This window comes from Opisthocomus hoazin, chromosome 22, assembly GCF_030867145.1.
Source record: "Opisthocomus hoazin isolate bOpiHoa1 chromosome 22, bOpiHoa1.hap1, whole genome shotgun sequence".
Classification (NCBI taxonomy): domain Eukaryota; kingdom Metazoa; phylum Chordata; class Aves; order Opisthocomiformes; family Opisthocomidae; genus Opisthocomus; species Opisthocomus hoazin.
In genome coordinates, this window is record NC_134435.1 from 467,538 (window position 1) to 961,020 (window position 493,483).

The window sequence follows — 493,483 nt, forward strand, 5'->3', positions numbered from 1 at the left end:
ATCCTAATTTCTCTCAGACTGGCTTAACACAGAGCATTGCTACAGCAGGAAGCACAGTTGAGAGAGCTACATCTTAATAATAAGCCTTATAATAGAAATGCCTGTAGTACTGTTTTAAAGCAACCTCATGCACTTCTGATTCCTGGCAAATTTTGGTTATAATATTATGATGGGCTCTCAAGCAGCTTCATTCTGCTGGGGTTCATTGCCAACACACAACTACACTGACCACAAATTGGACAAGAATTTGTTGTGGTAGTGAGCATAGTTGTCTTTTTCTCTGCTTCACTCTAACAGAGCTGGAAATGAGAGGGGGCATTAGTATTCTGATGAAGAGAGGCTGTGACAAAGACCGTGACTACAGGGCCTCCTGACTCCTCTGTGATGCTGCCAGTGATGTCGAGGGGACTGACTCCAATTGCACCGCTTTCGAAATAGCCCTGCCATGGTACGGAGAGAACAAACAGACGGGCAATTCATAACACGGGCATAATGCTTTCAGTTCTGCAGTGCTGGCTTTGCACTTTGTAAGGAAGAATGATACCAGGTGAGCAAATATTTATCTTCATGCAAGGACTGCAGACATTTCTGTGCCAATTTGTATGTGCATGTGTGTGTACGTTTACAAAAGGACAAGCTAAATACAAATGTGATCATATCTTATCTTCTTTCTGCATGCGTTTCCCTGGCAGGATTTGGAAACCTCATGCAGGATGTGCTGTGGTGCTTTAGTCAAGTGAAAGGAACTATAGATATCGGGGTGACAGAAGGTAAGTTTATTTTTCCTTTTGTTGCTGTGATCAGAAAGAACTTGTTTGCCACGTATATCTTGCCTAATCAGTTTGCGGGAGTGTGGTTCGTGTGTTGTTGGAATCTGCCGGCAAAGAGCTAAGTTGCACTCTTCATTTCTGCCTTCATTATGTACTTATGCGTTTGAAAGAGATGCGTCTTTAAAATTAGCTATTGATCCAGAAAATTCATTGGAAGGCATTATGGCTTAATCATATCAATCGTCGTTGAAATAGATTTCCTTTTGGTTTTCAGCTGTTATTTACAGAATTTTTCAGGGAATTATGCGACAGCCTTTCCCACTGTAACATGCTTTACTGGGATCAGTTGGATTCTGTTTCTGGGTGACATAACTATAACTTGGTGCTCACGCTTGTATCTGGAGTTAAAACAAATTGCAGTGCGTACCCTCCTACAGAATGTACCTATGTGGGAGGGATTCACGCAGGCAGCTGGGGGATTTAGGAGCACAAGGCATCCCCTTTCGCACCCAGTAGCTTTCAGGGTGATTTGTGCTCCTCAATCACTCGGGCACTTCTCTCTCTGCAAGCGCATCTGTTCGGCATTTAGCCAACATGTGGACTGCAAAACCACGGACAACTGAAAAGAAATAAACACATTTAATTTTCCTGACTTTAAAGTTGATTATGAATTCAGTTCTGTTCCTCCTATGATTGTTCTGGTTTAAACTTCTTACCAGGTATTTTCCTACATGTTCTTACTCTCATTTCACACTTTCATCTTCCTTTCTCTCATTGCATTGCCCATTAATCCACTAATTCCTTTCCCTTTCCATTTCCCATTTTATTCCCTATATGTCGTTTATCCCACAAGGATAACTGAAACCTTTACCACATCCCTCCTCTCCCAACCCTCCTGTACAGGCAGTGGTTTTGTGCTGCAGGGAGGCCCATAAACAGTGATGAAATCCTGTCTCCCGGTGTGCAGAGCAGGTGGGTTTCTGCTCCTGCAGTGGCCTTTCCCACGTGCGTGCACATTTCTGCCGTGTTTTGTCTGGAGCCCCAGAGGACGTGAGCTGCGTTCCCTGGGACCACCCTGCCGATCGGCCGCACGACGGTGAGGGTGCTGCCCGTCGAGACTTGGTGGCACCAGCAGAACTCTGACGGTGTTTTCTGCCTGAAACCAGAGTGGAGACACTGCTAGTGGTGTTTCATCCCTCCACCTGAACGGCTTTGGATGTGAGAGCACTGCTGGGGAAAGAGCTTGCTGACAAGTGCAGCAGTGCCTGGGAAAGGGTTGCTAAAAGTGCAGCTGCTCACAGCTCCTTACGTGGATATTGGGATAATAAATGCAGGAACTGAGTTGGTTTATTAGATGTATTTCTTGTATTTTGTTGTATTTCCTGAAGTGTGATGCTTTCTTTAAAAGCACGGTCTCGTAGGACTGAGTCAGCCCGAGCCTCTGACAGCAGAGCTCTGACTTCTCCTCCCGGTGGGAACGCGATTCTGCCCGGAATCAGATTCTGCTGTCATCTGCTCCGCCTCAGCGGCACTTCTCTGTTAAGCTGCTTTTGCAGAAAAGAGTTTCAGTCTGTAACTCCAGAGACTACAGTGGGGCACAAAACTCAGGAGAATATTGAACAATTTGTTAAATCTCTAGGGAAAAAACCCACCGTTGTGATTAAAGCCAAAATATTTTTTTACTGAGGTGTTTTTTTGCAAAAATGTTTACAAGTGTTTTGAGCTTTTACTGTGGAATATGCAAATCATTTTAAACGGTCAAGAGCACTTGTTTGCTAGTTCAGAGTTAACAAAATGGCAGGTTCCCTCTTCTTACTCACTATCCTTTTCTTCATGTAACCAGGCATCAACTGAAGGCTATAAGCTATTTTTGTTTTACATTTGGACTCAGTGCTGGAGGAATCCAGAGGCATGATGACAGGAGGGGACCCCTGCAGGTTTTTCTTGGAGTAACCCGGACTCACAGAACAGTGAAGGCTGACAGACAATGCTTAAAGGCTATATTCAGTGAAACCAGTAACAAAAAGGTGGTCACGCTGGTCTGTTCAGTCTGGTCAAGAGGTACAAACGGCCTCACCATGTCTGAGGAGAAAGCTTGGGAGAATGTTTTAGGTACAGGACTGGGCTTCTGGTTGTTGTGCTGGTTTTGGTTTTGCATGTGAGTGTGTATGTGTGGGCATACAGATGTAGCTACACATGAATTGTTAATCGATAAATTAAAATGATCCTCGTGAAGTCAGACATTCTACCGGTGCCTGGCATATTTTGCAACTGGAATGTCACCAGATCCCAGCAAGCTGCACAACCAACAGTCATTTCCAGTGGGGCTGAGATTTTTATTCTGGCTGCTTGCATGCGCCTGCCTTTGCCACATCTTTCGTGTGTGTAACCAATAACTCCAAATCAAAGGTGTCGGTGTTGAACGATGGTCTGCAGGCTCACCAAGCTGGCTCAGAGCCTGGTTTGTGTTCTGACGTGTTAGTTTCCTTTCTGTGTTGCTTGCTAATTAAGCTCAAATACATATCCTGATTTTTGCATGTAAAGTGAAACTGTTTGTTAATGGAACATAAAAACTGAGCATAAATGTTTATACAGACCCAAGCCACAATACAGATAATGGGGGGGGCTGGGGGGGGTGTACATTATTTTAATGAGGTGGAAGTAATCTGTTTCTTAGGGAATATTTGTGTCTATTTTTAAGTATGTTTTTTTTTCTGTCATGTACAGTGGAATCCGTTACATCCGTACAGATGGTGGAAGAGAGGTGCAGTATTTGCAGATTTCAGTCCTACAAGTAGGTCTCAGATATGTCTTCTGTTCCAAGCTGACCCTGAGTTCCTGGGTAAGCCTGAAGCAAGTCGCTACACAGCTCTGTGTGGATATTATTTATTCCAGAGGCTCACATAACCTCTGACTCTCTGTGATCTACATCTGTATCCGTAAGCAGGTGATACAGATGCAGAAACGCCATATAAATAGTTACAAAGGCATAAACAGAGGAGAGACACGGGTTTAGGAGGAAATACAGTCCTCCTCCTGAAGCCGTAGTGATCATCTTGTAAGCAGAAGGCAAATCTCCTTCCAGGCTCTTAAGCACAGGAGCAGAGAGCCGAGTCTGGCCAGCTGAGGGGCGAGGACGGGTCCTGGAGCAGTCAGTTTTCCTCTCCCCTCCTGGAACAGCCGGCAGGTCACCACCTCGCCGTTCAGTTCACCCGCTGGCTTCCAGCGGCGGAATGAACGACCAGCTCTCCACTTCCAGAGCGAGTCACGCAAGCCCTGGGCGGTGATCGTGAGGCTCTGGGTTGCAGGGAGATGTTGCCTGGCGTGGAAATCCACGCTAGAGCGTGAGCAGGCCGGTCTGCGTGCAGCGGTGACGGTGTCTGCGGCACGGCGGCGTGGCTGGGAAGGTGCCGTCCTCGCGCAGCACTGCGCGTGCTGCTCTCTGCGCACGATGCGCACCTGCACGTGCAGAGCCCAGGCCGCGCGCTGAGGAAGGGACAGGCTGTACCTAGAACAGTAATGCACTCTCTGTCCTTTGTAGAAGGCGAGTGGTTTCTCCAGAGCTGCTCTCCGCCGGCCAGACTGAGGGGTGGCCCTAGCCTGCCCTAAAGGCATCCCCGCGCCAGAATATTAGTTCAACTAGCGGCCGGGAAATTCACATACTTTTCCAGGTTTTGTTGAACACTACTACGAAAGTGGTAACTGAGCCGCTGTGATCATTAGAGATATGTAATTGCAGCTTTCACATCTGTGATGTGGTTTAATTATGCACACTGCACCCAACTTTCCTCCGTAATTTCAACTGGAGATGACATTCCTCGTTAGCAAGCAAACCTGCGTGTAGTTTGTGGGTGCAGTTAAACAGCAGCGCTTGCTTCACAGACAGTCATTTACGTTTCTGGGCTAGTATATTAAATAATCTCATTGTGCCTTTCCATGAAGAGTGCTTTATAAAACACCACCTCTTTATTTTGTGTCTTGTTTCCTGGGATGGACTTGAGATACACAGTAGTACTTGATCTTCAGTCTTCGTTTCTGTGTGATGCAGAGCCAGCCGTTGTCTCCAAGCAGGAAGGCTTTGCCTTGCTTGCAGCTCAGACCTGGACTTCTTTTGCCACATCCAGAGAGGGTATTCCGAATAAAGAGAAAGGTATTAAAGGGAAATTAAGAGCGTCTCTCCTTACTGGCAAAGGGGCTTTGCATCTCTCTGGTGCAAATGCAGTCACGCTGTCATCTGCCAATGACAGCAAAATTAGGAAGGCTGCAGCCAGGTGATGAGAGCAGACAGGGGAGTGGCCCAGGGCTCCACACGAGGCGACAACAGCAGGCGAGGATGGCGAGTGGCTTGGTCCGAAACCAAAAACTTGTCCGTAGAGTAATTAAACAGCAGGAAGGCAGGGGCAGTGAGCATCAGCAGCTTATCGCATTATTTCCTTCCAACCTGCCCTCTTGGTACTCCGATATTTTCCATAACGCGCGCCTGGGCAGGCTGCGGCAGGGCGAGTTAGGAGCGCCCGTAGCTGTCCGAGACTTCCGCCTGAAAGAGCGGGATGTGGCGGAAAACAACATCAGAAATACCGGTGCAGAGGAGTCCCACCTGCTGCGGGTCCCGCCGGGCGCTGGGTCTGCCTCGGGCAACCCACAGGACAGCAGAACCTGCTCTCACGCAGCGCGCGCCGCGGTTTGTAACCGCCTGTCGGGTGTCTTCGGACACTCCGCGGCCTGAAGCGCGCTCGGGCTACATGCAGGGCTGTGCGAGGCTGCGCGGGGCTGTGTGCGGGGCTGCGTGCGGGCTGCATGCTGGGCTGTGTGGGGCTGCATGCCGGCCTGCATGGGGCTGCGTGCGGGGCTGCGTGTGGGGGTGTGTGTGGGGGTGTGTGGGCCTGTGCGGGGGCTGCGTGCGGGGCTGTGTGTGGGGGTGTGTGGGCCTGTGCAGGGGCTGCGTGCGGGGCTGCGTGCGGGGCTGCGTGCGGGGCTGCCCGGGGGCTCGGGCTGCCAGCCCACCCAGACCGACGGACCGGGCACCTCGGCGGGCCCCGCCCGCCGCCCCCCCGCGCCGCACCGCACCGCACCGCACCGCACCGCACCGCGCCGCGCCGGGAGCGGGGCCGGGAGCGGGGCCGGGGCCGGTCCCTCGGCGCGGTGCCGGCTGCGGGGTGCGCTGGCAGGCCGGGCGGGCTGAGTCAGCAGCCCCGGCTGAGGCAGCGGCGGTGCCGGGCGGGCCCCCGCGCTCCTCCCCGCGCTGCCGCCGGGGCCGGGGCCGGCAGCATGGGGCCGGGCAGCGCGGGGCGCGGCAGCGCGGGGCCTGGCCGGCCCTGCCAGGCAGCCCCCGCAGCCAGGCCCCGCGCCGGCCGCCTGGGCACCGCGGAGACCCCGCGTTCCTCTCGCCTTTATCGTTTTTAGCGCTTCGTTCGCTCCGTGCGGCCTCACCCCCCCCCCCCCGTTAATGCCCGGCCCGGGAGATGAAGGGCTTCTCGCGCTACCTGCCCTACCTCCTCCGGCCGCCGCGCGCCGCGCTCTCGTGCAGCTGCCACGCGCAAGGTACGCGCCGCGGGCGGGAGCGGGGCGGGGGGGCCGGCGGGGGGGCCGGGGGCGTGCGGGGGGGAGCGCGGCCCGTGGAGCCCAGAGCCCGGCGGGGACGGGCCCGGGGGGGGGGGACACGGCTCTGCCTGCCCCGGCCGCGCTGCGCGGGCTCTGCGCCGGGGTGCGGGGGTGCCGGGGTGCGGGGGGTGCGGTGGTGCCGGGGTGCGGGGGTGCCGGGGTGCGGGGGTCCCTTGCCTCGGCTCCTGGCGCCTTCACCCGCAGTGTCCCCAGGCTGGAGGCGCGGGCTGGCGGGGCCGGGCAGGGGGGCTGGGCGGTAGGCGATGCTCTCCGGCCTCAGTTGCTGCGTCTGCTCGGGCTGCTGTATTACCGACCAAGCGGGCAGCGTGGAATTTTTAAAAAATTTATTTTCTCTGAAGTTCTAAGCAGATGACATTATTCCAGTAGATAGCTCAGGCTAACTCTGGAGTCCGTCCTTTGGAAATTTCTGCGGAGGTCTCGTTTGTTTTCGCTGTGACGCTGCCCGAAGCACAGCTCCGTGAGGTGTTCTCAGTGAGTGGCTGTTCAGGTGTTCTCCTGGACAAAGCAGTGCAGTGGAGCAGCAGAGCTCACTGAGAAAAAAAGAGGATTCAAGAGAGAATGCCACGCCGTTGTGCGATCTGCTCTTCTCCATTGCAAACAGTATGTAAAGACTGAAACTTGTACAAACTGTTTCTCAGACCAATTATCGGATGCATATCATTAACTCAGGGTGAGACAGCTCTGGAGAGTTTAAGTGACTCTGCTAGAGGCTGAATCGCTAGCACAGCCGAGAAGAGAACGCAGGTAAGAGCCTGACTCCTGCCTCAGCCCTCTCGGAGTGGCAAAAATGGCCAGCGTAGCCTGCGGGAGCCCTCAATACACGGTGAGCAGCAGGAGCGGGACACAGTGCCCGTACCTCCGTGTTCTGGGTGGTGAAGTGGCGGTTTGGTATCTCTGGTTCACTCTCGGTGGAGCGCGGACTCACACAGGAACAGGGCTGTTCACGGGGTGAAGCTGCGGTGCCTCGGTGACCGGATTCAGTCAGATGCTGCCCCGGTCAGGCTTTACTCCGCAGACAGGCAGAAGGCACAGGACGGCGGAGCCTGGCAAAGAGAAAAGGCTCCTCTCGTGTGGCAGCCTGGCAGAGGAGTCCCTCTAAACCGGAGCAGAAATCCCTTCGCGCCCCTGCGGCACCCTCTGCGCGTGCCCCTTCCCATGAGGGCCTTCCTCCAGAGACCCCGCGGACCCCGGCTCCATCCGGGCCGAGGCGCCAGTGCCCAGTGTGTTCTCCCTTCCCTCACTGTGAGAAAGCTCTCCTCGTTCATCGCAAATTCCCAGAGCTGTAAATGGGAGAGCCAGGACAGCGAAGAGCCTGGAACAGGCAACAAAGACACTGCACGAGGCAGTAACAAACCTGAAATTCCAGTATGCTCGTTTGTCCTCGTCCGGCACTGCCTATGACGTGGTTTTAGAAAGTTGCGGCTGAGCTCTCGTTGATTTCCTCACAGACCGGTTTGTTGCTCTGCTCTGCTTTGCCGTCCTTGACTGGCAGCGCCCATGGGAATGATCCCGCGTCGTCATCGTTACTGTGAAGGCGCAGGGTGATGGTAATGAAGGGGAGGGCGAGGGTGCGTCTGGAGAGCGCCGGTGAGAGTGAGGAGCCGTGGGTGGTGGACATGGCGTGGCTGAGCAGGCGACGGCCGCCTTCCCTCATGGGACCGGCTGCTGTGCTGGCCGTCGTCCGGAATCGCTGGGCCCCCTCCGGCCAAGGCGTGTGGCTCGGGACGGGGCGCAGCACCTGTGTTGTGAGGTCTTTTGAGAACATTGACTACGGGGGTCTCGGCAGCACAGCGCAGCGACGCGTTCGGACATGGGGTTAGTCTCACGTGTCTGAATTCAGCCCCGCTCGGCAGCGCGTAGGAACGCATGCGTGTGTCCCATTGACCTGAAAGCTATGCCTTGTATACGGCTGAGTAGTAGCAGTTTGAGCTCACAATACTGTCCCTTGGACCCCGATTGCTACTCCTGAACTGTGTCTGAATGAGGAATATTGCTGTAGAAAAGCATTTCTTGATCTGCTACTTAAGCTGCAAAACAGGTATTTGGGTCTGCCGTGTTCCCGCGGTGGTGACTGCACTGAAAATTGATCCAAATGCATCTTTCACCGAGAAATGTGCACTGTGGGCTTTCTATCATTTATTATTTGCTGAAAAAGGGCTGCATGACAGAGGGACTGGTGCCTTAACAGAAGTATGTGTGTGTTAGTGTCAGATTTGCTGAGAGCTGTGGATAGCTGCAGCAGCGGGCAGCCTTGGGATCTGCGTTTACAAAATAAACTACTGCAGAATGAATACATGTGTACTGATCAAAAAACCTACTTGTTTTTTTAGATGCATTAATTTCTACAACACATTCGACTGAAAAATATGAGAGATCATTTAAATCCTTAGCTAAGTAACCTTCAGAAAAAAAGGCTTAGAATTAAGAAAACAATATCCCTTGCTGCAGATGAGGGAGCAAGCACGAAGACGGGAAGTGAGTTTTCTGGGGTCATGCAGTCGACAGCCTCTGAGTCATACATATGTTTTTCTTCCAGAATTTAAACAGAAATGTATTTTTATGCACTTTTCTGAGCAAGGTGTGAAATGCTGGCTGTTCTGCAGATGTATTAGTTCATTTAGATACTTTAGTTGATATTTAGCCATGCAATAGTTGTTTCCTGTCCTTAAAGTCTGTGACTGGGCTTAAGAGATCTTTAACTGCATTATTAATTTGACAGGCCAATGACTTGAAGACATTTTCAGTAGATTCCAAATTTTGCCAAATTTGATTGACGTTGAGTTAGGCTGAAGGTCTTAAATCGCTTTGTATTTCACGCTGGCAAGTGTAGCCTTTCGTCGCTGCAGCTGTGGGATCTCTGTGCAATGGTTTGTTAGTTTGGTGCGGGTACGAAGCAGCAACCGATACAAATGCGTCTGCTTTCAGTTTGCTCACTAACATTGCAATTGGCAGGGATTATTTAAGTATTAATCTTTATTTATTATTAAAGACTTTGTCCAATATCTGAATTTACTACTCAGGTTTAGAAGCAATTTTTTAATTGCAACAGGAAAGTAATGATGCACGTGTGTTACTGCAGTGCTAAAGATCTGGACGATACAATGAGAAGTCATTTAGGAGGTGTATGCCAAAGAAGCACTGCTATTTTCAGGCTAGGTTCAAAACAAATATGCTGTAGGTTTTGTACTATTTTATTAGCTCTAATCACCTTAACAATGTAATAAGAAACTTTAGCACTTCTTTTATACATCCCATGTACTTTTGTGAAGGACCAAGAGCAAGTGTCCACTGGTCTCTTAGATCACCTTTCTGTTTGCAGCAGGCTCTAATAAAGCAGATACTTAACAGGTTCTTGTCAAACAATCCTCAAAGGATTCCAGACTGCTGTGTTTGGTGGTAATCAATTATAGTGCTGAGCTGTCTTCATGGTTTGTGTTCATTTAACAAAACTGTCTGCAAGTTAAAATAAGTCTCAGTCCCTGCTATGTAGCCTGCAGAAGAATTGCTCAGCGTGGGCTTTATCGTGAGGTTGTATCTAGTCTTGTTCAGTTAAATTCGCTGTCTGAGCCTGTCCTTACAAATGGAGCTCTTTGAACCTCTTCCTGCTCTTGCTGGGCCCTTTTATTTTCCCGTGGTGTGGGATAGCCGGGAAGGGAGCTGGTACTGTAACTAAGAAAATCATCCACCTGTAGTGGAGAACGTGGGTTGTGTGTTGACCTTGCGGCAGCCTGCGGATCTGTTGGTGTCCGTACGACTTTGGGCCAGCCGTGCTGTTAGCTTAAACTCCGTCTGTGCTGCTTGGTGCGTCCGTGTCCTCCGCTGCGATGAGTTTCCTACGCACAGTAGAGGAATTCTGGCTGAAGTCGCGAGTTCCTGTGCTGCTGAAGGCAGTCGGTCGTGGCTGTGTCAGGGAACACCCTGGACCGTGGCAAATGAGGGTTTGCTCAGGGTTGTCAGCCTGCCACACCTCCGCCCTCTTGAAAACTTGTTTAAAGCCAAGCTGTTGTCGTTGTCTCTGCTGTCTTTGCCTCTGGGGAGAATCTTCAACCCTCAGCACGCCTTCCAGTGTGAACATGTAGGGTAAGATGAATTAAAAAGTGAGCCCAGGACCAGGAATGCTCCGTGACGAGGCCGGGTCGGCGCCCTGGGTACGCAGATCTGCCGCAGCGGTCGGTGGAGCCGGGCCGGGGGTGCCGGTGGGAGCAGCGCCGAGCCCGGTGCCGAGCCCGGTGCCGAGCCCGGTGCTGAGCCTGGCGCCGAGCCCGGTGCTGAGCCTGGCGGTGCCCGTGCGCGGGGCTCCCGAGGGGCTGGGCAGGCGGGAGCTGCGCAGCGTCGTGCCGAGCGTCGCGCGGGGACCCTCCGGCGTCGCTGGCGTTGGCGGGTGGCGGGGCGTGGGCTCTCCAAGGGCCGCCGCGTACTCCGTGCGTCGTGCTGTCGGCGCTGCCGGCCGGCGGCCGCTGCCCCGGTCACGCTGGTCACGCCTCGCCGCTGCCGGCCCTGCTGCCGGGGGACCTGCGCTGGGCACGGAGCCCCCGCACTGCCAGGCAGAGGAGAAGAAATGAAAGGCCATTTGATAAACAGATTTTAAAAAACCAGTGGGGTCACTGTGACGTATTTGACAATGAGTGTTTCTTTCACGGCCTCTGAAGAATGGCAGCAGCCGTGCCTGCGGGCTCTGCCGGAGCTGCAGCTGCAGCGGAGGCACAGGGCAGCGACTGTCCGCAGCGAGGGTGGGCACCAGCCCGCCGTGCAGCCCGCTCCAGCCTGCCCCGCGCACAGAAGGCCCTTGTCCCCGGTCCCCATCACCCCCCGAGAGAGGGCAGAGCCTGCCGGTGTCATCGCGCCGGGACGCCGGGACCACCCCTGGCTGCCAGTCCAGCCCAGGCCAGCCCAGCCCGGTGCTGCTGTGCCAGACGTGAGTCCGCAGAGAGCTCGGTCAGCAGCGGCGAGCTCTGCTCCGGCCAGCACTTCAGGCCTGTCCTGCCGGGATTCTAAACAGAAAGCATTTCCACAACTGATCTGCAGAAGTCGTGCATACTGCCAACTTACAGACTGTGCATGCGGAGAGGAAGGGAGGGTACGGGCGAATTCTGGTCTCTGCTGCTTGATAAGTCACAGCGACTCCTCTGTGAAGTAGCTCCTGTGTGCCCTGACCTCCGGGCATCCCAGCGTGGCTTCATCACCTCCATGGGCAGTGGGAGTCGTGCGAAAAGCAGCGCTGCCCGTTGGGAGCCGGCTGCTGGGCACATCGGCACTGCGATGCCGCCAGAGTCTGCCGGCCTTGGCTGGGGGACGCAGCGAGTCCTCGCGTGTCCCCTACACCTCCTCGCCCTTGGGCATGCCCGGGCTCTGCTCCCCCCGCAGCTCTGTGCAAGCACACGCCGATGCGTTTCACAAACATGGATCCTGGGCTGGCTGTTCGGTATCAGTATTTTGACAAAGGCTAAGTGAGAAAAGGTCATACAGCATCTGTTTTGGTATGAAACCTAGAGCCACCTTGGTTCATTTAATGTGGCTACTTCAGGGAAGTTAGTCGGTTGCTTTAGGAATACCTTCACCTTTATTTTATTAAAGTTATTTTATTGTATTATTTTATTAAAGTGGTCAGACTGTCCAGTGCCCAGGGTCTGAATTTCCCCGTGCCAAGGTAAGCAGCGAGCATCGCTCAGCTAATTGGTGCTGTTAGCGAAACCGACTTTTAGCTCAGAATTAAATACTGTTTTAGTGAGAAAATATACCAAGTAATGAAAGCTATCTGTAAGTAGACTGCTTATTCCCTGAATATCTTGATACTCACGAGATTCAGGGTCCTTGAAAGACCAAAATGTGACTTTGCTTTAAAATTGAGGGTTTTGAAGTTACAATTCCCAGAGTGTTCGTACGCACAGTTCCCTGTTGCAGAAAGGCGACCAAAGAGTGGAGCAGTTCCTGTGCTGAAGTGTCCCTGCGGTAACGATCATTTTGTTTTCTCTGAAGCCTTTAACAGTTCTCTGGTTTTCTGTGTTTCCCAGTTTGTGCCCAGGCTTTGCAGTAGCATGTTTGGAGGTTCCAGCAGAGCTGACACAAAGGCCGGGATCTTTAGTCACTTAGGTTTGAGATGATTTTAAAGCTTAGCTCGAAGGTGCCCTTAAGCTAAAGGGTTAGCTTTTGAGGGGTCTTTAACATGAAAGCTCAGCCAGAGGCACCTTAAAACTAAGCTGCTTACCTTAGGGCCACCTCTAGGCTAAGCTTTTGGCCTTTGGAATATTTTTGAGTGCTGCATGTAAAAAATAAAAATAATTATTTCCTCATACACTCCAGACAGCAGATTCCTCTATGGGTGACCACAGAAGGCAAGCTCAGGTTTTACCTCGTGTCGTATTTAGATCAGCGGAACAGGCCAGGTAACAAAGTCTGCATGGGAGCTGTTTAAAATGTGTCTTAAAGCTCCCGGTCCCGGGCGTGAGAGCGTGGGTGGGAGGAGCAGGGCCGGCCGGTGGCTAACTGGCCTTGCTGGCTGGACTGGTCCCTGCATGGCGCCGGGCAGAGCGAACCCTGGGCAGGGGGCTGGAGGGCTCTCAGCACGGCGGGACCCCGCAGCCAAAATCCTCAGCCTGGAGTGGACCTGAAGTACCCGATTTTCTGTTCCTTCTTTTTGGAAACTTTAACTTTGCTGTGATTATGGCCCTTATACGTACCATCAGCCTGTCAGTTTTGTCCCTGCTGCGTTGACCCCAAGTGAGTTTATTTCTCTGGTGAGTCATTCCTATGGCTTCGACCCGGGTTAATCAGGCACCAGCGGCTGGGAGCTTCGCTGAAGTCCTGAATTACCCTGGAGTAAAACCCACATAAATTAAATTTGAAGAAGCATTAATGCTACAGAACGGTATGTGCATTAGAGGTACAGTAAGATTGTGTAAGTATGCAAATATGGTTTGGTGTAACTAATAGTCTATAATTACATGAAGAGAGACCGTTAGTTTAAGGCTGATGGAGGAGAACACTGAGTTAAGATTGAGCTTTCTACAATAATTGCATTTCCTGATTTAGCAGTTCTTTAATTTCTCAGTCTGAATGCCGTATCAACCCGTGCTTTTTAGTGAAGAACATCAGACTTGCTTGAATCTCAGTTCTTACATTTGTCAGAACGTGCACCGTGTGCAGGAATCCAGCAGCCTGGTCTGTTCTTCCCATAGCAGTAAATGGAGTTAATTTTGTGTAGCCATGAACAAATGGATTGTTGCTAGGGGGAAAAAGGCAAACTCCCTATCCAAAATACTAGGCGTAAGGTCAAAATGAAGCATGGCGTGTGAAAACTATTTCTCCTCGCAGTGAGCTGAAGACTTTGTTTCTGCTACATCCGTTTCCGTTTGTCGATTGCTGTTTGCTCTGGGGAGGTGAATCACCGCAGTGCCCAGCCTGCGCCGTGGTGCCAGGCCTGAGGCGGGCGATGTGCTGCAGCAGGAGAGACGGGAGAGGAGAGCCGCCGGCGCCTCTCTGCGCTCCGTTAATACCAGAAATTACAGACTGTGTCCTGGCTGGGCGCGACGGGCGAGCTCCGGCAGCAGCGTGCTGCTCGCGGTGGCAGCTGCCCAGCTTTGCGGCTGCCAGGCCTGGTTACCGGTGTTGAGGCGTATCGGTGGTGCCGGTGGGCTGGTGTTCTCCAGTGGGGATGACTGCTGCACCTGCATGTTTGTGGTGGTAACTCAGGAGCTGCAAGTATCGTTCCTTGGCTGCATTGATTGTATTTGCTTTGCAGTTTCTCTTACTCTGTCCATTTCAAGGCCTTTTAGGAAAAAATAATGCTTTCGTTATTCATATATATATACTTACAGGGTTTTATTTTGCTCTCTGCTAGCTTCAGGAATTTGTAAAGGAGGAAGAAGGCTGCTCCAGCTGTCACAGACAGGGCTTTCTGCTCCCAGGTGGGGTGCCCACGCCCCGCCCCTCCTCCGCCTCGCCCCTCCTCCGCCTCGCCCCGCCCCTCTCTGCCCCGCCCCTTTCTGCTCTGCCTTACCCCGCCCCGCCCCTCTCTGCTCCGCCCCTTTCTGCTCCGCCTCACCCCGCCCCTCTGCCCCGCCCCTCTGCCCCGCCCCGCCCCTCTCTGCCCCGCCCATCCCCTGCCTCGCGTCATCCCGTCCCCTCTGTCCCGCCCCTCTCTGCCTCGCACCGCCCCTCTCTTCCCCGCCCCGCCCCCCGCCTCACCCCGCCCCTTTCTGCCCCGTCCCTCCGCCCCGCCCCACCCCACCCCTCCCACCGCTCCCCCGCCGTCTCCCGCGCGGTGCCGGTGCAGGGGCTGTGCGGCCGGCAGCGCCTGCGAGCGGGGGGGCGGCTGGAGGGCGGAGGCTGCAGGGTGACCTGCCCGACCCTGTGGGAGAGCCCGGGGAATGGCGTCCGCTCGCCGTCCCCGCCGGGGCAGCTGTGCCGGCGTGTCGGTGTGATGGCCGCGTCCCTCCCGGCCCTGGCGAGGGTGCCCGTGTCCCCGGCGCCCCGGCCTGTGTCCGGCACCGACCGCGGGCGCAGCTCAGCGACCCCGGCCAGGCCGAGAGACCCCGGCGTGGCAGAGCCGGCGGTGGGGATCCCCGAGCACTCCTCGGAGCACCCTGCCGCTCGCTGCCGCGTGCTCCCTCGGCAGGGCCCCCCCAGGGGTCACCAGGGGCCGTGCAGACACGGAGGGCGAGGCTGCGTGTGCCGGCGCAGTGAGGATGGCCGCGAAGGCGGCCGTCTGAGGTTTAACCTCGCTCTTCTCTGCAGGCAGCTTTGCCAGGGCGCGGTCACCAAAAACGTCTCAGGAACTCCTGAAGTGTGTGGATACCGTGGTGGGGCTGCGCAGGTGTGACTGCTGCTCCTGCGGCGAGAGCCTTGCGTCGCACCAGTGACTGTTTGACAGCAGCCCAGCCACCTGTGCTTGATACTACGCTGTAAATAATCTTCTCTTGTGGATTATGAAGGAAAAACAGGCCGTCGTAGGCTGATCTTGCTATATTTGGAAAATAAATGCACTGTCAGCTTTGTAAAGCCATATGGTGGATTTATTCACGATCAGCAGTTCCTTTCAAATGCAAGTTCACGGCATTTGGTAATACATTTTCCAGTATACAGCTCAGCACTCTTTTTTTTCTTTTTCCTTTTCCAGCATATGATTTGAGAGCGGTCAGCTGGCTGCTGTTGTGGGCCACCTCTTGTCTGGTCGACGCATATTCAGCAATATAATTAATCACTTACATGAGTGAGTTCTTACAAGCTCCTGTGTACTTCATCATCAGTTTCTGTCCTGGCACAGATTCATTCCCAGTGCTGCTGGCTGCTTTTTTTTTTTCCTTTCTGTGCAGCGTTGCACAGCAGTGCGACTTTTTGGCTCAGCTTACTCTTTCTAGAGGCTTGTGAGACCATGCTTGGAGCGTGTCTGCGTGGCCATCAGCCCCACGCTCCTCCATTACTTCTGGCACTTGCTCCTGCTCGACACGATCTGGCTGAGGGCTGGGGGTCCTGGAGCTCTGCGGGAAGGTGGGTGGAGGGAGATCCCCTTCGGAAGGGGGTGTGCTCGTCCCGAGGAAGGGGGCTCTGTGTCCGGAGCAGCTGCCAGGGGTGCTGGGCGCCGGAGCTTGTGCGCAGACGGAGGTGTGCTCAGCACCCGGCGAGGTGCAGTTGGTCCCCGTCACGGACCTGGTGGGTTTAGGGGAGAGGGTGAGAGCGTGGGTGGCCGCAAGCCATGACACATGGTGCTGGTCAGAGACGGACGGGCATGAGACTGACTGCCGGCTCTCCTGATCCGACATTCTCCCGGTGGAGGTAACCCTGGACGCCCGCCAGTGACTTTGCTGGGGGCGGCCCTGCTCTCCGCAGCCTGGCTCCGTGCGAGTGCTGCGAGTCCCGGTTGTTCCCGGTGAACGTCTGCGACCTCCTCGGCCGTGCCGGGATGCTCTGCTCCTCTTCCCTGCAGGACTCAGTCCTGACCTGTGTGCTCCCTCGGATCGGTGCTGCGTGTCGGAGCTCAGCAGATCCCAGCCGCCTCCTCTCGCTGCACTGTGGCTGATCGCAGCCACAAATCTTCCCCTTGTGCTTATTCCAGGTGCTGTGCCCACCTGTATAATGACGGCACTTAGCACTAAACAGCTTCGGAGAGGCCTTTTGGACATTGAGTAATGAACCTGCCCAACATCTTTGTGAAGGAGCTGTGCATCGTTTGTGTGACATCTCTCCTTGGTGTCCCTCGGCGCAGTGGGAGAAGCTTTCTGGTAGCGGCAGTCCCGGGACGTGCTGCGTGTGGGGAGGCAGGAGCCAGCATAAACCATGCTGCCGCTATCCCAGATTTTCACAGAGGAATATATTTGGCTGTTGGGTTCATTTATTTAGAAACATCCAGTAACTGATACATCCAATTGCTTCTGCTTTTCCCTAGAGACCGGTGGAAACAGTGAGAAAGTTGCAGGAGCAGGGAAGAGGATGGTGGGGCAGTAGGTGACCGTCACGGTGCTGCGTCAGGCGGCATGGCGATGCCGGGAGTGGCTTCCCGCTGCCTGAGCCGCGGCTCCACGCTCGCGGAGCACGGCCCTGTCCTGGCCTGGGCATGGCCACCGTGCCGGCACCCGAGCTGCTGCCACGGCACGTAGCCATGGCCACCCTCGCTCCGCAGCCCCGGGTGGGCATCCATGGCATGCAGCCACGGCGTGCAGCCTGCGGAGGAAGGGTGTGCGCGGGACGGCGTTGCAGTCGGTCATCTGCTGGGCCGTGGGTGTCTCCCTCTTAGAAAGGCGATGAAAACCCACAGAACCCACCTGCCAGGAGCTGCTGTCAGAGAGCCGCAAGATGAAAATACCGTCTTACCTCCTGCTGTGCTGGGCCTGAGCTGTTCGTCTTGGGAAGGAAACCGTTGTCACCTGGCCCTCTGCAAGGATGCCAGCACAGGTCTCCTGCGCGCTCGATGACGAAGCTTATTGCTCTCTGTAACTAGCTTATTATTATTATATAGCTCTCTGCGACTGCCTGACAGGAGGTTGTGGTGAGGCGGGTGTTGGTCTCTTCTCCCAGGCAGCTACTGACAGGACGAGAGGAAACAGCCTCAGGTTGCATCAGGGGAGGTTCAGATTGGATGTCAGGAAAAAATACTTTACTGAAAGAGTGGTCAGGCACTGGACCAGGCTGCCCTGAGCAGTGGTGGAGTCTCCATCCCTGGAGGGGCTCAAAAACCGTGTAGATATGGCACTTGGGGACATGGTTTAGCAGGCGTGGTGGTGTTGGGGTGACGGTTGGACTTGATGCTCTTAGAGGTCCTTTCCACCCTAACGATTCTGTGATTCTGTGAAGGATCGGCTGGCTGAGAGGGGCACGGCGAGGAGCTGGCGTGGGAGCGAAGCAGTACTGGGCTTTGCGTGCTCCAGGAGGAGCTGTGATGGCTGAGGGAATGACTGTCAGGCCGTCCGTCCTTTAAGGGTTAAGAGGCAGTCCTGGGTTTCTGAGGAGTTTCTTGATTTTAAATACTTTTCTTCTGGCTAGCTGAAAATTCTCTCCTGAATTCTAGCTGAAAATTCTCTCCTGAATTCTCCTAACAATTAATGAAATTGGTCTATTTTCTTCCTTCTGCTGCTTGGGGACCCCACTGCCTCGGTTACCTGGATACCTGTCTGTGAGTCTGGGCTGCCGTGATGTCGCTGCTGAAGCCTCCTGCTTTCTGTATGTGACTGGAAACCCATCAATACCGTGACCCTGTTAAACTAGCGACTGTCCGAGCAGGGTTTGTACCGTCAGGTTTCGACTGCAGTTTGTTTTTATCGGGAGCTGTGAGAGCTGAGGTGACTTTGGCCGGTCACTGAGCGCTGATAACGGCAGGACACGGCGGCCATGGAGGGTTGGCCCTGGAGGAGGTTGGGGCATTCCGAGCCCCGAGGCCCGGCAGAGGCCGGGGGTCAGCGCCCACCGCCGTGGCCCACGGCCGTGTGTTGTGGCTCCCTGCCCGAGGGCAGCCGGCCGCTTGCAGCTCCGGCACCGCGTCGCTGGGATCCGGCGCGCTGAGCCAGAGCGAGCAGCAGAGCGCGGCGCTCGATTTTGTTGAATGAGCGATACATTTTTTGTAAAACACTTTGTCTTCTGTTTCTGTAACGTACATGAAGTCATTTATAATTCCTGCTGGGCTGCCGGAGCCAGTGCAGAGGCCGCGGCGGGTTCCCACGGCTTCCCCGTCCGCCTCTCACCCGCGCGGCAAAGAGCTCCCCGTCGTCTGCTGCGGCTGCTGTCGCCTGGACGCGGGCGCACGCACTGCTACACGCAAACAGACTGCCTGCTGGTGGGTCCGTTTACAATCCCCTGCTGCTCGGGCTGCCCTCGAAGCTTCATCTTCTCCTGTTTGTGCTGACTGTGTGAGTTCTCAAGGGTAGTCGTCCTTGAGAGGAAAGGCATTGCAGGTTTGCTGTGCTTGACGTCACTCTCCGTGTTGTCTGAACTTAAAAGCCACAAAATTCACACTGATGGAATTTCACCCACGTAAGACTGGGTAGACGACGGAGAATGTTTTTTGATGGAACGTCATGGCCGTATTTTTCTGACAGGGATTATTTGAGGGCAGGAGTGAGGGGAGCATTGCTCTTACAGCCTTGACATCTTGTTCCTATGAAGATGGGTCTCAGGCAGGCAGAGCACCGCACCCTCTTTGCCATAGTCTGCTGGCAGAAGTTAGGTGTGATGGTGCATGGACGGGTCTCCAACAGACCCTGCAGTCAGCAGGGTAGTCCCTGGCTCTCCTCCCAGTGGGCTGTGGCAGGTTGGAGTGGAAGGCCTGGGAGAGGTGACGTGTGGGAAGTGCCTGGGACGAGCTGGTGGGGCCCACGAGCTGCCAGCGCTGGCGGCTGCGGGTCGGCCGGGGAGGAGCGGGGCGCGCGTCCTCCCGCAGCGGTGCGGGTGTCTGTTGCTGCGGAGTGGGTGCAGTGCGTTGCTGATACCCGTGAACTCGGGACAATCACGTGAAACAGACTGTTCAAATGCCTTGTTTCAGCTGGCACGATGACTCGGTTCGGGTGAGTAACCACGGTGAGACCGCACACAGGCTGGCATCCAGCGCCGCGTAGCTGTGCGTGAAATCGGGTGGTCGGTGCTGCAGGCCTCAGTGCTACGCTCGCTGGCCAGAGGACGTACTGGTGGATTGATGGTGCTCGTGCTAAGGAATCAATTACTCTCCATGCCCAAATATTTCTTCCTTTAGAGGTTCGGAAATCATCGGAAAACATGACAAGAATGAAATCAGTTTTGTTTACTGAATTGGATTAAAGTAACTGGATTCCCATATGGACAGGGGCAATTGGATTTAATGTTACCTTGCGTATTCTTCCAGTCTCATCGCGGTGGAGATAGCTGTCTGTTTTAGGAAGTAATTTTTTTTACGCAGACAATAAAATCTTAACGATCACATCATCATGTTACAGTGTAGACTTTTACACATAATGTCATACTGACCTCATTGCTTATGTTATTGTTGTTATGATATGTAATTGAGGAAAAGGCTTTGGGCAAGGCAGGTACGTGTGTGAGCACCTGCACGTGTTGGTGCTCGCGTGTAACCCGTGTGCTAGGCTGGGCTGCTGCCTGATTCATGGCTTGGTCCGGGCTATTAGATTTCCCTCCCTCAGGCATTTTATAATCTGTTTAACATAACACAGTCATTTGTCTTGTTTGCTGACTACTTAACAGATGGATTTGTGGTTCTTGTAATTACTATACAAACGTTAATAAGACATGATATCTGTTATTAATTAACAGTTTTCCAGGTTTGTTTTTCCAAATGATGAGGTAGATGATATGTAAATATTAGTGACATACAAATATTAGTTTTACAATGTTAGCGTTTTGAGAAGCCGTGTAAACTTTTGAGGCTCCCCATGGTGTCTTTTTTTTTTCCCTCCCCTAAGCTGTACTTCATAATTATTCTCTAGTAGCACAAGTAGTTTTATGTTTTGTTAAAGGCTGGTCTCTCCTCAGTGTAAGGAAAGCATAGACCCGGCCGATGTCCTAAGCCATTCTCTGTATCTATCCCACCTGTGTGGTGTTCTTCCATCCCATTTATGTCCTTGTTTTGATACTCACATCCCATCTTTCCTCCTGGAGATTTCCCAAGGCAGAAATCGGTGTACATGAGCATGAAGACTGCGTACCACACGGGAGGGAAGACTCCTCCCGCCCTGGGATGCAGCCATTTCTGGGAGCGATCGCTGTGCAACGGCTGAAGAGAAGACTGGTTGAAGGAGAATGGTACAGCGAGAGGCTCCCTTCTGCAGGGCTTTGTTCTGTGGGATGATGCAGTGTGGGGTATCTCACCGTCACACAACGACAGTGTGCAAATGCAGACGTGATGTGCGTGCGTGCAGCATCCCCTGGCCAGCGTGCAGCCCCCGGCACCGGTCTCCGAGCGCTCCGGTCCCGGCAGCAGGCTCACCGGCACCCTCCGTGCCGCGGCAGTGACAGCTCCGCCGTGCCCGTGGGACCTGTGGCCACACGACGCCAGAGAGGCCGGTGAATCAGAGCGTGCCGTGATGACTGCTTGTGATTCTTCCCATACCAAAATAGTCTCGTGCTTAAAATACGTTCTGCGTTAGCCGAAGCGTGCATGAGGCTGGGCTGGCTTTCCAGCGCTCGGCTGCGTTTCAGACTTGCTTATTGGATGCGTTGCCAACAGACCGCGTCCTTCTGCCGAGGCAGCTGGGATGAAACACGGTCATCAGCGGTCAGGGCCCTCGCCTGCGCTGGTTGTTGCTTTGTGAAGTGTCACTGAAAATTTGCAAACTCCTGTGAATGTTGAAACAGTCGGCAAGTAGCTCACTGCTCACAGGCTCTCCGTTGCCCGGCTGTCAGCGTTGCAGCCCACAACTGCCTTATTTTGCCTTACCCAGTTTTGCGTTACCCACCAGCCTGGTTTTGAGACTCCATCTATCCTTCTGAAGGCTGTGAAACTTCAAGTGATCCCGACGCAGGTGAAGATCGCTGCTCTGCCAGACATGCAGTTTCCTTTTCTCTGGGGAATTAATCCTGTCTGACTGATTGGCCTTTGTGCTTTCCATTTTACAAGGATGGCCAGGCTGCATCTGTGTGTTCTCCTTTCTTCTGCTGCTAGATGACATTTGAGGACATGCAGCGTGATTTCTATAAAGAAATAATCCCGGCACCAAGGTTGCAAGCACTTGCTGTGCTTGCGTTATGAGATGTGGGCAGCCCTGCGTTAGTTATACCCTGGTTTTGTTACTGTTTGATGAAGGCAGTGGAGTGGTTGCAGTTCAGAATATACAGCTCGCAGTGACCTAGATGTGTTGGTGTCTGTGGGTGTATGTTGGCATATATCCTTTGAAATGAAATCCACCCTTGGGGCCATACAAAATTTTGCATGTTTGATGTTAATTTAACAGAAATAAATGCTAAATAGTCATTCTCACACATAGTATCTCATCCCAGGATGCGTGGGGAAGCATCTGAGTGCTCACTATAAATTATAAATACATTACATGGCAAATGTAGCTCTTTGCTGCACTCAAACTGATCCCAGTTTCTGCTCTTGTTGCTTCTTCTGATCATGCAGCTGATGGATAAACAGTGTACAGACTACTGGTTCTTTGATAGCTTTCCAGGTTTTATGTGTTTTGTTTTGTGTTGTTTTTTGTTACTGCGGTGTGTGATTGTCATCTTTGCCCACGGAATTGTTTGTTGCCTGTGGCTTGATGACTGAAAGTTTTTAAGCGGCAGGGTGATGAGTGGAAATGGTTTTCAGAAGGCAGTGCACAGACGTGTCCACGCCAGCGGCAGCCGGTCCTGAAGCCGAGGCGCAGAGCCCGGCTTGTGTGCGTGACGTGTGGTGAGCAGCAGGTGAAGAGGGGTGCACACGGCTGAGGGGTGCAGCCGGCTGAAGACGAGCAGAGGACTTTCAGTACACTGTGGCAATATCTGCTCCGCTCAAATGCGCACATGAGTTCACATGTTCCCCTCCTGAATGGTGATCTAACATAATACAAAACATTTTGGGAGTTGTATCTGTGTATGGAACAGTGGAATTAGCATGGTGATTTTCTCCACCAGCTGAAAAGAGATCAACAGGGAAATCCAGGAGACAAAATATTGTCTTTATTTTTCCATCCTGTGCCCGCTAGATTTAGTTATTCAGCCTTAGACTTTCTGTAATGGTTATCATCTCATGAACAATGTTTCGGTGTCATCTTGCACCCCCTTTAACCAGCAGACTGGAAGCACTTTGGGGCAAGGAGCTGGTGTTTGTGTATTACGTGCCGTGTACGTCGGCCGTGTGCTCTGTCTATAGTGCTCCAAGTCCCCAGGAGACCTTTGGCGCTGGTGTCCCGGACCTGGATGCTAACCATCGCCAGCCAGGCTTTGCCTGTGCAGTCACGTGCGGTGGAGTTTGGTAGCCCGGTTAAAGACCAAACCCGAGGGAATAGAAAACCCCGACACCGCAGACCTCGTTTGCAGCACTGCTCAGAGTAGCTGTTTTCAAGCAAAAACTTCTTCCTTAGCACAGGCTGTGCTCAGCTAGTTCTGATGCGCTGATGCTGTAACATGTGGCCTTAATCTTCAGAAATGGCAAATCCTACTTACTGTGTAAGTATTTAAGCTAATTATATCTCTGATGTGAGGAACACGTGACAAACAGTTCACACCCTATCGTTTAAAGGACACTGAAGTCTCGGATGCTCATGGAATATTCTGTGCCTTCTTCCATTTTCGGAGTATCATATGTGTTCTGTGGTGTATTCAGCAAGAATATAATTTGGTAATGATACAGAGAAGATGACAATGCTATGGCTATATTGTCTGTGAAGGAGGAAATAATTCGTTAACAAGTTTTTCCCGGAAGCGCGGTGTTCACCTTGCGGTTGCACAGTTCTGGGGTCTGTTGACAGAAAGATGGTCTGGCTTCAGAAGAGCTGCGTCTGCAGCCAGGCTTGTGTGCCGATGCCTTAAGTGAGAACAGTATTGTTTCTGGGGTGAGGCTGCTGCCGGAAGGTCTGAACAGGCTTTGCAGTAGCTGCGGTGGCTGCTCTGCCCGGGGGTGGTCGTGCCGAAAAGCTCGGTCTCATGGTGGTGGGGTTCCCCCTGCCCTCGCAGACCCTGGCTGGGGAGCGACCGTGGGTGCCGGTGCCACCGAGGCTGCCGGCCGCGTGCTGGGCTCGTAGCGGTCGCTGCGCCCGAGGCACCCGCGAGTCCCGCGGGAGCCCTGAGAAGCCGCGGTGCCCACGGCGGGGTTACTGCGGCGCTTGGCGGCATCGCCCCGCGTGCGGGAGGGCGGCGGGCAACGGGCTGCAGAAAAACAAGTCAACTTGCTGTGGAATAGCCCCTAGATAATCCAGGTCTGCTGCTTAAGAGACATGGAAATAAGACTCTGCTCTTTCTACTTTCACTGTGGTCTGTTGTTGTTTCTCCCTCATTTGTCACGTCACCTTTGCAATCCATAAGATAAATATGTATTTTCTTATACGTATAAAGTTCTTACAGATGTGAAAGTACCAGTGAACAGCATATCCAAAGTACATGATGAGATAATACGAAGGAAATGCCTGAAAGCATGGCTGATAGAAGTTGTTGTTTCTGATCTGATGTGTATGTACACACATCTGTCCCAGTCTGAACCCTGCTGGTTATTAGCTCTGATAATTGCAATGATTGTCAGTTATCGCTGCTTTCAGAACAAATTGTGAAACCTGGATCATTTAACAGAAAAATGTTTCTTCTTCCCAACGGTTGTGCTGCGATCAGCGATGCCAGGACGGGGAGGCTGCCCTGGGTGGCGTGGAGGGGCTGGGCCCGTGCGTGCGCCGCGCGCTCCGTGCTGACGCGACCGTTCTGGACTCCACCGGCCTGCACGCACAGGCACACGCGTGCAAAAATCTAGCACTATCTGAGCAAAATCTGTGTAGCTTTGCACTGAAAAAACTTCTCCCACTAGCTCGGTTGTAGCTGTTTGGGTGTGCACGCAGGGAGAGCACAGTGTTGGCTGAGAAGAAGATGAGCGAGAAGCACTGGCAGTGGGCACTGGATGGGGCTGCTCGAAAAAAGGGCAAAAGCAGTAAATAGGCAGAGGGAGGCTGTTTTCAGACCCTGGCATAAAATGCTGAGCAGGGAAGCATTAAAAATAAAGAAAGCCCTGCTAAAATGGCACAGAAGCTGGTCAGTCCGGTTGAAGATGCAAGAGAAAGCACTGGGAGAGCCGGGCTGGGTGCGTGGCGGAGCTCGTTACTGGTGTGCAGTTAATCATGTGCAGCTTGTACCAGTACCAGTAACAGCATGTAGCAGGGGTGAAGGCCAAGTAGATCGATCTATCACACGACCTTTGGGAGGCAGAAGTCTTCGCCTGCTTTGCATTCGATGAACTGATTCTTCCCTGTTCTGCCCCGGGGTCCTGACCCTTGTTCTCCCTCATTTGTGAAGGAGAGGGCTGCAGCTCGCCCTCTGCGTGTGACCTGGCTTCCCAGTTTTCGTGATCTTGGTTTAATCCAGTAAATTACTGGTCTTCCTGAAGTCGTGCTAATTAAGGTTCCTGTGACTGGGAATTCATCCCGGATAGGGTTACAGCTTCCCCAGCTTTCTGACGTGACTTACAGCTGAAAACGTGAGACGCACACAGGTTTGGTGTAGTGAAATCGCAGTCAGCTCTTTTGGTCTGCTGCAGGGAAGCACCAGGGCATGGTTCCAGGGCACGGGCTGGGGGACACGGCGGGTTAATGAGCCTCTGAATGTGTGGTGGGATCCGCGCGTTCTCTGGTGACCGTGCAGCAGCCCGGCCCTCCGTCTGCGGGTCAGGAGGACGGCCCTGCGCCAGGTGTCCGCGGGGAGGATGGTCATCCAGAGCACGTTCACCCGTGCTGCGCGGCCCTTGGTGGCTGGACGGGCAGGGTCTTTGCTGGCCCGTGCGAGCTGGTGCTCTTCCCGAGCCGTCCGCCGGCTCCCCGGGCTGCGAACCAGCAGCCCTGGTCTCTCTGGGTGCTCTGCCCTGGGACAGCCGCTTTCCCTGTGCGGTCACCCCTTAAATACAGGCCAGCCAGCCACCAGCCGGACTGCCTGACACCAATTACACATGGGAGAACAGGAGTGTAATTACCCCATTTTGACTGTTTAATTAGCTTCTCAGATTTGAAGTGCTCTGTCTATGGGAATCTGTGAGCCGAAGGGCTCGGAGCACGTTTATAAATGCGTTGGGAGCTGGACCTGACGAGAGACATTGTACAAGAGTGTGAAGTGCTCTCCCTCTCAGAGGATTAGCTTTGTGACGTGACCTTCACCCAGATCAAAACTCAGGTGCTGGCTGCGGTGCGAGCTGCAGAGCGGTGTGGTGCTCGCAGGGGTCTCTGGGCTGTCGGCTGAGGCATGCTGCTGCAGCTGCAGTCACGCACACCCGGGTGGCGCAGACAGCGGTAGCCACTGCCTGTGTTGGGTCCTTGTTTCGGTAAGTGCACAGGCACTCCTTGGGAGAAGACTTCTTTCCCACGTAAGACAACAACAACGTGGAGTCCTCTGTGTGTCCAGAGTGACAGTGGCCTTTCAAAAGCCGGTACGGGTCTAAGAGACCGCATCACTTTATGAAGCAATGAGTGGCACAACGAGTGTCGTGAATTCTAGTTAATTTACATATGCATTAAAGTGCACCGTCGAGAAATATGTTATTTCTTTCAAACATGCCCAATTAAATATTTATCCCCATTGCGATCTCCTCTGGGCCCAGTTAGCGGTTCTTCCCAGCACACCCGCTCCCACCGCATGCCGCGTTCCTCTGGGAGCATCTGCAGCGCTCCGGAGCGGCGTCAGCTCCGGTGCTTGCTGTGAAACAGCCCGTCTCGCTGTGCCCTCTGACGGGCCCGTTTCCATCAGACACAGACCGCGGCGTGCGGGGAAGCTGCTCGGCAGGTCAGTCTGCCAAGAGCCGTCGTCCTCCCCGCGGCAGCAGCGATCACGGGGTGGGAGCTCGTCCTGCGCGTGGGAGCGTCGCGTGTCATGACGGAGTGGGAAGAGGTCCCACGCGTGCGAGGGGCAGAGCCGAGGAGCTCCGGGGACGCCGGTGCCAGCCCTGGCCCCTGCATCGGGGCCGCGGAGCTGTGTGCCCGTGCCGGCACCAGAGCTGCCCCGCGCAGGCTGGCCTCCTGGCATCGTCCCGCAGCCAGCGCCCCAGCGCCGGCGCTGCGCTGGTGGTCGGTTAGCCAACAGAAATAATCCTTACAAGTTCAGAAGAAATGTTGTTATCTAACAGTATATTTAATAGTTAAAAAAAAAGAGGTTAGTGTGCTAACCCAGACTAGTAATCAGGAAAACAAGATGTAGTGCTCGTGGATGTGAAGGTAAAATAAATGAGGTGAAGGAAGTTCTGTGCTGAGTATAAAATCGGAGGTTTGATTCAGTTATTATTAACACACTGCTTAGGTCCCGCAGAAACCTGTGCACAGGGGCTCTGAAACCTGCTCTAATTGAAGCAAAAATCAATGGAGTGGAAAGTGTCCTGGCTCCTCAAGAGATGTCAAAGTGCATAACATGGTGGGCACCGGGGGGCTTGGAAAACAGTGACAGCTACAAGCTGACCTTTGGCGAATTTAATCTGCAAATGGATTCCTGCTTAGGACAGCTAATGCTTTTAGTTATTGTAAAGGCACATTCCTGGGTTTTAAAAAGCTGAGAATAAATGGATTTCATGATGCAGCTCCTATGCGCGTTGCATAACAAACAGTGGCTTGTGGATGTGTTTAAATGATACGGTGTATTGAAAAACTTTGCAGGACTTATGAATATATAATTATAATTCATGCACAATGGGGAGAATAATTTTTCTGGTTAATAAAGGAGAAAGGACTTGGCACTTGTTAAAATGGAAATGCACTGAAGACGGAGCCTGCGGAAAAGAAAGGGAAGGAGGTTGCTGGTTTGTGTTTATGTTTCTTAAATAATATTCCTAAGGATTGCAAGGGCTTGTTAGTCAGCTGGGCATTGCACTTTGAGAGAGGCTTGCCATCTGGGGTCTGAAGGGAGGATGTGATACGGTAACGTCTGCTTACTAAAAATCTGCCTTTATTTTTCTTCTCTGGAGTCGGAATTGTTTAAGCTAGCTTGTTGCCGTGTCTGCCATGGTGTGCAGCAGAGCACACCTGCAGGCAAGCACACGTCGTGGGCAGAGGGAATCCCGTTCCTGTGTGCAGTGTGTGGGCTTGGTTTTGACCTCTGTTTTCCTTCTCCCTTTTCCTGCGGGAGGGCCGCGTCCTTCCCTTCCCTTCCCTTCCCGTGGGAGACCGGAGGCTGCGGGCACGGAGCTGTCGGTTGGCTCGCCCAGAGCCGGCGGCCGTTCCCAGTCCTGCTGTGCGGGTTCAGGCCCGGTCCCCTGTGCTGCAGCGCCTGCAGGCAGCCACCAGCGACACAAAAGTTACCTTCAAGCATGGTCTTACTGCTGTGGCCTGCCAAAGAGTGTCGGTGAATACATCTCTGTGTGAGACCGTGGCCGGGTCTTGTGCCTTGCCACGGTGAGGAAATTCAGATCTGAATCTCGCCCACTGCAGCTGAGAGCGGCACCAGCCACAGCTACGAAGTGTTTGCTGAACTTCAGCATGTGCCTGGTGATGACGGCGAGGAACTCGCATTCCAGAATCATTCAGTGAAGGCGTTGGGCACGGAGACTGCAGGTTCATGCCTGTCTGACGAATGCTTCTGGCTTGGCACATCAGTAATCCCTGTGTCGATGAATGGCCTGTGATGTGATGTGATGTGGCTGACTGACAAATGCCTGAAGTTATGTATTCGTGTGAGTAAGTGCCAGAGTTCTCCAAGGCGCAGCTTGACAACGCCTGACATCCACCTCCCCGTGACAGCAGGTCAGAAGCGCCCTGGGCAGGCAGGCAGCCGAGCGCCTGGGAATTCACCTTTCCTCACAGGATCACGGCGCGGGGCAGAAGGAGCTTTCCCTCTCTCTTGCCTCTCACCAGAGAGGATCCGCGTGCTGCTCCGAGAGGCGTGCGGCAGCGCTGCCGTGCTGCGGTGCTGCAGAGTGCCCTGCCCACAGGGTGTGCGTGCTGGAGGTACTGGAGTCACAGAATCACAGAATGGTTTGGGTTGGCAGGGACCTTATCGACCATCTGGTTCCAGCCCCCTGCCATGGGCAGGGACCCCTTCCACCAGCCCAGGGTGCTCCCAGCCCCGTCCAGCCTGGCCTTGAGCCCTGCCAGGGAGGGGGCAGCCACAGCTCCTCTGGGCAGCCTGGGCCAGGGCCTCGCCACCCTCACGGGGAAGAATTTCTTCCTTCTAGCTAACCTAAATCTCCCCTTTTTCAGTGTAAAGCCATCACCCCTTGTCCTGTCACTCCAGGCCCTTGTCCCAGCCCCTCTCCAGCTCTCTCGCAGCCCCTCCAGGCACTGGCAGCTGCTCTGAGGTCTCCTCGCAGCCTTCTCCTCCCCAGGCTGAGCAGCCCCAGCTCTCCCAGCCTCTCCTCCCAGCAGAGGGGTTCCAGCCCTTGGATCATTGCTGGGGCCTCCTCTGGCCCCGCTCCCACAGCTCCAGCTCTGTCCTGTGCTGAGGGCTCCAGAGCTGGGCGCAGGGCTCCTGGGGGGTCTCAGCAGAGCGGGGCAGAGGGGCAGACCCCCGGCATCCTTGAGGTTTCTGCTCAGAGATGCTGTCTCCCGCACTTCCCCTGAAACAGGCGGCTCCCAAGGAGGCAGTGCAATCTCAGCAGAACAATAACACAGGCTGTAAAGTCTTGCACCTTCCCAATGAGATTTTAATTACGATACTACAGTTCGGGGAGGAGGTGCGGCTGCAGCGCACCGCTGTATTTACGATGTTACCCACCATCTTTTCCCATTCCCTCTGCGTCCGTTATTTCCCCTCCGGTCCCGGTGACAGTCAGGCTCCCCGCTCCACGGCTGTCCCCAGCCAGCGCCCAGCGCTGACGGCGTTCCTGGCTCTGCCCCTACCGAGGTGGGTCTGGACGGCGGGGCAGGGGTGTGCCGCGGGGCGCAGGCCCCGTCGGACCCCGGGCTGTGGCCGTGTGCCCGCTCCCCTGCAGCAGCCACCCGGGCGGAGGAGAGCCGGGGCAGAGGGGCCGCGGCGGCTCGGTCAGACCCCGGCTGTGTTCTTGTGTTTGGCGTGGGTGGGGCAGGGAGCAGCACTGCTTCAGGCAGCAGCTTCCCCGGGGAGGGGTGTTCCCCAGAGGCAGGAGCACCCCTGGACAGGATCACCCCCGGGGACAGGAGCATCCCCCCGGGGACAGGAGCACCCCCGGACAGGATCACCCCCGGGCAGGAGCACCCCCGGGGACAGGAGCACCCCCGGGCCGGGTCAGCACCGGGCCCCGCCCGCCCGGGCCGCGCCGAGCCCGACGGGGCGGGCGGGGCCGACCGAGCCGTAGGGGCGGAGCCACCGGGCTCCACCGCCCCCGCCCCCCCGCATTTGGCGGCCGGCCGCCGCGGAGCAGGGCGCGGGGGGGGATGATGATGGATCCGCGGCTGCGGCTGCTGACGCCCCGCGCCCGCCAGCCCGCCGTCAATGGAGGAGGACGCTGAGACCCGCAGGATCAGCGGCAGTTTCCTGCGAGACCACAGCTATGCCACGGAGGGTGAGCGGCCGCGGGGGGGGGGGCCCGCAGCAGGTGGGGCCGCCCGCGCCTTCCCCGGCACCCCCGGCCCGCACCGCCCGCGCCTTACCCCGCACCCCCGGCCGCGCTGCCGGCGCCGGGCCCCGCTCCCCCCGACCGGGCCGGGCCGGGGGGCGGCGCGGGGGTCCCGGCGGGTCGGTGCGGGCTGGCGCTGCGGTGACTCAGCAGCGGCCATCCCGCCGGGGGGGGCTCCCCGCGCCGCGCCTGCGGGGGTCCGGCCCCGCGCCCGCCGCGCTCAACCGGGCGGGTCCCGGGGGCCGGAGGGCCGGGAACCGCGGGGACCCCGCCCGCAGCCCCGCCTGGCCCCGCCGGCAGCCCCCGCGCCTCCGCCCGCCCCGGGCTGCTGCGGGGGGAGCGGGGCCGGTCCGCCGGCCGTGCCCCCGGAGCGGGGCTCTGCCCCGCCCTGCCCGGCGCTGCGGGGGGTGCGGGGGGTGTGGGGGTGCCGGGGGTGCGGGGATGCCGAGATGCTGGGGGATGCCGAGGCCGGGGGTTGTGGGGGTGCCGGGGGGTGCGGGGCCGGGGGGTGCGGGGATGCGGTTCCCGGGTGCGCTGGTGGCTCCGCGGCCGCGCTGGTGAGGCTCGAAGGCCCGGCGGGCAGCAGGGCAGTGCCGGGCACAGGAGCGGAGCGGTGGTCTCGGGGGTGGTTTTTCCCGCAAGCTGCTGCAGGAGCTGCGTACGCTGTCCTGTGTGCTGCGGGGGCCCGGGGACGCCGGAGCCGTTGGACCGGTGTAATGTCATCGCCCCGGCCAGCGGGTTCCCACCACGGCGCGGGGCGCGGGGGCACGGCGTGGCCATGTTCCGCTTGGGCGTGGGCGAGCGAGGCGTGGGCCGCGCACGACGCCGCGGCCTGCCACGAAGGACGGCCGCACCGGCCGAGGTGGGCATGGAGGCCGGGGACGGAGCAGCGCTGCCTCGGCTGCCCCTCCTGACAGCCGCAGGGCGCTCGGCTTCGCGTCGGCCCCCGCACAGCCTCCCGCTGCTCCCTCAGCTCGGGAGGAAAATGCAGCTGCTGTGAGGCAAAACCAGCTCCCCCCGTCCCTCCCCGTAGCACTGATCCCTCGCGTGAAACTTCAGAAGACAGACTCCACACCGGAGAGTCTGAACGTAATTATTAATGGCTTAGTTAGTGGCTGGAGAGGCTTTCCCGTACTGTTCCCTTCTCCTAAGGCTCTAGAGGAAGCCAGCATAGGACCAGACTTTGGGAATTGTGTGACTCTGGCACATGGCTAAAGGAGGGTTCATCTAGCGGGAGAATCTTTGGCTTAATGTGGTAATGGAGAGCTTTGGCTAGCTGGTGAGCCACGGAAAATGATTGTACGCAAGTTCATGTCACTCATGTGCAGCTGAAACGCAAGAGCTCGGTGTTGGCAGCCCTGGACGCAGGGGCAGTGATGCCCCGAGCATCCCTGGCTCTGCTGCTCGTGTCGGGGTCTTGCGCCGTGGGGCTGGTGGCAGGCGGGCACGCGGGGCTGCGCTGGCTGCTGCACGGCCGGCTTGCCGGCACAGGGCTGGAGGGACGCTTCTGCTGGGAGGACGGCGCAAGCCTGGGCTCCCTGGAGTGTGGTGTGGCCGGGACAGGGCCAGGCTCCTGTGCTTCCCAGTTGCCTGGCTCTCACCGCCTTGTGCTGTGGCCCATGGAGGGATGAATCTGCCGTTGCTGCATTATCAAGGCAGCTGCATGAGAAGGTAGCTGCCCTGTCGTGACCTGCTGAGAACTCGGTTTTCCCGGTCAGGAGGGATGGAGGGTGGAGGTGAGCCTGCAGTGATTTCAGCTGGTGACACTGGGAGGTCTGGGGATTTTCCAGCCCGAGGTTTCAGTGACAAGATCCAGTCCATCCAGTAACCCATGGTGAATTTGTCCATGCTGTATGCTGGTGTTTTCAGAAGAGCCTTGTGCGTCGTGCTAGAGAGCAATAGCAAACCTCTCCGTAGCAATGAAGTAGCCAGGAGTGTCTGTGCAGTAGGTAACCGACTAAGCCAGGGAGATCCCCATTGCTGCAGTGGGGCTGGAGGAGGCACATGGGAGTGTTCGGAGGCTGCGTGTCGGCTCGGAGCTCCTCTTCCCCTCGTGCTGTTTAGCTTCTGGTTCTCCGTGCAGTCGTTCTGCTAGAGGAGGGCTGAATGCACTTCGAAATGGCAGATCTTGCTGGTGTGGGAAGTAGTTAAGGAAGGTAATTGAGTTTTATTTTTTCTGCGTGTGAAAGCAGCATGTGCCTAAAACAATGTGGTTGGTAGTGTCCTCTTTAAAAAAAAAAGTCCTTCCGAGCCCTGTTCAGAAGGTGAAGACTTGCTGTGGAAGTGAGGGTGTCTCTGGTGTGCCAGCTGGGGCAGCAAATGGGGCTGTGTAATTTGGCTTAGCGAGGTTGGTGGTGTCGCTTAAATAGGTCCGGTATTTTTATGCAAATACAGGGTGAGGACGGAGTTTCAGAAGCACACACTTGAGTGCCTTGTTCTGGTGTGGTGCTCAAAGTACTGCTGGTGCAGGAGGTGCAGCCGTTGTGCTCATTCGAGGGTAGCTGCCGGGGAGTCTGAGTCACGGAGGTGCGGTGCCCGTCCCCGGGCTGGCGTCGCAGAGTTCGCCCGCGCGAGGAGTGGGGTGAGCTGGTGCCGGGGCTCAGGCCGCGCAGCACGGCCGCGGAACAGCGGGTCTCGCGTGAAGCGTGCTCGGAAAGCATGCTTGGTTGGTCCTGCTGCGTAAAGCCATCTTCGCTGGCAGTTCTACTGAGCGCCCTGTCAGAAGCAGGACAAATTGGGACCATCTGAATACAAACAAAACGTTTGGGTAGCTTCCACGTTTAGGGGTGCTTGCTGGAGATGTCAAAGGGCCCCTCACCCCCCCAGGCTGGCCCATTTCCAGTGGCTGGACCCAAAGCACCCATCTGGGTGTCTGGGTGTGACCTCCGCGGTGAAGCCTTGCTGTCCACCTGGCAGGTCCCCGAGTCCTCGTGGTGGCTTCAGGGTGGGTGAGCGTCTCCGAAGGAGGAATGGCGTGAACGCCCCTCTCTGCGCTCCCTGCCCTGGTGACAGCAGCAGTTGTGGCCGTTGCTCGGTGGGTTCGGGGGGACGGGAGCGGTGGCCGTCACGACACAGCCCAGCGGGACAAGGCCTGGCGAACGAGGGTGTTCCACATCCGTAGGCACCTGCCCCGTTGCAGGGCAGGGTCTTCAAGGGACGGGGGAACGTGACGTGCTGTGTTAGCCCAGCGGAGGTGGGTCCCTCCTGGGGACATGGTGGCCATGCTGGCTCGGGGCCAGGCTGCCCGTCCACCACCCACAAGCGCAGCCGGGAGCACGGCTGCCATGCCCGGCTCCCCTCGGGTGGACTCCCCTCAGCGTGGGCTGTGGGGGGCTGTGCGCGCCTCGGCTGCGGGCGTTGTGCGAGTACCCCCGGGCCCGGCGACGGCTGCGGGTGGTGCAGCCGTGGGTCCCTCCCTGGTGCCCGTGGCTCCCAGAGAAGCACCCGTGGAGGAGCTGTGGCCTCGCCGGGGCTGCTTGGAGGAGCTGCCTGTGGCTGGTTGCTGTGCTGTGGCTGGAGGAGGACCCTCGGAGGACCCTCGTCCCCGGCCATGGTGTGAATCTATCATTAAGCCTTCATTTCCTCTGCCTGGTTCAGTCTTCTCACTCCCAGCTGCAAGCCCCTCGCCTCCCTCCGTTGTTCCGTCCCACCCTCGCCCTGCCCGCCATCGCGCTGCGGGAGGGGGCTCTGGTGCCGTCCCCTGTGCCCCGAGCTGGGGACGTGGCCTGGCGGGTCCCCACATGGCCCCTTGGCAGGGTGGCCACGTTGGGCCGGGTGCGTGAGCAGCCCCGCGCGGGCAGGGGACACGTTGGGGCTCCTTGGCTCGGTTTTGGGGAGAGAGAAGCGATCTGCAATGAGACCGGACCAGCTGGTGACCGGTGTCCGCAGGCAGCCGGGCGGGTGTCCCATCGCTGCCTCGCTCTGCGCCCCGCCGCCCTCGCAGCCCTCCCGCGAGCGCGCTCCTGCCTGGTCCCCGCGGGGACAGGGCTTCGGGAGGAGCCTGGGGCTGTGCTTGGCCCCTGGCCTGGGCTGGGCTGGGTCCCCGAAAGCTTTTCTGCTTCGCAGGTCAGTTTGCTGGGAGCTCTCTGTGGCAGCGGCTTTTTAAAAAATCTGTGCGCAGTCCCCAGAAAAGCGTGAAGTGAGGTGTTTTCCCCCCGCGCTGGGTTGGGGTGAGAGCTGCTGGGTGCTTTTGGTGTTGCGAATGATGTGAGTTGCTGTTTGGGGATCATCTGGATTGGGTTTTAATTAATCTGGGAACCTCCTTGAAGTTGTTGTATCACATAAGTACTTTGATTACAAAACGCAGTCCCATCCTTTATGCTTTGTATTTATACACATGTGCTATGTTTAGACCTGCCTTCCTGCCCCTGAGGCTGTGCTCCAGCCGGGTCGGAAGGACCTGCAGACACGTCTCCGCCTGCCTAACCCGGGATCGCGGCTGGAGAGCGGTGTCACTCAGCCGCCCATTGTGCGCTGCGTCAGAGCCGACCTGGGGAGACTTTAATCCAGGGATTAACGAGAGAAGAGATGTGCCTGGGGACTCTGTAATCTGGGGATTACGGGGAGGGCTGGGAGCAGTTAATGATGTGGCTCTGACCGCAGATGGGCGGTGAGAGCACCCAGTCACTGGTGACAGCACCTGCGGGGTTGGCACCCATCTTCAGGGGACGGGGCTCGGTGTCTCCCCCTCCCCGTGTCCGCACGAGGACCAGGTCGGGAGAGCCGGGCTGCTCCCGCAGGCACTGACAGCAGCTGGGAGTGGTCTGGCCTGAAAACCCAGCGGTGCCCCAGTCCCTGTTGCTGCAGGGGTCCGTCTGCTCGGGGACCGGCCGCGTTGGGTCAAAGCCCATCACCAGCCTTTCCCCAAGCCTTGGACACGCCGTAGGTGCTTGCGCGGCGAGCCTTGGGGTGCCAGCGTGGGACAGCCCAGTCCTCAGGTTTCCAGACGGGGTTGTGGGACTCGGTGAGGTGATGGTGGAGCCCCAGGGGTAATGCAGTGCCTTGCACCTGCTGCTCCCATCCTGTCTTCTCTGCGCATGCCTCTGTGTTGTGCCCCCTTGGACGTGCTTGCTCCTCAGCCAGCTCCTGCCGTGACGCCTAGTCCCTCTCTAGACCGTGACACCTAGTCTCTGTAGACCGCTGGTGTCTTGTCAGAGGGCTTGCTGGGCACTGAAAGGGTCGTAGAATGATTTGGGTGGGAAGGGACCTTTAAAGGCCACCTAGCCCAGCCCATCTGCAGTGAGCAGGGACATCTTCAACTGGATCCAGTTGCTCAGAGCCCCGTCCAGCCTGGCCTTGGGTGTTCCCAGGGATGGGGCATCAACTACCTCTCTGGGAAACCTGTGCCAGGGTTTCATCACCCTCGCTGTACCCACCACCTTGTGCCCCGGCTCCGTCCTGCAGCCATCAGCGTGTGCGTGGGGCTGGGGGTCATGGCAGGGCACAGGCACAGGGGTCTCTGGTGGGGAAACTTGTGAGGGTTTGGCGGAGCAACAGTCATACGAAGGGGAGCAGGCTCGGGAAGCTTTCCCATGGGACGGTGGACCCTTGTGATCTTTTAGCAAGAAGAGACTGGACAAGGTCATGAAGGTTGTGAAGGTTTACTAAGCATGGAGGGACCGCCTCTGGCTCAGGAGGCCGCGGAGCTGGACGTTGGCAGAGGGGGAGAGAAGGTTAGTGAAACGTTGCGTGGTTGGAGACGGGGTCTTGGGCTGGGTGTGCTGTCGATTTGACGCAGTACGGCCTTGCTCCTGGGCAAGGTTCTTGTGGTCGCTTGTGTGAGCAGGAACCTGCCCAACGCCTGAGGCCTCCTTGCCAAAGAGCTGGCGAGCTGCTGCGCCTGGAGGTCAGTGGGCAGCAGGGCTTAATGGCAGGCCCCGTGGCAGGCCAGGTGACCATCGGCTGCCCCAGCTCTGGGAGTTGGAGCAGAGGCGTGCCCCTGCCGCGGAGCTTGGGGGGGGTCGGCCGTGGGAAGGAGGAGGAAGGAGGTCCTCTGAGGGTGTCAGTCCCAGCTGCTGGTGCTGCTGGGCGTGCCGCTGGCGAGAGGTGTGTGCCAGCTGGAGCGGAGGTGCGACCGGCAGAGCCGCCCAGGCGTCGCGGAGCCGAGGCGTGTTGGTGTGGCAGGGTGCTGATCAGGCAGGTTAAAAATAGCAGCTGCTTCCTCCCTGCTCCTCCCGGTCTCGGCTGTGCGGCTGCGGCCGGGAGCTGGAAGCGCTCGTGCCGATGTGCTGAGCAGGCAGAAAGCCGCAGGTGCAGTCGGGCCGGTGCGGAGCCCAGGTGCCGCAGGGAGCGTGCGGGGCAGTGCCGCTGCGCCGGAGCGGGGCTCCGGGGAGCCCGGCGGTAGCCGAGCTGCTGCACGGCGGGTCTGCCCGGAGCTGGTGGGCAAGCACCGAGCACCCACTGGCTTCTTGTCTTGGCATCTCTGCGCAGTGCTGCTGTGACCCCCGGGCGCTGGCAGCCCCGTGCAGCGGCACCTGAGCTCCTCGCAGCCCTCCCGAGGTCCTCGTGGGTTGGGGACCAGCAGCGGCCGTGCCCTGGTGCTGGGGAGCCGGGGCAGAGCACACCGGCACCGGCCGGAGGACGCCATGCTGGCCCCGGCGCTGCTGGGAGGGACTGGTGCGACCGTGGCCGCCCTGCCCCAGCGCCGGGCACCGAGCCCCGACGTGGAGACACTCGGCGCGTTGTTCGTACGTTGTCAGAAACGCTGTGCACAGCTTGCGTCCCTGCTGCCCGCCCCAATAAAGGCGTAATTGAGCCATTAGAGTCAATGTCTCCATTCAGAGCGGTTGTTCCAGCACCGGTTGTTATTTTTCTCCTGATGCATTGTGAGCCTGATTTCTTGAGGGGAAACATTTGAAGGGTCTTTGATTGAGCGGTTTTGTTCTCCCATAGCAGCTGCCGTGACGGATGGAGCGGGGAATGGTACTGCTCCTCCCGCACCATGCCACCGGCCTTGGGCTCGCTCCAGAGGCACAGGCACAGATCTGCAGGACCTCGCTCAGCGTGGCAGCGAGCGAAGGCAGTGCTGGTGCTGCTGTTGTCCTTGACATCCCCGTGTCATCCCCTGCCAGGTTTGCAGCTGCGTCCAGCAGTTGACTCCGTTGGGGTGATTTCTCGCTTTGCCCTCAGCGGTCCGATGTGGCTGACGGCTCCTGACCTAGGCGCGGCGGGGTGACAGGCGGGTGAAGCAGTCTGAGGTAGCACCCTTCATCGTAGCTTTGCACTTGTGTTGAGGCATTTCCATAACCTGGGTGTTTTTCACGAGCAATGGGGACTTTACACTCTCCCTGTGTCGAGGTCAAGCCTGCCCTGAGCGCTTTGGTCCCCTGAATCCGTCCGGTGTTGCGTTGCTGCCCGGACAGGGTCCCGTCTGAGACCTGTGTCTCTCCCGCTTGCTCGTGCGGCTGGCGGCGAGCGTGCTGCCTGGCCCGGCGCGTGCTGGGGACGCTGGGGAAGCCACCTGCCTCGTCTCGGGGACGGAGTCTGCCGCATTCGTCAGTGGAGCTGCTTGGCCCTGCCGGAGCCCAGCTGGACGGGTGTGGGGGGAACCCCAAAGCGGCTGCCCCTGCTTGGTGAGCTGCCGGCCCCGGGTCAGCGTGAGACCCCGGGAAGCGCTCGGCCGGGGAGCGTGGTGGTGGAGCAGCCCTCGAGCGGGGTCCAGCTGCATGCTGCTGCTGCCTTTCGGAGGGGGGAAGGGGCTGGGCCCCCCGGGCTGCGTCTGCGTGGGACGCGACGCTGGGAGCTCAGCAGGTCCCCGGAGCAGGCGGGTGGCTGTGCGTTTGTGTGGGTTTTCTGTTCTCTGTTGTTTTTCAGTCCTTAACTGCTTAAGCCTCCTGCAGTCAAGCCCTCGCCGCAGCTTCAGCTTGCTGTGTTTCGGGGTCAGCTTACAAAGGATGCTGTAGTGCTTTGAGGTGCGATGTGTACCTTGGGAGGAAAGAAAAATGCCACACAGGTTAGGAGCTTTTTATTGCGACCTCGTGGGGGGCTGCAGGAATCGCAGGAGCCCGGGCAGCAGGGCTGGGGGAGGGAGCGGAGTCGTTGCCAGGCGGCTGGCAAATCCAGAAAGATCCTGCCTCTGTTGCAACGCTGGTTCTCTGCATTGCACAGAATTGTTCTGCAGCCTTTTTGTTTCCTTTAAAAACTGTTTCCTCGTGTGCAGCGAGTCAGCTGTTCCGCAGCGCGCGATGGACCGTCTCTCCTAATGCTGTGCTAAAGCAGAGCCTGTGGATGGAAAGGTAACCGAAATAGAAACCTGAAACCAAAATAGACAACTAATCTCCCCGTTCGATCTGCTCTGGCCTGCATTTCAGTTGATTCCCTAGCGCAGTCATAAAGCCCGACCATTGTCTCAGCTTCCCGGGTATGCAAACAAATTGCTGTGATTTTCCTACCCTTGGATCAGTCCGTATCCATATTCTCCGAATAACAATAAAACGTTAATGGAGATAAAGACTGTTATCTCCCTCATGTCTATTTTGTCATTGGAATAACAACTTTAAATGTTAAGAGTGCTGAGATTTATGGATGCCAAGCCCGCTCAGCAAAGCTAAATCATGTTCCATAGTGCACATTACCATTTATTGCTGCTGTATTATCTGAAGCCAGAGTGGATGTTAACCCTGTGCTAACATCCTCAGAGGGGGTTTTAAATAATTTTGTAGTTTAATTTAAAAATTCTGCTGGCTACCTGGTTTGATCTGTAACCCATTTCAGTGTGGTCCATTGAAGTGGAAATGATCCAAAATGCTGATAGCAAGCTCCCCAAGAAGTGTGGTGACGGGAGAAGCCCCGGACCCTGAGGCAGCCACTGCTTCAGCTGCGGCTTCGCGAGCGCAGCCCTACACACATGGCTTCCCAAATTTGCCCTTTTCCAAGGTTTTGTAGACTTTGGAAGACCACTGTTTTATCTTAAGCTTCCTCTTGGTGTTTTCAAACTTGATATAAAAGCCCTCAGTGACACCCACGTTGTAGCAAGACAAGTGTGTTTCAGTGGTTGTGTGAGGCGTGAGCTGAGCCGCTGCAGCCCCGTGGTCATCGGCTCTGTGGGTGAAGCCCTGCCCGCGCCCGGCGCCGGTGCTCCAGCCCCTCTGCAGGTTGGGGCGATGCCGTGCCGCGGCAGCGCGCCGGCAGCCGGCTCCTCGTGCCCGGTGCTCCGGGCGTCTCCCGGTCAGCCCCGGCTGCCTTGTGGCATCGGCAGAGCCGAGGGCAGCGTTTGGACCCTGCCCGTGTGCTGCTGCGTCACCGGGCATCCCGAGATGAGCAGTGCAGCCTGGGTGGAGAGTCGTTAGGCACTTCCTTGCGTTCGCTTTGTTGGTGCTGTGAGTGAGCAGAAGCAGGCTGACTGACGAAGAGCGACCTGTCTGAGGAGCACGGGCGTTGGACCGAACGCTGAGCGCTGGGTATTGACGGTTCATCCTGCCGCCAGCCCCGCAGCGGTTAGCAGCTGATGAGCGACGTTAGCTGGGGTGACAGATTGCTTCCCTTGCAGGCTGAGTAAATTTTACCGAGTGAGAAGGGGAGGGAGGCCAGGGGAGTGCGGAGGAGCCAGTCCTTCCACCTTGCGCTGTTTGCAGCGCGCGCTGATGGGCCTCTCTCGCCGCAGAGCTCGGACCGATGGGCGCCGGATGCCGACCGCGTCGGGGGGGGCTGTGGCTTGTCTAACACCTGGCTCCTGCCCGCTGAACTTGCTCAGATGCACTGCAGAACACTACGTGCTTGTACTCCGGTGCTTGTGGTGCAGCTCCCACCCAGACCCGCTGCTGGGAAGAGTGCCCGTCTCTGGGCACGGCATTCCAGGGGCACGACAGCCCCACGAAACGCCTCGAGAGCTGCAGCGTGCAGGCGTGGGGCTGGTCAGCCAGCGCGAGACCGCCGGCAAGAAACTGGGCTCCGCTTTGTGGGGGTCCCTGCTCCCGTGCTGCCCGACGGGGTGCCCTGGAGCTGGAGGCAGGAGGGGAGCACCGGGGCGGCTCTCCCACCGTATGCCTGCCCTGGGCCGGGCACGTGCCCACTGCGCCCAGGCACACGGGAAGCCTCTGTAAGGGCTGGGGGGGCCGGCCCGGCTCCCTCTTCCCCTGGTTTTGTCACCATCCCGCCTTCTGGGTGCTGCGGAGTCTGTCGAGAGGTCACGCTGCTCGTGCCCAGCTTCGGCTGTTCCTCTGGTTTAAACGCGTGATGGAACTGTGATGGAGCAGTGAGCAGCCCAGGTGCCCCTTCAGCCCTGCACGCTGTCCCCAGCTCCCCTGTGCAGGTCTCAGAGAATTGCTTTCTCTTCAGTCACTTCATTTTAAAGGAAGTTCTTCATGACGTTCTGTTGTAAAATACTGTTGTGGGTCCTGGCTGCAGGTTACTGGGCTGTATGGCTCCGGTGAGCTCTCTGGATATCAGGGTGAGAGCTCTGCATGGAGAAGACAAGGCACGCTTGATGTTTCGAAACAGCTCTCACGACCGTTGTGGGTCGTCGTTCCGCTGAGCTGACAGGGCCGTCTGGGGGGGATGGTTGTCGCCCAGCCGCCCGCAGCGAGAGGTGGTCTTAGGCAGAGTGGTGTAGTGGGGTGTGTAACTCACGCGAGATGTAACAAAAGGGAGCTAAGCATTTCACACTATTAATCTGAATTTTCTGAACGCTTGTAGGTAGATACGTGTAAGATTGGTTCCTTTCCAAACCTGTGTGTATCAGCCGACATCCACCCGTCTGGCGGGCAGCGGGAGCCTCCGTTGTGAGCAGATCACAGATGACTCCTGACGCAGGACCCTGGCTCTTGCTGTCTCGGAGCAGGAGATGCGCTCTGCTGCTGGGGGTCAGGCGTCGGCAGAGGCGGAAGGGGCTCCGACCTCTGCTGGCAAGCTGTCCGTGGAACCATCTGTGTGGGGTCGGGGGAACGGAAGAGGGGGAATCGGAGAGGTGGTTTCTGAGAGCCGTCCCTCACAATCCCTGAATAAATTTGGCCTCGGTTGCTGTAGGCTGACAGACCCTTAATTATAATAACAGCATGAGCAGTGTCGCTTTGTAACTGCTTCCCTGCTGAAAATTTCTGGCTAGCGGGAGTGGTATGCCAGATGTCTGCGTGTGATTGCCTCTGGTTGTGGAGACCGGTTTGGGGTAACGCTCTCAGCTGGAGCATACAAACAGTGCAGGTCTCCAGCGGCGGCTGCGTTGGTTTGCCTGCTTGCTTGGCAGAAGCCAGGGTCCCATGGCATTGGCCTGTCAAAATCTTTGCAAGTGTCTCTGCAGCAATCGCCTTCTGCAAAAAGTCGTTATGTCGGAAGACACTGGAGCCGATGGGGGTCCGCACATCTCCAAACAGTGACATAATGTGGAATTTTGGCTGAGTTCTGGAGAAGGTGTCCCTCCACCCCGGCCTGAGTTGTGATCTCCAGGCTTTGGGTTCGTGCAGCCACCAGACCAGCGTGATTTCAGTCACCGGGACACGGCCACGTGTGGAGTGCGGCGATGGGGTCCTGACACCCCGGCAATGCCTGTGAGCCCCAGGAGTTTTGCTAGGCTGGAAAACACACCAAATGACGCTCTGAGCCGGTGGCTTTTGTGTCCGCTGTGCTCCTGGTGTCAGAGCAGAAAGCGGCTGGGGGCCGGGCGGTGGAAGGGTGCTGGGGGCATGGTTGCTGTGAGCGGTCTCCGGACTGTTGCTAGCGAGCGTGTTAGGCTGGGTGTGAGCGAGAAAGCTGGAGAGAAGGCACCTCTCAGCCCGGCAGACCCAGCGCCGGGCGGGCTGTTGCGCTGCTGGGACCTCGAAGGTCTCTGCTGGTTTGTCACCTCCGGCAGAGTGTGGCTGGAAGCCCCTCTGCCCTGGTACCAGCTAGGGCTGGGTTTCCCTGCAGTCACAGTTACGGATCCTGTTTCATACAGTTGTTTTGACACCTTGATAGAAGATTTTCATTAGGAGTCCTGCAAAATACAGCAGCTTGGTGGTACTGATGAAGTGCCTCCAGCTAATAACAGGCCATTAAGCTTTCTTCAGCAATGGAAGTAACAAAGAAGCATCCTTCATCAGTCATTGGGCATAAAAGTTAAGTCAGAGGCCGGTATTTGCGGCACTGACTGGTTTAGTTTGCCCAGGACTGTGTTCACGACACCATGCAGAGATCGCCTCGTAGCCAGGGCTGTCCCCAGTGTCAGAGGAACCAGATCCATTTCTTCCTGCAGCTCTCGAGGTGGTCAGAGCTCGGTGTTCACCATCAGTGTGGTGCCCGTCGGGTGGCAGTCCTCCCTGCCGGGAGACTGCTGCAGGGACCAGCCCGAGCCAGGCGCTGGGGAACCCGCATCCGTCTGTAACGTCGGCAGGAGAACAGCAGCTCCGGGTTCTCACCCAGCACGCCGTCACTGGTGGGTCTCAGAGCGCTTCATAAATGAGGTGAGGCTTCTTGGTCGTATGTTGTGGATGTATTTACTGGTTCTTACCCAATAGTGCACTTCCAGCTGGGCACTGGTCCTGGTGATGCTGCTTTGAAGCTGGAGCTGGAGTCTGCAGCGTTGCCTTGTCTGTACAGGGCTTTTAGGAGGAGACAGTGAAGTTTTGTCATGTTTGGACATTTGATCTAACGTAAGAACTTTCTAATTAGGATGTTTATGAGTTAATCACATGTGACACTTTGTTTGCTCCCTGCTGCAAGCCTGAGATGTGTGTGAGGATGTGGGGAAGTGGATCATCCTTTTTCTGGCTTTGTGTCACCCTAATGCATTATCTCCATCTGGTTGTCTCCTCCCCCCTCGTGTCCCTCAGCTGGAAGTAAGCGTGTACCAGTGGCTATTAATAGCTGAATCCTGCAACAGTCTGCTCTTGCAGATGGGATTCTCGGCTTCTGAAGCCTAAAACTCATTACAAATAAAGCATTACGCTGTGTGGTCCTTAATACAATTAGGTTTGCTTAAGTTAGGTTCTGGGGGCCAAACCTCCCCCGGTTTCTGGGTGCAGGTTGCCCGTTAGTGCCCTGGCCGCAGGTCCCACCAGCGCATCCTCTCGTCCCCGGCGCGGCTGGCGGTGCGGCCGCGGCGCTGCCTCACCAGCCCCATCCGGGCAGTGCCGACACGCACGCCGGGTCCCGACGCCTGCGGCTGCGCCGTCCCGGCGTCCCTTGTGGCTGACGGCACCGGGACGGCAGAGCTCGTGCTCTGCCCCTTGTCTGGGTTGCTCGAGGACACCGGCTGTCGAGGGCTTTGGCGTGTTGCCCTTCCTGCCGTCTCCCTGCGCAGCTAGAACCAGTCAGGTGCAAGTCGCCCGCGTTGCCCGGGGGTCTGCTGTGTGGCGGGTAGGAGCCGTCTCTCCCTGTCTGACGGGGTGTGTTGCCTGCGGGAGGAGGCAGAAGGGCGGAGGAACATTCACAAGCATTTCTGGGACCCCCTTCTCGAGGGACGAGCGGCTGCAGTCCCACAGCCCGCGCAGCTGGAGGCGGTTGCTCCTGTCTTCACTCGCCGTCCTGCGTGCCCACGTGCCGGGCTGCACACGCGTGCGCTTGTCGTTACCGCTGGCAGAGCTCCTGCTCGCCAGGCCGGCACCCGCCGGGAGCCAACAGGGAGAGGAAAGATGAACCACCTTGGCCTGGGAGCGGTCGGGAGGGCACGTGGAGCGGGCGGGCTGGGTTGAGCATGCTTAGACCACCTTGGGCAAAGCGGGTAGGGCTCTGTGGCCGGTTCCTGGGCAGGAGACCATCCCGTGGTTGGGTGTGCGGCCACAGGCTGCGCTGGGCGGCCTCACCAGCATCCATTTCAAACGCTGGTGGCTGGTGACATGACAAATTCAGAGCTGTGGACTTCTGCATGTGTCCTGGCTGTGCTTGGACTCTTGGGACCTTAGTTAATTTTATTCCCCAAATTGCATTTTGCCTCATCTTTCCATAACTGTGTCAATCTGACAAACCTGTGACATGATTCTAGAGATCCTTCATAGATCCGTCGCTTGGGTGTCACACCTGAGCTGCTCAGGGGCCTGGAGGGCATCCGTGCCCCGCTCGCACAACAGCATCTCCATCACTGCTTCTGCTCGGGGGCTCCGGCCCACCCAAGGCAGCGGCGAGCGCTGTCCTCCACGCCTGCGGCCATGCTCTGTCCTCACGTTGGCTGCCAGGCAGCACTCCTAACCCTCCTCCTCCTCTGCGTTTGCGAAACAGAAAAACGGCGTTTCCCTGCCTGGCGTATGACGAGTTCAAGGTCCCAGTACAACAGTCCCGAGTGGTAAAAGCAGCAGAGGTGGGGCGCTCATGAACGTGTTCCTTAAAGTTATTCTATGAAAACACAGAAAAATTTATGAAATCTATGGAAATTCTTCCTGAAGGGGAGTTGGAAACTTTGCGAAGCAACTTATAATGCATATTTCAACAGCATTTCACCTACTGTGCCTGTGAGCTGCGCAGCGTTTCTGTGGTGTAATATTTGCTGCACATGGGAATAGCTAAAAACACAGATGTGATCTGGGCAGCAGTAATAAAGTCAGTTTGTGGTTTGGGCAGCGGTCGCGCAGGGGTTGGTGTCTCTAATCCCAGACTGAGAAGGGAGAATTTCGCTGAAATTTCTGCTCTGTCTTCTCAAATGGCAGCCTGTGTATTTTACTACTTTCCCAACCAAAACAGCAAGCTTCTCTTCTGCCATGTGTGAGAATAAAATCTTGTGTAGATGTGGGAACAATATAAACCAAAATGAGTTTCGTTTTGAGGTGAATCACAGTGGGCTGGCTGAGCCATCGCCCACGTGTGGTTCGGCAAAGCCTCCCAGCACGGAGCCCGTGTGAATCCCTGGGGTCTCGGGGGCACCGGCCGAGGCCGGGGTTTGGGCGCTCGGAGCTCGAGCGCGGCGGCTCTGTCCCACCGCTGGCCCTCACCACGTGCACCAGCGCAAGCCCCTGCCTCTGCCGTCGTGGCCGCAGGTGCTGGCGTGGGAGCTGGTGCCTGCAGTGACGCGGGGGTGCCGGGGGTGCGGACAGCGCGGCGGGGACCAGGGGAGCCCGGCAGCGCAGCCTGGGCCGCAGGGCACCGCGGGGCAGGCTCCGTGCCCCTCCTGGGGAGAGGCGGCGGGCGGCAGCCGGGATGGCGGGGGTGGTGGAGGCAGGGCGTGCGATCGTGCCGCGCCGGTGCAGCTTGCCACGCCGGATCGTGGCTCGCGGTGCGGTGCGGTGGTGGCAGCCGCGTGGCTCCAGCCCCGGGGAGCGTGGCCGTGCGGTGGGAGACACGCCGGCTGCTGCGGCTGGAGCGTCGTGCCAAGCAAGGCTCTCCCGGCTTGCAGAGGTCGGGCTGCGTCCTCCCGGTTAGCGCGTCTGGCTGTCTCTGCGGGGCCCAGTCCTGTCCCCGGCAGAAAGGTGGGGGCAGTTCCTGTTGCTGGGGATCCTGCACCAGAGCCCCTCTGCCCGGCTCCTTCGCTCGGACCTGCCCTTTCCCGGCTCTCCGGCTCCGATGGCAGAGCAGCAGGCGAGCAGTGCAGGGCGAGACGGAGACCCGCGTCGGAGGCAGGAGGAGGGACGCTGCACAGGGCTGGGTTTGGAGGGAGCCTGCCAGAAACGGCTCCAAACTGCACTCGCGTCTGGTGTGCTTCCCCTTGCCAGGGACCCACGCAGCCCTGGGAACCTGCGAGGCTTCGGAGTTTTACTCTTAAAGGCTTTGTTTCTTTAATTAAGAGAGCTCTGCTTTGTGTTGAGAGAGAGAGACCTGCTGTTAAAACTGCAATGTTGTTTTTAGATTCATTTTGCTGCTTCTTGCACTTGCTCGTGTCCCCGTGCACAGCAGGCGTCCGTCCGCGCTGGGCTGGGGGTCCTGCCCCATCTCTGCCGTTGCGGGAGTGTGCGAAGGATCCTGCCCACAGTCTCTGGTGTGTTCATGGACCGTGGCTCGGCCGCAGGGAGTGATCACTGCAGTGAATGTGGACCATGGCTCGGCCGCAGGGAGCGATGGCTGCGGTGAGTGTGACCCGTGCCAGTGCTCTCCGGGCAGGGGCACCGCAGCCGCCTGCTCTGCTTCGTGGCTTTGCCGCCGGCGAGGCAATAACGCAGCTCGGCTGGAGAATATGTGGCTGTTCACTTCGCGGGCTAGAAATGATCGTCATGACTCCAGACAGGAGACGTGCCCTGGTTTGAAGTACCACCGTACAGCTGAATTCCTGACTTCTGTGGCACTTTGTTCTCTATCTTCTGAGAGCTGCTGCCTCACCAAACCTCTTTCTTTCCTTGCAATCTGTTTCTGACAATGTGCGAAGTTATTGACAAGGTGACGAAATCTGGTGGACTCGGATTTGCCAGAAAAAAAAGGCTTTTTTTCTCTGCATATGCAATATCAGGCCTTCAAAGGAAACCTCCCCCCTGTAAAACCCGTGTGCTGATGCACAGTGTGCCGGGTTCGGAGCGGGGGCTGTGGGCAGGGGCCGCCAGGCTGGTGGTCTCGCAGCCCACGAGTCCAGCGATATCTTCTCAGTGAACGTGCAGAAATGTGAGTGATATTCAGCACAACTAAAGTACACTGCGATATCGTCCTTGTGAGTTCTGCTCTGCTGGGTGTTGAGTACTGCTTACGAACCCCTGTCCCGTGTGCCTGGTTGGGATGAACCTGCAGCAATGTTATTGCCTGGAAGGAGGAGAAATTGAATTTTCAGTGCTGATTTACAAAGTTGGTCTCAGGACAGATCTGTTTTATGTCAGCCTGGTGTGCGGGAGCTTTGTGTCGTGGTAGGTGGTACGGGTAGGTAGTACGGGCAGGAGTCGCTGCAGTGTTCAGGGCTGGCAGCGCAGACGGCGTGGGAGTTAGTACTGATGCGGGCTCCGCAAATGCTTTGCCATCCGCTGACGGGCTTGACTGCTCCAGGGAGGCTGGCGTGAGAGAATACGAATACGGTCACGAGCACTGAGTGGGAAGATGGCCCCAGCGGGTGATGATACCAGCTCGCCCAGATGAAGCTTTTGGCGATAGTTTGCTGGGAAAAGGCCAGTCTTGGCAGAGTGCTTGGAAAGACTTCAGTTCTGCAGAGTTCATGCTTGGTGTCAGGTGGCTTTTGTTCTTGGCTGTTCTGGTGCCCTCGGTTGTCCTTGCAGAGATGCCCTGCTGCCAGCCGGGGCCGGGACGCTGGTCGCTGCCGGGCACCTGGGGCTGTGGGTCGCCCAACCCTGGCCAGCCCAGCCCTGTGGGTTGCTCCAGGGCTCCTTCTCCAGGCCCCTTCGGGAGAAACGGGGCTGCAGCTTAAATAGTCTCTGCACGACAGCACGTGGAAATAGAAGCTGGTTTTAGCCATTGCAGTGGGTTACCTCCGGTGTGGGAACGCTGACAGACAGCTTGGTTGGGCTGTCAGATGTAGCTTTTGTTATGCTCTTGGCAGTGCTATTTGCAGGCTGGAAGGCTATTTTAGGTATATTTAATTACAGTTTTTTCTTGCTTAGCGAATAGCTGCTGGTACAATTATTAACCTGTAGTGAAAAATGTTAGAGCAGACGGGAAATATTCAAAGCATTCTTTTGTCCCATCCCCCTCCAAAAGATGGGGAAAACAATACTTATATTTATCAGCAAGCGTTGTTTTCTGGCTGGCAGGGTTTGCAAGCAGTTTACTGTGTGTGTTTCTTTTACTTTCCAAAAGCCATTGATTTTTGCAGCGTTGCAATTAGAAAACAAGAAGCCTGTAAAATGATGTTATTCCTGTATTTTAAAATGGAGTTTCAGCCTCCTGCTGTCTCTTTATTGGTTTCCCCCCTTTCCAGCCCTGCTGAATGTTGCTTGAGTCAGCATGTTGTAATTGGCCTGTGGAGATCCAGGTCTTGCTGGTGTCACTTAAAACCCAAATGGCTTTGCTGAAATTTTGCCTTTCTTGGGCTTCGCCTGTAACAGAAAATGCACACGCTCCCGAGCGGCTGGTGCTGCGGCTGCACTGACTGGAAGCACTTGGCTAATCACTTCCTGTGATTAAATTCTTCACTAGGAATAAAGTTAATCTTCTCCGAGCATGTAAAACCTGACCCACAGCCTGCGCAGGCAGAACGCTGTTGTTCATAGGCACCTTTATCCAGTGTAAAGGGTCCGTTCGCACACCAGAAGCAATTAGTGTAATTAGATATTCCTTGTCCTGAGCTGAGGATATATAATAATAAACTGTAACTGATACGGCAGCGTGCTGCTGAAGATTTCATTGATTTTCAAGGTCGGAAGGGACGATTTTGCCTGTTCCCTTTGCCCTCTGGTGAGACACAGCTCTGCTCAAGCCCCATCCATCTACGGGGTCATCGGTGCTGCCTGTCAGCGTGCTTGGGACTGATGCGGGGAGTTTGGTGTTCTCTGCAGTTCATTTAGATGAACATTTTCTCATCCCAGTGGTGCTCAATAAGCTTGGCAGAGAGAAATCGAGGAGACTTTCCCCAACCCTTTGTGTTTGCATAAACACATTAATAAACTAATTGACCAAATCCGTGCTGGCTGGTGGAAGCATTAAGCTTGCTATGGGTAGCTGACTTGAGCCATGTGGTTTGGTCCCAAGGCTTCTTCGGGTTTTTAGAAGAGGCTCAAAAAGTGCCTATTTGCATCATCTTGAAACATTGACATTCCAAGCACAAATACTTTTGCATAATTTATTACTTTCACTGTAGCTTTGCTCATACTCGTAAGTTCAACTTCAAAGTACTGCATCCTCACTCATAATTATTTATGTGCAGCAAAACAAAACAACATTAAGTGCCATCCAAGCATTGCTGTGTTTCATGTGATGGAGAAACTCAAAGTTCTTTTGTAGTCGTAGAATTTCTTATTCATTTATAAAGAGCCAAAGTCAGAATAAAAATAACCTTTCAAACAGCCGTTAGCATTCGCCTTTCGTGGACCTTCGACCGATCAAAATCAAGTGCTTATGGAAAGCAAATCCGTGTTACCTGGATGACGCCAGGTACTCGCCATCAGCTATTGAATTTGGGCAATTAAGGTGTGTTTGTCCGTTCTGCTTTCATTTAGAGTGAGATCTGCTTGTCGGTGCTCACCCATGGTCTCAGTGCAGCAATATTTCAGCTGCAGACAAAGTCAGGGAGTGTTTGGATATGACAGGAATGTTACTTGCTTCCCCCAGTTTATTTGCACTACGGCACTGGGAAGATACTGGTCCCCTCTGGAGACTCACAGCTAAAAGGATCAGCTTTTGCCTTGCTTGCTGTTTGGGAGACTGCCTGTCACCTGGGGATCCTCGTCGCTGCTGCAGCTCGTTAGCACAGACGAAGCTGCTGCTGGGCGCATCAGGCTGGGGCAGCGGCGATGGCTCCCGTGGCGTGGGATGAGCCGTGCTGGCAGCGGAGTTGGGAGCGGTCCCACGGAGCAAGCGGTGAGGTCGTGCTGAGATTGCTCTGTTGCCATGCAGCAAATGTTGTTATATCTAAAATCAGAAATGTAGGTGAAATGTGCCAAAATGCCCTAGTAAGCAGAGTACTGAAGGTGCCCTGAAAGTGGGACTGCACCAAACCTGTTTGACTTGTGGAATCTGGTTTGCCAGTGGTTGGCTTCCCCTCATCGTGGTCTTGGGTTTCCTGCCGATCGATTCTGCCCCAGCTGATGGACTATCATGGAGAGCAACGGGGGCTTGCTCTCGTGATCCGCGTCCCTCCCACCGCTGTGTGGATGCTAATGAAGGGTACCAGGGAATTGTCAACCATTGCGATAGACAGGGTCTGAATAAATCGGCGTGCGTGGATCATTGAGCATCGCTGTTGTCCCTGCGCGCCCTGGAGACTGAGCCGCGTGTGGGCAGCTCTGCACCGCCCGCCCGGCCGGGAGGGCGATGCCCGGTGGCTTTGCACCGCCCGGCCAGCTGGGAGGGCGATGCCCAGCGGCTTTGCACCAGCCGGGAGGGCGATGCCCGGCGGTGGGACGCCCCAGCGTTCCCGAAGCGCTCCCAGGCCTCGCCGCGTTCTGTGGACCGGCGTGCAGGTCTGCGACCCGAGGCGCCGGGCAGACCTGCTCCCTGCCTGCAGACATGGCGGGGCCACTCCCGGGGGCTGGCAGGCTGCTAATTGCCAGCAGCAATTAATCCGTGGGGAGCCGGGGCAGTCGGTGTTGCCATCCAGTTTGCTGTTGCGAAAACGAGGGGCTGTGCCTGAGAGCAACCAGACCCTCCGCCTTCCACGCTAAATCCCGCGCTGACGGCAGAATGCGTACGCCTTTTTTTGGTAGAAAGTCACTGGTTCACTGTGGTGTTTTCACCTTGATTTACGTAATTCTATGTTAAACCTGGTCTAGTGGAAGATGTCCCTGCTCATGGCAGGGGGGCTGGAACCAGGTGATCTTTAAGGTCCCTTCCAACCCAAACCATTCTGTGATTCGATGAAACTGCCGGGAAGCAGCTCCCAGCCCTGCAAAACGGGGCCGTGTTACAGCCTGGCTCCGGAGGGGAGGCTGCCTTTCCAGAGCATCTCTCTGCTTGGTCCTCGGTCCCTCAGAGCAGCGGCTGCTGTTGGAGGCCTTGGATTGATGTCTGTTGCTTTTCCATCATGATTAAAAAAAAAAAAAACAAATCTGACTGTGGCTGTCCCAATTTACAGTTCGTGTTTCAAGAAAGTGGCTCTTATGTCTTGCCAGCCCTCAGCACGTTCACTTGTTAAATTATGCATATGCTAATGAAGTGTGAAAATCAGCCAAATAACAACTCTCTGTAATCGCTTAATGTCCCCAGAGCATTGTGGCTTTTTTATTATTATTATTTTATGATTTGTGACCCATTCTGAGTCACGTTTCTGCAGGGCGTTCTTCCAACAGCTGAGGTTAATTAGTATTTTCACTTTTTCCCCTTCTGAAAGAAGCCCAAACATGTGCTCACAGCCCACAGTGCAGTTTGCATTTTCTGTTTTGAATTAAGCAATCCCCAGATTTTCGTCAGAGCGGAGAGCAGCGTCCCAGCACAATTGCTAAAATCCACGTCGCTACCCTCGACTTGCCCCGGGGCGTGCTGGAAGGGACCACGTCTGGCTGGGTGTCCCGCAGCCGCTTCTGCTGGGGTGGCCGTTCTGGGGGGGACGCTGCTCCTTGTCCCCCCTCGGCAGCGTCCCCGTCCCGGGGGGGAAGCGCTGTCCCTCCGTGCCCGCAGCCCGCCGCGGCAGCAGCCCGCTGACCTGCCCAGGGCAGGGCTCCGCAGCACGGCCGCGTTTGCGTGAGCCGACGGTGAGTGCCGCCTTCAGACACTGCGTCGTCCCACCGAGGTGTGAGCGAGCGTTCCTGGCTCCAGTCCCGCTTCGTACCAGAGATCGGCCTCGATTCGTTAGCGTGACAGGGTGCTGCCGGGCTTGAAAAGGCTTGGCCGGGCGGGCAGCGATGCTGGGCGTCACCGGGGGTGGTGACGCCGCGGTGTCGGGTGGGAGCTCTGAGCTGGAGCTGGCTGTGGCTCGGGCTTAAGGCAGGGTTTAAATCTGTTCTATGTGCTGTACAGCCTCGCTCCAAAAGTGTAACTCACTCGTTGGCGAGCCTCGGCGGGCAGCAGTGTGAGGAGAGGAAGCCCGGTGCCTTATCTCCGGGTAAGCGTCGGGCAGGCTGTGGATGGGCTATGAAAGCAGCATTGCTTCACATCTGGTAACATCTGGTGACCCGCTTTCTCACTGACAACACGGGGAGGACAGAGATGGGGTACCTAGCTCTTATTTCACAGAGGTGTGGTGATGATTAGTATTTGCAAAGCCTGGAAGTAATTTCTAGAAGATGGTCTGTAAGAGAACGTGTCGTTTATCACTGTGGGTTTCAGTGGCAATCATTGGATGTTGTTTAATTACATCTGTACGCTGTTGACCATGGGTGCTGGAGACACGCTCAGTAACCCTTCTCCTGCTGGATCAGAGCCGTTTTTCACGCTCACCCCGCTCCTCTCGTGCCGGTGACTGGCTTGTGTTCAGGATCTCGGTGCCCGTGGTGCCACGCCGTTCGCCTGCGAGAGGTGCGGAGTCTCACGCTTCACCACGACCAGAGCTTTGTTCAGACAAAGTGTGGACAAGACAAGGAAAATAGTTCCTCACCTTCTTCGTGATGCGGCCTTACCTCTGGGCAAATTACATTTTCTATTGCCTGGGCGGTGCGTAGTAGTTATAGAGCATCTTCGGTATTTGTCGCTGCATTTGTTGCTAGCTTTAGAATAAACAAAGCAGTTTTCCATGCACTCCAATTAATTTTGTAACGTTACCGTGTTGACAGTAGGAACTCACTGGGAACAACTGGGTTCAGCTGTGACTTTGCTTTCCGCACCATGGCAGACAGACAATGTCACGATTGTCTCAGTCTAACAATTTTATCCAAGATATTTTATACTAATTCTGCCTTGGGAAGCACTATGTTTAGCTCCAATGGTACAGCCCTGACACCAGAAAGAGAGCTCCCAGCAAAGACCTTTAATTCCCTGTCAGAATCAACTTAATTAAATCCCATCTGACTGGGAGAGGGTTTCCATTTGATCTAATGAATCTCCGTGCTTCCATCGGGAAGCCGATTACGTCCCAGAGTTTATTGCCTGTTAACAGGCAAGGTTTGTCTACTAGTTTCCACTAATGATAAATTAGAATAATTCCAAGTAAATTTTCCTTCCAAGAGGACAAACTCCATGGTAGAATGATGAATTCAAAATGAGAAGCAAGGGGACAGTGGTTGAATTTGGCTCCGTGGCCACCCCGGGCTGGCGGCGGCCGACCGGCGCGCTGGGCTGCTGGCGTGCGAGGTGCCGTGCAGCCCCATTGCTCTGCCGGAGGAGCTGGGCAGAGCTGGTCGCCGGGAGGACGGATGGGAGCCTGCGCACGGGGATGTCCCCGAGAGCAGCCAGCCGGTGGGCTGGTCGGCTGCTGGGGACAGCGTCCTGGAGCGGGGCGGTGGGAGCTCGGGCGCCCATGCAGGGGTGACACCGTCCGCACAGCTCCTGCCCCGACCGCAGCCCGGAGGTCCGTTCTCGTGGTGCACGTCGGCAGGAAAGCGAGGGGACCTTCTGAGCCCTCCAGACCGCTCCAGAGGATCGTCACTCTTTCAGCTCTCTGAAATCCTGGTCGTTTGCACACTGAACGGAAAATGGAAGTTAGCAGAGTGGTCTGTGCTATGGAGAAGGCTTTGCCGGAGGGCGCTCAGCAGGTGCCTTTTGTGTGGTGTTACTGAAGGGTCCTTCAGCGTTCTGCTGTATGTATTTCTTGCAGATGACGGTGATGGTTAGCAGCCTAGCTAGGATCCAACTGTGGACATCTTTAAGCTTAAACATATTAGTTCTCCTGTGTTAAAGATAAATTCTTCTTATCACAACATAGCAGAACCTAAAAATAGCATGACCATGACCTCTCCATTTCAGATACAGATTGAGTAGTGATTTATCACTCAGGGACGCGAGCAAGGTTATTTCTTTCTCAGGCAGACAGCAGGAGGTATTCCAGCCATTTATTAGGTCCTTATCTAAGTCGGGAGAGGAGCAGTACAGCCAGGTGTGTACGGGAAATTCTTGATCAGTTTCAAAAAGAAATATTTGTTATTTACACTTGCCATTTCCAAACCAAGTATTTTTCGCTCTCTGTTCCTCAGCAGCAAGAGACCGAGTTCTTTCTTACTCGGGCAGATCGCAGGCCGTCTCCAGGGTGCGGGCAGCCCATACGGCTCGCGGGAGCTTTCTGCTCCCCGGCAGCGCGGCTTCGGGGTCTGCCTGTGGTGCTGGAGCCGGTGAGCACCAGCAGGCAGGTTCCGCGTTCGGTCGGCGGCTGCCTGCGTCGCGTTGAGCTGGGCAGGACCCTGCAGAGGCTGGTTACGTTTTCTGAGCCGTTACATCAAACGATGCTGGCTGCTGCCGGGTACAGAAAGGTACGTGCACACGCTGCGAACCGACACCAGCAAAAACCACAAAGTTCAAGAGAGGGACTCATCTATAGCTATAATCTGCTCCTTCAGCTGCTGCACAAATTACTGTTAAGCAGTTCATTTCAGTGGCTCAGAACATCACTTGATGAACCGAACACTAAATTGGAAGGAAGAAAGTTTAATTAAAATACTGCATGGAAAATGTCCCAAGATGAGCTCTTCCAGGAGCAGATTGAAAGCGACGGCACAGACATTCAGCTTCTGCTGGAAGAAATGTTAAAGTAGGCAGGAAATACAGTTTATTATGAGCAGACAGAACGTGCGTTGTGGAGTGGCCCCATGCAGGGGCTCTGTCAGGCTTTTCCCAGGTTAATGTGAGTTTTTGTTCTGCTTTGGGAGGGGTTTGTGCCCCCGGTGAGGAGCGACAGGGCCACGGCAGGTGCCATCGCTGAGCCCCATCACCCTGAGCAACCCAGCTGCGGCCGTTGGCCACGGGTGCAGCGCGTGTGCGCATGTCCTGGAGCAGGGACCCGGAGCAGCACCGGTCCCCAAAGGCACCAGGAGGGCGGTGGGGGCTGATGGCCCACACCAGGAGGGGACCACGGGCTGGAGGGTGAGCAAGGACCCACGGGCAGTGGGACGTGGCCAGGGCAGGCGTAGGAGGAAGGCTCTGTGGCGGCCGATGTCGAATCGAGTTGCCCTGTTTGCTGGGGCGTGGGGTGGCTCCGGTGGGTGGGTGCAGCCCTGTACCGCGGGGATGGCATCACCCGGCAGCGCCGAGCTGCAGCTGCGTCACCCCGACATGAAAGAAGTCCTTTTGTGATGCCTCCCTACTTGATACAGCCCCCGATGTTGGATTAAGCCATCTTTAGCTGATTAAATTCAAATCTATGCCACAGAAGCCGGGGACTGTCTGTACACAGCTTTGGTGGTTTGCTTTCCCCGCAGTGCAGAACTGGGACATGAAGCACATTCTTTCAGACATCAGCACTCTGGCGGCTGTGGCTTCCGTGCGTGCTTTCTCTAAAGGCAGGTTACGGCTGAGAAGGCTCAGCGGCTCTGCGCTGAAGGCGTTACCTCCTGTCGGCTGCTGTCCCTGTTTGCTGCCTCCCGTTCCCTGGTCTGCCGGGCCCGCCGGCGTCTCGCCGCCAATCCACCCGTGTCTGTCCCTCTGCGGCGCGTCCCCGGCTGCCGCCACGCGCAGGCACCCCAAGGGGTGCTCCTGTTCTCAGGTGTCTTGGTGAGAACTCTGCGGTGGGTCCACCCTGCTTACACAAGGTACCCCCTTGCGACAGACTGTCCTTTTCCCATTTTGTTGTTTGCTGTCTTAGCTCTCTAAGGCGTATTCTAAGCTGTGGCACCCGACGTCTCCCATTCGTAGCTGAAGCCTGCGTGTCTGGCCAGCAGTGCTGTCCTGGGGAGGAGATGTCCAATCCCAGGAGCTGCAGAGGAGGTGGCAGTGGAGCATCTCACCTCAGAGCTGGAGAGAGGGTGAACAGTTGTGATGTCCACCCTGCGAGTGCCTAGCCTGGGGGTCCTACAGTCTGAAACGTGCCTGTGCAGGCACTCGAGGGCTGCACCGTGTCCAGCACCTCGCAGCCTGGTTCCCATGGCAGGTCTGTAGAGCTTGAAGCTCGAGAAGAGCCTGCTGGCCAGAAGGTCCAAAGACCCCCGTTCTGGCAGGCTTCGAGGAGAGCTGTGGCCAGGCAGAGTCCTCGGCTGGCCATGGAGGACCCCATAAGAACCCTCACACGAGCTCCCCTGCTCCTGGCTGCAGGCTCTCGGCTTTGCTCCAGTGTAAGAAAACCGAGGAGGAGGAGAAAACAGAAAGATTCTGAGCCGAGCAGCCCAGATGGTAGGCATGGCATCGGGGATTCAGGCAGCTCATTGAGTCATCCCATGCCCGGGTTTGCCCAGCGATAAAATTGCTACCGTGCGTCTCCATGTTTGTAAAGTATTTTGTGATCCTTCGTGGGATAAGTCTCTGTCAGCAGTGCTCGTTGCTGGGTGCTCAGTATCGGTGTCCTGCTAGAAACTCCGCTGGCAGGAGGAGATCTCTGTCGCGGTTGCTGCGTGCTGAACCGCCTGCCTTCAGCCTCGGTGCTCGTTCCAGGGCACCAAACTGGAATAATTAGGCAGAGAATGACATCAGTGCAAGATGATAACAAATTTTGGTCATAAGCTGAAAACAGCTGCTCTGTATGAGAGGAAAGCTTGCTGCTTCCAAATTTTACTCACTTAGCTGACATTTGGGTACTTCTAATTAAAATTTTTTAAAAATCAATAGGTTTTGCTGATAAGCTAACAGATGGCTTCAGCAAGATGACCAGAAAGACAGAATGCACGGCACACTGAGCGCTTTGGCAGAACACCCATCCTGGTGTCTGCACATTGACCCTTTTGCTGTGAGAGTAGATGAACAGTGGTGTACGTGTACGAGGGTTTCCCGGGCTTGGGAGGCAGCGTCTGGAGAACACACGTGTGCGCCGACGGTCAGAGCCAGTCGCTGTAGTGGTCAACACGGTGTTGCTCTTGCTAGCAAAGCAGTCTTTGTATTGCTGCTGAAGGTAAAGATCTTTTAAATACAAAGAGCTAGGTATTGTTCATATTTAGGAATTCGTGTTTGCTGTGTCAGCTGTTTGGCTTTCAGCAACCAGTGATGTCACTGGAAGCTACAGATTTTCCAAAGGTACTTGGAAACCAGACCACTTTCTGGGTTGCTTATTCCTTTATGCCCATGAAAGAGCAGTGCCCAGATGGCCTCGTGGCAGACCTGGTGGAGAGCTCGAGGTTTGTAGAAATCCTTAGAGCTTTAAAGGTGTCAGTGTGCGAAGGGTGAAGTGGAGGGCTTGATCGATGCTCAGGTGCTTTTTACAAGGTCTAGTTTATTTTAAGTGTGTATTTTTGCAGGTGGACTTGGATTTTCTATTACAGTTCCTAACCCCAAACCAGCCGTATCGAGGAGGTTTTCTGTCCAGCGTACCTCTAAGTCTCTTGGCAAAAGAATGGCAGCGTGAGTTCTGCAGCGAGCCAAGGCACGGAGTGCTGTCGGATGAGCCCTCTGGGGATGCTCCTGGCTGCAGGAGCCAGCTCAGTGCACGCACGGGCAGCCGGCGCGGGGTCCGGCCGGGGAGGGAGAGGCTGGGTCTGCGGGGAGGTGCTGGCACCGGCGAGCGGCCGTGGGTGCTGGCAAGCTGCTGCCAGGCCGTCCTGCTTCCCAGGCACGGGTCCTCCGGTCCCCTTCAGCAGCCGAAACGTCGGCGTGTGATGGAGGGCTCTGCTCGCATGTGTGCGTGTGCATGCGAGAGAATAGTCTAGAAAGGAACAGCAAAAAGAGCAGGAAGCTAATACGGGAGATGATGGATTTTAGTAATTGCACAACTCGTGATAGGTTTCGTTTGCTTTGAAATTACGGCACTCTGTGGAGCGTGTTGTGTCGTTACCCGAAGCACGCTTGCAGTGTGTCTGTCCTGCCACAGTCCGCATTGCTCAGGCGGCATCTTTACGTCTTGTCCATCACCTACAGAGCTGCCCGCGCCTTTGCTTTCCACGAGTGGGCAATGCGGCCCCCTCCGCTCCTTAGGCGTGTGTTCACTTCACGTCTCGGTGGGTGACGGTGTGAGCCCGGTGCCGGCCGGGCCCCGGCAGCGGCTCTGGCTGTGCCCGGTGCCAGGAGGGGCCGTGGGCGCTCGTGTGGGGCACGGCCGGGCAGGGGTCTGCCACGGGGCGAGAGCTGGTCCTGGCAGCAGGGGCTGTGCCGCGCTGGCCGGGAGCACCCGCTCGGCCGGCCGGGGCTGGGCCGCGTCTCCGCACAGCGAGGTGCCCCGGACGCCGTCGGCAGCTGCTGGTTTGCCCCTCCGGGTGAGAAGGACTGTTTGCCGTGGCAGAGAGATTCTCTGGGTCGCACGCGAATTGTCTTGGTGAACATGCTGTTCTGCCGTCACAGGTGTAATGTGTAACAGCTCTGTAAGGTTTTCATAGCCTGACCAATTAAAAATTGTCGTTAATCTAGGAGCTAACGAGTTGCTCGTCGTAATGCTGACAGCAGAGTTCTGCGTTGCACATGCCAGCCCACGACCAGCGAGGGGTCATGGCACACGGGCGGGCGTTTCGGGGCTGCCAGGCCACCCCTCCACCGCGCTGCCGGGGCTGGGACTGACCCACAGAAACCAGCCCTGCGGCTCGGCCCCGCTCCATGAGCCCCTGGTCTGCTGGCAGTGAGTCCGTTTGGTTGACGAAGGGACGCTGGCCGGGAGAGGGGGGATGCAGGAGCCCAGCGCAGCGGCTTTCGCTGTGCAGCCAGCCGTCGCCGTGCCGCTTTCAGCCCTTGGCCTCGCCGTGTCCACCCCTTGCCCACCCTGCTCCGTTTCACCTCCTCGCTTCCCTCTCTGCCGCGCTCCTCGCGGGTCCCACACGGCCGGGGACGGCTGAGCCCCGGGATGTGCCTTCACCCCCCATCCCCAGCCCCCCCCTCCCGTGCTCCCTGGGGACCGTCGTCCGTCGCCGCGGGGCGGAAGGTGTGGTCGGTCCTTCGGGGACGCGGGGTGATGGCCACGCGCATGGCTGCAGCCTCGCCTCTCCCGGGTCCCGCGCGCGTCCCTGCTCCGCGCTGGGAGAGGTCCCGAAGCTGCCTGGGGACGGAGGCTGCAGCCCTGCGCTTCGCCGCGTGCCTGCCGCGGCCGGCTGCGACGGGACCTCGGCAGTCCGGAGATGTTGGGTGAGAAGGAAGTCTGTCGAGTGCTGTTCGAAGCCGTGGTTCTGTCTGAAAACGGTTATTGGCTTGCTTTTCTATTTTATTGTTCTGCTGCTGTTAATGAGTCGACCCCCTGCGTTCCAAAGCGGCGTGGGTGCTGCTGATTGCGTGCAGCTCCCGAGGTGCCTTCGGTCGCAGCGTGACGGGGACAGAGCAGTGCCCGGGCACCCGGGACCGCGAGCGCTGCCGCTCTCCGTGCGCCTTCGTGCTGAGCCCTCCCATCACATTACCTCCTCCTGAACTCATCGCCAGCATTGACAGGGAATTAAACCTTGGGAGGCCGGTGGGAGAGGAGTAAACCCACGTTCTTTCGTTGAGGCACTCCGAGAGAGGTGCCGCAGCGGGGGCTGCTGCAGAGATGCGCGGGGGGGGAGCTGCCAGATGGAAGTTTCTTTCGTCTGGGTCGGTAGCACGGAGTTATTCTTTGCTGTAACAAGGGCAGAGAAATTTTGAATGTGCCAGTATTTTTAGCACTTAAATCTAGGAGAGCTATTCCATTTTGGGGAAGAGTTATCAGCTGCTGCTAGCTGTGCAGCATCACGTCGTCGCGACGAGCAGCCGTACGCAGGCGGCAGAGCTCAGCGGGGCGTCCAGCCCTCCCCAGGGCTGCCGGGGGGTCCGACCGCGAGCCGTGACTCCAGACCGACCCCTGCAGAAAGCGGGACTCGCGATGGGGCGGAGGAGCGATCCCAGGCTTTCCCCGGGGTTTGGAGGGGCTCAGGCGTGCGGTTTTTCCGCAAAGCTGACTCCCGCCTTGGCCGCGGCGCTGGCCTGGCTCGGACGCAGGGGCCGGGCCGGTGCGGGCGCTGTGCTGTGGTTTGTGGTGTTGGCGAGCAGCGGTGTCTCAGGGCATTTTGCTGATGATACCAGAGCCTTACTGGGCTTAATGCAGTGGAATTGATTTCTGTTTGCTAGGCTATCATTCACCTCAGCAGGGAAAAATCAATGCAGATCAATCACATGTGATTTCGCGTGCCGTTAGATCCTGGTTTAACCTCTGCTGTCCTATTCCTTTCCCGCCCGCTCCCCCCGCCGGGGACCACACAGTCTGGGGAGGATTGATGGCCCGGGCTCAGCGCGGCGTGACCCTGCGGACCGCACTTTGCCCGTTCTGGCGGAACGCAGGTGGCTCTTCCCTGTCCCCTGCCAGCTCTGGGCTTTCCTCTTTCACCCGTCTTTTGTGTCGCTGAGGGGCCCTGAAGTCCTCCTGGTTTTGGTTCCTCGCGAACGCTTGCTCACGGGCCAGCCAGCACCACGACCCAAAGGCACGACTGGCCTGTGTGCCTTCGGGACTGGTGTCGGGTTGGTGGTTGGGTTGGGTTGGGCTGGGTTTTTTCTGTTTTAAATCTGAACTTACAGAAGTGGGAACAGGTCATGGTTCCTTTCCAAATGCCTTGCAGTGTTCAAGCCTGCACGTTGGTATTTTCACAACTCTCCATCAAAACTCTGCAAGTCTGCATTTAAAGCTCCGACATGGAGCGTGAATTCCTCATTGCTGACAGCGTGTGCATTTCAGTTATTAAAAAAATCCCTGCTCTTATTTTGTTGAGAGGCAGACAGAAAGGGAAGCCGAAGGAATCTCTCTCGAACAATGAAATGCAAAGACTCTCACAATTTCCTGAGCAGCACAAGACAACCTCAGGCTGTCACTGAGGTTCAGAGCCGGGCATCCTCCTCGGGAGGCCGAGGATTGTGCTGCATTATTCAGTGGGAGCTCGAAGGTTTGTGTCCTCCTCAGAACCCCTTTCTGAGCTCGGGGTCCACCTCTGGGCACGGAGTGGTGGGATACGGCGATGGTGCTTCGCTCGCACCGAGACCCCCGCAGAGGGCCTGTGGGCAGGCTCGTGGTCTGGCTCTCCCATTACCAGACGTGGCTGTGTCTTTCATTTTCCTCCCTAAGCCCTTTAATTTTTCATTACCTCCTTGTGCTTTCTTCATCCGCCTGAACGGTTTCAGATGTGGATTTTGTTCTCTAGTTAACAGGGCCCCCCAGCATCCCGTTTGCTTTCTCCACCGCAGCTGAGCAGCAGGCGGGGTGGGGGGACCCCCGTGCAGCAGCTCGTTACGTTCCTTGTCAGGGGCAGCATCCCCGTCCGCCCGGCAGACCCCCCTCTGCCCTCGCTCTGCTCGAGGGGCTGATGGGGCCAGGAGAGACGTGTTTGTGGTGAGTTATTATCCCACACTTACCAGCATTAAACTGGGCTTGGCAACTCATAGCCTGGGATTGGAATGATCTAAATCCTTCTTCATTTGGCAGCCTGGTTTGCTGTTATTTATGGTGCTTCCCAATTTATTATCGTCTGCAGAGTCGGAGGCTTTGTGTGCGGCGCCATCAGACGAGTGATTTATACAAACAGTAAAAAGAACGGGGCACGCGGAACTGAGCGGCGGTCACGAGCCGTGAGGAATCGGGAGGAACTGGCGTGATGGTGTCATCTGCGCGGCTCCCGGGGCTGCGTGTGGGTGCTGGCTGTGGGCAGAGCACCCGGAGGGCAGGAGGTGCAGGAACAAGTGGCAAGAATCACGTCCTTCTTGCTCTTGCTCCCTGGATTCCCAGCTTTCGCGGATTGCCCTCAGTTACAGAAAAAGGAAGCTGGATTGCCAGGGCTGGTTTAGAGGCAAATCCCTTCTGGGTGGCCCCTCAGTGTCCCTGCAGGATGGACTGTGGCTGCGACCCCTGCCAAGGAGCGGGGAGGCAGGGGTCAGTTCCTTGGAGCTGAAGCTTGTCAAAATCTGAGGATTTTGTTGTATTTTTGTCAACATTTTGGCAGGAACAAGAACAATCCTAAAAATAATTGAAAAATTTACAGATTTATTTTCTGCCTTTTTCTCTCCCAATTGTTGCTCTGTGATGCTGCTCTTCTAGATCTTCCGTGAGTGAACACAGATGCGTCCTCTTGACTTCAGCGGGGCTCCCCGACCTTGGCGTCTGTCCTGCGAAGTGCAAGAGCACCTGCTAGGCACTTGTTTTGGGGGAGTGAAAATCTGGGGTCGTTCTGTGCATGAGGGGCTGAGTAGCAGTGACGGAGCACCGGGACTTGGAAAGCGTGCGGGCTCTCCAGTGCCGGTGCCTGGGGCGAATGTGCCGGCTGTGCGAGACGTTGATAGGAACAGATGAGCTTTTGGGTGAAACCACGCGTAGCAGCGTGGAGATGTCAGCGCTGGGTCTGTTGGGCTGGGAATTGCTAATTCTGCAGCTGTGTGGCTGACTCATGCGTGGATGTCGGGCACGAAGCTTGCTGTTTGTGGTCTTCCCACTCTAGTCAGTTTGTCCTAATGATGCTTACAGCAATGCTCTTCCCGCCTCTGGAGGGTTTTCTCGGGCTGGCAGAGAGCAGAGCCTTGTGGAGATGTTTGTGGGTATGTCGTGGTCCCGCGCTGCAGATGGAGACATAGTCGGTGACAGGGGGGCTGCGTGGCCCTCGAGGGCGCGGGAGCAGAGGCGAAGGGGACCACGCTGTCACGCAGTGACTCTCGCGTCCCCTGCGTTACGCCAACAGCGCTCAGCACGCCGTCGGGCAGTTACCGCGAGGCCGGTGCCGGTGACTGCGAGCCCTTGGAACGGGCCTCTGCCGGCGTCCCTCCCGCCAGCGGCAGCGGCAGCGGCGCTGGTCGGGGCAGCCGCTCGGTCCGGCTGGCGCGGCCACGCTGGGCACCCCTGCCAGCCCGCCCGGCCACACCGCCCAGCGCGCTGTCGTCGTCGTAAGCGCGGTGCAAGCAGATCTCTGAAAGGCCGGTGGAAATCCGTGGGTCGTCCAGTAACGCTCCGGTGTTACAGATTGTTTCGGCAACACCCGCACCTCAGCTGGAAGGGGCTGTTCTTGCCTGCGGAGGGATTTTTCCCTGGCTTTCCCTGCCGTGACCCTCCTCCTGGGCTGCCGCGCTGTGAACGCAGTGCAGAGCCCTCCTTCGCAGCTCTTGGCGCGCGGGATCGGCCCTGCAGCGCGACGTGACCCTGGCGGGGCGGGGGCACGCGTGGCGGGGGCACGCGGGGCAGGGACACGCGTGGCGGGGCAGGGACACGCATGGTGGGGCAGGGACACACGTGGCGTGGCGGGGACACGCGTGGCGTGGCGGGGACACGCGTGGGATCCCCGAGGCCTCCCCGGGACGGGCGCTGTCGGGGCCCCTCGTGAGGAGCTGCCGCGGGTGCTGTGCCAGGAGCGGGACGAGGTGCCGGGACGCCCCGGGAGCGGGCTCCGGGGGTGCAGCTCTCCGCAGCGACTGCAGCTCCCCTGTTCCGTCTGCTTTCTTGCTAATAACGGGTTTGCGTTCCCGTTCCTCACGGAGCGTGCCTTCCCTCCACACCGGGGTAGGGGGGGGGCGGGGTGTGTGTGTTATAAATTTCCTATTTTTCTGATAAAACTGCATCGCTACAGCGGAAATCAAATCCCATCTTCGATATTTTTAGCATGAAAGCGTGAAGGAGCCCTGATGCCGAGGGAACGGAGGACGGGCGGGTGCTGGCGGCGGGGAGGGTCTCCATGGAAACTGTTTTCTTTAAATTCCCGTATTCGGGGCACTGAGCGTGTGGGAGGTGATGGAGGAAATGAAAAAGCAAAAAAGGAGAGAAGCTTTTTTCCTTTCTGTTGTCACAAAACTACTGTTGGAACCTTAGGTGAAACAGACATAAATTATGGATTGTTTCAATGTGAATACATGTGAATTTTAATTAATAATCACCCTGTTGTGTCTCTCAAGCGTGGTGGGTGGGGACGAGCAGGCAGCAGCCCGTGACTGAGCAGCCGGCACTGGCGGGGCCCGAGTTTGTCGATGGAGAAGGGTCTGGTGCGGCGCTGTGCTCCGGGGTTGTCACCTCTGCCGTTACCCCTCGGGGCTGCTTTCCTGCGCCATGCCAGGGTGTCGGGGGGAAGAGGCAGAGCCCGGCCCGCGGGTGCCTGGGGTGATGCGATGCTCCCCTCGACGGTGGCGGGGTTTGGTTGAATGCTTCTGCTCACGAGGGGCTTTTTCAGTTAAGGTAGGAAAGTGTGTTATTAGCCGGGCTCCGCTGCTGTCCTTGCCTGAAATCCTGAGGGTGGGCATGAGCCAGCGGTCGGTCCGGGAGGTTCTGCGGACCTGCATCCCGCTTCCCCACAGACGCAGAACGAACGGGTGATGGGGCCGGGGCGGCTGCGGGGTCCTCGTGGTGCCCGGCCCCGGCGTTTCGGATAGCTCTGCTGACAAGGTGCGTTGGGTAGCAGGCGCCATCGGAAAAATGTCTCGCTGCAGCCCAGAAAGTTATTTTTAGTTCATTAAAAAGTGAGTGACCTAAAATGAGCAGCTGGCAATGGAGAAGATTAAACAGTGCAAACCAGATACGTTTTCAACTGAGTAATTTTGGAAGGAAAAGGTACCGCTCGGTGCGAGGTGCCTGGCCACGGCCTCTGCCGCTGCTCGGCAGCAGCTGCTGTTCCCAGCCCGTCGCCGGCGCGGTCCCCGCGTGCCACCACGGCGGACGGCAGGCGCGGCCGAGGACGTCACCGCGACACGCACCGGGCAGAGGTCACCGCTGCCGCAGCGAAAAGCTCGGCTTGAGCTGCGGCCTCGCTCAAGCTGCTGGGCCAGGTTTGGGCCCAAACACAAAGCTGCTCGGTGTTAGAGCACGTTTGGCTTTGGCCGTGGCGTCTGTCAGCAGCTGTGGACGCAGTTACCTGTGAGAATGGGAGGTGGCTTTTGGCTTCACTTTCCAAGGATTTGTTTTTTCTTGTGTCTGTTGGACCCAAGGTCCTTTGCTTGAAATTGCAAATTGGTTTCTGATTCTGCAGGATCCTCAAGTACCGTAGCACGTCTGGCAGCTTCGCAGCAGCATGGGTGGGATTTGCCCTGTCCACGTGTTCCTTGCCAGCCTTTAGCAGATGCTTGAAAATAACTGTCCTGCCCCTTGGGAGGCATTCACTGAATGCGGTGATCGTGGGAAAGAGAAATACATCAGTGGATGTTCTGTTCACTGGTGTTTTGCTAATCTAATTTCTGAGGTTCTAGTGTCAAAGCAGGCTCTTTGCAGAGGTTTCCCTCGTGCAAGGGGCTTCGTGGGTCCTTGCTCTGCTGGCCCGTCGGTTGAGCAAATCCAAGGTTAGAGAACTGGGTGGGTGCAGGAGAGAGTTGTGTTTCACAGCAGCATCAAAAATGTGTCTGTACTGTGGAAGCAGGGTATTGGTGCTGTTTTTTGTTCTGTCAAAACTAAGTAAGCTGGCTGCGTATTATGGCTTAGCTCAGGCACCGTGGGGGGGAGCACCCGGCGCGGGGCAGCCCTGGGCACGCTGGAGACGGTGCCTGGCCGCCCCGGCCCGCGTTGGGTGCCAGATGGGGGTCCAGAGGCTGTGCGTCGCGTTGCCCGGTGCGTTCACGGGTTGTGAACCTGTTGGCAGAGAGGTGAGCTCTTAAAAGAGATTTTAAAGAGTGCGTAAGAACAGCAGAAGCAACCAAGAAGTACGTGTAGATTATGTTTCCTAAGGGAAACCGAAAAAAACCCCAAACTTGAAAACCTTCCACGACCTGTTCTCCCCATTGCTGAGTGGGGATGGTATTTAACCAGTAGCACAAACCCAGCCGAGAGAGGACGAACAGGTGATCTGAGGAAGTTCAAGATCCATTCAGTGACTTTAACCCCAAAAGACTGAAATCCCAAACGGATGCTGTCCGTGCCCAGCGCCGCAGCCCTCTCCACCGCAGGCAGCCTGGCCCTTCCCTGGTGCGGGCAAGAGCAGAGCTCGGCTCTGCTGCATCGCCCCGCAGCCTTGTTACCAGTGTTGGTGGCGGATGGTTGGAACCTTCCTGGCAGAGCCTGCTGCCCACAGAGGCAGTCTGGGGCAGGAGGGCTCCATGCGAGGGAACAACCTGCTTTGCTGTAGTGCTTTCCAGCTCTGTGCCAGCCAGTGCAGCCCCCGGCACACAGACCCCTTTCTGCTCTCTCAGCCAGACGGGGATGTTACCGTTGGCCTCTCAGGTTTTGCTTCTGCAGCACCATCTCCGCCTACGGTGAAATTGTCTCCCTAAATCTATTCACAGTGACCAAGTGTTGTAAGTTAATGAAGATAAACTTCGGAATGCATTTGTGTGTAATGACGAATGTGCTTCGTGCTGGAGAGGTGGGACAATATGAGTAAGATGCACAAATATTAATAGGAGGAGCCCGGAGTTCATCACTCCCTGACTGCAGCGATTTGGATTTTCACAGGTCTGCAGGCATGGTGGGCTCCTTGGGTGCTGTCGAGGATGGAGAAGATCCAGAGAGCGAGTGGGGATATCCCCCTCAAGGCACAGTGTGGTGACAGAGTGAATACACTGGCGATGGTCTTGTGTCGCGGGCTTGTCTGTGCCAGGGGGCTGGCTCCCCGCTGGCGTGGCTCAGCAGACACAGCCCACCTCCCTCGGAGCTGGGGTCGGCAGCCATCGGCCTGACTGCGTGAGCCTGGGCGTGGGTGCTGCTGCGGGGTGCCGGTGAGCATCCGTGTGCAGCGGTGAGCATCCGTGTGCGGCGGTGAGCACGCCATGCTGCCGGGACGGGGTGGCTGCCCGGGCGCTGCCGCCGCAGTGGCTCTTCTGGCTCCCAAACCCACCTGGCATCACCGGCTCGGCCGAGGGACTGTCCCGGGGCAGAGGTGGGTGGTCTCAGAGGAGCCTGTGGCCATGGAAGGGCCACGGCGCAGCCTGGTCTGGCAGACACTGAGGCACCTTGCTGACATCATGGAAGACAGAGGCTGTCAGAAGCGTTCCCAGCATCTGCAGAAGTCTGTGCCGGTCTCTGAATTTGGGTTGACGCCTTCTCTTCCTTGTCTCTTCTAAGCGGCTGTGGTGACCTTCTGGTGTGCATCTGAGAGGGATACAAATCGCAGGAGGGAGAAGGGGCAGCTCAGGTTTGTGTTCTAGCTGCGTTCTCTGCTGGCACGTGGCAGAACTAACGAGCAAGAGAAGTCATCGAGGTGCTCGGGGGGCTCCGGGGGTGCCAGCAGCCGGTGTGCGCAGCCGCTGCTCGCAGCCCGGCCCGGGGGCTCGTGGGCTGCGCAGCCCTGTTAGTGGTGGTGGGCTGCAGAGACGAGAGGCGAAGAAAGGCAAATGCTGTCAGCTTTTGTGGCAGGAGTGACTGGCTGTTATCACAGCGAAGTGCTGCTCATTGCAAAATCAGTCCTGCACCCAGCGCTGGGTCTCCGAGGCTGCGTTCCTCCTTCCCCAGCTTCGTGCTGGCCGAGCGCTGCGCTCCCGGCAGTGGGCGAGCACCAGTTGGGCGGTAATCGCCGTGGAATTAACCTCTGACATTCTTCTAAAAATAGGCCAAATAAATCCAGTCATTAGCAGCTCTCTGCTTGCTTTGCCTCAAGGGTAAACACTGCAGAGTAAAGCGTTTACAGGTTACAGGTCCGCGAGCGCTTCCTTGCTTCTCCCCGTAACTGCCGCCCAGCACCGGTCCCCGCTCGGGGGTGTTCCCTCCTGGCGATGGCTCTTTGTTTTGTGGGGAGGGAGCGCGGTGCCAGCGCGGTGGCTTTTGGGGTGACGGAGGGCTGAGAGGCGTCACTTCAGTTCACGCTGACAGACGGTGGGGGGTCCAGCAACGGGCAGAGAAAAGCGGCGCAGTTGTTGTGGTCAGCCCGGCCGCTCTGCCTGGTGGGCTCGGGTGGGGAGTGCAAAGGTGTCTTCGTCCGTCTGCTCCGTCTCCGCCGAGGCGAGGGCAAACCACCTCCCCTGCCCTCGGCCGGAGCAGAGCCTGCCCCTCTCCGGGCGCTGTGACTGGTGCCGGGGTGAGGTGCTGGGGTGCCGGGTGGCCCTGAGCCCTCCCGGGGTCCCAGGGATTGGTGACATCCCCCAGCGTGGTGGGGCAGCTCCCCAGGGCGTGCGGGGAGCAGGCTGTGCCGTGCCGTGCCACGCTGTGCCATGCTGTGCCACCCAGCTCCGTCCCCCGCTGCCGGCAGCGGTCCCCAGCTGCTCTGGGCACAGCACGGCGTGCGGATGGAGACACCCCGAGCTCGGCCATCGGGCCGCAGGCCAGGGGCGAGCAGGCAGGAGCCGAGCAGGCCTTGGTTCGTGACAGCACAGTTCCAAAATTCTGCGGCCGCTATTGGTATGGACAATAGGAAAAAGGAGATTTACGGGGATGCCGCAGGGGACGAAGCGCTGGCGAGGCGTGTGGCTGTACGGGGCATGGTGCTAGATGCCTGAGAGCTGGTCTGCGGTTACTTAAACTGTCTTTGTCTTCTTCTTTCCAGCTGACATCATCTCTACAGTAGAATTCAACCACACTGGAGAATTACTAGCAACAGGGGACAAGGGGGGCCGTGTTGTAATATTTCAGCGTGAGCAGGAGGTAAGCGCCACGGAATGCAAAATGCCCGTTTTATCCTTTTAAGAGGAGCTTCCTGCTGTTCCCTAATGCGTATGTGTCACTCCGAACCTCAGGTCTCTCCTGGCAGACTCCAAACTGAGAAGCGACTATTAACATGAGCAGGACCAGATTTCATCTTGTAAGACAGCCTCCAAGCCCACTTTGCATTTCCTGCATCCTTTTGCTCCGGTCGCAGCTCTCTGCCGCCGGGTAACTCGGATCAGGCGGGCGCATGCGAGTGTGCTGCGGGTCTTGTAGCCAACACCACCCCCAAGAACCCGCCTGCACCACCAAAATGGCTAGACAGTGTGGAGGGCCGAAGCAGTCATGTTTCCCTTCCGAAACGCTGCCCAGGAGACTTCAACAAACTCTTTCTGGGGTCACGGTCTGCCCAGCCTTCTGCGGGAGCGGTGCCTGTGCCGGGAGATTCCCCGCCGTCTCGGAAGCCGTCCCCGTTAGCTGGTCTGGCGCGGCACACGCAGCATCGCACGGTCCGGGCTGGTGGGAGCCATCCTCCCCCGTGGGTGTGCGTGCCAGTGGTGGAAGGGATGAGAGTCTCATGGTCCAATGACAGTTTCAAATTTTTCTCAGTTACAGCCTCAGAATTATTTCTGTGTGAGCTGGAGAGAACCGGTCAGTTAAAGGTTATGCTCATAGATGTTCCATCAGCCTTTCCAGCAGTATTTCATTTCTCATTTCTCTCTCATTTTATTATTCTACTGCTTTTCTTGAACTTTAAGCTTCCTAACATCACACCGGCTGTGTTCCGTCCAGCTCCTGCTCTGGAGCAGGACTGTGCTCAAGGGGACGAGTGGGCTCCACCAGCCCAAACGCGTCGTTTGCCTGGGGGAAGTTCATCTCCGCGACGGTTCTCGTTCAGCTGCCTCGGCGGCGTTCGGAGCCTGGTGCTGGGCAATCCGCCGCGTGGGGTTTGCAGATACGCGATACCTCACCCCTCTGAGCCACGGCACGAGCGGCCGGCGCTGCAGGGACCGTGGCCTGTGCTTGGTGCCGTTGTTTGTGCTCGGTGTTTGTGCGCCTGCGGGGCGAACGCTGCCTGTCCCGTGCAGACGGCGCGGAGCGGCCCGGGGCTGGCTTCGGGGATCGGTCCCAGCCGTTGGCCGCGGACGGACGGCGCGGCGGGCTCCCTTCCCGCTCCCTTCCCGCTGGGCGCTGCTCGGTTCCTGCCGCGCACACCAGCATGTGGGAGCCGCAGTGCCGGGAGAGGCCGTGCCGTGGCTTTCACCGAAGCGTTCGTCACCGTGACCGGGCGCTCGCTGTCACTGAACAAACCGTGGAGAGCTGGAGAGCCGGCGGAAGGTGTTCTCCCGCTCTCTGTGCCTCAAACTGCCCTTGTTGCCCTTCCCGCAGAGCAAACACCAGCCCCACCGCAGGGGAGAGTACAATGTCTACAGCACCTTCCAGAGCCACGAGCCGGAGTTCGATTACCTGAAGAGTCTGGAGATCGAGGAGAAGATCAACAAGATACGATGGCTCCCGCAGCAGAACGCAGCCTATTTCCTGCTCTCCACCAACGGTACGTGGCCGTGGCCGCGGGGACCGGCCGGGCACGCACCAGCGCTGCCACCTCGCGCCTGGCAGCCGGGCACGGCCCGCTCTGCGGGGCTGCTTGGGGACAAACACGGGTTAACGAAATGGCCGCTGCCTTCGGGGCATCACGGGGAGCAGGAGCCTGGCCAGAGCTGTCTGGCAGAGCTCGGTTCCGTGCACGAGGTTCTGTCCTGATCTCGCAGCCGCCGTTCCCTGCGAGGGAGGGAGTCTTTTCCCCAGGCTGACTACCATGGGTTGTTGGTTTTTTTTGATGTTGGGAACTTTTTTTTTCTCCTCTTTTTGTGTTAAAGAAAAACTGCAGCTGATTTGTTTCAATTTGCAGCTGTGTTCAGCTCAGCGGTTCCATGTTACGTTCAGATAAATATCAGGAGGATCCAGGAATATTGCTTGGGATGAATGGGACCTTAAGATGGATGTGACTTAATTACTTCAGGGGAAAAGGAGGGGTCTAATTATCTTCCATAACCAACTTACTTTGTATTATAGAATTGACTCTATTGATCATTGTAATAAAATTCAAAGACTTATTAAACTCATTTGGGGGGAGAATCATTGAAATGCAATGAAGATTAATTATAGAGCATGATGTTCTGTTAATTGAGTTTTTAAATAGTATTTTGATTAACAGGGATATTATCTTTCCATTTGGGATGGTTTCATATGCTAGCAGGTTATCAAAGTGATTCTTTTAGAAATACTCCCATGTTATGCTGTTTCTTTTTGTTCTTAGTGTTAAACTAACGTTATATATTGACCCCCGTGAAGTAAAGTGGGTTAATAAAAGCAAAATTAATGGCACTCTATTGGAATTGCCATGTAAAGGAGAAAATTAAGATGGATGATACAGTTGTGTGTGAAACCTGGTGGAAGTGATGATAAACTACTGATAGAGTCTCTGCCAGGAGGGAGGAAGGAAAACACCATTATTCAGGATCAAACCATGTGTTCCTGGGCTCTGCTCCCCGGGGGCTGCGTGGCACAGGGTGGCTGGGACGCCGGGAGGGGACGGGCAGCTGCGGGGGGCCGGTCTGGGGCTGCTGTCAGTCCGTGGTGAACGCCGGGCTCTGCGCAGTTTCTGGGTGGGGAAGGTCAGGGTGACTTCTGAGTGAGTTCCAGGCCGCTCTTCACCTCCGTCGGGAGCTCCGGGGGAGAGCTTGCCTCCACACGTGCCCTGCTCCTTCGCCATGCCGGTGCAGCAGCCAGCCCGCCAGAGCCTCGGTCGCCCAGTGCTCGGCTCCGCTCGTTGCCCGCTGGGTTTCTGCGTGAGCTCCGCTGCAGGCACAGGGATTCACCGCGTGGCACTCTGCGCCGGGTGAGCTCTAAAGCCGAGCAGAGCTCCCGGCACCGCGCCCCACAGGGTGACACCGGGGTCCCCATCCCTCCTCCCTCCGTGTCCCCGAAGGCAGCGGGAGCCAGCACTGGGGGTGTTCGCAGCACCGGTGTCGAAGAGCAGGAGAGACAGAGCAGCTGGCGGGGACAGAACTAGGAGAGCTGCTGCATCCTCAGTATTCAACACGTTTCCAGTTCCTAGGAGCTAAACTGATTTGGAAATTCGTCTTGAAAACTGATCGGTGGCCCCTGGTTAACTGCCGTGTGAGCTGGGGAACGCAGGAGGAGATCTGACGTGGGAGACGTTTCTCGGGCGGCTTTCCAGCGGGTGCGGGGAAGGGGGGGTCTGTGTCCGTGCGTGTGCACGAGCGTGCGGCGTGCACAGCGGCGGCGGGGGGAGCGGAGCAGCCCTGTGTGGTCCTGGCCCGGTGCTGGGACGTCGGGCTCAGTGTCCCTGCGCTGCCCGAGCTGCCCCGTCCTGGTGCCAGCACCTTGTCACCTGGTATATCGAGCGCTGACGTTCAGGGCATGGCCTGAGGCTCTGAGCCCTGGGGAGTCACTTCTCCTGTTATTTCCCCAATAATCCGATAGTTCTGTTCTGTTGTTCAGCCGTCTCCTTACACCTGGAATAAACGCTCCAGCCGTTGTCCAGCAGGAACAGGACAGCCAGGGCTCTGGGGGTGAGGTGCTGTGGTGACCGGTACCTCTCCGGTTGAGGTGGGGACACAGCGGACCTGTCACTGTTACAGACCGACCGGCGTGGCCTCGGCGTGCCCGGCAGCGGGCAGCTCGGGGAGCAGCCAGCCATAATGCTGTCCCCTCTCCTGCCCCTCAGATAAGACCGTGAAGCTATGGAAGGTCAGCGAGCGGGACAAGAGACCAGAGGGATACAATCTCAAGGATGAGGACGGCCGTCTCCGAGACCCCTCCATGATCACCATGCTGCGGGTGAGTGCGGGGAGACCGAGGCTGGCAAGCAGCCTCGCTCTTCAGGGTCTTGGATGAAAATCGCCGCTGGCATCAGCGGTGTGCGGCAGTACCGGTCGTGCCATCCTGACGTGGTAGGGCGAAGTCGGAGGGCAGGGGGGTGCTGCGTTTTTGGAGGCCGGTGCGTTGGGTGGTGTGTGGGTGCGGGAGCAGAGGAGGGAGCTGCTGCCGGCACGGTGCCGTTCGGCTCACGTCGGGCACCCCAGTGCCCGGTTACTGCTGCTGCCCCGCTGCATGCCCGGGCTGGCGAGGAGGTGGTTAACGAGCTCTCCTTTCGCCGTGCATTCGCAGGCACGACTTCTGCTTCGGGAGCAGAAGTACCTTCTCTAAATGAGTTTTTCTCCCAGCCTAAGGAGATTAAAAAGCGGCCTCCCAAATCAAATGTAAATACCTAAGGCTACGTTTTCCATTTACTGCAAGGGGAGGGGATGCCCAGACCCCATTACAGCAGCCGCCCCTGCACCCCAGGAGTGCGTGGCGAGGGGAGGTGCACGGGCGCAGCGCCCGTCTGCTGGGCATCGCCATGCGCCTGCCCGGCGTGCCGGCGGGTCTGCCTGTCCCCTGGTGCTGCCTTGGGAGAGCTGTTTATGATCTTTAATTTGCATGTAAAGAGCCAGCTCCCCCCGAGGTGGTGCGTGCCCCGTTAATTCAATCGGAGCTCACCCCGCACCCGCGGAGCTCCGGCAGCTCGGGCACGGTGCAGGCAGCGCTGGAGAGCCTGAGCGTGGGTGCTCCAGCCCAGCACCCTCTGCGGGAGCGGGTCCCTTGGCCTCGCCCAGCAGCGAGCAGCGTGCCCTCTGCAAACGGGGGGAAGCCGTGCTCCCCCGGCTTGATACTAGAGCTGAAACAGGCAATCACTCCTTTAACCCGTGGGCCTGGAAACGCCAAGCGTGCAGTAATTTTGTCATGGCATTAATCAGACCAGACTAGCTTGTAATTTATTAACATCCTGTCAGAATTTGCATTTTGAGTACTTGCGGTTTTTACATTTATATGTATAAAATTGTTGCTATGATTGCCCTTAGCTCACTTTTATGGCTTCCAGTTCCACTGCAGACGAAGCCATTGAGAGCCCCAGACCGGCAGTTAATTCTCTGCTCCGTACGGAGTTGCTCCTGGTGGCTGGCAGGCATTTTCTTTACTGAGCAAGGAAACATTTAATGTCATGTATCTGTGTATCTGCTGTCCTGTTTCAGGCGGCATTGCCAGCCTGATACGCCGTGACCTGGGCAGCCCGTTGGAGGAGTTTGCTCGGGATGGGGATGTCGGAGCTGGGGTTGTCGACCCTCCGCAGGGCTGGGAGGGAGGTTTGAGAAAGACGGCAGAGCTACGGGGTGTTACTGCCGCTACCGCTTCTGCCTCTGGCTAAACGCGCTGGAAGGGCCCTGGCCTTACTGAGGAAGCGCAGGTCACGGTTTCGCCTGGATCTGCCATCTCGGTGCCGGTCCCGCACCCGGGGCTCTCCTGCACACGCTGACACACTGCTGGGAACCACGGAAAACAGAAAATGGGGGCCAGCCTTCTCAAAGGAGCAATTTTTTAATACTGATTTTTTTTTTTTTTTTATTTCTAGTGTATTTTTTTAGAACATTGAATTTCTGGGGGGAGTGAAGCAAGTCAAGAGTCCAGGATAAACGTAATGCCTATTTCTTTTCTTTTCCAACACAAACTGTATTAGATCTACCAGAACATCATCAGCAAAATATTTCATTCTGGGAACACTGAGATTGGATGTTCTGAAATGAAACTTTTTACCTTTTGAAAACGCATGGTTGTCTTTTGGGCAGACCTGGCTGTCAGCTCTGCCGGGGCCATGGAGTCCGTCCGCCTTGCCCGCAGTGGCTGTCTGTCGGTCCCACCGTGCTGTGACCCTGGGCGGGGGGAGGCCCTGGGGGTGCGGGGGTCTCCGGAGCGTCTGGGCAGGGGGTGTCGTGGCTCGGCCCTGGCTGGCGGCAGAGAACCGGGCGGCCGCACGGGATGGGGAGGAGAGTCGGAAGGAAAAGGCAAAACGCGTGGGTTGGGATAAAGACAGTTTAACAGAACAGCGAGGGGAGAAGAGAACACCACCAGTAATACGGTAAAAGGGATATACAAAAGCGAACGATACACGGTGCCATTTTCTCAGCGCCCAATGCCCAGCGCGTGCCCGAACCGCGGTTACCCTTCCCCGGCCAGCTCCCCCATGGAGAAACCCAGCGTGGTGTGGGATATCCTGTTCGCCTGGCCAGTTCGGGTCAGCCGGCCTGGCTGTGTCCCCTCCCGGCTTCTTGTGGACATTAACCCTGTCCCAGTCGAACCCGGGTCAGAGGGAATTGTGATTTTTGTTTTGCCTGTAGAAAGTCATACTGAAATATCTGAGAACTGGACACTATTCCCTGCAGTCCGCTGTCTGCCTCAAAAGTGTCAACCTTCATTTTCACTTTCCGTCCGTTTCTGCCTGGCAGCAGCTTGGTGCCGCGTGGCTGGAGGGGTTTGCTGCTCGGGGCTTTCTGCTGAGCTCTGCGCTACGGCACCGCGGCTCCCCGCTCTCCGGCGAGCAGCCCCGCGGGAGCGTGCAGCTCCTGCTGCTCAGCAACGGGAAGAGGTAAAACACGGTGTAAGTGCTCAGTATTACGGCTGTTAGTATCTGCCTGCGCAACGCCTGCTGTCCCCGAGGACGGAAGAGTGAGGAGTTTTCCGCCAGCGACGATTTGATCTGATGTTTTGATGATTTTACTTAGACAGATATTTACATAATAGTAACCGTTTCGCTGCGGCTCGGTGTATCTTTGATGTTTAATTGTTCCGTGGTGCTCACACTTTGGAGTAAAGCCACATCCATCCACAGTTTAATTTTTGACCACAGACAAGTGGAAAAGGGCTTTAAAGCCACCTTGCTGCAATCATCTCTTAGCCATTCATCATAGTGGTTTAAATGTACTCGTTGAGCATTGTTCTCTGAGGAATTTCTAACCCACGTAGTGCAAAAGGAATACGTCGTTCTTCTCAGACTGTAAAGTAAGCCTTTCGCTGTCGTTAAAGAGCTGTGCTTTCTTGGATAGCCCCCAGTCTAATAGCTACGGCCCTTCGGCCTCATTTAACGGCCTTCGCACGCTCTGGGGTGCTGCTCGGTGCACAGCCGTGCCTATGCCATGGGACGTGTGCAGGAAATAATTAACACAAATAATATCCTGGGCTTAAAGCATTTTAAATAAGAGAATGTGTTTGCTTTGGTCCTGCACAGCGCAAGTCAGACTGCGGTGAAACACGGGTGTGCGTCCTCCCAGCGGTACCGTCCCGGGTGCTGTGCGTGGCAAGATGTCTCTGCTTTTGATGAGCAAAACCGGGGGAGCCAGCTGGAGAGAGACAGCTCCTGGGCCCTGCCTCGCGACGGGGAGGGCCTCAGGTTGCATCAGGGGAGGTTCAGATTGGATATTGGGAAAAATGTCTTTACTGCGAGAGCGGTCAGGCATCGGACCAGGCTGCCCAGGGCAGTGGTGGAGTCACCGTCCCTGGAGGGGTTCAAAAACCGTGTAGATGTGGCACTAGGGGACACGGTTTAGCAGGCGTGGTGGTGTGGGTTGACGGTTGGACTTGATGATCTTAGAGGTCTTTTCCAACCCTCATGATTCTATGATCTTTACCCTGTGGTTTAAAGAGGAGCAGCAGCAGGCTGTGCTGCCCTGGCACCCAACGCCGATCCCCAGCCGCCCCGACGTCCTGGGTGGAGGCTGCTGCTGAAGGATCTGCTCGTGTCAGGCCATTGGGAGCAACTTTCCCTGCCGCGGAGAGCTCATCTCTGCCCCAAGCACTGTGGAATGTTGGTAGGTGAGGAAGCACCCTGCAGACGGGCTGGCGTGCACCTGGCGAGCCCGGGGACCCGCTGCCCTGGCAGCAGGGTTGTGTCTCACCCAGGCTGCTGATGGCTCAGGAGATTGCCGTGGCACAGAGGGTGGTTTGCTGTGGTCTCCTCTGGCCACCTCCCGGGGTGAGGAACGTCCCTGGCAGGCCAAGTGCGACCAGGGTGTGACGAGCCGGTGCATCGATGTGGCTGGTTCATGGTGACTGCAGCTGTCAGAAAGCTCGCTCTGATTGAGAGCTAACACTTCACGCTTTCAGTTCCAGCAAAATACATCATAAACTGTTTTATATCTCCCATTTTGCCAAATCGCTCGGATTTCTTGGCCCCTGGGTGCAGTTTCCTGGGGAGGCTGTGCTGTGTTCCCGCTGCATCCGATGCAGCCGAGGGGCAGCCCCGGAGCGATGCCGTGTGGCAGGAGAGGGAAGGGGATGGGGGATGCTTTGGAGGACTGCTGTGCTGCTGCATTTCTGCCACAGCAGAGAGGCTGGGCTGTCTTTCCCTTGTATACATTCTCTGAAGCATTATCATTTAAATGACAAGGTAATGTGAAACATTTGGCTTTTTTGGCTATAAAATGCATATGGCAGAACTAATCAATTTCAAATGTTCGTCGTCAAACCATTGCCACAGAAATTAAAAAGGAAAAAAAAAAGGGATTTTCCCATTTTCTTTAGTCACGTACATTGCCTTAAAGCAGCTCAGTGTGTAATGTTTGCATGCTTGGCCGTGCTCGAAACACCCGCTGTGGTCGCCCGTCCCTCTGCCCGTGCTGGGCTCGCCGCCATGCGGAGCCGTCCCTGGGGAGCGACCGTGCCGCGCCGGGAGGTGCCGGGGCTCTGCGGGCTGTGCCGGCGTGGAGCCCATGGGCAGTTGTCGCTCCCGGTGTGAAGGCGGAAGGGCTTGGCTCGGTCCCCGCCGAGGCACGCCCGGTCTGCGGGGCGCGGGCACCGGTGTCACCTCACTCCCCTCGCCGCGCCTGGCCCGCCCTGCCCGCTTCTCTGCCCGCTTCCTTCTGCCGGTACCGAAAAGAAATGGAGGAGCCTGTTTTGCTGCTGCTCTTCTCATTTTTTGTCTTTCCCATGAGTTGAATTCTTTGTTTTCTGCTAAGAACTCATTATTCATCCTTTTAATATTTGTAAACTCACCTTGAAATGCTGGTGACCAGAATTGTCCTTTCCAATATTTTCTTTCATCTCTTTTTCCACAGCAATTACGCTGCCGGTGTCTGTGTCTAGACGTGCTGTACAAACAACGTGCCGGGCAGAGTTATCACATGGGCTTGGATTGCTCTCAGTGTGTGTTTGGTAGCACGGCTCTGCTTCTGCACACTTCTCCTGGGAAAAGCAGGAGAACTGTAAGCTGCCTGGTGGGCTTCTACAACACTGGCTCTTTGTCAGCAGAGGAAAAAAGTTTAAAAATATCTTTTAAAACATCACATCTTTAAGGGGAATGTAATTCCAACGAGACTGGCATGAAGAGTTCAGGATTTTTAACTTCAAAGAAGGAATACGTTCTGTTTGCTCTTTGAGGTGTCTGCAAACTTATTTCAGAATTTAGGTGCAGATGGTGCGAGGAATCTTGGAGTGTAATAACTGAACTGGGACAGATTCTCAGCTGCAAACAAAACAAAATCCTATCATGCTATAAAAATAAACAAAGAATGGGAAACTTGGGAAGACGGGTGCGTGTGGAACGACACTTGCCGTCGGTGCTCAGCCTTGCAGGAAGGAGCGGGGGGCAAAGTGGTGGAGCGGTTGCTGCCGTCGTGTTACCTGCGCCGGGGTGCTGCGCGCGGGGCTGGAGGTGGCAGCAGGGCGTGCGGCACCGGCGATGGGAAGGGGCCGGGGCACGCCGGCTCCCTCCACCCCCCAGCCACCGAGAAAATGAATTTTGCAGCTCGAGGGAGGGTTAGTGCCTCATTAACTCAGGAAAGGGGAAGCCTTGGCCAGGCAGGGAGAGAGGAGTTGGTGTGGTGGGCTTTGAATGAGCGGGACCGGCCCTTTTGCAGGGGGTGCCTGCTAAAGGCAGAAAGAAAAATTAAGACATATTTTGTTTTAAATGAAGAATGACTGGCATTCCCCCCCCCTTCCTGAAAACAAAGTAATTTAATTTATTAGTGGTTCATTTTCTTTGACAGCCTTGCTATGTACTTGATGCGGTTTGTTACACTGAATTACCCTTTAATAATGGGTATATAGAATACCAGAGCCTGTGCTGCAGGTTGGCTCTGTAACTGGGGAACGGCTGCACCGGGGAGCTCTCTGTGCTGTGGGGGATTGCCGTGGCGAGGCGGGGGGAGCGGGTGCTGCAGGCGGACACCGGCTTGGGCTCTGCGTGCTTCGGGGAAAAAGAAACCACCAGGTTTCAGTTGCTGTCACATTGCCCCATTTGCTGGGCTCTTTCTCTTCGCCCCACGGAGGCGAGCGGGGTGGGGGCGGCGGGCGGCCCTTCCCTGCCCATGGTGCGCGTGTCGGCGAGGGCACGCGTCAGTGCCGGCACTGGGGCTGAGCACGGGCGCCCGTCGGCCTCCGCGCAGTGGCAGCGGCTCCCCTGGGCCGTCCTGGGACGGGGCTTGCCGTCCGCTGCAAGACCTCTGCTGCCATGGAACGAGATGCCCAAACTAGCGTGTGCTCCCAGCACAGTCCTGGCGGCTGCCGCCTCCAAATGTCGGTGCTTTCAGGGTTATGGGCTTGCTGCTGATACCCTTAAGCAAAAGCTCGCAGCGTGTGGTGAGAAGGGGCATGGGTGCGTGCTGGTCTCCATATTCCAGTGCAGATTCGTGCCACCGTAGCAGATAAAAAATCCTGCTGTAACAAAATACTCATGGATGACCAGGTTTGTTCCTCTCGTGGGGTTTTACCTGGTGACAGACCAAGTTCCAGGCATAAGGACTCTCCAGAATTTGGCTCTGAGGTAATGTGTAGAGAATTTTCTTGCCTGAAGAGTTGATCTTAGCTCTGTGGCTGTGGGTAGCTGCCATGCAAGAATCAGGTAGGGAGCTGTGCTGGGGTGGGGGAAGTTGCCCACAGCCATGCTGCTCTGGCTCAGACCCGGACTGCCCTGGCTGCTTCGCACTCCAGCACGCTGCTGGGCTCCGGGCGGGGACGGGTACTGGGGTTGGACCGCGAGGTGCGGTCGGGCTGCGCAGCTGAGTGAAATCCTCTGCCGAAGCCTCCTCTGGACTTACTTTTGTGCCTGGTGAGCCCTGGTGTAACGGTTGGACCCTCTCCCTTTGCACAACTGCGGCGTTTCCAGCCGCCTGAGTGACAGCCCAGTGGCTGCGGTCCCTGAGCAGAACGCGAGCCTGCGTCCCCAGATGGCTGGGCAGCGTCCTTCAGCAGCAAACGATGCATCATTGGCTGTGTCAGGTGGAATTAGCAGGCAGGCTCGTCACATTAAGCTCAGGCTCTGAGCTGGCAGTCCCTGTGCTCCGGTCTCACTCGAGCTGGCTGTCACACTGCCGTCCCCACCTCTGCAGCCATGGGAAATCGCTTCGGGCAGCGCGCAGATAATGCGCACAGTAATGAAGTAGCTGGAGGGAACAGCTTACTGGCAGGCGGGAGCACAGACTGACACCTTTCTCGTGTATTAAGTTGCCTTAGGAGCGTTAAGGCTGACGTGATTACTTACACCGCTCCCTGCATACACCGCTCTTACTGCATCTCTCCGTCCCCCGACGTTTGCGTGAGTTAGGAGTATTGATGTGAAGGCAAACGCACGTAGCTCTGTTTCTGCTCCCTCCGTCTGTCCCTGCCCTGTGCGTTCCCCTTCCCTGTCTCTTCTCCTCTCTTACTGCCGTTGCTTCACTGTAAAGGAAATGCAGAAAAGTTAAAAGAAAAATCCGTGCTGACCTGAGTCTCTCAAGAAATACATTTCTGTTAGAAATGCTCTGGGAATCTCAGATTCCAGTTAACAGTGACAAAAAAAGGCAGAAGTGGTTGTTTTGTTCAAAGAAGGAATGGTTGCTGCGGCAGAGATCTGAGCCTGGCTTATCAGGCTCTCGCTGCCTGACTGCAATCTTACCCCAACTTCTGCCTCTTTGGAAAACAAAAGGCTTTTGTGTCCGTTTGTCTTTCTGTTCGCACACTCGGAAAGGCGTTAGGTTTCCTTGCGGAGAGCATGGAGGGTGGGCCGGAGCGCGTTCCCCGTGCTGGGTGCTGGCGGGGGCCGGGGGGCAGCTGGGCCCTCTGCCAGGGCGCTGACCCTCTGCTTCCCTCCCGCAGGTACCCGTGCTCCGGCCCATGGACCTGATGGTGGAGGCCACCCCCCGCCGGGTGTTCGCCAACGCTCATACCTACCACATCAACTCCATCTCCGTCAACAGCGACTACGAGACCTACATGTCGGCAGACGACCTGAGGATAAACCTGTGGAACTTTGAAATCACAAATCAGAGTTTCAGTATCCTTGGGTGCGTGCGGCCCTGGGAGGGTCCCAGGCAGCGGGAACACGGAGGTGCCTCGGCTGGCGAGAGGGGAGCCCGGACATGTGCAGATGTCGGGGGGAGGATGAGGAAGCCGGACGGGGGGACGGGTCCCCAGTGGAGGTGGGCAGCAGAGGGGGGAACCTATGGGGTCCGGCTCTGTGGGAGGCGGCGGAGCTGTGGCCGTGTCTGCCGCGGGTGTGTGTGACCGGGCGGGCAGCGCAGCATCTCGCCTGCCCCCTCCCTCGCCCCGGTCATGGTTCCTCGGTGCGGGAGCTGCACCCTCTGGCCAGGGCTCACCGGAGCTCAGGAGCACAAAGTGGTGCTGTCCGCGTGCCCCCGACCGCAGAGCCCCCGAACGCCCCGGCCCGGTGTCGCTGCCGGGGCACTGCCCTCCCGCCTCTGCCTGTGACGCCAGCGCGCGTTCGGCCATCACAGCGAGCCGCTCCCTCTGCAGCGCGGGCGCGGCTGGCAGCCTCGTGGCTGCTGCCTCCCGGTGCGGGTGACACCTTTTTATAATTTCGCCTGCAGGGTCTGCGTGGGGCGGGCGGGAGGGAGGGGGGTCCGCGGGTGATGGAGAAGACAGATGCCTTGGGGAAGACGGAGAGAGGAAATAGTAATGGTGCCGTCTCCATTACACCCTGCAGCGGGGTGACAGGCTGCCAGTCACAGTCGTACAAATGAGGTCGTGCCAGTCACCCTTGTAACGGCCACATCAGAAATGATAACAACGGGGCACTAATCACCGGCGATATTTGTACAGCGTTTCCTACCGAGAAATCCCCAGGGCACGTGGCAGATTCAGGCAGCTGGAGAGGATTTCAGCAGGCGCAGGCGTGGGAGCTCCGAGGGGGAGCGGCTGAGCAGGGCTGCAGGCTGCGTTCTGTTTCGAGGAAGAAGGTGAGGAGTCCTAAACTGGGGTAAAACCTCAGGGAGTTCAGATGGCCCGAGGGAGTTTGGTCAAGGTGCAAGCGTGGCACCCAAACGCTTGCTAGGCATTGAGGGTCCTGTGCCGCCTCTCGCTGCCGGCTGTCGGCATGCCCGATGGACACCAGTGCAGCCCAGCCTGCGGCCCCTCGGGACAGAGCCATCGCTGCCCCGTGGGGCCATGTGCGGGGCTCAGTGCCCGATGGACACCAGTGCAGCCCAGCCTGCGGGCGCTCGGGACGGAGCCATCGCTGCCCCGTGGGGCCCTGTGCGGGGCTCAGTGCCCGATGGACACCAGTGCAGCCCATGCTGCGGCCGCTGGGGACGGAGCCATCGCTGCCCCGCAGGGCCCTGTGTGGGGCTCAGCTCTGGCTGCAGCTGGGGTCCGGCTTCTGCTGTGGCCGCACGGCACGGCCGGGCTGTGAAACCGGGCAGGGGCTGTGGACCACAGCTGCTGCTGGAACACTTGCTGCTGTAAAACACCCCAGATGGGTGAGAAATTCGCATCTTCTTCTTCTTCTTTATTTTTTTTTTTAAACTCCTGTCTTGCCGGGAACAGCAGGATCTTAGTTTGCTTTCCAGGGGTGAGGAAAGGTGCGGTTTCTTTCCCCCCTCTGCATGGTGCGTAAGTCTTCCCATGCCGGGTGTCTGGATTGCGCTAAAGCCCCTTCCACCGGTGACCGCTGGTGTGGTGTCGGGCCGGGACGGACACTTGTCAGCCGTCCCCTGCAGCAGCAGGATGCTCTGTGGGCTGTGCAGGTCCTTGGTGGCACCATCGGCAGGGCCTGGGACAGGGTCTGCAGCTTGGTTTGGAGCCCGGCATTTCACGAAGCATGTGAGATGTTCTGGAAATTACACGTCCTTGGGCAGGCACCCGAGGGCTGGGGTGGTTTTCTGTTGGTTGCCGTGGTCTGGGTTTTGTTTCCCCCTGTTGTTATTCTCAGCGCGGTTACTCACCGTGCCCAGACGCCGCAATAAAACGCGTTTACGCTGGGCTGGGACGGGTGGGCAGAGCCAGGTCTCGTGCGGTGCGGAGGGGCTCCGTGGTGCCGGAGCTGCGGTCTCTGGCCGGGCGATGGACGCGATGGACGTTGGCTTCCCCCGCGCTGGCGCTGGCTGGTCCAGGCTCAGCGCGGCGATCCTGCCCGGCACGGTGCGGCTCTCCCGGGAGCGCCCGGTTTGCGCGGGGCGGGGGGAGCCCGGGGACGTGGCAGGAGAGCAGCGGGAGGAGACCCCACGGGGGAGCGGGGCGGGCGCCAGGCTGCGCCAGGCTCCTTGACTCGCCGCGCCAGACATCGTGGACATCAAGCCTGCCAACATGGAGGAGCTGACGGAGGTGATCACGGCTGCCGAGTTCCACCCGCACCACTGCAACACCTTCGTCTACAGCAGCAGCAAAGGCACGATCCGGCTGTGCGACATGCGCACCGCTGCGCTCTGCGACCGCCACGCCAAGTGTGAGTACAGCCCCGCCGGCAGCGCGGCCGGGACGCGGTCCCTTTTGGGGTGAAACAGCACAAGGAGGGGCACGCAGAGACTGCCTAGGCTCGGGTCTGCCCTGCCGCCTCACCCCGCGCTCCCGCCAGCTGTGCCGGGCTGCGGTCCTCCTGCGCCCGCGCATCCCCGTGGCCACCGGCCCTCGGGCCTGCCCATCCCCGGAGGAGCAGCTTCTCCGGAGTCCCGGCCCCACGCCCTCGGGGTGCACGTTAGAACCCCACGGCGATGCTTCGGCAGCCGCGGGGCCGAGGGGTTGCTGGGGTGCTGGTGCACAGCGGCTGCAGAGCTGCAGATGCGGGGGGACCGGGAGCGCTGCGTCTGTGCCAAATAGCCCCATGCCCTGCTGTCAGCTGCGGGCGATGCCGCAGGGGCCAGGGGATGCAGAACCCCCCCTCAAAGTCTGGGGTACGCTGGGAGCTTGTCCTTGGTCCTTCCGGGCTGGTGCGATGAGCGAGCTGCTGCTCGGTACGTGTCGGGAGGGCGGTACCGGGAATACGCTCCGTGTCGGCAGTGCTCGCCGGAACACCGACACGAACGCCTGCGGCGTTTGTGGGTGGGCTGGCGAATGGCTGCTGCTGTTCGTTGTGCCCGAGCTGCGCGGTGAGCGAGACACAAAGATGGGACAGACCTGGAGGAGTCTGGTACCTATGGCACCTGCCTGAAGGACAGCGAAGTACGGCAGAAGCAAGGGCCGCTGTGCTGTGTGACTGGCTAGCTAGACCCCTGCATCTCCTTTTCTTGTTGGAGTTCGCTTCAGAAAATGGCCCCTGTCTTGTGGGAGCTTAGGGGGATTTTCAGTATTTGAAGTGCGATCGTGTTACGAGAACGAGATGCGCCAACGGGGTGCAACGAACTGGAGCCCAGTGCTAATGGTCGGCACCGCGAGAGCACCCGGCTGGGCTTCAGGTGTGGGTTTCCTGGAGTTGACAGGGAATCGCGCACCAGCCACCGCTTTTCAGCTCTGGAGCTGCGGTCACAGTCTGGTACCTGGTTCTAAACTGGAGTAAAACGGATGGAGAGGAAAGCTGACATCGCTGTCTGGACATTCGGAAATACCGAATGGCAGTTTTCCCAAATCCCGAGCAAAACACACCTTTCTATTCTTGCATTTCATGACCGTGTCTCACAGCCCTACAGTGCCGGCTCCCAGCTGAGAATCAGAATACAATTAAGGAGCAAACAAAATTCGTTTTCCTCTCCCCTCGGCGGCAGAGCCCCCCCCGGCTTTCCCTTTTGTATGAGTACTGCTGCGTCCCTGCAGCCCTTGGTGAGTCCTGCCTTGGGCTGACCTCTCCCGTGACATTTCCTTATTGACTTCCCTCCATCCCTCAGAAGCGTCAGCCCCAGTCAGCTGCCGTTCAGCAGATGTGTGCCTCGAAATTGAGACAGTTCATCAAAGTTCAGAATGAAAAGCAACATTGGCTTTGGAGGCAAATCCTCCAGCAGAGACATTTAATAACTGTCAATATTTAATAAAAATGCAGAAGATAGCACTGTGCATCACAGGCATGTCTATTTGGATAGATGCAGTGTGCTGCTCGGGGCAAGCTTTTACTTCTCTTATTAAATTCTGTTTGCCCGTTTCTGGAGGCTCCTGCGCTCTGTGCCGTTGTGCGTTTCCCTGCGGAGCTGGCCTGAGAGGGAGCGGCAGCTTCCTCGCCGAGATGCCGGCCCCGCAGGGCTGTGAGAGGGGCAGGGTCCTGCCAGGGGATCCCTCCCCAGCACACCGCGTGAAGCTGAAGGGGAGGTCGGGGTTCCTGGTGCAGCTGGTAGCGCCGGCAAGAGTAATCCTGCTCCAAAAAGCGCGTGGGAGAGTGAGGAGAAACCCTGCTGGGGTTGCTGCCGTTGTTTTCCCACAGCAAAGGGCATTTGGGCTTGGCGCTGTTTTGTGAGGAGCCACCTCCCCGAGGTCGCTGAGCCAAGCAGGAGCCCTCTGTGCCTTTGCAAGGCTCTCCTGCCTGCGTCCCAGATGAGGATGTCCAGCTGGTATCGTCCGCCGCGTGCAGGGCGGTGCTGGGCTGGGAGCTGGCGCTGAGCCCGAGAGGGACGCGGTGACGGCCCCGGCCCCCGCCGCGGCTCGCTGACGGTGCGGTGCCGCGCTGCTGCGCTCGCGGTTCTCCGGTCTGCGTTGCTGGTTGTCATGAGGAGAGTTTACCTGAGGAGTGAGAAGAAAAGACGGTACTTTAACCGGTGGTAAACATTTATTGATGAGGGATTAAATTTATTGAGGAGTGAAAAACCCCACTGGCCTTGGCGCTGCCCCAGCGGGGTCCCCCTGGCCGAGCGCTCTCGGGCGCAGGGCGGGAGCGGAGGCGGCAGCTCGGGACGTCGTCTCCCGAGGCGTCGTCGGGACGGTTGCGCTCCGCGTCGGGAGATCTGGCTTTTGCTTCCCGGTACCAGCGCAAGGAGACCGGCGCTGGGAAAATGTAGTTAACCTGTACCAGCCTGCGCCTCGTAGCTGCTCTGAATTTCGAATCGACGGCTCCTCCGCACTGGACTGCGCACGGGGCTGGGCCCTGCGCTGGGCTCGGTGCGTGGCGGGGTCCTGCCCTCTGTCCCTCGGCACGGGGGGCTGCGTGGGACCCCCTCGCCCTCGGCTGGGCTGGGGCTGATGCTTCACCCTGCCCCGGCCCCTCCTGGGCACGGCTGCAGCCTGCGCTCCTCCTCCTCCTCCTCCTCCTCGCTCCGCTGCGGTGCGGGCAGCCCGCAGGCGGGGAATCGGCGGAGGGGTGAGCAGCCGAGCGCTGGCATGGGCTGGGGGAGCCTGGCGTCGGGGAGCGGCTCCCGCCCGTCGTACCGCAGGCACCTCGCCCTCGCTGCCTTCTTCGGTGCTGCCTCAGCCCTTGGGTTCTCCCTCCGAGGCCGTTCCCGTCTGACAGCTGAGCTGTGATTTAGCATTTTCTGCTGCTGCAGTATCAGCAACAATTTCTTCTTTCTCCTGTGCTGCAAACTGAACATCTCCAGCCTTGACGTGGGCTCACAAGCACGCACCCGCGATGGGAGCGACGAAGCCGTTAGAAGAAGCCTCATGATGCCGCCGACCTGGCGTGAGCAAGCCTGCGATGGTTACAGCAGAGTCGTGTTGTTCAGATGCTCTCTCTCCATGGACTGCCTCAGATCTTTGTTTTTCTCTCGTTGCTGTCGCTTTTCTGATTTAAAACACCTGACGTGTGGTCAGATTTCCTGCTGGCGATTAGAGGACCCGGAGCGGGGTCCTGCTGTGGGCAGTGCCACTGCCGAGTTGGAGGGAGCTCCTTCACCCTGGCACTGCAGGCGTTCTTTCCGCCGCGCGCCGGGGTTCGGGCGCTGGCACTGGGCTGGGTGAGGAGGTGGGGAACCCGAGCAGATGCCGTGCGGGGCAAGCGGCCTGCGGGGCGGCTGCTGGCACGTCCCTGGCGCGGGCACCAGTGGGTCAGAGCCGGCAGCCGCCATGGCGGGGGGTTACAGCAGAGCCCCGGCGCTGAGGATGAGGGCTGGGCGCTGGCGCTGGGCCTGGGCGCTTCTCCGGTGGAGGAGCGAAGCGGCGTGAGCTGCTCCGTGTTCCCGGGCAGTGCCCCGCAGCGCTGCGCTGGAGAGGCGGGCAGGGGAGGCTGGGCAGATGTCTCCACAGTGGCAGCACCTCTCCTGCTGCATCGCTGTGATGGCCGCTGAAAGCTGCGCTTGCCCAGCTGATGTTACTGCGAAATCAAATTCATAAATACATTTAGTTTGGCACTTCATCCGTCTCCTTCACACTGTGATTTATTCAAAGACTGATCAGATGAAATCTGTAGGTTGCAGCAGCTATAAAATGTTTGCATTGACTTTCAGTTACGCTGCACATTGATTTCCAGGGAGCAGAAGTGACGTGCAAGGCTCTCAGTCTTCTGGGCTTCCATGGTGCTGCTGATGGATTGGCCTCCAATGACTGCACTTATTGCACACATTAGAAACAACGGAGCTTCAGTGGTGCCAGGCAAAGTCCTTAAGACAGGGGCATTTCTCGGGTCTAGGCCAAGCCCAGGAGCGGGGGCCCTTCGCCCCGCCGCCACGGTGACGTCCCCCGGGGACGCGGGTGCCGCTGCTCAGCAGAGCGGGACTGGAGGGCGTTTGGGCGGTGGCGGTGGCTGCCCCGGGACGCCGGCGTGGTGCTGTCTGGGGGTCTCCACGGCCGAGCCGGAGCCTCCGTCGCCGTGCGGCAGCGTGGCCCTGGGGCTGCCCGCTCCCCTCCCTGGAGCATCCGCGGAGCCGGGGCAGGGTGGCAGGTCCCCGGCCGGGGTAGGGAGCTCCTGCCTCGCCTGATGCCGGGGCTTGTCCTTTCCTCTTCTGCAGTTTTTGAAGAGCCCGAAGACCCCAGTAACCGGTCGTTTTTTTCCGAGATCATCTCCTCAATCTCCGACGTCAAATTCAGCCACAGTGGGAGGTACATCATGACCCGGGACTATCTCACTGTCAAGGTGTGGGACCTGAACATGGAGAACCGGCCCATCGAGACCTACCAGGTGAGGGTGGCACTGCCGGGCACCCGCAGCCTGCAGCCCCAGCCACGCTCCCAGGCGGGCGGCAGTGGGGACGGGTGCAAACCTGGGGGATGGGAGCCTCGTGCCGTTACGTCGTGGAGAGCAAAGAACTGTTAGAGGCGGGCTGGCGTGGCCCGGTGGATGGTAACCCCATCCGGGCTGGGTGTGAGTGGGGAGCGGGTGCTCAGGTGCCGGCACTGCCAAGCCCTGCGTGAGGTGGTGCCGGTGCCGGTGCCGCTGCTCACGGTGGAAGGGTGGCCATGGCCGAGGGCGTCTGTGGGGCGTCGGGCTGTGCCGCGCGGTGCCGCGGCCTCACGCCCCGTCCCTCCTGCCCGCAGGTCCACGACTACCTGCGGAGCAAGCTCTGCTCACTCTACGAGAATGACTGCATCTTCGACAAGTTCGAGTGTGTCTGGAACGGCTCCGACAGGTGAGCGGTGGGGCGGTGGGGCTGGGCGGTGGGGCTGGGCGGCGGGGCGGTGGCTGCCGCGTCCCCGGCGAGCCGGGCGCCGGCGGGGCTCTGCAGCTCGGGGTGGGCATGGCGGGGATGGCCGAACCCCGGTGCTGCTGCGGTGTCTGCGGGGCCCGGCTGCCTCTGGGCTGCGGTCCGCTCCTGTCCCCGTCTCACCCGCGGCCGGAGGCGGCCGGTGGTGCGTCCGGCTCCAGATGCCAGAACCGCGGGGTGAGAGCTGTCCATGCATGAATCGCACCGAGCCAGGGGCAGAGAGCCCATGAGACCCGTGGGCCTGGCAGGGACGCGACAGGTTTTTCTTTGAACCCTCAGAGCACGTTAACGAGGCACAGCGGGCCTGGAGCCCAAATCCCAAACCTTAATCCGCATCTCGTTGTGCCTCTGGATGCCCAGGCTGCCGCGCAGCTCGAGGCAGCTCACCTCTCCAGAGGCGTGAGAACGGCTCGGCTCCGGCCACCAAGAGCTGTGCCAGAAAGACCGGTCACCGTGCGCAGTGTTATCCTGGAAGGAATTGCCCCCATGTGTCTTCCCTGGGTTGGGACGGATGTGGGGATGTGGTCTCTCTGGCCAGACCTGAGCCCTGGGGCTGCCTGGGGTCTGCGTGGCCCCCGAGCGCTGCGGGGCCAGGGCCGGGCAGGTCTGGGGTCTCGCAGCTGGGCGGGGGCCACACGCCGTGACCCGTCATCCCTCCCTCCTCGCAGCGTCATCATGACCGGCTCCTACAACAACTTCTTCCGCATGTTCGACCGCAACACCAAGCGCGATGTGACGCTGGAGGCCTCGCGGGAGAACAGCAAGCCCCGCGCCATCCTCAAGCCCCGCAAGGTCTGCGTGGGCGGCAAGCGGAGGAAAGACGAAATCAGCGTGGACAGTCTGGACTTTAGCAAAAAGATCCTGCATACAGCTTGGCACCCCTCCGAGAATATCATTGCCGTGGCAGCGACAAATAACCTGTATATATTCCAGGACAAGGTTAACTAGGAGGACACGCTGTTCTTTAGGGTTCCCATGTACTGAACACTAGTAAACACAAGATTTCAAATCTTTCTTTCTTTCTTTCTTTCTTTTTCCTCCCTTTCTTTCCCTTTCCTTCCACTGCTCCGGCACTGCTCTGCGGCTGTGCGGAGGTCAGCAGCCCTGCGCGCCGGGCGCAGACCCCACATTGCTCTTTCTTTACGTGCCGAGGGCAAAGACGTCGCGCGGGCGGTCGGGGAGATGCCAGGCTGCGGCCGTGCTGGTGTCCCCGGGTGCCTGCCGAGGGACGAGCGCAGCGATGCCAGCGCGGGCGCTCGGCGGGCGAGGAGATGGGGAGAGGCGCAGCCGGCTGCCCGGGGGGGGTCGGCTACAGTGGTGTTAAACTTCGTCCTAGAAATAGTCCACCTCTCACGTGGCAAGATCAGAACGTCCCCTTTGCCATTTTTCACATTTGTCTTTTTATTATTACTATTTTGTGTTTTTACCAACAGAGACAGCAAAACCAAACATGAAATGGAAAAGTTCAGCTTTGCAAGGGACAGGCTGGAAGGGGGGGGGTCCGCTGCGCCCCGAGACGTGTCCGCTCCGGCCGGGCTGCTGCTCCCCCCGCCCCACAGAAACTCTCCTGAGGATTGGGCTTTGTAGATACTGTGGTGCCTTCTTTGGTATATGAAATACCTTTCTAAATGATGCTTCCAAATTGCATCGATTGCAAACCAAACTGAACCCGGGCTCTTCTCTGCACTTCTTGTCTCTTGGTTTGGGCGTTTCTGCTTCTTCTGTTGTAAGCTCTGCATGGTGTGACTGTCTCTCTCTTTTTCTTAATTTATTTATTTATTTATTAGATCTTTTTTTAAAGATAAAGTATAAGTTGCTAATTTATGACCTTCTAAAAAGAATCCAACCGTATATTGCTGTTAGCACCTGACTGCTTCGGGGAGAGGCTGTGTGTGCTCCTACATCATCATCATCATAATAATAAAACAAATAACTCTTCCTCTTTGCATGGCACGGCTGCCCCTCACTAATCTAAAGATTGCTCAGGTCGCTCTTTCACTTGAGCAACTGCTCAATTAAAAAAAAAAACTACTACTGAATTTTCAGTCAGTCTGAAAACTGCTCCTGCAACAAGCAGCAAGTGAATAAAGAAAGTCAATTAAAAAATTCGACGCTGTCACCGTAGCAGTGGCTCCGCAGGGGTGACCCTGCTGTGCGGCCGTCACGGGGGGCAGCGGGCAGCCCACCACCACGCTGGCCAGGACGGTCACAGGACTCGAGGGAGCCCTCCGGGACAGCCGCGGCGGGGCCCCGCGAGGATTCCCAGCGTGTCCCACCATGGCCTCCGGCTCTTACACCTGACTTGGGAGACAACCTGCCGCAGGGACCGCTGGAACATCGGGAGCTGCGCAGTGATGGGGGCCCCGGCCCCGGGACGGAGCCTCGGGGTGCTGAGCCGGCGAGGGCAGCGGCGGGGAGAGCTTGCTGCCTTCAGAGGCCTGACCACACCAGGAAAAACAAGTGCACTGGCTTATAAATTTATTACAAGCGATGGCTTTTAGAAGCAACTTTTTTTTTAAAATGAAATGGTAAAAAAAATAGCAAGAGTAAATGAACCATTTTTTAAAAAAACAAATGTTCTTTTCTGGTTCCTGTAAAGAAAGCCTGCACTCTGGCATTGGAAGTAAAGTTGTCCCAACCGTGTCCGTGTGTGGAGTCGCTCTTGTTGTGCCTCTCGTGTGCTGGGGGATGGCAGCTCCGTGGCACCGGGCACGGTCCCTGGTCCGAGGCTGCCTGCCAGGCCTGCGCTGCTGAGGGGCGGCTGGGGGGGCCTGAGACCCCAGGGATTCTGCATCCCTGCTGAGGGGAGGGGACATGGGGGCAGGGGGTGATTCGGGACCCATGGGTGGGCATGCAGCCTCCCCCCAGCTGGGTCAGCCCTTGGGTGGGGGGCTGTGGTGGGGCTGAGCAGAGTCCCAGTGGCCCCAGACCCACCGCTGGCAGCGCGTGGGAGGGCACGCGGAAACCCAGGGACGCGTGAAGTGGGACGTCCCCTCGCTGTGCGGTGGTTAAGGACCTGTCACCCACCGCCTACCGCAGCTGGACGTCAATGTCCAGGCGCAGAAAGCGGCCCAGCTGCAATCCCCAGCGCCTTCTGCAGCCGCGGAGGGGCTCCGGGAGCTCCCCGGTGCCGCAGCGATGCCGCGTGCGGGACGCTGCCCGGCGCGTGGCGGCCTGGGGCAGGCTGCCGACTGGCAGCCCGCGGCCGATGTCCTGCTCGCTCACGCAGGGAGCAACGCTGTCGCATCCCAGATCTGAGCCCCGCAGCCCCGCCTCAGCGCGGTGTCTCCAAGAACAGGGCCCTGTGGCGTAGCAAGGGCTGTCGTTCTCACGCTGCCGCCTGGCCGCTGGACCCTGCTGCGCGGTGACAGTGCCTGGGGAGCGAGACGGAGCCCTGGAACTCACCCGGCAGGGGCTGGCTCAGCGGGGCGAGCAGGAGATGAGCGCGTCCATCTGTCCAGGGTCTCTCTGCCGTGGCCTGGAGCCACGGGCCAGCGGGAGCAGGGCTCCCCTTCGCAGGACGTTTGTAGGAGCAGGTCATGGGCGACGGCGCGGGGACGCTGGTGCCCATCGACAAGCTGTTCTGGGTGGGTTGAGCCCTCCTGCTCAGCAGCCCGATCCAACACCACGTCTCATGGAGCCAAACGCAGCTTCAGCTCCCCACATAGGCGCGGCAGTTATATTTGTACAGACGCCAACAGCCACTTCATCGCGATGGGGATGCGCAGCTTCACCGAAACCTTTCCTGTCCCACCCGGGCAGCGCTGCGGAGTGGCCGGGCAGACCCAGCACGGCTGGGGCTCCTCTCGCTCCCTCCTGCCCCGCTGAGGGTGGGCGACTCCCCGCCCCAGCAAAGAGCGGTGCCCGGACCCCCTCCGACGGCTGCGACCCCTCAGAGACCGAGGCCGGGGGTCCCCTGCCGCCGCCTGGCACGGGGGCCAGCGGGTCCTGCAGTGCCCGGCGTTGTCCATTTGGAATGGCTGCCGGTAGCCGAGCTGGCTTCTGCTGCACCCGCAGAGCGGGGCTGGGCGAGCCGCGGGGCCACGGTGGTCGCCGTGCGCTGCCCGCTGCGCTATGCCGACGTGCTGTGCCGTGCCGGGCGGGCAGGGGCAGCCGGGGCGAGCAGCTCCTGGTGACTCACAGAGCACCCAACAGCTCGCCCTCCTCAGCAGGACAAATCTCGTTGCCTGGTAAAGCATTAAACCTCCCTGTCAGCTCCGCGGGCGAGTTCTCTGCTGTGCTCGGTGACGAATTTCAGCGGCGGCGCCTCATTAGGGGCTGCAGGGCACGGATGACACTGTCAAGGAAGTGTTATTCAGACACTCATTTACCTTCACATTAACCGCGCGACCTTCCTCTCCTGAAACGTGCACGGGTCCAAGCGCTGGGTTTATTCCTCCGCGTGCAGCACCCATCCAGGCAGGGCAGCTGGGGTGGCACCGACAGCCTCTTCTTCCACAGAGCCCCGAAGCCCCAGATACTCAGAGAGCTCTTCAAAATGTCCAGCAAGGCTTCTGACGTAACCCAGCCGCATTTGTCCTTACCCTTGTGAAAACCGAGTTGCGCAGAGCCTGGGCTGTGCTGCTGCCGTGGGGTGAGCAGGGCTGGGAGGGGACGCCCGGACCGTGGGGCTCTCCAAGCCTTTCAAAGCTGGTGGCATCACGCCCTCGGGTGCCGAGATCACTCTTCTGGCAGGACCTCTTTCACCATCGCTTTCTCTGCTTCCATTCCCTCGCTTGCTCCCCCCACCTCGGGTCATGCTGGGCCGGGCACCTGCAGCTCCTTACGCCAGAAATGAGCCCAGCTTTTCAAACTCTGAGCTTCCTTCCCCTTCCTAAGCTTGCTCAGATTCAGGTCCTGTCCCGCCGAGCGCGCAGCCCCAGCAGCAGCATGACAGCCGGGCCGAGCCGCGACAGCGAAGGTGCCAGAAGAGCTGTCGGTGTCCCTCACGCCCAGCCTGCCCTCCAGATGAGGGCCCCACGGACCGTCCCTGCGCTGGGCGACCCCAGGGACCGTGCCCGAGGCGCAGCAGGGTGGGGACCAGCTCGCGGTGCCGTGCATCACCCGCCTGCCCTCCGGCACCACCGCCCCGCACCAGGGGCCCGTATGCTCAGTGTCATTGCTTTATTCACAGAATAAGCAGATAAATACATGTTAATGAACATCTGGTCTCCATAAACAAGATAAATTAAAATTAATAGCGATCTTATTCATTTAATGAACAAGTTAACCATATTTTAAAGCAGCCATAAAAAATGCATGGCTTCCTGCAGGGATGCGCTGAGCGAAAAGAAAGTCATTGCCTCGCGTGGCCCTCGTGTCCCTCGCTCGGTTTTGGACGTGACCAGATGAACATGAAAGCTGTCTGCCTGCAGCAGGCAACCCACAGCTCTCGAGCCCCTGACGTTCAGACACAACCCCCCGAACTGGTTAAAAACGAAGAGCCCTGTGCCCAGGGCCCGACTCGCTGACGGTGTCCGCAGGTCCGAGGGCGGCGGTGGAAGCGGGGAGCTCTGCTGTGCCCCCCAGCCTTGCAGCCCCCCTGCAGCCCTACGGCCAGCGTGTGAGCGTTGTGCTCTCCAGGTGGGAACGAGACGTCCCGAAGGGGCTAATGAGTTCAGCCTTAGGCAAGCTACAGCCCCCTGCCCCCTTCCCACCCCAGCCAGCAGCCGTGCCGGGGAGCGCGCAGGCATGGGGGGATGCTCGCCGCGCGCCCAGCCAGCCCGCTCTCACCGCAAGCCCCCGTTTCAGATGGCAGCAGCACAAACCCCTCCCGAGCTGCCCAACTCTGTGAGCAACCTCCTGCCTTGGTGCTCAGACGGCAAGTCCCGGTGGCTGGCCACCAAAACAGGAATTGCTGGGGGGGGGGGGGGGGGGGGGGACGGGGGGGGGGGGACCCAACCAATTTCTCATGGAAGAATCAATCCCTCCCCACCCCTCACCTCAGAGGAAGAGATCCATGCCCAATACAGAAGACACAAATACCTCGATGCCACCATCTCCTATTTAAGCAAAAGCCTGAAGAACTAAACTAGACAATAATTTTGCTTGGCACGCCGCTGCACGTATGCTGACCTGAACGAAGCTCAATCCGATGCTGCACTGTGCCACAGGAACTGTTCTTGCCAAACACAGCCAAGAATTTAGGCGACATGACTTCAGTTGTTTGCTTTACTCGGAAATTCACAAGTCCAACAAAATCCAACAAAAACTGGCATTAGGCCTGTACAGTCCATATATAAAAAGGGTTGGTTTATTGTAGTTCAAATACATCAACTGAACAATCCCAACATTTCAAAATTAAACTTTAGAAACACAAGTTTAACATTCAAAACAGGAGTATAGTTTACAAGAATTGCCCGGAGGGGAAATCCACAGTCTAATCCAGAAGTATGTAAAGATCACTTTATCGTAAATAAAAATGTGTTTATACAACCGTCCTGTTCTGCTCCAGTAACCACTGTTGTTTACCAAGTGTTTCCAACTGAGTAAAAATTATTAGACAAATCTCCACCTGGGCAGAGCAACCTGATTTTGCTTCCAATTCATGGCCAGGGTAAGGAACAAAGCAGACCTGTGAACAAATTTAACGTGGTCTCTCAGTCCTAATCCTCCTCTCTCATTCCTAACTCGGGCTGTAATGGGTTTAGTTCCATTGACAAGGGTGAAAGCAAGCAGAGGATGGGGACTTGTGTTTCCAGAACGTGGTCTTCAGTAACCCATAATTTAAGCGTTTCGCCTCCTCAGCCAGGGCCTGGGGGTGACCCTTCGGAAGCTGGCGGCACACACCTAGCACGAGTTCAAACCGCACGCGTGGTCATCCTTAAGACTCACAGGTACGACGCTGCCGAGACAAACGCCTCCAAAGATCAGACATCCACACCTCATATACAGATACTGCGCTGCTCTGAGCTCTGAAGTTACCAAACACAGCCCACACGTTCGGGTTTTTGTCAGTCATGCCCCGAAGAAACTCATCAATACCTTTAACGTGGGTTTTCTGTCGTTGGCTCCCCCCCTCCCCAAGACCATTTTACGTTCACAGATGCTGCTTCTTCCTCTGCTCCTCAGATGGTTCTGCAATATATTCACGGTAATGTATATGTATAAACCTGACAGATGGCTCATGCAAGCTTTTTGATTTAACAGATACTCTTGGCTGAAGAGTATTTCATAACTATTTTGTTGTTCGTCTTGTAGGCTCTGAAGCTGTGGGTGGTGGAGGTGGGCCCCGACGGTCCAGGTCATCTACGTAGGACACAATGAGTTTGCGTCTCTCCTCCGGTACGCAGTCGAGTACCAGGTACCGTTTGTCGTTCTGTAGTATCTTCTCTACATCTTTCAGATGCTGATCTGACTCCTGGATCAACTTTTTGGATCTGAAAGCAAGCGTTAGAGTTACCACCCTAGAGTGGTCCCGGGTGCAGAGGACGCCCCGGAGCCCGCCCGGCCCCAGCGGCGGCCGCTGCGAGCTCAGAGGAGCTGCCCGCAGTGTAACAACCACAGGCAGGGGCGGAGGAAAAGCAAAGCAGGGACCCGGGTATCGTCCGAGCCAGCAAGACCCGGCTTTGGGTCAGGACTGGGCACACCACCAGCACTCCACGCACAGGACACAAAGGCTTCTTGCCACACCGGTGCTACATTAATGAAGCACCATGGAAGACTCACGCCTGGCTGCAATGGGCTTGTACAGCACGACATGAGCTATACAAATGCTAAAACCTAGAGGGGACTGAAAATAAATTAAAAAAAAAAAAAAAAAAAATCAGAGTTTTACATCCAGCATCTAAATGAGGCAAACAGAATTTGGATGTGGAGGTCTCAGCTACGGTCCAGCCTGACCAACTGTGTACCCCACCAGCTCAGAGCACCGTGGTTCAGCTCCCTGACGGCAGCCGCACATCAAACCACAACTCCAACACACCACAGTGCTGACCGCAAAGCAACCACGCAGCTCGTTAGCATCCACATAACTTAATTTCATTTTGTCCCTTTTAAGTAAACTCGTATTTCCAATGGGAAACTTATTTTGGTCCATACCCAAGATTCTGTATCAGCCTTACCATCCCCTGAAACGGAGTGGAAGAGCCAACCGCTCTGTAAATCCACCCGCCTGCACCGCACACCCTTTCAATGAAATCCTCCCTCAGAAACCAGGCAAATTATTTATGGGGTTTTTACAAACTTTCAATGGAGCCAATATTTCTTTGCTGTCTACTCCAAAGTCCCGAAACAGTCCTCCCTTCAGTATCGACCCCTCCCGAGTCCAAACCAAGGACGAGCACCAACACGAAGAGGGCCCTCACCACAAAACGAAGTTAACGCCCGGCAGCTCGCGGGCTGTTCACACAGCACTGCCCCACAGCCGGAGAGAACCTCGCACCTCTGCTGGTTCGATTCTCATTACTTGTTAGCCAGCCAGCAGAAGTGTCAAAATAGAGCAAAAAGAAGTCTCTAACTGCTGCAGACTTTTTTTTCACAGGTTATGAAAGGTTGTAAAAGGGTAACTTAAGACATCAACTTATGCTAGGAGAAAAAACACGACATCAGTTTGTTGCCATTTACAGGAAGAAGCGCAATAAAAAGATTAGTCTTTTGTTGACATCATGCCACGCACCTGTACGTTATAAATTTGGTCTCTTTCAATAGTGTTCGGAAGTCAGCTTTGGCAGTAATGTATTTGTCTCTAATGTATTCCTCAAACTCCCTTTGTTTTTTCTGAAGGAAAAAAGGTAAGTTTAAACACTGAATGCAGATTAAGTACTTCACACAAATTCACATACTAAACATAAGCAATAATTACATGTTAATTATACTTTTCCTTATCTGTTACATTTTTAATTTAAAAAAATCTTATTTAAACAATAATAATTCTGTTCACATAAAGCAGAAACCACTCCAGCAGCCATTAGCTTACTTCCTCCGTACCCTGCACTACACTGGAAGTCAGCAACAGTCACACAGACCACTTACCCTGTCACTTGAAGAAAATTTAATGCACCTTGGATCTTCTTTAATGATTTTTTTCACTTCTTTCCATGTTGATGTTAAGGTTATCTTTCAAAAGAAGCAAAAATAGTTAAATTAAAAGAAAATTAAATGCTAAGAATATAGAATGTAAATACTACCGCATCTGAAGCTTTTAAATACCTCCCAAGTCCACTGACAAAGTTGTTGCTGTATTTTTAAGAGTTGGGTTTTGATTATTCATACTACTACATTTGTATTTTTAATTAGTTGACTTTATACTTTTCTTTCGTATTTTGAGATGGCGTTTTCAGATCAAAGTCCTCACAAACACCATTTACATACCAAAGTCTTTTTCTAGTGCATATTTATGTATGTGACTGTTGTTAAAAATTACCTATGGAAAACTTGCTTCAGAGTTACATGTCTGCCATTTCATTCTATCACACTAAAAACCTGCCTAATGTCTTAAGCACTTTTGACTAATGCATTAAAAAATGAGGTAAAAACTTTTGGGACTAAAGTTGTCACGTAACTAAAAAAGAGTAAGACTCGCTAAAGCCCCACAATACACAGAACAGGCGATAGATTTCCATAGCATTACACAAGTTCAGATTCAGTAGGACAAGATAGAGCAGGAGAATATCAAAACAGATGAACTTGGTAAGATTATAAACTGATCGTCATTAAGACAAACACACTGGATATCTGAAAGAGCAAGATGCCATACAGTAAAGAGTATCAAATAACTCAGTGCTGAAGAAATGTTAACCTCCTGCAGGAGACAAAAAGATCACTGATTAGAAGTTTAAATGTAAGTGAACTGTACGTTAAACCGAAACAACACTCAAGATAAACAAGGAAACCTAATGCACAAGCTTTATTATGAAGAAGAAAAGACAGTGGTGAAGCAAAGGGGCCCTGGAAATAAAACTAAACAAATCAGACTGTGTGACAGAAAAGCAGAAAAAAAGAAATCACAATGGGCTGGCAAAGATTTGACGTTCAAATATATACAGCTCTTACTGCTGAAGTTTCATCCAGAAGTTGCCTAAAGTGTTCCCTCTTCTTTTTGGTAAGTGCTTCAATGTGTTCATTAAAGAGCTTTTCTTTCTCTTCTCTTTCTAGCAAGGACCCAGATTCCCATCGATGATCTTTGCGTAGAGTCCTCCTGGTATCAGACCACGACACATCTGAAGAACGCACCTGAGCCAAAAGATGATTATTTCTTTAAGCTATTTTTTCCCACAGTTTACTGATATTTCTTATGTACTACTTAAGGTTATTTCTCTTGTTTTAAGCTCATATTAAAGATTAAAAAAAACCAAAAAACAAAACCAAACCAGCTTTTAAGTAAGAGATGGTAGTAGCTTCCCCACAAATACTAAACATGGAGTGGCAGAAGGAATTACTTTGCATCAGTTCAAACGCAGACGGAGATACCCCACTGACCTGGCTGAGTATCCTCTCGAAAAGAAAAATCCAGCACCCTCCTCCTCCGTGCGTAACAGACTATATTAACCACAAGTGGTCTGGAAGGGCAGCTTCAGAGATAATTATTTCCAAGGAGACACCAGGAGCTCTGCAGTGCCGTGCTCCTAGCCCAGAGAGCATCCTTGAGGAGCTGCTGCTTTATGGTACTAGTGTACCACCAGATCAGCAACGAGCTGTTTACATCCTGCCCCCTTATACAGATTTCAGTGCTGAAATGTGGAACTGAGCACTAGTAACGTGTTTGGATTTCGTATCCTACACCAGGGAGCAACAGCGTAGTACACATACTGGTGAAAACTCGTTTTGCTAATCCTGCCCCCTTAGCAGGACGTTCACCATAGAAGAACTGTGCTCTCCCAGATTAGCTTGACCAGGAGAACAAAGGGAACACAGAACACAGCTGAGAGATGGTATGACAAAGACACTGTGTTTGGAGCACGAAGAGGAGAGACAACACAAAAATAAGGGGACTATTCCTAATGCTCAACAATCTCTAATTTTCCAACAGACATACAGAAGTTTACAGCAGCATGACTGAAAACCTGCCATCGCCTGTGAGACTCCAGCAAAACGCAGCAGGAGTAATGCCATCACCCAACAACCCGGGCAAGACACCAGAACACAAACCCTAAACGCAAAGCCTTCGCTTCCAGCCAAGGCAGAACTCCCAACAGTGAGTGGAGGGCAGTGGGGAGAAGACAACGGGATTCTGTTTCTGCATAAACTTAACTACACAGGCCAAACAGATTTTATGCAGTGCAACACTTAGAAAAAAGAATGCACTGACAAGCTGAGAAAGCCTGTCCATATCTCACCATGTCAGACAGAAGCGCTTTGAAGTTTTGTATCGCTTCTTCCCGTTTGTGCTGCTCACGTTCTCTATCAATTTCCTTGGTTTGCTCTGAACGAGCTTTCTGGACTTCCCTTTCTCGTTCACGCAAACTTGCCTCAATGCGAGCTTGTCTCTCGAGCTCCTTTTCTTTTTCAGAATCTAAATTCTGAAACACAAGAACAAACCTTTCTCAATAAAAACAACACAACACCTTTCATATTCTCATTAGACAGATAAGTAAATTACAGGGTTATCAACCTAAAGGCATCTCGGAGCAAAATATTTCAAAATGATTTGAGATCTATGGACTACAAAATTTTGCTTCAACAGCTATGTGGAAGCATTCTAGGGTTTACACGGGGCAAGAAGTTTGGTCACAACGCTGAGCTCAGAATGACCATTCTCAGGACCATGATACTTGAGTCCAGTGACAAACCCAACTGAATAATGACAGGGCGGGGGTAGGGTGGTGTCACTATTTGTTAGCCCAGTTTTACATCCCTAACCATTCACTGCCTGGAAGGGAAAGGCAGGAACACTGGGCTAAGAGCGACGAGCCAGCGAAGGAACTGTGTATGAACCATCTATATTCCTGAAGGAAGCTCAGCTGATAGAAAAATCACAGCGAAGGAAACTCTGCCCATCCTGGCAGGAGGTCATCAGTGGTGTCTGTATTTTCTGAAGTTCTACAGCCATTTTTACAACCAATGGCTTTACAGGAGTCTCTGCTTTTCTTGCTCTGCTGGATAAATTCTCCCAGGTATCACGTGTGTGTATGCACGCGTGCGTACAAATACCATGAACATCTGCAGCAGCACCACCACCAGCAGGGATAGTACTTCTAAGTTTCAAGCTGTAATTCTGGGGTACTTCTACAAATAACTGTGGCATAGAATCCTCTTTAGTATGGAACTAAAGCACATATTAGTCTGTCTTCTAGTTAGTTGCTTCACACACTAACAGAAATGTGACCGGCAGAACATCCAAAGTTGTAATTCCAAATGTCACATGCATACCTTAGCTATTTTCTCTATGTACTGTTTGAAAAGATCTTCCCTCTGCGAAGAGCTATCCACTGCTTTGTAACGGGGGTCAGTCTCTACTTTGTCCTTCACTTTGCTCCAGCGAGACTGACTGTCCAGGTGGTGATTAGCCAGTAGCTCAAAGAAGTCCATTTTGATCTGTTTTACAGACAGAAACAGAAAGACAGTACTTGAGAAAGACACTTTCACACCCAACAGTTTGCTCTTATGAAAAAAGGAGTCAACTTACCTCCAATAGAGGGAAGAATATTAATACTACATACCATTACAATTTAGAGAAATCACTAAAACTCTGAACTGAGACATAACCACGGCTAAAATTCACTTCCCCTTGGGACAGTTTTGCTAAAGCAGATACATTAACAAAATCTGCTACATCTAAGATGGGCTATATTCTTTAAGGAATGATTCACCAATAGTTTTTATTATTTTACTCCAATTTAAGCTTCATTTTTTCAGCTTTTTTATATAGATATCGAAGTAACAAGTTACTGGCTCTGCATTATAGCATTTTGCATATTAATACTACAGAAGCTATGTAGCTTTACAGAGGGCTCTAGACAAACCAAGTATTTATGGATTCATCCTCCAAGTGTACAACGAACAGTGGTAAATACTTGGATCTGCTGATAAAGAGCAATGTCTTACGATGGATCTAACCAATAAAGAATTACCCATATATGGTAATTAAGTAAATTACATTTAAGATGGATATGCACATATATAACGAAAGCTTAAGGAAATGTTTTAGTCTGCTTTTTCAATTGGAAATAGGATGTCAGCACTCTGACCATAACAACAGCTGTTGCCAAAGGGCTGGCACAGAATCAATCGTATTATTTTTTTTAATCTCAAGACAACTAGCAAGACATTTTCATCCAAACTCCCTAAACCAGCAGTTGCAAGAGCAACTGCTGTGACTTTATTACATCTTTTTTCTGGGGTAGATGATCTCCCTGTTCCTGCCGCACTTTAAGCACTAGGTATTTTCTCCTTTTTGTTTCCACTACTTTACGCCTTAGAAGCCTGGTTCAGCATTTAGGCGTCCATCTCTCCGAAGCAGAGAGGCGAGGGGCTGGTTCACCTCTCTTGCTGAGTGCCAGGGATTGACTTCAGGGACTCCACATGCAAGGTGAAGCATGCTGCCTTCACAGCATCCCAAACCCTGATGGTCCACAAAAAAAAAAGTCCTTATGGCACACTAATTGGAAAACAAAACCCCAAAAATCCAAAACAAAACAAAACCCCAAACAAAAACCCAAACTAGAAGGGCTGGCCAAACTAGGGGATGGGCTGGGCATTAATTTTTCACTATGCATGTCCTCCCCTCATTCCTTTAAATAAAGGAAACCACCAGAAGCAGTTTAGCTCCAAAACACTGAGGTTCACAAGGGAAGCGAGCAGATGGACAGGAGAACAAACTCTGCCTTTCCAGAGAACTGTCACACCCCAACTCTCGAGATGTGTTTAGTTACAGAATGCAAGAATGAAATGAAAATCGAAACCAGCATTCTGCAGGCTTGCCCACCCATAGTTTTAGCTCTTCACAATATTCATATAAAAGCATAAAAGGCTTTATAGGCTTTTTTGCTTGTTATCTTAATCTCTCTGTTAAGAGAGTAAAGGAGAGATTAGAAAACAACTGGTTAGTGCCAGTGGGAAGTTGCTCTACATCTACAGCACTATCACTTTTTCTCAAAGTAGCTGAACAAAATGCTAAGCAAACCATTCATTCATCGTAAAATTCAGAACGTTGTTTCAGAACATCTTAAAACATGCATGCAGTATCAAAAATATGAAGCTTTCTAAGCCATGGCATCAGAAATACTTGTTAAAAATCAAGCGATTCTCATTTCCGTTACTACAGAAGTCTATAAAGTAAGGGTATCTCCAAGTTCCTGCACCAGTCGCGCATGCGTATGGATCCACTCCACGGGTGAGACCTGCACGCCCGCAGCACCGCTGGCAGCACGCGGCACTGGCTGCCGCACACAGCCAGGCCCACCACCACGGCCCGCGGCAAGGCCAGCAGCCCCCGCCCCGCCGCACAGAGCTGCTGCTGCACTGGCCACCGACCCCGGCGAAAACCAGGAGGGTACGGCCAGTGCCCTCCCGAGAAAGACGAATGACTCTTCCAGACCTTTCATGCTCTTAAAGCACGGGTTTAACTTCAGTCATCCGCCACGTATATAGCACAAGTATTGCAATTTGGTTTTAAATAAAAAAAAGGTGAAAACTTCTCCAAAAACTGAGTCAAAAGCATCTCACCAGGGAACAATCTTTAAAGTCACAGCTGGACAATGCTGTAAGCTTCGTACATCTGCACACAGGAACCAGCTCCACTAAGCGGAGCATTGCCTCAGGCAGCTGTGAGCGCTCTTGGCACAGGACAGCCGCCAGCGCGGCGGGCGTGGGACGCTCGCAGCTGAACGTCTCCCCAAGTCTGCGTAAAGCGGGAGGTCAGGCTCATCTGCTGGCACGGCTCGTCTGGAGGAGACGGAACCACGCTGTGCCCCGGCACAGCACGCGAGCAGCCTGGCCAACACCGCCAGCTGCTGGTCCCTCCCCGACACCCTCAAAGCCCCGCGCCCTGCCTCACCTCTGCCATCTGAGAAGTGTTACCACTGAATTTACTCACTGAAATTAGCCACATGAATAAAAACAACCATCTGAAAAGCTGGCTGCTCCTTCACCATCCTATACGGCATAACTCAGTGAATCCAAACATTATGTAATTTAAAACCCTTACATTAAAGATTTCTGTAAAGTTGATCCTCCTTAAATAAAGATTTTGGATTTTTAAAACAGACTGAGAAAGCTTCAGGTTAAACGCCTTAAATTTTCTTTTGTGTTTTAAGCATTTTCAAAATAAAAGGAAAATAAGACTGAAAATATTTCAGGTGTATTTAGAACTCTTTTTTTTTTTTTGGCAGTTAACACATTGCAGGTACAACTCTCATCACTTCACAAGGAAAAAAACTAAAAAAATGTAAAGTACCGGAACTGCGGAGGCTAAAGTCACCACACAGAGATACCAATTCTTTCCTCACTAGGGAATCCCATAATATTTGCGTGTCAGTGATTGACAGCTGTCAGACTGAACTGATTGACAGGCCGCACAGCACATAACTGTAAAGTCTATCCACTTGTTATAAAACAGAATACATAAAATGGTTACAAAAGGCTTTTGGAGAAAACAAAAAACATTATTTCAAAAGCAAGCAAACACAGTCTGTCTTAACTTTTCAACTTTAGAACAATCATGCAACAACAAAACAAACATTTACTTTCTTTAAAGTCAACTGCACTACTGAACTGCAAGAATGATTTAAAATTCCATATTCATAATCAAAATGCAGTATGTAAATGTCTAGTTTTGAACTACATCAGATCTCTTCCAAAAGCACAATCATTGATTGAAAATATCAGCAGTAAGTCAACATTTGAAGAAATCCGAGTACAGAATCAAAACTAGACCAGAGTACTTAGATTAAGAAATATATGCAAAACTTACTGAACAACGAAACTGTCCCCAAATCTAACCTGTTACTGAGCATTTTTCTCTTCTGTAAGCATTCTTAGTAGTTGAAATTTGCAATAACTTTATACTACAAAATAAACATTGCAGACTTTAAATGTCAAAAATGATTACGCTTTAGAGGTTATTTTCTCCACTCGCACAACACACAGGGACATTCAAGGAAGTGGCGGCGTATTTTGATGACAATATTTGATGCCACGGCCACAGCAGCCTGCTTCCCCAGCGGTGAAAGCCTGCTCCCTGCTACTGACAATATGGTCAAATGACATTTACAATTCATTAATCTTTAATAGCTGACCTTTAATTCTAATAAGCTGCAGTTTATACATAAGATATATTTACTGAAAGATTAAGAAGTCACTAAAGTGCTAGCTTTTAGACGGACAGAGAAGATACGGAAGCTGCTTGAAATTTAAATGGAGCATCCTACAGAGAATTTCAAGTGTTTACTGCCTCCATTGAAGGAACAAGGAGGCAATGGCCAGTTCTGGGTTTTCCAGCCAAACAGGACAAGAATTCTTTTCATGCTTCAGGATCATATAACTTAAAAAAAAAAGGCATTATTCCAGTTAAGAATATAATGTTACTTGCTTAGGTAAATGAAAAAAAGAGTGTGATTATTTGAGTAAACTCAGCTTCACAAATAAATCTAAGTTCAATTCTACACACTCTAAAAGTCAGTATACCTGCAAACAGTGGGTTCAGAAGCCGTGAACTGTTCACATTGCCAAACCTCTACAGAAGGAGACGGACCGTGCCTCCGAGGAGGCTCGCTAGAAACCAAGCACTGGCTCTGTCCCATCTCACTCAGGCTCGCACCATGCACACTGCTGGAACTACAAAAAGTCACCTTACCTTCTCACCCCTGGTCTTCGAATCTTCTTTTTCCTTCTTTCTTGCCGCTGTGATAAACTCATTAAACAAGGCCTCCCGATCTTTCATCTTTTCAATTGCCTTGAACCTCGAGTCTTTAGCATGCTTGGCTGCAAATTCACTAAAAGTAGTTCTGCAACAAAATGGCAAGTGAACTCATTTGGCAGAGCTGTCTTTGCCGGCAAGCAGGTTCAGCAGAGAAAATTTCTGCTGCTAGAATACATGCCAGAGCACAATTAAAAAAAAGAAAGAAAAAAAGGCAACATCCTATGGTCTCACTATAGAGACGTTTGACCAATGAACTATATAGAAAGGCGCAGGTTGAGGCACACGCATGAAAGGTATTGTTAGAGACTAACAGGGGGGTTTGGTTTGCTCATCTGAATACAGCAACCTGCAGAAAGTGCAGGCGTAGGAAGAGAGATTACAATGCAACCAGGAAGAAGAAAGGAGAAAACTCAGTTGTCTACAAAAATCTTTTTATGTGGGTTAGCAGTTCAGCCACCAGTCTGTCCAGGTATTTCACAGCTGTGAAACTGAATATTTTATGTGCATTCACTTGCAGCCAAACCATGCTAAGAGTTCACCAAGAAAATCACCTTTTGGTATTAATCACAATAGAACACTGGCTGAATCAATTTTTCCTCCTACAGTGAACACTGCATAGCCTAATCTTAAGACACGTGGAGATTTTTAAACACTATGGGCAGATGCAGCAATACTGGGCTTTCAACCCATTATTCCCATAGCATTCCCTGACCGTTCTCTCACCTCCAGGGCCAGATTCCAATCTGTGCAGTAGATATAGTACTGCCACTTACCTCGAAAAAAACCACTACTGTGCTTTTTCCAAGCTCTGATGCAAATCTGGCCCCAAGAATACGTGAGACACTTATAATCATACGAATGTTTTCATCACAGCATGGAAATAATTAGACTTGGAAAATCCAGCCTACTGTTGCTGTAGGGTAAATTGAAACAAGAAGAGAATTTGGTAGCTTATTCAAAAAAATTAGAAAGTGAATGTACAGCTATACTGAAGAACAAGAGCTGTTTAAATGAAGTGGAACACAAACTCTTAAGCATGTTGGACTGAGATAGATGACAAAAACCCAGTCTGGCACTCCCAGAAGTACAGCAATATCTTTAGACAAACACTGAAACCAGAAGACAAAGGATAAGATTAAACAAGACAGTATTTCAGCTGGAACACTCCCACCCCAACCCATAATCAGACAAGAGTCAGTCCCAACACGACACATCGGAGATATCCTGGAAGCTGAGGATACTACACTCAACATAATAGTCCATGTTAGTCTCTGAATTACATGTAAACTTATTACTGATGAACTTTTTCTTAAAACATTTCCATGCCTCCATTCTTCCCAGCCTACTACTGTTAAAACTGCTACCCTTAGTATTTAAAACACCTGTCCACTAATTTAAGAGTTCTTAATCAGATTTGAAGTAATTTAAAAGTTAACATAACACTGACTTCCACCAGAATTCCAAAAGAGGTCACTGAAAAAAATTAAGCCGAAGTGAAACAAATGAGTTGTTCTTTCACTGTAAAAGAATTAATGCCAGATAAGCCAAGAGATGCTGAAAGAGAATGATTCAGAGCTCATCTGGTGACATAAGCACATATTTCATGAATGCTACGCAAGAAAGCTGTAAAACAAACAGTTCTAGCAATAAAATCTTGAATGTTAGTACATTCACTGTCATCACCCCGCAATTACCACTGCAAGTAAGTCTGAATTGGAGGGATATGTACTGATTTCTGTATTAAAGCAACCAGAACATGCCATCATATTATTTTTAACACACTTTGTAACCAGAAAAACATCCCTTCAGCCCTCCCCAAACTGAAGAAAACCCCTAGGACTTCTCAAAAACTACTAATAAGATTACTAATATCCTTCAGAAGAAACAGGGTTATTAAAGAAAACTTGTGGTGGATCATGAGGCCTTTCTCACAAACTGGACAGCACGCTGGGGATTTCTTCAAAATGACTTAAAATATGTAAATCATTATAAATCACAAGTTCTATTATTTCATGGGTTAGGCGAATACAAGCAAGCAAAAGAAGTTTTCAACAGTATCTGACAGTTTTTCTCCTCTCCGCCCATTTTGGAAGAGGTTAATCTACCTAACACCACCCAACATACTTTGTTCTAATAAAGCTTATGCATATGAACAAGAAAGAAGCTCCTACCTTGGATTAATCTTTGCTTCTTCCATCATTTTCTTGAAATCCTCCTTGGCCTGCATTATTTTGTTTTTCTTCTCCTTGCGCTCTTCTTCTGCTCGGGTTTTCACATACTGATCAAACACCTACAGAAACACCAGTCGCCGCCATAAAACATACAAACCTGAAGCCACATAAGTAAGCTCTGGGCAAGAGGGAGGAAAAATCCCATTTCTTTCTTTTTCTCCTGTTTTCCTTTCCTCTCACCACAGAACCAACATAGATGAGGTAGAAAGAAGGGTTACAGACTCTTTGTATTTGAATATGCAAATTACTGCAATCAGCTGAACATGTAGCGTATGGTATCAAACACGTAATCTGAGACCTGTGAAGAAGTTTCTTACGCATTCATGCTATGTTAGCATTTTTCTGGGTCATACGTTTAAGACAGCAGACCCTGCACTCTTGAAGTCTTCCATTTCCCTACATCCATTTGACGAAAAGCTTGTGGAGTGACAACTTGCTTTACAATAACAATGCGCTTTAGTTTTTCCCCCCAACTGCTTTTGTTTTTTTAATAAATAGATAGATTATTCATTATGCAAATATTTTGAAGAGATACTGATGATTCTCACCATTCCATTCAGGTTTTGGGAGCTCCCTGTACGCATACAACTTTCACTGTGTTAAAATATTACATCTTCCAACCACAGGAAAAAGAAAAAACTACCAACCCACTTCTTTTCTTGCTGGCTTCTTCCATTTCCAGACAAATCCTAACGATAACAAAAATCCCTTGCAACACTAATTAGTCTGAAGGTTAGCAGGAACAAAAATAGCAGACTGAGAACTTAGATAAAGCCTGTAATAGCTGTGTCTGGATGGGGAGCGAATTTGACTTCTCTTTTACCTGTTTTCTTTCTTTCGGGTTGAGAAGTAAGTAACGAGGATCAAAAACTATCTTGTGTAGCTCTTTCTCCCATGTTGAAAAAGCAGAGACCTTTAATTAAAAAAAAGTCAGATTTTAACTAACGGTTAAGTTTCCTCACATATACAGAAGTTGTACAGTTTTGCTTGAAAACTATAGGACATCTGATAAAAAGAGGGAAACGAACTCATCCTGAAGTTTTCATCACTAATAGATGATGGAGGCTGCCACAGCAAGTTTCGACACTAATTGGCTCTGAAAACTTCTAAATAATAACACACGCTTAATCACTACTACTCTGCGACATTTAAAAAAAGGACATCAGGAAAAAACCTTGAGGTTCTATGTTCTCATATCCCACGCCTGCTCTACACCTTTTCTAAATGTTACGAGTGTAAACACTTCTACTACAAAAGAGATTGATTTAAACACATTCAAGCTCATCTTAAACAAGCTTCTTAAAACTATCCCATAAAATCCAGTTACTGAAACTAAATGAAAGCTGCATAGGCAGCTGGAACTGCTTCCATTTTTTAAGGTTACTATATAGATTTATATTCAATAGCCTAATTTATCTACCAAAAGTGATTCATAACAAGCAGATTTCAAATTTAATTAACTAAAAGCAAAAAGTCTCCCATTTAAGGATAAAAGCGTACAGACTACAGTGGAACTTACTGCTTTTCTCACGTAGGAACATTTCCAAAAACACTAAGGATGTGTCCTGTTTGTGTGTCCCATCTATTTTCAATGGCAGCTTTCAATTATGTAATTACTTAACTTGGAAAAAAAGTTTAAAAAAAAAAAATCTGTCTTGATACTGTTCAATTTCAGTTACTTAGCAATCAAAACTTTGCTACAACTGTAACATTATTTGAAATACAGTCTTGTACCAAGTGCATCCATTAGTCAGGGGAAGGATGAGATTGTTCTTGCACAAAGCACCACAGGTTCTGACTTCACTAAGAATCGAGCCCTCTGCCTGAACCTCCCCTCCCTCTCTCCCCTTCTCACACACACACACACACACACACACACACACACAGTTTGCTCTGACCCCTCGTTCTAGAAGCATGTCCTTGAATTGTTTCATCCGAGCCTCCAGAGGGACGATGGCTCTCTCTCGAGCAGCTTTGATTTCAGCTTCCATAGCAGCCTCCTTCTCTGAATCAATATCTTTGTTATCATCTTTCCTGAAAAAAATTAAACATAGTGTGTAACGTGAGAAGTAATATGCCAGCCCCGTAGGTTAGAAATTGAACTACGCGAGGACAGAATGGACGTAACCGGTTACTTCAGAAGCACAGGCTGACAAATCATGCAAGCCATTCTTTGAGACTTGGATGTGAATGCTTTATACTGAAAGAGCTCGAGAACCAAGGTATTCTCAAGAACTTCAGTGCCAACAAATGACTCCAGGAAGTCAGCACATTCTGGTTGTATTTAATGGTCTTGCCAGATGTGCAACAGATTTTACATTAATTGCACTTGATTTTCTTATCTCCTGTTGAAGACCATGAGGCCCTGTGAAAAGACTATGGCTAAGGGAGTTGTCCAAATTGAGAATACCTTACAACCTCATTACAACAGAAAATGCTGTAATGCAAGTGATACATTCATCCATCAAAGCATTTCTGGAAAAAAAGTGCGCTGTTTGTTGGTCTATGTTTACTAAGAGCAAATGCAGTTCGTCCCAAACAAACTCAAAGCCCTAACAGCTAACAACTTTATGATCATCCCTAAGAGGACACAATAACAAATAAAATGGTAACACTACTTCTAAAACATGTAAGTAACTTGGAGTAAGCGGCATACATGACTTTCAATAGGCAAAACAGACCAAAAGACCTAAACAAACTCTTAAAACATTACAATACAGTAAAAACCGAGTAATTGCTATGAAAATCTTGATGGCTAGATTTTCTGGCAACCAACCCTTGGGCACAGAAATCAACAAGCTAGATAAACAAACAACAGAAGCAAACTAATCAAGATAAACTGCACTCAAAATATTCCTTGGATATACACCGGATAGCTGAAATCCATGTCATCTCCTCTGGAAATCATTCAAAATGGAAATAAATGGTATGTTATCTCGGAGAAATATCCAATGCTTGCTAAAGCTGTTGAAGTAACATAGCAGAAAGCTGATAATTATGTTTACCAGTCCCATTAGTTATTGTTACTGCTGTGCTGCATACAACAGTATACACACTGCTCAGATGAAAAACGTTATTTTTTCTACACAGACCACTTCATATCGAAAAACCAAACTTACTTGCGCTTCTTAATTTTAATAGGCTCATCTTCGTTGGCTTCCTCTGTAGATTCATGCTCTTCTCTAACTGTAACAAATTTCAATAATACCTTAGAATTTATCTTTATGAAAAATTTGTAAATCACAAATGAAGCCTTGTGCAAAAACCAGAGGACAACGTGTGCTACAATAATGTATTCTGACAAAGGAAGACATATGGTTTTTAGCTGCTTTCAGAATAACACTATCGAATTTGGTGGTGGGACTAACGGACTTGTGGCCAACTTTGTATTTAAAAATGACAAACACTGACCTCTTATTTCCAGGGGAAAAAAAACCCAGGCTAAACAGTCTAATAAAGCACATTTGGATCTTCTGATTACCTACTTGCACTTTGCTCTCCTCCAACTACCAAGCCCTCATGTCATCCCAGGGTCATTTACTAGAACTCATGCCAGAAAGAAGTCTCATCTCAGCAGCCTCTTGAATGTTCTCTGCTCTTGGCAGCTGTTTCCAAAACTGTATTCCAGCTGATGTTCTCTAAGTTAAATCCTCTTCTGTGAGAGCCCATTTGTATATTACGATAAATCTTTTCTGGCCCCCAGATTCCTCTTGCTTACAAAGCAAATACAGTCCCTTTTTTAGTCAGTAAAAACTGTGGGGTTTTTTCAGCCTGTTGGCATTTGAAAAAAAAAAAAAATTCACCTTGTTAGTATCTACTTTCTTCAATAGGCTGTTTTTTTTCCAAAGGATTCTATAGATCTGCATTCCCACCAGCCTTCTTAAATTCCAAAGCTATATACATTTTTCAGTACGTCCTTACACTCCTCACGTATTCAAACGTTACTAGCTTTGGAAACCAATACAAAATAAGTGATAAATTATATTCAGACTTCTTAAGGGGGCAATAAGATCGCTCTTACTGAGTTTTTTTCCTTCTTCCATTCCTTTTTTGTGAGGAGGTTCTTGAATAATTTTGTCCACATCAGCTCTTCCAATTAGGTCATCTGGTCGGTCCCACATAGAAAGACGAGTGGTGGGGTTATAGAAGAAGACACGCTCATCACCAGTCCACACGACACACCTAGATATTTAACAATCAGACAGGAAGTCTGGTGTTACCGCTGTCCTCATTCGTTCTGTGTACCTGCTACCGCACTCGGAGACTGCGGCAAACGTAACGGTGGCAGACAGACCCGGGCTATGCCCACTGCACAACTGCCAGACAGCGCTGCTGTCCAGTGGACACTGAATTACGGCTTTTCTCTGCTAGCAGATTTGAAATGCATTTTTAAAAACACTTTTTATCAAGAGCTGCAGTATATTCGGTTCTTCTCTAGAAAAACATTTTAGACAGCTGACTTCGATTTTGGAATAAAATGTACCTCATCTCTCCGATGCCCCCCAGAATATGAGAAAAAGCAACCGAATGATCTTGCCGGAATTTGATAAATGACAGGATGAAAGAACTGCAGAGATAATTTGAAGGGAGACAGTTTTAAGCATCAAACATTAATAAAAAGCATTGATGGCTAAACTGCAAAAATTAAAACAATAATATCCCTTTACCATCAGTGAGATTTTTACCTTGGTCATCCAAACGTACAAAGATGATTTACATATATTACAGCAAGAGTGACCCCATCCCGATATTACACACATAGGCACCTCATAAGTACTAGGCCAAGGAAAAGGATTTAAAAAAAAAAATAAAAAAGAAAAGACAAAGAAAAGGATTGTTTTGGCCAGCAGTCACACCTGTTCCTTCCCCATGGCATAAGAGCAAAAGCAGTCCAACTTTTTTTTGGCCACTGTTTCATACCAGATCAGGAGGAATCAGTGGCAGATGAAGGGGCTGGGATACGGAATCTGTACTGGCAACGTACCTCACAGGACTGCACTCCGCGTGTGGCAGAAAGACTATACACAGACCACTGGACATCTGAGCACTGGCACAGTGTGAACAGTGGTGGCTGGTGGAACCTGACGTTACTTGAGACAGAAGCGTAGCAAGATCAGGATCTGCATGCACTATTACTTGTTCTAACTGCCCAGAGACCCTCCTGGTAGCTACAGGAAACGACCTTCCAGTCCCCCCGTAGCACGCTGCAGGGAGAAGTGGCACCTACCATGGGGTTCCTGGAATAGGAGTGGTTGCAACCGGCTTGGCCTTCTGAGCAGCTTTTTCTTCTTCAGTCATTTCTTCCTCTTTTGGCTCCTCAAGGAACAAACAAGTTACAGGATTGAGGCAATGACAGCTAGCTAATTATTTATTATAAAGTAACTATTTGTTTTAAACAAGTAAATGTATATTCTAAACAATGCTAACAAACAGCTCACCATTACATTTCATCCATGCTTAAAACAGAAGCATTGGAATTTCAACAGTAACTGCTATCTCAGTTCTGAAAACCTAAGTGTTTACCTAACTTCTGACTTCAGTGAAACCCTATTTAAATGCTCTCCTAGATCTGCATGAATCCTTGAATCAAGGCCTGAATGCAGGGGCAAGGGTGTAGTTTCTCATAAAGAAATTTTGATTTATTCTTGAAAAGAATCTACTTAAAAATGAGATAAGGAGTCTGAAACAGTCAAAAATCTGCAATAACCTTTGTAGCAGAAATAAGCAAATTAGCAACTACCTCAAAAGTGAACAGGGTAGAGTGGTAATAAAAAGCAGCAACTGAATTCTGTGCTTTTGCCTAGTAAGCTACATCAAAGTTCACAGAAATCAGTCTAAAAGCTTTAATTTTTAATCAAACACCTTAGCATCTTTGAGAATTATGCTTTCTCAGAATGACAAAATGCCTTACACGAAAAAAGTTAATTCATTGCAGTGTAAACACTACAGACGTTTTCTAGGACATTTGTTCCTAACAGACTACACACTTCTAGCACATGGAGAACATGTAAGCTTTGTTTCAAAACTGTTCAAAAGAAAACAGTAAAGACACAGAATAAAAAACTATTAGTTTAAAGATTTCAAACATGCCAGACAAGTTTCACTTTTCTGAACATCTCAAAATCAGCAAAAGAACATCATGTCTATGTTGTGATCAGTGGCACAGAGTCTAACTGCAGGCCTGTAGCTACTGGGGTTCCCCAGGGCTTAGTACTGTCTTGTTCAGCTTACTGATCCACGATCGGGATGCAGGGACGGAGCGTACCCTCAGCAAGTCTGCTGGTGACACAAAGCTGGGAGGCGCAGCTGATACACCAGCAGGCTGTGCTGCCCTTCAGCGAGGCCTGGACAGGCTGGAGAGTTGGGCGCAGAGGAACCTGAAGTTCAACAAGGCCAAGTGCAGGGTCCTGCACCTGAGGAAGAACAACCCCATGCACCAGGACAGGCTCGGGGCAGACCTGCTGGAGGGCAGCTCTGTGGAGAGGGACCTAGAAATGTTGGGGGACGACAAGTTGACCACGAGCCAGCAGCGTGCCCTGGTTGCCAAGGCCAGTGGTCTCCTGGGGTGCATTAAAAGGAGCGTGGCCAGGAGGCTGACGGAGGTTCTCCTCCCCCTCTGCTCTGCCTTGGTTAGGCCCCATCTGTGATACTGCATCCAGTTCTGGGCTCCCCAGTTCAAGAAAGATGAGGAACTACTGGAGAGAGTCCAGCGGAGGGCTACAAGGATGAGGAGGGGACTGGAGCATCTCTCCTACGAGGAGAGGCTGAGGAAGCTGGGCTAGTTTAGCTTGGAGAAGAGAAGGCTGAGAGTGGACCTTATAAATGCCTCTAAATATCTGCAGGGTGGGGGTCAGGAGGATGGGGCCAAGCTCTTTTCAGTGGTGCCCAGCGACAGGACAAGGGGCAACGGGCACAAACTGCAGCAGAGGAAGTTCCAGCTGAACATGAGGAAGAACTTCTTCCCTCTGAGGGTGACGGAGCACTGGAACAGGTTGCCTAGAGGGATTGTGAATTCTCCTTCTCTGGAGATATTCAAACCTTGCCTGGATGCGGTCCTGTGCAGCCTGCTCTGGGTGACCCTGCTTTGGCAGGGAGCTGGACTGGATGATCCCCAGAGGTCCCTTCCAATCCCTACCATTCAGTGATTAGCTAACTTTTTTTCCATGTTCATACTAATTTCTTAACTCACATACTCAGTACTTCTCTTTTAAATGTCCTTTTTTTCTTTGTGTTAAAAAAAAAAAAAAAAAAAAAGAAAAAAGCTATGAGTCCGAAAAGGAAGGCTTTCAAAATCACCCCAGGAATTTAAGAACTCAAATTACTAACCATGTCTCCTGTCAATATGCCTGGTCTACAGATGCATCCACACCTGTAGGATGTAGGATTCAAACTGGCGATACTGACTATTTGGTTGCAAGGTCTTTTACCTCCTTTATAAGTTCTTTTATAGGTTCTTCTTTTGGCTCTTCTTCTTCTGTCTCCATTGGTAAAGGCTCCTCCGTAGGCTCTTTAATTGGCTCTTTAATCTTCTCTTCCATTTTTTCTACATAAAGATAGAATTTTCTTTAGTGTTATTAAGAAACTATTATAGAACCACAATAGATTTATTTTTATTGGTATGATTTTCCAAACACAAAAGCCAAACAAAACTTATTTTTAATGCATTTGCATAACTTTCTGTCTTTCTTGGGCTTTACAATGTCTGCTATAAAGACGTGATTTTCTCCTGTACCAAGACCTACTTGGGACTGGAAAACAAAATACTGTAAGGCATCTTATTATATTAAAAATCTAACTAAAGCGTACCAAGAGAGATAGCTGAAACACCAATAAAAACACCAACCAACAGCTGCAACCAACAGTGCAACACTGAAGACCACTTTCAGATTTGAAATGCTGTTGATAAAAAAATAAAAATCAGAGAAAATTCACGGAGAATCATCTGAGGATTGCTCTGCATCCATTTAGAAAGAATTATAAAATGGATAATCCTCACTGAGCAAAATTGGTGTTTGCTGTTTTAGAAGTTTTCACTGCAGTAAAAACACCTTTTATTTGAACCTGAACTATTAAAAAGATGGGTATTAATTAAACCAGCCAACTGTGTAATTGTTCTAAATTTCTCTAAACAAAGATTTCGTGTAACTGAAAAATTCAGCAGACAATAAAAGGAAGAACGATTTGGGTCTGACCAGATTTATTTTCCTAGAAGGCATTATAAACTGAATAAAAGCCACAGAATTTTTGCCCCTTCTTCCTTACTTATGATACAAGAACTATGTCCCTCCCCTATAACACCACCCGTGACATGGATCCAAATAAACACAACTCACAGAATAGGACTGGAATATGACTTAGAGATGCGGACAGCAGGAGGTAATTTATTTTTTCCTCATATTCCAAATCTGTTTATATACTTCATTTTTGAAGATCTGAAATTTAGCTTCTCAACAACCTTCATTCTTTCCTGGTTTACAGTCTTTAGAATAACTGAATTTTCCCCTCACTTTCTACCCTTCTGCAGTTGGGATCTTCTCAAACACATGAGTACGTAAAGCACTTACTTTCTACTGGAGTGGAAAAATGCATTTACACAAGCGTCACAGGATTTGGAAACAACTCTAGAATCAAATACTCTTACAATACAGTGGGAAACAAAGAAGCCATAATGTTCAGACTCAAACACCAACTCCAATGGATACTTATAATCAGGATTTCTGAATGTTCTTAAGGGATATAAGGGATTAGAAATATTCTCATTCAACTTTTCTAACACAACCATTAATGGTCTGAGCAATTTTGCCTACTATACAGCGATATTAAAAAAAAAAGTACCTTTTTCTTTCAGTTCTTGGGGTTTTTCCCATGTTGACTCCAAGGTCCTGTTGTTATAATAGTAAGTCTTTCCATCTGCTGTTTTGTACTCTGTCCACTCGGAGACTGCTGTGGCCCCAGCCAGCGTGGCCGGGGAGGCAGCAATAGCAACCTGAGGATGGATCATAGGTACGATGGGAGGGGCCATGCCTGGCAACACACCTGTACGAAGAAGAAAAGAAAACAGAAAAAAGGAAAAAGGGAAAAGGAAAAAAGGAAACAGTAAGTGGCAATGAAGTACCCAAGAACCAAAACCTAGCACTTTACTGACATAATTTACAAATAATCAACCTAAATAAATAAATAGAGAGCTTGTTTTCAGAATTAAATTGGAAACCAATGCATTGTCACTAAATTTCCTTCCAGTGTTTTACAGTCAGTAATGTCCATACTAACAGGCAAATTAGACAGCTTTAAATTTTAGAGTAATGTGTAATTCTGCACAGCAAAAAGCTTGTTAATTTTTAGACATTTGCTTTAATACTTCAAAATGAAGGGCTCTAGTTATTAAAAAAGTTTATTACATGTCTTCAGCAAATATTTTTTTTTTAAAATATACTCCGTTGTTTAATTATGCTGTCATTTTAAGTGATATTCCTATTGCTCTTGAAAAAAAAGACAACAGTGGCTTGAATTTGAGCCATGTAATACGAAGCAGAACTTTGATAGACCTTAAATCCTGACTTAAAAACAGTTAACATTAATTCAGAACCTCGGATAAAAACTGATGAGCACAAAATAATTGCAGATTGCGTGGCGGTTTTGTTCAGTACTGCAGATTGATTGGAAAAAAACTATATTATTCACATCCTAAAGCAAAATGGCAAATAAGTATCCAAAGATAAGAAAGCCAAAATGCTACATTATCCTATTATTTCTCTAATTATCCCAGCAAAATGGATTTACTGAACATATTTTGAATGACAAGTTCTAGAAAAACAAATCGGATAGAACTACGAGATCATAATTTTGAGCTTTTAGCATTTATATGAAAAAGTCTATCTTTTTAAATAATGGAAAAGCACACATTACACATTGCCATAAAGTATTCTCAGCAAGTGACCTTTCTTAAATCCACAATTTCAAAAACGAAAATTTATACTAAGACACACATACACACACACCAACATGCGAGCACAATCATGTCACTGTACATGTGGAAGTAGGAAAAACAAAAATCCACACACAAGAAACTAGCAACTAAGAAGTATGGGCATGAAGAGATTCACAGTTATTACAGAACTCAATGATTACAGGAAACTGTACTGGATTTTTTGTATGAAATAAGCTAACACTAACAGTTATTTGGGAAAGTTATTTCCTGGCCAAATACGATATTTGCATTTATACTGCTTTTGAAAGTAAAGTATAAATACTCATTCAGTTGGGGAAGCAAATAAATAAATAAAAGATAAACAACAACATTCACTACCATGCCAACTTACAGACAAAACGAACTAAGATGGTTTTGAAAATTACCGGTCTTGGTGGTAGCGACTGTCTTTACATACGGGCAGCTGACTATTTGCATCATTGCTACACCTGTAAAACGGATAAGCAAGCATGTTGGAAAGCTGCCATTGTATGTCAGCTACCACTGGGAGTCTGGATGCTACGGATTTCCCGCTACAATTTGGAATGCCATTTTCAGCTGGCAAAGAGAAAGCCTCCCGGCATGAAAATGTCAATTCTTGTCGCTCCAACATTTTTGCCAGATCAGACAGAAAACCAATTTTAAGCTGCAGCAACAGTTTCTGCCTACTTTAAACCAGCTGTTTAGCAAATTATTGGGGTGTCATTAAAAAGAAAGTATTTCAATGAGGACTCAGGGGTTTAAGTTCATTCAAGGGGGAACCCAGCTCTCCTTGTAAGGCGGTACCACGGGAAAGCATTCTGCTAACGGTGCTGTTTCCCACCGACAGCCTTCGCTCAGATCCATCGGGGAGCAGCAACAAAGCAAAACTAAGGGCCTTTGCTGTGTTCAGCCTGCTGCTGCCTTTGGAAAGCAGTGGTAAGAGCGGGGCAGATTTCAGCTAGCCAGACCAGCAAGGCACGGCAGGGTGAAAGCCAAGTTCAGCCCGAAGGGAACGCTGAGGTTACGAGAGTCATTACAGAAAGGCTAGAGGTGGAAGAACTGGGGCAGGGGAAAGAAATAAAAGCAACGAAGCTGCAAGCAGAGGTACACAAAGCTGCACTAGGTCAGTGGCAGCAAACATTTTCTTTATTTTTCATTATCAAGAACATCAAGAGCTGAAAAATGCTCTAAAAGCAGCGCAACTAGCCCTCAAAAAGGTAGCATCATGCACTGTTCTGCTCTCCAGCTCATTAAGAAATGACATAGAAAGGCCACAAAGAGGAAAGCATCTCATCCTCTTCAATTAGACACAAAATTCAGTAGGAAATTAGACAAACGTAAGGGGAACGCATTTCCAAAACCCTTTATTTTAGGGTGCAGAAGGAAACTGTAGAAGTTCTCTCTACGATGGTTGAGTCTGGACACTCAGAAACCGAAATACTTCAGAAACTTCCCCTTAAATATTTTCAAGTCCATCAGCTGAGGTTGGAAATCCTCCAGTGCAAAGTGAAATTAAACCCCTGTGTTTATAACCAAAGTGATTTCTGCTATTCTTCATTAGAGATCTAGTGCGGAAAGCATATAAAGATACTGCCAATTTATTTAAAATATTGTTTGTGAGAAGACAGAATTGTAATGTTCTTTAATAATAATTTCAATGAAAGAATCCAAAACTAGTTTTATAAAAAAAAAAGTATGAATCGAGACACAAAAACACCGACTCAAACAGCACCGAATGAAGTGTTTGTATAAATTTTGGGGGAGGTTTCATGTTATGTACTTGAAAATGAATCTGAAAATTCGTTTTGTTAAGGAAGTTACAGCATGTCTTAAAACTGGGTCAGTATAAATAATTCCATCTGCGGGATCACTGAAATTAGAGATACTGCAGCGCAGATAAGACTTAGCAAATACCCAATCTGTTTCCTCTGCCAAGTTAATTCTCAAACACACAACTAATTTTTAACATAGGAATTAAGAGAAAGCAGACTTACTTTTTAAGATCTGAGATTACGAGATATCACTAATCGACTCTTCCATTGTTCCGTCTTACTACAGTATAATACAGAGATTAACTTTGAAACCACTTGACAACGGTATTGTTCAGCTGTCCCTGTAACTCGAAAGCAATCTGGCTGATACTACTAGTGCCGAAAGTCCCAAACATCTACACACTAACACTTTGCAAGCCTTTTTCACTTCACCGCACGCTGCCATGAAGTAATTTTGACTTCTCTCTTGTTTCTTGTTACTGTAATATATTTTAAAGGTTTCAGTTTCTTTTACAGTGTTTATAAACCATTACAACCGACTCAAATTGGAATTAGCTAAAAGAAGTAGATTGATTTTATTCTGGATTCAGGCAAAATGACAAATTAGACTCACTAGTGGCAGCACGCACTTTCCTGATAGGTATCCTTCCTATCAATTATGGGTTCCACCCAAAAGGCTCATCTCGTGGTGAGAACAGGAGAAGAGGCCAGATCTAAGGCCTGCTATTAGGAAAGTTCTGAAAAAAATAATTTTCAAAAATGAGTTTAAGAAGGAGAAGGATCAATGTTCTTGCTCTATCTTTCCTTCTGTATTGCACTACTCGTAAAACTTTCTGACTGAGAGCTTACGAAAAAAACCCCACCCAAGCACACAGCCTAGTGTATCCGTTTTCTCTGGCACTCTTCTCTGCTGCTTTGACCATCCACATTCAACCTGGCAGTTCACACTTAAGTAGATTATTATATCCTTCAAAGGCACGTAAGGACCCTTCACTCTATGCTGATCTCTTGCTGGCAGTGTCAGAAATTGCAGTTAAGAACATTCAGTTGACCACCTTTAAGGCCTACCCCTTCTCGTTATTCTTCCAAACCTCACAAATATACAGACGCCAGAACTCTCCCTCTATCCTTTACCCATTTTTTGTTCAGCCTTGAATGTTCAGAATAGTACTTTTTTCCTGTCTTAAAACAAGTACTACACTGATTTCCTTTCCAGCAAATTACAGATTAAAGTAGCTTCACCCATTTATTTTAGTCTATCCTAAAAGCAGAGGCAACGAAAAGTTGGTCCTCTCTTCTGGTTAACAGAATTAATACCCATTTTAACTACTTTGATGCTTATATCCTTTATTAAAGAAGTGTTATAAAGGATTACTTTTCATCCAACCAATTCGATGGCAGGTAAGGGCCTCCCTTCATATGCACTGGGTCAATGCATTAAAAGGACAGCAGAAAAGAAGTCACCTCACCCAGCCTGCACAGAGGGTCAAAAATATGAGGATGTGGCTCAGAGCTGCTTCTTTGTAATTCCTAATCAGAAACTAACTTGAATCCAATACAACTGCAGTCTCAGACCTTCCTTTGCAACAGAAAATCATCTCTCGGTATATATTTAGTGCTACTGCACACTGAAAAAAATTAATTACTTCTGTACTAGCACAGGAACTCGACTGTATCCATGCAAACTGAAACGTGGTATTTAAGCAAGAAGTGGCTTTAGTGACCGCTTAGGAGGACCTCTGCAGCAACTGCAAACGGCAGTGGAGTCCAAAACTTTGCCAGCCTAAAATTAGTTCCTGAAGTATCTACATATTTTATAAAAACTTAAGACAGTATGATTTATCTAGGAACCAGAGGGCTGCCATCTAAGATTTCTTCTCAACGGCTTTTACATCTAAAGCCTATGAATAATATCCTAGCAACTTGACTGCCTTCGTGGTGGTCCTCAGTCTAAACCCCAGCGTTCTGTGTAAGCTTTCAGCACCACACTCAATAGTTGAAAACCAAGAGAACTGGAAACACCTAACATCACTCCAGGGTAATGCATTTGAATGGTAATTTTTCCTGCTCATAAATGTATGATTTTCTTTTAATTAATTTCAGCTATGATCCATGTCCTAATAAATATTTATGCACAAGTCTAAATCAAGCAAGTAGGAAAAAACTACAGCAATAGTGCAAGCAGTCAAATAGAGTGCTACGACATTCTCAGTTTCACGTGGATTCTGTTGAGAAGCTCACTTTTTTAAGTAGGATAACAAGACAGGTGCCATGAGATTAAGAAGTGTTTGGTGCAGTTCTTGTATTTTCCTATCATCTAAAAGACAAAGGTTTACATGTTTAGGTGCAGCTGTTTTCTGATATTGTCAAAAAAATCTCATGTTCTTTGTTAATTAAAAAGTCTGTCTGCTAACCCTGAATTCTTTCAAAAATACTCAGAGTGGAGAGGATTCAGGCAAGTTCTGTACACAGTGGACACATGAGTGCAAACAAATTGACAACATGGACATGTAGCGGACAAGACAATTACAGTTCGCCAATTTACCTGGAAGTGGAATAGGCATGCCAGGAAGGGGGACACGAAATGGAGGTACCATTACTGGTGGAAAAGCAGGAATTGCTGCAGTTGGTTGAGGTACTGCATGAGGAACTGCAGGAGGCAATGTCTGTGGGACTGGCTGGGGTACAGTCTGCACAGGTGTAGCAGAAGGAGCAGAGGTTGAAACACTGACTGATGGTGTGGCAACTGAAACACCCGAACTCGGGGTCTGGTCTTGTGTGGTAGGTGCTGATAAAAAAACACAAAGAACACCTTGTATCTTAGACACTACAATATATTTGCTGCAAACATACTGGCTCTCTGTTTCCCAATAGATGTTACATAAGCAGATACGCTTAGATATAATCAGCAGGAAGACACTCTTGGATAAAAAGAAACGTTTGCCTTCTCTGTAACATTAAATCTGCACACAGAAAGTCAATTTCAAATTTTACTTTGTCCCATTCTTTACACCTAGCAAGTCTCAACAGCAGTAGCAAGGGTGTACCAAAGGACAAACATAGCCTGAAATGAAATTCTACTCTGTACCCCTATTTAGAAAAATAGAAAGGGAGCGTTACAGAGATTTTCAAGTGGAAAAAGGTTGTTCTTGTGTTAAATGAACACACGTTTTGCTTTTTAACAATCGTGGCAGCAGCATGTCATGACAACAGTCTGTCTAAAACTATGCTTATTAAGTTGTGATCCAAGAGTGGAAAAATGTCAATAAAACCCCATGTGTAAATAAGCAAGGAAAAGGAAGGTACTTTTGTTCAGAAGCTGCAAGAACTTTCTTGGTCTTCAGTGCCTCCCACTGTGAAAATACACTACTAGCCTTCAGTTCCGTAATCCTTGATTCACGTCTGAAACCAGTGCTTAACAAATAGTGCTACGTACCAAAGCACTGGCAAACAGAAACTAGGGACATGACTGATTCAACTCATTGAGCAGCCTTCCAAATTTGCCCTGTAAGATTTGGTGGAAGAGAGGAGGAACTGCTGTAAAAATAAGCTAATTAATTTTAAAAAAGAAACCACATCAACTTATGACCATACTATTCACAGGCATACTGTGCCTTTTCTTCAGTATTTAGTGACTACCAGAAGCATTCCCAGTAACATACCAGTATTAGCATATTTAAATAAAGATTTTTGGTCTGTTGTTAATTGTTTCAGAAAGGGTAGAAGTTCTTAGCACTGCCTAAAATTTAGGGAAACAGAGCAGACAGTCAGTATGTGATTTGTTTTAAGGCCTAAGTCACATCAGTACCAGACAAGAATGAAGCTCAGCCACAAGTCCCAGTTGTTTTGGTTGTTTTTACAGGCCAAGTCTGAGAGTTACAAAATTATTTTAAATGACAAAATTTTATCACCTAGGCACAGACACCAACAGTAACAGTTCTTGAAGGCAAAGACAAAGTTTAGCAGGTAGAACAGGTAGAAGTGGAACAGACTCTCAGCGTTCGATATTAGGAAATTTTGCTTTGGCGAAGGTGCATAAAGTGCTACTCCAAAAGCAGGATCAGTCCCCAAAAGCCTGGCATTAGGTCAGAAGCTAACATTCACCTCCTACCCGACTCTTGCTACTCAGAGAAATGGTTAGAGTATACCATATTTCAACAGAGCAGCTGAACGCAGCACTAAGTTACCTTTCAAAATAAATAAAAGCCCTAAAATGCTCTGAGCAATACAAATTATTTGCTACTCTAATGATCTGTCCTCCTTCCAGTGTTAACTGAAACCATAATTTGAGGGTTACCTAAATTTGACTCCCTTTCATGCACAGTCCTCTCAAGGTTGGGTTAAATGGTGAGTTAAGCTTGACTTGTCTCACCCGCTACAGGAAAAAGACAAAATAATTCCAGGGGATGCAACTATACACTACAGCTGGAGTTAGAAAAGTTCATCAGTCACTCGTCTTCTGCATACTCTTTGGCCTGACTCCGCGCACACATTTTTGCCAGCGCAGCTGCAACGACGAAGACTGTCAAACACCAGGATTCCTGATCAGCACAAGCAGCGTGCCTTCAGCCGCCCTGCATGCAGACAGTAACACTAACCAAACTGTTCCTCAGCAAGCGTATCCTGCTCCGGTCGCGCCAGCTGGTCTTACTGCTGGCGACACGCTCATGTGCCAATAGTACCTAAGATACATCTCCATACAGACACCCTGCACTAGAGGCACTTTGTTAGCATACATATGCCAAAGTACAGTACAAATCGTACTATTTACATTATATGTAGATACTATGCATAAACATGCACTATGTGCATGCTGCATAAATTCAGTCCCCTCTCCTTTTGAGGTTCCCTCAGTTGGAAAACCCTTAAATGCAAAGGCTCAGCCCATGTCAGCAGCAGTAATCTTCAGACTATTATTCAAAGGTCATGAGTGAACAATAACGGCTCTAAGGAAGTCAGAACGGCTCTAAGAAGTTCCAGCTGAACATGAGGAAGAACTTCTTCCCTCTGAGGGTGACGGAGCCCTGGCCCAGGCTGCCCAGGGAGGTTGTGGAGTCTCCTTCTCTGGAGATATTCAAGACCCGCCTGGACAAGGTTCTCTACAGCCTACTGTAGGTGACCCTGCTTCGGCAGGAGGGTTGGACTGGGTGACCCACAGAGGTCCCTTCCAACCCCTACCATTCTGTGATTCTGTGACTGTCTTTCTCCTCTTCTGTGCAACTCTAGCAAATGGGAACTTATGAGGCTTACTCAGAAGATTAACACTAATAAAAGTAATACACCAGAAGAAGCTGCCTTCTGCAATCCACCCGTTCTCCGCGGCCCAGAAGCCACGCTCAAAGATCCAGCCTCTTCAAGCAAGAGATGTCATTTTGGAAACAAAGAGGAAATTGCTACAACTATAACCCCTACCTCAGACTGACTTTTCTGAGATACTTTTAGAAACAACTTAGCTATAACTATAGTCAAAAGGAAATGAACCCATAATAGTTTTGGAACGATGTGGTAACAGCAGAAGAAAAATATAGCAAGACCTGAAGAAAAGGAGTTGCACACTGATCTTGTATTACTCTCCTGAAGTAACTCTTTCACATCAGGCAGGGAGGCGGGGGAAGGTTCGCATGCAAGGTTCTTCTGGATTAAATACTGTACTTTAAACTCACACCCCACTTTATGCTGAAACAAATTCCTCCTGGATAACAAGTTTTTGCTGCAGTAATTCCCCAGAGCAGCATCCCCACCACGACAAAGCTTGAGAAACCCTCAGCTACTCACTGGAAATTGTCTGCGAAACAGAACTGGCGGTGGTTGTGGTAGAGGTTGTGGAGGACTGAGTGCTCGAGGACGTGGATGGAGACGCTGCAGACGCAGGGCTACTGGTGGTCGGTGTGGAGGCACCGACTGCCTGGGCCTGGGCTTGGGCCTGCGCAGCGAGCATCGGCGTCAGCTCCGACTGCTGAATAACTTTGACCCCATCTGGCTTAGTCCACGCTGACTCACGTGTACGTGCGTTATAGAAATAGACCTACAATTTAAAAATGTTATCATCAAACAACTGCTTATCTGGAGGAGGAGCACTGAAAAACAGTCCAGTTCCTCCTCTTTTAAAGATAATTAATAGGAGGATAGACAAGAGCGTAGTATTCTACCACAGTGCAAGACTGTGTGACAACACGCTCACAACAGCAGCAAACACCCAGCCATTACTTCGTTGTTTCTGGTAACCATCTTACCTTGCCATCTGGAGTTTTGTTTTCTACCCATATCTCTTCAGCTGGGGGCATTGCTGGTGTTCCAGGGGCAGTGACAGGTGGCATTCCTGGAGGGAACATCATACCAGGAGGTGGTGGCATGCTACCCATGGGAGGAGGCATAAATGGTGGTCTCTAAAGGCATATAATAACAATAATGATGATAACAGTACAATTTTCCAGCAGAGTTTTCCTTTACTAGAGCACCAACAGATAGTACAACTACAGTAAGGTTAACTCTACCCGTCATGAGAGCTTCTTTAACAACCTAATGCTGGCAGCTCAGAGAACGCGCTTCCTGACAAGCCACCACCTACGGCAGCACAGCCGCAGAAAGCTTTTCACGTCTGAGACTCTAACATAAATGCAAAGCACCAGAAAAAAACGGCATAAAAAGAAGTGGGGTGAGAGAAAACTCCCCTCCTGGAAAGGCGAAAATATCCCAGTGCAAGAAAGAGAAAAAATAGAAGAGCTGTTCCTGAATAACTGCCATGCAGACACCGCCAGCTGTGAAGCAAATATACCACTAAACAACTACGGTGACCCTCCCAGGGAAGAAATAGAAAAAAAGGTTAGATTACAAGTAAGCACCCAATTTATTAGCATAGCAGAGCAGTGGATTTCATGACAATCCACTATAATTCTCGATCTCCTATTAACGAAAACTCTAACTAGTGCTAATTTTAACAGGAAAAAAATAGAAAAATATCATATTACATTTTCATTGTTGCATCATCATAAGAAATCCAGAACTGCCCTGCAGACCATTGTTACCCAAAAGCCTGCTTTCTAATTCAAGGTACACTAAGTTCTTCTATTCTGTTTATTTGGACTGTTCTGAAATCTCCTGTGCATAACAAGTAGAGTAAACACTTCTCCACACAAAAGACAGTGACAAAAGCCACCAAGATCTTTAACTTATTCTGCATACACCTACAACTGACCTAATTATCTCCATCACTCCAGTTCTAATTGAACTTGTGATGCAGAAGATTTCCCTCTTCACACAAGCAGCATCCAGACAGCTCACTGGTAAAAGCCTTTGAGCTCTGCACTCGGAACCGATGGGCCCGAGAGCGAAACGCACACATGCGGCAAGACCAGGGCTCTGCTGAAGCTAGGACGTGCGCAGGAAATCCAGTGTGTCACGGAAACAAAGTCATTAAGGTAACTACAGCCTTTCTTCCTTTCCTTATTTCTTCTCCACAGCTCCTCCATCTGGCCACGAGATCATCTTTCTCTTTACTGCTCTACAGTCTGTAAAAAGAATCCAGCAGATCTCCCTTTTTGCCTGCTGTTACTACTTTCTGGGAAAAAAGAAAAAAAAAAAAAAAAAAGTTGTCCAATGGCCGCAGGGCAGTTCTGGGGGCGAGGAGGGGACACCGGGGTACAGGCAGGGGATCCGGAACGCCCTTCAGCTCCCCTCTGAGCACACCTCCTCCTCTGTTCGTACCACAGGACCTTCAGCATCCCGTCTCCCCTCACACCAGGAGCGCAATGAGAGATCCAAATGTTTGGTGCATGGCAGAGCACGGTGCTGACATGGCACGAAAACTTCAGACACGCTTGGTGCACGGATTCCATGTACAGCAGCGAGTTGTAGAAGGCACGCTTACTGCACGGCATGGTGAAACAGTTATGATGTAACCGCCGAGAGCTGAAGCCCATTCAGAATATAAATCAAACACATAAATCAAGGAGACATCAGCAGCTAGGCTTGGGGCTTCAGATTAACTCTGGCCGATTCTCGAAACTGCAAGAAGGAAGCAAGGTCCTGTTCCCCCCTCTCAGCCCGAGTTCCACTGCCCGCTCCGACACTCTTCACTGCTTCAGAGCTTAGGGGCACACGAATATTAACACCGAGAGGGAAAACGGGATCATAAAGCACCAGAACAAAAGCACAGGAGGTGGAAATAGTCTTAGAGCTGAGCACGAAAACACACCATCGAACAAGGCCCCGAGTACTGAGTGAAAGGAAAAGACGATGTTCAGTGAGGTGAGGGGGCTGTCGACATCCCTCAAACATACGGTTTCAGCCTTCAATTCCACAGGACTTTTGCTCAGCTGAGAATGCTTCAATGAAATGAATAGCTACTCCACACCTCCCTGAGCGCTCCAAGTTCGAACGCCACACTTCACGTTTGAGAAGACAGAGAGAAAACTGCTACGGACAACAGGCACCAGTTTCTTCTTGCAATCTTGTGCTCAAGATGATGACAGCACACAAAGTTAAACTATAATTTAATGTTAGGTTATTTCTGATGAAGTCCCACTGAAGTCCTTGCTCCTGCTCTCACTGCTTCTTCACTTCCCCTCATCCCCCTCCCTCCGCTTCACACGAAGCTGTCTGCAGCGCTACACAGCAGACCAATCTGCAGCAAGAAAAAAAGAGCTCCCACAGCCCCACCGCCAGAAACATGTGCAAAGCGGAGCCCAAAATACTATGAAATAACCCATGTCAGCACGTTCTCTTTCCATCTTGTACTACAAACAGTGAATTTAACCCATTAGTTATAAACCGCACAGTACTATTCACCTCCTTACAGGCTGCCTGCAGTCCCACGTAGTAATGACGCTGGCCTAATTGCACCGTACTCCCACAACGCTACGAAAACAATACATCCCTCATTCACAAATGTGTTGTACCTTTCAAACTGTCTGAGCCTCCGAAAAGCAGGCAAAGAACTCAGACATCACCCTGAAATACAGACAGAAATCGGTCTTGCCTGAGCCCTGGCCAAGCCCTGCGTTCTGCACGGCCACAGGGCACCAACACGACGCCAGGTTTCAGTAAAGCAGACTCTGCTGGCGAGTGCATCCTAACTGCGTAACCCATTAACTCAGAACTGCCTCAAGGAGCTAAACAGAAGTCACTTTTACACACCACACATATGCATTGGTCTTACAACACTGTGCACAAGCCTTACGTTTTCGCCATGTCCTGCTATTTTTTTCATCCACTCTAATGTCTCTCCTTTTATTATTTCCACATGTGAGAACAAGAACTATCCCTAAATCCCAACTCCACACACCAAGAGACTCTCCCATGCTTCACCTGCAGATGTGGAGGTCCCATTGGCGGGGGAATCCCTCCCGGAGGTGGCATCGGAGGCATGTTTGGGTCAAACGGAGGACGTCCGAAAGGGGGGCGAGGTGGTGGAGGGGGACCTCGCATCATCCCGAAAGGCGGAGGCGGCCGCATGAGAGGTGGTGGGCCTCTCATGACTGCGTTGGGCGGGGGAGCCGGGCCCCGGAATCTCAGTGCTTGCTGCTGAGCCATTCTGTGGATAAGGCCAAAGGAAACAAAGTTTATTTTCATTTGTTGTTCAGCTGTAGGAAGATCAGTCCTCACAACAAACAGCAAAAAACCCTAATAGAAATTGAAGCGGTGTGGAAAAAATGCCAAGTTTGAATAAGCAAAGTTAAGCATGCAACTACTTCAACAGTTTCTTCCCCTCAGCCATTCAAGTTCATTAGTCATCAACTGTTAATTTTCACTCATGGAAACGGATCTCCTGCCCCTGGGACCAGGGCAGGCAGGCGCTGCGGAACCACAGCCCGACCTCCCACAGCTCCTCCAGCACGGCCCGCAGCCGCGACTCCTGCCCGCACGCACTCCCCGGGCCCCCGCAGCGACGGCGGTCAGCGGGGCCAGGGCTGCTCTGCAGCACGGCTGTCCGCAGGGCCGCCCCCGCCGCACCGAACCCGCTGTCCCGGGGAGCTCCGGACGCGTCTCTGTGGAAAGGAACCAGCAAACGCTCCTCTGCGGCTCCCGGGGGAACAGCCTTGCCCGCCGCTCGCTGCCCGTGCAACGGCAACGCTACCGGGGGGACTCGGACACGAACCGAGGTTACCGGGGGGCGAGCGGCCGCACCGGCACCCCGGCCGCAGGGGCAGTCCCGCTCCCGCGGGCACGGCCGGCGCGGGGGTCCCGCTGGGGGAGCCCGGCAGCCCGGCTCAGCCCCCGGCAGCGGAGCGGAGTCGGCGGCGGGAGGCACCGGCCCGGCGAGCAGGGCTCGGCCGCCCCGCGGGGCCCGACCCAGCACGGGGACAGAAAATGGAGGCGGCGAGAGCCGCTCTCGCCGCTTCGCCCACCCCGCCCAGGCCCAGGCCCAGGCCCAAGCCCAGGCCCAAGCCCCGGCCCAGGCCCGCTCCCCGCCCGCCGGGCGCAGGCCGGGCCCGCGGCGGCGCTGAGGGAAGGCCGCGGCGGGAGGGCCGGACCGGGCCAGGCCGCGGCCCCCGAGAAAGCCCGCGCCCGCCGCCGCGCGGTACCTGAGCTCGCTGCCGTACCGCTCCGCCGCCGCCTCCCCCTCACCGCCGCCGGCCCCCGCGCCGCCGCCGCCCCGCTCCGCCATCACCGCCTCGCAGTGCTGCCGAGCCCTGCCGCTGCCGCCCCGGCCAGGCCCCGCCGCGCCCCATTGGCCATCCTCCGCGTCCGTCAGCGCGCTCGGGGGCGGGCGCGCCCCGCGATTGGCCGCCGCGCCCGCCGACTTTGAATGGGGGAATCCAGGCGCGCCGGGATTGGCTGCGTGCGGGCGGCCCGCGCCGCTGGCGGCCCTGGTCACGTGAGACGTGACCCGGAGAGACGATCGGAACTGACCTCACGTAAGACGGAAGAGGCCGCCAGGGGAAAAAAAGGGACGGGAGCCGCGTCCAATCAGCGGGCGGAACCCCTTGCGCCAATCACACCCGCGGGCGGCTGCGCGGTCCCAATAAAGTTACCGGGCAGCAGCCAATGAACGAGCGCAGAGGGGGGAGTCGCCGGCCAATGGGGAGCCTGCGCGGGCCCTGCCCCAGCGCCCCGCGGCCGCCGGGGGGCGCTGTCTGCCAGGCGGGCCTGGCGCGGGGTGCGGCGCGGTCTGAGTGGGGGTCGGGGGGTTCCGGCGGGGTCTGGGGTGTTGGGGGGGCCTGGCAGGGTCTGGGGGGGGGTCGGGAGGGTGTGTGAGGGGGGTTCCGGGGGCTGGGGCCATGGCCATGGGCCCCCCTCCCGCAACGGATCCTCGCTGGGCCGCCTTGGCCCTCTGTGACCCCGCCGGCTCTGCCACCCCGCCGTTCCCGTTGCTCGCTCGCTGTCAGGACCAGAGCCGTCTTTTCTCAAATAATACAAATAACCGGGGTTCCTGAAGGACGTCTCGGTGGTGCTGGCCTAAGAAGACCCTCATGTGCTTTGGGGTGCCGCTCGGTTTCTTTCTGCCTGCGTTTTGCTCGAGGTCGCTGCCGCTGCGAGGGTTTCTGGCAGCTCGGCGGGCGGCCGGAGCTCCACCGCACGGCCCCCGACCCAGGCGGCAGCGGCGCGAGGAGCTGGGGGCCATCCCCACAGCCTTGGCCCCTCCGGAGCAGGGGAGGACGGCCGCTGGCCCTGCCCGGCGGTGGGTGCGCAGCGCCTGTCTGAGGAGATGGAGCCGGGAGCCCCCGCACTGGCGCCGCGAGCAGTCAGCGCTTTCTGATGGCGGGAGTTTAAAACGGGTCTAGATGTGCTAGCTTGGATCACAGAATCCCGGCACGGCCGGGTTGGCAGGGCCCTCTGTGATCCCCCAGCCCAGTCCCTGCCCAAGCAGGGTCACCCAGAGCAGGCTGCACAGCACCGCGCCCAGGCGGGGCTGGAATATCTCCAGAGAAGGAGACTCCACAGCCTCCCTGGGCAGCCTGGGCCAGGGCTCCGTCACCCTCAGAGGAAAGAAGTTCTTCCTCGGGTTCAGCTGGAACTTCCTCTGCTCCAGTTTGTGCCCGTTGCCCCTTGTCCTGTCGCTGGGCACCACTGGAAAGAGTCTGGCCCCGTCCTCCTGACCCCCACCCTGCAGATATTTAGAGGCATTTCGAAGGTCCCCTCGCAGCCTTCTCTTCTCCAGGCTGAACAAGCCCAGCTCCCTCAGCCTTTCCTCACAGGAGAGATGCTCCAGTCCCCTCATCATCCTCGCAGCCCTTTGCTGGACTCTCTCCAGTAGCTCCTCATCTTTCTTGAACTGGGGAGCCCAGAACTGGACACAGCACTCCAGATGCGAGCCCCCTTTCAAGTTCTTTTTATTCCCCTTCGCCATTAATTTTGACCACGTAGGAAGAAACAAGTATTTTGAACAGAATGCCAGGCACTTCCTACTCACTGTCAAGACTCCATCTCCTTGAGGGACTTCATTGCACCTTGCAGAATGAGGATTATTTGGTGGTTATGGACAGGAAAGCCTACTGTGGAACGATTCTACAGCTCGGTTACTGGTAATGAGAAAATGCCCCGAAGCCCCGGGGTGATCACGAAGAGGCTCTCCACTGACACAGAGAAGCCGGTTTGCATCGTACACCAGCTACGGCGCAGGCCCACAGAGCGAAGCGAGGGAGCTGGCCACACACACACAGCCATTCTGTACACCAGCACGTTCCTTCCTCTCCTCCCTCTCTGCTCAAAACAAGCGGGCAGTGAAGAAAGGGAGGAGGAAAAATTCCCACTCCTGTAAACTTTCTAGTCTGTTTTCAAAAAACTCGTCTCGCAGCACGCTGACAACACAGGCGAGAAAAAGGAATGCAAGAGAAAAGGCTTTTAAAAACCTTGGATCACAAACAAACATTTCCATCCGCGAAAGCAACACAGGAAAGAGCAGGGAATAATGGAAACTGGTGCAAGGAGCAAAGGCCGAGAATAGAATTAATAACAGAATAAACTACACTTCAGACCAGATTGCAAAGGGGTTAGAATTCGCACGTATGGAATTTCATGTCCGATAACCCAGCAACACTGCAAATCTTGAAAAGGGACCACGGAACCCACCCTGGGTAGAAAACATTTTCCATCACAACTTTGAACCTTCCCCAGAGTGTGAAATAGCCTTGACTGGAATACTCCTCCCCCCGTTTTAGCTGTCCTAATTAGTACCGCTTCAGAGCACTGATGGACTCAGAGATGTCCCCGAGCTACTCAGTGTGAAGTACAAGCAGCTTGCACACCCATCCCATACAAATAAACACCCCCGTCACACATATGCTTCCCCCAAAAAAGTGATAACGCTCTTTTTGTGAGAGTTGTGATTTTTTTTTTGAATGGTTCTGCTGTCCAATTTATTAAGTTAGAATTTTCTTTGTCTTTTCTAAATCTTGAACCATTCTGTGGTATATCTTTATTGCAAAAAAGTCAACATGCATCTTAGAAATTCAGGTTGTAATCAATAAAACAAACATTACATACATGAATTTAAATGTATAAACAGTTAGAAATTCAACAATATCTCCTATTATACTATTACACAAGTTCACAATCTGTAAAAACTATAGTACAAGTTTACTATACACTAAGAGGAACTTTATTCCTTTTCACATGATTTTGCTAAAAAAAGTGTTGTTTTCACAATAAGCAGGCAACTTTTTTCAGATTTATCTTTTTAACTCCGGAGTTGGTTTTGTTAATTTTGCTTGGGTTAATTCAACAGCGCAAGGGAGATAATTCTTCATAACGGCTCCCGTCTCTTCTCGTCACATAGTACTTCACAGCCCAGGCTCGGGCTGGTGGCATCTCACGCCCCATCGCCTGTGAACACCCTGGCTGGCGGCCACCAGCCACGCCGCCGAGCACAGCTTTTGTCTCAGGTACTCTCGGACAGCACAGGCGAATTTCACAGCAAAGTGTTGCCGTAACACCAAAGCAAGCTGTCACGTTACCTATTGAAAAGACCAAACCAACCCCAAACAATCCCCCCCAACAGTTTAATACAGCCTAGCACACCCTAAAATACAGGGAGATCCCTAAGCTTCGGCGAGCTGAAGCCACTTCCCAACAGCTTTCCTCCTCCTCCTCGAAGCCAGACATCGCTACGCTGCCCACCCCTGGAAGTCCCAACAGCGTCAGGGCACGCTCTCGCCACGTGCGCGAGGGCAGAGCCACAGCTCGCCCGGTGCCTCGGCGCTCAGAGACCCTGGTCAGGATGGCGCCTGAGGAGCCACGCAAGCCTGCCAGTGCGTACTGTAAAGGGGGGGAACCAAATCTTACGAAGCTCTCCACACATCATGAACTAAAGGTACCGCAGTCGCTCCCCTCCCGGGGTGTCTGGGCAAGGGAAGTGTCCCCGAACACCGCGTGCCAGTCGGGCGTCGCTTCGGAGCTAAAACCATATGAAAAGGAATCCCATTCTACGTGGGTCAAAGGCTACTGCAATTTTTCTTACAGCTTCATTCATTCACTGTAATTTTAATTCTCCAAATACAAAAATACAACAATTCTTATTGAAATCTATACGCTGGTAGTTTTAGTACACAAAAAAGCAAAATATTTACAAAATTATACAGTTTAAGAAAAAGCTCTGTACAAAAAAATATATAAATCCTTTTGTTCCCTCTATCATTTTTTAAACTGTCAGGACTCAAATATGTTTGTCGCAACGGATTTTTCAACATATACACTGACCGAGCCACAGACATTAAAAAACAACAGTAGAGATGATGGGAGAAAAGCAAGACATTCTTCTAAGTACATAGGATTCGTTTCCCCTCGTTTCTTCATGTCTCTAATTTAGCCTCAGTATTGGTGGGAAAGCCCCATGGAGAGGTGAGGTTTCAATGTGAAGAGACAGAATACTGACAGACAGATTCCCTCCAACCGAGAAGGAAACAGAAGGTTGTACTGGTTTGGCTTTTGAGACACCACCACGGCAAAGGGGTGACGAGGCTAGGGGATGCTCAGCTGCACGTCACTAGCTACGCTCAGAGCCATCGTAACCTACAGGCTTTGATGTAAGCTCTTCTTCAGTGAGCAGCTTGCTGGCAAATGTACTGTTAAACTAATTATTCAAAAGAGGAGAGCATTTTTGCACCGACATCCTGTTTATTTTGTACAGAAATGTACATAAAATGTACTGAAAAGTGCAGGGTACAAACGGACACAGTCGAGGAAAACGCCTACTAGCTAACACGTTCGTGCACCGCAAGAGCCGTGCAGCAGTTAGGGTGCGTGGCTCAAGGATCTGAACTTGCTGTCCGTGTTTCTGCCACAACACACACCATTCCGGGGCGGGTGTTGGCGTGCGTGCATGTGTTTAGAATGGTATAACAGTATGCAACTGAGAAGGGAATGGTGTTCATCTGAAACGTGGCTGAACAAAACCACACCTGAAGATCAACTACTAACCTTCCAAACCCAGCTCTGAACGCTCCTCTGAAGACTTCTTACTTAAAGCACCGGTTTAACACAAGCCTTTGAGCTGGCTAAATAGCATTTTGCTCTGAACGCTTCACGGGTCTGGTTTGAAGGTAAAGAAACAGCCGATACCAGGGAGGGGACGCAGAGTTTCTGCCGGCTGGCAGGCAGCTGCCCGTTCAGCTGCTTTTCTCGCTGATGAAGTATGAAACTCCTTGCGTTCAGGCTCACAAATACTGAAACGCAGTAAACAAACGGTCTAACTTAAACTTGAACCTTATACTGAAACTAGAGAAGAAAATCAACAGTGAGTGAAAATTCACTCACATACGTGTCACTGCTGATGTGTTCTGTGAAGCAGAACTTGAAGCATCAGAGTGCACTGGACAATACTGCAATACCCTGTTAAATTGCTTCTTCCATCTCCTCTCCACAAGCAGTAGAACACAGAAACCGCGCGGCTTTCGAACTGACTGCAAGAAATGATTTCTGAATCTAGCCACAAATAATTCCTGCCAGAAGTGATTCCATATGAAATAAAATGCTACCCTTTTTCAATTAGCAAAATCAGGCAATTTTTTCTTTCATAACATTTAATGAAAGTTTGTCTTCCCCCCAGCCCCATAATATTGCTAAATAAAACCTGTAATATCTTTTCAATTACAAACTAACAAATCAATCACATTATAAAAAACCCAAAACAAGGTAATACAGGTGACACGAAAAGAGGACAAGAAAACACTATTTTTTCTCCCCTCTCTTTTTTTATCCTTCTTGAATTGAAAAAAATCGCCACCCTGGTGGGCGTGATAATCGTGTAAAATGTTACTGGGCCTTTGGCTAGCTTAGTAGCACAGCTCTATGTCCGAAATGTTTTTATAACAAACTTTGCTCACTTTAAATCTTGTGGTTTGAAAAGAACGTAAAGTGTTTTTTGGCTCATCAACTTCCTTAAATAAATGTTTAAAAGATGTAGCTTGAACTATATTCCTAAAAGTATACATTTCCAACATCAAATTTCATCTTCTCCAAGAACGGGATTCATCCTCATCTTCATCATCATCATCATCATCTTCGTGCAAAAATAAATCTGAGGTTTCAGTCTCCTAGATGAAGAGAAAACGTACTTTTAAACAAAGCAGTTCCATGCTGTATCCTAGGAAACGTGTCACGCAACACAGCATCAGCTGCACTTTAATATCAGGTTCTGGTGTACCTGAAGTTTCACTGAAACGCACAGTTACATTCAACAAGGTTTACGGAAAGAACAGTAGCCTCCCACACCGAGGAGAAGAACGCTGAACTCCAAAGGAAGCAGGAATAAACAACCACCCACCCTCTCGGAAACAACCGCTTTAAACTCTGTTAAATACCTGGACAGAAAAACCTTTAAAAGCTAACCGTGCTCATAATGACAGGAAAGAACATACACAACTTACCCTACAGCGCAGCATTAATACTGTGAAGTAAAAAGATTAGCAGCCTGCATACAGAGAACGTAAGGTTTATTTTCACAGTTGACAAATCAACATCCCATCCAGAAAGGCTATTTTATTTTTCCTTTTCCCTTTTTTAAAATGTGGAAAATGTATCTGACTATTCAAAAACAGTTACGTTTCTGGTTTGCAAAACAATCTTTTAGGAAATTTCTTCAGTAAACAGAGAACTGTATCCTAAAAGAGCTCTTAGCAATTAGATTCCTAGAAGACTGATTAGGTTTTTAATGTATTTTCATACCTCTTCCTTAGACTCCTCTTCCTCAATTTCTGTGGACACAGAGGGTACCTTAGGTTTGTACCATGATATCTGTAGCCTTCGGTCTTTGAACCGGGATCCTTGGTTAGCAGCCTAGATTGTATTTTAAATGAACACATTTTCAAATGGAGGATCAAGCGAAGAATTTTTCAGATCACCAGCAACGAGCCAGACCCAGTGCACACCGTGCAGATGCGCATCTGAAGATCTCAAACACATAGGCCACAATCATCCACTTCAGTCTTCCGAGAGCAACTTCACCCACACCTGCATCTGCTAAATAACGCTCATCTACCAGCAATCCGAAAAGATTACTGGAGCTCTGAACTGACTGTGGCATTGACCCTTTCTCAGCAAAAGACCTAGGTTACTGTGAGGGTAAAGAGGAGGCACTTCCCCCTTTAGTGGCACCACATGCAGCAGCAACAAATAACCACACTACCTAGCTCAAAATAGCGGGATCAAAGCCTGATAAGCTTTAAAATACAAAGGTAGACACAAGGAGTTAAAAAATCCTATTTCAAAACCGTGGGGAAAAAAAAATCCATTATTCTACTTACATTCTCAGCTTCTGAGCGAGATTTAAAAGTGAGAACAACACTTAACGGGGAATCCTCTTCTTGAAGGTCTTCAATATCTCCAAATTTCTATGAGAAAAAAAGCGATTAGGAATGGGAGTAATATTCTCCACCAAAACCACGATCATCATGTGCTACAACTGCAGCGTACTGAAGTGCCACGGAAACATTACTTTTTGGACGGAAAAGTGAGAGCCAGACAAATCTCCGCTGCATCATCCAACGACATTGCAGCATTTGTTCCTCTATTTTTGGGCAAATCTGAGGTTTATTGTTTTTCTAATCAGTGGAGCTTAATTTTGCAGGAGGAAAGGAAATCAGTGTATTAACTTATAGCTCTGAAGTGAATTCAGTGTCTCCCTTATTCCTGTCTGCCCTTCATTGTTGTACTTCTTGAGACCTGTTAAGCAACTCCTTTAGAGCTCATTAATCTGCAAAAGAGATTTCAGTAACAGGAAACAAACTTTGCTGCAGAGCTCCTGAATACATTCTATAAGCATACTACTAGGAGGAGTAAAAAAAATAATCTAGTATGGCTAGACTAACAAGAAGTTTGCATTTTTAGAACTGTTATACTGCACAATGGTGAAAACTGGAATGACCACAGCAATGATATTAAATAACAAAAAAAAACCCCACACAAACAAAAAAGAGATTTATGCATGGAGTATAAGCAGCACAAAAGAAAATTATCGTCAACTTCAGATTTAGTATGAATAGAAGAAAAGCAGTTTAAAAGCCAGTAAGATAATGGCCTGAGTAACAGCACTAATTGTCTGTAAAACTTCTACCGGTTTTAGCAGCTAAGGATGGCCAAAACGTCCAAAAATATGAAGTCTCTCAGAAATAGAATTAAAGCAAAGATCATTTTTCAAAAAGGCACTCTGGTGCCCTCTTAGGGCTTCTCCCAGGGTTCATGGCACTGTTGTTGTACCATAAAGCAGGTTTGTCTTTTTCATCAAACCACACGACGTTTTCCACTGAATTTACCTACTCGAAGCAGTAGTAGTGGCCTCCAACCTTCTGACAAGCTGCTAGGCCGAAGCAGGGAGTAACAGCTCCCCAAAGAGCAACGCTTACCCTGCTGTTCCCACTCAAACCAGAAACAACCAAGGTTTCAGATGACCAGTTCTCTTGAAAACTCTACTGCTTTTCTGTATCCAGCTTTAAAGGGCAGGATTCTACAAAAAAAACTTCTCTGGGAAGTTCAGTAGCTTTGTACCTGAAAACATTTCATTCTGCGAAAAGTAACTGAGGGAAATGTAAAATCAGTTTTTCCTTTATTACGTTAATTTAGTTATGATGCTAACACATTTGTTAACTTAGCTTGCAAACTAGCAAGCTACTTGCCCCACCATGAGTTCATAAACGAATTCAGCTTCTTTGAAATTGATGTCCTGTTTTGCAAAACAGTGCTTTGCTTCTTAAGCTAGAGAGAAACAAGATAAATGGCATGAATTGCTAATCTGAAAAATAATTTGTAAACAGAGAGAGGCTGACAGGTATTTTCCAGCCTTCTAACATCTGTTTTAAACTATTTTAATGCAGAATTAATAAGAATAAGCTATTTAGATTTTCCCATTAAAAGAATGCATTGGGCAGCTACTTAAAGCAGCTAGAAAAGACATTACATTTACACCCTTGATCACGCTTGAAGCTGCTTGCTTATCCATAGCCTGTTCCATGAATTCAGAATGAAGTCTTTGATTTGCATGCACTAACAGAAACAAAAAGCTTGCCTCTTCAAGAATTCGGAGAAGAAACAGTTATTTACAAAGTTCTTAGCACGCCCCTCTTCACAAGGAAGCACACATCCAGGGTATCGGTTACCCACTTGAGCTCAGATTTATAGTTCTGTCACAATTCTCCTCTTCAGGTTTTTCTTTTTTTTTTTTAACGTGACCTCATACTTACAGAGAAGTGCTGTAACAATTCATCTTTTTCCTCTTCAACGAAGCCTCCAACTGTTAGTGCTTTGGGACGATGATCCACCACCATATGATTCAACATGCCCCTTCCTCTCCCACCGCGACCCCGTCCTCGTCCTCTTCCTTGGGCTGGCACTGTCTTCCCTCGACCAACAGGCAAAATGCCCAAACGGGCAGCCTGTTTAAGGAAGGCAAAGAATGTTCAAAGCCATCATCAGATCAAAATGATTTAAAACATTTATGTATCATAAATACATTAGAGGCATTAATCCAGACAAACTCACTTCTACTTGTAACTGACTCAGCTTTTTCCGCAATTCAGTTGTGTCTTCCCCAGAAGAAAGCCTCTTATGGAAGTCCAGTTCTGCATCTAAAAGTTCCTTTTGTGCCTTCGAGAAAAAGGTGCAGAAAGAGAAAACAGAAGGGAAAAGCAGAACTGCAATGTGTGCTTTTAATGTTTTATTTCACTTCTTCAGCAATACATTTATGTAAATGACATAGATCAAGATACAACATCCACACTCTCCTCTACATTCAGTTTGTTTTAATTGCCTCCCTGCCCCTCCTCCAAACCATTTATTGAAGGGCCCAGAATTCTTTCCTTCAAAATTGGAACAAGCTTGTATGAGCTACATGCAAAACTAGGCCATCTAAGCCCCTTAAAACCATAGCTTGCTTGTCCATGGTTATGTCTCTCAAATTCAAAATACTGCTTGGAAGTGTTTTGATCTAATGTTGCTGCATTTTAGGACACAATATTATAAATGGTTACAAAGGACAGGTGGGCAAGAGTCTGGCGCAATAAATACCTCTGTCTTGGACTTTAACTTCGATGGTGTAGAGGTTGTAGATGAAGTTTTTAATTCATCCTTTAACTGAGATATTTTTCCTGTTAGTTCTTTCAAGGTCTTCATTATCTCCGCTCTCTCTTCTGGTTTCATGGCCTTATTTTTCTCCAGCTTGGATATCAACATCTACGTATTGATAAAAGAGTAGGAATATAGAATTCCAGGAAAAACAACACTGAACGGACAAGTATCTCCAAAATCAGAATGTATTTACTAGAAGACATTCCAGACTTACCTTCTGGCATTCTATTTGTTTTTCTAACATCTCCTGCTTCTTTTTTCTCATGTCTTGTTGGAGTTTCATTGCCTCCTATATGAAAAGAAAATTCTTCTAATCAGTAAAAAGCAGTCTAGCATTATATGTACCCATATACATCATATTTTCTTCTTCAAGCTATAGAAGTGAAGGCCTTAATGAAAACTACTAGTCTGCAAAACACAAAAGTATGAAGTGTATCTGATCCTGAAAAAAAAACAATAATAAGTTGCTAACTTCCTGCTGTGAAGTACTCTAATGAATTTCTGCTCCCTTCAGACACCTCTTAAGAAACATATCCTACATTGCCATTTAAGTGTCTCACAGCTGCAGAGATTAAAAATTAGAGAAATGCCTCAAGAAAACCCCCACATGACCACGTGGGTCAAGTAAGACACCCCAAAAAGAATACTCCCTTACCCACGATTAACCTCAGTGTGCATTTGCAAGATAGTCCGACAATGATGACAGAAACTACTGTAACGTAGAAAGCTACCCGGCAATATTTGAGGTTTAAGTTGCCTGTCAAACCTTCCTTGATGAAGTACTTTGATCGCTATACTGTCAGTCAGCCAATAAATCGTAAAGTACCTGCTTTTTTTTAAGGGCTTCTTGCACATCGTGAGGTTTAGACCCTGCACCAGGCTTCATGGATGCTTTTAAGTTTGAAGAACTGTAAACCATTTTTGAGTGGCTTGCAGAAGTAGGAAATGTCTGAAATAGTAAAAACACACACACAAAAATACATAGTAGCTTAAAATGAATGTGATGTACCATCAATGAATTTGAGAGGAATGTATTCTGTGAAACATGTACACAAACTTCCAGCTTTGTGCAATGAGACAAAAAGACCGAGGCAATTAAAACACATGCATAAAGGCATCAGCCTAATGGTCAGCTTGCTTGGAAGTGGTCAGCTTAAACGCTTGTTAAAAGCATTTCTGCAAAAGATGCTTTCTTTCCTTCTTCATCCAAAACTCCCTCTGTATCCTGATAGCCACTAGGAAGACCACTGTACCTGATCTTCTGCATCTGCACTATATTCAGCTTCACAGACACAGTCTAACATCACACCTTCTGACCAAATAAGGCAGCAAAAGTCACCTCCATACTTCCTTTCTTAAAAGAAGGACTTCTCTGTGGCCAAGAACACATGCTGCACTATGGTGTCAGTGTGAATTAAACTGTATCAGCTTGAACTCTATGCAGAAGTACTCTATAAGCTTCTAGGCACTACTGTTAAAGCACACCATAAGCTCAAAAATCACTGGGAAAGCAATTACATTTGCCAACAAAAAGCTGACATCACATACAGGCTATCAAATTCCTTTACTATGAAGCACTGGCAAAAAAATTTTGATACTTAAAATACTGATACTTTGTTTCTAAAGTTATTGTCCCTATTTTATACAAACAGCTAATGAAACAATGACGAAGTGACTGAGCATGGTTGCATGGAACATTAGTGAAAAGAAACAGAACCAACTGGGAACAATCCGCAAGGTCTGCTTGCTAGTTCCTTCTCAACTAACAGGCCAAAGCTTTAACTGCAAGTATGAAGATGGTCAGCCTTCATCAACATACCTGAGCATCCTCTACCACAGCCCCAGACTGGCTTACGTCAGGCTGGTTTCCACCTGCTGCTCCAAGGCGACGTTTCACTGGGACTTTATTAAGGACATAGGCACCAGATGCCAGTGGTTTATTCATCACCTGTGCATCCACAGATATTAAAAAAAGGAAAGATTATATACTCTGCTTTTTTCAAAGTAGCAGACATTTAGGAATGCGGATAACCCTCACCACTCAATCACTAGTTTACGACAGCACAATACCTTTGACAGGTTGCTATGCATTGTTACAGCTGGAGTTGTGGTCAGGGCTTGCTGCTGAAGGTGAAGTTGGTGATGAAGAGACTGCGTGGGTGTCTGCTGCTGCTGTTGCTGCAGCAGTGGGGGCTGCTGTTCACTTTCTCTGTGCCACAGTACCCTTATAAACCGATTGTTCAGAACCGCCTCTGTGCTGGAAATTGCCTTCCTAGCCTCGTCGTTAGTTAGGTACTGAATTAGAGCAGCTTCAGGATCATTCTGGAAAGCAACCTAAATCAAAAAGTTCATTAGCATGCATTATTTCTCAAGGAAGAAAACATCTCAACCAGTAGCAAACCGATCTACAAATAATCTGCAATAATTAGTGGGATATCTAATTATATTAACAGCTCAAAATACAGGTAAAACATTCTACGTAATTAAAGCCAAGCACCTTTTTGCAAATATCACATGTACTTGCAGCAAAGCCTATACACCATAACATAACATAAAAATAAAAAAGACTCCTCCACCAAATAGCACCACATATTCAGAGCACTGAACTGCCACTGCGGTACGACTGAGGAGGGCCTAGTGCTGACTCCAAAGCTCTTTGTTCTAACCTCCTGAAAGATGACTGCTGTCCAGGGACGTACAATGCAAAGGTTCGCCACATTCTCAAAGCAGCATTATCTACAGCCTCGAATAAGACTATTTTTCTCAAAAAATTAATCACAGGAATAAAAACCTATCTTGGACTTTGTAGTACAGTGACTGAGAGCATGCTTTATATGCATTATTTCACGATTGAGGCACAGAAATCACCACAGTATCTTCTGAGCTAAGAAATAAAGTTATCAAGAAACACAGAGGCTTCCCAGCTACCTGTCTTTTACTTAGACCTCTAACCGAGGACTTAAGAGGCAATTGTTTTGTCTAGAAAAATAAATGGAAATTAAATGCTACTTTAACCGTGTAACTACCTGTGTTTTCCTTCTATAGTGCTTCTTCCCTTCTTACAGTGCAAGGAACACCACTGAACTGAAGCCAGTTCTAGGATGCAAACTGGTAATAAATGGATGCAGATAAAGACTATCCTGCAGCATCTTTGTCAAAATCCTGACTATGAAATGCTGTAGGACTATTATACAGGACAGAAATTGTTAGAAGGTCTCTTTCATATATTACACACAAGTTGCTCAAAAACCTGAGTTGGCTTAGATACTGTTAAACCTGCAAGCCTTTCAAATTGTGTAAGACCTCACGAAGGCAGAGCCCAACATACTTTTACAGAATTTACATAACAACACAGAGCGAACCAAGCAAAGGTTTCTTTGATTACCTACTCTCCCCGTTAGCCTCCATTAAGATTTGTCAAGAAACGTAGCTCAGCTTCAGGAAAAATAAAATACCTGCATAACAGGCATAAAATCGAACTTTATTTTTTACCTGAATGTTTACAATAGTTCCAAACTTGCTGAAATGTTCGTTGAGCTGTGTTATATTGTTCAATTCTGGTGGGATTTTTCGAACTTCTAATTTTGTATTAGTATACTGATTCTTTTTCAAAAATCCTGGCTTACTCTGGCTGTTATTTGCTTGCCTGGAGAAAACGAGAACAAGATAGTAATTTAAGTAGGCATACATACACTTACGTAAGGCAGCAAATGTTAAAAGCATACACTCTAGACATTAACAAAAAAGAGCTCCTCCCACCACCAAATATTCAGTTTCCGTATCACGTGGACACAGACTTTCTGACCCAACCAGCTCAAACTACAGGGACTAGTGAATGCCGCTATTCACAGCATTGATAGCAATGAAGTACATTCCGATTAGTCAACTGCAGTTGTTAAGTCTTACTTTCCCAGCCATGGTTTCTTTAATGGTGGACATTCCATGCTACTTGGAGATCTCTTCCTGCTGTCTGGTTCAAGGACAACTCTCGTTACATTGCTGCTGTTATTTGTAATGGGAATGGGAGGTTCAGTCTGGATGATAATATTGGCAGCTGGAGGAAAGGAAAAAGGCCTGTGTTATTTATCATACATCAGTGGAGACATCGGGACAGTTTTCACTTAAACAGCAAAATAGGATTGAGTTTAAAAACATAAGAATTAAGAAGACTTTATCAAGTCAGTCAGTTTTGTTTACAAAGTTACTTCAGAGATCACTTGTTGGCCTAACTAACAATTTGGGGAAAATCAAACATTTAGTCCAGCCAGCAGGGGTGAGATTTTGACCTTTAAGATTAGTATTAGCTTGAAGAAACAAAGCTAAAACAAAGCTAACCTACCCCATCTTTCAGGTACTGAAAATTCAGATTCTGCAAGAAAACAAAAAAAAAAAAAAGAAAAAAAAAAGGCAGAAGAGAAACAAGGCTACGTTCCCAGACTTCAGGTTAGAGTTCTGCAGTGTGTCAGAGGCCGAATAAACAACCAGCTTTCCCTGTATTAACCCTTGACAGTGAAAAAGCAACCAAGAACCAGTTCCTCCCACTGCCATCCCCTCATCATCCCTCCATCCAGTTTTCAGCAAACTGTTAATTAAACACAACTATGGCATGAAATTTTACTCTCTGAAACACTGAAGTTCGAAACGACTTGTACAAACACAAAGCTTAAGCACTAGATCAGCCAAGTATTTATTTAAAGCATTTTTAAGATTATGCTATTGCTGTTAGTCTCCTGCGTATGCCAAATATTCAGCTCCTAAAAAGAAGTCTGAGTTATAAGTCAATTTTCTATGTCTTTTCTATAAGCCAGAGCTCTGCTGATTACACTGGGGAGAACAAAGACTGGGCATTTTCGGGCATGATTTTAGAGTAAACCTTTCACACACCTGACAAAGACAATAAAACAAGTGGTCTGAAGCACCACTGTCGAACACACATCCATGCCTTACAACTGGAACGGGTTCTTAAGAGAGAATCTGAGGGCTAGCAATAAAGCCCCAACCCTGCCTTCATGATGTTCACTAAGACGAAAACAGCAACAGCAATTTCTGCAATATTTAACTCTACTCTTTATAGGATGAGTCACCAGAAGGAAATACTGAAAAATAAACTTCTTTCGTATCTACTGAGTAAGAAACACTGAAGTGTAATAGGAAACACTGAAATTTAACAACTTTTATTTTCAGGATTAGGGCGGGGAAAGCAGGAGGGAAAAAGAAAGCTAGGCTAACAGAACAAAAACTTCTTCGAAGAGCCTCGACTTGTTCTCTCCCCGAAAAGAGATTTTGTACATGTCACTACTAAGAGACCTCATCCACATTCATCCATTTAAGGATTCAGAATTACTTAAATGGAGACTGGGATTTCCACGGGCTAGGAAAACTAGAACGCTACCTGCAATGTTCATTTTCGAGAGAACATCTGGCTGACAGAGTCAGACCACCAAGTACAGAAACACGCCGCGATAACTCCTCTCATCACTACCACCACAACAGCCGAGGCAAGCATTGTAGACCACTGCCGCTGCGCCCCAGGTCCTAAACATACCCTCGGTAAATCACAAGCAGTCTTCAGACTGTACTGCATAAAGCCACCTTTCTGCACCACCCACCACCCGAAAAGTGCCTTCACAGGCTAAAGAGGAATAAAACCCCAACCAACCAACCAATCCTTGTAACATTTCCAAGCAAGTGGTTATTTTTAACCATAAAGGCTGCTTTGGCTTTAATATGGTCATATTAGTATTTTTAAAAAGGTAAAGATGTCTGAAAATTGCTGTGAAATACTAGATCAGTGAGAAAAACTATTGCTTTCAGTCTAAAAAAGGGGAAAATAAGTGTTGACGATCCTGGACAAAAATAGCAACCACAATGACTAGAAACCCTTCCTACCTCTTGGATTTGTATCCATCTCCCCAGATGTTAGGCCAATTAGATTTGGACGCTGCGTTTGTGCTCTTGTAAAGAACTGTCGATATTGAGATCTACCAGCACTGGTAATACTAGGAGCTTCAGGGTTATAGCCATCTGGCTCATATGTATCTATAAAAAAAGGAGAGAAATGAAAGAATTTTTCAAATGAGTTTAAGACTCAGCATATATTTTCCTTTAAGGAAATGCATGGATGTCCAAGAATCAGAAGTTGTTTTGGATGAAAAGAAGAGAGGAAAGAGGTTGTACAGCCAACGTGCATAACCATTTAAAACCCTCAACTGAACTTGTTTATTTGGGCACATTCTCTTTTTTTTTTTTAACCTGTTTGTTACTGTCCGTCAAAAGCACATAGGTCACGGTAAATGAGTATTGCTGATCAGCTGCCTGAAAAAGGAGTGAGGTGTCTGTATGACAACCTTCACAACGTCTGACAGTGTTTCAAGCGGAGCAACAAGAGATTTAGTTTGAGCATTTATTCTGTAGGGCTTAAGATGCAAAGAGATTTTCAGTCTTTTCTGCCCAACGATCTAGTTTACTTCAGAAAAGGATTTTGGGGGAGGAATATTCTTCAATTATTCCAATCAAAGAAAGCTGGGAAATCGGGTTATTTGACCAATACTTACCTATTAAATTCTCTTAATTTATGGTAAGAGTGAGATCAGCTGCCTAGCTCCAGTAAGGTACTTATTTTAATTAAAGGGGGTAACCAGCAGAACACAAGATGACAGAATTGACTCGTATTGCTCCTCCAGCCCAAGGTCCAAATCAAGGATGATGCATTTTTACAACCATAAAAAGGAAAAGCTATACAAGAACTAGAACGAATGAAGTCTATGAAAAGCCTCCACAGAAACACAGTACATCTAGGAACAGAAATGAATGCCAATTCAAGGGGACTCGACAGACCTGAAGTACTCTAAATGTCAGCTCTTTATTACACAGCAAGAATGAAGACTCCACAGTTTAAAACAGAAGCCCCAGAATTTCAATACTGATGTTTTACAGTCCAGTTTCAGACTCTGCCAAGAACGTTCATTAACCCTGCATGAGATGAACCACAAGTTCCTCTTCCAGGATTTGGCATACAATTGCTTGCAAGAGGGCAACCAGCAGTTGTTACCGTAACAGTCCAAGAGCAGGACATGAGAATCTCTACAGATGTTCTGGAGAAGAGAATTATGTAGTGCAGCTGAAGCCAGCAACGCCCTGCGAGCTAAGACAGACAGAATAACCCATTAGAAGTAGTTCTGAAGCTGACAGAATCAGATGGTAACATCTAAATGCCTGACAGCGTTCGGAGAGAATTGAACAGATCATCCAACAAGATATTTGAGTGATTGCACTTCTGAGAAGTACGGAAGTCACAAAGCAAATGACATGGATGACGAGCTAGAGCCCTCCTTTGAATGAAGTTCAGAATATTTATGTAAAAAACCCCTCGATTGGAATATTATAAAACACTGAGATTTAATTATCTTATTTTGCTCACTTAAAACATGGAAGTGCCGTTACTCCTTTCATTATCAAAGAAATATAAGCTTTGCTAGATAATAATGGAGCAACCTAGGGCTCTCCACGTATTTTGCTACTTTCCCTTCTAAAACCCCACTTTTTAAAAGTTTGAGCTCTGTTGAGGAAGACAGACATGTCCACTGAAAGCCATATTTTTTTTTTCAAGTTAGAAAGCTAACTGTTGATTGTGGAAAAAAAAAGATAGAAAGCACGTACTAATGTATATGAAGACTGTAGAGACTATTGTGATACACAGCTGGCGGAAGAAGAAAAAAATATCTCTCTCACCTGTAGTAGCCAAAACTGGATACGAATAAAGGCCGAGTTAAACAGCAATTACAGGTTTGTAGACCATCTTCTGCCTACTGATGTTTTACTACACAGCTTGAAGATGCAGGGATCCCTTTCTTACGCAACCACCTTATTGCTTTGAGCATACAAAACTCAAGCGAAGCTCCCCACAAATAACCTTTCCTCAGGCAGTGACAGAACACTACTGCTACTTCACACAGTAACAGCAAATGATGCACTGAGCGCAAGGAAAGCCCTCAGACTTCTTTTTAGATTTATATGTACTGGAGCAAGACAGAGGTAGTAATTTCTAATCACACATCAACAGAGGAATTTTAAAATTTGTATCTTGAGCAGATTTCAAAACAAAACAAAACAAAAGGTATTTGCTTACGTTCTGATACTGTATACAGTAGGTTCTGGGGTAAAGGAGGAGGTAGTCTTGCTCCTACGGGTGCAAGACTGGGCACTGCACTTGTCCCAGGCTGGTCACGATTATTTATCAGACTCGACTGTGTTAAAGGCGGTCCTACAACGACACCATAGAATAGACCACTAAGACTTAAAACTCCACAGGTAAAACGTGCAAACAATTCAACACAACTGGTTTATGCCTTGCTTTGAGCAAGGCCAAGATTGTAAATATTTACAGTCCCACTACAGTAAAAGCAAGTTGAGAAGCCCCGCTCAGTTCAGTTACTTCGATTCCAACACCTTTCTCTTTCCCAGAAAGGACAAAGCTTTAAGCAAAAACAAAGTACTTGTCTTTTCTTCCCCAGAGGTTTATTACTGTTAGAGCTTGTATTAACTAATGCAGCTCCTCCCTGAGCTCTGCCATGGAAAATCAAGGCTTGCTCAGAGCAAGAGATCGTATCGGCAACATTTAGATTACAGTTCTAAAACAAGAACTACAGGGCAAAAGGCATTCACAGACAAGGATTTTGTCTGGCTATTTTTGCTTTGCTTGTACCATATACAATACATACATTCCTACTTACTATATGCCCAAAAAAGGACCGTCAGTTACATTACGCAACCTACCAAGACACAACTACAAGCCCTGATGGATGCTAACTTATTTCTCATCCCATAGCTGCTGCTATTCAAGACAACTGTCATAGCACATACTGTGTTACTGGAATAGAGAGTACTGAAACAGAGTAACAGCATATCTAGTATTTTATTTCTTCATAGAATTTACATTATAAGACTAAGATGACAAAAAAAGGTTAAACAGTTTCAGAGATCACTGATGAGCTAAAATAGATCTTAGTTGTATCAGTTATCTGCTACTAAAAAGCAACACACTATATAGAATAAACACGGAAATTTATCACAACTTTTAGGGGATTAAACCTCAACATTCTTGCATAAGGAAGAAAAAATCTAGTAATCCAATTGCCAGCAATCAATTGAAACACCACCAGGGTTATGAGATAATCTGAAAGATACCCACCTCTGCTTCCCCGCCCAATTTACCTAATTCAATTTGGAGTGCTAGGAACATCCTATTTTACAAGCTGATTTGTCAGAATTATTTTGGTGGTATTTTGAATAGCACATAGCTAGCAAAGAAACTGGAACTCATTACTCTGAATACACACAGATCTTCCAGAACGAGCCACCATTTTAACTTGGTGACATAAAGTAACACCTAACGACGTTCTGACATTTTGACTTACTTGGTACAGGCAGCACAACAGGAGGTGGGGCCTGCGTATGAGCTTGTGGAACTGGCAACCTCATACTGCGAGCTGGAGCTGGCATAGGGGGCAGAAGCATGCCAGGAGGAGGAGGAATTCCCGGAGGTGGTGGGGGAAAAGGAATCATACTTGGCAAGGAAACTTCATCTACTACTAAAGGATCGTTTCCATGGTCAAACTGGCAAAGATCACCAAGCACGCAAAATCCTCGCTCTAGAAAACAGGACATTTGATAACATTTTTAGGAAAAAATAAAAAATAGTTGTTAGCAATTTGTAGCATCTCAATTTTTGCTGGAATTTCTTACTAAAGAAAACATGCAATCACTGATCCAGCATTACATTATCAGATGAGGTTTCAAAATAATTCAAATCAGAATAATATTCCATAAAAGCATACAAACATATATGCATTCATTATAAAAGCCATGGAAAAACGTCATGCAGCAGTACCACCTGTTTAATATTAAACACATATACTGCAATCTTTGGTAGAACTGCAAGTGGTTGAAATATTTGCTGAGCATACAGAATTGTGAACAAACACCATATGTTTTTATTCACCAACTGTCAGACTATAAGTAAACTGCCCCCAGCAAGACTAGTTGCTTCCCTATTAAAATATAGGTCATATATACATCTTATACATGCAAGGTATACTCCACATACTACTGAATTTTGAATTGCTGCCTACATTTAGTAAGCACCCTGAACACCCCCAAAAAAAGTCACAGAAAAATGAAACAAGGTATGAAACTGGAAACTAAGAAACAGACAGTTTACCATCATAATCTCGACATCTTCTCTTAGGAGGAGGGTTTCTGCCAAATGAACTGGGATTGCTATGATTGTTATAGTAATTTGACCAGCTCTCTGTTGTGTTTTCAAGATGGTGCGCAGGTGCAATTACAGTGACAGCACTGGGAATAGATTGTGCAGAGGAATACTGTTCAGTAGATTTACTGGGAGACACGGACACTGGATTATATGAGCCTTCAACATCATTTCTTTCAGTCTTGAATTTTGATCTCTCTCGGTGCTCTGTTTAAAAAAAAAAAGTTAGGTAGTCTTCACGCTTTGCTCTGTATATCAGAGACTTGAAAAAGAGCTACTGCATAACAGTATAAACATTTCCTTACATATTCGGTATTCTGCACATTAAACAGTTCTTGAAGGAGCTTCGTCTTACCAACGGAATAAGAACTAAATATAATGCAAAAAGGGTTTTAACTTCAGAAATCTAAATGTTTTCTTTGCAAAATACACATTCATTTGTTTACTCCTTATTCTGTTCTGGATTACAGCCTTCTCTTTTAAGGTAGAAAGGGGGGGGGGAGGGGGGGAAAGCCTGAAACAACAAGCCTCCCACCCACCCTTAACTAATGTGGTCTCAACATGTATTGAAATCTGTTATAATCTGTGCCTCTTTTTTTTCCCAACAGACCTGAATTAGCCCTAAAAGAACAATGGATCACCTGGTAACCACCTTCAATTACAAAGAAACCTTCTCTAAAAAATACACAGTAACAAAGTGAAAAAGAGGGTAACACTATTTTACAAAGAGATGATCTTTGGAAAAAAAAACCAAACCCAAAACCAAACAAAAAACCCAGCAGCTTTGTCAACACACACAGCACAAAAATACCAGCTACCGACATCCGCTGGTATACACCTGTGGATAAATTAAGAGGTTAGCAAAGAAGAAAACAATCTCCTTAATTATTCTACTCTGAAGAACAGCATTTTAGTTAATAATTTCAGGAACACAAAGTTCTCAACACTTGCTCAAACTGCTCAAGGACATCCACAGCCTGCTAGACCATGCAGTATGTAGGAGTCACCACACATCACTGACATCAGCTCTTCTCCTAGAGCAGCACCTTGGGTACTCACCAACACTTCGGCTTGTATCACGGTCTTTGCTCCTACCCCTACTGCGGCTACGACTTCGACTTAACCCTCTGCTTTTACTACGACTTTTACTTCTGCCACGTCGCCAGCCAGACTTCTCTCTGTACAAGTCACTCCTGTCGTAGTATCGGTCATAGTCCCTCCATTTTCCATCGTCTCTCTTTTTCTCTCTGGTTCTAGAAAAGACATACGCAGACCATGTTTATGAAAAGAGAAACCACATCATAAAATAAGCTTGCAACAAGTTAAGATACTGCTCATCCTTCCCATCCAATTTGGACAGCGAAACATTCCAGTCAGAATTTGCCAAATTACACAGAAAAACACAGAATCTCAAAGCCGAATCACTAACTCACGGAAACCAGCAAGGGCAGGACTGAGAAGAACTGGAAAGGTGAAAAAGTTAGAGGACCAAAACAGAACAGGTTTTAAAAGCGATGTTGACACTTGTGTGAACAACTCCCCCCCAGTGCTGAACAACTGCCCTCCCAATACTTTTCATTTCTATAACAAGGGAAAGCATGGAATTGATGACATTCCTAGGTATTAATATTCGACAAATACTGTCTTTTTTTGGAAAAGACCAACTTCTAGTGAAGGGTTCTCATGTATGTGATGAGCATAAGATAATACATTGCAGATGGAGAAAAGTAGGGAGGAAATCACCATTTTAATGAAAGATCACTACTGATGAGGTAAAAATCCACAGTTAAAGATTGCCAGTAAATATAGAAGAATATATTAATATTTTGGTTCAAAACTAACCTTTGTTCACTGGAATCTGCACGGCTTCTCTGCGGACTGGAATACTTCTTTTTCCTGCCATCCCGCTCTTCTTCAACTGATTCTTGAAAATTCTGTTTAAGCGGCAACTACCAATCAAGGATTAGTATTAAAATGAAGAAAATAAGACCAAGATTTCGTTCAAGTTACAGTTAGCATCCCATACAAAACCACCACCTAAGTATTAACTGCACAGAATACTTAAGCACAAGTAATCAAGCACTAGGTGTTGTTGGGCTTTTTGTCTCAAATCTTTTGAGTTTTTCTGCAGAGGAAATTCCCCAAAATAAAACTACTTTGATACTCTGTTTTTGAACAGGATTTACGAAAGCAAAGTTCTCTATCCACTCTCTATCTCGTTAGTGAGAGCAGGAAATTCTGCAAATGAGGTATTTTCTGGATTTTGTAACTGGAACACAACTAAGGAGAGTTACTACTCCAAGTAGATAGATTACTAGTTTACACTTTGAAATAAATGCTTTAAAGCAAAAAACCCGGTTCACGTGGTTGAGCTACTCACACTTCTTGCTGGCCTCAACAAAAGCGGTTTTAGAAGTCTGTCAGCAGTACCACTACTGTAAATCACTCTTAACCCATTTTGTACTTCTGCTGCCGTTTTACACTGCTTAGAAGCTACTGTAAATTTTGGTGGCAAAAGTTTACATGCAACAATCTTTAGAAGATATTTTCCAGTTAAAGCAAAACAGAAAGAAAGGCTTCTTGCATCCTTTTTTAGGATTATCTGGAGAGAACTGGTAGAAATATTCAAGACTTAGCTTGACAGGGCTCTGGACAGCCTAACCTGAGGCCTTACTTTCAACACAAGTTTTATCATGTGGTATCTGGGTCCCTTCCAACCAAGACTCAGCTATGATTCCACACTTGTTTAATTTTGTGTCCTCCATTTGCAGGAATCCTGTAACGCACTGAGCTGTATGACAAATCATCGAGGCCCTACTGACACCGAAATAGCTACTTAACCACCTGATCCTGTAAAGTTGTCCCATAAAGCTGTCCCAGGTATCTCCTTTGGCTTATTCCCACCCCCAAATCCCAACCCCCCCAAAACTCCCCCTTTCTCCCCACGATACTGCTGGTTAAGTCAAGTGAAGGTAGTTCTAAACAAATTCTTTACAAATTATGACAGTAGTTTGAGAACAGATCAGAAAACTGTTGAAAGTCTTGTGTAGTTGCAAATTATGAACTTCCATCATCAAAGCTACTTCCACAAATAGTCATGATAATCCTGAGTCTCATCCTTAGATAACAAAAGGACATGAGAAAGGAAAGAAAAAAACTAACCAGCAACTCTAATTTAAATCAACCGATGAATCACATCCTGTCTAATACGGACCTGCATTCCGCAATACAACATAATACAGCTTTGTTTTGGTTGAGTGACAGATTTTGACCTGCAATTATTTGTCACCTTCGTGACCATCAGCCAGTTTTACCTTTGAAGACAGAACAAGTAACTCCAGCAAGGCCTTTCCTTCATGTTATTTTAGGCTCACAGACAAAATCACAAATCTGAACACCCATTTAAAGTACTTGTCAGAAAAAAAACGGTCCCTATGGTCCACTTACAAAGGCAGCAACAGTTTTTGCTCTTAGCACTGCATGACATAAGCATCCCTGGAGTGAGGGGAAAGGACTAGAATTTCGTATTTACTCTCTCACTTTATTTGCGTCTTTCCTATAGTAATTAAAACACATATTCAGTCTAAAGTATCTTTGCAAACTGATGAGAGTGTATGCAAATAAAGAATGTTTACTTCTCTGGCAATTTTTTCCCCCAACTCACTCTCCAAGCTGGTACGTTAGGATGCTACAAACACAGAGAAGAGGTCTCTTGCCTTGGAAAATCACCAACTTAAAAGAAAAAAAACTAGTATCTTACACAAGTGATAGCAGAGGATTACACAACATACAACTATGGAAATATTACTTTGCTTTTCTCAAAAACTTGATCATTTTCAATTTTGTCAATAAAACTTAAAAACCAGATAAAAGAAAGAACTGGTGGCAAATGAGTGCTACCTCACTTTTAAAAGTAATAAACCCTCAATATAGAGGCCACCATATTTCACTGATTTTAAGTACTACAGAAAACACTTAAAATAATTTCTCTTCCTCATAGAATATACAAAATTGGAAACAGGAAATGTTTTGGGATGTTTTTCCTTCTTCCTCCTCTCTTAAACCCTTCCAAATCATTATCAGCTTGTATTGCCAGGGACGTTCAAATAGGATTTCTAAATCTATTTCTGAATCTAGCTATTCACCTAGATCGAAGGCAGATTCTACAAAGGGATTTTAAAATGTTCTTGTGTGAATGGTCATCTTCTGTTTTTCTTCAGATGCACAGAGATCATAAAGATCACCAGTCACAACAAAGTAGATTTTTCTTCCACATTTCGCCTCACAAATGTATGGGATGGCTAATGTGAAAATTAGAGGCAGGGAAACAGAAGAAATAATGTTACCTCTTCCTTGGTTTCTTCTTTTTCCTGACCTGCAGGCTTCGCTTCCACTTTTGTGGGTTCAAGAGAGGGAAGATAACTCTTTGTGTACAGACTTTCAAAAAGTTTATCTACAAAACCCGAAGTTTCTGAGGATACAGAACACAAGAAAATACTGTCACATACTGCTTTAAGGGCACTGTTACATTTACCTGAAGAGAGGTCCCTGAAAGAAGTAGTCCAGGTGGACTACTTACCGCAGTAACATCATCTTAGATTAGTGAACATCAGTTCTACTCAAGGAGCTGGAATTACATTTGTGGAACTTGAAGTTGCTTATTTAGACAAAGAAATTCATCGGTGTATCAAAGACAGAAACAGAGACTTTTCCCTCAATCACGTTTACAACTTTGAAATGTTCTAAGGGGCAAGTGTGATTGAAACCTACGAACGCGGAACAAGACCACAGTCACTCTACCAGCTACAGTTAGCAGACTCTTTACCACACTTTTATGAGTAAATCATTCACAGAAAACTAATCAATGCAACATCAGGTCACAAAAAAATGCACAATAACTTCCCTAGTGAGTGGCAGAACTTCAAGTGTTTAAAACCTTGAATTTGAACCAAACTGTTATGAGCAGCACACCAGAAGCCTGAAAGATTAATATGGACCCAGTTTTCAAAAGTTATCACACTACTGGCAGCGTGACTGATACTTTAAAATGAAATGGCTAGCTTTTATTTCAGAGGATTTCCTCCCACCCACCATGAACAAGACCAAGCTACACAACTTCATCTTAAGATTCCTTTTTTTTAATCACAAGATCTTTATGGCTTCACACTGTAAGAACAATTCAATACACAGACAACAAGAAGTATTTTGAAGGCAACAATGGTGCATCATCCTTCAGCCTCCCTCCTACCCCCAATGGAACGAAAACCACCGAACAGATCAAGCAATGGAGAGCACAGTACCTTTTTGCAGAAAGACATCCAGCTGATCAGCACAGAAAGCTTTCAGCTCTTTCTCTGGTTTGTCTTTCTTGACCAACGCCACAACATAGTTGGCTAAGGCTGAGGGGTCTGCGTCACATCTATTGAGAGAGAGAGAACCATTCTTGATTCTGCTGAAGTATGCCAAAACCCCTGGACAATGCTGGACAATTGCTGTCAAAGAAGAGCCCCCAAAGAAAACCTGGCAACGGATGTCGGATGCTCTTCTGACCTCTAGCACCAAGACAGCTGCACTGGGATGGCTGAGCCAGCACAGGTTTTTGCCCCCAGTTACAGCACAATATTTTAGTTGCTTTGTGACCACCTCCCAACCCTACCACACCTAACAATGTTCCCACTCTTTTGCTCCTTCCTGAGCTTTGCTTAGGAAAAACTACCTTTCTTCTTTTTCACAGAGGGATCTAATCCTAGGGCAACTGAGCAGACGCCATTGCTTCTTAACGTTCTCTAAGCACACCAACCACCACCAAGTACGACACTACACGAAGAGCAGAGCCAGCACCAGGACAGCCACTGTACAGTTACTGCAAAGTACTGAAGGGGCTTTAAAGTATTAAAACATTACTAGCATGTAAAGTAGTTCAGAAAGATATACTGCAAAAGCACATTTTAAATATGCACACAGATACATTCTGTACAGCTTAAGTTACTGTGCTGAACACACTGGGGTTTTCCTTCCCCAAGGACTATTTCCACGCCCACAAATCTTATAGTAATCCTTTAACACTAGTAAAATGTCTAAAGGGGGACAATTATTAATACAGATTCACTATTTGCACTACCTAAGCCCTTACCTAGCTTCAGAAAGGCCAAAGATAGCTATCTTTGTGCAGCAATACTCTCCCACTAATCTTTACATTGGATATTGCTTTAGATTCCGTTATTCAGCTACTAGGAAAACACCCCAAGTATGAACTAGATTAACAGTGCTAAGTATCAAGCAATAGCTCCTCACTTCGCCTCTCAAAAGATGCAGATGCAAGCCATCAGATGGTAGGTAGGACCTAAAACAGATCGATGATTTAAAGATTATTTTTTTTTTAAAGATTAACTTTTAGAGAGGGGATTGTGTATTTTCCAAGAACATTAACTACGGAAATAGAAAGAAACAGTATAAAGTATGTAGACCTTAAAATAATCTCGAATAAAAAAAAATTCCAGAAAACAAACAAAATGCCAAAAGCCACACAATGACAACTGGTTAGAGAAAATAAAAATTCTCAACGAGAAGCCAGTCAAGCAGCTCTGATCCAAATTAGTTTGCTTGCTGTTTCCAACACCCAGTGAAAGCCCTGTTACATGTAGCAATTAACAACAAAGTAACCACAAATTTACAGATTTTAGAATTCTTATACACACACTGTCACAAAAAGAAATAAACTGCATGTGATGTATTTGGTGCCAGTGCCCACGTGCACCTGACTATAAACCTTCAATTTAAAATACAGGAGATGATCCACCACTTTATAACCACTCCCCTTCCTTTCTCCGTACATCGATTCCTCGTAAGCATGACGCTAGGCTCTACAGGAGCACGCGTACGCTGCGCACGCTTCTCGGGTTAACCATGCTGTGTTCCGACCCCCGGACCCTCCACTGTCAGGACCTGCTCGCGAATTGCAGGGATCCGTGCCTGACCCTCGCCTCCGGCTCGCGTCCCTGCAGCGCAGCCGACACGAACGCTGCGCAGGCCGCCTGCAACTGGCAGGAGCCACGCGCCAGCCGAGACAGACTGTCAGAAGGATGCGACCGAGTGTCAGAGAGCCTCCCTGCCTTAAAAAAGAAACAAGGAAAGTCACCAAGAATTTTCAGAGACCCACTTCTTAATGACTACAGCCAAGCAGCTCCGAGAGGCGTTTAGAATGCGAAAACAGAAAAACATCTGCAGAAATTTCAACGAACCACACACCGCAAACGTGTGTTCCGCGACTTCCAGCGGGCCCGGGTCCCCTCGGTGGGCGCCGCAGGGCCCCGGCCGGCTCCCCGCAGCGGGCCCCGCCGCAGCCGCCGCCCCGCGCGGTCCGGGCCCAGGCGCTGCCCCCCGCACCGCTCCGCCCGCCCGCTCGGCAGCCCAGACACCCCCGGCCCCCCCCGACGCTCCGGGCCCCAGAGCACCCGCCCGGAGCTCGGCCCCCGCACCGCGGCCCCGCCAGGCCTTCACGCACGTCTCGGGACAAAAGGCCGCGCTCGGCGCGCCGGCCGCGGGGACTCCCGGCCAGCGGCCTCCCGTGTACCGAGCCCGGCCCTGGCACCGCCCGCTGCCGGGGCTGCACAGGGCCCGCTGCCCGCCCCGGGGCCCGCGCCCAGCCCCCGCGGGGAGCCGCCTCCCCTCACGGCGGGGCCGGGCCCTGCCGCCGCCCGCACTCACATCGGCTCCAGTAACTTGGCCAGCCACGACTTGAGAGCGTCCACGTTCTCTATGATCATGGTGACCCGCTGCTCCGCCCGGTCCGGCCCGGCTCTACACCGCCGCCGCCATCGCCGCGCCCGGCCCGGCCGCTCCCGCAGCTGCTGCCCGCCCCGGCCGCTTCCCCCCGCCGAGGCCTAGTACAGGAACTAGCCGCCAGGCCTCAACGGAACCTGCTGGGCACAGCCGGGGCGGGACCAGACCTCCGCTCACCAATCACACGGCGGAACCCACGCGCCGCGAGCCAATAGTAGCCGCGAAGAGCCCGTCCCAAAGGTCAGCGGAGAACCAGCAGGCTAGGTCGAGCGAGCACATGAACCGCGGTGCGACATCTTTGGGGGTGCTCTTAAAGGGACAGCGCGCCTCGGCGCCCGGACAGCCCGCCGTGGTGGCGCCCCCAGCGGCCCGGCGGGACCCACGCGGCGCGGGGCCGGGGCGCGCGGGTTCATTTTATTATCCCGTTTCTCGAGGTTTCCGCAGGGCGCGCGCGTCCGTGCGCCGCGCCGGGCACTCGGCAAACCCGGCCGCCGGGGCGCGGCGCGGGCAGTGGGGCTGTGCACCGGGACGGCTCCGCTCACGCTGTGCCTTGGTACGGCCCGGCGCGGCTCCGCCGCCTCCCCCCGCCCGCCGCCTTGGTACGGCCCAGCCGCGGCGGGAGCTGTGGGCCGGCCCCGGGGCGGGGCGGTGCGGGGGCGGAGCCTGCGTTCCCGTCAGGCGCGGCGGCCCGGCAACATGGCGGTGAGTGCGGGCGGGGCGCGGCGCGGCTCGGTCGGGCGGGAGCACCGGGCCCGGCGCTCCGGGTCCCACTCTGGGGCCGGCGGTCAGGCACCCCGCGCTCCCCCGGCGCCGCTCCCCGGTCTGCGCGGAGCCGTGGGCGAGCGGTCCCCAGGCGCGGGCGTCCCCCGGCGGGGCCCGGCCGTGCCTCGCTGCCCTCGGCTGTGCCGCAGCCCGCGGGGCCGGGCCCCGGTGTTCGCCTGCGGGGCAGCCCCGGGTGCGGTAGCTGGCGGGGCGGGTGGCTGCGGGGAGCCCGGTGGCCCGGCCGCGGCTCTGCTCTCCCGGTGGCGGTGCTGCGGGGGTTGCTGCGGTACTCTCGCTGTCCGTCCCGTTTCCGTGCGCTCAGGTGAGTGGAGCCGGGCACAGCTCCTGCCCCGGGTGCCCGAGCGGGGCCCTGGTCTTGGGGAGGAAAACCCCCAGCCCGGGGTGGGTCAGGCTGTGTGGCTCCGTGCCGGCTGCGCGGTAAGAGTAAGGAGTTCAACGCTTAGCGGCCGTGTGGGAACACCGGTGGAATTTACAATAATTTAAAATGCTTTGGCTGAAGAACTCTCTTTCTGAACTGTACTTAGAGTAGATTTATATGCCAGACTCCTCACCTGGCGTAGGAGGTACGGTTCCCTCCGAACGTGCAGTGAGATGCAGAACCATTACCTGGGGTTTATGGAGCGTCTGGAACAGAAACAGAATTCCATGGCTGTTTCACTGATGTTTGTACCCGCTCCTGTCTCCTCAGTTCAGACGCCTGTGAATTTGTTAGTCATTGCTAGGATGATCTGTTTGTTAGTGTGTCTGCGTTGTGTTGTTAACCCTTTCCGTACAGATTTTTGACGTTGTTGCAGAAGGCTGAACCTTGAGGCTACAGATTTACACGGGCCAGTCGTTGATCACGTTAGCGATGCTCTGTTGTGAGATTACGCTGCAATGTTACAGAGTCTAGAGAAATGCTTGCCTGTAATGAGAGAAGTTTGGGAGTGGTCTGTAACATAGTTCTGTATTTGTTAACCTGTTCAGCCAGACTTTTCTTCCTCTTTCTGTTTAACAGGAACGTAAAGGGACAGCAAAAGTCGATTTCCTGAAGAAAATTGAAAAAGAGATCCAACAGAAGTGGGATGATGAGCGAGTCTTTGAGATTGATGCTTTGGATAGGCAGAACCAAAAGAGGTATTGTTACATTTTTTTACAGGTTTTATCTTTAGCTGCTTGAAATGCCTTTTCAAGGGAACTCTTTTCTTTCAAAACCCGGGGGGGGGGGGGGAAATGGCTTCTTTTGAGTGAATAGTGTTCTTGGATCATCTGGAGGTACTTACTTATGCATGAAGTTGGCATTTCTATAGCTGACAACATAAAGCAGTGGTGTACGTGTATTGGCCAAGTTCCAGTAGGGTGAAAAAAGCTGCCGCCTCATTTCTTGGTAGTATCAGTACTCTCTGAGACTTTAAAAACAGGTCCTCTTTGGTGACTTCTACTTTTTGACATGGAGAGGGCTTCTCAGTGTGGTGCCTGAGCCCTGACTAGTGGGAGGGCTTCTGCTCTCCCAGTTAGGACTGCTGCTTTATCTGAAGGAAGGTGTGTACTTGCTCTGCTTCGCTGAGAAAAGAAAATTGTTAAGCAAATATCTTGGGTCGTGGTGTAGGCCAGCCTGTTTTACTTTGCATGGAAGTGGATGAAGACCAGGCGTGTGGTCACTGCTGTTCCTCAGGTGAGGTGCTGTGACTTCTTTGAGTACATGAACTATATTGCAAGGGTTTTTCCCGCTACTCTGTTAGTCGCAGAACTTCAGTGGGCACTTCTGCTGTTGTGATCTGCAGCTCCAGCAAAATTAGTCCCAAGACTGAGTGAAGGAGCTGAATGAGTTAGAAGATTTGAATGCGAAATTAGGAGGTGTAATAAAAACTGTGGTGTGGAGGTGTGTTACACTGTAGAACTCTTTTTAATTAAAAGAAATGCAGTCTGTGCTTTAAGTATTCGCTATCTTACAGGTTGAAATTTAAGGCTGTAATTAATACTTAGTTTCTGACTGAGAATGATAGTAGTAGGTCAGTTTTACAATATCGAGCAATTTCATATGAAATCTCAGTGTTTGTTACGGTAACGTGTGATCACCTTATAAATAGAGAAAAATCTGCTTTGCTAAACTAACGTTCTTGCACTTCTAGTGAAGATGCCATGTATTTATTTCAGGAATTTGATTTAAACATCTACATATTTGTATAAAATAGCTGATAGTACTAGAAGCTTCCCTAGAGGAGAGAGAAGTGATACTTGCATGAACATTGCTGCAGTCGGTCCTTACATAGTCACAGTGGGGTTTTAGCCCATGCCAGGAAAAGGCTGTGGGTACAGTGGTCTTTCTTGTGTTGAGCCAGTAAAGCTCTGCTGGGATGTAGATGGAACTGCTGTAAGAAATCTGTTGCTGTTCATGCACAACTCAATCCTAGGAAGTGATAGCAGGAATAGCTGTATCGATATTAAAGGTCACAGTTACTCAAAGAAAATGGGCCAGGAGAGATGACTTGTAATGTGGCTGGCCTTTTCCAAAGCTCAGACTTAAAAATTCTTTGCTATAATTCCTGTTTGAACTAAAGAGATTCACTAGGAAAAAATCTAACCTTTATTTAAAAATGATGAAATTCCACCACAGATCTTCTTGGGTTGTTTTAATGGCTAACAATGTTCCTTTTTTTTATTATCATTACATAAAGTGTTTTTTATTAACTATGAAGTTCTTTGACTTCAGTTCCAGTCACTGCATTTGTTGTATTTCTGCTTCTTTGCTTGAAGCTTCCCCTGCTAACGTAGTTGTGTTGTGTTTCTAGAGGGACTGTGTCTGAACCATCTCTTGTTTTCTGCCGTTTCCATGTTATAATGTTGTTGGTAGGATTGCTGTGTTCTTTCATATTGTTAAAATAAAAGAAGAAACCCTCTTGTTGACATCATGTCTGCATGAATGTGTACTGAGATTTAGCTGGGTCTTTTTTCTTTCCTTTTTGGTATTTGCCTCTTGTAATTCATCTGAACTGCTGTGGATTTTACCTTGTTTTTCTTATTTGTTAGGGAAGGATTTTTGATTTTTTTTTTTACTCTATAGAGCAGTCTGCTTTCAATCTATGCTGGTTTTGGTCAATGTAACATTTTGCTTTGATAATGGCATTCTGGTCTTGTGGTAAAATATTCCTGAGCTGCTGTCCACTGATCATAGAAGCTGCTCATTTCTTTGCTCATATTTTCTCCCACCTGGTTGGTTCCATAATTGTTCTCAGCTTTCTGAAGTTGGTGCTTCTAAGACAGAAGGCACGTGCAGCGCTGGTTTGGGCGCTGCTCGCTGCCCGCGTGGCAGATCCAGTCTGCTCTGGCGTTGGGGCCGTGCTCCATCCCCGTTCCCCGCTGGCGGCTGTGCTAATGGGGACGCCGGCTGCGGTGCCCGGGACTGCAGCCAAGCACGGTTCCTCTCAAATCGATGGGGTCCATGCTCCTCGCGGTGTAGCGGGAGGCTTCCTGGTGGAGCAGCGTTGGTCAGTCGCTAGGTCTGGGTCTGAAAAAGTAGTGACCTTGGTGATATGAGGTTAGTTATTTGTTGTGTGGGAAAGTCCCACTCAACCAGGATAAGAACTGAAGTGGTGTAACGGGTGGCAGCTGCTTCAATCACAGTGTTTTGCAAGCAAACGACCTGGCCTTGGTTTATGCATGTCGATACGTCAGCGTTAGCCTCTGAAGGGCAGAGACAAGGCACGGAGCGCCAAGGTGGGGTGGAAATGTGCGACGTCCTGAAGATCTAGATGTTAGCTTGGTTGCTTTGAGAGTTACAAGGATAACATTAGGAGGTTAACCTCCTAAGGATACGAGGTTACAAGGATAGCTTAATACACGTTCAACAGATTGCAGCGATGTATCTCTGGGGAAGGAGTCGTTATTCCCGGTGTGCGCTGGAAGGGCCAACGGGGCAGCGGCAGGTCGGACAGGGGGCTGCAGGCTTGGCGGGGTTAATTCGCAGAAGCAGGATTAGAACTCGGTACCTTTGGGAAGATGTTATAGCTGTTTCGGAGTTTCTCTCTGAAATAGATATAAACCTATGCAGGTTTTTTCTTTTCCATTTTTTTTTTAAAGATGATAAAACCTGTTATCATATCAGTTCTTTGCGGTCAACGACTCGTGTTACTGGCAGGGGAAATACGATTGTAATGTCACTGTGGGCTGGTAATAGCTGGACGTATCGGTTAACTGTTTGACTTTTGCATCTTCTGATGGTCATTTTAAAAGCTAATTGCATGTCTTAATTCTTCGAATTTCTTCTCAGCAAAGGCAAGTACTTTGTTACCTTTCCTTACCCCTACATGAACGGTCGCCTTCACCTGGGACACACGTTTTCTTTGTCTAAATGTGAGGTAAATATTTTCCTTTGCTGATACCTTTAAATACTAGTCTAGAATAGATACTGATTTTGTAGTTAAATTTTGAGCTACCAGAATGCCTTGTTGATTACTTCATATATTCAGTAATGACTTCATTCAAACTTCCATTTTTTCCCCATGTTTTCAGTGGAATTATTGCTGATTGAAGAGAAATGCCACTGATTGCTTTTTTTAATTCTAGGAGACTCGACTACAGATGTTTTCCCCTATTCATTCTTTCAGATTTGCTGAGATTTTTGGGAGATGCTGCTTCTTACCGCTTGTCTAGCTGCTAAATGGCACAGACTTCCCAAGAAATCTTGTTGCCTCTTGTTTGTGAATACTGTGCTCTACTACCTGTGTGTTAACAGATTTTTAGATACTAGTGGGTAGGATTCCACAAAATCCATCTCTTCTTTGCACCCATGCTTCTCTGGTAAAAAACAGTCCACTGAGGATTAGGAAAGCTTGTACTTGTGCAGCCAGGCAGTGGCAGGCCTGATAATAAAATCTAGTTTCACCTGCTTTTCCTTTGATTAGCTTCCTAGATGCTGTTGGCTGTGTTTGTCTATCTTTCAGTAGTTTCATGTTAAAGAAGGAATTGCACTTGTGTTTTTTGAGAAGGGTGCTAATTTAGCCTTACGCCATTCTTGTTTCATGTTTCATTTTTCCACTTTCTGTAGTTCGCAATTGGGTATCAGAGGCTGAAGGGAAAGAACTGCTTGTTTCCGTTTGGTCTGCACTGCACCGGGATGCCTATAAAGGTAAGATGGTTTGAGTTACTGAGGGCGTGTTCTGATGTTTTTTATACTTAAGACTACTTAGAGCATTGCTTACTGTCCATCCAGAACATCACGTTAATTTATCAAGGTAGTGTGATTTGGAACCTGGATTTGTAGTAAAGCTTTGCTGTGCTTGAGCTATACGTTACGACTTGCTAGAAAAGAAAATGCTTTAAAATTAAATTTACCTATTGTATTTTTTGATTTGCAAGAAAATCCTCACTGTAAACCTCTTCCTGCCTTGGCAGGCGTTCTTGAAGTTGCAGGATCTCCTAGAAGTTAATGCAATGTCCAGAAAAAGTTTAAAGCATGGTAGTGGAATGCAGAGTGTTATCAGTAAAAAAGCACTCCTTGGCAACTGCTTCGGTCATAGCTGCAGAGAAGTGCTGACAGACTACCAATAACTCCGTTTAGGCTTGTGCAGATAAGCTAAAAAGAGAAATGGAATTATATGGCTGCCCACCTGAATTTCCTGATGAGGAGGAAGAGGAGGAAGAAAATTCTGCTAAAAAAGAAGAAGAAATTATCATCAAAGACAAAGCAAAAGGCAAGAAGGTAAACTTTAAACAAAGTCTTTCTGGATTGGTAGCTTTTCTCCAAGACAGCTGGGCACTTTTAAGGTAGACTTAAAAAAAAAGTTGCATCAGCTGTGTGGTTTTGGAGGTACCATTTCAATGTGTGACATCTCAGTGATGAGCTGGTGCACTGTTTAATAGTTTCCTGAGAAAAATGAGATCATCTGGAGTAATACTGCTGGTTTTGTTTCTTCCCCCCCCTGCACAAAGCATTCACAAACAAGTTGTAAGCAACAACCCTGCTTTCTCAGCAGTAGGGGATATATATACACCTGCTGTTCCGATTATTCTCTTGTAAATTGTTATCTAGCCTATTCTGGCTAAATATGTGAAGTAAAATCATCCGAACTATTTTGGCTTATTGGGTATTTAAATGAGATTTATGATTTTGGGAGTGTCACAAAGCAAGGAGAAGAATCAAGTCTAGGAAAAATTTAGAGATGTTCTTACGTATATCGTTTATGTATGCTAAAGAGGTTGTCACACTGGAAGCCTTAGATTTGGGATTCTGTCTCCTCTACATCAACAGAAGATGCCATCTTGCCTACTCTTGCAGGTAGTAAGTTGCTGTTGGGTGGAGACATAAGATATTTGAAGGACAGTAGCTGGAAAAAGTAATATAAGCAAAGTAACAGCAGAAGAGGTCTTTGATACAAGGATACAGTGCAGGACCTATCCACCTTTGCATGGTAAACGCACCCTTTTGTTTGACCCGGACCTCAGTGAACTGGTGGTTTCTTTCCAGTTTGTCATGGACGTGGCAGGTACATGTAAGCGCGTAGCAGTTGAAAAGAGGAGGGGTTAATGTATGTACAACTGAATACAAGCTAGGAAATAGCGCAGATCAGAAACTCTGATTATTAATCTTTGCTGCTAGAGAAGGGATGCTAGAATATTTGTATAACTTGTCTATCTGGAAATAGAAACCATAACATTAATAGAGAAAAATGCTCTCGAGCATATAAAGCTGTTGTGAGTACAAGAACGTGCGCTTGTTCCTAATGGCAGCTGTCCTTGCAGAGTAAGGCTGCTGCCAAGACTGGCTCTTCCAAGTACCAGTGGGGAATCATGAAGTCGTTGGGTCTTTCTGATGAGGAAGTAGTCGGTTTTTCTGAAGCTGAGCACTGGCTGGATTATTTCCCTCCTCTTGCTGTCCAGGATCTGAAAAGCATGGGGTTGAAGGTAATTGTATGAAATCCAAAATTCAGTTAATCAAGCAGCCATTTGTGTATTCTCGTGTTTATGAACGCACTGCTGCTCCTTTGAGAAGATTCATGGCATAATACCAACATTCTAGAAATGTTTCTGGTAGTTTTGTAGTTATTCATTTAATGTTTCAATAGTCTTGGGTGATAATTAAGTGCTTTCTTATATAAAGCTTGTAGCCTATTCAGTTATCACAGCTGGAAACAAAAACCAAATAAAGGAATTATGACTTTCGCTTCTTGTTTCCAAATTGGGTAACTGTTCTGTAGTCAGCATTGATGGTAGTTTTAGGAAGAGTAATGACGTTAAATAAAGGTACTTGTCCTGCTGACAACAGTTTTTTAAAAATAAAGACAGGTAGAGATTACAAAACAAGGTAGTGCTGAAATTTAGCTGGAGCAATTGGTTAAAACTACTACAAAATATCTAAAATTGACAGTCAGCAGACAGGGCCTTGGGTCTTTGACGTCCCAGCTCTGAAAGACCATGCTCATGCATGCTGCATAGTTATATTTTTAAGCAGGCACCCTTTGTGTGAAACGTACTTGCATTATCTTTTTGGAGAGAAACCATTTTTTATTTTTAAAATAATAGTTTTGCAGTTATGAGGTTCCTTGAATTTTCGTATTGTATTTGCTTACTGGAGACTCTTATGCATTTCCAGGTGGATTGGAGGCGTTCTTTTGTTACTACAGATGTTAATCCTTACTATGATTCCTTTGTACGATGGCAATTTCTTACATTAAAGGAAAGAAATAAAATTAAGTTTGGGAAACGGTAAGCCTGCCACTCAACTCTGAGTTTATTGTGAATATGGATAAGCTCATCTTTACCAAAGGCGGAACCCTATGACGTGTCTCTGGAACGTGCTCGTAACTCACATTAAACTAAAATCCTTTTATTTCAAATGCTTTACTAGGCACAGTAGTGTATTTATTGTGCTAGCAAAGTGTGTGAGATTGTGTTCCTGTTTTAGTTTTTCCATGGGTACCAACTTAAAGCAAAATAGGGCCAATACTCAAAGCTCTTGCAAAACCTGAACGTTGACATTGGTGGAAAAGGATCGATGCAAAATTTGAAATGCTGTTAAGAGGTCTCTCTTTCATAAAGATCAGTTTGGGTTTTTTTCCTTTTGGTCTACACGTTTTTTTTATTTGCTACTAAATGAAAGTATACCTTTTTCTAGATATACAATTTATTCTCCAAAAGATGGACAGCCTTGTATGGATCATGACAGGCAAACAGGAGAGGTAATAATTTTACTTTACATTTTAATGTATTGCTCATGATCTTAAATACTGAATGGAAAAATAAATTGTGTCTTGAAGCAAAACATGTTTTGTACGTACATAGTTATCGGTTCGCAGTAGTGAGTACATGTGAAAATTGAATGAACTCCTCTGTTGAGAATATTTGTCTTGAACTATGAATAGTATTTTCCATTGTAGCTGCTTTCTGTGATTATTTGCCAATTGGTGCCAGCAGCATCACTACATCATAAACTTATGTGTTGCTGAGATAGTGGCTGTGAAGAGTAATTTTTTGGACATAGGAATAAAGTATAATGTCTCTCTCCGGTCTGCATTTTAGTAAACAGCCATTGTATCAGTGGAAATATGATTTACTTTGAAGAAAGAATCAGTACCTTAAATGGCATTTAGGTTAGGCTACTACAGAATAGGAGTTATTTTTTTTAGTGCTTGAGTCAATGTCTTATATTGATTGATGTATTGTTTATGTGAATTGTAGGGTGTTGGGCCTCAAGAATACACGCTAATAAAAATGAAGGTTTTAGATCCTTATCCTGCAAAATTAAGGTAGGTCTTGAACTTGTGATGGCATATAGGCTGTATCTTATGGCCAGAGGTGACCATTACATTAGACAGTCTGTTTTGCCTCATGCAGAATTTAATTTCACCCTGTTATTTCTGTTACTTCAAAGACTTGGTCTCTGTTTTGAGCTGCTATATTCACTATTCTGTGTGGAACTCAAATTGGAGTTTAGAGAAAAAAAAAAAAGAAAGAAAATGAAAAAGCCACAAAGAACTTAATGACCCACTTTTATCCCCTAGGAAGTGTTACTTAGAAGTTCATGTGAACTTAAAAGCATGTTCTGTATTGCCCTGAATGTTTTTATTTTCGTGACTTATAAAATACTTTTTTCTCCCCAGTGGCCTAAGAGGAAAAAATATCTTCTTGGTGGCTGCTACACTCAGGCCAGAGACCATGTTTGGACAGACTAACTGCTGGGTTCGCCCAGATATGAAGTACATCGGCTTTGAGACTGTGAAGGGGGATATTTTTATCTGTACCCAAAGAGCTGCCAGGAACATGTCCTACCAGGGCTTTACAAAAGATAATGGAGTCGTACCTGTTGTCAAGGAGCTGATGGGAGAAGTAAGCATCTTGCAGCTTGCTACTCAGGCTTAGCTGTTCCTGTGAAGCTTATACTTACAAAGGTGATAGTAGAATTCTATTTATAGAGAAAATAGAGGAACTATTACAAAAACTTTGGAGTGTTCAATGACTAAAACAGCAGCAGAAGACAGCTTCCTTGGCAGCTGAGCTACAGCTACTTATGGGAGATTAACCTGATGCACCTGCCTGTGGACAAATACGTTACTATTGCCTTAACATTACTTGATGAAATGATGGTTTTAAGTAACGTTTTCCTGCATACTGGGAAGCGTGATGACTTCTCTACAAGGAATGGAAAGAGACAGAAAAAAGTAACAGCTAGAAAGGGTTATGTGGAAAAGATTTTTTTGTTGATGCTGAATTTCCAGTACATCTTTGTGAATGAAGCTTGCTTAGCTTAGTAGTTGAATGTTAGTGTTTTTGATATTTACTATCATAAACTTCTGTGCTTTGAAGAAGTGTAGGTAGTGGCATTTCTTCTTCCTAATACCAAGTACCTTTGTGTTGTTTACATCACTTGATCTCCGTTCACTAAAATTTGTCACCATCTTTCTTGATCCTGCTTTGAAGGATGAAGTAGAAAATAGTTTTTGTTTCTTTGTTAGTAGACATGATGTGAATTCAAGCAAATAGGAGAGGTAGAAGACAACTGCAACACCTGGACTGCCTCCTGTCAGTGCATATATGATCTTGACAATATGCTTTTCCTGCCTTTGTTTAATCTGGGTTTTGACACTGGCTTCCTAATTCGTTCCTGTCTTGATGCTGATGTGCTTCAGATATTTGGAGGCAAACTGTTCTCCTGCTTACTGTGTTTTTCCAACTCTACACTTCAGTAGTTTTGCTTTCTCGGAATTGCTTTGTCTATATTGTTTGGTATTTGACTTTTCTACCAGTAAATAGTCTATATACTGTTTCAGATGGTACACACGTGCTTTTCATATGTCCCTCCTTGTCTAACTAGATTTTCTTCTTTTTCTTTGAATTTATTTGCTTATAATATGTAAGAAATGCCAGCAAATTTGGAGAGTATCAGACAGGAGATCTTACTCTGGTAGGCTGAAAAAATGCTATTTATTGCAATGATTTTCCTTTGTCCTGTGTAGGAGATTCTTGGCGCTGCACTTTCGGCACCTCTCACTGCCTACAAAGTTGTATACGCTCTTCCCATGCTCACCGTCAAGGAAGATAAAGGTAACTTTGCAGCATCGTCTTGCCAAAGCCTGTTTGATGTGCACTGTGCATTCAATACGTGTAGACTAATCTTTTTATCTGTTGTATCTCTGTCAAGGAACTGGAATAGTGACAAGTGTTCCCTCTGATTCTCCAGATGACATTGCAGCCTTGAGAGATTTGAAAAAAAAACAGGTCAGTCTGTTAACTGAATTGCCCCTGTTTCTGGTTCCTTTCCATAGTATGGAGGGTCGAAATTGGATATCCAGTGGGTAAAATGAAACGCCCTATAATTGGAGTTTTGCCATCTCTAACTTGAAATCAAACTAGTTAAAAATAAATGAAGTTAAAATCAACTGGGCTGCGAAAGAAGTTTTTTTTTATTGTCAAACTTCAAGATGAGTTTTGGATGAGAATCGTGTAACTTCTGCGCGTTAAGATATGGAAGAGTACCATTGAAATTGAAATGAATTCCTCTTGTGGAAATTACTTCCAGAGATGAGGTTAATAGCTCTGTATGAATTTCAAATGAGACTTGAAGGAGCTGTTGCTCTTACAGCTGCAAGAGTACATCAGTGTCTAAACAGCTATCTCTGCCTGTTGAATTTTTGTCCTGCTCGTTTTCAAGGTAGAGCAATAGTGGTTTTTTTTCCCCTTCTTAAAATTGTGGACAGTTATGACAAAGAATCACCTGGAAATGAAACAAGGATTAAACTCAGATGTGAGAAATGGTGAGAAGGCAGGACATGGCTTTGTCTGCTTTGTTGCAAAATGTTATGTACGAGAGAGACCTTATGAATAGATAAAAACCTTTAAATGTAGAAGATTTGTGTTCTAACCATATTGCATTATTCTTCTTACAACTTTCAAAGGCTTTGAGGGTGAAGTATGGCATCAAAGATGAAATGGTCCTGCCATTTGAACCAGTAAGTACACCCAAATGTGTCCATTTGCAATACACATGTATTCACTGCTGAGAAATGTGCCAACAACTGCGCCTGCCTTCTCTAGAATTTCTGTTTAAAGTCATCCTCAGCTGAAAGAGCTGAAAAGTTCAGTAAAGTTTTCGTGTTTTGCTATAGGTGTAATATTTTGTCTGTTAGGGGTTGCAAGGAAGACTTGTTATTCCGTGCTGTACTTCAGAGATAAAGTATTAATTTTTGTGGGAATTACTATTTTGGAGAATGGATTGCATCATTATACTGATAACCTGTTGGCTGGTTAAAACTTACAGCCTTAGTGGTCAGATTGTTATTGTATCTGTTCTACGCAGAGAGCTAAAGTCCCTTACTGTTAATGCAGACTCACGGCTGAATTGTTTTTGTTAGAAAACACAGGTTACAGGTAAAGCCGTCCCAGTATTCTGCATTACCCTTGCTGCCACTCGTTAGCTTCAGCACTGGTACAGCTTGGTACTGGTGCCATGTCAGGAGGTAAAACTAGGTTATTGCTTGTGGGAGGGCAGATCAGGGGCCATGCTGAGGGCTGCCAGGAATTTTTCGTTGGAGTGGAATTGCGCCAATACTTTGTAAGTCCTGTGTAACTTGATCAGTAATAGAGGTTGCAAATTTACACACAGAGTGCCACAATGCAGTAGAAGTCTGACGTTAGCCATAGCACCTGCTTCTGCTGCCATTAGGGTTCTTTGTTTAATATTGCTTTTGGCCCAGATATTATTGAACACACACACTGTCAGGTAACTAGTAGTAACTTGCCTTTTGTCCCCTGCGTAGCCTCTGGTTCAAACTCCCATGTCAGCCTCAGGACTGCAAACCAAGCAAAATATACTTGTCTCTGTTTCGTTCAGTGCGTCACTCCCTACTGAAGCTTGAGAAATCCAGGAAATAAGTCTTTGTGTAGATTTTATTGCACTGAGATAATTTGAGCTGAGTATCTGACACTGTTTTGTCAATTCTCAGGTGCCCATCATTGAAATCCCAGGCTATGGCAACCTCTGTGCTCCTTCAGTCTGTGATGAGCTGAAGATCCAGAGCCAGAATGACAGAGAGAAACTTGCTGAGGCCAAGGAGAGAGTGTACCTGAAAGGATTTTATGAGGGAGTAAGTAATAAAAGATTTTGATGAGTGTTTTCTTGCTGAGTTTGGTTAGGAGAAAAAAAAAAAGTGGGTAAAGATAAGGAGTCAAAAAAAAGACTGCAAGAAAGAGGGAGACTTTTTTCCTAGTTTCCCCTGACCACTTCTTGTTTAGTTTTCTCCTGCAGCCAGGTTCTGCAGTTGGAGGAGTTAGTAGAATTGAAGAAAGAGAATGTATGACTGCAAACTGAGACTTACAATCTAGTTTCCTAGCAAGTGATCACGTTCTGAGGAGTTGATCAATTTTGGTACAAATATTGATTTGGAAACTGATAGGAAGAAAGCAATATGTTGGTTTGTGGTGTTGGTTTGTTTTTTTTAAATCTCCTGTCTTTACTTGTGTAATGGCGTACTATAAAGTATTCCTCAGCTATTTTCTTGTAAGCTGCTGGCAACAATTTTAATTTCTGTCTAGCTGTGTTCAAATGTCTGTGTGCATGCTGACATGTATACAAATGCATTTTGGGTAAAGATGATCCTCTGTTTAATGAAAAAAGCCCTGTATTCCTGTTTTTGCATGTCAAAGATTGCAGTAACTACTACTTCTTTATGTTGCTCTAAAGAGCTATTGCACCTATTTCTTGTTAATTTGAAAAAAGAAATCCATTCCTGTGACCCATCTTTTATAGGTAATGTTGGTGGATGGATTCAAAGGACAAAAAGTTCAAGATGTCAAGAAACCTATTCAGAAGATGATGGTGGATAATGTATGTGGTAGTGTATGCTCACAGCTTCTTTAAAGTTACCCATTTTGTCTATTTCACGGTAGCTGAGTTGCTGAAGAAACCTCTCAGTTTTGGTTCTGCAGTCCTCTTAATGGTGCTTTGAATAGCTACGGAGTATAAATACTGAAAAGGGAAGGACCTGGTATTCTTGGACTAAGTGGGATGAGTAGCTTAACTGAAGGCCTCTCATCCTCTGCTTCATCCCATCACCTTGTCTAGGAAATATTTTGGTCTCATCTTTGATACAGTTGGAAAGATGCTGTAAGATCTGAATTGTCAGTCTGTTTCAAGTGTGCCAATAAAGGATGTCTGTGACCTGCAGACACCCCGTTTCTGGGATTCATCGTGCAGAGAAGGAAGAGTAGTAAACAAGCAATGTCATGTCATCTCTCTAATACGATTTTCCTGATGAGGACTGGAAGTGGGAGAAGCTGCAGTTGTTTAGTCAATATTCCCTTGTTGTTGCAGCGTTGTTATGTTCAGATAATAATATAACACTTCATCCTGTTTCAGCCCACATCAGAATAGCGTGGTTTGTGAAGGTAGAATTAAAGCTCACCGTTATATTTTTCTTTACCTGTTTTTCTTTTATATAGTAGCTGTTTTAATCAGTAGGGGCGTAGTCAATGAGTAATATTTTGTGCTTCTGTGCTCCTTTTTGCTGTGCATGGAACTGTTCTTTACAAAGTCATGTGAACGGATACCTCGGAGAAGTGCATAGTCAAGTATTGCCCTCATCTAAAATGAATGCTGAGGCAGAGAACCTGTGCAGTGGTGAAAGCCATGCAATAAATGCCATAAAATGGATTGGAATGGAGAGGATGCTTTTTAGTAGGATGTGAGGATTTTTAAGACTTTGCTAAGTACTTAAATCTTAGCTTTTATTACCCTTTCCACTCTTAGGATGAAGCCATGATTTATATGGAACCTGAGAAACAAGTTATATCGAGGTCTGCTGATGAATGTGTTGTGGCCCTTTGTGACCAGTGGTAAGTGAAGTAAAGCTGTAGTTACAAAGTTACTGCTAAATTATATCCTACTTGTGGATTGCTTTATTACAGTAAACTTTTCCTGACTGCAGGTATTTAGATTATGGTGAAGTGAACTGGAAGAAACAGGCATCAGAGTGCTTGAAACATCTAGAGACGTAAGTTATAAAAGCAGATGTAAAGGGGGGTGATCGTTTGCTGCTCCCGCTGGTGGTGGTGTAAGAGGGCTGAGAGGAGCAATTAGTAATAGCTTATTTCTTACAGGTTTTGTGAAGAGACTAGGAGAAACTTTGAAGCTACTTTAGGTTGGCTACAAGAGCATGCATGCTCCAGGACATATGGCTTAGGTAGGCAAAACACTCGTTTTCTCACTCAGTGCTTCATGAAGATGGTACTCATCACTTCATTTGGAAGGCTTAAGTGCTATCTAGAATCCAAAATGTTCTAGGTAAGTGTAGAACAGATTTATTCAACTTACATCTTGACCCAGCATCCTGGAGAAGGCACACTTTCTTGAAAATGCTGTGGCCAGGGGTAATTTTATTTTTGCATTACTGCAGTGATTCTATGCAGCATCTCTGTAGCTTTTTGCCTGGGCCATTGATTTGAAAGGGGCTTCCAAAGAAGGAGCTAATACCATTTCTTGGGTGTTCTCCTTAAATTCTGACTAGCCTTCATCTTGCGTAGCCTGTGACATAGGACAACTGTTATAACTGCATTATAGTACACAGCAAACCATCATGAGCTGAAATTTGTTTGATGGTTGTGTTAAGAAACTGACTACAAAAATAGGAAGTACTTTCTCTTTAATAAAATTTTCAAATGCAGAAGTGGAGTTTTTAAAAAATGGATTTTTAAAAGCATAAGCAGGAGTGCTTGCATATATATGTGTGTGTGTATGTACATGTTCCACTGAAAGTCATAAACTGCTAATGTACACGTGAGTGTCATGCTCTTTAGTAGGGGTGATACTGACTGCTTCTCATACCCAGCTTCTGTCTCTGCTAGGTACCCGGTTACCTTGGGACGAGCAGTGGCTGATAGAGTCGCTCTCCGACTCGACTATCTACATGGCCTATTACACGGTGGCTCATCTGTTGCAGGGAGGGAACCTGAGGGGCCAGGGAGAATCTCCTCTAGGCATCAGGTAAGGAGAGCGAGTCATTAAGTTTTCGTGTTTACTTGTTTACTTCAGTTAAGTTACAGCATATCTGCAGAAGGGAAATAAGGAAAGAGAAAGGAATATGATGGCCAGAGAGAGAGGAGCAATGTCCCTGAAAGCAGAACTATATGCAGAGTAAATAACCTTTTTAATACTTGTTTGACTTGCCTTCAAATGGTGCTTGCCAGGTGTTTTTGAGTGATTGGTTTCAGTGGCTGCTGAAGCGTCTCTGCTTGTTGAGATTGCTTTGCAACTGTAAAAAATTGTACGCCTCAGTGTAGAAAGTGGGCAAGATTAGCTCTTAGTTTCTGTCACTGCATTAAAAGTTGGTAGCTCTCTTTGAAGCTTAGAACCATCTTTTATCCACACCTCTTATGTGGAAACATTCAAAGTAAGAGGGGGAAGGCATTTGTACCAAAATACCTCCTAAGAGTGCTCTGCAGCCTCTTGGTTGGAGTGGCTGTGTACTTTCAGTGACAAGAGATCAGAGAGTTCAGATAGTACAACTCGCCTGGAATTAAAAAAAACACTGCCAATCTTGCCTTGAATCTAATGCTCTAATTCTCGTATTTTATGAAGTATTTTCTGGAATAGTTTACACATTGGAACTGAAACTTGCCTTATTCAATGCTATAACTAATCTGAAAACCACTTCCAAAGTGAAGATTCTTACGAATCTTCAGTTAAGGTCACAAGTGGTGCTGGGAGTGGGGTGGGGCAGCATTCGTTAAAGAAATAATCAGATTTCCAGGACATTCGAGGTCATGCTTTAATTACGAATTCGTCTCTTTTTTATGGGAGTCTTCATGCTTTACTGGGAAGTATCAAAGAGCATTTTAAGCAGAGCATGGCTTGAGCAGCTCCAGTTCCTGATTTTGCTTCATGTTGGACTCGCTTGATCTTAGACAAAGTACCTGTACACTCTTTGTCCGTGTTTGCTCTGCTTATCAGATGGAGTATGTTGTGAGAATTTTTAAGCTGTCTTATTCAAGATGCTGTGGAGTGTAAGAGGAACTCTGACTGCTATCTGAATATGGGACTAACTCTGTGCAGGGCACATCAAATGAGCAAAGAAGTTTGGGATTACATCTTCTTCAAGGCAGCTCCATTTCCTAAAACAGAGATTCCAAAAGAAAAGTTGGACAAGCTAAAGGAGGAGTTTGAATTTTGGTATCCAGTGGATCTCAGAGTTTCTGGCAAAGATCTTGTTCCAAATCATCTCTCGTACTACCTCTATAATCATGTGGCGATGTGGTCAGATCAAAGGTGAGTCTGGAGATAATGCGAAACACATGTGCAGGAGATAAAGCTGGACAGTTTGTAGTTCTGGTACACTTGCTAATGGCTTTTCTTGGACTGCACAACATACAGAATTAGGTTGAAGATGTATTTTTTCATATTACAGCTTTGTTATAGTTGTCTGTAGTAGAAGTTATTGAAATTGAAGGCTTTTTACCATTATTCCCCCTGTTTTTTCTAGAATCCTTTAAAGATTTTAAGATGCAAGATTCTTACGTACAAATTCTAAAACATTCTTTAAAGCAAAACTGAAATCTACCTGCATGATGTGACGTCTAGTTGACTTGCCGAAATCTTTTTTGTTCTAAAAGCTGGAATTCTAGCATGTAGCCTAATTGACTTGGCAGTTTCAGTCGGCTCTGGAGCAAACTGAAGGATTTGTATGTCCTAACTAAACAGTACCTCGGCCTGGTGCTTCTTTAGAGGATACGTGTAAAAACCATATTGAAACAGCAGTGGTGTATCTTTCAGGATTTTTTCCTCTGTTGGGAGTGAGTACAAAGTAGCACCATCCAGAACTAAATCCGAATGCAGCCGATGCTGGAATTGTGGTGTTTGATGCTATTTTTCATTTGTTTCAGCTAGCTATGGAGGCATGAAATGCTTAGTTAGGTAGCCACATGAAAAAGCAAATGTGTAAAAAGTGGAGAAAAAATTTTACCTGTAGCTTTCATTGGCCTGTTTTGTAAAAATCAAATGTCTTTAAATATCTCCTCTTGTGTATTTCCCGGTATTGAATCATACTTCTGCACTGGGATTTAAGTAACTTTATAATCATCAAGTTATCTTAATTACTTCTGAAGGATAGTTAAAATGGTGTGTATATATTCCCATGGACTGTGCAGTACAGGTTGAGAATCTTTGCTGATCACGTGGTGCTTTTAGGAAGACGTAGTTCTGCGCGTTAAGATGTTGCCTTCCCTGGAATCTTTACTGAAGAGTTGTATGAAACTGTGTACAGGAAAAGCTCTTTTGTCATTTGTAGTAAAGATGGTTGTGGGGAACTTGATACCTGCTTCCTCCTTGGCAGTGATGTGTGGGACCTTGCTCTATCAAGTGCTGTTGGGCAATGCCAGTCACTGGCCTTTAAATTAAACCTAGGTGAATAGAAGGGGGTGGGGTCGATGAAGTGTAGTTGTAGGTGCAGTGCTCCCTGCTTTGCGTTTCAGCAGTGATAATACCTAGTTCTTTCAAAGACACTCCTTAACAAAAGAATTAAGAGACCCCTTAGGTATTTTTTTGAAGATTCCACTTAAGGTGGTCATCCCAAACTGGAAAATAAAATGTTTGTTCTTTTTTAAAAAAGAGAAGATGTATTTACTTTACCAAATGCTTTATCTCTTGTCTTCAAACAGAGAAAAATGGCCAGTAGCTGTGAGAGCAAATGGACATCTCCTTCTCAATTCGGAAAAGGTACAGTGAGGTTTCATGTATGAGATGGCTTTTGAGGTTGTCAAAATAGGCACTCGCCAGCCAGACTGGCTGAATTCAAGAGGAGGAAATAGGGAAAATTCTGGTTTCTTCACTGGTGCCCTCCAGTTTTTCATTCATCAGAGGTAAAGAGACCTGCCTTTCCTCCAATTCTGTCTAACACTTTTCTCAAGTTAGCTCTTGTATAGCTTCACCAATTTAGTAAAGATTTCAGCACCTTTCTGTTAAGTTCTAGGGTTACATAGAATGTAGAATGATTTTTTTTTTGAACAAAATTTTACCTTTATTAAGCATTGGAGTAGGTGCAGTGAGAGGAAAAAGTTTGTGCCAGTAACTGGCTAATGTATGCAAGTTCTGAAATTGAATTGAATTTAATTTAAAAGTGCCTGAACCTAGGAATTAGGCCTTGGAGACTTTCTAGTATGGAGCAAAAACCTGACCAGAGTCCTTCTTGAAAAATTAATGCAGATAAGCTGAAAATGCCGATTTTTGAAGTAGTATATAAGTTTAATTTGGGTAATTTCTGGAATTACATTGTGGTACTGGTTATCGCGTTTTTCGAAGCCTGACAGTCTGGGGTGGAACCCAAATGATGCAGGAGGCAGCTGCCATGCCCCTGCAGCGGTGGTGTGTATGGACCTTCATAGTAAGGACTTGTGCAAGTCACAAACTATGCTCAGCGTGCGGGAGCTAGAGACGTGCTTGCAGAGTTTGGTCTACTTTTGCTGTGAGACCTAGTTCAGATTTACTGAATTGCTCTTGCTGTGATTCGTGAGAAAATACTTCCTCAGTGGTTTGCCCAAACCCTTGTAGTGTCTATCTTGCTTGTCCAAAAACAAAATCAAGGTGTGAGAAAACAGGCTCTTCTGTTTCTTTCAGATGTCTAAATCTACAGGCAACTTTCTTACCCTAACTCAAGCTGTTGACAAGTTTTCTGCAGATGGTAAGCGTGTTCTGACCTGCATCTGATTTCCAGTTATGCCACAATGACCAAAATCCGTGTTTTGCTCTCGGGGGAGCCGTGGTTTTATGGGAGTACTGAATGGCAGTGAGTCTGCTGCTTACCACCTCTTCTGTTTGAAAAGCTGAACTCTGTTTAGAAAATTGGGATGCGTGTTAGCCCAGCCCCTGTGTCAGCCAGGCACTGCTCCTGGCGTTGTGAGCTCCTGGAGGGTGCCTGTGTCGTCCTTCCACTCTCACTGAAGAGATCAAAGCATGAGACACACACTGTTGATGCCCGCGCTGCGTGTACGTGCATGGCCCTGTTCCTTCTTGCGTGCTGCTGTGTTTTGGGCAGTGGTTGTACTAGTCTCCTGGTTCTTGGTGTCTGCCTGGTTTCCTCCCTAAGGAGGGCAGTGTACCTCTCCTGGATAAAGTGCATCCTTTGAGACATCTCTCTGTAGCTGGCCAAGCAGTGTGTAAATTCGCTTTGCATTTTATTAACTCAAAATAAATTACAACTAACTTTTCATTACGAGTCCCGTGCCTCCTGCATGTGTATCTACTAGCTAACTGCGTGCCAGCCGTGTTAGCTGATCCAGTTTCTTTCAGGCATGCGTTTAGCCTTGGCTGATGCTGGAGACACTGTTGAAGATGCCAACTTTGTGGAAGCCATGGCAGATGCTGGTATTCTTCGTCTCTACACATGGGTGGAATGGGTAAAGGAGATGATTGCAAACAGAGACAGTTTAAGAAGCGGTCCTGCCAACACCTTCAATGACAGAGTCTTTGCCAGGTACAAAAGGCTAATCATACAGTTTGGTCCATGTTTCTTCTTGCAAGGAGCATGTCTGTAGCTATTTTTTTCCTATGAATTAATGAATTTCATAAAACCAAACATATTACAGAATAGGTTATGTGATTGTGCTGCACTGCTGACATTGATAGTGTTTTACACAGTGTTGCCATTATGTGGGGTAGGCTGGGCAATATTGATGAGTTTGCTTCACTTCCATTGCCTCCATAGTGAAATGAGTGCAGGCATCCTGAAGACAGACCAAAACTATGAGAAGATGATGTTTAAAGAAGCTCTGAAAACTGGCTTCTTTGAATTTCAGGTAGGAGGTCTCTTTTTAGGTGTAAGAAACGAACACTTGGTATTTGTTACTTTGTGGATTTCTTTTGATCCTGATGTCTCTGATCCTTAATTATACAGCTGAATTGGAATCAGAATTGTGCCAAGAAACAAGTACTTTAATGGAATAAATGTGAAATTATAAAGGTCTGCTTGTGTCATTTTATGAAGGTCCAGAGGAAGATGACTGTGATGCTGTAAATAGTCCTGATATCTGAGTAAAAAGCTGCTTAAAAAAAAGACGCTATTAAAAAGAGCATTTCCTTCCTTTAGCTCCTTTGTAATAAGGAACTCTTCATAAGAAATCCGGATAATACATCAATAAAATTGTTAGGAAGCAGAGTGCTTTTTGATATATTCCATAAGCTGTGTCGCCAGAGTGTCTGCTGAACCATGCCACTTAATGAATTACAGAGACTCCTTGATGTGGCTCCATGATATTCAGGAATATGATTAAGTAGGCTGAATTATATATATAATGATGGATCATATTCATTGCCTTTTTCTTTGTACTTATTAGTATCTTGATGCACACTGTTTGGGGTGGTAGTATCTGGTGGTTGTGGGTATTTTTGTCTTTTATGTCTGTGCCAATAAACACTTTTTAAAAAGTACTATATCAATGCAAAAATCAAATGGCAGCTGACAGACTTACAGTGAGGTGCTTCAGGAAAATACATTTTTTTGTAGTAATCCATTACTGTGTTCTAAGCTGCTTACATTCTAAAGGCGTATTAGATTATCAGAGCAAAGAATTGTGGTGTGTTTTCTTCGAAGTGTTTCTCTGTGGCGGCTGGAGTGAGGTGATGATGGTTGCATGGGCTGTGTTTCAGGCAGCAAAGGATAAATACCGTGAGCTGGCGATAGAAGGAATGCACAGAGAGCTGGTGTTTCAGTTTATTGAAGTTCAAACTCTGCTGTTGGCGCCTATCTGTCCCCACTTATGTGAGCACATCTGGTCGTTGCTGGGAAAGGTACTAATGTTTCAGTGTTGTCATTTGATTCGCGTCTAGGATTTTGCTGATATTTTCTTCGTAAGACTCCCATCAGGCTTGTGGATGTCTTTCATATGGAAGTAGGAGAAACATATGCCTTGTAATATGAGGAGCCGTAATAGCTTATTGTCCGTAGGACAGTGAACATACAGAGTTAGCCTGTTGCTTTGGTTGTGTACTCAGAGGTGATCTAAAATTAACCCAAATAATGCAGTATTCCTACACCAATCTGTGAAACGCTGGGTTGTTTTTAGTTGCCTTGTGCTTGTGGATGAAGTTACGTAGCTATATGGCAGGTCTAACTGTATGTATAGTCCTTAACGCACTTGCAAATGAATGCTTGTTGGCTGTGTACATACTCATTTACAACCTAGTTATATGTAGGTGCTCACTGATGTTTAAACTCCAGTTTCCAGTCAAGCTGTAACGGGCTGAAGAAGCACCAGATACTGATGTGTTTTCATCTCAGTGCATGTCACTGTTTCCTTTCTTCAAAGCCTGATTCCATCATGAGAGCCTCATGGCCAGTAGCAGGTCCCGTGGATGAGGTATTAATCCGCTCCTCTCAGTACCTCATGGAAGCAGCTCATGATCTCCGACTCCGTCTCAAGAACTACTTGGTGCCTGTGAAAGGAAAGGTGACGTGTGCTAAGTCATCTTTTTAAATGTGCGTACTTGATAATTCTGTATAGCCTCAGGATTCCTTCCTAACTTTTAAATTTGTTTCCTTAGAAAAGTGCTAAAGAACCTGCCCAGAAGCCTTCTCACTGTACCATCTATGTGGCAAAGAACTACCCGCCTTGGCAGCACACCACCTTATCGGTTCTGCGCAAGCACTACCAGGTGGTCCTTCTGTTTCTTGGGGCTGCTTACCTGCTTTTTCTGGGCTCTTTTTTTCTGTCTGTAAAAAGCTTATAAGCTGTAATTTGTTACCAAATTATTTAAATATAAAGCAAGATGTTTTAGGTTTTCTTTTTGTATTTGCAACTGTCCGATAAATTTTGGTGCTTAATGAAAATGTCCCAAGGAATGTAATTGGTTTGACAGTATGATTTCATTGTTTTTTGACAATCTGAGTAAAAAGCGGCCCATGTTCTGTTGTTTTTATCATTTGCAGAGTGGATAGCTTTTAAAGTATTCTTCCCAAGTATATTTCGGAGGAAACATTGTTGACTGACAGATTCATGCTGCCTTACTGTGCAAGTGGGCTTAGAAGCGTTGTTTTGGTCCTTGAACAGGTGTATAGTATTCAGTGATGCTACAAGAAATACGTTGAGATGGAATACGTCAGTCCTAAGTAGAGGAAATAAGCTTTCCTGAAAGCAGAAGAATCTGTGCTTCTGACGTGGGGAAACAGAGGAGAGTGGCTTTTGGCATCTTGACAAACCACCCTGCTCAGCTTGAGCAAATCAGTATTGTAGCCGATACCTTAGAGAGTAGCGACTATTCCAGATTGTGGTGCTGATAAACCAATTTTCCTCATGTGAAATATGTTTTTGGAGTATTAAACTTTGGGCATTCTATAGGCTTTTTTCTGCATCAGCGTTAAAATACACTTGTTTATCTGATGCACTAAATGGGATTGTTGCAAATACCTACATTTTGGATGTGAAACCCAAACAATTCAGGAGACTAGCTCTTAAAATTGTGCTTGTGATAAGGCTTAAATACGGATTTAAAGTGCATTCTGGTAGAAAATTTAAGTATATTGATATATAGTTACCAGAAAGAATAAAGCAAATGCAGAATAATACTGAGTTGCCTGAATGGCAGTAATTATCTAGGTTTTTTGGTCAAAGTTCTAAAATTTTACTTTTAAAAAAGTTTCAAAGGGGTGAGAAAATTATATGTAACATCAATGATGATGACAAACCTTGCTGGTATTTATGTGAAAGAACAAAGGATAGATGATATTAAAGGGCAAGTTTTTTTAATGATACCTGTACTTTTTAATGGATGTACTTCAATGTTTAGGTCAGTGGAGGTCAGCTGCCAGATAATAAAGTAATTGCCAGTGAGCTGAACGCCTTGCCGGAGCTGAAGAAGTATATGAAGAAGGTTATGCCTTTTGTTGCCATGATTAAGGTAAATGTCAGAGGGACAGTTCTTGTCTAGAAAAAGCTTTTTTGAGTGAAGCATGTTGGACAAAGGCAATGATAAACTGTAACTTTGTGCACTGGTATTGCAGTTTCCTGTATTTTGTTCCTGGATCTCCTACTAACTTTGGAGTTTGGTCTCTATCCTGCCCCTTGGTTGTTTGGCATATTTGTGGTTTTGTTTATAAGCTTCTTTGACATCTGTGGAAGAGAGATATAATAAAAAGTCTCTATGTGAATTGGCGCAGTGAACTAGTGCTCTAGTTGAGGCTTGGTAGTTTGTGTATTTTGCAGGTTATACAATCTGTGCTTCAAATACAAGTGGATTCCTCTACGTTTGAAATGCATCATGTTTGACTTCTCCGGTTTTTCATGCTGAAATGAGAATAAGGCGTGGCTCTGGAGACAGAAAAATGCTTAACATTTGAAAGTTAAGAACAAGGATAGAGTTAATTGGTTGCACTACATTTAAGGGAGGAAAAAAGGGACTGTTTTGAGCCCTGAAGGGAATTAACAAATTTTCTGTTTGATTCTTAAGTTTTTATCACTGATATTCTGATATTTCATGATTATTTTCCCAGAGTCGTGCAAGCCTATGAAAATCTTGGCTTGCAGTTTTTTTAAAGAAACTTTTTTGTACTTGCTGTTTTAGATAAAAATTCAATATGGCAATTAGGAAGGTTCAAAAAGCAAAGCATAAGCAAAATTCTAAATAAATAAATAAAAAAGAGGGGCCAGAGTAGGATTTAAAACCTTTCTGACTTTTACTTGTGGTTTGTAGAAGTTGAGAGGGATTAGTAATGGAAAAAATATTAATGAGTGTAAAAGTATTGCTCTTTCTTCTTAAGCTTTAGCTTGATTTTTAAAATGTATGCAATAATGTCTTGTATTTGTAAGCTTTGCTATACTTTACAAATGGAGGTGCTCTTTCGCCCTTTCCCTAGGGTTGTTCTAGTTATTCCTTTTCATGGTAGCTCCGAAGCCTTCAGAGGAACAGAGAGCACAAAGCAGCTATGAAGCTCCCTGTGGAAGCGAAGTTTGTGAAGAGATGTAGTGCTGTGTTAGATCAGCCGACACGGCTGGGAAAGGTCAGGCCAGCTGCCAGTCCTACGAGTGTGTTGGGTCTGAAACATCTCTGGTTTCTGATGTCCTTAGTCTGGCGATGGGTAGTGATCCCGGTGTGCACAGGGACTGGGTTGGTGTGCTGAGGCTTACCCAATAATTGATCCTCTTGCTTCTAAAGAGCAAAGTGATTTGCTGTAAAGATGTAAGAACATCTGAGCTCAGACTCCCTAGATTGGTGTGTTTTCCTCTGAAACCAATTATTCAGCAATTCCACTGTACAAGGAGCATTTCTGCTTGTGGTTGCTGTTCGTCAAAGGAGGGCTTAAATGCAGAAAAAACTTTGTGATTTACAAAGGGAAGCAATTCAGAGTTAATGTAGGGAATCTCTCACACTAAACTGACAAGGAAACCAGGAAACCACAACCACACTGAGTCTGACAAAGCAGAGCTTCAAAGGAGACAGCTGGCTCGGCGTATGAAAGAAGAAAGGGACGGAGTAAATTCCAGAGAGGAAGTTCTGTTTCAGTTAACAAAAAAAAAAAAAAAAAAAAATCATGTGGTTTTTATATTGCCTTAATATGTTGTCACTTGTGACTGTTGCTATTTGCTTTCTGGACTAATTAAGTTACTTTTGTGTTAACATAGAAAGCAGTTGTTATTTCCCTGCAGAGAGCTTGTTTTATGACTGCTGTGAACATGCCCAGTTGTTGTATGCTTGTCCTTTGTTTTAAACTAGGTCATAAGACTGAATTTCCTGCTGTGAAATACCACCGAAGTGCTGACTTATTTTGTGAATTCTCAACCTGCGCATTAAGAAGGGATTATAAATAACTGTGAATGTCAAACACCTTTTCAATTCTGTATTAAAAATGTGTTCTAATTGCTGTTACTCCTCCCATCAGTGTCACTAACTCTCCCTAGAAGAAACCCTGTTACAAGAAAATTATTGTTCCTATGTTAGCATGTTGTGCCAGCAGAGAGCTCTCGTATTTAAAAGCCTGTTCTTTTCATGACAAATGTAGATAGCTTGCCACTTTGAAGCATCATTTTACTTGCAGCATTTAGAGGGTTTTAATTTTTTATTTTTCTTTTTTTTTCTCTGGCAGGAAAATCTGGAGAAGAATGGTTCACGTGTTCTTGATCTGGAACTGGAATTTGATGAACGTGCAGTGCTCATGGAGAATATTGTCTATTTGACAAACTCACTGGAGGTTGGTACATACTTGGCATATTCATTACTTGGTTTTTATTGGGAGAGCTGGAGGACCAGCCTTAAGGCTCGAAAGTTTGCATTACTGCGGGGTATATGGTGCTCAAGTAATAGTTTTCTATCAACTTTCTGTATTTTGATCTTGCTGTTTAAATTTGTCAAATATAGGTGTATAAATCTGTTAAATATAGGCACGAGGCACAGTGGTAGTTGGGTAGTATACAAGCGTGTTCCCACAGAACAGAGGCGGGTTTTACTGCAGAATTGGTTGTATCCGTGATAGTAAAGTCAGTGACACTTTTAAAGAGACGTTTTTCGCTGAGCCAAACAATATCTTGCATTTTTTTTCAGCTGAAAAAATGAGGAGGGGATGTTTCAAGGCATTACTAGCAAGAATGATCTGAGTCCTTAGCCTGGTATCCTCGGACTCATACAATGGCATGTTGACTGTAGTGGATTACCTTGCCCTCTTCGAGGAGCAAGTTTTGGGCAGGGCTTTTAAAACTATGGTGTGTAGTAAAATGGATGCCAATCTAGTAGCAGCTATGCTGCTTCATAGGTTAACTAAAATTTAGTTCAACAGGCAGTATGTTAATGAGAGGACAGCTCAGGCAGGTTATATTAAAAAAAAAAAAAAAACAACCAAAAAAACCACACCCCAAACAAAGAAAAAACCCAAACAAACAAAAAAAGACCCCAAAAAACCAATATGGAAAGCAACTCTTTCAAGACTTAGAAAAAATACATATTGTGAAACTTCATTTTGTAACCTGTACAGTACAAAACAAATGTGGCTTTACTAGACTTGTCCCATATCAGAGCAAAGTCAAGAGCAAGCAACAACTTTTATTTTAAAATATCTGTAAGTCTGCAAAACCCCCTGAACTGGGGGAGGGAGCACTTAAACAGTGGATCTGGTAACTGGTGGCTCTTTCATGGGGGAGAACCTAGAGACGCCTGAGAACTGGGCGATCGCACCTCCTGAGGTGGAACAGGAGTTGGTCACGTTCTGTACCGGGGCAGAGCTGCCCCCTGTTCCTGTGGAAGCTGGTGCCGGCCGTCGGCCCTGCTGCGAGGGGCTGTGGGGTTGCTGCGGGGTTGTCAAGCCTAACGTAAGCTTAAGGCGAGCGTGCTGTCACCGCAAACGAGCCCCCTGGTATGTCAGCCTGCCTTAGAAGGGGTTGCCTGTGCAGGAGGTGGTGTGGCCAGTCGCGGGAGGACGTCCCTCTCCACTCTGCTGAGCCCCAGTTCGGCTGTGCCAGTGCTGTGCCCCGCTCTGCAGCCCCGGCTTCAGAAGGCTCCGAGGGCTCGTGGCCATTGGGCAGAGGAGCACCGAGATGGCTGCAGCGAGAGGCTGAAGGGGGTGGTGGGCTCCTTGAGATTGTCCGAGGGGCAGATATCAGAGAAATCTTCCACTCCTCAAAGACGATAAAGCCACCACTTTCTTGGCAGTGAGCGGGCAGCCAAGGAGGGGCAGTAGCCGGGGCAGTTGGTGCTGGGGCTGCGGCTGGTGATGCTGAGCTGGGCCATGCGGACAGGGCAGCAGCGTACCTGCGGGGCGGCCGGGGGGTCTCCATCCTTGGAGTCTCATGGGTGGGCTCTCGTTCACTTGGGGCAGGGAGTAGGAGAGCCCCAGAGGTCCTTTCCTCCAGTATTTTCTGATTTTTGGGGTGTGCTGTTGCTGCCTTATGTCAATGCACATTTACTTTCTGCTTTGCTGTGTGGGCAGTTGTTTCGTAGGCCTGGTAACTCCTGTTGTTCCCTCCAAAATGATTATAAACTCCTGTCTTTTCCCTCCTCCCCCTTTTTTTTTTTTTTTTTTACAGCTGGATCACATAGAAGTGAAGTTTGCTTCTGAAGCAGAAGATAAAATAAAAGAAGACTGCTGTCCTGGAAAACCATTTTCTGTATTCAGAACTGAGGTAAAATCAGAAATTCAGATACTGGAAGTCTGACAACTTGCTTTAAAAAAAACCCAGACGAAAGCAAATATGCCATTTAAAAACTGCCTAATGAAGCACAAATGTTGGATTTATTTTGTCTTTGACCCAGCAACCGTTCAAACCGAGAAACATTTCCTGAAGCAATTATGACATTTTTTTTTCCTTCTGCTGTATGGAGTCCTGAATGTGACAGTGATGGCTCTTCCGGTCAGCACAATTTAATGATTTGACCTGAAGACTGTTAAAACGAAGTGGCCTGAATATTTGCATACTCTTGTATTTATTTCTTTCAACTGTATGCCTCAATTACTGCTGTTCAGATAAGGTAGATTATATTCTGGTTAACACATGGGCCAAACATAGAGAATTGAGATGGTCCTGTGCAAGTATGGCTGAACTTCACCGCTGTTATTCAGAAATTGTGGTGTTGCTTATTATACTCACTTTAAAGTATTATAGATTCCCATGCAAAACTCTGTATTACTTGTTTGTTGATTCCTAAAGTGTTTTTTAATACTTTCTGTGTTTATCCGTTAGTTTATGATGAGCTAATAATTTCCATTCAGCTGCATAAAAATAAAACCTTTCAGAATTATTCCTACAGCTGTGTCATGGAGTCTTGGAAGAATTAGTGAGTAATGTGTAAGATCAATGAAACTTTACAACAGTGGTATCGTGTATGCATATTTCTAGCTCTAACGCTTTTCCACAGTAAAAAATTCATTGATTTCCCTAAATATGTCCTAAAAACTTGTGCATGCACTAGCGTGTATTTTAAAGAGTTAGGGGACTACGTGTACTCTGCCACTGGCAGGCAGCATCTCCGAATGAAGTTTATCCATCCAGAATATCTGTTGATGGAAGATGTTTATTTGTTTTAGTTTCATGTTCCTCTGAGGCTTGGATCACAAATATAGATTCTCCTCTAATGTTTGTGTTACTTTCTTCCAGCCCAGTGTGTCTGTGTTTTTGGTGAACCCTCAACCATCAAATGGCCACTTCTCTACAAAAATTGAAATCAGGCAAGGAGACAACAGAGAAATGGTGATCAGGCGCTTAATGAAGATGGACAGAGGAATCAAAGGTAAACGCTAGCGCAAATGTACAGCTATCACATGCTGCTTAGAGTAACATTTCCAGGAGAGCAGTGGGAACAGAAGGCTGCTGAACTTGGCTGCCTCTTGCTTCTTCACTTTCCGAGTAGTTTGCTGTCTGGTAACTTTATGCAGGGCTTTCGTGCTGCCACGTAAGTTCCAGAGGTGATGTGCACTGACAAGACAGGAGAGATGCTGCTTTCATCTTTGTCACCATCTCATTGTGTGGCACTGAGAAAGTCTTGGCCGCTTGCTTGTTTTTTGCCTTTTTGCAGTTGGAATAAAAGCTGCCTCTGAAGAGGTCTGCTACGGTCAGTTTAAATGTTTGTGGTATCTTGACAGGCTAAAGGTGGTCTTTGTAAGCAGCAGTATTTCAGGGTGAGTGCTTTTCCTCAATTTTTCTTGGAAATAAGCAATTTTTTTTCTAGCCTACTTGTTGATAATTTTAGTATTCCTTGCTTCTCCACCTGCTTGGAAGGATATTTTAGGAAAACACAGAATAGCATGATAAGATTTCTCGTGGGACATAACTGTAACAAGCATGAAGTTTCTGGCCAGTATAATGAAAGAAAATAGCTTTCCTAAAGGAACAGCAGCTGTGTTTTTGTTGAAGAACACGGGAATTAAGTCAAATAAATCTGAAGCACTGTGAGCTGGGTATAAAAGGAAAACTGGACTTCATCCAAAAGCTTGTGACAGCAGAGTCGTCTTCTCTTTCAACAGGTTGTGTTTATATTAATGTTTATCTGTAGAACAGAGACAGCTACATACTGATCATGGTGCACACAGAGAGCAATGTATGATAAAAGTACGTAGCAAAATACAGGCAGGAGAAATGTGTACTTTATACATAATGTACACTAATACAGAAGTACTTTGTACATAATGTACACTAATACATAAGACACAGATGTGTACTGTACACACAGTAGGTGTGTGTCTGTATCTGTAGCCTTCTGCTACATATCTGTGGATATTTTCAAATGATGGAAACCAAATGGGGTTAACCAGTGACTCTGACTCGCTCTCTTCGAGAAGGTGTCCCTGTTCTGTTGGGGCACAAGGGCCAGAAGGTTGTGCCTTAAGGAAGGCTTGGCTGAAATATCCCAGGCTTCCTATAGATTTTTCTTGGTCTGCTTATCAGTCTCTTATTCGTGTGCATTTTAATAGGGAATTGTATTTAAAACAACTCTCACCTTCCCCTTCCTCCCAGTCTCTGAAACTCATTCCTCAGAAAATGATACCATCACTGCTCATTACTGAGCTGTCCCAAAGCCAGATCAGGCAGATTCAGTGCTTAGAGTGGAGTATTGGGGGCTGGCGTTTCTGTGCGCGTTACCCCCTTTCTGCTGGTAACTGGCAGTGTAACCACTGGATGACAGCTTTGTGGTGGCTGTAAATCATAACATGAATGTTATTCCTGAGAGAACGTATTTCCTTGGGGCAGGTATGGAAGTACCAAGTATCAAGTGTCATTTTGATTAATTCGGTTGGTACTATAGCTTGTGTGTAGGTCCAGTAGCCTAACTAGCCAGTCTCTTCACTGCAGATCTCTCTAAAGTGAAGCTGATGAGGTTTGATGATCCTGTGCTTGGGCCACGCCGTGTTCCAGTCCTTGGCAAAGAAGAAGCAGAGAAAACGCCTATTCTGGAGCAAGCCATCTTCCACATTGACCTGGACGAGAAACATGTTCACGTTACTGAGAATGGCCTGACAAAGGATGTTGGTGACACAATTGTTTATCTAGTTCATTAAACTGACGCATACCTGGCTTGATCCCTGGCAGTGAGAAGGTTCCTAGAGTGACTTTGAAAGGGTCTGTAACAAAGATGAGCATTTTTTCTATTTAAAAAAATCCCACCCAAGCCAACCTAATCTTGCATGCAAGTTCTAAATAAAAAAAGTATTTTCCTCTGGCCCTTTGGCTTTTCTTTAAAAGAAACAGTTATCCGGGAAGTTAACATTGCGAATCTTCCATTTTCAGCTGTGGCCGGTGTTTTCGGAAGCAATCTGGAGTACCACACTCAGAACCTCTCCCTCCTAAATAGGCTAGGATCTGGGTAGAGAAGTTCGTTGTAAATCTCGTATAATAGAGAGGAAAAAGTTGCTTGCACACTTCTGTATTTTGCTTTTCAGTAATCCAGGTGACTGAACATCCTGAGGGCACTTTTACACAGACTCGCAGTTCCGAAGTAATTTAATACTGAAGAACTCTCAAGCGTGAGTTAAATATAAAAGTTTCCATGCTTCTCAGCTCTTAAAATGGGAGCCCCTGTAGCAAATGCTGTTAAAAACTTGACTTTTCCTTCCTTATTCTTTCAGAAGACTATATGTAAATCTATTTTAAGTAGAAAGGTTAAGTGTTCTTTTAATATATTTTGGAACTGTGATGGTTGTTAGTAATTTCAGGGCTATTGCAGGCTACTTTTTTGCTTTTTTGAGTTAGGAATCATCACAGACAGCTTCAGGACTTCTGTCTGCACATTCGTGAAGGTGACCGGTGACAAACAGCAGACTGTGTTCTGTGCCGTTGCTCCGTGGCAGTTTCACGATGCTCGATGCTCAGTATGGCTTCACGTTTGAACTTCCTCTAATAATACGTTACGGCCTGGGAGGAAAGAGCAGCGCAGGAGCCCGAGCCTGCCGTGCCGAGGGCACCGAGCGCTGCTGGCCGGGTGTGCTGTTCGCTGCCTGTCCCTCTGTTACCCCCTGGAAAAGGCAAGCTGTGTTTGTGGTTCTACAGACGCAGCGCGAGCTCCCCTTTGCTATTGCTTCTCCCCAGCCCCGCTAAGCAAATACCCCAGTGATCCTCTAAAAAGGTTTGCTTGTCAAGAGAAAAAAGGCGATGGCAGTCCCTGGGTGCTGGGGATCGGCAGGTGGAAGGGCCAGGGCTCAGCGCTGCTGCTGCTGTGGCGCTGGGAGAGCGGCTCTGCCAGCCCGAGCCCCGACGGGCCGGTTAGCTGCTGGAATACCAGCGGGCAAGGGCAGTGCCTGTGCTGGGTAGCGGCGTCTGCTTGCTGGCTCGGGTGCTTGTCCCTCGGTGCGCTGCACTGGTGAGCAGCTGCCGGAGCCTTCTCGGAGCAGCCTTGAGAGGAGCCCTGGGTGCAGCACGGCCACGGGTGCAGCCCGTGTGCTGTCATGTCCCTTCGCCGCTGCAGATGGGACTTGGATCTTTGCTAAAGGCTTACTTTTGTGTTTCACTCTTAGTGAATTCCTCTCCAAACTGGAAAAATAAGCCCCAGCACACACATCCAGTGCTGCTTCTCATCCGTGGCTGTTTTCGTTGGGTGTTTGGAGCTGGTTTTCAGAGTGTGATGATACAGTGCCTGTGCTAGTGCTGCTCTGGTACACACCTTTGAGCACTCCGTTTTTCTGTTCAGTGTGTGGATGTTTCACACCCAGGTATCACCTTGGGATTTCTTGCTCTCTTGACGGTTGCTTTCCAGCGCAAAGAGTTGAACGTGAGAGGGGTCCTGCTGTCACTCGGTGCTGGGAGCCCCCTCCCTCCCGCCAGGCAGGCTGCCCCGGCGTCTGCCCGGCCACAGCGTGGTGGCAGGAAAATGAGGTGTTTCGCCATTGGGACTGCAGAGCCTCCTGAGCATCCGTCACCGCAGAAACGGGAACCTGGTCTGAACTCTGCGCTCGCCGGAGGAACTGCAGCCACCTGGGCGGGAAGTTGAAATGTCCTCTGCGCTGGAGACTTCGCACCCGGCTCTGCTGCGGTAAGCGTGTGAGCTCTGGCGGTGTGGCACGGTGTCTTGGGTCGGCGCGGGGAGAGGGGCTCGAAGTCTGGCAAAGATTCCAAGTGGCGAGGGGCCGGTGTGCTCACAAACTGGGGGTCTTGAATATCGTGCTCGTTTAGCTGGCTCCCTCTGAGCGAGTTTGGCTGGAAGGCTGCGAACCGAAGTCTCTTACAGAAGATGAGAAAAAGGATTTGGGGTTTCCAAATCAGCGGAGGCGGATGCAAGATTCGCTCTGTCGTCTCCAGACGAGCAGGCTGACACAGGACAGACACCCGGTAGCAGAGGCAATGCCTCGTGGAACTGGAGCCCTTGGACTGCCCCTTGGACCTTGTCAGCGGGTGCTCTTCCCGCCTATGTGCATTTCGATCACCCCTGCTCCGCAGAGAGCAGCTGAGGGTTGGGTGAAGCGAGCTGATCGGAAAGGTTTCCTGAATTTCCTTGTCCAAAAGCAGCTTTATTAGTTCCAAGAAGCAGGGATTATAGTGATAAAACCCCAATATATTGACAAAGCAGCAGCAATATAATCTGAGCAGATAAAAATTAGAGTTTTAGAACAATAAATATTGCTTCTTTGGACTTTCATGGTCTGTGGGGTTCCTCCCCTTCAGCCTTGCCTTTTCCCTTTCCCTTTTCTGTCCGGAGAACAGAGACTTGCCCACCAGTGTTTGGGAGAGCTGGTTCCTAAGTGGGGCTGTGCACGTGCCCTTTATTTTTTCTGCTGTGAGGGGCTAGGTAAACTGCAGTGGTGTTTCTTACAGTCTCAGTGTTCAAGCAAATCAGCCAAATTCGTTGTTAATGAGCAAGACAGAGTGAAAAAGCTGGAATTTTTGTCTACAGTGGTTTGTGGCTTCCAGGAGATGTCAGTGCTGTGCTGGCTGATGGGCTCTTTTCCCAGTAAGAGCTAGTAACAGGATAAAGAGGCTTTTTTGGTATTAGGTTTCCCACACTGTTAACAAAATTCTGGCCTTACTTAGTAGTCTTCCTGTTACAATTTTGGTCAGAGAAATCTGTAAAGAGGACCTGAACTGAGCCGGTGTTGGAAGTGTATAGCTGCACAGCTGTAACGAAAGGGTTACTGCTGTTATTTCCTGGCTCGTCCGGCTTTCTGCCGTAGCGCCGTAGGAGATTTCCTTGGCTCTGAGCCCTTCGCGTTCCCTCTGTTCAGGAGAACGCGCAGACGCTGTTCTCTGACATGGTGACATTAATGACATTTCTTACAGAAGGAAGTTGAAAAGTTTGGAGACGCTCAGAGGAACAGCCAGTGCCACCGGCCGCGTCTCCCCATCCCCGGCCGAGCTGGAGGGGGCCTGGCCCGGACAGCCATGTCCGCAGTGGAAGGCAGAGAGCAGGCTCTTCCTCTCTCAGCTGTTTTCCAGAGCCAAAGGAGCAGATCTCGGTGACGCGGCTCTGCTGCCCAGCATGGCACGTCCAAGGGAAGCAGCAGGTTCAGGTCATTCTCCTGTGCGTGTCCAGCTGGGAGCTGCTCGCGTCGTGGAGGAGGTGGCAACAGGCAGCCGAGGCACCGTGAAACCTCTTCCTTCTCTGTGCCCCTGCTGCAGGTACATGGTAGATCTGTCTTGTTTGAAAAACAAAATGCAAACCCCTCGTGCGTTGAAGCTCCCTGGCCGTAGCAAAGCGGCCTGCTCTGGGCCCGCTGGCGGGGTGTGCCGTGTTTTGGCAAGGAGAGCTCTGCGGGAGCAACGAGCTCGCGGCTGCCTAGCAGATGTGCTAAAGCTGCGCTTAACTTCTCATGCACGGGATCTGGCTCTGTCCTGCCAACCCGATGCGGCTGAATGCTGTAATTTGGGAGCCTCCTGCTGCGTGGGGTTGGGGGAGAGGGGATGAGGAGCTGGGAGCTGTGTGACATCACGGCGTCGGGTGCGCTGATGTCACTGGTCCGTGTGCTGGGGCTGCTCCCAGGCATCTGTTTGCACGCCTGGCTGGAAGTGGTTGCTCCGCTGGCAGGAGGAACGTCTCTGAGGTGCCGTCGCCGTTTGTTCTTGCCTGAGTAATGCCTGAGAACAGGACTTCCTTCCTTTCTGGTCTCAAGTACAGACTCAAGTTAGGAGCCCCATCCTTGGTTAACACCATAAATAATCTGGTATATATCTATGTATAAAATAAATCCATATAGAAACTATATAGCTGATGAGAAATGAATGCTCACAGTTGCATATTGCACTGTAAAATACCTCTCTGCAGTGAGACTTGGGTAGGGCTCCTCTTACTCAGGAATTCAGTGCAGAGCAGTTCATTAATCCCTCCAGGCTTTGCTGCCGGAAGAGGGAATTATTGGCTCCGTGGCATCAGTAAAGTATCCAGAATCTATATTTTGTTTAAAGCAGAAACTGTTATTCTCCAACAGTGCCTTATTGTGTCAGAAGGATCGCGTGACCTTTGGTGAATTATTTTCCGCTGAAGTGGGGAGCAGCAGAAATCACTGTGCCAGAGCTGGAGATGCACGTCAGCTGCCGAGCTGGGGAGAGCTGCCCAGGAACAGCTGCTGGTGAGGCTGGTTTAGAATGGTCATTTTTAATATTTGTACCGTGCTTTTGAGGATCACCGTTCGTATCCATCGGCTCTTGAACTGCCTGTGTGGCAGTGGTGGGCCTTGGTGCTGTTGTGGAGCTGGACTGCTGGCTCTATCTGGTTAAGGTGGAAGGAGGACATCCTCATCCTCGTCGTCATCCTCGTCCCCATGCGCTGGGCTTCTGGGGCTTGGGAGCCCGGTGAGAGGCTGGCACCACCAGCGCGTGGCCAAAACTTTCCATCCAGGAAAAGCCAATGTTGGCCCTTGAAGCCCCTTCCAGTGAGATTGTGACTGGTTTGTTACGCTACCAGCAGGACTGGAGAGCTGGAGATCTGATGGCAGCACGGCTTTTGGCACCCGAGAGGCAGTGTGTGGTGGTACGGCTGCGAGGAACTGGAGTCCTTATGGGTACTGTAGTTTGCTCTGGAAGCACTCGTGCCTGGCTGTAGGTGTGGAGGGTGGTGGAGATTGGCGTGGAGCTCAGCAGCAAGGAGACGCGGGAGCACGCGAATCCTTGAAAGGCAGCTGCTGTAAACCAAAGCAAAATGGTAGCGCTGATCCCATGAATCGTCTTTCCTCCTCCACAAGGCCACTCGAACTACGTAGTGTGCACGTGATTAAAGATGGGCAGGCACTTTCGGTTTTGTGTGTTCTTGTTCCTTTCCCGACTCGTAGCAGAGCAGCAGGGAGCCCGTGAGGAGCCGCCCAGCGTGGCCATCGCCGCTGCCGTGGGGACTGGGCCACCGGCCTCCGCGATGGCCGCTGCGACAGGGCCCTCTGCGGGAGTTTGCGCGGCGCCTTGTTACTCCCCGTGTGCCTCCGTAGTTCCCGCAGCAAAGAAACGCTGGGGTAGCAGCGCGGTCGGGCCCGTTGCTGCTGCCTGTCCCCCCGCGGTGCCCGGTCGGCAGCTGCGGCGCGGGGGACGCAGGAGGGGCCGGGCCGTGTCCCCCAGCCTCCCCGCCAGCCGTCGGCCCCGGTGCCGGGGTCTGCGGTGCCGCGCAGCGGGCAGGGAGGCACCGAGCAGCGCGGAGGCGAAGCTGCCTCTTGTCCGTGGCGTCGAGGGGACTCGGTTGTTGCTCCCCTGATCTGTAGGCAGTGGCTGTTAGAGTGATTTCTGATCCATTAAGCAGAGATGTGTGTCTAATGGGAAGAATTTTTATTTCTTTTGATGTTTTATTTCTTTAGTAACAGATTGGGCTTTTGCGTCCTTTTTTGTCTTTATTTGGGCTGGGGTCACATCACTTTCCTCCAGGTTCCTTTTATGTCTTTCATAATGTGTGAGGAGGAGAGAATCATCACTGCTAATTTGCATTAAGGATGTGAGTTAGATTCAAAGGCACAGAGTACTTCAGCGGTGCTCTCTGAAAATAGTGCTTTGGGTTTTGTTCTGCCACCGCTCTGAAAGCTGGGCTGCTCGTTTGATGGAGGGAGGTTTATAAAGCTCCCTGGCTGAACACGTGGAAGCCGGGGTCTGCGGCTGTCTGCTGGACCCGAGACAACCGAGGGGTGAAGCAGCCCGGGCTGGGGCGGCGGCAGTGCCAGGGCTGGAGCATCCGCAGCGAGCCCAGCGGTGCCAGCGCCCCGGGCCCTGCTCCGGGTTCCTGCCCCGCGCCTTTCCCTGCTCCCAGACCGCGCGTGGAGAAGGCAGGCGTTGATCCTTTCTTGGTTTCTGTGTTGGCTGGATCAATTGGGTCACAAGAACGTGCTGCAAGTGCTAATTCCTTAAAAGAGGGGGCACAGCTCTGACCCCCAAACCTGTGCTCCGCACAGCCGTGAAGGAGCCCTTGTCCAACCCAAAGGACCCTCCGTCGGTGCGTTGTGGTTCCCTTGCCGTGCCAGCTGCTCTCACAGGTACAAGTCCAGGCGGTCTCCTCATCCCAGAGTGGTGGGAGGGCTGAGGGCCGCTTATTTCCCAACTTTTGGCATTTTTAAAGAACTTGCTTAAATACTGCAGGGGTTTCATAAACAGGGACTGAGCGATGAGTTTAAGAGAACAGGAAGGATTATATTGTTATAGCAGTACATTGTTTAAAGTACTGGTACTGTGGTTATAAAACAGATTTAAACCATATGATTCCATGGCAAAGGTTCGAGAGCTTTGGTTCTGCTGGCGATGGTGTGTTGTGCGGGGTGTCTTTACCCCCGAACTACAAATAAAAGGCAATGCAAATGGCTTGCAGGCGACTGCGATAGCAAAGTTCTGTTGAATTTATTTTGGGCATCAGCAGTGGGAGAGAAAGCTGAACACCCAGGTGGGAGTCAGCACTGCCCTCCTGGGTACTCTGAGGGTGATGCAGTTGGTACCCGCCCCGCCTTTGCCTTTGCTTCTGCAGACTGAGGTCTGTCGTCACTGCTGTTGGGGGTACAGCTGGCAAAGGGCTTTCATGCTCCCAGCTGACAGCCCCAGCGCAGCTGGCAGGAGATGACACCCGGGCCCTGCGTGTGGTGGGACTCGATCCAGTGCTGGGGATGGCGTTTGCCGTACAGACGGGGAATTTGTTGGAACTGGAGCAAGGTTTTGAAATACAGACGCAGAGCATTTGGAAAACATCCCTCTTTTCCTCTGGTGTAAATCTGTAGGGGATCTGAGAACTTCAGCTGACGTCTTGCTTGTCCAGCAGCGTTAAGGAATTTGGGACACGCAGCTGTGCAGGTTTATTGCCCAGATGTGCTCGCCCCACTGTTGGGAGCGGGGTTGTGTCTGCGTGGGCAGCTGCTGTGGAATCGCACAGCGCGGGGCGGACGCTCTGCAGTAGGCATCGCCGTGGAGCCGGGCAGCGGGGAAGGAAGAGCCCGTTCAGGGCCAGGGGCTTGCACCCGCCGAGCATCCTCACATCCCACTTTTAGTGAAAGCTGTGGGGGTCCAGCACCCCTCAAAACCTGTCTTCCTGTGTCGAAGGTGTGTTGGGCAGAGGATCCCAAGCATGGAGCTACCCCGGCACCGGCGCGGAGGGCATTCCACTGGAGTGGGTCTGGGTCTGGCCCCTGAGTTCATCACTCGTGCTGCGCAGTGATCTTGGTGGGGTGTGCGGGGTGAGGTGGAGGAGCTGGTCCTCGGTTGTGCCGTGAGTGCAAACCCTGCTCACTCCTTCTAGGGGACCCTTGGAGGAGTCCGGGGGGCCGGAGCCGTGGGCTGCCACCGAGCCTTGCCCGACACTGCTGCTGAGCCGAGGGCGTCTGAGCTGAAAACCTCCCAGCGAGGGAGCCTGTGTCACGATTCCTTCTATCCACCCTGTCCTTCTCCCTCACCACCCACCACACTAAATGCCTTGTCTTTAAAAATAAAATGTGTGAGTATTTTACAGCAGTCTCTCTTCTGCTTCTCGTCCCCTCCGGTATGTGAAACCTGAATGTAATGCCCAATAACCCCCTGCTGCTGCCAGGTCATCGCATCACAGCAGTTTCCTGACCCAGCAGTGGCTGTGAGGATGTGACCCTAAATTGCCATCTTCAGCTGGGACTCGTGCTCTGAGAGCTTAGAGCAGCTTCTCTTGCTGTTCTTGGGAGAGCAGCGGTGACCCACGCGTTCTGCAGCTGAGGAGCCTGCAGCAGCAGGGCAGTGCTGCACGCGTCGGCACGCGGCGAGGCTGGGAGCGGGACCAGTCCCCGTCCCGGCCTCCTGGGACTCGCTTCGAGCCGGGTCGAGCGGAGCAGGGTGCTGAGCTCCCTCTTGGCCAGGGGCTTTAAAGCACTTCAAAAAAGCCAAGCAATGCTTAGTGCTAAATACTATCATTATATTTGCTTCTGGGGCAAAGAGCGTCAACACCAGAAAGCAGGAGCTCAGGCTCAAGGGCTGAAGCCAGCGCTGGCTGGTGAGCCGGAGAGCAAAGCCCTCGTCTCCTGGCCTCGCCGGGTGCTCCAGCCGCTGGAGCAGCAACCCTAAGGAAGACGTTGAAAATAAACATTCCTGTTCTTTTCATGCAAAAGGCTTTAATGGTAACACAGCCGGTTCCAGGGGATGGGGTGCGCCGGGCGCGGGGAGCCTGGCCACCAGCTGTGCGTTTCCCGGGGGGTGACCCCCGCGTGTGTGCTGCAGCCCTGCTCTGCCGCCGCCCCGTCCCCTGCGCAAGGTGCCACGGTCCCCTCGGCTCCAACTCATTTAATGCATCTACGGGCTACAGGTCTAAACGTTAGTGCTATAAACTTAGGTGAATAGACTTCCGAAAACTTAAAATGTTTTTAAACCGTTGTTTTTCAGTTACAGAAATACAAAATAAATATCTTGAAGATTAATACAAAACAGAAAATGAATATCTTTGTTTATTGACCTCTTCCTTCTCCCTAGTAGTATGTTAAATTGAAAAACCTCTTTTAAAAAATGAACTTCACATCATGGAAAAATATTAAGCATCACTGAGTTTGTACAAGTGTCTCTGAACAATAAACTAAATGTATGTATTTTATTTATTCCTCCTACCCACCACCAAATAAGAGAAGATCATATGTCTTGTTGTTTCTAAACCTATACATGTAAAAATAGTAATTTCTGTTTTCTTATTTATAGTAACACGACTGTAACATTTCGTTATAATGTTTCCTGGGCTCGATGCACAAAGACAACAACGAAGTTCCCTGGTCTGCTGTGCGGGGGATCGAGGTAAACGGCCTCTTGTTGATCCCTGCTGCCTTTAGGACTTATTTCAGTTGGAACTTTGGTATAGAGAGATGTGTTTTCCCCTTCCCTTACAGGTATGGTCTTCAGCAGCCTGACCGCCGCCGGGCGTCTCTTGTGCCAGCCCACCGCGTGGTTTCGGACCCGCTCGCACCTTCCCAGTTGGGACGGGTACAGAGTGAGGAGCTTGCGCAAGCTCCCGCTGACCTCCCTGGTAAGCCCCATCACTTCACCTGGACGGTTTTGGGTTCTGAACACTGATTTCATGAACATTTTGAAATGTTACTTTTTAGATGGGGGAGATACTGAGACTTAAGGCAAAAAAAACATGAAAAACTTAAAGTCTATAGCTATTATTACACTTAAAACATGTAGTTGTACAAATGAACTGCGATAATTTCTGGGCGATGACTAAACCTCCTAAAATAGTGATAAATATACACGTGAACTTACACATTCCTGGACTGCTCCAGTGTTTCCAACTGAACTGCTTTGGGGCCAATGCTTGCGTTCCCCTTTCCTGGAGCTAGGGCTGGAGGGGGGACGGGGTGATGGGCCACCCCTCCTCCCGCTCCGGCTGTGCCGGGGCTCCGGGGCGAAGCTGCCGGCCGGGAGAGCTGCACGGGGTGGGGGATCTTCCGCAGAGGCTGCTTGTTCCCTTGGGCTGCTTTCCTAAGCTGCCTTCTGGGGTTTTCTGAACCTAGAGGAGATGCTTGGTGTTTTAAGAGTTCCTGTTTTGCTTTGGTGGCTTATGAAAAATGAAGCCGGATGAAGTCAGGAAACGGAACACTTGGAAGCAAGCGTTCGTTAAAACCCCTGGTGACTGAGGATGTCGCGTGGGTTGGAAGTCTGAATGCACCACAGCCTCAGAGGTGTTTTTCTAACGTTAGTGTCAGAAAACGGGCCTTTACCGAGGGGAGAGCAGGCTTGTTGGCAGGCTGAAAGAAGCAACTATCTGGTGTCACGCAGACTGTGCTCTTCCACTAGCCTGTCGGGATTGGCGTGGTTTTTTCGTACAGCCCAAGGTTCTTGGAATCACCGGGTCATGGTTTAAAACAACAAAAAAATCCCCCGGCCTTCCATGTGAAAAGAGGAGCCGTCGCGGCAGTGGGAAAGAACCCTTGAGCAAGCGTGTCGCAGGCTCGGCGGCCGGGCAGGGTCTCTCTCGTGGTCGCTGAGCCCCCGCGCACCCCTCCTCGGCTGCCCGTGCCCGAGCGCAGCCGGCGCAGCCTCCAGCCTGGCCATCCCTGCTGCGGGCAGCGCGGCGTTGGGGGGCACCGGCCGGGCGCGACGCTAGGCGCTCTGTGTGACCGCGGTACCCTCTGGCACGGCTCACGCCTTCCGCCCGCAGGATCGCTGGGTGCTCTTTATCGCAGAGCAGGGACGGATCCCAGGGGACTCCCCATGGTCCCCAGCCTGGCCGCGGTCCCCGGGCTCCCAGCAGAGCTGGCTGCCAGCGAGCTCCCTCCCGAGACTGAGCATCATCGCTTCAGCCTCCCTCGTGGCACGCGGTGGGAGAGGCTCATCTGGACCCAGTGCTCCAGCTCCGGTGTGGACTGGGACGGGGGGCTGCTCGGCATCCCGCTCTGTGCCCGGGACGAGCTGCCGCTGGCTGAGGCGGGAGGCGTTCTCCGCGTGATGGATGTGGAGAGCATTGGTTAATGCGATGTTTCCTTACCTCTGCCGCCTCTGCTCGTCATTAATCAGGAAACGTGTCTGCGGCTCGAGCTCGGGGGGGCAGGTTACTTACTGAAGCACTCCAAGGTCTCTGCCAGGCTAGGCAGGCAATTAAAGCTGAGCTGATGAATGATCTGATTTGGGCTCCAATTCATTAACTAATCATAAGAAACCAGCAGATAGAAAATAAGCCAAATCCAAGAACTTGCGAGAGGTTCATTAATGTCCCTCTGTCCCCGTGCGCTGCTTAAGGCCCCTCTCCAGAGCTCCCTTCCTGCGCCCCACTGACAGATGTGACGCTCTGGGTGCTCAGAGCCCGCGCCTGCAGCCCGGGGGCAGAGGACGACGTATTTTCATTACAGAACTACGTTATGCTGCAGTACACCTGCAGTTGTACCTTGCCTTTCCTAACATTGTTTCCCTTGCGCTCTGCTTCGTGTGATGGTTTGTGGCACAGCCGGAGGCTGCGGCCTCGGCGGCTGCGCAGGGCTGGGTGCGGAGCGGTCTCTCCAGAGCTCTGAGGGTGCAGAGGGGAGACATCGCCATGGGGAAAGGGCTGGCCTTCCCCTGTGGGCCCTCCTGCCAACGCGGGGATGACAAAACAGGACCCCAGTGCTGATGTCTAACCTCTCTTCACTGGGGAAATGGGCTGAAGAGAGTCTGGAGGGTGGGAAGACCAGAGGGGAGTTAAATGATATCTATATAAAAAGAACAGAAACTCTTGAAGAGCTCGCCCACCTCCACGTAAAGCTGCCACCCTCCTGCCAACATGTGATGCCTCCCTTTTCATTGCTACCCAGTTGAAAAAAAAAAAAAGAAAATCAGATGACAGCAGCCAGGGAGGGACAGGGGTTTGGAGCAGATCCTCGTGGAAGGTGCAGCGTGCTTCAGGTCAGCAGCCCAAAGCTGAAACGAAAACCATGAAGTTTTCTTGTGCTCCCAGAACCCGGTGTGGTGGTTGTGCTCGCAGAGTAAAGGTGGCTGGAGTGGCTGTTCCAGAGCAGGTGTTCTCAGGCTGGTGCACGTAGAGCACTGCTCCCCGGCGCAGTCAGCTTCCCCGTGCGGGCGAGGGCGCTTGCCGGGCACCCCTCGCGCGGGCTCCCGACGAGGCTCCCAGGCGGCTCTGCCGGATTCTGCTGCAGCCCGGCCTCGTGGGAGAGCAAGGTCGGAGCTGTAGTCCCTCTTCCTTGGGACGTTCCTTGGTGAAATGGCGCCGTCCAGATGCTTCCTCCCAGGTGTTGCCAGGGGAGCAGGGGAGAAGGCGAGGACTCAGCCGTTTGGCTCAGAGGGCTGCAGTGTGAAACCAGTGGGCAGGCTCTTCTCTGGGAACGAGAGGCTTATTAGAGCTGTTGCTTTAAAATATGTCTTGTTTTCAGTTCTCTCTCCCTACATATTTTGAATATATTTAGGGCATTTATCACCATAGCATCAAAGCACTGAAATATCCTGTGCAAGAAACTGAGAGATCTGTCCTAAAATAGCTGCCTGCTCTTTTACCAAAGCACCAATTTTGCTGTCAGCGCTTCCTTTCCTCGCCATTGCCCGTGACTGTGCCTGCACGAGTGTCAGCTTCCGCTGTCCCCCCAGCCCGATGCTGTCACTTGTGTTGTAACGCGGTGGGTGAAGGGCCAGGGCTGGGAGAGACCTGTGGTGCTCTTTGGCACGTTTGCCTTGAGGCCTCAGCACAGCGGAATGGGCTGAGCGGTTTTGCAGGCTTCCCTGCGTGTGTTATTGCTGCTGATCCTGGTACGAGAGGGTCCGAGGGCGGCTTTGTTCCGTGAAAGGCAATGTGCTGAACTGATAACGTGAGCGGTGTCTGGCTGTTGTGAGCCCAGATGTGCAGAAGGGCTCTCTGGCTCGTTAAGTCTTAGGGCACGCCGAGCACATTTGGCTTTTCCTGATGCTTTCGGTGTCCCCCGAAGCTTAGCGCAGGTGAACGGGGCCGAAGGAGGTGCCACCTTTCCTCCTGTCTGGGCTTTGGTGGCAGGGAAAGCTCCTGATGAAACGGGCACCGGGGTCTTGCAGCGCAGGGCTCACTGCCGACAACACGGGCAGATCGTTGACCGGAGCCGCCGCAGAGCCCCTGGCTCGTCGTCTTGGCCCCGGCTCTCCGGGACGCCCCACTCTGTGGAGCCGGGGCCTCGTGGCTGCCCCGTGCTGCGGGGTGTGGACGCCTGGGATCGGCACCGGCCACGGCGCGTGCGCAGGGATCGCGTAGTTAATTCTCGTGTGGCTCCAACACCCGTGCCGCCGTCCTCTGCGAGTCTCGTGGGAGGCCCGCTGCTGAAGTGCCCGAGATGCTTCCTCCTCGGCGGATTACAGACTGGGTCACACCGAGCCGTCTGTCCTCCCCTTAGCACGCAGCAAGCCATCGTCCGGAGCCAGGGCTGAGCAGGCAGCCTCCTCCCCTCCAAACCAACCCTATAAATTACTGCCCGAGCTGGTCCTGAACTCACCTGATGCAATCCTGTTTATTTCTGAATGTGCTTGGGAGAAGCGGAGGTGGTCTTGGTTATAGAGCCAGCTTATGAGGTTTTCTGGTCTAGTTTTAAAGGGCTGGGAGGAGTCTTCAGCAAAGAACCGGCACGTCTGCTCTGAGACACTCAGCTGTCTCGGAGGTGGCATTGCCGAGAGTCACGTTCACCCTCTTATTCGCAGCTTGCAGCACCTTCTGTACCTGGGCAAACTGCACATTTTCAGTTTGTCGGGATTTTCTGCAGGAGCTTAAATTGTGACAGAGAGCACAAGGTGAAGAACTTATTTGTGCTGCTGGTGGTTTCTGTGCTGCTGAAAATCCCCGCAGGCAGACGCCAGCTTCCTGCTCCGCAGACAGAAAACGTCTGAAAGAGTGAAAGAGCAGGGGCTGTAGGCTAGCAATGAGTTTCCCCGTTCCTTTTTCTTAGTTCCTTCTCTGAGGCTGTGCCAGTGCTTCGGAGAGCTTCCGTTGGCCCAGGGGAGTTAATTTCGTGGGTTTTGTAGGCGATTAACCAAGGCCATGATTTTACAGCAGTTCTGGACGAAGCACAGCTGCTCCTGCCAGGAGATCTAGCGGTTGGTGGTTGTGGCTAGGATGGAACTGCTGCGCTATGAACTGGCAGTGAAGACAGAGCGTGAGAAACAAAAGCTGTTGTGCACGGGTTTGCCGGAGAGTGGTCCCAGCCGGCGAGCCGGGCACAGCTCTCCGACTCTGCCTGCTTCCCCGTGGGCTCACAGGAGGAGGCTCGAAATGGGGCCAGTGGGAAACTGGAGCTGGTGCTGCCGCGGCGGAGGGGTGGCCTGTGGCACGGTGAGTGCTGATTTCTTCCTTCTGTTACGTAGACGATGTTTCGTGCGTCTTAACGGAGACTGAAACCCATGAACTCCACTGAGGATATTTACAAGAGCAATGTCGGCATGGTGGGCGGTGGGAAGGAGTTGGAGTGAGCTCGTGGGCTGCTAGGAGGTAGCTGGCAGGTAATCAGCGGAAACCAGGCAATGAGGAGCAGCAAGACTGAACCCCCCTGCCTGCGGAGTGTGAGCGGCTGCGGGAATGGCACGTCTCCTTCCATTGTCTCTTTCCTCTCCCAATCACCTTTTCAAATGGATTCTGTGTTAAAACTCCTGGACTAAACCCAAACAGAAGAGCAAGCAACCAACCTAACAAAACTGTCTGAGTGAACCCTCCTCAAAAGGCAACGCGACCCGTCAGCCAGGAACTGACTGATTTTGATTTGTGGTTTCTTTATCCTGCAGAAGCAGGAGGGTAATGAACCGGTGTTTTGATCGCTGCGGGCTTTCCCGCAGCAGCAAGGAGATCAAAACAAACTTCACTGTTTCTGATACCTGCATGCTTCCTTCCCCCTCCCGCTCCTCTGCCGGTACCTTGCAGACACCAGAGGATTGGTTTTGTGGATGCCACGCGCCCGCCTCGCGTCCCGCTGGTGCTGGCAGCAGCCCTGGGGCAGCGGGGCTTCTCCAGCCGCGTCGGCGCAGCCGGGGCCAGGCCAGGACCCTCCCGGGCAGGGATGGATGCTGTCCTGCCCTGCTCCCGCGGCAGCTCCCCAGCTCTCCGCAAGGCTCAGACCTGCAGGTCCTGCGGGTGCCAGCGGTGGGGATGCGTGGGGACGTGGGGCATCGTGCCTGCCCCTCGCCCCGGCGCAGGGAGCGGTGGCGGCGGGGGGCTGCTGCGGGGTCTGGGGTGCTCGCCCCTCACGGGAGGGAGCGGAGGAGCAGGCGCACGGAGGAAAGCAAGCGGAGGAGTTACCCTGTCAGTTTGCAGAAATGCTGCTGTAGCTCTTCTTGACGGGGAAGGTCAGCTGCCCAGAGAGGTCCAGCGACAGCGCCTTCGGGTGCAGCGCCCGGCGCGGGTGCAGGGGGCTGGAGCTGGCGCGGGGCGAGTAGAGCGTGGCCAGCTCGGGGCCCGGCAGGCTGGCTTCTGGCAGGAGAGCCTCTGCCATGGCCGCCGGCTCCGTCCGGCTGCGCGGCAGGCTCGGGGAGGGCTGCAGGCTGTGCCGCTTGGGCGGCGGCGGGCTGTGGTTCTGGAACCTCACCGTCTTCACTTGCTGCAACGAGAAGGGAACCAGAGTCACGGGGGAAAGGCAGCCACCCCCCTCCTTACTGGGATCTTTCCCGGAGGAGCGGGAGGGCGAGCCGAGGGGGCAGCCGGCCCCTTCCCGGGGGCAGGGGATGGCAATGCCCGTGCCAGCAGCAGGGAAGGGCAGGGTGTTGGGCAGCAGTGCCACTGGCTGCCGCAGACCGAGGCGAGCCGGAACAGAGAGCCATCGCCCGTGTTGGTGGGAGAGGGCGGAGGGGACGAGCCGGCGGCAGTGCCGCACGAGGAAGGAGGGCGGCCGGTCCTGCCGTGCTCCCCCCCAGCTGGCGATGCTCCCCCGGGAGTCCCGAGGGCAGCTGGGCTGCCAGGGGCTCGTGCAGCGACTCGCTCTTCGGGTGCCGCGGGAAGGGGAAGTTGTCACCGGGGCAATTTGCAGAATGACTTTATCATTATGAAATTCCTCTCTGGCTGCCAGAGGGGAAAGAAATTTCCACTCCCAACGGCTCAGCCAGAACACCACGGGGGAAATGGGGGAGCTCTGTAGAGACCAGTCTGATGCATGGCCCGACACCCGGGGCTGTGGCGTTTGCTCATTCACTCCTAAATTCTTGGGGACCTGGGTGGGATTCTTGCCTGATACAAGACTTCAGAAAAGTCTAAGAATTGGTCACAACTGGACATTGGCTTGCACGGGAAGAGACCCTGCAGCATCCCGCCTTTCTGATGGGCTCGAGCTGAGCAGCAGCGCCAGCAGCGCAAAGATCTGATTTCTTAGGGCAGGCACCGATCCCAGTGACTTCTGGTGGGGAGGGTGCGAAGCCCTCGGGGACCTGGCCCTGGCTGGCGTGGAACGCTGGTCCCACCAGGACGGGTGGCCCTCGTCCGCAGCGGTCACCCCGGCTGTACCTTCTCGGCACTGTTGCGGGAGGTGTCCGGCTTCACCAGGATGGACGGCGGGGCTGACGCCGGTGGCTTTGGAGCTGCCTCGCTCCTTGCCGGGGGGTCTCTGGCATCCAGGGTCACCGAGCTGCAGACGGAGGGAGCTCTGCTTTCCCCTCCTCTGACCGCCAGCGCCGGCGAGGCCTCGTGGGAGAGGTTTGGCCTGGTTCCTGCCTCGGCCGCGGCCGCGCCGGGAGGGATGCTGTGCGGCTGGGCGCCGGCGTGCTGGTAGAGCTGGAGCTGCGGGGGCCGCGCCGCAGCCGTGAGAGGACGCCTGAGGGAGCCGGCAGCCGGCACGGGGGTCCCTGCCTGCCCCGGCCTCTGCAGGGATCCGTCTGCGGAGAGAGAACCGTCGCGAGGAGGTCAGTCAGCAGGAACCCGAACCCGGCCCAGGCAGAGCAGAGCGGCGGGCGCGAGCAGCGGGCGCAGCCTCGCCAGAAGCCCCGCTCCCAGGGATGCTGTGGGGCCGCGGCGCCCGGGGATGGCCACGCACCCACCCCACGCGCTGGGACCGGCGTGCGGCAGCGCCGGCCGCCTCCGTAGCCTCGGCTGGCAGCCGCTCTGCCGGGCGCTGGCATGGCCAACGAACCGAACCCTCTGTCCCCCCGTATCTGCACCAGAGCTCACGCCACAGGAATCTCTCTGCCGTGGAGAGGACCGGTCTGGTTTCTGAGGGCTTGCCCTGCCTTCTCCTGGGCTGCAAGCCCCGAACACCAGGCTGCACGGCCTCGGCACAGCGTGGCTGGGTTTTCCTGCCCGGCTGCGAGCTGAGGAGCCGTGGCACTGCGGCCCCGGGCTGCGAGGGGGAAGCCCTGCGATGAGCGGGTAGGACCGGAGGCAGCCCCAGTGAGAAGGTGGGGGGACTGTGCTGGTGACACAGGACATCTCCCACCGGCGCGCACTGCAGCGGGGCGGGAATCACCCCCTGGACACCTCCTGTGACGGGGTGCTCGCGGGCCCGCGGCGCTCCCTGCCCTCCTGCTGTCTGGTTTCTCTGCCAAGCATACGGGCTGCCAGCGCGAGCCCTGCTCCCGAGCCCTGCTCCCGAGCCCTGCTGCTGTCCCGTGCTGTTCCTGTTTGGCTGCTCTGTCCCACAGCTGCTTTCCCATCTGCGGTGCAGGAAGTCACGCTATTTCTTCTGCAGTTTCTTGCTGTTCACAAGATTGATATCCCCCCCCCAAGACAGAGCCACCCCAGGGGAACGAGTCCTTTACAGTAAAACAACTCTTAACTCTTCGGATCAATCCAGTTTTGAGCCTAAACCCACCGACAGCGGTCCATTGACACGTGCCTGCCCCCGCCGCAGCTCTGCCCGCGAGCCCTGCAGAACATGCCGCGCAGCTGCCCGAGCGCTGGCGAGTGGGTCCCGCAACAGCGTGTGTGGGCTGAGGGCACACCTTGCCAGCCTCCCTGGAAAGAACACAACCCACTGAGCTCTGCATAAGCCTTCGCAAAGAGTTTTCCTGTGCCGAGTCAAACCCCTAAGATCACCTGAACAGCCCAGCTGGGGCGAGCCGTTGGCGTGGGACGGCGGGCTGCGGTGCCGGCCCCCCGGGAGGTGCCCACCACGGCTCCCTGCCCTCCGTCCTGGGCAGGGATGCTCCCTGCAGCCCTGGGCACCTGCCAGCGAGGAGCACGTTTGGGACCTTTGCGGAGGAGGAGAAGAAGAACAGAGCGGATATGGAGGTTTCTCCCTCTAGCTCTCTGCTACATCAAGGCTTTTAACTTCACAGATTCACTGGGCAGCTCCTGCTGCTGCTTTTTGTGAAGTATCCTTTCTGACCTTCAGGCTATTCATGATTTTATGCATCTCGCATATTCCCAAGCTGAATATTTTTTCTCCTGAAACAGAAGTTATTTTATTCTCTTCATCATGCTCCTGTATGCTTTTCCTGATTTTACTATATTCTTTTTGAGTTACCCGAAATAGATGAAATTCAAGGCCAGGTTAGATGGGGCTCTGAGCAACCTGGTCTAGTTGAAGGTGTCCCTGCTCACTGCAGGGGGCTTGGGCTAGGTGACCTCTAAAGGTCCCTTCCAACCCCCAAAGCATTCTGTGATTGCATGATAAATGTTCAGGATTGGAGTTCACCAGAACTCCCCTGATGGCACAGCTGAGTTTCACTCTCTTGTTCCAAGTTCCTTTCTTAATAATTCCTAATAATACTCTAAATTAACGTTTTTTTTAAATTGCTTCTGAGCATGGAGTTGGAGCTGTCAGAGCCATCTACAACTATTCCAAAATGTCTCTCCAGTGACAAAAGTTAATTCAGGGCCCAAGGCTGGGTGTGTATCATTAGGGATTATTTCTCCCTCTGTCTGTGTATTGGCGTTTTGGCTACCGTTTTAGTGCCCTCTTGCTGGGTGTTTTGGGTTTCAAAGGTTGGTTTTGCTGGTTTACATTTTCCGAGATCGCTGCAGAGATCCCTTTTAGAGACTGATAGTATTGTCGTGGCACAGTTCATGTTTACCTTGCTGGAGCTTGCATTTCATTTTCTGTTTGCTATAGAAGGATACTTCTGTGTCTAATGGCCTCCCTTACTCTGTTGCTTAAATGTTTCTGGTTAACCAACACATTCTGAATCGTAGACTCGGAGAATGGTCTGGGTTGGAAGGGACCTTACAGACCATCCAGTTCCACCCCCCTGCCATGGGTCCCTCCCTTCCACCAGCCCAGGGTGCTCCCAGCCGTGTCTGCAGACCTGGCTGGTCGGCCGGGGACGCCTGCCCACCCCAGGCTGCGCGAGGGGAGATGCCCTGGGGCACGGCCGGACTCTGCTCGCCTTGCGCAGCCCTCCCAGGGACCACGCGGCAGAGCTGCCATTCCGGCAGCGCGCGCGCTGCTTTTTTTTCTCATGGCTCCGGTGCTAATTGCAGGCAGCCAGTATGGTCTGAGGGGGTGCCTCTGGCTTCTCCCTCCCCGGGACCCTCCCAGGCACTTACTCTTCCTCGTGCTGCCGCGTCCGCGCCGCAGCGATGCCTGTCCCGAGGCCGCTGCGGCCGTGCTCCTCCCGAGCGAGGTGATGGGCACAGGCAGCAGCGCCGGCTTCCAGGCTCGGCTTTGTCTCGGGCCGTTGTCCGAGATGCTCCCTTGGGAGGAGAGCGAGGAGGTCGACAGCGTCCACGAGGCGTACAGGGAGGGCAGCTTTGAGTCGGACAGACTGGATTTCCTGCTTGAGAAGGAACAGAAGGTGAGCTCAGACTAGACCTGGGGTCTGTACGGAGGGCAGGGCACGGCGGCGAGGCGTGGGCAGAGGCTGTGTTCGTGCCCCTGTGCCCGGCTCCAGCCCCCCTCGCCGCGGGGCAGCTCTCCGGTGCCCAGCAGCCGCCGTGCGTTGCCCCCTCCCCTGCCTTCCCTAGGGAGGTCGTCTTCATGTTTCCACCTGAAGCCAGGAAACCGTCCGCTTCCCCACCAGCACCCTGGCCAAGCATCGCCCCACGTTCCTTGAGAGGGTGGGCCGTGGTGATGTCCTTTTCCTAACTCCTTAAAGGAAGGAAAAACCATTCCTCTGATTGTTCGTTACCTTTTTGGGGGGTGGAGGAATGATTTATGATTTAATAACTGAGCAGTGATTCATCAAATAACTCAGGCATCAATTTATTATGAAGAAATTTCCTGAGGAGGATAGAATCGCAGCTCCAGACGCAGCGCTTATGGCTGAAGCGCTTTATGAGGCGATTTGGGGCGACTGGGCTGTGCTCTCGATGATTTGTTTGCTCTGTTTATCGGCGAGGTGGGGCTGCGGCGTTACCAGGGGCTGTGTGGTGAAGAAACGAGCTGAGGACTAATCATCAGCGCTCCTGAACGCGGGGAGGGTTCGGGGGGGGCAGCGCCGGGATGAAAGCAGCCCTGGGGCCTCTGGTCTGGACCCAGTGGTTTGGCAGAGTTAAATATAAGCTGGGAAGGAGAAGAGTGGAGGAAACCAACTAAATGGCGGCCGCAGGGTCTGGAGCGTGGGGTAAGTCCTTGGTGTGCGGCTCCAAGGCTGGCAGGGAGGCAGGGGCTGAGGTGCCCCTGGCCGTCCCTCGGAGCGGTCCGTCAGCCCGGCGTGCGTGGAGGCAATGCCCAGGTGCCCGCGCGCCCACCCTCCCCGGCCCCACTCCGGCCCTGGAAACCCTGCTCCGAGTAATGAAATCGGTGCTGGGAGAGGGGTCCTGGCTCCCCCCCGCTTTCCATTTGCAGAAGCAGAGCACCACATTTCTAAGCTGTGCGTTGCTTCTCTGCCTGAGTGTATCTCAGGGGAATTAAGGGCACAGGCAATTTTTTTTTCCCTCACCTAAATTGTATATTTTAATTATCACTCTTTCTAATGCATGTTTGTTTAGTTAAATCAATGGCGTCCAGTGCTTAAATGCCTGCTCTAAAAACAGTATTTTGACTCTAAAAGAGCCTTCAGCTTGTGGTTTCTCTTCTGGCAGGAAAAAAAAAAAAAAGACCGGAGTCATCCCATCATCCCAAAGGAATAAAGGCGAGTCCGAGCGCAGACACGCTGCCATTCGTCCTGGCTCCCAGAGTAACTCATCAAAATGGGCCCTTGCGTCACCTGCGCGTCTCTGCCAAAGCTCCTGGACTGAACTGAAGGGTCACGGGAGAAGCTGCTGATGCCAACACCCACGGTGTAGAACCAGCAGACAACGGCTGGTGTTGCGCTGTTCGCCCACCCGCACCGTCTGCCCTCCGCTCCCCGACTGCTCCCTGCCGCGGCGCCCGGCTCGAGGAGGAGCAGCGATTCCCGCACGGTGCGTGCAGCCAAACCGACCCACGGAGCAACAGAAGGAGAGCAAGCTGCCAAGTGCCATCCCGCCGGGGCAGGGGGTCCCTGGCCCTCGCTGGTGCTGCAGGAGCCCCTGCAGGGATTTGTCTGCGGGAAGGAGAAAACCCCGCACCCCGCGTGTCTCCTGCTCCCCTCTCCGCGTGTTTTTGTTTCGTGTAAGAAGAACCAGACCTGAAGAGGGGCGCGACGTAGTTGCTGGGGAAGATGCCGGCCCTCCCGGTGACGAGGGACATGCCCCGCAGCCAGCCGTCGTGGTCCTTCCCGAAGACGCGGACTCCTTCTCCCTTCTGCAGCTCCAGCTCGTCGGGTCCGTGAGCCACGTAGGGATGGAGAGCCACGCACCTGGGGGGACAGGGGGTGAGAGGCACCAGCTGCCACGGGCGGGAGGGCTGGGAGCGTCCCGAAGCCCCTCGCTCCGACCGTCCTGCGGAGCTGATGCCGCTGGCTCTGGGCGAGCGGCGGCTGCTTGCCCGAAGCCTCCTCAGCCAGCGCGCGCAGCAGATAGTTGGGTGCTGCCGTTACCGCGGAGAGAGCTCACAGGGAAGAAACTGCCTGCAACTTCAGGCCAAAGGGGATATGAATAAAAGAAGAGCCAACAGGAACGGAGAACAAAGCAGACCTCGCCAATGTTTTCTGTCCCAGAAGTGCCAGCCAAGCCACCCAAGGGCAACAAGCATTAGGGAGGAGAAAGCTGCTGTTCTCCCCTCCGGCAGCGAGTGCTCCATTGAAGCCACCGACTAAGGGCTAACGCGTCCCCGTCCCGCGGCCGAGCAGCATGAGAGCACAGGCACGATGCTCAGTCCGAGGGACAGCATCAAGAATGCCTTCTGCCTTTGAAGTGCTGGTGAGCCAGCGGCCTCGCACCTGCTTGCCTGGAGCATCGTCTGGAGGTGCGGGGAGGAGCACTGCTCATACCGCAGCGCCCGTGTTAACCCGTCTTCCTCCTTTTCCTCCTCCTCCTCCTCCTGCAACCGGGCCCCTGCAGAGGCTGACACTGGGACCTGGGTCGCTGCCCTGGGGGCCTTTGGGAATCAAGCGGAGAACGGAGGAGGTACCTGCCTCTGCTCTGGGCTGGCGAGGACTAGCAGGTACTTTGGGATCCTCTCTAGACCTCTCTGTCGCGATTCCGGGGCCACGGCTCGGTGATGGAGCTTTGTGCTCCACAGTGAACCACGTGTGGCCACACAGCGAAACAGGAGCAAAAGAAAATGGCATGGTTTTCCAAACTTTCCCCTGTTTGTTCTTTAAGGAACTTCAGTTTGTCTCCAGTGTAGCACATCTAATTTAATTGCGTTGTTGTTGTTGTTTCTTTCAAGGGGAATGCGATCTGGTCCCAAATATTAATGAGTTAGACCAATACAGTAATTATCAATATTATTTTAAAAATGGAAACGACAGACTAGTTGTCTGGATAGTCAAGGACTACCCCATAACTTTTTAAAAGGTTTCTCTCTCCCTGTTGTTCAGAACAATCACTTGGAAGTTTGACTTGAAGCGCCTGTCGTAAAGCGGCGTCTCCTGCTGTCACTGGCACAGAGCAGGCCGGGTTCGGCGTGCGGCCGTGCTCGTTCTGCCGCGGGTTGCCCCTGTCTACGGGATTCGTCTTGGCCAGCAGGACACGCAGGTGCTGGTTTGATTTTGTAGGGTTGCAAAAGGAGCTGTGCAAAATAGGCAGCTGATTGAACTGCAAATTATTGTAGGGTTTTGGGAGTTTTCCTGTGCTTAGGGTTAAGTGTGTGCAGTAGTCCTGGATGACCTGTGCTAGTGCGCAGAAGCAGCAAACACCAAGAGCGCAGTACAGATCTACAGACAGTGCTCGTGTTTCCATGGGTCTGGCTGGGTGTTGTGGAGGTGCTAATTACTGCGCAGACAGCTCGTCGTGATTTTGTTGTTATTGGGGAGCTTACTATGGTGTCGGGCTGATTAATCTTATCTAGAGGAAAACAAATCATCACAATAAATTATCTGCAAATTTTAACTCTGGGAAGGTTTTAAAAGATTGGATCATCCAAAACACCAGTGACCTTCACTGCTCTAAAATAAATAACTAGAGGCACTTAAGGACTAATTAGTTTTAAAAATAAAAATGTACTGTTGACAAATAGGCGGAACTATATAGATACTAAAGTAAGGCAGTAAGATGCAAGGACGGTTCACCTGCTGGAAATATAATAATCCAGCTGTGATACGAGTCTCTGCAGCCCCCTGCTTAGAGCAGCCAAGTCCATTCCTGCGTGGATCTGCGTTTGGATCCGAGCGCAGGGAGCTGTGCTCTGCTCTGCTTTCCCCCCTGGCTCGCCAGGGCCTGGGGCTGGATGGGCCCGAGGTGCGGGGACGGAAGGGTGCGCGACCCGCCGGCGTATTTCGGACTCCTTACGTACATGTAGGCTGATACGTGGTGCTGCAGATGGGGAAGGGTGACGATGGCTGCCGAGTGCCCCAGCGACCCTGGCGCAGCGTAGTAGGATGCACTGACCTGCAGGGAGAAGGACAGCAAAGAAAACAACAGGTTAACCCCAACATGGGCTTATTTTAGCCACTGGAAGAACAGCTGAAAACATTTGACAGGCTTCACCCACCCTTCAAAAAAAACAACAAAACAAACCAAAGATGTTTCAAGAGAAAGAAGAGTTTGGAGCGTCTGACAAAAGAAAAAGACCAGGCAGTAAGAGGAAGACTTGTAGTCCTTCAACACCGAGATGCTTTCCAGGGCATGGCTGGTGGAGCTTATCCCATCCGTAAACAAGGAACTTGTTGGGATGGTTAACGTGGCGTGTGAGGAGGCTCTCGGAGCAACGGTGAAACAGGAGAAACTCAGCCTAACAGCCATGACTTCCAAGAGTTAAGCAGGAGCCCTAAACCTGTAGTTGTTGCTGATCTCATATACATGCGATCCACTCAAGCGGGGAAGCACTGCTTCGCCCCTGTCCCTGTGCTCTGTGTGCTCACCCCTGTGTGCTCGGGTCTCAACAGGGCGAGCGCCTTGGATTCACCCGCTGTGCTTCGGGAAGGAAAAGGAGTTGTTTGGGCAAACAGCGCTTCAAGCCCAGACTTTGCTGGCGAGGAGGAGACTGTCGTGTCTGCCAGGTGAGGACTGGTGTCATCACTGCCGTTCCACTTATTTAGTTGCCTCCATCTGGGAGTATGGGCATTGTCTAACCCCCAGATAATACAGTCCTTGCCCCAGTGATCGTGTAATAACTATTATTAAAGCTGTTTCCCGCGTCTGTGGTGTGCCGAGGAGCCCCACAGCCCCATGCGCACCGGCAGCGCAGAGCGTGCCGGGCTGGGAGCTGCTGCCTGCCCTGCCGCAGCGCGGGCAGCGTGGGAGCGCAGGCAGAGGCGCCTGGCTCGGGCCTTTGGTTGGGCTGGCCCTTTCCCCGCAATCCTTTTGTATCTGAGGAGAGGTTCCAGCCACCGTAATGCCTCCTCTGCTCTCTCGTCGGGGTCTTCCGTGCTCCAGGGAGGAACCTCAGCCCCATTTCTGCTGTCAGGGTAATTGTGTGCCTTGAACATGCCGTGCCGGACCCGTTGCCGCAGCGGGCGAGATGACGACCCTTGGGGCTCCCTGTCCTAGTGAGGATGTGGGCAGCGTGCTGGGCTGTGCCTGTTCCCCTGTCCCCCCTCGTCTCGCAGGTTGGGTGACATCTGCCTGCTTAGGGCCTTTCTGGGGGGAGGTGTGTGCTGCCGGGTGTCCTCTGCCCGGCGTCCCGCTGAGCGTCTGGCTGTTGCCCCCGGCCCCCAGGAGTCAGAGCCGTGCACGCTGCTCCTCATCCGCTTGGCCCGTGACCTTGCTGGTGTGCCGGTCCCTGTGCTGGCAGCGCAGCAGAGCCCGGGGCCGGGGGGTGATGCGGGAGGGCAGCCGCAGTGCCCTGGCCTGGCTGCGCCCGCCGCTTCGGAGGGACCGATGGCAGCCTTCAGTCTGGCGCGGAAGGATGCTGTCTTCTGCGGATCGATCCCTCCTGAAGCACAAAACGCTGCCCCGGGGTGAGCCGCTGTGCGGGAGCAGGTCAGCCCCGTTTGAGACCCAGCGCGGCGCAGGCGGAGAGGCGTTTGCCGGGTTGCGCGGTTGCCGGAGGGTGGCTGCTGTCGGGGGGTGAAAACAAACCCTGGGATGTGGCTGGCAGCTGTGCTCTCCAGCAAAGACCACAGGATCTTTAACGATGAGGCTGTTGGGGCTTTAATCTCTTTTTCATTTCAGATCTAATTTCTAGTGGCCATGTCTACAACGTGGTGCTGGGGCACTGGCTTAGAAAGGACCTATGGAACAAAAAAAAGTGACTCACCAGCTCTGCTGCTCTCCAGTATATTAAGTTAATTAAAAAATCCCCAGCAATGATAGCTTCTGTCTCTGGACCTGGAGTGGCAGGTAAGCTTCAAACCATCCCTGCGTTCCTCATTTTCTAGTCCAGGTAGGGTCAGACCAGGCTCTCAATAAATAAAAGTGGAGTGGAAATTGTAATTCTGTTTTAACAAATTCTATAACCAAAACCTTTGAAATTTGGGGATTTGGCATTTCTTTTTGCTGCGTTGGAGCGAAATGACAACTTTTTGCTGGTTTTCCTGGTGGAACTGTGGTGAAATTTCCACTTCTGGATGGGAAGCTTCATGTTTTTCATCTCTCTCTGTTACCCCTCTGCATGGAAGCAGCAATCCTTTCAGAGCCTGCATCAAAACTGGTTTTGTATTTTCAACAGAGAGGAAGAAAGACTGAATAAAATATTTTTGAGCCAGGTATAATTGATTTCAGCACTCACTTTTGCTGATCTCCTGTGAGTACCTTGCAAGCCCTTATAAGTACAAGGAGTTTCGTTTCCTGCCTCTCCCTAAATCCCTCTCTTGCTCCATCTCCCTGCCCGGCTTGTCGCCAGCGCGATGCCTGGCCGGGCTCCTCTCCCAGTGCCCTGCTGACACTGGCAGCTCCCTGCCCACAGTGCTCACGCGAGGCCTGGGGGGGGGAGACTTTCCCTGTTCCACCCATACTGAAAGTTGGGTCCTGCAACTTTCAGATCATTTATTAGATAGAAAAGCCAGATGTACGTGATGGCAGATGTCAGGTTTATCAGCTCACTTTGACGAGCGGCAAAGGGCTCTTGGCCAGATGTGCTTGCGCCGCAGGCACGGGCACGGTGTGCCACAAGCCCTGCAAACCGGTTTGGCTCCCGCCCTGGCACCGCGGCGGGGAAGGAGGAGCAGGAGGAGGGCTGGCGGCAGCGCCGGTGCTGCCGGTTGTTCCCTTTTATGGGCCGAAGTGGGTCCGACCTGATCCTTGGCGGTGCCAACGCCAGGCAGGCACGTCGTGGTTTGGAGAGCCCTCCAGCCACCAGGCGCAGCTGCTTCAGCTTTTTTTTTTCTTTTTTTTTTTTTAAATTGCCAGATCCAAATGTATATTCAGTACCTGTCTGGAAGCCTGTCCTGGCAGAGGAGATGGATTTAAAGGCTCGGGTAGTAACGGGGTCGCTTGGTTTCCAGTTTGGTCGCTAAGGTTGCTCTGCTGCCCCATCCCCGAGTGATGGCTGATGCCAGGAGCCCCATCCTGTGATCCAAAGCCTTGCTGTTGTCAAACCTGGTTGCAGCTCAGCTCCCTTCCTCCCAGCCGGTCTCACGGGGCCTTGCATCCTTATCTCAGGCAGGGGATGAAACTGGGTCGTTGTCCGAAGGGGCAGAAGCAGCTCTGAGCGCTCTGTGGAGGCCATGGTCCGGGCAAGCAACGGGCCAGGTGCTGCTGACGGGACAGCTCCTTCCATGGAGCGAGAGAAGCTCTGGTGTTTGGGGCCATGGCTGCTCTTGGACTTCTCCGGGCTCTGTGTGGAGCCCCAGCCGGTGAGGTGGACTTTGCCGGGCTCCCGGGGAGGGTGGATGCTGTGGTGTGCCTTCCTGCTGCCGGTGGTTCCCCCACGCAGCCCCTGTGGCTTTGCTCGCTGCTCGCTGTCCAGGGCAGACGCTGGCTCCCTTCGCTCTGCTCGGCGCAGGAGGGCATCGGTGCGGGGGCACCTCCCAGCCAGCCCCGTGTACCTCACCCTCGCCTGCCAGCTAAGGCTGTCCAACCCTGGGCTTGGTCTCCTGGGACAATTCCCACTGCACCCGTTAAATCCTCGCCTGCTTCGTTCTCGCAAATCGTTTGGTGTTGCCCACCCGGTCTCAGAGATTCCTCCCGGGAGGCTGGGCTGCTCGGGGCTGGCTCCCGGGCGGCTCGAGAGCTGCCATCATGCTCCGTCCCCGGCGCAGGGTGAAGGCTGGCGAGGGTTTCAGCCCGCAGGCGGGAAGGCTGGGCCGCAGGCTCCGCTCCATCTGCTGCACCGTCTCTGCGGCCGCCCACAGAGAGCCGGGCTGCTCGGGCTCCGCAGCCTGACTCGGGAGCACGGCATCCCGCGGAAGCAACTAGGGATGCCATTCAGCCCACTCTTTTCTTCACTCTGTTGCTAATAACGGGAGACCCCAGACTGATATTTGTGCTCCGGGGTTGAGTTTTCAGGGCTGGCAGTAGGCACGCAATGTTCATTACTTCCAAATTTCTATTTTATCTGGAGTAGTTTAAGCCCAAGAAGCACAGATCTTTTCCTTCCAGGTAATGATGTGTATGTAAAATTAATCGCCATGGAACAACCGCACTTCCGGAGATGCGCTGCTGTTTTTCCGTAGTCTCGGCACTTACTGTCGAAGCTGAACTTCTGCCAGAAGCTGCTGAGCAGGGTCGACCAACCTTTGGGATGAGCATCAGCTCTTGCCTCTCCCGCTACTCCTCCATCCTGCAGCTTTGTTCTGATCGTGAGGGCTCCCGCAGCTTCTCCGTCTGCTTCACACAAGGAAAAAGGGCGCACGGCCTCCGTGGGACATGGCCAGCATGCTCCAGCCTGGCAGCGCGTATCTGGGCTTGCAGAAGAGTCTCAGCTTGGCAGGTCAGTCGTCGGCCCCCGAGCCCAGGGATGGGCAAAGGAACGGCTGCAACCTGTGTGGCTCAGTGAGCAGCACGGATCCTCCTGCGGACCTCTGGGAGCAAAATCGTTGCTCAGAAGAAAGGAAATGGCAGCCCTTGTAAGGCAACACGTTAACACATCCGCGCTGCTGCTGCTGCTGTTGGTGATAGCTCACACTGAGACATTTTTAGTAAAATTGTATTGGGTTTGCGAGACATGATACCATTTCAATTGAATTATAGTTCTATTGTAAGGCTTCATTTCCTCTCACATAAAACAGGATCTAACCTCCAAGGCTCTTTGCAGGCTATTGCTGCGCACAAAATGCCTGCTGGGTTTTATTGCACAGACACTGAGCTACCAGGGGCTGGCTTATTGCTTTGTAAAACGTTAGCGCAACCTTGAATAGGAGAGGTGTCATATAAAACTAAACAAACCCTTTTTTCTCCCATTTCAGATGATCTGTGAAGATTCTGTATTGAGATCTCTAGTCAGAGAGTGAAGCAGGAATGAGAGCCTTTTGCCTCCTAAAATCAAGAGCAGATGTAGTCCAAAAGGTCAGTCTGCATTGATGATCTCGGCCCTGAATTCAGCTCCGCTCAGCATGGTCCCAGGTCTGGACTGCAGGCCGGCAAGGACTCCCGGTAATCGCCCCCCCCCCCCGCAGAAACCATTCACGGGGACGCGGACAGATACGGGCAGAGGGCTGATTTACGGCAGGGCAAAGCCCCTGACTGCTTTCCAGCAGGGCTGGCAGCCCTGGTTGGAAGAAGCAGGAGGCCGCTTCGTTAGTTCTGCGGGTGCTGTAACACTGCTGACTGGCGTGCTGCGAGGAAGGCTCTCCTGCGGGCAGTCTGCCTCTGGAGAGAGCTTGGTGGCTTGGGGTGCGACAGCGGAGCTCCGCGCTGCCGAGGTGCCTGCGTCTGCCCCGGCACGCAGAGCAAAGGCTGCGTTCAGGGTGCCCAGACGTGAGACCTCCTGCGCTGAGGTTTTGAGGGTAAGCACTGGGCGTGCTAGGGACTGCTCCTGTGCTTGAGACTTACCAGGAAGATGGAAACACCAATTAATAAAAAGCATGGGTTTCTATTTGCTTTTAAGCACGGGGGTTAGATGAAAAGGCCGTTAAAGCAATCGCTGGCAGTACAGACCGGCTCAGCACGATGCAGCTTCCGCGCCAGTCCCACTGGGCTTTTATTTGCTCGTAATTCAGGGCCTGATTCTGCAGGTCCTGCCATGCCGGTGCAACTTAATTCCGCGAGAGGAGCTCAGAAAGGCTCGTCGGCAAAGTAACGCAGGTGAACGTGGCCAGTGGCTGGTTTTAGCTTTCATTTTGCAGATGCTGAGAACTGCCTGTTTCTGGTCTACATCATTACGTGGCAAACCAGATCCTTGCTTGCCCTGTGAATCCAGGCACATGCACAGGCGCGTGTCTGTGAATGAGCTGAGGCTCCGTTAGCTCCCTTGGGAACTCACGTTCCTTACTGCCTTCTAAAATGAAAAACACTTTATTTTGCAAGTTAAACTCCCTGTTACTTTCTGCTCTACACCTGGAGCTCACTGCAGCAGGGCAGAAATCAGAATGGGGATGTGCTTTATCCATGTTCAGTTACTCTGACAACTTAATTTCTCTTTTTATGAATTCCCTTGGGCCCCTGAACCCTGAAGACAGACCTTTCCAATTCGGAAGGAGCGGAACAAATCCCAGGCAGCCTGATGAGGATGGCACATCCTGCTGACGCTGGTAGCACGGGTGCTGTGTCTTTGCACGCTTGTGCTTTAGCTTTTTGATTTGCTGCCTGCACATCGTGTTTCTACCCAGGGTTTGCGCCTTGGGCTCGCACGGCTGCCGCAACGCCCGCGCCGCCGGTTCCTTACCTGGAGCGGGGTGCCGCAGGGAAGCTCGCCTTTCTCGCTGCTCGGGGTGGCCACGGTGGGGTTGCTGGAGCTGATGAGCACGGGGGAGCTGATCTCCAGCGCCTGCCGCTCGGCGGGCGCGTGGACCATCCGGTTGAGGGTGTTGAGGGCGGTGGTGATGGAGAACTGCCGCAGGCTCTTCCGCCGGGAGTCGGGCGCCTTGGGGAAGGCCGGCGAGTCTGCGCCCTTGGCTTTGGGTGACGCCATTCGCAGGGATGCGGACTTAAACTGGGGGGACCAGTGGCTTTTGCTGGTCTGCAGCAGCTGCCTCGCAGTGGTGTTTGGCTGGAAGAGACAAAGGGAGACATGATGGCGCTTTTCAGAAGTCACACCCGGCACAGCCCGGCGACTGCTCAGTTTGCCTTTTTTCCCCTCTTTTCCCATCTGGCAGCAGAGCTGTGGGCAGATTTCAGATGACGTTACAGGCGATCTTTAAAAACTCGTGGCTCAGTCATTTCCCCGAGATGTTTTCAGTGACAAATCCTGGATGCGAAATTACTGATGCAAAGCTGACAGCAAAATTAAAATTGCTTTGAAAAATTTGTTGCTTAGACAACACGTTACTGAGGCCGAGTGCTCCTCCCCAGTACTTTACAGAAAGCTTCATTTCTTGTCAAAGCCTTTGGCTCGCAGAGGTGTCAGGCGAGCTGGCTGACTCTCTCGCCGTGTTATAATAAATTTAACTCTAAATTAGAAGGGATGGTGGGGCACATCACCCTTTTCCACTTTGTGCCGGCACACTTGGGTGCGTCTCGCAGCAGGACGTCAAAGCCCTGCGGCCGACTTCAAGGCATGAGCTTGGAGAAGCCCTCGCTGGTGGCTTTCCCAGCAGAATTAGATCCACCCAATTACATCTCTGTGGGCCTAAACATTTACAGCTTTTTCCTGCTTCCATTGGAAAAAGCCTGGCTTGTTAACCATTGGGTTTAATGAGAGAAGAGTCAGGCCCTGAATTTGCATACGGGCAGCATTCAAACAGTATTTCTTGGAAACTGCTGATCACACAGTATTAATAGCAAACAGCATGTGGTGACAACGTATTTTACCGCGATGACTGCCAGAGGAATTAATCATGATTTACTGCTGACATTAACGAATTGCAAAACTTTGAGATTCTCACCCACTCCTGTGAGGCAACGTGCCTGGCTCCGGGGATGAGCAAGGATTACTCTAACGCAGGAGAGGTACAGGTGTCTCTCGAGCATTATAATTTTAAAGCAAGGATTGTTTCACATTTCCCTCCTCCTCACTCCTTAGAGCAAGGTTTAAAAACCAGAGTGTGTGCATATGTGCTCATAGAAGATGGCAGTACTGTAATTTCTGTAGGTGACTAAACTTTCGCCTCACCGGAAACATTTTCCTGCCTTCTCTAAACACCAGGAGATGTGATAAAATGGGGCACAAACCTGTCTCAAAGCCGAGAAAAGCTTTGCATCTCCCAAAGCAGACCTACCTTTGCCTTCTCCGTAATTAATTTCTAATTCCTTGGTGGCTTTATGTGGCCCTAACTAACTTATTTCTGTTAGCACCAGGCTTAAGTAATTACTGAAGCTAAAATGATTTCATGAAATGAAAAGACATTTTACAAAAATGTATTAGAGCTTCAAATAAGATATTTTACTAGTGTCCTTTTATAAAATACCCATAAAGAGTGCTTGCTGTAATTATGATGATTACAAGTATTAATTTTATTTCTAGGAATTCTTGTTGGTGCCATTTACACCCTGCATCTCAAGCTAAACTGCAGGAATACAATTAACGTCTAGACCAGTGCTAACAAAATACTGTCAGGGAGCGGGTGGCTTAAAGGGCTCCGGAGCCGGGGCGCTGGGAACGCTGTGCTGAGCCGAGCTGAGCTGGGACGGCTGGGGACCAGCGTGACAGCCAGCACCCTGCAGCCCCGGGAAGGCGGCTGGGGGGGCTCACGGGGCAGAGCCCCCAGCGAACAGAGCTACACGAGAGCTGACTACAACAGAACCCATTAAAAATGCAATGATGATGTTTTGCCTGACTGTTGTGGTTTTGCCCCCAGTTTTTTTCCTTGTTGCAGAGGCTTCATTCCAGCGAGGAAGAGGGAGAGCTGTCTGCAGGGCTGAAGGGCAGCGGTGAGCTGGGCCAGGCCGGGAGGAGGGCTCTGCCGACAGCTGCCGGCAGTGGCATGGCGTTGGGTGGGCACGGCTGGCGTTGGGTGGGCACAGCGGGGAAGGGGCTGGACCCCTTCACACACAGGGTGGGGAAGGTCCCAGCCTCAGCGGCGCAGCCCCATCGAGTCCTCCAGGACAGCGTCTGGTGCGTACGCGTTCTGAAACGCCGGCTCGTCTGCCCTTACTCAGCACAGTGCTCACACTCGTGTTTAATTTGAAGGTGTGAGCATGTCTGAGTCGGGACTGTGGACACGAGTCTGACGGCAGGGACATGAAAAGCCTTTGACTTGCTGGATGGTTTCCATCGCGTGGAGATGCCTCTGTAATTGCCACGCACAGCTAATAATGGAAATGGCATTGTAGCTACAAACCAAGTGGAAACCCCCTATGTAAGTGTCGAGGTAATTGGTGTCACGCTGCCGAGACCCTCAGATCGCTATTTCAGGAGCTGAAATAACCTGACGTGGCTGGAGTGCCAGTGTTTGAAATACTCCGGAGGGAAAAAAGCTAGTTTGTGTTGACTGATAGCTACATCCCTTTGGAAAGACCTAGGTTTCTGAGCAACCCCGCAGAAGTGAATCTTGTTAACTTTTAAAATGTTTTGATTTAATCTTTATAAGGGTATCTGCCACGTGTTGGGGGGAAGTAAGGAGAATTTTGGAAATGAATTTGTTTTTATCTCTTCTGAACTAATACAGAAAGTTTAGGGCTAAAATTTCAATGACTGCAAGGTTGAAGGGGTCAGAGAAGGCTGGTGCCGGCTGGCCAAAACATTGACACCCACGCAGAGTGCGTGCATAAATTTTCCGTCTGAATTGGTGGAAATTTTGTATCAATCTTGCAGTCAGTGACTCTTTCGTGTCTGTGTCTCAGTGTTTTCTGCTGGCTGCTGCCTTGAAGAATAAGCAGAGACTGCAGCGTGGCATTGCACTTGAAGCCGCACAGCTCTCCAGGTGGGCTTGGGGCCAAGTGACTGTCACCTGCTCCCGAGGGAGGGCAAGGGCAGGCGGAGGTGGGGCGAAGCCAGAAGGTGGGGGTGTCCTGTCCAGATGTGAGAGCCGGGGAGGGAGGGCAGCGGCTTGCGGCGCCAGCTGCAGCGCTCGCGCGACAGCCGGCAGCTTGGGGTTTGTTGGTTGGTTGGTTTGTTGGGATTTCCTTACAGCCACCTCGTGGCTTTGAAAAAATGAGATCAAGCTGCCTGCAGCAGAGCTTTGGTCTAAAGCCAGGCTGTGCTGGACACAGGCAGCTCCTGCGTCACCCACCCGAGGCTCCAGCATCCCTGGGGTGAGGTTCTCCCGCCGGCCAGGGCTCCAGGGGGAAGAAATCACCTCTTTATGGAGGTCTGCAGAGGGACAGCACTCTCCAGGTACCCGCCTCGGCTGGGTATGGTCACCCGGTGCTGTGCCTGGCTGGAGGAGGGCACGGCACCGGGTACTGCAGAAGGGAGTGACGGAGGCAACTGCTCCCGTGCTTGTCATGTCGTACAGTAACAACCCCCCGCTGTCACGGGGCCGGGCCGGGCCGGGAGGATGCTCGCGCCGCATCTGCTTGTTTTAGATGCGCGCTCGCTCCCCATGTGTGAACTCTGCTGTGGGGGTGGAGATGAGCACAGCCTCCTAACGCAAATCAACAGAATGAGTAAGCCGTGAAACAGAGGCAAATAGAGCGAAAGAGAAAAACACAAACGCAGATGGCAGGAAGCCGAGGAAGGCTCCTCCTGCGAAGAGGTGAATCCTAATGACAAAGGGAGCACTGCTGGCTGCCCAGCCTCCCTGCATCTGCATGAGCAGGCTGAAAGCCCACCTTTTATAGAGCTGCTGGTGACGTGTGAGGCTGCTCTGACCTGGTTTTTCTCTTTCAGTTCCTCCCCTTCCTCAGAAACCACAGCTGGCTCTTGGCCGTTCGATTTCTCTTACTCCCTGCCAGCCAGCCCACATCCAGCCCCGACTCCCTGGGGACACTGGCCTGGACCACAGCTTCCTTCTCCTGCCTCCTCTCCCGCCCGTGAGAGCGAGGAGACCACCGCGTCTGCGCTGCCAGCTGGGCAGAGGAAGAGGTGAGGTCTGTGCACGGACACTGATGCCTCCGGGCAGCGCTTTGTTCCGCGCTGCCGTGCCTCACCTCGCGTTGGCCCCGCAGGGACGGCCGACTGTGCTGGCAGGCACGGTTACTCGGACGAGCGTGTCCTCTAACAGAGCAAACGCAAGCTCTGTGGCTTTTGGGGAATAAAGGGAAACACAGTAGAAGTTCAGGTATTGCTCTGCAGATCTGTGCCTCCAGTGGGCTGGGTATGTTCAACCTGCCTAAATGATGTACCCCCAGGCTCGGAGGCAATTGTCTTTACTGTGTCAGTAGGTGTCTTCTAGACATCTCCTTGGACTGTTTTGGTCCTGAGATTCCCACCATCAGCCACTCCTCCTCCACGGCAGCAGCGTGGGCGAGAAGCTGAGCCGAGGGACTGCAAGGGCTGCTGGTGGGGGGCATCTGCATCCCTCTCTGGAGCCCCTCGTCCCGCACGTGTCCGGGGGCTGTCGTGGGGGTCTAACTGCCGGCAGTGGTGTCCGAGGGGGCTTGGGAACCTGACTGCTCTCCAAGAGGGAGCTGCTATGGAGCTGGGGAGTAGCAGAACACTGTACAGTCTACAGAAGAACCCAGCCCAGCCCCTGGGTGCTGCGGGGTGCTGTTACCTTGTGGAGCGTCAGGCAGTCCTTGTTCTCGGCCTTATCCCGGCTCCTCAGGTCAGCGCTGTAGAGTCCTCTGCCGAGGGGCGGTGGCAGGGGCAGGTGCTTGATGACTTGCACAGAGCTGGCTGGGAAAACGCCGCTGATCCCGTTGACCTCCCCCAGGTACCAGTTCTCATCCAGCTGTCGCAGCAGCACGATGATGTCCCCCTTGTTGAACCGCAGCTCCCCGGGGTTGTGTCCTCGGTAGGTGTACAGGGCCTTGGCCCGCGGGACCTGTGGGACGAGAAACAGCCCTTGCAGTTTGTCCACGGCAGCGATGCTTAACAGACAACATTCCCCAAAAGCATTCGTAATTGCTGGGAAAAATTTAAAGGTCTAAGGATTAAGCATGCATACACTGGCATTAACTACCCACATCCTTTCTTGATGTGTTTTTCTAATGAAGACAAGCTCCAAAATACTTATGCTAAATTTGTATCAAGATGAAAAGCAGGCTGAACTTGTTTAAGAATATTAAGAAACAATTAATGCCTTAAAGTAGTTTCCCACGGGATCGTACTGCCCGGTACAAGGTCTCCTCTACTATAATGTCTATTTTAATGAGCCCAGGTGTTTCTGTTTCCGAATGACTGGAGGTCGCAGCCGTCGTCCAGCTGACCTGGTGGCTGTCACCTGGAGTGGGCAACGGTGCGTGTCAAGGAGAAGGCAACAGGAGCAAGGTGAGCACAGATACTGCTCTCCTGTGGTTATGTCTCTGCTTTAGCACTCTGTGACTGTGATTTCATTTCGGTCTTTAGCCTGGGTTACAGGAAGAGAGGCTTCGTAATGTTATTGTTGTTGCAGTGTAATGTGAGAAAGAAGAGATAAACCAAAACCAGGAGGGCTGAGGGAACCTTACCATCCTGACTCTCATCGAAATGAAACTGCAAAGTTCGCTTGCAATAACGGCTTTGCTGACCCTTGGCTATACTAGAGAACTCCATTCAATGCACAACGCAGCAGATCCTTTACACAGCTGAGTGAACCCAGAGCCGCCCCGGCCTCGGTGCTGTGAACCCACGCGGTGCAACTTGAGGGCAGCCTGAGGGGGGGTTTCTTGGGGGGAGTGCCGATACGCTGGTGTTTTCTGCGCTCTTTGTAGCCATTCTAGGTAAGCGTTTGCAGGGTCCCATACACTGGAAATCAGCAATACTGAAAGGCTCGGTCAAAGACAAGAGGGAGATACCTGCAGCACAGTGGCTGGAGCAGAGCACTGCGTCCCACACAGGTGCATCCTAGACCGAGGGAGACCTGGCTTTGTTTACGTTTGTTGCCATTTGCAACATCGCAGTTGTAAACGGAATGTCAAACGCCGAGTGTTCAGCTCTGTCCTTCTGCCGGCCCTCCGGCTGGAAACGAGTTCTGCTCCTTTAGCTGCTGGCCAGCCCCTAAGTGCTCAGGCAGTTGAACCAGGTGATCATCGTAGGTCCCCTCCAACTGAAATTTCTGTTCTGTTCTGTATTCTGCTGTGAGAAGGTGTGCTACCTTCACAGGACGGGCTGCCAGCAGACCCCTCGTCCCATCAGCTCTGCAGACAAGTTAGAAATAAAAGTTTAAGAACAAATATCCTTGAGTGTGTTTGTGAATCCTCAGTCACTTGATGATGCTGTTCTAGCCCAGGCTCTTGTCAGTACAGATCATTTCCATCCCATACCGGATGAGTGGTCCATCCAGTCTCACATCCAGCTGGAAACAGCGACCAACACAAAGTGCTCGGCTCTGCTGCAGCGGTGCCCCTCTGGGAGAGATTTCTGCGTTGCTTGAGGCAAACAGTGATTGTTTTTGGCGTGAAGTAACACAGCTTTATATATTCTAAACTATTATCTGAACTGTTATAGCTGCAGATATTGCTCTTCCCTTGAATTGTACCAGATTCTCAGCTTCAGTAATATCTTGCATTGTGGTTCATTTTCTTTAATCCCCTTTGATTAACTGTTCTGCTGTTTCTGGCTGTGGGAGCTTCACTGCAACTGGTAGGAATCTGGAAACAAGAAACAGATCCGTTTTCTGGCTTCTCTCTGCTTTCCAAGGCATGGCAGTGTCCAAAGGATTCTTTGGACTAAGAGGGGAATCTTTGAATTTGGGTTGGGAAAGTAGTTTAAGGGTCCTGCCTGCCCCTCCTGTGCTGGCAGATGAGATAAAACCTCAGTGAGTGGCTGCTGGGCCCCTCCACCGGAGACAGCCCCAGCTCTGCAGCGTGGGAGGCTGTGCCCTGCCGCAGGGCTGCCTGTCCTCACCCGCCGTGACGGTGCCCAGCACAGTGCAGCCCTGCATGTTAAGGGGAAAAACCCCAAATGCTGAGCTCCATTTCTAGCCTCCCAGCTGGTAGCAGAGCCGCAGGAGAGACCCGCCGAGAAAAGGGGAAGCCAGGACTGTCCCCAGCTCCAGAGCCTTGGTCAGTTTTAAACAGAGGTGCCGGTGCCTGGGACAGCCAGGGACAAGAGGCTTTTCGGCTTCTTCTGTGCCAGCCTCTGCAGATCTAGATTGTCCTTCTCCACTTTTTAGAATTTGTAATGTCATGTGGGAACTGCAGGAAAAACCTTTGCAGCGGGCAGAGGAGCTCACTCCATCCACAGCGGGCAGAGGAACTCCATCCATGGCCGAGTGCTTCAGACTCGGCACGTCTTCAGCTCTGGTCCAGCGGCCAAGACGCGGGGACCGCCATGGGGAGCAGGGTCCCATCCCACGTGAGCTCAGCTGCGCGTGCTGGGGCGGCAGTGGGCTTTAGGGCTGCTGGCTCTGCATCTCCTGTGACAAAATGTGGATTTGTGTCTGTCAGCTGCCAAGTGCTGTGGCACACAAGGCCAACTCTGATCGCAGTTTTTCCAAGCCGTAGTCACCACACCCCTGCCGACCTTGCAGGAGACGGCACTTTTGTACCAGCAACACATTCAGGCTTTTCCTGCCTATTTCTCTGGAAGGAGATAACCCCATTTCCCCAAATCCACCTGTGCCAGTGCCCAGGGCTCAGGCAGGACTTCTGCAGAATTCGCCCCCCATCAGACACTTCTGGGAGGTCGGGAAGGTGGAAGAGAGAAACTCGATATCAGCTCCCTGAAATGCGGAAAAGATCACGTTTTCCATGGAAATGATTTAGGTTTTGGGAAGAGAACATCTTCCAGCACTCCCAAACACTGATGCTTGGTAGGAAAAAGGAACCAAGAAGAGAAAAATTTTATGTACTGCATTTACTTCAGAGCATTTGAAACAGGAAGCAATTAGTTTAATGTTTAGTTCTAATTAACTTATTTTGTTAATTTGTGCTGATAGTAAACACATGCACTTGGCTTAGTGACACTGAAAGTACATTGCTGGAAAAAAAGAAAACGGTGAAAGTGAGACTCAGGCCAGCTTTGCTCCCCACCAGTCCCCCGAGCTCGCATGGGAAGCAGGGGCTGGGTCAGTGCCAGGACCACGGAAACGCTGGCTGCGAAGGCATGCCTGGGCGCGCGCTTTCTCACGCAGAAAACCACATTGTGGGAACAGAGGGTTACGGGACGGCCAGTTCTCCTTCAGAAGGACTCAACGACAGACTCTCTGGTGTTAAACAAGGACAAGGAGCACAGAAGAAGACCTTTGATTGCCTCAGGAGCGTCCAGAAAACAAACAGGGCTCATGTAAACGGCAAAAACAGGGCTTGTAAAGGAGGAGCACAAACGTGTGGGGATGGTGAGAGAATGGTTGCACAGCAAAATAAGGAAAAACATAAAAGGCATCAAGAACGAGTTATGGAAATATAGTAAAAATAAGAGAAACTCTGAAATGAAATGCATGCCTACTACTAACTGGGAAAAGTGAACAAACAACAGGATGCTGGGAGTCTGGAATAGTCTTTCCTCAGGAAGAAAAAGGGTGAGCCAGGAGGGCAGGCTGGAATAAATAACTGGAATCTCGGTAGGATGGGGTGTTTGTGATGTTAGGGCTGGCTGGAACTCACCCCTCTGTGCTTGGATGGATGGGCTGTTGCTTCCTCCAACCATGGCCACAACCTTCGTTTCTGCAGCTCCCCTTGGACACTTTCCTCCCACTCCCATGCTCTTTCAAACCCCAAAATTCAAATCTGTTTTCAGGTTTCCCTCTGAGCCTGGGTTTCTTTCCCATGGCTGTTTCCCGGAGCTTGCCGTGACCATTAACACAACCTCACCCCTCCCCTGACAGAGCAGGGCACTTGTATTCAGTTGTTGAAATTTGTTGCAAAACTTCTGTGGATCTAAGTGAATAACAATAATAATGCTTACATGCTTCTTCAGCATCCAAAAGTTATCCACAATTTTGGTCTTTGGTAGCTTGCTAGTAATTTTGAACACTCCCAAGGTAACATTGGTGTATTCCTTCACGGATGATTTGTGAAGGAATTACTGTAATGCTGGCGGCCCTTTGATCCGTACCACGTATTCCCCGCTACAGCTGCCCGCGCTCCTCCCGGGAAGGGCTCTGTGGCTCCGCGGGCTCGGGGGACCGGGGGAAGCGGGAGCCTCCAGCCCGGGTGCAGGCACAGGAGCCCTACGCCTGCCCCGGGAAGGGGCGAGGAGAGCGGCCCCCGGGTCCCCCGAGCCTCAGTGAAATCACCCCGGGTGACGGGCCCCCAAGGGACGGGTGGAACCACGAAGGGACGGGTGGAACCACGAAGGGACGCTGGGCTGGATGCGCCTTTCTGGCGGCGTAAGGAGGAAAAACAGTAATCACGCTGGACTCTTTCAGCGCCTGATGACTGACGTTTTCAAAATCGTGTGTTCTTTGTAACTGCCAAAATATTTTTTCTAATATTTTAATGCTCTGTTAACGGCAAAAGATCGATGCAATTTAAACAAAGTGGAGAAGGATTTAAAAGAGCCATAGCAATACAGAGCATTTTGTTTTGGAACCAGCTGAAATTAACTTGAAATTAAGTTTTTCAAGACCTTCAATTCATCAAAACAAATCACTCAATTCAAGATTTTTGTTTAAGGCCCAGGTTATTTTTTTTCTAAAGTCTGTCTTTGTTGCCTTTTTTAAAAATTTTGTTAGTCTGTTCAGATACTGAGCCAAAAATATCCCTTTGATTTTCGAGCTTTATTTAGGGCACAGACCAAGCCTTTATCTACCCACACGGAGCAACCAGCATGGTTTTTACTGTACAGGGCGCTTTCCCGCTTCGCAGACCTTTCACAAAATAGATCTTCAGGCTGAAGTTTTCAGAAAGACGTCCATCGGGGTCACCGTTTTTTAACGTGTTTGTAAGACGTAGGGAAGCCAAAGAAAAGCAGCTGAACCCGGGTGCAGCCAGCACCCAGCCGAGCCCGGGGAAACCCTCCCCGGGGTGCTCCTCGCTGCGCCTGGTGCTCAGGCACAGGCAGCTGCAGGCACATCTCGGATCTGATTTCTCTCTCAGGCTGGGGCTGGTTTCTGTCCACTCTTGGCTGCATAAGATCCTCTGCAAGGCATCTGTTTGGCTTATTTAAAGTAGGTTAATTGCAGTGGCAGAAACTGGGGTGCTAATTAAACCCAGTGATAAAGCCAAGGTGTGCCTGGAGGTAGCTTGCTCCGAGCTGAGGGCAGAGGGAGAGGCTTTCCCGGGTGAGGATGCGTTCCCGGGCATGTGGTGAGGAGGGACCTGATTTGTTTTGATGGATTTCTCTCCCGTTAGCATGTTCAGTGTCTCTCTGTTAATCCAAGGCAGCGTTTTATTTTAGTGGGGTGGTAGTGGCAGCAAAATGTTCGGCCAGATACTGCAAACGTTGGCACGCTCCCTAGCTGCAGGGTTCAGCGTCCGTCTTTAAATTCAGTTGGGAAAACACTGTGAGAAGCTGTGAAAAACTTAGCTAAAGGTTGTTGAAAGTTTGTGTAGAATATTTGCTGCCCAGTAGCAGAGAGGCAGCAAGTACAAAGAAGAAGCACGGCTGGTGAACGGCAAAGGCTCTTTCCCCGTGATGTCCTGCAGCTCTGCAGCTACAGCAGCAGTGCTAAATTAAATAAAAGGGAGAGAGGCGAGTCTTCCATGTGCTGCTGTGTGAAAGCCTCCAAAGTCAGTGGGAAGCCGATGCGGGGAGGAGCACCGCGCACACCGAATTGCCCACTGACCCTTTCCTGGCTGTCACGCAGACCGGGACCAAGGGGACGTTGTGCCAAGCCCTTTGGGCCAAGGGCAGCCAGTGCTTGTGAACCCAAACCTGCGTGGGTTTCGGGGCTGAGCAAATGCTTTTATGCTGCCTGCGGTGCCTTTGACTGCTGCCTTGCCTCTCCCAGAGAAGCCTTCCCCTTTCTCTCTGTTTTCTGGGGGGTTGTAGCTTTTTTCAATGCTGCCTCATTTTTTTCTCCTTTTTTCCCCCCTCTGTTTTGTTCTCCATAATGCCCAAGTGAGACAGGACCCTGCTGTCACCGTGGCCCCAGGAGGTATTCCAGGCCCTCCCAGTGGCCAGAGACCCCTCGCCGTGGGGCTGCCGGCGGAGCTGCCGGGAGAGCCCGGCTGAGAACACGCCGCAGGTCCGCTCCGGGCTGTGGAACCAGAAGCTCCCTCTCGCACCGGTGCAATATGGCGTGCGGTCCTTGGGTGAGATGCTTTTCTCTCCTTGGCCACTCTGCCAGAAGCGATGGTTGTGGCAGATGCACCTCAATGCCTTGTTCCCATTCTTAGTGGATTTGAGGCTGATAAGGGAGAAAAGATTTTTTTTTTTTTTTTACTATTTTTGGCATTTGGCATCAGCTGTGCTGGGGCAGCCTTCCAATACATCTGAGTCTCCCTCTGTACAAAACAAAGAAGCAAATTAAAAATATGTGCATGTGTGTGTGAGGAAGCAATTCAAAGCATCTCTTCATAGCTGGGAGAAATGCGCACTATAATTATCTTAAATGAGCTAGTTATAACTTCCTCGTTACTGGCAGTGGATTAATGTAAGACCACACACTCATAGCACTGGTATTTAAATCAAAAAGAAAAGAAAAAGAGAAAGTATGTGAGTCTGGCTGGGGTGGGGGATCACCAGGGAGAGACATTAAAGATTTTGAAGAAAGGAGGAAAGCCAAGCCAGGGAGCTCAGCGGAGAGGAGAGATTTCTGATGGGGGCTGGGAGCACCCGTAAACCTTGTCCCCAATGACTCCACTCAAAACCGCCCTGCGGAGCAGCTCGTGCCGCCGTGACAGCGTCTCTGCACGAGCGGCCGAGCTGCTGCCTGCGATGCCCCGGGGTGAGCGCAAAGTTGTGGCCACAAATGTCCCTGCACCTTGGATTCCTTTGCTCCTTCACCCATTGCCAAGCAGGGCTCAGCACCGGCGCCGACAGCGAGACACCGCTGACGACATCGGATGGGGTCCTGCTGCCTCCCAGCCGCCCTGGCTTCACCGGCACCTGTGACTGCGTAGGAGAGCACGCGGGGTGAGTGACAAATCAGTCCTCGGAATAGCTTCTTGCTGTCGACGTCCAGGGGTGCTGCCTCCTGACTTACTGCGTGCCGAAGGGAGAACAGCAGGAGCTGCTTCGGCAGGAGCCAGCCCCGGCGCGGTGCCCGCTGCGGACGTCCCGTCCCTGCACCGCTGCCCGGCAGCAGCGGTGACCTGGCCCCCGAGCCCGGCGTCTGCTGGCTCCGACAGCGGGGGCAGAGCCGTGGGGCGGAGGGGGCTGCTGGCAGATGCATCGGGAATGGCCTTGGGCGCGTTTGGACCTACATCCGCCTGGTTTCCCAGCTCTGATTTTCATAACTCCGCACATGGAATGCCCCGGAGCCGCTCTTCGCTGCGCCTCGTCCCTCGAAGGCAGCCAGCCGCCCCGAGCATGCGGCCTCCCCCCGCACCGGCCGACGGTCGCTGCAGTAAACACCAAGGGCCCGATCCTGATCTGGGTTTCATGGGTGTTGCCCACGTGCAGGGAGGCAGTGGCTCCCCAGGACCTTGCACAGGAGCACCGGCTCGGGCACGGGATGTCTGCGGAGCAGCGGGGCGCTGCCAGGGCTGCCCCAGCCTGGAGCAGAGCCGGGACGCTGCGAATGAGCGGTGACAAGCCAGGCCAGCCCCGGCTGTGCCACCTGCAAAGCCCGAGGGGACGGCGAGGGTGCCGAGGGGAGACGTGCTCGTCCCTGGCGCACGGTCCGCAGGGCCCTCGTGGGAGGCAGCCCCGTGCGAGCTCTGCCTTCCCCTCCCGCCCCCGGCACGGCGTTATTTGTGCAGAAGAGCTAAATAGCTGTGCTGTGCAGAGGCAGCGGCATTCCTGTAGCTACATGATTTCTGCAACACGTAACAGCCTCCCTGAGAGGAACAATTTATTTCTAGGATAGTGCCAGGAAGAGGAGAAATCCATTCCTGGATGTCTTCCAGTTTGATTTTCTCCCACTAGGTACCGTGGGTTCAGTTTGCAAGTGTTTTTTGGTTATTTTTTGTTCTGGAGCCTCCAGTTCCTTGGAGCAGGACTGGCGTTGGTTGGAGGGGACTGGCACGTGGCTGTGCTGCCCGGGGGGCATCGGGGTGCTGGGGCCAGGATTCGAGGGCACTTGCTCTCCAGGGAAACATGTCAGATTGGATCCCGCAAGCCTCTAAACTCCATCGCGCTGGCTCTGCCCCTGGGTAGCAGGAGTCCAAGTACAGCCTAAATATTAAACGACACTGAGGTGCTCGAAAGAACCTCCCTCCCAGAGAAAGCTGTGGAGCAAAGAAGAGTCAGTTCCGAAGGATGGAGGCAGCTCTCCCTACCCACCCTATCTCATTTTCTTTAAAGCGCTGCACGGTGTAGAGAGGTGGCCTGCGATAGGTGCGGGCACATTCCATTGCCCAAGATCCACACGTGAGCACCAGAGGTGTGGCTGAAGAAACGTTCGGGCGTGTTTGCTCTTGGCTGTGGCCCGGGGTGACCCGTCCGTCTCCGCACAGAGATGTCTGCACCTTCAGCGCAGGGCCGGGCCGTTCCACCGCACGCGTGCGAGTATCCAGGCTATCCCAGGTCCACAGGAAACGCAAAGCCCATGTCAGGTGCTGCCGTGCAGGCGGCTGGGGCGGGGGCACCGGTCCCTGTCACCAGTGCCGCAGCGATCCCGGCCCCGGAGAGCGGGTGGTCTAAGGACATTGTGCAGGTGAGGGTGGGCTGATGGTGGAAATGCCATCCCTGCTTTACCGTGGGGACTGTGCTGGGAGGGGTGGGTGTGAATGACTTGCCTGGAGGCAGCCAGTGACTCCGGGACAGGTCTGAGAGCATGACACGGGCCAGGCTCCCCATGAGCAGTGATTTCATAGAATCATAGGATGCTTTGGGTGGGAAGGGACCTTTAGAGGCCATCTAGCCCAGCCCACCTGCCGTGAGCACGGACATCTTCAACGGGATCAGGTTGCTCAGAGCCCCATCCAGCCTGGCCTTGAATGTTCCCAGGGATGGGGCATCGACCACCTTGCTGGGCAACTTGTGCCAGGGTTTCACCCCCCGCAGTGTAAAAAATTTCTACCTTATATCCAGCCTAAATCTCCCCTCCCTTAGTTCAGAACCATCACCCCTTGTCCTATTGCAACAGACCTTGCTAAAAAGCCTGTCCCCATCCTTCTCACAAGCCCCTCCAGGCACTGGCAGCTGCTCTGAGGTCTCCCCACAGCCTTCTCCTCCCCAGGCTGAGCAGCCCCAGCTCTCCCAGCCTCTCCTCCCAGCAGAGGGGTTCTAGCCCTCGCATCATGGCTGGGGCCTCCTCTGGCCCTGCTCCCACAGCTCCAGCTCTGCCCTGTGCTGAGGGCTCCAGAGCTGGGCGCAGGGCTCCAGGATTTACGCAGCAGGAGTGGAGAGGTGGTTGTTATCTGCAGAGTGACGCCAAAGGACACGTTGGCTTTTCACAGAGATAATCAACGACAAGCGCCATCCCTTTTGATTACTGACTTTCTGCAAGCCGCCCTCAGCATCCTGCCAGCGGCTGCCTGCGTTCCGGTGGGATGAATGAGCCCCGCATCGCCTCCTTTGCGCACTCAGCCAGCGCCTTGTCAGGGCTCTTTAGGATCCAGTCGGATGAAAAGAGCTATTTGAATGTAAATTAATTGCCATTACGATTCTGTTTTTCTGCTTTTCGGCAGAGGAGATAACTTCAGCCTTGTCACAGAGAACAAAACCATCAAAAGTGAACGTGTCATTCCAAGCTCTTCGTGTAATTATATTCTGAGACTCCGACAGCTGGCTGCTTTCTGCATCGTTTCTCCCCCGAGGAGGATCGCTCCCCTCTTCCAAGCGCAAGCGGACGCGCGCACCGCAGAGCGTGGCCGGTGCCCGCCTGCTCACGCTGCACCGGAGCGGCTGCCCCACCGAGCCCCCGCCCCGGGGCTGGCGGTGCGGGGCTGGCTGCGTGCGGGAACACCGAGTCACGGGTGTCAGTGTGATTTACGGACCGGAGAGGTGCAAAGCCACTGCGGGAGCAGGTACCGGAGCCTGCCGCCAAGCCTGCTGGGGCCGGCTTCGTGCTGCTCCGGCCACTGTGGCCAGGGCGATGGCAGCGGTGGCCGGGAGCCCTGGCACTGCCCGCTCACTGACACCCCTCTGATGTACCACCAAGGTGGGCATCGAGCTTTTCGGCACATCCAAACTCTGCCTATCGTCACTCTGGCTTTGTGCCACAGATGTGAAACGGAAAACGGGGAAAACGATGAAGAAAACACAGGACAGCTTTTGTCACGGGGAGGCTGAGTGGGTGCTGCTCCAGCCCCGCAGGCGCCCGGCCCCGAGGGCAGCGCCCGGCCCAGCTGCGGGGCAGGACGGTGCCGTGCCGTGCTCTGCCGGTGTGGAGCCACAGCAGAGACTCGGACGGGCAGGAGCAGAGCCACGGCACGTGCGGCGCAGCAGCTGGGCCCCAGCGTGGCTTCGTCTTGCAGATGCCCGCTCCTTGGCGCTCCTGGCAGCGGCCGGCACGGGGCACGGCAGGGCAACAGCGGGGACCAGGGACCGGCGCGTGCGAGCTGCGGTGTCTGCACGGAACCTCTTCACGCCTCCTCCACTTGCGGCTGCTGCTATCAGACGCTGTCTCTGCTGCAGTCAGCAGTCTCGGGCAGCGGTTAAGCTGTGTGTCATGGTTTTAAGCCGCACGGAAAACAAACTGTGTCAGCCCTCGGCGTGCCCGGTCATGATGCTCTGCCTCAGCACCGCGTTCTCAGAAGTGGCTGTTTACCAGGCACGGAGGAAACCTGCGTCCCGCTCCCTCCTCCGTCTGCTCCTGAGCCCTCTCCCTGCTGATGGACGGCCCTCCCTGCGCAGGCAAAGGGAGCGTGGCACCACCGTCAGCTGGTGCTGGGCCGGGAGCGGGGCTCGGGACGGCTCTGGGCCGGGAGCGGGGCTTGGGACGGCGCTGGGCCGGGAGTGGGGCGAGGGACGGTGCTGGGCCGGGAGCGGGGCGAGGGACGGCGCTGGGCCGGGAGCGGGGCTCGGGACGGCACTGGGCCAGGAGCGGGGCTCGGGACGGCGCTGGGCCGGGAGCGGGGCGAGGGACGGTGCTGGGCCGGGAGCGGGGCGAGGGACGGCGCTGGCCACCCCCGGTGCCTGTGCTGCGTCCCTGCCGCCAGTCAGCGCTGCCAGGGCCCTGCGCCATCGGATTGCCCAACCACCCAGGACTGAGTTTTCACGTTGTTTCAGGGAAGTGCTTAATTAGTGACGGTACATCTCTCCATTAGCCTGCCGCCTCCGCTTTGCAGCCATTTTGGTGGTAACTTAATGACTGTCACGCAGCGATGGCCGCCAGCTGGGCCCTGCCTCGCCATCCGCCTGGCCTTGGGCGTCCTCCTCCTGCCCTGGCCTGGGGCTGGAGAGCGGAGCCGCGCTCCCCTCCCTGCGTTCCTGTTTCCTGGGGAGACCGACCCGCCCCGGCCCAGCTGGGCAGGACGCGGGCCGGCGCGGGTCCCGACAGGCGAGGCTTGCTCTTCCCTGCCTGCGAACCCGTGAGGAGTTGTGGGCCCGCCGGTCGATCAGGGCCCGAAGGACATCCTCTTCCAGGGGTTGGATTGCCAAAGGACACGCGCTTGTCTCTTAAAATCTGCCTCCTAAATGGTGTCCCCTGTGCTGGCATTAAAACGACGTGGAGGTTCCCCACATCAGGGCAAACTCAAATATCCACTTACAAACTCCCAAGGGAAAGATTTTGTGAAACAAAAGGTCACGGTTCTCTGTTCATTTGCACAGTGCCTCACACGGTGGAGTCCTGGTGCTAAGTGGAGCCTGAACGCCTGAAAATTAATAACAGCAGAACAAAGTCCAGCATCTGAGAGCAAGCACTGAGGTTCTCCTTGTGAGCAGGGCAGAGGAGAAGTGAAGGAGAGCAAGACAAGGCTTGGAGGGCAGCAGCGAACGGGGCTTCTCCCTGCCAAGACCCAGCCTCCCCTCTCTCGGGTGTTTTCCAGGTCCAGCCCCGGCGCGTCGGCAGAGCTGCGAGGGAACGCGCCTCGCCTCTCCCTCCCTCCGGAGCAGGAATTACCAACTCAGGCCAACGACCAGCGTCGTGGGCCCGGGGACGGCGGCCAAACACCGGCGGGGAAACTGCGAGAAGAGGAGGACGCTCAGACTTTCAGCCTCCTCGCTGACCACGATACTTAGCAGGTGAAGACGCAGGCTGAGAAATGCTGCTGTTCTATTCCTGACTTGCCATCTGAGCCTGACTCATTGCCTTGGTAACAAATTAAAACACTTTTATGTGTACCTAATTTTGTAAAACCAGGGAAACTGGCTCCTGCTGTTGGCCGTGGAGGTCCCTCAGCTTTCCCCCGCCCGCGGTATCGCCCGGCAGCAGCCCCAAGCCCTGCCTCGGGCCGTGGCAGAGCTGCCGGTGCTCGGCAGCGTGGTTCAGTGGCACTTTGGGCAGCACCGTGCGGCTCAGGGAGTCGCGGCGACAGGAGCCAGCATCGGTGTGACCCACAGGGAGATGGCCGGGGGCCTCTCTGCGAAAAAGAACGATAAATACCGCTGTGTGTCTTCCAGGCACCGGTAACAAGGTCAGCCGGGAATTGCCATGCCTGTTGCTGTTTGCCGGGCGCCCTACCGAGGAGCCTTGCTCACCCATCGAAAGCACAGAGGAGAGTTCGCCGGTAACCAAAACAGACTTCAACCACGCACCCACGCCAGCCCTCTGCAAAGCCGCCCGTCACGCCATCCCATCCTGGCTTGAGTAACACAGTGCCGCCTCGCAATTACAGCGCAACTGGGCGTTCCATCCTTCATCCCACCACAACGGCAGTTTCGTTTTAAGCTTTCTGTAGAGAGCCTGACGTAACGCTCATCCCCTGACGCCAAGGCTGTGGTTCTGCCTTGCGCCCCTCTCCAAAAGAAATGAGTGAACGGCTGGGGCTCCTGGTGTGTGTAACCCCGACTCTTCCTCACGGCCGCAGCAATGCCTACAGCTCCTGCCAAGCTTCCTGCCCCTGTGCTCTCCAACCTGTTGTTGTGGCACACACCGCTTTTGGGGTGTGCATTGTCAGGCAGTCTACATCGAGGTGACTTCGCTCTCTCTTTCCAGTAGACAAAAGTGCTAAAACTACACGCAGAGGAGAAAAAAGGCATACGGTGGTATCCTGCACGAGGTGCCAGCCAGCACCGCGGAACCAGTTCCTTGGGTCACACTCAGCATTTTTTAGAATGAGACAAGCCCTGATGGGATGCGGCTGCGGAGGAGAACTGGGGCAAGCCCTGTCTCCCGGAAGGCCATAGGGTCGCACAGAATTTTCAGCCAAAGCAAGCGGCTCCGTTTCCAGCTGAGGGACCCTGCGGCACAAGCAGCCACCACCCAGAGCAGCTGCTGGGCGAGAGGGTGCTCCCTGTCTCCGGTGGAGAAGGAGCCCGTGCCTCCTCCTACGGCCGAGCCAGCGTGCCCATGCAGTCCCCGGGCTGCTAACGTCTGCTCGGCGCCGGTCCGGCCCCAGTGCTGCGACTTGTGCTACGAGGCCCTTACTGCGACTGCACAGGAACCGCTGGGTTCTTCAGGGGGGTCGGGAGGGTGGTTTGCACAGCGAGTGGGCCAGGAAAGGGGTTTGCTCCTGCTGGGTGCAAACGTGAAGGTTTCTTTGAATAAGGTTTTGAAAAGACCCAGCAATCCAAGTCCTGTCTGTCAAATTCAGAAAGGAGCTGGAGGTGCTTCTGGAGGAGAAGAGAATACCAAGACACAGGCACTATATATAGACGTCCGTGTGAAGGTGGCGACGTTGGAGTGCAGCGTATTTTTATCCCGATAGAGGTGTGATCTGTCTCTCTCCCGTGAAATGCTGGAGGGGGGTGTTACAGCACTCGCTTCATGCGAAGAGAAAATAGCCAAAGTCACAGTTAAATTTGTGTGGTCTGTGTTTCCAAAGGCAAGCTGGCGTACCCGGAATTTTTCTCCTCTGGCTCACTGCCCTGTATTTGTTGCATGACAAAGTTCATCATCCAAGTAGCTGTTTAGTGGCCTGGACGGATTTTTGCCGTGTGTACGGTACGGTTCAGGTCTGCTGCTCATCAGAGAAGTACGGGAGCTGTGCGCATGCCTCAGCACACACGATCTTTCTGCTCTCTCCCCAGCGGCAAAGCCGCGTTCAGCGTACGCTGGGGCTGAAGCCAGATAAGAAAGATGCTTCAGCACAGGACGTAACCACATCTGGCACATGCCAGGGGCGGTTCCGAGGAGTTCAAAGGCTTCAGCGCAGATTAGTTACGCATTCACCTCCTAGCAAATCCTTTTATTCTTAAATTCCAGACAGTTTATTATGTGGAGATCCTGAAAATCCAAAGTTCCCGTCCTCTCGGCACAGGTGACGCCAGGCGCCCCGGGAGCAGCTCCCGGCAGCGCGGGTGCCGCTGTGCAGCACTGCCGGAGCCCGGCGCCGCGGCACAGCCCGGGCATCGCCGCGCGCCCGTCTGCCCCAGCCCGCGCGCGTGCCCCCCGCCGCGCTAGCACCTGGGAACGGGATTCAAAGGCGGTTTAAATGCGGGCAGAGAAGAAATAGTTTGGGATGGGTTGTAACTAGAATAATCCCTGGTTTTTAAGGACTGGCTCCGTGGAATGCCTGACTGGAAACGGAGTATTTTATTACTGCTAATTCAGCAGCTCCGCTGTGGCCTGCTCGCACTTCCCTCTCGGAATGATACGAGTTCTTGGCTCGCATGGTGATGAGGGTATTTATTTTACTTTTTTGTCTCATGAGGATGAAGAGGAAAAAGCTGGCAAGGAAACATCTCTGCTGAGAAGAGAAACTTTGATCAAACTTGTGAAGCTCTTAAGTTCCAAGGAGTAAAGGAAATTTATTTATGGAACAGCTTCTTTGGTAAAAACAAAACACGGCTTGTGCCCTGCTCTTGATGGCGTATCTGGCTGCAGCGCAGCACGGTGCACGTTAGTTTTACTCGCTTTGTAGCACAAAGGGGTGTGTAGCATCAGCGGTAATTAGCAGTCTGTGCAGGCTGGGGCAGTCTTTCTTCGGAGAGCACACGACCTTCCACTGCAGCTGCAAGCGGACACCGCGTTTAGGAGTGCTCAGGAAAGCAGCCGTGGTGGGATGATTACCTGCGGTGGAGCAGGCTTGCGTGGCAGCCGTTCTCACTGTGATTCTTGGCAAAAAGCATCTGCTCCGCGGATCGAATCGTTCGGAGGCCTCTGCTCGCCCAGATCACCTCCGACGAATACCCTGAAACCCCAGCACTCCACGGTGCGCGGAGACGACAAGCCCTGCTGATTCCTGCCTCGTCTCGCTTCCAGCGAAGCGCTGCCATCACCGGGTGCCGGTGCCGGGGGCCGCACGCACGGGTATCCCGCTGCGGCACCTAAAGGGACGCCCGGTCCCGTCTGCGTGCGTTGAAATCCACCAAACCCAAAACGCCACGAACACATTGCATTCCTCACCTGGCAGCCGAGGATGCCAAAGTGTTTTATAATTAATTAACTAATTAAGTCTAAGAGCATTTCAGTGTAGGTTGTCTCACCAGAGAGGCGGAGGAAGTCAAAGGGCTATCTCAGCGCTGTGCCCGCAGCCGCAGCCCTCTCGCTCCCCGCTGCTGCCCTGTCCCAGGAGTTTGGTCTTAAAGCACTTCGGGGAGCTGCAGACTGACGGATGTTGCCATCAGACAATGTCAACAACAAGTTTCTGCTTGTCCTGCGAACCAGTCACAGAGAAGCCAAGCAGATGAGCGTGTTTGTGCTTTTTTCTCCGTGGCTGGGGGAGTCCAGCTGGAAGAAGCACAGACGTCATTTCCAGCCGAAATGCCACCCGGGGTGCCTGGCTGGGAACTGCCGCAGTCCCTCGCGCAAACGGCATCAGCAGCTCCCCAGGCTCATTTCGTCTAAGCTAAAGCGTATTTTCTGGGCATAGAGGTGCGTGCGGGAGAAGTGGATCACAGAATCACAGAATCACAGAATCATTAAGGTTGGAAAAGACCTCTAAGAGCATCAAGTCCAACCATCAACCCAACACCGCCATGACTACTAACGGATGGCCTCTTCCAGGCCGGCTTTCTCGCATCGCCCGCCCGGCGCAGGCACTACCTGTGCGCGGGCACGCTCGCTGCGCGACCAGCTCCGGGGAAGGGGACCCAGTTCGTGGGTGTCAGGGCCACGCTGCTGCACTTCCCGGAGGGAAATCTGAGAGAGGAGCTCCCGAGAGACGCCGGGCTTTGGTGTGTGATCCACCCGAGATGACCTATCGACACCACAGAGATTCCCTGGGAGACGCGCAGCGGCTCGTGCCCGCAGGACACAGGGGTTCCTCCGCAGCGGCACCCGCGCGGACGCACCGCTACCGCGCACGGGCGAGACGCCCTGTCCCTCGGCTGCCTGGAGGCTGATCGCTCTGCGACTCCGGAAAACGCGCTGAGGTTTAACAGCTGTTTGAGCCAAGCTTTTGAATGTTATGAGAAGCTTTGTAGAGACATTGTGCAGAAGAACAGTTCAGGTGGGAGAAATGGCAAGCCAGGAATGTAACGCAGGACAAGCGAAGCCATCATCAGTCTCTACCCCAAACTCCGAGCCAAGCTCCTTTAGCAGGTCTCATACCATGTTCTCACTACTACAGAAAAGCTTTTGTACTGTACAAGAAAAGGACAGAAACAACCTAGAATTTTAAAATTAGCCTAGTAAAACATCCCTAGACAAAGTTAGTAAGTCAAGTTTAATATTTTTGATTAGCAAACGTCAAAGTATTTTCCCAGGGACATGACCATCCTTAGGCGCTCTCCTTTCTTTTCAACGGCTGCGGAAACTGAGGTGCAGTGATGGAAAATACCTTCCTCCACCTCTAACAGTTACAGCTTTGCAATTACTGATTTAATTGCTATTGGTCAAAAATCAGTATATTGCCTGAAAGTTGAAGCGCCTGAAATACCACCACCCCCCCCCCCCACCCCCCCCAAGTCAGGAAGCACCTGGAAACTCCCGGGGAAAAGAGCTGCTGTGAAGTTTTTGTAAGGAGAGGGGCAAGCTGGGTTTGTCTCAGCCTGAGAGTCAGTGCAATTACTGCTGGGATGAACTCAAAACAGTCAAATACCACAAGGAAACAGCAGCCAGATTTGCAAACAAAACGATCTCTCTTACTTCAAACATTTCTGCAATACTCCTAACAGGAAAGTTTCGCAGCTCTTGGCACACAAGAATAAAGCTCTCTATGCTCCCGGACAGAGTAAAGAACGTGGCCCCTCCTTACCCCATCCATGTGGATCCTGGGGTTTGTCGCCAGCCGGTGCTGGTGGAGCGGCAGCGCCCGGGGGCCTCTCCTGATGGAGGCGGGGGACGACAGGACCCCTGACCTCTGGATCGAGCCAAACCTGGCAGCGTTTTGTCCACACCTGACTCCATCCAGCAGGCGAATGAGGAACAGGTTGGAGGGCAGCTGCTCGATGCTGCAGAGCACCAGGGTCCTGCACTCGGGGCACCTGAGCTCCTTCTGGGATTTCAGGATCCTCTGCAGACAGGGCTTGCAGAAGGTGTGCTGGCAGGGCAGCACCTTGGCTGTGGCGTCGAGCTTTTCAAAGCACACAGGACACTCCAGCAGGTCAAGGAGAGCTAGATCATCCATCTTCTGTCACGAGCGGGGCTGGAGCCATCCACACGCCGTGTGCACCGGAGCGGGCTGAGACGCCTTCCTGCGGCTGCGAGAGCCGCACCACGATCCCGGGCTCAGGCAGCTGTCCTGCGCGGAGGGAGAGGGAGGAGGGAAACAGAGCAGAGCTCGACTGCCGGAGTATGAAATACATCCCACCTACATTGCAAAGCAGTGCCTCACCAGCCAATTTGCAAATGTATACTTTGCGCTCCCGTCCAAGTTTGACGTGAGTCACTTGTGACTCAGCGCGCGCGAGGGGACGGCGTGCGGGCCGACGCCGGAGGCAGGGGCCCCGGGTCCCGCTCGCCGAGCAGACAGACCCCGGGGCTCGGCCGGGGCGAGCTGGCAGCAGCGGGGCAGGCGAGCTCAGCCCGCTCACGCTGTCCCCAAGGCTGTCCTTCCTGCTCCCTGGTCTGCGGGTCATGACTGACACGACCGTGGACAACGTACCAGCGCAGGAGACGAGTGTCCCCGGGGAGCATCAGACTGGACCTCTTCACACTCGGCTGCGGCTGAACGCAGCCGCTCGCCGCGCACATCCCTCGCACACCCACTCGCCGCCTCGTTCTTCAGATCGGTCCCAATTAGGCTCGCTCGCCACCCGCTTTGCCAGCAGTTCTATAAAAAGCCCTTCAAACACCAACCCTCTCGGAGGTACCTGGCAGAGACGCGCGGCACTCCGCCGTGCCGTCCGCGCCCAGTTTGGCTGCCTCAGCTCTCTGAAGCAGCCCAAGATGATTATTCCTCCCACAGCCCGCAGTCACTCAACCGGCTCAGCTCCCCGGCGCTGCACGCCGGCTCAGACCCAAGCGCGCACCGCGCTCAGATTCAAGCCCGGGCTTGCGGCAGCCGTGCGGCCCCGCAGTGCAACCGGGACGCCCTGCACCCGCCGCAGGCCGGGGTCCGAGGGGAGCCGTCACTGGGGGGCTGCCAGGCCTGGAACGGCCTCAGCTTGCTGTGCCTGCTGCTTGAAACGGGGAGCGACTGCTGCGGCCGCTCGTTCCTACGGATGCTGGACTCGACAGCAACCGCTCCTTGGGACGCGAGGGAGAAACCGAAAAGCGTGCGCTTGTTGGCAGGGCCGGGGCTGGCTTTCAGCGCCGTCACCATGGGCTCAGCAGCCCCCAGCTGCTCCCGCTGCCGGGCTGCCGGGCAGTGGGTTCTGTGCCGGGGTGAGACAGCCGCAGCGGGGTGCCCAGCGGTCCGGCTCCCGCGCTGCTCCCGCGGGAAGCGTGCCCACGCGCCGCAGCACGTCCCACGCCGGCGACAGCAGCGAGGGTCTGGCACGGGCACCTTCTCGCCCCGGCGAGGCACCGGACGGGGCATGGGAAGGCCGGGGGCATTTCGTGGTATCTGAAATTTGCATTCGCGTTATCAGCTGAATTCCTATCTCGAGGCCTGCCTTGCTCGCACATACTGAGGTGTTGCCTAACGAGAGAGCAGTAGCTGTAGTGGAGATCCAAGATAGTTTTCCTTACAACCCCTGCCATACCTCAGTTGTGTGTTTACAGCCTACGAGTACTACGAACATCAGCAGAGAGGACTGTAAACCTGAAGGAATGGTTTCTACTCGATCCTCTCACAGATAATGCCGTCAGACAGCACACACGTCCCTCCCGTTTCTCAGGAGTCTTTCAGAGTGGAAGTGGTTAATATGTGTCTTAAAAAGTTCTTCCACGCAGATCATGATTTTGTTAAAACAAAGTTTCTTCTTTTTCTTTCTTTTTTTTTTTCCCCCCCCCCCAAATGCTGGCCATTTGGCTATATGAGAATGTTGACAAACACCTTCGGGATCATGCAAGAAACCAATGACCTCACTCTGTTTCATCTCAAGTTTCCTTTGGCTTTGGTATTTCTTTGTAGTCTGTCCTATGGTGATTTGTGCTTGGCTGACGGAGTGCACACTTTTTAATGAATGATGTTGCAAATAACATCATCTCATCTACCGGCCTTTTTAAATGCAATGCGTGACAGAAACCATACTGAAAACAAAGGGTTTGAAGGTTGTTTTTCTTTTTTACATATTCTTCCCTCTTTCTACTCTGTGATTAACACTCGTCGTATTTCCATCTGATTAGAAAGGAAACAATTATGAAACATCTCGCAGTGGGCAAGCGGTGGGAAATGAAGTTGGCCGGCTGGTTTTGGGCACGCCAGTTAATGCTGATCTCCGATCCAATCTGGTTTGCGAGTCCTGCTTCAGTTTTTCCTACACTTTGAGGCCAGCCCGCTTCAGTCGTGCTACAAAACAGCAGGCGGGACTGCAGCTCTGCCCGGGAGAACCCTGTGTTTCGCAGCGTGGCGTTCCCAGCGAATTCCCAAGGGAAATGAGCGGCTGCTGCCCCTGGGGCACCTGGGGAGGGCCCGGGCCGGGGGACCCCGCGGTGCTGAGCACCCTCGGGGGTCCGGGGCGATGCGGGCGCCCAGGGCAGCAGCGACGCGGGGTCTCCCGGAGGGGCTGGGTCGTGCCCGTCTCATTGCAGCGTGTGGCGGTGGGGACCATCTCCCACGGCTGCCAGCGAGCGCGGGGCAGGGACGCGGGCTGCTTCCGGCCAGGACTTCCGAAAGCTCCTGGTGCAGCACAGCGAGGCTCTGATCTCGATTGCAGTCTCCGCGTTCTGCTGCAATATAAAAGCCGACGATGCTCACACTTAGCATTTATATAACACTTCAGATCTTCAAAGCGCTTTCCAAATGCCAATTCACCTGTGGAACACCCCTCGGGCTAAGCATCACCCCCATTTCACAGGGAGAAAACCAGGAGACAAGGCCCCACAGCAGCTCAATGTCCAATTCGGGGTCAGGGTGTGCGGCTTTCCTGGTTCTCCAAGACCATCCCACTGAACTGTGTTATCTGGCACCGCCTCTCCCTCGCAACGCGTCTCGTCATTGGGGTTAAAAAAAAAAAGGCAGAGCTAGAGAGCTGCTAGTCCTTCCCTTTCATTTAAAACGCTTCCGTCTGATGCCGATGTTGTAATTAACTGCAGGCTGGGTGCAGCAGGTGCCTGCTCCTCGGGCGGCAGGCAGCTCCGTCGCTGCGGAGGGCTCCGGCCTGGGCATGGCCACGCGTCCCGTCCGGAGGAGCCCTCTTTGGCTCGTCGCGGCGGAGGGATGCCTTGTGCCGAGAGGGTGAAACTGCTGAGAGTCTTCTAACCAAAGCGGTTTATCACGAAGCTGCAAACTGGGAAGCACCGTTGAGAGCAGAAATCGTTGTTCTGCTCTGATGTGTCCATCCTTGAGGGACCTGCGTCCTTCGGCTGCCCACCCCCACCAAGCTGGCTCAGAAACGAGCTCCAGCGGATCCCGAACCGACCGGCACACTGACCTTGTCCCCACCGTCCCGCCGGAGCCCCGCTGCTGAGCGACCGCCCTGTCCACCCGGCCAACACCGGCTGTGCTGCCCAGCCCGCAGGAAGGCTTGCTCTGAGCACACCTTGCCCCGTCGGAAGCAAGCTCCATCGCTCCGGAGAGCGCGGGGTTTCACAGCCGAGCTGCTGGCAGCCGGCTCCCGGGCTTGGCAAGATTTGCCGTGGCGAAAAGCATCAGGTTTGTTTTCCCAGGGCCGTGCCAGCGAGCACCTGGTGAGAGCCTCGGCCTCTCCCACCGCCCTGTGCCGCTTGGTTTCTCTGGGACCTTTCCCTGCTTGGTTTCTCTGGGAGGAAACCAGGCAGATTTCTGGGCTTACCTGAGTGCGGGCAGCTCCTCCTTCCCCTTAACCACCAGCTCAGGGCTGTCTGTTCCCAGCGCACAAAAACAGCGGTGAAAAAATATGGCCTTTCACCAGCTCTGAATCGCACGTATTTGAACATTGTTGGCTATGGCCGGTTCTGGTGGTTACGAGGCACTAACACATAAACACGGTTTGCATTTAGTAGCTTTAGATGCCAAAGAACTCCCTGAAGTTGGCTATAACTCTGCTTGAAGCAACAACAGGGACCAGCGCGAGCGAGACAGAGGAGCTTCTCTGCGTTACCCCTCACCTCGTGTGCTCTGGAGCCGTCCTCCTCCTCGCCCCGTCCTTCATCCCACCACATGACCCAGAGCCCGGGCGGCCGACCCCGTGCCCCCCGTGAGCGCCGCGGGGGCACCGGACTGCGGTTAAATGGGTGCCACAGATGGGGAGTTTGCGTGCTAGGAGGGGGCACGGGCACAGTGGCGTGTCCTGGGGGGCTGCACGACGCCCCTGCTGCTCTGCCTCTCGCGAGCGGGTGCCACACACCTCCCGCGGGAAGAGGGACCGTTCCAGCTGTTTTTAGCTCCTGGAGGGCAGGGAGAGGGGCTGCCACTTACAGGCTGCTACAAATTATGGATCTGAAGCTAACAGCTTGTCCTCCTACCCACCCACAAACACAGCGCCGGGTGCTGCTGCTGAAGGGGGTGATGGCAGGGCCGGCCCGTGCCCCCGGGCCCCGAGGGCCAGGACGGGAGCGGTGCCCCCGGATCGGGGCCGCTCGCTCGGCTCGGCTCGGCTTGGCTCGGCTTGGCTCGACGCTCGGCCGTCGGCCGCCGCAGCGGGGGTTTGTACACACGGGCTAATGCTGATGTAGACAAGCCTGTGCTTTTAGTAAATACACTGCGCTTTGCTTGAAGACATAATTAGGGCAGCGCGAATCTGCAGGGGTGTGCACAGCCCGGGGACCGAAGCCGGCAGAGCAAACGCCTCCCTGAACCCTTCCATCCCTCAGCCCATGCTGGCCCCTGCGCTACGCCCTGGTCGGGCGGGCAGCCGGCGGCCCCCACCTCCCTGCCCCGAGCCCCGCTCCTCCGCCTCCGCAGAGCCCCCCGCAGCCACAAACCCACCCGCGCTGGGTGGCAAGGCTTTCTGTCACCCCTGCCCTTCTGGGAGGCGTGCAGCAGCTGGCGGGTAAAAGCCAAACCCCGAGAAGCCATCTACCCTTACACAAGAAGAGTGGTTCAGAGCGCAGTTCATTAATCCTGTGGAGAGCTGAATGCTGTGCTTTGCCCCTAACAGCCCTGTGCACTCTGGCTGTTGGGTAACGTGAAGGCTTCAGCCGATTCTGAAGCAGCTGGAGCAGAGTGGTGCCTAGCCAGAAAGACAGAAGTATTTTTAAATGAAATTTATTCACTGATTTTCCTTGAGACGGATTGTTGTGTGTTTGTTGAAGTGTCGTTAGAAGCAGTCGGCGGTGGAGCTGGGCTGAGCTGCAGCGAGTGGTCGGACACCATCCTCCCTGCACCCGGGTCACCCGCTCCTCCTCCTCCTCCTCCTCCTCTTGCTGCTGCCGCCTGGTCTCGGCACTGAGGACTGTGGCGACGGCCCAAGGTGGGGTGGAGGTGATTAAAGCCAACACCAGGCTCGAGAGCTGTTGGGCCAGGCCCAGAACAGGCTTGGGCACATCCTAGGTAGCGGCTGCAGGGTCTGCACAGGGGCACCAGGTCCCGGGGCGCTGGGGGGACGCTGCAGCCCTCCCAAGGGCAGACCCCCGAACGCGGTGCAGTGGAGAACCGCAGAGCACCAAGCACCGAGCCCCGCTTTGCTGGGGTTTGCTCGAGAAGGGCTGAGTCTGCAGGGACGCAGTTTTCATTTTTTAAGACAAGAAGAAAGAAGGGTTTCCAAGTAGCGACAGACCCGAGCTCCACCTGGCAGCCGCTGTGAGCACTCCGCAGCTGCTCTGCCCAGGGTCTGACCATGGAAAGTGTCAGGCTCGAATTACCTAATTAAACACAGATGTGAATAACAACACTGCTTGCAATGATGCATCGCCTTTTAGTGCTCCCAGGTGCTCCTGGCCAACAGCGAGTGCATGGCCCGGGGCAGGGCCCGTGGCTGGGCCAGCCGGGTTATAAACGCTGCTGCCCAGAGAGCCAAGCCCTGGGTGTGGAGGGGTGGCTGCGGTGCAGGAGGGGGAGTGCGGAGGGGTGAGCAGGTAACAGACCGCTGTGAAGGCACCTCTGGTTTGCAGAGTTAAGGAGCAGCTGGTTCAGCCACTCGCTGCTGCTGCGGTCACGTCGTGGCTGGGGAGCTGGCGGTGTGACCGTGCTTCTCCAGCAGCTCCTGGTGTGGGAGGAGGGATGGAGAGCGGGGTCCGGGCTGCTCAGGAGCCCGGTGATGAGGAGCGTGGGGGAAAGACGCAGCGGGCTCGGAGTCCCTGCGATAGGGCTGCTCTTGGCTGGCAGACCGGTTTTCCGCAGGGAAACCCAGGAGAGCAGCGAACAGAGGACAGTTTCCTTCTTTCGCTGACAGTCAGTCATGCTGACTGTGGCGTGCCTGCTAGTTCCCCACACACACCACCACATCTATCGTGGTGATGCTGCTGTCCTCCCCACCATGAAGTCTTGCAACCAGCAGGTGACTCCTGCTCTCTCTTCACTCATCCAAGAGGTGTCTAAATGCTGGTGAGTTTTTCCTAGCACGTATCCAAAACTTAACCTTTTCCTTGGGTTAGCAGCAAGCAGCTCTGTTTGTACAGAATTTTTCTGCTCCTGCTTTTACTCACTGGCCTCTTCAGCACGCACAGAGCCTGCTCCAGCTCCTTTAAATCACCAGCTAAAATCCTCTTCTTGACCCTCTCCGCTGAACCCTTCTGCCTGCAGCTCCCGCACTGCAGCGAGTTTAATGCCTGTGTCCTTGCTTTCAGGACCCTGCCTTGCTGCGTTGCTCCCGTCGTGTTGGACCCGCTGGCTCCTCCGTGACCTCCAGCCCTGCTCTGTGGCCCCGCTGCTGGCTCAGGCCCTTTCGTGTCTCTTCCCCAGCCGTCACCCGCAGGCCGTGCTTTAAGATGGACTCAGACCGAGGTGAGCAGCGGGGCAGGGCTGCAGCTGCACCCATCGCGCTTTCCCCGTCCTGGTTCCCTGCCTGCCCTGCGCTCTCATGAGGAGGACGACTGCAGCGCTTTCTCCAAGGAAGCAAAACACAACAAAACATTTTTCAGCAAAACCTGCAGGCGGAAACATGCCTTCCAAGCCTTACAGTCCAGCTTGCCACGGCTTTTCTTTCTGCCCTACTCTGTGGCAATAGCTCGAACCCAGCACGTTGGGCTCCTTAGGGCAAGGGCTGGCTGGCTGTCCGCAAAGCCTCCAGCACGTTCCCAACAACCGCTTCACGTTCCTTGGCGTGGGAGCAGGGCAGCGCGAGGCCTCATGCGTGGAAGGCAGATGTTGTTAAATTAGAGGGGAAGAGTCTGAAGTAAAGCACAGCTCAGTGGCCATCCAGATGGTGGAACTTCATGCCTTCACCGTCGCATGCAAAATGGCTGTTGTATTTTTAGTATGACTTGTGCCAGGGAGACAAACCCACGCTGGCACACGTGAGCAGCGAGCGTGCTGCGGTGCTGGCAGGGCTGCGGGGCTCGCACGGCGAGCGCGTGGCTGTGGGACTGTGCCCGCTCCTCCGCAGAAGGCTGAGTCCCACCCCGACGGCAGCCGCCAGCTGCTCCCGGAAACGCAAATCCGGCCGGTGGCCCTGCGGAGGGGGGACGGTTCCAGCGTGGAAGCCACAGGGTGGGCTGTGTTTCGACAGCGCCCGTCAGTCACTGTAAGGACGGGCAGCGGCTTCCCTCGGCTCGCCGGGGCGGATCGTGGCGGCCGCGCTCGCTGCGTTCTCGTTGCTGCTTTGAGCTTCGTTTCCTGTTCGATTGTTCCCTTAATCGAAAGAAAATGAACCCCGGTCCAGGTCCCTTACTGAGTGTGATCTGCGTCAAAGTTAGAGCGCTGGTGTAGCTTTGGAAAAGCAGGAACACGGGGGCCTGATTCACCCAGGACTTTGAGGAGAGAGGTGGATCAAGCTCCTCAGGTAAACGCAACAACAGCTGAGGTTGATTCATGCAAATCAGAGTTTTCATTTAATGTGAGACCCTCCCGTCTGAGATGGGAGGGCAGGCTGACATGACACTGCAACAGTGTTTGGGGAATGAAAAGGGCGTATCTGCGGTGTGTGTGTGCCCGGGCGTGCTCAGGCGTGTTCTCCTGGCGGAATACGCGTCTTGTACCCGCACTTTCATGAGGCTTCCAGCAGCCCAAGGAACCTGCGAGAGCAACGTCTGTCACGACAGAAACCACTTTCAGGACAGAAGACTGCTTGGCTGGAAGGTCTGTATTGCGCATTGTTAGTTTAGAGCCTTCTGAACTGTTGTCCTAGAGTTTCAGGAACAAACTTTTAATAAATGTAATAAATCAATCTGAGAATACTGAGCTTCAAAAGCGCTGGTTTTGAATGAAAAGGAGATACAGCCTTGGTAGGATGTAGGCAAAAAGCTTAGCTGAAGTCCCATTCACTGAAACGGCATTTAGTAGTGGAAATGTACCGAAATCTTGGAAGTTCAGAGATTTTTAACTCCAGTGGCGTGTATTTGATAGAAGCAGGTATCTGGAGGTGTTTAAAACCCAGATGGCATTTACACTGCTGATGCATTTTGTAGTGAATGTGCTCTTTGTTTTTTTCCCTCAGAAGGGAAGACAAGCCCAAAGGCTGCAGCCGGGGATGGGCACAGCCAGCAAACCCCCCTCCAACAGCGCCAAAGCCCAGGGCAGCGAGGGGACGTTCCCAGGGCCACCAGCGGGACCGCTGACGAGGGGCTGTCACGGGAAGGGAACCCGGGCCACTGCCCGTGCTGTCGGGACGGGGGGCTGCCGGGCAGCGAGGAACCAGACCCTTCGTCAGACGCTGAGCACCCCACGGAGCAGAGACCTGCCCAGCGCCCGCAGCTCCTATCCCAGGGGCACCCAGGGCCGCTGCCCCCCTGCTCCCCTCTGCTTTGCCCCCTGGAAGCGGCCGAGTTGGAGGGGCTGTGTTGTCTCCGCTCGCTGAGCGCAGGCGAGGGACTGCGGATGAGCAGAGGACTGGGGGCTCTCGGGAGGCGACTGTCTCTTAAAAGTGAAAAGCAAATCCAGAGTGGTCAAAAGGCCCTGAAAGCCAGCGAGAATTGCAAATAGGGATTGAAAGCTAAAGAGAAAAATCTTAATTAGATCTCCTCCAACCTGTAGAGGAACACATTTGGATTAAAATGAAATGGAGCTTTGTACTCTCAGGGTTTCATAGCAAGAATGGAAGAGAAATTATTCACTTTTGCTATTTGTGAAGCTGGATTGCTTTTTCTGTGAACTTGTCTTTTTAACTTCTCACCTTGTCAGAAAATTGTGAAAAGCTGCTGGGATGGTGTATTTGGGGTAGTTCTTATCGCAGCATGTCGCAGAACCATTTCCATGGTTTCAGAACACGGCAGAGTCTCCTGTTTAATCCTACCCTCCCCAAGTTAACTCCTTTCCTCTTGTGGCAAGCCAGCCTGCCCACCATTTGCTAACCTGCCTTATATTTCACTACTGTCGATATTTTCTTTGTGAATATCTATCAATATTTAATACAGTGGTGTCAGTTTTGCTGTAAGATGAGAGGCACTACTAGAAACCTTGAATTATACATTGTGTGGCTGGGGGAGGCTGGGGAGAGTTTTCTTTCGGACCCGAAGCTCTTGGAGTTGATCTCCAGGACCTGCAGCTTGAAGTCCTACTAATGGATGAGCACCAGAAGAAACTCAACCAGCGGCACGAGGGGAGGCCCCGCAAAGTGAGGTTCAAAATATCATCAGCTTACAGTGGTCGAGTGTTAAAACAAGTCTACGAAGACGGGCAGGAGCTCGAGCCCCCAGCCAAGGAGCACTCTCGGCGCTTTCTCCGCCACAACTTTGAGCCAGGGGTCCATTTCTGTGGGGCTGGGGAACCGCCAGAAGACAGGCTTCACTCGCCAGCCAAGCTGACTGCCCAGCGGATCAGCATATTCCAAGCGGAGGAGCAGTACGGCCTCACCAGCACCTCGCCCCTCCGCAGCGACCACCCGCCGAGCGACAGCCTCTGCAGGGTAAGCGATGTCCAGCCTTGGGCTGCCAAACGGTTTGGAAACCACCTGCAGACCAAACTGTTTTTATATCGTAATGTGGTAACGGGAGTCTCCAGCTGGAACCTCATTCAGATCCAACTCAGTTTTGTCAGGCCAGGGCTTTAAAAGGGTGATTGTGAATCTCCAGCTTTTACTCTGCAAATTCTGCTTTCTGCTGACTCTGCAAAGGACGGGAGCCGCGTGTTTTGCCGCAGCGCAGCCAGCGAGCAGCGTCTGCTAGCTGCGCTCCATCTTCTCACCGGGTTGATTTGCATCTGCCCATTTTGTAGGGTAGCATTTCCATATATATCAGTATCTATACATAGTAATCCTAACGCATCTAAAGCAGTCAAATGTAAGGTGGATATTATCTTAATTAGTTGTATTTAAAACATTAAAGTTGCGTGAGTTCAGCTGGCAAAAATGTTAGTGCCACCAGCAGCGCAGCAGCGAGCCCCCGCACCAGGCATCCACACCCTCGGGCAAGCCAGAGCTCCCCTTCGGCTACGTTGAAAATCCCAGCTGAGTTTCGCTGGGAATTTCGTTAACATATAATTAACGCCAGTGATACAGAAGTGTCTCTTCAGTCCTAATAAAAAGCCAGCACATTAACGTATGTTAGATTGATTAATACACAGGGTTTATGTTCATTTTCTTACCCTGTTGAATTAGCTCTCTGTATCTCTTGCTGCTCTTTGGTTTTATCAAATTCAGATGCACCCACTAAACAACTCCTGTAACCACAATGGCACGTGGGTGCTACTGATAGCACAGCCACGTCACACCGATACGCAGACTCTAAATGGGGTTTGTTATACTGATATCATCAGCTTGAGGTGAGTCTGCTCAGAGAAAAGATGATAAAAAGGAAGGCGGCGTGAGGTAAGCTGGCCTGCTGGATCGGGACCAGGCCCTTCCCTGGGAGATGGCTCGACCCAGCCCAGCTCAGACTGAACGACCAGCAGTTGGCATCAACAAACGAGTCGGTGGTCGCCCAGTGCCCCCTTGCCCGCCCAGCGCCCGGCCCTGCCGCGCCTGCTCGGTGCTTGCAGGAGGCTCACGACCGAGTCTGTCTCTGGAGAGCAACGGGAGCTCACCCCAGCGCCCCGGCCACTGCGACACAACGAAAGTTGTGTGGCTTCTGGGTAAATGAGGAATGTCACTCCGGCACTTACACCACTAGGGAGACTGAGGTGCTTTAAAAAGTATGAAATGCTTTTTACGGCCTTGATCAGAATGCGTTACAAGTCCATTAATTCTTGGTGCTAAGCAAATTGTGTGTTGGAAACCCAGATGGCTGATACTTGGACGGTATTTAGTTGATACACCGGGCATCTAGTATAACTGAAAATATCAAACCACGATGAATCTCTCCTGCATAAAGACAGAGCACTAACGTGATCTTATCCACGCCATTAATTTGTTCTGCATTCTTGGGTAACGCCCATTGCTATTCCCTAGTTTCCCTGACCACAAATACCTTGAGTAATCACGCTATCCAGTACCAGGTTTGTTTTGTATCAACATGCATTCGGTATTTGGAGACACCGTGTCCGTGTAACAACGTGAGGCTTTGGAGCCTTCGGCACACGGTACGGGCTCGTGTGTCTGTAACGACACCACAAAACCAGCCGAGCAGGCGACCGGGACGCTCTTCCGCGGGTCCAGGGATCCTCAGGGTTTGCAGAGTGTAGTTACAGAGGCGGGACACTGATGGGATCCTTCTGCAGGCTTCCCCAATTCTAGACTTCGGCAAGATCATCATCTACACCAACAACCTGAAAATCATCCGCGCACCAATGGACCAGAAAGAGCTCATGAGAAGAATCATCCAGACTGAGGGAATAGACGACTGGGCCTTCATTCACCGGGAAAGGAAAGATAGATTTGGCGGTGGACATAAAAAAGACGTGGAAAAGAAGGCTGTCTGCAACCAGTATGTGCAGGTAAGAGAAAACGGAAAGTGCTTTTTTTTCCCCTAAGGCTCTTGGGTCTTGCAGTTCTGGTCAGACCCCTGAGTGTTCCCAGCTGTGCATGCGACACTGAACTAAACCTGGACCAAACCCGTCCCTTTGCTCCTCTCTGCCCTCGGGGGATAACCGACCGGTGCTGCGCGGCAGTCTGCGCTGCGGGGACAGGGGTTCTGCTTCCTGACGCTCGCGTCTCCCGCTTGATCCTGCCCCTGGAGATCTCTGACATCTCTGGAGCCTGGCTTAGGTCCATCCCTCGTCACCGCGGGCCGGACTTTCTCCAGCCTGGCAAAGCCTAACACAGCTGCTCGGTGGCTGAGACTGCCAGAGGCTAAAATCTTAATAGTCGCTGAAATAGATTGTGCCTTCCACTTGTTTTCTCATGGGTTAGTCTTTGTTGGTTGGAATTTCAATTAGTCTGACCACAATTTGATCCCACAAAACATAATGTTGTCGTGCAGGGCAAACACGAAGCGTTACAGTTCTGCAGATCCCAGCGCGACCTGTGCTGAGCGCAGGACACCTTGGTCCTTCTGCGAGCCCGAGCCGGGCTCATGGCTCACGTGCACACAGACCCCACGAAACCTGGGAACAGCCCAGAGAAACACGGTGGGAATTCTGGCCTTTGTCAGTTGTGAAATAAACTCGATTTTCAGAAAGAGGGCTTTAAGATAAAGGGCAAGATTCACCCCATCCACTGCAGAGACCGATCTGAGCCATCGGACAATCGCTTGCGGCCCTTGGGGGAGCGCACGCCCAAGGGCAGCTCCGTGGGTAACGGCCCGCCGTCCCGCCGTCGCCCTCGCTGCGGGAGCATGCCTCGGAGGAGGGCAGCAGCCCCTGTACGGCGTTCTTCCAGAGACATTTGTTAGCCTCAGGAGAACTCGGCAAAGTACTTCTGCTCCCCTTGGTGTTTGGGAACAGAAAGTAAAACTTGAAGGTTCTAAAACAATGGGTTTTAGAATAATTTTGGACTTTCTATACACTGGTATTATGAACATTCATTTTAAAGATGACCAAACCACTGGAAGGTTATTCTTGGGAGAAATCAATTAATTTGGACTACTAAATTCATAAGCAGGCACTAATATGAAGCATCTCTGACACCAGCCCCCCATATCTTGGTTAACTTCTCGTTCCGCAGCGCCATGTAAAGTAGAAGTGCTGCACAGGAATGGTGCAGGGCTCTGAGCCTGACGTCAGAGGAACGGACCCACACCACGCTACCTTCCCGATGCAGATCGCTAACCGCTTCCGGGCTCCGTGGAAGCACTGAATTTAAGACAGGATTTGAAAGGGTCTGGCTGGCACCCGGGGAGCAAGTTGCACGCACAAGGGACAGCTCGAAAGAAGCTGTGCGTGCCGGTGGCGGGGGCTCGGGGGGAGAGGGCGAGGAGGAATGCTGGAAGAAATGAAGCCTGGCTCAAAGCTGAGCCCACGGAGCTGGGAAGATGGATGTGGTAACAACTGGCGGGAGGACAGGCTGAGCCACGCAGACCCTTGCAGGAGGACAAAGACCGATTTGAGAGGATTGTGTCACAAGCCCAGTCACATTAAGCTCTCATTTTCTAGCAGTATCCACAAATTGCCCCAAACATACGGGAGCCTTTTTCTTGAAGATCTTGCTGTAGAGAACTGAGTATTACTGGCAGAGAGGCATGTCAGGAGCAGCGATTACTCGAAAGACCAGAAGACAGAAGTTCCCTCTTTCAAGTGCGTTACTGACTTTGGTGTCTGACATCCGCTAACAGATTTTTCCATGATCTGTGTCTTTCAGGCAGGAGACGCTGCACACGGCTGTTCCCAGTGCAAAGGGTCGGGCTCTGCTCCCTGCTCCCGGTGCCACGGCAGCAAGTTTTCAATGCTGGCGAACAGATTCCGGGAGTCCTACCGGGCTCTGCGCTGCCCGGCATGCAACGAAAGCGGCCTGCAGCCCTGCCAGCTCTGCGCCGCCTGACCGGCACTGCCACCCCCGCCGCGGCCACGGGCACCGCAGCCGTGCTTTGTAGAAAACTTTGAATTATTTAACCTTCAAGCAGCCTCGCTACAATGACAGGTTTATAAAAGATGGGAAAGGCACGTTGTACGTATCCCACCACAAACGTGCGTGCCGCACCCCTGCCACTCGCCGTCCCTCTCACCCGCGACACGCGCCCGCCGGACTTTCGGGTCAGAGGGGGGAACGTGTCCCCCGACAGCAGGGGAAACCTGCGCTCAGGAATTGAGCACCTGTGTGAGTGCCCCTGGCCCCGCACTCAGCCCCCATCTGCGGGTGCCGTCCCTCGGCTGGGTGCCTGGTGCCCAGCACAGCCCGCTCCCGACCCAGCTGGCACCGTCACGAGAAGCCGCAGAGCTCGGTGCCGCTCGGGCACGTCGGGAACGTGTGTCAGGGCGCACGGTCTGTTTGCACAGCAGCCCCGGAGCGGAGCCTCCCGGGTTGAACGTGCTGAGCGTTTTCAAATCCCACTGGCTTTCGTAGTTACCTCTGCGCTTGCCCCGCCGTGTCACAAGCGTTTCCTGAAGATTCATACGTCTGTTTTAGCTGACACTATGATTCTTTTGGGGTCTGATTTACGGGAAGAAATTGAAAAGTCTTCCCAATCCTGGAGCTATAAAAAATGTACAATAATTTATTAGTATAAATAGAAGTAATTAAGTTTTTAGCCTACTTATGAGGAAGCACCGAACTCAAATTCCCCTGTACGATGCTCAGCATTTTTCAGGATCAGGCTGGCGGTGAGCAGGACTTCTGTTGCTTAATATTAATCCCATGTTGTAATCTGCAGAAGGTAAACGCTAATTAGCTGTGGTGAAGCAACGATGTGGGATGCTTTGCAGGCTGCCGCTGGTGGCACAGAGCACAGGGGCTCCAAGAGGGTGAGGCAAACTGGGGAAGCTGTGTTTTTTCCCCAGAGCATCAACTTCTTACATTTCACCTTCACGAGTACTGGCAGTGCAACCGTCGCTGCGATGTGACCTCCAGGACTCTGCGGCGTTCGGAGACCGCTCACGTGGGCTTCGCGCTGAGCCTGCAGCCTGGGCAGGGTGATCTATGGCCAAGTTTCTGTTTTCCTATGCTAGGTTATAAGATTTCTCTGTAATACTTCAGCGATTAGAAATAATGATGTTTTAGCTCCTAGATTTCCGTACGCCTCCTACTGAAATTGTCCAGTGGCTATTGAGGGCTTGTTTTTCAAGAAAAGTGCATAAATCTATAGCAGATGCTTAATTGGCTTCGTTTATCATACCCGGATGTGCAACACAAAAAAATGTAGTTCTTGGTGTGTTCATTGAGGGCACACGACCTCACAGACCAGAAACTGTTGTCAGGCAGATCTCCTCCCTCAGACTTGACCTGTTTGATCCCAGTTTGTCGGGCTGCTTTGAAAGCTTGCTGGCTTAAGGTAAGAAAAAAGCAACCAGGCGAAATAGTTGCCTGATAATGTTTACAATAAAACTAGATGAAAATGCGCATTTATAAAATCAGCGTTTATTGTTCTTCGGTAACCACAATGCTTCTCAGCCACTGCTGCTCCCCCCGACACGACCCCGGGGCCACGCGAGCAGCGGGCTCACCCCATCCCGCCTGGGGACCCCCGGCCCTGGGGACCCCCAGACCTACAGCGTTAGTGCCGGGCTGCGGGCGACGCACTCGGGGCAGCGCTGGCTGCGTTCGCTGCCCCCGGCTTTCACAGAATCCCAGCATGGCAGGGGTTGGCAGGGACTTCTGTGGGTCACCCAGCCCAACCCCCTGCCCAAGCAGGGTCACCCAGAGCAGGCTGCACAGCACCGTGTCCAGGCGGGGCTGGAATATCTCCAGAGAAGAAGACTCCACAGCCTCCCTGGGCAGCCTGGGCCAGGGCTCCGGCACCCTCAGAGGGAAGAAGTTCTTCCTCGGGTTCAGCTGGAGCTTCCTCGGCTTCAGTTTGTGCCCGTTGCCCCTTGTCCTGTCGCTGGGCACCACTGGAAAGAGTCTGGCCCTGTCCTCCTGACCCCCACCCTGCAGATATTTAGAGGCATTTCTCAGGTCCCCTCTCAGCCTTCTCTTCTCCAGGCTGAACAAGCCCAGCTCCCTCAGCCTCTCCTCGGAGGAGAGATGCTCCAGTCCCCTCCTCATCCTCGCAGCCCTGCGCTGGACTCTCTCCAGTAGCTCCTCACCTTTGCTGAACTGGGGAGCCCAGCACAGGGCGCAGCGCTGCAGCCGGAGCTCCCCAGGGCACCGATGTGTTTCTGGCAGCGCCCTGGCTCCATCCCCCCCCCCACGCTCTCCCGTTCCACACGCACGGGGCCTCGAGCCCCCCCGCAGCCCCGCGGCGCGGCCCCGGGACCCCCGCACGCTGCTGCTCGGCAGCCCCGGCCCGGCCTCCTGCTCCCGGCGCCACGAACCCGCGGGAGCGGGGCTGGGCCCGGCTCTCCCGGCCTCGGGCCCGCGGCCCTGGCCCAGCCCGGCTCCCCGCGGCGGCCCCGCAGGCTGGGGGCGGGACGGGGCGGGGCACGGCGGGGCCGCGGGGCGGGGCGGGGGGCAGCCCGCCATGGGGGGGGCGGCGGAGGTGCACCGCGTCTCCCGGTGCCCCTTCGAGCAGGTGTGGTGGGCAGCCACCTCCGCAAGGTAACGGGCCCGCACCCCCGCCCAGCCCCGCTCCTGCTCCCCACCCGCCCTTCGGCGGCCCCGCGGGGAACCGCACGTTTTCTCTGCGGGAGCGCAGACCGGCGCGGGCGGCGGAGCGGGGCCAGGGAGCGGCGGCCGCCCCGCTGCCCGCGTGTGTGTGTGTGCCCCCCCGCCGCGGCAGCCGGGCCGGAGCGGGGCGGGGGGAGGGGGGTGTGTGTGCCCGCACCCCGCACGGTGCCCGGGACCTGCGGGAGAGGCGGGTCGGGTGAGGGGAGCGAACCCCGCGTTTGTGCCCACCGCCGGCCCTGGGCAGGCCGCGGGGTGAGGCCTGGCGGGGCCCGGCCCTGCTGCCCCTGCCCTGAGGGCGTCCCGCTGGGCGCTGCTCCCGGGCACGGCCCCAGAGCCCGGCGCCGGCGCCTCCAAACCCGCCTTCTCCTCGGCGCTTTCCCGTGAGCCGGGCTGAATTCTGGTCTGGGTGACGAGCTGGTGCGGGGCTGCTGGCACCCGGCTGCGGCTCGTGGCTGTGGGCGCCGGGCGAGGAGCAGAGCAGGCCCCGTTACGGTGGTTCTGGGCTTGAACATTAATGGCAGCAGCGAGCAGCTGTGTGGTGCGGGGCATCTCCTTGGCACAGATCCCCCGGGTTTGCGAGCGCTCCCAGCAGGACACGACGTTTCAACGAATGTTGGCTTTGGGCTGGACTCATCCTGGATGCAGCCAACCTAAAGCACAGGGAAGGAGTCCATGGTCTCAGCCAGCTGTCAGTTCTCCGTCTCCTGTTAGCGGAGCTCCGGCGTTGACAGAGGCAGAGCCAAGGGGAACCCACAGCGTTCCCGCTTGCAGGACACACAGCCGGCTCTGGCACCCGGGCGGCTGTACGACTGACACGCAGCCGGCTTCCCAGCACACAGCAGCTGTGGCCGGTGCGGCGGCAGAGCAGAGCCCCGCGCGCTCGCTTGCGGCCGAGGCAGCCCCAACGAGTGCAGCGTGTCCGCGGTGGCAGGGCGACCTGCGGCGTGCAGCCTGGCTCCTGCTGCTGCCATCCTGGGCGCTGCGAGGCCGCGCATGCCGCTTGCCAAGTGACCTTTTGTTAAAAACTGTCAGGCCCTTAAAAACTGGCTTGGTTTTATGGGTTAGGGTAGGAGTGGAAGATGGTGCTTGCGCTTCTGCCAAGAAACAAGTTTTTCCTGTTTGCTGAAAGCCGGTAAAGACTACATGGGGCCTGGTGAAGTCACCAGGCTTCTGCACGCGATCTCGGCGGGGTCAGCTTCTCGCCTCCCGTGTGCATCTCCTGAGGAAAGGACTGATGAGTTACCCGAATCGCTGAGAGATGTGGTGGCATGCTTCTGTTTTAATTGGCTGCTTGTTTTTTTTCTGGCGTTTGATGGTTCAGTACGAAATAGAATTGGATCCCTGTAATGGTGTCATGCCTTGTACTGAAAACCAAACTGTAACAGTGTGAAACTTCTACAAAGGAAAAGCCCCAAATTTCCTTACAAGCCAAAGTGCCAGAACTTTGAACAGTAAATACAGGCAAAGGGACTTGGTCTGGAGTCGTTCTCTTTGTCTTCTGCTTCTGTGAACCATCTACAGCTGTTCTTTTTTGGCCCTAGAATAGGACAGTACAAGGATGCATTGAAGTTTTCCTTTAAAAAAGAGAAGGCGGCAAAAAAGCAAACATGTTTTTCTCTCGCCCTGCTGCAGAAATGCTGAGCTATACCTTTGGGAAGCTTGGGCAGTCGAGTTTGCTAACTCTGTAGTTTAGACTGCCACGCTACGGCTGACCACCGGATGTGCTCCGAAACGCTCGCGGGAAAACCCCGGGCGCTGGGAGAGAGAAGGCAGGGCCGCCTCTGGCTGGTTTGCTTGAGTCTTTGGCAATTGGAGGTGAGAGAAGAAGCGGAGTTAGTGCTTTTCGTTGTGAAAGACTTGAACCAGAGTAGAAATGGGAGTGGGCATTGTATTCTGCAGTATACTTCCGTGTGACTGGAGAAGGGCAGTTGGGGGTGAATAGTGAGGCTAATTACGACAGCCAGAAGCGCAGAGCAGAGAGGTTACAATAACCCTCGTTTGTACGTGGCAGCAAAGTGCCTCGCGTGGTTTTAACCAGGAATTGGATACGATTGAAAAAGTAATTGCCATAGTTACAGATAAATGCCGTTGACTTCAGGGCTCCCGCTCTTGGTCGTTCCGCTGCGGCTGCACGCTGAACCTCTGAATGGTGCTGTGTTGGGGTGGGAAGGCGCACCCAGATGTGCTCTTGGAGGAGCCCAAAGCCAAAGCAGTCGGGGCTCTTCAGGGTGCGTGTTTGTGCCAGGGCACCTCGCGGCTCTCAGAAATCCCGGTGTTGCCTCGACTGGGGCGTTCTGCGTGTCAGGGCAATGTGTGACCTCCAAGGACGGAGCACAGGAGGCACTCGGGCTGTGGAAAGCGTCACTGTGGGCTGCTGTCTCTCAGGCTGGGTTTACAACGTCGCTGCACCCTGCAGCAGAATTACACCCAGCTTCTCTAGAGACGCGCTCCTACTGCGGGGACGCGTCCTCCGCGCTCGTTGCGCAGAACCAGCGAGGAGCAGGCGGTCATCAGGCGGACAGCCTGCCGCATCGGGTATTGGGGCGTACGTTCTTGGATGCCGGTTCAGAAATACGCCGGCAAATCATCTGCCTTCGCCGTGCGTTTCTGGAGAAAACGGCCCCTGCGTGGTCGGTGTGGGGGGACAGGCGCTGGCAGAGCACGATCCTGGGGGCTGGGTTGGGTGGGTTGGGTGGACGGTGGTCTGCAAGGGCTGCGTTCTTTCCACCGAGGACACCCTTGGGGTGGCCGCGGGGTGGGTGAGGAGGAGGAGGAGGAGGAATCCTGCTGGAAGCGGGGCCTTGATCTCTGCCGTGCCCGTCTGCTGTGCCTGGGGTTGGGTGGCCGGTCCCCGGGCAGAGGGTCGTGGGCTGGCGGCGGGGCCGAGGGGGCCTTGCCCTGCGCCTGGGGGCCCGAGCCTGCGGGGACGGGCAGCAGTTTCCGCTGGGGTGGCCCCTAGGTTAGCGCAGGTGTCGCGTTAAAGTGAGCCCGCGAGCTGCAAACCTGACATTTGGTTCAAGTGTGACAAATTGGTGTGTCTCTGAAGTAAGTGTGTCTGCACCTGAAAGGCCTTGGCATTTCTTGGTCCTTATCACAGCTAGGGATCTGTGCAGCGGGTTTGCTAGACTCTTTTTCTTTTTTAAATTTATATTTATACACAACCACCCCCCTTCCAAACTGATAACAAAGTGCTGGAATCTGGAAAGGTTTAGCTGATTTTGCAGTGTCACTGCTTCATTTCCTTTCTGTTAAAAAAGAAAGAATCAGAATATTTATGGATTTAAATATTATTATTTTTTGCAAGTATTTGAAGCAGTCGTTTTGAGTTATGTGGGCTCCATTTGATCTTGCATGTAAAACCAGCCCTTCATTGCTTTGAAATATTTCATTTTTATACAAATCATTATGTGTAACCTGCAGTGATTTCTGTTCCTGCTAAACACAGTGCTGCTTTCGGAGGGCTGCGCTTTCCCTCGAGTGACTTCTGAGAAACGTCGCTGTGGGTAGGAGCTGCAGCTTCTGATGGATGGTGGCACACGTTCCAGTTCGGAAGGGTGCGTGGGGATCTGGATTCCCTGGGCTCGGAGCAATGGCTCATGCAGCCAGTTCTGCGTGGTGGTGTTTGTCGGAAGCGTCGACACGTTGGCAGGACGGCCGAGGGCGAGCGCAGGAGCGCTTTCTCGGGTGTGACCGGTCAGGGTTTTGCAGGCGGAGGGTGGGAGTGCCCAGTCCCGGCGGGCGGGCAGCGGGGTCACCCCGTGCTGGGTGCGGGGGGTCCCGGTGCCTCCCAGCTGCCGTCTGCCGGTGCCACGCTGGCAGCTCGGCATCTTCGGCAAGCGCCCGTGGCCGGCGCCAGCACGGAGAGCGGTCACTGCAGAGCTGGAGCGGTCACTGCAGAGCTGGAGCGGTCACTGCAGAGCTGTGCACGGCTTCCAGGCAACGCCAGCTCCGTGCCGCCCGCTGGCTTGGGGTCCCTTAGTGTGAGGGGGGAGAAGCGTCCCTAAGAAAATCAGTCCGGAAAGAAATTTACGACAGGAACTCAGTGGAACTATTTATGTATATTTTTTTTTTTTTGAAGTGTGCACACTTTGTTTCTTTTTCACAGAAACACCGCGGTTTGGGTCGCTGCGGCTGCCCCGGGGCAGGCCTGGGAGCGCGGATGGCGGCGGGGCGTGAGGGCGGGCCCGCGGCCGGGCCTGGCTCCGGGGCCGGGGGCTCTGCCGGGCCTGGGGCTCTCCCCGCCCGCGGGCGTCCCGACGGAGACCCTTCCCCAGCGCGGCCCACGCAGCCCGGGCCGTGGCTGCGGAGCGGGGCCCGGGGGGTCCGCGGTGCCCGCGCGGAGGCCGGCGCGGTGCCGCCCGTCCCGGGGCCACAAGATGGCGTCCCCCGCCCGCCCGGCGCCTCCGAGGCCTGGGCGCCTGCCTCGGGCTGCCCGTGCTGCGGCCCTTGCTCTGTCCCGAGGCCCGGGACGGCAGCGCTGGAGCCAGCGCGGCCGCGGGAAGGGGCGGCAGCGCCTGCCCCGAGCCGTGCCAGCACGAGGGGTGACGCGGGCCGGCTGGCGACGGAGGCCGCTGGGCCGGCGGAGCCCTGGGGACGGGGCTGCTGCGGGGCCGGCGCTGGGGACCAGGCTGCGGGGCCGGGGCTGCTGCGGGGCCGACGCGCCAGCCGGGCTGGGGGCTCTTCGTTCTCCGCTGCCGTCGGCTTCGGCGTCCCCGGGGATGGAGACCGTGCCGGGAGGCCGCGGCTGGGCTGGCTGGAAGCGCTGCTCCTGCGGCTGGCGGGCTCTCCTGGCCGCTACGTCTGCGCTGGACTGGCAGCGTTACTGCTGTTACTGTGCTGTGCAGGAAACTGAGGCTGTTGCTGTCTAAATGCTGGGGTAATAGAGCCGGCTGCTTAGTGAAAGATTTATGTAAATCATGTTTCACATGGCTGGGCCTCGCGGAGTGTAAGTTACGTGGATGATGTAATTGTGTCACCACTGCCATTTCACAGCAGCGTGTCGTGGAGAAGCCTCCGATGTCTCAGTACAACGGGACTTGAAAACCTTGTGCTTCTGAAACCAACTCTTACTCTGCAGCAAGAAAAAACAGTAGAGCTGGATTACAGAACAGCCTGTTCTGGAGTTGTCTGCCTTTTTTGCCTTAGAGCAGAAGATTTCTTTTATATCAGAACTTTGGAGCACCTATTATTGCCCATCATAATTGCACTACATAAACTGAGTTAGCCTTAATGTGCAATTTCCCCACCTTTCCTAAAGCTTCATAGTTTGTTTAATGTCAGTCTGGTGATCAGTGTTTCTTGAGTCTGGTATTCGTATTAGCATGGAGGTTACAGTAATTTTTGAGTATTATTTGAGTTCAATAAATTACCTTACGCTTTACAGTTTAGAGTTCATTATTCCAGTGAATGCTGATTACTTTTTGCAATGGAGAGCAAGGTCCTTGTGGCCTTCTGCGTCTCATCTCTAGCCAGAGGAGTTTTCTAAGTTCCAAATTAGACTCTTCATCCTTTGGCGCCCTGTTCTTGTGCATAGATCTCACACAGGATGTTGCCCTACAGGCAGCCTATACAATTTCAGCGGAATTCCCCTTCAGTAGGGGTCGTGGAATGAGGGTCCCTTTCTTCCAGCCTCGCAGCGCCTCGTCTCCGCAGCCTGGGGAAGGCGAGGTTGCCTTGCGCAGGCACGGGCAGTGGCAATCCCTTACCCCGGCTGCCGGCCAGCGCTCTTGCCGGGTGGGCCCACGCCGCCGGCTGAGACGACGGCCTGCTGCCACGTTCTCCTGGCAGTGCTTGCGGGCCGGGGAGATGCTGCATGCCAGAGTCTACGTTCAGGTGACGCTGCACTGCACCCTTCCAGCTTTCTGCTTGCGGAGAGGGGTTGTGTGGCGGAACGTGCTCGGCGGCAGCGACAGGCAGCTTGCTTGCTGCAGAAGCCCGGGATGCCGTTGTTTGCTGCGGAGCGTGGCGTGGGGGCTTTGGCCTGTGGAGCTGCTGTGCTGCCAGAAGCTCTGCTGAGCCCTCGTTTGAAAGACGAGATGCAGGTCCAGAGCTAGTGTCTTCCTTTCTGTAGTGCGGAGGACGCCTGGAAGAAGTCTGTATGCTGTAGCAAAAGCTAGCACCTCCCTTCAAGCGCTTTTTCTCTTAGCGGTGTTGTGGGGTTCCTGTTTGTTGGCTAAACTGACTTACTACACTAACCTAAATAAATTCTTCCTTTCTGCTAACTTGAATGGAGACTGCAGATTGGTAATACCAGGCAGCTTGTACCTATTGAGAGAAGCTATGAAACCGCTTCTGACTTGGCAAGTGACAGCTGGCAATATTTTTTTGCCCATGTGAGAAATGGTAACCTTTACCCTGTGCATTTTTATTCCAGTATCCCAGTCCCCTGGAGAAACACATCATGGCTGTAGAAACAGTGGAAGAGAAAACAGGTAAGCTGCCTGGCTCTTCTTACAGAGCTAATTAAAATTTTTCGTAACCTTTACAATTAATTATGTAATAGTTGTATTTCAACAGAAGTTGGGCACTGCAGCCGTGCCTGGATTCCTGCACGCTGGATGCTGTGTCAGCAAGACCAAGAAAATATTAACCCTCCCCTCACAAAGCATGTGTTTTAACTGCATTAAGTATTTGAATTTGCAGCTTGTTCCGAGGCTGTTAGGCATGGTGCACCTGGTTTCTCTGTAGTATGTTCTTTTGTTGCGCAGTTCCTTGGTGTTTCTGAGACGGTTTCCATCTGCAGCGCTCTGCAGATCAGAGGTGAGGCCCCTGGAAGGCGCGCAGTGAGCTGCGTGGACCGAGCCGCGGGCGCTCCACAGGCAGCGCCCGGCTTGGCTTTCATGAGCCCTGCCTTCGGGGGGATCGCTTGCTGCTCCGCTTCCCAGCTGAGGAGGTAGTGCCAGGAATCAGAGGCTTGCGCAGTGGCCTTGCAGGTTGCTGACAGTCAGAAGGCGATCACAGATCCTCAGTCTCTTGCTTTGTCAGTCAGAATTGCTGAAATAACGAAAATCAGATGTTACCATTTCCCAGTCGTATTGATGGGAAAATAATTCTGCTCGGGTCAGAGCGCAGTTGTCAGATCAGGTCTGCTGACACCACGTGGATTTTTGTTTTCCAGTTGCTGAGCTTGCAGGAAATGCTTGCAATTAGGCGCTTCAGGTACCATGCCTGTGCGGAGGATGTGTGGAGCAGCTGTGCCACCCCGTGGGAAACAAGCGCCACGGGGCTCTGCGTGGAGATGATCCGCTTTCTTCCAAATGTGGGAACTGTGATCAAATACTCGTTTGGGATGGACTTTAAAGTTTTATTCCCAAATGCTTGTGGATGCTCTTTGTTGTACATTTGGAGATGTCTTCTGTCTTGCAGCTCACGTTTAATGGTGGCTCCTGATTCCAGGCTTATGCTCTCTTTCTAAGCAAGTTGTTAGTGAGGTTGCCCTGAGATTCCAGAAGGCCGAGCATTAGTGCTGCCGTTGCCAATTTCTTCAAAGGCAGCGAACCACTCTTCCTGCAGAATGCTTTTCTGCTCTGCGTTGTATGCGGAAGCTCCGTATTGTTAATGTGGGGGGGTGTGTGTGTGTTAGCGTTCTAGAAACCGAACCCCGTGAAGTTTGCATTGCACAGATCCCAGCAAATGCAGCTGCTGAAGAAGGTATGCTTTTATCCCGGAGAAGTCTTTAACCTGGGCTGCCTGCCAGTTGGCTTCTCGTTCGGTAGCGCTCTGTTCTTGATCTGGGTCATTAAATATTAAAAGGCAAAGTGATTCTAAAAGCCAACCATTTTTTTGGATATACTAAATAACTGTAATTTGTTTCCTAATAGATAGTTTTGTCCTTGTCACTGGGTCCAACTCCATACAAAAATAAATGTGTGATGAGACAGGACTGCTCTGTAAATCTCACACACAGTGTGTTCACCCAGAGAATGCGCCTCAGAATGTAAATTGTTGGGGGATAGAAGTGAACTAAACTGCAGGCTGTCTGCCGGCAGCGCTTTGCTACCCAGGAGCACCGCTATAAATGCCAGCACAGTGCTCATAGCAGGCACTGGAGAAGGGGGTCTGGGTCACAGAGGGGGCTGCAGATGCCCTCTGCCCGAGGCAGAGCGCAGAGTGCCCGTAGCAGTCTGATTTACAGCCCTCTGCCTGGCAAAGCAGCAGCAGTCCTGGGTTATACTTAAAAAAACCCCCAAACAAACGAAACCCACCCCCCTCAGTGCTCTGTTAATTTGCCAGCATTTCTGCTGCTTGCACATTTGCTGTGCTGTGAAGTCTTCCAACTGCTTTGTTTTTATTTAAAAAAAGGTAACGTTTTCTGCTGTAACTCTTCCCTTCTGATTTTCTTTTATCATCAGATTTGTCTACGGGAATTATTTACCAGAGGAGAATTGAAATGTGCCAGAATGTAATTCCTGGAATTTTAAGAAAGGTAACTACTTGGAGAAATCTACTCCAGTTGTAAAACCTGAATGCTTCACTGTGGTTTAGCTTGTTTAAAAGGATCACATTTCCTAATTTTTTTCTATTTAGAAAAGTTACTTTTAAAGAGAAGTTAAGAGAAAAAAATTCTCTAGGAACTGATTTTGTATTTAACTTGAATGGACAAACAGGCGTTTTTGAAAGCCCCGTGCTGGGACGTTGCTGTTTGAGGACACTTTCCTCTGGCTTTTTGAACTGTTTTGTTTCAAAAGTTTGCTGGGACCATCTGTCCTTACTGAGGCTTCCTCGCATCGGAGTTGCGTTGCAGCTGTAGATGTTGGCCGTGTCGGTGTAGAAACTCTAGCTACGGCAGCTGGTCCCTCCCTCACGCCCTGTTCCCAAGGCTCTCCAGTTGCACTTTAGGACAGACCCCGTCCTCAGCGTGCTGCTTCTGCTCCCGCAGGCTGGTGCCGGGGAGTTGTCCGAGCTCGGCGTCCGCCCGCTCGCTCTGACCGTGGGGCGTGCTGTGGCGTTGGGGAGGCAGAGAGCGGGGTTTGAACCGGAGGTGTGGCTGGGCTGCCGGAGCGTGACTGCGGGGCTGCGGCTCGCTGACGGTGCCGCCGGACGTACCGTGGGCACCGGCGCCGGTCGGCTGCTGCCGTACGCGGCTCCAGGGTCCCGGGTAGGTTCGAGGATGCCTGGGGTGCCTGCGCCCACCGCCGTCACCTCTTCAGGGGTCTTGTGGAGGTAACTGGATCCCACAGATGGTGGCTGGCCAAACGGGCGTGAAATTTCAGCTGCGTGTAGTATACGTATGGTGACATTTATGTTTGAATTACGAAGGAATTATGCAAAGGGCATGCCATGAGCAGCATACCATTGCACTGGAGAGAAACAGGAGAACGTGCAATGAGGAGACTCAAGCGATCCTGCTTGGTGGGAAGGTTGCACGCTGTGTCCCCGAAGAGAGAGCAGCATCACGAGAGTGATGGTAACCCGAGCACGGACAGGAACTTGTCTTTCTCCCCCGCTTAGCACTGCTGGGCAGATTTCAGTAGCAACACCCTGAAACTCTTCAGGGTATTAAAAGTGTGACGAGAATGAGAAAATTCTGCTCCTCGGTCAGGCCGAGCGCGTGTCGTCGCGGGCAGTTTGTTTGTTTGATCGGCTTTGACACGACGCTGTTACGGATGCTGATAACCGAAGGCCGAGCGCCGCTGTGCCGGCTCGCACCTCGATGAGCCGCCCGCGCCGGCCGACTGCCGTCGCCTCTTCCCACCGCTCCCGCTGCGTGGTGGCTGCGTGCCGGCGCTGCCGGCTCCCGCTGCGCCGGGGGCTCGGGGGTCCCGGGGCGGTGGCTGCGGGCTGCGCTGCCGCGTTCCCGGGTGCCGTGCAGCCTGGCGCCCGCGGCCCCGCTCTGTGCCTCTGCCCGGGGGTCTCTGCCAGCGGGCTTCGGGCAGAGCTGCTGTTTGGAGAGCCGCAGCCTGGTCTGGGCACGCGTGGTGGGACGGTGCTGCTGGGAATCCAGAACGTTTCTGACCCTGCCAGGTGAAGGCAGAACTGTCTGTGCTGATGTCAGCCCAGCTACTGCGTAGACTGACACGCTGTAGGAAGCCAAACCACAAATCCAGTCCCTGCAGGGACTGGTGGCTTTGTCGTTCAGCAGAACCGCGTCCATGGGATGTGGATTAGTCTACCCGGTTTGAGACTGGCAGTGACATCCGTTAGTATTTTCAGCTGGAGAACAGCGGGTCAGGGAAGGGAGGCTGCGGCCGTCCTGATGTCGCCAATGGAACTGGGGCAACTGAAGTGATGCTTGCTTAGTCCCAAGCAGTCAATTTAACCACAGCGTAGTTCTTCCTCTTAATGTCAGGTGGTTGTTTTGTCCTAAATAAATGTGAAAGCGGTGATGCCGACTGCTGCATATTCTTGCAAAGTGAATTAGCGTGGCTGCTTCCAAGCAGAGCATATAAATGTCTGAAAAGATCTAGTAGCAAGCAAACATTACCATAAATAAATTATAAACCATCGGAAAAGGCACGATGAGGCGTATCTGTGTATTCAGAGGCCAGAAAGCACCTGTGTTATCCTCTTGGCTGAACTCCTCCGTGACGCTTTGTATTTGGTTTCCGTGATTTAATTGCTGCTGTAGACACACATCTCGCCTTGATGTCTGCAGCCCAGAGCAAGCCAGGCAGTCCCGGCGGGCAGGGCCTGGCCGCAGGCAGAGCTGCAGGCAGGGGGTCCAGACCGAGCGGCGTTTGCCTGCAGAGGGTCCGGGGCAGCTTGCCGGCCCTGCCCCGGCGTTTGCCGGCCCTGCCCGCGGGATGCGGCTCTGGAGGGCTCCGGGGCTCGCCGCGTTCGCTGCTGCTACGTCAGACCAGCACGAATCTTGTCGGCGGCTCTCCTCCGCTTGCGTGTGTGCGTGCTGGGGTCAGTGACAGTTTCTAGAGTGATCTGCTTGCGCTCAGCCTGGAAGCGTGCGTGACGTACGTTGCGTTGGAGCTCGCTTTCCACCAGCTGGGGGTGGGAATTAAAAAGATCTCCCATACAAAAGCTCCCTCTTCGGAAGAGCCTTGCACTGGATGTAACTTTTAATTTAGTTTGGAAAGCCGTGCAGGCTTTGGAAACTCTCCCTGACGCTATCTGAACAAGAATATTGTGAGACTTTTTATGCTAAAGACACTTTAATTAAACTCCCATCACGAAAACAATTAGACCAAATTTGCCGTACTTAACTAGTCAATAATTTAGTAGTTGGATCTCATTAATAGACTTCTCCTGTGACTGTGTTGCAGTGATGCGGCGTGGCCAGCTGTGTGCTACGGAAATCAATCAGAGATCAATATTTTCCGTGAGCCTCCCTTTTTTGTCCCCTACAATGGTGAAACAGCAAAATGAATAAATAAATCCCAGCCGGAGCAGCCGAGTTCGGTGGTGGATTCTTGCTGACATCCCTCCTGTGCTCGGGGGACTCCTCGCCTGCTCCAGCCCCTTCGCTCGGACTCGGTGGTGCCGGCTTCGCGCGGGTGCTGTGGGGATGGGGCAGGGAGTCCTCTCCTCGCCGTGGCCTCTGCCTTGTCTAGCCGGGGTGGGACGGTGGCCCAGGCACTCCGTACGGTCGTCCCCGCGTGTTTCCCTGTCGGCAGCGGCTCTCGCGGGTCGGGGACGGCCGTTGTGCCCCTGCAGACCCCTCGCCACGTCGCTGCTTGGCGTCGCCTGCGTCCGGCCGGACCCGCAGCGGGGCTGCCCTCGGGAGCTGGTCGTCACCCTCGTCATGCTGGCTTCTGTGTCTCATTGCGTTTGCCTTTGAGTGCCTTACAAAACACACAGATGTGACAGAGGGACCCCGCACTCGGGTCTCGAACGCGAAGTTTCTAACGCAGAGCTGGCTCTGAACGCTCACCAAGTAGTGTTCCTGTTCCTTGGGACAGGCTTCACGCAGAGAGGCAGAGTATCAGTTACAGGGGTGGGTTTGCTCAGCTGTGTGTTGGAAGCTTTTGCTCAATCGTTTTTAAAACAAGGTGTGAAGAAGGTAAGTCTATTTATTGCTTGAATTTCTTCCTAGAATTATATTCTAAAATTTTTCAAATTGCCAGATCTTCTGGGCTCAGGATCAAAATGGTGTTTCAAGTCTGTATTCTTTACATCTTTTAGCTGTTGAAAAAATATATGACCTTTTCTTTTGTCTACAGAGAATAAGCAGAACAAAAATGGATGTAGTTTTATTATGGTAATAGTTTTATTTCAAATACATTTGAAAACACAGCATGTATGACTGTATCAGTTTCTGTAATTCATTCTTATTCCTGATTTCCCCCAGGCATGCAAGCAGTTCTTCTTCCTTATGCCTCATTGTACCAGCTAATACTATAATAATAATTTGCAGTTCTGTAGCACCTTTACGCTGAAATAGTCAAAAGTAGTCAACATGAATTTATATCTTGTCACACATTTTTGTCCAGAAGTGTTAGATATTTTTTTGGCAGCTGGATGTATTTACAAGAGCCACAGTCAGTCTCCCTGTAGCGGTTCTGTGTACTTCGGTAGTTCTGTCTTTCGGTAAGAATTACAGCAGCAGGTACAAGCCATCCAGCTATCCAGCAGAGCATCCCGGGGGAGCGAGTGCTCGAAGGCGCTGCGTTCCCGGGAGTCGTGGCGTGTTGATGAACTCGGTTGAACGGCGACGTCTCCCGAAGCGCTCGCTGGGAAACGCCGTTGCGTGGAGGCCGTGTGCTCCGGAAGTTTGTGCCGTGCAGAGATTGGGGGTTCAGCTTGTGCTGTGCGGGCTGTTCAGAATTTACACCTGCTGAAAAAGGAGCAAGAAGGAGAAGGAATTAATATTTGATTAAACCTTTTTAGCCCCCACCCTTTTCTTTCTTCCCTCCCCCTGTTTCTGTATCTTGTTTCAGATGAATGAAGGCATACGTGTGCGCCTGGAAACATGGCATTTACACGGCTCAGCTCAAGAACCTATGAAATGTACTGCAAGACCAGGATGAACCTGTATTTACTGTTATTTATCTTTTTTTAGTTATCTAGTGGAGAAATCTGTTTTTCAGATGAACTTAGATGTCCGTGGACAGAGAGATCATGCCTTATGCCATTCAGTGCCTGCCGTCCCTTGGGAGGCTCTGCCAGCAGCCCCCACCTCTCGCTGTGCTGGGTTTGGAGTCTGTGCCCCGAGAGCTGCGGGTGGAAGCGTGTTTCAAATGGCACGGCCGTTTATTCGTTTGCTTATTCTTGAGAATGATAAGGTCTTTTTGTTGTGGCTTTCAAAGGAAACAAAAAGACAGAAGCAGACAGCGCTGCTGGTGTAAGCAATGGCCATGAGCAGTGGAACGCGTCTTGCGGCTCCCGGCAGTGCAGAGCTGGCGGATGAAACACGCTGGCTTACAGCATCTCCGCGTTAGAAGTCATCCTTAGTGACCCCTGAAGTCAGCCTTGTGTGTGGGAGTTTTTACAATTGGTTTAAAAAGGGGCCTGACCAGTTTGCACGTGTCTAAGTTGTGCTGGTCCCTGCAGCGTGACGCAGTGCAGATGACAGAGCAATGAGCGGTGTGAGGGCCCCGGAATAAAGCAGCGTCTGTAGCGAGAGCGTTTTGTTGTGTTGGTGGGTGCTTTGTCTGGGGCCTCTTAAACATTGCAACGTTTCGGTCATTTTCACTTTTTGGTTTCTTTTTTAGATTTCTTTTGCTTGACTTGAATATGTAAGGAAATGGAAATTAGAGGCTTGATGTAGTGTTTGTTAAATAATGGAGCTGAGCTCAAATAACAAATATTTAACTGAAAAATGTTTTGTCGTGGTTACAAAAGAAATGAAAGGCATTAGGTATTCTTTTCAGAGACAGCATAAAATTTTCTGCCTAGTCTGTTAAAATGCTACCCTGCTTTTCTCCTGGCGATGGAAGTGAGGTGTGCGCTGTAACGTGCATTGCCTTCATCGCCTTCAGACAGGCCACTTGTGCTTGTGGTCACCGGGCTGCGGTGACGGTCATCGGGCTGTGGTGGCAGAGTGGTCGTGGGGCTGCGGTGACGGAGTGGTTGTGGGGCTGTGGTGGTGGTCATCGGGCTGTGGTGGCAGAGTGGTCGTGGGGCTGCGGTGACGGAGTGGTCGTGGGGCTGCGGTGACGGAGTGGTCGTGGGGCTGCGGTGATGGAGTGGTCGTGGGGCTGCGGTTACGGAGTGGTCGTGGGGCTGTGCTGTGGCCTGGCCCCCCGAGCAGCTCCGCAGCCGTGGAGGGGCAGGGTTCAAGGGGTAGGCAGTGCGGGTTCTGCATTTCAAGTGCATCGTTGGACTCCACGCAGTGTAAATTTAGTTCCTTTAAGCCTGACCTCGTGGGGCTGAGATTTAAGTGTTTGAACTTTAGTTGAAAGGAGTATATTGATTAGGCTTTGATTTAGTTGTTCCTTGCTGGAAAGATACCGGGTAATGACTTGTACCTGCCCTTTCGTATTTTATTCATTTAATGGAGTCCCCTCTCATTCCCCTTGTCTTCCTCCACACCATTTTGCCTAAAAGTCTGCGGTGCTATGAGAAGTAGAAGTAAAAGCAGTTGTCACACTGTGAACATAATTGATTCAATAAGTAACATTTTAAAATTCCCTAGGCAAACCTCGGAGTCTTCACTTAAGTCAATTAGTGCTTTATTCTGTAAACAGTGGCATGTCTAAGTTAGACTGATAGAGGAAGGCAGTCAGCTTATTGCCTTCTACAAAGAATAGGCAGGTAAGATGAACTGTTTTTCATAGATGTAAAATAACTTGTCCAGTGTTTTTGTAGAGATGTGAAAAGAAATTCTCTTGACCTATTTGTTGAAGTTAATTGTCCTTTTTTCCTTCTTTCGCGGTGACTCAAGCTGAGAAATCCCTTTTCTTTTATCTTGACAAACAGAGAGCACACTAGGGCAAGCCTGAGCCCCACACAGGTTATAGCTGAGCTCCAAGCTTGCTTCAGTCCGCAAGATCTGGCCAGACGTTAGAGGCAGGGTTGGCAGATTATTGCAGTGCCAGCACACAGAGCCCGAAAGCGGAGGAGGAAGGGATGCTTTAGGTTTCTTTATCTAGAGCGAGTGGGTTTTCCTGTTCACCAAATACAAAGCTTCTTCTGTCTCGCTTTGTACTGAATCTTGAACTGAAATTCATTCCACAGTTGCGGAGTGTCTGTCTGTGGAGCGGCCTGCGGCCCCGTGCTCGGTGGGGAGCGTCCCCCGGTCCCCGCCAGCCGCCCCGCTGGGGATGGTGCCGGGGGCTGTGCCTGCAGTGCACCCCCAAACCAGCAGCACCCGAGATGCACCCCGTGCTCTGCTCTCACAGCAGTGTTTGGTGCTTCCTCCTTCCTGCGCAGATCAGCCCTGGGGAAGAGATAATCATCTCCGTGGTCCTCTGATGGCATCGTTTGCTTCATTTCAGCATTGCTTTCCTCAATTAGAGAAATAATTGTATGGGCTTCCATGGCGAGTGTTCGTCCTCGCACACCCAGCTGCTTGCAAAGGACAGGAGCGATGGTATTTCCTTTTTAAAGAGGGATAGACCACTGTGCACGGGGTGAAGCGTCTCGGTCCAAGCAAAGCAGTGGCAGCACTGGGGTAAAACGTGTGACCTGGTCAAGTGCCCTGGCTTTGCGCAGCCTTGGCTTGGAAGAGCTTGCAGGCTGCGGAGGGTCCTCTGTCCACCCGGCCCCCCGAGCTGCCTGTGCTGTAGGGGGCCCTTGGGCCTCCGGGCGGGGGGCAGAACCCCACTGAGTCAGTGCGGGACCATAAAATGCAGTTTTTCTTTTTTTAAGGCCTTACTGGTCTGTTGTGGGGTACCCTTTCTGGTGTATGAAACCCGCAAGTTGTGTGTAAAACTGGCATTTATTTGTGCTTTTTTCCAGGGTATTAAAATAATGGAGACACTTCTTCAGGAGCAGGGTGGGTGATCGTGCTCTTAATGAGCAGCTGTAAGTGCAACATCTGCCTACAGATACCCAAAAATCGGTCAGAGGTTGTGATACCTGCTGCACACTGTCCTCCTTGCAGTTCTACAAGCGAATGGGTTTTTTTGGCCATTATAAATGACATGCAGCTTTTGAGGCATTTTTAGGAAAAATAGTGATCTACTGCAGTGTTAGGCTTCATACTATTGCAGAGTCTCTGCATGGTGCCTTGGTTCAGATGACTTGTGTGCCCTGCGTCCCATCCTCCACTCTCTGTCCATAGATCACGGGTGCACTAGTCTTAGTAAAGGAAGACATTGGTTCTATCTAAGGATTTTTAGTCAAATCCACTATCTTCAGGGGTTATCTGTGGAGGGAAGGTTTGGTCAGCTCTTAAATTAGCTTCAGAACAGGAGCAAATGGCTATTGATTACTTCCTAATAAGTGTTCTTCTAAAACCTATTCTCTCTGCTTTTGCAGGAGAAAGTGAGTTTGCGTAGAGTTTCCTCCTTGGAACCCCATATCTGTATTGCCATCGGAATTCCATGGCTGTTGTCTGAACTTTACTGGTACCCTTTTATTGAGGAAAGAGCATCTAATATGCACAGCTGGAAGAAAAGAAGACCACAGACTGCAGACCTTTTACAAAAGCTTAAGGAATCGTACTGCTTAAGGGAACGTCGATCACGAAAATCACGGAGGAACAAGCGTGGGCTTGGAGCCAGCACCTTCCTGGGAACTGGTGCCGTAATCTCTGGAGACTGAGGATTCAGTGAGGGGACGTAGAGCTACAGGCCAGAAATCGCCCTTGCTGCTGTGCAGACGCCCTTGCCCGGCCGGCCGCGGTGCGTCTGCTCGGGGCTGCGGGCGCCCCGAGCGCGGTTCCCTTCTCGGCTCGCTCGGCGGGGCAGAGGCTTCGCTCCGCAGAGCCGCAGCTCGGCTCTGCCAGGGCTGCTGTTCCCGCCTGAGCCGCTCGTTGCTTCAGTGCTGATTGCTGTCTTGGAAATATTTGGTTGTTGTACCCCTGCCAGCATGGTTATTTTCAGCTGTAAAGATGTGCCTCAGTACAAATTTTGCATATGTTTGAATTCTTTCAAAAAGTATTTCTGTCGTGTTGCTTTGGAATAGAGGAAGAAGAAACCTGGAGGGAAATTACCAAGTGCAAGTGAGGTTCCTGACAAAGAGTGTCTCGTACTGTTCCCCTCCGTTTGATCCACACACCGCATCGGGATAGTTTTATCTGAAGCTTTTCGTTGAGAATTCAGAGAAGCACGAACCGTCTGCGGTGCCCTGCACGGAGTCAGGGTGATGCCACGCCGCATAAGTGGCCGCAGCGAAGTCAGCGTTTGTTCGCTGCGGAGGGCTGAACCGGTTACCTGGTTGCCCTACAGCGAGACGATCGGCCGTGCGTTTTTCAGAGTGGGTGGTGTTTTGTTTTCTCAAATCTGATGTAAGCCCTCGGTGGGCTCTTCCTTACGCTGTGCCCGAGTGCTGCGGCCCTGCTTGTTTCAATATTTAATGGTCTCAGCTGTGCTGTCCTGAAGCTAAACGAACGCACGGCCCCGGCACAGGCTGCGGCCCCGTGCCAGCTCGCCGGTGGGGCGAGTCCACGAGCCACGGCGTCCATGGGGGGGTTCGTTCGGCCTCGCGCGCTGCGTGCGCTGCCGGTTGCCCCGTCGGGTATCCCTGCTGCCGTCGGTCTAACGGAGCCTCCGGAGCGCCTGCGGCGGGCGGCGGGGCCGGGAGGTGGGCGGGGGCCCGGGGGTTTCCAGACCCTTCCTTGCCGTGATGTGCGCACGGCTCTGCCCGCCCCGAACCCGGGCACACGCAGTGTCACAGCCGGGGGTCAGCGGCTGGCTCCCGGGAAAGTAGTGTCACTGGGCACAGGTTTCTGCCATAGATCTGTAGCTGCGACTAAACCGGTGTCAGACTGCGGTGGGCTGCCTTGGTTTGTCTTTAACGCTGAGCGCGTTGCAGACGTGAGCCCGGGCAGTCGCGTGCGGTGATGGCCGAGCCCGGGGGCAGAGGGGGAGCGCTGGGAATGGGGAGCAGAGAGCAGCGAGGGTGCGAAGGAGAAGCTTTGCACAAGGTCACCCCACGAGAAGGGCGGCTGGGTCACGCATCGGAGCGAGAAGCAGAGGAGCGGGGAGCAAACCTGGACCGGGACGGGGGGAGCCCCCCGGGGTGGTGGCTGCGGTGCTGCCGGGCACGGTGATGGCAAAACGCGCGGACCGGGGCTGCGCCCGGAGCCCAGCCTCGCCGCTGCGGCAGCCCTGCTCCTCCCTGGAAATCTGCTCTCCCCAGACCTGTCGCTCCTCTCCGTCCTGACGAGCTGACAGCTCTGACTGCACAAATTAATTACATTCATGAGAGTTTTGCTGTGATCTAATCCTGTCGTTTTAAAACTCTTTGTTCCCAGCTTTCAGGCCTGTGTTATTTTTTGCTGTGTTTGTTTCCTGTTTTGTGAACGCTGTTTCATGTTTGTCTCACTAATGGGACAAACGTTTCAGTAAGAGTGGCAAGATTTAGAGCACTTATCTGCTTTAATATTAATCAGTTGCCTTACTTGGAGCGATAATGGGGCCTCGGGGAAAACTGCATTTCTAGTTGTTTTTGCAGCTGGAAGCGCGCTGGCCCTGCGGGGAGAGGAGCCCAGTGTGAACCCCCCGCTGCGTCACCGGGCTCCGGGCTGGGACACTGCTGCGGTGCTGAGCACCAGGCTGGGACACTGCTGTGGCACTGGGCTGGGACACTGCTGTGGCACCAGGCACTGGGCTGGGACACTGCTGTGGCACTGAGCACCGGGCTGGGACACTGCTGCGGTGCTGAGCACCAGACTGGGACACTGTGGTGGCACTGGGCTGGGACACTGCGGTGGCACTGGGCTGGGACACCGCTGCGGTGCTGAGCACCGGGCTGGGACACTGCTGCGGCACAGCCCCGGGGCACAGCGTTGGGCAGAGCCTGGGCCGGTGGCCTGCGTCTCCCCGGTCTGCGTCGCGCGGTCCCTTTCCTCAGGGGTGGGGATGGAGGAGCCCCTGACGTCCCACTGCAGCCCCTGCTCTGCGCACGCCGGGCATGGCGTGGTCCGGGCTCTGCGGCACGAGGGACGTCTTTGTGGGCGAGCGCTCGTGCGAGCTGGAGACCCTGTGCCCTCCTGCCCTGCAGCTGGACGGGAAGGGTTTGGGGCTGCGGGGCCCGGCTCAGACCCACGACGTGCCCTGGGGCTGCGGCGCCGGGGACAGAGCCTCCCGTGTCCCAGGGCACGGGGCTGTGGGTGCCTGGTACATCGGCTCCGAGCCGCCGGTGCGGGCGGTCACGCTCCTGGGTTGGGGTTTTTTAAATGTCCTGCTCTTTGCCTTTCGTCCGTGGCTGTTTACACGGTCAGAATCTTTTTGCTGAACGTGACTGGAGCTGTGTTGGGTTGTTTTGGGTGAACAAACCGCTGCCCTTGGCGAGGTTTGGCCGAGAGCCCAAACCAGGCACCTCCGGCACGCGGGAGCCAGGCGCAGGGCAGAGGCCGGCGGAGCGCCGGATCCACCTGATGCCATGGTGCTTTGGTTTGCGTTAGCTGGAGAAACGAAGAGTGGCTCGGCGGACTGGCACTGATCTTTGTACTCCTTAGAAACGGAGTCTGAGCAGCGCTGAACACCCGGTGGACAGTAGTTTCCTCCGAAAAAAAAGTCCCATTATATTTTCAAAGGAAATGAAGAATACCCATAATTGCACCCTTTCAGAGAGAACATAATTTCATTTGCTGCCACGACCAATTAGGAAAGGCGCGTGGAGAGGGACGTGGCCAGCGAGGGGCTGGCGTGGCTCAGAGCCGCGCGGTGACCGAGCTGTCCCGTCGGCTCTCGCCTTGCGGACAGAGTGGTGTGAGGGGCCGCGCTCTGACCGCCGCTCACCGGCGCTGGCTGGGCGGGAGCCAGGACGTTCCCATGGATTTCTTTTCTGTAGCTGCCCGACGTCAGTCCTGTGCAACGTGAATTGTTCCAGACGTCAGGAGCCGGCGCTGCTCTGAGCAGGAGTCCGAGGGTTTGCCCTGCCACGCCGCGGCCGGGCCGGGCGGCTGTCCTCACGCGTGCCGGCGGGGCACGGGCTGCGGTGGTGACGTGTCCCGGTCTCTGCAGAGTTCCCTCGCGCCCATTTTGCTCTGAGTTTTGCCTCAGTTCTCGTCTGTTTTAGCCACCCGCGAGCCTCGCGCCGGCGGAGCGGGCCGGGCTCCCTGCGCAGTCTCGGTCTCTCGCAAGCGGTGCCCAGAGGCCGGGAAAGTGCCGGGGTTTTATACGCTGCTGCCATTGACGCTGCTCGGAAAGGCCTTGCCGTCTAATTGCTCTGCCTTGATTGATTCGTTCTCATTATCAGCCCTGAATTATTTGCAGAGGTGAATGGCAAGGCTTTATTTCCTCATAGTGCTTTATCTTTTTACAAAATACATCCAGCGAAGTTGCTAATGGAAAAGCTTTTAACCTCCCGAGGCGGAGGGTGATCCTTGTCCATTCGGGTGAGCGTGCGGCACGTGGAGCTGACTGATGCCGCGGCTGCAGAAGACCCCGCTGCTGCCTCCGCAGCCCTCCCTCGGGTTACTGGGAATTTAATGGGCAGCCCAAGGTGACTGCCGCGGCAGCGGGGACGAGCTGTTTGCTGCAAAAATTAGAATAGAAAGGACAAATCTATTCCCCTGCTTCGGCGGCGGGGATGCTTCACCCACGTGTGCTGGCTTCACTGGTGGGTTTCCAGCGGGAGCGGAGGTGCTGGGTGTGCTGCATGGCAAGACGAAACCCAGACGGATTCCCAGGGAGTAAATATCGCTGCGGGACGCGAGCAGAGCGAGTTGTGTGGGCTGGTGCCCCCGGCACGGTGCCGCCCCGTCCCCCCGTCCGCCTGGCTCGGCAGCTCGCACCACGCGGCCGCGGCGTTGCCGGTGACGGCAGGGGCTGCGCGGGGGCCCGGGGGTCCAGGCAGCGCTGGCTGCCATGGCGGGAGTGCTGAGGGGGGCACAGCCAGGGCCGGGTGAGTCCGAAGATGTCGGGGTTGCCAGGCCCATGATGTAGATATTTTTTGGGAAAAAAAAGCTGAAGGTCTTGTGTTTAAAGTCCTGGAAAATGCGTTTCGCTTGTGCCCGGCTCCGGGCTTGGCAGTGGCCATGGCCGAAGGAGCAGAGCGTGCGGGGCGTTGGCGTGGACCCTCCTGGTGCCGCGGGCTGGGCGCGTCCCCGGGCAGGTCCTGCAGCAAGGTCGGGCTGGGCGAAGGGTACACTTCAGAAAAAAGGTTTGATTTAAAGCATCTGGATTTAAAGCATCTGGAGGGGAGGAAAGCACCCCTCTGGCCCCGAGTCCCCTCGCTGCTGTGAGCGCTTCGCCTTCGCTCGCAGACCTCGGGCTGGGCCGCGTCGGGGTCGCCGTCGGTGCCCACCGGTTATGGCCACGGCATTTTTTTAGCTGTTCTGATGGTTAAACGGATGGATGGCCTTGAGTACAGGCCATCGCTCCTTACTCTTTCTGAACATTCCCAGCCCCTCCCCGAGCTCTCAGCCCGCCGCTGTGCCCCACCAGCCCGTTTGGGGACGCGTCCCGCTCCGCACCGAGCCGGCGGGCCCGCAGCCCGTCACGCCGCGGCAGTTCGTCTCCGCTCTCAGCACGCCTCTGGAGCTGCCTGCTGCCTGGCTGGACGGGGCAGCCCCCGCGGCAGGACCCCCGCGCTGGGGACGCCGAGCTCTCGGCATCCCCTGCCCCTGCCCTGAGGGGGCTGCCGCCCGTACAGAACTGCCGCTGGCTCGTCCCCGAGCTCGGCCACCCCACGGCCGCGTCCTCTCCCCGGCTGCCGCATTTAAACAGCAAGACGAACTTGAAATTGTACTGATCTGTACCTATTGCAGTTCTTTCTGTCCTTCACTCTCACGATGGGAATTTGTCCTGCAGGGATGGAACAGATGGGGGAATATTGGGAAAATTAGATCAAATGGTGGTATAATGCCACGAGATGACTTGGTTCTATTGTGGCGTAGTCTTACAAAAGCAGGGCATTGAACAAAACGTGCTTTTGTGGAGAAGGTTTTTTCATATTGTTATTTCTTTTTAGAGCTGAACAAACACTATTCCTGACTTGTACCTTTACGTAACGCTGGATTTTTTCGTTCGGGCTCCTGACACCATCTGTAGTGACGGTGGTCGGCAGGACGCCCGCCCGCGGGTGCTGCGGTGCCGGAGCACCGGTCTCCGACCGCGCCGCTGGGTCCCTCCCCGGGGCCTTCCGGCTGTCGCCAGGAGCATCCCGTGCGGGTGCACGGCATCGCGCCCTTCGCTGTCCTCGTGTTACTCTGCCCCGGGCGAGCGGCTCCCCGCCACCCTTGTGCGTCACAGGGGGCAAAAAGCCCGCTTCGGGCATCGGACCAAACGCCGGCTCTGCTTCCCGCGCCGTCTGCCGGCAGTGGAGGGCTCTGAGGTGGGGGTCGGGTGGCCGGGGGTTCGGCGTGCCGCCCTGCTCCCGCTCCCGGCACCCCGGCTGCCGGTGATGCTCGGGGCGTGATGGGGCGAAGCCTTTCGGTGGCAGCTCCGCCGCATCCCCGTGCAAGCCGGCTATCACGCAAGATTGGGGGGGAGTCTGCATATTCCACAGGTTTTGCCCTCAAAAATGCACTTTTCCAGAAATCCTTCCTATTCCAACCTAGCTCCCAGCAACGCGGCCGTGCGTCGCGGCCCTGAAGCCTCGCGCTTGCGGAGGGCCCAGGCCCCGCCGCGGGCGCAGGGTTTGCTGACCCGGCGGCTGGTCTCCGTGGGCCGAGCGGAGCTGCAGCCCCGTGCCTCCCCGAAGCGCTTCCTTCCCAGCCGGGCAGCACGGAGAGCCCGCCGCGGGCACGGCCGCGGCACGCGCTGCGCTCATCGCACTTCCCATGCTGCTGCACTCTGTGTTTTCATTTTTTAAGCCTGCAGCATTCTCTTCATGGTTCATAGGAAAAAAGGCGGCTGGCTGAGCGTCTAGGGAGAAGGATGCAGCTCTGAGAAAGAAGATAAAGAGCTGCTGCAAATATTTATGCACAGAGAATCGATCAAGCGGCAGTGAATCTCGTTTACGGAAGGATCGTGTGTGTCTGGGTGGTTGGAGCCCCTGCGGCCGTTGGAGAAGGGGCCCCTGTTGGGCGCAGAAGGTGTGGGTGTCGGGGTACCCACCGACATGTCCGGAGGTGGAGGGGAGGGGGCTCTATGCCACCCCCCACAGCCCTCGGCCCCCAGGGAATCACCCGGTGCAGGAGCTGGGGCAATGCTGATGGCTGCGCTGGGGGCACCTGGGAGCATCCCCCCTGCGCCCGCCCACTCCTTGTATTTAATCAGCTAAATTAGCTGCTGGGCTCTGCTGGCTAATGGGGGGCAGGTGCTTGTGTCCTTGCTCTCACTGGGGTCTGCTCCTGCCCAGGCAGGAGGGGCTGTTGGGGGGCTCCCTCCCCATCCATCCATGTTCCCTGGGTGCCATCGCCATCCCAGGTAGGAGCCGCTGATTTTCGGAGCTGGGCAGCGGGGGGGACAGCTGAGGTCTGTGGGGGGGGTGGGTGTTTGCTGCGGGGAGGGGGGCTGTGCCCTGTCCTGACCCAGAGAAGGGCGAAGGACTGGAGGGACAGGGGGCTGTGACCCTGAGGAGAGCAGACTGTCGCAGTGCACCGCGTTTCCCACCGAGCCCCGGGCACGGCCGCCCGCTCTGCGCTGGGAGGTGGCGGGGCTCAGGCTGCTGAAGCCCACGGGTTCGGGGGAAATTTATGGCGTCGTGAGTGACTGGCAGAAACACGTGTGTGCCCCAGCATGCACTGGCTAGTACGTGTTATAAAGGAGAGTGTTACTCTGGAGATGAGAGAAAACCTGAGTAGCCTAATTCCTATTTAAAATAAAGTTGACTTAAATCAACTTTATGTATGATGTTTATAAACAAACTTTACTTTCTGTCCCCCTGTTTAGTTTTTGCTGCCTGAACACTTTTGAAAAGAGTTTTTAAATAATTAAAACTGGTCAGATAAAAACTGTTGCGTGAAGGTTGTCAAGGCTCTGAGCTGGTGTGCTATAAATAAAACAAAATACCAGAGTGAATCTCGTTAACAGGCGAGCATAGTGTGTTTCACTCTGAAAGCCCCGTCCGTTCCCCTCTGCCTGTCGGGGGTGAGGTTACAGCTGCTTCGCTCTGCAGGCAATGCAGAAACCCACAAGCTGTCCTTCACTAGAGGAAAAGTAGAGTAAACCAGGGTAGTAATTCCAATAACGCAGCAGGACCAGAGCTCTTCTGCCAGGCAGACACGAGTGTTTGAGCACCGGCACGTTCTTCCGACGGCGTCAGCGGCGCTGGGACCCTGGGAGGGAGCGCTGTGGCTGGATGCGGAAGCACAGCAGTTAATTACCATCAGTTGCTATTTAAAAAAATTGTGGGTTTTATTTAATTTTTTCTTTAGTCTTTGATTTAATGTAGTATTTTTGTCTTTGTTATGCTAGAAATAACCCCTGCCAGCAGTTCCTCTGATTTCGTAACACAGAGGGAGCAGGGTCGTAGATCCAGACGAGGAGACTGCTGTCTCAGGTGGCGACCCTTGAAATACGGGCTGTCCTTCAGCGAAGACGAGGTTTCCTTTATTGATCTCTATACAAAATGTATTTATGTTTTCTCCCCTCGTGTCCCGGCTGTCACTGTCTGCCTGTGACTGCCTCGGACCCCCGGGGCTGCTGAGGTTCCCCGTGTCCCCGGCACGCTTGTCTGCCCGGAAGACTTTGGCTATAAACATAGCAGAAGAGGGTTGGAGTCCCTGTTCTCTGGCTGAATGCCAACATTTTGATAAAAGTGATGCACTTTGGGAAAATTTCAGTTGAAAATATCTTCCTGGTGCATAGCAAATTAAAAGCAAACCGAGCACAAAGTCTGTTAGGAGCTGCTGCGGTGTCCCGAGGGAGTCGAGTCCCGCACGTGGCTGTGGTAGCGGAGCAGCGGTACTGGTCACGCTGGTCGGGCTGAGGCCAATTCCCTAGCGGGGGCTGGGGGAAAGCAGTTTGTGTGCTTGCACTGTTGCCTTTGTTTTGCTGCGGAAAATCACATTCCAGCTTCTGCCGGAGGAGATGGGCTCTTTCCGTCGGTTTTGGTGGGAAGGGCCGCAGCAGCCTTGGCTCCGCGGAGCCTTTCTGGGTTTTCCACCAGTCCGTTTTAAGCCAATGTCTGGTACCAAAAGCCTGAGCACCGAAGGCAGCGCCCGTTGAGCTCGGTGTTTGGCACCGCGGTGCCAGCGTCGCCGTCGGCGCAGAGCCTGGTGGGCTCCCCAGTGCCGGGGTCTGCCTGAAGGCAGCGCTGGGCCGGCTCTCGGCTGCTGCTGCGCATCCTTTGCTGAGGTCTCTCCGACCGTCTCAAACTAGAAATAAGCTCGGCTCATCAGTCAAATTAATTTTTCCTAGGTGCACTTCGTTATTTGGCTTTAAAAGGAAGGAAAAGAATGATACTGAATGTTGCAATTAATCTGAGTTGTTTTCCGTAGCCATCTCTGAATGCTGCTGGAAGCCTAAATGAGCAGTAGGTAAGAGGTTGCGGTGCTGTGGTTCCAATTAGAGCGCCTTCTGTTCAAGTTCAGAGGCTGCAGGTAATTTATGCAAAGTGCTCGCAGTGCTTTGGGTGCTTTGGCGTGACGGGGAAGAAAAGGAGGTCAGCGTTCACCTGAAATATGCCTGTTATTAGCTGCACTTCTCTGTTTCTGCAAGGCATAATTTAAAAACAATTTTTCTGAATTGCACCATCTGGAGGAAGAAAAAAAAATCAATAATGTATTTACATGAGGTTCAGCAGCTCTGCCCGCCTCGGCAGCGTCCGGGGCTGCGGCGCCGGCTGCTCGCCCGCTGTCGGGCCGTGGGTCCCGGCGCGGTGCGAAGGGCGGCCGGGGCGAGCCGTGCTCTGCCCGCAGCCGCCCCGTCGGTGCTCAGCCTCCGCGGGCCCGCAGCCGGTGTGGCCGTCCTGGGCCCAGGACCTGGCGACGGGGCTGTGGCCTGAAAAGGTGAGCAGGGCCGAGGGCTGCGGGGAGAGGTGAGCCCGTGCCGGGCTGTGCTTCGGTGCCGAGCGAGTCCCTCGGCGTCGGAGGCTCGGTCTCCTCCAGCCGTACAGTGGGTGATTATTTACCCCTGCTCGGCTTGCTGGGAGAAGCAATTGGTTAACACCGTGACAGCGCCCGAATGCAGCAGCTGCTGTTCAGTGCTTTTTTTTCAGACAAATGATGTTGGAGAACTTCCTCTTCCGATCGCATTGATGGGAAGCAGGAGCGCTTCTCGCTTAATGAAACGAGGCCAAACCCCAGTGACATGAACTCCTCGGAGAGGAGTCTTGATTTGATGGCAGTGGAGAGCCCTTGTGCGGGTTTTTTTTCACCCCAGGAATGGGGGGGAGCGTGAGCGGCGCAGGTCGCGGCTGCGCGGGGCCGTCGCCGTCGTGAGCTGGGGAGGGCTGCGGGATTGCCTGGGTGGTCTGAAATGCTTTTTTCAGATGTCACCGAAAGATCACTTTTGCTGTGTGGTTTGGGATTTCGATTTTGCTGGGGCTGTAGATAAACTAAGGGTGAACAAAGGAAGGATTTGAAAAAGGCCAAATCCAGCTTTGCCTCGTGCTGCCTCCCCGCACGGTGTCGAGCACCCAGCTGGCAAACCGGTGAACGTGAAACCTCCGGCCGTAATCATCTTCCCGAGAACACCACCACCTGCACAGCTCAGAGTCGAATTGCGCCTTAAAAGCAAGCCAGCACAAACCAGCTTGTTCTTCCCCCCGTCCGTCCCCACCGACCCGAAAACAACCACAACCTCTCGTGCAGCGTCCGCGAGTTCGTTCAGGTTTTGTGTGGCGCTGGCACAAACGCGTTGGAAATCGTTGGTGTTCTGTGGCGCTGGCCAGAAGGACAGCAGAGCTGCTGCCTCAGCAAGGGGACTCCTGCCTTTGGTGAAAGGCACTCCAAGGTGCTGGTTCCTTGGCAGGCTCCTTGCCGCTGTCCTGCCTGGCCAGGAGATGATTCCAGGTGGCACCCTGTGGCTTGGCGCCGCACGCGGAGGAGCAGCTCACCCTGAGGTTTGCCGTCGGGGCGATGCCACCTGCGCCGGTCTGGCAGCCCCCCCACCCCAGGGGGGACCCCTGTGCCGGAGGGGATGCTCTGCTGACGTCACCTGCGGCAGAGCCGTGGGTGTTGCCTCCTGAAGCCCCGTGGTGTGTGGGTATCAACACCGTGAGTTGTGTGAGCCGAAGGGTTGTGTCCAGCGCGTGTTTTCAGGCCTTCTTCTGCAAGAGGAAGAAACCTGGTGTCTGTGAGTCGCAGAATCATTGAGGTTGGAGGAGATCTTTAAGATCACCAAGTCCAACTGTCAATGTCAGTCTCGCGTAATCATAAGACCCCACAAACTGGACCAAATGCGAGGGACCTCTGTTGGGTTTTCTTCTCCATATTTACTGTAATGGGAATAATTGGTAGAGTCTGAATCGTGTTTTCCCTTCCAATCCTATTGCTGCGTGGCCTGGGTCAACGAGCTTTGTGCTGACGTCTCTTTTTTGAATTCTCCCCCCCAACCCCGTCCAGGTTCACGTAGAGCATCGGAACGTGTCGCCGTGCCAGGCCGCAGGGTTTGCAGACCAGAGCAGCTCTTCTGCTCTTGGTGTACGTGAACAACGAAAGATAAATGGAGACTCCAGGGGAGAGCAGCTCCCTTGCGCTTGGTTCCTCAGCTCTTCGACTGGAGTAGTTGGCTGTGGTCCCTGCAGCGGGGTTGTCTGCGTCGTTGGTACCTGTTGGTGCGACGCTGGACTGAGAAGGCAGCAGACGTTGTCACCGAGGACGGGCCCTTCCCCTGCTCCCTTGGGCATGGGCAGAGACAAACACGGGATACCCGTTAGCAGGAGACTGGCAGAGGCGACGGCCAGGCGTGGGGACGCGGCGGCTGAAGGCAGATGGACAATCGGAGGCTCCCCTCCAGCGCAGCCGTCCTGCGCTCCTGCCTTGGCACCACGGCCCTGCTCCCGGCCACGCGCTCTCGCTCCGGGCAGAGCCGGTGCTGGGCGATGCCGGGAGGATGCGGTGCCGGCCCCGAGCCCCGCCGTGCCCGGGGACATCTGCTGGTGGGTTAGGCTGCGATTCGTGAGCGTCCGTCTCCGGGTTTTCTGCCATGGAGTAGGGCGTGTTGTTTTTTTTTTTTTTTTTGCTGTTTCATCTTATGGTTCCTCTGCATTTGTTGCTGCTTTAAACCGTAATGAACTCTTGATTTTGTCCTTTAGGAAGAATTCCCATCACTTTGAAATTATTACTTATTTTTTCCTTTACTGGAAGATCATTCTGTTTTTTAATATCACTGCAACTGAGGGCCAAGAAGATCATGAATTAAATAGCAATTCTGCTGTCTGCAGTTTTCCATTTTCTTTCCATAAATCCCTCATTAATGACCAGCAATCGCAGCTTGCCCCGTAAGAGCAGGCTTTGTAGGAGCAAGGCAGTGAGCTGGGGGTTATTCCCAGCGGTGGTGGGTGATCGGTCAGCGTGCCGTTGAGCGTGCAATTTCAGAGAGCTCCAAGTGCGTGAGCAGGGAATGTGCCTGGGGTAAATGCGCCGTGGTTTCGCTTGCAGGAGAGCGTTCCCAGGGAAGAATGAGCTGGTCCGTGCAGTGTTGCCTGCGACGATCAGCTGATTGAATTGCATTGACCAGGTTCATATCGAGCCCTCGTGCAATTGTTGGGAAAGAACAGAATCTGATTTCTTTGTGCCTTGCTTTTGTGATGTGGAAGAAAGGTTTGTATTTCAAATGATTTTTTAATTCATGCAAGCAGTCTCTTGAAAAAGACCCTTTAGTTAGGGCAGGCTGGAAGAGGGCGATTCTTGAGGTTGTTCTCGAAGTAAGACTTTTATGTTTTTAAATGCTGAGCTATAACTGAAGAAGCCATTAATCTTCATTTTGGAATAAGCCTGGTTTCAATCTGCACGGGCGCCCTGTGACCAGAGCAGCCTACCTGCGCAGCTCGGGGAGCAGCAGCGGGATAGCGGGTGGCAGGGGAGGTTTGGGGCGGGTTGTTTTTTTCTTTCTTGGTTTTATGGCTCTTCAAAATCTAGCTGCACAGGTCGAGGTGTGTGTTTAAAATGGGAATAATCCCAGCTTTCGGGTCTCAGCTGCTGTGAAATGGTCTGCAGGCAGTCTGGACGCCGCACACGGCGAGGATTTGCTGCGTGGGGCCGGTCGGGGCAAGGACAGACGGTACCGAGCAGGGAAGGGGCCGGGCGTTATTCAAAGTCCTGTTTCTGGCTACTGCTAGCTCATGTACGCTTCCAAAAAGGGTCTCAAACAGGGTCAGAAACATGGTCTTTTGGCGTTAAATTTAAATGCTGATTTTAAGTGAAATTTTGAAAATCTCAGACAGTCGGAGTGTTTTCTGTGCTGAATCTGTGTAGTATTAAAAATAACACCAAACGTGGAAATTGCAAACGAATACTGAAGTGCCTTGTTTTGCCACTTTTGACAGTGTTTAATGAAATGCTGTCAATTGGTTATTTAAAAGGGGTTTTAATACAGTAACGTTTTCCCGTGGAGAGCAGGTTTGGTGCAAGCCTCCTGTGAACGCGGTCCCGTGGCCGGGCTGGCGCGCGGGCAGGGAGCGGGGCGCGGGGCGCAGCCGTCCTGCGGCTCCCTGCAAGCCGGGGAGCCTGGGCTCCGCTCGGCTCTCGCCGGAGCTCCGCTGCGGCTGTGTTCCTGCTTGTCCTCCCTGTCTGCAGCACTTCAGACCCTGTTAGAACTTTATTCAGGAACAGCAGCCAAAACCAGCCCAAACTGCCAAGCCCAGCTGTTAACAGTGTGAATCCATCTTTTTTTTTTAAGGACTAGCATTTGCAGAGGAACACGGACAGGAACGTGGTTGGTGTGGTGTGGGCGGTTATTTTTAGGTTTTTATTTTTTAATTTCATTGACTGTTCCCCGTGGCCCATACCTGACGCTTTGGGAGTGGGGCACGGGCTGGTTGTTTCATCCCGTAAGATGCAGACGGCGGTGGCATGGCTTTGACTCTCGTAAGCGCAGCTTATGGCGTGCGCGGGCTTTAGCTGAGTTCGTGCTCTCGGTGTGCTGTGGCACGTGGTCCCTCCGAGCGGGGAGGGGTGGTTGCTCAAGCGAGCTGGTGTTTTCTTGTTGAACAGCTTAGTACAACTTCATCCCACTGACAAGCCAGCGTTTCTCGGAGCCTGGTCTCCCACGTGCTCTGGGCAGAAGACCCCGGGCAGCTGCCAGCGTGTGTCCCCTTGCCCCCTCGCCATGCCACCGCTCCTTGCAACGTGCAGCACAGGCCGTGTTCTCCAGGTCGTTCTGCTGGGAGCTTTGCTCTGTCGGTGTGTTCGGTGAGTTGCTCACAGCAAAGCCTCGTCTCCAAGGCCATCCGCACCGCGCAGGTCGGTGTGCCGCGGAGAATGCGTCAGCAGCTTTCCAGAGTGGGTGTTTTTGGGGCAGAATGGCAGCTGCCTAGATGGAGAAAATGGAGAGGGTCTCTCTTCATTTCAGTTCAACAGCCTGCACGTTAACATTTTCCCAGCAGAAATCGGGCTCGCTTCCTCCTTGGAAGCCAGGCTTGGTTCCTTGTGTTGCTGTTTACTGTTTTAGATGTGCATTTCTTCATGGCTCCAGAACCTGGTACAGAGGGGCTTCCTCAGATCTCCTGGGCACAAAGAGCTGGAAGTGATGGGGACTGCGTTAACGGAGTAAATACCGCGTTTTGGGCATGAACCGGTCATTGCTAAACACAAACCAGCGCAGTTATGGTACAAAAGCCCTTGCTGTATCTAAATAAGCACTGAAAGAAGAACTTTAGGAAAGGCACTAAAAGCTATTGCTTCTCTGAGTTCCTTTAAATTGCTTCTGCTGCAGCTGCACAGCCTTTTCTCATGCGTGAAGCTGGTTGTGCGGTGGCTGTCGGCTGAGGATTCGGCTGTGGGCTGAGCTCTGCTCATGCGATAGAGCCCTGGCATCGCGCTGCGGCCGCTTCGCGCAGCCGCTGGGTTCCAGCGAGGGCTGCTCCGCCTGGCCGAGAGGCCGCAGGTGCTGCTGGCCTGGCTTCCCCGGTCGCTCTGCATGCCGCTGCCTCGCTCGGGGCAGCTGAGCAATCGCTCGGCCACATCGGAAATGGGAACGGCACGCGTCGAGTAGGGCTTGGGCTTGGGGTTCTGCTCTGCTTGGCGTTCTTCTGCAAGCATCACAACCCGGGGTCGGTCTGGGGTTTTTGTTCTTGAGTGAAAGGATGCGAAGGACTTAAGAGAACGGATTCTCCCTAAAAATTGTTTTTTGAGTAGTTTCATGTGTAAAATCTTCTTCATTTCTGAGTAGCTGGTGGGTCACAAACTCCTGTTAGCGTTTTTCTTGGAAGCGTTTCTCTTCCTTGGGAATTTGAACCCAATATTATCAAGGCGCCTCCTGGTACAGGGCTTACATATCGCCCAGTTCCAGGGCTTGAAGTAAATTACACGTCTGAGTAGGCGTAAAATAGTGCTCCCCATGGATGGCCTTTCTTGCTGGGCAGAGAACCCGGATACTTAGAAATGTCCTTGAAGGGTTTCAGGTCTGTTTTATGTTCTGAAATGCAATATCCAGTTTAGGTGATTTTCAAAGGAATTTGGCAGCGTGGAAATTTCAAGAGTGTCTTTTTGAGCTTTACTGATTTCAGAAGTACTGGGCCTGACACTTTTAATGTGCAGCAATGACGACGAATATAAAAACCTGTGACGCTTCTCGTTGCAGTGTGGTTGCCGCATCTTCTGCGGACAGCGGTGTCCTATCACAGCATCACCAGCAGCCGTGAAGTTCCTCTGATGTAGGTGCAGTAAAACACACCTTTAATTACTGACACAATTAGTGCTGCTGCTGCTGTTCATGGTGCATTGTACAGTTCATTGGATGTTCATGAATATTTATGCCATCATCCACAAACCAGGGGTATAAACCAGCTTCTGTTTGAGTCTGTTATTTCATCTACCATAAATGTATGCCGCTCTGCAGAGCATTCCGGAGAAGTACCCCTTTGACTTGGAGCTGCAGTTTCTGCTCTTTCGTCCTGGATGAGTTTGGGTTTGTTGAATATGTCTGGGCATTTTCTGCGTCATTTTGAAGTATCAGGATAACACACTGCCTTCCAACGAGGCAGCTGAATAAAGTTACGGTCAGTATTTCTCTTTAAGAGCATGTTTGCCGCTTTTCAGTGTGATCGCCCTTTCGTGCCAGCTTTTCTCTGCACGTGCAGCAGAGGTGGGCCTCGGGTCTGCAGACCCTGGAGCAAGGCTGCCATTCTTGTACAGTTCCTTACAGCTTTTGGGTTTTTGTGGAATATGGCAGCATAGACCTGGTCATGCAGGTAAGCCCCGAGTGTGAGATGCACGGGGTGAAATCCAGGTAGCCCAGCGCTTGGTGCACCGCCCTGCCCAGGACCCAGCCCCGGCTCCTCGGCTCCCGGGACGGCTGGCATCCGTCCGCTGCCGCGTGGGCTGAGTGCGTGCTGGCGGCAGGCGCTGCAGGGACAAACCGGAGGGCTTCTTCCCTTGGACACTGGTGGAATTGTAAACTGGAAGCCACTGAAGACTAAGGTTTTGAAGATAACCAAACTGTCTGCTCAGACTGAAGGCTCCTGAATTCGTTAACGAACAGTGTTGGAGACCCCCAAACCAGTCGTTTGGGAGGGAAGACAAACAGCCCTAAGGCACTGCAGCTCCCTACAGCATGATGCTTTTGAAGGATTCTGGGAACAGCATGGACGTGAAGCCAGCACCCGTATTGGCCAGTAATGCCAGCAAGGGATGTGCTCACCACGGGGCTGAAGTGATGGCATCGGCTTGTCAAAACCTGCACAAACCCAAGCAAACTCTGTGCCTGTGCAGCGTTTCCTTTTGGGTAATGGAGAGGGTCGTAAAACTTTACGCACTTTGTGCTCTGCCAAGGCTGTGCAGAGTCCTGCCGTGCCCGTGCGCGCTTCTGCGTGCTTGGCCGCGAGGGAGCGGGTGAATCTGGCCTTTCTGTTGCAGCAACAGGCTCTTCATTTCGTACTTCAGTGCACAAGGATCTCTTTATGTGTGGCCTTCTGAAAGGAGGAGAACTTGGTATAGCTATTAAAATGGAAGCCCTTCCTTGGGCCCATCCATGTTTCAACAGAAATCAGTGTGTGAAGGTGGAAAGCACATTAGTGTGATGTATGCACCCCTCTCCTAGGTTTAACGCAGGGAGAAGGGAGCCCGTTCAGCTTGTGGCTGTCTCCCCTGATGGTCGGTAGCACTTCCCTAGGGTGCAGTTCTTTTTGGCGTAATTAGTTCCCTGTCGCTGGCTGTTCACCGTCTGCCTCCGCGCAGCCTCCCCTGTAAGGTCTGAAACGGCGAATTAACCAAATTAAACAAGAGCCTCCGTGCACTTTGTCATACGTGATCACGCTTCGGAGAGCCAGCAAGAGCCCTCTGAGTATCAAACCTTGGTTGTTAGGGGGAAGGCAAAGCCCAGGCGAACTTGAGACCTTGCAACAGAGAAGCAGCCCGCCTGGGCTGTGGCGTTCAGCTTCTGGCACCTCGCTTTTGGGCGTGTGCGCGTTTCTCTTCTGGCTGAGCGGGCTGGTTTGCAGGCGTCGGTTCAGGAGAGTTCCCAGCTAAAGAGACACAAATGACCGGCTAAAGCCTGTGCGCGTCTCTGAGTCACACGACTGCAACGCTTCAGGTGGCTCCTGTCACAGCGCAGTTTTCGGGATGGGCTGAGGCAGGAGGGACTTCTCCGTCGCTGGGTTCCGGTGAGGCCCCCGGCAGGGAGCATCGGTGCTGGAGCAGAGCTGGCCCGAGGGCTGGCCCGTGGTCCCCGGTCCCTCAGCCGGTCACCGTGCCGGGGCATGGTCCTGAGGTCTCAGCCCGTGGACTGCTTCACGCCTGGAAACGAAGCGCTGGTTACTCCGGGGGGCTTTTTCTTCTGCCTTGTAAATGGGTTTTCAGAGAGAGGTCCCAGGGTGTGAGGTGGGGGTCCCTTAAACCCCCGTGGGGTTTCATTTTCAGGAGTTGCTGTCGGGGTGTGCGGGTACGCGGGCGGGCGGGCAGCCCCGCTCTGAGGGCGCTGGGATGTGGGTGCGGGAGGCTGTGCAGCCCGGGGCTGTTTGTCCTCCTGGAGCAGAAACCTGAAGTGTTTAAAAACCCACAAACAAACAAACAAAAAGCCAAACCCAAACTTCACGCAAGTGTTTCCAAACGATAAGAAGTCCTTTCCTGCCAGAAGGCAGTTACAGACGAAGCGACCTCGGAAAGCCAGCCCGGTTTGCAGCACAGGGCTTTGCAGAAGGGCCGTCAGCAGCTGCTTCCTCCGCTGCTGCTCTGCCCTCGCTGACCCTCGGCGCTGAGGCTCGCGGTGCGGGACGTGGCGATGCCAGCCCCACAGTGCCGCTCGCCGCCGTCCTCCCGCCGCTGCCGGGCTGCGTCTGCGGGCAGAGGTCCTGGCAGATGTCACCGCAAAGCGCTGCGGGGATGCCCAGTGCCGGGCGGCGGGGGCTAAACGATGCCTGGCGAGCTGGCTGGGTGCAGCCCTGGCCCCTCTGCTTTCCCAGGCCTTTCCCCCGTGCCCCCTCGTAGCGATCAGCGCCTTTTGGTGCACGCGCAGCGACTGGTGCCTGAACTGCTCATCAGTAAAACCAGCTGGCTGCAGCAAAAGCCGGAACTCCCAGGGCTTCAGAGTCATTTATGAGTCAGAGCAGTGAGGCGAGCGCTGCCGAAGCAGGGTGGTAGTAAACAGGATCTTACAGTCTCTGGGAAAACTGCTGACCGACAAAATGCAACGCCTCCTCCTCCCCAGAAAGCATCGCTAATACGCTGGTTTTCACCGGGATGTCTTTATGTGGTTATGGCTGATAAATCAAGGCTTAGTTCAGCCTTGCAAAGTCAGACTCAGACCAAATCTACTCATCGCAGTCTAGCACTTCTATTTATCCTGCCTGCCTAAGTGTGGTTCCTGGTGTTTGAGCGTTGACTTGTGTTTGTCTGAATGAGGTTTGGGTAGCCCAATAACTAAGTAAATAGTTTTTTATAATTCTATAACTGTTAATGTCATTGGTATTTGCAATTGCAAATATGTCCAGTCAACAGCAGAGCTTTAGCTGGGGAGTGCTGCCGCTTCGAATCCGCGTGCAGGGGCAGACCTTCCCTTCCCTTCCCTTCGGTGCTGCGGGTCTCACTGCTGCTGCTGCAACATTTGTGTGATTCCAGCCGTCGCTGGTTACAGAACGGTTCCCTGCTGCCCGCTGTTTCCCAGGTCAGCTTCAGGTTTTCGCTGCGCAAACAGTGAGTGCCCGCGCGGGGAATGGGAGAGCGGCGAGACAGAACGTGCGCAGCGTGAAGATCTCGGGCAGCTGCTTACGGAGCGGGTTGCCGTGGCTGTCTGCCCTGCGTGTTTTGGGAGGGTTACTGCAGAGCTGGGGCTCTGGCTTATGAGGAATGTGTTAAAAAGCTTGTCTTAATTCCAAGATGCAATTAGTTTATTTGCCTCCTTTGGTCAGTGTGCTTTTTCTGCCTCTTTCTTTGTTTTCTCTGCTCGCTGGCATCATGGACAAGACAATCGGTTTCTTTTAAAAACAGGGAAATTAATGAAAGCAGTGTTGTGGGTTATTTGCATTGGCAACACTTAATTATAAAATGGGAGTGAGTTTGAATTTATCAGCACCAGGTCATCTTCCATGAGTTCCATCTCACACTTGGCTGAACTTCGGGGTGGACCAAATCTGTCCCTGTTTTCCAGCTAATTCCTGCAACGTTTGAGAGTCGTTGTGACACTGGAGGCTTTGGATACTGGAGCTCCAACACCATTCCCCATGTTTCTCATCCCTGATTTAGAGGTCCTGTCCCTTTGCCCCCTGCACAGGGTCTTCCCAAAAGTAAAAGGAAAGGCAGAGAAGTCTGAGTGACTCGGAGGAGTTTCTAGGTGGTCTCCAACCATCACAGCACAGGACGCTGTACCAGACTTCAGAGATGGGAAGCACAAAATGGGCCGTTTTGGTCCTGGCTGAGAAATGGGGACAGAATGGAAAGCTGGTTTGGGCAAGCTGGGCTGGTAGACTGGGCTCAAACCAGACTGCAAATGTAAGTGAATGTACCCCTAAAAACAGTTAATTGGTTATTTCAAAACGTGCTGGTAAACCTAGCTGTAGCAGGAGCTTTGGTTCTCCTGCTCTGCTCCTGCACCGGAGGGGTCTTGGTGGAGAACGTGGGGGAGACCTTGTCCCGCAGAGCTTGGAGCTGCGGCCCCGCGAGGCGTCCCAGGCGCTGCGGAAGAGGTCTTCGCGTTGGTCACAGTTGGCAGTGGGTATTTAAAAGGTGTATGAGAGTTCATATATCTGACAACATCACTTTATTTTTCCAGCTGAACGGCTACTTGGCCAGCTCGCTGGAAGCTGATTGACTGCCTAGCTTGAGGGAAGATGACGAAGAGTCTGTCTCCCACCCGTCAGCCCTAAAGGAAGAATGTGATAGATGGAACTTGAGTTCTTTCCAGCAGTGAAATCTTGCTTTCTGTGCGTGGGGAGCTTGCAGAACATCTTCCCTAGTGAAGGGAGGTCCCCGACACCAGAGCTGCTCTTTGCCTTCAGGAGCAGCGGGGCCCCAGTCCTGAAATGACTCAACATGAGAGTCGTGATCAGAGACAGGATCAGGTCTCCGTGTTCACATTCATTTAGGAACAAATACCACATGTTTTAAATCTCTGTGAACTTCAGATAGCTTGAAAACTTGACAAAATATATTGCTGCCACCTCTACTTTCTGACAGATAATTTTGTCCTGTTATAGTTGACTGGATAGCTGTAAATACTTCATATGGTATGGATTAGTACTTTGAGTGCACTGCCAGTCTGGGAGGGAGAGGAAGAAGAGCCACAGAAATGGAGCATGAGATGAAACTTAAGATAGTAGTCAAATTGCTGCTGATTGGCTTCTTTTCATCTCTCAGATGAAAACTTGTAAACCACTTTGAATTTAAATAGCAGAGCAAGGGAAAGCTCTAGCTTTTTGTATTCGATTTGCTGTTTCTGTAGCTCCTTGCTTTGGCCTTCCTGGAGGCTCCCCCAATGTGCCCAAGGAGGGTGGATCTGTTCTCTCCATCTTGTGGATGGAAAATTGAGGCATCGAGAGGCAGCCTGGCTTGCACAGGCTTGTGAAAGACTGTGGGCGAGCTAGAATTCGACCACAGCTTTCCCAGATCCTACGCTGATGCCTTAACGTAGTCTCTTTTGGGCTTTGTGTTATAAAATATCGATTATTTTTTTTCATTACACCATGAATACTGATCTCCTAATTGAAATTAGTTGGAGGAACAGAAATCTATGCTGCAGCTGCGATTTAAAGTAATTTCACATACGTACTTCCAGCTGTAGCAGCTCAGGCTCTGTGATGAGTCCTCAGGAACAAAGCGAGGTTCATATTGAAAGTATATTAAAATGAAGTTAAGAAACATCGGGGTGTTTTTAACTATGCACAGAACTGCATACTGAGGTTTGAAATCCTGGCTGTAAGAGCAGAAAATGTTCGTGGGAGAACCAAGTCCTTTAACTAAAGTTTTCGTTTTGGCTCTTTGTCGTTAATGATGTGTGGCTGGGAGTGGGCAGGGAGCGCGCTCGGAGGATTGTACGAGGGGCAGTGACCAGCGATGAGTGATGACACCCATCAGGGTTTTATAGCCCTCTTTGTATAATGAATGAACCGATCCTGGATGACTCAGAGCTCTGGAAATGAGTAGGGTGTTATATGGATTCCCAAAATGGAGCAGATACTTACAAGGACGAGGTGCTGCACCAACCACGGTGCAGCTGGAGACCGCCTGGGCACCGGTGCTGTCCCCATGGCGCCGGTGGCACACGCGTGGGCACATGTTGGTCTGCGCTCGGTACTGGTGGAGCTGGGGGAAGCTTCCTCCAGTGCGTTTGATGGTCAAAAGGTTCGACCCCTGCTGTGGTAGACTTGAACAGCTCTACAAGCTGAGGCACCAAACGCATCCCCCTGTGCTGTGACAGTGAGCTGGAGTGTGAAGCCAGGACCCTGAGTGTCCTTGGGCGAGGTGATGCTCAGCTGTGATAACGTCACCCGGAGTTTACCCTGCGTGGTGGACCCGTCCTCCGATCTCATCCTTCTGTCTTGTTACTGTCCTCCGGGTTCTGTGTGTTCTGAAACGTTTTTCCAAATGTGGAACACTGATCCCTTCCCCCTGCTAGCTTTTCCTCCTAAACAGGAGCTGTGTAGGGTGTGAAATAATCTGAAATAGTGTCAGACTGTTCCTGTGAGCGGTGGTCAAGGCAGCCTGGCAAGTAGGAGAACATCTGTAGAGCCTCAATGCCCCAGGCTGTCGTAGTTTCCCCAGTGTGGTTTTGATTTTGAGGAACACCAAGGTGAGGTGAGCTGTGGTGAGGTCGGTGCTGTTGGAGGGCTGGGATGGCTCTGCAGGGATGGCTTTGTGCGTGTGTGCTTGCGAGAGCTCTGGCTGTGCAGCCATCTCCTGAGTGAATATGAAGGGTTAAAAACATACAATGGATAATAGCAGCAAAATAATGGGCTCTAATACCGTCTGCCAAGGTACCGTACTGTTTTCAGGACTATGGAGCTGACAGTTTTCTGTTTTCAATAACTTAAAAAGTGGAGCCATAGAATTTCAATCACCTTCCATCTTACCAGGAGCCTGACTCCTCCAGAATAATTCAGAGGAATTGACTCAACCATATTTTTCATGTTTCCCAAATGAGCAGTGCAATGCCATGGCAATTAGGGTGGAACAGGAGACAGACAGCTGTGCCATCGCCGTCCTTCTGCGAAGAAGGAGGTCAAAGACACCTTCATTCTTCTCAGGGTTTTTCTTCCGAGCTGGGTAGTAAACATGAGCACAGCCCAGGGCAATTAATTGTGAGGAACACCAATCCTTACGGCCTCTTCAAAGGATGGAGAGCGAGTTCTTTCGATTATATTGGCACTGTGCTTGGTAGTGTCATCTTCCTGCTCTATCTTGGACCTTGAACTGATCTCCTTGAGAGACGGAAAAACTAAAATAGTTTCTTGCTTGCCTGACCCTAATTGTGTAACCTCCAATTTTTCCTGCTGTTGTATATTCTGCAATGCGCACAAAACCCCAGCGTTTCGTCGGTATTCAGGCTGGAAGAAACCCTTTGTTCCCATGGCGTACAGACCTGTCACTCATTCGTCTGTCTTCGATTCCCGGTGCTGCTTGGGAAACTTGGAAATCACCTGAACTATCTGTCTTCTTCCCCTTCCCTTCTAGACACAACTAGCTTTTATTCATTTGTATGCGATGCAGGTAAACGTCCTTAAATCAAACAGAACATTTAAATTTGAGTGAATACAACTTAAGATCAAGTGAGGGAATCACCGTGTGCGTCAGCCAGAGAAAACAGCTCCCTGGTTATACTGCGGGCAGGTGCTGTAAAGCCTTGACCTTGTCTACATTTGATAAATCACTGATAAGTGTTGTTTGTTTGTTTTTTTTCCTGAAACCTTCATCTTGTGCTGGTTCCTTAATCTGAAACAGTGCCTTTGCTGGTGGTATCACTTTGCTTTCCACAGTCACTAACTAGAGAAATTCTCATTTCTTCACATATAAAAATTTCATCCATTTTTGTCTGAAATGGTATGAGTGGATTTCCCAGAAAACAAAATTAAAACCTACCTTCCCCTCTCATGTAACAACCTTCCAGTTTAGATCTAAACCGTGGCTAGTTCCTGTGTCTTTAGTCGACGTGTTTTCTCTTCGCTGGGTGCTCGCAGATGCTGAATGTGTGTTAAAGAATACACAGCACACCTGTTTCTTAATGCTGAGTCCCAAGGCTCAAGTCTGGTCCTCTGTTTTCAGTCAAAGAAATAACTGTAATAAAAAGCAACGAAAACCAGATACATAAGATGTGTGCTAGAGACGATTTTCTAAATCAGCTGTATCTTGAAGTTTTCAGCAGGATCTCTGAAAGAGTGGCCCTCTTTCCCCTTGCGATTCGAGGTGCGCGAAGCCTTCAGACCTCACTGCCTTGTGTCTGCTTCATGTGTTTGAAAAAGGAGACCAGGAAACTGTACCCTGAACGTGTTTGAAATGTATGTTATCAAACAGTTTTCACTTCATGGTACGTTTGTAACTTTGTCAAATTGGCTCCGAGTGCCAATCGGGCACCTACATAAACACCCTGATTTTCGCGTGCAGCGTTCCCCTGTTTGCCGTGCAGACATCGCAGCGCGTGTGCCCCTTGGTAGCAGGGAGAGGGTTAAGTCTGAGCTCACTGAAACCCTTTTTTAAGCCTGTGCTTGTAAAGCAAGGGAGGATTTCTAAGTGATGTACTGCTTGAGCTCCTTTTAGCCCTGAGCCTTTCTTAGGGCAAAACCCATCAGCTGCAGTCGGAAGTGTGCATACCGGTCATTACTGGAGGGTTGTAGCCTTCCCCACGGAGATCTTTAACGAATAAGGAGGTTAACTGCTCGTATATACTTGTCAGTCAAGTGAACAGTACTCTACAAAATCCTCCCATAAAGGAGAACAAATAAAGAAAAAAAAGGTAGATGGAGCATGCAGTTTCCCACATCCATAAGGCACAATTTCTTCTCTCCCCGGATCGTTCTGTTTCGTGTCAAGTATCCGTGACTCCTGTGAAAGAAACTGTTGCCATTAGTGTGACCTGAACTGCTTAATGCAGCATGATCGCCTATGCGTTATTGCTATGCCTTCTGTGCCGTAATAGTGTAATAATAATTTTGAGTTTAGTTTAAGCATGTTCCTGTTTACACATTATAGATAACTGCAAGATATTGATAGGCAACTGGTCGCCCTGCTCTTAGCCCGTAATCATGCACAATAGCATTTAACGATGTTCTAAAGATGCTGCGTCTCTTAAGGACTGCAGCATACAGAAAATTGTCAAATTAGTTGCAGTGAATTTTATGGCAGAAGTCTCTTGAACTTGGCGTGTGCTCAGACTTGAACACAGCCCAGATCAGGGCTTTGAAAGCACGCGCTTGTCTGAGAGAAAACCGTGCAGGTGACTTTACGATGTGACGTTAAACCTGTTTGTTTTCTGTGTATGGGCAGTCAGTCAGATTCCCGAACTCTTAGCGTGGCCGGCAGTTGGCGTGCAGAGCGTGCACCTGGCAGCGTGGTTTTCCGTGTAGGTGCCAGCGCTGTGCCTGGGCTGCGGGGGCCGTGCAGCCGGGCTTGCCTCCAGTGGCCCCTCGAGCACTGCGGGTGCTGCGCTGCAGAACCCTCCGTGAGGTGCGTTTTGTCTTTCTGTGTCTTTGGGAGGGAATGAAAGCGTGGAACTGCAGTGCTGGGATAACATTTTGGCTTCTAACATTATCTGAGAATAATTCTAGTTAAATACCGAAATGCTGAAATTGCAGAATTCCCACCCGTACTCATACTTTCACTGCCCCCAATTTCAAGCCATTTCCAATATTGTTTTGACGCCTTCAGACTTGACATCTCCCAGCCTGCAGTGATCTTGTCAGGAAAATGAGTGAGTGCGTCAAAGAAGAAAAAGCCCTTGAGGCAGATCTCCTCACAGCCCAATTCTTCTTAATCCTTGAAACTGGAATTCTACTGCTGCGGAGCGCCCCGGGTACGCGGCCCCGCTGGCGAGGGGAGCTGCTCGCCCGTGTCCGGGCCACGGGTCCGTCCCCAAGGAGCAGCCGACCCTCTCTGCCCACAGGTGCAGATTCCCTCCGAACGCGTGGTCTGTCCTCATCGCGCTACGCAAGCAGGAAAAATTCTGGAGAGAAAGCAGAGCTGCCCGGGTCCCCACCCGTGGCAGAGGAGAGCTTTTACTTCTGCTGGGGTTTAGAGATGCTGAGAGTACAGGGCATTTTCCATGGAGACCCAACAGCCTTTCTTGCCTTGCTGACATCATTTGGTGTCGAAATGATGTCGTCCACCCCACTGGTGATGCTGGAATACCGAAGCCGTGTGGCTCAGCACGGGAGCACTCGGAAGGCGTTCGCTATGCCAGATTGTTACCCTGGTGTGGCTTCGTCCGTGGGTATTGCTGGAAGCGATGGCATTCCTGGGAGAAATTCGTGTGTGTGGCGGAAAGCACCAAGTGGAGATACAAAGCACTGCAGCTGGATCCTCTCCCAAAATAAAACTAGAAAATCCCGAGCCCTGTCCGCTCAGCTGGAGGCGTAACTGAACAGACCCGGAGTGCAGCCTGCGAGGGGCTGTGTGCGATCAAACACCGGTAAAACTCAGGACTTTCTTACGCCAAGCTGTGTCAGTAAGGAGTAGATATGCAGCCTCTCGGCTTAAGGAAGCCCTCAGGTTGGTGGATGTGCTTTTGGTTTCTTACTGCTGCCTTTGCACTGGCCTAAGAGCTGTGCTGCGTCCCCTCCATCACGCCGTTTTCGGAACTGGCCGTTCGCAAAGCGCGGGGGCGAGCCGTGCTGCGACGCGTTCCCCGTCCCGGCGGCGCTGATGGGTTGTCGGCGTAAGGTCGTCGACTACACAGCGCGTTTTCCATCCAGTAACATCGTGTTGCCAAACTACTTGATAATGGCATTAGCAAACTGGAATTGAATTTCTCGTCGATGGTTTGAGCCAAGTTTGTGACAGCTGATTTGCAGCGTCTCTGATTCACTGCTGCTCCCCGCTTCCTACACCCGTGATAAATCGAACTCTTTACACACATACAGAAGCAAAGTAAAACCAGCTATGGTATGCAAAGTGGGAGGAATTCAGTTCCTCAAGGGATGGCAGCACTTCCCAAGAGATTCTTTTGCCCATTTTGCAGAAATTCAGGCTCCCATGCTCAGCACTAACCCTTTCCTCTTTACCCAGGTGTGGCCTTATGAGAAGCCCCTGTGCCACTGGGGTTGTGCCAGGGAGTTACTACACTGACAACTTTCAGAAAATGTATTTTCTTGTAACTCCTGAGTGGTTTTGATAGTTATTCCTTAAACGTTTCCCTCCTCCCAGCCGGAAGTTCAGGTTCCTTTCCTTTTGGCCTCGGTGCCCCTGTCTGACCTTGTAGTGGCATGTTTTGTGTTGGCTTCCTCGGAGCGCTGGCTGAATCGGATGGGTGGGTCTGGGGTAGGTAATAAATGCTTACAAATGTCTGCAGGGTGGGTGTCAGGAGGACGGGGCCAGACTTTTCAGTGGTGCCCAGCGACAGGACAAGGGCCAATGAGCACAAACTGAAGCAGAGGAAGTTCCAGCTGAACCCGAGGAAGAACTTCTTCCCTCTGAGGGTGCCGGAGCCCTGGCCCAGGCTGCCCAGGGAGGCTGTGGAGTCTCCTTCTCTGGAGATATTCCAGCCCCGCCTGGGCGCGGTGCTGTGCAGCCTGCTCTGGGTGACCCTGCTTGGGCAGGGGGCTGGGCTGGGTGACCCACAGAGGTCCCTTCCCACCCCCACCATTCTGGGATTCTGAGATGTTTGGTGAATAGTAATTTGGGTATCACCTGTGATGGAGTCAGGGTGGAGGAAGGAAAAACCTTGTTCAACAGATGTTTTGGGAGCTGCCAGCCTAGGAGTGGGACTGGCGTCTGCTCCAGCGGTCCAAGCTGTGCAGGGGGTGGCCAACGGGAGAGACGCATTCCCGGGGCAAAGGGAAGTTCACAAACCTTGGTGGCCTTGAGACAGCCTGTCCCCGTGTTCAAGGGAACAAAACTGCATAAGTGTTTCCAGAGGGACATCTTTTAATTTCAGCTTTTTGGCCCCGAATGCAGTAACAGTAATGGTCTGTCTGAACAACATATGGTGATGCTGTACAGAGACGTATGAGCTCATTCGAATGCTGGAAAGTTGATAGCTTAATTAGCTGCTGAGGTGCTTCCGAGGGGATACAGCTGGAAGATGCCTGAGGTCCCCTGCTTTGCCAGCAGAGACCCTTGCCATGTGCTTTGGTGTCTGCCCACGGTGGAGCTACCTCCGAGCAGCACGGGGACCTGTTGGTATCAAAGTAAGACCTCCTGGCAAGGTTCCTCTCACTGAAAACTTGTAGGAAAATAACTGCCTTCAGCTGCGAGAGTTGTGTTTCGTAAAGTAACGGCTAGGTGGGACCAGGTCCTTTTAAACCAGGATTCAACAGCGTGTCCTGGAACAAGTTAGTGATGTACTCCAGAAGCAGCTCTTGCAGTGGGTTTGATTTTTCCTTTTGGCTGCTTTCAACCTGATGGGCACATGCTTTGATCTTATTTTATGGTTTATCTGGGTTTGCCTGTAACAATATTTCTATAGCTTTTAACTTCAGAGAGCCTAATTGCTTCATGGTGTTTCTTTCACTGCTTACCTGCCTCTTGATTCCTTTTCTCTGCTCCCTTTTCTATGTGATGATGCAGCAGAGCGGCCGTCTGCACGCGGGTGAAGCTGCCCAGGCTCCACTCCAGTGGGGTGGCCCAGGAGAACGTGCAGTGATGTTCGGCACCACCTGAGCTGTGTCTGAGGGTGCATAAGTGGTGCTGAGCCATCTTCAGGAAGAAATGGCCTTCATGAAGTGTTTTCTTTATCAAGAGCTTCGAAGAAGCTTTTTAGTTGAGATTGCAAGTCAGATCTTCAAATTTATTATTCTGAGAGGTTAAAAAATAGAAGAACAGTAATATTATGTTTTTTCCCCTCAGGTCATTATGCAGTACTCTCTACTCAGTAAGCAGAGAAATGCTTTTTTATGTTTTCTGAGACTAGAGCCAAAGGCACTTTTTCGTAGTAGAAAAACAGTCAGAATTGCAAGGCAGTGAATTTTATTAAAAGCCCATACAAATGTATTTACATATGGTAAATATATTCTACCTGCTGCATGTACTGCAGCGTGTGCTGAGCTCTGCTTGTTAAAAATGGGCAGAAATGTGTAAGGTTGAATAGGTTTGGTAGTTTAAAGCATGGCAAAAAGCAGCTTAATGTTTCTTTCAACTCTAGTTGGTGGAAACTGTTTACTGAGTTTTGTGTGAAAAGTTTTAACCTGCGAATTCCAGTTTCATACTTCATCCGTACGTGGGAACCGAATCTGAGACCTGAGCAGTTTCGATCCGATCAGCAGGTCAGGCGAGCTTCCGCTCCTGGGTGGAGAAGCCGAGATCCCCGCGCTGGGTTTCGGCACGTGTGAGCGCTGGGGCGGGCGTTGGGCGTGGGTTTCTGCAGGCAGTCTGGGCTCGGTACCGTTCTTACTCGTAGCATTTCTGGCGCTGAACTGTCCAGCGTGCGTGGGACTGCGTGTGCAAGGACACACAGACATCACAGAAACGGGCTGGGCTGGTTGAACAAGAGCGTTGGCAAAACCTGTTCCTGCTGCTGCACGGGACGGGACGCGGCAGCTCCCCGCAGCCGTCCGTCTGCAGCGCCTGCGGATCAGCGCCGGGACGGCACCCGAGCCCCAGCGACCCTGCGCTCGCGGCAGCGCTCCCCGCGCCCGCTGCCCTGCGCGGGGTTCCGTCCCGTTCCTGCGAGGACCCAGTAGGGTACCCTCGCCCCTGCAGCCGCTCCTCCAGCGAGCTACGATGAGGAGGCTACAAGTGCTTTTCACGCCTGCTACACAGGTTGTAAGGGGTGCAAGACCCCTCGCGCTGCCCGCTCTCCTCTCGTATCCAAATGGGGGAAATCACACCATTTGGCTTTCTGCCAGGAGCACGCCATTCCGGTTTCTCTACACCTAATACAAAATGGAGAATGCCTCTTTTGCATTTATTACCCAGACCATTGCCTTGGCACTCCCAAGATTTTATCTGATGTGACTTTTTCTAACCTTGTGGAAATTGCAGTGATGGAAGATGCATCAGCAATTTTCAGTCTCATTTCTTTTCCGGTGGTACCTATCAGCTTGCTTAACCGCAGAGCGTATGAGCTCGCCGGTGCTTTTCCTTTACTATCTGTCAGTTGTTTGAAAGGAGCGGTATTTTGGTCAATGAGACAGATGGTAGAGAGGCGAGGTGAACTGCAGTTTACCTTTTCTTCATACACGTCTAACAGAATATGATTAAACATTCACACGATGCAGTTAATTCTGCTGTATTTACCAAAAGAAAATTTTCTGAGGAGTGGTTGTTATGGAAACAGTAGCCCTCTGTCCCTCCAATTGGGAAAGATTTATTTTAAGGGAGCTAGAAACCTTTAAATATTCAGCAAGTATAAAAAGGTGAGATCATAATATTCATCGTACATATCCTCTACGAAGCTTCAAAAACTTTGACGACGAGAAGACAGTGCAGCACGGCAGCAAGCAGGGCTCGGTCGCCCGTTTTTAATGCGGGAGGTGAAGGGGCTCGGAAATGAGGGGAAGGGGACGTTCGTAAAGGGAGGCGAGACTGCCGGAGCGGAGCCGCGTCGTCACCTGCAGACCCTGCTCCGGCGAGCAGACGCGCGGCCGCAGAGCTGCCGTGCCGCAGGCGTCGACCTTCGCTTGGGGACCCGAGCCCCCGTTCCCTTGCGCCGCGTCCCGCAGGGCCCAGGCGTCGGGACGGGGCTGTCGGGACGGGGCTGTCGGGACGGGGCTGTCGGGACGGGACGGGCTGGGTGAGCCACGTCTGGTGACGGGGGTGCTGTGGGGCGTTTGGGTCCCCGTGGGGTGCCGAGAGCGTTTCCGCTCGCGTTGGAGAGCGGCTCCGGAGCGGGGCTCTGGGGTGTGGGGAAGGGGTTTTCGACTCAGCATCCCGCTAGCTTTGGATGACAACTTGAAATACTGTAATTTGCTGACAGTCACACGCGTAAAAAAGAAAAAAAAAAAGTTCCTGAGCTGATAACAAAATAACAGACCCAAAGCTGCAGTAGACAGCAGGAAAATTGTTCCCTGAAGTACCTTCAAATTGAGAATCAAGCTTCAGCTTCACTGTATTCCCATTTCTTTTGTGTTCGCTTCCAAAAAACATTTAGGGCTCAAATATAGATTAAAGAATTATTTTTTTCCCATTGAAAATGAATTATAAATATACCTTGAATTGGAATTTTCTGTTTTTGAATGTTTCTTTAGCTACAGCACACATTGAGGTGCGCATTGTGTTTCTGGTACTTTCCTGATCGGGTTTCTTTCTACGTTAGTTGCTTTTGGGTTACAACCCCGATGCAGCTGAATCTGAGCGTTACGAGACACGAACCTCGAATTGTTTTTCACTTTGAGACGAGTCCCTGAGGGCTAACGGCAGCGACGAACCGTGAGGGCCTTTGGCGGTGGCGTGGCGAGCGGGGGGGGCAGCGGCGGAGCCCGCGGCGCCTGGTGCGACGTCCTCGCAGCAGCGGAGCGGCGGGAGACGGGGGTCTGGGGGCGAAAGGGGACGCCTGGTCTCAGGAGGCAGCTGGTTCAAGGCAGAGCATCACCTCTGTGACGGCCCCGCGCGGTGACGGCATCTCCACACCAGTGCAGGAAACCGGTGGCTGAGGGGGCTGACAGACCCCCAGTCGAGAGAGCCTCTCTCGGTTTGGTTTCCACGGGCTCTTCGCTAGTACTGAAATTATATGTTGACTCGAGTATTTGCCTATGTAAGCACTTTGATTGTAATTAAGAAAGACACTGCTTGCAAGATCTCTTCTGAATTTAACTCACGATATTTCAATGTATGCCAGAAATAGTTTAGTAAACTTTCAGATCAAGTAGGAGCTAACATAGGGAATGGAAAATCAATGCTGCTTTAATTAAATATTTTGTTTTTGAGAAGGGGAGGAGGGGAACGTGACTTCCGATGGGAAAAAGTGAGTTTAACCCTCTTCCAAACTCCTACAAAAGCACAGCTTTTGGTAAATGCCCAAATATTGCAGGTGCGATGGAGGAAGAACGAACCACGGGACGCCAATAGCCCGGCTCTGCTGCCTGCAGAAAGCAGCGCCGGCCGCTGCGGTGAGCAGAAAGCCGTGCGGAGCCGTTGTGCCAGCCTCGGGCTGTCTTGTGATTGTGACTTCTCTTGCTGGGGTGAAAACTGGGGGTCTGCAGAAACCACGAACGTTGCTCCCCGCCACGCGCCCTCTGCGTCGCTGCTCCTCTGCGGAAGGTGAGTGTCCGCTCCTGCGAGTGAGCCGGCCAGGCTCCGGGGAAGGGAGCGGGTGGCAGTTCTGCCTGAGGTGCACCACGCTCTGCTCCTCGGGAGGTTTTGTAATGAAACGCTATTTTCCTGTTGGATTTTACACTAGAGAAGGTGGTGTTTGCATAGCTTTGTCCTGTCAGATCCATTCTCTGCTTTACACCTTTTCTAAACACTGGCTTTTGCTTCTGAGGCTGTGCTTTAGGACTTCAGGTACAGCAAGCGTTAGCGGCGTGCGTCTGCCGAGTCCCAGATTCTTCCATTTCAGACAGTTTTCACACTGGGGTAGGGAGCAGCTCCCCGTCCCCCGGCATCTCCCACCCGCTGCCGTTCCCCCCCCGAGGGCCAGGGCTGAGGCTTCCAGACAGCTGCGGGGGGAGGTGGACTTCTCCAGCGAGGAGGAGGATGCTTCCCCAGGGGTGGCTCTGGCTGCCCCGTCCTCGCTGGAGCCGTTTGTTCCCGTTTCTGTGGGTGCACAAGCAGAAGGCTTCAGACGCCAGCCGTCCTCGGAGGACAGCGTGGTCCCGTTCGTCCACCTCCGTACCATATGCTCTAGATGGATGCGGACCTTCAGCTGAAACCCGTCAGCGTGGTTCCTGCTGCCACAGTTTCAGCAGTCTCTCTCTTACCCTGGCCATGGCGTGCATCTCGCTATCACCACGGCAGTTAACCGAGCTGCTTGAGAGTGACTCCCGTTTCTTCCAGAGATGAGAGGCAAACATTTTTGTGGGAAACTCCTTTGCCGCTCCTCTGCCGCGGCAGGACCCGAGCTGCCCTGGCCGCCGCGGTCTGTGCGGCCGTGGGTCTGTCCCGGCCCGGGACCGCCCGCAGCTCCCGGCTGGTGGCCACGCGCGGAGGGACAGCGGTTCCCGGCTGGAGCGGTGTGACTGTGGGTGTTCTGGAAGGAGATCTGGGGTAGGTGCAGCCCTGCGGTTGGCTTGGGTTGCTGCTCTGGATCCAGAATAGATCCGAGACGTGTGCTGTAAGAAGGAAAAAATAACTCTTTGCAGAACTTCTCATGGATTTCATTGAAAATTAGGGGAATAAACTTCCAAGGAGACTGTAACGGACTCACAGACGATGAAGTTTGGCTTTTTCGAAGAAGCGCATGACTCTGAAGCCCTAATAACCCCGGGTGCAGGGATGATCTCCCAGGCTGCTTCCAGCTTCTGCGAGCGATGTGCGGGTCTGCTGCGTGGGCTGTGCGGACAGCGGGTCTGGGTGTCGAACCGCCGCCCGCGTACCGCCGGCGCACGACAGCCCCGTGCTCTGGGCTGGGGATGAGGGGTCTGGCGAGCACCCTGCCCTTGCTCCGGGGATGGCATCGCAGGCGAGGTCTCTGTGCCTTGTAGCTGTCACCTGTGAGAGGGCAGAGGGGGGTGAGACCTGCTCAGCGGGTCCCCTCGGGTGGCTTCAGGTGGAGCCTCAAAGGGGTCTGTGCCCATCGCCAAAGCACGTCCATGGCACGGGCACGGCTACGTGCTCCCAGCCTCTCCTGGCCAGCAGCAGCTCAGCCTCCAGGAGCCCTACAGCTCGTCCTGGATGCAAAGCCAGACGCTGTCTTGAAAGAGAGCAGGGGCATTTAACCCCTTCTGCGCTTGTCTGGCGAGTTCTGGGGGAAGGTGAACCCCGATGAGACGGGTCGCTGTAGGAAGCTCGGTCTCAGAGGTGGCAAATCACACTTACGCCTTGGACCGTGTTTAGACGGAGGCTGCGTGATGTCTCCCGCAAGCTGAGTTTTGGGATTTGGAGGCTTTTGATGATCATACTGGCTTTGGGGAAGGAATTTGTCGTCGCAGACAAACCCAGAAGCCCTCCCATTGCAAGCAAGACCCTGAAGCAGCAAAAGGCCCCTTTCCACCCTTAGCTACACGCATTTAATTGTGCCCCAGACACGTGTTCTGCCTCCCCGGTTACCTGCCCTGCTCTCCCTCTCAGGGCTTGCTCCGGCTCCTCCGGCAGCGTTCCCTTCCGCTGACGTCGCCGACGGCCGAGCCCGCTGGTGATGGAGCAGCGGTCACGCTCGGAGGTCGGCTCGGAGCTTCGCCCGCGGCTGGTGGGGGACGCAGAGCCGCTGTGGAGCTCCTGCGAGGGAGCGGCAGCGATGTCCAGAGCCTGACCTCGGGGCCTTCTCCACTCTGAACGGCGCTGCTGGGGAATCGAGCTTCAGCAGCGCGTCGCAAGGGGAGCGAGTTTTCAGCGGCTGTTTCCCGGTGATGTGGTGGTTGTTGTTATTATTGTTATTATTGCAGTCCTGCTCCACGTCCCCGAGGGCTCGCTCGCGGCTCCGTCTGCTCCTCGCAGCTTCGGCTGCGGCCGTGCTGCCGACCCTCCCGGCACGCGGGGACCGCCGCGTCGGCGAAGCGGCCGAGGCACCGTGCGCCCGCCGGCCGAGCACGAGCGAGGGCTTTGCCGCCCGCGCCGAGCTGCCCAGACCGCGAGGGGAGCGGCACTCCGCAGCTCCCACAGCGCCGGGCTGAACTTTGGGGTGCCCTCAGAGCTGTTCTTGCATTTCCTCTTCTCCAGTGGTAACGCGGGGGTGGGGGAAGGGAGTGTGGAGAGACTGGGTGCTCCGGGTGCCTTTATGATCCGTTCAGGGGGCAGCCCTGCTTCTCTTGCACATGCTTTGCCTCGGGGAGTCTAGAATATTTTATTAGTTCTGAGGGTTTTATACCCTTCCAAATAAAGTCTCTGTAGTGGAAAGCTGTCATCCAAGCACCCTGCTTGTATCGTCTCCGCAAACGATTGCTCCAGAAAAAGGAATCTACTGAAAAAATGAAATTCAGAATGAAATACAAAAGAAACAGCAATAAACTCTCTGACCAGAAAAGAAGTTATTATTTTTTAATTTTATCATTCCCTGGTGATAAAGTTATACCCCAAATAACTGCTGCAAACAGAATTCTGGCTGTGACTGGGAGAACTGCAGGGAGCTCTGTGAAAAGTTGGAAGGATGTCGCTGTTTCTGTGGATTTTAGGGGGAATGGACTAAAGGAAAACATGATGGCAGAGCTAGAGAAACAACGCTGAAAAACTGTGGGTAGTGCTGGGCATGGAATTCTGGAGTTGTTAGTCCAGTCTGTTTCCTACTGAGCTTTTTTCTTTCTTCCGTCTCATTCTGAGATGCCTCGGTCCTCCTCCGTCGATGTCTTTCTTTCCTTTAGGTTTCTGTCCAGCTTCCTCGGTTTCATGGTAGCTGCTGTGCTCGGCACCCAGCAATCGCTCGTAAATCCGGATCTGTAGATGGGGTAACTCTTTAAAAACAGTTTTGGTAAGCGGAACAAGGTCCGCTTGGTCTTCATTGTCCTAGGCTGAGTTTCCTGGAGAGACCGTGGAGTTTGGTGAATTAACTCGCGCGCTCTCTCGGCGTACCTGGGCCTGGGGAAGCTGAACTCCCCCCGCAGATGGAAATCCATCGGCTCGGGCAGATGTGAAGAGCTCGCTGGGGAAACGCGGGCAGGCAGCTCCGGCCTGAGCTGCTCGCGGTGGGACAACAGCAGCCTGCATTGCCGCTGGCCTGGCGGTCTCCAGGGCGTTCGTGGTGAGCAGGTCCAGGAAAGATGTTTTTTCATACTGTGGCTGCCCAAGTGGCTGCTGGAGGAGGCCCGGCACGGGGTGGCTGCTCCCCGTGCGCCGCGGGCACAGCCATTCGCCCGTGCCCATCCATGCGTGCCGGCTTACAGCAACGCTGAGCGAGGCAGCCGATGCCTTGCGGAAATCCAGGACTGTTTATCAGTTCTCCAGCCTAGAATGTCTTTCCTCGCACGATTCCCAAGAGAACAAGCGTTTTCTTAATAAAAAATATGTGAAGCAGCAGCTCCAGCTGGCTCCATCACTCCTCTGCAGAAGGGGCCAACTTCAGCAGTGGGTCACAAACGCTCTTTCCCCTGCTCTGTGTTCTCTCAAGCTGTAAATGCCATTCCCGTGTCTCACGTGGGACGCGTTGTCACTGTGCCTGCTCCATCCATCTGCCCCGCAGCTGGCTGCTGACCAAAGCCCTGCTGTCGTGCCCGTTCATGCTGGCTCTGCGCACCGCTCGTGACTGAAGCCTGTTGTCCACGTCATGCCGCCTTTCTGTTTTTACCAGAAGAGCTTGCTGTTAGGAAATCAATGATCTGAGGCTACGAATGCTGTGTGATGTGTGACAGGGAAGATACTCTGCTGTGAAGTCAGGACTGGGACGCGGTCTTCGTCTGCTGAGGGCGGTTCTGAGGATGCTTTCTTTTTCTTTCTGCTTTTCTCCCTTCTTCCATCTCTCTTGTAACCATCTTGCCATGAAGGAGGTGAGAGCTGGTATTAAAAAATACTCTGCAACTGGGTTTGTTAAACAAGACCTTGTTTTATGGTTCAGAGAAGTTCTGTCCTTCCAGTTTGACCCAAGATTTAAACAGACGTAGGTGTCCTGGTTTTGGCTGGGATAGAGTGAGTTTTCCTCCCAGCAGCTGTTGTGTTTTGGATTTAGAATGAGAAGAATGTGGCTAACGCTGATGTTTTAAGCTTTTTCTAAGAAATCAAGGACTTTTTCCAGTCTCCACGTTCAGCTGGTGAGCGGGTGTGCAGGAGCTGGGAGGGAGCACGGCCAGGCAGCCAGCCCGAGCTGGCCAGAAGAAATATTCCATGCCATGGGCGTCGTGCTCAGTAGGTAAATGGGGGTTGGCTGGGGGGCAGGAATCCTCTTCTGGGAGTTTGAACTTTTCTGCGAATTCGGTCTTTTTCCGTGACCTTGGCGAGTTCTGCGAAATTCGAGTTCAGTGAAATCCATGAAATTCAGCATTCAGAAATCCCCTGAGCTCCAGGAAACCCGCGGGTTCCACGATTGCTGCTTGGGGACGGGCTGCGCATCGGTCGTTGGGCGGTGAGAAAAAAATGCTGTTGTGGAAAGCTTCTTTTGCATATTCGTTGTTGACAGTAGTAGCATTTCCTTGGTTGTCTTATGAAAATATCTTTGTCTCAACCCACGCGGAGTCTTAATTATTCCCGTTCCCCTCCGCATCCCGCTGCCGGGGGAGGAGGGGTGGGCGCCTGCCTGGTCCCGGCTGCTGGGTTGAGCCGTGGCGGTGGGTTAGCTGTGGGAGCAGGCAGTGCAGGTGAGCAGGGCTGGCCGTTCTGCACAAGCTCCTCAGCTGCCCTGGGAAGTGGTCTTGGGAGAGCCATGGTATTTCTGTTTGTTTCTAGCACTTAGAAAATAGGCTTCTTTCTGAATTCGCAGAGGAGCAACGTTAAATTCACTTGGGTTGACTGACGCTTTGCAGTCCTTTGGTGGAACGCAGGGAGAACGAAAGCTGCTGTGAGCAGCGGGACGCTGGTGTGCCGAGCGTCGGCCCAGCAGTGCCTGCTCCGTCCATCATCCCCGTGCCACGGCCCCAGCACAGAGCCTAGAGACGGGGCAGCGGCCGTGGGCTGCGTTGCGGGCCTGGGGGATGCGACGCGTGGCGTGAAGGGGAACGCGGGGAGCGGTCCTGAGTCTCCAACAACCTCCCGGAAAGGACAGTCTGATGCTGCAAATTTCCTGCTGTTCGGTAAAACAACCAAACGATTCCAATAAGCGTGTTGGCATCATCCAGCAGCAAATAGCTGCTCAGGACCTGGCGTCAATGAATTTCTTCTGCTCCTGGTGCCAGCTCTTCCTCCGTGTGCGGAGCATCGCTGCTGGACTGCCGACGGAGAGGCTGCAGGCGGGGATGAAGGCATCTTCAGCTGCAGAAAGCCACCAAACGCTGTGACGTTGTTTGGTGGCTGGCACAACGGGTTATTTTACATTGACTTCTCAGCAGAAAAAACCTCACCACAAACTGTGGTGAAATTCAGGGAGTCTGCCCTTTTAGAGCGATTTTCTGGCTGCACTGAAGTGAACAGTATTGACTTGCAAGGGGGTTTGTTTTTTCTTTATTTTAGTTTGGTTTTGTGAACTTCTGGCCACCTTTTATTTTGTGCTTTTCAAAGGAATACTTTTTAATAGCATCCTAATTTTTCTTATTTTATTTGGGTTTTTTCCTCACTTTTTTTTTTTTTTGCTAATCTACCTTGAAATACGGAAGAAGGATGCTTTGGGGTGAAGGAGCATAAAGGTGTCTTGTTGCAGACTTCAAACAAACTCTGCCGTGAGTAAATCCATATCAAATTCACATAAAATTGGGTTGGCTAGCGTGCTTTTGATGTTCTTAAATTACTGCACAAAAACGCTCAACAGAGATTATCTATGAAGATTTCAGTTCAGTCAGGCATTTCTTTAAACAAACAAAGATGTTTCATCCTCCGTGAGCCCCAGGTAACAGCAGGTATCTCCCCGTCTGATACGAAGAGGATCGATCGGGGCCTTGCTTGCCTGCGACGTTCAGATCACCTTCCGCGTCCTGGCACAGCGGTTGTCCTCACGTGTTCCCAGATGCTGCTGGGGAAGGTGGCTTGGCTTGCAGCAGGTTCGCCAGCTCTCGTGGAGCCGAGGACACGTGGGTTCAGCGGATGGGGCTGTGAAAGTCGCTGAATTGATTTTTTTATTTTCCAGCAGACAGGCGTGGGGGTGCTGCCGGAGAGGACCTCTTCACGGGGCGAGATGGAAGCATTACCCAGGTGTTTGCATTCTGACTCCTTTGCTTGTCATTTTGTTGAAGTAAAGGGGAATAAGAGACCAGGTTTGTTTTTCTGTTTCTGTATTTCGAAGGGAAAATTGAGACAATGTAGTATTTTGAGAATTTTTCTGGTGTGTCGCGGGGATCATGGGGCTCCTGCTCCACTGGCTCCTCCTGGTCGTGCTGTCTTTGCTGCTGTTAACACTGGGGCAGAGTCCAGGGAGAGCGCCTGTGGGACTGGGAATCCCTTGATCTGGTGGGCCTTTATGCCCATATTCAGTGCATAACTCATGTCACTGGGCACGGTCTCCTACGCTAAGCGTTCCGCTAGCGCAGTGCACACCGGCACAAAGCCTGGGTGTCTCTGACCGTCGGCGAGCTTGGGCAGGGTCTCCTCACCCCTGGGACCCGCAGAAAGGAGGTGCTCCATGCCTTGGGTCGCGGATGACACGGGCAGGAGCTGAGGTTCCCAGGTCCCCAGCCCGGTCGGCCAGCCCACCGGCTTGTCCCCATACGGAGATACGAGCTGTGTGCGTCCGTGTGGCTGGGGGCCTCCGAAATGTGGGTCTGTAGCTCTGGTGAGAGCCTGGCGATCGGCTCCCTGCCCAGCAACCTTCCGCTGGGACGAGCAGGAGGCATCCGGGGGGGCTGGGCCCCGTCTGTCCCCCCATCCCCTGGCTCCTGCGGGCTCCAGAGTGGTTTGTTTTCCACCCAGCTGCGATGCTCGTGCTCTGTTACATGGTCCCTTGCCTCTGAGCTGGAGTTATTGCCTACACGCATGGGTAGAGCCCCTGGAAAAAGAGCGAAACGTGTGATTACGAGAGTCAGTATATTTACGGGGGTAGTGAGTAAAGGAAACAGCTTCTCGCGTTCGTGATGGTGAGCACCTGTCAAAAGCGATTTGTGGCGGAGGGAGGTCAGCTGGGAGGAGAGCTGCTGCTGGAGAAAGGCTGGCTCCCTGCTCCAGTGGGGACGAGTGTGTGCGTCAGAGTTACGGCTTTTCACAGACGCCGTGCACGTGGACGGGCTTGGCTGTCCCGCGCCACGCGCTGCCTGCGCTGCTACCTCAGACGAGAACCCCCAGACCCCCCAGACCTCTCCCGAGAGCGCCGGCTGCCAGCACGTTGTGCAGAGCCCGAAGGTTCGACGCCGGCTCTCGCGCCTCGAGTGAGAACAGATCTCCCCGGCTGGGGAGCGCGGGCGGAGGAGCCGGTGGGCGGCAGGGGAGCGGGGTTTGTCGGAGCCCGGGGCCCCGTGGCGTGGTCTGCCCAGCGAGGCGGCAGCGGGAGAGGGAGCAGGTGGGGAACGAAGCAGCTTTGGGGTGGCCGTGGTGGAGTTCGTGGCTGACAGTAAAGAGCAGCACGTGCGGAATGTCCAACACCGCTCACTACTCACCTCCTCGTAAGACGGGCTCCGTAACTAGACAGCTGTGCTTCAGTGCCTGTGTTTCTCTTTCTGCTGGTATTTTTCTGTAAAATGCCCCGAGGTGTGTTCAGTAAGGCTGATTTTGATGTTATTTTGTAGGGGAATGCTGCACCAAAGGGTGGCTGGAGAGCAGGGAGCCTGGTGTCTGGGAGCTGCTCTCCGTAACCTGTTGTGGTTGCAGAGCTTCTGGAACAACCCCAGGGTCTCACGCTGGATTTTCAGACCTTGCAGTGCTTATCTCTCCTTCCTTCTGTGTTAACAAGAAGTGCGTTATCGTCGTAAGACCTTTGCATTTCTATTTATACAGAAAAAAAAAATTAGCTGTTTTAGCAATGAAAGGGGTGAAACTACTCCTAGATCTCCTTGCGAATGCCACGAGGAAACAAGAAGCAGTGATTAGTGTAAACCAGAGAAGTGTTTATTTTTGAGCTGGTTTGCCGACATCCATATGCAATAGCAATGGTAGATACTTAAAGACAGAGTAAAATAAGTTTTTTACTGGCATATTTTAGTTGTTATGCTCTGCAAATACTTAAAGAAGTGGAGTATTAATGTATCTTACTTGTTTTCCAGTAAGTCATTAGTAGCTTAAGTGAAGTTGCTCATGCCAGTTTTCCCTTTCATTAAATATTCATGTTTACTAATGGAAATTGTCTTGACAAATTGGTCAAACTGAGCAACTTATGAATTTATGCTGTAGACTAAAAAGAGTTGTTTTGGAACTCCCAGTGAGCTGAAGTAATTCTTAAAATCATTAACACTTCATTGATTGTATAATTAAAAAATCCCTAGAATAAATAGAGCATCCTTTTAAATGTAGCAAGGCTGTTTATCTCCATGCTTAGTATTAATATTCATATTTTTTCCCATGAACTTCTAAAGATGCTTTTTATTGCCAAGCCTTAGGATTCACTCCCTCCCCCCGCAGCTTTAGCTGGTGGCAGTTAGTTGCTCTCTTCAAGGGGCACTTCTTGTGTTTCTGACGTCGCCCAGCCAGGCGCCAGGGAGCTGCCGTTAATTTGGGTGGTGGGTGGGGGTACCCCCGGGCGGTCGATGTGGACGGACCCATCCCGGAGAACTTACCTGGTGCTGCAGGAAGGAGATGCTGAGCTCGGGACCGGGCAGCTTCGTGGCACTGGGAAAGGGAAGGTGTAGACCCACGCGCGTGCAGTGCTGTGCCTTGTCACGGCGTGAGGGGACGGGGGTGAACAGGGCAGCGAGAGAGCGGGACGGGACCTGAGGAGCCCAGCAGCACGGGGAGGGGGCAGCGAAAAGGAAGGACCCTGCCCTAAAAAGGCCCAAACTGGCCGGTAATGACTGTTGGGTGACAGCAGACAATCTGCCCCGGGCGCCTGTTCCGTGGGGAATGACCAACCGCCTGCGCTCAGGCTGACCTAACGCCGCGGGGCAACAGCAGCGAGCGTTACCGAGCGGATCGGTGCCTCCTCTGAGCGTGCTCACGTGGCCGAGGGCTTGCGGTAAAGTCAAAGGGGGTAGTCTTTCTTGGAGACTAAGTTAGCCTATTAACCAGTAACAGTCCATAACTAGTTTCACGGAGACTAGTATTTCAATTCTCTGCCCCAAAGCATGGCTGCTAGAGTGTCTCAAGGCAGGAGAAGATCTTTTCAATGTAGACACCAATGGTGTTTTGGGTTGTTGTTTTTTTTTCCTTTTAAGCCTAAACTCATTTTGGTGATAACCACGTTGTTACTTAAAATGAAACAAAATCTTTACGTATAAGCACTTGTGCAAATGCACTCACAGCCCTTTGCAGCTGTGCCGTGCAGGGGTGAGGGTGTCCAGTGCCCAGGGAGGTCACCCGGGAGAAGGGAGGGAGAAGGATGCAGGGGGGTGACGCCGGGAGGCTGAGGAAGGGGCCGGGAGCTGCCAGCTCAGCTTCGGCAAGCAGCAGCTGCTGGTGCTCTCATTGTATCAAGCGCTGAATGACAAATTATTTACTTTCCAGTCATCTGGAGCCACCACGCTGCCCTCGTTAGCCTTGCCCCGTGCTGCCACCGCAGCTCAGACCCGGGAGCGCGTTAGAAGTGGTTGGTGAAGCACAAACAGTGGGAGGACAGAATGTGTTTAACTCACCAACTCCGTGTTTCTTGGGGTAATGAGAGCCTTCTGTTGCCTCACTATCAGTCTATTTTCTCTTCTAATTAGTTTTCATCTGCCTATAAGATATGGTCTAGCGGCAGCCTGTTGGAGCCGCAGCGAAGCCCTGCTTGCAGAAGGTTTAACCGGGCGTTGCAGAAGCGTTTGGCCGGGCCGTTGGCTGCCAGGAGTCCAGGACCTGTTGGCCAGTGTTATGCCCACGAACCCTGGCTGTGCCCGCTGCCATGGGACGATGCCTAACTCCAGCCTACCCGAGAGAAAAGCGCTGCTTTCAGCACCCTAAACTGTCCCGAGCAGAAGCGTCCGATTTAAAGGCGGAATGGCAGAGCGGGGCGTGACCCCCTTCCCGGGGAAGCAGAGCCCTTGGGCTGCTGCTCAGCCAGCGCTGAGCGGGGCGGACGCCGCACGGCAGGGACGCTCGGCCAGCCCGGGGCCCGCTGCCGCGGAGCAGCCACCCCTCTGGGGACCGCTGGGTGCTGTGGTCACCTGTGCTTGCAGGTGGCAGCTCCCGAGTTTCCCATGCTGGCAGCAGTGACAGGCACTCTGCTGCGCTGCTGGCAGCCGGCTGCGCGTCCACGTGCTGCCGTCGCCCGCATGGCCACAAGATTAATGTTGCAAATGGGCAGGAAACTGTCTTTGAAAAAATTTACTTTGATGCTATAGAACATATGAGTAGAGGACAAAGCATTTAGCAGTAGAGATGGATGAATATTGTTTAAAATGTATTCACAGTTATTTGATGAAATTGAGGACATAAATTTGTTTTTCTGGCATGTGATCTTTTCTGGGTGAATTACGTTTTCTTCCAAGCGCTTCGAAGCACCGCTGTCACGCTTTCGTAACATCGCTGTTTTGCTCCGTTCACTGTGAAAGCTCCATTCCAGGCCTGGAACAGAAATACTCTGAGGTGGTATTTTGAGCGGCCGCGTGCCGCAGATCATTTGCAGTTCAGGTGAATTGGCTGTGAGCAGCTCGCCGGAGAAGAAACCTCATGAAACGTTCACTAAAAAGAATTGGCCACGTGCACCCAGAGCAATCAAATTCTATTAGTGGGTAATTAAAAAAGGAAAAGGGGTTAAAATTACTTGAATAAATGGTTCACTGAGTAATTTGCATAAGATCTAATTGCCTCAGTAATCTCTTGTAAAATACTGTACCAAATTCACAGGGTAATAGATCAGAAATGAGAAGGCGGTTGGCCAGCGAATGCCGCGTCCGTCTTCGGGCTCCTACTGCGCTCGGTGGCTGTGGGCGGGAGGGGACGAGGCGGCAGAGCCGCGGCGCGGCTGGACCCAGGCCCTGTCCCCCGGCACAGGGTAGAGCTGGCATGCTGCTCGGTCGCTGCGTGATGCTGAAACAGGGCATTTTCTGGCCTGCCTTGGTGGAACACACGCACGCGTTCCCCATCGCGCTGAAGCGCCGTGCTGAGAACGTGTTCCTGAGAACAGCGGTTCGTGAGTTTTACTGACGGAAGGGGGCAGAGGGTGGGAGCGGAGGACACGCAGGGCGTTACTCGCGCCCAACACGGTGATCCCCGCTGCTGAGGGCACTGAAAACGCAGAGGTCTGTCTTGCAGATCCGTGCCGCAAGAATTGATCCTCTCGACTGGACAAAACGGAAGAACAGTGGCTCCCCGTCCTGCAGTCGTGGATGGTTGATCTCGTGAAGGGTCACGGAGCAGGCGTGCGTTCGGGCGGGAGAGCGGCGAGGAGCACAACGCCAGCACCGCCCCAGCAGCCCGCAGAGGGGGGTTCACCGAGAGACCCCCGAAGCTGTGCTGTTCCTGCAGCTCGGGGCGGCTGCGGGCGAGCGGCTCTGTGCGTGGTGCGGCTGGGGGAGAGGTGGCCAGCGGGTGAGGCAGGGAGGTAACATCCACTGGGTTCATGAGCGCTTTTATTTTTTTAACAAATAATTTCTGGATGCCATCAGGGATGTTAATTTGCTAGTCTAGGACGTAGGATGGAATTAATACCCTTAATTAATAGATTTAGTTTGAAGTTGTAATATTCTAGGATAATCAGCCATGTCGCCTGTAAACAAGCATAACTACATTTAAATAGCTTCATAATGCTTTGATTTGAAAACGTTTTGGCTGTGATAGAGGCTTTGATTTCCATAATCCCTATCACCTGCAGAAAAGTTACACCGGGGCTGAATTTGCAGACCTGCCACCATTGACTTTAATTAATGTTCCATTGATTTCGGCAGGATGTCTGTCATTGTCTGAGGCATGGGATGCTTCGGGATGCCTGCCTACGTCCGCCCGCGGGATGACGCGGCGCAGCCACGCCAGTGTCCGCTGCGCCGAACCCGGAAGCGAGACTGCTCGGAAAAGGTGGGGTGGTGCGGTTCCGTGGGTCAGCAGGGGCTGGGGTGCCAGTGACCTGGAAACCCGGTTGGATTAGCCCTGAGAGCGTTAACAATCCCCAAAGCGAAATGCACGGGCCGGCTTTTCTGCTGCGCTTCCTCTGCCGCGCATCGCCGTGTGCCGGTGCCCCTCGGAGCTCCGGCTCCGCGGCGGGCTGATGGCAGCGGTCCTGCCGAGGAGCCGGAGTACCTACGTGTGCTCTGTTAAACAGAGAATATTGCTTGAAAAAACCAGCAAAAGGTTTGGGACGGTTTGCTGAGAGGCTGTGGCCGAGTCCCCTCTCCACCAGGCAGGCGTTGCCACACGTCTGCAGCGCACGCACGGTGGTTCTAGCAAACAGCTCAGGGGGTGATATCTCCTGTAACGAGACTGATGTCCGCAGCTTTGGCTTCTCACGGGCATGCAGATTAGCTGGTGTATTTCTTTATTATTTTGAATAATGGGGAGGGGTAAAAATTGTAAAATAGGCTATGTAATGAAAAATGTGGGTTTTATGGGAAAAACTTTCTGCAAATGATCACTCTATTTTAAAATTATTTTTTAATCTTTTTTTTCTTTTGCATCCGAGATCTCCAGCAGCTTGTCCACAGCGTGGCTCTCTGAGGACAAACCTCGGCTGGAAGCCTGTTTCCAAGGGTGTGGGCGCGGATTCGTAGAAACAGAAGTTCCTGTCCGAACCCCTGCGCAGCTGCGGGGGGGCTGTCCTGCCGGCGCCCACCCAGCCAGACTGGGCCCTGCTGCTGAGCATCTGCAAACCAGCGAGGTAACGTGCGAGTCACAGCCTACGGTACGGGAAAAAACTGTTCAGAGAGGCTGCTTTTTAGTTAAAAATCATCAAGGAGATTATGAACAACCTGCCATGTGCCTGCAGAGAGAAAGACTTGGTTATCCTACTGCAGAGAAGTGCTTGAAATGCCTAGAGAGAATTTTTCTTTCATTTCCTCCAATGATTTGAGGGTCTGCTCCAGCTGCCCCTCGAGACTCCAACTCCCCTATGGGGGTGATGAAGGCAGGCACTGAAGCAGGGAGGTCGGTAAATAAAAGGCCAAAATAGCCTGACAGTCAAAACTGAGCAAGCAACACCCGTGATCAATCCCAATGTAGGAAAAAACCTGCGGAGGGAAGCATTTGTCTGGGCAGTTGTGGATAAAACTCCGTTGGCTGACGTACTGTGATTTAGGGCTTTCCTGTAGCTCTGTTGTTAGCTTTTAAGAGTCCTAATTTAGCAGTTTCCTTGCAGTGCCAGGACCTGAAATATGCCTACATGCTGAGGAAACCAGTGCTCCGACGCGTGTTTCGAAGCTGTGAGTGCTGAGCTGGGGCACAAGGTGAAGGCTGTGGCAGGTCAGGGACCAGGGTACCCTCTGCGGGGCTCAGCCCGGTGTCCTCGCAGGCTGGGACAGCCCCAGGCGGCTGCACTGGACGCGCAGTGGGGTCACTGGGGGGAGCCTGTGGGGATGGTGGGGCTCGCTCCATAACAGTGGGATGTGCCAGAGTGTTTTATGAAGGTTAAAATTAACTTTTAACCTTAACCGATCGTTAAAAAATCCCCAGAATTTTCCTATCTGAAGAACTTTGGTGGGTTTTTTTATTTCTTTGTTCTTGAACTGAGCCCAGCTCTACATTTCAAATTTGGTGACAAAGGTTTTCGATATTCTTTATATCTATACAAATATAACAGATATTCTCTATTATTCCCACATATGGGATTAGCACTGTATCCCCTACATTAGATTCTCCTTGGTTTTTATTTTGTATTGTTTTGTTTCATTTAGTTTGTTTCTTTTTTTTTTCTTTTAAGATGATAAGATGGTCTTCTGTTTCCTGACGGCAGTTATGTTTAACAGGAGTTATATTTTGACTAATACAGTTGCCAGAAACTCGTTGGTAGTTGCTTGAATCTCAGTCGTGTAGGCAGCACCACGCACAACGCGCTGCTCTGGAAAGGTCGGTTACAACACGGCACTTGTGTGCTCCGGAAAGCAGAAGGGTGCTGTTTGAAAAGCAAGCGCGCTGGCAAACGCGTGGTGCCGAAAGCAGCGCGGTTTTCTCACCCTCCCCGGGAGCAGCCAGGCCGATCGCCGTGGTGGAGCAGGCACTCCTACACCAGGCACGAACGCGCGCTGAGAACGGGATGAAATCTTCCTTCTGCTGTCGCCGTGGTAGCTGTTGTGGTGTGAGGGTGGGCTCTCAACTCCGACGCGCACCGCCAGCCTCTGTGGCCACAGCACCCTCCTCCTCCTCCTCCTCCTCCTCCCGGGCCCCAGGGGACACAGGCTCGCGCTGACACAGGGGTAACTCCGGTAGCCGCGTGCAGCTGGCGGTCTGGTGGCTGGGGTCCACACACTGACAGCCGTTGCCAAACAAGCATTGCCGTTCGTCATCGAGCGTTACCTGTGTTCGCAGCAGAACGCTCCTAGCCGCAGGGCGTTTGCTCGGTGGCTGGAGCAGGGTGGCACGGGTTTCGGTGCATATAGTAACGGCGGTCTCTTTCCTGTGCTTAAAGATCATTATCCAGGGCTCTTTCATTCAGCATAACTTTTATGTCTAGCAAATTAAATTCCTGGGCAAAATAATTACATGTAAATGCTGCTGAGCTAGGGGCCGATTTTGTAGCCGTTTGTTGGCATTTGAAATGTCAAATTTATTGCACTGTAACATATACAACATATAGTTCAAAAATATGAAAGGGTCCAGTGAAGTCTGAAGATGTAAATCTTGAAGATAGCTGGACATCAGAGAAGAAAAGTAAATTATCCAAGCGAAGCGAAATGAGCCTGTTGATTCAGATGGGCCCTGTGCCCCGCAGACATCGCCGGGTCCGGGCGGCCCCTGCGGCAGCCCCGGTCCCGGGCTCCACCCCGAGCAGGCGATCGTCTGCATGCGCTTTTTGGGCTGGAAACCTCCCTCTGCTCCCGGGTGGAGGGGCTGGGTGCCCGCGTTGCCGGCCCGAGCCGGGACGCAGCGGGAGCCGTGTTGTGCCAGCCGGGGCTCTGCCTGGCGGCTGCTGGTGATCGGCTGACGAGTGGTTTTGTGCAGTTTTGCTTTCACCACCTGACATAAGGAACACAATTTGAAATAATGCTGTATTAAGAGCAGTAGTGCTATTGTTTGGAGAACCTGGGTTAAATCCCTCCCACAGTTTGAAGTTTCGTGGTGTGTACTCTCTTTTCCAGGTATGTGGATCAATATTTTGAACCTCTGCTTCAGGAAACGCAGTCAATACCGTTCACTCGGGTGACAACAGCTCAGCCTCTGCTGGTCCTGTCACTGTGCTAGACACCCAGAAAAGGGCAGTTGCTGCCTAATTTGGGTTTTATTTAAACTATTCCATCCTGCTTTGTGGAAAGCAAAGATTGAGATACACAGCGAGCTGGCAAAACTAACCTGTCAGTATTAACGCTATATAATTTTGCATAGTATGTGTATGTATAATATACATAGCATAATAACGCTGCGTGACACTGGTAGTGTTAGTGGTATTGGTACGGGGGCTGACTGGGTGATCACCCGGCGTCTGACTTGCAGAGCCGGCAGGCAGTGGGACCTCCAGCAGTGTTCCGTTCCTGGGGACGGTCAGCCGAGGCTTCCACCCGTCCCCCCGAGGCTTTTGCCAAGTTTCCCGAGGAAACTCAGCGGTCTGTTCGCTCCCGCAAACTTCTGGGCAGCCGTCGCATGCCGGGATGCTCCCGCGGCACCGTGGCCACCGTCACCCCTCTGCTTTCCGCAGCGAGTCCTGCAGTCGGGGCGTGCGGGAGCTCTGGTGCTGGTGATCCGAGGGGGGCTCGGACCTGCTGGGCCGCGGGCTCTCGCCGGGGCTCAGCTCGCCCTCCCGCAGCCGCTCCTGCGGCTGCTCGTTGAGATGTGCCGTGGTGCCAAGCGGGCAGCGGTGCAGCGAGTAAGCGCTGCTCCACCTGCTTCGTGTTCCGGCTGCATGCAGGCTGGGCTGCGGCTCGCTCGCGTGCGGAGGAGGAGGAGGAGGGCGAGGAAGCCCAGCAGCGGAGCGGCTGTGGAGGCTGACACGGTCTGTGCGCGCTGGGCACCTGCTCCCCTGCTTTTTCTCTGGAAGAAAGATGGCTGATGCTTACCGTTTTCTGATTCCGTTTTGTTCCTCGCAGCGTGCGGGGCGGCTGCGCCCGGGAGCGCTCTGCCTGGCTCCACGGGGCGCCTGGCGATCAGCGTGCAGTGCCGCGGTGCGGGCTGGGAAGCACCCCGCAAGAAAACCCGCTGGGGCTTTGTCGGCGTAAATCCCTGCGCAGCGGGGCCTGTCGGGAGCGGAGCTCGCGCTGCGTGCAGCTGGGAGGGAGACAACCGCCGCGCGGCTCAGCCAGCCCGCAACACGCGGCGCCCGCAGGCGTTGTGGCTGCTGGCGCTCCTCGAGCTGTTGATAACGCTGAGACGCCTCCCGCCCGAGACAGCGGTGGGTGAAGAACGCGTCTTCCGCGGGAGATGCTGCGTGGGGCAGTTTTAGATGCTCAGAAGCGTGTTTTGCCTTACTGATGAAGGAGCGCGGTACTGCTGCTCATCCACCAGGAGTGTTGGGAAAATAGTGAAAAATATTATTCGTAATTATTTTTAAAGCATATGTATCTGTGACATAGCGTATGTTCCCGAGTAAAAATGATCAACCAAATATTAAGAAACACTGCTGCTGGTGAAGTTCCCATCGACATCGATCAGTGAAAAATCTGCTTTCTGATGGGAGGGGTGGAGATGGGTTTCCACTTTTTGTGGGGAGTTCCTCCGCCCCGAGGAGAAACCCACCCTCTGAAAAACGGTCTATCTGCGCCAAAATGTTTGTACTTGTGACACAGTGTCTTTCATTTTGGGTGAAATTAAGGCTGGCATCGTCGCATTACGTGCCCAGGCTGAGCGGTGAGCCGGGCTCTGCATCCTGCCCCGGGCTCTGCCGCGAGCGTCCCCCGGAGCTGTGGGGGTCCGCACCCCGCTCCCGCGGGACCCTCCGCTCCCCCTGCACGGCGGGGAGGATTCACCTTCACAGGGGGGCAACAGGAGGGCACCCTCCCGCTGGGAGAGGCTGGGCGATGGAGCCCGCCGGGCTTTGTGCTCTGTGGAAGGCAACATCCATTTTCATCCTCTTGCAGCTGCGAGGAGGAGAATTTGTGCAAGTGCGAGCTGTGGGTGGCTGGGGTGCCCAGGTCCTGTGCTCTGGGTGCTAGCTGTGCCAAGAAAATAACAAGTTTTAGGGCTGTTTAAGTCCCTGGTAGGAGATTGATGCAGCGCGCTCAGGAGGGGTTTGTCTGGGCGAGGGGGGAGAGAGGCCCTGAAATGGATTTTCATGCTCAGAGCTTCCAGACACAAGCGCCGGGCAGCTCTGTTTGTTTTGCAAATCCTTATCATCCCACAGTTATTGCTTGTGAAGTGGAGCAAAAAATGAACCCCGCGGAGGACTGGATGGCAGGGCTGGCGCCTGCCTGAGCTGGCTCGGTGCTCGGCACGGGCACGCGGGCACGGCCAGCGAAAGCCTCCGCGACGGGGATCTGCACCTAGTGACTGGTGTGCGAGTGCAGCCTTCTGGGAGCTGAGCGTGTCGCGCTTCTGCGCCGTGCGAGTTGTTGTCTTGGGGTCTGCAGAGTGATTTCAGGTCTCAGTGTTGTATTCGTTTGGTAGCAGAATTACGATTTGCTTTGACTTATAGAAGACGGAAGATTAAAACACCAGCGGTCTGTAACTTTTTATATGTCCTAACAAAGCTCACCTGTTGACATTGAAATGGGGAGTGGGAAGGTCTTGAAACCCAACACAATTATAAAGATAAAAGTGGAAATCACGAAACACACATTCAAAGTGAACATCTGATCTGGAAGGTCTTTGTTGGTTTTTCCTCTCAGAATGTGTATTTCCTTCAGTTTGGTTTCTTAGAAGCGTTGGGTAGAACTTTTCTGTGGGTACTTGAATCAAACCAGTGTGATTTTACAGGCGGTTGGAGTTCCACCATACTGCCATTCTTGTCTGGAGATCTGCTGCACCGTTTTCTCCCTGGCTCCGTTCACTGCGTCCCGCGCCGGCCGGCCGGCGGCTGCGTTCCTCCTGCAGCCTGCCGATGCCCTGCCCCGCGCCGCGGCGTCACCAGGCTGAGTTGGTCAGGTGCGGGGTCTCAGACTTTCAAATTTAGGAGCTTTATAGGTGTATTCTGATACCTACGCTTCATGGCCGCTTTGAAAAGGGAGCATTTGGCAGAGGAGAGAAGAGGGCTGTCCACTCCTCAGCTAGCAAGGCTGCATCCTTTGTTAGGAAAAGAGAGAAGCTGAGGCGCAGGTGCGATTCCACAGCTCCGGCAGTTAGGGCTGAAAAGAAAACCCAGTACTGCTGGAAAAGCCGTCCCAGCTCTGGTGACTTAGAGTTGAAGGCTGGTGAGGCGCGTGTTGGTAGGCGGTGGCGGCTGGCCCCGGGGTGGGAGGGCGGTGCAGAGGAGCCCTCCGGCCCCGACCCCTCGTGCCACTGTGCCCGTGGCCCCGTGCGGGGCTGGGTGCGGGTCCCGCTGCCCACTGCTCACGGCGAGGTCCCACTGCCCACCACGAGGTCCCGCTGCTCACGGCCAGGAGCTGGAAGTGAGCATCGCGGCGGCTCTGCTGCCGGCAGCGCACGGAGCCTGTGCGCCAGACTCTTGCTGCTGCTGCAGTTAGAAAACCCACCTGCTATGTATGCAGTAATAGCAAATGATTAGAATTATGTGGAAATGCAAGATAACTTCTTGTAAGTGAACCTCGTTCATTAATTTTTAATAGAACGGCTCTTTTGCAGGATGAGAGGAGTTTCTGATTTTGCCAACAAAGGTTACATTTGTCTAAGAAAGACAAAAAAGATATTCTGTTTATAAAGTGAGGTAAAGCATCCATGGAGTACATATAAATTGGCTGGAAAGTAGGACAGCGTGGCTTTTCACATAGCGCAATGGTGATGCATCTGTATGCGAATTCAGTTACGGAACTGTAAAAGCTTATAGGGAAAGCTGTGTGGCACACACGTTCTTTGGCGTGATTTCTCTTGCTTTAATCTCTCTGAGCTGGTGAGTTTGGGGAGAGCTTAATTAAAGTCGGTGAAAGCAATTCTGGAAAATGCAAGCCCGTGGAGCACTTGGATCCGCTGCTGGTGTTCTGGCCAGCTAGCCTGCCTCCTTCTCGCCGTATGCTTTCCTCCCTTTCCCTTGCCTGACTCCCAGAGAGGACAGCAGAATCAAAAAATTAATTATCTCTTGGATACCTCTCAGTGTGCAGACTGAGCTGAGCCTGGGCTCTGCGGGCGCCGCAGGCTGCCCGGGCAGGCAGGCCACGGAGCGCTGGGCGGGGGGCTCACGGGGGGACCTGCCTGGGGTGGGCCCCCATCGGCTCCGGCCGCCCGGCTGCCCGTTCCCTGAGGACACGTGCCAGCAGCCCTCGGCCGCAGCGGGGCACGCGCAGACCGGCTGCACGAAGGCTGTGCCCAGCCCAGCCCTGTCCTGCAGCCCCGGGCTGCAGCCAGCCCGCTCCTCGTTGAAGTCCTTTTCCAGCGCCAAGTCAGTTGTCACGGACTGGTTGGTTGCTGCGGTCATGGGCAGCAAGGCTGAATGCGGAACCTCCGCAGCCCTGCGCTGGCGTTGGTGGGGCTGCCTGACGCCCCAGCCTCGCTGGGCTGGGATGTCGTGCTCAGCCCGCGCGCTGGCCAGCCCGGAGGCAGACACGGCTGCGCCCTTGCCGTGGGGTCTGCGCGTGCCCAGCCTTGCGGGGCTCTCACCGCGGTGTTCCCAGAGCTGCGCTGCGGAGGGTCGGTCGGTGCTGGCGGTGGGGAGCGCATCCTGCTCGAAGGCTGCAGCCACCAGCGCTCGCTCGCCCTGGCGAGCAAAGCCCCGGCCGGGCTGCCCTGGGCACCGGCAGGAGCCGAGGCTGCCGGCTTTGGCAGCGTGCGCTGCCGGCAGCGCCGGTTTCCGATCCAGCGTGTTCTCCAGGTCTGGGCCGTTGCCAGAAGCCCCTGAGCGAGACGCGGCACGGGGAGGGCAGCGCTGGTGCTGAGGGCAGGGGGCCGGGAAGGGCAGCGCGGTGGCAGGCTGCAGCTTGTGTTCAGAAGGTTTTTCTCTCTCAGAAGTGGAGATGATTAGAGGTGCACGGTGATGAAAGACTGAGAAGTGAGGCTTCTCCAGCAGCAGCACTGTTCGCACACGGTGCCGGAGACACCAAAGCAGCAGTGTCTTCCCTCTGCTAACAGCAGCCAGTAAATTATCCTGCTCTGTCCTGGGAGCAGTTATTGAGTGTTTGGATAAGCTGGAGTCAAATTATTTGCATGTTCAAAGAGAGAAGATAAAACTAGACTGCAGCATATTTTACGGCTTTTATAAAATTTTGATGTATGTTGTTGGAATAGATGGAAAGGCACCTCCAGAGCTTGAGGGCAGAGCTCTTCTCTGAGAACGTGGCTGCAGAATTAATGCAGGCAAACGGTTCGTAGAAAGCAAGAATGTGCAGTCAGCGTTGGAAAAATAAGTGTTCTGTTTCTGTATTTGGACTGCTATGTAAGAGAGGCACCTGATCAAAAAATTCTGGTTTTGGTGCAGGCCTAAGGTGGCACATTCAGCATTTATAATGCAGCTTTGGACATTTTCTTGTTAGAAACTGAGAGGACAGAGTATCAGGAGAACGGGAAGAGCAGGAAAGGAAAGCAAAACAAACATGGTGCGAACAATATGGGGTTTTGAGTGTGCGTGTGTTTAAGTTTTAAATAAGCTTTTCAAAGTACAAGATTTTTCTGTGGGACTGATGCCTTAGCTTTGTTGCCAGCTGTCAGATGTAATGATTTCATCTGCCCATCTGCCAGAGGTTTCTCTGCGTGCCAGGTTTGGGTGGCTGTCCCTACACGGGAAGGCATTTGCGCTTTCAGCGGTTACTTATGACCCGGGGTTTCTCTAAGTGAAGAAACTTGGGCATAAAAAAAATGTCCCAATTTCTTTTTTATTAAGGACTCTAAATAAACACCAGGCAAGGATTAAGATGCCGTCTCGCTGCCTCTGTTCCAGGAGTGGTTCGGTTGCTGCTGCCCACGTCCGTGTTCGGGGGGCTCGTCCCGCCGCCCGCCCAGGCCTTCGCTGTGGGCGGCAGTGCCTGACTTCTGGGAGACTGAACGGCAGGAAGGTCAGCATGGCCTGCCAGGTCAGTCCTGCGCCTCGCTGCCAGCCCTCCGGCCGTCCGTCCACCCATCCATCCGGGCTTCGGAGCGGTGCGAAGGGGGAGTACCAGAGGTGGGTCCACGGCTGCGTGTTAAAAGCTTCTCAGTGAGCGAGTCTGATTTCTTTTACGGATTCAGCATTAATCTGTCAGTATTATTTACGCATCTGTGTGATGTGACATGGCCTTGAGTCTAGCGTGACTCCTTTCGTTAAAAGCCTACAATTACCTCAAGATAACCTCCTTTTTCTCCCCTCATTTTTGACATTTCTGGGTGACGCGCCTCAAGCCTGGCTTGGGTTTTGGGGGAGCAGATGTTTGTGCCTCTGTGTAATGGTTGCCTCATATCGGTGTTCAGCACCAGCCGCGGCGGGATCGTTGAGGTGATGTCGCGCAGGAGCCGTTTGCCACAGTGCCGGCCTTGGGAGCGTCCCGTTCGTCAGAGCTGAGCTCCCGTCCTGAACAGCTTCACCTCAGAGCACAGTTTCAAGGCTGTGGTTGTAACATTGATCTGTGTGTGCACAGGCAGGGGCCAGCCAGAGCCGGGGAGCTCCGGGGGTCCCCAGTTCTCTGGATCTACAAACTTCTGTTCCCTGGATGGGCGCTTGCTCTCCGGTGCCCCTTTCCCCAGCAACCGCGGAGCCTGGTTTTTGCGCCTCGTAAGACCCCTGCATTCACTACGGAGTGTGTCCGAGTAGCATCGGACTTAACCCGCTGCAGGCACCACGAAGAATAAACGCATATTGTTTTGCAGTTTTACTGCAAATTATTCAGAACATCATAGCTAGAAGTAAACAGGCATTAATCTAACAAATGTGAGCCTGTCGTCGTTATACGTGCGCTTACTCGTACGCGTTCGGTTCCTTGGCTGCACAAACTGGTTGTATGATTACACGTGCATACAGATCTGTGACAGCTACGACATGCTTGACTCAGGAAAGAAAAACTGGAAATTAAGTGCTTGAGAAAGTGTGCAAATGCCTGAAAACCAGGTAGAGCTCAAAATGCTTTGCAGCCCAGAAACAGCAGAGGGGCCGCTGCGTGCTTGCTTACGCAGAGAGGTACGCGGGGCACCGACTCAGCTCTGCAGGAGCTGTTGAGGTAAATATCTCCTGGCTGTGTTTTCAGTTCTAAACTAACAATTTAACTGTTTTGCTTAATCTGAATTCTCCATTGCTTTGGCAGGAATGTGACTGCTGCCCTGGGAGGTCAGCGTGAATTGTGGAGGATCTGCCACATTGCATTACACGTCTTTTTTGTCGTTTTAATGAATGAATTCCAGAGAAGGCTATTATTAATTAAGCTGCAATATGGCATCGTCAGCTAGCAGTGAGGAAATGCTAACTTGATCTGAAGGATCCATCTGTAGAACTTTCTCTTTCAAAACCACAGCCCAGTCATCACCGTACACTGGAGGGAATTATTGGCAGCATTTCAGTGCGTTACTGTGCCAAAAAGGTGCCTTTGGAAGACAGAAATAAATTGGAAGCGTGGGGATTCATCGTGATATGCCTGCCACAGGTAGGTAGCATGGGGACAAGAAGCTGTTCAATATATTAGTCTTGGGTTTGAATAGATGAAAAAAATCCCAAGCATATGCTAAACTATTCTCCACATGAATAACAGTTTCTAATTTGCTCAACACATCTCTAATAATCCTGGCAGCTTCTCTCTTCATAATTAACATCTTCATTTTGTTGCTTTCTGAAGGTGTAACGTGGATTCTGGCTCAGGAGTTGGGGCGGGTGGTTTCGGCTGTGGGCAGCGGAGGCATGCTCCGGCGGTGGGGGGCTGCTGGGGGGCCGGGGGAGCACCCTGCCGGGGGGTGAGCCGAGCTGGGGCACGCTCAGCTCCGCGGGGCACGCAGCATCTGCAGCCTGCCTGGGCAGCGTCCGTGCTTCCACATGGAGCCGGCGACCGAGCGGTAGAATGAATTACGTTGGTTAACTAATAGGAAAAATGAAGCTCTCTTCAGAAAATGTGTAGATAACTGGAGACTGTGCCTTCTCCACCTGCATGTCACTGCGTGGGTATGCCGTAGTCACTGGATGATGTAGCTGAGGGAGCTACCCCATCCCGTCAGCGTAGCACCACGAGCACAAACAGCAGTATTTGGGTTGTCACTGCTGGATCCTGGGAGGAGTGGAGGCACAGGGTGGATTCACGGTTGGTTTCTTATCACTGTTGAAGTTCTGGAGACCACCACAAGCCGCCTGGCTTCTGGAGAGCCCTGACTCTCAGCGTTGCCTCTTGTTTTGCCTAGAAACACCTTGCTGGAGACCGCGGCAGGACCTCAGCAGTGATGAGCGGAGGGTGGGTGCAGCGTGGGGACGTTTCTGGGTGGGAGCTGCCCCTCTGTCTTTGGTGCAGGCGGCCAGGAGCCAGGCAGCTGCAGGCACTGCGTGCTGCCGCACTCCTGCGGCAGAGCAGCCGCCGCGCTCCCGGCCCCCCAGCCCCGTACTGCCTTGCAGCAGGAACTGGCTGCATGAATTATCCCCAGAACACAAAAGTTATTTTCCTCCCACGGCTTCTCCTATCTCCGTGACCTAGTTACTGACTCGGAGTACACGCAGAAAGCCATGGGAGTGAAAAACAGAGATCTATTTGAATAAGAAAAGTTGATTACTATTTTAAGCCCCTTATCATGTAGAAGCATTTCAAGCTCAAACACCCTACTCATCTCTAGCAGTGAGGTAACTATAAAGGCTGCTCCCTCCCTGTCCTCAGTTTGATGGTGCTGGAGTTTCAGGCAATTAAAATCCCTTCACATACCTCTGGTGTACCTGTTGTAGTCGCTGTATTCTCAGGCCAACATCATTCAGACTTCAAACAGCAAATTATCTTGTTTGGAGGAGGTTTTATAGGTTGTTTTACCTAATTGGTGCAAGGTGAATGTTTCAGATGGATTAATTTAATTAAATGACACCTGAGTTACTCTATTGCTTTGCGACAGAGGCACGGAGAAGCCCCTGTGCCAGTAACTGATGCAGATAAAATGCTTGCTCTTTTTTCTGTCCTTTAGAAGAAAGCTGAAGCCTTTCCCCCGAGTACTCCCTGAGCATGGTAAGAATATGCTGGAGACTCCAGTCCTCAGCTTCGGAGGCTCGGGAAGTGCATCTCTTGCACGTCTGGACCCGGGGCGGGTGCCCAGTGCTGCTGTGGCCCCGCAGGGACCCCCGTGCTGTGGGGACCCCGGGGGTGGGGGCTCTGCCCCTGGCTCCCTGGGGCTGGGCAGCAGCTTTCGGGCTGCTCGGAGGGGCGCAGGGAACGAGCTGAGGGTTGGGGTCCTTTAGGACTGGGGGACTAAGCGTTTACAGGTCTTGGTCAGGCAGAGCTCCTGAACCTGCCCCCATTCTAGCCCTGCTCCGCCCGGCGCGCAAAGCGAGGTCGGGCTTCAGTTAAAGGTGAGCACCAAGTTCTTGCCCCGGGACTGCAGCGTGTGTGAAATGCGAGCGGTGCGTCAGTTCCTGACGGAAAGGAGAGACGTTTGCAGTAGTCCCAGACAGCAGTGCCTTTCCTGAGTTCCGTGAGCGCTCAGGTCTGAGCCAGACGTCAGCCCCTGCCATGAGCCTGAGCTTTGCGGTCGCCGGTGCGGTGCGACCATCGCCACCAGCACCGGGCCCCCCGAGAGCGGCTCTGACGCCGTGCAGCTCCGGCCCGTCTCCAGCGCTGCGCGAGCGGTGTCTTTGAGCGGCACATCGGAGCCAGAAGGCAGGGAAGGGCACTTTGTTGAGTCAGATTATTAATTTTTCCCCCCGAGTACTGAACAAAAGCTCCTGGGGCCATGGCTGTGCCGTGCGAATCGAGGTCGGTCTCCCCGAGAGGCAGGCGAGAGCGTGCGTGCCGGCGGCTTCAGCGGGGCTCAGCATCCCCCGGGAGGCAGCCCAGCCCCTCCACGGCACCCGGCACAGGGCTGCAGGGCCGGGGGTCCTCAGCGAGTGGCTCGCTTGTCTCCGGAGGCGACGTCACCGCGGGGTGACGGGTCCGGTGGCAGCCGGGTGACCCGGAGATGCTGTCTCACCAAGACAGACCGCAGCCTGGGATTGATAAGGCAGGGACCCCGAATGACAGGCATGATGCAATTTGGAAAAGAGACCTTGTGCAAAGCAAACGGGGGGGGAAAAAGCCCCTCGGTCCCGCAATGCTACGCTGCTTCAGGTGCCTTCCGTTTTTCCCAGAGAAGCAAAGTGATTTTCAGTTGTTCTTGCTTTCCCCAGGGTGCTGCTGGGGATATTTATGACAGAATAAACATATTCTCCCCTGAAACCTCTGTGCTTTGCTCTATCCAGCACCTGCACATCTGTTTCTGATCAAGCAGCCCCTGAGTGCGAAGCAGAAAGCCGCGGGGCGTCTTCCCCCTGTGATCGGCCAGAGCGAGTGACGGGGAGAGCCAGACCCTGGGAATGCGAGGAGGCAGAGCGCGCTGTTTTGGCGTAACGTTGCCGATGGGGAAGGCTTGGGAACTGGAATGCAATTCACAAAATACGCCAAGGTATGAAGGGGTTTTGTTCGTTTTGCAGAGCTCCCCACCCCTCTAACCTGGGTGGAATCTCTCCAAACCTCCCGTCCACAAAGCGACGCAGGGCAGCCCCGATCGCCCGTCAGCGCTCCCCGCAGACGCTCTCATTTGCAGCGGGACGCGGCAGGGATCTCCGCGGCGGAGCTGAGCGTGGCGTCACCCCGGCTCTGCCCCCTGGACAGCTCGTCCTGCGCACAGAGCCGCAGAGCTGAGCCCCGCATCCAGCACCGCACGCGCCCGAGCCCGGCGCACGGTGCTGCCGGCGCGGGAACGCATCCCCGTGGGACAGGGAGCGGGGACGTGGCTGCCTCGGGAGACCCCGTGGCGTGGGAAGACAAACCCTGCAGCCGGGGTTTTCGCGCCTCCTTGCTGGTTATTGTTTTCCTGAGCCAACGATCGAAACGCAGCTGCGTGGTGACGGCTGTGGGCGATGCCCGGTCTGTGCTGGTGGGTCTCATCGCAGGGGCAGCAGGGGCAGAGGGGACCGGGGCGCAGCCTGCCCGTCCTCCGCTGCCGGAGAGCAGAGGCAGGCTCTGCTCGCCCGAGGATGCCCCACACGTTCAGCAGGGGAGCGCAGGGCGCTTCTGGCAGTTCTTTATTTGGCTTTGAAAGCTGCGTAAAGATTCAAAACAAGAGGCCCAGCTGCGTAATACAAATTCTGTGTTGCCATTTCATTTAGATAAATTACTCCTGTGAGTTCCTAATAGAAACAGATGTTGGCTTGTGTCAAAATTAGTGAACAATTCTGGTAACAGGAGCAGCTATTTTTAGTTTCGTGTTAACCCAGTTCAGCCTTACATCAAGTTACATTAAACTCAGAAGATACAAATAGGACCCACGCTGGCTGTTCATTTGCTTCAAAGCACGCCAGACCCCTCGCTTCTGCGGGGCGCGGTGGGTGGGAGAGGGGAGCAGCTGGAAGGGAAGGGATTTGTCAAGTCTCAAGCAGCACTTGTCATCCGGTGTGCTCGTCGCTGCTGTGGAAACATTAATTAGGGGAGCGAGCTCAAGCCAAATAACGAGCACAGCAAACGGCCACCAAAGGCACGGACCAAGGAACCTTCCCTACCAAGCCCACCTTCGGCAGCTGGAGCAGGCGGGCCGGGTGGTCGGGGGTCCTGACAACCCCAGGGGTCCCGGCAGCGCCGGGGTCGGTGCGTGCGCAGCAGGCAGGCGCTGTCTCTGCGTTCTTCTCTGCAAGTTGTTCGCTGTTTGTCGGCGTCTTCCTTTGAACGTGGCAGGCACCGCGGCTTGGGGGGGGGAAGCCCACCCGAGAGGTGAGGAGGCTGGTCCTGCCTTGGGACTGATGGACCGAGGCACAGCACCGCTTGTCCCTCCTCCTTCCCGCTGGCTTTGTCCTTCCCGTGCCTTCGAGACGCGTTCGAGAGGTTTCCTGCGCGACGCGCAGCCGGAGGGCAGGGCTGTCCTCTCCAGAGGGAGCTCTGGGTGGCCCGCGCTCCTGTGCCGCGGAGGAGCGCAGCTGGTCCAAAGAGCTCTTGGGCCGGTCCAGGCTACAGCAGCTTATTGGAAACTTCATTCCATCATCTCGATGGTTACCGTTTGGAGTTATATTGTCTGAAGTGTCATTTCCTCCCAGCGCAGCTTAAGTAAGGAGAAATGCAATGTAAACACCGAAAAATCCAGCCCTGGCTTTGTCCCCCTTAGCTTAGTTTAGCTTGTTGAGTTTAGAGTGTGGCCAACATCTTTATAATGATTCCTGAGTTTTTTTGTTTTCACTGACTCCCTTTTCAGAATTTTAGATTTTATCAACTAATAGTTGCTTTGACATTAAGTGCACTGCTACAAACAATTACCACGCACAATTAAATCTCTATACCAGTTTTTCTCTTCACGGGAAAAGTTTTATTTCAGCTCCTCATTATTTTAAAGCAATTTGCAGAAAAAAGTACTATTAGGAAAATTAGGCTGATGGCATTTGGGGTGAGCTGAACGCGCTGTTAAGCAAATCAGAAATTAGTGTAAATTTCTTTCATTTGACTTCATCTGCTGCAGATTGAGTTTGATGCTAATGATAAAAAGTAGGTCAAGCTTTTAAAAATATTGAGGTCTTTCTGTGCGATGAAACTGAGTAAAAATGGCAAGAGAAAAATTTGGATTTTTTTTTTTTTCCCCTGATCTAAGTTGGAGTAATTTAAATAATTCTGTTATCTCTTGAAGCCAAGGCGCAGCCGTGTCTCCGAGCACACCACGCGTGCGTTCTGTGGCTTGGAGACAGGGCCAGGGGGTCTCCGTGGTCCCAGCAGAAGGCAGCGGCACGGCGGTGGGGCTGGGCACGTCCCCCTCTGCCCGGCGCCGAGAAGATCAGCTGTCAGCCCACAACACGCAGAACTGCCCACACTGCTGCTTCAGAAGAGTGGAGAACCACGGGGGTGAGTGTGGCCTGGCATGAGAACTGGTCGGGTTTGGGATTGCTTTGCCCGGATGGTTTGTGTTCTGCTCTTCACACCGGGCTCAGCTGTCATTGCACTGCGGGGTGCTCGTTGCGTCCCCGCTTTGGTGAGATGCCACGGCTGCCGGGGCACAGCCGGGCTTGGCCCTTCGCGGGTGCAGGGCTCCTGTGTTTTTCGTGCTCGGTGTCTCCTGATCAAAGACAGCCCAGTACTGAAAGGTTGCTTCACCTTGTCTTCCTCCCCATCCGTTTGTCGGGTGTGACTGAGCAGGAATCCTTCCACCTCCTCCCTCCGTGTGTAACAGTGATGTACTTGGGTTTGAGAATGGGATGCAGTTTTAACTAGAACAGTAGAAAGCATGTCAGTAGTTTAACAGTTGTAAAATTAGAAGGAAAGAAAACCCCTAAGAGATGAGAAAATAGCTGGTATTAAAGTGATAGAATAATCTTACCCCATAATAGTATCTGTGCGGCTTGCAGCAGCTCCCTTCAGCTGCTATCTGTCAAATCCTATCAGGAACGTGAGGTGACATGAGGAAGTCTCCAGATACATTTTCATGTCATTTAGCTGATTTGTGTCATTTGATAAATTGCATGTTTGTAGAATCAATGTTCTTCACCGTGTGTATTCTGCTTTGCCAGTGTCAAGGTTCTGTGCTAGAGACACAGCAGCAATTCACAAGAGCTATCGCTTCCCAAGATCTTGTCACCTGCTTGTTGGAAACTGTTGTTCATTTTCCGGCAGACTTGGTATAAAAGATTCATGAGATATATGAAGATACAGAAGGTGAGTCTTCTTTAATTCTCATTAATAACATCTCTGTTATTTTTTTTAAACATGAGGTAAAAAGGAAAATCAAATCCTAGTGAGAGCTGAAGGCAGGGGCTGCTGTTCTCTCGCTCGTGGCAGTGAAGCCCGGGCAGGATCTGTTGGTTCCTGGTGTGACGGGCAGACAGCTCTGTCCCAGTCCGCTCGGGCTAAGCAGGTCGAAGGCTGGTGGACCCAGCCCGTGCCTGTCAGCTCGACCCTCACTTACCCCTCAGTACGTGTCCGTCTCCCCCCGAGGCAGAGGACGGGCGGTGGAGTGGGACCTGTGGGTCCAAGGGGTGTTCACCAGTGGTGTGATGGACCCACTGCTGCCGAGTGCCGGGGTAAGGTCTGGGCCCGGGTCTGCAGGCGCCGCTCCGTGTTCGCGCCAGGCAGGGCAGTGGAGGGGTAGATGGGGCGTTCAGGCGTCGGCAGACGCATGCCATAATTAATCCTGTGGAGGTTTAGAAATCCACAAACATCGTCTGCTGCTCTCGGAGGCCCTGGCCTGCAGCAGGACGCTGAGCGGGAGTGCTTTTCAAGTTCCCTGCAAGGTACAGGTGATTTTTAACTGTATTGAATTATTTAGACGGAGCCTTTTCGCCCTTCAGATTCTGCTGCGATAGATATGACTCCTCTGGTTCAGGCAACGGGTGGTAGATCTCCCTTCCTCACCTTACAAGTGTCCTGTTGTGGTTTATGGGTATGGGCAAAACTATCCTGGCAAAAGTAAGATAAAGAAACGCATCTGAATGCACGTTAATGCGGTGTAACTGGTGATGATGAGTCATTCACAAGTTGGATAACGGCATGCAGGTCAACGTACGGCGCCAGGCAATCTGCTTCAGCATCGTTTTGACCTGATTGCTACCTCCACGCCCTTCTGCAACGCCTCTGTCCGCCCGCAGCAGTTCCTTGTGAGCACTGCCCGCGAGGTGGGACCACCTCCGCGCCCACCGCGGGTCGGAACCTCCCGGCCAGCCTCGCTCGGCTGCCGGTTCCTGCTCGCGCTGTGAGATGGGGAGTGACGCTGCTGCCGCTGGTGCGTTTGCATCCATCGGAGCAGAAATGCCGGCAGCAGCGAGCGCTGGGCTGCACCTGGCCGGGCTGCCGCTGCCGGTGGGTCTGCAGAGCCTGGGTGGAGAAAGACCGGCCTGCCTCATTCCCTGCTTGTAAACCCAAATATTAGTGAGTGAGTAAAACCTCTTTCTTCTGATCTTGTATTCTTTTAGACAAAAACTATTTCTGGACTTAGTTTTTCTTGCAGTTTATCAGATTTTTGCATTTTCAAGTTTTGTGCCTTGGTTCTTGTAAGATAAGCTGACTTTGAGAGCAACATTTGTCAGTTCTATTTTAGTTTCAGATGCAAATTTTAATGTCTTTCCTCATGACCCAGCATAACATCTGACTTGTATATTAAAAAAAATTCCCATAAAAACAGAGCTGAAAAACAAACTCCTAGATATTTTTTTCTTTTTCTTTTTTTAGCAAAACCACACCACACAATACTTGTATTAGTAATTACTAATTAAATTAATAAATAAAACCAAAATATTAATTTTAAATGAAATTTAAATTAAAATGAAATCTAAATAAAATCTAATACTTGTACTGGGCGCTGTGTTAGATGACAGTGAGCTGCGGTATCAGTCGTGTGTGTTCAGTACCAATCCTGTGCAGCTGTTGGCTCTGTGCTGGCTAGTTTTCAACACGCCAGTGACTGCTGTAGGATTTTAATAGCCTCACTTGAGCTGTACTGCATAGCTAAGACCACATCTGCTGAAGAATAAATCATCCATTTGAATAGGCCAGATTAATAGATTTGGTCCTGTATTGTAATTTAACTCAAGTTTTCAAATTTGTTATTCCAAAAGGGGAGGAGAACAGAATGGAAACCTCAGAAATGTGCCATTGCGTAACGCACCGTATTTATGGCTGTATCCATCCATCTATCTGCCTGTCAAAACCTGCAGCCTTGCCTTCCCCAGAACAGCATACGGCTTCTCAGTGCTTTTGACGCCAACGTTCTCTAAACCTTGGCTGGTCCCTTGCCATCGTAAGCTGGTGGGTGTTAGGAAAGGCACAACAAATTGGGTACCATGCCTTTACTGCCAAAGAACTGAAGATGATGAAGTTTGTCTGCCCACTTTTGGGGAAAATAACCTGAAGGTATTTAGTGGAAGTGAATTAAAATGCGTTGTCCTGGTGTGACTCTTGCAGGGAAGCGTTTGCCATCCCTGCGGACCAGCTCTCCCGTCAGCGGTTTGTCCGGGAAGATGCGGAGGCGGGGAGGTGCCTCCCTGTTTTTTGCTGGAGCTGAAGTATGGAGGACATAAATCAAATCCATACAAAGGAGGAGCATCACATGGGAACCACAGACTTCAAAAGAGATTTTAATGGTAGGTTAAATTCTAGTTCTAAGACTGATAGTTGAATGAAAGTACAACATAATTATGGATTACAGGTATGAAGCTGCAAAGCAGAGCAGTTGCAGTTGTCTCTCAGTGTACATCTCTTGTCAGCCGCTACTGGGGGGTCTGCTCATCACACCAGTTCTGGGGAGATGCAGTGATTCAAAGAGCAGCTGAAATGATTAAAGCTAGGACAGGATTTATGAGGCAAGATTAAAGAATTAAAAATGTATAGCTTGGCTAAATGATGACTTAAGGGGAAGTATAGCTCTGTGAGTGTTTCAAGGTTGCAGATATCAAGGACTGGAAGAAGCGTTCAGCATGTCACAGGCAGAATTGCCAAGAGTAATGAGATCATGCTAAGAAAAAGTAAATTTTCAAGTGCTGGAAGCCCCACGTGGTCAGGTTTAGGTGTAAGGGAGAAACAAAATCTAACTGCATGGAGATGGCAGGAATGTCCTAGGTCTGTGGAGAGCTCTTCAGTTTTTTTTCCCCAAGTCTCTCCACAGCGTCCCTGCACTACTCGCAGAAAGGCAGCCAGCTCTCCGTGCAGCACGCAGCGACGCTTCCCGCCCACCAGCGAGGAGAGCTGGGGTTAGATCCACTCGCTGAAGAACTCCAGCACATGGAGACAAGGCTGAGTTTTCTGCCTCTCATAGTCCTGGTGTCTCATCAAGAGAACAGCAGGCTGTGGGGTACCGTGCTTCTCACTGGACTCGAGACACGGTGAAGAATCAATTTCTAGGGTGGAAAGTGGGGATTTTCACTGCATGTGAAAGTGGTGGATGCTGGGTGGGAGATGGATAGGATGGAAGAACTAGTGTGTCCTTGGACCCAAGTTACAGACCATGGCAGGTTTCCAGACTGGGGACTCGCTAGATCGATCTGCTAGATTAACCAGGGTAGAAAGAAAAGGAATTAAGGGTAGGAATTAACTCCCAGCCATACGGTAGCAGGGGCAGTCTGGAAGGCTCTAGGGAACATCCAGAGAAGTACCTGCATGATGAAGTGCTCATCACTGCCACTGTCTTTATATTTATGTGTTTCATATTACAGTCACAGGAGTGTTCTTGCCTGCAGTAAGGAATGTGTAGTCCTATGCACTGGTTGAAAGCTGGAGACACTTTCAGAATACTCGACTGAAAAATACCTCATCATGAGTAAATATAGACAATCTCATTGTTTTGCTAATTAGAGACCTGCATCCAAAGACATCATTAAATCAGTTATGGAAAACGGACTTGGGAAATGATAATCCACACTGCATTGCATTCCCCCTGCACTGTGTGGCTTGGGTTTTCTTTTGTCTTCTTTTACTCCTCTTCTTAGAAGATCTGAAGGAGACAAATAGTTTTCTGATATGAACTTAACCCTCATATTAGGAATGACTTTTATTTCAGGTTCCTATCCTGTGTCCCCAGCACCAAGCACGAGGTGGGACCAGGGGTCTGTCCTTTATTTTCCTAAAGGTTTAAACTGAAATGAGAGCCAGCTTTGCCCAGTCACGGTGTTCGGGTGAAGTATAGAATCACAGAACACTTCGGGTTGGAAGGGACCTTCAAAGATCATCCAGTCCGACCCCCCTGCCATGGGCAGGCACAGCTTCCACTAGATCAGGTTGCTTAGAGTTCTGTATCCTGAGGTAGAGAATATTTTGTTGCTCTCTATGGGACTTAGGTTCATACCTTAAATAAGAAAAACAGGGAGTAGCCTGTAGGAACTTCTTTGATACGTTCTGGAATAAAAACTGAAAAGAACATATGAAACGCAGAGCGAAATATCCTTATTAAACAGCCAGGTTGAAATATGGTTATTGAGAACACACAATGGGATACAGGCATTTCAACTGAAAAAAATCAAATTATTTCACAAAGATAGGCATCATGGATGAAATTACCTTCATACTTCGCACTAATTAAAGTCTAGGAAATACATTGTGACCATCAGTTGGTATTTACTGTTCAGCCATCTGATGGTGGCTGCTGAATTAACTGAATGGATGGGCTTTTAATTTCTTTGCACGCCCACGTCACGTGTTACACCGACACATATCCACAGAGCTCTGAAAGGGTGCAGTGAATTTCTTTGGATTTTTTTTCTCAAGCCAGTGGGATTTTTCCTTTGAATTCCAAGCTTCTTGAATTAAACCGTCTCTGAGAGCCTCCCTTAAAACAACGGCAGCGGTTTGCGATTTTTCCCCCTCTCTTTTTTTAAATTTCTTTTCTGCCCGTGGAGGAGCCTCGCTGCAGTTTCCCCGCGGACCCTTCTCGTGTCCCCAGGCCAGCGCTGGTGCGGAGACCCCCAGCGCCCCAGCTGCCTGCCTGAGCCAGGGAACCGCGTGGGCAAGAGAAGCAGGCTGGGGTGTCGGAAAAGGGGGCTGGGAGGGCCAGAAAGACACGTCTGCTGGAAGAGGTGATGTTCCCTCGGCACAGCCGGTTTTTGATGTATATTTCTGTTGTTTTTAGAAAAATGAAACTCCAGGTAGCGATCCCGCATCTGAACAGAACTGTCAGTGAATGACTTCGTTCCAGTGTTTTGGTGCCATTTTTCCTGAGCTGCCTCTATAATGAATGGTGAATCTTTACATGCCCAGTGCGAGTTACCGGGATCCAAATCTGTTCTGGAAATAGTCTGCCTGACAGCCTTGTTATTGGCAGCGGAGCTATTTAAATGAGAAGCCTGTGCAGGAGGTGAACCGGCTGCCCCGTGCGATGGCGAACGGAAGCTGATGAATTCTGCACGGGCAATCAGGTGACCCTTCTGCTTTCCACTCTAATTACTTTCCTGTCAGATGTTCAATTGGAGTGGCAGGGTCCCGAATTCCCAAAGATCTCTGTTTTGTCTTAGAAGATTAAAGGGTGGCAACTATTTTCAATATGATTATCATCATTATTTCTGGGAGATTTTTGTACTTCAGAAGTCAAAGTCATAATAGCCTAGCTCACTGCAATTATTTGAAAATTGCCTTAATGTATTTTCCAGAAGCTCTTTTTGCACTTTGCAATTTATTTATTTGCTAAGCAAATAGCTCATTAAAGTGCTAAAATGTCCCTGAACCTATATGAAGCCAGTCTGGTGGTAACTTGCATGGACTTTGCCAGCATCCCTTTACCCACCAGTAACCCCATCTGTTTTTTTGTTGAAGTGCTGCTTCTTGGTGTTCTCTCTGGTGACATACCTTGAAGGATTCCTCCTTTTTTTGGTTAAAATTGAAGCAAATTTGTTAACATGGCAGTAACTCTCTATGCTGATGGAAAACATAAGCGTAAACCAGTATAAGAAAATATTCAGAGAGACAAAAAAATGCTCAATTTCTCAAAAAATGCATTTTTGCTGGAGGCGTGTTTCTGAAGAGGGGGTCGTGACCCGTGAAGGGATGGGAGCAGCCCTGTATCGGGGAGCGGTGTGCGGGTGACAACCCAGCGGGCTCCATTTTCTCCATTGCAGAAGCCAGGCAGTCTTCGGAGAGCGGCCGGGGTGGCTGTGGGTGCAGGTGGTGAACGCGGCTGTTTGGAGCCCTGCCACATCGCTTCCCTTTCTTCTGACTCTTAATGGTGAGTAGGGAACGAGGAGACAGTATGCCCTGTGTATTAAATTGAAACTAACCCAAATAGCTTCTAAAATACACTCAGCTAATTGTTCAAGAGTAATTTACAGACCAAGAGTTACGCTGCAATAATTGTGACTAATGAGTAAACCACGAAAAAAATGGTAAATGGCTTGCAGACATTTTGTGAGCAGAAAATGAGGCTAAATTCATTGAATAGATTAATTGCTATGGATTATTCTCTCAGCTTTAATCTGCTGCCTGCTGAAAGAAGCCTGTGCAAATGGAAAAGCTGGTCCACAGCTTTCAGTTTGAAATGTGGCTGCTTCGCACTGACTAGAAAAGAAAAGAGGCCTGAAAGCGGTTTTGCTGTGTAATAATAATGTATCATGCTTGTAACACAATTTTCACCTTCAAAGTTTTACCTGCCCTTCGGGATGGGGCAGTTTTATCATCCCCTTTGATTAGCAAGAGGCAGATGGAGAGCCTGCAGGGAGGAGAGGTGATTTTTCCCAGTGCCACACACTGTCTCTTCGGCAGAATTCAAGCTGGAGCTTGGGATTTTGCAGTCCCTGGCTGATGCTTATGATATTTTTCTGTCTGAAGACTTCCCCTTCCTGCAAAAAATGGGAACCCTAAGCAGATTGGAGGCTTTGCCAATGAAAACGTGGAGAAAAAGAAGGAATAAGAGGACATGTCCTCCAGCCTGTTTTAGAAGACCAGTTTTAGGAAAGAGGAATTGTATTTTAAGAACCAGACAGATTGTCTCAGGTTTACTACCTTGGAGGACAGCAGTGAAGGCAAAGCATTTTTCTGTAAGGATTATGATTACCTGACAAGGTCTTATGGAGAAGTGACCCTGATTTAGAAAAGATCTGTTCATTTATAAGTAGCTGTTCCTTTTTGGTAGTACAGTTTTTCTCTTTTATCTATTACTATATATTAATATTAATTTAATTAATATAATATTAGTAAAAATAAAACTAAGGCCCATGTCTTTACTCGGAATAAATTTGTGGTTTAAAATGAAATTTGGAGAGCCTCCTAGATCGATCCTTGGATTTCATAAGCTGCTAGCGGCAATTTATGTGGGTGTGCAACCACAAAATCCTTCCAGGTTCTGGGCGCACGCTGTCTGCCATGCCTTCGCTTCTGGCAGCCTGGTCTGTCCTGACCGGAGCCGGCGTGGCCGGGTGCCTGGACAGGGCGTCCTCCAGCCGGCAGCGTCTGGTGACAGCCCGGCAGCTTAGGACAAGCTCCTTGCTATTAATGGGGCTCGGAGCAGAATCACTCGGCTCAGATTTATGCGCCGCGCAAGTCGTCCTCTTGAGACAGCTTTAGCGTTCCTCCTTGTGCTGGGACTGGCATCCCCTCGCCGCCGTTATTTATAGCAGGCCACTTCTGCACCCCGCCTGCCTCGCTGCACAGCGAGGGCAAACAAATCTGTAAGTCCTTTCCCATTCAGCTTCCAGTCTGAAGCGAGCTGCGTCGCAGAGCAGCCGGAGTAGCTGTGAGGGCAAGCTGCTGCTGGGGGGCTTCGCTGGACGGACCACGATTACCCCGTCTGGCTCGATCACATCCGCTCAGTTTATCAGAGCAGATTCTTCCCCTCTGTTTGATGAAGTTTAATAGAGCAGAACGAAAATCCAACTGTTCACGTTAGCCATAAGGTCTGACGAAGGGAGAGCGGTTCCGTCGGTCGCAGGAAGACCCCATCCTGGTTTGCTGCCCAGCGGCAGCGGAGGGGGCTCTGCACTGGCCCCCCGCTCCCCTTCGCTCCCAGCCCCTGCTGGAGTCTGGTCTCCAGCAGCCCCTGCAGAGAAAGCTGTCTTCTCCGTTGTGATGACTGGAAATAAGAGTTACACGGTGTTGACCTTAACATTAGCTTTTGCTGCTGTTGCTGATGTCTTCAGCCTGTGCCTCCTGGTGCGCCTCGGTTCTCGTCTGTTCACACACCTTTCCTGTTCTGCGGTCGCATTTCTAACGGCGTCTTACCAGAATCGGTCTAACCCCGCTGCCAGCCCCAGCGTGCTCGAAGCGGCCGGAGCGGGGAGCCCGGGGTGCGACGAGCACGTCCCAGGCTCCCTGGGCTCGTGCTGGGGCTTGGCTTGGTCTTGGTTTGCTCTTCCAGGAGGCTTTTATCCCTCCTTTGCTGGTTCGAATGTTAAAGGAGAATCAAACTTTCTGCCTTCCCTTGAAGTGGCAGTAACACAAGGAAATTAGAAGTGTGTTTTCCTGATGTGCCTGAAGCCGTGAAATACTTTGTATGCGAACTCAGACTAAATAAACCAGGATCTTTTTCTCCATGTTTGGGAAGGTTAAGCCTCCAGCCGCAGTGGCAGCAGCACGCTGCACTCAGAGTTTTGCAGACATAATGTCAATCTTTTATTTTGTTATACAATGCAGTTCACCCTGAATTACATTTTCTTCTCTTAATTTATTTGCATGAAAAAGATGGCATGGCATAAATCATCTTGTGTAGATTGCTGGGTTATTTGCATTTCAGAGGTTGTTTTTGACTTTGTATTAGAAAGGAATTTGCAGTTGAGAAGCTCTGGGAGGCATTAACTTTTAGTGACTGGTGGTTCTTAAAAGGTGATAAATGACGTTCATTTTGCTTAGGACAAACATCCCAAAGTTTGTGTCTTTCTAAAAAACTTCTCTGAGGCAAAGACTGAAAGCCACTGAGCGATGCTTTCATCTCGGGAAGCAATTCCTCTTGGAAGGGCAGGAGATGTGGGATCAGGGTTTGGTCCCTGCAGCCAGCTGCTCGGCTCTGTTCCTGCAACGCGGCATCTGCCCCGTGGAGCTCGAGCCGCTCGCTCTCTGCCTTACTGGGAAGGAGAAGGCGGAAAGGTTCATTGCGTGGAGGGCGGTTTGAAGAGCTGCCTCTGCTCCGGAGAACGGAGCGTCACCACGCCGGCCTCGCCAGCCTGGCCTGCCTGCGCTGGCTGCTGTTCTTCCTTACGAAGCTTGTTTGATGGCATCCCACACAGGGCAACTGGAAGTCTGGAAGGCTTGAATGAGTCTTCAGGTGACTATTTCCTGCTAAAAAATATGGTGAGAAGCTGTATCTTAAATTCAATACAGCACGTAGCACACAGGGAACAAAACAGCAGGGTAAAATGTATTTTATTAGCAATGAACGGAAGCTGCACATGAAAGAAGCCTTTAAATATCTGACATGTTTAATGCATTATATTCCCCTTCAGCAAAGAAGAAGTCAAAAGGACAGGGCTGATGAACTGCGCTCATTACCCTGACTTGGTGGTGATGATGAGAATGGTATTGAAGAGAAGGCTGTGGTAGACTTCAAACGCCTTTCTTGCCATCGTGAAGTTGGAGTGCTGGTCTGGCAAAATGTTGGAATTTCTTTACACAGTGATGCAAGGTCTCTGGTGAGAGGCTCACCATCGGAAGGTCAGCACAGTTCAGGAGTTGAAAGCAAAGCAGTGTCCCTACACATTTCAGGGGTTGGATATTTTTTTCCTGTATTTTTTGCACTAGCTACCTTCAGATCCTCTTTGAAGGTCCCTCTATATCAGCTGTGCATTAGTGCCACAAGAGCTGGTCTTCAGCAAGGAAGCCATTTCATCACATCTTATTGCTGGGTCCCCAAAGACAGAATTGCAGAGAAAATTGGCAGATCTAAATGATCTGTGTTTTGTCAAATGGATGCTTAAACGTGTGAAGATTTGTCCACTCTCTGCCTGTTATTAAGTTCCTTCAAGTTCAAAGGGATTTTTTTCCCCTTGGTAAACGAAGGGGAAAGAACTGAGTGAAACATCATTTACATTCAGAAGCAGCTGGAGCTGGGGAAGCATGCTAACCAGGTTAGCAGCCTTAGCAGGAGTTACGTTATAAGGTAAAGTGGATTTAAAAGCCAGTGGACAAACGGAGGTCCTCTAATTCATCAGTTTGGTATATTGTGCTGATGTCAGTACTGTCCAGTAAAAGCACCAGTCCTGGTCTTCCACAGGTGAATAGTCCTTTTTGCGTTCTGGAGAGCAGCGCTCATCAGCCTTGCCTGCGTGTTGGGTCCTGTGAGTGGCTTAGACCTAAGGCTTTACTCACTGGCTTTTAAAAACTTGCTAGTATTTAAAAGTATGGCCATCTCTTCTGCAGTGGAAAGCAGCTTGGTCCTGATTCCTTCCCACTACTCCTTGGTTACTCCTGTTGTCCCTCCATGTTACTCCAGTTACCCTTCCGTGTTACTCCTGCTGGAGAATATCGAGGCATCATGTCAAAAGGGATTGTTGTATTTATTGCCTGACATTACAATTGCTGTTGTGTAAAGAAAAGGTGCAAATGTTTAAATCACCTCTTCGAAGCATGAGAATTAGAGGGAGTGTCACTGCTCTGTCTTAGCAAGAGCAGATACATCACTCTGAGAGCTACAGGAACTTACTCAGCAGTATTGAAATGCACGAACCATTTTTTAGACAGAAGCTTAAGATTCTCCAGCTAAATTATTGCCAGGAGGAGTGGATCTTGTAGTGAGTTTCTTGGTGACATCCACTCACCCTCAGTGCAGTCTCCAAAAGCTATTCATGTGGATATCACAAAGGAGAGGATTCCGAAATTTCTGGGAGACAAACCCGTGTATGCCACTGTGAAGAACACAGGCAGTGGGTACTTATGTCAAAAATATCTGTCTATATGCTTGGGGGGGTGGAGAACAATATAGCACACCCTACAAATTAACACCCATGTCTATTCTGGCATAGCCATATACTTTATGGGCTGCCTTGGAGTATTCACAGAGAGATGTAGGTGTTATTTTCCTATTTTTCTAACTTCTTTTTTGGTAGAATTTGTATTCACTGAATTGACGTATATACATTTTTGTAGTTTCTGTTGCCTGGGGCTATCGCACTTCAGTCTTTGATCTTGTCAGATCTCGCAGACTAAGCTGGTTGGAGGTTGGCCGGTAGTTGGCTGAGAGATTTCCTAGGAAATTCATGATGCTGTGAGGAATTGTGTGTGTCTGAAGATGGCACTTTCTGCTATGAGTCAATGGTGAACAGATACCCCAGCATGGAGCCAGGGTGCTGGAACGCCACGGGCTCCATCGGCAGAGGGTGGAAAATGCAGCTGCACAATCTGGTTTCCTACGAACCACAGAGTGGATGTCCTGGCCAAAATCAAATGTACGTAGCTAATCCTGCATTCAGATCGTTCAGACGCTGTATTGGTACTTTCCACTCGCTGCTGACCTGTGGCTGAGGTTTCCTGTGCAGAGCTGCAGCGTTGCGGAGGAGGATGGAGACGGAGGCTGTGTCTGTGGGCAGAGGTAGTTGGGAGATGCCAGCAGTCACTTCTGAGTACGTCCAGTGTGTGTGTCGCGTAGCATCCGGGTACAAAACAGTAACAACAGAACACAGGGTAATGGCTTTACACTGAAAAAGGATAGATTTACATTAGCAATAAGGAAGAAATTTTTCCCCGTGAGGGTGGCGAGGCCCTGGCCCAGGCTGCCCTGAGGAGCTGTGGCTGCCCCCTCACTGGCAGGGCTCAAGGCCAGGTTGGACGGGGCTGGGAGCACCCTGGGCTGGGGGAAGGGGTCCCTGCCCATGGCAGGAGGTGGAACTGGGTGGTCTGTAAGGTCCCTTCCAACCCCAACCATTCCATCGTTCTGTGATTCTAAGACAGACAACTATTTAAATGTTTGGCCATGTAGAAATCTGTTAACTCTCACTGGAGAGGAGACGTGGGCTGTTCTGTACTCACGGTGTCCTGCGGACTCCTTCCTCTCCCCAAGGAGAAGGTGCTGTCCCTCGGCACAGAGGTGCTCGGGGCTGGGGCGGCGAGCTGCCTGGGAGGGAGACCCACGTTCAGGGGCAGCAGTGCTGCCGGGGGAGCATCCTTCTGTGCTGGGAGATGTCCCTGCACTGATGTGGAAAACAACTGTGGAAAGCTGTTTTTAAAGCGCTGGGGGACTTTTGTAGCAATGTTGTGCAAGGAGTGTCTCATTCACCATTAGCGAGTGACCCCTTAATCACATCGACGAGTAATCACTCACAGGAGTAATCCTGTTGGCATCAGTTGGGCTAGAGCTGCATCGTTATAATTTAGCAAATAACTATTCAGTTGCTTGGAGTATAAATGCTTCTAATTTATATAGAAATGGAAGGCATTTCTGTCTCATTCATTAAAGAAGACATGATGTGAATTGTCACTTACTCCACACATGCAGAAAAAGGCAGATTTTAAGCAGCATAATGCAATAAAAAGAATCAATGTTTTCTCTGAGATTCTCGGTTACCTTTTCCCGTGTTCTGCTCTTACCTTAACGGCGAACTCAGGCTGAATCTAACTCTGGCTTCTTTCCAGACGAGACATCATCCGTCAGGGGTGCCCTATGCTAAGAACTGGTGAATTCTTTAATTAGTGGTGGATGACTCCAGTGCGGTCTTGCAGAGCTGCATGGCTGTGTGGAGCTGATATCAGCAAAGAGCAAAAATGTCTTTCTGCTGGAGATTTGCTGATACAACTCCAGGGCCATACGCAGAGCGCGGACTGGCTGCAATAACCCGTGGCGTTTTGTGCTGAGTGGCATATGGCTCTGCTGCTTTGGAAGCCACCGAAGTCCACAGTCCTGCCAAATTCCTGTTTGGAAATTGGATCCCCTTTGCTTACACTTCCCTGCAGTTCCACCCTGATCAAACATTGACTTTCGCATGTTTTTCAAGGCAGGGATGTGGCATTTGGCGCTGCCGTGCTGTGCCCTAGGGGACAGTGAGGGTTGCCCTTTTTTTCTGTGTCCTTCGGGCTGAGCCCTGAAATAGCCGGCAGCATCACCACACAAGCTGACAAGCTTCACACAAGCACACTAATTCTCCCTGTTTTCAGCTTAATGAAATGCCAGGGGTCTAAAATTTCTCTTTGGCTTGAAAGTGGTACGGGTCACCTGAAGAAAAGGTTTTTTTAATAGCTTTTAAGACAGTTTTATACTGTTTTCTGCTGATTTGGCTGTCTTGAATCTCAAGCGGTGCAGAGCATAGGGACGCGATGGTGAAACAGTTTCCTTTGGTGCCTCTGGGATTGCACACGTGTGAGGGGCTGCTGAGCCCTGCGATCGGGGACGGTGACCTGGGCTGAGACTCTCCTTCGGTGGCTGCTGGTCTTGGAGTGAAGGTGAGATGGGAATGAGCCAAGAGGCCCCTTTGGGTTTCTCGTGTGCCCTGGTGCGATGGGCAGCCCTTCCTGTGAGCAGCGGTACCTGGTGCTGGTACCACTGGATCACAAAGTGTGGAGTGGGTTAGGGAAACAACAAATGTCTCCTAGGATAAAGAGGAGAGAAAGCAAGGGAGTGCTCAAACAGCAACAAAACCCAGACCAAAGTGTTTCTAAGTACATATGGCACAGGTCTTCTGAAGCCACACTTTTATTTATTTTGATGGGAGTGCTGGAATGCCAATTTTGCCTGTTCTTCCCCTTGATTCCTACTGGTAAATACATAGTAAGAGCTTTCCTAATTAGGGAAATAGAAGTTTCAAAGAGAAGAGTGTTTCCTTGTCAAGACATTGTCCCACACTTGGGCGATGGATGCTTTTTTGGTAAATCCCTGAAGTTTTAGGAAAAATAGTTTCAGCTGCAGTTCGTGCGTAATCTCCTGAGTAGCAAGAGTAGATAATTTAAAAAGAAATCTCTGTAGTAACACAGGGAGAAAAACAAACTGATAACTCTTGACAGATTGATGGCTTTTTCCTTCATCTAAATCTTTATAGATTAGCATGTCTATTTTCTCTTCACAGATATGGTTGTTAGCACTACATCATCTACCCTAATCTGTATGGGGAGTAGATTTATGCTAGAGCTGTGGGGCATTTGTACTGTCCACTCGTCACCAAGAATAACAGAGAGGACAGGTAAGATAATTTCAACCATATTAAGTGTTGAGAGATGACTATGTGTGTTTTGATAATGGGACACTCAGAGTGAATGGTAGGAGGTGCTTTTGTTACATATTTGTTTAATATACATCTTTTTAATTGTCTTTTCCCCTGCTTTTCCTCTGTTCCCCTGTTAAACAAGGGCACCTGGGCCTGCTCTGGCAGACACCAGTAGCCACTTTGGGCTCACCCAAGGGACTACTGGGAAACGATGTGAGGGTTCATGAGAGCCTCTGGTTCACAGGGAGCAGTTTGGTTCAAGCGATCCCAAATTCTGGTTCCCCGGTTCCCACCTCTCTTGTGGACAGCAAACAGCGTTGAGCACGGGGAGATGCCTTTGGGCACAGTCAGCACCGGGGACTGATGCAATGTTCCCAGTCGCAGGGGTACTGCATCTGGGTGGCAGCTGACCAGTGATTTATTTCGAGACCTATTGAAGCACCTGGTCTCCAAAAGCCTTCTCCTAGTCCTAATCCGGTGGCCAGACCGTTTGCAGGCGAGACTATGTTAGTTAACTGCGATTTCGTATTCAGGCATCAGAGGAGCCTTTCCTGCCATCCTGCTGCTCTGCCAGATGCTCTGCATTTGCTGGCTGTGCAGCCGATTCCTCCTTTCTAAGCATAATTCTATGTAACCACCTTCACAATATCTCATCTTAGTGATTCCATAGCACTTCCACCATCGTCACGAGAATTTTGAATCCTGGTCCTGTCCTCCAGAGCACTTGCAACCACTCCCAGCTTGCTGCCATCCACAAGTTATATCGGTGTCTTCTTTACTCCAGGCCCTGAGTCTGAGCAGGAGCACGCCGTGGGTCTCCATCTGTCCCCTCATCTTCTCAGGTGATGCTAATCACCACTCTTTGGCTGGTGGTTTTCAGCACGCTTCATCCTCACGTTACACTAATTTTATTTAGACGGTGCTTTTCAAGTGTCACTTGTGAGACTGTTTTATGGAAGAGCGTATAAAGCCGTGCTCTGTGAGACACGCTGCATCTCATCCTGCCTCGGTGATGAGGTCGTTTGCCCCTCCCGTGCCTTCGCTCCTCACCATGCCCTCACCTTCCCCTCGCTGACCAAATCCTCCTTTAGCTTGATTTTATTTTTATTATTTATTCTTGAGAAATGTATAAATGTATATTGGCTGTGTCTCTTGGGCCAGCATCTAATCTTCTAGGTGATGACAACTTGATTGACGAATAATAGTTTCCAGCGTCTCCGCAGCTGCCAAAGGAAGCTGTGATTTCTAAATGCGTCCCGTAAGGTAGAATCAGCGTTTGTCCTGCTCCAGGAGTTAGTCTTTAATCAGCCCATTTGTCTTTACATTATTGAAAACTTCTTTTCATTGTAATACACAAAAGAAAGATTTGTAAATAAGCCGTTTACATTGTGTTAGTGTGTAGATTAGGGGCCAAATGTTTTGGGTGCTGCTGAAATCCTATAAGTGATGTTCCCTGCTCTGGCAAATCTTAATAATAAATAGGCGAGGTAGACAACTGAAAGGACTGAAAACCAGCACAGAGGGCAATCAGTTGAATTGGTGCGGTGCAGATCAGTGGCGCAATGGAGATTAAAAGTCAGTTGCTTTGAAATCAGGAATAAAACCTTGCAATGGCTCTGATGCCATTTTTTGATGGACTGTGGAAAACACAAAAAAATGAAACTGGTGCCTTGAAAACATTCCAAACTGAAGAATAACATGAAATGTGATTTTATCATTCCAGAGACGGGGATTTTAAAAATTCACTAAAATCCCAGTAAGAACTCTGAAAACAGATTTTATTGTTGTTGTTGTTGTTCTGTACTTATACTTTCAATATAGAATGTAGCTATCAATGTTTACTTGATTCATAATATTAGAAAAAAAAATACATGGAGAAAGCTGAATTTCATCTTCTTCCATTACTGTGGATACAAACAAAAAGTGGTTATGAATCACTTTTCATTGATAGAAGGAATTTATTTGTCCATTTATTTTACTGGCGTGTCTGCTGAAACTGAAGTTCTTGATTCATGATCTGCAGGAGGCAATGCCGAAGAGATCTGCTTTTGCAGCCACCAGGAAACTCTGGAAGGATGCAGGGGGCTGTGCATAACAGCGGCCCGAGCCAGGACTGGGAATATAAACCACACAAACACGCCGGGGCAGGACAGCGTGTGGAGACAAGGCTCGTTCTCTGCGGAGAAGAACATTGCTCCTGCCACAGATGTACGTGGAAATGTGTCAGGTAAAGTTGTTCAACAACCCCCTTGTCAGAAATAATCATTAAAGCAATTCTACTAGAAATATAAACAGATCCAGCTCAGATGTCGGGCATCACTGTCATTGTTTCCCAGAAACTTTTCTCTCTAACAAAATAATGGAGCTCATACAGTGCAGAATTTTAAATAAAGAGAACATAGAGGCAAGGAGGATCTGGCGGCCAGCTCTAGCTGCGGCTTTCGGAGCGGGCTCACCCAGGGCTGCCGCTGCCCTCGCTCAGGCGGGCTCTCTTGCACTTGTCTCCTACCTTTTTATTTTGCTTTCTCCCTAGTTCTTTTTTTTCTTGCACAACTTCTCCTTTGCTATATGGGGGTATAAATTCTCCCTTCTGCTGTGTTCTGGCCTGCGCCGCTCGTGTTCTTATTAAATGCTGTGGTTACAAAACGCAAATATGCCAGACAGCCACTTGACTGCCATCGGAGAGCCTTTCTGCCTCTGGGCCCATCGTACTGCTTAGACAGCACAGTTTTTCCTGCTTGAGTGGGTTTTCTGAAACAAAAAGCCTTTTCAAGGGTGCTGCTACACTTCACAAATCGTACATCATATGGACTGTTTATTGTACACAGATTTTAACAAACTCATTTTTTCAGCTTGCTGGTGGCTATTCCCACAGCCCACGCATGGCGTACCGCTAACGAGGGGCCGGGAGGGGCTTGGTTCTCCATTACTGCCTCGCTCTTTCCCCTTTTTAGCAGTTTCAGGATTACCAGTGTTACAAGGCGGTAACAAATTAAGTCTGATCTGTGTGGAAGATCTTACTGAAATCGGTGGACTTACTTCTGTGCGGAAGAGAAAAAGGTATGCAAATAAATGACATGTGTGTGCTCCTCTTCTGGAAGCACGGCGTCTAACGAACAGCGTCCGTAGAAACACATGGGTTGATCTGAAGACGGATTGCAGCTCTCGCAGGTACTTGCTGAACGTGCCCGGCTGGAGCCCGGTGTGACGTGCCTGCGAGAAGAGGCAGCTCGCCGCAGCACTGAGCGGGTCCTCGGCCGTGGCTCCAGCCCGTGGCCCTCCCTGCGGCTGGAGGCGAGGGGCTGGCCCAGCAAGCAGAGGCGTAGCTATGGAAGATTTGCCTGTTGTCCAGAAGGACTGCACGCTAAAACTGCTCTTCTGCAGCCCTGAGCGAGTTCGTCTGCAGCTGGGACGGGAGCGCTGGCCTCTCTGGGGGGGTCTGCGCTGCGGGCGTCAGCACGGCAGCCAGCCTCCGCGTCCCGGGAGGAGCCGCAGCCGCAGCTCTTGGGGGTCTCAGCGCCTCGCTGCCCAGGCTGCCAGCCTGCGGCCAAGGAGAAAGCGTTGGCTGCAGAAACTCTTTCTGTGGAAAAATGGCATTCACTCGAAAAGCCAGCTTGCCATCGGAAAAGTTTTGACCTTAGAAATTTAATTAGTCCCGTTTGGAAGTTTGGTGGAAATTGTTCACGAAGTCCTTTGGGTCCTTTGTTTGACTTGAGCGGGAGTTCAGGCAAATCTTCTGTCACAAAAATAACTGGAACCAATACTTAGAGTTCATGCTAGGGAACGGGAAGCGTGATAATGTGTTAACTGCAATTTTGTCTTCTGGTATACGTCGTCAGAACTGATGAAGCATTTTATGGGAGAAAAGAGGAAAAACTAACAAATCGGGGAGTATTCCCCTAGGCTGATGAGTGCATGTGGTGTGATAAAATACTATGATTAACCTTGGCTGGGGGCAAAAAATGGATTCAGAGCTGAAAAAATGGTCCGTGCAAACAAGCCCCAACCACGTGGAAAAATGGCTTGAACGTGAAAGCAAATAAAATGGCAGCTGTTACGGGAGGCTTTGTGCCTAATGGTCCAAAACACTGCCAAGCATCGAACAAAGCTTTGTGTGCAATTACTTCTCTGTATTAAAAATAACAACACGCTAAAGCATGGAAATGAAGAGATTTACAGTGTGTGGCAAATCGCTAATTTACCTGCCCGTAGTGGCTGCCTGGCTGTGTCGCTGCCGGAGAGCGGGCGGCTGCAGGAAGGCTGGCCAGGAGAGCTGCTTGCTGGGTGCTGCAACAGGTTTTGGCTGAGCATGTATAATTAATTTAATCTTAAATCAATTTACACTATCAATAATGAAGCACCTCTTAATGGACTTTCAACTGGTCAAGTGTCAAGGCAGACTGCGCGGTGTGGAAAGCAGAGGAAGAACTTCCCTCGTTGCGTAAGCTCGTGGCAGAGCATGAATAAATCATTCTCTCTTGCTGGCGACTGTTTGATGCTGCTCTAAGATCTCTGAAGTGAACTTCCTTCTAATTTAACACATGCCTGCAGTTTAAAAGCGGCCTCATCCGCTTAAGAAAAAGCACCTAATTTATGCGCTGCTTTTAACTTTTAATAAAAGAGCATGCTTACGAACTCTGAAAAAGAGAAATAGCTGAGAATGAAAGTTATACTTTCTACCAAGCCTGAGATGAACCGGGAGAAGCTGTCGGGAGTTCGCTGCGTCTTCAAAAAGCTGAGAGCCCTGCAGTGCTGCTGGGAGCTTTCTCTTTAACTGTATGAACTCTTTTCTGTTATACAGGCGCTGGGCAAGGTCTTTCTTCAATACCATTCAAATATTACCTCATATTTTTGATCTGAATTTCACATACTGTCTTCTGGGCATTTCCATACGTTTCTGCTCTGGAATGATGCTGTTAATGATGCCGCTGTGTGCTTTTACTGCGGTTCCCCTGCACCGAATGCTGCGTTTCCTTATTTCTGAGACAACGCGGAGAGTTTTAGCACAGTTGCATCCACGAAAATCAACCACAGCTACACTGGTGAAGCTCTGCCTAATCCTTCAGATCTGTAAGGTTCTTGTGAGTCCTGACAGCAAGTTTTCCATGGCTCTAGAATATGGATGAAGCCAAGACTGAGCGGTGCCCATCGCCCATAACGCCGCAGCAAACGGACGGGGCCGGAGAGGGTGCAGCCCTGCGGGCGCGTTCGGGGTCCCTGCACGCGGGCGTCGCTGGGCTCTCGCTCTGTGCGCGCCGTGCCCTGCTCTGCCGTGCCCAGCACGGAGCACCCCAGCCGGGGGCTGCAAAGCCAGATGTGGATTTACCCCATTCCCAGGGGGAAATTCCCTCTTCTCTGCACCGTGTCAGCACCTTGGCCAGGTTGAAGGCTACAGTCACCTCTGAAAATTAAACATTTCCCTAAATCTAACAAGAAAAATGTTGATTTTGATTCCTCCTCAGAAGGCAGCTGCTTGCGTTATGCTATTAACAAAGAAGGAAAAAAAAAAGCCCCCCCCCCCCCGAAAACGCCCATGTTATTTCACAACAGGAATTACTGTTTTCTGAATAATCAGAATCCCAACTCAGTATATTTTTAAGCAAATATAGTAGTTTTCTCATGTTTAAATCTACAAGATTGATCAAGACTGCCTGGAGAGTAAATTTACCTCTGTGTCAACAGCTCAGTTAGTGCTGCCCTGCTCCTGACTCCTTCTCTGCTTCTTTCTCCTCTGGTTTCTCTTCACTGTAGGCACCCTTCCCCGTAATGAATGTCTCTGTGCCCAGCCATCCCTTTGCGGGAGCGTCAGGAGAAAAACAGATAGATGTTACCATTTGCCTAGGTAAGATAAATAATGATTAGGTGGTGGGTTTCTCCTCTGAAGATGGATTGGGCAATAGCAGCCGTTCTCTCTGAAATTTCTCTTTCCAGGTGGCTGAGAAGCAATTTCAAGCAACAGGGAAGCCTTGCCCTGGCAGTGTTCATCACTCCGTTTCTAGCAGAGAAATTAGTCACGATGTAAGTAAATAATGGAGAGAGAGTAAAAGGCAGAGCGGTGCAGCATTTTTCTCCATCTTTTGATTGCTGCATCGCAAGAGCCCCGGCCCTGGAGCGGTGCGGTCTGCAGCACGGCAGCTTGCTCGGCGGGAAGGTGGCAGTGCCACGAGGCCGGAGCTCACCTGCCGTGGACGCCTGCCTGGTTCTGCGGCAGAATGCCCTCCTGACTTTAGAAACAAATCTTTTAGTAGCTGCTAAAAGGCTTTCACCTCCAATCGCCCATGCTCCCGCACCCCTGCTGAAGGAGGTTTTCTTTTCTGCTCCCTGCTGGTTTCGCACAGACTGGAAAGTCCAGGCGTGCAAAGCAGCTGTGAAATTGGTAGCGCACAGCGGATCTGCAGGGCCCCGGGGCTGGGCAGGCGCAGCTTCAGCTCCAACCCAGTTCTGCAGGTGAAAGTGAGGGGGGGTGCACTGTGTAAGCGCGCAGGGTTCAGGGGATGCTCTGAATCCAGCTCATTGTAAACTAAAAATTATTAAACCAGCACATTGGACTTATTGAGGGCTCAAAAATTCCCATGCTCTTTTGAGGTACCCATAAATTGCTCTTAATATACATTGAGTTCTTCCATATCTGCTGTTTGCTGCTCATATTAATGGAAAGCGTGTTCTCTGCTTACCGTAACTGCTGCCAACGCAGACGTCGTAGCAGGAGAGCAGAACAACACAAAAATCTTGGGGATTTCGGATTGAGGAGACTGAATTTTTTTTTTTTCTTTTGTCTGGATTAGAGTCGTCATATCACAGAAGATATATTATAAAGGATATATCATAAACCCCTGTTTTCGGTCTGTGCACAGACCTGGATGGAGGGCTGTGGCTGTGTCTGAGGTCTGGTCCTCGCGCACCTTGGCAGTTTAGCTTCCATTTCATTGCAAGGCCGTGGGAAAATGACTTCTGCTGCTCCTTCCCTTTCGTATTCATTCATCATTTTCATATGGTAACTACACAGAGCTGTGTCGTGTGTTAGGCAGCTCAGCCACACGGAAAGCTGCCAACATTAAAAACCAATTTTTTTCTCGGAACCAGAAACTAGGAGCTGCTGCTTCTCACGCTTCAAGAAAGTGAAAAGTAGCACTGGCTCAAAACCTGTGGGGTTTAGTTTTCCCATTCCTCATATGTCCCTGACATTTCAGAAAGTTTTCTTGCTCATATTAGATTGAAAACATGAGCGCTTGAAGATTTCCTTGGAAAAACAAACCAAAAATGCTGTTCGATGTAGAGCCACTGACACTTCATGCGAGGTCACGAAGACACGTTTGTGTAAATTGATTTTTTGTTGGTTTAGCGGTGGCCAGCCTGGACGTAGGGAGCTGCGCGACGCTGGGCACCGGATGGTGAAACCTGGCCTGGGTCCGGCGCTCGCCTTTCCCAGGAGTCGCGCAGCGCCGGTGCCCGGAGGCAGCGCGGGCAGCGCGTGCGGTGCTTTGGCTGCCGCGGTCGGCAGCTGGTGGCGGCGCGGGGGATGCCAAGGGCTCCGTCCTGGGGTTAATAAAGACCCAGACGTTTAGTGATTTCTCTGCTGTCCTCACCGATAAGCAGGGCTCTTTCTGAGTCGGCTGTGCTCCTTCTGCTTAGATGGAAAGTGATAATGATTGAAAGCACTTCTGACCCCTAAGCTTGACAGTTTAGGATGCTTTTTTTCAGTTAATGAGTTTGTTTTTTATCTCCAGCTAACTGGCTGTCTGCCGGTTAAGCCTGATCCTGGATCCGTCTCCGCTCTCTTGCACGAGCTGCAGGACAGTGCTCCCTCCGGAGAGGTGGAACAAGGAGCGGTCGCTCGGAGTGGCGTTTGGGTACGTGTAGGGCAGCATCATCACCGCCTGCATGTGGCGTTCCCGGCTGCCTGCGGCGCTGGTGTGGGGCCACACGCCTGGCATTCTCCTCATTTCCAGGGCATCTGGAGGGGCAGGTCTCCATCCAGCCTTCTGCTTGGGCAGGAAAGTTTATCGAAGCAGGGCTCTGAGGTGATTTGTCAGGGTGATGCTTTGGAGACCTGCGATAATTTAAACTCTGTCTTTTCAGAGCTGACGCTGAATCCATGGAAATAAATCACCCCAGAAAGCCCATTATTTCTTAATTGCAGGACATGCGAGTGCCCAGCTTCAGGCAGCCCCCGGTGGGCTGTGGGATCGTGCAGCTGGAGGAGAGTTCTCTGCTGATCTGCCCAGCCCCAGCCACCAGCCCGCGCCGGGGGGGACGGTGACCGCTCGGATGGTGCCGGTGAGCCTGGCTGCCTCGGTGCTGAGCACGCTTCCAGGAGGGGGTCTGCCCCAAACAAGGGTCGGAGGACAGCCCGGGCATGGCTGCAGAGGGGGGGAGCTGCGGTGGTGTGTTTTCCCATCTCGATAAAGCTTGTGGGCTGACTGGGAGTTTCAGGGAAAGGCACTTCTCTTCAGAAGAGGTGAAGGGTATGAACGTAGCGAGTAGCGATGATGGAAAGTGGGTGGTTAGTGTTTTCCATGAGTTTCCAACCAGCCCAGCTTCTCCCTGCATCGCCCCGCTCTGGGGTTCCAGTTCTGCGTTTACGGCCGAGATTGCCGCCGGGGAGGGGGGGTTGGGCTGCGCCTGGGGCGCGGGCTGGCAGCACCGAGGCTGCTGCTTCCCAAGCCAGAAGATTTCTCACCCTGCCGTGTGGGAATTCAGTTCTTCCAGAGCGCTCGCTCCGGTGTCTGTTTCTTCCCAGCAGTATCTGGTGGGTTTGGAGCCTGGCACCCTGTGTGAAGCGGGCTGGATTGTGCTTAGATTAGTGCTGCCACGATGTCACAGCACGGTGACAAGATGCTCTGCAAAACAGAGAAGCAAAGACAGAATATGTACGGGGAAAAAAAGACATTTACATTTCTTACTTGGAGGAGTAACATAAACATGGGACCGTTTCCCAGGAGAAGAGCTTGTTATGGTATGGATGTAAAACTGCAGAGGGGCACACGTATGATATTTGCAGAAACATGTCACTCAGTCGAGAGCTGCTCTGCTGTGACGCTGCCTTTCTGTGCAGGCTGCGTGACGCACACCAGGCTAATTTGTCCCCAAATGGCAAAGTACTTAACCTTTTTCTAACATTTTATGGTGAAGAAAGATCAAAACGGGAGGGAGCAGTTTGCGGTTGCTTGATTATTTTTGTTTTGCTGATATTTCAGCCACAAACATTACATCTTTGGGTTTACTGAGAAAGCCATTGATGATGTTTCTACTGAGAAACATAAGGCAGCTTTACTGCGCAGGAGCGGTTAATGGTGTCTTTAAGATGTCCACGTTGCCAAGGCAACACAAGGTGGACAGAGTGGAGATCTGGTCCATACGTTCCGGGATGATCTCCCGCACTGGAGAACTCTGCGCTCAGACATGCCTTCCTGCATTTTTCATTCTATCTGGTTGCAGCTACGCTGCTTAAGTACAGTTATTTAATAAAGGTAATTATGAGATTAACAAATTGGGGAAGGTTAAATTTGATGAACTGTGAGATGTTTGCTGCTTTTGGTGTTGAACTGATGAGCATGTTGCAGATACTTATTGGTATGAAACTTGGTGATTCAGTGCATTTTAATACAAAGCAGATTTCTGTCTCTTCAGAGCAATTATTTGATTAGCATTGTTTATCTTAGATTCAGAACTTCGAGTGCAAATACTGATTCAAACATGGAGTTCAAACAGTCGATGCGGATGAGTGTGAAGAAGCTCTCAGAGCAGAGGCGAGCGGGGAGGAGGAGGGGGATAAGTGAGGGAGTCCAGCACCTGACATGGGGGGAAGTCAAGGCCAGACAGTATCATCTTTTTGTCACCTCATTTCCAGGTAATGAGTAGGATTCCATGAAGTGGAGATCTTTATGCACATGGCCAACAAGAAAGACAACAAAGCTATCAGTAGGAACTTAACACGTTACTGCTGCCTCCTTACTGTGGACTGAATAGTGAGGCATTGCCACGTAGAAAAGAAATCTAGTAGCAGTATTTTATTTTTACTGGCTTTTGTTGGATACCTAGCAAAGATCCTTATACCTTCTGTTACTAATTTGTCTGGATGCCCAGGGGCTACTGAATGTATTTAAAACAAGTATTTGTAACTTCAATTCAGTAAAAAAATCCCCACTTGTTACTAGGATCATCTCAGCGTTTATGCTGATAAATGCCCACTTCTAAACCGGTGATTACACATTGTTTTTTGCACTGTGCTCTCACACACTAGATTTTCTTCACACAAAAATGTGACTTATGTTGTTCTGATTACACTTCCACAAACATCCCCTTGGAGCTGATTATTGAGCGACTGGACTTTTCTTCTTCCATATGTTTAAAAAATGAGGCCATAAATTTTTGAAAAAAACCCACGTTAGTGATTTGACTTTAACTCCATTGAAACTTTCTGCAGTGCTCCCAAGCCGGGTGCTGGCGTACGTGGGGCGGCCGCGAGTGCGTCTGCTGCAGGGCGTGTTCCCTGCGCCGCGCATCGCTCCCAGCCCACCCCGGAGCTCGGAGCGGCTCACCGCCGCGGGCTGCGAAAGGTGGCGATGGGTTTGCTCCGTTCTTCGAGGCACAAACACAATGAAGTTGTTGGGTTTGACATCCTTGGCTGCTTACTTGCGTGATGTTATTAAAACTGCTGGGACCAGCTCTTGGGAATTGTGGTTCTGTCGGCTGGGATCGCAGCGGGGAAGAGCAGCAGTCGTCCCAGTGAGGGGATCAGTCATTGGAACCGTTAAAGTGTGCTCGGTGCTGGGAGGTGAGAGAAACGCGACAGCCCTCTTACGGTCTGATTATTCCCCAAAGCAATAAAATATGTTGTTAACATGCCAAAAGGGTAATGCTCCCTTGTACGTGTTCCTGATCTGTTTAATCAGGCAGACATCATAAAGGCACAAGTTATTGGGAACCATATCCTTAGGCGTATGACGCCATCGTAGAGATTTACTCTCGGTCATATATAGTTCATAGTTACACTTCTTAACTCTGCAAAGTGGAGCTGTGCTGTAGAGGAAAGATGATTTTATGCCAAGAAGAAATGTTGTTGGTCCCTAGTCTTTACTTGACCATGCCTAGACTGACTGTGGAATTTGGATTCGTTCTTTAAACTCTGATTTTAAAAGTTGGGAGAATAATTCTGACTTTAGGGGAATGTTTATAATTGTAGTTAATTTCTATTTCCAAAGCATTTTTGCATCTTCAGAGGGCTTTTCCTTAAAATTGTGTGTCCTTACTCATTTTTATTGCATAAGCAATGCAGAGAACTATACCAAATGTTATTTATGAATTCTTTTCATATTAAAAATGTAAATTCACTTTCACAGTTGCAATATTTTTTGTTTGTTTCCCTCAAACCTTCAGACAGATGTTTTTGTTTATAAAAGCTAACGGCCTAAATTTTTCTAGCATCACAAGCACTATTAAATTCAGCCGTACCTGAATGCCAAATGAGCGCTGTGACAGAAGTGTGCATGCAGGAAGCAAGTCTCCAGCCCTGCTGAAAATCGAATCGCTACAAGGTCCCCCAAGGGAGCTGGTGAACACCCAGCGATGCCTGGGAAGGTGCTGGCAGCGCGGGTGGACCTCTCTCGGGTATTCTCAGACGGTATTCTCAGACAGTCAAGCAGACAGTGAAATGTTTTCATAGTCCTCAGGCAGGCAGTGAAGTAAAATTTAACATCCAGCGCTGGATAATTAAAGAATGTAAAAGATCAAGTGTACTGAATGTATTTACTTCAGATGACTCTTGCATATCCATTGGAGAACGCCTCTGATCCAAACTGTGCCCTAAACTGCTTAGAAATGAAGAGGAGCAAGGTGCAACAAAGTCAGGAAGTTTAGCCTCAAAAAAGCTGTGTTTAACGCCTCAGAGAGGGAAGAAAACCTCATGAAGAAGGGAGAACTGCGATGGTGGGAGAAAACACATCAGCGTGTCTCTCCTTTTGTTTTTTTTTCCTGGTGTGGTTTGCTCTTCTATCTGGAAACAAAAATGCTTTGTCAGTCTTGCCATTTTGGTGCTGTTTCATGGCACTGTTGGCTAAGCCTGAAAGCAATCTTCGAACCAGTTCTGTAGGGAAAATTCAGCAAAGTTAAAACTTACAGCCAGGCTTGGTTCGTACTCTGCAGCCTGTGTTTCATCTTCGCGTGTCGTCTGAAGTGGCTACCGGCTTGCAAACAAAACACGGGAGAGCACAGAGAAAGACTTTTTATCAAGACGGCTTTCCTTTAATCCTCATGACAATGTCTCGATGGAAAGAAACGAAACATCATTTTAGATAATTACTGGAGAAAAGAAAAATTTCATTTAACTGCACGGTTCCCTCTTTTCGGGATGCAGCCTCACACACTGTAAGATAAAATCGCAGAAGATATTAGGATTTCCAATGTGTAAAGCTTAGAAATGGTGGATGTTAAGATTAATCTTGGTCAAAAAATATTATGTCAGATATCTTCATTCTGTTGTCCCCTCTAACAGGTATAAATTATCAATGGTGCTCTTCGCTGTCTTCTTTTATTTCATAAAACCACATCATTGAAGTCTGTATGAGGTAAAGCGGAATCGGTCGGCTAAATGACTTTCTTACAGACCAGCGTTTCACTTGAGGTCTGAATGAGAACTGTCCTCTGCCAGGAGGAAATCTTTTTGGTAAGATGATACAGGGGAAAAATTTGTTCTTTATAACTCCATAGGCAGTCAGTAGAATGTATTTGCAGTACATTATCCTTTTTTAAAAAAACAGAGGTATTTATAAGCAGACATATTAACAGCAACTGAAAGAAAAAAATGGAGTTCGGTATAAGCAAATGGCAAGTCTTTTACCTGGTAGTGTTTTCCTTTCTTTAAAACTTGATATAATGTGCAATCTGGTTTCCTTAGCTGCCTGCTCATACAAGCAAGCCATACAAGTGAAAACGAGTATCATCTAAAATCAGCGGCGAGGCAGCTTCCTGCTCCTTGGCGTGGAAAACCCTGGATCTCCAGTAATTTCAGTCTAAACTTTTACCCATGAAGTATCAGGTGAACAAGTCCCCTGCGTATTCATGGAATGGGCAAAGGCGCAGAAATGAGGCATTTACAAACACCTTTGGCCCTCTTGGGACTCAGGTCACTTTTCAGGTTTTTTTGGTCAGCTGGTCTTAGAGCAGCAGAAGGTCCTCGAGCAGTGACGTCCTAAGGACAAGTGTAGGTCATCTGTGCAGCTGACACTTCTGGGTGGTTTGAAAAGGCTTACTGTGAGAATACCAATTCAAGGTATACCTCAAACGTACCGCAGAGTGAGAAACTGGCTTTTGATCGGTGTGTTTAACTGGTTCAGCAGAAAAGCGGAATGCTGGGCAGATTATGGCTTTTTTTGAGAGCAGTGGTGCCTTTTTGAGTCTCCTCAATGAAATCGGATCTGTTGCTCTGTTCTGAATACCACTGACAGAGTCGATAGCACCAAGCGTGCTTTGACAGGGAACACCGTCTCATCTCCTGTATTCGCCAGATACCGGCCGATGACAGAACACAACACTCTCCAAACACTGGAACAAGAAGAGTTCAGGTGGCACAGTGTTTCTGATGCCCAGCAAGAACAGGATAGCTTCATCAAGCAGGCTTTCTGAAAGACGTAAATGGAGATGTAAGACAGTACAGCCCTGTCAAGAGATACCCCTATCACCCCCTCTCAAGAGAAGTCAGATGTATTAAACACCAAATGTGTTCAGTAGAGACAAAAGACTCAACCCCGATTTCTTTACATATCTCCTTACTTTGACTGAGTGCCAGCAGTGCAATCTCAGCAGCAAGGGGATGCAACATTATTATGCTCACCTTGAAGAACAGAGGTGATCCCGTCCCTGGATGGAAGAAACGAGTATATTGAAAAGTGGCGTTTGTGTGACATTTGCAGGACAGGAGAAGAATAATAATGAAGAGATTTTTATGGACTAGCACTCCTTATCTGCACATCTCCACGTGCCTTACAGAAGTATGGAAGATGTGTTGTCACTTTCTGATAGAGAAATGGATTGGCAGAGCTGGGAAGGGCACTGGGTACCTGCAGCTGTGAGTCACCTGTCTGCCATGAACCGGCCGAGCAGCAGCCGAGCAGCAGACTGCGGGGAGTCGTGTCCTGCCCAGGCCTTTGCTGCCTGTTTGCTCCCAGGCACCGCGCGGGAGCAACGGGGATGCTAGCTGGGGGGCGGCAGGGTCATGGCCGTACGCGCAGCAAGGGCAGGAGAGGGGTGACAAGACCAACGAGGTGCTAGAGTAGGCTCAGCCCTGTTTTCTCATGGATAGAAGGTCAATGGATGGTTAGTTTCCTTTTTTTGTTTGGGTTTTTTTACTCCTCCCTCCCCTCCCAGGGCATGAGAACAGGTAATAAAAAAAGTCGTGAAATCTGAGGGTTCTTCATCTTTCTACATATCCTTTGTGACCAGACAACTGGATTGAAAAAACCTGCAAAGATAAAAGGAAACTGCAAAGAATATGAAGAGGACACACTTTCTCTCCTTCCTCCTCTTTGGAAGGTTCCCATGCTGTAAGTCATGTGAGATCCTACTTTATTTATTAAAAGAAAAAAGGTTAATGACCCTGACTTGCAAATGAAGGCCAAAGATGTAACAGAAAAGGTGCCGTCCTCTGGCGATGCAGGTTCGTAACGCCCGTCAGACTCCCTCACCGTCACTTGCTGTGTGGGAACATGGCAGGATATTAACTCCGGTCCAGCCTTGCTTTGTAGCCAGCAAATCGAAAGCCCACGCTTGGGACGGCAAAAGGCAGCAGATGGTCAGTGCGAGGGTCCCTGAGCAGGCCCAGCGCGGGTGCTGGGCGGTGGGCACGGTGCCCGCTGCGGGGGGCTCTGCCCCAGACCAAATGCCAGCTGCGGAGTCGGAGCTGTGTGGAGCCGCGGTTTGGCTTTAACACGATGATTTCCGTTGCTTCTAATGAGGCAGCGAAGATCAAATTGCATGTTGGAAGAAATTATAAACGGCTCTGGGAAGTCTCTCCTAGGATTTCAGGCTACGTGCCCTGGAAGGTTGTAAAGCCATGGGGCTTTTGGCTGAAGCACCGGGTGGGAGCTGGGTAAGGGCAGGCTGAGGGTCCGTCTCTGGCAGTGTCCTGACCTGGAGAATGGTCATCAGGGAGCACCAAGGGAGGAGCGTGAGAACGAAGTGCTCCTTACTCAACTTGCCCATCCCATAGCTGCACCTTTGCGTCGGGCAGCCGTTGACAGACTTTTTGCCAGGAACTTGCCTAATTGTTTTCTAAATATCCACACTGTGTTTTGCAAAGTGTTCGATGGCAAAGGGTTCCAAAATATGATTACGTGTACTTCCTTTGGTGTGTTTTAGAGCTGCTGCTAGATAATTTCATTTTATATTCCTTGTTATCGTGTTATGTCAATGATTAGTTTTTCCCTCTTCCCCCTGAATCTGCCATTCATAATTTTACAAACTTCATCATGACCTGTCCCACACTACATATAAAAAGGTTCTATACATCTCACATCTCTTTAGCGTTTGATAAGCTGTCATGTGTTAAAGTAAGAAAAGCATCGCCGTAAGCTACAGCATCAAAACAAATCCACAGCTGAGAAGTGGCTGGAGATGTGCTCTGACTCCAGCTGCTCTGGCCAAGTAGAGATCAGCTTCTGGGCGGATTTACACCTGCAATTCCAGAAATAGATCTCCTGTGTGCAGGCTGTTTGGAAGAATAAAAGGTAACTCCTGATCTTCCTCAGCCGCCAGCCGGCTGCCCGTGCTAGGGCGCAGGAGCTGGTGACACTCGTGTTTCATTCCCTTTGACCCAGGGGCTGTGGAAAGCTGCTCTAGGAAGCGACGAGCAGCACAAACCATGATTAATATGAAATAACTAATTGGACCAAACCTCTGGAGAGAGAAGTAAGGGTTAGAGATAGGCGAAGCACCAATCTTTCTGTTTGTTCTGTTTGAATGAAAGACTACTGTTGTCTGAGCTTCTCCGTGTTGGTGTGCTACCTAGAGCGCGGCGAGATTGTCTTCCTGCGTTTTGGTTGCAAACGTTTAAAAGGGTGACCTTTCAAGTTGCTTAATGAATATGCCAAATACCTAAATATCAATCATTTCCTTTAATGAGACATTGGTTCTGGTCTGCCTTGGCTTGTGGAAAGAAGAGTTTTCAGCCTGTTTGCTGGGCAGCTGCTGGAGGGGAGCCGTGGAGAGCACAGCTGGGTGCGTGGGTGCGATGCTGCAGCGTTCAGGAGCTGGTACGTTGCTGGAAGAAAGGGACCGATGTGAAAATGTTTTCTTTGAAAATTAGGGTTGTGGAAACTGGAGTGTGGATTTGTCTGTTCAGAATACAATTCGGAAAGGTGGGAAACTGCTCAGCCACCTGCAGAAGACTTTCAGCTTTAATTATTTTCCTTGCTCTGCAGTGCAAACCCCAAGACTTTTCAAATATTTGGGAAGAGGGGAGAAGGAGAGACAACCTCAAAACGTGCTTATTGCCTGGCAGGGAGGATGCTCAAGTCCATGGTCGGAAGCCTGTGCCAAGTCCCTCGTGCGAGCCGGGCACGGCGCGGACCGTATCGCTTAGTTTCTCTGAAAAGCTCCCAGGATTTGATCAATACTTTCATCTAGCAGCTGAGAAAAAAATTTCCAGTTGAAAACGTAGTTGAAACAGCTTTATTCTCATAAGTGTTTCCACTATAATAAATCAGCTTTCTGAGGGAGGAATAAATTGTGTTGCAATTTCTTGGCCAGCACTACTGCAAGTTCCTCGGAGCGGAGACTGCTCCGTGTCCGTACAGCCCGGAGACAGCAGGGCTCTGCTCCGTCAGCCGCTGCGGAGGTGTCTGCCTCCGAGCTGCTGCGGGCAACTGCACAGACCAGCAGAAGCTACTTAAATGTGATAGATCTGTATCTCTCCGATTTTTTTTTTTTAATATCCATGATATCATAAGTTCCATCCAGCAGGAATCCAGCTGACGAGCAGCATTCCCATTGGAAGCTGGGGGTTTGTAAGTGCAATGGAAATACAAAACTACACTCAGACTGCCCAGGTTCAGAGCATTTTGGCCCGTCTGTCAAGCGAGGGGAGATGGTTGCTCCTTAATTGCAGATGGGGAGAGAAACAGATTTTTCAGCCTGCTGGAAATTTGTGAGTCCCAGTGTTTGAATGGAGAAACAGTTTGAGAGAAGCGTGGCTCAGCAGGTCCTGCCTCTCAGGGTCCCGTGACGGCTGCTGGGACAACGGGGGGGAGGAATCGCCATGATGCAATTGCATTTACTTGCATGGATCTGGAACCGTCAGCAAAACTGGAACTGTAGTCAATGTAGAAAACAGGAAAACCCAAGCAAGAAATATACCTGTTCTTGCTGTTTCTTTTCCACTTAGGTCTGTGTAGCCTCTGAGCCAGAAGAGTTGGGAGCAGCCCGTCAGCATCTTGCTGCTTGAAGGCTGCCTGCTCCCTGGTCCGGGGAGCTTTCTGCTCTCTGGAGCCAGGGATGTCCTGCTCGCAACCTGTGGAACGGCGTTCCTGCTTACCAACCACGCTACGTTAACGACGTGGAAATTCGCCATGGAGAACTGGGACTCTTCGTTCAGGGGAGCTCTTGGTCCATCGCAGCTCTGAGCGTGTCTGGAGACGGCAGCAAGACAAGCGGGGGCTGTTGGAGCCTCACTTGTTTACAGCATCGCTTCGCATAAAGTGTCGCTCCATCTGCGAGCTGCAGCTCTGCATTTGCACAGCAAACTGTGTGTGCACACCACATATCATAACAGCCTCCTAGAGAGGCCACGCGTGGCATTAATAAAATACATTAGACGTCGAATGTGGTACTTAGATCAATGCTTCCCCCCCCCTCCCCGACAGAACTGGTCCTGGGCTTATCATGTTAAGGCTATGTTAAATGCACGTGAGCACACCATCAAACGCACCGTAGATGCAGACAATCTCCTGGACTAAATACAGGGTGACAGAAAGAGAGACATTTGTTGTAGGGTCTAGACAATCCTACCCCTGAGTTAGAGCTTTGTACAACATGTGAAATGCGGAACTGCGCTAATTCACATTGGCAGTCCTGGTCGCCCTCCGAGCTGCTGCTGTGAAGAACATTAACCGACTGCAGAAGTACTTCAACTTCAGAGGATAAAATGGTTGAACCCCCCCGATCACACAGAGTGTATCTTTAGTTACCAACCAGAGAAACGCACTTCAAACAAAAATGCGTGTTTCTTCTGAAGGAAAAAGAGCTTAGGAGGTAGAAGAGTGAAAGCTATTCTTTACTTTTTTTCTGAAAAATAAAATAGCCCATTTGTACGTTGATTCATCAAGCTTATCCCACTCATCTTCCAGCCAGGACTCCCAGTCCTCTCTTTTCATTTCTCTACATGCTGCAGCACACAGATGCGGCTTCCACAGTGGAAATCAATCCATCTGCAGGATGCCTCCAGTGCTCCTGCAGTCACGGCTTCTGTGGTGGAACTCCTCTGAAGCAGAATGACCTGCAGTGCCTTGCTACTTCCCTGGCAATGCCCACGCGGCGTTCTGACCGGGAAGCGTTCTGTCAGGGCCTTGGAGCCCCACACAGCACCTGCTGGAGAGAGAAAATTGCCATCCTCGGGACGAGAAAACATTTGTATAGCATCCCGCTTCAGTAGCTGGTAGGCAAGCAGCCACAGATTTGTTTCTGCACCTCGCTCTGAGGGCAGACCGGCTCCCCTTGGGTTTGGGCGTTCCCGCCGGCAACCACGGCTCTGGGTTTTGCGGGCGATTCTGAGCAGCCCCGTGGGGTGCTGGCCAGGGTGGCCTGAACTGCCACCAGCTCCCTGTGTCTGTGAAGGCAGGAAGCTGCGGGCGCTGGGCAGGGTCAGGCTGCACCGGCGTGGGTCGGAGACGCTGCGGTCCTGTCCCGGGCACTGAGCATCGCCCCTGGCCGTGCCCCGCCGAGCAGCCGGGTGCTGCTGCCCCGGGAGCCAGGCAGCTCGGGGACCCCGGCGCCGGCTCCGCGTTGTCACTACGATTCGTGCAATATGGCCGTAGTAACGAAACAATTTTCAGTGTGACATTCTCCTCCGGCAACCCGTGGCTCAGGCTTCCTCCAAGCAGGGAACAGAAGGAGAGCTGTCGTGTTAACATTTTAGCTGACTCCAACCTCCTCCTTTTTTCTCTTTTTCCGAGGTGATGCGTAAAACCCGGCGCTGCCGGATGCTGCTGCTCTGCGGCGTGCGAAGACCCCTGCTTTTCACAGGCGGGGTCTGAGTCACCGGGTGTCGGTGCGAAACCCAAGACAACGCGTGAGTCAGGACGATTGCCGTGGGCTTCAGAAGAGGTGTTTTAAGCCTACGGTGCTGTGCCCACTCAAAGCTGGTCTTTTGAAAGATTTATATCTCTGCAGAGTAGGCCTATGCTGGCCAGGTGCCAACAGCCCTCCTTCAACCCCTTCCTTCATTTTTTGATGATAGGTACGATTGGAGCTTGAGACGTGACTTTTTCTGTGACAAAGGGATAAAGCTTTATTAGTGGATACAGCAGGAAAAATTTCTGTACAGCCAAATTTCTGCAGTTACAGAGAGCGGTGAGGAGGATCTTCTGTTGTCCAGTTTCTATGTCATGCAGTGTGTAATTAATAACTATGTAATGCCCATGCCCTCCGCTCTGAGCGGTTTCTCAGGCCCGTCCCGGAGGGGCAGGGGGAGAGAGAATGGATTCCCCTCAGCCCCACGCCTGGCAGCGCTGCCCCGGGGGGGGGGCTCACGCAGACCGGGGCCGGGGCCGGGTGCTTCTCTGCTGTGCCACCACCTCCCGTCTCCACGCTGTCCATTCCAGTAAGCGATTCCCCAGAGATCAGGGTTTTTCTCTACCACAAAGCTCTCTTCTTGGTTTTTTTTTTTTCTTGGATGAGCTTCCCAGCCGTTGCTGGCCACCTGATGAACCACAGAATCACAGAATGTTTGGGGTTGACAGGGGCCTCTGTGGGTCACCCAGCCCAACCCCCTGCCCAAGCAGGGTCACCCAGAGCAGGCTGCACAGCACCGCGTCCAGGCGGGGCTGGAATATCTCCAGAGAAGGAGACTCCACAGCCTCCCTGGGCAGCCTGGGCCAGGGCTCCGTCACCCTCAGAGGGAAGAAGTTCTTCCTCGGGTTCAGCTGGAGCTTCCTCTGCTCCAGTTTGTGCCCGTTGCCCCTTGTCCTGTCGCTGGGCACCACTGATGAGTGCCGGAGTGTCGTGGTGTCTGTAATCACCTGGGGGCACCTGGTAGACAGAGAAGCTGTGGCTGCCCCTGCCCTGGCAGGGCTCAAGGCCAGGCTGGACGGGGCTGGGAGCACCCTGGCCTGGGGGAAGGGGTCCCTGCCCATGGCAGGAGGTGGAACTGGGTGGTCTGTAAGGTCTGCCAACCCCAACCATTCTGCCAACCTGTGATTCCAAGAGGATGGCTGCCAGCCCCTCTCCAGGGGCCTTTCATGCCTCGTTGGAAGCGGAGGTGGGAGGATCTGACAGATGAGCTCAGAACCACTCTGTTTCCAAGCAGTGAAGGTATTCTCAGGCTCACTCGTGTTGCCAATTAAAGAAAGTAAAGTAGAAGAGCTGTCCTTTGGACTAGCAATCAGCCAGCACAATCCTGGTAAAATAATTCGCAGCAGCTTGCGGCAGAGGATGAGGCTCAACAAGCACCTGGCTAGAGCAGGGTGGGAGCTGGTGGCTTCCCGGCCGGGGCGGCGGTGGGATGCTGCAGCCCAGGTCCGGGCTCCCTCCCGGAGAGCTCTGCTGGCGCTGGGCTGGGGGCCCCCGCTCTGCCCCCGCCAGCTGCAGCAGGGCAGGATCCCGGAGGGGAGACGGAGCACAGGCGTTCGGGGTTTGTTGGCTTGTTGGAGACGCGTGCTTCCCTTGTGCGCGACCGGCCCGGGGATGCGCACGGCAGAGCACGGCACCGGCCCCGCTCCCGGGCCCGTCGGCTCTTCTCCTGCCTTTCCCCCGCTGCGCTCCGAGGCAGGTGGCAGGCGCCGGTGCAATATGTGGCTTTGCTCTTCAGCTTCTGCTGCGTGCCTACAGTGTTTCTTCAGAGCTTTGGGAAAAGGTGTTGCTCCAGCGCTGTGAAGGTGTAGAGCAATTCAGCAGTACAGTCCAGCACCTGCACTGCAGCCTCTGGCATCTGGACCCCCCCGAAATACGATTAATGAGAAATCTTAGTGATGAGCCATACCAGCCCGCTTGGTTTTTAAGCTTTCCTGAAAAAGGAGATAAACAACACTGTAAGCAGCAAAATGAAATAACGGCCTTTAGCAGCCGTATCTTACTGTACAACGTGTGCAGGGGTTTCTTTCCTGCGGAGATTCATTCATTCACTGTGGGCACTTGCGAAGTTAGGCTTCCCAAAATCTCAGTTTCCTGGTGAGACAGCCACGTGCAGCCGGGAACCAAACCCTGTGGGCTCACTTAAGGATCCTGGAAGAGAATTCATAGTGCTGATTTTGCCTTTGTGCTTTTTTTTTTTTCAGATGACTAGCAAAGATGGAAAAAATAATTAATTAACATGTAATGAAATACTGGCTTGCTAAGGATTTAGCTTTTGCAATCTGCAATGTACAGATGATTGAAGTGGTAAGAACAGCTCACGAAGCTTGAGGTTTACTCGAGTTTCACCTCTTTCTGTTTGACCACACAAGCAATTGCACATGGATGATTTGGCCAACGCGGGTTTATGGCCTAACGAGGGCACAGGCAGCGCCGGGGCCGTGCGGACCCCGGTGACGGGCGCCGTGCTCCAGCTGCTTGGCTGCGGGCGTCGCTCCGCGCCTCGCTCCTTCCTCGGCCCCTCACCGCCGAGCGACCAGCGCGGAGCAGTGCGTGTCCTCCGCAGACATTGCCCAGGGCTCTGGTTTTTTAAAGTTGTTTTTAAGCAAATGTTTTGGGAGTGGTTTTCGTTGTACCAGGAGCTGTGTTTGTAGACAAATGCTGGAATTTGTACACAGGCAAGGCTGCGTCTAACGCCCCTGCTGTGAAACACACCCTAAAACCAGCAAACAGAGCCCACGGGGTGGTTTACACTGCGGAGACACGGCCGCTGGGCTGGGCTGGGCTGGGCTGGGCTGGGCTGGGCTGGGCTGGGCTGGGCTGGGGTCTCTGCCCACTCCCAGCTGCTGACCCTCATCCCAATCTGCCGGCAGAGCTGCCTGTGATCACTCTCTAATCCCTTTCAGCCAGCAGGAACCTATTAAGCCAGGAGCTACCCTTTAAATGGCTCAGAGCAACCAAGCTTCCTCTGCTTGCTCCCCAGCCTGTGCCCGGTGCCTGGGCAGTGCCGTGGGTAGGTCTGGGGAAGCTACAGCGAAGAAGATGCTCAGGTAGGATTGCTCTGAGGCTGGTGATCTCCTCAGCTGGTGAGATTGCAGCTATAAAAGAAAGTTTGTCTATGTGCTAGGTGATGCTTGCACATCCAAGTCAAAGAGAAAGACCAGAGAGCTGATGGCAAACTCTCCAGCAAGCTATAATGAAAGCATGTGTGGACAGCCAGGGTGGATCCGTAAGAAGAACCGCTTATGAGAAGCGAGAAGTGAATAAAATGTGCGATGTTGCAAGATGTAACCAGCCCAGTTCAATAAGTCTTGTCTGAAGGATGTTTGTGTGTTGTAGGAGATAGCTGAGCAAGATCTAAACAGGAGCTGTAGCTAATTAGCCTGGATAAGGTTAGCCATTGCCATGTCTGTGTGCCGCTGCCAGGGCCTGAGACCCCTTGCTCGACTGGGGAGGTGCGGCCGGTCCTCTGCATGGGTGCACTGGAGCCGGGGGGTGATGCTGAGGATGATGCTCTGTCCGTGGGTGACGGCACCGCTGGCTGCAAGCTGCAGATCTGTCTGAGCTCCTCTTCACACCCCAGGAGCAGCACCGGGCCTTTGGGCTGTTTGGGAGTGCTTTGTTCAGCCGGGGCAGAGGTGCTGCTGCAGATATGCTTATTTTTTTCCCCACCCCCAGGCTTTATTAGCACCTGACTTGTTACTTTGGGTTAGGAAAGCGTGCTCTACTCATGGCACGCGTGTGTGAGGCTTGTGCTATCAGCCTGTGACCAAGGCTGCCCTGTTAGCTTCGACAGCGTTTGGTAACGGCCAGTGGCATCGGTGCTGCTGCCTGCACTGGTTTGTGGAGAAAGGATCATGGCAGGCAGCGCGGCCGGGGGGTAAAATCAGGGTGTCTCAAGTGTGCTGTCGCAGGTGCCTCTGTCTGAAAAGGCCTCCTGCAGTGCTGCTTGCGAGAGCTCAGACCCTGCCGCCCAGCACTTGCGTTGGGCTCCGGAGCTGAGCGGAGCAGCAGCTGCTTGTTTCTTCCCTGTGCCAGCGGAGACACTGGGGTGGGGGGATCCCCAACAGAGGACCCAGTTCACATGCTACACCACCAGTTAGTAAGGCAACCTCCTTATCATACTGTTGGTTCTCCTGAAATTCAGGATTTTTTTGTCCTTAAAGAAGCTATGTGTAACTGAGTGGTAGACGATCCACAGACGGCGTAGCCAGCAGCCTGACGCTGCTGTCCCCTCAGGAGCTCTGCTCTGCAGACGCAGCCCAGGAGCACTGTAACTGTCTCCAGAAAGTGCGTTTTAGAAGCTGTTTCTCTTCTCTTTCCTTGACCTCAGGGCTCAGCATAACATCATTTTAAGGTACATCAGGTTGTATTTGTGGTATGCAATTCCTGAGCAGTTTCCTTCTTGACCTCGTATCAACCCTTTTCTCTTGGGTAATTGTTACAAAGGGAGAAATTGCCATTCCTCTCTTCCAAGTATCTCAATCTATAAGCACAGTAAATGGCAACAAGCTCTCAGTTATTCTCTTTATAAGCCCTTGAGTGCTAAAATGAGCCCATGGATAATACATTGAAAAGGCGACAATTAGGAGAGAAGAGAAAGAGAAACAAAGGGAATGTAAACAAGTCACTGCTGTGACAGCGGAAGCTCGGAGGAAATGCATTAAGCAGATAGACACAGTAAGCACTAAGGCAACAGAGGCTGGAGATTTTCCAATGTTTTTGGAATATAAGCTTAATAAACATCAGAAATCATCTTCAGCTACAAAGCTATAAGCCAAGTTTCTTCACTCTCAGTGTTAGTTTTTTGGCATTGGATCTTGATCCAGCTCCTTCATTCAAAGCAAGATGAACCCTCCTAATCCTTGCTTATAGCTGGGGAAAGAGGACTTTGTAGTATTTATATTTGTGGTGATTACTCATTTTGGTCTAATTGCTTGTTCTTTGCTGATTATAGATAGCCAGAGAGACAATTCAATGAATGAGACTGTGCACAGCAGCTAGTTCCAATGTCCTTCCAGTTATCACTGCTTAACTCTGATAGGGCCAAGTGAAAATCTTTGAAGCAGAACAGAGCAGTGTTTTACAGCTTCATGCAGTGGAAAAAGCTCTAGGTATCTGGAGCTACAGAGCAAGTTTGAACAGAAATGTTCATTTTCTTAGGGCAGTGCCCCTAACAGCATCTGCTAACACCTGCAAGTGTATGGAAAAATGTGGTACTTGTGAAGGAGCGGTGGGAGGGGGCGTGGGGACCTGGGAGGACATGGCTGATCTCTTCCCATCGGTGTTTGTGAAGCTCTGCTTGTGCTACTGAAGCTCAACATACAGATATTGCAAAATAATGGCTTTCTTTTGGAAACAAAGGGAAACTGTTTCTGTTCTTAGAAGCCCCTTTTCACTGGCAAAGTGTTAGAATTCATGAACTCAGACCACTAGACCAGACTTGGAGAAGGAAGGGACAGACCCTGGTTTATTATGGCCAAAATGTACTTTTTTCAGAGGTGAGATACTACACCACTGGAAGTGTTCAAAGTCTGTTTTTGCTGCTTGTATTGGAAGAGGCTTTGGGCATTCTGAAGATTTACATGGACAGCTTTCCAGAGGGTGGAAGAACAGCAGTGCTGCAAAATGTCACACGCAGTTCTGGCTGCAGGTTTGTAAACCCAGCATTTTGTTCGGGTGGCTTTGAGATACTGATTGGAAACGTGGCCCTAAGCAGAGAAGCAAAGATTTGGTTGCTCAAGAGTTTCCTTCACTAATTTCGCAGAGGTGCCAGTGTTCAGGGGTCAGCCTCTGGAAGACAGGAATAGGGTAGGAATGAACGGTGGGCATCGCACAGGGGTAGCTGGTAGCGTGGAATTAGACACGAGCAGGGTGCAGGGGATACCTGGTGAGGGGCGAACGGCTGATGTCTTAGAGGCTCCAAACTTCTTAGCCAAGTTAAAGTAAAATTTCTTTTGGGTGAACTTGGGCAGCATGTGTGAATCTTGCTCCGCATAAGAGCTACTGTCTGTCTTGACCATTTCAGTTAAACACTAAAAAGTCATTAAATTTTAATCTTTATCTGTTCTGTTGTCCCTCCCTGACCCTGTGTGTCATGTCCCCCCCCCACTTTGTGCTTTCTGTTCTGCGATCAACAGAGATCGTAAGATATGCTTGGAGCCAGCACTGATTAATATCTTGATTATTGACCTGGATGATGGGACAATGTACCCTTGGCGAGCTTGCAGATAACACTGGGGGAGTAGCTGATAGACACGATGGCTGTGCCGCTTTTTGAGGGGGTCATGGACAGACTGGAGGAAGGGGCAGACAGGGACTTTGTGAAGTTCAGCAAATTCAAATGCCGAGTTCTGCACCTGAGGAAGAATAACTCTGTGCACCACTACGTGCTGGGGGCCAATCAGCTGGAAAGCAGCTTGGCAGAAAGACCTGGGCATCCTGGTGGACACCAAGCTGAACGTGAGCCAGCGATGTGCTCTGCTGCAAACAGGTCACTGGCATCCTGGGCTGCATGAGGAATGGTGCTGCCGGCTGGTCGAGTGAGGAGGTTATTCTGTCTGAAGGTAGGAAAGACCTGTTTTTACTGTGAGGGTGGTTGAACACTTGAATCTAGCCCAGAGAGGGGCTGGACTAGAGGATCTCCAGAGCTGCTTGCTAACCTTGGCCATTCTCTGGCCCTGCGAGCTGCTAATGGTGTTGGTGACCAACAAAGCAGAGGAGCGTGTGGCTTGAATTCCTCCACATTGAGCTCAGTGATTGAGGGGTGCCTTTAGCTGATGGACAACGACAGGGCATGTGCTGGGACTCCATATGTGGAGAGAACAGAAGGTGACAAAGCAGAACTGAGAAGGGATACAGAAAAAGTGAACGGAAACACCGCTGTCTTATCCCGGGTTAGCCAGTTCATGTCATCCACCTGAAAGCAAAGATAGAGCCGAGTGTCCAGTGGAAAGACTTTTATGTGAGGGCTGTGCTTTTGTATGTTATTTTGTAAAGCCTCAGTTAATATGTGAATAACGGGTGTGTGATTATTCTAAAAAGAGCCAGACAGCTCTTCCAGGAAGACGGGGCTTCGTAACAGCCTTGAGGTATTTTTCTCATTTTGTGCAAAATATAAGTGATACTTGAATTAATATTCATGCTGAAATAAAATCTTAGGGGGCCTTGGTAGTAAACAATACAAGGGAAAATGGCTTTTTGTGGTAGCATAAATATGCACAATGAAAGGGAGATTGGGAGCTTGTTTCCTTCTGTCACATCTTCCAAAAAACCTGAACTAGTACTATGAGCTGGTGTCCCATTTTGCCTTTGTCCAGGGACATTAATTATCATCAAACAGCTCAACTGGGTGACAGAGCAGTGAGTTACCGTGCGGAACGCAGGACAGTTACGGCATCATAATGAAACCTATTAAAGTGAGAGCCATTTATAAAGTGATCGAGAGCACTGGTTAGGCTGTGTAAATGCCTTACCAGGTACCAGAGCGTAGTTAGCCATTCACCGTATGGGACTAATCGAGCACAGGCTGTGTAATGCTGGAAAGTGTTCAGAGAATCCATTTACCAAAATGCAGAGTATGCGCTGCACTGTCTGGGGATGTTTTATGCTGCGGAATAATGACATGGCCTTTGTTTTCACATGTTTGGTGTCTTCCTCTCTCTGTTTTCCTCCTGAATTAGCAATATCACACCAGGAAGCAAAGCTTTCTTGTGCAGCAAGCGTTGCTGTTTTATTTGAGCAACCTTGAGAGTTGCTGGGAAGTTACACCAGCTGGCAACCACTCCGTGCCCGTGAACTGTGCTGGTGAGCTCTACCCCTCCCGTTCCTCTGTCTGAATATAAGGGACGCACACAGATTAATTACGGTGGAGCTGTTTGGGCAGAGCATACACAGCTCTGAGTAGCTTTGCCTATGTTGGTGAAGCAATAATGGTTAACAAGGAATGCATTTTACAGCAATTAATGCAAACTGAACAAGGATTATTCTTCCAGCTGGTCAGTAACTATCACAAAATACTGCATGAAAGGTCAGTTATCACTATCCAGGAACCTGGATTTTGCAAATAAGCTTTTGTTTATTGTGTCATCTTTACTTAGACTTTAATGCCCAGCACATCAGCTAACTGGTGTTGCAGCAGAGATGCTTGTTTACCCTGTTTTCTTTAGGTAGTTTTGATGCACTCCTTCCTGTGATATCTGACCACCTTCTGGATGTGCAATAAGTAACTGGCCCATGGCCATCCTTTCCTTCAGCCGCCCAGGGAAGACATTAACTCATGCATTTAAGTATTACTGCTTATGTTATGATGAGATTACACTAATGCAAACAAGGACAGGAGAAAAAAAATATGATGGAGAAGGTTTGTCCTGCAGGAGATGATCCTATTTATCCTATATGCCTTTTTGGTTTAGCGAAGATGACTGTGCATTTTCAGGGTGGGAAAGCTGACATGGAGGACTGGGAGGAATGGGCGATTCCCTGTTTTACCATCCCTACTCTGTTTACCCTTAAGGACCCCTTTATGGCGGGGGAGTGGACTAGGAACAAGTGTCCCAGCTTAGGAAGTCTATGCCCACATCTCTTGGGGATTCAGGTTACTTCACTCGTTCACAAAGTTAAGAACCACCTGAAAACTGACTTTGCTTGTTTCTGCATTGAGATATTGCCCCAGTTCTTTTTTTTTTCCATCATTGGGGACCCAATTAATGCACACCCAGGAGAAAAAAAAGGAAAATAAAAATTGCATCCTAGATGAATCCACCCATACAGATAATAAAATATCTGGTTGCTGCTTTTTAACTTGATTTTAAAAAAGAAAAAGAAGAAAAAGTTGATAGACACTGAAAGTTTCAGCCACACAAGAAATCTACTGAGCCCTTACGTAGGGGAAGTGTGCGAGCAAAGCAAATTAAGATGCTTGTACTTCTGCTAGCACTAATGGGTACTTGACGGGGGCAAGGCTTAGGACTGAACAATTTCTGCTCGGCGCAGAAATGGCTATAGGTTTCACGGGTACACTAAGCAGGCTTAGCCAAAAGCCACACTTGCCATTAATTCCAGCTCATAAACTCCAGCATTGCAGCAGACTGTACTAGAGACAAATAGCAATGAAACAAAATGACTGCTGGAGTTTCAAGAGAAGTAGTGATGGCAAGAAAAGCAGAAAACGGTTGTGACTGCCAGGAAATGATAGAGCATCAGCATCAAGATGCATCACAGCACAGAAGTCAGCTACTCAATAACTTTTCTGGCACACGCAGCAAGTGGCTGAATAGCTGGAGAAGTGCCACTCAAACACCATTCGTGTGAATAACTGTTAGCAGTTCAGTGAACATCAATTTGTCCATTTACTTAAATTTAAAATGCCTAGCACACACCTGGGTATGCCTGGAAAGGCCGCTGCTGGGCGCGGTGTTTGCGGGCAGAGGCGGGCGCTGCCGGGGCCGTGTCACCGCGGGCAGCGTGGGCAGCGCAGCGGCTTGGGTCTTCAGCTGCGCCGGAGATGAGCGAGGCTGCAGGTCAGAGTCTAACCTTGCTCCTGCTGAAACAGACGTTTTCCACTAGCTGTAATGCAAAGCGTCTGCTGTTTAAAAGTTCCCGAGCTTTATGGATATTACTGATCATGCTCTGCTGTAATATCTTGGTGAGTCAACACAGCCGGGATTAGCCCACGTGCTAGCAGAGCGTGGTGTGTTAGGACGGCTCTCCTGTGCACACACACGTGCCCAGAGCAGCTCCTTCAGCACTGCAGAGCCCAGCACAGGTCTCGTGCTGTCCCACGTAGGCATAACCCCTGCCTTGGTTCCCAGGTGTTGACTTCCAGACCGGGAGGCAAAAGCTCTGCACCTTGGGAATGATGCCAACAGACCTCTGTGAGCTTAAGCTGCCGAGCAAAGTTGTGCTGTAACGGAGAGCGAGCTCTCCTCTGAAATAGGAATGCCTCATTCACACCTCAGTGGGCTCGGTCTGCGGCAGCTCGCTTCAGCAGCGGCTCCTTTGCCTGCTTGTGGCAGAATATTCTCACTGGTAGCAGATGGGCAGGGAGCGTAACACCCTTTGAAGCCTGCTGCTCTTTTAATACCTTGGTGTAGTTTTATTGTAGCTAAATAGGGAAAGGAAAGCATTGCTTCAGGAAGCTCAGTACTTTCTTTCCAGGCAGGTTAACTGATAAGAGCTGTTTGTCCTTTATTCACTTACAATATTGCTATTGATCATGGGCAAAGTAGATACGATCAGTGAGAGCCCCTTGCCTTCTGTTGGTTAACCTTCTTGCTAAGAACTACAGTTTTTCTAATGTCCAACATTACTGCTTGGTTGCATCAGTCACAGTGCTCTTTGTTCCGCACACCTTTCTTTAGTTCTGAGTTAAAGGGGAGATGTGATTTAGTCATGCCTAGCAGGACTCATACCATATCTTGAGTTGGAAGGGACCCATCAGGATCATCGAGAAGAACAAGTGGGTGCATGGAGGAGCTACTAGAGATTCATGTCAACAGGAGAAGCGCAGCTCTGGACTTTTGTCAGGAGACTTGAACCACTGGTTGCACAAGAGGCAGATGGAAACAAACTGCCTTTCCTACCCCAAGTGGAGGGGGAAAATGTATCCCTGGGTTTTGGGGCACAGGGAGCCAAAGCCCGTATTTCCTCCATGGCAGATGCCCAAATAACTGCTCTGAAATCTACTTAATTTTCATCTTATGGGATTTCCAATTTCAGAATCGATTCCCCAGTGTGCCTTCTTGATTGCCAGAATTTGGTGTAGAAGAAAAAAATAAGAGATCTGATAGGGGAAAAAAACCTGACTACCAGTCCTGCTAGTGATGTCCAGTTTGCTCATTTAGTACTTTTTTCACCTTATTTCCCTAGAAATATGACTGTTATTTTTTCCCCTGGTTTCACGAAAGCAATTTGCATCTGAGATGCATTTTCTGGGATCTCGGCAGCGAGACTGGCATTGCTTCTCTAAACAGAGCACCATATGCTTCCTTTGTGCTTGTTTGCTGCCTCCAGAATGCTCCTGGATGATCTCACTGGCTGAGTACATGACAGAGTACCAGGAGGGTGTTAGTGCGCAAATGCTGACACTCTTTTGAAAGAGGAAAAAGTGATAACTGCTTCACTGTATAAAGAAGATGATAAGGATGTGTTTTGGGAACCCAACTGACAGTTGCAATACCTGTTAGCATTTTTATCTCAGGGTCAACAATGTAAGGAAAGGTGGATAGACTCTATCATTAAATCTGCATTGGTTCTGTTTAAAAAAAAACAAACACTGTATCTGACTTTCAAAGTGGCTCTTATCAGAGACACAAAGGAATTGTAGTGGGGTTTGCAAAAGCATCTCAAAATGAAGTCCCTCATTTCCTTTCACATGAAGTTAGCAAGAGTTAGTCCCAGATCATGTGTGTAAAAATTGGGGCTTTTCTCTTTAGAAGGGGCTATTTTTGTTTTTCAGTCAAGCAAATAATGATACAAATTGCAGAAAAAAGTCATTATTCTGCCATGCTGGAAAAAAACCAAAACACATGTGAGAAGCAGTTTAGTGAGAATAACATCGCTTTTCAGAAAACCTACCCGGTGCCCGTTGCTCCTAACTTCTCCTGCGTGTTTTAGGACAATCTGTGATGCTTGGGGGTGGGGAGGGTAATGGGGGGCAGAGCTGGGCTCAGTTCTGCGCTATGAATTTGATGTTTAACTCGATTTCTTGCCTGCCAACATCGGCTGGAAACATGATGTGAAGAAACATTTTGATCAGCTTTGGTTGGAACTGAACAGATACTGTGGCAACAGCTTTTCCTGCAGTACCTGACTGCTCTGCTCTCAGGCCAGGACACAGACAGCTCGTCCATTGGACACGGAGGATCTGGCGTTGGGCCACTGGCTCGGGCACGTTTTCCCAGACTCCTTGGATGAAGCTGTCATAGATACACCCAGAAGCATGCAAACAGTGTGCTCTGAGTGATCTGGCAGTTGCACAGCCCATCTGCATCTCACAGCTTCATCCACCTCTGCCTCCACGTTACCCGGGAAGGTCGGAGGGTCTGCTGAGCAATAGGAATATTCCTCAATGCATCAACATTACAGAAGCAAATTATGATAAATTACCTGTTGTGCACCCACAAGGAAGGTTTTGCAATGATCATTAGCCCTCAGAAAGCCTTCTGCTTCCTGTGGTGGTCTAATGATTGCACTCTGAGCTCCCAGATAAATCACGGGTTGAACAACGGGAGCGCCCTGTCACAGGCAGCGTGTAGAAAGATTCCTCACAGGTATCGTTATTTTGTTAAATCCTGCGAAAGGAGCGGATATCGTTTGAATCCTGAAGAGCTACCACAGAAAGAACTCTTTGGTGTTAATCACCATTGACAGCAGGTAGGACCTCATTGTTGCTTTCCTTCTAGATGGTCAGTCCTTTGCTAATTACCAAAGCACTGAGATTTACCTCCTTTGTTTTGTTCTGTTCAGCTTCTCCACATCAGTGTCGTTTATCTCTTGCAGGGTTGCTCTCTGAACCTGCTAAGAGCAAGTACCATAGTTTTACACTTGTAATCTGCGGGCTATCTCTTCCAATTTGCCTCCTGCTGCAATTCATTACTGCAGGTTGTGTGTTTATAGGAGTAATACAAGGTAAAAGCTGCCCTCCAGCTCTGCTCTCGGAGCCCGGCAGCCTCTCCTTCCTAATAACCTGTTTCCGTAGTGTCGACCGTCATCCCTCTTCTGAGCTGCCCTTGCTTCTGCTTCTGCCTTGCTGTGGGTTGTCTGAGGACAGGGGTGTCTGGAGGATGCTGCCCACCCGGACACGCGCGTGGTCACTGGTGGGCTCACCCTGGTAGCCCTGCCTCCAGCTGCCCGGTGCTGGCCGAGGGCAGCAGCAGCTTCACCCTCCGCACAGAGCTGCCTCCAGCCTGGGAGCGCAGACCACCAGACAGGCAGATGTAGCTGCGGCACGCAGCGTTCTGGTCAGCAGAGGAAAAAGCTATCCATGTAAAAACCAAAACCAAAAGCTGCAGAACATATTATTTAAAAATACTCGTATGACTCCTCTGTCTTGACAACAGCGTCGTTCATCTCATACTCTTGCCAGCAGCCCTGTGCAGGCAGCGCTGCCTAGGCAGCTGGTATCCCTGGTTCTTCGCAAATCTGCTCGTAGCACCAAGGACATTCATGTTTTTCTGTATTTCTGTAACAGGAGAATCCTAGCTGTGAGAGGAGAAACAGCGAGGCAGAAGTGGTCGCATTCCTAGAAGCAATTATTTTGGAAAATCCTGTTTTTCATAAGTTAGCATCAATTCAGCCAGGAGCTTTAAAACTTCTTGAGTTTGGAAGTTTACTTTATTACAGAAAATCCCTGAAAACCTCCCTGAAAAGAAAGGAATTTTAACTTCAGATGAAACATTCAAATAGCTTGAAATTAACTTTATCGTAATTTTGTAAGGGTCAAGATTCACGGAACTATTCAAGTACAACTGATCTTCTCAAAACCAAATATTCCAGTATTCTGGAAAGCTTAAATAGGGTTTTTTTGCGTACCTGCAAAACAATCCCTGTGTCGGTAAGCACCAAGAACACTAATGAGTTTAAAATTCCCTGAAATAACAGCTCAGTCTAACTATTAACTTTCAAATTCTGAGGCAAAAAAATTCTTTTTGTATGTGTCTGTTTTCATATGAATATATACACACATACATATATATACAGATATATTTTAAGGTATATAAATCTGTGAGTGTGTCCATATACATCGATACGGCTGCACCCTTTGGGAGGAAGCAGCCTGTTTTGATCTGTCTGCTGCTTCTTTTGTGGCTAAAGAAGGATCACGGCTCCTTGTTCGACCAGAGCACACGGTGAAGGGCTTGGACTTGGTCGCACTCTGCTCTCGGCGAAGCCAGGATCGGGAGGCAGCCTGCCGCCGGAGTGCCCGCGGAGCAGGGAGGCCGAGGCTCCGCGGAGCGGGCGGCCGTGTGCAGCGCCGACGCGGGTACCACGGAGCGTCTGCTGCTGCCGCCGCGGCGCGGGGGGCTGTGTGCCCGCCGCTGTCCCCGCTTCTGGAGCCCTGCCGAGCTCTCTGCCCGGCGCTGGCCTGGGGACCCAGACTGGCTACAGAAAGCTCAGGGCCAAACCCGGGTGCAGAGATTTTGGATGCGAGTTTCAGTGCTTCTGTTGCCTAGAACAGACAAGCCTCCAGAAACTGAAGAGCTGGGGAGGGAAAAGGGCTTGTCGGCTGGCCTTAGACCTTTGCAGAGCTTTTTTCCCTATGTGCCACACAGTGATGGTGAGTAAATAGCCCTGAAAGCAGTAAGTGCTGTGTAATGCAGTGGCTGCCCATAGGGACACACGTGTTCCCCTCCAGCGCTGTCCCTTCCCTGCAGGGCACCAATGCGACGGGAGTGCCCGTGGAGGGGTCGGATATTCGTGCTGCAAGCTGTCGGCTCTTGCTCTGCCTTCACCAGGCCTGCGTGCAGCCTGCTTGCTCAGTCCCACCTCGCACTCGAAGCCTCGCTGGTGTCAGCACAGCCAGCCTGCTGGCGGAGATGGCCGCGAGGCCACCCAACGTGTCCAGGGTTGTGGTGGGAAAATGTTCTGTGTATCGTTCTGCTATAAAGGGGCATCAGAACAAGTGATGATATGGCACTCCTTACTCCTGCCATCAGTTTCCATGCTGGTAAAGATCTGGTTTTGTCCTTTCTGCCCTGCTGACCCAGTCTGCACTGGGATGCAGAGTTCTTTCAAATCATCAAGCTCTGTCCTAAGTTACATCCATGTGATATAGATGTACAGGTGAAGAACTGTAAAACTCCTCTGTTTTCGACTTATTCCTTGTAATGGTGCTGGTGCAGCCCTTCTGTCTTTGGGGGCTGGTGCAGGTCTCACCTTTTGGGACTGAGCAAATAATTGTGTTGCACTTGGAGGTTCCAATACTCAGCATGTCCTCTCTGAAGGTCCAACAGGAACAAGAGCGGTGGCAAAGTGCTGCTGCAGTTGGTGGATCTGGGCTTGGATGACTGGGGAAAGGGTATCGTCGATGAGATGCTGCTGGTGCCATTAGGCCACAGTCATCTCGCAGAGCAGTTTCTTACCGCAGTGCATTTCCCATCTTGCTAAAGCTAAATGGAGCTGTCGCTGGGGAAGACAAGTACAACAGTGACTCAGCCCTGGATCTGCCTCTGAGCGTGGCTGCCAGCAAGAGGTTTCAGCCTGTATTTGCTGGCTAGTCAAGGAGCAGTCATACATTATTGAGAGACCACCCAGAGCCTGTACAGAGCGACGCAATTATTCCTTTCCTGCCCCATGTACAAATGTCCTCTTGAGAAGCACACCAAGACAAGATAGCATTTGATAGCTTTTTCCAGCATCTTTTTAAAGGGAGAGAGCCTGAAGAGGTGAATATGATTTCAGTATTTGTAATTCAAGTTTCTATAACTTTCAAATTCTAGTGTTTCGTTCCTCTGAGGTCTGTATTGTGGAGCAGGTGGCATTGTGTGCAGTTTGATGGCAACCTCCTTTCTCCTGCTGAGTTGTCAGGTAAGGGTGGACAGGCTGTAGGTGGACTTCTGCCTCTTCTCAGCTGTAAAACTGCTAGAGGCAGGGAGATTTATTTTAGAAGACATGATTTGGAATTTGCGGAGTTCGTAAAAAACATGGAAGGACAACTGTGGAAAGAAAATATGTTAAAGTGCAGAATGAGCTTTGTTTCTGCCATCAGCACAGCTCCAACAGTTTATTTTGTCTCTGCCTTCTGACATGTCTCCTGCAATGTGTCCGGGGGAGGCAGAACTGCTTGAGAGAAGCTGATCTCATGGGCTCCGAGAACTTTGCTTCCACCAAGCTGTTTACTGGGGGTGGAAAAAGAGTTTTGTTTCAGCCTTCAATAGATACGAGGATTTGTGAAATGTTTGCCAACACAGAATGATATTTAGCTGGAACGGTATGTCGTAACTCCTTAGATTTTCATGTAGCTGTGGCAATTTACATGAGCCAAGGATCAGCCCCCATATGTTGGCAAACACTTCATATTCTGCAGGTTGAAATGATGCTCTTTCCCTACCCTTGCACATGCCATATTTTTTTTAATTACTTTTTGGGTTTTCAGCAGTTCTGTGACATGGGGAAGGTGAAGGTGCTCTGAACATCCCCACTGGAGAAAGGACTTGGTTCCATCTGGAACCCTGGTTCCATCTCCCACCTGACTCTGCTCACTGCAGTGTTTTTCACCGTTTGGACAACCGCACTGCTCCTGATCTCAGCAGCCTTCCCAGGCCTGTCACCCAGATGAGAAGGTCAAGGTAAATCACTCTAGGACATTACGGTATTAAACCACTTTGGTTTTGCTTTCCTGCACCCATTTAAAAGATGGCAAAAACTGGGACAGGAGAACTGCAGCCATGAGATCTTTGAAATACAGATGAGTCCGAGTGTTTCAGGGTAGACCATTAATTGTTATCAAAAACATAGATACATTTTCAATGGGATCGTAGTATTACTATGTCCCATTAATTTCTCATTTGGGTCTCTTTTTTTTCCTGCACTGGTGGTAATACATGCAGTTCTCTCTGAAATCTATTTTTAAAGATGTCACTTGGTTTGTGTTTCAGCAGTGTGCTGTGTAGGAGTAGCTGAAATGTGGCTGCAGGGCTCGGGAGCAGCGCTCGCTGCTCAGGGTGACCGGCCTGGCCGCGTCCCCGCAGCCCATGGTCACCCGTGTCTCCTCCGGTCACCAGCACCGATGGATGCACCCTCTCTTTGCCACCGGTTTGCCACTGCTGCAGCCAAAAAGTGAGCTGGCTTTGATGGTGGGATTTATTCGGGTCGTTATCTAGGGTGACATTTTCAGTCCTACATGAATAATTTTTCTCCCTCAGCCTGCTTTCTGGCTCTAATTAGATGACTGCTGTCTTCATATGTAAAGAACATATGGGTGTTGCTTCAGCTGGTGGGGTTTAATCTGGTCACCCCAAGCTTCTGGAAACCAACTCTTCTCCTCTAACACCTCTTCCCTGGGCAGGGCTGGAGGGGCCCTCTCCAGCTGAGATGTTCTTTTCCACTTGAAGCTCATTTTCTTTTGCTTTCTCTTTTCCGTTTTTCACTCCCACTACCTGTCTGCTCTGTGTTAGTCTTACGAATTCCGGTTCCTTCATACAGGTTGTCTTCCTGGTCAGGAAATAGCAGTTGTGTTGTACACCCCACCTTCATTGTTTTGGGCCACATTTCATCATTTACATGCCATTCTATAGTCCTGAATTTTTAGGGTATATTTAGGTTATTTTTTCCTGTTCTGATCAACACAGCTACTTTCCTAAAATGTTTATATTTCTTCTTACTTCTTGTATGAAGCTCCCTAATTAACACCTAGCATGTTCACAAATAGTAATTATTTTCTACCCAGTTCAGTCTGTTTCAAAATGTGTGTTTATACCTTAGCATCATTTAGGCCTCCACAGAGAACCTAAGAAGGCAACAGGGCTGAGAATAAGTGGTGGGTAAAAAACAATGCAAAAAAAGGTTAAACCATTGTCCAGTGTGGCAGAATTTTAGAATTTACTCTTTAATGCTGGAACAAATGCTGATGGCTGCTGGGCAGCAGCACTGTGCGCTGCTCGCTCCATCCCAGGCAAGGGCCGGGTCGTCGGGATGATGAGATGTCCTGCTAATTAAAGCCTCTCCAGGTGGGGAGGTGGATGGTACGCAGCGAGATGGGGTATAATGAGGACCCCGATGATGGTGTTTGCTGTCCTAGTTCTGAGCTGCTTACAGCTGCTGTCAAGTTTGACGACTCTTAAAATCTGCCTTTCTACTCCAGGCTCCCCCACCCTTTTCCCCAGGAGAAGCTTGTCTGATTGAGCTGTTACTAATGCCAGTAACACGAGGAGAAAACTATTTCAAGTACTTCAATGTTTTGCCTGCTTGAAACTCTTGAAAATACAGTTGAGTACATCATTATATTATGATGCTTACTTTAAACATAAGGGTTGTTTTATCCAGGGATATATTTTGCTCAGTGTCCTCAATTTTACTGATGAATGAAATGCTTTTACTCGGTCGCTGTGCTGCTTTCGGGACGCTGTCGGAGGTGCAGGGAGTCATCTTTGGGAGATGTGCTCGGGGCAGTGGTGTCAGAAACATGCCCTCAGTGCAGGCTCAGCAGGGCCACAGCCTCTCATCCAAGGACAGGCACGACTCGCGGTCGCTTCCTCTTGGCGCAAGGACAAGCAAGAAGATAATAGGTGGGGAAAAATAACAGTTGATCCTGAGGCTGAAACTGGAAGCCGTTTCTGAATATAAATTAGCACGTGACCTCAGACTGTTCTGTTTTCTGTCTGCTTGTCAGCATCTCTCCTTGCCTGAGTCTAGCCTTTACTTTTCTTTTGTCCCTCTTTCACTTTCATATTGGTGCCCTTTTGCTTGTCCTGATACTGGCGCAAACCCGTGCTGATGAGTGCAAGCCAGGGCAGCTTGTCTAAAAATGGGTGCTCTTCATTCCGCTCTGTAGCGATATAAAAATCCCACTTTAATAGTTGGTTGGTTGGGCATGGGTTGTTCCAGGCTTCCCTCAGTGTTCACTGAGTACAGGCAGTCCGTTTTCTTTAAATTAATCCCATGCTCTGAACCAGGGTGATGGCTTCAAGCTGCAGCAGAGGCAGGTTGTCAAACTTGCTGCTCATATTGATTTCACAAGTGACTCTTGCTGGAATTCTCCAAGGTCAGTAGTCCCAGAGCTCCAGAGAGGCACAAGCACTTAACTCACCGATGGAGATGTGAAAACTGGTCCCTGCGTTAGGGCCTCAGCGTTCATCTCCCCTTCTTTACGTCTCCTTCATAGCTGCTTGCCAAAGCTTTCCCAGGGTACGTCACGTGTCCCTTTAAGCAGCAAATACCAGCTGCAGAGCTTCCAGCTGAGAGGTCTGACCGCTTAAATGAAAAAATAGGTTTCATCAGCTTTGTTACTAGCTTTAAATTACTTTGATTTCTGATTTTAAAAAAGTAGCAGCTACATTTATTGGCCCAACTGCAATGAGAAATTGCAATGAGAAGAGAAATTTTGGGGAAAACAGCACTTGTTGAATGCGCCTGTGCTGTGTGTTAGGAGAAGACCCAGGCACCCGGGTGGCAGTGATGGCACTGGAGTACGGGCAGATCTTGGACCCTCCGCAGAGCCAGAACCGTTTTCCCTACATGCTGTGGAAGATGACCGAAACCATTTGCCCTACTTGGTACCAACGGTGGCTCTTCTGGGTGTGGTACGGGGCCTCAGACAGGGTGGAGGGATTAAACTGACGGGTTAGGGGAGAGGAGGAAGCACGACGGAAAAGGGCCCAGTCCCACGGCGTGTTCTCCTGCGAGCCCGATGCCTGCAGCGCGCTGCGAGGGCTCCAGCTGCGGGGAACCATCGTTTGCAGGCGCCTTGGAGATATTTTATTCCCTGAAATCTCTCACGAGCCAGAGAAAAATGAACTTTTCATGGGCGAACATCGAATGCTGTCAGAATCGGAGATTTTATATCATCCTTATCAGACACCTCATCTGCTCGTGCGTCAGGTTACTTGGCGTTGCTAGCTGGTCTGAGGAGAATGCAGGAACCACAGGGAATATTTTTGTACTTTCACGACTGTTTTCTGTTCTGTCAGATTTGTGAGGTCTCGTGTGCTGCTGTCTCGCAGCCTCGGCAGCGCCGGCAATCGGCACAGCGTGCGCTGCTGCACGTCCCTCGGCTGCTCTGCCGCTGGGACGGTGCCCTGCGCCGCGCCAAGCGCACACGAGGAGCCGCAGTGCGGGACACCAGTTTGCACCCCTGCACCTAAGCAAGGACATGTTACTTCTGATTTATCAGTGTTTATCTTCCAGTTTCTTCAGGTGACGCAGTTTGCTCCCCAGATGTGCCTGGGAGAGCACTCCGCTGCTGTTGAACACAACGTGATTTGCAGAGCTTCTTATGTTGAGCACGTGGGGTCATTGAATTCCTTGTGTGGTTTACATCAGAGACACTCTTCTGTCTGAAGACAGGCCTTGTAACACTGTCTGCGGTCCAGCAGGCAGTCCTGCGCTGCACTGCGAATGGCAGGAGGAAGATGCCTTCACGCTGCAGAGCCTCCTATCTCCTCCAGGTATGTAGCTGTGTCTCCTCCAGGTATGTAGCTGTATCTCCTCCAGGTATGTAGCACGGAGAGTTGTACAGTCAAGAATAAAGTGGATTGCTTCTGAGCCTCATAATACTCCCTCCCATTTGATAAAGAGAAAATAGCTGGCAAATCAACAGCGATCTTGTCTTATCAAATAAGGAGCAGTTATGTTGGGCTTGATAATTGTCATTTAAAAAAAATATGGTGCCTCAGGACTTGACATAACTCCACAGAAACTGGCTATTTGTTAAAGACTGCCGTTACTGACAGTGAACCAGACACAGTGAACACGCACTTGCTCATGGTTGCTATTTTCTCTCGGCGTCTCTCAGCTCCCCTGTGTCTGCCCCCTCTCCCCTGCCCCTCTTGCAGGGGTTTCTGACGGGCTCTGGAGGACGTGCGGCTGACTTGCCACCTCACGCTGGGACATCACCGTCTCTGCATTGGACCAGTGTGTAGTCACCAGCTAAAAGCCAGTAGGCCTTTGGCTGTTTGGTGTCAGATGGTGCGTTACATCAAGAGTTAATATGTACTTTCTTTGTTCCTGTGGATTTTTTTTTTTACTTATGCAAGTAAATAACACAGTAATTTTTGTCCTTTCTGCTCCAGTAAAGGGGAAATAAAATAATACATTGTGTGCTATTGCATGCTCTGGGTGTCAAGAAACAGAATAAAAAAGTAAGTAAAATAACTGTAAAACTAATTTCAAGTTTCCTCTCAGCTAGAACAGCCATATCTATTTTCCAGTGCTGTTTTAAAGCTAGATTTACTTTACTGCCCTGTGCATATCAGTGTTTTACTGACCTGTCATTTGTCACAGCCATGGCTTGGAGCCAGCTGGGATCATTGGGGCTGCTGGGCGGCTCTGCCCTTGGCTCAGCAGCCTCTGGACGATGTGTCCGCGTTAGTGTCGCCGCTGCCATGGTGAGCAGGGCTTGGGCCTGTCGCTGGAACATGCTCAGCACCACCACGCAGCTCCCAGCCCTTGGTCTCTGAACCGGTGACGGGAGAGGGTTACCCTGGGGATGACCCAGCCCACCAGCAGCGACGACCACCAGCGACATGCACCTTCCCCAGCATCGCGTCACCTGCAGACGTGCACTGGAAAGCACTGGCTCTGCTCCTCCCTCCTCCAGCTGCGTGGAAGCTGCCTGCTGTGGGTCTGCTCGCAGAGCCCGGGCACGTGCCCGGGTAACGCAGCAAACGAGCCGGCTGAGCGCTTACCCTGCAGCGCCGGTTAACGAGCGACGAGAAGCCAGCACCAGCTGAAGACCCCGTGGTACTCATGACCAGTAGTTTAAACGCCTTTCTGGGTAAGAAAGGAAAAACCTTGGAGAAAAAGCCTTGTGAAAAAGGCTGCTTATTCTGGAGCCGAGGCATGCCTTGTGGCTTTTGGTATATAAATATGTATGTCCGTGTCTATACATTCTGTTCCTGCAGGCTGCCTGGGACGACTCTGCAAGTGGCAAGAACCCAGCCGGCAGATTTCGTGCTTCAGTCCCAGCCTGGAGCTTGGTGGCTTTTGACCCCTTCTCCCCTCGCACCCAGGCAGAGCTGCCGGGAGAGTCACAGGCAAAGCGCAGGCACTCGTCAGGGGAAACGCCAAGAGGAAAAACGCAGGGTTTAGCCTTTCCTCCGAAGGACGTGGTGTGACCCGGTGTGACCCAGGGACCTTCCACCATGCAGGCAGCGCAGCAATGCCGACATCTGTGACCTCCCTGCTTCCAGACGCTGTCCCTCCGCGGGAGGGACCACGTTGTGCCGTGTCTGCGCTCCTGCATCCCTCGGGATGGCGGGTGGCTGGAGCTGCGGGAGGGAATGAGGGAAAGCAGGAGAAACAGGGATTTTTCTTCATTTTCAATCCTAGGTGTTTTTTAGGTTGTTCTGTTTCCTTAGCCTTTTGCTGATGGACACATCTAACAATCATAAATTAGATGCTTGTGGAACACAGGAGCAGAGGCACAAAAGCGATTCAGATTTCTCAGTCTGAGAAGTTTAAAGCATCCAGGAAAACCCCCTGAAACAATCCTGCGTGTAAATACTCAGCCACTTGTTACTTTGCTTTTACCTGACCTCTACTGACTCTTCAAGCCCAGTAAATTGGCAGATCTCTAAGATGTCATTTCTCTTCCAGTGCTGCCTTTTGAGTCTGGAAAAATAATTGGGCAGCTTCCCCAGCTGGTTTTCCACGCAGCGGTGACAGCTGCCGAGTGCTGATGGTCTTGGGGATGTTCCGGTTACGCAGCTCGGGAAGCTGAGGATCAGAAGGGTTTTCAGGTCAGGACTACAGCAGGTAGAGTTGAAGGGTGTTAACAGTGGGCAGATCTATCTCCCTGAGTTACAAAAACACTTACGGAAAGTGTGATGTCTCCTTAGCCGTTCTGCACTCACATTTCAATTCAGAGATTCACAGTGGGTGTTTTGATTATTCCACTTCTGCTAATGGGCTTTTATACTGTGTTGTAGTGCTACAATAAGAACATTATACATTATAAAAACGGGGTGGTTCTAACCAGTACTCCTAGAGGGAGAGAACCTCCCTCCAAATCCATTTTTTGAGCTGTGCTTTGTGGACTCGCCTGTATCGGGGTGTCAGCATGTCCCTGGATGATGAATTCAGCGAATCCGTAGCTGGGTCTGTGCTGCACAAGTCTCTCTCCCTTCTCGTTGGACCAAACGCGTTTGAGTGCTCGGCTTGACTTCTCCATTGCTCTTTTCTTGTTTGAGCCAGGCCTGTTCCCAGCGTTCCCAGAGCACTTCAGGCTTTCAGCCTGGGCGGACGAAAAGGAAGTTGTTTCATTCGGCGCTTGCCAGGAGCCGCTGCGCCAGCCGGCGGGTGCCTTCCCTGCGCCGGCACCCGGCCTGTCCTGCGCTCCCTGCAGCCCACGCCCGGCGTGCGAGCTCTGCCTTTCCGCAGCAAACCGCAGCCTTGGCTGAAAAGCTTTGGTGGGACGCGTGTGGAAGGGCCCAGCAGCACTTGTGTTCACAGCCACTGCCTTCTGGTGCTGCACACAGACGGGAAGCTTTTGGTTCGTACAAACTGGTTACTTGGGAAGGTACTATCAAACCAAAGACAAGATGCATGGCTGCCTAGCGATATTTGTCGAGGTTTGGTATTTTCCAGGCTGCTGGAACGCAGCTGAGAGGTTGGCTGGAGAGGCAGCGCTGCTGCACGAGGGTCCGGACGCGTGTTCTCCATTCATCGCGTCGCTGACTGCGCAGCGGCGGGAGCCCAGCCCCCCCGCTGTCGCTGGGCATCAGGAGCAACTGCTGCACCGACGCGGTACGAGCACCGTGTCAGTGCGATCAAACAGTCACAACTGCTCCGCTTAATAAGAGTGTACAGTTTATTTTTCACAAAGTAAATTTGCTGTGATCTAGGTCAGTGCTTGTGACACCGAATTCTCCTTCCAGAGTTGTTTAGTAAGCTTTAAAAGAACCCCACAACATCAGAACGTGCAAGGGTTGTCAAACCTTCAGGTTGTGGAATGTCCCTATCCAGGTTTTGGCACTTGGCTTTCCAGGGGGAAAAAGGTCTGGATTTATTTTTCTAGCTTGAGCTTATTGTCCTTTGCTTTGCAAAGTTGAGAGTAACAAATTCTGCTTTTTTCTTCCCCCTCAAATGTCATTATTTGTGAACGGCATCTTGCAAATAAGAAGGCTGCAAGGATAGCTGTGGTCAATAAGTGCAGGCCAAAGGAGTAACTGGGAATATTGATTTGGAATGAAGGCTTACGATAATAAACCCGCTGTCTGTAAGGAAGGCTAAGTGCACAAGGGGGGTGGGGGGTCTGTTTCCATTATTCCAGTGGGCTTTCGGAGCTGAGTAAATAAAATTTTCCTTTATTTTGTATTGAATCAGTTTGTGGTAATAAATCACCAAATTTTCTGATACTGTGATGCTCCAGCCTCTAAAAGCAGGACTTTGTATTTCTTTTTCCACCTGAGGTCTTGGTTCAGAGCATCAGTCTGGTTTGCTCATGCACTGGTGTTTGTCCTCACCCACTTTCAAATTAATTTGATGTGACATGATAAAACTGGGGTGACTAAATAGTTTCAGTGCTTAGAAAACTATATTTGATGGTGGTTGGTGTGGAGAGCAAATAGTAAAACTTGCTTTCTCCAGCAAGACTTGCCACTGGTTTGTCAGGTTGTGTTTCTCAGTGCCGTGTCACATTAAGGCACGCTGCGGGCTGGTGCTGAGCTGCGGTTCTCGGCATCACATCAGAGCTTCACGTGGGAGTGCTGCCAGTTATTTTAAACAAAATTCAAGTAGGGTGCAAAGCCTTTGTGGTGACGCAGCTGCGTTTGCTGTGACTGTAACTCGGGTTTAGGTTTCCTCTGCAGCGGCTCCGGCTGTTTCTCCGGCCTCGCGGGACGTGCGACCCTGCCGAGGTGGCTCGTTAGCCAGCGATGTTTGTTGGCAGCAGCCGCGTGCTGGCGGTGGTGGTGCAGCTCCTGGCCAGCGCTGTGCTCCAGCACGGCAAGTGGGTAACGAAGAAGTCAGTTGGTTTCTTGCTCCTGTGAGCAGAGTGTTGAAGCCAAGTTGTGCTGGTATGAAGAACAGCCAGGGCCCTTTCCCTCGGAGTTTTTCTTCCCAGGGGTGGTCAGAATCGCATCTCGCCCTTGGGGACAGGTGACTTGTCGCTGGCTGTGCTTCGGGGCAGGGAGCAGCGAGGGGAGCCGAGCCATGGAGTCCCCAAACTGGGGCTCTGGGCACCAGAATCACCCCCTGTCCTGAAATCGCTCATGGCCAATACAGATGAGATCGTTTATTGTTGTTATCATTATGCGTATTTGCTCAATGTTTCTGAGAAGGCTTAGTGGCAGTGAGCTACAGTCTCTTATTTCCAACACATCTCTGTTTTTCTGTGAAAACATAAGGAACCTTATTTGCTAATAAGTGTTATGAATAATTAAAACCAAGCTGCAACTCTCGAACGAAGAGACCATAGCAGAGGTAGCGATGCTTTATCCTTGCTTTCTTCCAGAGTGCCGAAGCTCCACCATCCATCTCGCCGCTCTTCTGCACGGAAAGGTTTTAAAGAATTGTGAGCAGAGTTTCAGGAGACCACAGAGCCAGGGCACGGAGCGCCTCGGTGGCGATTGTGTTTTCACAGCTGATCGATCATTACAGCGGTTTGCACTTTGTGCAAACCAATTAAAATGAGTAAGTGCACTCTGATCTAATATTGAAGTCGTTTTCTGGCACACAATCATTCATCATAAATGCACATAAAACTGGAATTCAATTAATCAGCTCATACAATGAGCCTGTCTCTTGCTATTTTTTCCTAATATATTCTTTCTTTGAATAAAAATGTAATTGTCAGTGCAAAATATCAAACCAGAGCCACATAACAAATAGCTATGGATTTGTAATTAAACCCAATAAAGCCTAAGATGAAGTATAAAAGGCAGAGAGCTAAAATCCAATTAAAACTTATTATGAGAAATACAATGCCAGGGTTTTTTTCCAGGCAGAGAGCAACATACTCTGATTTATAACAAAACACAGTTATTGGTTCTGATAATGAAATCCAAGGTATGATTCAGTGAGTGTGGAGTAAATCGCTAACGGCAAGAAGAGACAGTGACAGATGAGGAAGGCCCAGGAACAGCCCCATCATCTCCTCTTGTAATCAGAAGGCAGGTTACAGTTATTCCCTTCCTGTCTATGGGATGCACTTGACCCTGAAGAAACAAGTTATTAATTCTTGTTACCCAGGATGGCGTCTGATATTACTGGCATTTATTTTTAGGAGAGGAGAGAGATTCATTTTAGCAGAGCTTTGGCTATTAGTGCGAGACACCGAGCGTGGTGAGCACGCGCGGCGGCTCGGACGTCGCTCGTACGGAGAGGGCGAGGGAGGAACTGCCGAGCCGGGTCTGCAGAAGCTGCAGAAGGACGGAGGAGACGGTGACTCCTCGCAGTCTGTGCCGCGTTTCCAAGCTGCAGTGGAGCCCTCGCTGCGCGCCGCAGCTCTGCTGCCCGGGCCCCCGGCTTGGGACGCAGGGAGCCGTGCGGATGCTCCGGCGTGGCGATGCCGAGCGCTGCCGCCTCCTCTGTGCTCGGTGCCCGGCGAGGGAGGAGCGGTGCTGGGGGGCTGCCTGGGGGCCCCAGTGCTCTCCCGAAACTCAGCGCTCGGTTTCCCTGTGGGGCACAGACGGCCGTTTGCAGCGGAGGGCAAGGCAGGAGCGCCTGGGCTGAGCCCTGCTCCCTTCAGAGCAGCCGAATCGTGATGCTCCAACCGCCTTCCCGGTGCAAGTGCTGCGGCTGGGGATTTTACCTGGTCTTGTCCCAGCTGCTCCAGTTCCTAGCACAATAACTATTCGCCCGACCAGAAAGAGGGAGGGAAACCGTGTCCTGGGAGTTATTGCTGAGCAGAGAGGGGAAAGCCCTGTGGTTTGGGTGGTACCTCCAAGAACATTGTATGTTTTTGAAAAGGACCTGAAGCCTCCGCCCATCGCTGTGTCTCTCCTCACCCGGTGGGCTGACGCTCTGGTGTTTAACCTGCGGTTGGTATTCATCTTCTCCTGAGCCCAGGAGGTATTTCGAAGGGCACACTCGTTGGAGTGGGTCACCAGCGGGGACAAGTGAGCAGCAGGTCCGCACACGCCCGGTTCCTGGGGCCAGCCCACCCCTCTGACGATGCCTGGCGGGCTCCCTGGGTCGAGGCCATCTACACGTGGGGGTCCATCCTGGGTGCTGTTCACCTCTTGAGGTTATTTACAGGGGTCTGACCTTCCAGCCCTCGCTCCCAGCACGCTTTATCCCCCCGGCGCGCGTCCGGCCGGGGAAATCGGTGCCGAGGAGGGAGCGGCACCGTCCGCCAAGGGAGAACCTTAAACCGCGGTGGGCAGCTGCAGTCTGCAGGGGATGGAGGTGGCTGCTGTTTCTGGGAGAGAAGGAAAATAACAAAGCTGCAGCCTTGTTTGCGATTAAGTTCATGCGCTAGTCTGACTGCTTCTAACCGTTATTTCTCAAACAGAAATGGCTTACAAATAGAAATGGGTTTGGTTTTTTTTTTTCCTTTCACTTTGTTCCCAGTCACAAAGCTCCTTAGACATGGAAAATAAATATTTGAAGTTAACCTAGACTGAAAACAACTGGACTTTGTGCTTAAAAGGAGAAAAAAAAAAAATTAGATTTCTCTCCCCAGATTTCTCATTGTTACAAAATAACTGTAATTATTTCTTTTTGTTGTTGTTGTTGCCGACTGCTTCTTTTGTGTAACATGTAATTCTCTTAACTAGCAGAAAGAAGCAAATATGTCTGGCGTCTCATTTCAACCTGACCCTAATCTTTTTTTAAAATTTGATTTATAGGTAGGACTTCCTGGTGCCTATTTTGTGTCTTTGTAGCAGAAATGGCCTATTGCATAATGCCCAGCTGCTTTGTTTATCTTTTATTTTTGCTAATGGCTGTCACTGGTTTTGCAGCTCTGTGGTTCTTTACCTTAACGTAAACCTGGCATCGATCAGCCCAGGCAAAGCTGAGAACGGGAGAACAAGATGGAGCAGAGGATGGGTGCAGCCTGGGTGAAGATCTTCTCTCTTTATTTTCGACCCCTGCCATATTGCTGCCACGTCTGGGCATCCTCCATTTTCATGGTTTTGTGTTCTAACTCCCGTGACAACCAATGTCCCAGCCACCAAGAGATTCATCCGAAGCCCCGACCACCGGCCGGCACCGGCTGCCAGCCCAGTCTGCGGCGTGGAGGGAGCCCGCGGGACCTGCAGCTGCTGAAGCTTTGATGCTCTCCAACCGCGTGCAACCTACTCCTGGTTTTCCTCCAGGGGCTGGATGTGGGTGGAGTGTCCCAGTGGTCGTGCAGGCTGTGTCTGGCAGAATTTTAACCCAGAAATGCCTGTTGCAAAACCTGGGGAAAGCTGGCTTGTTCTACAGAAGTCACTCCTATTTTTAATAAACTTATATTCAGAAATGTCCAAAATGCGGTGAGTGAAGTTCTCCAGGCAAGCGAGTAAGAGCACAGAACGTGACGTTTCTGTCCACCTGGCCTCTTTTGATTGCTCTGTAAGCGTCTGGGAAGTTTGGGGCGGTGGGAATTGGGAAGGATGAACCAGGAAGGCAAACTTCAGCCTTCTGCATTCTTCTCTCAGCTGTTTTTGCCTGAAAACATCAGATGAACTCCAGCAAACAGTTTCTTTTTCCTTTTAAGCGAGGGGTGAGCCCCCTCCATTTCGCTCCCACTGCAGCCTGCGCCGGGAGCTGCTCTGTGCCTCTCGGGGGGGCTGGGTGGAGGCTCGCCGTCGCAGCTCGGGTGTGCTGCTCTCGGGGTGCCCTTGCCGCGTGTCGGACGGGAGGTACTGCTGCCCTTGACCTTCCAGGCTGCCCTCGGGGTCCGGAGCGGCCGACACCTCCCGGACCTCACCCCTCGGGGCTCCCCGGGCCACGGAGGGCAGAAACCCCTCGGTCTGTGCGCTTCATGGAGAAGTTGTGTAAAGGGAAAAGGTGTTTATGGGTTAAATACTGAGTTCTTCTGCAGCCAAAATTGGAGCTGTGTTTTCAAAACAGCTCTTCGGTGCGTGTAAGTGCCTGAAGTGTGGATTTGAGCTCTTTGGGAAAGGCAGCCACTCACGGTGTGACCTTCAAGCAAGCCTGAAAGAATTAACAGTCACGGATGCCGCGGACAACTCCAGCTGGTCCCAGGTATAAGTAGTAAGCTCTTAGGAAAATCTTGATTAAAATTCAGATGTAGTATAATCTCTCTTTTTTTTTCAGCTGTTATTAGCAAAACCAACTGTACTGCAGCAACAGGGAAGTGAGGTGACTCGTCTGGCAGCCGGAGAGGCAGCGACGAAAGGCACCTGAAAACAGAGCGGGAGCAAGATCCCGGTTTGCGTGGCGGAGTTTGGGATGGAGAGAATGCACTCTCCTTGGGTGACTCCATATGTTTTGTATTGAAAAAAAAAATACTGATTACTCAGCCTAGTGACTGTCAAAGATAGTTATTTAACATAAACTAAACAGTAAATAGCAAGTATTAAAGTTGTCTGGTGTAAACACAACAGCAAACATTAGTAAACTTTGGGTAGAGACTGAATCACAGCATTCAGTGATTTGCACATTACAGCCCTGTCCACCCCTTCGCTGTCCTCTGCCACGTATTAATTCACTTGCTGCACAACTGCTGTCTCCAAAGTCTGACCCTCGTTCAGTAGCTTTAACCGGGGACCATTTCCCGGTAGCTGGTGACACTCCTGTGGAGGTACTTCTGACGTGCAATTCACCCTTGCTTTGCAGGCTCTTCTCTAACAATTAACAGCATTAACAACGCTCTTAATATTATGTCAGCTGCACAGTCATTATTCAGGTTCGGTGCCAGGGCTGTAATTGAAACCATCTGTTTGAAGCTTTCTTTTCTGCTCCAGCTTGCTGGTGGAGCTCCCGTCTCCTGCTCCTGTGTACCAAGCAGAGCCCCGAGGTAGGAAGACGCGGTGCTGGAGGTGGCCACATCCCTGTGCTGCTTCAGCCGTGAAAGAAGCTGCACGACTGATGACAGAGTAGAGTCTTTATTCATCTCTTATTGACCATAATGACGGCATGCGGTTTCTGTAGAGAGGTGCTGGCTGGTCTCTCGGGCACGGTGCCGGGGTTCCTTCCCTGGTTTCCCAGACTCTCCAGCTGCTGGGAGCAGCACAGGGTGCTGTGACGGCTCGCGCTGTCGGGGGGCCCCGGGGAATCGCCCCTCCGTGCCCGAGCAGCGATGCCCAGGGCCGGACCCAGCATCACCCGCGTGCTCCAGCTTCCCCGGAGGGAAGGGCGTGTGTAAGCGCTTCAGGTTTTAATGTTGCGAGCTTTGGTGTTTTAAACTGCGACCACTGGGGCAAAGCAGCTTTGTTTACTGCTGCAGCCTGGAGTAAAGCCACCAGCCCGACTGAGGTCTCCGCAGTCCCTACAGGGCAAGTTATTTTGCTGTCGCCTGTTTATCCTGGTTGATAGAACACCACTGTCCGTTCCAGTGCCCGGAAACAAAACCACCTAACTGCCACTAAATGAGGCTGGGCAAAAACAGACTCTGCGGTGGACTGTCATCATCCTCTGCAGCTTCTGATGTGCAGAAAGATTCCTGCCCTGTGCTGGGTTTGGTAGCTTCCTCTGACCTCTCTGATGGTTACACTGGCTCAGGCATTCCGCTGGACAAATGGGTGGAAACTGCAACTGAGAACTTAATGTAAGTGTGACTGTTATAGTTTCAGGTACTGAAGGGCTTGCTTATGCTGTGATTCAGGCAGGTCCCACAGGGATAACAGCGTATCTGCACCGGTGGAGGCTCCAGCAGATAGTGCAAAGCCAACCCAGAACCACAGGCAGGTCGCCAAGAGGAGCTCATCTGGAGCCTGAGCTTTTCTCCTTCACAAAGCCGGCAGAAGCTGAGTGAGTGCCCTGAATGCGGCTCACTACATCGGCACAAGACACAGTTGAGTCTTGGAAGCTGTAACATAAAATCCTACTTTGATTTCATATTCTAACTCCTGAAAGTACCTTTGTCACATTTCTATTTGTATATGTGTTATATGTTTACACATAGAAAAAGGTTTGTTAATTTACAAAAAAAAAAGCTGATTTGGCATTTAGAGGCACTCTATGCATTTAAATCAAGCTTTAAAAATATTGATGTTTCTGTAACAGGCAATAGAAGAACTCTTCTATATTCCTTGTCCTCAAGGAGAGTATTATAAACTCTGCTGTCAGGATATGAAGCCTCAAGAATGCTGCTCAATAAATCGTACCCATTAGTAAGTGTGGTGTCAGTTTTACCTTGACTTTTGGACCATTTTAAACGCGTGCTCAATTACTCTTCCGTGTGCTGGGGTAGCTGCAGCGGCTCTGACGCGGAGGTGCAGCCGGCAGCTCCGACCCCTGCCGCAGGCATCTTGTCTGCTCCCCGGCTGCGTGGGGGGCTCTGACGACGCGAGCGCCGCGGTGACAGCCGACTCCATCGGCCTCACGGTAGGGAGCAGCCGAGTCCTCAAAAAGCAAAGATGATGGAAAAGAATAAACATTCAGTTAAAATGAGAAACTGGTGCCCACACCTAGGCAGAGATAGACGAAGAGTGGATTCACGGAGCAGAGAAAACACAGGTATTGAACAGGGATTCCATCTTGCTGGATGCTGATGGCTTCCTCAGCGCAAAGTGTGAGCTCTGCACAGCCGAGCCGAGGAGGCAACTACCAGATACCTGTCGAAGGGGTTATTGTAAATTCGGATTCAGCACCATGCAGGTAACGTCTTCCTTGAGTTGGCTGCACCACTGAGAAGAAGGATTTGCTTTAGATGGAATGTATTTGTCAGATTTGTTGAAGATGGAGGGGAGTGCTCTCCTCCCTTTTTTACGGGTGCTGAAGGCTTTCCTACGAAAGGCTCCCGCCAGTCGCTGAGTCTCCCGGGGCAGCCGCCCAGCCTGGCCTCGGCCGCCTGCTTGTGCAGAGCGCCCGGGGCTGGCGTTTGTGGCGGGGGTGCCCGGGGCGGGGGTCCTCTGCCCTCCCTCTGTGGGGCCTCTGCTGCCTTCGAACGGCGCGAGCAGCCCAGCGCAGACGCTGCGCGAGTCGTCACCGCTGCGCAGCACGGGGGCCCGAAACTGCGCACAATTGTGCACGCAATTGGCTTTCTGGAATTAGCTGCACATGTTTATGTTAACATGCAAATAAAGCAACTTCAAATAAAACAGAAATATGAAAATGTCTATTCATTAAGTTCAGTTTTATGGCAGAGTTGATTTGTGTGGGGTGTGCGTGTCTGGTGCTTACTCTGATTACCTTCCTGACGTTGAAGACATCTACAACAATCATCCTGATAACAAACCATTTAAACGTATTCAATTAAATTACTGGTAATTCTGAAATGGTTCAATATTGCACATGGGGTAGTTTAATTTTTATGTAAATTCTACCCCTGATTTAGTGAAGTCTTAATTGTTTAACAGCAGATTAGGCTAAATTATTTTAATTGAATTTTATGTGAATTTTTTACTTCTGCCTTTAAGGAACTCATTCATAAAGATTTTTCTTTTGGATGTTGTGCATAGAGAGAGCTGGGTGCTGGTGCCTGCTCTTCCAAGTTCGCTTCAGACCAACGTATATTCTAAATTCCAGTAAAAGCAAAACGTTGCTCATTCCATATAGGATGTTCAAATAAGAAAGATGAACACTGAATTTGGAAACGGAACTGGAGGAGAGCAAATAAGGGATCAGTCTTTGGGGAGATTTATTCCTGTTGAATAGGTTGAATACTCTGAGGGTTTTGGCTATTTTTGATCTTCCTCAGCTGGATTTTTGCATTGTTGAGATTTAGGTTTGTTTGGCTTCGTGCTGCTGTTCTTCTGATGGAGGTTTGTGTGCCCACGTGCAGAACGGTGAAGTTGTTTGGGCCGCAGACTTCGCCAGCGGCGCCGTCGGTGCTGTGCTGAGCGCCGCCTGCGCGGTCCCTCGGTGGAAGGAGGCAGGCGTCCCGCCAGGGCCGTGCCTGACGCGCTGAGTAATTCTCCTGTGGGCTGCTGGAGCTGTGCCTCTGGGCTGAGCTCGTATTTGTTGTTTGCCAGATGATGGCAAAGTGATCTCGGATGGTTGTGACATGAGGATACAGGATTTCTTTTCTGCAGGGCCTTGACTACCCCCATGATATGCTCTGCCTTCCCACTTCTCCAGAGCTCAGAGATGCCATTTATCACTGTCCCCCGAGATTCCTCCTCTGATTAATGAAGAAGTGATTGTAAATTTTATTTCCTGGCACTTGCTTGAAATTCCTTTTTTTATTATTTAGGTGATGTGTTGGATTTTGAACTGCTTCTTGCTGACAGCTTGCTTAGAAACAGCATCTAAATGGCACATAAAACACTGGCATTGCCAGAATCCATTTCTATGGGCTCGATTTTCTGTCTCCGTGGGGCTCCCTGCTCGCCCTGGAAGCTGAAGTGGGAGCAGTCACTAAACCCGAGGTTTCATGTGCAGCGCGGGTCGGCGCAGCCCGCGCCGTGGCCGCGGCGGGTCGGAGGCACAGACTGCGGGAGGCGAGGGGACGAACAGGGATGGCTGAAATCCCACCGGCAGGATCCCCTCCGCCTCTCCTAGAGCACCAGGAGCTGCTTCGCACCGGCTCGCTGCAATCAGAGCACGGAGGGGACCGGGTGGGCTTCGCTCGCAGACGCCTTGGCTGCAGCTGTCCCGACGTCTGGCGCAGAGGAGAACCTTGTACAGAAACCTGCCTGATGGTTTTTCCAGTAGATTAAAGAGGGGATCGAAGCTGCGTACTTTTTTCTTTTTTTCCTGTTGTTTTCCTTTTTTCTGACCTCATAATTCATGTTTAAACTCCTAGTAGTCCGTCTTTGGATATCTGGAGATGCTTTTTTTCATGGAGCACGGTACAGTCGCAGCAAAGGCAGCAGAAGTTCACACAGCCTCTGCCCATGTTCCGCTGCTTTCGGTCTCTCACTCAGAAATGAAATCTGTAGAAGTTTCATGTAAACCAGGAGTTATCTCAGCTGGCGTGGCACCTAGGCCACCCGGGACATGGCTGCGCACCTCTCGTCTGTTCCTAACCCCCCAAGCCGCCACACCATCTCCTCCCACCGTGCCATGGCCACCGCTCGCTGCCCTGGTGAGGCTGAGCTGGCCCTGCCTCGTCGCTGCCGGCCGCTCGCTCCCAGCCCCACCGCTCCCATGGGCTCTCCCCATGCGTCCCCTCTGCCCCCACATCTCCTGCCCGTCCTTGCTCGCCGCTGTTCCCACCTCCACTCCTATAAACTTCTATATTTTTGGCGCCTGTTTCCTTGGGTGGTTTCGGGTACCAAGTCATTGCTGAAGAAACAAGAGTTGCACTGTGCTCACCGAAGCATCAAGACGGCGTCAGCAAGTCTGTGCAGGTCTCTAGCTCTGCACGTGTCGACCAGAGGTGGGTTTGGGAGTGTCCTTAACCTTACCCCCTCCAAATCAGAGGGACAACATCAGCTCCCCACAGCTCAGCAGGGCACTTCTGGAGCTCAGACATCACAGGCAGCAAACGAGAACCCCTCACTGGGAGACACCTCGTGACCGGTGTGTGGGCTGCTCTGGCCACTGGCCTCCAGCTGGGGTAGCCTGGTCCAGGCACACAGCCCCTGCGTCCCTGGCACCGCTGTCTCCTCTCCCTGGCCTCCCCTCAGATGCCATCTGTGCCATAAACCAAGCACTGCAAGACCTGGCAACACAGAGCACGGGGAATGCAACCTCCCCTCCCCACACCCATGCTGTTCATCTTCATCACCTCCAGCAGAGAGGGGAGGAGGCTTTCTGCTCTGCTGGCAGCTGGATTTGGAAGCTCTGGCGGTTCTCGAGGGGGTCTGGCTCGACCCAGGTTTCAGCATTTCGCCTCTGCAGTCCCACGGCCACCGGTGTGCTCCGGTGTGCGGCGCGGGCAGAGCCCGGGGCGGCTGCGGCGGGAGGTGCTGTGCAGCCCCGGCTGCGCTGCTCCAGGCCAGCTGCTCTGCTGCAGAGCCTCGACAGGGCCAGGCTCCTCGCCAGCTTTGTTTTCAATTAACAAGTGAAGGTAAATCAGGAAAAAAGAAGACAAATAAAAAAGCTTGAGCATTAGATTTTCTTGAACGCTAACAAAACACTTGCCTGGTGTAGGTGTGGAAGGTGGTGGGAGACCCCTTCCTACGCTTCTGGTCCCACTCACATGTACAGTTTGCCCTTATACAGTATTTAAAAGTATCATTATCTTAATATATCTGTTTTATGATTGTTATAGATTTATCATTGCACTTTGTTACGAACTGGAGATGTATGTCACTTTTGGAAGAGGAATGAAGCAGAGAAACTGTGTCTACAGAAGGCGCTTGGTCACCAACTCCTACCTATTTGCCACATTAGATCTGCAGAACTGAAGTGTTGGTACTGAAAGCCTCCACTCAGCTGTCACCAGTACCGACCAGCACCTTACAGATTTGCTAATCCGAGCAGAAAAGGAGGAGAAACAACAGGCGTCTACATTTAGAGTTCCAGAGCGTGGCAGAAGTCCAGAAGGATGCTGGGGCACCTCCGTTAGGCAATGCCCATAGGGATGCCTGGAGCCACATTAGCTCTGCTCTCACGGGGAGCTGGGGCTCTCCCAGCCCCATGGGAGCTGGCTCCTTCTGCGGGTGGTGGGACAGGAGGTCTGCAGCGGGAGGATGGCGCAAGGGCACGTGCAGCAGGAGCACCCTTTGCTCAGGGTGTGTTGGACCTGCCAGCAGGTTTCCCGGCCACGTGCTCTGTGGTGGGTCTGTGTACACGGTGATTTTCACAGCCCCATGCTGTACTGTGATCATGCCGGCTTTGCATTTCTCACCCTGCTAAGACCCCATGTGCCACCCCGCCGGAGTCCAGTCATTCCTCGCTCTGTCCTAATGGCAAGAAAGACCATTGTCATTGAACGTCCTCTGCTAACGAGGGATCTGCCAGGGCCAGCTCATTTACACCGCAGTGCCTCCTTATTGCAGCATGTGCACCCAATTACTCCCCACCCATCCCAACTGGAGCTCGCTTAAATAAAAACAAATAACTTCTCAAGATTGCTGCGTGCCCTGGAACAACTGCTGATGGCAAATGCTTCCACAGCAGCAGAAACAGATTGTTAGGAGCTGGGCGTTCACGCGGTTGATTTCTGTGGCTAAGGCAATTGCCATCTTGCCTGTCTGAATCTGGGGGGATTCTGAACCATAATTTTACACACTGCGGATCTCTCACTTTCAATGTGAAATCAAATGTTCTTGTAGGGTTGCAACTCGAAACAGGATTTGGCCCACAATTTTGAAATGGTTTTAGAAAGGCTTCTGTGTTATTCAACCCTCTAAAAAAAAAACCCCTAATTAGCTTAATTGGCTAGTGAGTCAGCCCATTGAAGCCACCTGGCATTAGGAGTGGCCCGCGGAGGGCAGGAGCCGGTCGCTGCCCAGGAAGGCTACAAAAGGGCTGCGTGGGCCAGGGGAGGGTTTCTGTGGCTCGTGGTGGAGGTCTGTGGAGATGCAGGGGTTTTCGAACGCCGTTGGACTGAGGAGAGCTTTGTTGTTTGAGGTTTGTTTCTTTTAAACATTTATAACTCTATTTTAAATGGCTGTTTGGATACCAGAACAAAATTATTTTTAGATCCGTTTAGGAGCATGTTTTGGTAAGCGTCTTGTTTCCCAGATCCATTAAAGAGCTTTCTGGGGAAGCTGTTGCCTCTCAGTGCTCCCTGAAGATGTTCCCGAGAGCCCCTGCTAGTGCATAAAGCTCTGGAAATGAGCAGATGAGACGATGATTCATGGCTGCTATCCTAAATGCATTGGGAAGCAATTAGGGGTGATGGGTGATTGGGATACATTTCAGTGAAGAGCCGCAGGAATTGTTCTTGAGCTTGGGGCTGAGTGATCTGTGCAATCCCAGGTACTAAAGATCCTACTAATTCATTCCAGCTGGTGACTAATTCTTTAGGATGCTGATTACAGCTAAATGGCTGAGAAGAAAAATGCTTTGAGAAGTATGTAGATAACCTATTGAACATGAAGTATGTCCCTATAAAATTCTTGGTTTGAGAAGAAAAATATAGGACTTTCGAAATCTGACAAATGAAGCCCTGTTAAGCATAATATGTCAACATTTTCAAACCAAATAAAGTTAGAATTTGGTTATTTTTCCTCAAGGAAACAAATTTAGTTTCAAAATGAATCAAAAAACACTAATTTAGTTGCAGACTTCTTAATTCATAAGAATCCTTCAGACCTTGGACATGCTGTTTTTCAAATGTCACCGTATTACACCCAGCTGTATGGAATAGCCTCAGACAGGCCACCGCACGCTCTGTGCCTCAGTTTCCCTTTAGTGAGGCTTTTGGCAGTGCTGCAGGGGCTGTGGGTGCGGATGGAGGCAGGGACATGACGTGTTTGGGAGCCAGCAGTGAGCTCGGGGCTGGGGCCAGCCCGTGCCCCTCGCCTGGCAATGGTGCAAGGGGAGAGGAACCGCACTGGTCCTGGCTTGGCACCTTGGAAGCCTGAATTAGCAAAACGCCTGAGAGTTTTCCTCCTCTGATTAAAAAGTGCTCTGGATTTTGGTATTTACTGCGATTTGGCACAAACCCTCTTCCTGTGGCGTTGTGCTTGTGGCTCCCGGTACATCTCTCATGGCTGTTGGTGTGGTTGGGGACCCACCCTGAGCATCCTGGTCTTTTGCCTCAGCTGGGCTGGCAGTGGGGGGGCCCCTCCAGTGGGGGCCCCTCCAGCAGCTCACCTGCAGCTGCAGAGCTGCGTTTTGAACCAGCCCAGACACAAGGGCTCCTATAACCTCCTAGAGTTGGAGGCCAGCATGGAGCACCACCACCGTCCAGCCTGGCCTGAGGGCAGGTGGAAGGGAGCAGATTTTCCCTCTGTTGCAGATACAGGAGTGGAAATGGAGAGTTGGAGGGGGGGCTTTTCAGGGGCACATCAGCTCCCCGCGGTGCTGCTCAGCTTGGGCAGTTAGGCAGGACAATAGTCTTCAAAAACGCTAATTAGGTGTCTAATCTATCTAAATAATTTAGTTTTTTTAATGGAAGCAGCTGAAATCTGAGGTCACCATGTTCTACCTGCATCCTGTCCCAAGACGGAGATGGACACGGACAGAAAAGCGAACTTCTTTCTGATATCATGCTTGCCCCTGTCCTCGCACGCTTCCCAGCTGCTGTTCTTTGGAAATGCTACCAAAAAAAATATCTGTTTTGTTTTTTTCTTTTTTTAAACACAAGCTGCATTGATGTGGAGGCTTTGTAAGGGATGTGATTGGGAGAATTTGCTGGAGTAATTGCTGAAAGGGGACCTCAGCCCTAAGCCCGATGCTTCGAGCTTAGGCTCGTAAATCAAAAGGCACCGTGTAGCTGATGTGTATCTGGGTAGCTTTAAGGATCTCCTGTAGCCTTGAGAGGCTAGCCCAGCCCTAATTGCTACTTAATTTCATTATCCATCATTATGGGCATGGAGCTGCAGCCGAGCCCCGGGTGCTCTGCACCGCATCCGTCTGCTGCCACCCGATAAACCCCCGCTGACTCGGCTGGCTGCTGCTTGCCCAGGGGCCGAGTGGTGGGAGGGGGCTGGGTCTGCCCCATTTCAGCTTTGCATTTTCAGGGGGAATTGTGAGCAGGGCTTTGGAAACCTGTTTGGAATCTCTCGCTTTCTGCTCTGTAAGCTTTGGTCCTGAGCAGGGCAGTAGCTCAGAGGGAGTGAGCCCGCCCGGGTCTCTGGTTATGAACATCCCCTTCCAGTGGGAAAGGCCAGGGCACCCACAGACGGAGCGTGGTCTGCTGGCGGAGTGGGGAGTGGGGTGCTGCCGTGGGGTGCTGCCTGTCCTGCCGGGCCCCCATCGCCCAGTGAGCCCAGCAGCGCGCTCTGGGCACGGAGGGGCTGCGGGGGCTCTTGCACAGCGTGACGTTGGCGTTGGTTCCCCGCGCTGCCCACCCAGACCAGTTACGAGGTCGCTGCAGGAACTCCATGAAGTGCAGATGCAGAATGTTGGCAGCAGGCAGTGGCTCACTGGTGTCCTAACGGAGGGCTGCAAACAGATTTTGGGATGTCATGTCTTCGTGGAAATCTGACATTCCTGTGGCCCATGATGCCCAGGTCTATGGTTTTACAGTAGCTATTGAGAAGTGTAAACTGTATCAGCCGAGTTGAAGTAGAGCCCCATGATAATAAATGCTAATGGACATTGAAATTTGCATAGACTGCTGTTTGGGTTGGATATGTGGATGATGAGGTATTTGCAGGCTTTGGTGTGGCTGCTGTACGAGGTGCCCCTAGGGCAGGGTCAGAGCGTGTGTCCCACCGGGAAGCCCGGTGGCTGCTGGTTTTTGGGGTTTATGCATTGAACTGTGGCTTTCCTTGCCAAGCCACCAAGCTCGTCCGGGGCGTGTGAGCCAGCAGCGAGATGCTGGGAGTCGATGGCTCTGTGCGGGGTGGCTGCGGCCGGTGCGTGCCCAGCACGCGTGCCCTGGGGCTGGCAGCACAGGGGACCCGAGCACAGGCAGCGCTGGGGGCTTCCAGGGGCTTGGCCACTGGGGAATGGGGTAGAGACCATTTTCTTCAGGACCCTCATTAGAAAACTGAGACACCCCTCCTGGCGTTTCCTTTACAGGAAAGCGTGGCTCCGTTGGAGTCTGTGGAGTGTGCCCCGTATCGCTAGTGACGGTATCACAGCGCGTTACAGACAGGACCTGGCTGCCTGTAGGGTGGCAGGGGGGTGGTCCGGAGCGGACTGAAGGTAGACTGCAGGGAGGAGTGGGGCAGGGTTCACGCAGGCTTTGTTCTGCTCTTAAATCAAAAAGGCAGCACGGACTGAAATGCATTTATTCATTTATTCCTCAGACTTTCACTGAAGTGTGGAGAAGGAAAAGGCACTAACAAGTAAATTTCAGGGAAGAAATTAAAATATATGCAAACACAGATGTTGCTTCAGGAGAAATTTTTGAAAGTTACATTTTTTTATTTTAAATAAATGTGAAAATATGTAAACCATTTGCAACTTGGCAAAACTCAACAAGCTGTGAAGATTATCAGCTGGACCATGAGAAAAACTGACTTTCTTCAACAGTAGTTAAAAAGTAAAATGTGAACACCAAAAGAGATGGGGATTGGGGAACATGATGAATGTGGACATAAATGGGATTTTTTCGTTATGTTTTCCTGCTTTCTGTTTGAAAAACACATCAGTACAGAAAGCGGCTAGCTTTTAGACTGTGAAAGCTTGTATTTCCTACTCAGTCCCTAATATCTGAGATGAATGGTAGGGGCTGAGTATCCTCCCAGAAAGAAGAGCGGTTCCGACAGCAGGGTGGGAGGGAGTCCAGCTTGTTGGTTTGAGTACGATGTTGGGATGGGTCTTGCGTTTGCTGGGCTTTTTATTGCAAGCTGCTTTTTTTTTTTCAGTTATTTTTTAAAGAACTAATTAGAAAATTAAGCACATTCAACTCCCACACATCAATTTGTCATGTTCTGCTTTGCCACAGTGATTTAAATACCGGATTTTATAATTTCCCTGTGATGCACAGTCATTTTACAATACAGGCATCTGCCTAAAGCAGGAAAGCATTATTTCATTAAAAATACAACTGTGCATCAGAAGAACACAGCAAAGTGTGTGTAATAACTTGTTTACAAATAGAGCTTTACCTTCTGACAGCTGTAAGGGAACAAGGATAGAGTTATTTTTTAGGAGGACAGAGTTAATTTTTGTACCTTAAGACTGAAGTGAGGGTGGGATTGAGAGCTGAGCTCTGAGCAGTGTCCCAGCAGGCTAAGGGTGTGTTCCCCTGAATGTGAGCTGTTTTCTTTTTTAAAAATCTGTATCCATTAACTTTGAAAGTAGTTTCAGCAGTTTGATGTAGAAGAGACTTCACTGGCATTTCTCTGATAAATTATGCATATAGATAACAATGTGCTATATAGGCTTTGTGTGAGGGGAAGAACAGTGACGCACAGCCAAATGTCGCTCACCATTTGCTTAGTCTTCATGTTTTACATCAGAGCCTAGTTCAATTTTGCCATTAGTTTCTAAACTCTGCCATGTCTGAAATCCCACATGTTAACAAGGACTTTTTAACAATGATATGTTTTTTTCTCTTTCTTTGTGATGTGAATTCTTGAAAATGAAAATTAAAAAGAAAAGATGAAAGTTGCTTCAGTAAATTTACTGGAAGCAATTAAACTACAAACACCTTTTTTAAGATTGCAGAGAGCAGATAGTATTAGCAAACTTTTTTTTTTAATTTTCCCCCTTCACTAGCTATGTTTTCCTCTTCAAGCAAAAGCTTAAACTACCAACAGAAGTGATGGTCTTTTTCAGAGATTTTTCCTCATCTAATTGAGCATTACTTTTGCACTTGCATCTTGCACACAGTGTTAAATCCAGTCCTCTGAGCCTGAAAATCTTCTGTAGGCTTGAAGGTCATTAATTTTAATTAAATGGAACTTTTTTACACTTGCTAGAAAAATGAGGATTAGTCTCAATAAGTTTCATTAAATAAACAGAGAAAATTAAAATTTATAATACATCTCTGAACAGATCTGAAGTCATCTCATCAAACACCAGTCAGCTGGCAAGCCGGGCACGGCCTCGGCAGGACGGGGCGAGGGGTGCTCGGTGGATGGGTGCAGCAGCTTTCAGCAGCCGAGCAGCACGTGCCCAGCCTGCGGACGGCTTCCTCGCAGGGTCAGCAGTGGCTTCGGAGGAGAGGGGCTTCGCTGTGGCCCGGAGCAGTGTGGCCATTGCCCGGAGTTAAACTGCTCCTCGCTGGTGGCCTGGGCCAGCCCCAGGGAGGGGAGCAAAGGCGTCACAGTGTGAAGCCCTGAGAATCCTGCTGAGGAAATGGCACGCGAGGGCTGCACAGGATGGAGGACAGGTCTTGCTGTGCTTGATTTCGGTATCTTTCTGAAGCCTCAAACCCCCTTTTCATTGCAGTTGAATGAAACTCTCCTTGTGTACTTGTTCTACCCAGCTCGGGCTGAAACGCGGTCCTGAGGATGTCCTCAATGCCCTGCGCACGGTAGTAGCTGTGTTCTGCAACGCCTGTGAAATGAGCTGGATGTTTTTGTAAAATAATGGGTACGAAGACTGTTGGATCATGACGTTTTTAACTTTGACGGTGCTGTTTCCATGCGAGGTGGACCTGGCCGGGTCCTGGAGCAGACATCTATCAGCGTGAATTGTAGCTGGTTTGCTCTCGGCGTGTTTTAGGACTCGGTGACTCTCTAGAAGGGCCTGACTGCTCTGGTTTTCTGACCTGATTTCTAATGCAAGGGTGTTTTTTCTTCTGGGTTGTGAGTGTTCAGCACAGCCTCTCCTCCCTCCACACGTAAGCGCGTGCTCCCATCCCCGATCCGCTCGGGTCTGGCTATCGGTGAGGGGAGGACGGAGCTCAGCTCGATGCTCACAGCAAGAGGAGGAGACTCGGTGCTGTACCTGCCTCTGCTGTCTTTTGTGGGGGGGGTGGCTGTGTGCAGATTACAGATAGACTCCGGTGTCTAAAAACAAAAAAACCAGACTGGGAGGTAGTGTGTCTAATTTTCCTGAGGTATTTATAATTATTTAAAAGAAACCAAACCAAAAGCCCTCTCCCTCCCCTTGCAGACTGCTTGGAGGGAGCAGGCTGCTGGGGCCGGCAGCCGGCACAGCCAGGTGACTCGGATGTGCTATTTTCCATGTGCTCTGAAAAGTTCCTTTGCCAATTTATTCACATGGTTTGAATCGCTCCCCCTAGGCTTGCACATACTCCTTCATTTCCAGGCGTGGGGATGTATCTCACGGACTAGCGACTCGTTTGAAATGGTGCAGTTGCAGATGCAGTGGGGAGGCTCGCAGGGGTGTGCACAGAGCGTTAAATTCAATACAGCGGACCAAGGCTGAGAAGCCACGTGTCATTCTGCTTTGCTAAGGAGAAGCTAAACGGTCTTTCTGCTCCTCTAGTTGTTTTGCATCTCTTCAGCCATTCCAACACTCCCCGATTTCTCTGCCTAAGGGATCCTCTTACGCATCTTCTGTCCGCTGAGGTTTTTGATGGCTGTGAAAATCAAAGCATTTAAATATCGGAGATTGGATTAGCACTACAGAAGATGCTCTTCCAGTAAAGCCTGTACCTCAGCTGCCAAATATCCTTTCGCTTTAGACTGGCACAGAATAGCTCCTCCTTTCCTTTTCACTTTGTGTTTGGCATAGCTGGTTTATTTGATTAATAATATACTGGACTTGATGCAAATTCTTTCCTGCTGGGAATTCTTGAATATCCTTCATGTGAAAAGGTCTTTCAGCACAGTAGTTTAGAAATGGTCACTCTTGCTGGTCAGCATGAGGGCGGGTAGCAAATATTTTGCCAAAATGAAAAGATAGAACAGGATTAGCAGAGTATGCTGGTCACTTTACTTCAGCCTCTTTTGGCTTGAAAAATGTCTGTAATAAGTTTCCTGGTGAGGTCTGATATTACCTTTAAAAGAAACAAGCAGCTGGTACAACCTGAACAGCTCAATGTCATCATGGAACTTTTTAGTAATGACGTTGCTATTCTTGGATAATAAATGGACCTCTCAGCACCTTTGCTGTGGGTGACATCGCGGGCAACATCTGTAATTCTGCACCCTCCTCTGGCACTGTTTCCACATCACTGAACTAGCTACCAGCAAGAGCAGACTTGTATCAGCAGTTTGATATTTATATCTTTGCAGGGAGCTTGTGTTTGCTGCTATCATTTGTCTCTGAAGAACAATATCTGTAGTACAGGAAAATACATTTTCTGCCTGCCTCCTTTGCCCCCATTACTGATGTCATCTGCAGCCGGCCATCTCACAGCCATCTTTCTTTTTGTAGCACCATCTATTTCTACATTTTTTTTTTTTTCATTAAGATGAAAAGGAAAAAAAAAAATGGTTGTGGAGTTCCAGCTGAGCAAAAGGTGAAACAGCTCTCTGCAGCCTTAGGACAGACCTGCGCGGGTGCCTCTGGGTCGGGCAGGGCTGAGCTCCGAAACGCAGCGCAGCGGGCACCGCGCAGCCCTCGAGGGGCAAAACGGGCCACTGGGCTCAGAAAGGTCTCATTTCTCGGGCACCCACAGCGGGGAGCAGACCCGCTGCGCCCGGCGCTGCCTGGGCTGACGAGGCTCAGCGTGAAGAGCGTGCGGAGTTAATCAGTCAACACAATTCCTTCACTGAAACCGCCTGGGCCACGGAAACCTCGTGCAGAGACAGGGGCAGAGTGAAGCTACAGTAAATAACGGTGCAATGGGGCTGGGCTGTGAAGCAGTTTTAGATTCCTTTTCTCAATTGGAAGGGTCAAGGCGAGGAGCCGGCTGTTCCACTGCTGGCTGCGCTCGCTGGGGCACAGCTGCGTGGAACGGTTCCTCATGCAAATGCATGCTCTGCAAGGACATTTACTCTGTTAAAAGGCTCTCTGTTAACTTGTCTCTTCTTCCACTATAGGGGTTTTCCTTTAGCTAAAATTTATACTTTTTAAGCACTACTTGCTTTTTAAAGTTTTTATGCAAAACTGAAAATTTTAGGTTCTCTTGAATGTTTTAGTAATTTTTTCAGTAGAACGAAATTTGAAAATAATTAAACTGTGAATCTGGTGAATCAAAGCTATCATCTGAAAATGCCAAAACAAACTGGCTTGAGTTTCTGAAAGATTTAAAATGTTAATTTAGTAAATATTTTGATCAAGTCAAATCTGATTGATTTGATTTATTACATCTGGGGTTTTTTGGGTCGAAAGGGATAGCCAGTTTCAGATCAGTTATTCACTTAATTCCAGTTAGGATTTAATGTCTTAATGCTAGAGATCTATAAGCATGTCCAAACATTTCTACTTGCAACAGGTAAAGTTAGGAATTTATTCGGAGATAAATACTAGGTTGACTAGAATCCAGTTAGTTTATTTTTTGTCTTTAACTCAGCCTGTCAAGCTGCTGATTTGCTGCCTTTAAGTCTTGCTTTGTCTAACGTTAAAATAGCAATTGCTCCACAACAGAAACAGGGCAACAGTCAACTATCAATAATCAGTAATAACAAAACTTTAGAAATGCAAATTCATTTCTCTCCAACTGAAATAATTTTTTCTAGAGTAGCTTAAAACACGTCATAAAGTACAAAAAGAAAAGCTACAAAGCCAGGAGAAAATTCATCGTGCAGGGTGGCACCTTCTGTGCTCACGTGCAGGCTGGTGGGCTTCGCCCCTGCGAACGGCTCCTGGGTGTTTGGGTCAGCAGATTCACCCTCGGAGAAAGGGAATCTTGGAGGAGCAGAAGGAACTAACGCGATAAAAACCGGTGTTATCTTCTCTGTAAAAATGGGGCAGTCGACGTCGCCAGAAGAAAGGAGAAAAGGGGAGCTCTGCACTGAGTGAGGTGCCCATGTGCCTGGCATGGGGGTGGGGGGGCCGTGCCTCTCCCCGGCTCTGCCTGGCCCAGCGCGGGGCTTCCGTCGGCAGCGTGCGCCGGCTCTGAGCGGGGTTGCGTCGGGAACGGGTAAGCGGGAGCGAGCTCACTGCGTGCCTGTCCGCACAAACGGCGGGGGTGATTCAGCTGTGATGCCTCAACGCCTTTCAAAGTGGCATCTCACTTAAGTCAGGAAAAAAATGGAATAGGAAGCAAGGCAGAGGTCTGCAGCGGGGTGTCAAAGTATTTTATAGAGCCAGAGGAAACTATAAAACAAATCTGAAAAACCCTGACAGCCAGAAGGAATGGACAGCCTCATGCAGCTTGCTTGCTGCTAGTGTGATTCAGCGTGTCGCCTCTAAAAACACATTCCTTCTGGAATCTAAATGGGTACCATTGCGTTTTCAGCTAGGAGAGCTAGATTTTTTTTTCCCTCCAAGTTTACCTGGATGGGTGGATTTTTGAGTAAGCAGTGCGCAGGGGCACGAACTGCTGCGTGTTCCAGGTAGCATTCAGGTGCCTTCCCGTAAGGGTCTGGTCGCTGTGCATGGAGCACAAAGTCATTCCACGGCTTTGGAGATCTTGTGAAGGTACAATAATTTTACAGAGGGATCACTAGAAAGGCTAAAAAGTTGAAGGCATTTAGAATGAGGCTCTCTTCCTTCAAGTGTTACATCTTGTATGAAGAAAAGAAGCTGAAGCGCAGCCTTTGCTGGGGAGGACGGAGGTTTCCGTGCTGGTGTGACCTTGCCAAGGGGCGGATGCTCTGCACGGGGCTGCGTGTGTCAGAAAATTGGGGGGCAGCTGAGGGGCAAAGAAAGCCGAGGCTGCGGGAGGAAAGCCAGTTTGGCTCCAGTCTGGAGTGTGGCATGCAGCCAAGAAGCAGGGGGGGAACAATCCAGCTTTTAATTTTGTTGATATAACGAAGTCATTAATTTTGCTACAAGTTATAGTATTTAGATAGGGAGAAGTGAATGCAGAAACCTAGATGCAGCCTTTCCAATGTCATTTGAAGAGGGATTACAGGTTTTTGGCCTCTTCAGTATGCTTCTGTAAATTTGGGCAGATTCATTCTTGGCATGACTCTATTAACTTACAAGTGTTATTATCAAGAGTACCAAAGTGCCAGCAAGCTGTGTATTACAAGGAAGCCAGGGACATACAACAAAAATGATTAAGGAGCTTGAAGAACTTCGAAGGAAAGATTAAAAGAACAAAACGTTTCAATTGGGTGAGCAGCAACCAAGAGTGGCTGCAATAATCAGCTGCTAGTGTGCGAAGGGTATGAGTGCCAAGAAGAGAACATCATTTTAAAATGGATTTAACTAGAAGCAGCAGAATAAACCATGAGGCATGCATGAGACCGTTTTTTCTTTTAATGTTTTGAGCTGTTGGACTAGAGAAATGTGTCCAGATGTTTGCCTCTGGCTAGGTCACCTCTTCAGGCACCAGAGGCCAGTTTCCTTTCCTTGCCTTTCATGCACTCTCCTCCTGGCTGGGTTTGGATGTGTCTTTTAAAGAGGACCTAGCTCTCTGCTGTTGGGTGGTAGAACCCCTCGGACACAAGCAGTGTTTGAGGATCTGCACATAAAACAGAGGTGACAGTCTCTGAGAAGCCCAGGCTCAACTGGCATTGATGGAAATGAGGATCCTGAGGGTCTAAGCTGTCTTTGAGAAAAGCACGCGTGCAAATTACTTAGAGCTGAATACCCTGGCAGATGGCAATACCCGGAAAGGCATTTATGTACTTAAGGCCAGGATCTAGGCAGCACTGTCATTCACTAAGTTCCTGTTCAGTTTTCGCATAATCCTGAGGTTGCCTTCTCATAAGTCCTTACCTGGGAGGCTTGCACTGGTGGGCATGTCAAAACCACCTAAACCTGATGTTCACTAGTTGCTCAAAGTCCTGGATCAAAAGTAAGTCGTGCTGACACTCACGCTTAGCTCAGCACCCTTCTCCACCCATCCACTGCAGCAGTGGGCAACAAGGCAGAGAGCACCCTGAGGCAACAGCATTGCAACAAGGCTCGAGTCTGCCTGAGCACTCTGGATCCTGTGTCTCGGGGGGTTTTTGAGAATCCATCCTCAGAACTCGTGGGGGTGAAGATACACTGTGAAAGCCAAAATCTTCTTCAAATAGGTACAGAAACTGCTGGGTCTAACAGCACGGTACAGAGCTTTTCCCCTTTAGCAGATGTGTGCAGGCAAAAAAGGCCAAGCACACCAGGCACGCTGCTTCCCTCATCAGTGGTGATGGTGCTCCTTCGGGAGCGTTCCAAGAGCGGGGGAGCGGGCAGGACCTCAGGCAGTTGGTCAGCGATGCTCAGCTAAGCGCTCGGAAGTGGCGATGCGTAGAACTGCACCTGGAAACCTCTGAACCATGTTTGTTTATGAAGTTGTCTGTAATCTGCAGCAAAACTCGTGTTTGCTTCACAAATTATATTGGGAAAGTGGAAGGAGAATGTCCTAACTGCCGCCTTGTAGGTAAACGTGTTCTTCCACTCATCAGGGTCCCACCTTAATTATCAGCATTGTTTCCTCTTGGTGTATTTCAAAATTGTGGTTAGGGGTGAATTTGGCTTTAACATAATTAGTCTGACAATTAAAGGTTTGTAAGGCACTTCAGTGAGAGAGGCAGAGAGAGTTCAGAGGGTGTATGAAGGGGCTGTGCTAAAGTTTCATTAATAAAAGATTTTGAAAAAAAAAGAGAGAAACCCCACAGTATTTGAGGACTGGAAAAGGGCTTATCCTGGAGAAATCCTGTAGGGTGTCTTGGAGATGAAATCTGTGACTTCAGCCAAACTGCTTGTGCTTCAAGATGTGCAAAAGTCTTCTCGTGGGTATTTCTGTAACAGTTATGTTCTGCCCACATCTGCCTCCTCTCCCTGTCAAACCCGGGAAGTCTGGAGCCCTGTATAAATGCTGGTGCCCAAGCTGGGTGCACCAGTACTTTCTCCTTCATGCAATACCCTGCTTCTGCTACTGATACAGTAAATATTGAGGGATGCTATAAAGGAATGTTCCCTTACCTGATTTTATTTTACCAGTATGAACTCAGACTGCAACTATGTATGGACAGCTGATGAGCTGAGTATAGTTTCAAGTACATGCAGCTAGCTGTTTTATACTCTAACATTAAAGCATAAAAATCCCATGCTAAAATAGTATTGTGGTCTTCATAAGAGAATGGCAATTCATTGAAAGTTGCTGAGTTGGACTAAAATATCAGTTTCTACTGATCTGATATACAGGTTTCACTATAAAATCCCAGTGTGTAGGGTAGGGATCTGTTTTATGGCACCTCAGAAATGGCATGAATGCTCTGGTGGAAAGATATTACACTGTGGGGGGAAAGTACCCACACCACCCATAAATACCAATCGGTCTGACTTCATGGCTTACCCAACAGAATCAGCACAAGATGTATTCTATACCTATAACGCGGCCAGAAAATCCTTCCTGTGGATGGGGTGTAAATATTTTACTGAACCAGAGAGGAAGGTGGGATTATCGTGAAATCCAGGGTATTAGCTGGCTGGCTTTCACTTCCTCACTGCCTGCTCTGGCACAGGGAGATGCTGCTGGTATTTGAACAAGTGTTTTTGATAAACGGGGTCATTCTTAGGCTGGGATAAGCCTGGTGCCTCTGCAGAGAGCAGGGTAAAAGCTGCTTGTTTGTCTCTGTATGACAACAGCGCGCTTTATGATTCCAGCAACCAGAACGGCAATGCCATTCGGCAAAGCAGCTTTTATTGCTTGGTTTTTGTTCACAGCTCTCTTGGAAAGTGCCCTGGGCGGGTTGCTGGTAGAGCAGAGAGTGTTCGAAGTGTTGCTTTGAGGCTAGGCGCGGAGGGGAGAACTTGTATGGATTTATAGCTTTTAGGGAAAGCTTTAATGAATACCTGTTGTATAGCACAACCTGATCTACCCCTTGGGCACACAGGCGGACTTTCAGAAACATTTTTCAGCCATGAGAAGTCTGTCAGGAATGCTCTGGGGGCTGCCAAAAGCCTCCCGAAAGGTGACAAACTCTACCGGAGGCAGGAAAATCCCTTCAGGCTTTGCCAGCAGCAGTGCATCAAGGGCCCTTTGGGAACCCTCTGCTGTTAACCAGAACCCTGGAAGATGATGTGTTTGACAGCAGCCAGCTGAGTTTGGATGTAGTTGTGTTGGACACTGGCCAGGCTTTGCTTGTTGCTGTGAAGCTGGTCAGTGGTGCCTCCTCGCACTCCTCCCACCACTCCTGTGTCTGTGCCAGCAAGGCGGTGGTGTGCCCTGGGGCACCGTTACTCCGGGTCTGACAGCCTGCGGGATCTGCCCGGTGGCTGTACCGCATCCCCTGCCCCGCAGAGCCACGCTGCACTGTCCTGCCAGCCGCTCTCTGCTGTGGGGGACCGATGAAACCACCTTGCGAGCCCGTCCTGGCCACCCGGCTGCCAGCTGGGCTTGAGGGAAATGGATGTAGGTGTTGGAAGCCCTGAATGCCCCATTCAGGAGTGCTGATGGCAAGAGTCTGCCAAGAGAGCCCGTTACAAACCCCGAAGCTGCCAGCGCAACTTCTCTGGAGTGCCAGGATGGGGATGTTGCAGCTGACACAGTTTGGCTTGTGAGTAGCTTTTATTGAGGGTAAGAGTAATCTTACAGTTTTAAAACAAATGCAACTGTAAGGAAGCAGATTTTTCAATTAATTTAAGCTTTTGGTTGTGGACCTAATTGCTCTAACAGCGCTGCTGTGTATACCAACTGTCTGTTCTGGTCACTTACTGCTTTGTTTGCAATAAGTTCTTGCAAAGATGAGGTTCATATGGCATGTTATATAGAAATTATTAGAAAAATCTGCTACTTGCTATTTTTTGCTTTGCTTTACTACTAAGTAAATGAATTCTCACTCCACAAAAGCAGTCACCAATGTACTGAAAAAGGTTATGTTCTTAGTGTTCATTCAGAGCTAAGACAAGTACTTACCTGTGGCTTTATGTTGCATTAAGTGTATTGCTCGATAAAGCTGAATTGTTTGTTGGTTCTTTCTCATTTTGGAGGGGTCTGCCTAGGACTAGCTCCACAGATCTTACTAGTTGTTGGCAACTGCAGGAGACCAAAGGCTGAAATTAATTTCTGAAATCAAATGAAGTATGTTCATAGCTTTGATAAAGATTGTTGCAGAACCGCATCCCATTTATCAGCACACACCGCCGCTTCCCGTCCTTTCCCCCTCCTTTGCTCAGAGGAAGGTTCCTGTAAATCCCTAAGCTGTCTGTATGAAGTCCCCAGATCAAGTGGCCATAACAACATGCCCAGGTGAAGAGGCTTCTGTTTAGTGTAGATTATAAACCCTCCAAGGGAATGATTGCTTCGCCAAATTCACGTTCAATGCTTATGACACCGCTTCGTGCCTTTGGTGTGCTCCTGCTTGCACTGACAGACAGACAGACAATAATGCAAACCAGGCAACGTGTTGGGCAGGCGATCTTTGTGTGCGAGCGTGACGCTCAGTTCATTCAGATGCTCCTCCAGAGCATTTCCATGTGCCTTGCCGGGTGCTGGTGGCCACCAAACCGGTGAACCAGAAGCAGCTGGTGGGAGATGCTGACCATTCAGCTCCTGCAGGTTCCTGTGGCCACAGGCTCTGATTCAAAGGTGGTTCCGCATCCAAGAGCTTGGAGTTGATGTAGGTAGATGCGTTAAGCTCTCAGACACATTAGCCTAATGAGCTCTCCAAATCTGGGAGAGGCTTTGGATTGAGCACAGACTGGGAGTTACGCTCATCTCCTACCAAAGAGACAGCTTTAGTGAGCCAGCCAGCCTGGTGTGTCGTCTCCATTCCTGGTGTGACTGGGACCTCAGCAGTAAGCAATGCACCGTATTGTTGTTTTCTCTGGATATTCACTTTCCCTGACCCCGGGGGCTGTGTGTGTGCCTAAAATGATGATGGCTTTAACTGTTTGCACTGATGTGCATAAGCCTGATTATGTGGCTCAGTGCTTGGGAAGTGAGCGCGGGGCGAAGGGAAGGCAGCTGTGCAGTGAGAGCACGGGGGATGCCTGCTCTTGCATGTCTAATTATTATGCCTGTCGCAAAGTTTACTGAATTTTGGCCTCTGGGGTCAGGGAGCTTAAATAAATAAAATCTTCAGATCCGGAGGGAAAAGAATATTCTATAATGCCATAATCAGTTTGGAGAATGAGCTTTTGCTGCAGCTTCAAATTGGGTCTTCAAATGGTGGTGCGGTTAATAGGATTTTACATGTGCTGTGAAATTCCTGAGCCGATCTACGCTGTTGTTTGACATGCAAAGTGTGATGTTGTCTTTTTATTAGCAGGGCTGCATGTCTGACATATCTCTGTACTAGTGCTGTGGATAGACATCTTAAAAGCCATTTGTAATCAAAATTCGGAGCAGGATGAGAAGAGAATTAGCTGCCTGTCTAGTGCTTTTCTGTTTATCTCCAAATGTCAGCACTCTGCACTGGAAGTTTTGATAGGAAGGCATCTGCTCGTAGCAGAATTAGCAGAAGAGAAAATTGGGGTGTGGGGAGGGAGAGGGCTAATTGAATCACGCTGCAGTGATAACAGCTCTGGAATATGCTCGTGGTAGGTCGAAACAATTAAGAAGTGTGAGGCGCAGCAGCAATGATGCACGCCGGTTTGCAAAGAGGCCCCTTGTAGGAAGTCTTGTATTACTGAATGCCTGAGGCAGAGGCTGAAGATAGTGATTTCTGTACCTTAGCTCAGAATGAGGAAGGTATCTTGCTAACATAGCTGAAGACATGAACTCACACCCGTCTTCTGGCCTTGAACTCAAAGCTGCTTTCCAAAGTGGTCCGGCTACAAGTGGGTGTTTGGGTGGGGAGGCAATGGCAAGAGCGTTGCTATTAATCATTTTGATTCTTTGTGTGGTGTTTGCCATGCCTTACACTGGAAATTCTTTGCTTGCATATGTACTGTGTGAGATTTAGTGATATGATGTCATCAGCCTCATGAGCTTCAAAAAATGGGAGGTCAGAATTTCATGAGGTTCAGCTGCTGCTCTGCATTTCTGCAAAACTTGTGGTTCTGCATATTTATTCTGTGATAAATCCACAGGTGTATGTTTTGTACCCTTTTTGTACTTTGAGCTCCTCTTGCAACAGTGTTCAAACTTTGGGTGGTATGTTAGCCGCTTGCAGTGCCCTGGGAATAGCACCTGAGCTCTCTGGTCTGCCTTTTGTTTCAGAAGTCACCAAGATCTGCTGGAGCAGCTGTCTCTGTGTGTGTAGCTCTATTTTCCACGTTTTATCTGCTTAGGGAAGGTGATGACTTGAATCCTGATGTAGCTGCCTGATAGCTTTCAGAATACATTTGAGTTAAAATAGCATCTGTGGAATAAGGCACATCTTCAGAGTGGTCGAAGAGGCTACGGTTGATAGCGTGTTACACACTTTCATAAGATTTTGGGGATTCAGCTGTGAGCACCAGGTTACTGGTGTTCTTGATAGGATCTCTGAAAATGAACTGAACTCGCCGTAACTCCTGTGATGAATCTAATTCAGTAGGACCCTTTGCATACTTCAGGACCCTTATGTACTTGTTCTCTGTAGAGTCTCATAAAATACCATGTTTCTGCTCTTATTTTCCTTCTCTTGATGTTCAAGGCAAGAGTAACATACACTTAGGGCACCCAGGCCCTATTTTTCAATTCAGCAGGGTGATTTTCTCTTTAGAGCTCTCTTTCAACTGTGCATGCCGTTTAATAGACTTGCAGTAACTTCTATATTCTTTGATTAGGCTTGACCCACACGACGTCAGCTGCTGTTACATAGATGCGAAGGTGGGGATTGAGTTGATTTGATATGTTGTACCTTACCTGTCGAAAATGTGTGTATCTGCAGAACTGTAAAGTTTGGGGTCTTCTCTAGGTCTTTGTCTGCGGCGGTGTAAGTAGCATTTGTTTCAGGACTGAGACGCCCTGGCAGAATCAGGGTGGGAAAGTTTGTTGTGCTTTCCTGGTGGGTGTGTTGTTGGGAGTGGGCATTCTGTCTCCGATCCTTTCCCCCAAAGCCAGGAACTTGTGCTGAATAATCTCATACAGTCGTTCGCTGTGCTGTGGCCAGCTGTGGACGGTGCCGTCACACTGCAGGGACCGCGGTACGACGTTGCGTGGCTGGGGACAACGCAGTGGTGGTTGCTCTTCTGTTAAGGTGACTGCAGAATGCGCAGCTCCAAACCTGCTCGCTGAGCACTTTTCACAGCGTTTTGTCACTGTTCTCACCCATGCAAACCTTGTTCCTCTCCCCGTGGCTTTTCAATCCTCTCTCCCAGCAGGCTGTTTTATTTTTAATACCTGTTCAACATCGGAACCTTCTCACCGGCTTTTGCGATCCCTGGTAACCACGCCAGTGGTGCTATTTTTACCAGGAGCTGAGAAATGCCAGCACAGCACTGAAAATTTTAACGTTCCAACTGTGCAGCTGTATCTGCTCAAGTCTTCATTGCATCCCTGAGCTTCATCTCTGTCTGTTCTTTCCTGGCTGTATATTTCTTTATTTAAGACACACATTCTTTGACCAAAAATCATCATCTCGGTTCACTCGAGTTACAGAACTGTGCTCTGAGCCTCACTGGATTATGCCAGACAATGCCCAGGCTGGGAGAAGTCTCCCCCACCTCTCCTCTCCCTGTGGCGGTGAAATCTGCAGTCAATGGGACATCTTTTGCGTGCTTACATTTTTGTGCTGAGCAGCACCCATAGAACCTCCCCAGCATCACCTCTAGCATGTTATTAGCACATTCTTCTGTGCCTGTGACCCATCCTTGTAGCAGCAGAGTGACTCTCGTCGTTGCCCTTCGGTCGTGCTGATTGCCGTACTGCACAGCAGACGCTCTGCACAGAGCAGCACCCGTTGCTGTCTCTGTCTCCCACCATCTGTCAGAGAATTATCTGTTCTTTGCTTGTTTTCCTATTGATCATGCTGCTGGTATATATAACGTTATGATCAGCACCCTCTAGGGAGGGTTCGCTGCTGCTTCCACCTTCCTCTCACCTTCTTTACTACCAATATTTCTATCCTGGTAGCAAAAATGGAAAGAGTGAATAGAAAACAAGCTTTTTCTCTACAACCTGTGGCACGAGATTAAAATCTAGCAGCAGGAATGCTATTTGATCATGTAATTGGGTAAGGGCTGTATCATCATAAGATAAGCAGAAAGGGTTAGAGCTGCTTGGGAGGCGAAACCTGGCTCTTTGAAAAATGAGAATTAATTTGGGAATTAAATTGTCTTTTGACAATACTTTTTTCAATTGACCTTCAGGAGTGCCTCTTAGACAAAAATTCTTAAAAGTATATTATAGAACTGAAACCCCAAAATGCCACCTGAGGTTTTCTGTCCTGCAGGATGAATGTTACTTAGTAGTATTCTGTTCCTATGCAGCGCACTCCAGAGAGATGATACTTGAAATCCTTTGGATTGCATTTAAACATTCATGCAACTTTGTTGTAACTCGCTTTATGCACATCAGTCCTGCTTATTTCAAGTGCTGTGGCCTGGGCTTTGCTCCATGTGATGAGGTTGCTCCTCCCAGCGTGGCTAATGAAGGCTACCAAGGCCCTGTGCATCAGCTGGTCTGTATGAACACAGGACGAAAGCATGAGGAACTTCAGCTAGTGCACTTTTCCATCAATTTGGGCTGATTTACCTGTATTCTTTCATGAAATGAGGGTGTTCATGCAGAGAGATACCATGGATCAGTTCATATTATGTGTTACCCAAAGTATCTGACTTGTGTGTCTGAACCGTAGGGTGTGAGTCCCTGAAGCTCATCAGTATTGATTGGTACTGAGCAGGATGCAGGAACCCCAACGATCGTTGCCTTCCGCGGGCTTTAGGACACTTGAGAAATCCCAGCTATATACAAGCTTTTTTCTGTGACTCCTGATTGACCTAAAACAAATGAGAAACATACAACTAGAAGATGACTAAATTAATCTTTCTCTTCATTTCCTGATCTGGTATTACTGATCTGTCCTTGAAGCGAGATTTTAAAGAGACAACCTGGTGCAGTTATTCTGCACCTACTGCTGGGTTTGCTGCAACACTCCAGGGAGCGGGCAGTCTACTAAACGCTGAAAAGAATAACAGCATCAGCTATTGGAGAGGTTGCTCTGGTTTTGCAAGGACTCTGAGAGGTGCTCCTCTGCTCCAGGCTGCAAGCAGGCACGCGTTACGCAGTCGAAGAGCCGCCATAAGGCTTGAAGGCTCAAACTGGGAAAGCTGCTGCTTTGGACAGCTGCTCTGTCCGAGTCGGCGTGCATCTTTGCGCAGGTGAAGGGGTGCATGTTATGCAGAGATCGTGACCAGTTCCAGCAGATACCCAGGACGAAGTGACCCCCTGCCACCCCTAAGCTGCCGGGATGTGCCTTGGGAAAAGGAGGAAGATTCTCTGCTGACAGAATTACTTTCACCACAGTGAAATACCAGTAGTGAGTCTTAACTACTCCAGATGTACAGATGACATGGAGCTTAATTTGAAGGATTCGTGGTGAGGCAGCATGACAACAAAAAATCGCTGCTACAGGAAAAAAGCATCTTCCATGTAGTGAGACCTAAACAGAAGAGAGAGGAAATAAAACCAGCAAGAAGCTTGTGATGAAAGGCCGGGTCAGCATGCTGACAGCAGACCCACAGCACTCCTGCTAGTGATAAATGTCAACCGGCACGCTGTACCGGACCCTGAGGTCAGAGGTGGCTGTGCTGCAGGTCTTGAAGGAGAGGAAGGACAACTCGGCAAAGATGCCCAATGGTTGTGAAGAGTCCTTCTCTGCGACGGCTGGAGAGAAGCAAGTGGGTGTTGAGTCACAGGAGCGGAGCGGCTGGGTTTGCTCCTCCAGCACATCACCCCCAACCCTTGCCATGGGCTGGACCAGGGGATGGCCCCCTCTGAGACTGGGAGCACTGGTGCAGGGTGGCTGTGCCCAGCGAGGGAGCAGACGGCTCTGATCCCCCTGTGCGGAGCCCAGCCTGCGGGAAGACATCAAAGCGGCACAGACCGTTCAGCCAGTGTCACACTGCCGACCGCGAGCCTCGAGCGGAGGGGGGATCACCGTCCCTGAGCCTCAGTGTGCAAGGGGACGAACTGCAAAGTCTGGCTAGTGCTGGAGAGAATCTTCTCTTGTTATCATGGCAATGCAATCCAATAGTCATTATTACTGGCACTGATTATTAATAGCAAATTACCTTTGATTATCCCACTGCAAATTGCAACTGAGAACACTTCCCTATGAAATCTTCTACACCTGGCACCTGGAGCACAGTGTGGGCTTGTCCCAGGCAGAGAGAGGGCCTGCTGGTCTGATTTTTTTAAGGTTATTGGTACAAAAAGCGATTTTTACTATCATTTTTAAGGTTATCTATACAAAAGTTATTTTTACAGTCTCTTTTACTCATCTATTTTTATTTTGTTCCCAGTATAAGCGCTGTACAGAATAAAGACTCAGACTCCTTTCTTCTCAGAGCTTGCAAACTAAATGGAGAAGAAATATTAGGCCTTCCTCCCACAAATGGATTTGTAAGATAATTATAGTACCATAAATATACTTTTTAGAAAACAACTGCCCATAAAATTGGTATCAAACCATTCTGTTGCCATTACAGCTATTTGTAATTTTACCAGCTTCAGTTCATTGAAGTGTTAAGTGACAGTGAAGAAGGGAGGGGGAACCATGGAAATTTTTGATAGTATTCATTCCATTATTCATCTCTTATTTCTTACGTGTCATCCTGTGGCAGAGCTGCTTTTCAAGAATGTGTTGCCCGAGATGTTGAGCAAGTGCTGAAAAAGGTGCTGTCACTTTTCTGTGGCTCCCGTGCACGTAGGAGTTGCTGCAAATCTTTCAGGAGGAGCCCTGTGCTCTTGAAAATGAAATGGAGACAGACAGTGTTGTTTCATCGGGTGATCGAGTGTAAATGTGATGAAAACAGTGGTGAAGAATTAAATTCTGATGTACGTGTTTAACCTGCAAAAGGTGCTTGTCTGGAGACAGTCATACAAAGCTGTCTTGTGCAAATGAGTTATAAACCCAAATGAAGTAGTGCAGTCGGGTTCTCTTCATGTGTCTCATGGGTTAGGATTGATGTACAATGACTAATTAATGTTACTAAGAAACCGCAGGAGAGGGTGATACAGGAAGAGTGTTTGGGAAGAAGTTTTTTTGAAGAAATAAGACTAAAATCTATCTTTGCCAAAATTAAGGGAGTCAAACAAAAGATTGGGCTTAAAAGCTATGTTTTGGATTTTTTATAGCAGGAATTTCTCACTTAAGGTGTAAAGAAGAAAACCCCTACAACTCAAAAATGTCCAGTGGTGTTCTCATCTCTCACTGCAATGAACAGGAGAGTCATGATCTTGTCCAGCATGAGTGAAAGCTGCTCACACAGCCACGAGTGCTTGTAAAACTATGGGAGCATTGGCATGGAAGTCCTGTGCAATGCTGGAGGTGTCGGGTCCCTTCCTGCCTACGGCATTGGGGTTTAGCTCGTTAGGGGTTTAGCAGTGGGAGCTGTACTGACCTTTGTTTGTCCGTGTGTTGTCATCTGTTGTAGTGATCCTACTCCTGGTGAAGTCAGGGAGAGCCTGGATATCGACTGCGATTTAGTTTTAGCTTCCTTAAGGGTTTTTTATCATCTCAAGGTCTGAATAACAGCGTTTTGATCTTGCTCTGTGGGGACTGACCTCCTTGCAAACTAAATATGTGGTATACAATACAGATTGTTAAAAGAATTAATTTGAGCTCTGTGAGGAATATTGCTCTCGGGAGCAGTGGGGAGGAGCAGCAGTCTCCCAGCTGCCAGGAGTATCAACTCCTTGCTGTATCACGAGTTCCTATCCTTTTTATTTAACCTGGCAGCAGCATGAAAGGATGGGAGAAAAGAAAAAACTGAATGCTCATCTCCTCCCGCTTGCCTTTAGATACGTGTTTCAGAAATGATTTGTTTCTGCAGAAATCCTGGGTTTTATACCTTCTTATTAAACAAAGCCTCCAAATAAATTTGAGCTGCTTTCCTGCCTGCCTGCTCCTCACGTTTTTGTACAGATAAATCTTGTGTAATTAGCTGTAGCTCAGGCAGGCTGTAGTGCCTGACGAGAATGAAATCGAAACGTCTCATCGAGCAGCAGGGAGCGCGAGGCTGGGCTTCGGCACCTTTCGCCCCAGCTCGGTGTCGGTGCAGGCCCTGGGCAGTGCGGCTCCCAGCAGCCAGATCCTGAACTGCTTCAGCACAATATCAGAATCTTTCTGTGGTCAAAGAGTGTATTGAAGCCAGTGGCATTCGGAAACTGTTGAAACCTTAAGTTTCCATGCGAGTAGAAAAGTATTTTATGTCCCCACCTCCCTCCACTCACAGCTCTCTCTACGCAGCTCGCTTGATGTTCACCAGGAAAATACATGCACAGGAGAAAACAGATCCCACCAGCTTGTACGTGGAAATGTCCAGTGGCTGAAAACAACATTTAGCTCATAAGTGGTAAGAGAAGAGTCTTTTGGGTTTTGTAAACTTTTTAAAAAAACAATATTTGAATTAGGAAGAGAATTGTGTGTTTTAACAATCCGGCACCTCTAATATTGAAGGGTCTTGCTAAGGTAGATGTTAGCCAGCTTTGGTCCTGTACGACAGGGCCTGCAGAGCGCTGTGGGCACTCACATCCACTGGCTTCCAAGGACACTGGCTCAGACCCAGCGTGCATGATATACGTTGAACGGAGTTTTAGTGTGAGCTGGGTGTTCAGTCATTTTCTGTGTTGTATTCTCTCCTTCTTTCAAACCACTTGTGGTTAAACTGATATTTTATCTCTAAAATCAATACTTCGCACACAATTTATGGGTTTTCATTCCAATCAGAGGTAAGATGTCGATCACTTACAAATTCACTCAGCTGTGGATCACATGGAACAATTACAGGGAGGTGGCACAGCACAGGAAAATTTGCCTTTGGAGTTTTTTGTTTCATGTAGATACAGACTTGTTTCATTTTTGGTAAATATGTGCATTATCTCTAGGGTGTTTCACAGATTTTTCTACACTATTTGAGAGCAAGGAGAGGAGGGCTTTCCTGCTGTGTAAGTGACCGAACTAATGGTATTAACAGCAAGAGAAGTGACAAGATGATTTTTTTAAGGGTGAACTTTATGTTGAATGATGTTCCATCGCAAAGCAGGATGTCAAGTTAACCTGTTTCAGCTCATAGCTTTGCCCTCATCTCTGTGGATCAGTTAATTAGCACAAGGGCAGAAGAGCTGCAGAATACATGAGCAAGGAGTATTATCCGTCAGACCACTCCGGGATTTTACTTGCTAGCACCATGTATTGGCTCTGGTACAGCAGCTTAAAATGAGCAGCCTTGTATTCTTTTCATAGTCCAAGCTCTGCGCAGTTGCTGCTGTCTCACCAGTTGACACAGCTGAATTATCCCATCACTTGGGTAGTTCTTCATGTAATGGTAATTAGCATCTAAATGATAATTTCTCTTGCTGTTTTCTTCCATGATCAGGCAGTCCTTCTCCCACTTCTTTAAAGATGAGACATGCAGCTGTACACAAAGGAAGCAAAAGAAAAGAGAGGTTGGTAGAACTGGTTTTAAGCTGTAGAGCTGCCCTGATCCAAACACACATCAAAGCATTTGGACATCAAACCAGCCTGGTCCAGAGTTTGAGAACATTTCCACTTCAAACTGCACAAGCTTAGTATTTTTCAAGGAAACTTTTCTTCTGTGTCATCTATATATATACTCACACACATACGAAAGACAAAAGAAAAGAAGGACTTGAGAATCAAACCTGTCATTTCTTGTTTATTGAGCAGGAAAGGTCATGTCAGGCTCTCCTCTTTATTCCAGCAGCTTTCTGTGACCCCAAATTCTCCTTCTGTAAGGAACATTTCCCACCTGTCCACAGCCTCGTGACTGGCACTCCCCTAGCATCTCTGCATCTGTGGCCCATCCATTTGTCCTCCCAAGGGGCATGGAGGCAGCTTGGTCTTCCCAAAGTAGTCGGCACCCAGCTCTCATGGAAACGGGAGAGAAGAGGCAAGAAAGAGGAACGCAGGTCCATCCTGGGAGCTTGGGACAAAGGTCAAAACAGGAACCAGTTTTCTGGACCTTTTCTTAAAATAGCAGCTGCTGAAATAAACAGTGCTAAAATTCTGCATTTACATTGTCTCTGCATAGCATGGCTTTTACTTACTGTTCATCCAAGACAGGTTAAAAACATTCTGTGCCTTTTCTTCAACTCGGAGTTGAAAATCAAAAGTCTCAAAAAAATTAATTTCTTGGGAAGGAAAGGTGCTGTGCAACTGAAACAACTGAGCTCTGCTGATCTTTAATTCTGTTGTTCAGTTGCACTGGGTATGATATCTCGGGTTTCGTGGAAGTACAGAGCAGGGAATTCTGTTATATTAAGAATGTGGCTGACCAATACAATTATTAGAGAGATGAAACTTTTGCAAATGCTATTTGGACCTTGCCTTTCCTCCAATATGAAAATGAAAGAAATGAGATAGACAAAGCTTACAACCTCTCAACAAACTTTCCTTTGGGCTTGATTTTGTTTCTCTGCCATGATGGCCAGGGCTTTTGCCGTACTAAGAATTCAGAGAATAAACTCAGAAGTACCTTAAGCATGAGTGAAAACAACGCTATTTAGCCATTCTTTGTCTGTAGCTGGCTCTGTGGCTCAGGGCGGTCTGGTTACTTGCTCTGCCGGTGTGAACTGCTCCTTCTTTCCATTTGTGCAGCCGCTTTGAAGCTCTGCATTTCCAGAGGTCTGGACTGGGGGAATTTTATGAGAACAGAAACTTGAAGAAATGGTGCTGAGGAATGAGGAATATTCTTGGTTAGTGCATGTAAGCAGATGACTTGTTACGTCCTCAGGTATTTAAGTAAGGATTTCTGTGTGCTGATGCTCAAAAGAAAATGCTCACCATTTTTTCTTTACCAATGTGATCCTTCTGCTTATTCCACTACGGTGTTCTGTAAGCGATCTAGGAACAGCAGTGGAAGGAAGGGGTTGCTAAATCTTTAAAATGAAGCTGAACAAAAAATGTATGCGTTCCAGCAACAATTTGCTTCTGTACACAGAGATAAGCTGCCGAAACAACAAGACACTGATTTGAAATGCTGGCTAGCCTCCTGGTAGAAACTGTTGGTCTAATCCTTAACTGGAGTGAAAAATAATAAAATTCCATAAGAGTAATGGTGCTATGACGGCTTACATCGGCTAAGCGTATGATCCCCTCCCATTCAGGCCACGAAGAAATGTATCGGTGCCGATTTCTGGAAAACCCAGAACCTGTCCTTTTGAAATAACTCTCCGAAACCTTTTCTGTGAAGACGTAATTTATGCAATCACCACAGTGGGACCTCGTTGATTTTCTGAAAAAGGAAAAAAAAAAAAAAAGAGCTAGCATGCTCCGCTGCCTCTGAGTTGTAAGGCCACAGAATGAAGTTGGCTGAGCAACAGATTATTAGGAAAGTAAATCAGAAATGTAATAAGCTGTGTACATGCCGATGTTCCCAGGCAATCAGAGCACTTCTCCTGTAGGAGGAGTCTGAGGGAATTGGACTTCTTTGGCCTGGAGAGGAGGATCTAACAGCAGCCTTCCAGTAACTGTGAAGAGGTTGAAGCAGATGAAGCCAGGCTCTCTGCTCAGATGCACAGAAGGAGAAATGGCAGCCATAAAGTGAAGGAGAGGAGGTTCTAGAGGGTCAGATTTTGACTATAAGGGTAACTGTGTGCTGGCCCAGGGACCTTGTGGAGTCTCTGCTCTTCATGGCTTTGAAGACTCAACTGCACTAAGGAACCTGGCCAGAATTCAGCATGGACCCTTCCTTGAGCAGAAGGTTGGACTAGGGATTTCCTGAGGTCCCTGCAGCCCAAAAGACTCTGTTATGCCCACTGGAAGAAAAGGAAAGGTTCTTCCAACTTCCATCAGCCCTGGATCAAGTTCACAGTGTATCCTGCTTTCTGATTTTGTGTCCATGGAAGTTCTCTGCATTCACTTTGGTGTGCGTAGGACTAGGAACTTGGCAGGGGAGGTTAAAATATAACGTTGAATACAAATGTGAAATTCTTCAAGGTCCAAGGCTGCTCAAGAGTTTTCTCACACAAGTCTATACGCATTCGGTGTAAATATGACTTCATTCTGTGCCCATCAGGAGAATAGCACATCATCTCCTCGAGGCACAATTTTTTCATGGAGATAGGGGCTCTACTGGCTTCTGAACCAAAACAGGCTCAGTGGCTGATTTCAGTGTTATTCTAAACACCAGGAGTTTTAAAGACAGGCTATTATGTTTTGATAATCATTTAGCTGCTCTTAGATCAGGCACTAAACTCCCAAGGATCCTCATTTGTGCAAATTATGCCCTGATGCTTTGAAACATACTTGTGCATGACCTGGCATGATGCATGATCTGAATGCTTCATCTCTGTGCAGGCCTCCCTGCAATAACAGATGTCCGAAGAACAGGCTGGCATCGCTCACTAGGTCGTTAGAGACAGGAGCATTCTAGCATAATTTAAACTCTCTTTAAAAATGCACAATGTAATGCATAGGATGCGAGAGAATAGCTTTTTTTAATACAAAAACCTCTGCATAAAAATGAGCTGGAAATACTCAGCGATGTGTGGAGAAGAAATAAAAAGAATTTGTGTTTTGCTCCCCTACTTGCATATATCTGCTGGCAGTAACTGAATATATCCTTCCCAGGAGGAAAGGGAAGCAACTCACCTGCTAGAATTCATGCATTAATTGGTACAAGTATTAAGAGTCTCTTGAGAAAATACATTCAGGGTAGGGTTTTTTATCGGTTAAAAATAAATGAACCAAGAATTGCAAATACGCAGTGGCTAAAATGTTTGAAATCCTACAGTCAAAGGCTGTGACTGTCACAGTACGCTTACAGTAGATGTTTGCCTTAACAGACATAGAGTGCTGATTTATATTGACACGTGCCCACTATTTACTGTGCTAGGAAATGGAAAAAGGTACAGAGAAGTTCATAATCCGTGCAGCTCATTTCTCCAGGTTACTCCTCTCCTCTTTTGCCATTTATAAAAAGGATGCCAAACCTCTTAGGCTTGCCATGCGGTCTCTCATGCTGTTTGAATGTTTCCACTTTAAGGAAAGTGGAATTATCCATTTTTTTTCATTCTCTGCCAGCTACTCCTAGATAATGTTCTTTGGGCTGTTCTTTTGACATAGTTTTTGCTAGCGCAAATTTACAACCTTGATATATAGTAGGGAGAGCCCACTGAACCTAAAAACTCTTGGTTTTTTTTTATGGGATCAGAACTTGTCATTTGAACTATAAGCACCTTGGTCTTGCTTTCAAGAAAAGAAAACCCTGGTAGTGCTCTTGCTTGGTGTCACATCTAGAATGTCTACACAGAGAAATTTGGCATTCCATCTGCAAGCAGCCTTCAACGTTCGGCGTACTGCTGATCGGGCTGTGATGTGCTTTTGGCAACTGTGAGGCGATGCTGAAGAATCAACAAAGTTCCATCATTTCATGAAGCTGAAATGGGGATCAAACTGTTAGGTTTATACCTTGGTTTGCAGTAAGGTCTTATGCACGGCTCCGGAATTGTGCGCTGCGGGAGTGGGTCAGAGCTGCCTTGGTGTGACTGACGGGGTGAGCTGATGCTCTGCGCTCTGACTCAATGCTGCTAGGTACCCTGACTGCTCTGCTGTAGCCTATTGATATTCTTTATGAAAATTATGTTCATATCCATCTTTTAAGAAAGTCTAGAAGCTACAGGAGTGCAATAAAAAGGCAATTATGAAACTTGTGTGTACACAGATTCCCCACTCCAGAACATCATTGTGGTGCGTTGCAGCTGTGTAGCTGTGATCATGGTGATAGAACACCAAATCCAATCCAGAATGCTGAACTGCAGCTACTGAGGCAGGAATTTGTGTTGGGGAATTCGTACAGATTGCTCTGCAAAATCTTGTGGTTACTTTAACTAGCTTTTATTTTGATTATTAATGTCAGGGTAACTTGAAGTCTTCAAGGGAGCTTTGACCACATAGGCAGTGGTGACTCTGTCCAAATAGATGCAGTTCAGCCCTAAGCACCCTTAAAGGTAACAAACTCCAGTTCCTAATATTTAGAACTCTCTAAAATTATAAACTTCTTGTTCAGCTCCAACTGCTGAATTGAATCCCATGTTAATTTAAAAATGTAAAAAAAAAAGATATACACTGTCCACTTGTGATCATATCTATTGGGTGCATTTCAGGTTGTGACATTTTAGAGAAGGTAATGGGTTTTCAGATTTTTGCCACAACAAAAATATAGATTGCAGTAATTTATTGTCTAAATAAAGAGCAAGTTTTTGGAAGACAAGTGAACTCTTTGAGTTTGACTTCAAGAAACCAAAGTGGTGTGAGATGTCTCTGTGTACTCGATTTACCTGCTGCTGGGTGACTGGTCGGCCCTGCACTGCCACGGGTTTGCTTCACCCCAGTGCTCTGCTGCTGCCTCTCAAGGCTATGGACATACGAGAGGCGTGCAGGGGTGACGTCTGTCTGTCCTTCCTTTCAGGGGAGCCTGCCCAGAGGATTAGGAAACTAGGAAGGATTTCTCGTGAGCTGACTCGAGACAGGTGGAGATTTGTGGTAAATATATGATGGGATTTCTTTTCCTTGTACTAAACTGTCTCTGGATATTTTAGCCTTTAACAGTGCTTGCAAAAACACCATTCTGTGCTAGTCATACAGATACCAGATCGTTTAGCTGTTAAAACACTAATACTACTTGTAAGACAAAAAAATGCACTCCTCATAGTTTCTCTGGCAAAGCAGTTTTAGCGTGGGTTTTCCCCAACCTTCTCAATGAAGTCATAGAAAGTTTGGCTTTTTCTTTGCGGAAATATTAGAATGATCTAATCCTGTAAGATAGGGTTTGTTCAAAACTGTTTTGGTCTGTAGAAGTTTAGGTGCTGCTTAATTATAAAATGATAAAATTATTTTTAGCTTAATTAAATTAATGTTATGGAGTACCTGCATATAACATGCTACAACTGAAAATAGATTTTTGCACTGCATTAAAAAAATGCAGAACTTAATATTTTAGTTTATTTTAGGGCTTTTATAGGACAACATCCAGCAGCTGAGGATCTGGAACTTTATCTTTACTACATGGATTTATAACTTCAATATTTAGATCCTTTCTTGTAGTTGCGCTTCAACAGTTTTTAGTGGTGTAATCAATGAGAGAGATAAATGAAGTGCAGAAGAATACCATTGATTTTGCGATAGACTTTATTCTTCCAACAGATTATGTCTGCTCGTGGATAGAGTAGGTCAAGAACTTCATGACAAAATTGATTTCATTGGAAAGTCACAGTTAACAGAAATGGCAAGGTGTCACGAAAATGTATCCATCCCGCACAACTTTGCTTTTCTGGCACTTCACCCCGATGAGCCCCTCATGAGCTTCCAGCCCACCGGGTATGCATCACACAGGGGAACCTCAGGGGTTCATGGCTTGCACAGTGACAGCTGAGGAAGGTAACGTGATGTGTTTAACTTGTTTAATGTTTATGTTTAACTCAAGTTTAATCTGCTGCCTCCGTGGGACATACTGAGGAAAGAGCAAAACACTGCTTCCAGCATGACCTTTTTATTTCTATTTAGTGGGAAATAAAAATGATGTTGAATGGAAATGGTACAAAAATTAATCTCACAGTATTCAAAGGTTGCTTAAAGCAGAGACTGAGATATGGTTTATTGGTTTGTTTATGGTCCAAGTCTACAGAGGCTGAAGGCAAAAGGAGCAGAAGGAGGGCTGGCAATGAACTGTTGTAGCAGCAGCAGTTGGAGCTGGACAAGAAGTTTATAATATTGGAGAGTTCTAAATATTAGGAACCTGAGTTTGTTACCTTTAAGGGTGCTTAGGGCTGAACTGCATCTATTTGGACAGCAAGCACTGAGCATGGAGAATTGCCTGCCCATGCCCAGGACTTTAGTGGTGCTGCACAGCCCCATCCTCGTCCTCCACAAGGGAGAGCGGTCATGGCCAAACCACCCAGCACTGCAGAGGGCCCCAGCCGGTGGGTCTATCCACACTTCATCTTCACACCCCAGGGCTGCCATCCATAAGGTGGCACACTGTGGTAAAGGGACTTCTTCCATGGACCATCTCTCCTCTTGAGCGTTACTCGCTTCTCGTGATGTTCTTTCATCCCACACAGGACTTGGGTGTACAAGGAAGGGTGAGCTGGCTCTCTGAACTGCTGAGTGGTTTCACTTTATGTAAGAGGTTGTGCTAACTATATATGTTCAGACAGTAAGCTGAGGGTGGCTGTCACTTATTTACTGGTTTAAAGATGCTTTTTCAAGACTCTTAGAGAAAGATCACTGCTTTCACTAGCTGGAGTGCCACGCTCAGTAATAGGATTTGCAAGTCATCCACCTAATAACGAGCACTCTGTGCCACTGGCTCCTTCCCTTAGCTCCGGCTTTCCGTATGCACAGCATGAATAAGTGATGGTGTAAGAGATTAAATATCTCTTTGAGGAAGTGGGGGGGCAGGAGCTTTGAAATAAGCAAGTCAATCTGAACGCTCTGTCGCTTTCTGAAGTGAATTAGGGGCTGTTTTCTGGATGTCTTTGATCCTTAATAAAGCTTAGTCAAATATTAAGTGGACTTTTAACTGGGGAATAGCATAACAAGAAGTTTAATCTTCTTTGTCAAACCACTTCTGGAAAGAGCTGAATATTTGTGGACCTCATGGTTTCTGCATATTTTATTATAAATTCATATTTTATGTATCTGTCTCTTACACAGGTTCATCTCTAGCAGAACCAATTTTAGGGGGTAAAAGGACAGAGTTAGTCCTCAGACACAGAAGTCAGGTGTGCCTCCTGGAAGACCAGGTTTGTGCATTAACTCCACTGCTTTACTCACCCTTGCAGAGCAAGACTGTTTTCAGGGCTACCTTTGAAGGGAATAGTCAGCTTTGCATGTCCGAGGGTTAGAGCTGGCTCTTATTCCACACCAATAAACTCTCCTTCAACCTGAACGCTCGGATCTGCATACACATGCAAGTCTTCAAAGTCTGAAACTGAAGCGCAGACAAATAGTCTTTACCTTTTTTCATTTCCATTTTCACTGAAATGAAAAGCTGAGAACGACAACAGCAGAAAAAAGCGGAGGAGGAGAAAAGCTAACTCAGACGCATAATGAACAAAAATAAAGGAAAAACAATCAGTATTATGCCTTAGTTTGTTCCAAATGTTATGCCAGAGTTGTCAGATTTTTTTGAAAGGAAATTCTTGCTTTTATATATTTCTGCAGCATCAGGTCTCTGGAGAAGACAGAGATGCAGAGCCAGTGCTGTGGAATAGTTCGGCGGGAGAGAGGCGGGATGCAGAAGACTGGAAAACACTGTCTAAATTATGTGCTTAGGTTATCAATGCAGGCAGAATAGAAAGGAAGACTTTCCAACAAAGGGCAGTGAAACGAACGCCGTGTGTCATTTATGCTAGGTATGAGATGTTAAAGTACTAACCCAAAGCAGATAGCCCCAAACAGTATCTGCCTTCTCCTGCTCTCCTTAGCCCTCCACACGCACTTCTGCTTTCGACGCCGCAAGGCAATTCTCGAGAGCGAGATCCACCGAAGAGCACAGGTCATCCTGCAGCCTCTTTTGCCGTGGTTATCTGTCCTCAGAACAGGCGATGCTGCTTTGATTAAAGTGCCAAATGATTCGCGCTCCCATTGCAATGAAATGTGACCACTGCTCGCCGTGCAATGGGACGCTTTTGTCACCTCTCCCCTCTCTTCTCTAATGGCAATATCTATCTGCTGCATGCTAGATAACGTGAATGTCTATTCACATTTCAGTTAGTGAGATGACTTCTGCTTGACAGATCTCAGTATGTCAGAGATCATCCAGTCTAAAATTTACACAGGCTTAGATTGAAAGCCATTAGGCAGAAGTCTTCTACTCTATGTGGTTTCAGGTAAGCAAACCCATCTCCTTATGTCTCTCTGTTTTTAAATAGAATCTAATACCAGGAAATTCAAGAAACGTAACAAAATCCAATCAAGATTATCAGGATTGTCAAAGATTGTGATTGGAAACCATAAACTGGATTTCCACAAAGCAGATGAGTCAGAGCTGGTCTGAAAACAGAGTCTCAATGTCTTTAGACTTTTAACGCCAATATTCTCTCTCTTCATGAAATTTTATTATCCTTGAAGTGATTCTCTCCTGTTTTTAAAGACTGCATTAGTAATTGGATACTGGCACAGAAACTGGCACAATGAACATACACCTAATGCAAATCCGTAACAGATCTTCACATAGTTAAATTTCTTCCCAGGTGCCACCTCACAAAGTTGGTACTCTCCTTCTGTATGGAAAGACATCGTGCCAGAGATTTGCAGAGTCCTCTGGGCATCGTCTCCAGAGGGTACATTTGCACAGTAGAGCCAATCTGTGCCCAATGAGCAAACTATGTGTACATTTGTCCTTGCAAAATTGAAACATATGGTAAACATTGGGTGCCTAATTAGAGCCACTCAGGGAGACTTTCAGAATGTGACCCAGGTATCTGAGCATGATAATCCAGCAGATAAAAAAATAGCTATTCTCCATCACCTGCTGCTTTTCATATTACCCAACTTAAATGACCTTGGGATGAGAAGCTGACCCATCCCTTGTAAGACCTGTATCTTTTTTGGAGTGCTTTCTCCTTCAGATCAGGGGTTGCCTTCTGCCTGTATGCTCTTCCAAACTTGATTCTGTTCTCTCACGCTGTTATGATTAGCTTTATGATCAGCCGGTCATTTTTATAAACCAAACTTTAAAGTGTGGGGTTTTGCTGCTTTTAAAAAATTAGTACTTAGAGCTAGGTCTGTCAGTTACCAAAGAAATATTCCTATTGCCTTAAAATCCAACTTCTCACTTCCATTGCATGTTTATCAGAAAGAGCTGGAGACTCTGCAGGGAAGGAAAATGTTAATCCACTGCTGCCTGCCAGCTAGCTTTGTCTGAAAGGGGGAGTATGAATTTAGTTCTCTTTTTCCAAACTGTATGTCATGGCACCACATACAAATTCTGAAAAATTAAGCTTGTCTTAAACATGTAATCAGCATCCTAATTCCATATGCGTTGCTATAATAGGATCATGCTGGAGGGATCTCTACTAACCATACTTGCAATGTTTTTTCCTTAACACTTCCAACCGAACTCCACCTGTGTGCCAGTCCATCACTGAGGCAGACCAGAAGGAGGATTATGATGTAGAAAATGTCTCATAGGTTGTATGTGTAAACACTCTTTGGATGCATTTGCAGGGATATTGTGGGAAACAGAACCGGATGGAGAGAGACTGTGAAATTTAGACTGGTTTTAAGCATGGTGAACAAACGGCTTAAGACAGGTCTGTAGATCAACTCATTTAGAAGGCAAAAAAAGAGAAGTGTTCAGGCACAAAAGCCTGCCTTCAGGGATGAAATTGAAATAAACTTCAAGGTAAGTAAAGGCTTGAATGCTTGCCTTGAATTACTCATTTTTCAAGGTAATATGAGATAGAAGCAAGGCTGACACCTGAGCAACAGAGGAGGGTGTCTGCAAAACAAGAGGTGGTAGGGTCGCTTCCCTGTGGGACAGAGGGATGGGCAAGCACTTATCACTCACGGACACAGAGGGTTTGCTGTAGAAAGCCATATGGAATTGGCTCTGTAATTTTTAGTATCCAGTATGGTTATGAATTTTTGTTCTTCAAAGGTATTTGTAGGTCTCCTGAGAACGACATGTGAGAAGCTGGCAGTGGAACGGCTATTATTTGGGAAAGGTTTTCCCATAGGTAAGCAGGAGCTTCTGCCCTTCACTGGCTGGAGGTATGGACTCATCTAGATGGACACGAGGTGGTTGATGGTTCTGACACTTTTGATTGAGACTTCTGATGCAGTGGATGATGGATGCTGCATGCTGAGGCTGCGTGTTTGTAGGACCCATGGATTTGTTGGCGGTGGGGCTCACTGTGGTAGCTGTAGACATGTTGGTAAGCATAGGTCAAGGCATGGCATAGGCTCATTCCTCGTGTGTTGATCAGCAATGTCCTGCAACTCGTCTGTAGATAGAATGTGATGATAGTCGCTGTCACAGCTGCAGTTCTCCAATGGTTCAAAGGAAGGTGAATTAATCTCTGATACACAATAGCTTTTAAAATTCCTATTGAGATAGGCATTTCAGCCTTTTTTCATTCTATTGTTCATAAACCATTGCGATGTATTCTACAAACTTACTGGGATCCTGCTGTCCCTGAAGAGATGCAGGAGTGAAATCAGCCGCTCACTGCAACAACAGCCAATATGTGGCTAAGCTATTCTTGTTCAGCTGTGTCCAAGTGTGTCGATGTGAAAGCATTCATTGAGCTGACGTGTCTCCTTTTAAGGTCTTCAGTACCTTTGCATCATGATCTGTGCATTGACGACACCAGATTAAAGAAGTACCTAAACAAGAATTTGTGCTGCTGATGGTTAATTGTTCTCCAGTTGCAGAAGTTTTTTAGTCATCATTATTTGTGTCACAGTAGTCACACATTTCTCCTCTTTCTAGGGAATCAGCAGAACTGCTTAATTATTCCATTGCTGTACAGATAATAAACGGATGAAGCTAGGTAGATACTTTGTACTTTTGGAAGTCTGTGTACTAATGAGATTTTCTGCACGGGCAATTTTGGACAAGTTCTGTTTCTGTACTTAGTTTTACAAGGTAGGCAAGACTTTGTCTTGATGTTCCACCAGAGAATTGATTAAAATGCCTCAATTTGAAAGGTTTCCAAGGAAAATGTAAATGTACAGAAACATAAGTGTTTATCAAGGGTGTCTTCAATTCCATGATGTACAGCATACAGGTACAAATCTTGAGGGATGGAGCCATTTTTTTGTGCAAGAGCGGTTTTTATGGTAGCACCCCTGGGCAGTGAGCATCCCTGGCTGCCAGCCTCTGGAGTGGCCAGGGCTGTTCTGAAGGTCAGTGCTGACCCACATGTGGTAAAAAGATCTGCCCTTCCATTTCTGATGACTGAATAGAACTTTTAAATAGGAATTTGTAAGATGTTTTCAACGAGTTGGAATAGTAGAGCAAGGGTCTTTGTTGTCCTACTTCATTTTTGGCTCCAGTGTTCCTTGAATCTGTGCTTTAGCAGAGGTAACTGGCAAATTGTACAACGGTTGGCCAGGAGAGGGGAAGGAGAGATGAAGTGTCTCTGCACGAGGCACATCAGCTGCAGTCCGTCTGCTCGGGGGCGTGCTCAAATTAAGTACCTACATGGCACTGCTTCCTTGCACATCTCTCGACCAGGGTTTGTCCCTTCCAGGCAAATACAGTCCATGACGTTTCTGCTGACAGAGAGCAATTTTAGACCCATCTGTTCAGGCAGCAGGAGACCTTTCTTATCACTGTGTAAGTCAGCAAGAGTGACTTTAAGCTTTGCTCTTTTTCCCTTCCTCTCCTTGCCTACTGTGGGGTTTTGGCTTATGTTTTGTTTACATTTTCGGGTTTTTTCTAACCTATTTTCTAGATTGCTCTTGTGCGCTCCTCCGTCTCATACACTGCTGAATACCTATTCTGGCCAGCACCGCTTCTTACTCTTCTTTTCTTTTTTGCAGGAGGATTAGGTTTCATATTTGTTCTGAAGTTTTTTTTTTAATCTGCTTTTTAGTAATGTCTGCTTTGTCTTTCTGCATGAATTTTGTCTGAGCTTTCCAATAGCTCTTTATGAAATATCATTAATCTGGACTTGGTTCTTTGGGTACCTTACCTAATCATTCCATGATGAGATTGAATGAAACACATTCATTGAGCGACTACAGTGGGAGGAACTTTTGTTATTGTTTATGGTTTACCTGTTCTTTGGAGAAAACATTTTCATCTTCAGACCATCAGACTTTTATAAACACTAACTGTGTTAATGAAAGTGAGAAAAGAAATTGCATTTGTGCCAACAGTCGGAACAAAATATGTAATTTCTCCATTAGTCTATCAAGTTAGCTCATGCAAACAACATGATTAAATTTGTCTGCGTCCATTGTGCTATATAAATAATAATGATAATTAAAAAATTATGCAAGGCCCAGAGATAACAAGATTATGTTAGGGAAGAGCTAGGAGGGGAGTGGCAATATTGAAACAAGGGAAGATAGATATCATTCATTACTGCTAGAGACAGCCTGTGTGACTGGCGGTGCCATTTAGGGGCTGGAAAATGAATGCAGACCCAAAGCTGAATTCCCCATCACCCTCAGTCTCTGTAATGCTCTGTGTCCAACGAAGGTAGTGTCACGGAAAGGAGTAAAGGCTTTACCTGTGTGGATACTTCTCACGTGGGAAAGCAATTCTAAAGAAGTGAAAGAGTTTGAACAAGAAGCAGGCTTCAATTTCAACACATCTCTAAATGCTCTTCTGAGCTAGTGCTTTCGATACTGTGTTCATAGGCAAAAGAAGTGGTAACTTCATTCATTGTCTCAAGCCTTTCAATAAGACTGTGGAAGGGAGTTTGTGGTTGAGATTCCAGTGTGGGGCAAAGACTTTGGCTGCTGTTTAGGAGTTTCCATAAGATGTGCTATATGAAGTCTGAGTAGATCTGGTAACACTTCAGCGGTGATGTGGACTCCTTTCAAATGATTGTCGTGTATTTCTGTGATGTCTGCTGAAGGCAGAATTCTCCAGATATTGCCCAAGACCTGGTGGGAAGAGCGAAATATCGCTTTGCTCTCCCAGGCATGGCTGGACCCACACAAGCCTGGTGCCAGAAGAGCAGTGAGAGTGGCTCTGGGTGCCTTGCGGCCGCGGTGATCTTCCTTAAATGAAGGGTTCTTGGTTGCCATATGGAGTTTTCCCTTGGCTCTGATGGTTCTGCTGAGTGCATACATGAATTGGAAATAAATTGGAAATGAACAGAATGAAATAATTCACAGGCTACACTAAATTACAGAAATGGTCAGTGCTTTGGCACACACAGGCGAGCAGCTGGTAGATAAGTTCAGCAAAGCTGCCTTGATTTTGGATTTAAAGATAAAGCCACTGGGTTGCAGGAAAATAGAAGGTGGGGGGGTTTTTACCTCCTCTCTCAGTTCACTGTCTCCAGCATGCACAAATGATCATGGGCTCTGAGCTCTTGTCTGAAAGAAACAGCATTAAATAAAAGAGAAGAAGTGTATGAAATTATGGAAATGCAGCATTGGAACATTATGGAAATTGGTGGATATTTGCAATAGTATCATTTACTTAATGTCTTGTTGATCTGATAATAGCTATATTTCCATTACGGAAAAAAAAAAGAAACATAACTTGATGCTTCTTTATCCTTATTTATTCCCATAAGACTATCTGGATTGTCAAAAAGCTTAACATGCAAATGTGAATGTGTATGATTTAAGGACACATTGGACCTTGAGAAATCCATGAGACTCTCCTGAACTGCTGTAACACCATCCGTGATTACTCAGTGCCGTTGCCTGTGGAATAGAATGAGGCTGTCCCAGAGCTGCACATTACAGAGCGTCACCCAGTCTGCTTCAAGGGGAGCTCTGGCTTTCAAGGTTTAATGTATACCTGCCTTGCCATGGCACTTACGGTCACTCTTACAGTATCTAGTGGACCTGCCAAAAAAGATTTGTTCACACTCTTCACAACAACGAAGATTCATATTTCTTCTAGGGATGAAATTCCTATACTGATGTTGCCTGATGTCTTTTTCTTAAGGATGTTTGTGTGAATAAAATTCTTTACTTAGAAATACAAAACCCTATGGGTGCTTGAGGGTTTGCTATACTGTTTACTACTGAGATTTTTGTCAGAATTCTTCTAAAACTCAGTAACAAAAGATAGGAGAAGTGCTAGATGGACTCTGAAAGGCTGTAGATTAGGGACCTCACTGAAACCCAGCGAAGGTTTAAAAAGTCAGTGTACTTCTGTACGGTGGTGAAGCATCTTCCTCTTAGGGACTGCAGCACACTTAAATCCAGATCTTCAAAGATAATTAGAAGTCCTATTGAGAAAGTATTAAACATACAAATATTGCTAAAGGTCAGGACCTCAATCTTTAATTATGAACGTAAGAAGATTATTGTGATTGTGTGAGATCACCAGTGCTATGTCTAGAGTGATTATTTTTGAACTTTAAAGACAGTCTTGCTCTTATGCCTAGGGAGGATGTAAGGCATCGTCTTCCTTGTAAGTAGAAAATGTGAAGAGTGGGCATGATCGCTCCAGTCCCTTCTGTTCTTATTTCCCAGCTGTGCTCAACCTGCCAACAGCAGTGTGACCGGAGGAGCCAAGAGACTTTCCCGGAGATGCACAGTGCCAGCACAGGTACCCCAGCTCCTGACTCTAAACACTTTATTTCTCCTGTTTGCCAGTTTGTGCTACTTTGACTGCCTCCTCCAGCCAGTAATCCTGGAAGGTAAACCCACCTCTCTGGAGGCACGTCTGTCCCATCCCTGGTTTTGAGGTAGTACTACTGAAACTCGATGGCGGGGAAGACCACGGACAGGCTTTCTGTGCGCGTGCCGCTGTCAAATGACGTCTGGTTCTGTGCGTTTTGATTCGCAGTTTGGTAGGCAGCTCAGCAAATCTCCACGGCAACCCCATGTGTACCATAAAATTGTGAGTTATCCTGTTTAGAAGAGGTTCATTAGGAAGATTAATGAGGTATTATTTTTTCTCTCATTCAATGTCCTGGTACAGAGGGGGCACAGTAATTTTCCCAGCTGTGCACAGAAGCAATTGGTCCTCTCCAGGGTCCCCAGCATCATGGCACTGTGATCAGTTAAACTGCTCAATCTTTGGAAGTGTTATTTGTCAGCTTAATTAGCCCTGAAGGAAGCACTGGTTTTAAAATAGGACAACAGTTTTGTTTTTCCCTGAGAAGGACATAATGTTATTAGCAGTGGCAACTTGTTTAAATAAGAGCTTTGAGGCTGCGTTTTATATAAACCCCTACAAATCATTTAGGTTTTTTCCCCCACCCTTGAAGTCACCTGCTTGTCTGTATCTCATCTCCTGTGAGTTTCCTGCCTCATCAGCGTCGGATTAGTGCAATTACGTGGTTCTGCAATGGGTCAGATACCATCACACAGCGAGGAAAATGCAAGATGTCTTCATCAAGACGAGGGGGTAAGCTGCCTGCTGTCTAGAGCTCATTTTCAGCTGGGACGTTTCTGTCTTTGGTTTGTAGCAGAATTCAGAATTTCTCATTGCACTGTTCTTGCAGGGTAAGAAGGTCAGAGCAAGTCTTGAAAAGAGCCACAGAAAGGTGTAGCTCTGGGTGGGTCTGTTGTTAGGTGTTTGCCACAGAGATATGGCTACAAAAATCAGCTCAGGCTAAAAACAGCTGGTGAGGTTTTAGATGGGATGAAAATGTGGAAGCTGTGGAAGGGCTAGAACCTGATGAGCATCAACAACCAGATCTGTAGTCCTATTCCCAACGCAAGGATGCTACCTTCAATAGATCTTCTTCAGAGAAAATTAGATGCTCTTTTTAAAGAAAACAACTATTTAAAAAAAAAACCCTACCTGAACATTCTATTTCATTCAAGAAAAGGCCTCCTTGGTTTCATGAGGTGTTGTGATTATAACCAGTTATGTATTTTTTCTTATTATTATTCATATTATGCATAACAGTTGAGCTTGATTTAGGGTGGTTTTTTATGCTGTGCTTAAAAATGCCAGCTTTCAAATGTGTTTACTGGTTTGTGTTTTCTGTCCTAAGCAATTATTTGCAAAGCCAGAACTCTTGTAAATTATTCTGCCACTTTCAAATTGCAGGAGTTGAGGCTGGTTTTGGTGTGTGCAGGAGGGAGAAGGGCTAACTATGCATTGGTTCAGCTCGGATGCTTGACGAATGTGAATGACCAGCGGGGGAAAATCAGATTCCTGGATTTCAGTGCTGTATGAACGACGATTGCTGGTTCTGAGCTGGAAGGGGACGGAGGAAGGGGGGAGGTGGGCGTGCAGCACACGCCAGCTGTGCAGCCTCCTGCCAGGGCTGGGTTTCAGCTGGGGCTCACACCACGTGGGCTTCCACGGTGCCGGGCCGGGCATTGAAAGCAGAGTAGAAGAGAAAAAGCCAAAGCAACCTCAGGGCAATGGGTCTTTGGTACTACCAGGAGCAGGTTCATCCGCTCAGCTACGGGCATTACGGCTCAGCTCTGGAGCACGGCTTCAATGAAGCGGTCTGGCCCTTAGGTAGCATGGCTGGATTTGTTTCTTTTCTTTTTTTTCCATTTTGTTTTTTTCTTTTTGCTTAGTGATCGCCTGTTTACTAATTCCCGGGGTGGCTGTGGGCACAGCAGCAGCGCAGAGCCCGGTGAGGGCTGCCCGGTGGCAGTGCGGGCGTCGGGTACCCCCAGCCTGGCTCCCCGTGCCGGCAGCTCGGCTCCCCGCAGCGTCCGTCAGAGATGGGTACGGTGCCACCGCACAGGCTCCTCGTCCGCCTGCAGCGTGTTGTGGGAGGACCACGTGCTACAGAATAATTGCAATTTCAGATAGTTCTCGTTATCGCCATGCTATTAATTCCTTTAATGATGCATTCATTTAGATTGAAAATATGATACTAGCAAAGTTTAATTAAAAAAATCAATAACTCATTAACACGTTATTGCTATAACTACATGCGTCACCATATTAATCTCCTGTGTTTGAGAAGCAATTGTGCTTCAGTTCTGTGTCCACAGATCTTTTTGTTAGAAGGGATTTGTTGGTAGGACAATCGCAAAAGGAGAGTTATTCGGTCACCTAATTTCTTTAGCGACTATGGACCGCAAGTCAGATCAATTCTTCTCTTTGTGCTAGGCAAAGCTGACAAGTACCCCAGGTAATATTTATTCTTTCTATTTTTATTCAAAGAGAAAATATAATTTTGGTGTCTTTTTGGCTGGTTGAAATTCTGTCTTGACAGTATGTGGGAAGGAATAAGCCACTGAACTTTTAATTAGCTGCCACAGTTTTGGGACATAACCCAGGAGTTGTATCAATAAGCAGCACACCTTGGTTTAAGGGACAAGGCACCCCTTCTCCTGCTGTTGTACCTCGATACCCAACCCGGGCTTCTGTTCGACGTCGGCCTGACTTGGCACTGGCACGAGCGGCCGACTGCTGCTTTCGCAGGCCTGAGACACATCAGATGGTATGACCGAAGGTTTAATATAATTTGGGGTTTATATATGAATGCATATGTGTGTGCATGTATGCACACATCCATACACGAGCAGAACAACGTTTTGTATTTCTCAGTGGGGCAGATGGGAGAAGGAGCAACAGTGAGCTACTGGAAATCATCCAAATGTTTAAATGAGAAGCGAGCTGAAGAAAGAACGTTTCTGAAAATGTATCTGTTCCTTAGTGGATAAAATACACTCATTACTGGTATGTTCCCATGCATCAGTTAGTATAGTCTTTAATTAAATTCTCCCTGACTGATATAAAGTCATAGTCTCTCAGACAGCAACAGGGACTCGCGCTGCACAACAGAAATCTTGACGAGCTGTGGGGACCGCAGCAGTGCTCTGCAGGCCAGCAGGTCCAGTCCCCTCCAGACCAGCAGCAGAGCTGGACTCCGAAGTTTCTGCATCCCGATTGCTGCCCGCGACACTGCTGCCCGCGGCTCCAGGCTGAAAAGCGCATCCCGGCTGATCCCAGAAATGGAGCCCAGGCTGTGCTCCCCGTTTCAGCTGTCCTTCCAGGAAATGCAGTCTGTAACTCTGGATTTACACCAGTGAAACAGAAAGCTACTGGTTTTCTAACACTGCGAAAACTCCGGTTATGTGGGTCTCTGCCGACCTGCACCCGTGCTGCGGCTGCCTGTGCAAGCGGTCGTAACTGGGGCTCTCTGCGGCGCGAGGCTACAAAGAAAAGGCAGCGGCTCTGCAGGCTGCGAGCTCCCCTGTTCGGAGGCTGCACTATTGACTGCAAGCTCTTGCCAAATACTATGATTCTTTTAAAATTTAGTATTTTTATTTCGATTTGCTATAGCATAGAGTGTAACAGCAGTCTTGGTCCCATGCTGCCCTCCATGTCCTGAGGGTACCTGACCAGCCCCACCTGGGACCCCCCACTGCTGCCCCTGGCCCTTTGGTCCCATTACAGTTGGGGGCCATTGGTTCCTGCCCCAGCAACACCGCAGGATGCTGATCTCCATGTAGTTAGGAGAAAAAGAGCAGCTAGCTGAGCAGGGAACCACATGCCTGCAGGCATCTCTTCCTCGAGTCAAACGTTGGTTATCAACCTCTGGTCTGGTACGTGAGCATGAAGCAATCGATATTGGAACTGGACTGTCCAGCACTGCGGGCTCCAGGACTGAGCGGGGACGAGGTCTCAGCTGGTGCCCGGGCAGTGCTGCTGGCATCGCCACACGTCTTCCAGAGGACGTCGGGGTCTTCCCTATCCATCACAAACGGCCGCCTGGAGGAGGTGTGATAAAATCCAGATGAAATTTTAGAAGACGTGATCTTAACAAACTTGCAAGGTTTCTATTTCTTCTGTTTTTTCCTGTGATATCTGAGATTGATCGTGAATTAGCACTGGACTCACAGTGGTTATCGAACTCAGTTTAATCAGTCACTGCACAAGCAGCTTTGCTTCTAAAGCTACTGAAAGCAGTGTGCTAAACCAAAAGGGTCCTGCAGCAACCTGGTCAGTGCCTGTGACCACGGGCACGGCCACAAACCTTGTCTCCAGAGAGCCCCCGAAGGAGCACCATCCTGACGCAGGAGTTTCCCAGGTTGGATGGAATCCCTGCAGTAAAACAGAGAAGACTGCAGGTTTTGGTTCATGTCAGCGCGAGTGGAAAGGGGATGTACTCACAGCAACAGGAGACAGGGCTGGGTGTTAATGGAGCCTTCTGCAAGGAAAACCACTGGCTGCGACTCCAGACTGTTATTAGCAACTCTGCCAGTAAGTGCTTTCTGTCCCTGCCCCCTCTCCCCTTCGCCCGTCGTTCCCGCTCGTTCCGCTGCAGCAGGACACGTTTCTGCCAGGGACTGAGCGCGCAGCTCTGGTCTCACTGCTGCCAGTGATGCAGGCTGCCTCTCCAGATGTCTCCTCCCTGCCCTCAGAGCTTTCTTCTAAAGAACCAGAACGTCGTGGACAAGATGTGACACAAGGTATTTGCTCAGGTACTATGGGTTCAGAGAGGAAGAGTTGAAGAATTTGTTTTTCCAGCTAATTAATATTTCTTTTAGGAGAATTTTTTTTGCCAGTTTGTTGGATTTTTTTTTTATACTTAAGCAAAAGGTACATTCATATCTGCAACAATTAACACTGGCTTTGTCATTTCACTAGAGCCCATTTTCTTGACTCTCCATCTAACTACTCAAGCTTAATATCCAAGGTTCACAAGAGAAACCCTTACGGGTGCACCCTAGTGCCAGGCATTAAATCACACCTCAAGTTTCCCAAGCTATAACCATGCTAACAATGCTAACAACGATTCATTATTAATAATTATGCTCTAGCCAATGTGCACTACTTTTCATTTTCATTGTGCTGTATGTACATTAACTAATATATCTCCACAATATCCCAGTGAGAGTGGTAAATGCTGTTATTCTCGTTTTACGGATGGCAAAATGAGATACAGAGAGGTTAATAGCAAGACTAATTGGACAATAATTACCCACTTACCACACTGAAAATTAAGAAATAATCCTTCCATTGTCATTACATCAGCAGAACAAGCAGAGCGCGGTGTTCATGTCCTCCCTATCCCACCATTTAGCCAAACAGCTTACACGCAAATGAAAGCAAAGGGAGTGCAAGAGCAGATAAATAAATTGTTCTGCTTTTGTTTAACATCTATTTTCCATCACTGAGTCACTTCAGGATAGAACAATTTATTAAATTTCCTCTGAAATCTATTAGGAGATGATTTAAAACAAAGTCAAGCTCCGTTTGTGAAACATATCTTTTTGGAAAAGAAACGGAAGAAATAGGATTTAACTACTACTATGGACTGGTTTCAATTAATTTTTCTGAGGAGGGAAAAATGTGTAGCAAAAAATTTTCCAACTTAGGACAGACAACGGGAAAGCCAGGAAATCCAGAATTCTCCTGCGACAGGTATGTTCATCGCTGTGTGTCTGTGTAGGGACTATCTTCATCCCTCTTCATCCTCCTCAGCCCTGCTAGCCCATGTTCCCCGTGTTTTAACACAAGTTTTGAATCGGATGCCTAGCTCTTGTCCTTTGATTGGCAGCCCTCCGGCTGTCCGCTGACACATTTAGCGATACCTGGTTTGCGCACTCTGCTTGCCTGTCTGCCGCAGGTATGCAGCGAGTTACTGCTCATTCCTTCCAACAGCAAGTGTCGAAACACTTGTTTTAAACCACAAATAGGTGACACGAGTCTTTGGGACTCCTCAAGTCCTGTTGTCCACATTTAAAACCAGCTGTAGGGGTGTGAAAAGCCGTAAGGAAACAGGCTGTGCTTTACCAGACGGCACCTGCCAGCTGCAGCCGTCTTCAACAGCCGTGCACGATCCTCGGGTCGGGGATATTGAAGGGATATTACACACTCGGATAGGTAGCACCAGGTTTTCGCTCTTATCTGAGGCCTCAGATGGGTGACAGTCGCATCCAAAACTGCGATGCAGAACACGAATGCCATCTCAGCGATTAATCTGCCCACCCCAGGGAAAAGGCTGCTGGGCTGGGGCTTTGCGACAGATTCTGCACCAGGTCTTATCCTCTGCACCTACTGCAGAGCTCTGACTTGCGGTGCCGTATGGACGAGGAGATAAACGCACCTCCAGGCATCACCCTGCCTCTGTAAATATTTATCCCTTATTAATATTGGGGAGGGAAGGAAGACTCTTGCACTAATCAAATTGATTTTCGTATTTGTTAATCTCAGAGTTTACAGATTTTCTTTCCCATATGTTAAAATTCTCCAAACAGATGTCACTACCAAGTAATAGACCCACAGCTCCCTTAAAAGAAAGGAAAGAAAAAAGCCCACTAAAGATCTGGGACCCAATTCCTAATTCACACAGACTGTGTTAGGTGGCCTTTATTTTCCTCTTGCTTTCGTGAAGACAAGGCAGGAGCTGCTCCAGGGGTGTTGGTGTAACCCTGTCAGGGTTAACACTCCCCAGACCACCCGGATTCAGTGAAGACGGCCCAGACTACAAGTACAGTTTCATTTTCCTTCAGGGCTGATAGTGTTCCTGAAGTGTTCATGTCCCTCGAGGAAATTAGCTGTAAGTTTTTGTCCTGGTTTCAGATGGGACAGAGTTAATTTTCCTCCCAGTGGCTGCTCTGTTTTGGATTTAGTACAAGAAGAATGTTGGTCACCCTGATGTTCTTAGTTGTTGTTGTTATGAAACCAAGGACTTTTTCCAGTTTGACGTACTCAGCCCGTGAGCGGGTGTGCAGGAGCTGGGAGGGAGCACAGCCAGGCAGACGGCCAAGCTGGCCAAGGGGAATGCTCCATACCACGGACGCTGTGCTCAGCTTGTGAATGGGGGCTGGCCGGGGGGCAGGAATCGGCTCTTCTCATTTCTGTGAGTTCAAATCTTCTCTTTTCCAGGAGTTTGGTCTTTTTTGGGAGTTTTGCGAAATTTGCAAAACCCGTGATTTCTGGGTTCCGCAGTTGCTGCTTGGGGACTGGCTGTAAATCGGTTGTCGGGTGGTGGGAAAATTGTATTGCATGTAGTTTGTTTTGCATATACTTTGTTACCATTATTACTGTCGTTATAATTATGGAGTAATAGCAGTATTACTAGTAGCATTAGTGTTTCCTTTGTTGTCTTATTAAACTGTCTTTATCTCAAGCCACGAGTTTCCCCTTTTGTCCCTTTCTCCTCCCATCCCGCTGGGGACAGGGGAGGGGGTGAGCGAGCGGCTGTCTGGTGCTGAGTCGCCGGCTGCCAGGTTAAACTACAACAGCTTTGGGGAGTTGTGGCACTCTGGCTCTGTGACTCCCTGGCAGAGAAACCGGCTGCCCCTGTGCTCACCCATCTCTACCCGGCACTGGTCAGGAGTCCCGGGCTGGCAGGACCAGCGCAGCTCCCCCGGGAAAGCACTGCTGCTCTGTACCCCCTGCCGCCCAGCATCCATGGGCAGAGCGGGGTCGGGAGCAAAGGGCTGCAGGTTTGTATTCTGTACTCTTCAGGAGACCGGTTTGACTTTGGGGACATTGTTTTGGTCTTGCCTGTACAGACAGGAGCCCAAAAGAGCAGTACTGTCTGCTTAAAATGTCCTGCACTGACAAGCAGACAGCTCATTTGACCTGCTTCTTTCTCTGTCTATCCCTTAAAAAATGGTGGGGATCTGTAATTTATCTTTACCTTCCCTCAGTTAAAGGGAAGATGCTAACACAGTTACTATAGCCTTCAAGCAAGTTTACAGCTGCCACATTATGCGGATTCCAGCTGAATCAAGACACAAAATAACTGCTCGGAGTCAAAAGGCGCCGAGCGGGGGCTCAGCAAACACAGTCTCCTCATGATGAACTGTCAGTCCTGGGCACTGCTGGAATTATAAATCTCCAAGATTTTGATGGTACTGATTTTTTTCTACTAGAATGTATCTTTCAGATTTTTATAGTACTGAAGTTTATCAATAGGATAATAATATATTATTCTAGCTGGTAGCAGAGCACCATAATCTATGGGTTTATATTTGTATAGTCCCCACTAATTTTACTGAAGCACATGATATTTTGTCTTAAAAGTGATGGTGTCTTGGTGATGAGACTGAGAAATTAGGAGTAACAACTAACGCTATACACATGAAAATGGCAGGCTAGAAGCTTACTTCTGTAATAGAGTTTCAGAATGAATTAGCAGAAAATGTGAAACCTTTGACTCCTTTCTAAAGGAGATCCATTTTTACCAGTAACTACTAGGTTTTGTGTTAAGACTTTTTAAATGACTTTTTAATTGAAAAGAAATGGTGGCAAGGATACTTCTGCTCTTCTTAAGATCGCTCCTGCGAGCTCCTTGTCAGCGAGGGGACCTGTGGGAGCAGCCAGACCCTGGCCCAGGGTGGACAATGCAAGCGTGCGGGGCGGCTGTAGGGGGGACAGAGAAAAACCAGTCTGCTCACAGGCTTAAAAAAGGAAGTGTCCCTGTATGCACCTGCACCATGTAAGGTAGGCGGCTGCTGGGCCAAGGTAGCTCATGAGGAAGCAGAGCTCTTGATCCAGAGCTGGGTAATCTTTCCCGGGTCACTGGGAGGTGACTGGAAGATGCCTTGAAAAATTGCGAAATAGTAACTTTGGATTCTCCTTTGGCTCTGCATCTTGTCCTGTGATTTTGGACTGCGCAACACCTCTGTGCCCGCTTCCTCAGAGGTCGGAGCCCAGCAGGGCTTCCAGCAGCAGGGGAAGAGCCCTGGGCGAGCACCTCTGCTGCGGGCAGGGCTGGTGCCTTGGGGCAGCTCCTGGCACAGCAGGGCTCTGTGCTTACCCTCAGGGCACTGCTGTGACACCCACATTAAATCTAACAGTAAATCCACCCCTGAGATGGACCACTCCTTCAAACGCCTCGCCGGCCACCCTCAGTGTAACTGCTTCAGCATTCCCACATGCGCTGTTTTTAGCTTTTTCCTCCCCTGCTGCTCCCACCAGCGTCTGCCAACTGTCCCTTTAATGCAGGTTTTATGAAGGCTAAAATTCACAAACCCTTGGCTGTCGTTAGTCCGTTGTGAAATGTAGTAACTCCTGGTTTTTGCAAAAAGCTTTGCACTGACCTCTGGTTTAATACCCGGGATATTAGGGAAGCGAAGCGAGATTTCCACAAAGCCAGTTCCTCAGCAGAAGTCGGTGCCAGGGCAGTTGGGGCAGGTTCCACTTTCAGTAATATTGCTCAGTTTGGAAACACCTTCCAGTTTTACATGGAGCATATCCAGGTGGGCCTAGGCGTGTATCCTTAAGTTGTGGTTTATGGAATGAAATGTAATAGTGCTGCAACCGGTTGCCAGAACATGTCTCTAGAACTGTTCTGCTAACGTGAGTTCTTACACAAGCAGCAGCCTGCTGCAAACGTCTGGAGCCGTGTGATCCTCTGTGTGCAAACCAGAGGCCAGGTTTTTTGTAGGGAGTTTTTAGTTTTCTTTGGTGTATATATAGAATTTGCACTGAAGGAGAAACTATATTGTTTAATGGTTTTAGCGTGTATGAAAACAAATGCTCAACAAAGACAGATGTTAGAAATGTTTTTTAAAATGGGTTGGCTGATGGCCAAAGACCTAGCACAGCTGACAAAAAGTGTTGATTAGGTTGGTTTTAATGAGCACTTCCTTTTTGTGGACATTCAGGGCATTGATTTTAAATGCTCACTTGTTTCTTGTCTGTCTTTTTGTTAATTGCTTTGTTTGATGTGCAGGAATTTCATCACGGCTTCCACGTTCAGCTGATTCACATTTCGTTTACTGCACATTCCCATATGTCTGTATATATATATATGTGCAATACATGTGAGTATGCCAGTTCGCACGCATGATGTTTAACCAATAAATAGAAGGCTATATATAACAGCATTAATTATCTAGCTCTGAACAGTGAAACTGAATACAAACTGAATGAAAGCACTTTATTCCTTCTCTCCATACAAGAAGAGAAAAGCTGGATAAAAAGTAATCTGGATAATTGCACCTATGCTCGCATTAGGGCATGCCTGCTCTGTGCTTAGTTTTCAATGGTAGTACTCGGCTAATTTGGCTTTTTCATTAATGTTTGCTCTTTCTTCTACCAAGTAAATAAGATTGTTGTACCAATGACAGTCACTGTATTAATTTAATATTCTGAATAATAGGTCTCCAGGGACTCAACTCAGAACAAAAATTTTTCTTTGAAGTCAGCATTTCAAAAACTGTTCAGATATATGGTGGAACTCAAATTTCAGTGTTATGCATGAAAGAAAACCATAAGACATACCGGAGAAAATTTTTTTTTCATTTTGGGTTAGGTTTTGTATTTAAGACTCTTTTTTGTTCTCAGTTTTTAAACTAAAATACTGATTTTGAAAGATGGCACTTAAAAATCAATTTGTAATGAAAAGGATGGATATAAGATTTCCCATGGGAAATGAGAAATTCAGCCTGAATTTTTATTTCAGTGGGTGAGCATAGGGGCTTCTCCACATAGCAAACGTGAGCCAGGTCCAGCCTCTGCAGAGGGGAAAGCACTGCAGTAAATTATTTAGTCATTTGGAGGGGATGTGGTAGCAAAACGGTCTTCATGATTTTCTTCAGTGACTCCACTTAATCCATAATGGGATAGACTGGAGGAACCTGATCTCAGGCACATCTGGCTATTTAATGGACTGCTGCTAAATGACAGGGTTTGCATCTTCTGCCGGGGCTCTCCTGTCCGGCGCTGCTGGAATGTGGCAGCTCCTGATGCTGCCCTTCCACCTCGGGTGTGGAAGGGACGTGGTCCAGCCCTGTGGTCAGGCTCTGTGGTTTGGGGCTTCCACTGAGAGTGCAATGTCCAACGTGATAGAGACTTTGAGATCTGAGCCACTACTGTACGTTAAAAATTGGGCTTTAAAGAGCTCTGCTAAACCAAATTGTCAAAACACCTTTGTCAAAACCATAGACCTAATGGTCTGGGTTGGAAGGGACCTTGAAACTCATCTCATACCACCCCCCTGCCACGGGCAGGGACCCCTTCCCCCAGCCCAGGGTGCTCCCAGCCCCGTCCAGCCTGGCCTTGAGCCCTGCCAGGGAGGGGGCAGCCACAGCTCCTCTGGGCAGCCTAGGCCAGGACCTCACCACTCTCAGCCTAAAATAATTTCTTCCTGATATCTAACCTAAATGCACCCTCTTGCAATTTAAAACCATTACCCCTTCTTCTGCATGTAAGGGAAGAGTTAATAATCAGTGATTATAAAAATTCAGGCACTCTAAGTACTGTAGAGTTTTTAAGACTTTATCTCTGAATTCATTTGAAAATGTCGGTCAAGTCCTAAAACTTATTTTTAAACCCTAAATGCTATCTAAAAGTTTTCCCGGGAGATCTTGCTCTGTCAGACTCCTAGAATGGACAGGAATAGTGGCACACAGGTAGAAATCAATGGCTGCCTATGCTACTTCGATAGATCTCTGGTATAGCACTTACAAAACTAAAGCACAGGATAATGTTGCCTAAACAGTCCTATTTCTGCAGGTATTTTGTAATCAGTACCACATAATTTATTATGGAATGAAACTTAGGAAATTCAAAGGAAACATAATATTGTTTTCCAGATTTTTTCAAAAATCTATAACTTCTAGTATAAAATCATAATCTTTGTGTAGTTGTGAATTCTGTAGCACAAATGTAACTTTTGATTAAACTCTATAAAGGCAGTCAATAAATCTGCAAAGATCCGGTGCTTGCAATTAAATTCTGTAGAACCGTTCTGTAACTACAAAAGTTGTGAGCTCAGAAGGGAGATCAGCTTTTCAATGCATCATTTTTTGATGTGAATGTTCCTCCTAATAAAAAATGATGGCAGACAAAAATAGATTTCCTGTCATAGGTGGAATTGTTGTTTTTCTCAATGCACTCAGAAAATTTCTGTAAAGCATCACCTGCTCTTTAAATACGTATTATAGAACATCAATGATAGACTATACTTTTTGTAAATGAGTAAAATATCAAAACTAATGATCTGACCTCTTTCTTATTTAGCCATTGATTCTGCCTCACTCTCTTGTTTTGTTTTCCTGAAAAAACGCTGAGTTAGGGATTCGGTTTCAGAATCAGATAGAACAGTCCAAGTTGGAAGGGACCTCAAAAGAGCATCTGGTCCAGCCTTTGGTGGGAAGGGAGCCTAGATGCGGTTATCTGGTGCCGTCCAGCCATGCCCTGGGAACCTCCAGCTGGGGACCCCGCACGTCCCTGGGGAGGTTGTTCCAGTGACCGATCATTCTCATGGCAAACAAAAATTCTTGTTTAAACTGCGATGAAACTTCTCCCAGTGCAGCTTGTACCCGTTGCCCCTTGTCTTCTCCACGTGGCCACACGGTTTTCTTTTCTTAAAACAAAGTGGCAGGAGATGAAATGTTTAAAGCTCTTTCAGCTATCTCTTCTTGATCTGAGAAATTATGGTGTCTATATTTCTGAGCCAAAAGCTATCAACAGAGTTCATTTTGGTCAGCGGTAAAGACAGCAGTGTGCTTCTATTTATCAAATAACTTTTCTTTTATCTGCAGGTCAGGATGGAAAACACTGACTGAGCACCTGAGATGAGTGAGAACGAACCCCAGAGCCCAGTGCTTCCCAGTACCCTGCCTAAAGCTCTGGCAGCCGCCCCGGCTTTCCTGTGGTAATAAGCTGTTACGTGTTGCCCTCAAATACTCTTTGGTTACTGAGTACAGCTCAACAGCCTGAAAAATGCAGTCAGCTGTGAAGAGGGAGGGGGGAGAAACCCAAAGTCCACGAAGGGCAGAAAGAAATTTAAAAGACCTAAGTAGGCTGAGCGGCAGCACGGGCAGCGTGTCTCCAGTCACCGGTGCTGCTGCCCCAGGACACCGCGAAAGACGGTCTCACGCGGGTGGCAATCCTCTGCGGTGCTAACAGAGAGAGCTTTGCAAAGGAATGCCCTCTGTGCCTCGGGGAAGGTGCATGAGCCTTCTGCACGCAGTGCTGGGAAAAACAGACTTGTAAACATCTGACAAAAACGTGCCTTTCTAATAAATATTGAAATACACCCTTCCCAGAATTTGAGACTATTAGTTCTGGCACTGGTTCAAGCCTGTCTCTCACGGAGTGATTGATTTCTTTATTTCTGTTCTCTCCTGCCAGCCTCTGGGAATGTGATTGAATTAAATGTAGAGAACCTTAAAAGTGCAGAGAATTTATCAGGGAACTGAATGAGGATACTTGGGTAGAGGAGGGTTTGAGAGGGGCAGGGCAGGGTCTCAAGCTGTGCATTTGCCCAAGTCCTGCAGAACAAAGTAATCTGGAAAGTCTAACTCTGTCTGCTCATTGGCAAGAGTCTGGGTTGGGGAGGCTGGGGTATGAGAAATGGGATTATTGACCCACTGACCCAAGGGGGATTTATGCAGGGGTATCTCCATGCTGTGAAACATCAGGGCTCCGTGGCTCTCCTCAGTTGGGTCTCCGCTGGTAGCAGTTTGTTCCTGCCACTGAAGTTCAAAAACCCATTTCTGTTTTTATGAAAAAGGTGGTGTAGAGGCCAAGCCATCCCAAGAGGAACACAGCGAGCCTGCCGTGTCTGGCAGGGAAGTTCCGTGTCCTCCAGCTGGATTGTACTGTACATAAGCACGTGTAGCTCTTGTTCATTCGTCCTGCCTCAGACCGTTGTGCCCAGGCAGACCAGCAGAAAGCTGCCCTCTGCCGAGTGCTGGGGCAGAAGAGATGAAGATCTGATGCTGAGGATGAAAAGAAAGATCAAGATGTGCAGGTGACACAGTTACTTGTCAATCAGCATTTACTGCATGGTTTCTGTAGTTCAGTTACAGAATTTAAAATATGAATTGCTCTTGCGGTAAGCACAACATCACTACAGAAGGAAGCGAGGGCAAGTGACAATAGGCAGCGTTTCTTCCCTTGTGCCAGGAATCTAAATGTAAAAGCAGGTGCCACAGCAGCTGTGCAAGAAGGATGAGTTGCAGTTGGCAAAGCATAACACTCCTCAGATGAAGAAAAGTATCACAGCATCCAAAACGCCACCAGGGGAAGCTGGAAAAGCACCGTTTCCTTTCAGATCAAGAGAATTTTACCAGCATTTTTCAAATAACTCACATGCTGGATTTTTGTTCATCCTTGTTTTTCTCCGAAAAGGACAAGTTGCCACCCAGCACTATCTGCTCTGGCACAGGGAGCATTATCTTGCTTTGCAGCCTGCGCGGCTTTTTCCTGGAGCAGATAAATTAAAGAGGGTTAGTGACTCTGTTATTTACATATGTAGTGCTTTTGTTTCCTCTGTGCATTCTTTGTCACCAGATTTAACCATCTCAGTAATTGCAGGTGATGGCTGTTGGCTGATGTTAGTGTCCAGAGCCGTAACTGCTAGGAAGTGCAAGAAATAACTAAATGGTTAGTAATACAGCGTAAGAAGATTTCCTCATGGGCAACGTGCAAAGAAATTCTGAAGCTTAAAGCATTTGGAAACACTGTACTAAACTCAGTTAAAATGATGGTTATCTCACCATAAAAAAATATTAGCAATCCTTTTTTTGTTTATTTTACCGAAAGATGTACTCTTTTATAAACTGGGATTATTTTTATACCTCACAAGAATTGCATAACTCAATATTTTTTGGTTAGTTTTCGTTATTATTTGGGTCAGGTCTTTCAGTCAAGCAAGGCTGTTGCGAAGCGCAGGATGTGATTTCTGATTAACCGTTTTCTTCCTAGGACAGATGGTGCCGCAGATCACAGCAGCCTGCCAGTACCCGTCCCCAGGAGCTCTCTGCCGTCCTGGACTTTCTCCAGCAGCGTGGAAACAAGTTCAGCCAGACATTACTGAGAAGCAGTCCAGAAATATCCTGTGGACAGAAGGGAGAAGGGCAAGGTTACTGTTTGGAGGGGTTGGACTCCTTCCCACCTGCTGTCAAGGTAAACCATCTCCTAACCTTGCAGAAACTTTTACATTTCCAGCAGAAATAGTGCGTAAAGTGAAGAAGTTTAGCAGAAAACTATGATGCGTAGAAGAAAAATAGCTTTTGATTTTATAGTCAGTTTTAACTGATCACTTCAGCTAACCTCTTTTATTTGATATCTACCTGATGACTGTTATAGCCTGTTTTTTAAGGAGGGATTAACCATTGGGTAAGGTCTCTTACAAATATGATTAAGGAAATGCACAAAATCAGATGACTACCTAACGCTGCACTGCTCAGCTGATAGGACAGGAGAGAGAACAGATGTTAAATTCAATTTAATATGCAACAAATTTTCAGTATATGGTATCTCAATACATCAGGAAATTTTGCTTGCTTCTGGCCAGGTAAATGTCCCATTCATGTCGCTCGGAAAAAAGAATTACACAGTTCGTGCTTATTTACACACTTACAGCTTGCTAGAAGTAGGCTGACTTTCCACCATTCGCTTACACAGTTCTTTGAAAAATTCCAGTTATTCCAGTATCAGCAATACTGTACCTGTCCGGGGGATCCTGGGGTGCAAGGTCTGGTTACAAGGTCCTTGTAACCCTACAAGAGCACAACCCGAATGACGCGAGGCCACAATATTTCTCCTTCCCTGACACATTCAATGAGCACCTGCATTAAATGAGCAAAAAACCCCGTACTAAGCACATAGATGCCTGAGTCGAGATCCATCTTATTCATCCTTCGCAGACGGGGTTGCAGCAGCAGGGGCTGGCGCGGTGCCCTTGGCTGCCCACGCCTCCCTCCATCTGCCAGCCCACCCACCCACCCGCTCGCCGTGCGGGAGGGCCGAGCACAGCCCCCCAACCTTCGGCGTGAGGTCCACGGCCACGCGGGCGCCTGCGGGATCCGCTCCGCAGCACTGCGAGGAAGGGCAGGGAGCCCGGCAGCATCGCCTCTCCTCTCGGAAGGGCAGCGCGTGATCTGCGCTCCGTCTTCGGGATTAAACAAGTCGAGTGAGCTGAGGACCCCCCTGAAAACCACTCCCGAAGTCACAGGCAGAATCCTGAGCAAGGTGGAAAACCCCCACGGGCAGCCCTGTGAATGCTGCCCTGAGAAACATCCAAGTAAGGATACGCAAATCAGAATTTAGCCCTCCCATGCTCTAAAATAATTTAAGAAACCTTCAAGAATTAAATTGCTGTCAATCCTGGATGAAAGGACAGATAACAGATGAAAGTTTCTCCTAATCAGTTTATCCTCCCAGGAAAAAGCAGAAAAAAAGAAGAGTTTTTCCTGTACAAGTGGAGCTATTCTTTCAGTGTAAAACCAAATAAAGCACCTGGAATTACAGTGAAATGTATTATAAAGAGCTCAGTTAAATCTTCAAAAAAATTTCTAAACCAAGAGTTTAAAAAAATAAAACCCCTTGCTGATTTAAGGTTATAGATCAGAACATTTGGGGTTCTAGAAAAAAGCGTATCGCTTGTTGGGGAAGAAAGATGATGCTGTGTCATCGCACCACAGGTATCGGAATGTTTTATCTGTAAGAATATGTCAATGGGCCAACAAAAACCCCACCTGTAAGTGTGGGCATGGATTCCCAGAGCATCTACAAATACACAGATTGCACCTCGCTGTCTGCAGACTAGCAATAAAGAGGTAATTATACAGTTGTATAAATTTAAACAGCTTTTATAAAGACAGATTGGAATTGAAATAGGAAGGAAAAGGACCATCACGACTAATATAAAATGAGTAGAAGAGAATAGCCCCAGAATGGCAAAAGCACTGGAGTGGGGCACAGAACAGCAGATGGGGTAAGGAAACTCAAACATCATCTCTCACAGGAGTTAGAAGCAGAGTGGGATGTAGAAATTTCCCCTTCAATGGAAAAATGGTAGGAAGAGCCAGGAGAAGGGAATTACTGGATTACAGCATCAAAAGCACTTAAATTTTCCATTTTCAGGTAGCCTCTCTGTGTTTGATGGATTTCTAGTGAGTGTGTCCCTTTAGCTTCTGCAGCATTTATATTTTCATTTCTCTGATCTTCAGGGTTGTTTTCCAGGTGATCTGAAAGGAAGCAGCAATGACAATTCATACGTGGCTTATCCAGAACGTTTTAGTGCTCAGAGCAATTGGGAAGTTACACCCTTTCTGCAAGCAGGAGAACTGAAGTGGATGCTGAAAGACAAGGACTGGAGACAGGACCCAGGCTGGGCTCGAGCCCAGTTTGGTTTCTGTTCTGGCCAAGGAGTTACTGAGAAACACCCTTGTAGCGAGACCATAAGTAACTCGATGTCTGCGCACCAGCTCTTCCCGTCTCCTGCTCAAGTCACGGAAACCACGACGAGTCGTTCACCTGGTAAGTGCTGCTGAGGAGCTGATAGATCTCGCAGCACTTCACGGGCGCGTCCTTCAGGCACCTGCTTTCATCTCCTTCATAGGGTAAGTCTGGTTTGTCCTTTCTGAACCGTGGGTGAGTGCAATCTCTGGTCTGTTCGTCTCGCCTTGAGAGTTGCCTTGCTCGTGAAACGCGTGTTTGCTACGGCTGCAGGCGAGCTCCCGGAGGTGACTGTGGGTGGGTCAGACCTGCGGGCACGAGCTGCAAACCAGTCCCGTGTCCCCTGTCCAGCCGCAGCTGGACCACAGCATGGGAGGACACGCTGGCCCGTTGAAAGCCATCTTGGCACATCTGCAGGACATCTGGTCTGGGGCATGGTATTCGTGATGAGGGAAATAGTTCCTTTACGTTTTAAGCAAATGGAGCTCAGTTATTGCCATCTTCACCTGGCAGCACTTTTCTGACTGGCGGTCAGCGGGCGAGTTTGCAAATGCGTGTTCAGAGTTCTGGTTGAAGCGAATGGTTTTGTAGTTTGTGCCTTTCCTTGTACCTCGCCTACCTGACCTCCTCCTGATGTACTTGAAACCTGTGCTCCTGAGTCTCTGCCAGTATCAGACCTGCCTTTCACGATCTCCAGGAGAAATCTCGGTCGCAGTCGTCTTTCCTTTGTGCACGGCTTCGTCCTTGCCGCGCAGGGGCTGTAAATAATTCTGCAGTGCCAGGCTCCGGGTGGCTCGGCAGCAGACTGAGCTGAGCCTCCTCTCAGACCTCTTCCCAACTCTGCTTCTCGTTACGGGGGGGTTTATGGTACGCGCCTTTTTACAAAGACACAATAATGTTGTGACCAGCCCTCTCTGCAGACTTTCTGAATTTCCCTTGCTGCTGGCTGGCTGTCCTGAAACCTGTTTTCCTTTCTGTCGAGGCAGGGTTGTGATGCAAACCTGTCTTTTGGGTTTGTCAGTCGTGCTCTGTGAGCTCAGCGCTCTGTGCCGGCTGCACTGAATTGCTTCACCTGTAAGGCTCAAACAAGCCTTTTCAGTGAATATTTAAATTTTCACAGCAGCATTAAGAATCAAAGATTCTGATTTAGTTTTGCATTTCTAGAACTCTATTTATTATCTTTTCCACTTACCTAGGAAAAAACATTTATTTCCTATTAAAAAAAAAATCCTCCAGAATACAGCGAAACCAAAGGTGGATTTACAAGATATGTGTGCTGGAAGGGAATAGCGGTGCTGAGAGAAGGGTTGGGATAGCTCCCATCAGAGAGAAAACCTGTTCTCGTGCGTGTGCCCAGCAGTTATGTACCGTCTTCCGTGTCTTTCTCCCTTCCACCGTGAAGCTCGCAAAGCAGCACGCAGACCGCATGCGTTTCCTGCAGCGTCAGCAGGAATTGTTAAACCCGAGGCGCGGTGTGGCTTGGCAGAAGGCGGACCGGCCACGGTGCGTGCAGTGGGCTTCTGGACGTGCAGGCGTGTTCCTGGTCAGTGACTCGGTTAACGGCAGCCGCCCGCTGGGAAGGGCAGAGCTGCTAGCACAGGGCAGGGGAGATCGTCTGCGCCAACGAACAGGCGTGAAAATGTTCAACATAGCTTCACGACGACAAAGCACAGACCCTCCTCCCCTTTTTCCCGTGTTAAGTTTAATGCAGCTTTTCACATTTCACACAAGGATATTAAGAAACAAATTAGCCTAGAAACTTCAATTAGTTGTAATCCCAACGAGGCCCCTGGGATGGGATAACCAAGCAAACAAACTTCTTAACATTTCCCCAGCCAGGCCAACTGGCAGGATGATGCTCTCCAGAAAATCAATCAAATGAGTTGCCTGGAGAAATTTGCCCAAGATGACTTTCTCAGCATTTACAGGAACTTCTGCCAGGTGTTAATGCTCTTCAGGCGATGTAGGTGAGTGGAAAACTATAAATCATAGGAATAACGTGGTGGGTTTGTATTGCCCTGCCAAAGATCTTACGCGTCTTCTAGACCAGGTGGAGCTCAGCAGCTGTGCAGCTATTCCGGACGATCAGTGCAAGGGCAGGACTTTGGCGTTTTGCTGCACAATTGATCTGAATGCTCTGGAGTTTTCAGTCTCGCTCCAAAGTTTCTTATGTGAGAGTATTTCAGATCATAATCCAACCTAATGGGCTTTGGCATATTTTATGCACCAGTTCTCCTGTTGCAGACAGGGTGGAGCTAGACAAAAATCACAAATTATTGTGTACATTTGCCTTTTATAGCAGAAGTTCATGCACATACAGCTTAGGACCATAATAAAACCATAATAAATAACATAGTCCCCTCTCTGGGGACCCTTTTCCAGATTTATCTCCAGTGCATCAAACCCTGGGGGAGGTGGGCCCCCGCGACTCCCTCTGGCTGTGAAAGCAGTGCTTATCTTTCAAGGTGTGACCCACACGGAAGCGGAGTGCTGTGAGTGTAGCACAGCTGATAAGGTTTTCTCGTGTGCTTTACTGTTTGTGAGTTTTGCTGGCAATTACTGGAGTGAGATAAAAGTCTTCCAGGAAGAGAGGAGCAGGGGAAAAAACCCAACAACCTCCAAATGTGCAGAGGAGTATCTGAGTTTTACAGATACACATAGCATTGATCAAAATGCCACCTGCACACCCTGGCTGGCACCCTGAATTATACAGTTTCCCTGAGCTTACAGGATTCATAAAATATACGTGTAACGAAGCAGTCATCAGTCTGTGTCTCCAGGAGGCTGAAGAAGTGGAGTACAGGATATATATGCCCAATGTCTGTTCACAACAGCTTGGGAGCAAGAGAGGAAAAGCGACCCATCTCATCATAGTAACTATCTTCAATTTTGATGACTTCGTAGATGGAGTCACAAAGTGTTCAAAAAAAGTTCAGATGTTATCTGGAGTCTTTTGGGGACATACAGGTTCTTGTAGCATATTTGATAAAGCTGGGCATGCTAAGCAAGGTGGACCATTTAGCAGCATAAGCCAAGGTCCCATCCTGCACATCGAGATGGAGAGGAGGTGGCAGGGGTCCCTCGCCAGTGCAGAGGAGGCTGAGCCATGGTCACAGCCAGGCAGAGGTGACTGTGGAGGGGGAAAACAGCTGCCAAATATTGGTGTAACATGGAACCTGGTCAAGGCTTCTTCCAAAACGCTTGTCAGAAGTCAGCCTGGACACACAGTCACTAGTTGGTGTTTGGGTGCTGAACTGACAAGTTGTGGGCCATATCACCTTTAGGCATGCCTGCATCTCTGCATTGACCACCCATGGGTCAAGGGATGGGTGCACTTTGCACTTAGATATCCTCGGTAGGGTGAGGCCAGCCCTGAGTCACTCTGTGCAACTCAATGTCTGGCTGGGGTCCTCACACACCAGAGGCTCAAAAGGTGATAACCACAGGCAGCTCAGCTCTGTCCTCTCTCTTCAGCCTTTTCCATGCAGTTTGGGATCCCAAGATCCCTCCAGGTTTGGAGGAAATTTGGTATAAAAGCGCATCTCACTTTCAGAGACGCTCTTGAGAAAGGCTGATGCTCTGACCCCAGGAGCAGCCTGGGGCAGGGAGAAGCAGGCGAGGACGTGCTACCTTCCCTGCCCAGAGCTCTGCCCGCCTGCCCTCCAGCAGCCACGTCCACTTGCGATAGGGATGGACTACACATTCGTGAAACATTTTGGATCAATTTGAATTTAGTTTCTGTAATCATTAACAACAATTTCTAATCAGAATGGCGTCCGCTGAAGGATGATAATAGTTCCCTAGAACTGAAATGGATACGTACTGAAATCTTTAGTTCCATCCTTATTAAAATGTCAGTGACTGTCAGTTTTAAATACACGTTTTTAATCGTGAAATTTGTTGTTATATGAATGACAATCAAGTCCTAATACGCCCAACTTAGAACAAAATGTATTGCAAAATACATTTCAAGTTATTGCTTGGACTGCAGCCTAATATATCTTAACTGTAATAATTGCTTTCTCTGAATAGATTTGGTCACACAAGAAACACTTTACTAAATTTTAGGAGGGAAAAAATGGAAATACAGAATAGGCTTTTTTCATACTATTTTTATTTCAGCGTGCATCACATCCTGTTTTTAGAACTTATTAATGATAAATTGATCTCGGGAGATATTAACTCTGTATTTACAGAGTGTTTAGACATGCTGGAGGCTGTTTTAAATGTACCAGCTGCTCTGTGCTGATTTAAGTACACAGATGTTCTTATTAGCATAACATTCAAATTCGATGCCCTTCTTATCTGCATCCTGCAAATGCACAAAACCAGCAGCACCAGCAGCACAGGAGACTGGTGCAGGAAAAGCCCTTGCACTCCCTGGGACCTCCTCGTGGGCTCAGCTTGTGGCCAAGTGCAGCTGGATCACCCGGTACCTCCCTGGGTCCTCTCTCAGGCGTGGGCCACCCCAGCGAGGACAGGTGGGACACCAGCGTGGAAAGGCGCGTGGTGGTGGTGGTGATGGAAAGATGGGGCTGCTTGCAGACGATACTGTCACGCTGCATGGGCTCAAGGCTTAATAGCTCTTGGGTTACAAGTAAAGAACTAAAAATGGAGACCACCTCCTGCTCGGTTTTGTTTCAGTGCCCTTCGTTGTGTTTGCACGCTCGAGCTGCCGTGCTTGCCTTTGCAGTCAGTGACTGTTTTTTCAGCTCTGCTCTTGCCCTGGCTTTGTATTTTGGAGGCCTGAGCTGTAATGGGAAGTAATGTCAGTGGTCTTTGAACCGAAGGAGCTGCAGATAACGACAGCAAATGGGTGTCTGGCTCCGTGAATGGCGTGTTACAGAAACGTGCCTGAACCATAGTTCAGGACTGGAGTACCACAGAACTGAAAAGGTCAAATCCAAAGGCGGAGTGACTCTTTTCTGGCATGTTTTAATGCTGCAGGGAGGTCTATCCATCTTTTTGGTGACAAGGCAGCAGAAGCCTTGTTACAGCTTTTCTGAATCATCTCAGAATTCTCCCAGGCTTTCACAGTAATCTTCGAAGTTAAAGAAGTTCAAGTTTCCTTTCCTTATTGGGTATTTAAAAATATACTTTCTGTTGCTAATCATGATGAACATTACAGCAATTATGACATACTCATAAAGCAAATGTTATAGCAGGGGACATAAAGCCCTTTGTAAAAGGGCTGTTCTTTCCAGGTTGTAGAGTTGTGAGAAGAACCCTTAGCTTCTCATTTTCAGTTTTCCATTTCAAGTCATACATTGCTTCCCAGAGAAAATAAAAATCTTTTGATTGTTTTCAGTCTATCCATGAAGAGGAATTTTACAAAATTTCACTGGGAAACCTCCATTCCTTTCATCTCAGCCTCCTAAACCCACCACACTCATGGCATAAACAAACACCTGGACTTCTGAATATTTTAGGCCAATATCTTTTTTTTTTTTTAATTTGACCTTCCACTGTGCTTTATGGCTGTTAAACAGCTTCGGTCCCCAGCCGTTTTCTTACTGGGATGTTTTAAGTATATGATTTTCCACATACATATTTTTGTTCTTCATTTTTCCTTGCAGTAATACCTCATAGCATTTGATACTCGCAATTTAATACCTTGTGGTTGGAGGCTGCATGCTTTCAGTAGCTGGAAGCTTTACTCAGGAGATCAGGGCCATAGGAGGAAGACAAAGGGCGGCTGTTCAGTGGCTCCTTGCTCCCCCTAAGAAACATCCGGCCCCCCGGCAGAAATGTAAAGTAATGACAACAACAGAACTGGAAACAACTTCAAAGTCAAACTGATATCTTGTGAAAGATGAGGAAAATGTTACAAAGGAAATATCAAAGGCCCAAGAAGGATTTTCCTAGGCACTTCGTTACAGCAGTCTTTACCACCCCCTGCAGAGGCAATCAAGACTAATGGGAACATTAGTACAGCAGAGGACTACATATCAAAAGAGTCCCTGGAGCAAATAACACCCAGTAACTAGAGCATCACTGGCACCGTTCTCCAAACCACCCCCCTCTGTCACAGAAATGAGTAAAAGGGTCATAAACAGCACAGAGAAAATTTTTGCCTTGTGACTGCAAATAAGCACCCAGCAGAGCTGTTAAAAGTTGCTTGCTGAAGAGAAAAATATGATTCTTCCAGTTTTATGGGCCATGTTCAGATAGCTCTTACTCCTATACCATAAATCCAATTTTCACATAGATTAAATGGAAAACCATCACAGGCTCTGCTGAATAATGCACGGGATTGTCCTGCCTCTGCTGCGTGGTGTGCCCCGGATCAATCCTCTTCCACGCTCACACGCGGCTTCGCAGCGCGGCGGCACCCGCAGCTGCGTGGCTGCCCGCAGCGTTTGTGCCGTGGTGCTGGGCTGTGCGGCAGCGCTGCCCGCTCTGAGCACGAGCAACGCCACGAGGGCTTTTGCTGGCCTTCATCTGCAGTCTCGGGTCTTGCATAAATGCTTACTTGTATCATTTTTGTAAATACTAAAATTAAGCTTAATTTAAAAAAAAAACAGAAAAAAAGAAAAAAAAGAAAAAAGATGTTATGATAGAGTTTAATCCAAAAATAGAGAGCCAGAGGTGGCTTGAGCACTATCTGCTTCCCCTGGAGAATGCTCATGGAGGTAGCTGCCATGGGGTACAGTCACCGCGGTGTCGAAGGGTGGGTGAGGAGGAAAGCAGAGAAAAGCATCTCAGAACTGCGGCATTTCTCATCAGCTTGGAGTGTGTGTCTGGAGCTGATGGCTGCACTTGTGGGGAACAGGTCCTTTGCAAAAAGTGCTTTTTCCAGGTGCAGTGTCAAAGACTGCTTCCCTTCTTGAAAATTAGGGTGCCCTGAGTGGTCTCTCAAGCACTCTGCTGTTTGCTGATATCTCCCTAAGTGTGAACAACCGCGCTGGAGTCTTACTGATTTGCAAGAACTTAGGAATATTATGAATATGAAGTATGCTGTGCAGGGGAACGTGGTGCTACATAAAGTATGCAGTGTGCCGTGATTAACGCTAAATGAAAAGAAATGCCACTGACTGTTACATGTTTTGAATATTCAACCCGAGTTAGCTGATGCAGCACGAGGTACTCTGAGGTTGCTCCTCGCTATATTTAGATCAAAGGAAAAAATCGAAAGTCTAACCAAATACTGCCTGATGTGCGTAAGGTATTGCACCATGTATGGGGCAGCTTCTCGGTCACAGAACTACATTTATAGGTTTTTCTTACTTTTGTTTTTATCCTTCAAGTCTTTATGGGTATTTGAGAAACGTGGCAGGCTTTCCGTGTGAGCGTCCCCTGATAGCCCATCTGAGACGCGTCTCCGAAGGCACGGCCCCGCTCACGTCGCAGTCAGCGGGAATCTAATCCCCCGGTTCGACAGCGACAGAGTTGGACTCGCTTGTCGTTCTGCCTTCCTGGCACTGTTTGCTTCTGGTCTGCATGCTCGTATTTCTGTTAATGAAGATAATTTCATACTGACGTGTTCTTGCCCTGATTGCTGCGTCTTTGTCACGTTTTGCTGGGTGCAAGTAGACCAGGGAGTGTTTGCCTCTATGTTCGTTTCGTCATTTAAAATGCTTTAAGGGAGGGCTCCAAAAAAAGTCATCCTTATTTTCATTATTCATATCTACATGTTGAAACTAATCCTCTCGCGCTAATGTGAATAACCAGATCCCAGGCACGTTCAAATCGCTGGGGTTGGGGGGTGTCCTGGGGCTTCCCGTGAGCCGGGCGTTCACCCGGGGCTGCTGTACCCTTCAGCTGTCCCTGCCCGTCGGTGTCTCTGAGGGAGCGATGCCTGCTTTCAACTTCTGCAAACGCAGCCAGGCTGACTCAGGGCAAGCCCCCTTCTGCCAGGAAGCTTTGCAGAGAGATCTGTCGGAGCGCCTGCTGCTCCGCGCCCTCCGGTTCCGCGCTGAATGCTAAACAACTTTCGTTAAAATGGAAGCGAGCGTGAATGCTTTGGACTTGAATCCTATGTGAAAATCAGTAGCTAAAAATAACCCTCTAGAGATTCCTGGAAGCAACATGGGGATGTGGGTGGGAGAGATGGGCAGGACGTTTTTGAGATGTCATCTCTTTTCTCACTCAGTGGGGCTGAAAAATTTAAATTCTAAGAATTTTCCTGAAACCGCACTCAGCATTACGAATTGAAGTTCTCAATCAGAGCATCACATTTAGATGTTATCACCCTGTAATTTCATCTGGGTTTGTCCTTGGAACTTCTTTACACCAGAAGTGAGCAAAAATCTCTAAAATGTTAAGTCACCTGGAATCAGAAAATATTTTTTCTAAAAAATTAGAGATGCCAGAGTCTTGTCAAAGCCAAACCTTCACCGCACCAGTCACTTACTGAGCTGGGGTTGCCTAATGATAAAATGTTTTTTGTGAAAGTGAGTGAAAGCTGTCACTCAGTGCCCTGCGTTTCCCCTCAGTTACCCATCCCCAGGGGAGCGTAACCTGCAGGTTAGGAATTGCTCCAACGTCCCTGTGTGGGACAACGGCCAGGTCTGCGTGCGGGCGTGTGCCAGACCCAACAGACCACGGCCACGGAGCAAGCACTCTGCCGAGTTCTTCGTGTACCCGCCGCAGGGCTGAGGCATGGGGGGGCCCGGCGGGCGGGGGCTGCTGGGGCTCTGGCCCCGCTCATGGGATTGATTTCATTCAGGTACCCGTTTCAGCCGGGTGTTAGCGAATGGAATCAAATTTGTGTGGGGACACTTGCGAAAGGCCGTGTTTTATCGCGGTGGCATAGACGAGGCACAGCGCTTCTATAAATGTTTTATGCTGTCAGGATTGCAATTCAGTACAGAGACTGAAATAAAAGTGCGGTAGTAAAACCTGCTGCGGTCGTGCCGCAGCCCTCGCCTGCTTCTGTGCTCACTCGGTTCCTTCCCTTTCCACCCAGCCCAGAGCTGTCACCAGCCCCTTTCTCTCCTGAGCAGATTGAGCTCCGTTTCTGTCTGCCATCTTCCCTCTCTCACTATTAGGACCTCAGCTGCTTCCCTGCTAATTGCAGCACCGTACATGACGTCGGTATTTTCATAGCTCCAGTAAGAGCTGCTTATTATTTTACATGGCGATTTCCAATCTGTTGTCAGATTAGTTCCTGGCAACCTGAGTGCAAGGCACTGACGGCTGGGTAGCTTCATGCAAGTTTTATGAAGCACAAGGTAAGTGGAAATACAATGCAGAGAGGAGGTCAGCAAAACGGCTTAATTAATTAAATAAGATACAATAACGTTAATTTTTGGTAGAGGGAGTGTTATCTTTCTGGAAATGCACCTAAATGCCAGTTAACCCAGAAGTGACAGCCGAGCTTGCCTTTACGTGCACCTCCAGAAAGATAAAAGTCTCGTCTAGCATGTGGCAGGGGACATCTCACCTCAACCCAGTCAGTCCACGCGCTGCGAGGACACGGGATGTGTGAAATGCAGATGGAGTCAAGGCGTTTATCGTGAGCACTGTGACCTTGTATTTCTGAATGACAGAGGAAGCATCGCTTAAGTGTTGAGAGCAATGAATATTTGTAGTTCCCTCCAAGACCTCGAATCTATTGCCACAAAATACACTAGAAAAAGGTAAGGGTAAGCTTGTCTCTTTTTTTGAGTGGGGAAAGTGAGAATGACAAAAACGTGAAGGATCTGCCTGTCTCCTCCCTGCTCCTTTCCCTCCGGCTCAGGGACAGCATCCCCAGCCCCGGGCTGGGAGGTGGTGGGGCAGCAGCGGGCAGGCAGCCCCCTGCCCAGCCCACCCCACCACCCTCCGGGCATGGACATGGTCCTTGCGAAGCGCTCTGCTCTGCGCTGACTTTGCTGTTCATCTCATTGCGGACTGGCCAAGCCCTCCCTCCCGCCGCTGTGCCCCAACGGCAGCGACAGACGCGGCTGCGACCGCCGCGCAGGGCAGACCCTCCGGCCCTCCCTGCCTTCAGCTGCTTCACTGAAGTGGTTAATTTGTTTTAGAACTCCGGTGTTCTCATGAGTTATCGGCTGACTCCTGCCAGCTGAGTGGAAAAGTGATTTAATTTTCCAGTTTAAGCATGGCAGATGTGTGTGTGGGAGGGCTGTGAGGGAAAAGGGGGGGTTGTTGTTGTTTGTAAGGTGACCAAATCTGGTCCACCAGATTTAATCTAACCTACTTTCAGCCCTCAGAAGTGGCGCAGGCTGACACAAGGCTGCTTTCGCGGCAGGGACGCACAGCAGGGTGCGGGTGACGGGGACGCGTGGTGGGGGGTTCCCGCAGCCATGGGTCTGTGACGGGGCAGGCACGCAGCTGCCCGCGCCGGGCTGCAATGAGCCCCAAGGGCAGAGGAGCAGGGACGCGGTGGAGAGCAGCTCTGGGCTGCTCAGAGCCTGCTCGGGGTCTCCCAGAAGCCACGTCCCTGCTCGGTCTTGCTGCAGAACTGGCAGCAGCAGGACAGGCTCACGTACCGCGCTTCGCAGCCCCCCTCTTTGCAACCTGTCCATCCCGCCGCAATCCCCGCTCGCCTCCGACGCACGGGCAAGCCACTCCCGGGCTGCAGCAGGTTTGCTCGTCATTTGTTTGGCTTTGAGTGTGTCTTGCCTTAACATTGAGTCGTCTGTTGTGAAGGTCAGAGCACTGCTTTGAGCTTGGCCTATAAGGTGAAAAGCCGTAATAAAAAATCAAGTGTTAGTAAGCTTTTTTACTTCCCTCTGTAGGTACAGGCAGGACTTGAATGATGCCAGCAGGAGTGTTGGGCAGCAGTTGAGGGAGAGCTAAAATTTTATTTTTCATCCTTTTCTTTCTGTTCTTCAGGAAGACAGCCAGTTGTAAATACTTGGGATGTAGGCTTCAGCAGCTGAATGGATAATTTGGCTCAGGAAAGATCCAAAGACAATGTCTCATGTTAATCAAAAACCTGTGATAAAAGAACAGTACAGTCTGTTATTCATAATTAGTCCTATCCTGAACTATGGAGGCTAATGATATCCAAAACAGCAATTTTAGCTCCGGAACAGTAAGCCATCACAATATGCAGCCCAGCAGGAGACAGAACTGCTCACTGGCTGCCAGCTCTGTGCCCGCATCTCCTCTGTGCACGTCGCACCTCTTGCTAACTTGCACCAGCCCCTCCTGCACCCGTCCTCTGTTTTTCAAGCTGCCTGCACTGTGCCTTTCCTACGGCAGCGGTCGGAGACCGTCCCAGGCAGAGGGGTGCAATGGCAGCCTCCTCCTCCTCTGCGAACGGCAGGCAGCGGGGAACTCCGAGGAAAAGCAGTTCCAGGTATTTCCCTTCTAGGTTTGTAACACTCGCCCAGAAATCTAAATTTCAGTGTTGCTGGTAACAGCTTATTAACAGAAAGAAGAAACCAATGATCAAGGATCTCACAGTGGAAGAAATATGACGTACTTTGAATTATTCTGCACAGAGCACAATCTTCAAAACCATCATTTTCCTCTACACTTGAAAATTACAGTCTCTGCTTTTGAGTTATTGGATGAGGAAACAAGAAGCAGAATTTGCGTGATGACTGAGAGATTGCTCTACAACGTACAAATGAAAATTCATTGCAGACATCATGCAACAACAAAGAATGCAAATGTGCCGACACGGGTAAATGGCAAATAAATTCAGTAAAGAGAAACACTGTGTATTTAGCGGAAAACGACACAGTAAGGTGTCTCAGCACACTTCAGATGAGAACTACATTAGTTCATTTCAGAGCTGGTTTGTTACTAGAGTTTGATAACCGTGCTGCTTCACGTGGTAACGGTGGAATTCGCTCTGAAAGTCTGCTCCATCCTCACGGAAAACGCGAGCGTACGGAGGTGCAGTAGTGGCAACAGATGGCAAGAGAGGGCAACCTGGTTTGGAAATGCTGGGAAAGATGCAGAGCACTGGTTTGGGCTGATAGTACGGCTTGAGGTCACTCATCTAGAGATTTGCAACCTGCTCCATCTCACTGGAGATGTCCTGGAGCGGGACATGGAGGCTTTCGCTGTCCCCCGTTGTGTTTAGAAGGTGAGTACTCAGCTACCTCATATCACATATGGGAGACCAAGAAGGGGAGATGGTGTTAAGGTTTACTTTGTTCATATCTGTAAAGCATTTTAAAACTGCTACTGGTAATGTAACCTCAAAGGTCAGGGTCACCTCATTTCGAATCATGCACTGCAAACACGTGGTACCAAACCTTGCACCAGACCCTGAGTGAGCTGTAACCTCCTGTACCTGCCTTGTGAAGCTCCTGAGCCAGACCTCAATGCTGGGAAGGCTCTGGTAGGTCCTTTCAGCACGTCTCAGTGATGTAACGGTTGGAAAGGTGGTTGTGGTTTTGGTTTTTCCTTTAAATTAGTACAGGAATAGCTATCGTACCACTGCTATATCAAAAATTGTCGATCAGAGGTTTGAGGAGGTTGCTTTTTCTCTACACCTTTTAACTTTCCCCGGTTTTGCAAATTAAAAGACATTTTCCTAACAGATTCAATTTCTACTTCAAATAAATAAGTGGTATTTATGCTAGGGAAAAACTCTTCAAACCGCTCAGGAACCGAGCAGTAAATCAATGGCAGCTTCAGAACAAGTTAGAGATGCTGAGAAACTGAAATGAAGTCATGGATTGATGGGAAGGTTTTCAGAACGACACACAAGCCGAAACCACACCTTTTCGGTTCAAATCTCCAGAGATTTGTCTCTGAGAAGCTGATTCTTCCCCGACTGGCTCAGAGAATCCACAAACCTCTGTGAGAAGGCATCTATACGTTGTACTCTGAGACTACCCCATTCCTTAGCTATTTAAGCACACTCCAGATTTTCCAGCACCAGACAAAATCCCACTGACAGCTTGTCTCCGTGCCTGATAGGAGACATCTGCTTACCTGCCTGGTTTCAGATAGGAGTAAAAACCTATATAGTAATTAGTGGAAGCAGAACATGCAGAAACCAGCTTTTAGGTACTCTGAGAGCCAGCTTCCAGCCCCAGGAAAACTAAAGACTCAGGGCTGAAGATATAGCAGGAGATACACTTTGGTAATCAGGAGTAAATGCAGCGTGAAGAAGGAACCAGCTGTTCGGCGAGCAGAACTGCACCGTCCACGAGGAGCGAGCGTGCGCCCCAGGCAGCAGAAGCTCTTCCGTTCTTTCTTTTCTTTTTTTGGCTTTACCTTGCAGCACTTGTAGGCAAATGAGCGGGCTGAAGTGACAAAGGGATTTGAATCTCAGTCCTGATGGCTGTAGTATTACTTGTAGGTTTCCCGGTGGGGAAAGCACTGCAATGTATCTCACGTATTTTTAGGGTAAAAGGACCATTGAGCAAAGATTAACCATTCTGGGGCACTAACACTGCGTGAAAAGGCATCATTATATTTGGCAAGGGCTGCTTTCTGTCGACAGCAACCTCTTATTTGACTTCCGTTATTTATTTTTGTTAAATGAGGGGTACATTTTCATGAGATACGTTTTTTGCAGTGTTAACATGAGGAACGGGATATATTTCAGGGGACCCAGAGGCTATTACTGTTTTGCCTGTCTCTTTAATACATACTGCTCATCACTCCATCCTTTTTCATATTGAAATATCTTTGGAGTGGCTGATGCTCTGTGTTTGTGGGTCAGGCAGCAACAGAAAAAGGGTTTCATTTCAGTACCTCACTTAAGAACAGGACATGGAAATATCCAATTAATCACCTACTATTTCTTGCAAGCACATTAGAATGAGATCAGTGGTCATCTGTCTTGGTTTCAGCTGGGACAGAGTTAATTTTCTTCCCAGTAGCTGCTGTGTTTTGGATTTGGTACGAGAAGAATGTTGATAACACTGATGTTTTTAGTTGTTGCTAAGAAATCAAGGACTTCTTTTTTCAGTCTCCCCTGTTCAGCTGGTGAGCGGGTGTGCAGGAGCTGGGAGGGAGCACGGCCAGGCAGGCAGCCCACGGAAATATTCCATGCCATGGACGTCATGCTCAGTAGAGAAGTGGAGGCTGGCCAGGGGGCAGGAACTTTCCCATGAGTTCCAGGAGGTCCAGGAGTTCAGTGAGATCTGTGAAATCCATGAGTTCCACAAAATCCACAAGTTCTGCAAGTTCTGCTAAATTCACCCATTCTGCAAAATCCGTGAGTTCCACAGTTACTGCCTGGGGACTGACTGCGAAAATGGTCGTCAGATGGTGAGAAAAATTGTATTGTGTATCACTTGCTTTGCATATTCTTTATTAGTAGTAGTAGTAATAGTATTCCTTCCTTTGTTGTCTTATTAATCTGTCTTTATCTCAGCCCTGGAGTTTTACTTTTCGTCCATTCTTCTCCCCGTCCCACTGCGGGGGGAGGAGCGAGCGAGCGGCTGTCTGGTCCTGGTTGCTGTCTGGGGGTTAAACCACAGCATCATCCGAAGGAGATCTTTTCCATGGCCATGATTAATTTCACTGAATAGTCTCAGTGCTGTCACACCCTGACTCTCCTGTACCTGGTGGTTCATGCTCAGGCTTCTCTTGTTCCCAGTCCCTTCACTCAATAATTTTTCCTTACTTTAGCCCTGAAATGTCATCTTCTGCACTGGCTCAACATGTCTGTTTTGTGATTAATCTGCCTCGTGCCTGAGCTCGGAGCCCATTCAAAAAGCCTCAGCAGCCTGGGACTTCCTACGAGGTTTTCCATTTCCTTTTCTTATTTACTGTAGAAAATTGCTGATGGAAGAAATAAAGAAGTACCCCTTTTGCTCATGGAAAATACATCAGAAACTGAATATATCTTCAAAGAATAGCTGAGGCCTCTCTGGCTAAAACCGGAAGGCAGAAACAAAAAGGGAAAGATGAGAGTGAGAACATCGGGATTTTGGTCCCAAGATATCCCTGTAAGAGGCTGAAGCACTGAAATACCTAAACCACCGAGTTCTAATTCACCCTGGTTCATGTGGGTCCTTGCTGAAAAAGAGGGATAGAGAAAGGGGCGAGAGAATAAGCAGGCATTATATAGAATATCAATATCTATTCTATAGATATATAGAATATAATCCAGAAACCTGTTTCCTACAGTATCTTCTTTCCTCCCTCGCTGCCTTGGGTTATTCTGGAATGCTGGCCTTCGCGCCTCGTTACATGGTGTTTGCGATGAAAGAGGGTCCACCGAGTACGGGTTTCTTCTGGAGTCAGGGGACGCTGAGGAAAGCTTCCGTTTTGTTCATCCTGCCTCTGTGACCCTGCAAGTCTCTTCCTGTGACCGTTCTTCATCTGCGAGAGGCCAGTCCCACCACGCTTCCTTCTGCTGCGGGCGCGAGCTGCTCGGGAGCTGCAGGTGCTCACGTGCGGTACGGTGCAGCGGTATTCTGTCAGAGTCTTCTGCACTGAAAGGCTTGGAGGTGACTTGAAAAGCAAATACATAATATTTTTATGGCTGGATGTGTTTATCACTGTATCGCAGCTGTATCTCATGACATGAGTAATAGTTATAAAAGCACTTTGAGCTTGTTTGACAGCAAATGTTTTGTGGCTATTCTCTATTTCTTCCCCCCGTATTTTAAATCCCTGAGCCATGTCGTTGTTATTTATGAGCACCTGAACTCCAGCACGGTGCGCAGACTGCGCCGGGTAAGAGGGACGAGACGGAGCCTCACGGCGGGAGCGGGCGTCGGGAAGGCACGCGGGGCAGGACGCTGCGCTGCGAGCTCGGGCTGTCCTGGCTGATTTCACATTCGGTGGCGGAAATCAATTTGGATCCTCTGTGCGAAGGAAGGTTTCAGGAGCAGGCGAAACACAGTGGTTCGCTTTCGAGCATTGTAAATTTTCAGGTGGGCAGAACTGAACGGGTTGCCCTTTACCTGAAAATGTAATTTCTCCGTTACAGAAGAGCAGCGCTTGTGAAGTGCTTTAACCTCGGCAGCCTCCGCGTGCAGTCTCTGACCAGTCACAAAGCAGAGTCTCATGGGGTGCGAAGGCAGCAATAATTTCTATACTGACACTGAAAAAATTTAATATCTGCTGCATTCTCCTCTGTGTAGGAGGGTACTTACTGCAAGGTAGTATGTTGGCAATTCTGAATAATTCAAGTAGCCAAAGGCACTTCTAAAAACAGGCATATGTACTTCAGACCTGCATCCCTTCCTGAGATCCCCTGCTTCAGGTCTGGAACCCACCAAACGCTTCTTCTCCTGCACATCTACTAAATTATGAAGTCTTACCTTCTCCAGCCTGTGGTTAGATTACCTTTGCTTTTACCCCAGAGTGCCAATTAAAAGAGAAGCCCATGCAATCCTGCAAAAAAGCATGAAAGTAGACATGGGAGACTCGTACGAACTGCTCCCTTTCTGTGTCACCTCGCGCACCGGCGTGACTGCTCCTGCTAGCTGGAAGTAATTGAACCAGGTGCTGTATTAATATTTATAAGGCCTCACTAAAACACTACTTGGTCTGCTCATGAGAAATGCTGCCCGTGGAGCACTCTGTGACCTGGCTCTCCAGTGCCCTCCATTCTCCTCTGCTTCTTCCACACATTATGCACGTTGCAAGTGGAATTTCATATTATTCATAACCTGCTTTTTGTATCTAAAAATGTCTGGAGAGAGATGTCAATGTCCCTTTTCTCCCCAGAGCTGCCAAGGGAGCACTGCTCTCTAAAAAGGAGCCTCTGCTCAAACAAGCTTAAAAATAATAATGAAACCAGCAGGTCTCAAGCCACCAGCAAGCGGCTTGGAGGATGCCCTGCCTCCAGCGTGGGCTGGAGTCTGTGGGATTCGGCGCTCACGGCTCTGCCGGCGCTGGGAAGGACGAAATGGCTTTGCCCCGTGGATTTCTGCTGCTCTTGGGTTTTTCATGAGTGGCATCAGCAGGAAGAATTTCTGACTGAAAACAGCTGGGGACAAAACCCTCCACCCGAGTCTCAGCCTGTGCATGGCCAGCAGCTCCCCGCTCCATCTTGATATTCTGCCGGTGTAGCAGTCTGTAAGCACTCGCCAGTTCTTTCCAGCATGTCATTACTGGGCTATTAGCTGCCTGTGCACTGTGTAATTGAGACAGAGCGGATTATGTGCACGCACGAGACACTGCCTCGTGTCCTCGCCTTCCCCCGGACCCGCTGGCATGTGTCCCTGGCCATGGCCACTGTGTCCCACGCCATTGATCATTCCTGGGCACTGGTATTGCTTCTGCAGCTGGGCTGAATGGGCATAAAGACAGGAGCATAATGAAAGGTGAATATTGTAATGACTTTTCACGTGAAGTTGTACCAAATTTTGTGAGGAATGATGGATAGCTTTATGAATAGGGAGCAATAAACCAGATTCTCTTCCAGTAGGAAACAGCAGAGCCGGGTGAGCCGTCATTCCGTGACTCTTTTTCACTGAAGTGTCAATGATCCGGGTGTTTTTATTGCTTTGTTTCTGTTGGCAGGCTCAGGAGCCAAAAGACACCACTGTGAAACCTCAGCTGACCTCTCCAGAGCACAGGGGCAAAATCCCTCCCAGCCAAACCCGCCGTGTATCGAACGATGTGCTGCAGAACTACAGGGTCTGACTGGAGACGCTCTGCTGTCCTGGAGCACCAGGTGACACTCAGGAACGTAAACACATACTGTTTTTCATTAATAGTTTTAGTAAAAAGGTAGAATAAGCACGTGAAGCCTGGGAACAGATGGACAGGAAGATTAAGAAGGATTCATTGCAGAGGCTCAGGGTAGCACGGATGCATGACAGCGTCTTGTCCCGGACACATTTTGGGACCTTTTCCGGTGTATTATTTTGTGACTGTAGGATTCAAGTGCCTCAGCACAGGTGTGTGGCTGCAGCTCACCACACGCAATGATGCCTTCTGGTCAGCCGTGTACCGAAACACAGAGGAAAAACAACAGTGCTCGCAGAGCAGTGGTTTCCAAATGGCTGCTCAGGCATTTAGGTAACTGGGGCCAGGAATGCAGCAGGCGATGGCATGCCAAGGTGTCTAGGAAGAGCTGGTCAAAACGTTTTTTATGAAAAAGGGAAAAACCTATTTTGGTAGAAATGTATTTTTTCCTGGAGATGTTTAATAATTTTCTTTGAAGCATTAGCAATAAAATGAAAAGTTCCCATGGAGGAACATGGAGCGTTTCACCGTCTCGGCAGGGCACCGGTACCGTGAGGAGCAGGACAGGGATGTCCCACCGCCGCGCGGGGCGAGGCTTCCGCAGCAGCCTGCTGCCGAAGGGCTTCACACCAACCAGTAGCAAGGAGAAACTGGTGCTGACGGTGAGAACCCACTGGTTGTAATTCCTGGGCAAGGCACCATTTGGGCAAAGGGAAACATCTTCGGGGAAGTGCTCAGAGAAGTGAATGCAAGTGGATAAAGGCGTGACTTCAGCTAAACTGGCACTAAACCCTATTCTGAGTCTCCTAAATGAAGGTAAATTGAACCACGGTCCCTTTGTCTCTGAAACCATTTCAGAGATTTAATGATTCGGCTAATTGTTTTGCTGGATTGACAATGCATAATTCATTGTGAATTTAAACTCCGCAGACTTCAGGTGTTCTTTGGTGTGACATTTTTAGTTCTTTGCACATGAGGAATCATCTCATGGATGTAGGGAAGTAGAGACCCAGAGGGAAATCAGCTTGCTGGAGGATTTGCAGCAGACCTGGAGTCAAAAGACTTTTCAAACCCATATTGAGTCACTATTTTTTTATCGCTCCGGACTACAGAGAATACGGAGGGGAACTGGCAGCTAGAGGGATTTCAGGTAGGCTGTGCGGTGGGTCAGGTCCATCCCGCACCCAGCCCGTAGCACCGAGGAGATGAGACCCACGTGGGAGATGGCCGGGGTCCCCGTGCGGTGCCGGGGGAGCGGGGGGCACGGCTGAGCCTGTGCTGGGAAGCGAGACGAGCTGCCGAGCTGCCCCTGCTCAGCAACAGGACCAAGGAAAAGGCTCATGCCATTAAATAGCTCGCTTTATTATGCTCAGATCCACCGTATGTGGAAATATCCATTCTCTGTCCACTTTTATTTTTTTTTAAGCTTGGAGAGTTATTTGCTTATCCCAGGGGAGCATTGTGCTTAGGGAGCACGGATTCGGTCTGTGCTTGGTTTGCTCTGCTCGGCTTTTGCCTTGTTCTTGTCCGCCCGGTACCGCACGCCGTTACGGGCTCAGACCAGGTACGGCAGAACGGTCTTTGGGATACAAGTGCGCTTTGCTTTTCCCCCACGGATGCCTGCTGGTAGCAATAGTAAGAAAGATTTCTCCCTGCATAAAACCAACGTGGAGGTGAGGGGATTTTTTCTGCCAGTGTGGTGATAAACCATGAGAATCCGAGCTCCACCTGGCAGACCCGGCTAGGCAGATCTCAGCCAGCTCTCACATCTGAAGCGGAGACCAGCAGCACTGCTGCACCACGTGGGCAGGAATGAGCCAGGGAGACATTTCCTAGCATGGGGAGAACAATTCTCTTCCTTTCTCAGGCATTTTTTTAAGTATTAGCAACCATGGCAACTGCAACAGAAATGTATCCAGTGTGCTGTGCATTCAGCCTGGCACAATTATCTTTGCAGAACAGTCATGTTAAAAATAAATACAACTTGCACCAGATTCCTCTGCCACCTCGCTCTGTGCCTTCTGCAGAAGGTTAGGTGCAGTTTGGGTGAGTGCGTTGCACGCCAAGGTCTGTGCAATCGGTTGGTGTTGGCGGCACCTCTGCCCATCACCGCCATTTCTCCTTGAGCTGCGTCTGGAGAAGAGGAGGAAGACCGCGGCAGGTCCCAGAGGGACAGGGCTCGGGGTGGACGTGCCCTTCCCCAGTTCTCAGACCTCAGCATCCGTGGGGTGATGCGGGCTGCAGCAGCCTCCACGTGCCCGGGGTAGGTCGGGAGCTCTGTGGGTGTGTGATGGGCACCCACCTTTAGGACTGCTTTGTGGCACCACAGGCTTGGCCAAAGTCAAACCCAACGTGCCAGAGGCTGTGGGCATGGTTTCTTCCATCTGAGCACCGCAGCTTTAGTGCTGCCGTCCAACATATGCACGGGGTATCTTGCTGCTAAGCTCTGTGCGGACCAAAGTACACCCTGATCTTTTTTTTAATAGTTATTTCTGGTATTATTTCATTCTTACTTTTTTAAAGACGTCCTTAACATTCACTGAATATATTGGTACACCAATACATTTGCCTACTAAGCACAGCTATTTTTCCACTCAGCTTTTCAAGAAGGCAGTTGGTGTTTTAGCAGGATTTACTGTATTTAATATGACATATGTATTCCCATGATAACACATCTGGAGTCAATGTTTCCTCTTATAACTGTTGGCCTAGACCAGTTATAATTCAGATTTGACTGATAAAGAGTGTGTCATCCATTGACAGTAGAACAAATCATGGATATCAAGGGTCTTGCTTTGGAAATCCTAGGTAAGCTCAGTTGAAGATACGCAGATTGTAAGCTGTGCCTTAAAATAATTACTAGAAATACGTTTAGGAAGAAAAAAGAAGTTGGATACTTCCATTTCTCCAATGAACATACCGTGTATTAAAACTCAGAATTGTCTGCATTTGACATCTCTGCCTCACATCAGTATGTACTCTACAAGAGATGGCAGAATGTGGGGAAAATCATTACCCAATTGCTCTTGTTTGCCATTCATCATTAGTTCGTGCATTTCACACTGCATTCACACTCTGCGCTGGGCGTGCGATATAAGCCCAATGTGCTTTTCTCGTTTCTAACATTGCGATGAATTCCTCCTCCACCTTCAGCAGAGGAGTAGGATTGAAAAGAGCCACGTCAAGTACTCCTCCAGTTCTTTTTGTGAGCCCAACGCATTGGGCTACTGTGCTTTGTCAGGAATAGGTCACCGATAAATTCACAGTGGCAAATATTTCAGAACACAAAATAACACAACTGAAATTGCTACTGAGGTGCTGTTGTCTTGTTTCCAAAGCCAAAGCAGCTCCCTGCATTTGCACCAAAGCGGGCGAGGACATCCCGGCTTACAGCAGGGGGGTGGAGGGAAGCATGCACCACATCGCTCCTTGTCAGAGCAGCAATTAAATCATCAGGCAAAAGCATGTGGAAAGAGGGAAGAAAGTTTGAGTGTAAGAAGTATAAAATTTTTTTCCCTTGTCTATTTTTGTGAATGTTGTGGAAATCAGGGGAAAGGGATAGATTTCAAGCTCTTAACCACGAAAGATTTTTGCAGGAGTCATTTCCACAAATGTCTTGCATTCCATATATAGATCTCGAGTCTGTGCTTTTAATGGACTGACAAGTGCGCAATAACCCCAGATGACTGTTACTTCATTGCTTGGCTATACAGATAAGAAGAATGCTTTCTTTTGATTGAGATCTTAAATCAATTGTTCCTTTACCCAGTGTCTAGTGGTTATTATCCAAGGAGAAGATAAAGTTCAGATGGTAAATTGTTAATATTGTAAGAAAAATGTCTGTTGTGTCCTGCTTAAAGTTCCCTGTCTAGATGAAATACATTCTCCTATAATATTTAAGACCATGTGTAATCTATCAGAGCACCTGTTTGATCAGTGGCCATACTAGCTTGCTCTGTCATTGCACTGTCAGGTTTTTACATCGCAGTTCTGTAAAATCTGCCTGCAGTCGGCCCCGAGCGGCGGCAGGGAGCGGAGCCTCGCTGCCCGGGGCTGCCCAGGCTGGCCTGCTGCTCCTCCCGGGCGAGGGACCGGAGAGCTGGGCAAGCCCCTGTCCAGCTGCCTGGGAAGGGGCGAGCCATGCCGCAGCAGATCCCCTTGTCCTGCACCAAAATGTCAGGGGCTGCGCGGCTGCCAGCATGGAGCTGGAAAAAAGCCCAAGGGGGTCACCTGTGCACGCTTGCCCATCCCTGCGGATTCCCACCCGTTTCACTCTGAAAGTGGAGTCCTTAAAATGCTTTCTGGGATTACTCATTGCCTTCTCAAGCTCCATGACTACCATAATAAATGAAAAACATTTGGATGTTCTTCCTTTACATCTTTATATCTATGTTACCAAAGATACCAAATTTCCTCCCAGGCACTCGAAGTACACAGTCTCGCATTTGCTTCCCAAATGAGCAACAACTGCAATTCTTCATCTACTCATCTCTGATTTAGTTTGGGTCATAATATTTCATACCGATCTGCTATTGAATTTTCACCTTGTGTCACTGAGAGAAATAGTTCTGTTATTTTCTAATCGTGACTCATGTTGCACCTTATGAACTTTAACTAGTCTCAGGGTCATTCTCATTGACAAATTGCTGTAGGCTGCTCAAGTAATTATTCGTCCTTGGGAAGATGTATATCTTTTATTGAAGGTATCCTAAGAATAAAACAATTTCACCATTAAAATGTCAGCTCTATCACTAGAAGATTAAATACTTATCCTTTCCACCAGTTCATGCTAGTCCTTAAGAAGCAGAGACCTAGTAAGAGTACTAAAAGCTACTCCAAGAAAGGCTATCTGTTTGGGAAGGTGTATAACTAATATGAATGTATATAACTAATCCTGATACATTTCTAGTTTCATTTCACATTTGTGTTTTAGATCTGGCAGTGATCACCAAGGAAACTGAACAATGCTGGTGGCTCCTCACATCTCCAGCAAAGCTGAGTTAGATGCTCCTGGCTGGGGCAGTGTGCTTCACCCGAGTCGAGGACAAGAAGCACCAAGTGGTCCCAGGTGACGGCTCTCCTGCTCTCTTGGGTCTACAGCCATCTCAAGCCCCCAGTGTGATGTCTGACAACTGTTGTTGAAAGGTGACCTCTACCACAACCAACCCGGGACGGAAGGAGGCCAACCAGGAACACCAGTGCCTTTTCCTGGCCCAGAGACGGGCAGAGGTACAGACAGTATCTAGCAAGTGGGACTCTGGTCCGGCTGATGTCTTTGGGTGCTGCCACAGCAAATGTGTACAGAAGCTGATAGCTGAACTCTGTGGGTTTATTTGTCCTCCTGCATGCTAAGTCTGAGCCCACATAGATACGGTTGTGTGTCCCCTGTTTTGGTACAGCTAGAGCAGGGGGGACTCCCTGAATCTAAAACGTGCCTGCTAAGATAAGAGCTCAGTGAACTAAAGCAAACCCTTGATCCATCAAAATCAATAGGAAAACTGAAGGAAAGCTCGCAAACCAGGATTTGACCAAAAATTTAAGGAAACAACAAAGAGTGAAGAAACTGCCTTAGCAGACCCCAGTTGCTAACTCCATAGAGAACGTAGACCCATGAGTACAGGGCCAGATCCTTCCCCTCATGTGCTCCTGTTGGTTCAGATTCAAGGACCTGACATACAAGAGAAATCCAGTTTCCATATTGCCCTCTCAAACCCATTTTATTTCCCGTCTCCTTAACCCAGAATTTGTGGCAGTGTCGGCTGCTGCTGTTGTGACAGATGCTCAAAGAGGCTGGCAATATTTCTGGTGCTAAAAGCAGTACTTCTCTGTTGACAAACTGTTAAAAAATAGATTTACTGTTATGGGGCTGTTTCCCCTCAGGGTCATTCTCTAGAAGGAATAACTATGGCTCTGTCAGCGGAGGACGTGTCGGGGCACAGCACCAGGCACAGGCAGACGTCGGGGCCCGCGGGGAAGGACAGTGTCCTGCGTGCTCACACAAGTACTTCAGAGTAGAGGCTTGCCCAGATACGAGTATCTGTTCACGCCAAGTTCCTTTCCCATTTTCCTGCGCTAACGAGATTTGGCTCTAAGTCTGGTTCCTGCTGAGAGGTAAAGCTGCGGCGTGAGCTGGTCCCAGTGAGGCAGAGCAGGCGGGAGCACCGACCACACGGGTGGGAGCACAGTCAGCTTCTCCTCCAACCCAGCAAGGTGAGGAAGCTGGAACTGCCTTCTCCATCAGCCCCGGTGGCTGCTGTGCCGTGGTGAGATGCAAATGGAATGGGCCATCGCGTGTGCGGAGGGCTGCTCGTTTCCGTGGGCCTGGTACTCAGGGCGATGGTGGGGATGCCCTGCTGCTCCACGCACAGCCCTGGTCCTCTTTAGGGCAAGGTCTCTGGCCTGGAAGCAGTCAGATGCACAGGTAATTCTTCTGAAGTTCATACGATCTCGAGCGTTCAATTTTTTCCTGCATTGGTGTTGCAATGAATGATTTTGTCAGCTTCCCTCCAGCCAAAAGACAACAGCCCCACTCCGGGATTCATTTTTCCTACATCACTTTGCTAATGACTTTGCACCCGTAGCTGTAAGCGCCTCTGTCCCCCCGTCTGTCTGCCTGAGGTCTCCTCATCTGTCCTCCACAGAGGCACAGGGTGACTTTCCTACTGCTCTGGCTGACGTGCTCATGGTGAACTGCATGTGTTTAGTGCGCAGCCAGAGTAAACATCTCCGTTGGTGCCACTCCATGGACATCGTGATGACGTCCTATTCCGTGGCCCCCTCCTCCATGCAGTCTCTATTTTATTTTTTTTTAATATGTCACTTGGAGAGCTCGTGCTGCACAGTTTGTGCTTTTCTTGCTTTGGGAATTAATAGATGACAGTTGTCAACCTAGGACATTCCACCAGCATTGAATGCAATGGCTTTTTTCTTCAAAGACACTTTGGGGATTTTAAACGATCTTTTTGAACGTTAACAGAAATCATGTAGCTATGCAGCTCCATTAAATGCTTTGCAAATATTCTTCTACAATAAGTGTCTCCTGCCTCTACTGCACTCCTGGTGTTTTTCTACTGTCAGGAATCAATAGCAGCATATGTGAGGAAACAGACAAATATATATCTAGCTAACGAGACGTAAATGGCTCCTCAGAGCAAGTTGACCTCACAAATTTCCACTTGTCTCTGCAATTTCTTATTTTTTGGGTAAATGTTCAGCTATGCATGTTATCCCGCTCACCTTGAACGTATATGACATCTCCACCCTCTCTTCAATGTGTTTTCAGCATTTTGCAATGTCAGATGTTGCTTCCAGCTGTACGAGAAATTATCTTTTATGCTTGTTTAAAGTAAAAGCAATTTAGAGCATCTACATCTGCAGCAACAGTAGCTTCTTGTGGAGGCCAACACCCAAGAGGTGCTTGTTTTTACACACTGTTGGACCATATCAAAGGCAGCATTGTAGAGTAGTTAATGATTGCCTTTTCATGTCAGTTTTAAAATTCTTGTGTAGTGTCTTTATTATTCATACCAATCTGTCTTTTAGATCCTCTTCCATAGACACTCCAGATTAAATTTTCTTCATTATCATTATAGAACTAGATGAATAAGTGGCACATCTGTTCATGAAGTGGTTTATTATCTGTTCTGATGAGGTTTTGGATGAATAGCAGAATGACTTAAATATGGAGCAGAGAAATGCATACAGGTTTATGCACAATCTTAAATTCATAACCAGTAGTGCTAACTTGAGGAATCTGATTTTATACAGAAGAGGTAATTATTAATTAATGATCTAGGCCAATTTATCATGAGGGCCAACTTAATGAAGGGACAAGATGCGACAGAAAAACCTGCATGTGAAATAGCACTGATGAAGACCCACGCATTGTTTAACTGGTTCTCGTTCCATCACTGCAAAGGAAAACTCTATAAATATTTTACAAACACACCATTCTAGCCATGTAAAACCAAATTGCACCAATAAATCTATTTATCCAGAAGTTATTTCCTAATTTCTCACAGCTGCATCATTTACAAAGGAGGACGCTGATCATTTGTCTGTCACAGAGACAAAAGGGCTGTATTTTCTGCACCCATGTGGTAGTGGTGGTTTCCACGAGCACTCTCAGATTCCAGAGCGCGCACTGTCCCGTCGGTCTTTGAGGCTGGGTGTCCCACTGGGAGACAGCCCTGGGGCATGGGGAGGGCAGCCCAGCTTTGCCAGCCGCAGCCCAGGCTCCCTCTCGGAGGGGCCGTTTGCCCCTTCCATGCCTCAAACGTTGCTCAAAGTCCCAAGGCAGATGCCCCAGTCCCAGCTGGGTGCCGAGGTGGGAGGGGAGCGGAGGGAATACTGGGGTCTGGAGTGGAAACTCCTGCTGCACTCGGGTGCGCTGAGCACTGTTTGATGCCCAAAATGTTTGAGGAGGCACTTTATTGACCTCCTGCAGATGAGGTAAAATGAAGCACCAGATTCCTATATGATCTTCATATGTTTATTTTGGGGATGTGAAATGCAAGTGGATCGCATGTAAAACGTGAGCCCGTGTCAGACGGAAGAGCTGCAGCTTGAGCCCCACGTGACAGATCACCGGAGCTGCAGGAGCCGTCACGGCCTACAAGGTTGCCAGGAACAATCAATGAAATTACAGCCTTCGACTACGCGGTTGTTTATCTGCTATTATGGAAATAAGGCACCATCAAAACTGTTGAAAAAAACCCGAGGATTACAGTATGCACAATTTTGGGATATGACATTTAATCGTGTTATTCTGACAGGTTCGTTTAAAAAAAAAACAACCCACAAACTTCCACAGTAGCTGCCTGCACACAGCTGAGAGGAGAAGAACGAGTGCTGTTGGCTGTTGGGCACGAGCCACCTTGGAGCACTGTGGAGGGTCTCCAAACGCCGAAATCCTCGGAGTAGCGCAGGTGATGGAAAAAACACAAGGATGCTCATTCTTGGTATGGCTTCTGCCAAGCACAAGTGCCCACCAGGTAAGTAATCCTCCTGGATTTCAGTGGAAAAATTACGCGAAAGAAGAGCATGGCCAGCGATGGGCGCCGCACGGCACCGGCTCCGCTCGGGCTCTGCGGTTCTCATCTAACGGAGAAAAAAAGGTTTAGCTAATCCCACTTGATGGTCTTTTGCTGTCTAGAGCTACGTGGAAATATTCAACTTCCAGCTGAAAATACATAAGGAAAGTTAATTTAATATATCATTTAAAGAACAGATCATTTTACACTCCAAACTCTCGGCTGTTAAGAAGGCATTAAGAGCTTAATTTCAGGCTTGAGCTCAGATCTGGGAAAGAAGAGGGATTCCCGGCTTCTGGGCCCAAGCCTGGGGAATCTCGCAATTAGAACATGTAAGTATTTTTATTAAATAATAATAATTGAATAATGACATTTCTAAACCAGTGCAGTAAAAGCAGTTTGCCCCAAAACTACTCCAACCACACTGTTGCCTACATTTTTTTTGAGATGCTTTCTTTTCTTATTTATTCCTCAGATTTTACTAGTCAAAAGGTCCTTACTGCAGTTTTCATGAGGAGATACTATTTAAACCTAAATTGCTGTTGCAGGATTTAAAAATATTTTTTTAAAAAAGTTTCGTGCAGACTAGCTTTAGACCGTTGTTTTTGTGATCTGTCCTCCTGGTAGGTACTGTACTGAACGTTTTTGCCAATTTCTGAAGATAGTATCAATCACCTCCGCTCTTGACAAGCCCTAAGGAGACGAGCATTTATCAGTGTCTATTAGAACAGTCTAAAAAAAATTCTAGCAATGACATTTTATAGAGAGAGTACGATCTGGTTGGAAAATAGCAGAAGCTTGATGCTTTCCCTCAAAAATTCTGTGCTGCCTCCTTCTATAGTTGCTGTCATCACAGCATCCACACCCCTCACTCCTCTTATTTTAGGAGAGCCTTTTTATATACTTTCACGTCAATCCCATGGGGGAAGGTTCCAAAACGGGAAAGCAGGAGGCCAGACCCTATGCAGCTGGCATGAAACCCACGCAAAGCATTGACTCCACAATTCTCTGTTGGCTCCTGCCCCTAGATCCCCAAAGCCAAGCTTCAGGCACCGTCTGACGCTGGGATTCGAGGGATTGCGTCCAGCGGAGCGTAAAACCCCCAACGTGCCTCGCGCTGTAGCAAGGCAGATGGCTGTCTCTCCAGGTTTGCCTTTCTCCAAATTCATCTTTGTCCAGAGCCTTCCTCGCCGTTGCCCTCGCTGCCCATCACCAGGGCGGCTCCGCTTCCACGCGCTCTCCTGGCAGCAAAGCGGTCAAGGTCAACGGTGGGCTGCAGGAGACGTGCAGGTTCCCCACCACAGAACGCAGGTGGGTTTGGGGTGGTCCCGGTGCTGCATCGGGGCCCCGCACCCCCTCGGAGCTGCCCACGAGCTGGGGCAGCAGCCGCGGGTGGAGGTCCCACGTCTCGCAGTGGTACCGGGGGATGCGGGTCCCTGCTGCGGTTTTATTCCCCAGCACGGCGCGTGAAGCCCAGCGAGAGCCGATGGTTCCCTCCCGCTGCTCCTTCGGGGCGGGCTGAGCCCCGAGCCCCGCAGCTCCGCACCCCGTCGCGCCGGGTCCAGCTCCCGCAGCACCAAAGCACCGGGCGAGAGGGGCCCCGGCCGCGCGCGGGCGATGCTCTACCCTTCGAAGCGAGCGCCGGTACGGGCACGCTTTGCTCCCAGCAGACACAGCATCTGCCCAAGAACTGTCCAGAACTTTATACGCTTAAATTTGACACCACATACATTTAGCCATAATAGTAAAATCAGTGGGGCCATTAAAGTAGATTATGCACTAATAATTATGCAAATATTCCTTCAGTGAAACTATAAAAATCTCATGAAGATTTAGCACATGGCTATTACAAGGAAAGAAATAGGTGGAAAATGAAAATGAAGATCATTAACTTTAAGGAGTTAGGGGAATTTTTTTGCTGTCATTTAAATACATGACTCGGGATGCCTTTGCAGGTTTAACCTGGGGGAGATGATTAGTTATAGCGGCGCTAAAATACAACGGCAGGATGGAAATTTGGTCTGGCTGGAGAACGATTGCAGGAAAACAGAGCTCACCTGTTTTGTCCTTTTAGAAAGACCTTAAATACAGTATTAGGGCATGTATGAAGAGCAGAGTAACCTTCCTATTCCTATCAGGCAGGTCTAAAGGGAACATCCATTTTCCTGTTTCAGGGCATGGATCAGTGCTGGGAAGAAATTACAAAGCGGTTTGGCCGCTCCCCCCCAGTGCCCCTGTTTCCAGCTGCGGCCGGAGGAGCAGCAGGCGGGCGATGGCTGCCCCGGAGCGAAGCGAGGGCCTTGCTGCCCCACGAGCCGCAGCAGCTGGGTGTTTCACTGCGGCTGGTGCTGTGAAATGAGCTCGCGTCTGACGAGGAGCCCACCCAAAGGAGCCAGCTCAGTTTCACTTACTGAAGCTGGGCTCAGCAGCCAGCTCCTCATACAGCACTTTGCACTTCATTAAATTTGAGCACACAGGAACCACTGGAAGGGTCGACACCGTCGTGATAGGCGAGTCTTCAACGCTGATAGACTGATCCTGATGACAGAAAAAAAAGCTTTTTCTTTTTTTTTTTTTTTGTTATGCTTAAGTATTATCTTGGACATGTTGAAGTCGGAAACTTAAAGTGCATTTTACTGCTTGGCCCTGCTGTGGCAATGTGCTTCTCCAGGATGCTCGGGCTGGCCCAAGGAGACCAGCGGGAGAGGTGAGGAAAGCACAGACGCAGCTGAATGCCTCGCCAGAGGTTTGAAGCGGATGAGTACCCGTCCCTCCTCCCCACCTCGGTCTCTGTAGGGCAGCGCACGCAGCCGCAGCAGCAACTGCCTGGTACACCAGGGAGGGGAGAGGGAAATGTTCCCGCTTGCATTTTGCTTGCTGGGGAGGCATATTGTACAGCTGCAATTAAACTGCCAGGGTTTAGCTCTGCATTGTTAGCTGAATTTATTTCTTATCCGTACTGCTGGAAAAATAAACAAGCTTGTGAGTTAGAGATAAGTATTAATACTGCAGTGCAATGCAGAGCAGAACAAGCAGCACGCAGCAGCCGCCGAGGTAAAGAGCTGAAGGATATTTTATGTTCAGTGCAGCTTGCCCTAGACATAAAGCAAGGTATTAGACATGACACGAAGCTGTGAGTGATTGAAAATATACAAAGTTAGGAGGGAAAATCTTCAGTCCTCCGTGTTGCCTAGAAGTTGCAAAAACGCGTGAAGAGGCTGGTGAAGACTGGAACGATGTCTGTAGATAATTAGCTCAATATAGTGGATTTGTGGACAGCTCAAAGAGCTCAATCGTAACGCAGTGACAGACGTGGCAGTAGCTGTGTGGGGGACAATTTAGGTGGGATGAACAGTCCTAAGCAGGATACAGAGCTGGAGGGAAAGGTGGAGACGTCAGGACAGAGGGAAAATCATGGCTGAAGGTATCTGGACTTCTGCATTTTAGGGGGCTAGCTCTTGTTGGCACTGTAGTCGGGCACAGGTTTTCCCTTAAATAACAATTTCACCATGAAAGAAGAGAGGACTGTTGGGTTTGGTTTTGGTTTGGGGTTTTTCTGTTGGTTTTTGGTTTTGTTTTCTTCCTACAACCACGGACGCCAGTGACAATCGCAGGATAACCTGGCCGGGGCGGTGGGACCCGCTGCGCCAGGTCCCGTCGCCCAAGGCAGCGGCAGCAGGATACCACGTCTCTCCCCCCAGCGCTGTCAGCGCTCGGGAGACGGGGACGGGTCTCTGGCTGTGGGGGTGAACTCATCCCGGTGCCTGCGCTCCCGAGCTGGAGGTCACCTGGGGCTGGAGGATGGGCAGACGCAGCCCGGCTAATACTGCTGTTTACTGAGGGACTATGGGCGTAGGGACACATTTTTAACCCTGCTGTTACTGCACGTGTGGGCACTGACCCTCGCTGCCACCCAGCCCAGGCTGCACGCCACCACGGGACCGTGCCGCTCAGCAGCCCGGCCGCCCGCCCGCGTCAAAGCTGGCGACCGCGCTTGCGTTGCTATCGTTGCAAAGCCGCAGCCTCGCCCGCGTCCTCTGTCTTCGGCACCGCGTTGCCTAAAGCCGTGCTATTCCAGGCCGTGCTCTCTCCAGCTCTCACAGGTTGAGATTGGATCAGTTCCTTGAGGCCAGAGGCCAGGGAGAGATCTGGTGGCAACAGGAAAAATCGAGTTCCTCTCTCACGCGGCCCGTGGATGTCCGAGCCACGCAGCGTGGGTTGCTGAGCGCTTTTTACACCTATTTCACCATCAAGATCACAACATCAGTAAAATTCTGCGGATGTTCACAGCGCTTACAAGAAGAGAGACCATCTTATGGCAAAGCAAAGAAGGGGGTCAGATGTCATGGTCCTAATGAAGAGATTCTAACAGATAGAGCGAGATCACTTCCTTCAGGCTAATGGTGACAACAAAGGCTCACAGCTACACGAGGGGCACCATTTATTTCAGCACTGGTAACATCACTAAACTACACACTGTTCCAAATACCTCATGCTAAAATGACACATATTAGAGGTCTTTATTGGATTTTAAAAAATAATTAGAGTAGCTTAATAATAACTTCAAGTAACACAGAAAAGATCACAGAGAAAGCAGAAACTACGTTTTTGATATGTCTCTATGAGTGCCTGCCCCCTTTCAGCTGCCCTGGCAAGGGACCGTGCCACAGCAGGCTGTGAATTTAACTTGGGGGTTAACGTCTGTGGCTAAATAAGAGAGAAGGAAAGCACGGCTTTGTCTTCGGAGGTACAGCCAAGGTCATGGCTCTTGCCAGCAACACGTGCAGTCCGACGCAGACTTGGAGCCCTTTACCTGTTACTGCTCGTCTGTTGCTGGAGCTCGTCTTCGTTTTATATCAACTCATAAAGAGGGAAGAAGGGCTGGGGGGAGCGGAGTTCATAACGGCGTTAGGGTCAGATGGACCGAAATGGCTCCAGGGCTGCGCAGAGGGATCGCAGCGTTCGGTTATCCCCGTCTCTTGCCCCCACCCCTCCTGCCGTCACGGAGCGGGCGGTGGCAGAGTCCCCTCTCCTCCCCTCCCCACCTGCGTGCATCTCCCTCCCGCCGGCGCCTCGGCCCCGGGAGATCGCAGACCTCTCTGGTCCCGGTGGTACCAGCACAAAGCTGCCCGCGCCTCGTGCTGCGACCTCCGGGACTTCAGCGCTGCGGACGGGGTCTGGAGCAACAGAGCGGACGCAGAAGCAGCCCGCTGCCGGCTGGTCAGGAGCTCCACAAAGCCACACGCTAAGTTCAGTCTGCACTGAAACGTGCTAAATAGTTTTTGACAGTCCAGTACTGTCTAAAGCTCGAAGCACTCTGTAAATACTTCCCCGGCGGTTCGAGGGGTTGAACCCCAAGCAGAGTCTCCTCCCGCACCCTTCCTGCCTGCCCAGCTCTGTTTCACGGGTAAATGGACATTCGCAGGAATCACAGGTATTGGCTTCCCGGTTCCGTCAGCACTAAACCTTGAAATCGGGGAATGTTTTGCTTCAGTAAAGACTAAACAAAATCTGACAAAGGCTTTTAGATCTGGCAGCCTGGTGCAGCACAGACACACCTGACTGGGAGTTCGATAAGATGAGATGGTTTTAGTAGCTCTTGGCTACTCTTTGCTGTGATCTCTGGGGCAAAATAATCTTAATAGCTGTGCCTCACTTTTCCCTCCCATAAAATGGACATAATAATAAAACTACATCTGGAAAGATGCAAAATTTATGCCTCTGAGAGAATGTTTATAGTATTAGTGTTTTCAGTGATTTTTAAAGAGTCTCTGATGAAACAATTTTCTCCAGCGTTTCTTTGGGCGGCAGCTAATTTACATGCAGTTAAATTGCTTCAAATTTTGTTCGTCTTGCTGTGCTTTAAAAACCCTGAGCCTTTTGGGATAATTTGTTAGCCATCGGTGATATTTTTGTCGTCGCAGTCCTGCTGGGTGACTCAGTGTTGCGCCGACAGCCCCGTCGCAGAGCAGGACGCATCGGCAGCCGGTGCCGAGAGCGCAGCTCCTCTCCCTGCTGAGCGCCGTGGACGTTTTCTTGCTGATTTAAATGGCGCAGGAGCAGGAGCCATGCCAAAACAACGAGTTTTGTCCCTCCCTTTGGAGGACCATGGCTCCAATGTTGGACAATGTGGAGCAAATAATACACAATTCCAGGGTGCAATCAACACCACGCCATTCCATGGAGCCAGTCGCAAGATTGATCGTTTTGGTGTCAGTCACAAAGATCTCGCCCCTTGGACACCCCTCGGACCAAAGCGAAGCTCCTCTCCTCACGCTGCTCCCCACGAGCCCTGCCTCTGGCTCCTCCAGCTGAAGGGCTGCTCTCGTCGCCCATCTTTCATTCTTTCTCCTCCCGGTTTGCTCCCCATCTTGCAATCCTCCACCCTAGGTGAGCCTGCCGCTCCTCTGGCAAGCTCTGCCCCTCCAGCAGAAGAAGCCCCGTTGGAAGGTGCCCCGGAGGTCGTCTGGGCCAGCCTCCGGCTCCCGGCAGATGAATTCCCCCCTGGTTTCACACCCACCTCCACGCGCAGCTGAGCTGCTGCTTTGCCATTCTCCTCTCCGCCGCACAAAAGCCGCGCTCAGAGACCAGGAACAGCACCAGGGCGAGTTGTTAACACTCACGGTGTTCGCTCCCAGGCTGGGAGTGGGCTTGGTCGAAACCACACTCAGATCCTCCCTCCCCTGCCTTTGAAGGACCAAATCGCAAATTCCAGGTGTTTTTTCTCCTTTGTTAAAATTCTGCTAAGCTGATGGGGGTCTCGCCCTCTCGTATCGTTGTGGTTAAACAAGGAATGGGTGGACGAAGTATGTAGCAGAACACTTATATCATGCCTAAAACCTACCACATTTTCCTGGTTTTCTATTGACCTTTAATGGCTTATGTATATGCACATCTATGCATGAAAATACAGGGCAGAGTGGCCAAGAAGTGAGACTTCAATGCCAGTGGTGAAGACAAGATTTATATTTTAGAAATTGTTCTCATCTCTCAGCCCTGAATCAATGCATCCCATCACACTTCTCTACAGCAGGCATTCTGCTTTTAATATTTAAAAGGAAATATCTGCAGAGTGTGCGAAAGGTGCTGAGATGCCCGGTCAGCAGCAGGCAGAGCGCAGGCATCCGCACTTCACCCCGTCAGGGTGCCCGCTCTGGGGGGCTGGGGACCACCTCCCCCCCCCCCGCCCCCGGCAGGGAGAACTGCTCCCACAGAACTGCCCCCCGGCTGTGTTCCCTGCTTCAGAAATCCCCGTGAGGTGGCTTTGAGATCCGGGGTCTGGCTGGGCTTTCCATCAGCATCCTTGGCCCCTGCCCCCATGCCTTCCCAAATTTAGAAATACTTTTGTTCAGATTTACACTTCTAACCTACGCTTTTGATTTCTTTTTTTTAATTATTTCTTATGTGAAAAATAACCTCTGCTTTGTCTTGAAATTCCACTTCTATGTTGTATTTTTGATCTAGGAGTGGGATACAGCCTGATCACAGCAGAGATGATGTGTGCTGTCAGGAATAGAAAGGAAATCCCTCTGTGCCCTCGCTGGACAAAGCCTGCTGGAGGTGGAAGAGGGAGCAGGGAACAAACACGGGGATCACTTCTTTGTGGCCTCAGTGCAGAATTCCTCATTTGTTCCCCGGGCTCGTGGCTGGCCAGGTAACGGGTGTGTGCCCAGCAGC

The 493,483-nt window shown here is 50.7% G+C and overlaps 9 protein-coding genes and 1 long non-coding RNA gene across 25 annotated transcripts; 7 read left to right on the plus strand and 3 right to left on the minus strand.

The window, feature by feature from the left end:
* Nucleotides 1-490: 490 nt before the first annotated feature.
* On the plus strand, nucleotides 491-90,033 carry PPP2R2B (protein phosphatase 2 regulatory subunit Bbeta). Of its 3 annotated transcripts, XM_075441696.1 has the most exons (10): nucleotides 491-547; nucleotides 693-770; nucleotides 67,695-67,792; nucleotides 69,182-69,347; nucleotides 71,547-71,659; nucleotides 79,763-79,940; nucleotides 82,182-82,346; nucleotides 86,698-86,867; nucleotides 87,224-87,315; nucleotides 88,059-90,033. In XM_075441696.1, the coding sequence occupies exons 1-10, from the start codon at nucleotides 538-540 to the stop codon at nucleotides 88,336-88,338; spliced, it is 1,350 nt and encodes a 449-aa protein (XP_075297811.1). In that variant the 5' UTR covers nucleotides 491-537; the 3' UTR covers nucleotides 88,339-90,033. The 3 variants fall into 3 exon arrangements, with proteins under 3 accessions (XP_075297811.1, XP_075297812.1, XP_075297813.1); XM_075441697.1 differs by lacking the exons at nucleotides 491-547; nucleotides 693-770 and adding an exon at nucleotides 6,197-6,311; XM_075441698.1 differs by lacking the exons at nucleotides 491-547; nucleotides 693-770 and adding an exon at nucleotides 29,733-29,934.
* Nucleotides 90,034-93,621: 3,588 nt separating this feature from the next.
* Nucleotides 93,622-128,746, minus strand: TCERG1 (transcription elongation regulator 1). 5 transcript variants are annotated; one of them, XM_075441461.1, is made up of 21 exons: nucleotides 128,664-128,746; nucleotides 127,447-127,672; nucleotides 124,374-124,526; nucleotides 123,916-124,165; nucleotides 120,686-120,928; nucleotides 116,773-116,835; nucleotides 115,255-115,455; nucleotides 113,847-113,962; nucleotides 111,647-111,735; nucleotides 110,441-110,601; nucleotides 109,539-109,605; nucleotides 108,318-108,453; nucleotides 107,243-107,332; nucleotides 106,360-106,478; nucleotides 104,123-104,273; nucleotides 99,700-99,864; nucleotides 98,667-98,849; nucleotides 97,384-97,563; nucleotides 96,364-96,447; nucleotides 96,008-96,108; nucleotides 93,622-94,769 (listed from the first exon to the last, which is right to left on the minus strand). In XM_075441461.1, the coding sequence occupies exons 1-21, from the start codon at nucleotides 128,744-128,746 to the stop codon at nucleotides 94,568-94,570; spliced, it is 3,063 nt and encodes a 1,020-aa protein (XP_075297576.1). In that variant the 3' UTR covers nucleotides 93,622-94,567. The 5 variants fall into 5 exon arrangements, with proteins under 5 accessions (XP_075297576.1, XP_075297577.1, XP_075297579.1 ...); XM_075441462.1 differs by having other exon boundaries at nucleotides 111,647-111,732; nucleotides 128,664-128,741; XM_075441464.1 differs by lacking the exon at nucleotides 120,686-120,928 and having other exon boundaries at nucleotides 128,664-128,741.
* A 2,679-nt stretch (nucleotides 128,747-131,425) lies between these two features.
* Nucleotides 131,426-156,779, minus strand: RBM27 (RNA binding motif protein 27). 2 transcript variants are annotated; one of them, XM_075441543.1, is made up of 21 exons: nucleotides 156,614-156,779; nucleotides 154,207-154,325; nucleotides 153,253-153,377; nucleotides 150,749-150,855; nucleotides 149,966-150,159; nucleotides 148,856-149,113; nucleotides 148,053-148,286; nucleotides 146,765-146,899; nucleotides 144,526-144,675; nucleotides 142,543-142,690; nucleotides 142,129-142,282; nucleotides 140,707-140,970; nucleotides 140,456-140,584; nucleotides 139,463-139,585; nucleotides 138,851-138,925; nucleotides 138,577-138,741; nucleotides 138,052-138,156; nucleotides 137,754-137,945; nucleotides 135,822-135,908; nucleotides 135,244-135,354; nucleotides 131,426-134,612 (listed from the first exon to the last, which is right to left on the minus strand). In XM_075441543.1, the coding sequence occupies exons 1-21, from the start codon at nucleotides 156,670-156,672 to the stop codon at nucleotides 134,526-134,528; spliced, it is 3,021 nt and encodes a 1,006-aa protein (XP_075297658.1). In that variant the 5' UTR covers nucleotides 156,673-156,779; the 3' UTR covers nucleotides 131,426-134,525. The 2 variants fall into 2 exon arrangements, with proteins under 2 accessions (XP_075297658.1, XP_075297659.1); XM_075441544.1 differs by lacking the exon at nucleotides 144,526-144,675.
* A 549-nt stretch (nucleotides 156,780-157,328) lies between these two features.
* LARS1 (leucyl-tRNA synthetase 1) lies at nucleotides 157,329-188,060 on the plus strand. 2 transcript variants are annotated; one of them, XM_075441514.1, is made up of 32 exons: nucleotides 157,329-157,390; nucleotides 158,469-158,587; nucleotides 161,721-161,808; nucleotides 162,498-162,578; nucleotides 163,011-163,151; nucleotides 164,192-164,353; nucleotides 165,042-165,154; nucleotides 165,564-165,627; nucleotides 166,127-166,194; nucleotides 166,549-166,774; nucleotides 167,902-167,989; nucleotides 168,087-168,163; nucleotides 168,841-168,894; nucleotides 169,888-170,028; nucleotides 170,691-170,768; nucleotides 171,690-171,775; nucleotides 171,868-171,933; nucleotides 172,040-172,122; nucleotides 172,784-172,922; nucleotides 173,991-174,203; nucleotides 175,592-175,649; nucleotides 176,547-176,610; nucleotides 177,219-177,402; nucleotides 177,634-177,724; nucleotides 178,575-178,715; nucleotides 179,234-179,374; nucleotides 179,469-179,579; nucleotides 180,711-180,821; nucleotides 183,004-183,108; nucleotides 184,934-185,029; nucleotides 186,002-186,134; nucleotides 187,694-188,060. In XM_075441514.1, exons 1-32 carry the CDS (start codon nucleotides 157,385-157,387, stop codon nucleotides 187,897-187,899), a joined length of 3,534 nt encoding a protein of 1,177 aa, XP_075297629.1. In that variant the 5' UTR covers nucleotides 157,329-157,384; the 3' UTR covers nucleotides 187,900-188,060. The 2 variants fall into 2 exon arrangements, with proteins under 2 accessions (XP_075297629.1, XP_075297630.1); XM_075441515.1 differs by lacking the exon at nucleotides 157,329-157,390 and adding an exon at nucleotides 157,681-157,772.
* A 1,248-nt stretch (nucleotides 188,061-189,308) lies between these two features.
* Nucleotides 189,309-192,371, plus strand: LOC142363962 (uncharacterized). Its single transcript, XR_012766056.1, has 3 exons — nucleotides 189,309-189,866; nucleotides 191,108-191,446; nucleotides 192,253-192,371. It is a non-coding gene; the product is annotated as an uncharacterized LOC142363962 (long non-coding RNA).
* Nucleotides 192,372-196,352: 3,981 nt separating this feature from the next.
* SH3RF2 (SH3 domain containing ring finger 2) lies at nucleotides 196,353-241,097 on the minus strand. Of its 4 annotated transcripts, none has more exons than XM_075441541.1 (10): nucleotides 241,068-241,097; nucleotides 240,219-240,704; nucleotides 222,614-222,883; nucleotides 217,744-218,067; nucleotides 211,333-211,427; nucleotides 209,123-209,293; nucleotides 207,120-207,349; nucleotides 204,144-204,511; nucleotides 202,950-203,247; nucleotides 196,353-200,028 (listed from the first exon to the last, which is right to left on the minus strand). In XM_075441541.1, exons 2-9 carry the CDS (start codon nucleotides 240,588-240,590, stop codon nucleotides 202,954-202,956), a joined length of 2,124 nt encoding a protein of 707 aa, XP_075297656.1. In that variant the 5' UTR covers nucleotides 240,591-240,704; nucleotides 241,068-241,097; the 3' UTR covers nucleotides 196,353-200,028; nucleotides 202,950-202,953. The 4 variants fall into 4 exon arrangements, with proteins under 4 accessions (XP_075297656.1, XP_075297655.1, XP_075297657.1 ...); XM_075441540.1 differs by having other exon boundaries at nucleotides 196,353-202,277; XM_075441542.1 differs by having other exon boundaries at nucleotides 196,353-203,247; nucleotides 207,120-207,346.
* An 8,786-nt stretch (nucleotides 241,098-249,883) lies between these two features.
* Nucleotides 249,884-255,864, plus strand: GRXCR2 (glutaredoxin and cysteine rich domain containing 2). Its single transcript, XM_075441699.1, has 3 exons — nucleotides 249,884-250,431; nucleotides 252,180-252,395; nucleotides 254,197-255,864. Exons 1-3 carry the CDS (start codon nucleotides 250,087-250,089, stop codon nucleotides 254,374-254,376), a joined length of 741 nt encoding a protein of 246 aa, XP_075297814.1. The 5' UTR covers nucleotides 249,884-250,086; the 3' UTR covers nucleotides 254,377-255,864.
* Nucleotides 255,865-256,951: 1,087 nt separating this feature from the next.
* Nucleotides 256,952-273,952, plus strand: PRELID2 (PRELI domain containing 2). The gene is given in 5 exon segments (XM_075441751.1): nucleotides 256,952-257,002; nucleotides 257,005-257,028; nucleotides 263,471-263,528; nucleotides 265,449-265,522; nucleotides 273,409-273,952. Coding segments are annotated over 5 exon segments (492 nt in total). The 3' UTR covers nucleotides 273,694-273,952.
* A 62,552-nt stretch (nucleotides 273,953-336,504) lies between these two features.
* Nucleotides 336,505-355,885, plus strand: LOC142363963 (uncharacterized). The gene is made up of 8 exons (XM_075441765.1): nucleotides 336,505-336,668; nucleotides 339,146-339,431; nucleotides 340,128-340,234; nucleotides 347,985-348,098; nucleotides 350,146-350,349; nucleotides 353,874-353,964; nucleotides 354,054-354,140; nucleotides 355,850-355,885. Exons 2-8 carry the CDS (start codon nucleotides 339,409-339,411, stop codon nucleotides 355,851-355,853), a joined length of 630 nt encoding a protein of 209 aa, XP_075297880.1. The 5' UTR covers nucleotides 336,505-336,668; nucleotides 339,146-339,408; the 3' UTR covers nucleotides 355,854-355,885.
* A 93,019-nt stretch (nucleotides 355,886-448,904) lies between these two features.
* LOC142363933 (uncharacterized) lies at nucleotides 448,905-484,909 on the plus strand. Of its 5 annotated transcripts, none has more exons than XM_075441441.1 (7): nucleotides 448,905-448,974; nucleotides 454,616-454,728; nucleotides 455,590-455,829; nucleotides 456,791-456,986; nucleotides 459,035-459,427; nucleotides 476,607-476,760; nucleotides 477,314-484,909. In XM_075441441.1, the coding sequence occupies exons 2-5, from the start codon at nucleotides 454,649-454,651 to the stop codon at nucleotides 459,356-459,358; spliced, it is 840 nt and encodes a 279-aa protein (XP_075297556.1). In that variant the 5' UTR covers nucleotides 448,905-448,974; nucleotides 454,616-454,648; the 3' UTR covers nucleotides 459,359-459,427; nucleotides 476,607-476,760; nucleotides 477,314-484,909. The 5 variants fall into 5 exon arrangements, with proteins under 5 accessions (XP_075297556.1, XP_075297554.1, XP_075297555.1 ...); XM_075441439.1 differs by having other exon boundaries at nucleotides 476,607-477,590; nucleotides 481,708-484,907; XM_075441440.1 differs by having other exon boundaries at nucleotides 476,607-477,436; nucleotides 481,708-484,907.
* The last annotated feature ends 8,574 nt before the right edge of the window (nucleotides 484,910-493,483 follow it).

What these genes read in the sequence shown, in the direction of transcription:
- PPP2R2B (XM_075441696.1), top strand. An exon ending in AGATATCGGGGTGACAGAAG is followed by an intron (nt 771 to 67,694) that starts GTAAGTTTATTT and finishes TCTTCTTTCCAG; the next exon opens with CTGACATCATCTCTACAGTA. An exon ending in CTGCGACCGCCACGCCAAGT is followed by an intron (nt 82,347 to 86,697) that starts GTGAGTACAGCC and finishes CCTCTTCTGCAG; the next exon opens with TTTTTGAAGAGCCCGAAGAC.
- TCERG1 (XM_075441461.1), bottom strand. Translation starts at nt 128,746, where the DNA reads ATGGCGGAGCGGGGCGGCGGCGGCGCGGGGGCCGGCGGCGGTGAGGGG. An exon ending in TGTTTCGCAGACAATTTCCA is followed by an intron (nt 120,929 to 123,915) that starts GTGAGTAGCTGA and finishes TTTTTTTATCAG; the next exon opens with CACCTACCACACAAGACCAG. An exon ending in CCAAGAACTGAAAGAAAAAG is followed by an intron (nt 113,963 to 115,254) that starts GTACTTTTTTTT and finishes ATCTTTATGTAG; the next exon opens with AAAAAATGGAAGAGAAGATT.
- RBM27 (XM_075441543.1), bottom strand. Translation starts at nt 156,672, where the DNA reads ATGATCATAGAGAACGTGGACGCTCTCAAGTCGTGGCTGGCCAAGTTA. An exon ending in TGATACAAGCCGAAGTGTTG is followed by an intron (nt 149,114 to 149,965) that starts GTGAGTACCCAA and finishes TTTTTTAAACAG; the next exon opens with AGCACCGAGAGAGATCAAAA. An exon ending in GAACTATTGTAAACATTCAG is followed by an intron (nt 140,971 to 142,128) that starts GTAAAAAATAAA and finishes TTTTTGATTTAG; the next exon opens with GTTGCTTTCCAGAATGATCC.
- LARS1 (XM_075441514.1), top strand. An exon ending in ACAAAGCAAAAGGCAAGAAG is followed by an intron (nt 163,152 to 164,191) that starts GTAAACTTTAAA and finishes CTGTCCTTGCAG; the next exon opens with AGTAAGGCTGCTGCCAAGAC. An exon ending in TTCTGCGCAAGCACTACCAG is followed by an intron (nt 179,580 to 180,710) that starts GTGGTCCTTCTG and finishes TTCAATGTTTAG; the next exon opens with GTCAGTGGAGGTCAGCTGCC.
- SH3RF2 (XM_075441541.1), bottom strand. Translation starts at nt 240,590, where the DNA reads ATGGATGATCTAGCTCTCCTTGACCTGCTGGAGTGTCCTGTGTGCTTT. An exon ending in CCTGCGGCACCCCGCTCCAG is followed by an intron (nt 211,428 to 217,743) that starts GTAAGGAACCGG and finishes TTCTCCCTGCAG; the next exon opens with GTCAGTGCATCCTACTACGC. An exon ending in CACCACGTATCAGCCTACAT is followed by an intron (nt 209,294 to 211,332) that starts GTACGTAAGGAG and finishes CTGTCCCCCCAG; the next exon opens with GTGCGTGGCTCTCCATCCCT.
- GRXCR2 (XM_075441699.1), top strand. Translation starts at nt 250,087, where the DNA reads ATGGATGAGCACCAGAAGAAACTCAACCAGCGGCACGAGGGGAGGCCC. An exon ending in CGAGCGACAGCCTCTGCAGG is followed by an intron (nt 250,432 to 252,179) that starts GTAAGCGATGTC and finishes ATCCTTCTGCAG; the next exon opens with GCTTCCCCAATTCTAGACTT. An exon ending in TCTGCAACCAGTATGTGCAG is followed by an intron (nt 252,396 to 254,196) that starts GTAAGAGAAAAC and finishes TGTGTCTTTCAG; the next exon opens with GCAGGAGACGCTGCACACGG.
- LOC142363963 (XM_075441765.1), top strand. Translation starts at nt 339,409, where the DNA reads ATGAATTCTGCACGGGCAATCAG. An exon ending in AAGAATAACAGAGAGGACAG is followed by an intron (nt 348,099 to 350,145) that starts GTAAGATAATTT and finishes CATGATCTGCAG; the next exon opens with GAGGCAATGCCGAAGAGATC. An exon ending in TGTACGTGGAAATGTGTCAG is followed by an intron (nt 350,350 to 353,873) that starts GTAAAGTTGTTC and finishes TCTTCACTGTAG; the next exon opens with GCACCCTTCCCCGTAATGAA.
- LOC142363933 (XM_075441438.1), top strand. Translation starts at nt 454,649, where the DNA reads ATGAGTGAGAACGAACCCCAGAGCCCAGTGCTTCCCAGTACCCTGCCT. An exon ending in GCCGCCCCGGCTTTCCTGTG is followed by an intron (nt 454,729 to 455,589) that starts GTAATAAGCTGT and finishes TTTATGAAAAAG; the next exon opens with GTGGTGTAGAGGCCAAGCCA. An exon ending in AGAAAGATCAAGATGTGCAG is followed by an intron (nt 455,830 to 456,790) that starts GTGACACAGTTA and finishes TTCCTAGGACAG; the next exon opens with ATGGTGCCGCAGATCACAGC.